Below are 576,716 nucleotides of genomic sequence, written 5' to 3' on the forward strand. Positions count from 1 at the left end.
TAAAAATGCAACTGAAATGCAGAAAAAGATTTGTGCTGTGTATGGAGAAAGTGCTGTGACTGATTGAATGTATTAAAAGTGATTTATAAAATTTCATGCTGGAGATTTCTTGCTGGATGATGCTCCATGGTCGGGTAGACCAGCTGAAGTTGATAGTGATCAAATTTAGACATTAATTGAGAACAGTCAATGTTATACCATGCAGGAAATAGCCAACATATTCAAAATATCCAAATCAATAAAGCTATTGGTGAAAATGAAAAATGTGTCTTATTTTATGGAAAAAACCATGTGGACTTTTTGGCCAACCCAATTATTTTAGTCTATTCTCTTCTTTCTTGCATGGTTTTTGAGAACAAGTGAGAACAAGTTGGGCATCAAACCTATTTTTGTTCTTCCATAGGTAAGATGTTTTTCCCTCTAATTTCTTTCATAATTAAAAAAAAAAAACTTTTTTCTTTTCGGTAATTTAGGAATAATATGCCCAAGTGTAGTTTTGGGAAGCATTAATCCTGCTTGGTTTCTAAGCTTCCTAAATCTGTGGTTTAGCACATGATATTAACTTGGGGAAAATTCTCAGTTATTATTTCAAATATTGTTCTGTTTCTTTTTCTTTTTCTCTGGTATTCCTGTTAGGTATACGTACATTTTTGTAGTTACCTCCTTTTGCTTGGGTATTGTTCTGTTTTTCAGTCTTTGTTCTCTTTGTTTTTTGGTTTTTAAGGTTTCTATTGAGATATCCTAAACTCAGATTTTTTTCTCAGACATGTCCCAGGCATTCTTCAATTCTGTTACAGTGTTTTGTTTTGTTTTTAAATCTCTAGTATTTCTCTTTGGTGTTTTTCTTAGGATTTTTATCTCTACTTACATTGCCCATCTGTTCTTATGTGCTTTCTACTTTAGCAATGAAAACCCTTAGCTTATTAATCATAGCTGTTCTAAATTCCTAGTCTAATTCCAATGTCCCTGTCATGGCTGGTTCTAAGGCTTGCGCTGTCTCTTAAAACTGTGGGTTTTTGTTTTTTCTCTTAGTATGCCTTGTTATTTTTTGATAACTATGTATGATTTACTGGTAAAAGGAACTGCTGCAAAAGGCCTTTGGTAATGTACTGAGGTGCGGAAGGAGGGGAAGCATTCTGTAGACCTGTGATTAGGTCTCAGTCTTTAGTGAGTCTGTGGCTCTGGGCTGTGAGCTTCACAGGTGCTACTTGGAATTCTCCCCTTAAGTGGGAAAGGATGGCTGGGGTGGGTTAGAGTTGGGTATTTTCCTTTCCCCAGGTAGTTTAAGTCTGATAAAATCCAAGTAGGTGGGCTCTGGTAAAATAGTTCTTCCTCAGGGCAGAACGTAGTAAGAAGAACAGAATGCTCTGGTATATTCCCAAACTGGTTCCTTTTTCTGCCACCCTGATGGAAACACAGGGCCTAAGTGTGGAAATAAGACCAGTTGTGTCCTCCTGTAATGGAGGCTGTCGGAACTTTGAATAAAGGTTTTTCAGAAGACTTGAGGATGACACAGAGAAATTATCACGGAAAGATCACCTGGTTTATAGGATAAGAAATTACTTCATTTAAGTTTTGGATTACCCACAAGTGACCTCTTTGCCAAGCTTCTAGGCTCCTTCCCTGTGGCAAAAGTCATATTATCTCCAACCTCTTAGAGCCTTCGCAGATATTTCCACATGCATCAAAGAGCAAAGACATTGAGAGACAGGGAGGAGAGAAATCCTCCAAAGCATGATCTAGCTGGAGATCTGGCCTTTTCACATGAGGGCTCCCTTTAATGGGTGATTTACTTTCTTAACTTTTGGTACAATTTTGTCACAATGTCTCAGCAGGTCATCTCTCCCCAAAAGGTAAATACTTCGTTTTAAGGCAGAGGAAATTAGGAATAAAAAAAATCATATGGGTACTGGGTAGTGGACACATTTGTTTGATCAATGAATGAATAAAACTAGCCTAGGAATTTGAAGCAGAGGAAAATAGATTTAAGGAAAGATAATAAATTGGTTTTGTTGGCTTTCTGATAATCTAACTCTTCCAGAGCACAGGAGGAAAATATTGATTAAAAGAAAAACTAAGAAAAATGGTTGCTGCAATCATTTTTTTTAAATGCAGATATTTTGAGCATTTGGAATTGAGAATTAAATTTAGGCTGTTTAACAAGCATAGTAGCCTAATTCATGTTTTTGTATCTAGCCCTACTTCCCACCCCTCAAACACTTTTTGGTCTCCTCTAATTTATCCTTTTCTGTACTCTCAGGATTTTCCAAAATATAAATATGATTATATAAATTTCTTGCTAAAAATCTCTGAATTTGTACTGCCTAAAATAAATCACATTTATTTTGCTATTCAAAGCCAATTTATTTTCTTGACTAAAATATTTTTTTTCTCCCTGCCTCTCTAGCCATTCTTCCTCAAATGGCATGTCCTCCAATCAAAAGCGTCACCAATTCGAGCCTTTCCATATCACCTGTAACTACAATGTCATATTTTGCTTGCTGAATTTCTATGCATCTCTTAAAATTCAGCTCACTTCCTAAGTAAAGACTTTAATGAAAAGTCCTTTCCTTTGGCAGGTTCAGGTGCTCTGTGTACTATTTAACTATTTAAGCTTTTTTTAAGTAGGTAAAAACATAAATTTTTATTGCTTCCTATGGGCAGCTGTATCCTGTTAACCAGTGGGCTTTTGTCTGCTGAGTAGGATGGAAGATAAGTGAGAAGCAGTGTCCATGACTAAGAGCACAGACTGGCGTTGCAGCTGCCTACATCTGCAAGCCCTGCTCTACCGCAAACTATACCATCAATTCAATTTTTGCCACATTATTTCACCTCTAAGCCTTGGTTTCCTTAACTAAAAAAAAAAAAATGCAAATGATAATAATAAAACCTGACCCTTTGGCTCTTTATGAGGCTTAACTGAGCCGATTCTTAGAGTGTTGGACACGGAAGTCCACAGTAATGTTCGCTATGTTCACGGCCACGAGGCAGTGGTGGCGATGCTGATGATATGCAGAATTGGAGGTGCTGAATTGCTTCGTCTAATAAGCGGTGGGCACATTTGAACTTGGTTGGTGGAAAAGTGGGGAGAATCTAAAAGGAAGGAAACAAAAGTTAATGAGGCAGAGGAAGGACACGTTGCTGGTACCGTAGGAAAGAATGAATTTTAGAAAACAGACCCATTTGGTTAAGGTTTTAAGTATTTTGCTAGTGGCTCTGTGATATTCCCACCCAATCCCCATCTTCCACATGAGGACCCTAGATGCATGTTAAGAGTAACACTTTTGGTGCCGCGGGATTCCTTCTGGATTGTGAGAGGTATTGAGTTCTGCTTCAGTGTAGTGAGGGGCACAAATACATTTGCATGTGTGGGCAAATTACTTCCAATTGCAAGTGTGTCTTCTAACAATGAGTCCTGGAAGGCAGTACCTGTGTCTTATTTATACTATAAATATCACTCTCCAGCTTTCGCTGCCTATGAGAAAATAATAAAAAGGGCAGTGAGGATATTAGTATTGTCCCATAAGTAAAACCACTACAATGCCAGCACTTTCTCTTTCCAGTCCTAAAAAATATTCCTTAACCATTACCTGTGGGCATTCCTAAATGGTTCCCACAGCCTTGCTCAGCTGGCTGATAGTCAACAATGATAATTTGTGTTTCTTGCTATTTTCTTCCTCTATTAGTAACCCTGTAGCCATCACCACTCCAAGTTTCCCCAGTGGGCAGCCTTGTTCCACCTGATTTCTGATAATAGCTCTTGTGTTTCACCTTTTTCATTTGCAGGCACTTTCCTTTTGGAATTTGGAAATACTGCCTTAAGGCTCATCAGAGAACAATAAAACCAATGCTTCTTGTTTTGCAGCCCAAACACTCCATCCCCAGTGACTAGGTACCCTGAGGAGAGAGTGCTTGAGGAGGGATCCCCATTCATCGCGAGGGACGCTGCCCAGGAGAGAAAGACAGCCTTTGCTCTTCACTTGTGTTTGAAAGCTTAAGTCCTGAGGATTCCTATTTATTTTGACAAGTTTTATCCTCGTTTCTCCTTGGAGGGCTCCAAGAGTCTCATGTCAAACAGTGTGTTCTGATGAACTTGCATCCCACACTGGGTTCTCTTTTGCGCCCTTTTAGTAGAATTGGAATCTGCTGGAATTTTCCTCCCCTCCCAACTTATTCCAAGCTCGGGGCCAGTGTACGACAGCGGTTCTCTGCTCCATTCCTTATGACATGAGTGTCAATGAGCCCTGAAACCCGTAAGTGCATTTGACTTTGGAAGAGGTGTCTCTTTTTATGGTTTCTTAAACTATTAACAGCAATGTGTGCAAAGTAGACTCATATGAAGATAACATTTTTAAAATTCTGGATTTTCCTGTACACAAAATATAATCATATCCTGAGATGTGCTTTCTGAAATTGATGTGACCTTAATTTTGCAAAGCAGAGAATTAAATAACCTGGTGTGAAATAGCTGGACAAAGGGGCCAAGTTCAATTTAGTCTACCTTATAATTTGAATCGTGTTAATTTTTTTGAAATATTAAAAGTCAGCTTATATTGCCCTAGCTGGGTAGCGCATTTGGTTAGAGTGTCATCTCGATATGCCAAGATTGCAGGTTCAAACTCTGATCAGGGCACATACAAGAAACAACCAGTGAATGCATAAGTAAGTGGAACAACAACTCAATGTTCCTCTCCCCCTTCCTCTCTCTCTAAAAATCAGTCAATCAATAAAATAAATTCAGCTTATATTAATAAAAAGTGATATAAATCTGAGCAATTATAAGTAAATAAAAGAAGAGGGAGGCAGAAGACGCAGGTGTCTGGGATAGGTTAGCTTCAGCAAAAGAGTGGAATATTTAGCTATAAGCATCTTGTCAAGAGAATTGGATGCAGAAACAAATTAGTGTTGCTGCTGACATCTCTCGAATGCTCTCTCAGTGTCAGGGCCAGTTCTACGGGTCTTTTTGTATGTGAATTTCTTTTACTTCCTCAGCCACCTGTGATAGTAAAAGACAGGTATTGTTGACACCCACATTGTGGAATACGAAATCATACAATCTCACTTGGGAGTTTATGCTCTTAACTCAAATGGTTCTTCCAACTATCCAGTAAGAGTCCACGAAGAGGTAAAAGCTTTTCCTTACCTTGATTTTAAGATAAATGTAATTAGCATAGTACTTAGACTACCCAGTCTAATAGAAATATTAAATATGTAATAGAAATATTAAAACCAAAAACTTGGTTCCAATTTTACAAAAGAAACAATATGTTTTCCACTTGGCTATTTCATGTGTCACTGTCTTAAAGTTAGGAGAACAGTATTCACCTATAAATAGAGGTATAGACACTTAGCTTTATAATTTTATAAGTTAGCACGAGGTTAGAGTTTAAAAGTACTGGGAGGTATCTTAGTGAACATGTCTCTGAGACTATCTTGCTCATATGTCCGATATTTTGAGCAAGATTTGGGAAGTGCCTGCTTGAAATCAATGTGCAGTTGGTATATTTAGCCAATGCTTAAAAATACGTGGTTCAGATTATTGACTAAAGTCCTATACCTGTAGAAGTCAGAATGGTGGTTTGTAGTTTGGGGTCCTCCTTTGGTTGAGCTCAGGGTTATGTGTGAGGGGTGGCTGGCTCCATCTCTACATAAACAAGGGGTTTGGTAGGGTGGGCTATGGAAATGGACAGGACAAATTTGGGCAGAAAACGATTAGTCTTATCTAGAAAAGAAATACAATATAAGATACATATTTTTTAAATCGAGAGCTATCATTGTGTGTGTATTATCATTATATTTATATTATGAATGAAGTTTACTCCATTAAGAGTTAAAGTGAAACTGAAGTAAATGAGTTCATAAAAGTATCAGTATGTGCTCTAATATTCAGAAAAAGTTTAATTTATAGAGGTTAGATAGCATTTACAATTACAGTCCTCAAGAGAATACCATATGTTGAGAGTTTATGTAGAGAGATAATTACGAATCAGCTCAGATTTGTAAAATAGTTATACAAAAATAAAAGATTATTTTTTCATAACATGTCCTATATATTTCTCTGGTAGTCATCTTATACACCCTGTGCGTCACTGTTTGTTTATTTTGGAAGTAGAAAGGAATGGTGGGGGGGAGTGGAATTGAGCATGTAATTTACTCTAACAAAGAAAAAATTTGTAAAAAGAAAGCTTAAAGTGTCTTTTGACTAGTTACCACTTGTTGTTATTCTCTCTTCCAGTAGGGGGCACGATGTAGCAATCTGTAAACCCAAACTTCTAAGGGGTTAAATGAGGAGTGTATCATGTTAATTCACGGTTACTGTTTTACTAAGTAAAAATTGAAAACAAACAGACAGACAAACAAAACTTACCTTTTCCCTGATATGTACGTTCCTGATTAATTACATTAAGTTCCCAAAAGAGAGATTGATAACTTGTAAAGTTCTGTATTGCAACAAACTGACAGGCGGCCCAGTTCTCCTGAGTACCTGTACACTCCTGTGGATTTCAAGAAAGTATTTTCCAATACTTTCCAATTGGTAAATAAGTAAATAGAAATTTACTATATACTCCAGCCTTTATGCAGATGTTATATTTTAGGCAATACAGACATTTATTATTAAGAGAGCCAGGTATCAAGCACTTACTTAGCAGCAACACACATGTCTGACCTTCCTCCAGGCTGTGAGTTGCAAAAGGAACGGGACAAAAACTCGCTTGCAAAGAGCCTGCATTCTACTGAAAGGAGACAGAAGATCCATGCAGAACATACCAACTAAATAAAATGGTTGTAGGCCCTCATCACTGTTAGAAATAATATGAAACAGGTTAGAGAGTAAAAGGTGAATCAGGTGGTCAGGGAGGCCTCCCTGGGGACTAAGAGATAGTCCTCAATTCTGCATGGGCTGTTTTCTATTAGCTCATTTTTAGGTTGTCATTTACCAGTGAGAACTACTTTTTCCACTAAAAATATAACATGTTGATTATACCCCTAAAACAGCTCATGAAAGACCTCAGTGAGAAGAAAGAAAAAAAAAGCAAAAGAGTGTTTGACTTGTGGTTGTGATACTTAACTAGCAGTCTGCTTTAGACACATCATCTGACCTCTCTCAAACCCTTTCCTCACCTGCCATATCATGATTCTAATATAAATAGCAAGGTTATTGGGAGCATTAAGGATAACTGACAAACGGGGCCTAGGAGAGTGCCTGGCATACAGTGATAGCAGTCAGTAACTATAATGCCGTAACTCCCTATTATAGTGTAAGAACAACCATAGACAACATGTAAGCGAATGAATGTGGCTGTGTTCCAATAATACTTTATTTCTAAAAGTAGTGAGCAGTCTAGAATCTCCCCACTGGCCATCATTGTATGGCCCCTGTTCTGGAATATATGTATAATTATAAAAGTATCTGTGATTGGAGCCTAAGTGAACCCAATCATCACATGTGGCACTATCCTATGATAAAAAGCCTCCAGTGATCTTTTTCGGCACCAGAAGTTGGTCTCTACCCTTTTGGAGTGGGAGGGACGGACAGTCCTAACCACCCAATCTTGTTACATTCACAAGTAGCCCATGGCGTGGCCAGTCTTGTGTCAGGCCAGAGCTGCACAGGGACAGTGTGGAGTCTCTAGGATGACAGAGAGGCGGTTTATTCATTGAAAAAGTCGCCATGGGGTTCAGAGCTTCTCAAGAACATAACTTTGCAGGAACACTTCTAACTCTGGGTTCGCAGGGTATCACTTTATTTTCCTTCAAACATGCCCACTTACTGGCCATCTCATGCCTCTTTCTGGGGCTGGGTTAGAAGTGTTGGGACTATCGAGTTGCACCCGAGTCCCTGGAAGAGCTCACAAAATGGCAGATTGCTGTGTCCTAAAAATGCAGTGACCGCCCCCACCCCGCTTTCCTGATTCAGATGTAACTATGGGAATGCTTAGGAGGCTACATATTTAACACAAACTGTCAACATGTTTAATATGCCTTATTTTATCTTTTAAAAGGAAAATCAATTTGAGCAAAAAATCGATTCAACAGGGCAGCGCCAAACCAGAAGTAGTTAGGAGCACTCAGTCAACCAGAGTGAGGGAAAGGACTTACAGAAAGTTCAGAAACAAAGAAAGGAAATTATCTGATGGGCTATAGCTTAAAGCCTAGCTGACTCTTGTGGATTAGCTGTCCTTAGTGTTTGATTTTGTCACTTTGAGGCATTACAGGTTTTGGTTTACTTAACAGGCCGAGACAGCAATAGAGTCACATCAGACTAAGAGGCTCCTCACTTTATTATTTTAACAGACCCTCACTCATTCAGCTAACACTTCCTGAGACATGCTGCTCTAGGGTAAAGAACTGTTAGGGGTCTGAAAGACACGGCCGGCATAAAGGCCAGGCTCCTTCGCTAAAGGAGAAAAGAAAAAAAAAAAAGAAATCTTTTCTCTCTCTTTGTCAGGCAATTTCTGCCACCATACACACTCCCCTCATTGCTTTTGGTCCTCAGTGTGGTACCCAGGGAGGCACACTGGGGGACTGAGGGTGGTAGGAGGTGGGAGGAAAGAGAAGTAGAAGTATGCGTAAAAAGTATGCAAGCTGGTGGGCTGACCTTAATTTGCCCCTGTGGCTTGGTTGAGCCCACAGAGACTGGCTCTGTGTCAGGCCCCACCTATTCTTTGTGGCTGGAGGAGGACTGGGTGTCATATATGACTCCTAAGAGAAGGTATAAACAGTTTTATAGTCAAAGCATACATCCCTTTGTCCTCCTCTCCCCACAAAAAGGTAGTTAAAAGATTAGTCAAGCTAATTTGGCTGTCATTTTCTGTGAAACACTTCTCTAGGGTAAAGAATTGTTTGGGGTCAGAGATATACAAAGATGGTATTTACGACATTAAAAAAATGGCATAAAAAGTTTTGGAGTTAGAGAGTTAAAGGGACCAGGAGTTTGACATGTGCATCTGTGTTCACACGGAGCTCATTTTATTTTTTGATCATAAGTCGAGGCTTCATGAAAATCTTGGGATTTTTCACTGATATGAAATAAATTGTTAGAGAAGTAGGGTAGCCATGGTAGTTAAGCTGCCGTGTTTTAGCTAATGACATTGGAAAAGCTAATTTTACCTTCCTGTGACTTTAGGTTTATCATCTGAAAAATGAGGATAATGCTGCCTCCTTCACGTGTACGATAAAGGGGTAGGGAGTTATACCTAACAGAACGGCATCAACACACAGCGCTGTTCAAAGCACGCTAGCTTATGGACCAGCGCATCCTACTCCTGAGCAGGTACTACAGAAAGAGTGGTTAATCTTGCCTTGAGTGAGTCTACTTTTTCATTTAAAAATAGTAAAAAGAGCCAAATTTTTATTGTGCTTGGTGAGAGCTTCTTGTAGAAATATAAAATACACGGCACAGGTTTTTCAACAGAGCAGCCAAAGTCATGGGCTCTAGAGCCGAAGAGAGGAGCTGAAGTCACAGCTTCACCACTTACTAGCTTATTGCGAAGGACAGGTTGTTAAGCTGCCAGCACCTAAGTTTCCTCATGCAAAATAATGGGATATTAATAATACATGTTTATTCACACTAGGACTGAGAACTAATATAAGGAAAACCTTTAGTTCCTGTCTCATCGTATGAGCTCAAAGTATTAGTCGTTAGTCACAACCCAGGTGGGATGTGACTGACAGAAGAAGGGGATGGGAGAGGTTTCCCATAGCTCAGCAGGGAGGGGGCGCCTCATGACCAATCTGGTGCTTTTTGTAGATAAAGGATGAGGGTTTCGGGTCTCAATCATAGTCTTAAAGAACTAGAAAAACAATCCATGGAATGTAAATTAAACTTCTTATGTATGATCCTGTTTTCTTCTTCCCAAAGGTCCTTTCATCCAGTTGCTAAATAACTGTTCCAAATAGTGTGAGCAAACAGACTGAAAATTAAGTCTGGCTGGCTGCACCTCATTTTCTGGCCCCGTGTTGCTTTTCGTGGATGTGCAGACCCAACAGGGTCCTCCAGTGAACAGCCTGTGGACTGTTTGTGTTACTTTCTGCCTGGGAGTGCCGAGCGGGGCCTTGAAGCACGTGTCCTTTAAACGTGAGATGAGCTCTTAGCTTTTTAGTTTTCCTTTGGTTACATTGGTCTGTCATGAGTTGTTCATATTTCCTAGAATTAAACACTGCTGAGGGCAAAAAGGAGTAGCAGCCTGAGGTTCTAAATTTTATTAGTGTGTACCTCAAAATCTGTTCTATTTTCATATTTACTGCCATGTTTACATTTGAGGAGCTTATTCTCATTTTGCACTGGACAAAGGAATCTAGCCCAGTGGCTGTCGGCATAGGGCCTGTGCCCGAATCTTCAGAGGGGACTTGCAGACCCTTCACAAGCATCTATTTCTTGTCTGTGTAAGGCTCCACCTCTGACTCCAGAGGAGCATGGGGTTCTGCAGGTGACAGGCATTTCATACATCATGGCTGAACAATTTTCCTAATGAATTTGTATTAAGGAAAAGACAAGAAAATCTACAGGCAAAGGAGGGGAGAAAAATCAAAACATTCTTGTTTGAATATCTCCAAGGTTGTAAGTATGTCAAAGGATGGGTATCAAAAATGAGTAGGGAAATATAGATAATGCATGTTTGTAGCATATAAAAGAAACAACTCTTTGAAATTCAGTATGAACTGATGGGACAGGACAGAAGCAAGGAAGAACACAGGATTAAGAATTACACCTGGTTTCTGGTCTTGGCCAGAACCATTTAAGAGAGTCTCAAAACTCTGAGCTTCATTTTTACAAAGTGATTATAAAACCTACTGTTTCATAATCCTGGTCAAGTGGTTCAGCTGATTGGAGCATCCTTCTGTGCACCAAAATGTTGCAGGTTCAATTCCTGGTCAGAGTACATACCTAGGTTGCAGGTTCGATCCCTGGTTGGTGCATGTAGAGGAGGCAATTGATCAATGATTCTCTCTTACATCTCCCTCTCCCTTCCTCTATCTCTAAAATCAATAAATATATCCTCAGGTGAGGATTAAAAAAAAAAAAACAAACCCTCTGTCTTCCCTATGAATATGGCTCAATTAAATCAATATATATGACAGTGATTTCTAAAAAGTTCTCAAAATTGACTCCTAAAACATATTTTAAACATAAATATTATGTACTTGTACTTACATAATATATGTAAGACTATCTTACATATAAGATACTGCAGAGTATCTGTGCAATTTCCTATATTCTGCTTAATATTCAGTGAGGTATTGAATGGGACTTGATGAGATGGTGAAAAGGGGGATAAAAAATTGGATGTTATTTTCCCAGCTGAGCTGGGCTTTCCTTTCTAAGCATCCATACCTGCTTGTATATTTAGGATTCATTCCAAATGTCAGCAGAGCTGGCCTTTGCTGTCACAACACCAGCAGCAATGTTTAGATTAATGAGGAGAAAATGTTGCTGGCCTGAAGGACCAGCCGCTGAGCAAGGTGCCCAGTACACAGGTTTTGCTTGTACATGGGCACATCCCCAGTTCACAGTCTTTTCTATTTTCAGCCGTTTCCTCTTGCCCTCCAGGCTTCAACCGCACGGAGTCCAGACATGGGGTCACTGTGGCTAACACTGTCTGGGGCCCAGGGGCAGGTGAGGGCTGAGCGTCTGGAGGAAGGACTCCCAACTCTAAGTGGCTTTGGGAAGAAAGACACACCAATGAAGTCCTGGGGGTGAGCGGAGGGGGGAGAAGTCCTCTGAGAAAGAGATCTGATCCACACACGGCATTGGAGGCACCTATCAGGAGTGTGACTTCCTGTCTAATTCAAAGATCTCAGGTAGAAATCTGAATTTGACCTTTGGCATTGGCAGCTTCCGTAGCGGAGCTGCATGCTAATGAAGAGAAGAACTGATTTAGGAGCAGAACCAGCTCACCAGTACATTCCTGCCTCTCTAAGGTGCAGTGTGAGCTCCACTCTGACTGGGACACAGAGCACTCGTGATACAGCAAATGCCACATTGTCAGTTCCTCCAAAGGAAATACACAACTCACGAGGCAGTCTTATTCCATCAGCAAAAAATAAATAATAAATAAAACAAAACCCAACATGTATACTCCGTGATGAGGTTGCAGCTTCATTGTCAAACAGCTCCCTCTCCAGGGCCACACCCACTAGCGAGAGTGTTCTTTGTTGCATCATCCGAGGTGCTGCACGTTGTCCATGGTCCAGTGTGTTGTATCAGGCATCTCCCCTATCTGCAGCAATAGCAGATAGAAAATGTGCAATAATAGGCTTTTGTTGTAATAGCTTTGGTGAAAGATTCCTTATAATGAAAGGTTTGTCATATAGGTGATCTTGTTATAATTTTGGGTTGTCAAATGAAGTGAAAAATTTTTCTCTGGTATCACAGTTTGCAAACAAAGCACTTATAGTAGAAAAAAATGTTTTGTTGGAAGGTATTTTATTTCAAATGTATCTTTTTTTAGCTTTTATGAATTCTTCCTTGTCTGCCTGTCTGCCTTCATTTTTTGCTGAAGGTTGGATATATGGATGCCATGCAGTTGCTTTACATTTTATTCATATTTATGGGATACGGTCATTGTTGACTATTTGTCCTCCATATGGTTCAGTGCTCTCTGACATCTGTTTTCTTCTCTCAGACACTCAGACTTCTTCTCTTGGACCTGCAGCTGGAGGATTGGGTATTTCAGTCCCCTCCGTTTTTGTTTTGCCAAAGATGTAGGGATCAGGGACCTGGGAGGTGTTGCTGGCTGTTGAGATCGGGGTGCCCGTCTGTGGTTCTTTTCTGCAAGGTCATTGGTAGTTGGTTGCATGTCACACTCCCCTTAGGCAGGACTGGATGTTACTGGTATTTGGACATGAGACATTTGTCTAAAGTTTCCTAAGTTCTCCAGTTTCAGGTGGGCCTTTGAAGCTTTGCTTTCAACAAAGGCAATGAGACCCAGTAATTCATTCCTTCTAATTCCTTACCCGTTTCCCTCTTCATTAGAAGAGAAAATCAAATAAGAAGAATGGAGCTCACGAGTTCTGGCCACTGTGTGTTGTGGTCAGGGGTGGGGAGGAGGTAAAGGAGAGGAGAGAGAGGATAGGACAGGAAAAGGGGTGCCAACTGCAATCTCTACTTCTGTAGAAATCTTGCCCTGGGTATCACCATCTTCCTGCCTTTACTCTTCAGCCTTTCTTTTCCACCACAGGACACCCAGCAGGGCAAAGTCCTGACGGTGTTTCTACTTCTGGAGACTTACTGTAAGGGCCGGGAGGGACTTGTACTCTTGAAGGCCTGTGTACATACTTTTTCCAGGTTGTTCACTCACTCCTCCCTCTCCCTCCTTCCAAACTAGGGATTAAATAATGGATTCTTTCCAACATTCTTTTCCACTCATCTGTCTTTGCTTGGATTTGTTTCCTGAGGAAGAAATCACATTCATGTGTAACATTGACTAGATTTTCCTGGCTCCCACTTTGCCATGTTTAAAGGACAAAGCCATTCCTTCCTTCCTTGTTAGTATGCTGCTCATGTAATACCTTTTGATTTTAACTTGTAGCAGTATTATTTCGTTTGTTTTCGGGAAGGGAGGTTCTGCAATCCAGCATTATTATTTTTCTCCTTCCTCAGAGGGTCATGCAAATGGTGAAGACACCCTTGGCATTCCACTAACGCATTGGCGCCTCTTCATCCTCTGCAGACACAGCTTCGTGTGGCAGCTTAGGCCCAACACGACTGGGCTCTTCCTTCCTCTCCAGAAACCTCTCTGCACCCCCAGGCTCCGCTCCCAGCAACACTAAACAACGGGAGTTACTGTGCACACCAGCACACCACACAGTTCCACGGCTCCTCCTGCCTCTCCTATTGCCATCTCGTTGCTGAAAAGCCCTTCACTGACATTCTTGTCTCCTTCTCTCCTCCCAAACACACTCCACAGTTTTGTTAGGTATTCTCCCAGCTCTAGCCTTTGTGACCAGCTAGCCCTCAGCCCACCCCTCTCACACCAAGGCCATGTTTGTGCCCTCCTCTGACCTGCCTGGCACATATCTGTCATTACATGTCGCACTGTCAGTCTGCCTTCTGGTATAATAACCAGCTGCACATCTGCCCTCCTCCACTAGACGTGACTCCTGAAGCAGGAATAGTTGTTCTGTGCCAGAGACAATGACTAGCACATAGTTTGGTTGAAATATATACATTGGTTAAAATGAATGAGAATTAAAAATGAGCTAAGAGGCCTACTACTCTGTAGGGTTTGCTTTATAGCTGATGTTGGAATCCTTCCACCAGCAAAGGAACTAAATCTGTTGTGGAATCTCCGGCCACTTGTTCTGTCATTGCAGTCTAGAGCTTTGAATATGTTAGGAGACACTTCTCATGCACAGCCCAGTCTAACCTATTCTCCAACAGCCAAAGAATATGAGGCATCAAAACAGTCAAGGGGGAAAAATGGTGCCCATCCCACACCTGTAGTAACAGTGTTTGCTCTCTGTGGTCTGTACTTTTATTGTATTTTTTTCTCGCTCATAGCATTAAAAATGGCCTTGAATTATCTTTGATCTTCTCTGTCAGTAGATAGCCTCTGAAAGGAAAAAGAAGGAAAGTAAATGAGGGGAAATGAGATTTTAAATATGTAAATAAAGTATCTAGAAAAGAAACTGAAGAGGTTGAATTTTTAAACTGAATTGATTTTCCTACATTCAGTAGATGTTATTGCCAGATCCTTGCTTTTAAAAAACATGTTGTGTAATAACATTTATATTAAATATATCTTTTAATTGTTCAGAGTAAATAAAACAGTACTGGTAATTACCACTGGAAGTTCTATGAAGGTAGTTGGATTTCTTGTAGAATTTAACTAAGCTTTGGCTCCCACTGCCACCCACTCTGGCCTAATGAGTTGGGGCCTTCTCAAACATGTCTCAGAAATTTCTTGGGCAGAACCACCTTCTAAGTATCTAAGTGAAGGAAATGATTAAAGGTCATTTGTTCTGTTACCCTTGAGAGATTTACCTGCACTTTTACCATATTTGTTTTTTTATTTAATTCAAATGTGAGGCATTTGAGAAAAGTGCCTTTAAAATAATTTCCAAAAGAACCATATCCTTTACACAGAAGAAAAATGGTGGGTACAGCAGCTGACAATAATTTATAAAATGTTGGTGCTGCTGACCTAGGGTCTTTACTGCAGGTGAATGGGCAAATACACCTGGGTAGAGAGATGTCTTTTTGTTACAGAACAGAATAAAAGTACTGTAATAGGCAGAATAATGCCATGCAGAGATGCCCACATTTTAATCATCAGAACCTGTTAATGTTTTGTTACATGTCAAATTATAGAATTGTTTGTAGATGGAATTAAGGTTGCTAATTAGCTGTCCTTAAATGAAGAGATTTCTTTTTCGGTCCAAACGGGCCCAGTGTATTCAATAAGGGTACTTAGATGTGGAGGAGACGGACAGACTGCCTGCCTCAAGAAGCTAGAGTAGGCAGGGAAATGGATTCTCCATTAGAGCCTCCAGAGAGGAATACAATTCTGCCCACGCCCAGGTTTAACCCCAGTGAGGCTTTCAGCCTATTGGACTGTGGTAAATTCATGTTGTCTGTAATAATTCGGCATAGCCACAAGTGAAAGCTAATACAGGTGCATATGTACAATGTAATACTACACAGCCATTAAAAATAAAACTTAATAAGAATACCTAAATATCTGGAAAGTATTCATGGTATATTATTAGGTTAGAAAAGCAGATGAAGAAACACCATGTAAAATAAATTAAAAAAAATTCATACAATTGTTTAGATTAAAAAAAAAAACCCCGAAGGGAATACTATAATGTTATTCATGGTCCTCTATGGATGCTGGGATTACTTTTCTTTCTTTTTCTCTGTGTTTCCCAAGCTTCTTTTGTAATCAGAAAATAAAATTAAAAGTTAAATGTGATTGACCATCAAATTAAAGATAGGTTACTCTACCAATAGTGTTTTATCGCCTTTAAAAAATGTTGTTTCAAGAAAGGGGATAAGTTATAATACAGTAGACTTGTAGATTACCTTGCACTCAATCTTTACTTTATACCAAATTTCTGCACCCCAAACACACTTTAAAAGATAAGTAATATAGTATCGTCTACCTGCTTTATTTTTGGACTTTTTTAATGAACTAAAGTTTGTAATTGGACCATTTGAAATTAGAAAATATTTTTTTGTCATGTCAAGGTTAATCTTTGAATGATGTTTGTATTAATGGTGTCAGGATTAATTACAATTAGTACCATAGCGTCTGTATAATGCCTAAGACTAAGATTTCAGGTGATTGAATGTCCATTTATGGATTTGACTGGAAGATCCCTTTTATCTGTTTGTATCAGACTCACTACTGGCACCACACTGTTAAAAGTCACTGCCTTCTCTTTATGTTCTATGTATTTGAGTTCTGTTAGTGGCAGTTTTTATTGTAGCTCTTTATGTCTGCAGAGAACATAATTTAAAGGAATTAATCCTCTCTAAGCAGGATGACACTCTCAAGTTGTTTTAGTCAAATGTTTTATTTGATGTCAAGTGCATTTTTAAAAACAATTATTGAGCTACACAAATAAAATTGCTGAACTTGAGTATGAAGGCACAGGGCTGAATGTAATTGTTTAGCACCCGGGAGGTGGCAGACGGCAGGGACCAAGGCGGGGTCCGCCATCAGGTGTGCCTGGGTTCAATGGCTGGCTTCAGTCTCACTGCCTCTGTGTTCCCGGCAACATACCTCACCCCTTGAGCCCCTTCGTAAAAGGGACTGTGACTATCCCCATCCCCTGGGGTTACTGTGAATGTAAAGGAAACAAAAACCGCTTTCCTTGTGTAAGTATTCAGTAAGCAGTGGTTATCATTGTATCCGAATGCCCTTTTAACTTAGTCTTGTTATTTGAACGACACAATTTAAGAAAATTCAGAAACTGCTTGTGTTTGCACTCTCTGTGGTTATTTCAAGGCACGTTTTCTTATTAAGTGTGATAAAGTAATACATATGTGACAAGAAACAGCTGTTGTACAGACAGCTCACTGGCAGAAGTGACAGAAACTTGTATTTGATCTCTGTGTTGATGATAATTTTCTGTCACTCATTTGAATGACAATATGAACCTGCAGCTAGTTTCTCCAAAATGCTCTATAAAGGGGAGGTAATCTCTTTATACTCCTGTGACAGAGTGTATGAAAGGACCAGGGTGTTTTCAGGAACAAGTCATCATAATGGCAAACAAACTGGTCCTTCATTCTGGGCTCTGAGTTCTCCCAGGGAAATGATGGGAGTCACAGTATCTTCATTTGTTTAGATAAATGTACAAAAAGCAGAAGAAATTGGGGAATTTTAGTCCTTGGTATATGGGTGTAAGAGTTATAATTGAAGACAAAAATTTACCAAAAACAGGAGCAACTTTGCTGGAACTTACCTTCTCTGCTCCATTTGCTTCCTTATCACTGTTCAGGTTTTGTTACATACATGCTGGACTCAAGCCTGAGCATTACTTGGTCAAATAGCAATCATGTCAAAGGCTCAGATTCTATTACCACAAAACCCAACGCGTTGAGCAAGCCCTGAAAGCAGGTATGTGTTTCTCCCCAGTTTCACCTGGCATCACTAAAGAGCTAGATTACTCATGTCAGAAAGAATAAAAGATAATAAATTCTTAAATCAGATTTAAATAATCAAATGAAATGCCCTTAGTTTTGCTAACTTACTTTACCCTTCCTTGAAATAAATTATTAGACTAAATGTGCAGATTCTGGGGCACCTTAGAATATTCTTGAGTACAAGTTTAGACTACCAATTTTGTGCTAAATGTAGGTACACAATATTTCCTGCTTTAAAAGTAAAACGCTAAAAGTTAAGTATTATTCAGGAAATTTATAAGGTTTCACAGTCATTGTTTTAACACAGAAATATGTTTATTAAACCCAACAAAACAGAGAAAATTATACCAGCCCTCAAGTTTTGAATTTTCATTTAAATAGGCAAACTCTAAATCCACATCTTAAAAGATGTTTGTGCATCTATGTATTTCCAAAATACTCATATTTCAATAAGATTTTCACATTATATTCACCAACAGTATCACAAATTTTTTTTTGTTTTTTGTTTACGTAACTGTAAGGAACAGTAATTCTAGAAACACTAGAAGAAAAAAGCATAGCAATGTCCACAGTTACAAGAAAAAGTGCACATTACTTGGTCACAATCACAGTCATTACTTGAAAAACTATATGTAACAAGTAGTTAAGAAATATCACTGATGCCTAAACTTATCAAAAACTGAATGACATAAATTTTACATGAAATAAGGCAAATTCAGGAATGCACAAAGAATTTGTAATCCAACCAAAGCTAAACAACAGAAAAAAATTGTACAAGAAGCATAAACTGGTGTATTTCTCCCTAAGTATCTTAAAAATAGGCTTGCCTCAATGCCAAAGAAAACACCATTCATGTGTATCCAACACTATAAAATCAGAAAGAAGGGCAAAGTGTGGGGGATAGGAGGGGCAAGTTCATTGTAAGTTGCAGCTGCAGCCACCGTGAGTTCTTTACATCATTTTTCCCTAGAACTGTAAATCATACAAATCATATCAGGAGAGGGGATGGTCTTTTTGGAAACTATTTCTGAAATAGAGAAATGAAAATTAAACTATACACAGGAGTGCAAATTTTCAGATTGTCACTTGCAACCTCTTAACATTCAGTCATCTACATCCAAGTGCTGCTCGAGGGATGCCTGTAAGATAGCAGCGGCAATCTGGGGTGCGCTGTGAGAAACCAAGGTGTGATATTTTTCCCCTAATGACATGTCTTTTTTTAATAGGGAAACATTCAGTGATGAAAACCTATGGTAAAGCTGCAGTGTCGGTGCGGTGCTTGAGATCAGAGTGAGTGCAGAAATGCGGGCTTCTCTTGGAAGTCATTCCTGATATGATGATTTAAAGAACGTAGGCAAGGATTTTTTTTTTTTTTCCAGCATCAAGTGTTATTTTGTAGAAAGAATTTGGAAAGAGGAGAAGGCAGAGGGATGTGGAAAAGGTACTTACAGTAGTTTCTCAAAACAGTTTTCTTTTAGGACCTATGAAAAAGTTACCAAAGTAAAAATGACAATTTTGAATGAAAAACAAGTTTTCTTTTTATAAAAATTACATATATATATATTTTAAAATACAAGATCCTTTTCATTGTTATATCCTGTAGCAAGAAGAAATTTTGGCTTTTTTTTTTTTTTTTTTTTTTTTGCCAGATACTGCAGCTTTCAGTCCAATAAGTCAGTAGCAAATTCCACTAATATTTCAGTTGGATCTTGAACAATTCTTTATACCACAAGCTTCTTCAGTTTTATCCTTGAATTAGGAATATACAGCCTTTCATGCCCCAGATAGTTATGCTGACACTAAAACAAAAAGCAGTAGGCTGGACACAAAGTATCTCAAGTACTTCAGAGGTCAGAGTTCCTTTGAAACACCTTAACACATCACTTTATGGATCAAGGACAATGTGGCATAATGGAATATTTCTCTTAAGACTGCGCAGTAAGACCAGAAGCATCTCTGCTGGGAAATCAAAATGTCATTAGTGGAAACTGCAAATTTAGACCTCAGTGAATAGGATCGTCGTCTGAGTCAGTTCTGTTGTAATATAAGATTTTCCAGTTCATCTGCAGAACGCAATAAAAAGGCAGCTGATTCTCGATATCCTGCCACAAGCTGCCTCACGGCATTGATTTCAGTTGGACTCAGCTGGGGCCTGGAGCTTGAACTGCTGGAGGTTCCTGAGCTAGCCGCCAACTGCCTCTTCATGCTGAGATCGGTGGGCCCTAGAAAAAATTGTCACAAAATTAGACACAATTTTCGTTCTAGTACTTTGAACATAAGCATGAATTACTGTTGACTTAATTTATGTGTTCTTTCATGAGAAGCTGCTGATACCTTTAATCAAATCCATCTCTCAGAGAGACTAAAAGCAACATTGCTGCAAAATGAGCGGCTGCATATTCTAAGACTCCTTATTTCTGGCAATCGCCTCTCATTGTGGAAAGACAGGAAAGACCTTCTCTTTAATATGTGCTTTTTTAAAAAAACAAAATCCAATTTTAAGTCTGTCTTCCATGTGTAGAAATTTCTCTATAGTAGTGTAAAACAATGGCATTTACTAATGCCTATTTGCTAAATAACTTAGACCCTACCAATGCCAAAGTTGAAACGTCCTAGGTTGTAATAATAATGGTGTGAACTACAAACTCCTCAATTAAACAAAAGAAACTGAGAGCCTGGGTAGTTCAATAATATGTTTAAAGTTCAGCTTTTAATATGGACATGAATTGGGTGCTTTTTCATTTCAGACCAATACTTTCTTCTGTTAGGTGTACTATTATCGAAAACGTGGACATATTAGAAGGAATTTTCCTTTGGAAGTGAGCAGTAGGTAAATGATTAGCACAAACAATGCTACAAGGAAACTGGACTCACTGTAGAATATGCTGCTTTAGGTGTTGTTCATGTCCCTTCTGTGTGTGTTTGCAAAAACATTCACGTATCAAAACTTTTTTTCTTACACATATTTAAAGTAAGTCTTATAGGTCTGATTTTTGACAACATTTTGTAAGTTTTTACTTAAGAAATGATGAAATATAAATTATTTTTATTTATATATATACCACATCGTCTTTATCCAGTCATTGGCCAAAGGGTACTTGGTTGTTTCCATGTCTTGACTATTGTGAATAATGCTGCAATGAACATAGGGGTACATAGATCTTTATGAATAAATGTTTTCAAATGTTTTGGGTTGATACTCAGAAGAGGGGTTGCTGGCTCATAGGGTAGCTCTATTCTTAATTTTCTGAGGGACTTCCATATGTTTTCCATAGTGGTGGCACCAATTTACATTCCTGTCATAAGTGTATGAAGCTTCCCTTTTCTCCACACCCTCTCCAACACGTGTTATTTGTTGTCTTGTTTATAGTAGGCATTCTAACAGGTGTGAGGTGGTGTCTCATTGTGGCTTTGATTTGCATCTCCCTAACATCTTTTTCATACATCTGTTGGTCATCTGTATGTTCTCTTGGGAGAAGTGTCTGTCAAGCCCTCTCCCCATTTTTTAATTGGATTGTTTGTTGTTGTTGTTGAGCTGAGTTCTTTGTATAGTTTGGATATTAGCCCCTTATGTATACCCTTATGAGAGGTATTGTTTGCCCTTAAGTTTTGTTGATTTTTTTAAAAAAAAATTTTTTTTGTTGTTCCAGTACATTTTCCTGCCACCACTTTCCCCTGCCCCACCCACCTCCACCTCCCACCCTCAATCCTACCCATTTTGGCTTTGTCCGTGGGTCCTTTATGCATGTTTCTTGACAACTCTTCCACTTCTTTCCCTTGTTATGCCCCTCCCCCACCCCCTCTGTTTACTGTCAGTTTGCTCTTTATTTCAGTGTCTCTGGTTATATTTTGCTTGCTTCTGTGTTTAGTTGATTAGGTTTGCAGAGAACCTTTTTAGTTTGGCTTAGTTCTACTCATTTATTTCTGCATTTGCTTCCCTTGCATTTGGGGTTGAGTTCACAAAAACTCCTCTGAGACCAAGATCTACAAGTTCAGTGCCTACATTTTCTATTTTATGTATTAAATCTTACTGTTTTATGTCTTATATTAAAGTCTTTAATCCATTTTGAGTTAATTTTGTGTATGGTATCACAGAACAGTCTAGTTACATTCCCATTTTCCCAACACCATTTATTGAAGAGGCTTTCCTTTCTCCAATGCATGTTTTTGGCTCCTTTGCCAAAAGTAATTTCCCATATATGTGTGGGTTTATTTCTGGGCTCTCGATTCTATTCCATTGGTTTTTGAAAGATGAAATATTGTCATTAGCAACAACATGAATGGATCTTGAGAGTATTATGCTAAGGGAATGAAAAAGGACAAAGAACCATATGATTTCATTTATGTGGGATATAAAACAGAAGGCAGTAAGTGAACAAACAAAGTTCATAGATAACAGTATGGTGGTTACCAGAGGGGACTAGAGTTGGGTGGAAAATAAAGAGAGTAAAGGAGGTCAAATTATGGTCATGGAAGGAGATTGGTCTCTGGGTGGTGAGCATACAATGCAATGTACAGATGTATTGTAGAATTTTATACCTGAAATAATATATATTATATAAAATATATAGTTATTTATGTTATTGACCAATGTTCCCCCAATAAATTGAATTAGATAAATCAATTTATAAAATTATTTAAAAATACTTAATTCAGATATTTGTGTTAAGACATTTTACATCAGTTACTGTTGGATTATTAATAAGCTTTTATTATATACCTAAGTGTTCACTGTTACAGTTCTTATTGTTAATTGCTATAATTAAATTTGCAGTGAGTAATAAATATAAAATCCTTGAATACAATATAACTAAGTACATAACTAAAGCCATGCTCAAGACCGTAATGATTCTATAACTTGAAAGTATTTTAACAGATTTTTTCTAAACATATAACTTTTCAGATAATGGTATGCATTTCATAAACTAAACAACAGATGTTATTTTATCCTAGTTCTCCTTGAGGCATGGTGAAAGGTCAAGACCCAACTCCCTTCACCCTCTACCCTGAAGGGAGAAGACTTCTGTCAGCTAGGAAGCAGCTGTCCCATGAGAGGGAAGTAGCTTCACTTTGAATTTAATTAGGGCAGAGACAAGGCTAACACGTAAGAACCCTGACATCTGAGAGAAACTTATGTCTACTTCTGCCAGGGCCTTTCAGAGCTTTGGTTACGTAGCAGGAGTTAGCTTCCATTTGTTCCTGTTATAAAATCATGATACTGACATAAGGAGCTGGAAGGGAGAGACATAGGGAAGTCACACCCACAAAGAGAAATTATTGCACAAATATTCAAGCAAATCATTAAAAGAAATTCACTTATTTGGAACGTTCTGAGTGGATTTAAAAAGTGTTATGACAACATGAACTACTTAAAATTTTGTTGTTCTTGACATTCAGAAATCCCAGTACCAGTACAAATCTTCATAAAAGAATATTGAAAGGCTTTTCCTCTCAGCTATGTAGATCTCTAGCATCTAGGTGCCTATTTCATTAGAAGGTGTAATGTTTCTTGATAGTTTTGCTACCAAGCCAAGTGCCGATAGGTGCCCTTAACTGGCCTTGAGAAAGGGTGGGACCAGGGCTCCAGTTCCTTTTGGGGTCGGTTAGAGAGATTATATTATCCAAATAATAGTCATTTCTTGGTATCCATGGTGGACTAGTTCCAGGACCTCCAAGGATACCACAATCTGATGCTCAAGTCTCTTATATAAAATGGCATAGTATTTGCATATAACCTAGGCATATCCTTCTATGTATTTTAAATCCTCTCTAGATTAATTACTACCTGACAAAATGTAAATGCTATGTAAATAGTTATGTCGTTTAGGAAATAATGAAAAGGAAAAAAGTATGTACATGTTTTGTACAGATGCAACCACTGTAGGCCTAACTATACAGTATGTGTCTGCAACAAAATAACTTTTTTTGTCTTCAAATATTTGCCATCTGGGTTAGTCAAATCTGCAGAAATGGAACCTGTACTGCAGTTTATGGATTACTCTCCACCTCAAGGGTATAAGCTTCCAAGCTAAGACAGGGCTTCCACTTTTTTTCAGATCATAATTACCATATACAATTCTATAGATAGCTCAGTCATATAGAAGCCATTCACGTGTCCGTTAGGTTATTTTCTGGAAGGAAGGTGACTTCATTATCTTGCTTTCTTTTGGCTCTCTGGGTTTAGGATTGAGTAGATAAATCAAAACTGCAAGGAATTATTTTTGAGTGTTTATTCAAATCTTCGAAGTTATCAGGTTAGATTGGGACGCAAAAATATAAGAAACAAAAATATTCACAAATGGACAAATTCTTGAAGATGCCTCCCAGCACTTCTCCCACTAGGGACTCACCTGTCCCCCTTGAAGCCTCTAAACAGTCGGGTGGGGAAAGGAGAGCAGGATGACACGTCCCATTTTAAATGAGAAGAAACTGAGTTCCAGACAGGTTCGCTGGCTCGCCCAAAGCCATGGAGAGATCCTGCGCCCTCCTCCGCAACCCCACGGCCCAGCTCAGCTGTGACTGGAGAACTGAGACACAGGTGGACGAATGCCCCCACAGGAAGAGCAAGCAAAGGTGTGGTGTGTGGGGACTTAGGGGTGCTGGCTAAAACCAAGTGGGGATCAGGCTCTTTATTTTAAGTCAGAATATTTCTACTTAAAAATGTTCAAGACTATAACAGGCCCAAGGGCCCAAAGATGTCTGGGTTTAATATATTTTACTGAGGTGGTGGCTGTTGGTTCCTTTATGGTTAGAGCCTCAATTTCATCTCAGTTAGTTACATACCCCCAATAATTCCTCTGGTTGTGTAGCAGTGATTTCCTCTGACTCCCAGCATCTTCTATAAATGGCTATCCATCATGAGTAAAGGAAAAGCAATACCAAGAATGATAACTGAATGTTTGCAAAGTCTACTTCATCAATCTTCTTGCATTATTCTTTGAAACCAAGTCTTCCAATGATCAGCTTGGGTACCTGAGATCATGAGTCTTATCTGGTATTGGGTAATTTTGGACTCGTAAAGTAAGTTTGGAAGTGTTCCTTCCTCCTCTATTTTTTGCAAGAGTTTGGTAGAATTCACCAGTGAAGACATCTTGTCCTGGACTTTTCTTGAGACTTTTGATTATTGATTCAATCTCCTTACTAGTAATCTTTCTGTTCAGATTTCCAATTTCTTCATAACTCACTCTTGGTAGGTTTTATGTTTCTAGGAATTTATCTGTTTTCTTCTAGATTGTCCAATTTGTTGGCATACCAACAAATTGTTCATAGTAGTCTCTTATGATCCTAGGTATTTCAGTGATATTGACTGTAATGTGTCTTCTTTTCAACAAATCAACTTTTACAGTTTCATTGATCTTTTTGATTGTTTAGTCTCTATTTCATTTATTTCCATTCTAATCTTCATTTCCTTCCTTCCACTAACTTTGGGTTTTGTCAAAAGTTGTTTGAGATTTTTCCTGTTTTTTTTTGAGGGAGGCATTTATTACTATAAACGTTCCTCTTAGAACTGCATTGCAGATTAATTACAAACAATTGAAGGTTAATCTGGAAGCTTTTCAGTTGAACAGTGCAATATGGGTATTTACTTATGCTCTTTCATCAAAGCCCAAAAAACATTGCTGAGCCTGTAGTGTGTGCTCAGTAGATAACTAGAAATTTATATGAGAATGGAGATTTAACTTCATGTTTTAACTGAGAATGGAGATTTAACTTCATGTTTTAACTTTGACAGTATGGGAAATTTAAGCAGTTAGTTATTACTTGTGATCAAACAATGTTGATCATTATCAAAATAACTTTAGCACAGAAAAGCTTTACATAAAAACATTGTTTTAACTTGTAACTTTTGATTAAATTTATCAAGAAACTATCATTTCTGTAGCAAAATTTCCCAAGCCATTCATTGTTTGATGATAAAGCTTGAGAACAGCTCTTGTTCAGAAAAAATTCCAATCTTAGCCCTGACCTGAGAAAAATTGCAATGAAACTTTACCACTAAGTCATCATACTGCTGCGTGGTAGTACAAATTAGGGTATTCAGATTCTATTGCTGACAAAATTTCACAAAAGTGGTGATGATGAAATTAATGAGAACAAATGAAGTGGAAGTTGACACTACTGTTTCAACAACACCTGGTAGATTCAAATGTTTTCCACCGTCTATCTGCTGATAAATAGTTCAGGGAATAACCGAATGCCTTATGTTTTAATAGACTTTTACATTTGTCAAAATAAGCCTATTTCTGCTTCATGTGTCTTAGGCTCCACTTCATGTTGTACTGAATTAGTTTTTTCTCAACTTTAAAAGTATTTTCAGCTAAAGTTATTTCACTTATACTTTCAATAGATGCTAATTTTTCTATCACTTCAAACTCACTGATTCTTCAAATAAACAATGGAGTAGTATCAGCAACATTTCAACTTATTAAAAGACAAGGAAAACCATTTAAAATCAGTTTACTTGCTTTCTGACTATTGATATTGTCAATATCTCAATTTCCTCAACCCTTTAAGCACTGATTTTTTTCTATAATGCTAATAGTCAAACAAGTTTATTATCTCTGGACACATTCCTTCAGCCACTGCAATCAATTTAATAAACTTACCATCAGTAAGTGAATGACTTTGCCCTGCTTGAATAACAAAAGAACCACTTGGAAGCTTACTTTGATTGCAGGCTCATTTTCATTTTATATTTTGATAAGATGTTAAATAGAGATATTAATATTTTCATATTTTCCTGCCAAAGGATAAAAACTATTACTCTTCAGCATCTAGGCTAAATTAGCTAATATTATATACATCATCCAACATAGGGCCTAGATTACAGCAAATACACATTAATAGAGTCAATATGCTCATGAGTTGCATTTATGTTCACAAGTGATTGTAATGCAATTTGCCTTTTTAATACTGTTCTGAATGATAGAGTTAAAATAGCATCACAAAATGAGGCAGGGTGCTTTACATTTCCTTTTCTTTTCCCCTCTTTTAGATATATTTGCGTAAAATGATTATCTAGTCTTTTGAGTTAGGGTAAAACTCATATGTAAACCATCTGGGTCTGATTTTTAAATGGATAGATTTTTACAATAATGATTTAACTTATTTACTTGCTAAATGTACATTTGGAATAGCTATTCCTTTTTTATCTATTGGTCAGTTAAATACTTGTAAAACAGTATTATATCTCTAAATTCCTAGGTATACTAGCATAAAGGTATTAATATTTTAATTTTTATCCTGTTTCTTTTTTTTGAATTCATATTATTTTATGCTTCCTTTCTCTTGCTTCATCTTGTCAGATATTTTTAATGTTCTTTCAAAGATTCTGCTTTTGATTTTGTTGATCTTCTCTATTGCTTTGTTTTCTATTTAACTTCTCCATTCATTTTCTACCTTCTTGCATTAAATTAGATTATTAACTTTCAATTTTTTCTAATGTGTGTACCCAGATCACTTTCTATCTCACAAATTAAATGTGTAGTGATTTTATCTTTATTAATTATAGATATTTCTGAACACGATACTGTTAGTGTATTAATAATTCTTTGGTTGCCATCAATTGTTTAGGTAGTCAAATGTCTGAAAAAATCTGTATTAGATGTTTGGGGGTAGGTTCTAGATATAACCAGATTTAATTATTTTTTCAAATTGAAATGATTTTCTTTCCTATACATTAGTTTCTGAGAGAAGTATGTTAAAAATCAATGGTTATAATTATGGATGTGTCAATTTCTTATAATTTTGTTAATTAATTTGAAGTTATGTTATTGGGGCATATAGTTTCTAGACAATTGTGACTTTCTGAGAAATGATTCCCTTCATTATGAGGTAATAAGTTTTTCATGCTCCAAAGCTGTTTTTTTTAAAAGATGGTTTTTGACATATAGATGTATAAAAAATTAATTTTGGAAGATTGTTTTGAATGGGTCTGTTTTATTAAATTAAAGCTACATTTTACTTATGCATCTACAATCTGTCCTTTAACAAATAATGGATTACAACAGAACAAGACATAGGGTGGTCTCAGGCCTTATATCAAAACTATCTTCAGGGATTTGAGTTACGAGAGATGGTCAGATGCTACAGTTCAGTGGGAAATGTCTGTCTCCTCAAGGTCTATGTCAAACTGAATCCACTTTAAAACCCATTTAGGTCTACTGTAATTCTAATGATGATGCTATCAAATACGCTCCTCCCCTTGACCTCATCACATTTACCCCTCTCTACTTAATAAATGCTGATTACTCAACACTAGGTTACCAAGAAACAGGCTGTTTATCTACAAAGTATGTAACAAGTTGCTGGCACAGGTATTCTACAGACATTTAAGAAAATGCAAAAAGCAAGAGCTAGATCACTGTCAAGGCCAAGTATTTGTTAAGGCATGATGCAAGGAGGACAGAGGAGTAAATTGGTCACCCTTTTCTTCCCCCCCAAGTCATATCTTCTGTCTAGAAAAAAATAAGGATCAAACACTGACAGTGATTACAGGTTGAATTACATCTCTATCATAATACAGTCTCATGTTGATTTGTAGACAACTTATTATAGTTTAAAGAAAACAGTTAAGTCAATATCCCATACATTTAAAAAATTATAGCTGATTGTCCTGAGATAATTTTATCTGAGTCTTTATATACTTCAAAATGTAAATCTCTTGGACCTGCCTTTAAAAATTCACCTATTACATTTTCCCTTCATCAGGCCTTTCTGTATTTCATCTTTTTTATTGCTACTGTGTTAATCCGTTTATTGTTTTTTCTCATCTCAATGTACCTTATTCAAAGAGAAAAAATTATAAACATCTCAGCATTTTTGTTTTCATCTCAATGAATTTTTCTACATAATCAATTTGGAAAAAGACTCAGACAAAAGATTAGGAAGTCAATATGGGAAATGACTATTTATATTTGCTAATTTCTGGTACTCAGCTCTGTAAACTGCTTGAGTTTATTCAGTCAGTGGCCCTTCCATTTGAGCTTCAAATATCAGTATTTTGTAGAGATCTTATTAATTGTTCTGATAAACTGTAAGATGACCTAAAATTGGGAGTCACTGTTTTGTGAGGGGAAAGGCTCAGCCTGCTCCTGTATTCTGCCTGCTTTTGACTTATGGGAAAGGACACAAATACTGCAGTATACAGAGACAGGAGTTACTTTTTAACTTTAGTTGAATCAAATATACTACATGAGAGCATAATAAATTATTGTATTACTTTTGGACTTATGTATTTATATCTTTATATATATATTTTTCAAGTAACAGGAATCAATTTCTAAAACTAGAAAACAAAAGTGTTCATTTATTGTTTTTCAGAGAGCTGAGGTAAAAATATTACAATTGCTTGGAATGGTGGGTTCTGCCTTTTTTGGCCACTATTAAAGCCTTACCTTTCCAATGACTTCCACAGATCAGTAGGAAGTATAGTAACAAGGTTCACTATAAGACAAAAACCTCCAGAATGCCCTCATTAAAGATTAGATACTTTATTATTATATACTTACTGTTTCATTTTTAAGGGAAAAACCCAATAAGCCATAATTATTAAATGTCAGTTGCAAAATGTATTTATACAGCCTATAAATATTTGAAGATGCTTTATAGATGTAAATTAAAACTCCTCTGTGTTAAAGCACTGATAATTCAAGTAATAAAAACCCACTAACATATTTGGACTTGGACACAGGTTTCTTCTCCAAATTATGAAATCTCATTTAATAGACCCAAAAAGATACAGCATTCAGTGATAAGATCATAAAACTAACAAGACCTCCGTTCAAGTCTTTATGTATAAACTTTCTAGATACACGAATTGTGAATCTTGGCAAATCATTTACCCTCCCTGAGAGTCAAGTAAAATGTGACTAACACTACTACTCTTGTCTATTTGTTAGGTTGTTGGATCAGGAGAAACTAAATTAAATTATGAACGTTAAGTGGTCGAATAAATGTGTGATCTTATTCTTAAATGTGATCCTAACCTTATCTTAACTTCTCAGTAATAACAGTGTTCAGGGAAGTATTATTCATGTTTAAGTTTAAAGATTTATTTTAAGTTGATGTAACTCATTGTTATAATCAAGGTTCTACAGAGAAATAGAACCAATAGGGTTTGTGTAAAATAAATGTAATAAGGCATTGGCTCACTCAATTATAGAGCTGGGGAAGTCCTAGGATCAGCAGCTGACAAACTGGATACCCAGGAGAGCTGACATTGTAGTTTCAGTTGAAATCCTAAGAACGAGGAGAAGTGATGATGCAAGTTCCAGTCTGAAACCTGGCAGGCTCAAGACCCAAGAATTGTTGAAATTTTAGTTTAAGTCCAAAAGCAGGAAAATTCCTGAATACCTACCTATGTTCTAGCTCAAAGTACAAGCTTCTTTGTTCTATTTAGGTCTTCATTTGATTAGAGGAAACCCACTAACACTGTAAAGAGCAATTTCCTTTATTTAGTCTACCAGTTCAAATGTTCATCTCATTCAGAAACACCCTCCCAGAATAATGTGTAATAATGTGTGTCTAGATGTCTGGATACATCATGGCCAGTCAAGTTGACACACAAAATTAACCATCACATCCATACACTTATTCTGGGTAATCACAAACATGATTGTTTATTATAAGATAAATGTCATAGTATTGGGTTGGCGAAAAAGTTTAAGCTTTTTCCTTACAATAGCTCTAGTAGTGCTGACTTGTCTTTAACTTCATTTGAAATAATTTTGTTTGAAACAAGACTGTATTGTGATGGATGTCATATCAGTGTGCATTTAAAAAAACTTACCAGATTGAATTGTGTAGCTATTTTAATATTAAAGATGGAAGAAGATACACAACATTTTTGGCATATTATGCTTTATTATTTCAAGAAAGGTAAAAACGCAACTAAAATACAAAAAAAGATTTGTGCAGTGTATAGAGAAGGTGCTGTGACTGATTAAATGTGTCCACAGTGGTTTGTGAAGTTTATTGGTACTACTGACATTTTGACCAAATAATACTTTGGGGCTGTGTCTTATGCATTGGAAGATATTTAAGCAGTACCCCTGGTCTCTACCCACTAGAAGCCAATAAAGAGCAGGAGACAGCTGACATACTCAAAATCTCCAAATCAATAAATTTATTGGTGAAAATGAAAAATGTCTTCTACTTTATGGAAAAAAACATATGGACGTTTTGGCCAATCCTGTACAAAAAGGGTTTAATAAGATTTGCTTTCTGTTCAATATGCTTAAAGGTAATAGGAATGATTTTAAATTCCCAGATATTGAACACAAAAGTCAGAGTATTTATATGCCAGTGATTAAAAATGTAGGATAAAACCATCACAGCAGAAATACTGATGGCTTATGAGGCAAGACATGTGAATTAGTGAAGTAATAACTCCTTTGAAATTGGGATTATCATAACTTTTTCTAAATGACATGAGTAACGTCTTAAGATGTGTTCCTCTGTGACAATTTTGTAAAAAATTGTTATGAATTATTGCAAAATATGAATTCTAACAAAATTTTAAAAGAAATTGGGATTATTATTAATCAAGTTGATAGTTAATATAGCAATATTATAAAAATGCAACACTGACTCACCTTGGTCATTAAGGTAAATGATATTTTTTAGCAAAAACTCTTTAAAGTATGATACAACAGTTAATTTCTTTCACTGTTATAAAGAACAAAATCAGACTTTTTTAGCTACTTTCCAATATTCTCATCATTATCAGTAATCTAAAAAATTTATATGTGTCCATGACAAATTTCTATTTATCTATTTTAAATTTCATTGAGCTCACTAAGTAGGTAATAATTATGGGATTCTATAACTGAGTTTATAAGGTATATTTACAGAATTCGATATAATGTCAGCATCATGACAAAGGGATAAGACCCTTTTGTAGCTTCTTTTCAATGCATACCTCATTGGGCAGCCATCACCCTACAAAGCTTCCTATGCTCCGCACACTGATACATCTAAAAATGGACATATTGGGACACACAGGAAAGCCGGGACAGTGACTCCCCAGCCACTACAGCTCAACGCTCGGAACCCCGCTCACACGGTAGCCATAGAGGATGAGACGGGCAGCGCAGCTCTGGGGCCTGAAAACCTGGTTCCATCCCCCGCCTGCTTGTGGTGGGTGGAGCCCAGTAGCCATGGTGACCGACTTACCTGACCATGACAACCTACCTAGAGGGGGAAAGGAGTGGTGAGTGGCTACATCAGCAGCTTGAGACATGCGTTACTCTCCGACAGTATCCCACAAACTGAGGTGGGACCTCCATAACTTGGGAAGAAAGAGGCAGGTAAGACTATCAAAGGGCATTAAAGGGACACAGTTTCTACTGACTGTGCTCAGGACCTCAGCAAGAAATCTTCCTGTGAGTGTCTGGGGGCACTGCACCTGAGGATCTCTCCACTGGGTCCACAGGTAGCACCAATGTACCAAGTCCCACACCTCTCCCCACCAGCAGCCAGCGCCTCCTGCATGCCCTTGAGTGTAATGTAACATCAAGAGCCAAGTCCCGGAAATGGAGAGCTCTTATTAAAACAGATAAGGAACTATGGGCAAAGAAGGAACAGAAGAAACCACAAACTTGGACTACAGTGCTATTTTCTATAAAACCTAGAATGCGGAGAACACTGCAAATACAATAGCAACAATAAAAGTATATCCCACCTGAAGGAAACCAGTAAAGATTTAATGAGGTGTCTGCAAGTTGAAATGTGAAAACAGCAACACAAAACTAAAAGAAACATGTAAAAAGGAAACATGTCATCACCAAAAGGCAATAACTCTCTAATGATCAACCCTGAGGCATGACATTTTGTGACCTGATGAAGAAATCACATAGCTGTTTTGAAGAAATTCAATGAACTTTAAGAAAACCCAGAAAGACAACATTATAAATTCAGGGGCTGAAGGATTCAGTGAATAAAATGAATGTTGCAATAGAGAACATCTGTAGTTGAGTAGAACAAATGGATAAGTCAGCGAACTCCAATTTTGATATAACACATTGAGAGCAGAAACAAGAATGAAGAGTGAATAACATCTACATGATCTTATGACATCCTATCAAAAGAAGAGATATTCCAGAAGGGAAGAGCAATGTTTGTTTAAAGAAATAATACCTGAGATTGAGAAGTACCCAAACCTGGGAAAAGTTGGGCATCTGAGTTCACAAGGATAGTATTTTACTCTATTATCTCAATGCAAAAAGCAATACTCTAAGACACATTACAGTGAAACCAGCAAAAATCAAAGATAGAGTTCTAAAAGCAGACAGGGAAGATTGTAACATACAAAGGAAATGCCCAGAAGGCTAGCAGCAGATTTCTCAGCAGAGACTCATGTTGGAAGAAAACTCTGTATGGCAAAGTTATCCTTTGGATATGAAAGGAAAATTAAGACTTCCCTTGATGAACAAAAAAGCAGAGAGAGCTAATCACCACCACACCAGATCTGACATAAAAGAAGTGCTGAAATCAGGTCTTCAAGCTGAAAAGAAAAGAGGTTGCTCAGTGACCTGAAAACATACAAATTATACAACACACTGGTAAAGGTAAACATATAGTCAGATTTAGAGTTCCCTAAATCTGTAATAGGATGTTAATGATCACTTACAATTACAGTAAACTGATATTTTCCACGAAAACTCATGGGGGAAAGGATAGTCTCCACAAATGTGGGGAAAACTGGTTAACCACATGCAGAAAAAATGAAATTGTAAATCTATTTTACACCACTCACAAAAATTATCTTGAAATAGACCAGAGACTTATACACAAGACCTGATACCATAAAACTCCTAGAAGAAAGCAGGGAAGCTCCTTGCCATTGGCCCAGGCGATGATTTTTTGAACATGACACAATAAACACAAGCAAAAATCAACTGAGGACTACATCCAACTAAACAGTTTCTGTGAAGCAAGAGAAAATAACAAAACAAAAAGGCAAACTTTGGAATGGAAAGAAAATATTTGTAAACCACATACAATAAGAGATTGAGTTCTTTACATATTTTAGTCATTAAACAACTCAATAACAAAAACTAAACAATCTGATTACAATATGGGCAGAGAAACCAAATAGACGTTTTTTTCCAAGGAAGACATCCAAATGGTGAACAAGTATGTAACAAGATGCTCAACATCACTTATCAGGCAAAACCACCACAGTGAGATATCAACACATAGAATATTATCAAGAAGAAAAGAGATAAGTGTTGACAAAGATGTCGAGAGAAGGGAACCCTTGTACAATATCAGTGGGGATTTAAACTAGTGCAACCACTATGGAAAGCAGTATAGAGGTTTCATTAAAAAAAGAACTATCATATGATCCAGCAATTCTACTTCTGCGTAAATATCCAAAAGAAATGAAAATAATATTGGAGAGATATATGTATTTCCATGTTGAGGTAGTTTTTTTCAATATCCAAAATAGGGAAATGACTTAAATGTCCACTGATGGATGAAAGGATAAAGAAGTTGAGGTATATACATAAAATGAAACACTATTCAGCCATGAGCAGTAAGGAAATCCAGTCATTTGCAACAAAATGTATGGACCCTGAGGGCCTTATGCTAAGTGAGACATCTGACAGAGAAAGACAAATACTGTATGATTTCACTTATATGCGGAACCTAAGAATGCCAAACTTAGAGAAACATATTAGAGAATGATGGGCTCCAGGAGCTGGGGGTGGTGGAACTGAGGATAGGTTGTGTAAGTGTACAAACATGTTAATAGTAGGTAAATAAGTCAGAGATTACACACTCGATCTTAATTGCTTCCACCACAAAAAAGAAATGGTAATTAGTGACATGATAGCTGTATTAACTAACATTACGGTGTCGCAATATATAAATATATCAAATCAATACATTGCCTTAAGAATATTGTGTCAATTATATCTAAAATTTATAAAAAGAATGTCCATATTCAATTTCAAATTATCAAAAACTATAAAGGAAACCATGAAGCATGTGAATATACAAAGTATTTATGCTGAAAGATTCTCTTATAATTTTAGTCAGTAAATCTTGCAGGTAAAAATACAGATTTACAACATAGAAATTAATAAGGAAACATTAGCCTTAAATGACAAATTGGGCCAGATGGACTTAACAGATACATGCAAAAACATTTGTTCCAAAATCAACAGAAGACGCATTCTTCTCTCATACACATGATACAATCTCCAGAATAGATCATATGTTACTCCACAAAACAAGTCTAATTTGAGACTGAAATCATATCAAGCATTATTTCTGACCATAGTGGTATGACTAGAAATAAATTTCAAGAAGAAAACCCAAAAGTTCACAAACATGTAATGATTAAATAACATGCTACTGAACAACCAACTGGAACAAAAAAAGAAATCAAGAGAAATAAAAAAATATTGACCCAAATGAAAATGGCAATACAACATACAAAAACTTACAGGATGCAGCAGAATCAGTTTTAAGAGTTAACATAGCAATAAATGCCTACCTCAAGCAACTAGAAAAAGAGGAACAAATGAATCCCTAAGGAAGAATAAGAAAGGCTATAACAAAGACCAGAGTGGAAATTAATGTAATAGAGACTAAAAAAATGATAAAGATCAATGGAACTTAGTTTTTGGGTTTTTTTTTTTTTTTAAGATAAACAATACTTACAAACCTTTGGCTAGAATCACCAAGAAAGAAGAGAGAGGACTCAAACCTGAAATGAAAAAACTCTTTTCAACCAATACCATATAAATACTAAGGATCATAAGAAACTACCATAAACAATTATGCACGTACACATTGGACAGCCTAGAAGAAATGGATATACAACAAAGAGACTAAATTATGAAAAAAAAAAAAACAGAAAAACTGAACAAACCAATCACAAGTAAGAAGATTGAATCAGCAATTCAAAACCTCCCAAAAATAAAAGTGTAGGGCCAGATCACTTCACTGGTGAATTCTACCAAATATTTTAAAGAATACCAATCCTTATAAAACTATTCCAAAAATAAAATGATTCAGAACACTTCTAAACTCATTTTTCAAGCATAGCATTTCCATGATAAAAGCTAGACAAGGACACCACATGAAAAGATTACAGTCCAATATCCCTGCTGAACATAGATGCAAAAATCCTCAACAAAATATTATTAGCAAACCAAATTCAACTATACATTAGAAGGATCATAAACCATGATCTAGTGGAATTTAGTCCAGGGATGTGAAGAGGGTTCAATACTCACAAATCGATATGTGTGATATATCACATTAATGAAATGAACAATAAAATCATATAATCATGTCTATTAATGCAGTAAAAGTTGACAAAAATTTAGCATCCATTTATTAAAAAAAAAAAAAACCTGTTGAAAATGGTGGGGGGGGTAGGCAGAGACAAATGTATTTGAAAAAATAAAAACCTGTCAACAAAATATGTATATATGAAACATACCTCAACATAATAAAATCCATACATATTATGAAAGTCACAGCTTCCTTAAATAAAAGCCCACCATACCCAACGGTGAACAAAGCTGACAACTTTTCCTCTAAGTTCAGGAATAAGACAAGGATGCCCTTTCTCTCACTACTTTATTCAACATTGTATTCAAAGTCCTAGCCTGAGCAATGGGGGAAAAAGAGAGATCGAGAGAGAGAGTGGTAAGAGCCATTCAAATTGGAAGAGAAGAGGTAAAACTTCTTATTTTTGAAAGACATAGTGTTTTATGTAGAAAACTCTAAGGACTCCATAAAAAATTGGTTAGAATCAATAAATTCTGTAAAGTTGTAGGAAACAAAATCAATGTAAGAAATTCTGTTCCATATTTGTATATTAATTTCTCAAAAAAAAGAAATTAAGAAAATCCAATTTAAATTATATGAAAAATAAATACCTAGAAATAAATTTAACCAAAGAGATTAAATAAAGACTTGTACACTGAAAACTAAAAGATGCTGATGAAAGATATTCTGTGCTCATGAATTGGAAGAATATTGTTAAAATGTTCATAATATCCAAAGCAATCTACAGACACAATGAAATCCCTGTCAAAATTCCAATGACGCTTTTCAGCAAAATAAAACAAGCAATCCTAAAATTTGTGTGTGGTACCACCCTTTCCCCAAATAACCAAAGCTATTTTGAGAAAGAACAAAGCCAAAGGCAACATGCCCTCTGATTTCAAACTATATTACAGAACTACAGTAATCAAAGTAATATGACATTGGCATAAAAGCAGACACACAGATTAATGGGATAGAAAAGACTGCCCATAAATAAACACACACATAATACTGACAATTTATGACAAAGGGGCCAAGAATATACAATGAAAAAAGCCTCTTTAATAAATGGTGTTTGGAGAAGTGGACAGCCACATGCAAAAGAAAGAAACTGCGTCACTGTCTTAGACCATACACAAAAAATTAGCTGAAAATAAAGCCTTGAATAAGACTTGAAACCATAAAGCCCCTAGAAGAAAATACAGGCAGGATGCTACTTGACATTGGTCTTGGCGATGATATTTTGGATTCGACAGCAAAAACAAAGACAACAAAAGAAAAATAAACAAGTGGGACTACACACAGCTAAAAAACTGCCTCACAGCAAAGAGAATCATCAACAAAATGTAAAGGCAACCTTCTGAATGGGAGAAAATATTTGCAAGTCTTGTATAGGATAAGGGGTTAATATCCAAAATATGTAATGAACACATATAACGCAACAGGAGAAAAAGCAGCAACAATGGACAAAGGATTGGAATAGACATATTTTCAAAGAAAGCATAGATTATGTCCAACAGGTATGTGAAAAGGCACTCAACCATCACTAATATTCTCAAGGAAATGCAAATCAGAAGCACAACGGGATAATTCCTCACTCCTGTTAGAGAGGCTAGTATTTTTAAAAAAAGGTAAGAAATACTATTGACCAGGATGTAAATGAAGTAAAGGGAGTCCTTGTGCAAGGTTGGTAGAAATGTAAATTGGTGCCGTCACTATATAAAACAGTAGGAAGGTTCCTCAAAAAATTAAAAGTAATATGATCCAGCAATTTCATTTCTGGGTATTTATTCGATGAAAATGAAAACACTGACTTAAAAAAAATATGCAGCCCATATTCATTGCAGCTTTGTTTATAACAGCCAAGATACGGAAACAACCTTGGTGTCCATCAATGGACAAAAGGATAAAGAAAATGTGGCGCTTGCACATGCACAGGCACACACAGAATGGAGTATTAGCCATAAAAAGAAATCTTGCTCTTCACAACATGAATGGATCTTGAGGGCATTATGTTACATGAAAACAATCAGACAGAGAAGACAAATATCATATGATCTTACATACATGTTAAATCTAAAACAAAATAAAACAATAAAACAAGTGGATATTTGCCAGAGGCAGGTTGTAGAGGGGGGCAAAATGTATGAATGGGGTTAGAAGATACAAACTTTCAATTATAAAAACAAGTCATGGTGATGTAATATACAGTATGGTGACCATAATTAACAACACTATTGCATATTTGACAGTAGCTAAGACAGTAGATCTTAAAAGTTCTCATCACAGGGAAACAAATTTATAACTATGAGTGGTGAGATATGTTAACCAGACTTGGGGTGATCATTTTGCAGTTTATTCAAAGACTGCATCACTCTATTGTATAACTGAAACTAATATGGTGATTATACCTCAGTTAAAGAAATTTAAGAGGCAGTATTTAGAGACAGAATGCATGTGCCTGCCTTCTTGCAATAATTTCTTCCCAAATATTTGCTTTGTCAAAAATTAAGAGATTTTAGAGTTAAGTAGAATCATTTTTATGAACCTAGACAGAGTTTTTTCCTTTATGTGAAGGCAGACAGGGTTGATGGATTTCCATAGAGGTTAATCTCCTCCCAATTCTCCCCTGTATTTTTGAGTTGCACAGAATGGAAATTAATACTTTACATGAGACAAGAAATCATGGGAGCATACCGTACTTGGAGAGACCAGTAGTAAAAGAATGGCCTGTGGAAGATGAAAATATGAAAGAGGTGGGTGTATTATAAACACAAAAACATATGTCTGCCTTCAAAGGTCACCCAAAAATAAACACAGTAATGACCTTCTTCACAATTAGGGACCAACTGCACTCATGAATATCCACTCAGGAACAAGGAGTTAAGAAAACGTGATTATCCCTATAATATTGCCCTGAGGGACAATATGAGAGAAATTTATATTGCCAAAATGGGAATGAGAAAAAAATTCTTAAATTTAGAATAATGTACAAGCTACATTTAGAATCAGTCAGAGTACTCAAAAGGATTAGAGTCCCTAATGGGTTTAAATTACCATGGGTTTAAATAATTGGTTTCTCCCTAAAACTGTAGATATACTATCCAGAATGTTACTCAATGCACATTTAATTTTGTAACTATTTGTTAGTTGTGAACTTGAGTGGGTGGACCAAATAGCCATGCAGGAGAAGGGTGTGCAGGGTGTAGACTCACATTCAAGGGACTATATTTTCAGGAGTACCAGCAACTGAACATGGATGGAAAGAGGAGTTTCAGAAAAAGCATTTGTATGTCAGTCAAGAGTTAACTGAATTGGCCAAAAGTCTGTTTAGTTTTCCATAAAATAAAAGATATTTTTTATTTTTCACTAATAGCTTTATTGGTTTGGCTATATTGAGTATGTTAGCTATCTCCCATGTGATTGTATAACAGTGATTGTTCTCAGTTAATGTCTCAGTTTGATCACTATCAACTTCAACTGGTCTACCCGACCCTGGAGCATTGTCGAGTGAGAAATCTCCAGTATGAAACTTCTCAAACTATTTTTGACACATTCCATCAGTCACAGCACCTTCTCCATGCACTCCACAATTTTTTTTTTGTATTTCAATTGTGTTTTTATCTTTCTTTAAATAATAAAGCATAATATGCCAAAAATGTTGTGTATTTTCTTCCATCTTCAATATTAAAATGGCTACACAAAAATTCACCAATTTTGGTAAGTTTTTTTTAATGTACACTGATATGACAGCTGTCACAACACAATCTAACAATTGTTTTGAATGAAGTTAAAGACAACTAAGTACTACTAGAGCCATCTCATGGAAACAACCAAACAAATTTTTTGGCCAACCCAATAAATGTCATTTAAAATAATTCTGTGCCTTGAAATCACAAAAGGGTATGTTAGCATTGTTATTGTAGTCATACTTGGCATTTGAAAATTTCAACAGCAAAGAGAAAGAAAGCAGTTCTGGCTTTCCTACCCCTTAGAGAGAAGCAGGCAGGCAGACCCCCAGAGCTCTAAGTGAGGCTAGGGGAGAAGGCTGTTACACAGTCAGGAAGGTGAGTCAGTGCTGGAACCCAGGAAAGAGGAATGTAGAAAACGGCCAATTCAGTTTCCATATAGAGAGCAATAATGCTGACTTTCAAGAAAAGTAGAACATTCTGATTTCCTCAAGAGAACATTTTCCTTAGTAGCAGAGGGCTGGTGAGACCAATAAAATTTAACTGACATGTTCTGACAGATTCCCAGAGGGCATGTCAAAGTTCAAAGGATGTTGTATAAAGAAGATAACAAGCTAACCATAATGAACTCATGCCACCTGGAAAGCCCATGTATGGTATACCAGCAGGCTCAAGAGGAAGGGACCCAGAATACTGAATCTTCTTTTCATTCCTCCCCTTCAGTGAGTAGGCACAACGCAAAATTCTCAAGAGGATCTTAAGTGTACATACAGATCCATTTTATTGTAGAGAACAAGCTTGTAGGAAACTGCTGCCAGAAAAGGCTGATCAATACTGAGCTGCAAAACCAATTACATGTGGTGGGCAGTTCAAGGAAAACACAAGGCCCCTCACCTCTCCTTTCAAAACCCTTCCTCTGAGACTCCTTAACCCACAGAAACTGGTGAAAGGTTGGAGGGCTCAGTCAGATAAACTGAAAGATGCTTCCTTTTATCTCACAGAAAATTCATATTATTTTCCTTTCAATTTTCCAGCAAATGATTAACATAAATTCCAATCATGGAAAGCTTGGGTTTGCTTCCTCGAAACATTACACAATTTTAAATTCTGTCACAATGATACTGTCTTAAAATGTGTGTTGTTTTGTGAAAGAATCAACCTAAAATGGAACCGGAGGAGGAGAACAAATGGAAAGTTTCACATGCCTGCCCTCGGGAAAACAAAACTTAAGGACTGAGAGACTGATTTCCCATAAATGCCCCATAATATTGGATAATACTGGAATTTTCTTAAATGATAGGGGTTGCCTCGTATCAATCTTAAAAGGTTTTGCCTATGGTTTCCAGAGAGATGAACAAGAAATGACCCATGATGGGTTGGTCCTGAAAAATGAACTAAATTGAGTTGTTTATGACTGGACTGTTTTTGTCTCCTTGGGAGACTTTCAAAGCTTGTCTCCATTTGTTTTTAACACACTCTGTCTCAACGTTCCCCCTTTACCTTCCCTGCCCATTAACACAGCCAACCCCGAACCTTCTGCAGACTTGCCTGTAGCTTTTATAGTTTGCATGTCCTGAATGGCAATTCCTCTGCTATTCCAGGATAAACTCATTTTTTTAGCTTGCTTCAGTTTACCTCTTTATTTAGGTCGACAGTTTTTAGTTTTTCAAGTAATCCCAGCATACGTCAAAGAGGTTTTAAATACCTGTGTTAACGGCTTATTAGCAATTCTCAGAACCCTAAAATAACTGAAAGTTATTTAAAAGTGGAGCAGTTGGAAATACAAGCATTACTATTTATGAATCACAATTTAAATCTCCGTAAGGTTATTCATTGACCTCATTTATTTCATTGAGGAGTGAATGACACATACCTAATTAGGTGCAATGAGCCTGATGGAATTAACGTAAAAAGGTTTTCTGCAATAAAAAAACATCCAAAGGCCAATATGTAAGGAGAGAAGAGGTAAGTCTAGAACCAGTGTTCTGCAATACAAGGCCATTCACCACCTTGACAACTGAACACCAGAAATGTGTTCCAGTGTGACTGAGGAACTAAATTTTAAATTTTATTTTATTTTAATTTTAGTTTCAATAGCCACATGTGGCTTGTGATTATTGTATTGGATAACGCAGATGTCAATAAACTTATATTTGAAAGAAAGGGCAAAATAAGAATACAAATGAGTAGAGTTTAAAGGAGGACAATATCCTGATTAAGTCAAGTCATCAAAGGAATGCACATGGGAGAAATGGGCTGACCAAGAATAGTCACAACTTGGAAATGATGGAAAAATCTCTAGATACAAATGACTTTTTACTATGTGCTGTAGGTAGAATGTGCTTTGACAACTCACTCAGTTTAATTGGAACTTTACTGAGATAGAATAACTACATAATCCTAATTACACTGACTTCAATTAGATTACACAGATACCTTTCTTCACATAATATGTTACCATGCCTTCCCACTATATAAAAGACATAGAAAGTAACTAGCAGGGATTGCTTAACTTTGATGAATCAGTTTTAGGTTCTACTCTATAAAATCATCTACATAGTTTAACACACTAGACCTTTTGCATTTTTTACACAACAGAAACAGCAAGCTAGTCTCCTAGAGCTGAGCAGAATGACAACAGTTCTGTCCCCACACATCTGCACTAATTCTTTGCATGTGGCTAGAGAGCCAGAACAAGTCCTCAAGAGGGAAAAGTAAAAAGTACACCTTCCCAGGTCCCTAGGTAACTATGGCCAATATGTCTTTCCTGAACCAGGGGACTAAAGATGGATACACTTTAAACCAATTTCTGTATTTCAAAATATTTGTCTATTTGATATGAAACACTTTTCTCTTTCCAATATTGTGTTCTTCAGGGTTATTAAGATTAGAAGAGAATGAACTTGAAAAAGACACCCTCAATTTCAACTATTATGTTCCGTTAAATTTAGTTAAGTTTTCCAGTGTATGGTATTTTAACAGAACAATTTTTTCTCCAAATTTTTCATTTATCCATTTAATATTCACTGAACACTAATATAAGCCAGTTACCCATGGACACTGGTGGTATGATAGTCAAAAAGAAAAAAAAAATCACTTTGCCTGGCCTCAAAGTGTACACAATCTAATATAAAAAAGAGCACATAACAGAAGTTCAAAAAGAGATGTGACTAGAGTATTGTGAGAATATGTAAGAAGAACACTCAATGGGTGAATCAACCAGAAAATTATCACATACAACATAATAGCTGATCACCTAGGTGGATGGGGAAGGCATTCCTGCATGAGATAACCCCAGAAACAGGCAATAGTATGTATGAGGATGAATAATTAATTTTTAAATAATTAAATATTAGATTTCTTGGGATGTGTATGCCAAGTTATCTGGTAGGCAACTGGATACATAATTTGAGGCTCAGAGCAAAGCATGGAGCTGACATGCAGCTTTTGGCATATTCTGCAATTGAAATCATAAGAGTGAGTAGGCACATCTTTGAGCAGTGTGCAGACCAAGAGGATTAAAGGGATAAGGGCAGGCTGCTAAGAGAATCTCAGCGTGGAAGGGTATGAGTACAGAGAAAAAGTCCAGGAAGCTGGCGGGACAACTATCTGAGGAACACAAGGTGACATGAGAGTGTTATCATACAGGCCAAGACAGTGGATATTTCAAAGCTCTGATTATCAACAGATTCCAATATACCTGAGAAATCTGGTGAGAAAAAGGACAAAAATCATCTTCAGGTTGGCAATAAGTGGAATCACTGATAGACTTAACCTCACCAGTTTCAACAAAATGGTGGGGAGAAGCATTAACTGAAGAGTGCTAATGGCAGACAAGAAGTGAAGACAGCACGTGAACAGAAGCACTTCTTGGAAAATTTCAAATGAGAAGTGATATTTCAGAATGTTGATGCCCAAGGACAGCACTATCCACATACAAAGCCAATAATACCATCATGAACTAGCTCTAGAGTCCTGGTGAATCTTATGGCCAAGCTTCCTTAAATTCATAATTATAGGCCAGGATCCAAAGAATCTCTATGGCAAACGGTCCTGAATATTAGTGAGGAACATAGAAGATAATGGATATAAAGATTCTAACAAACAAGAAATTGTCATACAAATGTCAGTTATTACGGTCATTATTACTACAATTTGGTCTTGTTAGATTTTGATCTGTATATCAGCCCCATTTATATCAGAGTTGAAAAACAAATTGAAAAGTCTGCCCAATGGAGTTTGTGGTGAGGAAACATCAGTAGTTAACTTATGCATTATGCATATAATTTAGACTCAAGAGATCCAATGGGGAACTGCAGCGAACCACAATTGCCCTCTTTAGACAGCTCAGTGTGAACTTCCTCATACAAAAAGGCATTCCAAAGTCCTATGTAATTGGATGTGATAATAATGGGAGGATTGGCTGCTTGCTTGCTTCTCATTTCAGTTGGATAATTTGAATAAACTCTTTATGCAAATTGTAACTGCTGTCATTTTGATAACACTCCAACGTGAACATTTGGATTGTTGGGTGCAAACCCTTGCCAGTTCTAAACAAATGGAGGTTGGCTAATGAAGGATTTGAAGAGCACCCTTTCCATTCTATGAAGTCTCTGACATGGACAATCTTTTCCTATTGCTACTGGATTCAATATTAAACAGGAATTTATTAAATATGTTGGGAACTCCCTCTTTTGTCCACAGAATCTTTAAATTCAGTTTAATCTTCTGATTCTTTTACTTTATCAAAGAAAACCCTTCACCTGCCATCTAATATACATAAATAACTCTTTGTACTTTTTGACTCTTGGTACCAGGTGTTCTATCTTTAAAATTTTATTCATTTGTTAAGCCACTAATATTGAGTACTTATATCTTTATTCAGGGGACGTAATAGTGAACAAGACAGAGTTTCTGCTTTCAAGGAGTACATAAGGGAAAACATTTGAAAACGTGTCACAGTTCAATGAGCTAAGTCCTAGAATAATGGTACATGCAGGAGAGTGATTAATCTTCCAAAGGGTGTGAGGGTAGCCAGGTAAAGTTTCACAGAAGAATTGCTATTTAATCAGAGTCCTAAAACATTTGGATATTTAGACAAGAAGAGGATGAATATTTTTTATCTCTAATCTGATAAAATTAAATTTCTTGAGCCATTGAGTCTGCCTTCCTCAACTTTGTTTCTTGTTGTAGACAGAGTGTTTGCATTCCCCTTTGGAAAGCTAGTCTCCAGCGTGATGATGTTTGGAGACAGGGCCTTGGGGCAGTGATTAGGTCCTGAGGGTGGAGCCCTTATGAATGGGATTAACATCTTTATAAGAGGCCGCAGAGAGCATCCTCACTTCTTCTGCCAGGTGGGCACACAGTGAAAAGATGGCCATCTACAAACCAGGAAGCAGGCTCTATCCAGATACCAAATATACAGGCACCTTGATCATGGACTTCCCAGCCACTAGAACTGTTGAGTAATGTTTTGTTGTTTAAGCCACCCAGTCTTTGATATTTTTGTTATGGCCAACCAAACAGACTAACAAACTACCCATTACAGTGAATTAAACATGAGAACTGAAAAATGCTTGTTAAATTAAATCCAAATGCTGTTCGGTTTCCTTTCTAATTCTTCTGTTTTCATATTTTTTCTTGAACATAGTACAACCTGCAGGGTTTATGTTCCTATTACATTGGTTTAAAAGGTTCTATGAACATTGTACCTTTATAAATTTTTGTTCTACTGTTTATGCTTCTCAGTTTCTCTGTTCATGGTTTGAAGTCTGATTGTCTTCATCTACTTTATAAATTGTCAGATGAGTGACTAATTCAACCGGGTCTCTTGAAAGCTGTTGCTCCCTTCTTCACTTTTCAGAAGATCTCTACAAATTTTAAAATCAAGAATTCTCAAACTTACGTTAACTGGAGCTGTCAGCCATCAGATATGAGGTTGGCATCTCATATAATGCTAATCTTCTATGTCCTTTTTTGCTCTCAAGATTTATGCATATGTATGTAGCTTCTTTCTCCACAGCTCCAAATCTGTTACAGGGCATGACTATTCTGACGTCTTAAAAATGGAAAAGTAAATTAAAGATAACGTTTTTAAGAATCAGGATGTTTGGGGTTCCCAGAATTTATGAAGAAAGTTCCCAACTAAAGGAAATCACAGGCTTGATCAACCTAGCTCCCTTTCTGTTAAAACAAGTGAAAAATAAACAAAATCAAAAGAGTACAGCCAATACCAATGCTATATAGGTAGTTTGAGTTTTTGAGAAGAAAGGGTATTTAGAGCTCCTTCGCAGCGTGGATTTGAGCATTTCCCTTGCTACCATTACTCCTGCCAGAGTCCTTTCCCAAATGTGAACTAAAGGAATTCCTTTTGGTATAAGTCAAAAGCTGTTGTTTGCCAAGACTAGAGTTCTGCTTTTTTTTTTTTTTTTTTTTAAATCAGTGACACAGCCCAAAGCCTTTGCTCAAAGAAAGCCATATCAGTTTTGATTTGCTGCAAAACTTGTCACTCTACTGCTCCTGTTTCTTCTCAGCAGGTGGACAGACAGTCTCAGTTGTTCGAAGTTCTTTGCTGTATCCTTAAGAGGCCTTTATCTCATCATACAAAAGCCAAAAGCGGTATCAACTAAACACTCCAAAAGTCAATCTGTTTGACCCTTGAGCAAATCACCTGACTTTCCTGGCCTTTTTAAAAATTTTTTTATTTATAGTCTTTAAAAAATAAGGAGGTTGCCATTACTTTATTTTTCAAGTCCATTTAGACTCTGTGATAGTGAGGGTTTTTTTGGGAGGAAAGACTTACAGAATGGACATCACCATAATGCTATAGTATTTACATTCAAACTGAAAACTTACAAAACCTTATTTCTAAGCACTTATATGGCTGAGTACCTGGAATCTACACTGGATATCTTTTGTGACTTTTGAGCACTACTGAATGATATGATAGAGGAATGACTACCCATGTATTGTGATTACGTGTGTGTGTTCACAGGCATACACTGCAGTACATGTTTCAGATGATAACTTGAGGATGCTATGAGAGCTATGATGATACTTGATCTAGACTTGGAGTTCAGAATTTAAGAGATAAGCAATAAATTAGGGGTGTAGGGGCAAACAAAACCAGGTCAAATACAACTTCAGGTATGGGGGCATTGAGGCATGAAAGGCTGGATAACGTCATTTTCCTGAGATCAATGATAGCCCATGGAAGGGTTTTATAATGAAGTGATGTGATCACACTTTCATTTTCTTACAGATTCCTTTGGTTTCTCTGTAAATAATGGGTTGAAGAGCAAGAAAAAGTTTTGGAGCCCTGCTTATTAATAATTCATAGTATGATTTTTCATTTATAGTCCCTTTCAATTTTTACTTAGGAGATAACTTTGCCACAAAGTTATCTCCTCTCTTCTCAAAAGACTCTCTCAAAATATTCTCACTGTGTCTTTAATCTTTTTTTCTATATATATATTATCTTTTTTCTTTTTTTTTTACACCATAAGGAGCTCTCTACCTTTTTCATGGAAACACAATGCTTCCTCCAAGTTGCTAAATAAATAAAGCAAAGTGGGGCATTAAAGATGTGCGGGCCCATTGGACACTGTGCTCAGAAGAGCACTGTGCTTTGTTTAATGCTCTGTTATCACTGTCTTGAAATACTTAACTTTTACATAAGAGGGTCCACATTTGCATTTGGCAATGGGCTCCCAAAATAACTTAGCTACTTATGGAGCAACAATAAGTTATTTTGGTTGTACTTGAGTACAGCTGAGCAATACTCAGTGTGTTCTGTACTCTTCTACCTGTCCCTACCATCCAAAGCTTTGCCCACTTGTCTTCATTTTCAGCATCACCACGATAATCTAAGTTATCATTGTTTTTTCCTGATATTACAGAAATAAGTAATATTACGCAAAATAGACTTTAAAGGATTACTAGTGATAAAGAGGGACATTTTACAATGACAAAACAGTGGATCCATTAAGACAACATACCAAATAAACTATATATGTACCTAACAACAGTCTCAAAATAGATGAAACAGAACTGTCAGACCTGAAGGCAAAAGTAAGCAATTCAACAGTAGTACTTGAAGAGTTCAATACCTTTCTTTCAATAATGACTATAAAAACTAGGCAGATGATCAGCAAGAATATAGGAGTCTTAACACTATAAACCAACTAGGCTGAGTACACATTTATAAAATGCCCCACCACCAGCACCAGAATATACATTATTCTGAGGTATGTATTACATACTCTCCAGGATAGAGCATGATGTAGGTCATAAAACATGCTTCAATAAACTTGGAAGGATTGAAATTACATGAAGTATGTTGTCTGGCCACAATGGAATAAAACTAGAAATCATTAACAGAAAGAAATTTGGGAAATTCACAAGTATGTAGCAATTAAACTACATAGTTATAAATTACCAATGGGTCTAAAAAGAAATGATAAAGAAAATTAGAAATTATTTTGAGGTGAATGAAAATGAAAATACAACATACAAAAACTTATATGATACAGATAAAAAGGAAGTTTATAGTTGTAAATGCCTATGTATAAAGAGAAAAGAAGCCTTCAAACTAACATCTTAACTTTTCATCTTAAGACACTGGAAAATAAGAGCAAACTAAATGTAAGCAAAATGAAGGAAATAATATACATGGGAATAGGAATCAATGAAATAGGGAATAGAAAACAATAGAGAAAATCAATGAAACCAAAGCTTGTTCTTTGAAAAGGTCAGGACATTTGACAAACCTTTAGCTAGTGTATCACCAAGAAGGGAGAACACTCAAATGACTAGAATTAGAAATGAAAGAGGGTGCATCACTATTGACCTTCCACAAATAAAAAGGATTACAAAGGAATATTTTGAACAGTTGTGCCAATAAATTAGGTAGTTTATTGAAAGGGACCTATCCTGGAAATACACAAACTACCTAAACTAACTCAAAAGGAAACAGACAATACAAGTAGACCTTAGAACAAGTGGTTGAGTTAGTAATCAAAAACCTCCCAGACCTCCAAAAACCATTTATTGAAGAGACTGTGGTATATTTACACAATGGAATACTACACAGCAGGAAGAAAGAAGGAGCTCCTACCTTTTGAGACAGCATGGATGGAGCTGGAGACTATTAAGCTAAGTGAAAAAAGCCAGTCAGTGAAAGGCAAAATACCATATGATCTCACTTATAAGAGGAATCTAATGAACGAAATAAACTAATGAGCAAAACAGAACCAGAGGCATGGAAACATGGAACAGACTGACAGTAACCAGAGGGGTGGGGGGAGGGAGATATTGGTGGAAAGAAGGGGAAGGGACTAGTCAAGGAACATGTATGAATGACCCATGGACATGGACACCAGTAGGGGGGATTGACTATGGAGCAGGATATGGACTGGGTGGAGGAGGGTAAAGGAGGAAAAATTGAAACAACTCTAATAGAATAATAATAAAAAAAAAGATTTAAGAAACACCTCCCAGAAAAACCCAGGCACAGACAGCATCACTCCTGAATTCTACCAAACATTTAAAGTATGAATACCAATACTTCACAAACTCTTCCAAAAATTTTTTTTAAATGTAGAATAACATTTTAAGAAAAACAGTACATCTACTATAGCATCACAAAAGAAAATATTTAGCAATAAAATTAATAAAAGAAGAGTAAAGCTTCTACTGTAAATACTATGAGACATAGTTGAGAGAAATATAAAAAGAATGAAATAAATGTAAAGACATACCATGTTCAGTCTGTTATTTCCTCAAAATTTTAAACTCAGTTACCACATGTATGAACCAACAATTCCATTTTTAAGTACATACACAGAACATTCATTACATATATTATATATAATACAGGTTTAAAAGAGGTTTATAGCAGCATTATTCATAGTAACCTAAAAGTGAATAATATCCCAGTGCCCATCAACTGATGAGTGGCTAAACAAAATATAGCATATCTGTAAAGAGAACATTATTTGGCAATAAAAAAGAATGAAGTATTGATACATACTGTAACATAGATGAACCTTGAAAATATGCTAAGTGAAAGAAGACAGACATAAAAGATAATTTATTGTGTGATCCATTTATTTATATGAAATGTTCAGAGTAGGCAAGTTTCTGGAGACAGTATATTAGTGCTTACCAGGCACAATCACTTGACCATACTTTAGTACTTGCATCCATTATACACATTATTAGCTCAGTAGCTTACAATGTGGATTTTGATGTCAGAATGCCTGTGTTCAAATCCTGGATCCTCCTTTTGTTAAGGAGGGGCTTTGGGTGAGTCACCCAACCTCTCTGAGTCTCACAAAACAAATTTTAATCGTGTTAGGAAAAAAAGGAAGTGATGCCTGGGCTTATTTTCTAAAGTGAAGGGAAGTTTAATTTTATAAAAATTTCCTCCAAATTCCAAGACATATCTCATAAGACTGTGTAAGGATTAAATGGGAGATTATGCTGAGGTATTCAATAAGTAGTAGTTACTGTTATGTTTATGTTAAATAAATTAATAGATGAATGATTTTTTAAAGCTAGATAACAAAAAAAAATAGTGTCAAAATCTTTTGACTATACTCTCCCCCCACCACTTTATTTATTTATTTATTTATTTTGATTTGGAGGTTAAGTAAGCTATCTATCAGGTCTCCCTTCATATGTAAAATATTTTTTAAAATATTAGAGTTTCCAGCTTTATAGGCTGAAAGAATGCTTAGGCTTTGTTTATGTTTTCCTTTTCTGATCTTAGATTTGCTCTTGCCTGCTGATGTGCCGTTCAAATAAAAATAACACTGGAAAACAGCTGAGAAAGCTCACTAGCTTTTGAAAAACTGAATATGCACTTGAAACTAAATTTCTTCCCAAAATAAGCTCCTTCGTTTTTTCTCTTCCACTTGAGGCACCACTTTTTTTGAGTTGAAAGGCAACAGATATACACTACAGAGCTCCGGGCTCCTGTCCTTAGGGGACCGTTAATTCTAGGGCAGACCTAAGAACCCAGCTTTCCAGCAGAATCACCCCTGAACACTAATAATGCAGTTCCCTCCCAAATATATCAAAATCCCACCAAGCCTAATTCAACTTTTCGAATTCAGATTGGTCTTTGTTTTCAGGCACTTTCAGTGGAAACTGATAGGAAATACCAGTTCTTACTGATAGTATAAATACAAGACTGTGCAGTTTTTTGCTAAACTCACTGAGTTTACATATGTATCTACTTTGCCCCTCTGCTGAAAATCCCAGCTTTCACTGATAACCAACATAATTATAAATTTGCTTTAAACCACAATACACAGACAAGTCGCAAAATAATATGATTACTGAAAATAACTAAGGAGTTATCATATGCTTGCATACAGTGGAGTATGATCTTTGAAATCACTTGGAAAAGTTCCTTCCTTTATATGGTGCTCTGCCAACCACTCATTAAACTATCTAATGATAGAGTTCATTTGCATCATTTTTCTTTCAATATTAGGGATTTTTAAAATCAGTTTCTTTCCTAATTATATAAATATGTAAATTGTTCCAAAGTCAAATTTACAAAACAAAATATTAAAAACCAAGTATAAGCAGGTAATTCTGGCTTATATTCCTTTCCCCATACTGTTCTCCCCCATCCTTGCCTCTATGTAAACTTTTAAAAAAATTATATAAATCCTTCTTTGGTGAATATTAGCATAAGTTTTTTTTATCACCTGCAGTATATAAAGATATTTTTCATTACTTTTTATAGCTACATGTTACTCTCTTGTTTGGATACACTGTAATTGAATCAACTAGCCACCTATTGATGGACAGTTTTATTGGTTATCCCTTTTCTGAATTTATAAAAAACACTGAAATGAATAGCCATGTGTATGTCTTTTTGTGTTTTTGCCAGTGTGTCTTTGAGATAGATTCTTAGTAAAAGATTCCTAAAGAGATTGCGGGGTCAAATGGTAAATGCATGTGTAATTTTGCTAGATATTATCAAATTCCTCTCCAACTTTTTACATTTCTACAAGCAATAGATGAGTACTGATATCTCCCACAGCCTTGTCAAAAGCATATTGTTGAAACATTTTGATTTTTGCTAACCTGATAGTTAGAGGATGCATTTCTCTTATTAGGCATGAATGGACTTGAGTAACTTTACGTGCATTTAAGGGACATTTACACTGCTTTTTCTGGGAACTGAGCATTCATATTTCTAGCCTTATTTTTTTTTAATGTATAATTTTGAGTCTTTTCCTTAGAAGACCCTCAAGCCTTGACCTATTAATCCTTTGTAGTAGCTAATAAATTTTAGTTTATCATTTTTTTTACTTTGCTTATTATGTACTTTGTCATAAAAAAAAGGTATGTGTTTGTAATGAAACTCATTTTCCCTGGATTTTAAGTATCGTTTAGGACCCAGTTATAAGGAATTCACCTATGCATTTATGCCTAATATACATGTAGTTTTGTATGATACTTTTGGAATTCATTCTACATATAAACTTAAGAAATTCCTAAAAGTTTACCAAGCGTGAGCCGGCATGAGCTGGCCCCAGCACCCTGTCCCCACTGCAGGCAAGCATGTCATTGTCATCGGCGAGCTGTTGGCTGGGGAGCCACGGGTTGTTTCCGTGTGTGGTTTCAGTTTGGATGTTCTTAAGTACAAGGACTGTGTATGTGTGTTTCATCAAATCAGTAAAGTTCCTGGGCCTCCAGTTTTCCAAATTAAAAACTAAACAATGAAGAGTAGTACATTACAGCTTTGGGGGGAAGAATGTATAACTATTTGGTAAAAAAAAATTATTTCTCTAGTTGAGAATTTTTTAAATATAAAACAGCAATCATTCAGTTGCATAACAGTGCACTTACTTTCAGAAACAGCAACACAATACGGAGATGTCCTTGCAGGGAGATGGATGTTCTATATTAAACAGTCTTGTTTTTAGCAGATTGGCACTGACTATTGCTTATAACAGTATTATTCATCCTCTGTCAGGTTTAGAGAATTGACTATTGGCAAATGGACAAAAAAAACCCCACAATATATAATACAGACTCACCACTACTGGAAGCATCATTCAGATTCAGCAGTCCTCCTCCTAGCCCTCTGTAACTATGGTAACTGTAGGTCCCATTTCCGTTGATGTACAACACCTCCTGTGAGCCTGAAACTGCTGAGGTTGAGTAAGTGGCCTGGGCCGCCTCTGGTTTGCACTGTTTGTCAGCTGGAGCAGACTTGTCCTACAATGACAACATTCCATTATTTACCAGAACCCTGTATTTTTTTTTTTTACCTTGAACAGGACTATCATATTGTTATCTACACATCTGCATTGAATAAGGAAAAAATACACTAGTCAACATTAAGTCAGCACATATGCACATTTCCAACAACTTTGTTTAAAAAAAAAAAAAGGAAAGCAAAGCAACAATGTGAGACACACTGGAGATGGAGCAATTTACAATTTCCAAATAAATTTAAAGTTATATGAAGAGAGTTGTTCACAATAGCCAAGAGGTGGAAGCAAACTAAATTTCTGTTGACAGATGAATAAAAATATGTTATAAATACAATGGATTATTATCCAAACTTAAGGAAAGAGGGAATCTTTGTCATATCCTACAACATGGATGAATCTTGAGGACATAATACCAAGTGAAATAAGCCAATAACAGAAAAACAAAAATTGCATGGTTCTACTTATGAGGTATCTAAGGTAGTCAAACAAAACCAGAAATAGAAAGGTGGTTGTAAAAGGCTGGGGTTGGGGAAGGTGGGGAGTTGCTCACTGGGTGTAGAGTTTCAGTCCTGCAGGATAGGGGAGTCTGTTGGACCACAACACGCACATGGTTGACAATATTTGACTGTACACTTACAAATTGTTGGGAGGATGAATGTTATGTTAAAATTTTTTAAAAAAAGAACTAGCTAGGCCTAAAATATTACATAAAGAGAAATTATAATTTGCAACAAAACATTTGCAAAAGTTGGCTTTCTTGAAATCTTTTTTTTGCAGTCAGCTCTTGCTCTTACACTTACTCCCTCTCCCCTAATTTCCCTTTCTCCCAATTTCGCTCTCCCCCTTTCTTCCTTGCATTCCTGCCTGCCTCTTTCCCTCCATTTTTATGATTACAGCAAAATGTATTGCATGCCAACTCCACCAAAGGCCCATTACGCACATCACAATAACTTGACAAAGACTTGAATGACCCAGGCCCTGAGGTTTGTTTTTCCTTTCCTAAATTCCAGTTACTACTGTCTACAAACTGTGCTTCAAAACTTCCAACCATGTCAAGTGTAAGGACACTGAAATAGAAATGTGCACAAAATTGTATATATTTTCAATAGGAAAACAAATTGAATGATTTTTCTTCAGCTGTGTTTTTATAAAATCTAAAATATATACAACATATGACATCTGTCCAGAAAAAGTCCAACTATTGCTAACATAATGAGCTATTTGTGCAACATTGGTGTAATCTGGCAAACGAGGAGAGTGGACTGGAATGTGCACGTGTGAACAATGATGACTTTGTTGCACTAGTCAGTGGGGGTGTTAGATGCCATTGAGTCGTTGAGCATGTGCACTGTGTGGCCACCGCATTCAAAATGACCGAGCGAGTAGAGCAACAAATCTGCATCAATTTTTGCATTAAGCTTGGACATTCCTCCCTGAAAACTGTTGGGAAACTATTCAGGGGGCTGCAGCTGTGGGTAGCTGGTGATTGGCAGCTTCATCACAACAGGCCCATGCATGCATCATGTCTTATGCAGGGTATTTTTAGCAAAACATCAAATCACCCAGGTGACTCAGCCCACCTATGGCCTGGTATGACACCCTGGGACTTCTGGATTTTTCCAAAACTAAAATCACCTTTGCAAGGGAAGAGATTTCAGACTGTTTAGCAGATTCAGGAAAATATTACAGGGCAAGTGATGGCAATTGGGAGAACTGTGTGAGGTTCCCAGGTGCCTACTTTGAAGGGGAATGAGGTGTCATTGTCCTACTAGAATGTTTCTTGTATCTTCTTCAATAAATGTCTCTAGTTTTCATAGTACATGGCTGGATACTTTATGGACAGGCTTCATACATCACTTGCTGAATGCATTCTTCATCTTTTCTTTTTTCCTTTTTTTTAAAAAAAAATAATAATTATACACAGATGTCTAGTGAATTCTTAGTATTTTTGTCTTAAATTTAGAGTGTATGTTTAGGAAAACTAGTAACTTTTCAGATACTTTTTTTTGTGTGGTATCAAGTAATAGAAAAAGAGGAAAAATGAAATAAATTTGCTTTAAGGACCCAGCAGTATTGTCAATATTAAGAAATATTCTCATCTTTTGTGCAGTGAAAGCATTGCCATGACTATCGGGTTTATGCAGTTGGATTTTGCTTTTGTTCTTCTGATCTTTTCAGCTCTAACTGATCTATTCAACTCTGATAATTACACTCAGCTGTAGACCTTAGGCACATGATCTATGCGCTTTTCACCTTGTCATTTCCAGGTAAGATTATGAAATAAACAGCACAATTACTCATTGTAAATTGAACTGAAAATAAAAATGAATTTTTTCAGCGCTGCTTTATAAAATAAAACATGAACTGACCTAAATTGGTGTATGAACTGAAATGTCTGCTTATAATTCCCTTTTGTTATTTAAACCTTAGAAAATCACTGGGAGGGCAAACAACTTTAGAATAACACTTTTCGTGGGAAATACTGCACTATGGAAGGGACCCAGATGGAAGCAAATTATGTTGGTATCACTGGCTCTACTATTGGACTGGGAAGTAAGCAAATTCAAGATTTTTTTAAATTCTGAAAGTTACCTTTTGCTAGTAGAATGTACCCAGAGACAGTGGGTTTTATACTGTGGTTCTCTAGAAAAGAAATACTGGGCAGTGCCCAGTAACTTTTTCTAAAGACATAAAAATACCTGTGTGGTTTTTTTGGTATTGTGATAAAATATTATATTACAAATAGTAAAGGAGTTTAAATAATCTAAACTATTAAATATGATACTTCCAGGAATCTGGCTATAAGTATATGCCATAATAAGGTGTGGGGTAAGTAATCATACTAATTATAGTGCTACTATGAAAAAGAATTAATAATAAAGCAATATTAGTGCTACAGCAACTATTAGAGACTTAGGGTGTTACCAACAGTCTTTTAAATGCATGTACAATGACAGCGTGCGTGGAGAATGATCAATCCTATGATGGCTTCTCCGCATGCAGCATCCAAAGGCACTTTATAAAGGTGCAAGAAGTGGTCTCACATCCAGGGGTAGAAATCTCCCTGTCTGGGGACAGAGATGATCTCATATATATTCACACATATGTTATTATAATACACATCTTACACAATATATTCATATTTAAAATACGTTCACACACACTAAAATACAGATGTGCCATATATATTCATTCAGTTTAAGCTTATTAAACAGGTAAAGCTTCTCAAAAGATTGATAGATGAATATGTGATGTTTACATGGATTGTTTTCACACATACAACTTCTATTTTCTATAAAGGAGGTTTTAAACTACTCTCCATGAAACTGTAAGGCTTCTGGGGGAAAGGCTGCCAAGTATCCCCGAGGTTATGGGACAAGGGACACAGAAGATCTCACATGGCCTCCTGCCTCTCTACCCAGACCAGCAGCTCTGCTCTGTGCTCATAAGATCACCATAAAGCATTGTGATACCACTGGGCTCTGAAGTATTCTTTTTGTCAAGACATGGAATCATTCAAACTCTGAAAGAAAGAATATTCCATACTTCAAAGCAAATCTGAAGTCCTTGGGAAGGAGTTGGCTTCAAGCAATTCCACCCCTCATGTAATGTCCCAGTTTCTCGATAGAAAATAACTTGAGCAACACGAGATTTGTTTCAATTGACTTGGCAAAAAAGGCCACCTAATTTTTTTCATAAAACAAAAGGCACATTTTTCATTTTCACCAATAACTTTATTGATTTGGATATTTTGCGTATGTCAGATATTTCTCACATAGTATAACATCGATTGTCTTCAATTAATGGCTCGAGGTGATCACTATCAACTTCAGCTGGTCTACCTGACTGTGGAGCATCATCCAGTGAGAAATCTCTGGCATGAAACTTTGCAAACCATTTTGACATTTCGATCAGACACTGTACCATCTCCATACACTGCATGAAACGTTTTTTGAGTTCCAGTTACATTTTTACCTTTCTTGAAATAATAAAGCATAATGTGGCCAACAATGTGGCTTATTTTCTTCCATCTTCAATATTAAAATGGCTACACAAAATTCACCAATTTTGATTTTTTTAATGCACATTAATATGACAGCTGTCACAATGCAATAAGCAAAATTGTTTCAAATTAAATTAAACACAACTAACCCCTATTAGAGCCATCGTATGGAAAGAACCAAATGAACTTTTTGACCAACCCAATAGTTTGGGGAAATTGATGGTTCTTCTCAAACATACCAGTCTATTTTTCTGTGATAAGAAAATGACAATAAAATACATTCACAAGACAAGCATTTCTTGAAGAGAAAAAAGGGAGAAGGCATGGTCTCCACAATATTTTCTCACTGATTTTTTTTGTATAATTGAATTAATTTGTATTATCAAACATAAACACACTATATTTAAAATCTACCTCAGTCTTTCATTATTAACTGTTATTCCAAACCACAGTAACTGCACTGAGCAGGCAGATAATAAATTCCATTAATATTCAAAACAGGCTTTGTAGGGAGTCACTTGTATTTAAACAAAGATTTGCATTATTAAGTTCTTGGCCGTCCACTCTATGATGAGAAATACAACATATGAAAATTCCAATAAAATTCAGTCTGTATTGTCTTTTGAGCAGATGTTTAATATAAAGTTAATTCATGCTTTTCTCTTGAATGAACACTAATATTGGTTTCAAAGGAGCATAGATTTTAATGACATAAAAATAAATATACCCTGAAGTTACATTTTATCTCTGTAAGCAACTTTTAATAATCATTAGCTCCCAAAGTCTCAAAGAAACAGCTTGCCCCCGGTTCGCTATGACGATTATTTTCAAAAGATGATAACATTAACATGTTACAATACTGCATGTCTAGGCAATGAAATTTTACTCATCAAATAGAAAAAAATCCTATCCCATCTTTAATAAGACATATTTCAAATTTTCTTTACAAAAATTCCATAAAAATGATTGAATGACCACCAGCAGTTCACTATCTAATACAGAATTATAGGTCCTACAGAGTTGTTTTGAATCAGATTTCTTCGATTAAAAATATGCAACAGATTAAGGAAGTACTTATGGTGACTTATATAATTAGGCTGTGGCCTTATCAATAAATATATCTTTCAAGGCCCATCCATGTTGTTACAAATGAATGGCAAGATTTCACCTTTTTATGGCTTAGTAGCATTCCACTCTGTGTGTGTGTATGTACACACATCTGCTTTAGTAGATAGCCCATCTTCTTTATCCATTCATCTACTCATGGGCACTTAGGTTGTTTTCACTTCTTGGATCATGAGGGTATTATGCTAAGTGAAGTAAGTCAGATAGAAAAATACAAATACCTATGATTTCACTCACTCACATGTAGAATATAAAAAACAAAAAGAAAACAAACAAAAACTGACTTATAAAGGCACTCAATAGATTTGGATTATCAGAGGGAAAGGGGCCAGAGGAAGGGTAAAACTGGTGATGGCGCTCAACTGTATGATGACAAGTGGAGGCTGAACTTTTGGTGGCGAAGATGATGTAGCACATACAGCTGTTGATTTGTAATGTTGCACATATGAAGCTTCTATAATTCTATAAACCAATTTACCTTAACTTTTAAAAATTAAAAATATATCCTTGATGTATTAATTATATATTTCATATTTTTAAATGGCCTTAAAATAGGATAGGTTTTTACTTATAGATGAGGACAAGAATGGTTTGCAAGAGTGAACACTGACTACTCATGACTGGCCCTTTAATGCACTATTTGAGAAGACTGGTCTATAGTCCTTTGGACTCTGTCCACGGTGACTGCACAGAGACTAACTTAAGTGTGCCGAACCTGATCTGCTACTTGGGCCATTCAGGTTGTATTCCTAACTCAGTGCAGATACCGAAGGAATCCTTGATTCAAGTACCTTAGAGAGACATATTTTTAAAAATGAGATTTCCTTGATTCCTCTCAACTTTCTGAAAATAGATTCCTAAAAAAATCGGCATAGAAAATGTTACATTGCTTTACTGTATCTCCCAAGGCCTCTACCCTTTCTTAGACTTTATATCCTCTACCATCTATTAAATATGCTGTATGTTTTCATTAACTTTTCTCTGTCTATAAAGATAATCAAAACAATAAAACTTAGTGCTAGATTCAATAATTTAGATATAGTTCTTCTGTTTGCCTTTTACCTTATATTGCTACAGCATTGGAGTTTGCAAGGCATTGTTACATAAATAACAAATTACATTTTTAGTTATTCATTGAGGTATGAATGGTCCACTTTTTTTTAAGGTAAAGAAACATGTCACAGGCCTCGAATAAGCTTATCCATGCAAAATAGTAAACACACAGATAATTCAGGCATCAATTTGCCTGAACTTTCTATAAAATTGTTACTAGATTTCTTTGTAGCCTATACAACAGAAGCATTTTTATTTAAGTTACTGCCCTGAATTTCTCCTTTGCTGTATTAGTATCAATGGGATGAGGGAGTGCAATATATTTCAAACATAAACTGCTGGAAACCATCTCTACCTTCTAAAAGCTTCTCTTCTTCCATTGATAGTAACTGTTTCTGAACTAAGTACATTGCAAAGCATTTCCAGGAAAATTCATAAAAGATCTCAGAGAACCAGAGATCCCATTTAGACTGCTTTCCTGCTAAGGAAAAATTGCCTGCACTCAAAGTAAATGTGCTTATTACCTGAGATAATGAGAAGTGACTTATGATGCCATACACAGACACACACATGCACATACACTCTCTCTCTCTCAGATAAATAATAACACTCAGGAAGTAATCCCTTTCATGCAGTCAGGAGCGTTCCACACAGTCTCTTCCACTCCTTGGTCATACAAATGATTCAAATGCCAACACAGAAGGTGGATCTGTGCAAAGACGCTCCCAAAGACAAGTAATAAAGGAAGACATGTTTTGACTAAATCCAAGGAACCATGATAAGTATTGAAATAGCAGAGAAGCTAGATAGAGTTGGTTTCTGATGTGAGAATCCAAAATCAAAGCAGTAGAGCTGTTACCCAGAGTTTTATTAATGTCTCTGAAGAACAGGTTATTATGTTGGCAAACTCTCCCTGTAGCAATATTTAAACACAAACATACTCACATGATTTTATAAGCAATAAAGCTTTGTTAAAAGTTGCCTTAAAGAAAAATACAAAATAAATAGGATTCCCCAACCCCAATGTGTATGGATACACGGCTGGCAAGAAGTAACCATATATCCTGCAAAGGTTTCTCCTCTAAAATTCTTCTTGATGGCCATAACATTTTATTATTAAAATATCAAAGTAGAGACTTAACATTTTTAAATTACAATTTTAAATGTTAACACCCTGCCATTTAGTTACTGGCCAAAAAAAAAAATCAAATTAAAAAAAATGTTTTTTTCTGTATAGGTTTCTACCACTCAATTTTGAGCTCCTTTGTGTATAACATGAAAATGAAAATTTAAAAGTAATGTTTGTTTGTGGTTCTAAAATCTGATTACAGTTATAAAACTTTTATAAATTAATATAACATGCATATCATAGTATTTTTCACCTCAGAAAAATCTTTCAGTTTTAATAAAGCAATACCAAATTGATATCTAACATTAAATTTTAATATACATAGTGGGGCAAAAGTAGGTTTACAGTTCATATGGAAATAACATACAATAATTAATAAATAATAATATAAGATAAACTATGTTTCATATACTCACAACTGTAAACCTACTTTTGGCCCACCCCGTATTTTAGGCATATGTTCTTATAATAACAAATTTTTGTTTTTTAAGTTTTTACTTTTCACATTTTAAATAAATCTACATTTAAGGAAACTCAAAACATCTTTGAAACTATTTTATTTGCCATTGGGTTTAATTGATTAAAAAACTTTCTTAAATCATTTTTTAAATCTCCTTTAACACAATATTTCCTTTTGGTAAGAAAGCCACAACGCTTTCTATTGTGATTCTATTGCAAGCATGGTTTCAGGTATTGACTGTGTAGCTGTTACTCTCAAATTCCTATTTCCATTTTCAGCCTTTCCTCTGAGGCTCATGTCCGAATTTCCTATTATTCAGTTATGTCAAATTTAACATTTTGAAATTAAATTTATTTTCTCTTTCCTCCAGATACCCATTGCAAAAATTTTTAATTAAAAAACAAAACAACATCTGTCCTATCACCAGTTTCCTGTTCTAGTTAACACATCACGCCAATCTTTTTTTCTCTGACACTAGCTTCTCTCAATCAAACAGTACCCAAGCCTTCTCTGCTCCATCTTGGAAACCTCCTGCACTGACATATATCTTAGCCACACTCATTGCTAATACATGATTCCGAGCTCCATAATCTCTCATTGGCTACTGTGATAACTTCCTGACCAGTGTTTACTCCCTAATGTCTTGTCCACATCTTCTCAAATGCATCTTTTTTAAATCACTTATGTTAACTTATCTTTAAAATCTTTTGAAATTTCTTCTCCCAACCCCCCAGAGATTAAAATCCAAAAATTCTGACATACAAAGCTCTTCAGAGTTTGAGAACAATCTTTCCAGCCACATTTTCAATCACTTCCTCTTCTTCACTTTATATTCTCTGATTATTACTTAAACTGAAAAATAAAATCTTACCACTGTAATATTCTGAGCCACCTAATTTGCCCTGTATGTGCACCAATATATAGCAAGCAAGTTTCTCATAATTGTTGTACATATTATATCCAATGATGAGCTTGCCATTTAATTTTTAATCTTATTTCCAGAATTTTAACACACATATGTACTATTAAATAACAAAGTGCATTTTTTTCTTAAAAGTTTCTTAGTCTTTTTTTACTTTGTGTGTGAAATGAAGAAGTACTATCTAGATAAAGAAGGCTTAGAAATAGTTTTCATCAAAAGTAAGGGGAGGGGGAAAGATGGTATTTTCCTTTTTTTACATCCTTACTAACCTAAATTTCAGATTGGCAAAATATTTATCTTGCTAAACCTCTTATCTGTACCCCAGACACCCTCAAACAAAAGAAGTAGGGCATATTTGAAATTCTTGTATTTCTTCTCCAGTATACAATTATCTTTATGAAAAAAATGCAAGAAAAGCAAATAGAGAATAAAACATAACCTACAAGGAAAAACAAAGAATTAAATTGTATGAGAGCTGTCCAGAAGGTATCCAGTCATGTAATATGAAAAGTAAAGACATTTATTCAAGAAGATACAAGATACATTGCACATGGGACAATGCTGCCTCAGTCAGTCCCCTTCAATGTAGGCACCTTGGGACCTCACACAGTTCTCCCAATTGCCCTAAGCTGCCCTGTTGTACTTTCCTGACTCTCAAGCATTGTCTGAAATCTCTTCCCTTTCAAAGGTGATTTCAGTTTTGGGAAAAGCCAGAAGTCACAGGGTGACAAATCTGGGCTGTAGGGGGACTGGGTCATCTGGATGGCTTGATGTTTCGCAAAAAAAACTCTGTGTGAGACGTGATGGATGAGGGGGCATGATGTCATGACGAAGCTGCCAATCACCAGTTGCCCACAGCTGCGGCCTTCTGCATCATCTGAATAGTTTTCGTGGAGGAATGTTCAAGCTTAATGCAAAATTGGATGCAGATTCAGTGCTGTACTCACCTGATCATTATGAATGCCAAAGCCACACAAGTGCACAGGCTCACTCAACAGGCATCTACCGCCCCCACTGACTAGTACAGTGAAGTCGCTATTGTTCATGTGCATTCCAGTCCATTTGCCTTGGCTACCAGGTTATATCAATGTCATACAAAGTGTTTTCATTATATTAACAATGGCTGGACTTTCTCCAGACAGACTATAGGTGTGTGTGTGTTTGTGTGTGCATGTATGTGTGTGTGTGTGTGTGTGTATTTCTCAGATTGCTATATATCAAAAGACCTTGAACAAAATATCCTACTGAAAATGGGAAGTCTAAGGAGCACCAACACAATTACACTGTAACGATTGGTAAATTCCCTCAAAGCAAGACTCTAAACATGATAGTTATGTTAGAATCTTTAGCTGTAAAACATTATAGCTATAATCAAAATTCAAAACAAATATTGCAGTTATAATAAAAATTCAGAACAAATATTTTTAAAGTTAAATTTCCAAAAGCACAGTAGAGTTTGTTAAGAATTTTTTTAGAGACGTTAATCATTAGCTATTACACAAAGATCCCATTAACACAGTAATGTCAGAAGGTTAGGATAATTCCTAGATAATGGTTATCTAGAGAATGATGTTGGGCAGCAAGAGGTACATTATTTATCTACACTGCAGTCAAATCTGTGATAAATAAAGGGGCTTTATAAGGGATTTAATTAGTTTCTGGTAATTAATGACTGTAGCCTGATAATAAGACTACATATTTATTTTATATTGTCCACATAATATGTATATAATATTGATTAATGCTCAAAAAACTCACAGGTATTAATGCTGTTTTGACTAAGATTTTTGTTCTAATCAGATAAGAATAATGCATGCCACTTTAAAAGATAAATTAAGAGAAACAAACTGACTTTCTTTTCCTTTCTATAGATAAGAGTTTTCTGATAAGGTTAGGCTAAACCTTATCAGAACCAAAGCACAAGGTTAGTCTACAAGTTTTGTTAAAATTATGGTTGGATACATTGTCACCAATGGTTATATAAGCCTAAATCAACAAAACTCAGGCCAAGTACTTTATTTTTTTTATAGATTTTACTTATTTATTTTTAGAAGGAGGGGTAAGGAGTGTATAAAAAGAGGGAGAGAAACTGATGTGAGAGAGAACATCGATGATTCGCCTCATGCGTGCCCCAACTGGGGGCCTTGCCTGTCCTGGCCCACAACCCAGGTATGTGCTCTGAAAGGGAATCGAACAAGTGACCTTTTGGTTTGTGGAATTATGCCCAACCCACTGAGTCACACTAGTCAGGGCTCAGACATGTACTTTAAAATTGAGTATTTATTTATCTCAGATGTCAATTACACAAAATTTTCTAAGTATGGGCTTGAGATTATTTACCACTGACGTAAGAAAATTAGGCTGAACTGGCAAACAGACACTTGAAAAATACAATTAAAGTTTCCAGAAATTGGCCATGGCTGACGATTTTCATCTTTTTTCACATTTCTTTTTGAGCAAGTAGAGATACTTGACTAATGATGCTATTTCAACAGTGATGTTGGGAGGTAATCATAAATGGTTTCAAAATTAGAAACAGGTGTGCTGGCATGGTTGAACGAGCAGAATGAAGAACAATTCCTTCCTACTGTCACTCTGTATAATGAATTTCTTCATACCTACTTTTGATGAACATTATGTTCAATCATATAGTAAGCATAATTCCATCTCAACTGTATAACTTCAAGGAGCCACATAATTGAGATCTTAATTCCTACACATTGGAATAAAAGCTTACAGATTATTCTAATTTAATTTAAACTGGGCGTAAAAATTACCCATCCATCTTGATATTTCAAGTATATTAATTATGAAATAGTCAAACTAAGGCAATTAGAAAAGCCATCAAAATGGTGATGCTTGAATTATTGAGTAATAATGCTTTTACATTAATGTGAAACTAAATTTTAAAGGGAACATGCATCAGACAACATGAAATAATCTAAAAATAAATAATCTAGTGATGAATTTAAATCACATTGCCTGACTACATGTGGATGTTAAGTGTATATATAAGTAAATGCTATGCTTAAAAAAAAAAAAAGTTCCTCTCCTTAATAGTGCTGCTTCTGTTACTTATACCTTAGCTATATAAAGTGCTCTGATTTACCATTTTGACAGGGGGTGTAGGGTATGAGGAATATCACTGTTGGCATATGTATTCATAGATTGAGTATAAAGTTTATATTTTTTCCAACTGCAATGAAAAATTTATTTGTTATTCAGGAAGTCATTAATTTTTAGAAGTTCTCTGCTCTAACTTCTCAAAAATATAAACAAACCCATTAATGTTCTTGAATACTAACTGTATTTGGAGAGTAGTGGTATTATCTTGCTTAAGATACTGGATTATATGACCCTAATCCATGATAAATTTTGGGAGAATCGGCGTAACTCAGTTTCTCTTTTCCTTCCATTTTGAATCTCTCTGAGTCTGCTTCTTTCTCGGCATAGTTCCCCTGCATGATTTCATGTGTGCTTATGCCTTCCTCTACCCTTTTTGCGCTGAAGACCTCTAAACCTGAATCTGGATTTAAGGCCTGTTCCCAAGTCCACGTTTTCACCTACCCACCGGACCCCAAAGGTTCTTGCATTCAGTATGTAAAATTGTACACTTTACTGTCTTACATGCTCATTCCTCCAGGCATAATTTGCTCTTCCTCGTGAATTCTTGATTTCAATTAATGATGCCTTCATCTATATTGTCTTCTGAGCTAAAGACCTGTGTCATACTCAACAGGCACCCTTTTCATGATCTCATCTGCAAAACCCAGGACAAAGTCTTATACAATTTTATTGACTAGTGAGTTGTTTAAACAATGTTCTATTGAATGCCTTCTATTTACTAGGCTATACATTCAGCTAGGTGCTGCATATAGATCACCAACCAAACAAAATAAACAGGAACCCTCTCCTCAAGGGACCTACAGTCATGCCACAGGAGACAGATTAGATGAGAGTAAAAAGTGAAAAATGTAAGTTCAAACAGTGATAAACATTAACAACAACATAAAATAACAGTGGTGTCAACGTAAAAATTATTAGAAATGGTTGTCTAAGTAGGATCCAAGATGGCAGAGCAGTAAGTGAAAGCTACGCTAACCTCCTCCCAGGACCCATCTGGAATTACAACTAAATTAGAGACACTGAACAACTAAATTAGTTAAACCGAATACTAGCTGGAAAGAAGCCTTATAACTATGGATAGACAGAAAAAACCATTTCCCTACAATATGACTAAGAGTGCAGAGGAGGTGTGAGAGGGCTGGTTGGGATCCCATAGGTGGCAGCTGAAGTGCCAGAGGGATATGTCAGTGGCTGGGGGGTCCCCCTGAGAAGAGTGGGGTCTAAGCCATAAGCTGGGCTACCCAGCCTACTATACCAGAGCCAGAAAGGAACCTAGATAACATCTAGCTATGAGAAGCAGCTGAGTTTCTGTCTGCCATGGAGAGAGCCCAGGGGATGCAGAGGGCCTCTTAAAAGGCTAACACACAAAATCTCATTTGCAGCCACATAGCCGGGGCTCTGGCAAAGGGAGGGCAAAGTGGATTAGAGCTGCTTGAGGAAAGTCTGGGGCCGGTGGCTGTGGAGAAAGAACTGAAGGAACAGCTAACAGGATCCTTGTGCTGAGTCATTCCCCATACTGTAGGATCCATCTCTCTGAGGCAGAGCGCTGCTCTCTGAATGGCATCAGCCTGAGGGGTATCAATACCCCCCACACAGGAATTACTCTGTCCCACCCTGTGTTTAAGTCTGGCTGCTGATTACAGCTTGATTAGGTTTAGTGGCTGATTAGTTTAACAGTGAAGTCAGAAAATACAAAGCAGCAGCCAAAATGGGAAGACAAAGAAATAGACCCCAAATGAAAGAACAAGAGAATTCTCCAGAAGTAGATGAAACTGAGACAAGCAATTCATCAGATAGAGAGTTTAGAGTAATGATTATAAGGATACTAAACAGCATGAAAAAAGACATATGAACCATAAAAAAGGACCAGTCAGAAATAAAGAATGCAGTATCTGAAATAAATAATACACTAGAAGGAGTAAACAGTAGGTTAGATGAAGCAGAGGATCGAATTGGTATTTTGGAAGACAAGGTAGGGGAAAAAAGAAAAACACCCAGACAGAGCAGCAAAAGAAAAAAAGAATTAAAAAAAAATGTGAACTTAAGAAACATTTTGAACAGCATGAAATGTAACAATAGCCACATCATGGGAATACCAGAAGGAGAGCAAGCAAGGGATGGAGAACCTATTTGAAGAAATAAGGACTGAAAACTTCCCTAATCTGCAGAAGGAAAATCTCACAAGTCCAGGAAACTCAGAGAATTCTGAATAAGTTGGACCCAAAAAGGCCTACGCCAAGACATGTCATGATTAAAATGACAAGGCTTAAAGACAAGGAGAGAATCCTAAAAACCTCAAGGGAAAAGCAGGTAGTTACCTACAAGGGCACACCCATTAGGCTGGCATCTGATTACTCAACCGAAACATTTCAGGCCAGAAGGGAGTAGTGTGAACTATTCAAGGTGATGAAAAGCAAGGACCTAGAACCAAGGCTATTTTCCCCAGGAAGGCTATCATTTAAAATTGAAGGAGACATGAGGAGCTTCCCAGGTAAGAAAAAGCTAAAGGAGTTTGTTAATACCAAACCAGTATTGCAACAGATGGTAAAGGGGTTGCTTTAAGGGGAAGAAGAAAGAAAGAAATGGATGACCAAGAGGGAAGGCCTTTCTGAAAAATATACGTAAGTCAATTAACCAAAAATGAAATTTAAAAAAAAGAGGCAGTCATGTGAAGATTTAGAAGAAATGCCGTGTGTGTGTGTGTGTGTGTGTGTGTGTGTGTGTGTGTGAGTGAACACAGCACAGAAACTCATTCTATACTTGATCCAAAATGTTCTTCATATCCAAAGATCTCTGCCTCTGATCCCCCAGGTTTGGTAAATTAAGGCATGGAAGTGTTCACATAGTTTAGGCGAAAACTTGACTTACAACAGGAAATTGCAATAGCACGTGTTTTTGCTGGTGCATTGAATATTCTGGACTCCCCCTCCAGATGCACTAACATTGTGTCCTAAGGGTATAGCCATTATGGACCTAATGCAGCTAGCTTCGTTTGTGCTCTGGCTGCCCTGACAGTACTTCAGAGGTTGAGAGTTGAAAGTGCTTGGGGTGTCTGTCCCCTCAGTCCAGCAGCAGCTGGGTTCTTCTACCACAGAACCTGTATCAGGCAGCCTCTCCCTGGGCCTCACTTCCTGTCTGGGTCTTCAAGCAGTGCCCTTCCGTTGCTCCTCCCAGCTTCTCTCACTTGCAGGTCCTATGGTGCTTCACCGTTCGGTCCTTGATTCCTTAGCCCATCTCACACCAATGAAAATGTCCCTCTATTAAACACTCTTCAATTACCCTTTGGAATGTTATCTGTTGCCTGCAGGTACCCAGAATAACACAGTGCTGTTCACTGGTGAGCCAACCCGTGAACAATGAGTACACTTTTTAATCTAAATTTTTATCCCTACGGTATTAAAACTTTTCTGTGTATTGTTTGTATTCCAAGCCACTATTCTCATTTTTTAAAACTAAATTCTCTATCACAAAAATAAAACCCCTTGGAATATTTTCCATATCATCAAATTCATCAGGTGTTCCATTGGTTCTATGTTTCCCCTGTACATCTCTCTCCTGGAACTCTTTATCCTCGTATCCCAATCTGGCAAGATTATTCTCCAGGCCTGCCACAGAGTGTCACCCTAGACAGCCTTCCACTTCCCTTTTGAGTCTCCTCTTCTTTGATGCAGTGACTTCTTCCTTGGCTGGTGTTATTGTTCCAGTGGACAATGTTCTCCAGTGACTTCCTGAGAAAGTTTGTATAGAAGATGTATGCCAGATAATTATTTTAAATTATTTCTATCCTTATGCTTCCTTGATAATTTGGATGGATATATAATTTCCTTTAGAATTGTGCAGGTTTTGCATTTTTTTTTCCTCGTTGAGTACAGTTGTTTTGGGTTGACGTGCTTTGGCTTTCTGAGTTTTTATATGGGATTTGTTTTTTTTCCTCCTGTTCTCAATGTTTTTCTCTTTATCTCATGTGGTTGGAAACTTGCATGAAAATGTGATTGACATCAATCTTTTTTTGGATTTACCATCCTAATAGCTTTATGGGCTATTTCATTTTGGGAATGCATGTTCTTCAGTTCTACAAAATGTTCTTAAATTTCTTCCACTCTATTTTCTCTTTATGTTCTTCCATTCTCACTTCTCCAGCTACAATTGTCTAACTTCAGGCAGTTGTTGGCCCTCCTAAAATGATCTTTTTATTTTACCTTTCTATTTCATTATCCATTCTTTGTCTAATTTTTGAAGCTTCTGAGTAATTTCCCAAATGATCTTCCAGTCTTAAAAGAATTTGACTATATTTTTTATATTCTAAGAGTTTCATTTTATTTACTGTTCTTTCATAAGCATTCATTTCTTATTTCAAGGAAATATCTTTTTAAAAAATATCTCTCGAGGATATGGACCGTGTTTTCCTTCAACATTTTCTTCTCCTCTTTGACTTGCTTCTGATATCTAAGTGCCAAAATCCATGGTTCTTTTACTTCTCTGGCTTCTCATTTTTTGAGAGAAGAATTCTAGTTTCCTGAATGGAAGAAATACCTATGCTGCCTTCATTTTTAAAGCTAAAAAGTAAAAAAGGCCTGAGCAGAGATGTATTGCCTTCAGCTTGAAAAATTTATTCTGCCCATTTTCAGTATATTATTGTTGCTATTTTACTCAATATCCCCTTTGCGTCTGTTTCTCTGCAGAATAAACTTCTCAAAGCCTACTTGGGTGGGAAGAGGAAAAGATCCCTTGGTAATACAGAACTTGGGAGAGGACCTGATATCTAATAACTTCTTAGATACACTGAACCAATTCTCCTGTTTACATAGTCATACAACTCCACTTTCTGTTATACCTGGAGCCTTCAGTTATCAGACTTTCTAGTTATCAGTCTATTGAAATGGAATGGTTTCTTACTGGTATCTCTCTATAGCCACTTTTTTCCAAAAATGAGATGGAATCTCTCATCCTTTCCTGAGTCCCCCTTATTCTCTTCCTCCTTGTTGATCTATGGTCTCTATATTTGCAGTCATTTTAGTGGGAGGTTTGGGAGGAAGTAGAGATAAAGGCAAGGATTTGTTTTTCCATGTCAAAATGCATGTACACTTTAAAACTTTAATGTATGTATTAGCTTACAGGTAGGAAAACTTTGTGAAGTAATGCAATATGTTTAGCAGTTGGATAGCTTCATTAAGTGTATCTATCTGAGATTCTTATCATTTGAAATGGTTTTAATGTACGGGATGGCAAATGATCTGAAAGTTTTGTCTGATAGACAAAGAAAATTTCCAATATGTAAACAAAAAGATCATGCTGCTTCTATCGCCATAGCAATGTAATACATTGAAGTTTACAATTTATACATTTCAAAACTGGTTAAAAATGGTGAGAAAAAAGCTCATGTAAACTTACCTTATTTTCCTTGTGAAAGAACTATTAAAAAGTGGATCATGGTGATTTTGTAAATATAGAACAAGACTTATGACAAAATAAAGCCGAGTGTGCTAAAAGACAGCACCATGAGGATAGTTCACACCTACCGGAATAACCACATCCAAAGACAGATGAAATTTTTTTTCTTAATAGCTTCGCTTTTTTTTTTCACTAAGCCCCCCAAACCCCCTCCCCTCTGACAACTGCCAATCTGTTCTCTAGTCGGTGAGCCTGTTTCTATTTTGTTAGTTTGTTTTGTTCATTAGATTCCACATATAATTGAAATCATATGGTACTTGCTTTCTCTGACTGGCTTACTTCCTTTTAGCATAAAGTTCTCCGGGTTCAAACATGCTGTCACAAAGCTGCTTTTTCACAGCTGAGTAGTATTCCGTTGTGTAAATGTGCCAGAGCTGTTTTATTCACTCATCTACTGTTGGGCACTTGGGCTGCTTCTAATCTTGACTACTGCAAGTAATGCTGAAAGGAACACAGGGAGGCATTCTAGTATATTCTTTCCAATTAGTGTTTCAGATTTCTTCAGGTATATTCCCAGAAGTGGAGCTGCTGGGTCATAAGGCAGTTCCATTTTTAATTTTTTGAGGTAACTCCATATTGCTTTCAACTTATACACAGGGGAAAGGGAGTAGGGGAAGGTAGAAGAAGGTAAAGGGGAAGATAAATGGTGATGAAGAGAGATTTGACTTGGGGTGGTGAACACAATACACAGATGATATTATAGAACTGAACACCTGAAACCTATATAATTTTATCGACCAATGTTACCCAGTAAACTCAATCAAGAAAACAAAGACTGATGGATGGAATGGTGCAACTAGAATGAAGGTCTTCAGGGGACATGCCCCAGGGTTTTTTGCCTGAAGTCCTATGCCTTTCAATATTTAAAGTGAGGCATATAAGTACATTGATAGAATACCAAACAATGTGGGTGTTAAGAAGAAACAAAATGTGAAAAAGGAGGGAGAAGACTAAATAATATACAAAGTCAACAGCTACAGGGTTTGAACAATTTCATTATAGGCTGCTATTTTTATAAGAGATTTAACAGGGCTAAAAGTATAGCCTTATACTTAAGTCTAAAATAATATCTATTTATTATATGCTAAGAATCGTGCTAATGATCTGTCATACTATCAAAATCCACACAATGTCCAATGAATGAGATGTTTATTATTAAGCTCTCAATTTACTGATTGAAAACATGGAGGCACAGAGGCTGCAAAGCGATTCATCCAAGATCACACACCTATAAATACCTAAAAACTCTGACTCAGAGTGTGCAAGCTCACCAGTGTGCTCTGCTAAGAAAGTCAAACAAACCTTCCTGGGTGCCCACTACGAGTCCTCATAAACTGAAGCTGGCCAGGTTAAGAAAAACAAGGTTGCTGGCAGATCTCAAAGTTTTATAAGAAATTAAAGGAGCTGGAGGTTTTCATCTAGAGAAGACAAAGAAGTAATATTTATTTGTTTGTTTTTCAGGATATTATCTTTATCAGGCTTCCTCTGTCAAACACTGTTAAGAACTCCTTTAGGTGGCTGGAACAGATGAGAGGTAATTAGGGCACACACACAAAAAGCCTAGCTATGTTACTTTAATATCCAATGCTTATTTATTTTCATGTAAAAACAAAGTGACAATAGAATTGAGAAATTTTCAAATAAAAGTTTTCATATGTGTTTCCTTAATAAAAATAGTATAACGGATGCTAAATGTGTTTACGGAATGTAAATAATACTAAATATATCTATTTTAGGTATATCTTCAGGTGTTTATAAGCAAAAAGTCAAACTTGTTTTTTAATATTTTAAAATTTGCTAGCTGCCTTAAAGTGTAGCTTCAAGTATAAGCACCATTCAATTATTGTGAAGGGAGAGCTGTGTTTATTCTATTTAAAACAGCCTTTAAAATAAAATTAAAGGTAGTGAAAAATAATAAAACCTCACAGTATATCTCTCTATGAAGTCAGCATTATCTTCACTTCAAAACTTCCCTTTGATGGGATTTGCTGCTTGTTTTAACCCAGGCACCGTGCAGGAAGCTGGATTTGCTGATAAGCAGTTTTTTCATTTCAGTAAAAAATTAGCAAGGTGATTAATACTTTTAATTTCCAGGAACCTAAATTATGCAAATGAACTACAACTTTCCTCCTCCTTTGCCTTTTGTGAGTCTTCGTGTACAGAATGAGGGCATGCAGTCCTGTGTGTAAACCCATGAACAACATGTGGGAACTCTACTTCCGGTCAGTGGTGCATCCACAGTTGTAGTGAAATGCTGGGCCTAGCCCTCCATTCTTTTTCTTTATTTTTTTGTCCTGGTGTATTTGGGCTGACAAAGGGGCACGGTTCTATCTGCCCTGCAAAATCCATCTAAATAAGGTTGTATTAATCTTTGTAAAGCTTTTCGAGTACTGTGGAATAAAATGATATATAGGTAGGGTATTTAACACCAACACCAAAAAAAAAATATGGTCATCTTAAATTCTACAGAATACTAATTTAAAAGTGAGGACCTTATTCAACTCTGGCTGGGTGGCTCAGTTGGTTGGAGCATCTTCCCATACACCAAAAGGTTGTGGGTTCGAATCCCATCCGGGCATGTACAGAAGCCAACCGATTGATGTTTCTTTCTCACATCAGTCTCACACATCTCTCTCTCTCTCTCTCTCTCCCTCCCTCAAATCGATAAAAGCATATCCTCAGGCAAAAAAGTTGAAAGCTTTTTTTTTTTTTTTTTTTTAAAGTGAGGACTTTGTTCTAAGATGTGCGCCTTTTGGGGGGTTGCTTACTGAAGGCTGACTTTTCTTACAGGGCTCCCTTGTTCCATCCACTGCTTTAAAGTGTTTCATGAGCTGTGGGCTTTCAGGGTGCTCAATCCCAGGCACCCTTCATTTTAAATGACTAATTTTTGGCCTTATAAATGTATTATAATTCTAGTTTAGAGTCTCTGGCCCCATTTACAAAGTAAACCTATCTTTGCTATGACTAAATAGAAATAATGTGTTTACCTATTTGGGAACCCAGAGGCTTGTCTTCCCTCTGAATTTACCAGGGATATCAGGCAACCCAATTCAATACAAATACTGATAGACGCATGCCAAGAAGGCGAAAAAATAATAATTTCGCTCATTTGTTTCTCTTTTATGTGTTGTGCCAAGCAAGGCTGCTGGTTTCAAGTACCTCACAGAAATCGTCCAAAAAGTTAGGATTTTAAATAGGAATTAAACCTTAATTCAGTCGTTGGTTAAAGACAAAGTTCATAATTCAGTTTAATTTATATTCATATATTCTTACTGATACATATTCATATATTTTTCACATATTCTTACTATGTATTATTTCTAATATAGAAAGTATCCTCTCAAGGGCAAAACCACATATTCATCCAGGTTAAAATAGAGAAAAGAGAAGACTCAAATTTAAATAGTTTTCTTACTCCCATTCCCTTAACATAATTTTCTGTTCTACTCTAGAAATGTGTAAAGGAGATAGTATCTGTGCAATCGTATAAATTAGAATGGGTAAAACATGTAAAGACTATCTTATTTCTCATCCTAATTATTTTTTCTAAGGATTAGCAAAGCTTTAATTTTTAAAGCAAAAACGTTGTCAAGTATGTTTAGGTGATAAAAGACTGCTAATATTGGTAAATCCAGTCTTGATATACTTCAGGTGGCGAACTCAGCTGCCTCTAGGGGCCAGGCAAGGTACATAAATGAGTGAAGAGATCCAGCTACAGGACAATAGCGAGTTGTGGGGACACTGGTGAATTTAAGAGCACATGCCCCATTGAAAAGTATTCAAATGCAAAGATTTTACAGCAATCTTCAGACCAAACAAAACTCTTCTGCAGTCTACTACCCATTTGTCATTCCTACTATATATTTTTGCTATAACTGGGTTTACTGTACTAAGAAACGAATGATTCATTTTTTTTTGTTTCTTTTCAGAACACTAGAGCAGTGCTCTTCTGACTTGCTAAATCAAGTTATATGTTACAGTGCAGTCATGTGTTACAGTGCACGGGTATACTGAATTATCCCTGGAAATACTTACAAGACCTAATGGGTATGATTCATCTTTGCATTGGACCCTGTGGCTGCAGCTTTAGCCCAGCCCCAGGTTCCTCATCTGGGCCTCACGAACAGGGGCTCTTGAGTTAATTGATACAAAAGCACCCACACTACATTTATGTCGTATCTGAGGTTCCCAGAACACGAGGCCTGGATGTGTCACAAAGACAAAGACACAGGCCCTCTTTCTTCCTGGGAGGGTTGCTCAGAAAGGGAGAAAGAGAAGGAATTTGTGGCCAGGCAGCCCTGAAGTTTATCCCTTCGGTCATGCATGGAGGTGAATTTGGGCTGTTACTGTATCTGTCTTCATGCTAAGATACACCTTTTCAGAACCTGCCTTACTGGATGCCTCCATAATTAACAGATCACTGTCAAATTTTCTACAGTGCTTTCATATTTGGAGAAAAGTGATAAGATAAACAAAGAAATGAGAGAGATGCATGCACACTTGTGAATTTTAGTTTGATTTTAGAACAGAAAATACACATGTAAAGCTTGGTCATCACTTTACAGCTAATAAATGGTACTTTTCAAAAAGCAGCTCATTAATAACTGGTTTCCTACTCATCATTAAAAAGCACTTATTAGTTGTCTAATTACAGATGGCCTCAATTAGGAGACATGCACAGGGTAATGCATGCATAAATCACTGGATTCTATATGAGCTTTGTCTCTAAAGCAGAAAAAAAATTAAAATCTATATAATATCCCCATCTTACACTTAATATTTATTATAACTAAGCAAATATTTAGAAAAAATAAAAGAATAAGGTGTTGTTTGTTTTAAAGGATAGATGTGTGTTGTGGTGTGGGGGTGTGGAGATACATTATACAAAAGTATTAAATACTTACTTGTTTGACAGTAACGTCATAACGGTACATTATTTATGAAAGAGCAAAGCATATGCCAGTAGGCAACAAGGCTAATATTTACCTCCTTTCTTTTTTAATTCCAGTATTTGTACTCTCCACACTTATCATTGATTTCAGATGACTCACATTTCTTTATATTTTGATATAAAATTTCATTTTGTGTAAGCTTTATCTATACTACATACATTATACAGGAGAGAGAGAATCTATACCAGTCTCCTGATAATTAAACTCATGTAATTAAAAAATAAATGAATAGAAATATTGACCCTATTTTAGATCTTTAAATAAAACTCAAAGATAATTTGTTTTTTCCATTTAAAAGTTGTTGAGAGTAGTTATATATTTTGCATTTATAGATACATTTTAAGTGCTAAGCCTTCAATAGTTCGGTTGGTAAATTCTTACTAGGTGTAACTTATGGTCATTAAAGCCATATACACATTCTTCAAAAAAATGGAAAATAAAAATTGGAGTTAACCCAAGTTATGGGTTGAATTTTCTAATGCAAAGGAACCAGCACTTGATGATTTGGAAGATTTCCTAGAAAGCATGCTTTGGAAACAGAGTGTGGATGGCCACAGGGATTGGGTGTGTGACTTGGTGAATCTAACCACCCATCTCAACAGAGGCTAGTGATAGAGAAAAGGTTATCGAGGAAGGATGTGTGAAAAATCCTCATGGCAAACAGTAGGGGTCACCTCAGCCTCTACAGGTGACTGACAAAGGTTTTGAGAATTTTATACCAGCTGAAAAAATAAATGCAAGCCTGAACTGAAAGAGACAGAAAGGAGATAGAATGAGAAACGACTACTAGAACAAAGCTGAAGATGCAGAGACCAGAGAGGGCAGAGCTGACCGAGGCCAGCTGACCAGATGTCCTCGGGCCGGGAGGGCCCACGCCGGCCAACAGGGAGGGGCTGCTGCCCAGGTGGGCTGGGATGACAGAGTTGGGGCCATAATTAACTATCCTCAGGACTTGGCATCTAATGGATTTTATCCTTCTGGGTTTTAGACTTACTTGGGACCGGTAAACCCTTTTTCTAAAATCCCATTTCCCTCTTCTGGAATGGGTATACTACGCCAGTTCCATTATTGTATTTTGGAGATATGTAATTTGTTTGCTAGGTTTCACAGGTAGGTCCACAGATGGAAAGGAATTTTGCCCCAGGGTGGACCATACTCAGGGTCTCACCCTTACAAATATTAACTTATTTCAAAGAATATTTGAGACTTTTTGAGTTGATTATATATAGGTGGGTTTTTGGATGTAGAATTGATGCTGTAATGGGTTAGGACTCCTGATGAAGCTGGGATGGGTGGATGTATTTTGCAAGACATGGTTTGGGCAAGGAGGGCAGAAGGTTGACTATCATGGGTTAAATCATGTCCCCATAAAATCGTTGAAGTCCTAACCCCTCATACCTTATTTGGAAATAGGGTCTTTGCAGATGTAATATAGTTAAGAGGACCATAAGTAGGGAGGGCCCTAGTCCAACATGACCTTTGTCCTCATAAAAAGAGATGTAACAGTTACAAATTGTAGTGGGGAATTGTAAGCCACCCCACCATTCTTTCGACCTTGTTTCTGTCAGTGCTGACTCTAATAGATAGCTTATAGATAAGCGGCATGTTTGTATAAGAATCCTAGGAACTAACTTCAAAAGATGCAGGCTCTGACCTTCTGGCATCCCAGCTCTGGGAGATTTGCTGACCTTCATCCATGGAGCTGGGATGATGTGAATCCAGAATGACTAAACCAGGATGATGGACACTGGACCATCACTTGCACTATCAGAATGAACTGTGCTCCTCTGCACAGAGAGAACTTTTCAACCCCCTCCCTTGATCTCTGTTCTGCTCCCCTCTCCCTCCTTGTTAAAGCATCAGCCTCCATGGAGAGGTGGAGATGGGCCTTGTGACATGAGTCCATCTTCCAGGTGGCCAGCATCTGAATAAAACTGCTTTCCTTTACATCAGCATCTGCCTCTCGAGTACTGGCTTTCATAGCAGCAGGCAGGCAGACCTGCATTTCGGTTAGAGACACAGACACAGAGAGGAGATGGCCCTGTGAAAACAGAGGCAGGGTGGCCGCCCCAAGCCAAGGGATGCCTGTGGCTACCAGAAGCTGGTAGAGGCCAGGAAGGATCCTCCTCTACAGCCTCTGGAGGGATCACAGCCCTTCCAATGCCTTGATTTTGTACTTCTAGCCTGAAGAGTTGTGAGACAATAAATTTCTGTTGTTCTGTTGAATTAGTGGCACTTTGTGATGGCAACCCTAGGAAACTAATACAGCCCACTACAGGGAACATCGTTTTCCTCTGGCCTTTCAGCATTCATCTGCTCCCCACACCCTCTTAGTCACTGTATCTGATTTTTCTTCACCATTCATATTCCATGTGCTTTGCAGAGCTGACTATACCCGTGCATCCAAAACTGATCATGCAACCTCTGCATATTCTGTTCTCCTGGCCTCAGCATTAGCTTCAAGAATGAATGTGTAATCCAATCATAGTCAGTGGGGAAAACAGAAAATTGGAGCTCCTGCAGCCATATTGCTAAAATGAGGGACAGCCTATCTGAGAATGAAAACAACAAACATGGAGCAGAGTCGAGGGAGCTGTGAGCGAGATCCTATTTATCTATGAAACAACCAATCACACAATGCCGGCTCTAACTGCTAGAATTTTTAGCTATATGAGCTTGTAAATTCCCTTTGCTTAAACTATTTTGACAACATTTTCTAACACTCAAAAGAGGTTTTTGTGTTAGATTTTCCAGTTCTTAACACTATCCATTGTCAGTTGCTTTCAATAGTCAGTTAATGCCAGATCACTGTCTCCTGGGTCCCTTCTAAACTTAAAATAAAAATTAAGTTAGCCTTCTGGTCTAGTGTTTCACTGATTACCTAATGAGTGAAATGCTTTGAAAATTTCTAATTCAAATTGTCTCTGAGGAAAAAAATGTTAACCAGGTTTTCTTATCTCTGAACATGTACTCAACAGGTACTTCCATACCTAGCACTTAAGTCTTGCAGATTATAGACTGCAGTACCTTTATTCAGTTGTATCTCAATGGTCTGAAGGAGAAGATAAATGTTCCTTCAATTTTTCCTGGGAGAATTACGTAGAAGAGTGTCTCTCTTCATATACAATGTATGCATTTAGATTAGACTGGGTATACCTTCAATTTTTGTGCCATTTAGGTGAATGTGTTTTATGTTTTAAAGTATATTCTTAAAGATGTTAATTATAATGATAAAATAAATTTTCCCTACTCTCGCATCCACAAAAGTTGTGTTTCCAAGCTTTTTGGGTAAACTCTCCTAAAGCAACTTAAATTCTACATCTAAGTTTAGTTTATCTTGTATTGTTTATTATAAATGCATTTTTAATAATTTATGAAATGATAATTTGAAATTACTATAGAGTCAATATATTGTATTCATTTTCCTCAAATGTTCAGGAATATAAAATGTTACTATTCTGATCATATTTCTATTTTTCCTTTTGTCAGTAGCATTATATATATTTCATCAGCTCAAAACAATGAAAAAAGTGCAATTTTTCAATTTCTCCTAAAGGTGAAAATTCATATTGATTGAGAAATGAAGGAAGACAAAAACACTCTCATGGATGTGGGTACACTATATTTTATAATCCTTCCCTGACACCTATTCCATAATTCTATAAGCTTTAGAAAATAGGTAGAAATAATTTAAGGTCATGATTTAGAATATACAGGTTCTGTGTTGATCATACATAGTATTAAAATTTTTAATTTATTTTTTTGTTTCATGTAAAGTCATTAAGATTATTATACATCTTACCATTGAAATAGAAATTATTTCTCTGCTAAAAATTATACATTATCAGCAGTTTTTTTAATGCTTAGCTTATGCATGCATTAATAACTATAACTGTAAAATATTATTGCATAATGAATATATAATTTAATGTTGCTATTAAGACTTCAGTTTTGGGAGGATGTGTCCACATTAATGTGAAATTTAGCCTACCAAACCAAATGTAATATTTCAGAAACAAAAATGAGTACCCCAGCAACCATCCCAAAGCTTTCTCTCTGATTTAAACATATTGACAGATGCTCTCTAGTTGATGTAGATGTAATGTATTTATATAAATGCACATCTTTTTGTGCATAATTTTAAATAGCTATCCTTTGTATATAAGATGCAGACATTGTAGGAACATGCATATATTTGTGAATAAGTAAAGAGTAAATAAGGACAAGTAATTTATTTGCTGAGTACAGGGACAGCATACATAACCAAAAAAAAAAAAAAAGTAAAAACCTACACCCAGTTTACAGCACCTCAACCTTCTTCTTGTCATTAACACTAAAATACCTTCTCCCCAAGGAGCAATACCCTAGATACGAAGTATACCCAACATACAGTGTCTAGTTATGGTCAATGGACCTGCAAACCATTCAAAGGCACATAGTTGTCATTGCCTTTAAACATGGACTTCTTATGAAATGAGTGCTTAAAAATTAGATAAGCACTGAATAAAGGAGAAAGATGGCCACCGGTAAGTAACAATATACATACTTGTATATTAATATTCACATGTGTTGCACTTAGAGCAGAACTTCCTCCATAGCTTATGGCAGCACTTGTAACAAGCTGCTTTATTCAGCCTGCTGCTATGACAACTATCCAGGGGCAAAAGTCAGGTCAGCTCCCAGCATCTGTGTGTGGCTATAATTGCTTTGTCAGAAACCTAATAGCTGCTGTCTTTTTCACACTGAACAGTGAAAAGCAACAGTGTCCAAAGAACAAAATGTTGAGATATTCTTTGTCCTCTCCCCAGCCTACACCCTTGGTTCCTATCGCATCATATTTGTGATTTCCCCTATTTGAAGCTAAAATTGTGTTTACTAGGCTGTCAGACATTTCATATTGCTCTATTTAGACACATCCTAACCATTCTCTGGAAGCATTTCTATTGTGTTAGCAGACATCTCGTTAAATGGCTCTTTCCTTCCCTAAAACTGAACTTTTTGCCACGCCACATCAACCACACATGGCTATTTATTTAGTGGTTACCCAATCCCAGTATATAATAGGTAACTTTTGAGGATCAAAGTAATGAAAAGCCAAAGCTGTTTGAATCCTACTGAGTGATACAAAATTGTAGACTCAATATTCTAAGAGACACTTGGAGGCCATTACAATGTTAGGTGGGATTTACAATCAACTCCTAAGATATGTTGTGCTGGTAGGTGTTGCTACATAGAGAACTAGGAAAGGGACTTGGTTTTGTGGGCTGAGTTTTGATCCAGGAAGTGCTTCTAGAAGCAGGTATATCTTCAGATGGGTGTGCAAATGAACACAGAAGTAGAACTGGTGCCCACAAGAAACCTGGGCAAAGACATACTGGTGAAAAGAGTCAGAATGTACTTAGAGGGTTAAGAATCTTATATTCACATCCTCTAAATTTCCAGATTGTCATTTAATAGAAAGAAAATGAAGCAGCAATGAAGAACTACATTTTTTCTTTGTATAATTTTTAGTCATAAACAATAAGAGTAATGGCATGTATCTCATTGAGTTTAGGGAAAAAGATCACATGAAGGAGTTCATGTGAAGTCAACATTAAAGTATAAGATACTATACATACATTGGTATAATCAGGTAGGTATGTTTCCCATATGTGTTCTGATTTATTCCCCAAATATGGTTGACTTAATACTTTGAACGGTGAAAAAGTTGAAATTTAAACCTGAATCAAGGCATTTGAAATGGCTTCAACAAATTCTGTTATTAGAATATAATGATCAAATAAATGGTAGCTCAAGAAATTAACAATGTAAAAAAGTACAGAAAAGATGCTGTATTTTTTTTTCTTCAAACTACAGAAAATAACCCTGGCTGGTGTGGCTCAGTGGATTGAGCACTGGTCTGCAAACCAAAGGGCCGCTGGTTTAATTCCCAGTCAGGGTACATGCCTGGGTTGCTGGCTAGGTCCCCAGCAGGGGCATGCGCAAGAGGCAACCACACGTTAATGTTTCTCTCCCTCTCTTTCTCCCTCCCTTCCCCTAAAAATAAATAAAATCTTTTTTAAAAACTACAGAAAATATTCTGTATTTTAAAAAAACGATCTCAAATGCAGGATCCTACTTAAAGAATTAAAAAAAAAATACATGTATATCTGGAAAGTTCCCCAGAAAGAACATTTTCTCCACATATATGAAGACATACAAAGTTTGACAGCTTCATTGGGTTTCTCAAGCTTGCTTCATAGGCAATAATAATAAATGATAGAAAAATGCAATTGAATTAATGTGACCTTCTGAGGTCTGCTTCCAAAGTAGTATTCAAATTTATGAATGTATGATGGCATTAAGATTTGAAATTTATGAAGCATTCTGATTTTCATTACTCAGAACATTAACCTGAAATCAAAAAGGAACTAAATTCTTTGTACTGTATTGGTATTTTTTCTTCTTTTTAAAGAGGAATTCTGTTTCTAGTGAAATATGAAAAAACCACAGAATAAAGAAAGAAGGAAAGAAGGAATGAAAATAACCTTGTCTAGGCCTGTTTCTTATATAAAATAAATTTATTGAATTAAGTGGTAGGTAAGGTTCTTTGTAGCTCCAATTTTTTTAAATGAGTCTAATATATCCCATATTAAAAATGTTAATTTAACCATTTGAAAAAGAGGCTCTTCTCTTGAAAAGTTGTGAATTAACAATCCCCAACTATAGCAACTTTGTGTAGATGCCCACATATACATATTTAATATAAGACATCCCACTGCTGCTGATTCTGCAGACTCTGTTTTCCAAAGGCTGGAGTCAAAGGCTATACTGTCTTCCCTAACTCCCTCTGTTCCTCCACCTGAAAGCAGTTATATAGCAAAGATAAAGAAATAACCAATAGGAAAGACATGGGTAAAGTAACAAGCTTTAACTGCTGCTTTTGATGGCTATCATAACTCTTCTTGGATTTAGGTAAACTTTTCCCTTACATCTACCTTTTTTATTACTGAAGTTTACAGTCACAGCTATGACCTCTTTTGTACTTTTGCTCTCTGTCTTTTTTTCCCAGAACCATGACTTAAATATCATAGACTTTCTAGAGGATTTGGGAACAGGAGGCTAATCGCAAACCTCAGGGATGAAAAAAGTGACTGTTCCTGCCACATGCTGGAAGTTGTCCTTGAGTATCGAGGCCAGAACAAGTACCCTCCCAACCCCCACAAAAAGAACATGAAATATTACTAGAGAAGAGATTTAATGAGAAGTTTGATCTTAATGTAGGAATCTCCCTGGACTTTCAATGTAATTGTATAATTCAAATTGATATTTTGATCTTGCTTTCATTCAAGGCAAAACATGAAAAGGAGTTTATAAAATAAATGTGGCTTAGTGTTTGATCTGTAAGTATCAGTTTTCTCTTGATGAAGAGTACAGATAAGGACTCTTATTATAGCTTTGCATATATTCCTAAAACAGCGAGACCATTCCTCCTTACATCCAATTAGCAGGGTGTAAACAAAAACAAATATAAGTTGTTCTTTAAACAACCAGAAACCACTGAGCTGAAGCAAAAGAAATTTTTTAAAAATACATTGTTGACAAGGAAAAGAACACTGAGCTTCTTCGTGAAAGTGAGAAATGTAGGAAGTTGAACCATTTCAGCAAAATTGATTGGAGAAGATCAACATTGCAGGCAAGTGGATCAGAAAGTCAGGCTCCCTTCAACATAATGTAAAAGAGGTAAATTACCAAGAAAACAAATTGACCTGCCTCTGGGATTTTCTCTAGGACACACTCTATACAATCACCTGTTCTGAAACACCTACATCTATAGCTGAAGCTCAAATGCCATTACACTACAAATCTGAGGAAGGATTAATAGGTAAAGCCATCATTGCAATTTATGATCAGAAACCTTTTGTTATGAAATGATGATGCACTGATATTTTGGAAAGACTTCCACTAAAAATTAAAGTCAGTTCATTTTAAAAGAAGGCTGACCCTCAGCTACCTAGAATACCCAGCTCCACAGAAACCCTGCTTTCCCGAAGGGCTCGGTAATGGAGAACAACAGTGTGTTTCTTGAGGCCACCGGTCACTGGGACTCGGGGCACCTACAACATGGATCATGTCAAACACCATAAATCTCTTTAGGAAGCACAGTTCAATTTGTCCAGTTATTATATTATCTAATTTTATAATAAATTTGTGACTAGGGCTAAATTTCCCCAATATACACAAAACTGTTTTTCCAGAGTAACTAATAGGTTTTAAAGTGGCTAGATTAAGGAGAAAACACAGGACAAGGACTGAACAAGTTAAGAGAAAATAAATTGTCGAGATGAATATATTGGCATAAACTAAATATGTCAGATTCTTCATTTATCTTCAAAACTTAAACATAATTGGTTGTAAAATAAATAATATTAACAAAAATGCTATCTTCACAGAGAGCCTAGTAAACCATATGTTCTCCTGACTTTGGCACTGAGAAGTGTATCAACATATACATGTTGAATTTTTCTGGCTGAATTCAAACCACCTACTCATATCCTGACATTTATCTGCTTGAAATTAGTAACACCCTAAACTAAAGATGTACCTAAAGTTAAAAACTATATTTCTATACAAATGTAGAATTCTCAATGAAGCCAGAACATCAAATAGTAAAGTAGAATGAGTAACAGGAAGGCAAAACAAACAAAAAAAACACAAAACAACAACAAAAAAAAACAGAAAATGAAGCTTGTTCCTACCATCGCCCCCACTCCAAACCCATACATGTCACCCCAAAGAAAGAAAATTTCTCAGCTTCAGAGTCCCCTGTCTATAAAAGAGGGAAATCACTTGATGACCTACTGGTGTCACAGTACTATGAGGGACCCATAAAATGATGCACTGTGTCTCTACTCAGGTATAAACTGGTATATTACATAAGAAAAATACTTACATTAAGGAGAAGTAACTTTATTCTCAATTTAAGAAAAAAATGTAAAAATTCATTGTTTGATGAAAACTGTAGTGTCAGTATTTTGAGACACCAAAAAAAGATACAAAAATATATTTAAGATAGAAAGAATAATAATCTTTGTGTATAGTTATGCAAGCCAAAACTGTAGGAAAACATTAAGCTTTGATTCCTCATTCACTGAGTGAGTGGTGCATCACAGGAAGAGTAGGTATTCTCCAAATCACTCATTTTTAACTTAGAAATTCCCTGTAGCCATATGGTTATTTTGTAGCAGATTAATCTTCATAATTACTTTATGGCATATGCCCAAATTAAATATTGTCGCATTTAAATAGCAAATCGGAAACAATAACTCGTAGAGAAAGTAATTCCTTGCTGAATCAAGACCTCAGCTTTGCCCCTGGTCTCAGCTACACTTTTTGTCCCCATGGTTCTGAAGCTCCCTAAAAGTTGGACATGTCACTTTCCTCCCCAGCCCTTACTGGCATGTACTTCAAATCCAAATAACAGGGTCCCTCCCCAGCCCTTACTAGAATGTACTTCAAATCCAAATAATGGCTTATTAAACCCCCTGCACCATCTAGTGTAAACCTTCATGTCCAATCCCCTCTCTCCTTTCATTTCTTCCCAAGAATCTCAAGTTTCCCTAACAGGAGATTGCTGGCTTTAATACTTTAGAACCTTCCATATTGCCCTGGACAACATGGTTCGGTTGGTTGGAGTGTCATCCCATAGACCCAAGGGCGGTGGGTTCGATTCCCAGTCCAGGCACATACCCCCATCTCTCCCTTCCTCTCTTTCTCTGAAAACAATGAAAAAATGTCCTCAGGTGGAGACCAAAAAAAAAAAAAAAAAAGTTTCATCTTTCATGTTTTGAAACGCTCCATGTGTCTAGAATATCATCCTCTACCTTTTTTTCTCTCTCAAGATCTCCATTTTTGAAAGTCCAGCTCAAATAGCGTGTCCTCTGGGGAGGCCTCCGGGGATCCCAAGGAGGAAGTAGGAGCCCTCCCCACTGGCTCTTGCAACAATCTGATCACAAGCTTATTAAGAAAACATAGTATCTGCAAAGCACTAAGTAAGTGCAAGTAAAACTAATACCTGCCAAACCCTCAGTAAAGGTTCTCCTACCCTTGTTTTCCAGCCTCTGTACTGAGCAAAATACCTGCCACATAATGAATATTTGCTAAATAAACAACTTTAGCGCTTATTTAGAAGTAATTTTCTCTTGTTAATTTTTTTCCTCTTATTCCTTTGTGATATAGATAGAAGAAACTATCTAGAGCAGTTCAAAAATCTTGGAAAAAATTAAAACTTTTCCCATTTAAAAGTTGAAATCCAGACGCATTATTAAGCTAATGCTGAATGAATACAAATCTATAAGGGCATTAAATTGCCCACAAGATGCCAACAGAATTCAAGTTAAACAGTCTTTTATATAAAGCAAATAAATATTCCAGTAAAACTATTTAAACCATGTTTCTCAAATATATATAATGTACACCATGAACTCAAATTTTAAAATTAGAATGGTAAACATGCCTTATAATTATCCATAAGTGATATTTTATAGATCTGTAAAATATTTGATTTGGGTTCATATCTTTTGATTTTGGTATATATTTTTACTTTTCCTTTTTATGTTTATAAAATTTCTGGATGTTTATAAAAATGTAATGTAATAGGTATATTTTTAAATAATAAAAGTATGGAAATATTATGAGTATTTATCACTCCCAGTGTCTGATCTGGTCGAACAGAGGTATGATGCTAGGGTTGCAGTAGTAAGAAAATTTGTAATCTAGTCTCTCTGGATTGGTTTACTAATCTGTCCATCTTTTGTTGCTCATGAGTTTAAGGTCATGGTTTGATACCCACTTGTGTTAGCTATTTCCCATATAGAAAAATAAAACCTCTTTTCCTTTAAAATATGATTACTTACTATGTCTAGGCACTTTAGAGACCATGTGAGTAAGAATATTTAGTGTACATTCATCACAGAAACAGAAGAGTTGCTGAGTCACACCCTCCAATGGTATCAAATGGCATATTTATGAGTGGTGTAAAATGACAAAAACATGAATTTTTGAAGATTATAGAGCTTTATTTTTTGTGGCAATACATTGGTAACAAAGTGCTAAATGTTGTGCCATCCCTGTTATAAATATCTAACATGGAAATTTAATTGATGGTGATTTTCAAATTATAAAGAATATGACTATAATCTCAGAAGATACTGAAAATAGTTGAAAAAGAACAAAATATGAAATCGTACTTCAAAAATAGTACTGCAATTAGAAATCATATGTGGCTTAGCTTTTTAGCTGGAGGCATAATTGATATGGTCATTGACACTTAATTGCCTCATCACTGCAAAGAAATAAATTTAAACCCAAGGGCTTGCTGAAGTTATTTTTATCCCATACCATGCCATTTTTACATCTAGGCTCTGGAAATTTAATAAAAAGTGAAAGGAAGGAGGAAACAAGTCATGGAAAGGAAATTCATTTGATATGATGAAGTGCAAAGCCTACAGAATACTTGTGCATTTTGAGCCTCAAGATCAGCCTCTTCAAAATGGGAGTAACTGACTTACAAGTTCACTAGCAAGGAATTGATCTGAGAATTTATAATTCTCATTTCTGTATTCAAATCCTAGACTAGTCTGTCCATAGGAGTGCTTTTCAAAGGCTGTTACCACTCCTTGGGGACATTTGGAAAATATACAGCCAGTGATATAGACCTGAAGTAGGTGGGGAACTCATTTACGACAAGCTCCGATATGCTTCAGAGAGTCCCAGCCGACTAAGCAATGTCTCTGTTCCCATGAGAACTTCAAAACGACCTGCTGCATATTTTTATAGCTGAAACCTATATAAAATTACCTGAGCCTAAAAGTTAACCTCATTTTAGGTATGAGTACAAATTTTTATGCATGCTTTAAAATTTATATCGAATTATATCAGAAATACACTACCATGCAAATCAAGGGAATATTGTACTATGTTTTATATGGAACTTTACCAATAGTTTTTTGCCATTTGGGAAATTTGTGTGGCTGAATGCTGTGAGCTGCCACAACACACGTACATCAGACAACAGATGGAGCTGTTGCTTCCTTACTAATTGAAAGGACACTATCTTCTAGCGGTATGGTATCCCCACATTTCCATGCTACAGCGCAGGCTATTTGAGTATATATTACTTTCTTTTAATGTACTGTTTATATTAAAATCAGCACATTATATAAATTAAAGTTGTGAGCACAGATAATTTAAATGAATCATAAATTACATTTTAGAATCTGAAAGTGGGTATTTCCAGGTGTTTATTGTAAGAAGACTTGCTGTTCGAGAGGGTTAGAAACTACCGGTTAACAATAAAAGATTACCAGAAGTGAAAACAAGCTTTTAATGGGCATATGCTTATAAAAACAGCTAAAACCCTTATTTTTATAAGAATAAGACAAAAATTAAGGGCACGGCGTTATGCACAGTAAGAGCTTTAAAAACTTGCTGGGTTTTTTTGACCCAATTCTCATAATTTACCCTAAAGAAATAATTGGCAAAGCATCCTTTTCACATGCAAATTATGCAAAAAATAAAACCAATACTACATGATGAAGTATTAAGTGCCTTTAAAAATAATGTATAAGGTTACATAGTGATACAGTAACTACTAACATTAAGCTTAACAGAAGGAAACAAGGTTTTACTATTCTGTTTATTTTTTAAGCAGGGAGTTTGGCATAGAAAAAGTAGAAAAACTATGCTGTAAAATCAGGGTTTGAATACTACGGAACTACATTTCTTCTTTATATATTTATTTCCAAAATTATCAAAAATAAACCTGCCTGTCTGAAAAAGATTTTTTAAATGCCACAATAAACATGATTTTGAAGAGCATAATGATAGGATCAAAATGGGGGTCCATCCCAAGTGTCTGTGTGACCTAAGAGCTCTCAGCCTCGGCCTCTCCACTTGGTTAAAAGTTATGCCAACTACACCAAATAAATACTTGCGAAACACCTTGCCCAGTGATACACCCATAAACGCTTCTGCTAATGCTGTTGTTATTGGTGTTATTATTAATGAGCAAAATAAGGCCTGTTCCACTGAGATCACTTGGGAAGTACATTCTATCTCAAACAATTTAAAATTAAATGTGTTACAAAGGAAAGACAATATAGTCCAAGAATTACCATAGACAGTACTTTGTTTTTCTTATACAGTATATTTTCTTTTTTGGATAAAAGGGCTACCCTGAAACATATGTTGAAAGACTCAGAGATAGAGGTTTTTCTCCAAAGTATTGTATATAAGAAAGGAAAAAGGCTAGGAGGAGAAGAAAAGCTGAGGATAACTGAGAACAGGGGCTTGGGGGTGGGGCTGAAGGCAACAGAAAGAGGTTTCCAGGTAAATGTCAGTTACTATGACATTGTTTGAATGTATGGCTGAAACGTCTGTATAAAAACTAACATGGCACTTATCTGGCTATATCTTAAAATTGGTACCTACAGCAATTACATTGCTTTTAGTAACATGCCCACTCCTCAGTACCCTAGCACAACAAAGGAGAAATCATGACGAGATACAGGTCGCCTTGAACTAACTCACCGCTGCTGTGGAAAGCAGAGGAGTGGGACGATGCGCTTACTGAAGATTTTTACATCCTGGGCCCATGGTTTCATGCTGGTTTACTAGCAGTGATTTTGTTTTGTCATTTAGTGATACATCAGTTTTCAGTGTTTTTTTTTTCCTGCTTCCTCACCTTTTATTATGACACAAGCAAGTAACGTGCCGTTTGCTCTTGCCCTACCCAGTGTTCTTTTCAGTGGAGTCAAAGTGTCACATCACACACTACCATTGATGGCCCATGTGTCCTCGTCACCACAGTGCCTCCCTGAACTCAGGCTGCACTGTCCTTCATGAGGGCTGTTGCTGCTGTGGAAGCCCTTGACCATTGATTTAATGTGATTCCATCCATAGAACTACACCCTAATTTAACAAAAAGCACCAAATAGAGAAAAGACACAGAAGAAATCTTCACATTATTCATAAACATCATCCAGCCTAGGAATAAAATATATGTCGTCTCAAAAATAGCAAACAGATGGGAGATAAATCACCAGCAAGTCGCTGGTTGTAATCTCTCTCACTTTCTGCCTCTGTCTATTTAGATAAATTGTAACCAAGAACATTGAGATATCTTTGTTTTTAAGGAAACAGTAATGAAAGAATGTCCAAACACTAAAGGCAAAGAAAAGACAATTTTTAAATGCCATAGGATTATGAAAATGAAGTCTGACCTTGCCCATCTTTTTCAATTGTCAGAGGGTGGAAGAATATCCTAGATGTTATAAAAATCCTAGATTTTCATGTTAACAGAAAAGCAAGGCTGAATATATTCTATAAAGCACTGCAGACTGACCTCATGTCTGTGAAATGTTATTCCTGGTGAAGCAAAGGCACCTGTCCCTGCCACTGGTTTGCTTCAGGGCTGAGGCTGCATAACAACAAGCCTCGTCCGAACTCTGGTGCAAGCTGGACTTAGGAAATAAGGCGTGAACACATCTATAACACCTTTCATTTTCATAGCTAGAAGAGCATTATAAAATCCAATTAATTCACCAAGCTGCTTAAACACGGAAAGACATACACATTAATCGCCCTAGATGTGGCTAACCATGGATGGCAAGCAGTCAGATGTGTGGCTTAACAGAATCCAGGTTTTAACTGTCCAGTTTTTTAACTTCCATGTACCTACAGAAAGGCGGGGGCACAAGGAAGAATCTCTGAGTCATTGGCAAATTCTAACAATTATGAGTTGGGTTAAGAATGCTCACAGCAGAGGGAAGGATGGGGGGCGGGGGAAAAGGAAGGGAAGGGGAAAGTCAGGGAACATAGAGCAAAGTCTCATGGACAAAGCCAAAGGGGAAGGATTGAGGGAGGGAGGGGGGAGGGGGCAAGGGAAAGTGGTGGGGGGAAGGCAGAGACAAAGGTATTTGAAAAAATAAATAAATAAATTAAGGAAGAATGCTCACAGCAAAAGATGATCTCTTTGCTGACACCCGAAAGAACTCTGCCTGACTCTACTTGGGCAAAAGGAGGGCTCAGATCCAGTTAGGAGAGGATGCTTCCCATCTCCTTGCTGTGGTGGGAGTGCAAAATCACTTGGTGGAAGCCTTTATGTGGCATTCCAAATGAAATTGATAGAATTCATAGTAAGAAGAAGGAGTTTAGATATTTTAAAATATCTTTATTAGAGTTCAGAACAAAACCCTTGCCTAAACCAGTGTTCACAGTGCACAACCAATTCGCGGGCTGACATGAAGCACTTCGGGCAGATTTTGACCTCTTTCCAGCTCATACTGTGACAAAGACATCATTCTTGGAATAACGTTGCTTCCTGGGGAAACCTGGTTTGCTAGTTATGAAAGAGTGCAAAAATATTTCTGTTTCCAACAGAAAACTGTACTGTCAGAAACACTGTGAGCAGAAGCGCAAAGGATAGAACATCACTGTGGGGGAGCAATATTGGACAACCCACTTTCTCAGGTGACAGAGCCCTGCAATAAACGACCACAGTGTATGAAGACATAGGAAAAGAATAGTTAATATGGGAAGTGGGGTCAAGGACCATTGCTCCCCACCCTTTCTCATCCCTACTCCCAGGACGATAGTAAGGAGTCACACTCATTATTGCTAGCAATTTTTCTTCAATGGATCGATGCTCTAGGAAGCAAAGTGAGCTCAATTTAAAGACCATCATAATGATTATAGCTGTCTGACAATTGAACACGTGTTTTAGTAAATACTAGATCTTTAGTACTTTAGAGATGGGATTTCCCTGCCACTTGAGGTATTTAAGTCAATGATGAATATAATATATCTAACAATATATAAACTTATTAAACACACTGTGCTTTCACATGCACTGCCTTATTAAATCTTCTAGGTAAATCTATGAATTTGATATTTTGTATCCCCATTTTACAGATTAGGCCAGCAGTGGTTAAGTAACTGACTACATGTTGGTGGAAGACCAGCTTTAGGGGATACTGCAGAGTGATATCATAAGTCAGTACATAACATGAATCAGTCGTAACAACTCTACATCACTGATACTATGCACGAACATTCTAAAGTACAGACTATGCAGACATTTGGCAAGATGACAACCAAGAAAGCCCACTTAATCCCACAATTCTGCCATCTCAACTTCTAGAATTATGATCTCTCAGATAGATTTAGTCTGAGTTTTAAACTCCTATGTAAGAGATAGTACTATTAATGCTTTTTTTTTTTTAGTTTTACTTATATCAATACAACAGAAAGGCTAGAACATCAGTTAAAATCTTCTCTTCTAGGCTGAATTCATTGATGCTTATTATGTGCCAGGCAAAATGCTAAGTACATAACATAAATCTGTCATTTAGAGTTCTCACAACAACCTTGTAGGACTAGCATTGCTATTCTTGTTATCTTGCATAGGAAGAAACTGAGCCAGAGAGAATTGAAATAGTTGTCTGAAGTTCACACAATTGATAAGAGTAGAGCTAAGAATCAAACCCAGGTGTATTTAACTCCACAATGTCAAATCTCAAGCACTATGCTAAATGTGAGAGTGGGCAAAAGTGGGTTTACAGTTGTTTGTATAAAAAGTAATACAATAATTAATAAATAATAATACAAGAATGAATTGCACACTCACAACTGTAAACCTACTTTTGTCTTACCCTGTATAGTGCTATAACTCATTTTAATTAAATTAATTTTAGAGTTTAATAAGGATAAAAATCTCAACTGGGAATACAAATATATGAATAAATATTGTTGGCAAAGAACTATTAACATATTCAAAATCAGCTTCTTCATATACATTTTATCTGAGACTTATACAATTTTTTATTTAACTAAAGGCTTCATCTTTTGCATTGTTTAAAATTATTACCACATGCCCTGTTAATAATAAGCCCATACAATTTACAAATAATGCCATTCTGAATAAACTTTTCAATATTCTAAACTTGGAATAGAAAAACTTTTTTTTACTATTTTTCTATTTTCTTTCAAGCTCATTGGCTCACAGGACACACAAAATTGGATTAACCATTTAATCTTCTCATCCCAATCTCAATTAGAAATATTAAGTACTCAGATCATGTGTTGTAAAAATAATTCAAAAGTCAGATTACAGCATACTTTTACATGTAATATTTAACTTATGTTATAAAATAGGTCTTTATTATGAAAATAATTAAGAAAGAGGGGTGGAGAGAAAAAGAAAACAAAGACAGACATACCAGACACAATGAGGGGAGACAGATAGATGTAGATAAACCAAGGGAAAAACTGAGTGAAACATCAATGAACAATGAACAAAAAATATACACATCCACACCACATGGATATAGAGCCTTAGAAAAGAGACACAGAAAGTTGATAGTTAGTGGGTAAATAGTAAATGATTCGTTAATGAGGAAGTAAGTCTAGGATATAGATTTTCATTACTTTATATTCTCATTTCATGGATTTCTTATCTTTCAAATTATGTTGTACTTTTCCCATTCCCAGCACAACATACTGACATTTAGCAGTCAGACCACAGGGAATTAAAGATGATGTCCATTAAAAATGAACACAATCAGCTCTCTCTCATAACTAATCAGGTAAATTTACAAAACTACTGTAAGTGATCATTTAGAACCCCTTCTTTAGATAATTAGCCTTCAAATAGGATGTTAAACAGAATTATAACATTAATTTCACAAGTGTCCTCTTTTCACCACAGAACATTTTTGTTGTTAGATCTCCATTGACCTCATGAACATGCATTTTCAAGTTTAAATTCTTATAAAGACACAAAAACTCCATCTTTGTGAACTTCAAAATCCAGTAAACCGTTTTTGCTCTTCTACATAAATCGAACTAAATTGACCATATTTGCTCAAGCTGTTGTGCACCAGACCACAAGACTCCTAGGTACCTGTTGTCTATCCAGGCGCATCCTCTTGGCGGCATTTCTACTCTCACTCTCACAGGCTGATGCCAAGATACTCTCTGCAACTGCTGAAGTAAGGTGGGAAGGGATAGGTCGAGACTAGAAGAAAAGAGAGAGAGAAAAAACATGAAAAAATTATTAACAGTATCATTCACAGGCCAATGCTCTTCTCAGAAGAGCTCACAGGATGTGCAGGAGTATCCATTTATTTTCAACTCAACTTAGTTCAATAAAAAGAGGAAATGGAAATTGCAAAGATGAAAAATGAAAGCTAGTTAGAGGTTAAAGCTCTAGTTGCTACACAGATCCATCATTCATTCCCCTAACTTCATTGTCACAAGTATTTAGTCTGGGCCATTAAGCTGGAGCTTGAACAGGCAGTGGAAAAACTGCTGACTGGGTTTTGCAAATAAAACAAGTTATTTAGTTCTTTTATAACATATGACAAAACAAAACAAAAACAAGTGACAGGGCTGAAACAGAGTTGGAAAAACTTGACAGACATTCAGACCATGTCAAACAATATTAATATGAAATATTATGAAGATTTACAGTCTAACTTGTGACAACTGATATGATAAAATCCTTTAAAAGCAATTCAGTTTAAATGCAAAATAAAAAGTCAGGAATAGAACAACACTGATAGAACAATACTGATATAACAAAAATCAGATGTTTTAGATTGTGAGCTGTGTGTGTGCCTAAATCTTATATGTATAAAATGAGTTAATATTAATTTAATAGTACATGTTAAAAATCCATCTTCTATGTAACCCACATAGAAATTAATTAACCCCCCAACTAAGCTCATAATTAACTATAAATTGTTTTCAACTCTCCATATCACTTGTGATAATCTGAAAGAGTTCCATTCTCTTTTCTCATAATTAAATACAAAATCATCTAACTGAAAGATGAAGTACTTAATGATATTGAACAGTTTTTTAATCATTTCTATTGTTATTCTACTACAGTTGTCTTATTTCTCCCCCTTTGCCCTCCTCCACCCAGCCCACCCCCCACTCGCACAGTCCGTTCCCACACTGTTGTCCGTGTCCGTGGGTCATTCATACATGATCTTTGTCTAGTCCCTTCCCTTTCCGCCTGCGATTGTCCCCTCCGCCCAACCCCCTTCTCATTTTCAGTCTGCTCCATGTTTCCATGCCTGTGGTTCTATTTTGTTCGTTAGTTTATTTTGTTCATTAGATTCCACTTACAGGTGAGATCATATGGTGTTTGTCTTTTACCACCTGGCTTATTTCACTGTGCATAATATTCTCCAGATCCATCCATGCTGACTCAAAAGGTAGGAGTTCCTTCTTTCTGCTGCATAGTATTCCACTGTGTAAATGTACCAGTTTTTTTGATCCACTCATATACTCATGGGCACTTTGGCTGTTTCCAGCACTTGACTATAGTAAATAGCACTGCTATGAACATAGGGGTGCATAGGTTCTTTTGAATTGGTGACTCTGGATTCTTAAGGTACATTCCCAAAAGCAGAATTGCCAAGTCTAAAGTCAGCTCCATTTTTAGTTTTTTGAGGAAATTCTATACTGTTTTCTACAGTGGCTGCACTGGTCTGAATTCCCACCAACAGTGCACTAGGGTTCCCTTTTCTCCGCATCCTTACCAGCACTTGTTTGTTGATTTACTAATGATGGCCATTCTGACAGGTATGAAATGATATTTTAGTGTGTTTCTAATTTGCATCTCTCTAATGGCTAGTGATGTTGAGCATGTTTTCATATGTCTATGGGCCATCTATATGTCCTCCTTGAAGAACCTATTTTTAATTGGATTGTCTTCCTGGTGTTGAGTCATGTTAGTTCTTTATATATTTTGGAGGTTAAACCCTTGTCCCATGTATCACTGTCAAATATGCTCTCTCATACAGTCAGTTCCTTTTCATTTTGATGATGGTTTCTTTAGCTGTGCAGGAGCTTTTTAGTTTGATGTAGTCCCATTTGTTTATTTTTTCCTTTATTTATTTCCCTTGCCCTAGGAGATATATCAGCAAAAAATATTGCTATGTGGGATATCTGAAATTTTCCTGCATATGTTTCTCTCTAGGATTTTTATGGTGTCACAGCTTAAATTTAAGTCTTTTATCCATTTTGAGTTTATTCTGGTGTATGGTGTAAGTTGGTGTTCTAGTTTCATTTTTTGGCATGTACAAGTTCAGTCCTCCTAACACTATTTATTAAATAGACTATCTTTACTCCATTGTAAGCCCATGCCCCCTTCATCAAATATTAATTGACCATAGAGACATGGGTTTATTTCTTGGTTCTCTATTCTGTTTTAATGATGTGTGTATCTGTTCTTATGCCACTACCACACTGTTTTGATTACAGTGGACTTGTAGTATAGTTTTATATCAGGTATTGTTACCCCTCCTACTTTGTTATTTTTTCTTAAGGTTGTCGAGGCTATTCAGGGTCTTTTTTGGTTCCATATAAATTTTTGAAATATTTGTTCTAGCTGTGTGAAATATGCCATTAGTATTTTAATAGGAATTTTGTTGAATCTATAGATTGCTTTGTGTAGTATGGACATTTTAATGATGACATTTCAATCCATGAACAAGGTATATGCTTCCATTTATTTGTACCCTCCTTTCTTTCTTCAGTGTTCTATAGTTTTCTGAGTACAGGTCGTTTACCTCCTTCATTAAATTTATTCCTAGGTACTTTATTTTTCTTATTGCTATAGTAAATGGGATTTTCCCCCAGTTTCTCTTTCTGATTTGTTGGTGTACAAAAATGCCATTGATTTCTCAATATTGACTTTGTATCCCACCATTTTGCCAAATTCAGTTATATAGTTGAGTAGTTTTTTGGTGGAGACTATGGAGTTTCTATGTACACTATCAAGTCATCTGGGAATAATGACAGTTTTACTTCCTCCTTTCTAATCTGGATGTCTTTTTTTTCCTTCTTCTTGTCTGATCACTGTGGCTAAAACTTCAAGTACTATGTTGAATAAGAGCGGTGAGAGTAGACACTCTTGTCTTGTTCCTGATATTAAGAGGAAAGCTTTTAGTTTTTGCCTGTTGAATATAATGTTGGCTGTAGGTTTCTCATATGTGGATTTTATTATGTTGAGGTATGCTCCCTCTATTCCCATTTTGCTGAGTGTTTTTAATATAAGTGGGTGCTGGATCTTACCAAATTCTTTTTCAACATTCATGATATGATCATGTGCTTTTTGTCCTTTGTTTTATTTATGTGGTATATTACATTTGTGAATATTGTACCATCCTTGCATTCCTAGGACGAGTCCCACTTGATCATGTTGTATGATCTTTTAATGCATTTCTGAATCTGGATTGCCAGTATTTTGTTGAAGATTTTAGCATCTATGATCATCAGAGATATTGGCCTTTAGTTTTCTTTCTTTGTTGTCTCTTTACCTGGTTTTGGGATTGGGATAACACTGGCCTCATATAAAGAGTTTGGGAGTCTTCCTTCTTCTTGAATTTTTTGGAACAGTTTGAGAAGGACAAGAGTTAGTTCTTCCTGAAATTTTCATAAAATTCCCCTGTGAAGCCATCCAGTCCAGGGCTTTTGTGTGCTGGGAGTTTTTTGATTACTGCTTCAATTTCATTAGTTGTCATCAGTCTATTCAGACTTTCTGCTTCTTCTGGATTTAGTTTTGGCAGAGTGTGTGTTTCTAGAAATTTGTCCATTTCATCCAGGTTGCCCAATTTCTAGGTGTATAGTTGTTCATAATAATTTCTTACAATCCTTTGTATTTCTGTGGTATCAGTTGTAACTTCTCTTTCATTTCTGATTTTATTTATTTGGATCTCTCTTTTATCATTGATGAATCTGGTTAAAGGTTTGTCAATTTTGTTTATCTTTTCAAAGAACCAGCTCCTGGATTTATTGATCCTTGAACAGTTTTTTAAATGAATATAAGCCAATGAAAGATAAAAAATAACATGAAAATTAAACCAGATAAGATAGCAAAATATAAAATTACAAAATAAAAGTTCCTTTGGGAACCTAGCAGATAGGTTGGCATGCCACCTTAGGGTTTTCAAAGTCTCAATTTAAAATATGTAGCAATGCCATTTATTAGAAAAGGAAATTAGAAAGCTGGGGCTGTGTGCTGGGAAGAGAGAGGAGGGTCACATGAGGTAAACCTAAAAAAACTTGCCATTAAAATGTAAATATAATTTTAAAACTCATATTGCTTCTTGATTTCATTCTGTACTTTGATGAGTGTGCATAAGATATTTTAGCCCAGAATAAGAAATATATTAATCTAGAAAATCAGTGTCTCATTAAAATATGGCCAAAGCAAGGCTCAAAATTATAATCTAAGCCACATGAGCTTTAGGTACACAACGTCTTTTTCAATTGAATTACTTTTTGAGGCAAAGGTATTGTGGGAGCACTGGAATAAGAAGATTCCATTGTAGGAAAAAAATCTATATATTTGGCTGTGGCTAGCATTGTTCAGATAGAAGTGAATGTATTATCACCTTTATAAACTATAATATTAGACTCTTCATCTGGTTCTAGGGACTGAATTAAGAGAATCTGAATAAAATAAGTCTTGATAGCCATATGAAATTCAGAGAAGTGTATTTCTGTTCTTTATTAACTTTATTTTTTTCTCTTTGTAGGAATCTATTCAAAATCTGGAATAATTTTGAAGTATATACATAAGTATATAATATTAAAATTTTTAGACTGATTAAATTGAGTAATAACCATAAAAATTCCTTAACAGCATAAAAAAATTGAACAGAGAGAACACAAGGCAAAATATCCCTTCAATTAAAATTAGTGGCACATCTTTTCAAATTCTGTTTTAATTTTTAAAAATAAAATGGAAAATAACATTTACTAAAATAGTATACAAGTTGTTATACATGATAATTTACATAATTCTCCTTTCAGAGAAAATCACAGAGTTGGGTCTTTCCCAGATATATTAAATTGGACTCCTTGAAAGCTATAATAAATGGAGCTAGATATTTTTAAAGGTCACCAAATAATCTAGTATTTCAAGGTTTTAGAGAAAATCAACTTCAAGATAAAGCAATCATGTATGGTTTTCTATTAAGTGGGAAAAATAACTAAAAGAAAAGATATAAGATTAGTAATTGCCAATAGTTAAATAGTACCATTTTGAAAATAGAGTTGCTCTGAGCTTATTATAGAATTATAATTTAGTAATGGCTGTAGAAATCATTCAGAACAAGTTTCTGTTAAGTTTGAAGAAATTGATAGCCCAATAGATTAAGTAATTTGCCAAAAGACAAATTTAACTAGGTATAGAAGCCAGGTTTCATATCTCCCAATTCTCAACTCTCATTTTCTTTACATAATTTGTCATTAATAATAGAAACTTTTCTAGAAAAAAAATCCTGACATATAACCTGTTGTGCTCAACTAATACATAAGCCAGCCAAAGAGAGCCCTTTACATATAAGTATTACAACCATGATAACTGATTCAAGCTCATTGAAGAGCAGGGGAGAATAAATGAATAAAATCTGTACTACAGTTTAAAGAATATACATGTATTTTTCAAAGAATCTATTATATCTCAAATATATAATAAAATAGGTACTTCCAAGTAGGAAACCAGTACTGTAATTTAATTTTAAAATTAATATTAATAACTTTGTGTGCTTAGGATGTGCAGGCATTAATACTAAAAGTTTAGATTCATTATCTAATTCAGTCTTTCAAACAACCCTTGAAAAAAGTACTTATATATTATTCATGTTTGAGAAAAAAATAAATTGAAGTTATGAGAGGTCATAACTTGCCAAAGATCATACAACTATGTATGTGGAAACACCTGGGTTGATATCCAAATCTGATAATAAAATGGGAATAATCTGTAGTAAATAATCACATATTCTCATTTTACAAGTAGGGCCTCAGTGAACTTAAATAAAGCTCGAGCTCTTACATACTAGGCGTTCCTGCAGATGAATCCATTTACAGCAAAATCCACTTCATATTTAAGCAAATAACATATTAGGGTCTCTCTAAAATCCTTCTCTTAAAGTGACTGACATCCTAATATATCTCATTATTGATTCTTTAAAACCCTCTTTGCTAATAGCCCAAAGATAAAATGTCACTTAATCTAAGTTCTGTCACATGTCCTACTGACTCAATCTAAATTAGATTTTCATGTTGGAACAACTGGAAATGGTAAGAAATTACTGCACATGAAACATAAGAAAGCCTAGTTTCATCCCCACAGTGAGGATGATGAGGCAGGCTGAGAAGTTCTCTCCTGTGAGACTATCCTACTAAAAATCCCAAACGAGCTCATAATAAATGCTAATGCTCCTCAATATACACAGAGCTCAGCCATGCTGCACCGGTTATATGATGCTAAATATGAGAGTCTTGCTGAGCTTTCCCCATAATTTGGCCTTTATATATTTTTATAGCTCAAACGCCCTTCCACTAAGATAGAAGGAAATGATCAATTTTGCTCCTTATAAAACCAATTTTATAATAGAAAAATTTTAAACTATTATTAATTAGTCTGAGTTCTTAGCCCCACCTTCATGAGAACTCTCTTTCACCACATTTAATAATAGAACACTTATTACAAATATCTCTGCTTTGAGGTCTTCCTGGGAGATAATTAGCCAAGTGTGGTTAAGGGCTGTCGTTGCAGATTCCACCAGGGACGGGGGCTGAAGGCTCCCTCTCACAGCAGGTAAGAGTGGCCACGTAACACAAAAGCTCCATGTAATAACTTGAGAGAAGGACATTTTGACAAAAAATCCAATGCAAAGAATTCAAAAGATAATTTATGAAAACAGTACTTTTCCTGGTTGAATATAGCTCAGAACTTAACTATTTATTAATATGTATATTTTAATATACATAGTAGACAAAATAATGATTCCAAATGTATATAATCTTACATTCTACATGATTTATATCTAGATGGAGAAAATGTGATACCTATTTTTTCCCCCCAGGATACAATATAGTGCTAACCACCCCTCACTAATTATCTCTTCTTAATTAACTGTCATTCTCCACTGGGATGAGCTGATCTTTCCCTAGCACTATCCTTATCATAATAATTATCTATGCCCAAATCAGTGGTGGCTGTTACATTAAACAGATGGCTAAACTGTCACATGGAGCATTTGGAGTTCAAAAAAATCACATTTTAATTGGGGACTTCAGATGTGATTGCTGTTGGCACAATGTAAATGTGTTTCCTTATATGTGCATGTAAAATGTACTACCACACCAACAAACTATTCCAATTTTTGGTTTTAAAACTAAAAACTAAATAATGTTAGAGTCCTCTGAACTTCTGCTGTACATGTAAGATGCCTTAGGATTTTTAAAATTAGAAAAATGTACAAAAAATAAAAAATGTAAGTTCTGGCAATGGTCTCTAGACTCTATTCTTTAGGTAAAGCTTATTATTAGGCAAGACCAGACTGAGAGCAATAGTGACATCCACCCAAGATTGTAAGTAGAATGAGCTCTTTCAAAATAATGAGAGCAAATCACTCAGTAGTCAGAGCTTAGGTAGGACCCTAAATTAAGATTGTTTCTCCTAATCTCATTATTTTATAATATATAATTTAAGAATTCTGCAGCTTGGATGTTAGGCATATCCTATGTCCCCAAAACGGTATGTCTACACCTAAAAGTGTAACTGTTACAGGCTGAATAGAAAGTTTCAGCTCCTAAACCTAGGAGTTTAGAAGCTTAGGCAGCTTCATTTTAGACATCAGTGGAACAGAGTAACAGTTTAGCAACTAAGTCAGATTGACCTGGATATTATTGGCTAATCAACTACTTGCCATGTGTCTGACCACTCTTGCTATTTAATTTCTCTGAGTCTCACTCACCCTGCCAAGTATCAGTCTCTTTATTTTAATAAATGGCAAAACTGAGGTTCAGTAAGTTTTTAATAGAAAAAATAATCTCTATATCATGGGTCAGTTGTTAGAATTACTTCCATGAAGTAGTGTACATAAAATCACTGATATCCTCATTTATTTATTCAACAAACATATTTAATGAATACTTTCTATATGTCAGGAGCTATGCCAAGTCCAAAGACATGGAGATAAGCAATAATGTCTCTATCTTCATAGAATTCACTTTACAAGCTAGTACAATGCCTAGTGTGTAGGGTAAAATGCACATCCAATAAAGCATGTTTATTATAAACTCTCAACCTTTTATTGGCAATTTTGAAATCCTAATATCGTATAAACTGATTTTTCAGAAACTTGGGCAAACTCAAGTTGGCATTAAAAAATGACATGAGAATACTTACAGTCTTTCTCTTTCCAACTTTCTATGTATATTCACATATGTGGTAGAAATAATATATTTGTATATGGAATGTTTCTTACAGACCCCACTGTGAGTGTTATGCAATAAACAGAATATATACTCCATCATGTTTCCAAAATCTGAAAAGTTATGAATTCTGAACCACTGATCCAAGATTTCAAATCGCGGGGCAGGGTTGGGTGGATGTGGCCTCAAATAGCAGGTCAATTGTCCCTACCTCATCCTGTATGGTTTTGGTGGAAATGATCAGCAAAGTGTGTCATTGAACTGATCCTGCCACATGATTTAGGACTGGATAATCATGAGAGCTCATCTCTTTATTCCCAGTAACTGATCTAAGGGATGGACATATGATCCAAAAGGGCCAGTCCAGATCCTTTTATAGGAACCAGGACCTGAGGCTAGAAGACTGCTCTTGGATTATAAGTTTTAAGAATAGAAGCTAAGAGCTGCTGATGGTGACATTTCCCAACAGGTACTGAGGATCCATCTGAGAGTTAATCAGTATACAAGAGAAGTACAGTTAGTGGGAGGGCATCAAACCCTGGCATTTGAGCCCTGACAGAGGTATGTGAACCACTGGGCTTTCCAGTTTCTTGAGAAAATTCCCTTGACTACCTCAAAAGGAGTTTTAAATAAGCTTTTCTAAAAATGCTAATTAACCTTCACTGACAGTTTGATTATAAATATTTTACTATGAAATGATGCTCTATGTTTTAACCTTGATTTTAACACATTACTGTCCTTTAATAATGATCTTTCACAAAGACATGGGGAATTATAGTTGATAATATACATGCTTATATACGAGGTCTGTCCAGAAAGTGTACAACCATGTAATATGAGAAATAGAGACATTTATTGAAGAAGATACAAGATAAAAGAAACATTGTACATAGGACAATGACCCTTCAGTCCCCTTCAGAGTAGGCACCTTGGAACCTCATACAGTTTTCACAGCATCTCTTCCACTGTTCAAAACATTCTGCCAAATTCTTTGCTGGAATTGCTATCAGCTGCCCCATCATATTTTCCTGAATCTCATCCATGGTCTGAAATCTCTTCCCTTTAAAAGGTAATTTTAGTTTTAGAAAAGCCAGAAGTTGCCGAGCGCCAAATCTGGGCTGTAGGGGTGCTGAGTCACCTGTGTGATTTGACGTTTTGCCAAAAACCTCTGCACAAGACGTGATACATGAGCAGGCTCATTGGTGTGATGAAGCTGCCAGTCACAAGTTTCCCATAGCTGTGGCTGTTTTCATCACATTGCATCTCTCAACTGACCAAGAACACTGAGGAAGTACTCCTTATTAATTGTTTGGCTTGGAGGGACATACTCATGATGGACACCACTTTCCCAAACAAAGAATACAATTAACATGGTCTTGATCTTGCTGCGACTTTGCCACTACTTCTTTGAGCGTGGAGAACCTGGTGACTTCCATTGGGATGACTGGGCCTTTGTTTCCAGATCATAGTTATAGACCCACAATTTATCTCTGGTTATAGCCTTCTTAAGGAGATCTCGTTCATTGGTAGCAGTTTGAATCAAGTCATTAGTCACTGCAGCATGATGTTCCTTCTGTTCTGGTAGCAGAAGCCATGGAACGAATTTTGCCACAATACACTTCAAGCCAAGATCCTGTGTCAAAATCTCAGACACAGTAGCTTTTACAATCCCCAGATCAGCTTCTAGTTCTTGCATTGTCAGCCACTGATCTTTGTTGATTGCTGCCCGTACACATTCAACATTCTCAGGTATTTTGCTTGTTTTAGGGCTTCAGAATGTAGATTACTTTCAACAGATTCTCGACCGTCTTTGGAGCATTCGTGGCACACTGTTATTTGTGGTGTTCTCATTGCATCATCCCTGAAAGCCTTCTGAATCATCTGAATAGCTTCCAAGAAGGAATGTTCAAGCTAACACAAAATTTGATACAGATTCGTTGCTCTCCTTGCTCAGTCATTTTGAATGTAATGGCCACACAATACACATGCTCACTCAATAGCGTCTACCACCCCCAATGACTAGTACAATGAAGTCATCGTTCACACATGCGCATTCCAGTCCACTCTCCTTGGCTGCCAGGTTACATTGACATTACGCAACCATGCTTGTTATATTAACAATTCTAGACTTTTTCTGGACAGACCTTGTACTCACATAGTCTCAAAATTAATACTTTAAGTCCAGTTTATTTAATGTCATATGATATGCCTCTGATCAAGACAGGATAAAAGAAATTATCAACTAAAATGACATATTTTCATTTTTAACTAAGTGCCCATTTATTTAAATCTCCACTAGGAAGCATCTTTTAATTTGGAATATAAGCAACTATATATATTTATGATTATTGTGGAGCATGGCATCTATTCCCTAATAGTTGACATGTGAAACCTGAAACTATACAAAATTTTATTCAAACATTTAATATCACTACCTATTCGTACTGATGGCCAACTAGCAGGAAATATTTTTAAAATACTCTTTCAAGAGTTAAAAAGAGTTAATAGCAAATGTTATGTAACTGTCTACTCTAGGGGAAAATACTCCCTGAAGATTTAAAATATATTAGGCTAGAGTTTCAGTCAACAGTAATTTTTAAATTCAAATACTAATTGCAGAATACTGTGAAACACATAGCACATAATAAAATTAGCTCATTTCCCAACTAATTTCTACCACAAAGTAACACAATAAATATCCATTCACTCACTCATCTTTCATTCAATAATTTTAATTCAATCGAATTGAACATGTACTGAGCAGCTTTAATGAACAGCTAATTGCACTATATACAACACTGTGGATGATAAAGATATGCACAAATTAAGAAGCATAGTACTCAAGAAACATATCTTGGTACTAGGGAGGTAAGGCCCATATATAAGTAACATTAATATAAGACACGATAAAATAAAACTACAAAAGAGGTACCACAAGTAAAATTTGCACACAGAAGAAGCAGAGATTTGAGGCTTCTCTTAGCTAGAAGTATGGATTAAGTAAATAAAGACATATTTGATTCAGTTCTCCAAGTAGTTCAACAGATGGAGGCAGCGAAGGCTTTCCCAGTACAGGGAACCATGAAATGAAATTTCAGATTAAACTGCATTTTGTCATGGACCTTGAATACCGTGTACTGGGCAAGGTAGGAGTTTTCAGTGTTATTTCAAGTGCTGTTGGTTTACATGTGTAAGAAAAGTGCCATGTGTTTCCATGTTTTCTGTAAGGAAACTAAAGCTCAGGTGTACAAGGTCCACAAGTGACAACTGAAACAGCACAGATTAAAACCAAAATCCACTGGCTATCAAATCAGAGTGCTTTTCTTCTGATTTCCTCACCAACGCTGCTAATTTTCCATTGTTTCCTTCTGGGTTCAATTTCCTTATTCTCAGAGGACTTTCTATTTGATCCAGAGACAGCCTATGAGTGGTAACCTCAGTCCTTGTCTGAAATCTCTCTTTCCTCCCCACTCTGGAAGTGGTGTTTAGCTGTGCACTGATTTGTCGATTAAAAGTAGTTTCTCTAACAATTTTGAAGACTTTTTGTCTTAGTATTTTGAAGACTGTCTCTGACATCTATCTTTGAGGACAAGGAATGTGATCATTGTGTTCTTCTGGTTTAGATAATCTCTTGATTCTTCCTGGTGACATTTAAGAATTTCTTGGGCCTGCAGTTTCTACTGTGATATATGTATGTGTGGTCTGTTTTTATTTAAACTGCTCAGGACTCATCTATTTCTCTATCTTTGGGATTCAATGATCTACTCTATTCTAAAAAATTCTCCCCATCTGTTGGAATGCTGTCATTTTCTAAGTTCTCCTCTGGAATGCCTATTAGATGTATCTTTATGATTCTACTCTCTAGCTCAACTTTTTTTTCCATATTTCCTTTCTCTTTTTCTTTCTGTGAGTAATTTGCATAGTTCCATGTTAATGGATTTTCTCTTTGGCTGAATCTTATCTTCTATTTAACCCATCTGTAAGGTTTTTGTTTCAATGCTATATTATAACGCCTATTTTATTTCTTGAAGTTGTAATTAGATGATGTACTTCCCCTTTTGATACAGAAGTACCCCTTCTAGGGTCCAAGCTTCACACACAGGATTCAGTTCACAATCCTGCCCAGTCACAAATCAAAATCCACATCTCCTGAACTTGAGTGGGTATTCAGACTCCATTTTTTTCTACCTTACAGTCTACTACTCTATCAAATTAAGGGCTTACAATTCTGGCTATGAGGTTTCTATTAATTTCATGGTTTGGGAATTTCTGTTTCTTTCTTTTAAGCTTAAGGTATTTTAAAAACCATATTTTACTTAGGATTTGTATATATTTGCACAGGGAAGGGGGTTGTGGGGGGTGTGTGTGTGGTATTCCATAAGGCTCAGGGAAACATTTTACTAAAAGATACAATAATTAGTAATTCTGAGAACTATTTGGCTATACATTTTAGTTATTCTTCTAGTTTAATACATGTAGGAGAGAATGAGAGAATAGTATCCATAATCGCTGAGGCAGGAACAATCAGTGAACCAAGAGAGCACACAGTGAGGGAAAAACCAGCAGTCCCATATATGATGGCTTATTGTGCTAATGAAAACAATTTAGCATATTAAAAGGAAGAAAAGAGGCAAGATTATGTGTTATATACATCATCACATGTAATATTCCAACAGCCCTCTCCTTCAGAAAAATAAAGGCTCAGAAACATCCCATAAAATTGTATGGGAATTCAACTAAGCCAGGAATTGAAATTTAGCTTTTCAATTTCAAAAGACTATACTTAACATATAAAAAATTTAGAATGTGTTCTAAAATGGCCATGTTTGACACCACCAAAGCCAGAATTGAGGAAGACTGCTCCAGTAGCAAAAGGATATTTTTCATAAAACCAATGAAGTTTAGGAACCAAAGTCCCTCCACCTGATGGGATTCCCCCAAATTTTTAGATGGTTTAAACCCTCTCTTTCAAGCCAAGTACAAATCAAGAAGCATTTATATGTGTGTCTGAAATTTTTCTAAAAAGATGTTGAAAGAAAAAGGTTTGAATCTTCAAAACTTCCCTGTCTTTAAATTCTTTTCTCTCTGTGTGATATCTTTTCTAACTGTATGTAAATAGACATTATTCTACCTAATTTTTTGCTCATAACTTTGATTTATTTTTATTTTGAAAAAGGCCCCAAATTTTATAATTTTCAGGCACAAATCCTAGATCTGTGCATGCCTAGGAATAGACAGTAGGGAGGGAGTATGAGATGGAATTGAGTTAAAGGATTACGCAAGAATATAGGTAAGAAATAGAAAGGGCTAGAATTAAAATGATAGCATTTAATTACAGGTAAAATTCCTGTAAAATTCCAGGATTTTTATCCAGCACATAAAATTCCAAATTACAGGACTGATTTGGGAAACTCAGCAAAGGAGGAATAAACAGAATTCAGTGAGTGGTAAGATGCAAGCCGTAAGTATAATGAACAATCAAAATCTCATTTGACGTTTATGAATGCTGGTGTAAAAGACAATAGATAAGTCAAGCAGAATTTACCAGTGATTTGGTAGATAAGGTGGAATATCAGTGAAGAGAATGAGTGATGGAAAATGATGGGTAAAAAAAGTAAAGGAATTAATAAGTACAATTTGGTTGTTATAGAACTGTTATGCATCGTTAAAGTACAGCATAGGGATAGTTGTCAATAATATTCTAATAACTATATATGGTATCAGGTGGGTGTGAGGTTTATCAGGATGATCACTTAGTAAGTTATGCAATATCTGATCATTGGGGTATACACCTGAAACTAATATGATAATATGTGTCAACTGTTACTGAAAAATTGTTTAAAAGAGATCAGTGAAGATATAACCGTACATTTATCAAGTGTCTGGCTGACATTTGGAATGGAATACCAAAACTGTGCAGATAACTGGGATTCTACTTGAAAGTAGAGTACAGTATACAGGGGCAGACCTTTGCAGCTGTGGGAAGGATCACATGCAGTGCATGGCCAAGACCAGAGTCTCAGGAAATGGCCAAAAGAAAAAAAAAAGTAAAAGAGGGGGATAAAAACAAGAGTCTCAAGAAAATGGGGCTGATTTATGAAAATGAGGATGCAATCCTTGGCTTTGGTGCAAAAGTAGTCATGTGATCTTCAGAGGAACTAATTCAATATGATGAGAACCAGAATTTTAATGTGAGGAATGACCAAGAGAGTTGGTGGTCATGGGCATGATCTATGAGTATAAAATAATCTTTCAGAAAATCTAGCAAAGAAAGACAGACTCAGATTGTAAAAGAGGAGTTATGAGATTAAATATTTCCTTGGAATCTGGAAACATTTTTATACAAGAGAAGAAATATTCTTCTTAGTGAAAAAGGAAAACAAAATGTGGAAGAAATGGGATAGTTGACGGAGTAATATTCTAAACAATACTGGCTGTACAGGTTTATAAAGTTTTTATCAAGTTCTTGTATGAAGGGATAGGTATATTTCTGGTCAAATATTTAGTTTAAAGAAGCACTCCAATTAATTTTTAGTAATATCTCTACTTGCTGAAAAGGAACAGCAAGTGCCACTGTAGCTTTTGCAATGTTTCTGACATCAGGAAAGCTGTGAATTAAAAACAAATTATGATCCCTCTACTTTGGGCTGCATTAGATGAGTAGGAGCAAATGATGTGATTAGTCAAATTCCCTTAAAAATGTACCATTTCCTAAACATTAAATATTTATTTTCTGATGAAAGAACCATAAGATCAGAAGGTCAGACATGAAAATTGTTGAATAGTTTATCATGGGATGTAATGAAAAAGAAATACTAAGAATAAGAATTTAGAAGATGATATGAAAGTATGGTGTTTCCATAATTAGATTATGTACATATTTGTTTTTAAAATTTATATCTCAGTTTCCCCTATAATAGATATCAGATCCACCAAGGAAATATGCACACTGTAATAAATTAAGCAAAAATATCGGGATCTTAGACTCTGAACTTCCTGGCAGCAAGGCATAAAAGTGAACTAAGTCCTAGTGATGAGAAAATATAAAAGCACTCTATTCCTGCAGAAGAAACTTTTCTCTTGTATTACCTTCTAGAAGTTTCTGAAATAAAGTAATTTGTAGTGGATATTAAGTAACCTAGTGGACAATGCTCATGGCAAAATTTTACAAAAACATTGCATGAGATTTATTGCTTCAAACACACTTAGTCAATTATATAATATTAAAAAGTAAATGAATAATTTTTCAAGAGGCTGAGTTTCCTGAATTCAAATGCCTAGGATATTTGATCTAACTTGGTACGGTGGCAAAATATGAGATGTAGGAGGAATGAAGGACTGAGAGTCTTAAGAGACCATCTCCCCTAAATATTTTCATTTCAGTTTTATAAATATGTATTAAACCTCTGCAGTGTGGTGAAAGAGTCTCTAACAACACAAACTCAGAAAACTAAAATAGAAATCATATCACATAACGCAGGTGTGGGCCAACCCCACCTATTTTAAGTGCTCATGAATATATAGGACCTTGAAAAAATACCTTTCTTTTCTGGAACAATGAACAAATATTCTTCAAAAATCCAGCTTAAGTAGTTTGTCAAAGCCACACAACAGAATCAATAACAATTTGATATTTTTGTCTAAGGATTAATTTAATAGTTGTTTAACTCATTGTTTTTAAAACCTAATGAAAACTAGGACAGTAGTCTGGATCAAACTTATTAGACTTATTTTTCATACTACATGCCCTTTTGTATTCAATACCAAAGATTTTATGATTTGAGATGTTTGGTAACAATGAATTGTAATAATGTGAAAATGTGTAGAAAGTATCATAATACAGTTATTATATTTCATATATTATAGAAAATATTTATAGTCATGACAGAAATTTTGGCTGCGTGAGCCATGAAAATCTGTGTGGTCTTGATAATTCCAGTTAAATAAGAATGCATAAATATGCACTCTAATTACTGCAGGCAGTCAATGAAAAGTATTTGTGTTGAAATGTAAATTCTTGAAGGATAGTGTAGAATAATTAAACATGAATAGATTTTGTATTAATGACAGCAGAAAATTAGTCAAAGGAATGCCAAGATTCTCAAGTACAGTACTAAAATATTCCGTAATAAAGCACTTCTATGGGAATACTTCTTTGAATTTCTTAATCAAAGTCAGCAGGAAACGTATAATTCAGTATTTGACTCCATTTAGTAGTCCCCTGGCTTAGACATCCCAAATCACTGGAAGAACTAAGTTTATTGAATGCTGGTTCCATTTTATAATACAGAATCCCCTACCAAATAATACTACACTTAACAGTCCCCTTTTAAAACTATATTAAAAACTTCTTCAGGTTTCCTTATTGACTTATTAATAATGTAACAATTTCCATGTAAAAACAATCACATACTGTAAATGATCCATTTTTTTCATGTCTACCTACACTAAACACAATAGAAAAAGAGTTGTGTAATGTTGTTTCTATTTTTAAAAAGACCTGTTAATATTATGCTAAATTTAAAAATATATGATGGCAAAAGTATGCGTGTACAATATTTAGTTGTGATGACTATCTGTCCTCCTCATGCCTTTTCCTATCTGTTCTAGATAAGGATGACTACTCAAAATGACACATAATCCTCCCACTCTCTATGGCAATGAAGCAATACATAAAACAAATCAAAATTCCAAGTGTCAACTAGATGGTAGATTTACTTTTTTTATTTCTGGTAACCCATTACTGAATAATGAATAAAAAATGAGCTAAACTACACTATCAATTTTCATCCATGTTGTTCATTTAACAATTATGTTAGGCCTTGAATACTATCTTAAGCATTTCACTTCCCACAACTTTTACCTTAATGAATCATAATAATCAGGGAGCATGTTATATTTTCCTAATTAACAGGCCAGGCTTCTATTTCTTCTTATTACTTCATATGATGTTATGTGCATTATATATATATTGAATAAACTGACAATTATTAAATTTAAATTTAGTAGCATTTTTGAGAGCATAAGATTAGTTTATAAAACAACTTGACTTTGGAGAAGTCAACTTTTTGTTCTCTGTGCATAGCACAAGGTTTACAACAAATATATGTTTATTGAGGTAAATAAATGCAATCAATGTGAAAAACCCATAAATGTCTCAAAGATGCTTTGGAGAAATTAAGAATTCTACATGACAATGACTTTTTTCTCTAAAATAATGATTAATAAAAAAAACTGTACCATGAAAAATAACAAATTTTACCAAAGAGAAGAATTTCTAAACATTAAAAGATTAGGAATAAATAGTAATGCCAGATACTGTTAAAATAAAAAATAGTGACATATAATATTATTTTTATTGTTACTAAAAAAGGAAGGAATATATTATACTTTGTTCTCTGAATGAGACATAGTTTTAACTGAAATTTCATATCATCTGCTTAGTAGTCCTGAACCAGATCAAACGTCAATGCCAGTATTCTGGGCTTTAACACCTGTTTAGATATTCTTTTTGTCTATCATCTTTCTCCTACTGGGTAGGTGATAATTTTTTAATAATTCAGTAATGGGGAAAATAGCTTTCTTTCAAGTATCTCTCCTCTCTTATATCATGTCACCTCTATTGTTATAATTCAGCTTGATCAGACACAGCTATGCCACTTTTATTTTAAAATGACTTCCGCATCACAAACTGATTTCAGTGTAGCTGTTCTGAGAAGTAAGCAATTACTGAAATGGAGGGTGCTGTGATTGTATACTGCAAACATTTTGGTAAGCTTTTTTCAGATGATGAATTAAATAATATTTGATAGATAATATTTTCAGAGTTAAAATTTATTTAGTGATTACTGTGTGTCAGAAATGTCTTGCAGAGTTTTACATGTGACAATTTATATCATCCTTATAGCTTCATAACTTAGGAATTATTATCATCTCAGAGAGGCGTCTGAGTACAGGCAGTTGAAGTGACTTGCCCCCTGGGGACCCAACCTGGTGCTCTTTACCATCTAGGCAGAGGACTGCTTCTCTATAGGAAAAGTCATTTTCCTTTTAAAAAATGTCAAAGACATTTTTACAAGCCAATGTAGAAAAATCAATAGTACACAGTGTATTTGTTACTTTTGTCATTTCATTTACAGTTGAAAAATGATTTCTCATATATATGACATCTTCTGAAACCTCTCCTGTCCACACCAATTCCTGCCCCATCACACGGAATAAGCGAGAGTCACAGATCACAAACACTGACGGTCTTGGCTTTAATGGAGCCAAGGGGAGGAAAATATTTCAGAAAATTTCCAATACATTTCTGCTCACATACATAAAAAAACAAAGAAATTAAAAAATATATTGTAAATATATGCACTCTTTATAGGTGTAACAATTAGAGAGCAAGGTGAAATACAATCAAGTTTAAAAAAAACATCAATATCTGATTTGTACCCATAAGTAAGCTAACATTAGTATAATCTCAGATCTATCTATAAAGCCCAGCTGAATATAAAAAGTCATGTTACCATACACAAGTACACAGATACATTGAGTACAACAAAGCCTTATTTTTTCACATGTGAATTTTCATGCCCTGATCTTTATTTTCAAGACTTGCTATTTGTTAACCGTTGGCATGCAAACAGTGTCACTTAGATGGACTCATCCATTTCCTTTCATCTCACAAAAAGCCATTCTCACATGCCATCTAAGCAACAACTGGTGTTTCCGTTCAAGCCTTGATTAACCTTATATCCACTTTAGTAGTAACAGAAAGAAAATGAACATGAATGAGATGCTGGTTCTCATGGGATTTTACTCATATCACCCTCATTTCTTATGACATGATATCATCTGGGCCTGTGAGCACTGGTTTCACAAGGTATTCCTTATTGAATAAACAAGGGGGATAAATACTTCAGGAAGATGAAAAGGAGAAGGGGAAGAAAACAAACAAGCAAACAAGAACCCCTTTGACCTGACATTATGGAAAAAATAAAAAAAGACACTAAGATGAAAAAAAAAAGTGTCATGGTGTACATGTGGGATTTTGATGGAATCTAGGGCTGTGTTTTAATTCAAAACTCACCATCTCAAAACCACTTCTTTTCATCCGCCTGCAGGACTTGAGGTAAGTACGTATGCGTTTTCTGGCACGCTCTTGATACTCAGGGAATTGTCGCCTGCATGAGTCAATGATAGCCTGGATCTTTTCTTTGGGCTGCTTAGAGATTGGGACCATTCGGTCCAAGTTTTCATCTACAAACAGCCTGACAAACATCTGTTGGCAAGAGGGAGACAGAGGAGAAGGGTTTGGAGGGCTGCTCTCTGCTATTCCTAGCTTTCTGTCTTGATTATTGATAGGAAAATACTCTTTTTTGGTTTATTCACTGGAGAACTTTGCAATGGAAAGCCAGAAATTTTAAGCAAACACCCTTTAAAGATTTTCTAAATGGTCGGATAAAAAAGAGAGAGAAAGAGAGAAAGGCAGACAGACACAGACAGACAGAAAAGTATAGACTATTGTGTAGAAAAAAATCAGGAAGTAACAGTAGACTGCGACAATTAAGCACCCCATAAAATTCTCTCTTAAAGAGAAATACGATTGCTCCATTGCTACACTGCACAGTGTACTAATCTCTGCAAACAAACAACTGACTCTTTTTGTCATGCATAATTAGATAAGCTGGGAAAGCAAAAGAAATAACTGATGACGGGCGAACTCTTCGGAGAAATAAGCTGAGGCCCCCTTCATCCGCTAGGTAAACATGCATACTCACACAACACAACTCCCGTTTTCAGCTCACATTTGGCTTTAAAATTCTAAACAAAACACAGCAATTCTGGTGTCTGGTTGGCAAAGAGTGTTTCATGTACTTTTTAAATCCTTCTGTAAATTAAACAAACATGTCTCTAAAATATCCACATTTACCAACAAGCAACAACATGAAAGTGAAGTGGTAAAAATGAGGCCACACTGGGAGTGTGGCGGGACTCACATTAAAAGCTTTCAGCCGCTCTGCCTCTACACCATCTGTCTCGTTAACTTTCTCTGAATCATCATGGTCATCGTGATCATCTTCATCTTCATCTCCTCTGTTCAGAGAAAGGTCCTCGGCGCCTCTGTCTCCACTCTCATTTTTGCCAGAGTCATAGCTGGAGTAGCTATGTGCTGGAGACTGAAAAGAAAGGAGGAAATTGTTGTTTTTAAACTCACTGCACAGACATATGCATTTGATTTTACTTTTAATTTCAACCCTTTCTCAAAGTCTTGTTTCAATGAGTTGGTAATTCTAGAGCTGCGGCTATTCTAATTTAAGTCAAAATTATTTTAAATTAAAGGAAAAATTCATGTCTGCAGTCACATCTGTCCCATTTCAAGTGCTCAATAGCCACATGGAACATTTCCATCACTGCGCAAGGTTTTACAGAATTTAGCTTTCTGAAAGCAATTACTCTTTCCACTCAATATCCCTGTTCCAAAGGAAAGAAAAGAAAAATCAACCTGTAATCAATTTTGCAAGAGAATCATAGAATCACAAGTTCTCTAAATGGAAATGACCTCAAAGCTTAGTCACTCTAACTGCATTATTATTCTTTAAACAAATAAGGAAACTGAGCGGTGGACATATTTATTTGACTTGCTCAACTCGGGCTGTACAAAATATCATTGAGAATAGGGTTATTTGCGTGACAACATGCTTTCAAATTAGTTTATACATTTTCTATGAGTCAAGATGGCAACTGATTTTGTTTAGAAAAAAGGAACTAGGGTCCTCCTAATCATCTGTCAAGCCCAGTGTTTCCTAATGCATAAGAGATGATGGGTGCCACCCAAGACAATTTTCACAAACTGATCATTGTGTATCCAAGACCAGCCATGGGTCCTGCTGTGATGTCTCCTCCTTCTCTGTCAGCCCAGCATCTTTTCCTTTCAGAAATCCCCTGCTTTCACCAAATGACAGTGGCAATCCTTTCTCATGGGCATCAACTTTCTCTACCTCATATATGTGGGCCTTGAACTTCACCTCTAGGTGAAAAAAACGTTGCCTGTAACTGAAGTCAGGTTGAATCCAGCAGAACTAAGCAGAATGGAAACAGTCCTGATAACATCATTTGAAAATCCAGATACAGCTGGGCTTGACATTAACCCAAACACCCTTCAGATATAGGATAAGATACATCATCCAAACCCCTGTCCCCTTTATTTTGATTAAATCTGAGTTTTAGTCACTTGTAATTGAGTCTGGAGTGGTACAGAAATCAATAATTATAAAGGTAGAGTAAAAACACAGATTTCACATGTAATAATTTAGATACAAAGGTGGCTCCGGATAAATAGATAACAATATCTGTAAAAAGCAGTAGCAATCCTCAAGTCTACACAAAGTAAAATCCTTCTGAAAGACCTTAACAATGGGAAATTTGAGACAACAGTGTTCAAAAATGCCTTTATGTAATGATAACATATGTCCAACACGCTTTATAGACAACTGACCTTAAAAGTAAAGTTAAAATTTAAAAACCAGCATATTTTTATTGTTTAAATCATTAAGAAGGTGATATTTCCTAATAAAATACAAGGCAAATATTCTATAAGTTTGAAATATATACCATATAGAATATGTTTTTAGGATATTTTTTAAATGACAAGGTGCAATATTTGGAAAATGATATAATAGACTTACCTGGTTTTAAATATGCCAAGCTAATTTATTCTTTCTACACTCTGTGACACACAAATCAGCCATATGCTATAAACAGAATAACTTGGAACCATAAAGGATTTATAGTCCTAGTCCCTTAGAGTAAAGAAAGCCCATTCTTAATGGCTTTGAGAATATTCAGGATATAAATCTAAAGCATAATCAATGCTTTTATCCTTTATAATATCAACTAAAATTTTTGTAACTCCAAATTCTGTTTCTCAGGTGGAGTTTCATTTCTCGCCCCCTTACTGTGGAAGATCTACCTATAGCCTTCAAAGTCAATCAGATTAATTTCAACTTCCACAAAGATCCCCACTTCTACCTCAGTCCACCTTCAATCTTTTGCTAAACTGTAAACTTGTAATAAATATATTGGGTTGGCCAAAAAACCTTTTTAGTTTCTTTCCATAAAATAAAAGACACATTTTTCATTTTTACCCATAACTTTAGTGATTCGGATATTTTGAATATGTTGGCTGTCTCCTGCTGTTGCCTTCTAGTGGGTAGAGGCCAGAGGTGGTGCTAAATATCTTCCAATGCATAAGATGGCCCTACAGCAATTAATTATTTGGCAAAAATGTTAGTAGTATCAAGAAACTTCACAAACCACTTTGACATGTTCTATCAGTCACAGCACCTTCTCCATACACTGAACAACTTTTTTGGCATTTCCATTGTGTTTCTGCCTTTCTTGAAATAAGAAAGCATAATATGCTGAAAATGTGTATTTTCCTCCATTTCAATATTAAAATGGCTGCACAAAAATTCACTAATTCTGATAAGCTTCTTTTAAAAATGCACATTATGACAGCTGTCACAATACAGTCTAACAAAACTGTTTCAAGTGAAGCTAAAGACAATCAAGCACTACTAGAGCCATTGCATGGAAAAAAATTAAATGAACTTTTTGGACAACTAAATACTACGGCATTTGACACAGAATTGAACACCTGTTTTGCTCTCTACTCTTCTTCTCATGTTAATTTGCAATTCCTCCAAGCTAGACTGAGAGAGGCATCAATACATATCCTTCCATATTTCCCCTCACACTACCCAGCATATGCTCTCTACAGACTTGGCATTCAAGACTAGTTTTCCTTTTTCTACAAAACTGTTTGATCTTTTTAAAAAAATGAGAGAATGAAGAAAAGCCACAGACTGGGGAAAAAGATTTGCAAAAGACAAATCTGATAAAGGACTGTTATCCAAAATATACAAGGAACACTAAAAATTCAACGGAAAAACCCAACCATATTAAAAATGGACCAAAGACCTTAAGATATACTTTACCAAAAAAGATATACAGGTGACAAATAAGCATATGAAAAGATGTTCCACATTCTAAGTCATCAGGGAAAAGCAAATTAAAGCAACAAGATAAGATACTACTACAGATCTATTAGGATGGCCAAAATCTGGAACACTGACAACACAGAAAGTGGACCAGAAGGTTGGGGTAACAGGCACTCTAATGCATTGTTGATGGGAAGGCAAAATGGTACAACCACTTTGGAAGAGAGTTTGGCTTTTTCTTACAAAACCAAACATATTCTTACTATGTAATCCAGCAATTGTGCTTTACGGTATTTACCCAAGGAGTTAAAAACTTACGTCTACACAAAAACCTGCACACATATGTGTTTATAGCAGCTTGATACATAGACGCCAAAGCCTAGAAGCAACCAAGATATACTTCAGTAGATGATTGGATAAATAAACTGTGGTATATCCAGGTAATGAAATATTATTCAACACTGAAATCATAATGAGCTGTCAAGCTATAAAAAGACAGAAAGGAACCATAGGAGCCAATCTGAAAAGGTGACATAATGTATGATTCCAACTATATGACATTACAGAAAAGGCAAAACTATGGACAGTAAAAAATTAAATGGTTTCTGAATGTGGGTGTTAAAGAGAAATAACCCGGCAAAGCACAATGAAAATATTGTGTAATATTACAGTGATGGATATATACCATTATATATTTGTCCAAATGCATAATGTACATCATTATGAGTGAACCTTAATGTAAACTATGGATTTGGGGTAATTTTAATTTTTGATGTAGATTTATCAATTGCGACAAACGTACTACTCTGGTGAGGGATGTTAATAATGGGGGAAGCTATGAAGGTGCAGGGGGTATATGGGAAATCTCTGTACCTTCCTCCCTATTTTGATGTGACCTTTAAAACTGCTCTGAAAAATAAATTCCTTTCAGAAAATGGGAAATGTGGGCATTGATGTGTTAATATAGAATCAAGCAATAAAAATTATAATAGGCCTCCTAATAACCCACATAAAATAAGGTAGTCATTGCTCCATACACCTGCCTTGCCTTAGTAAAAACTCTTGAGTAAAAACCACATCCTAGGGAGCCTTCGTTTCAGGGGCAATTATTCTCATATTCCAGGTAGGAATCCACAAAGTCCAAAGCAGATTTTAAAAATATATAAAAATATTAAAGATTCATAATGTAGGCCCTATGAAAGGTACATATTTGATTATCCCTAAAACACAGGCACTGGTGTATGGGGATAAGGGTAAATTTTTGCCTTAGTTACCATATTTTACCGTGTATAATGCTCACCCACGATTTCGTGCACATTATACACATGATTATTACAACCATGGTATGTAGTCATTATGCCCATGTATAATGCACATCCTTATTTTCCCCTCAAAAATTTGGGTAAAAAAGCATGCATTATACACAGCAAAATATGGGTATATATTCCATTTGTTCCTCTTGAGATAACATGTGACTTTCCTTAGCAAAGACGCTCCTGAAAATACATTTGCACTTCCCTTTGTCACATTTTCCCACACTTACATAATTGCATCACTAGACCCAGAGAAGTCCCCACCAGGAGGAAGCTAAATCTGTTTGCATACTCAGTGATCAGAGCATAGGACCGCTCAGATGGCAATACCACGGCGCTTGATCGGAGACGCAGCTGGGAGGTGGGGGGTGAATTTCTGATTTCAGCCAAGAGAAATAAAGACAAAACTTTTACTTCTTCAGTATGCCCTAAAAAGGGGGAGAACCGCATAAATTCAGTGTCAGGCACCAATACTTTCATACTTTCTGCATATATCTGTCATAGCACTGATCAAGAAATACTGTAGAAGTTAGCTTACATGTCTGTCTTCCACAGAGACTGACAGTTACTGGAAGTTGGGCTCACTTAGCAACCATGCCTTTTTCATCTTTATAACCTTATACAATGTCAAGCACATAGGGAAAATAAAGATTTTCTGAATGAGTGCATACACATTGGAGTTGTACAGAAGACAATGAGTTACTTTTTAAATTACAACTACTTTTAAAAATATCAGTATTCATCACTGAATCTACTGGGAAATCTTAGCATCCTTAAAAGTGTGATGATGGACACTGTGTGCCTTTTGACATGATATAAAAGGAAGCATACAGCATCACTCAAGAAGCAAGCTCATCAAAAGGAAAAGACGGAATTTAAATATAAGCAAACCTCATTCCAGAAACAATAGTTCTCCAAGTGTCCCTACTAGCCCACTAGTATCCACATTTCCCAAGAACTTATTAGAAATGCAAATAATCAGTCCCCATCCTAGACCAACTCAATCATATACTTTGGGGCAGGAACTAATAACCTGTGTTTTAATATGTCCTGCAGGTGATTCTGATGCACACTCCAGTCTGAGAACCACTAGTGTAGAGCTAACTTCTGTTTATAGGAAACAAGGCAGATAGAGTAACAAGTTAATGCCACCAGAGAAAGCACAGGCATCCAAAATATGACACATTATACAGGACAACTGACTTTGGTTCTGCAATGAATTAGTGACAGGGAAGAAGATGTAACATATGAGAAGAAATCTAAGAAATGTACTAACATTAAATGTGTTCTATGTTGACCTTGCTTGTATCATAATTCAAATAAATACAATGCAAAGTTCATTTGTGAGAAAACTGGAGATATTTGATGGTAGATGAGGTATTAGATGATAACATTGAATTATTTTATAATTTTGTTAGATGTAATGACTGAACATTTGGTTAAGTAAATATTTATGTAGGAAACAGTCCACATTTGCTAGAGACACAAATGAGGTATGAAGGGATGAAATGACATGGATACCTGGCATTTACTTTAAAATACTACAGAAAAAGAGTAAAAAAAAAAAAGTAAAAAAGCAAATAAATGTGAAAAGTCTAATCACTTAAATCTGAGTAATAGATACTAATTCAATGTATGATATGGTTTTTTAAAAATATAAACATTGAAAGTGAATTTTAAAATTTATAAAAATTTTGATGTTTGGCATCTCCTCCAATGCAAATATTTTTTCATGGCAACCATTTATTTAACATTTAAAGAAGTTTATTTTATGCTTAGAACATTGTTCTAGGCTCACAGAATTGAATGAATCCTAGTTTTGTGAGGCCTGAAGGTTATAAAATTTGGAGAGAGGACTCATTTGAAAAATTAGATTAAAATATTCATTTAAAATGAGAAAAATCACAAATGACAAGATTCAAAAAAGCATATAAATGCTACAAAAGTCCAGAAAAATATTATTTTAAAAATTAAATAACTCCCTGGTCTGTCTCTATAATACTATGTTCTTTCTACATTTCTTGGCTTCATGCTCTTTGATTGTTTCTTCATATGCCAGTGCTTTTGCATTACCCTGGTCTATAGAGAGAATAGAAAAATCATTCAGCCTTTAGCCTAATTGATAAGAATGTGTCTTTCATCATTGATAGTTAGCAAGTTTTCTTTGTTCTTCAAATTAGTTATTTTTAATGTCATGCAAATTGTTAGACTGTTCTCAGTTTGAGGGAACACTTAATCAAGTTTCTTTCATGTCTGATCCATTAATTTTTCGTTCAAGTTTTCTTGAGAAGTGAGATGTCTAAATTAATGTGCTATTTGTGAGCATTATGTTTTCTTCATTGATATAAGTACTTTCTGTCAAGTCTAGTCCGAAACTTAAATTTTCTCCCATCCTGTTAATATATTTCATCCTCTTCGTTAATTGTACATCTCTTTTTCCTAAAGAAATAGTCTTTACTAAGATCTGGAAAATTTTTATTACAAGTCACTTCTTAGTGGCAGAATAACGAGGCCTATTGACTTCACTTTTATTGATTTTTTTCATATTTTATTAATATTTTGTCTGAGTTTTCTCTCAATTCTTTATTAAATGAAGACAACAAAATAATATAGCCTTCATATATTTCCAAATAGGAGTCTGTAATTTTTCATTTGTTTTATCCAAAAGGTCCAAAAGATCTTTCCACATGACAGCTAAAATGTCATATTCTACTGTGCGAAGGGTACACAGATATCTCTGTATTATTATTCACAACTGCATATGAATCAACAATTATCCATTTCTATAACCACGGAGTGTTATTCGTTATTTGGTTTCCTGGTTTACCAGTTTACCATTGTGTATATTCCTTCCCCTGATTTAGATTAATTCTTCTTAAGCAGTTTTGGATAAATAAGTTGCATTTGACATTTCATTTTGACATTTTTTCAAGTGTTTGTCCAAAAATGAGTTACATTTAACAATTACTTTGAAGATTCTTATGAAACTTTTGTTATTTGAAAATTATTCCATTTAATCATAACCTCTGAGAGGAAATCTTTCTCACTTAATAGTTTTAAAACCACAGTTACTTTTTGGCACTTCAAAATGATACTAAACATTTTTTCAAGCCTGTTCTTCCAGATGTTGGTTGGCTAGCATTGTGGTTCTCTCATTTTGGCATGCATCAGAATAACCCCAAGGATTTGTTAAAACATCGATACTGGCCAGACCCCATTTAGAGATCTGGAGCAGGGCCCAAGAATTTTGATTTCTAACAACTGCCTAGATGAGGCGGATGCCGCTGGTCTTAGTCCATTTGTGCTGCTATGAAAAAAATACTCTAGACTGAGTAGCTTAAACAACCATTTATTTCTCATAGTTCTGGAAGCTAGGAAGTCCAAGATCAAGGAGCCAGCCGATTCAATGTCTGATGAGGACCTTTTTCCCGGTTCGTGGATGGCCATCTTTTCCCTGTACCCTCACAGGGTGGAAGAGACAAAAGAACTCTCTGGGTTTTTTTTTATAAGGGCATTAATCCCATTCTTAAAGGTTTTACCCTCAGGGCCTAATCTCCTCCCAAAGTCCCACCTCCCCTAATACCACTAACAGTGGGGGTTAGGATTACAACATACGGATTTCAGGAGGACAAAGCATTCATTTCATAACAATGCTGGTCTGGGGCATGCGCTTTGAAAAGCTAGTGCATTTTTATTTTATTTATGTGTAATTCAAAATAACCAGAACCATTATAAGCTCCATGGACTCTTCATAACCTTTAAGATTTTTAAATATATTTATACACTCAGATATGTAATTTTTCTCTTGTTCAAAATAGCTTACCAGCCAAACAATAAATGTAACCTTTGGTTTTCAAATAAACTGGCCAGCATCTCATATCAGTTTGACAGTCTCCTTCCATATTCTCTGTAAAATGTTTACAAAGAATTTTTTAATTAATATTCTGCTGAATCTCTATAAAAATTGATCAATATTTTGAGGAAAACACACACTCTACTTTTTTTTTTATTGAATGGTATTGAATGATACCAATTTATCCTAAAAAGCCAAAATGTGATGTTATAGTAATTATCAAAGTCAAAATGAAACTGCTGCTGACAATTCTGTGTATTCTGTTGACCTAACAAATTGTTTTTCTTTACAATAGCATTAATCTTCCCTTTGTTCTGCTGTTCCCTGTTAGAAAGGGTCTTGAATATCATCATCGTCTTTATCTCTCCTGTTATTTTCATTATTCACATTCTCTTGGTTGTTATCATTCTTTCCCTTATTTTCATATTTTGATCATGAGAATTTATTTTTAACAACAGTTTTAGACATGTTGACATTTTGAAGCTCCTGCTAATACTTCACATTTTGTTTTTGGCTCCATATATATTATTCCTTTCTCTCTATAAATTGTGGAATGACAAAGAATTCTTAAGAAATGTATAAAATTAATCTAGTATTAGGGTCTATATATTTCTAAACCTCTTCTGTTATTTTGAGCTAAATACCAGTATGATTGCATTGTCCTTATACCATATACCCTGATGAGTTGTTGATGAATCTATGTAAGAGTTTAGTTATTGGACAAATTATTTCTTTAGGCCATTTTACTATTAATGGCAATTCTACATGCCATCTCTTCTGGAACTTCCAGGCCTCATCTGGAAAGATTGTGTACTTGATGAAGTAAGCTAAAAAGCAATTTGATAAGTAAGATGCATAAAACAAGTTCTTTCATATGTAGATGTATTAGATATTTTCATATCTGCTAGAGGTTTATATCATACAAACAAAATAATTCAGATAAAGTCTACTTTGTAGTATTCACATAAAGAAAAAAATGTGTGTTTACTGAGTATATTATTCAAATGACCAAGCTTTAATTTTGACTAGGTGTCAGTAAGAAGCCAATCTCCCCTTTTTAATTTTACACATATGATGAGTAGAAAAATGTTCAATGTTCTAAACTGTGACTATAAACGGTTCAACCTTTGTTTTTGCTGTCTCCATTTCCCATACAGCTCCGGTGCTAAATCCGTAGCGATGCACACCCTCGGGCATGCCGCCAGGGTGGCGGGCGTAGGGGTTATTCCTGGGAGCTCTTCTTATGATGGTAGGGCTAGCAGTGACTCCATTGCACCAGAAGTGATGGTGAATCTCTAATTTTCTTCCATTGTTTTATATAAAAGTGTTTGAGGTATGGTAACTTTATAGTTTAATCAAGCCTATAGTTTAATCAATATATATCAGGACAAAATGAGGAAACATGGGCATTATTCAAAGATTCTCAAATTGAAAACTGATTACATCAGTGAAATTTTGAGTTTTCTTTTTGTAGAGGAAGGCTATATTTTCAGGTTACTAGAGAGAGAGTTGCACTGTATGGAGCAGGGAAGCATTCTTACTTTTCAGAAGTGTCAGTATGTGATATTGGGTGAACTAAGGGGAAAAACAGTACATTTATTTGTCACATTTTGCTGTTTTTGATAATACCCCAGTCTTATGAGCAAAGCCCACTTTGCAACATAGAAGTTTAAAATGCCTGCACTATGGTTGGGGGAACACTTGCCCCAGACTTCACCTCCTGGATGTACCTACCACAAAGCAGAAATGTAAAAAAATAAGACCATTTGGAATATATTCTGGCCAGGATGGTGGCCAGAGGTCAGCTATACAACGTCTGTCCAGAAGGTATCCAACCATGTAATATAAAAATAGAGACACTGATTGAAGAAGATACAAGATACTAGAAACATTGTACATAGGACAATGACGCCTCAGGCACCTTCCCAGTAGGCACCATGGGACCTCACACAGTTTTTCCAGTCATCATGAGCTGCCCTGTCATATTTCCCTGAATCTCATCGATAGTCTGACATCTTTTCACTTTCGAAGGTAATTTCAGTTATGGGAAAAGTGAGAAGTTACAGGGCACTAAATCTGGGCTGAGTCACCTGGGTGATTTGATGTTTTGCAAAAATTTCCATACGAGACATGATACACGAGTGGCCACATTGTGGTGATGAAGCTGCCAATCACCAGTTGCCCATAGCTGCAGCCTTCTGAATCATCCAAATAATTTCTGCAGAGGAATGTTCAAGCTTAATGCAAAATTTGAGGTAGATTTGTTGTTCTACTCTTTCAGGTCACATAGTACACATGCTCACTCAATGACGTCTACCTCACATCCATTAAGATGGCTACTATCAAATAACAAGTATCGGTGGTTTTATGGAGACATAGGAACACTTGTGCACAGTTGGTGGGATTGTAATATGGTGCAACTGTAATGGAAAAGCAGCATGTCAGTTGGTCAAAACTTAAAAACAGAATTAGCAGAAATCCCATTTTTGGGTTTGTGTTCAAAAGAATTGAAAGTATAGTCTCAAAGAGATATCTGCACATCCATACTCATAGCAGCACTAGTCACAATCACCAACAGTGAAAGCAATCCAAACATCAATCGGTAAATGAGTAGATAAACAAAGTATGGTATATACATACAATGGAATACTATTTTTCCTTACAAAGGAAGTTAATCTCGTCACATGCTACAATATGGATGAAACTTGAGGACATTAGACCAAGTGAAATAAACCAGTTACTAAAGGACAAATATTGTATAATTCCCCTTATATGATGTTTTAAAGGAACTCAGTGATGCAATATGGCTCCAGCAACAAAGGCGTCTGGGAAATTTTGGACTCTGTTTTTAACTCTGTGACTGTTTAACTCTCTAGTCTCAGGCTTGGGTGACTCCCCAGAAAACTGGAATGCTGCCCAAAGATAAATGGCATGCCCCTAGGAAGGAGGTTAATGAATATATAGAGTGTAATAACCGCCTGATGTTATCTGTTAACTTAGAAATGTACTGTTCTTTCTGGTGGTTTACATGACTACTCATCATATGATTTTACTATTAACGCCCCATAAAAAGAGACCCTGTCCTAGGATGGGTGTGAATAATTCCCAGCCAGCCAGCACTGGGAGCGCAGCTGCTTTTCTCACATATGCAAGTTTCTCCTATTAAAGCTCTTATGACTTTGAATGAAGCTATATGACAGTTCTTCAGAATCGGTCCTGAATTTAGACTTTTGGAGCTTTCCCCCAACAGAACTATTCAGTACTTAGAGCATTCAACACCACAGAGGCAGAAAAGTAGAATTGCGATTGCCTGGGAACAAGGCATCAGGGAAAGAGGGGGTTATTGTTCAACAGGTACAAAGTTTCAGTTTTACAAAATGAAGAGTTATGCAGATGGATGGCGGGGATGTTGCACAACACTATGAATGTATTTAATACCACTGTATATTTAAAAATGGCTAAGATGGAAAATTTTATGTTTTTTACCACAATAAAAAACACAAATGAAATAATTTAATTAAAACGAAAACAAAGACAAAACAAAACAAAAAACCCACAGGCCCTGGCCAGGTAGCTCAATTGGTTGGAGCATCACCTCAATATACCAAGGTTGCAGGTTCAGTCCCTGGTCAGGACACATTCAAGAGGCAACCGATTAGTGCACAAATAAGTAGAACAACCAAAGTGGAACAAGTTGATGTTTCTCTCTCAAAAAAAAAAAAAAAAAAAATGTACAAAGAAAGAAATCCAAACAGAAAGTAAGGAATGAATATCTCCTTCACGAGTTTTCACAACTCTCGCTTCCTTACTCTCAATATTGTGGATTTATTAAAAGGCAATATATGAAGAAATAAATAGATATGGAAAAAGAAACAATACCCTCCTGCCAAGTATGTCTTCCTTTTCCCTCAATTAAAATGGGTTCCCTCCACAGTTAGTACTGTTTGGGTACCACTTTTAGATGGTAAGATAGAAGTAGAGAAGACAGTTGTCCCTCCTGCTGAACATAAATTTTTTATTCTGATGAATATAATTTGATTTATTAATGATAGGAAGTCATTTATGAGAGGCCCCAGAAATATGCAATATTTCATACGGAGAGATTCAACACTATAAACAGATAACAAATAATCTTAGATACACACAATTCAAAGCAAAAAAAGAAGAGACATATTGGGCAGGCTATGTATACTCTAAAGGAGCAGGGGGTGGGAAGAGTGTCTAAGCCATCATTCTAAAATGGGTTTAGAACAACTGATTCTCACAACAGCCTCCCGGCACCCATGACTAGTGTGCTGAATGGTAACTGAAGATTTTCTGCCTAAGAAAAAAATGCCCCGTCATTCTACAGATTCCATTTAGAAATAGAAGCCGTAAGTTAAAAGCAAGGCATTTTATTTGAAGTTACTTTATATTTCTGTGTGAAAGAATTGCTCCTGAGAGAGATATATATTTTAACCAATTTGTCAAGACTTTTATTTTTATTATACAAATGATGACAGAAATGTGTGTTAGGATTGACATTTAAAGTTTCTTTCAACCCCAAGCTTCTATGATAATACTACTTTTAAGAGAAAAATCCAACAAAGTATACGTCCTTGAAGCTTCTAGAGATAGATGTTGTCAGGAATACTGACTTTATCTTTTACTACAGGGTTATAATATACTGATATTAGAGAAGTCTTATAACTCAGTAAGTTAAAATACGCATTCCTGATTTAACTGTTCTTCCGAAGTTTCAAAAACAACTACTGAAGATATTAACTGACCACCCTGAAGGAGAAATCCCAAAATGGCAAAATTCATCTAATATTGCAGTTTAATTCTATGACTAAAATAATTAAAGGTAAATGTAGGCATCAGATCTCAGAATGTCTATTGTGCATATCACTTAGATTTCCTTCAAGTACTTTTAAAAAGATGAAAAATGTTATGGATACCATTAATATATTTTCCCCAAAACCCTTATTTTACTGTAATATTATCTCATATGTTTTTAGAAGAACATCCACTATATTCTAGAATACAAGATTTAATACATACAACCTCTGGTTTGAGATTTATTATTTCAACACTATGGGACAGGCTTAAATCTACCCCTAAATTAAATCCTATGTTCATAAGTCTATTGATCAATATAATGCTATCTGTTACAATTGACAAAAATCCTCCAAATCTTGGTGACAAACCATAGTTCATGTCTCATTAAGAGGGAAGTCCAAAATCATTTCCCTGACAGGGACGTCACATGTGGCAATCCAGGGGCCTAGGCTTCTTCCATCTGCAGAAATCGTGTGCCTTAGAGTCCTCTACATCCAGCCAGTAGAGAGAAGGGAGGAATATACATGGGAAGTTGCTGTGGGCCCATCCTGGACGGGTGCATTTCACCTCTCCTCTCATTCCACTGCCCAGAACTCAGTCACAGGGGCAAGGAAGACTTGGGAATTCTGTTGAACTGTGTGCGCAGGAGCAAAACTGCATTGGTGAGCAGCTGGCCACTATCTCCCACATATGATGTTTTACTCGTATTTTCTGACTCCAAAACTAATATTTATTCTACTATATTTCTCTAACTTTTCAAGAAACTCCATAGGTATATATCAAACTGAATAATACTAGTACCTACAAAGGATGTTGTGAAGTTAGAGTAAGAATTGAAAAATGGCCAAATTCTGGCCATAAAGGGAGACTTTGTGTGTCAAGAGAAAGAATCACATTGGTGGTACTCAATCAGTAAGGTCTGTGCTAACGGATCCTTTTTCGCTTCCAGGAGGGACATTTATCTCCTAAAGCCTCATTTTCCTATCTGTCTCTGCTACAAGAAATCAAGCTCCCCTTAGAACTTAAAGAATTTCTTGAGAAATTTTGACTTCATGGTTATTGAAACATAGTAAACATCCAAGATACTCTGAGTTTGTTAATTATTAATTTAAATGTGTTCCGTAAACACTTTGTGCTAAGGTCACAGCAAGTGCTTAATAGAAGCTTATGGATTATTGTTTGATATTTACTTTTTCAGGTATGTATAATGGAAATGGTTGAGCCATGACTTTTACATGTGAAGCACATGAACTTTTAAAGAATAAATATAAAATCTGAAAACAAGGCTCAGATAGACATTATAGCATGCTTGTTCTTAGGTCTCCAAGACAAAATTAAAAACAAAATTAACTCCACATTCCCCTTTGTATGTAAAAATCAATAGAATAAGAAGGCAAGAAGAAGACTTTAATAACTAATAAATGAGTTATAATAAAGGTGATAAACCAGTTATCTTAGACATTTCAGGTTTATTCAATATCAAACAATATGCCAGATACAATCCTATCCTTTAAAACTGTAAATAAAATTAAATGTTCTAACTGTATTTTCTGATTCCATATGTAGTTAATTGCAAAATGGCATATTGTTTATTGAAGGAGTAGTTTGAATTCTGAGATTAAAAAATATGACAGGTTCAAAATATTTTATTTGAAACCTTTGGCTCTAGGTATGTTTGAGACTTAGAAGTTTTGGGGTTTACATATTTGTGAGGCATAAACTAAAGAGTTTGAAATATCCCAGAAGCACCAAAAAGTGTTAATATTTCTTCAGAAAATCATATGAATATTTACACTAAAATTGATAAAGACCATCAATACTTTCCTGTCAACTTAGGTCAGATTTTGCCAAAATATGTTTGCCACAAATTTACATAAAAAATTATTTTGGGGGGTTTCTGGACTTTAAAATTGTGGAAAAGGAACTGTGGTTTCACAATCTAATTAAATTTTCAATGTTTAAATTAGATATTGTTTCTAACCTGTCTTGCTATAAAGCAATTTTAATGAATTACGATTATTTAAATACCTCAAAAATTTCAAACAACTCTTGTATGAGCAGATTTATGACAATGTTTTTGGTGGCTTCTGTCTACCACGTAAGGAGCTTAAAAGATATTTCTTACTTCTAAGAGTCAAAAGGTGAAAAATAAAATTCCACAAATCTGCCTAGACCCATCTGAGAAGTGAGGTCACAGGGCAAACTGCTGCACCTCCAGGAGATGAGCAGGTAGATGCAGAGAATCATGACTTAGTGGAGTGGAAACCTATACACGGAAACCAGCTTTAGGAAAGGAAAACCTGAATGGTAGCTGATGAATTTCGGGAGGCTCAATGTGACTAAGTCTGAGAGATTAAAAACTCCAGCAGGGCCAACCCATGGGGAGGATTTTCTCACAATTTGTTTTACCTCCAGGATTCTACCAGGTATTGACAGTGAAGAGTAGAGAAAAATCCCATTGTGCTTTCTACAAGGGGAAGGGAAAGTAATTATTTTGAAAAAAGCCAGAGCATTCCAGTCTTCTAAACAAGGCCTGCTCACAAGAGAAACTATTTTACCAAAGCCTAAACTACTGGACTTTTTATCAGGGCTTAACTGACTCAGTGGAAGAAAAATACTTTACTCTAGCCTGCTCTTAGACTTCCAAGGAGAGAAAAGGAAATACCAAATGTCAACTCCTTCTAGAAATTCTGTACCACCTAATGGGGTGAAATAAAGGGGGGGGGGGGAACAACCCTGAGAAGCACTCGTGAAGTTCACAGCTGATGGGCATGGAATTACTATTGGGCTGGCCAAAGAGTTCTTTTGTTTTTTGTTTTCTTGTTTCCCTATAAGATGGCTCTAGTAGCACTTGTCTGTCTTTAAATCCACTCGAAACAATTTTGTTAGTTTGTATTGTGAGAGCTATCATACCAGAGTGCATTTAAAAAAACACTTATAAAAAACTGGTGAATTTTTGTGTAGCCATTTAATATTGAAGATGGAAGACAGTACAAAACACTTTCGATTTATTATGCTTTATTATTTCAAGAAAGGTAAAATTGCAACTGAAATGCAAAAAAAAAAAAAAAAAAAAAAGTTTGTACAATGTATGGAGAAGATGCTGTGACTGGTAGAATATATCCAAAGTGGTTTGTGAATTTTCTTGGTATTTTGGCCAAATAATTTTTTGCTGTGGGGCTTTCTTATACATTGGCAGATGTTTGTCAGCACCCCTGGCCTCTACCAACTAGAAGCCAACAGCGGGAGTAAAGCTGACATACTCAAAAATCTCCAAATCAATAAAGTTATTGGTGAAAATAAAAAAGTCTTATTTTAAAATATGTCTATGTTTAGAAAGAGCTAAACAGATCTTTTAGCCAATCCAGTATATTGCAAACTCTAGTCAACCACTAAAAAAAAAGAGAAGTATTATTGATATCTAAGAAAAGAGAGAAAATAGAATTATATAAAATGTTCATTTAAAACCAAAAGGCAGAAAAAGAATAGTGGGCAAAAAAGGAACAAAGAACAAGGCTAATAAATGGATATCATTGAAAAGCATGGTAGATATTATTCTAACTACATCACAAATCATTTCAAATGTCAATGGTCTAAATATACCAATTTAAAAACACCAGTTGACAGAGTGGATCAAAAACAAGATCCAACTACATGCTGTCAACAAGAAACCCATTTTAAATATAAAGACACATAATGATTAAAAGTAAAGGAATGAGGGAAGATATACCATGCTAACACTAACCAAAAGAAAGCAGTGGTAGTTTTATTAATTTCAGACAGAGAAGATTCAGAGCAAATGAAATTATCATAACTAAAGAGGAACATTACATAATGACAAAGGGGTAAATTCCCCAAGAAGACATAAGACTTAATGAGTACGTGTCTGACAACAGAGCACTAGTTGAGACAAAAACAGAACAAGGAGAAATAGATGAATCCACCATTGTAGTTGGAGACTTCAATATCTCTCTACAGAAATGGACATATTCAGTAGGCAGAAAACCAGTAAGGATATAATTACTCTGCAACACCATCAGCCAACTTGATTAATATAATTTACATGGATAGACTACTTTATCCAACAACAGCACAACACATTCTTTTCAAGCTCACAGGAAACATTCAGCAAGATAGACCACATTCTAGGCCACTAAAAGCACCTTGACAAATTTAAAAGACTAGAAATCATACAATGTAGACTCTCAGACCACAGAGAAATTAAACTAGAAATTGAAAGCAAAGATAACTGGAAAATCCCCAAATATTTGGAGATTAGACAACACACTTCTAAATAACACATGAGTCAAAGAATAGCTCTCAAAAGAAATTAAAAATTCTATGAACTAAACAAAAACTTATCAAAACCTGTGGGATTCAGTGAAAGCAGTGTTTAGAGGGAATTTTATAGCATTAAATGAATATATTAGAAAAGTAGAAAGATCTACTACTAGGTTTCCACCTGAACAAACCTGAAGGGCAACAAATTATATCCAAAGAAACCAGATGAAAAGAAATAATAAAAATTAAAAAATAGAAGTCAATAAACTTGAAAACAGGAAAATAATAAAATCAATGAAACCAAAAGCTAGTTTCTATATAAGCCTCTAGTAAAAAAGACAAAAATTACTAATACCACAAATGAAACAAGTGGCATCACTAGAGATCCGTGGATACCCAGAGGGTAATAAAGGATTACTATGAACAACTCTATGCCCACAATTTCCATAGCTCACGTAAAAAGACTAATGCCTTGAAACAATTTGCAAAAACTCACACAGGAAAAAACAGACAATGTGAACAGGCCATTTTCTATTAAAAAAATTGAGTCAATAGCGAATAACCTTCTGAAAACAGAAGGCATCAGAACCAGTAGGGTTCACTGGTGTAATCTATAAGATATTTAAGGAATAAATTATACTGAATCTCTACAATCACCTCCAGAGGGTAGAAACAGAGGGAATACTTCCTAATTCATTCTATGAGGTCGAAATTACCCTAATACCAAAACTAGAAAAACACCTGACAAAAAAAAGTACAAAACAGTATCTCTCAAAAACATAAATGCAAAAATTCTCAAGAAAATACTAGCAAATTGATGCCAACAATGTATAAACAATTATATACCCTGCCTAAATTGGATTTATCCCAGATATGCAAAGCTGGTTGAACATTCACAAATCAATTGTGATCCATCACATAAAACAATCAATCTATCACATAAACAGATGAATTACATGAACAGAAAAAAAATACATGATTATATCAAGAGACACAGAAAAACATTTGTCAAAATCTAACACCTATCCATAATATAAATTTTTGGAACACTAAAAATAGATGGCAACTTCCCCAAATTCTTAATGAACATGTACTAAAAACCTACAGCTAACATCATCATACTTAATGGTGGGAAACTGATAAGATCATGAACAAGGCAAGAATATCCTCTCTCACCACTCCTTTTCAATATCATCCTGGAGATCTAAATAACATAACATTAGAAGAAAAGGAAATAAAAGAGATACATTGGGAAGAAATGAATAAAACTGTCCTTGTTCACAGATGACATGATTTTCTATGCAGAAAATCTGGCACTAAGTTGTCATAGTAATGTTACAGAATACAAGGTTAACATACAAAAGTCCATTGGTTTCTTATATACAACAATGAACAAGTGATTTTGAAATAAAAAACACAACATCATATCTGTTAGCACACAAATTAGTGAAATACTTAGGTACAAATATAACAAAATATCAGATCTATAATATAAGAAAAATTATAAAATTCTGATGAAAGAAATCAAATAACTAAAATTAAAAGATATTCCATTTTCACTAATGAGAAGACTCAATATTGTCAAGAAATAAGTTATTGCCAATTTGATCTAGAGATTCAATGCAGCCCCCATCAATATCCCAAAAGTTATTATGTGATATCAACAAAATGATTCTAAGGTTTATATTGACAGTCAAAAGACCCAAAATATGTAACAAAATGGGAGAAGAACAAAGTCAAAGGACTGACACTTCTTGAGTTCAATATTTACTATACAGTTATAGTACTTAAGACAGTGTGGCACTGGTAAAGGAATAGATAAATCAATGGAACAGAGTCCAAAAATAGGCCTGCATGGGAACAGGCAACTTATGTTTGACAAAGGAATAAAGGCAAAACAATGGAGGAAAAAAATAGTCTCTTCGACAGTGATGCTGGAACAACTAGACATCCTCTTGCAAAAAAATCAATGTAGACACAGGCCTTATAGCCTTCACAAATCTTAACTCAAACTGGATCACAGGCCTAGATATAAAACACAGAACTATAAAGCTCCTAGAAGGTAATATAGAATAAAATCAAGATTGCGTTGGCTATAGCCATGACTTTTTACATACAACATCAGAGACAAACATCTATAGAAAAATAATACATAAACTGGAGTTGATTAAAATTAAAACTGTTTATTTTGTGAAAGACATTGTCAGGAAACTTATAACACAAACCATATACTGGGAGAAAATATTTGCAAATGATATAGTGATAAAGGCTATTATCCAAAAAATTCAAAAAGCTCCTAGAACTCAACAATAAAAAAAAATTTAAAAATGGGCAAAAGATATCAACAGGCACCTCACAAAAGAGACATACAGGTAACAAATAAGCATATGAAAGGTGTTAACAAAGTATGTCATCAGGATATTGCAAATTAATACAAAAATGAGAAACCACTTCACAGTTATTAGAATGGTGAGAATCCAAGACATGGACAACACACCAAATGCTGGTAAGGATGTGGAGCAATAGGTACTCTCATTCATTGCTGGTGGAAATGCAAAATGCTACAGCAACTTTGAAAGGCAGTTTAGTTCTTAGAAAACTAAACATATCCTTACCATATGATCCAGCAATCATGCTCCCTGATATTTACCCAAATGACTTGAAAACTACGTCCACACAAAAATCTGCACATCAGTTATTACAGCAACATTGTTCATAATTGTTAAACTTGGAAGCAACCAAGTTGTCCTTCAGTAGGTCAATGAATAAATAGACTGGTACATCCAGACAATGGATTATAATTCAGTGTTCAAGAGCCAAGAAAATACATGGAAGAATTTAAATGCATATTACTAAGTGAAAGTAGTCTAAAAATACTATACTTATGATATCAACTATATGACATTCTTGAAATGTCAAAACTCTGAAGACAGTAAAAAGAACAGCATTATGAGGGTAGGGGGCAGGGAGGGAGAGAGAAATGGGCAGAGCACTGAGAATTGTTCAGGTATTAAAATAATCCTGTATGATACTATAATGGTGGATAGGTGGCATCATATATTTGTCCAAACCCATAAAATGTACACCACCAAGACTAAATCCTAGTGTAAATATGGACTTTTGGGTGATAATGATGTCTCAGCGTGGGTTCATTGATTATAACAAATGTCCTACTCTGGTGAAGAACATTGATAGTGGGGGATTTTGTACATATGTAGAGACAGGGATTATATGGGAATTATCTTTAGGTCCCACTCAATTTAGCTGTGAACTTTAGTCTTCTCTAAAAAAATAAACTATATATATTTTTTTAAAACTACAAAAAATCCCTTCATTTTTGATGTAAAACTATTGTTGTTTTCAAACCACTCATTGGGGCTCTGGCTTTCTTTTTGCCACTTCCTTTCAATTTCTTGAAACTCAGCTAAGCCAGTAGCTTAGTTGCCCAGTCACCTTTATATGAGATTGAATCATATAAACTTGCCTTTTTTTCTAAGTCAAAAAAGTCAAATATTGGCAATTTCAAGTTACTCAAGTAAGTAGTTTAACAATATAAGGAAATAAACTACAGTATAAATCCAGTGTCTAACTTGTAAAAAAAAGAACAAACTTATTAAAGATGATTTCTTTCTGGCTAGAACAGGCTAAAGAGATCATCTACCCATTAACCAAGATAGAGTCTCTGAAAAAATATGTTCCAGGATCACAGAAAACTCTGTCCTTATACCTTATAATACAGACCAAATGTTTTCCTTGCCACAGGACCATATCTTTAACAACAGGGAAACAAGGATATGCTTTTTTTCCCCTACCAACAAATTAAATCACAATAAATTCATGATACACAATAAATTATGAAGAAATGTAATGACCCAATTTTAATCCTGACCCAATTTTCACTCTTACAATTATGCTACATCCAAATATATAGGGAAACATACCTCCAGTTGGACACCACAGCAGACTTACATAGCAATATTTTCCTAGGTTGGTGCAAGTGAATTGTCAAGCTTCCCAATGCTTTTTAATTTTATCATTAAAACACAAAACAAAACAAAACCAAAACACCACCACAAAACTAAATGAGTCTTGTTCCTTTATCAACTCTGGAGAAATACAATGTAGCTTCAAGGTTTTACAAATTATCAACATTTGTCCAAGGGCTCACTTTAACTTAATTCAATTCTCCCTCCTCCATTTGCAATCTGTGTGACCTTAAATGATTTATTTCACTTAAGTTTTAGGTTCTTCATTACAACCTGAGTAGAATAATTGTACCTGCCTCACAGGATTGCAATGAATAAATGAGATGGTGTTTAAGAACAAAAGCTGATTGAAAATTATTTCCCAAAGAGAGAAATGCTATAATGCATCAAACCAGTGACTAAAGTGAAGGTGACAGTAAATTTAATTAACATTTTAAAATATTATTTAAAAATTTCTTCTAAAAATCAAATCATTCTCACATGGTTACACCAACTGTAAAACCTTAGGAGGTCATTTTTGAAAGGAACACTTTGCCAGCTGGGGATTTCAGGCACCTGGAAGTACTTCTCCACTGATACAGCATGTACACTCTGACCAATGGAGAAACTAAAACACACGCACTTAATTCTGAGTCCCTAACTATTGTACCATCCAACATTCTGAATAATTGAGTTTTAGTATTTTGTATGCTTTTTAAAATGCTGTAATTTTAGTTTATCAGTGGTTTATTACTGACAGTTATGCCTGATTAAAAAGAAATCTCCTTTTAAACAAATTTTTCTTCTAGGCCAATATTGAAAAACCCTCACATTTTAGTCTTCCTTAATAATTTTTCATTAAAGAGAAACACACTAAATGACACAATACTGGATGAAATGAAATGCAATCAAACATTTCAGTTTTGCAGCAAAGGCTGTACGTTCAACAGATTTCAGGTAAAATTCTAACCCTAATCTATGTTTGGTGTGGGAAAGATATGAAATATACAGAAAGAGATTTTAAAAGAAGACAAATGTCTGACTTCCTCCATCTCTTTACTTGGATGGCCTCATCATCACAGACTTAAGCAGATAGTCAAAGAGCCAATGATTTTTACAGATAAAGAAACTGGGATATAGATGTGTACATAAATAATCATTGGAATTGGTTATAAGCCTTTCAGCAAATCAACCACATTTCACTACTTTATTCTTAAGCCAAAATAAAATAAACCAATAAACAAAAACAAGTGTGCCTGAAGTAAAATATATTTCTAATGTTGGACTAGATGCTATATTCCCTTATATTTATCAGTTTGAAAGAGATTTTTATTGAAACAGTATTAGCTATTTGAGCTGTTGGAATAACGTCTATTAACACACTTTTAATAACTTTTGAATAACAAATAATATTTTACAGCTGGGAGGTGCTGTAAACCAATGTATAATGTAATGAAGTCAATTTACATAAAACAGGGAAGTCCAAACAGCATTCTGCTAAATAAAGAGCTAAATCATATACTTAATATTTTGAAAACAAGTATTTTTAAAAGGGAAATTTAATTTGAAATTCAGAATTAACTGCCAAGTTTATTATTTCCATTTGTTGGCTCTTTAACAGGTTCAAATAAAGACATCCTCCTACAACAAAATTAATATCAGACCCAATTTATCCTGTTTGGTTCTTCTTGTTATAAGAGAGAAGTTTATAAAAACCAAAGCTCTTTGTATAATTACTATCCCCTGTCAGTTAATGACTGGTACATATCTTACTGCTCTGAAACAGCTGATATCCCCTGCCCCCAGGTTCCTGACTTACAGACTGACAGTACTTTATTATTCATGAACTGTAAAAGGACATTGAGCACTTTTATTTAGAAAATAAAAGCTAAGCTGTTTTATAGACTGATGTGCAATACTTCGTTATAGCAAAGGGATATTGACTTTTACAACTAGTTTAATGAGGATTAAAATACCCACAAATTATCAGCTGTTAATATGCTACAGAAAAATCAATCCTTCATCCTTAAAGGTGAAGAGATTAAGCCAAAAACAAACAAACAAACAAACAAAACAAAACCACTCATGGACAAAAATAACAGTATGGTGATTACTAGAGAAAGAAGGTTGGAGGGAGGTGGAAGAGGTTATAAGAGGAATAAATGGTGATGAAAGGAGACTTGACTTGGGGTCGTGCACACACAATGCAATATACAGATGATGCAGAACCGTACACCTGAAATGTATCATCTATATACAGATGATATAGAACTGTATACTTGAAACGCATATAATTTCATTAACCAATGTCACCCAATTAATTCAATAAAAAAAATCCTTAATTCATAAAAACCTAGTATAACGCTTCAAATTACTCCCAGCCTTGGCTGTGTTACAGATAATGTAATACTCATATTCTGGCCCACTTAAAGGATTTTAGTATAGTCTTAACATCTAGTCCACTATAGATCTTAAGGAAGTGAGGAACAGTCACACAATTTTCCTTTTTTTTTTTTTTTTTTTTTTTTTTTGATTAGGGAAAACAAACAGAAAACATAATGAGGGATCACGAAGTTTTCTGGGGGATGCACATTTATGTTTTAGGAAACAATAATGATGGCTTCCTTAATTTTAAGTCTGTATACTTGATACAGAGGGTAGGACACAAAAGCCAATGCTACCCCAATTACGGAGACTCACAGCTTCCCTGAATAGTCAGTGTCACAAGCAGAAACCACTTCAGGAACCAACCAGCGCCAGCACAGGAAACCTCCCACTCTGTAACTGATAAGCTAACTGCCAGAGTCTCAGTGTTGAAAATTCTAGAGGGACTGAAATACAGAGGGTGCCCGTAGTATTGTGAGAATCACCTCCAAGAGCTTGACCAAGATTTCCACTGTAAATATCACAGAAAACCCCCCTCGTGCTTCAGACAGAAGGAGAAGACGACATTTTGAAGTCAGCCAGAGCGCGCTGCTGGTCTTAAACAGGCCCGCCCCCAGGAGAAGCCAATTACCCAGAGCCTAACCTGCTGGCCTTTTATCACCTGCTGGGGTTTTATTGGAGCCTGGCTGACCAGGGGAAGGGAGACACCTAACTCCAGGCCACTCAAGCCGTCCTGTCCCCCTGCCCCACCTCGGGAGGAAGACAAGTCTGAGAAACACGTGAAGTTCACAGTCCAGAGGCAGGGGCTCACTGAACGACCTAGACCTAATCATAGGATAAGAGAACACTCCCCCGACCCGAGCGCCGCGCCACCGCATCGCTGAAGGCCTGTTTACAGCAGTTCCTTTTTCACCCAGTACTTTGGCTCTGGCTATCGAGAAGAAATTCTTAGGCCAAAAACACAATTTAGAGAGAGAGCAGCATCAGAATCAGACGTGGCAGGGATGTTGCAATTATAGACTGGGATTTTTTTTTTTTAAACTATGATTAATACGTTAGGGGCTCTAATGGATAAAGTAGACAATGTTAAAGTAAAAAACAGAGACCAGCCTTGACAATTCCTTGAGCAGACAAAACCAATTACTCATGTAAACAAAGCTTAATTTAGCTGATAGCAAGACCAATTGGACCTGGGTCATTCTTCCTAAATCTCTGGAAATCATAAGCAAAACTTCCAAAATTGATATGAGGTAACCATTAACCAATTCCCTGACATTTAAGAAAATTCTAAATATTATAAGCAAACTCTGTGAAGAATAAAACACTCACTGCCTTCTCCCTACACAACCTGCTTTATAACAATATACCCCTTGCTTCACTCGATATTCGGTCTGAATGCTCCCAGTTCACAAACTCTTTTTCATATATGCACAATGAACTTTTACTAATTACTCTTGGGCTGGCCAAGAAGTCGTTTTTTTTTTTGTTTTTTGTTTTTTTCTTTCTCTGTCAGATGGCTCTAGTAGCACTTAGCTGTCTTTACTTCACTAGAAACAATTTTGTTAGTTTGTATTATGACAGCTGTCATATCAGCATGCATTTAAAAAACACTTATCAAAATCGGTGAATTTTTGTGCAGCCATTTAATACTGAAGATGGAAGAAAGTACAAAACATTTTTGGGTTATTATGCTTTATTATTTCAAGAAAGGTAAAATTGCAACTGAAATGCAAAAAAAAAAAAAGATTTGTGCAGTATATGGAGAAGATGCTGTGACTGATAGAACATGTCTAAAGTGGTTTGTGAAGTTTCTTGGTACTATTAACATTTTGGCTAGAAAATTCTTTGCTAGGGGCTGTCTGATGCATTGGAAGATGTTTGTCAGCACCCCTGGCCTCTACCCACTAGAATCCAATCGCGGGAGATAGCTGACAAACTGAAAATATTCAAATCAATAAAGTTATTGGTGAAAATGAAAAATGTGTCTTATTTAAGAAAAAACTAAATGGGCTTTTTGGCCAACCCCGTAATTTGGTGATTCATTGGTTTTACTTCTGATGATTCTGAACTTTTGACAATATGCAAGAAGAGATAGGCACTGAAGAAAGGGAGTAAAAAATAAATTTTAAAAAAATGCTAGGGGAAACAAAAGCTATAACAAATACAGACTGCCTTTGACAGGTTTACTAGTAGACTGGATACAGCTCAGGGAAAAAACCTCTAGTCAAAAGGATATATCAGTAGCATCTTCAAAATCAGAAAAGCAAAGAGAACAATGACAAAACAAAACAAACAAAACAGAACAACAACAACAGAATATCTAGGGACTATGGGGAATCTATGAAAGGTGTAACATATACATTTTTTCAAAGGAAAAAAATAAAGGAACGGAAGAAATACTTGAAATAATAGTGACTGAGAATTTTCTCAAATTAATATTAGACACTAAACCACAGATCCATAATGCTCTGAGAAAACCAAGTAGGATAAATGCTTCCAAGAAACTACACATGGGCATTTCATTTTCAAATTAAAGAAAGTCAAAAATACAGGAAAATATCTTGAAAGAAACCAGAGGAACAAAACACCTCACCTATAGGAACAGAGATAAGAATGGCATCCGACTTTTCAGAAACAATGCAGGCAAGAAGACAGAGCGAAATTTAATTTAAAGTGTTGAAAGAGAAAAAAAATCACCAACCCAAATTCTGTACCTTAAAAATTATCCCTCAAAATGAAGGATAAATAAAGATTTTCTCAAACAAAAATTAAGAAAATTTGTTGTTGAGAAATATTAATGAAAATCCTTTACAAAGAAGCAAAATAATATAGGTCAGAAATTTGGATCTATATAAAGAAAAACATCAAGAAAGGAATAAGTAAAGGCAAAAGAAAAGCTTTGATTTTTCTTCTACTTTCTCTCACCATCATCATCAAAACAGTTTATTAAATACTAAATAAAATACATATATTCACTGGAGTGCAGGCAAAAGTTTACCGACCAACCCTGGGGGAAAAAAACTCACACCCAACAGATAGCACTTAAAGGTTTCTGTAGTATAAAAACCTCTTCCATGGCCAATTTCAAGCTACTAACATGACATCACTGAACAGAGAGTTAAGGAGATGCACAGTAGTACACCCCTATAAATGATTTCTATCATATGAATTGAGAAACTCAAGAGTACAGAGAAAAATTAACATAGCCAAATCATAAGAAAATAATGAGTTTGGAGTATTTTATAGCTCTATTTTAAAAACAGTTTATTTAAGTGCAGTTCAGTTTTAATATTTTTAAATTTAGGTACCATTGATTTATAACATTATATAAGTTTCAGGTGTGCAACATTTTATTCGACATCTGTATATAGTATTGTACTTTGTGCTCACCACCAAAGGGGTCAACTGTATGGTGATGGTTAGAAAATAGACTTTGATTTTTCTTATTCTTAATTAATCTAATCTATAACAGTTTATTCAAAATAATAAAGAGAGCAAAAACATATTCATATGTATTATATATATTACATGTATATATACTGATGCATGTGTATATATAAGTGAAATGAATGACAGCAATAATACTAGGGATGGAAGGAATCAGAATAACTTATTATTATAAGGTACTCACACTACCTGTGAAGTGGGATAGTGTTATCTGAAAGTGGACTAGATTACTTGTAAGTATTTATTGCAAACTCTAGGGCAACAAGTAAAAAGTAAAAAAAAAAAAGAAATTATAATTGATATACTAAGAAAGGAGAAAAACAATCATACAAAATGCTTAATTAAAACCGCAAAAGGCAGAAGGGAAAAAAATAGGAACAAGAACAAGGACAACAAATAGAAAACAGCAACAAATATGGTAGATATTAATCCAACTTTATCAAAAATCATGTTCAATGTTAGTTGTCTAAATATATCAATTGAAAAACAGAGATTGTCAGAGTGGATCAAAAAGCATGACCCAACTATATCTTGTTTATAAGAAAACCACTTTAAATATAAAGATACATAGAAACTAAAAATAAATGGAAAAAGAAAAATTATACTATAGTAACAATAATGAAAATAAAGCAAGAGTAAATATATTAATTTTAGACAAAGCAGATGGGAACAAGTCAGGGATGTCCGCTTTCACCTGTCTTATTCAACATAGTACTGGAAGTCCTAGCCAAAGCAATCAGACAAGAAGAAACAAAAGGCATTCACATTGGAAAGGAAGTAGTAAAACTTTCCTTGCAGATGACAAGATACTGTACATAGAGAACCCCAAAGATTCCACTAAGAAACTATGAGAGCTGACAAGTAAAGTCAGCAAAGTAGCATGATACAAAATTAATATCCAGAAATCAGTTGCATTTTTATATGCCAGTAACAAACTAATAGAAAGGCAAATTAAGGAAATGATCCCATTTCCTTGACCTAACCAAGGATGTAAAGGACCTGTACTCAGAAAATTATAAGACACTGAAGAAACTCAACAAGATATAAATAAATGGAAGCTCATACTGTGCTCCTGGACAGGAGGAATTAGTATCATTAAAATGTCAATACTACCCAAAGCAATCTACAGATTCAATGCAATTCTTATGAAGATCCCAATGACATATTTTACAAAACTAGAACGAATATTTCAAAATATGGAACCACAAAAGGCCCAACATAGCAACAGCAATCCTGAAAAAGAAGAACAAAGTTGGAGGAAACACACTACCTAATATCAAACTATACTCTAAGGTCATAAAAATCAAAACAGCACCTGGTACTGGCATAAAAGCAGACACATAGATCAATAGAACAGAATAGAGAGCCCAGAAATAAACCCATACCTTTGTAGTCAATTAATATTCAACAGGGGAAGTATATATATATATATATATATATATATATATATATATATATCATGGACTAAAGAAAATTTATTCAATAAATGATGTTGGGAAAATCTGACAGGTATGTGCAGAAAAATAGAACTAGACCACCTTCTTACACCACACACAAGAATAAATTCAAAATGGATCAAACACTTAAATGTTAGACCCAAAACCATAAAAAACCTAGAAGAAAACATAGGAAGCAAAATCTGGGACATTGCTCGTAGAAATCTTTTATTGGATGTATCTCACCAGGCAAGGGAAACAAAAGAAAAAGTAAACAAATGGGACTACATCAAACTAAAAAGTTTTTGCACAGAAAGACAAAATAAAAAGACAACCCACAGAATGGGAGAACATATTCACCAATACACCTGATACGGGGTTAATATCCAAAATTTATAAAGTACTTATAAAACTCAACACCAAAAAAAAAAAACCCCACAAACAAACCCAATTTAAAAAATGGGCAAAGGACCTGAATAGACATTTCTCCAAGGAGGACATGCAGATGGCTGAGAGACATCTAAAAAGATGCGCAAAGTCACTAATCATCAGAGAAATACAGGTTAAAACCATGATGAGCTACCATCTCACACCTGTCAGAATAGCCATCATTAATAAATCAACAAACAACAATTGCTGGTGAGGATGGGAAGAAAGGGGAACCTTTTTGCACTGTTGCTGGGAATGCAGATTGGTGCAGCCACTGTGGAAAGCAGTATGGAGATACCTCAAAAAATTAAAAATGGATCTGCCTTTTGAGTTGACAGTCCCCCTTCTGAGAATATATCCAAAGGAACCCAAAACCCTAATTCAAAAGAACATAAGCATCCCTATGTTCATTGCAGTGTTATTCACAATTGCCAAGATATGGAAGCAGCCCAAGTGCCCATCAGTATAGATGAGTGGATAAAACAACTATGGGACATTTATACAGTGGAATTCTACTTGCTGTAAAAAAAAAAAAAAAAGAAGAAGAAAGAAAAAGAAAAGTCTACCCTTTGTGACAGCATGGATGGACCTGGAGAACATTATGCTACGTGAAATAAGCCAGTCAGAGAAATACCATATGATTTCACTCATATGTGGAATCTAGTGAACAAACTGAACTAACAAGGAAAATGGGGACAGACTCACAGAGCAGGATGACAGCTAGTAGGGGTGAGGGTTAGGAGACGGAGGGGTAGTGCCAAAAGGAAAAAGGACGCATGGACATGGACAACAGTGTGGTGATTGCTGTGGGGAGGTGGTTGTAAGGGGACTAAATGGTAATGGAAAAAAACAATTAAGATTAAATTTTAAAAAAGAAATCAGAACCAAGTTGGAAAAAAAATCAGTGATAACAAAGTACATTACATGATATTCTTCAAGAAGATATAGCAGTTCTTAATATGGATGTGCCTAACAACAGACAATCAAACTACACGAGGCAAAAACTTACGGAACTGCAAGGAGAAATCGATAAATTCACTATTATAGTGAAATAGATCAATTCACCCTGTCTTAATAGTTTAGACATGGAACTATAAGTATAAATTTCAAAAGCATTTTGCTAAGTGAGAAAAGGCAGACTCGAGGCCACCACCTACCAAGTGACTCAACTGATGTGACATTCAGAAAAAAGGCAGAAACAGTGAGACAAAAATCAGGTTATCGGTTTCAGTGGGGTAGGCATTTACTACAGGGACAAGTTATTTTGGTCAATGAAACTTTTCTATAGATTGATTGGGCTTTTATACAGGTATATATGTTTGTCAAAACTCATAGAACTCTACACTAAGAAGGGTTAATTTTACTGTATGTAAAATATAGTATATAAACAAGAATGAAGAGTAATACCAGGGCCTCATTTTAGCTTTGGGGAAGTTGAAATGACCATGACCATGGTTGGAACTTGTAGAAATAAATAATTTAGTGGTTGAAAGAGGCCCTGAAAGTTTCAGAAACGCAAGACATGGAATAATGACAAATGATAACCAGGATAATTGGAGGATGTTCCTTAGAGTTTTTAGGAACTACCTGGGAAGGAGAAGAGCAGGAGAAAAAAATTGTGTCCCCTGTAAATCAAGCCAAAGGAGCTCAGAGCTGTTGCAGTTTGAGCAATAAAGAGGTATAATCTGATTTAGTTATCTTAAGCTGGAAAATAACATATTTACTTCATGTTACTGTATAATCCTTTACAGCTAGGATCCCAAGTGTATAAAGTATGTTTGGGTTTAGGAACTCCTTCAATACTTATTACAAAGCAGAAGATCAAACAAAACCAAGAAAAAACAACACACACACACACACACACACACACACAAACTGGAGGAAAGAATCATTATTCTTATTTTACAAATGAGTTGTATGAAAATTTTAAAAATTAACCAAAATGACACATCTAGCATAGCCAAGGCTTATTCCCATATCTCCTATATCCAAATACTGTGCTTTCCCCAGGATGCTAATGACCTCCATCCAGCCATTTGTGCACCTGGGGCCATCCAGAGGGGAGGGCCCTGTAGTAGGTGGATGCCAATGGGCGGGCTAAGCAGGGGAGGCCCAGAGCAGCCCAGTACCCCAAAGCACACTAATAGATTTTAGCTTTTGCTTTATCAGTGAAGCAGAGCGCAGTTAAAATGCTCTCACCACTCTACCCCACAAACAAGAAGAAACTGTTAATTTCTTGCCCTTTCCTGGAGATCAGGCAACACAGGGTGATACAAATGCTCACTTAGTATATAAAATACATACTTGGGTTTCCAGGACAAAAAATAAGGTTGAAATAAAATATAAAATTCTCATGAAGATCATACAGTGGTTTTTGCAAAATAATAATAATAATAATAATAATGTCATGAGGCAAGGTCTGGTTGATTTTATGTTGTTTGAAGAAAATAAAATCTTAGCAAAAGAAGTAAAAGTGGATAGTGTCAACGTTATTTTTCCAACCTTCCCTATCCCAAACAGCATACCATTAGACCTCTCCTGCCTCCTCCTTCAGAGTGCCCAAGAAGCCAGATAGAGGCAGAGAATCTCAGAGTTTCAAAGAATGACAGAAGCATAAAATGTTCAAGCACTGGAAGATACCTGAGTCTTTTTTTCTTTTTTATTGAATTTATTGGGGAGACATTGGTTAATAAAATAGTATAGGTTTCAGGTGTACAATTCTGTATATGATTGGGTGTTCATCACCCCCAAGTCAAGTTTCCTTCCCTCCCCATTTAAAGATAACTCATCCCAGGAGATGGCTGAGACAGTGTAGCTCTGCTCAATTACAAAAAGGCAAGACAGGTGGAATTAGGAATTGGTAGGGGACAGCCCTCTTTCATAGTCATTGAAATTCTGGGTATCAGATTCATTGTACATTACTGAAATGCAATAAGTATCACCAGACAATAACTACAGATTTGGGGCCATAAGAACACCAGTGTGGATGATGTAGACTATGACACAGCTGAAGAGTGGATAAGATTAGTTATTCAGATTCACACACCCACTTCCAACCAAGGTAGCTACATATACATCCTATGAGAAAGGAAAAGAAGACACCTACACTGCACAGTACATACATTTGATATATTAGAATTCTGTCAAGGCTAAAGAAAAATACTATTCTGTAAACCCCTACACTATGTAAACCATCTTTCCTTTCTGTGGAAAATGGCACCAAGGCCAATTTATTAAATTCCATCAGAATTATTTAAAGTAGATGTTTAAAATCAATGGCAAAAGTCATCCTGAATCAAGGCTTAAAGTATAGACTGATTACTGATATTAAAGAGATTTGCTGTAATTCACCGTTGCATCTTAGTGCGGTGAATGATAGTATCTGTTAAATAATTATGAACCAGCTGGGTAGGAAAAACACTAGAAATTCATAACACACAATATCTTTAAACAAAATAATGAAGATAGTTTGCTAAAGGCCAAATCAATATAGAAATAAAGGTACAGTACCTATTAATAGGGCTTTAAATAGTTTACATATGACATCAGACAGAAAGGATGTATTTTCATAAATAGTGACTAGCCCAGCAAAGAGTTACTAAGGGTATTCACTTAACCTAATTACAATATTTATTTTCTGTGGAGACACAAATGGTAAATGACATTCTTAAGTTTAGTGTATTTCAATGGTTGAAACCAGATTTTTATAAAACACAAAACAAATTTCTTTGAGAATTACTAAAGCAGTATAATAATTCATCATTAATAATTAATTAGTTAATATTAGCAAAGTTATTAGAACAATTCCTGACATATAGAAACACCATAAAAGTGTTTGATAAAATAAAAATAAGTACCATAGTTAAGGGTACATCTTTATCAACACCTCAGTATAACTGTGGAATGATTTTGATGTACAGTATGTCATGTACAATGTCCAATAAGTTAAGCACAATCCTTTTAGCCTCTTCTTTTCCACTCACAATAACATAGCAGAATGTAAATGAGCTAATTATTTTGTTTAACATATATTTATTGAGCGCTTATATACCATTTATTGTTCTGAGGACTAGAGTTATAGTCGCCAAGTAAAACACAAGATCCTACTCTCATAAGAGTCTATCTTCAAGTAAGAAAAGAATATCATCAGGTGACAATTAACCAGGATAATATCAGACATTGACATATATTATGAAAGTCAATTCAAGTCAATGGCTCCTTTCACTTCTCTCCCTTACCTCTTAAAATGACCCGTCCTGCAAAATGAGGTATCACCTCTCTTTCTTGTACTCTAGTACAGGTACTGTGTTTTCTAGCTTGGGTCTGTTGGCTGATGGCTTCCTGTTTGGCCTCCTGTTGACACTCTGCAGATGACCCCAACGTTTTCCTTGCCAATCTTTCTCCTCACTGTTGGCCTCACATTTCCACCTGCCAGCCAGCCATATCTAACTGACCCCCTAGCACCTGAAACTCCAAAATCTCAAAACAGATTGACACTGCTCTGGTCCTGGCAAAAGCCCTTGTAGCTCTCCCATGGAAAACGTCTCTCTGCTTCCTGTCTCTAGCATCCTCAAACCACCCCAGGTAGAGCTGGGACATCCAGCCTCCTGCCCAAGGCCCATGGACCCCTCTCCTGCTCATGTCCTTGCACGGCTCCCCACACTCAGGACACAAACCAAGAAGCACAACAGAACTGGGCCTGGAAAAATCTCCCTCAACTTGCTTTTAGGCACACCTTTGTTCATCCAAACCCATGGTTATTTGATCCCAGATCATTCCACTGCCTTCTTATTTTTGTGACTTTAATTTTGGTCTTTTCACCTCCTCAAATTTCTCTCATCACAACTATCTTTATTCTTTGAGTTCTCCATGAAATATTCTTCAATTTCCTACTTTGTGTCTTCACAGAACGTTTTATACACAAGGATTGACATTTATATAATTTTCTCTTTCATTTTTGTTTATGTGGTCACACCTTCAGAAGCAATTCTACAGCCCCGGCAGTTCCTGCTCGGGAACCCACCCTGCAAAAGAACTGAAGAATATTTGATGACTTGGACAATTGGGACCCAGGGATGATTTCCCCACGTAATACTAGTTTTGTTGAATTATTTCAGCAATACAGAGGCATTTCTGATGAGAAGTCTGGCACTAGGAATAGTATCTCAGTTAATGAAAATGTAGAAATAAAGATCACAGGCTAGTTTTGGTTTTTAAAAATCTGTCTTAAGCGCAACAGTGGAAGTACGCTGTATTACCATAATACATTTGTCTAAATCTATAGAATATACAATAGCAAAAGCAAACCCTGAGGTGAACTACGGACTTTAGGGAATTATGATATGTTAATACAGGTTCATCAGTTATAACAAATGCACTCCTCTCGTGGGGGATATTAATAATGGGAGAGGGTATTCGTGTGTGGGGGGAGGGGGAATATGGGACATCTCTATACCTACCCCTTAATTTTGCTGTGAACTTAAAACTGCTTGAAAAAAAATTAAGTCTAAAAAGAAATAGGATATAATCCTAATTCCAGATTAAGGTTAGAGTCAAGAGAATAGTGGGAAGTTTGGGGTAGCCAATGTCAGAAAACTGCTGGTATAAGAAGGTAGGTGGGATAAGATCAAAACTTATTCCCACATTGCCTCAAATTTTTCCTTTAGCAAACATTTCATAGTGAGCAAGCTTCATGCATCTAAACCACTTTAACCCACAACCCACCACCTGCAAAATCCACCACCTCACCACACTATCCTCATTCTTTATGAATCTTTTCCTCTAGAAGTTTAGAAGAGATATTTTTACCCCCTGGCTGAGGTGATCAAGATAGGTTTTATGAAAGATGCAACATTTGAATAGGACATATCTCAAAGGGTCAGCAAAGATTTTAACAAGCAAAAAGTGCAAAGTATCCTATGATTTATTTCTATGAGTACATGTCATACATTCACAGAAATAGGTCCTAGAATAAATACTTATAAAATGCCTCTGGGAATGTACTATATACTCCAGATTCATGGAAAGTAGGTGGAAATAAAAGGAAATAGGAAGGAAGAAGAAACAAAGGGAGAGAAAGATAGTTTTTATTAGTTAAAATAAATTCATATGCTTCTTCAAATTGCTAATCTCAGTAAGTAATTCATAGGCTATTAAAAATAAATATTTATGAATTGAAAATAATTTTGCAAGATTCTGCTAAGTCCCAAATTTTGGAGCCAATAATAACCACCACAGGAAAATTGATGAATTGAGAATGATTTTGCAAGATTCAGCTAAGCCCTAAATTCCAAAGCCATTAACAACCACCACCACAGCAATTGCATTTATTATGCACTTACATGAAAAATGTACTCGGTCTTATTTAATCTCCACAATTTCCTATAGGTTAAGTATTACTATCTCTATTTTACTGATGAACTATTCAGGCTTAAAAATTAATGACCTGATCAAAGTCACAGAGCTAGTAAGCGTGGCTTCCTGGTAAGAGAATAACCTATGAGCCATAAAATAGCAGCTGGGGATTTTCGGCATCAAGTCAAATTTACTGTTGCTCATTTTCAGACCCTACCTATGGTCTCAACTTATAATGTGGTTAAAATGAGGGCTAAGTGATTTGGAGTTTAAATCCAAATTCTAGAAATTATTAGTGTAGCCATAATTGTAATGTCTTTGGGTCTTTGTTTTCCCACCAATAAAAATGGGAATAGTAACTGAGCCTAATTCCATTGGATTATTGTAAAGTTTACATAAATTAGTTCTTAAAATAGTGCCCGGCAACAAACATTACCTTTTTTTTTTACCTTTCATTATTATTTCTTGGGACCAAGTGTATGAACTCATTGTTTTTTCACTCTATTATCCAAGTTCTCTTCTTTACCCCAACCCCAACTAACCCCAAGACCTCCTTTTCAAAAATACATTTTAAAAATGCTAGTAGCAAGGCTATAAATAACTGCTTTTAGGAATATGCTTTAAGACTCATCAAATATTTAATATTAATAAAAATAATATGCACTATTATATTAAGACAAATTAGAGTATATAGCTCTCTGTCTCCGGTATTAATTTTTCTTCTTTTATTCTTTTTCAAAATTTGGGTCAAAACTGATGTGTTTCAATAAGTCCTGGTAATATTAACTATTTGAGCAAAACAAATATTTGTATCAGAAGTGTCAGTGCAGATATTTGCCATTTATTAAGTTACTATCCTCTAATTGTACTAGATCTCTGCCTCTCTGGATATCTTGCCTGTCTTGTTCACCATACGGCCCATAGAGATAACTAGTCTCACACAGCATCAGCCAGTGTGAGTATAGCGCAAAGCACACGAGCTGCAGAGTCAGACCTAGGTTCTGTACCAGCCTCTATTACTCAACCAATTGTATATTTAATGTCAGTTAAATAACTTACAATCCACTAGATTTTATGTCCTTACATTTAAATGAGGCTGGTAATTACACCTGCTCTCCTTACCACACTGAGCTGGTTTGAATTCTAAATATGATAGCATTATTCAAGTGTTGATTATTATTACAGTTGACAAGACATCCCAGTCTCAGAGCTGATATATTCTGTTCCCTGTGGCTGTTAGTTTCCTTCACACCCTCCATCACTTACCTACTCCACTCCCACGGCTGCCTATTAACATTCTAAAATGTCTTAAAACTCTATGCTAATTTCCTTCCCTTTACCACCTCATGAGGGCAGTACTCATCCTCTGTCAGCAGACTCCTCCCTTAAAGCTTTCATGTATCAAAGATGTCACAACGATCGACCCCAAAGCACAATTTGACCATGTCATTTTCCTCTGCTACATCCTAAATATATCCTTGTCAACTATAGAGTGAAGTTCAAGTTTTAAAAGGGCTTTCATTCATAGCCTACCTTGGTCCAACACCCTGAACTACCTCCCCAGACTTATCTCTCACCACTTCCATCCTCAACATTTATAGGCTTTAACTTAGTGCTCTGTTTACTAAGAATTCCCTAGTCCTCTTTGCCAAGTGGCTATCTCCATCTTAACCATTAGGAATTAATGTGGGGACTTTCCAAGGTTTGGTTAGTAGGCCTAGAAGGCACTCCTGCATACAAATCAGTTTCCATATTATTTACTTGTGGTTCTACCTTTCTGACCAAATACAAGTTATTGATGACAGAGACCTTTTTTTCCCCACCTTTATTCTGATACCCAGGACAGTGACTACCACATATTAGGCACATTTGTTACATACTTTTGTTTTTACCCTGAAAAGATCTAAGCCAAAATCTCTATATAACGCCAAAAAGCGAGGCATTAAAAATCATCAAATTAAAACAATAATGAGCTGGACTATTCATATAACAAAGAGCAACATAATACTATTCCAAAAGTGAATTCATTTATCTTATTTTCAAAGGCAATCTCATTATACCTAAATATTTCAAAGAAGCATTCTGAAAATTGTGCTTCCATTCACCATATCTAAATAAAATCACATAGCAATTATTAATGGTAATTATATTTTATATACTTTAATTTGAATGGTAATATCCATTTTGATAAAAACCTAAAGGAAAGGTTAATTGAATATATGTCACATAGACCACATTGGGGAATAATATTATTTAAATAAAGTGATTGAAGGGTCTCGGGAACTGAGCCAAAAACCAAATTGCAGTAACCACGCTAACATGTTAACCCTCAAACAGTAATCACCCTCTAACCACAGTTTGCTTGAAACGTTATTCTTTTGGGACATTGATTTGGAATATTTTACCATGTTAAGTAAAAAAAAAAAAAAAAAAAAAAAAAAAAGCTGGTTCACAAATACTTAAAGAAGAGAGAAAACTAAAAAATAAAAACCAAAAAATAATAACATGGTGAATATGGTGTTTTACAGTTTATTTCGCTCTATTAGAATTCTAGTTTTGTTTTTATTCTCACTTGTTAATAATTTTAAACATATTTACTCCTGCATTTGTGTCTTCTTAGCCTTTCTTTGTCTATATAATTAGTCCCTTAACATGTCCTCATGAGTCTTATGTTCCAAGTTTTAGTCAACATTTCTGCTTTTTTTTCTGAGCTCTAATATTACTACTTGTCCTGTAAAAATTTGGCTATCTGCAAGTAGAAAACAAATATCACCTAAACTCTGTCAATGTAATATATTTATTCTCTGGATTGGTTAATATGATCCCCTGCTAATCTAGTGAGTTAATTTGCATAGTAATAAGCAATCAGTAAGTGGCAAGCAATCAGTAAGTGGCATAGTCCAGCATAGCTATTCTTTTTAAGCATTTCCATTCACTGGTTTTTAAAATGCTTTATGGTCAGTTTTGTTTAATATTATTCATAATAAAATTGTGAAATAAAATTAAAATCAAACTTGTAGAAATCTAAGCTTCTCAGGAATACTATATAATTAAGCTTTTATATTCCTACAAGGTAGAATAAGACTAGCCTGAAAAATACTGGAAGAAGTTGGTAGTAGTGTCACTACATAAATATGAAACTTTTAGCGAAAAGTTCACCCAATAGTCTTGGGGTAAGACAAGAAAGCCAGGAACCCTAAAGAACTCTGCATACAGATTCAGATTTCAAGAAGAATCCCCCAAAAAAGAAATCCAGACATTGTTTTCACTATTAAAATGATTCAGCATTCCTACCCAGCCTCTCTCTACAAGTGTCTCCAATCCAATTTCCTACTAATTCTGTTAAATTTTCATTTGCCATGTGTTTTGAATACACTCTTAGCATTAACTCTTCTAACCTTCGTCCAAGTTTAGACCTAGGTCACTTCACCTAAGGATTACCCCATGTAACCACTGATATTTGAAACGCCCTACACTTTTGCTTTTAAAATATCCCCTTTTTCTTACCTGGTTTCCTTCATTTTCTCCTTCTGTTCTTTTTCCTCCACAAACCCCCTTTATCCCACTTTCTCCAAATGGGCTGATATTCTGCAGGATGATATATTTTGACTGCCTTCTCTACTCAGTCTTTGCTCTTCTGAGGTGTTTTTATCGACCACAACAGCTTCAAGTAGCACTTACACAGTAAAATCTTTCAAATGTTTCTCTCTCCAAACTGGATTGTTTTTGTTTTTGTTTTGTGGGCGGGGGGCGGGGGAAGCTGACACATATGCCTATTATTGGGTTCATTTCCCAATGCCTATTAAACAAATCCAATGTACATTGCATGGGCACCATAAATTTCACATGTCAAAAACTGCTTCTTCACATGTTTCTCATTCTGGATATTGGTAAACGAAATCACCATCCACTCTAGCAACCAGCCAAAAATTCTGTAGCAATTCTAGAATGTTCTCTGCATCACTTTCCACATTCATTATAACTTTATTTCTTCAAAATATTTGAGAAACTACTATGTACCAGATGTTAAGGCAGGTGCTAGACATACCACAGTCAACAAGGTAGACATCGTTCTTAGGGAATTTATATCTTAATGGGATGCACAGAGGTAAAGGGGCTATTCATATTTTACTCTATATGAAAGACATTTCCAGGAGTTTGGCAATATACAACGTATGGAACTCTATGGTGGTCTTACAAATACAATGTGAGAAGAATGAAAGTAACACTATCTCTGTACTATTTTCTTTCTGAATTGCCATAATAGCTCTCTAACCAGTTTTAATCGTTTTTACCTAGTCCATATTTTATTCATCCACTATAATGTTGCCAGAAAAATTTTTCTAAAATTCCAAGCTGACCACAACCTTATCATGCTAAACTCTACCTGTAGGATACAATGCAGAGTCCTTCAACTGACCTACAAATTCTTTGCTGATGGAGCCTCTTTATATTCCATTCCTCCACACATATTCTCTGCTGTAGCCATGCTAACCTCCTTACAAATCTCCAAGCCAAGTATGCTCTCCATGGCTCCATGCCTCAAAACATGCTCTACCATAAATAATGCTCTCCATCTGAATAATTTGTACTTGCCCTTCATATTCATCCCTGGCATCCATCTCTCTAGGAAGTCTTCCCTGAGAATCACGGTAGTCCCATGGGTACCTGTATCTGTTCTCTCATTTCCCCCTGCAGTAGCTCCATCATATTACTTATGGAATCAGGTTATAATCACAAGTTTTTCTACCTTTCCTCCTGGACTATAAGCTTCTGAGGGGCAGGGACCCTGCTTGTTCATTTCCATATTTTTGTTTTCCACAGCAATGTCAGGCATGTAGGACTCCCTCAGTAAATAGTTGGTGAATACATTAACGGGTGGCAAATAGTCTACCTTGCAAATATAAGGTTCTTCCTAAAATATCATGTTATGAAGTCATACCTAGTTCTGAATGGACAATGGTTCCCTAACCTAGAAGATCAGCTCCTCTTCCCTGTCTGCATTCCAAGCCTTTCACAGTGTCTAACAGGAGACTCCTTCTGGGAAAAAAAAAATGGTAATCTTGTATTTCCTTCAAAGCTCAAGACTCACTTCCTCTAGAAAGCTTTCTTTCTTCATTCAATAGAAATAGTATTTTCTTACTTTGAACTCTCAATATTTTAACACAGGAATCTCTCTTTGCCTATATTTTCACTAAGAAACTTTTTTACATGTACGTACCTTCTTTACCAAAACTATTTATCAAAGAGCCTCATGAATAAAGATTCTCCTCTCTTTGAGTCGTCCTGGCTAAATATTTCATTGGCGCAAGGGTGCCAGGTCCCTTTTTAAAGGAATGAATACAATCCCTCTGGGTTCTAACCCCAATGTGCTAGCAAGCAAGTTCTCTCACAAGTTCAATTACTTCCTATCTTCATCGGATTTGATATCTCAGTGTTGTCCACAGAGCTGTCCACTCTCTTTCTTGAGCAGTGGACTAAGTTAGCTTAGCTTCGATATACTCTACCCTTCTGATTTTTCTCCTGCCTCTCTGGCTACCCCCCAGTCCACTGTGAGAGCTGTTTATTCTCGACCAAACCATTCACCTTCCACTTCCTCAGGGGGACCTCCTCCTCCTCCCCAGGTTCATTTCTTATCTTATTCCTCACAAGCAGCCCATACAACCTGTGCTTTTTTATAGCTCTATTTTATTAGAAGTGGAAGAATAACTTTATCTGTTTAATGAACGCCAGAATGTGTTTTAATGAGCATAGTTCATGCAGTAATCATAAACAAGGGGATAAAAAAAAGAGCAGACCACTGGGTAATTTTAGAAAAATATTCAACAGACACATGGCATAAAAGGGACATTTCATGATTATTTAAGTTTTATAAAGACAGGATTATGTGGCTGGCAGGAAAACTTAAGGGTTATTTTGTTCCGTAAAGTGTAACACAGTGATTCAGATCCTGTGAGTGAGTATAAAATTGTTTGTGCTTGTGACTTGGCTACAAACCACTGAAGAGCATATTTGTGCATTTATCACAGCGAAAGTTACAGCAGCTTCCCTCAGGCAGCAGTGCTTGAGTGTCTGATAACGTCTAGTGATTTGCTTAAAAGAGGATAAAACAACACTTCCTTAGGCAAGTAAGAGGATTTAAATAGAGCCAATTTAGAAAGCCTAGTGCCTCAGCAAATTCAGAAATTAATACAAATTAGGACATTTTACTTTTAGGAGATCAATGTCAAAAGGCCCGTTCTACAACCCTAACTTAGAAGCTGGGGTGTGGGGGAGGCAAAATACATGTTCTATGAAAGTCCTCATGTGTTCAAAAGTATAATTTCAAAAATTATAGCTCAAAGGCACCAGCATGTACTATTTAAAACTGGTAGTAATATAAGTTTAATTTTTTTAAAAAAACAGTTAGGAGGATTGTAATTTATTCTAATAAAAAGAATCTAAATGTGAGGTGATACCTTGTGGTTTTAATTTGCATTTCTCTGATGATGAGTGATGGTTACATTGAGCGTCTTTTCATACGTCTATGGGCCCTCTGCATGCCCTCCTTGGAGAAGTGTTTATACAGGTTCTTTACCCATTCTTTAATTGGATTGTTTGTATTTCTTGTGTGGAGTTTTATAAGATCTTTATAAATTTTGGATATTAACCCACTATCAGATGTATCTTCAGCAAATATGTTCTCCCATTCAGTGGGCTGTCTTTCCATTTTATTGATGATTGCCTTTGCTGTGCAAAAAATTTTTAATTTGATGTAGTTGCATTTGCCTTTTTTTTTTTTTTGTTTCCATTGCCAAAAGCAGTATATCAGGAAAAATATTGTTCTAAGAAATGTCTGAGATTTCACTGCCTATGTTTTCTTCTAGGATTTTTATTCTTTCAAGTTTAACATTTAATTCTTTAATTCATGTTGAGTTTATTCTTTTGCTTGCTTGGTGTAGGAAGGTAGTCTAGTTTCATTTTTTGCATGTAGCTGTCCAATTATCCCAACATCATTTGTTGAATATATGAGTACTATCTTTACCCCATTTTTTTCCTCCTTTGTCAAATATTAATTGACCATAAAGGAATGGATTTATTTCTGGGCTCTCTATTCTGTCCCATTTATCTCTATATATGTCTGTTTTTTATGCCTTTATTACACTGTTTTGATTATGATGGCCTTATAGTCTAGTTTGAAATGTTTTTTTCTTTCTTAAGATTACTGTGGCTATTCAGGGTCTTTTGTGGTTCTGTATACATTTTTGGAATGTTTGTTATAGTTCTGTGAAATATTCCATTGGTATTTTGACAGGAACTGTATCGAATCTATAGATTGCTTTGGGTAGTATGGACATTTTAATGATGGTAATCACCTGTCAGAATGGCTATCATCAGTAAATTAACCAACTACAAGTGGTAATGATGTGGAGAAAATGGAACCATCGTGAACTGTTGGTGAGAATACAGACTGGTGCAGACACTGTGGAAAGCAGTATGGAGTTACGTCAAAAAATTAAAAATCTAACTGTTTTATAAGCCAGTGATTCCACTTCTGGCAATATGTTCAAAGAAACCTGAAACACTAATTTGAAAGAATATATGTGTCCCTATGTTCATTACAGTGTTACAATAGCCAAGACTTGGGAAGCAGCCTAAGTGCCTATCAGTAGATGAATAGATAAAAAACTGTGGTATATTTACATGTGGAATACTACTCAGCCATTAAAAAGAAGGAAATCTTACCTTTTGCGACAGCATGGATAGACCTGGAGTGTATTAATGCTAAGTGAAATAAGCCAGTCAGAGGAAGACAAGTACCATATGATTTCACTTACAAGTAGAATCTAACGAACAAAATAGAAACAGACTCATAGGTACAGAGAACTGACTGACAGCTGTCAGAGGGGCGGGGGCTTAGAAGGGTAGGTGAAAAAGGTGAAGGGGTTAAGCAAAGAAAAAAAAAACTCGTAGCGCAGACAACAATATAGTGATTACCAGAGGGAAATGGGGGTGTGGGAGAAGTAGAAGAGCATAAATGGGAGATACATGGTAATTCAAGGAGACTTGACTTGTGATCATGAACACACAATACAGTATATACATGATGTATTGTAGAATTGTACACCTGAAACCTATATAATTTTATTAATCAATTTCACCCCAATAAATTCATAAAAATTTTTTAAAAGAAACAAAAAATTAAATAATCTAGATATTTAGATGCTATGTCTGAAACAAATTTCTGTCTTTTTTATAACACAGTTTATGGTAAATTACTTGTTCAAGTACTTATTTAATCTGCATGTTAAATCCAGAACTCTGACACATTTCTCCTATGCATATGGAATAAATTAATGACCAAAGTCTTCTGGTCTTTAAAGCAAACTAAAGAATTTAATTGAAACTTTATTACTATTACACCTATCTAAACTAGGAAAAACTAGATAGTGACTTAGGTGTAGTCTAAAATTGTGTTTTAAGAGCTAAACTTTCCCATCTGAGCTCAACAAACTCCCAGACACAGATTTGTGGATAATATAAATGAGAAACATTAAATCAAGTGATTTCATGTATAAAAACAAACCAACAGCTTTTCCTGAGATATGATTAATTTTGCCCACAGTTTTTCCTGAAATGTATTGCTAATGTTATATGGATACACAATATATATGATAAGTTTCTTGGTAATATAGTACTGGGATTTGTTTAAAATATTTTTAGAATTTGTACAATAATCTCCATCTCTGGTATTAATATGTATTCCTTTGTGACCTTCATGACCCAATTAAAAATTCCTGAAAATTATAATGTGATCCTACCTTGCTTCCATTTTCTCTCCCCTCTTGCTCCATCTTGAGGTCAGAAATTAGAAGATTCTTATATTTGTTTTTTCCATTACTGCTGTGATCATCTATTCTGTATTCCGAAGTGAGCTGCGCTGAAAGGGGACTGTCGTCGCTCAGGTTCAGTGGCTGCTGGTCCTGCTCCATCTCAGTCTTGCCATCCCCACTGGAGTCACCCGTCTCCCTGCTGTGCGTTCCCCCTGAAGCACTTGAACTGTGCCCCAGAGTCTCATTGCCATTAAAGCTCTCCGCAGCAGAATCATCTGTTGGAAAGAAAAAATTAGATTTTGGTTTTAATTAACGTGCCATTCAGTTTCTACTTCAACTAGCATTCATTGAGCTCCTATTATGGCCTTGGCATTGTGCTAATTTTACATATAATATATAATTTATCCTTAGGAATAAACTTATAAAGCAGCCATTGTTACTTTTAATTAGAAACATGTAGGCACAAGAAGAAGTGGAGTAAAATAAGAAAAAGAAGAAGAAAATAGAGATAACAGTTTAATCTCAAATGTATTCTCTAAAAGTAAATTCAAACAAAGAGAATAAGACAGTTGTCAATTATATTGCAAATAGCTTTTGTTTTTCCAGTGAGGATATCCATATTTGGTAAAAATTCTCTGATAAAAGCATTGCCTATCCTGCTAATGGGGCTCACATTGGTTCAAGCTTTGTGGGTGTTTAACATGCATCTAAAACATTAGAAGGGCTCATAAACTTTGTTCCAGCCATTACACTTCTGGGACTTTTAAACATAAGAAGTTTAATCATTGTGTGTGTTTCTACAAAGGTAAAAAGACTTTTATACCAGTGTTGTTTGTAATAGCAAACATTTAGAATTGATATAAATTACCAAAAGAGAGAGAGAGCGAGCGAGAGAGAGAGAGAGAGAGAGAGAAGACTTACTTAATGCATGTTGGAATGATTCGAATATTATGGAGTCATTCAACATTCCATTTTAGAGACATAGGAAAATGTGAATCAAAGTATTACCAGTAAATGGAAAAAGCAAACACATAAATACAGAGGGAAAAGATTGAAAAGATATAATCTAAAATGTTAATATTGATTTCTTCTTAACAAAATGTCACTGGATTTTCTAATATTATTACCTACAACATATATAATTTTCCAATAACAAAAATATGATAACTATAGAAAAAAAGCAAAATAGGAAAGAAGTGGAATAAGCAGCATCAATGAAACTTTTCTGGCTTTAAAATAAATAAGCTTGTTTAGAAAAAAAGTATATTATGATACTTTACTGAAAGCAAAAAGCAAATTTACATAAAATGATCACCCTCTATTTCTCTTAATTTCATCTTTTCATACATAATAAGAATTTGCTATTAATTTTAAAGGATTATGAAGGACAAAGATAAGAAAATATTTTCATTAGTTAAAGGCTATTGATGAAACCATATAAATATGAGTAAGAGTAATAATATTCAATATTTGTGATTTTGTTTAACTTTTGAATATTTTCAAGTATGCTTTATTATTGTAGGATACAATGAAATACTTAATGCCTTCTAATCAATTAAATTCATGGATATAATATTTAAAGTCTGAAGGAGTAGTAAAATTCTCCTGTTCATGCATGTATTCAACATTTACTGAGTGCATACACTTGGCTAAAGGGGGTTAAATATTTACCTTATAGAAAGTCTGCCTTTAATAAGTTCACAGATAATTAAAAGAAGCAGAAAAATAAATATGCAACTAAAATTCAGAGCAAAAAAAAAAAAAAAGGCTATGATCCAAAACAAGGTATAAAAACATCACAGAAGTTTCCCAAAAGGCAGCGGCATCTGACCGAGTTCCGAAAGTTGAGTAGGGCTTAGCCCCAGGTGAAGCAGCTGGAGGAGAGCATCTCCCGCCTAGAGATCAGCAGGAGCAAAGTCACAGAGAGAAGAATATGCAGGGCTGATCACAAAAGAGAAAGTTGAGAAAGAGAGACCTAGAAAGGGAGGAGGAGAATGGGATGGGAAGCTCTGTACAGCAGAGCCTGGATTGTCGCTTCAGGGCAAATAGAAGCAATTTTAATTTATTGTGGAAAATAATGTTAACTAAATTATGTTTTAAAGAGATTACTCTGATTCTGATTAAGAGAATGAGGTGAAGGCAACGACAAGGAAGTTGGGGAGACCCGTTAAGAGATTTGCAAGTCATCTGAGTCAGCCTTGCCAAAAGCTCGACCTGCAGCAGCAGCAGCGCAGAAAAGAGGGCACCAGGAAAACCACGAGGACAGGCTGGGCAAGGCTACAGTGGGGCAGACAGGGCCTTGGTCCCTAGCTCCAGTAAAAAAAAAAAGGGAAAGAAAACAAAGAACATTAAGTTTAATTTTCAGTAAAGTGGTGTTTTAAAATAAGTTTTCTAGAACTATTTTGAGAAAAAGTTAAATGCGGTTCAAAGATTCATTCTATTACTCTTGAATGGATACATTAAATTACTCTTTTATGTTTATGTATCCATTCAAAGGAAGACTAGGTGGAGAGAAAACATACATAAGAGAATGTAGGAAACTAGCCATTAATAATGAACCTGTACTTTCCATACTGTTAGTCTTAAAAATCAAAAACATCCTTTTAATGATGACATATCTAAGCGTTTTGAAATAATTAGGTAAATATATATGCAATTTGAAAAACTCTGCATTTTTTTACGTTGTATCAAACCTTAGGCTGTGAAAGGTCATTGTGGGTTATTTCTTTCTGAGAAAGCCCAAAGAAAAACATAATGGACATATGCATATCCAATTATTTAATTCATGAAGAAGAATGTGATATAACACTTTCTGCTAAAATCCTTTTAAAAGTACTAAACATTTCATGAAAGAAATTTTATCAATATAGTACAAGAATAAATAATCCTAAAGAAATACTATATTTTAAAATCTTATCTACATTAGCCAAAAACAAATCCAATATCCATTGTAGTTAAAATTTAAACATGCTATATTTCTTCCTTTAATCTGAAATCATCATACATATTTACTAAAGAGTGTACCAGTTATTCATTTTTCAGGTGAGTAAACATTATGATTTATCAGGAGAGTCTTTAATAAAAGTCATGTATTTATACTTTTGGTACAAACAATAAATGAATAAAGGAGAAAATATTTTTAGACAAAGTAGCTCACTCCAGATGTTACCAAGGTAACTAAATTCAACAGCTTTACATATTTCATTCCTGAGTAAATCAGTGTGTTTTAGGAAGAACAAATGATTTATTCATTTGCATCAAATATATATTCACATATTTTATAATGTAAATGGTAAAATAATCAATAATGTCACATGCCACTATTTTATAAATCAAAACTTAAAACAAAGTTTTGCATGTCTCTATTAGAACAATTCAATATAAAGACGTGAACAGACATTAAACTGAGGATAAATTAACTGTTTTTCATTGTCTAGTTTTGGGTAACCATGTTAACAGTTTTTACTCTTTCTTGAAGAGACTTTTTCAGAATTAAAAACCACAAATCTCTGACTCCTCTTTATTTTAACCAATTCACACCAGTTTACGACTTTAAAGGGGAAATCTGCTTCCTTACCCATCCTGGGTGGTCGCTGGTGGGTGGATACCGGCTGCTACACAGAGGGTTTAGAGTGTAGAGCTGTAGGTATATGCGGCTTTTAGTTTCCCAGGCCCGGGGCGATGGTGCTTCTCTCAAGTTTTAGCCTGGGTACCATAGCATTTGAACCAAAGACTCTGTATGTGAGTCCCAAGGGAAAACAGCACCTGGAGCTTTGGAAATTAAGAGTGTCCAGGGTGCCTAGCAACAGAGGAAAATGTGGAATGCGATGACAGGGAAGTGTGGAATCCAGTGACATCAGAAGGGGAGTTGGATGTTTGGGTGACATTTGTGCTGAGCTTAGCTTTGATGGGATGGCGTCAGTATTGTGGGGAGGGCTGTCCAAGTTAGCTCAGCTACAACCCTTGTCTATAAGGTGCACTAGCGAGAAGAGTAAGTGGCTGGCAATTCATTGTCTTCTTTCTCTTTTCCTACTGCCCATTCCCTCCACCAATTAGTACACACCCTAGAAATACTATTTGTTAAAATACTTTTTGTGTGAAGTAGTTTGATCAGTACCAGGCTCAATGGTTAGCTTTTGCTATATAAAGAGAATTAACCTGCAATAGTCTGTAGGACGTGTATTTAAGTATATATCTCTGTGTATGTATGCATGTGTCTACCTACCTACCTAATGCCATGTGATAAATGCATTTGAAATCTCCCAAAGCACCTGACCTATTTTCTTATTCAGCTACTTTCAGTAGCTTATTATGGCCTTTAGGCCAAGTGCCTTGGGCAAAATGAATAGGAAAAATATATATTATCCTCATTTTAAGATTGGTACTTGGAAATTCAGTCCTAAAATCCAGGTCAAATGCTTATGAAGCCCAAAACGCTTTTTATTGTTTGCCCCCAAATGCACCACAGCCCTCCAGCTCCAGCCCTTTGATACCTACTTAGAAAACTTCCCTCTCAGCTCTCACCATAAAACTAACTTTTAAGCCCCCCATGTAACCTTACCCCAGAAGATTAGTACCTTCGTATCCAAAAAGGTGCAAAAAATTTAAATTCTTTAAAATCTATTTGCAAAGTAGAGTTTAGGTGCAATTCTCTTTATCACTCCTGATGTCTGTTCTAAGTCTTCCCCCAGCTCTAGGGTTCCCGGTATAAAAAAACAAGTGAACTTTTTTCATTGCTAGACTATATCCTACATTTTAGGTCTTACACCGTAGCTCCCTCTACCCTACAACACAAAACAAGCAGTCTAGTCTAAACTGACTGACCTTTCACAGCAACTCCATAGCCCCAGTTCTCCCTGATTCATCCTTTTGCTCTAGAAATGCCTTCCGCAGCATTCTCATTTCCCTTCTTCAAATCCTGCTGATGACCTTTGCATTCTTTGAATTTTACTTTTACTTATCCTGTAAAATATAGTTTTTAAAAGTTAAGTAAACACCTGTTGTGTTTCACCTTTTGTTTTCTTATATGCGCAAACTTCAACTGTTGACTACAAAAGTCCTGGATTTCCCAGGCCTCAATACCATGAAAACCTTTGGAAAAAAAATAGTAAAAAAAAGGCATTCTACTATTTTTGTATTTTCTAAATATTATCCAAATTATATAATATTTATTAATGCTCTCTTAAACATGTACAAAAAATGATGCTACATTTTGAAGTCAAAACATTTAATACTATATTTTCTAATGTAAAAAATATCTATGTATGCATATATTTGTATAATGACTACTGCTGAAAGATTAAAGGACATTGATTTTAAAATGATAAAGCCAAAGGTAATGGGAAAATATAATAAAAAATAAATAAAATGATAAAACTGAATTTGGGAGTAATTAATTAAATTGTAACAAAGGGATTCAGTTTTCCACTGAATAAATTCTATAGGGTATGTTACCCTTTTTTGGTAGCTCCTAATTCAGCCTTTGCCCTTAGAAGAATGGGTTCTAATTTAAAAGGTAATATCGAGAAGGCACAGAGAGAATCTGAATATTTTAAAGCATATAACTAAAGCTCAGTGCAATAACTAAATAGAAATAATTCTGAGCTATCAATGAGGAGGCAATGCATATTCTCTGTTACTTCATTTAAAAATTTTAACCAAATACCTTTTGTGTGCTAGAAACCTTTATTGGCACTGTGAGTCAATTGAGAGTCCATATGTTCGTAACTCAGACTATAACAAAATAAATACGATGCAAGACAGAAAAAAGTACCTAACCTGTGAGAGTTTCGTATAAGACAATAAGTAAAGTTCTTCAAAAAAGGAAAAGTCACCTATAATCGCTGGGGATGAGGATGGTGTCAGGGAAGGCCTTTGACAAGAGGTGCAATTTGAAGAAAGAGAGATACATGGAGGTGCAACACATGATGGTGATGGTGCAGGTTACTCTAGTTCAGGAGAATGAGGAATAGAAGCACCAAGGGGAAGAAAGAGTTGGAAGAGCCCAGGGACCTGAGTATACTCTACATGCTAAGGCAGAGAATTATATATTTTAGAGAGTTGTGGGTATTTTACTCCATATTTTTTTCTTCTGTATCACTTAAAAAAATTGTTTCCCCAGGGCAGGCCCTTGGAGAAGCCAACCAATTCTCTGAGTCTAGTTGAGGAAAATTGATCTCTTTTCCTACCTTGGAGCCCCTGCCAACTGACCTGTAACAAAACTTTCTCCAAGTTCTGAGGTGATTCATTTCTTAAAAATGGACAGTAATGCCATAATATATCAATAGTTTCTCAATTGTCTAAAAAATTATAGATTATTTTCATGCTTACTCATTAGTTTGTTTAGGGTTTCAAAGAAGTGGATATTTTAAAGAAAGTGATACACATAAACACTTTTTACATTTTTACAATGTGAATTGAAAATACCCATGGTTTCTTTTGCTGATAAAATCACATTACTGCGAATACCAACTATGTTTTATTGCCTGCACTCATAGTACAATGAAATGTTCAACCTCAGTTAGAGGTAAATCAAAATTAACATGTACATATATTGTCCCTCCAAGTCATGAACCTCCCGATTTATTCATGGACACCAAGATAAGTGGTTTTGAATGAGATGACATGCTTTTTTTAAAAAAACTTACCTGAAATAGTACCATAATAATCATATCTGTCATTGATTTTCAGATACTGACTCCATTCCTGGTAATTCTAGATTTTAGTAGGGGTTTGGTTAGTCCTTTTTCTCATCTTATAACTCCTTGTCCTCTATGCCTCTAAAATCTATATGTTCTATTTATCAATTAGAATGTAAGTGTCCACAAGGTACGTATTTTACATCTTATGTCTCTTTGTGCTCCTCTAAGGAAGTAGGTGTAGTGATTTACACAAAGTTGACATGGATGACATATGTCTGTCTCTTTAGGTAGATAAATAGATAGATCAACTGATTGCTAAATAAGATGTCTTCAATAGCATAATACACTTCTGCAATTGTGTAAGGTATTCATTTTTTGGCAACTCACTCATGAAGCTGTTTACTGCTACAAATTAAAACCAAAACAATTAATACTGTTTTTTGATGTCCTGTCTCATACAACAAGCAGTAGATACAATGATAAATTCTCATGTTAAATTTGAAGTAAATCTAAGACAATCTTTAGATAGTAGTTTAGTGTTTTCAAAGAGAACTGACAGCTAATCACTGGAAGAAATGTCTTAGGAAACATTAAATGGAAAATAGAAACAAGAAACAATGTCATATAGTATTATTATGAAGCCATTCTTTTAGAGAATGATTTGACAACTTAGGAGAAATTGCTTAGGGATTTATCATGAATTATGCTAAACTGATAATTAAGTTGAATGAAAAAAAAAATGGCCACAGATTTGGGGCAAGTTATTCTGGAAAGAAATGTTCTAGTTAAACTAAAATTAATGTGATCCAAAAAGGATTTCTCCCACTTTGGCATTTAGTTAAACAATACCTTCAGGGTTTTGTTGCCATGCCAATAATAAATCAGGAAATACTTTATCCTAAAAGACTATAAAGCAATGAACGATAGAAGACCCACTAATAACACACTTACTGTTTGGAACAAGTGTCATGAGGCTGGACAGGACCTTGGCTATCTTCAAATATTTATCTGGATTTTTTGTTTGCTGTTGTCAATTGTCTGAAGGTTAAAAGCACATTTCTCATTCCCTTAAATTTTATTTCTGATGTTGTATATAGAGTGTGGTGGTGGTAGATAAATACACTAATTTCACCATTAATTGTATAATTTCAATTGTTACAGAACTAACAGAGGCCTGTGTATCATGTGGTGATCTGGCCTCAGAGAGGTGGGGCTCTTTAACCTCACCTGAGTGTACCAGACTTAGACCAGATCCAATGGAGGAAAATGAGGCTGTTTGTGTTTAATGTGAAATAGGTAGTAAGCATTCAGGTCAATTATCTTTGGATATGTGAATAATGTGTGTGATGTGTGATGGTGTGATGTGTTTGTGTGATGTGTTTTAGCAGCCACATGATGGTATGAACTAAGCACTTATAGGAATGGACACCTAGTGCATACAGTCCCCTCTAAATGCACAAGTACAGGCTCAAGGAATGAATGCAGGGAGTTTTAGGAGCTGGTAGAGATCCCGACTCACAGCCAGCAAGGAAACAGGGACCTCAGTCCTATATGCACAAGGAATTTAATTCTGCTTACAACTTGGTTTAATTTATCTTGGTCATGGAGGAAATCTAGAAGCATTTCTCATACAAGAGTTCTGGGGCCACATGTAAGACATTACCATAGATAATATCCAACAACTAACTCGTTGATATGCAATTGTGGGAAGCAACTGTTGATACCAGAGAATTAAATAGGACTAACAGCCTTCAAATTTGAGTTTAGAAGGACTGAATCTGAGGTTATTTCAGTCCCATTTAGCAAATTTCAAGGAAATTTTTTCGAAAGGAACCAGCAAGACAAATACTCTCTCCCTTGGTCAAAACTAGTAAGACCCAGTGTGGCCTCACTTTTTAAAAGACTCACAAAAGAATATAATATTGCCCAGGAGCTTATCTGTGTACTGAAGGGTTAAAGATGTTAGTTCAGGGAAAAGGATCACCTTGATTACCTTGATTAACGAACTCCTGGGAAAGAAGTCTTTACTAAGGTCAAGTGTATCTTTGCAAAAATCAAGAATCTTTGCTCATAAAGCAGCGCTGTGTACCACCTACACGTTCATGTGCTAAAATTATTGTTGGTTTTGCTCAAAGAGTAGGTAGAGTATCATTCTGGGGAAAATTTTAAAAAGTCTTCAAAATTTGTTCTGTGAATCCCTCATGTTCTTTTTTCCATCTTTATGGCAAATCTTCCAGCTATTCGTATGCATACTGGCTCTATGTAAGTCATTTACTGAGAAATAGATTGACTGACTGATTGATTGATTGATTGATTGATTATCTTCTGACTCACAGAAAGATGTTACTTCAGTTAGACACTTGTAATTTAAACCTTTTATCTCTAATTGTGGCATGAAAGGCTTTTTTCTCTTGGTATTTTCAGCCTTTAGCAAGCAGGTAAAGACGTATATTGTGCTCTAGGAGTATGTATAGAGGGAGAAACCCTGAAATCATACTAGCCCAATTTAATTCCCAGGCTTTAGAGTTACCTTAGAGACTGATGATTAGAGTGCATGCCCCATAATATTTTCTCCTAAGCTCTCCTGCCCATTATCCACCGCCCCCCCCAAAAAAAATTTCCACTCCCTATGGTAGTGTGTGAGCCAGAACTACTTGATGAGGAAGCTGAACTCTCATCCCAACATGCTGAGATGGTGAGGAATTTAAGTCACCATGCACTTCCTGGACTCAAAGAACAAGTAAATCCTAGAGGAAATATTCTGAAAGGCCCCTCCCACACTCCTTTGTGTTGCACTGGTAATTCACTGGTTTGCTCTCAGATCCTCTCTTCTCCTTTCCTTTACAAAGCATTTCCCAGATTCCCTTGACTATTGTCTTATGACTTGGTTCAAACAATGGGGAGTCCTGGCCAGAGACTCAGGGTGGGAGAAAGGGAAAATGGCTGGGTATCCCTGTCCCCATCCCATGCATACACCCTCTCTGATTCATCTCCATCTGCAGCATGGAGTTCATCTTCTCCATGTCCAGCTTTTGCCAGGAAGCATCTTTGGTGAATCTCCGCTCACCAGCTAGCTGTGGCTCTTGGGTCTTCTCTGTTTTTCTGCCTCTGGCTGTAGCAGCATCTTCCTTCTGTTATTTATTCCTATATTGCTTTACTCTCACATTTAGCTTTTGAGCTCTTTCAACACCATTTTTAAAAATGCCTTTATTAAGTTTTTCTGATGAATGGCATGGAATGGGCTCCATTTTACAGATAGGATCACAACTGATAAAATTTGCCTTACTTGGGTCTCAAGACTTGTTTTCTCATACTTGTGATGTTATTATAGTCAATATTTTGTTCATTTTTTTCAAAATGTCAAATCATTATTTGATATCTGACATACTTTCACCATGCTTCCTTTACTATTTTTGTCTCAGAAGTTGAAATCCATTGTCATCGGTAACAGTGGTATTATTAAACTTATTGGCCATCTTAAAGGATTTGAAGTCACTAAGAGTTTTTGGATCATTATAAAGCATTATTATTACTTGTCAAAGCACTACTATCATTTTAACAAAGACTAAATCATTATGCTTTATTTAAACAAAAGGACCTATGATAAATTCATCTGAGTATTAACAATTGCTTTGAATCATTAAATATTTTAATTGTACAAATCATTTTGGTAGTCATTACCTTCACAATATTCAAAACAGACCTGGGAATAAGATAACATTACCAGGTTTCCTATTTTAAAGATATTGATGAAGATTTTAAAGATATTGATAAAGATAAAATGAAGAACTTGCTCAAGTCACAGTGACAGTGACAAACACAGGACTAGAAACTGGTTTCCCAATTCCAGGCCAAATTTCTGTCTAGACGCTATTGCTATGCCTCAGCAGGAAACACGTTTAGGTATTGTAAGAAGAGTCTAGAAAAGACAGATGGTGTTCTACTTGGGGGAAAAAACGAGTTAACTTTAGATTTAGGAGGCTCTTAGAGACACAACTAAATTGAAAAGTGTCATCTGAGGCTACACATTTTGCAGTATCTCATAAAATCAGGTGCCGCAATGAATAGCCTGCTACCACCTTCCACTCACCAAATCAAAGGCCTTCTGCCTACCCTTCTTGCAATTAGAATAAACTGAACAACCATGATGTTTTCATAAGTGCAGATGAACTTTCAATATCACCATGATTACAAAAGTACAAGATGACCAATTATATGATATTTATAACCAAAGACAACTTGATTTGACATTCAGGGCTGAATGATATCAAATCAAATTTGCTAAAGATTTGAATACATAGAAGGCAAAAAATAATTAGGAAATTTACAAATATATGAGATAAATTAAGACCACCTTTAACATCAGTATCTGGAGGACACAAAATATGAAAATCCTACTGCTGAAGGGCCAATAGTAACATATTTGTTACATTTTTATTTAAAAAGTCATTTTCATAACTGACCTAATATGTATTCATAGGGACCCAGTGAGGTAAAATAGATAAGCATTAATTATCCAATTTTACTAATGTGAAAATGTCTGGATCCTGAAAAAGATCCTGTGACTCGCTAAACGTAGCACAGTTAATGAATGATAAACCTGGCACTGAATGGCCACTGCCACACTCAGCACTCAGAAGCCGCTATGCTACATTCTCTCTCAAGGAAGGCAGGCTTTAGAAATGGTCTGTGTATGAAAGTAGAATAAAAAGAAAGTAAGCTAAGGAGAAAGAGGAGAAGAACAGAAAGGAGGAGGAAGACGATTATGAAAGCAGATTGGAACGAAGTCTAAAAGAGGGAGCTCTCAAACAGGCAGGAGAATAGGTATTTGGTGAAGGGCGCTGTGGACAGAAATTATGGGATTGGGAAGAAATACCATGGGAGGTGTCAGAAATAAGGTGATAAAGTCATTGTTATTGAGTATCAGTAGTGTAGGGGGTTCTGCAGTTGAAGGAAAATCCTCCAGGGACATATCCTCTTCCTCTTCCTCTGACAACCAAGTCTACTGAACTGTAAACAGTGAAAAAACAGAGCCTAGCACTATGATTTGTATGTAGTGGATATTTAGCAAATGCCTAAAGAATTAAGTTAATGATTCCAACCTACATTGATCCTATTATTTAAGCTTATGCTGTTCATGTTTCAAACCTTTTTATATTAATATTATTTTATATACTAATTTTTCATATATCTAAGTCATATTTTCCAAAATTTTCATAAAAAATATAGACCTTGCTTTAATACTCCTATGCATAAAGTAGTATATAAATCTGTCCAGGAAAAGTCCAACCATTGTTAATACAACTACAACAGTTTGCGCAACATTGATGTAACCTGGCAGCCGAGGAGAGTGGACTGGAATATGCATGTGTGAACAATGACTTCATTGTACTAGTCAGTAAGGGTGGAAGACTGTTGAGTGAACACGTGTACTGTGTGGCCTGAGTCAGCAGAGCAATGAATCTGCATCAAATTTTGCATTAAGCTTGAACATTCCTCTGTGGAAATTATTCAGGAGATTCAGAAGGATGCGGCTATGGGCAACTGGTGATTGGCAGCTTCATCATGAGAATGTGCCCACTCACGCATCACGTCTTGTGCAGAGTTTTTTGGCAAAACATCAAATCACCCAGGTGACTCAGCTCCTCTATTGCACAGATTTGGCACCATGTGACTTCTGGCTTTTCTAAAATTGGAATCACCTTTGAAAGGGAAGAGATTTCAGACCATCAATGAGATTCAGGAAAATACCACAGGGCAGCTGATGGTGACTGGGAGAACTGTGTGAGATCCCAAGGTGCCTACTTTTTAAGGGACTGAGGCACCATTGTCCTATGTACAATGTTTCTTGTATCTTCTTCAGTAAAAGACTCTATTTTTTATAGTGTATGGCTGGATATTTTGTGGGCAGATCTCATATAGAGAGAGTCACTAAGAAGAACTATAATGTTTAAAAAGAAAGTCAGTTGAAGAGAAAACGCCTTTTTTTCTGATGTTTAATTTATCCTAGTAAAATTGTTGGCAAAAAGTAATATCATATTGTGTTTGAGAAAAATAAAAAAACAACTAAGAATTCCCAGGTAACAAATTCTTTTTATAGTAGTGGTATGGAAGCTCATTTTCACTTACAACGTTTTTATCATGATAAGTCGCTGAATTATCCTCAAACAAGAATTATAGATTCTGTCTTGGTTTACCATCAAAAAATATTTTCTCTAACTTTTGGTATTGACTGTATTAATTTAAATTCTGAATAATACTAAGATAAGAGTTCTTATAATGTGATTATTTTTAATTAGCCAAGAGCTGTTCCAAATACACTCCCCACACCCATCCCTATACTTCATGCAGCTATACCAATGGTGCATCACTATGGCCATCTATAAAATCATTCTATGAATAAAGTGCAGGGGATTCTGGTTTGAAAGCCCGTGTTTCTTGACTTAAGACAAGGAGGAAATACTGACTGGGCTTTGAATGGTCTGATTTAGAGGGGTGTTCACTGCTGATGGCACCTTTCTAAGCTCCTTCCTCAGCGCCTCCTTGCAAAGAAACTAAACAGGACAACTGATTACACTGAGCATATCATTTTAGTATATGCATCTCCTCTCTATACTTCCTTCTAGAACAAATTAACCTGCCAACACCCTACTGCCTTGGTAGCTACATGGCCTCCCTAGGCCAAAACTACAAGGCAGGCACCTGAGCAAAGAACCATCAAACCATAAGAGGTCAAAGCCACATCAATGTGATCAGACCAGAAAGGTGAATTAGATCAAAAAGATTCCATCACTTAGATTTGAGCTAATACCTTTCTCCTCAATGTGTGGGCTAACAATGACCAGCAGCAAAATCATCTGTGGACTTGCTAGAAACACCAGGCTCAGACCTTATTCCAGACCTACTGGATCAGAATTATGCCAGGTGCATTTATATTCTTAATAACAATAATAAAAGCTTAGAATTTCAACTTATACATGCTCTGTCTTAATACTTTTTTTAAAAAAAGAATACTCACCAGAACAATGCATCCTAAATTAGCACATGCTCTGGTTAAATAGTCACAGAATCCTGAGTTCCAATTCTCTTAGTACTAATGCTTATTTTTCCTTTTAGGAATAGGGACAGAGAAAGGGAGGAAGGAATACAGTGGAGGGCAAGGCACAATGCTGGCCACATAGTAGGGACTCAATAAATTAAAAAGTAGCTCAACAGATGGATTGGAAGGAGGGAAGAAGAAAGGCATAAGGATGTAGGCACAAACTCTTTGGTTATCAGAAAGAGAATATAGTAAATAAAAATTGGAATATTGGACTAGTTCTTTGTTGACTGGATTGCTAAGATAACTACTTATTCTATTGTATAGACATAAATTTTCCCAGATACATACAACAGAGTAGGTGAGAAACAAATGGAAGATTAAGGAGGACATAGGGAGAATAAGTCATGGCTGAGCAAGGGAGGGAGGGGGGAGCAGAGATGAGTGGGTACGGGGCAGGGAGAGGCAGACAGGAAGGGGAAGGAGAGAAGGCAGAGTGGGTGTGGAGGTAGAAGAGGAGGAGATAGGAGGAAAGTGGTTGAGGAGGAGCACTGATTTCAGTCTGAATAATATGGACTTAGATATGCCTCTCTGATTAATAGCTGGGTCTCCCTAAGGACCCCACACTCAGGAAAAGGAGGAACTAGGGCAGTTTTTGCCTCTGTGTGTGTCTAGCACAGCTCCAGTCCCCAAGGGCGGTACCTTTCAAACTATGTAATGACAAATTGGGTCTTTCTATTTTCAATCTGGCATGGACAAATAGTGTGTAAAATTGAAAAAAAAAAAACCTGGAACATGACATACAAGCTCATTTACTTATTATTAAATTCTACAGAGATAAAATTGTTCTGTTCCAAATTCTCTATTTATGTCATCATTGAGCAATAAGTCTTCAGGGCCAACACTGGTCCACTAACTGTTCCTTGTAGATCCTGACCTGGTACCAGAAACTCATTAAAATTTTGTAAAATATCTAAACAATGTAGACAACAGAATATTAGCAATTCAGCAATAAATTATAGCATGCTTTTTTTCTAGAACTTGATCTATTTTTCCCCCATTTTCTTGCTACCACAGTTCTGAGAAGATAACAGGGGGGTGAATATGACCCCTACTTTTAACTGGGTATATTGAGGACAAAGGACAGGCTTATTAACTGATGGTCCCTTATGGAGTGGCAGAGCGAGAAAGGACCCAGTTCTCTTGACTCCTAATCCACCGTGTTTTTTCATAGGCCTCAGTGGCACTTTTTTCCTGCAACTAAATTGGACACGTAGCATTAATCAGTGAGCTGTAAGCACTCTTGTTTTCATTTTTTGGCTAGCAGAATCTCTCATTTACACATTTTAGTTCTGCTGCTTTTTAATTTGGGTTAGCCTCCATTTCTGTATCTATAATGTTAAGATATATATTTAAATGGCACGCCAGCAGAGACCTTGCCTCAATTAATCAACTGTTCCCAATAGATAGGCGTGTTCTTAGTCCCATTCCACTTTTCTTTAGCCTGTAAATTGTCTTTTGTAGTAATAGCTACTATAAAACAGCTAGTATAAAAACAATATAAAAGCAATGATGATTACAGCAAAACATTATCAAAATGTTCTTTCCAACAATTGATTCAAGATAATCATACAAATGAAACCTATATTTGAAATCTTGATGACCATTATTTTAAGGCTATCTATTGAACTATCTATCTTATCTAGAAAAATACATATGATAAACTGTTAATGGAAATTATCTATTGGGAGTACAGTGGATTGGAAGTGGAGAATATGGAACCTTTCTTTTTTCTTTATACATTTCTGTACTTTTGGACATTTTTCTCATGAATATATATTTAAATGAACATGTAATATTTTATTAATATTATATTGATTATAAAAGCAATTCCAGTAAGTGTAAAGACTTTCATGTATATTTTAAAATAAATGCATAATATTTTATTACTTTATTCATTAACCTTTGAAATAAAACAACATGCAAAGCGATCAGGAAACTACAGAGGACATAGGCGAAGGTCCTAAGAGAAATATGTATAATGCCATGTCTGTAGACTCCCATTTCCCTATGCTGCAGGACAATGAAAAATGAACATATTGTATCATTTGATGGAATCTCCTTGTGTGTCTAACTTAGGTTTCAGAGGGTGGAAAAACAATAAAAAGAACCACATCAAACACGCACAGGTGACAGTGATACAACCTGGAATTCAGAGTAGTCCTAGGCCAAAACTGTTCATATGAGTTGGGTCAGAAGTGTATTTTATAATTCAACTATCCTATTGAATTTTATCCCTGTCATTGTGAAATAGGTAAGGGATCCTTTAGTCTCTAAAATGTAAGAGGCAGGTGCAGAGAACATGTTAAGTTGGCAAGGATCACACCCCACTGCAGGTGATTTTATCTGATAACCAAAAACATTCGAAGATGGAGAAAGCAAGATGAAAATATCTGCCAGATTGTAAATCTAATTTTCTATAACACGTCCAGTAACACAATTTGTTTCTAACTGAAATTCTCTAAAACCTAAAGGTTTAAATATTCAAAATAAAAGAGTTACTAACAATTTATGCTAGTCCCAGCACTGCTATTCCTCTGAACCAAATTAAAACTTTAATATACATTTTAGGCAAGGACAGGCCACTACAAAAACAAAGTTTTGGGGTCAAGAAGAAACAATGCAAAGTTAACAGGTTAAACTTCTAAGCTCTGAGGAAATTTTAAGAGAAAAACTTGGAAGAGTATGGTGAGAATTTATAACAAAAAAAGAGAAGGAAATTTAAAAAAAAACACACACACATTCTTGAGCTTTTCCCCCCACTCCCCACTGTGAAGAATGGCAACCAGAGGAAAGAACTAAAGGCAAAGAGGATCCCTGATAGCCTCTACTTGGCAGTTGTTAAGAGATACGTGTGTCTCCTTCCAGATATGGGTAATAGTCATCCCTTGGGAACTTATTAGGGAAAGGGAAAAAAAAAAAAACAACAAAAAACTTCAGTTTCAACCTTAAATTTCCTACTTGCTTAAAGCAATTTCTGGAGAGAGGATACACATGTGCAGCATTTGCTATTAAAGTAATAGCTTCTGGAATTTTCTAATTGTCTCAAGTTCTTTCCAAGCATTATATGTGATTTTTCTTTCTTTTTTCTTTTTTAGTTAATTGGGGTGACCATTATTGGACAAGGTTAGGAAGCGTAGGCAGCATCAAAGTTAATTTCTTATTCTCCTTCTAAAAACTACCTTAGGCTTGTCTCACAAATCATTGTATTAGCCGCATTGTAATGTGGATTGCTATTCTTAGTATTTATGATACAAGACTAACTTTTATGGAAAGGTATGAGATATAAGTGACTCTATCATAGATAAAGTAATAGCCTTCAAAGAGTTTTCTGTTGTGTGGAGTTTTGTATGAGATTTAAAAGTATAGTCTTGAGCAGCAAAATAAAATTATACATAGATGTGCTCTCAGGACCAAAGAGTGAGGGGAAAAAGAAAACCTTTTTCTATAGGATACAAAGTTTGAATAACATCCTTTCGTATGTTTTGAGGTTTTGATTCAGATATTGGCCCACTGACTCCATTGAGGACCTGGTCATAAATGTTGCCCTTTCCTTTCTCTGGCTCTAATTTTCCTACCTTTACATTCAGGGAAACCTCTGAATGGAGATAGTGCACAGAAGGAGGTGAGTTTCCTAGCCAGTCACAGTATCCTTACTTTCGAAAACAAGTAACTCTTAAAACATCCCTCTCAGCAAGTCTCTTTCCCAGCAAGCCAATAAAAAAGGAAAAAGAAAACACTGGGCCTAAAAGGTGATGGTGATTTCTAAAGTCTAGGGGAGTGTGTCCACCATTTTCCTATTTCAATTATTATGAACCCCAGTGGGTTCACAAGGAAGATCGAATGTTGGAAGAGTTGTCTGTGGATCTTTAATTAATTATTGCCCAAACTTTTAGACAAAATGAAGGAGAGGTAGCCTGTATGTTCACAGACTGTTTAGGAAACAATCAAAGAAATAAGAGAGAGAGAGGAAGAAAAGGAAAGGAAACATGAGCAGTAATGAAGACTTAAATTGGCCCAAGAGTGACTGTAGGGGCTGCTGTCTTTTATGAAGCACCTAGTACAGTGCAAGCTCCTTTGTGTTAGCTAGCTCCTTTAATTCCCAACAGAATTCCATAAAATGGCTTTTACATGGAAAAATTGTGTGCTAATTCTCTAAAGAAAAATTGTATCTGTGAAAGCCTCCCTAAATGACCAAGCCCACGATGCCGCCACACTCCCCCTTCTGTCAGTGCTGGGTCTTGTGCCAACCTCTGTCACAGTGCTTTTCCTGTTTGTGCAGGAGGCAGGATAACATTGAGGCGAAGAGAATGAATGAGTTTTGCGGTCAGAAAATCACAGATTCAAAGTTGGTTCTGTCACGAGCTGAGTGGTTTAGACCTAAACTTAGTTTCCTCATAGGGACAACAGAGGCAGGTATTTACATTATAGGACAATTGATAAGATTCAATGAGTTAATGTTTGCAAAGCATCTAGCCCCATACCTGGTTCATATCAAGGAAGGGTTCAGTATTATCTTTGAGGGGAGGGGTGACCTCTGGTTTCTTCATTTTCTGCTGTATGCCTATATAGAAGCAGGCCCAGAGTAAGGGCTTGAACTGCTTGTTGAATGAATGATGAATGGATGCATGAATGGATGGGTGAATAATCTTTTGAATCTAGGACAGCATTATTTCTATTGAAGCTCCAATTGTCTTCACTGTTTCCCTCTTCCTGGAGTAGAATTTGTTTCTGTGATAGTAAGTGGCTGCTGTCATTTATTAAGCACCCAGTGCTATACAAGTTCTGTTTTTTTAATAGTAGTTATCTCTTTTAACTCCTAAAGCAATCCCATGAAATAATTATTATACAGAAAAATTAGCCCAGACTGTGCCTAGTGTCCTGCTTATTTATAGCAGAGGGCATATATATATATACACACACATTGATACCCAAGGCAAGAACAAAGAAATGGTTGTTTCCTTATCATTACCTCTCTGTGTGGCATACAAAAATGAGTTTCCAAAATGCCTCATTTAAGAAATGAGAATGTGAGATGCAGAGTGAGCTGAAATAATCCTCTGCTCTTCGATTTATGGCTTTTAAAATATTCCTTGACCTTTCTAAACATCAGTTTCCGCATTCCTAAAATGGGACAAAGTATTAATTATACATGCCTGGCAGTATTGTGATAATTAAATGAGATAATGTGTATAAAAAGGTGCATTACAGAAGGGTAAAATGATAAATTTTCTTTGAGGAGAGAGGCAGCTGCATCCCCACCATCCCCTCTTTAGGGGGTCTTTTTGAAAGCATATAGGTGTGAAAAGAGGACCAACCTTTTGATTTTTAATGCTGGATTTGAACTTCTGACCCTTCAACCTCTAAATGCGTGCCTCCAGATTTAGCTCAGGGCTTTCCCTCACACAAAAAAAGAGATAATCACAGGTCCACCTATTTATCTCTCAAGGAGGCAGAGAGGTTGTAATTGCTCTCTATTCTACTTTCCTGTATAATTATGTGTGAAATTCTGTCCAGACTTTGGAGTCACTTTCATGACACCTCCTGTCCTTAACTCTATAATAAATTGTGTTTTCTTTCTTCCCTCCATGTACGCACAGAGGAGTCTTATTTTGGATTGTTTTATTTCCCCAAACTTTATACACTATAAAAGGCCAAATACGTTAATTTTTGAGGTTGTCATTGTAATTATGATAATCATTATCATTTCAGGATCACACAGACATAAAATTATGCCAGTTCTCCACATAAAAAAAGAATACTTCTGACCCTAGCTAATTCGGTAGGTCCTGCAAAAATCATTTTCTCAAAAATCCAGGTGGATGTGTCCTCTTTTCCTGTGTAGTAAATGTATTATATATTAATGCCAAGAGCAGAGCACAAAAGTTCTCTGGTTAAAAATTATTCAATTTGAGAATTACAGACTTCAATAATATATGATAAACTTTTTTGTTCATACTAAAATGTACTTCAACAGAACGAAATGTCAAGTGTTCACATACTCTAATTGCTATACACAAATATTAATGGGGAAACAAAATAGAGAGCAGTAGAACAAATGTGCTGAAGATGCGATGAAATTTCATGCAATCATATGACCTAAAATAAACTACATTATGAGGAAGTATAATTAACTCTTATAATTAAACGCAGTACTTGGCTTTTAAGGCTTAAAGATCAAACAAGATGTCTGAAATAAAATTTATTACTGCCTCCATTACCATCACTGCTTTCCCCATTAACCCCCCTTCCTACTGATTTTCCCTGTGTCTACTAATGGCACTCATAGGTTTTCCGGTTTGAAGGCTTTTTTGATGCTATCCAATCGTCGGCCAAGTTTATTCTCTGTGTTTGCTTTATCATACTGCTTACCGCAAGAAATACATTTTTCTGTTTTCTTTTAAATTTTTTTCAGCTACAGTTTACATTCAATATTATTTTGTATTAGTTTCAGGGAAACCACACTGATTTTTCTGTCAGTCATTTCCACCAGACTAAGTGTTTTCAGGAATGCCCAAACTTTAGCATTTTGCACCTGTCTTGTCACCTGTCACTTGGCAGCAACCAAATAAGCCTTGGTAGACTTAATTAATATATGCAATTCCATAGATTATATGTCTGTGACTTTTTTGTCATCTGGTCCCTAGTTTTAATTCTTAGTGCTTCTGTGCTAATTTAGGCTCTCAGTCCTAATTACCTCCCTTATTGCCTATATCCTCTATTCACCGCACCCCGCATTGGTAGGGTATTATCCCCACAGAGCACTGCTCCTATTTCCTAGTCCTGTTCACAAATGCTCACTGGCCCCCATCTGCCTTCAGAATTACATGGCATCAGAAGTATGCAGTCCAGACTGACATTCTGGTCTTTCTAAAACCTAATGTCAACAACTGCTTCAGCCATGTTCCTCATACACCATGCTACCTGTTTGCTCACATGCAATACTGAGAAAACAGATATAGTTAGCATCTTAAATATTTGTCTAGAGACATATAGAGTTAGACTTTGAAAATATGAAGAGAAGACTTTTATATTAGCATAAACCCAAACATTTAAAAAAGAGAAGAGGAATAACTGCTATATCACAGTTTTTGAGAGTGGCCTTTCTAACCGAACAGTGTCATAGAATTGAAACTTACATAATAGTCAAATTTAACCTTAATTGGATTTTTAAAAGCAAATACACACTGTTCATATCGCAATGTTACCTTTTGTGCTACAGATTTTTATTATAAATATGTACTATATACACACATCAGCCATCAACCATACTGGGTAGTTTTAGAAGCTACCCTCAATTTACATGAAACCTTACCATTATGAAATCACGTGTTAATGGGTCTTGCATTGGTTTGCTTGTTGAGTGCTCCCTAGAAATTTATATTCTGATTTTCTGGTGCCAGTGTTTCCTCTTTCTTTTTCTATACTCTGGTTTCATGTTCAAAAGCTCCAGCCATTTACAGATCACCAACCACCCCAGAGTTTTCGGGAGACCTCGATATCTTGAAGATTTTTAATCTTAAACTGACTTCTGCACTTTCCCAATGATATTTCAAACCTCAGGCCAGTTCAAGAATGGTGCAACTTGTTCTTTCAAAGATTCCTCAATGGATGTCTTTCAAGGAATAGTTAGGCTTTGGAGGATGACCTGCTTTTTTCCCAGCATGACCTGGACAGGGCAGTAGAGGCCAAATCAAACTTGCCTCAGACAGGTAACGCACCTCCTTCAGTCTTCAACGTAAAGCATTTTGAGATAATTCAGTCACTATTTTATTTCTAAAAGAAATAAGCACATAAAACAGGCAGTGGAAAATGCTAAGTGATATAACAATTTTTTAAAACTGGTTAAGAATACCTCTAGAAAAACTTTGGTTAAGATAGTGAATGGGCAAAATCTCTGATTTACTCTTCGATTATTAGTCAGTTATTTTTATATACTTTATTCTGTCATCTCAATAAATGGTGCCCATTTTTTGTTAGCCATCCTTCTTCTTTCGCAGTTCTATTTTATTAATTCTGAGCTTATCATCATATAGTGAACCCTAAATTTCTCTCTTTTTAGCATGAGGTCATCAATTTATTCATTTTTGTCCAATGTCTATGAAGAAAGATAAGTTACTCTAGATTATTTTCTGCAAGGAAGGGGAGGGAATAGGGAGAAATAGCAGATTTGCTCTCTCTCTTTGTGATTTTTAAGGGTCCTATTCTGAACTGTTAATAGAAATCACTGAAAAGAGGTTGTGGGAATAATTAGCAATCATTAACTGAAAAGGGCTCCTGACTTTCTGCTTTGTCTCCATTTTCTTAAGAGCATCGGCTTCTGCACAGTACAGCCTGAATGCTATTAAGCCAAGTATGACCCTTATGGTTTTGTGTGTATTTCCTTACAAACAAAGAGAATAATTTTATGTAGTCTTTTCACATGATTATTCCTTCAAGTCTAAGACCTATGGTCTATTCTAGCACTAAGTTTCAGAGAACAGGAGTGTATGTATGATATGCACTCTGTTTTTATAGCAACACCCAAATCTCTCCCATTCTAATAAAGCGGCACACTTCAAATGAAAATTAAATATTTTTATGACAATGGCTATATTTAGCATAAACTGTGATATTAATTGCAGTGTGGCAGTCCATTAGGAGCCTGGGATTTGGTACATGGGAAACAGAACCCAGGTCCTAAATACACATTATAAATATATGGCCATGATCAAAACAATTAAACATGATAAATAAATTTTCACTATAAATATTTTATATTGAAAAAATATACTTTCAGAATAATACACAGTGATAGTCAAAATCACACAGTGTATATATTAGTAATATAGTTTGTAAAATTTACATATTCTTGAAATTTTTTTATTTTTGGATGTGAATTAAAGTATACTTGGAAGTAATTAAGATTTTTAAGGACCAGATAGCTCCATTATATCTACCAATATCAAACATTTCAAAACCTTAACAAGGTTTCCCAGCTCTTAAGCTAAAATATAATGAGTACTTAGTAACTGTGGAAAGAATTGTTCAAATACAAACCAAGGGGAAAAACTAAATAAATTCAGATAGTCAGTCTCCCCACCCCAGAACAAAATCCATTTGAGACAAGCAACAGAAAATCTTGAAAGATTTACACACTGCACTGCTTTATGCTGACAAGTTGAAGAGCAGCACCAAATAGAAGAGCTAAATAAATTAATCTTCCCTAAAGAATACCTTTTAATCATATTATAACTACCTTAAAAGAACTGTACCACTTGTATGCTTCTAAAAGGATTTTGAAAAAATGTCTACATAATTGAAAAAGAACATTTGCAATCCTAAAATGAAATTTCATCACTTTTGGTGTACACACACACACACACACACACACACACACACACACCCTTCTTAGACATACAGATTTTCTTCATGAGTCTCTCTCTCTCTCTATGGAATTTTAAATTTAAAAGCACAAAAATCTAAGGTAAATAAATTAAGTACCAGAAGCATATTAATACTTTTATTGTTGCTTATCTAATTTTGACATGCTCCCAGGATTTTAGATGGGTGTTTCAAAAGTATCTAAAATTTTTTCTCAAGTTTCTGCTGTGGTCAACCCTTTAAAAACCACCTAAACTAGGAAAACATTGGTAATCTTATCAGAGCCCCTTGCAATCATTCTACTGATGCATGGGACAGTCTTCAACAAGACTTAGACAAACCTCATTCATCAATATTCTACTCTGGAGTAACTGACACTTACTGTGAATTCTGCTCTTCAACTTAAATACCAGTGTCTGTGGCAGGCCAATTCTATCATTGCAGAGACAGCATCCCTCGGGCGAGGTCCAACCTTTCTCTCCAAGTGCACCCAGGGATTAGTCTGACTTCCCCTAAATTCTCTCCTTTGCACAGTAAGAGCTAATCTTTCCTGTATGAAGCAGGAGATGGTGTTGCTATGACAACAGAGCACATTCTAGCAGTGGGACTACGGAGATGAGCCTTCAAAGACTCAGGGAAACATGCACTCAGTTTTCCTCCAGGGTGATGGGCTCCTTCCTTTAGGATTTAATCCCCCAACAAGTTTACTGACAGACTGGATTGTTGATTATCTGTGCACTCTGCTACAGGGAGATCACTGGGTAAGAACGTGGCTGGGAGATCACAGTGTTATTTCATAACGGTGCCATTCTCGGTTATATGAAATTTCCAGTTGTAAATGCTCTGCATAGCTGTTTAAAAACACTACCCTCATTTAAATTTAAACCATTCTGCTTACTCTAAGTTTCTCTGAAATGGTATTAATGTGTTAAGACAGCATTATCAAAGGGAAAGCTCTATCTTTTTGTTTGTTTGTTTGTATGTCATCACGATTGTATCAACCTGAAGGTTAGGCACCCGCACGCGCACATATACACACACATCCATTTTCCCTCTCCAGCATCAAAGTCTGGAGCCTTGAGGCTTCAGGGTGGGGGAGGGGATATGCTAACAAAAGCAAATCCTTGCAGCCACATTTTGCATACATATATTAGCTCAAGAATAATCACAATAGGTGTTAATCATTTAGAAAAATAATCATCAGTGGAGTTTAAGTGCCTATGTAACAGCTGAAGAGATTTAGTATCAGGTCATATTGTTAGAGGGCACATTATGCATATTACTTGCAAATAATAGCAGTTACATTTTTTGAAAAATTATTAACACATACATTATTACACACTTTAAATAGTTAATAGTGCATTTTTTTCTTTTTTAATTGTTTAATTAAATTTATTGTGGTGACAATAGTTAATAAGATTATATGGGTTTTACCCATTTTAATAGTCCCAACTGGGTACTCATTTGAACATTCATTTTTCTTCAGAAGCATTCCTGTGAATTCAACACGTCCACCTCCTTCCTTGGAAGGAAAGGACCGACACAGGCCCAGAAAAGTTTTCTTCTCTAAGCTGCTGAGGTTCAGTTCATTACACCACCTTGAGTAAGGTTTCCACGCAGGGGGTTATCCACACTTTCCTTTTCGCTCCTAGATTTCTCTTCTATCCTTCCATTTCTCAACCCGTTACGTCTGGAGCACTCCTACTACACGCTGCCCTTCCCCCACACTAGGCAGTAATTACTCTCCTTTGCGGCTGAAGCAGCGTAATTGACATCTACAATCGACTACGGGCCTCCTAAGCCATCTTTAGGTACTTCTTGCTTATTACCCAAATGTGTGTGAAAAGCCTTAAGATATTAACTAGAATGTCAATATTGCAAATAGTATGTGTATTTACATTTAGTAATACATATAAAGTGGATAGGGCATTTTAAAACTCGTTTAGATTTGTATGATTAATTTCTATCATAGTAAAAAATACTAAATTTGTTTAATGTGTGCCTTGGCATACAGCTTTAGGACACATAAGTACTCACCTCATAGGCTTAAGCAGAATATTTTCTCCTCATGAGCCTATTCCCACAGCTTTTTCTGAAGATACAATCTCATAATTCAAGAAGTTACAGCAACTGTTTTCATTATGTTCATCATTATCTAATTAGTAAAAGGCTTTTTTTTTTTCATTTTTCACTCTCATCTTCAGGGAAACTGGATAAATGCCAAAACACGTAAACAACATATGGTTTACTTTCAAAATCAACCAACCAGAATTACTTATTTCTGATGAACCTCTTAGCTAAAAAAATGTTAAAAAAATAATGTCCTGCTCTAATAGCTAATGTTTACCATCTGCTAATCCTTCAAGACTAACTACCTGGAGATCAGTCACATTACATATTTTTCAATTTGCCTCCTCCCAAAAAGGTAATATTATTTAAAGTTTTTTAGGTAGGTCATGCTGAGAGTATCACAACTTAGATTTAATTTTTGAAAGTGATTTATAACCAACTAAAGTTATATAAATGTGAGAAATCAATACTATTAGAAATTTAAGAGTTTTACCATTATATTTCAGGTGTTAATTTCATGAGAACTAATTTTTCTACCTGATAATCAGGATAATTGTTAAACTACAATAATATGTTTGTCTTGGGAGGAAAAAGGGCAGACAAAGTAGGGGGAGAGCCTTTTTCTCAAAACCAGTTTTGAAGCTGAACCCCAAGGAAAGAGGCTGAGAGAGATACTGGGGCCCATGGCAAGGGGAACAAAGGGTGGGTCAAGAGCCATTTTTCTAGAAGCCTCTTTTTGTAGAAAACCTTAGGTACAGTCTACAGACTTTAGCTGGATGCTGGGCACAGACAAACTGCATTACTGACCTTACCGTGCCTCAGTTTTCTCATTTTCAAAGTGGGGAAAATAATAGTGCTTATGTCATGGAAATCTTATAACAATTTTAAGAGTAAACATACATAAAGCTCCCACAACAGTGCCTAGCATATAGAATATACTATGTAAATGTTAGGCATTACTTAGGATTTTGAAAACAGGGACTAAATATAATTCATCTTGGTTTCCACTGTTCCAAACACAATGTCTGCTATAGGATTTGTACTCAATAATTGAACAAAAGTATCTTTCATACCATCTATATGATTTTAAAATCTAATAAAGTAACTAATATCTAAGGATTTTAAAATATGTCAGAAAAGTCATATAAATCTCTGTATATAACTAACCATTATGGGTTTATAACATTTAATAAATGTATTCAAAGAATGAATGAAGAAATTTAAACATGTAGCTTTCTTGTGTATTTATTCTATTTTAAGAACTACTTGCTGAACAATAGCTACTTACTACAATTAGCGGGGTCTTTCAATATGAATGGCATAATCCCTTTTTATCTTACAGGAGAAGGAGTTATCACTTACGACAAAAATAGGACCTGCTTTAAGGTGCTGGGATACTAAGACTTAGAAAACTTTAGATCACTGTCCCTACCTTCAGTAGGTTCACAATCTAATATAAGAAGCAAATATTCATTCAACACATACTCTGTACACCAGAAACCGTTTGAGGTGCTGGGGATACAACAAGGAAGCAAACAGAGAAAATGCCATTTCTCGAGGAGCTTACCCTGTGTGTGTGTATGTGTATGAATGGTTTGGTGTTGGGGGCAGGAAATGTGAATATGTAAGTAGAGTATCACTGCTTGAGAGGGAAATAAAACCAGATTAGGATATAGGAAGTACAGTGGAAACAAGCAAAATATTTTAATTTTAAACAGTATATGAGGACTGTCCAGAAAAAGTCCAGCCATTATTTATATAACAAGAACTGCTTGTGTGACATTGATGTAAACTGGCAGCCAAGGAGAGTGGACTAGAATGCGCATGTGTGAACAACAACGACTTCACTGTACTAGTCAATGGGGGTGTTAGACACTGTTGAGAGAGCATGTGTACTGTGTGTCTGTCACATTTAAAATGACTGAGCAAGGAGAGTGATGAATCTGCATCAGATTTTGTGTTAAGCTTGAATAGTCCTCTGTGGAAATTATTTGGGTGATTCAGAAGGCTGCAGCCATGGGCAACTGATGACTGGCAGCTTCATCACAAATACATGCCCACTCACGCATCCCTTCTCCTGCAGAGTTTTTGGCAAAACACCAAATCACCCAGTCCTGTTATAGCACAGATTTGATGTCCTGCAACTTTTGGCCTTTCCCAAAACTAAAATCACCATTGAAAGGGAGAGATTTCAGACCATCAGGGAGATTCAGGAAAATACCATCAGCCCCTGAGGGTGATTGGGAGAACTGTGTGAGGTCCCAAGGTGTCTACTTCGAAGAGGACTTCGAAGTATCTTATATCTTCTTGTAGTTTCTTGTATCTTATATCTCAATAAATGTCTCTGTTTTTCATAGTACATGGCTGACTACCTTCTGGACAGATCTTGTATATAAATCAAGTTGATAATGGCCATAAAAGAGCCACAAATAAAGGACCATTAGAAGTTACGAAAGGGAATGGCTAAGTCTTCCCTAAGGAATCTGAGAAGACTTCTTTGAAGGAGTGGTCAAATTCTAACTAGGAAATTTAAAAATAAATATGTAAAAGCTTGTAATTGTATACTAAATAGCATTTTTTCATATCATCTATAAGATTTTAATACCTAATGCAACAAAGTGAATAAATAACATCTAAAAATACTAAATTATCAAAAGAGATATATAAATATTACCTAACTATGATGGGTTTACAATGTCCAAGCATATTATAGTCAATTAAAAACATGTTATTTTTGGAACTTACTTTGACACTATTGTCTTATTTTCCTAAGATAAAACATAAAGGAACATAATTATAACTCAGTATTCTTTGTATAACAAAATAAATTGCGATTGTTTACACTTGTTTAAAAAATTAAGTACAACTGTATGTTAAGAAATTGAGATTTTAAAAGCATAAATTTAAAGATAACAAACTCTAAAAGAACTGTCAGATAAATCATTTCTTCAGCAGCAATCATGTGCCAGGAAATGGGAATGCAAAGAAAAATAAGACAGTGTGCCTTCTAGAAGTTTATGGTCTAGCAGTAGAGACAGACAAGTACACAAGTCTTTGCCACTCACAGTGATAAGTACCATGATAAAATTATGTGTAGAACGCTATGAGAGGACCTAGGAGAGAACTCCATCCTGGTTCGTGGTGGTAGGCTCATGAAATCAAAGAAGCAGTAAAATAGATGGGAGCAGCCAATGTTACCACTGAGAATAATGAGAAAAGCTAATTTTTAAAAATGTATGTTTCAAATCTGTTTGAAGGCATCAGACGGCTCCTAAGCAACCAGAATCTGAGAGCCCAAGATCCCAGAGAAAAGGAAATTAGAGAGCTGTGGACCAATGTTCTCTAACCAGCTTTTTCCCTTAGGGCAAATGCCTATTTCAGGTGAAGAGAAGACCAAGAATATCAGCATGTGTTGCGAACAGGCAAAGAAGGGAGTAAAACGTTTGGAATTCTCATGATACCATTTAAAAAATAAAGGGAGGGGTATCAGATCAACACAGGTGGCCAGGGTGTGAGTAGTAAAGATCCCCGAGAAAGGGTAGTAGTAGCACAGAAGTGAGACCACAGCCAAATACCATTCCCAGGACCTTCTCCTATTTTTAATATACAATATTCATAATTGAATTAAAAAATTACAAGGCAAATCAAGAAACAGGATCAAGAGAAAAATACTGATTTAGAAAACAGACAATAGAGATACACAGATAATCCAGTTACTGATGTTCTCAGAAACAGATTTCAAAAATAACTGTGATTATTATGTTAAAGAGGATAGAGGAAAAGGGATGTGAATCTCATCAGAACTGGTATCTATATGAGAGTCAAAAGTAATTCAATAATGTTAAATGTGAGGTAATTAAAATTTGGCATTTTATAGATACAATGTATAATAGTTGGAGATAAAAGTATAGCATATTAGTGAATAGGAATAGAGATCAGTAGAGAATATCCAGGTTGAAACATTGAATTAAATGCATGAAAAGTAGAGAAAAATGTGTGAGAAATACACAGGAAGCAGAAAAATTACTGTACCTGTGATATGCTAATAAATGTTTAACAACCAGTTTTACAAAAAATTGTGCACATTTATTATAAATTTCATTGATATAAAGGATGTGTAACACAACTTATAAATAATAAAATACACAATATTATCTATTGTAAATTCATATAGCAAATTGATTCTCTTAGAATAATTGGCTTCCCGTCAGCTTTGGGGTGAAGTTCAAATCCCTTAACCATGGCAAAACAAGCGTTAGAACTATCACCTAGTAGACTTACAACATACATATAAATAACCTAGTATACAGGATGTGGCCAAAGTAAGTTTACAGTTGTTCATATGAAAAATAATACGATAAAAAATAACACAAGAATAGACTCTGTTTCACAAACTCAAAACGGTAAACCTACTTTGCCCTACCCTGTGTATATGCCAGATATTTGATATAATTTAATTTTCACTGCAGCTCTCTGACACAGTGCTGTCCTCATTTTATAAAATACCCCTGGTTCAAGCTCTTTCTTCAGCCTTCTTTCTCAGGATTTGCCAAGAGGCAGTGCTCTAGTCTCATATTAAGTAACTGAAAGTTCTCAGAACACAGCACACTTTCCCTTGACTCCATGTCTTGTATAGCGCCTCCTCCTCTCTCTCCCCCAGCACCTTCTGCCTGGCATCTCCTTCTGTTCCTCACTCACTGGCTGATTCTGACTTTGCCTTGTTCTTGGAAGCCTCACCTGAGTGTCTCTAGACTGAGAGGTGCCTTTGGTCAGTGTTTCCATAGTACCCGGTGCATACCATAAGCACTGTCTCTTGGAATTATTAGTCTCCAAAAATGGCCCTGGATGATCTGTTCTTCCCATTATTTTCCTTTTGTGAAATACTCTCCTTGAATCTGAGCCGGTCTGAGCCTCATTTTTACCAGTAGCATAAAGAAGACGTGACCCTGTGTAAGTTCTGGACTGAACCCTTACACAGGTCTGTCAGTTTCTACTTTTGTGCTTTGTTGACATCTGTGCCATCAGGAAAGTCTCACTATCTGCTGGAAGAACCATGTGGAGAAATCATGTGCAGAGCTATGTGGGGAGGCCATGAGGAGAAGAGGCTACAACACGTGAAGTGAAAGAAATAGGTACAGCTGTCCCAGTGTCCCCATGTCCCCATAAAGCTGAGCTTCCAGGCTTCCGCCACCAAGGCATCAGGCATGTGAGTCAGCTGCCTTTGATGGTCCAGGCCAACAAGACCTCAGAGGACTGCAGTCTGTCTAGCCAACATCGGGAGAAGCAGAAACACTATGAGCTAAACTCCATCAGCCCACAAAATCATGAGATAGTAAGTGGTTATTGTTTTAAATGATTATGCTTTGAAAGAGAAAGAGAGAGAGAGAGAGGGAGAGAGAGAACCAGCATATCATGCCCCCAGTCTCCAAGCAGCTTGAGAGCCGAATTCATGCCATAGCCACCCTGGTACGTTCAACCTCTACAACAGCACTTTGTACAAAATCGTTCTCAATAAATGTTTACCAAATTGAATTAATAAATTCAAGTCTCAATCTGAATGGCAGAAAACCCAAAGCTACTCTGTTTTTAAACTTTCAATTTTGAACTAATTTTTAATGATACCGTTTTACATAGTTGGGAACTTAAAAATCATTTATGTTTACATGTCCCTACCCCTCTGCTTACCTTTCTCCTCTAAACTTTCCTTTCCTTTTGCTTTTTCTCTCATGAAAATGCTATATGTCATTAATTTATGGTCTCCCCCATACCTCCTCCTTCCTCCCTTTAAAATACAGTTGCCAGGAGGAAAAGGGAAGAGTTTGTTTCCTGGTTGGTTTATTGATTTCCTCCAAGTACCTATAACAATACCTAGTAATAGGAGATGCACAGTATTTGTTGGTTGAATTCATTCATTATTTTAGGAGGAAATGGATATACTTGTGAGCCACATTGTAGAGAAAACCAGAACTTACAGAGGTATATAGTTGGTTTCTAAGGAGGAGGATTATACGACCTCAGACAAGAAATCTTACTTGTCTGCGTTTTGGCAATTACTGCAGAAGGAAAATCTGGATGGGAACAAGACAGTGTATATGAAGTGCCCTGACCTGCTCAGAACAAAGGTGTAATGTAGATGCAAAAAGACATCACATTCTGTCTTGTTCTGTGATTTATTCCAAATCGCAAAGATATTTCTCAGACATTCCATTTTTCTTCAGAAAACAAAGCTTCAAATTAACTTAGAGGGATGCACAAGGCTGATATGCCCTAAGTGGCCCAAATTTCATACTAAGATGTCTAAAAAAACAAACAAAAAAAGGCTTTATATACCAAGTGGCTGTGACTTAAATGCATTATAAAGTATAAAAATGTCAGAGAGTATAATTAAGAACTAGAAGTATATGCATGTATTTAGTTTCATCATTAGTTCATAATATTTGGAAGCTGTTCACTGAATTAATATTGAATGAATAAACACTAATCTTACATATAATAATTTTAATAATAATGTTTGTGATTAAGATAATAAGCCTTGTCTTAATAGTCCTCTTCAATATTTGGTGAATAACAAAAATGCAGTGAGGTGTTATTGCCAACATTCTAATCCCGTAAACCTAGCTGTATGGGGAGAGAACACTGTTAATCTCTTATACAGTTTATTACACTGGTTCTAAATGGAAACAGCTCAAGGACTCTTTGGAAGAACACCATGTATACTAGATGAGCTTATGGGATGGTGGCCAGGGTGTTAAAATGTTCCCACAAGAAGGTCAACCAGTATTCTGGCTAAACTCTCTTTCAAGGCACAAACCTAGCACTGCTGGAGTTACACTATCAGGTTAATTATTGTTGTTTTTATCAGCTCTACATAGTGGCACCAAGCATTAATGAAGAAAAAGTAAGGCTAGCCAGTTTATTGTAACATCTAAAGCTTATTTTATTTATTTATCATGTCATATTTTTAACTAATGATAAATTCATTGAGGTAAAGGAACCAATTCTTGAATACCTGTTGTATCTTACAAGCATTTAGAAAGAGAGAATACAGTAAACAGTAATCATTGCTTACCATAGTTGCTGCAATTCCTCTAGATTTGTGATTAGGTACAAATTCTTGCTTTAATTACCAGAGGAACAAAAATGTATATTATTTAGAATAATATGTACTGAAAAAGACATTAAGTCTTTCACTATAGGAAAGAAGATAAAGCAGAGACGTGGAAAAAAGTGAGATAAGGACAAGACTCGGTGAGGTAAGAAAAATAAGCAAAAGAAGAAAATGAGGAATTAAAATAAGAAGTGGCAAATATCAAAGCCTGAAATATTAATACCATGAAGCTCATTTGAAGGAACAATAGAAGAGCTGTAGAAGTTTCATAAAGAAGAGAGAATGAAAGATAACAGTTAAATACTTTAAAGAAGTACAGAAATACAGCTCTTTGGAAAAAAATTTTATGGGCAGTCAATGGGGGGGGCAGGACTGAAAGTGGAAGGTGGGAGTGGGAGGGGCAGGGGACAGTAATGGGGGAAATGGGGGCAACTGTAATTGAATAACAACAAAAAAATAAAAGCACAAAAAATGAAAAATTTTAAATATAAAACAAATATGTATATTATTAATAGTAGTAGATATATTTCACTTGTGAATTATGACATATAATTCAATAGTATTATTAATCATGATATAAATTGATCATTATATAAAGTTCTGTAGTTTATCCTTATGTGGATATTATTATCCATAAAAAGTGGAAATCAAAGTAAATAGATGAGGATCCATATCTAATTCAATTATTGAAATTAGCATGCTTGGGCTTTAAAAGAAACATTAGTAATATGTTAAATAATCTATAGCAAAAGATTTATATATTGGGTAAAGTAATAGTATATTTTAGTTGCAAATTGGAAGCTCTAAGAAAAGCACCAAATGGAAATTATGGAATTGAAGGATAATAGTGTTTGAAATCAAAGTTCATTGGGGGAGTTTAACAGAAGATTGGACATGGGTAAAGAAAGAATAAGTAAACTTGAAGCCAAGTGAAAAAAAATTAAACTAAAACAGAAAAAAAGATTTTAAAAAATGACTCAGTGATTTATGACACACTATCAATTAATATACATGTAATTATGCCATTGGAATCTCAAAAAGAGAGAAGAGAGCATATGGGACTGAAATTTTCTGGGGGGAAAGCCTGAAAATTGAAGAGACTGATTTTAAAAAATCTCAAACCACAGAGCTAACAGCTCAACAAATTTATACATACACACACACTCCAGGCATATCACAAACTGCCAAAAACCAACTATGAAACAAAATCTTAAAAGAAGAGGCAAACTACACAAATAAAGAATGAATATACAAATGGGCAATTATTAATTTTAATAAAATTTTTTAAAAAAATGTCTTCATAAAAGAAAATTGGATTTCTGATTTTTGTTCTAAGAAAAAAATTTTTAGTGATCCTTACTTCCTCTCATATATAGGATTTAGTGTTTTATTTCATACAGTTAGGCTTTCCTTTGTTAGAATATAAAATCCAAGATAACAGGTCTCTTGTCTTCCTTTTTTATTGCTATGGCATAAACAGATGTCTGGTTCATAGTTAGGACTTAATAATTGAGAAATGATTGGATTATCTTTGATCCTATTGTATTAACAATTGTTAAGTCTTTTAAATCACAGTTATGAAATGCTTCCAGAAGTAATAAGTACAAATTTTTTTCACTCCTTACAGCATTTTGATCACAGTTGAACAAAATGAGAAAAGACTGATCTAGTGTGGACTTCGCTATGATCTTGGCACATGAATATATACACTATTGTTTTCTCTGTGTATATGTCTGAAATTTTCTGTATATATTTTGTATGTACACACACACACACATATTCCATAAATGCAAGGGATAACAAGGCTTTAAGTTCCTACAGAGCCTTCCCAGATAGTAGTTGGTAATTTAAATATAGATATTCATCCACAGTTGCAAAGATTTTATTTTGAGGGGCATATATTTTTAAAATTTTGATATGGGAGAAAATATAAGAATCTTCAGACACTGAAGGTAGAAATGGTACAATCTTATATTCCATGACAGGTGAATGAGGGAGATACTTTAGTAGGGAGCAGACAGTAGCACATGGAATGTCTTGAGCGAACTACAAAGTCTGGCTACTTACTAGAGGGGCTTCCTCTTGTTGGATGAGTTATAGAAAGGCGCCGTTCCTCTGGGAGGATGCAGCCTTGCACCACCACATTTGGCTCAGCAAAGCAGAACATGACCTGGGATCGGCCTTCACTCACCCTGCGGCTAGCATTCTTTGTAGCGCGCACAAGCTTCATTTCACACACATGCACAGCAGCTGAGGGGAGCCACTTCCGGCAGCCTCTACATCCCTTACATCAGCAGCGGTCTATTCTGCTTACTCAGAAGGCCTTCCTGGAGAGTGTAAAACGTTATCTAGCAGGGTACGACCAAACATAATTAGTGGTGGCTAGCAGGACTGAATGAAAGTCAACCCTGTGCCGCATTCATAAACCCTGCCTCCTAGATAGAGTGATGTCTGAAAATAAATTCAGGAGCAGCTCATTACACAATGTTTCCTTAAATTCAGATTATTTTTTCTTTATTGCAGATGCGTTCGTAATTATTTTGGCTAATGAGAAAATGAATCCCAGAATTTACACATTTCCCCTCCTCCTTTTCTCTACAAAATGACACCCCATTTCTAATTTCACTTTTCACCTTTACAAGAGGGGCTGGATTAGGAGGAGAGGATGATGAAAGTGACATTTCTACTAAGCTTTGCAGGCTGGGACTTTGCAAAGTACTGTGGATGCAGAAGAATCTGGGACGATAGGGTGTGTCTTAGTTCTTCAAATGCCACCTGTGCTTCACTATAGGAAGATAGAAAGTCCACTGAACAGCTTTTACTGAGCTCCTCCTGCGCACAGAGTTCAAAGATGGACACCTTAATTCGTTCACACAGATTTCAATTGCCACCTTCTTTCACATAAAATAATGTAAAATGGCAAATCATATTGAATAGCACAGTAGCATTTCATACTTTCAGGGTCCTTAGACACAAAATTTCCACAAAACGTTGGCCAGTAACATTTATAATTTCTAATAAAATAAAAAGCATCTATTTTTAGCGACATGACTGACAACATCCATCCTGGAATGGTAACTCTGGTTATGTTTGATTTGCATGCACATTGCAAACTCCCTGAAGACATATACATTAACAGGTCAATGTAAAAATGTGTTAACTTGCTTTAGAATCAAATGGATTTCATTTAGTCTACTGAATAAAAAGGACACTTTTTAAAACTGTTTATATATATATATATATATATATATATATATATATATATATATATATGTGTGTGTGTGTGTGTGTGTATTTAAATTAAGTAACCAACACCCACCAACCACTTAAAAGTTGCTTTCCTAAAAGTTAATAGTCATGATACAGTGTTTAAACACAACTGGAGAGAAAAACAGAAACCTTAAAAAATTCCAAGAAACTAACAAATATCCTTAATTTTAAGTAGAATTAAAGTCCATGGAATGAAGATACATACAACAAAGAGGAAGAAACTCATTTAAATTCATATGAAATTGTTAATTTTAAGTATGTGTAGGAATGAAGGATGTTGGCAGAAATTTGATATCAGTAGACCTCTAGTGGTTATTAGAGCAATTGATGATTTTACTATTTTTTTCATTACTGCCTCTTTCAACATAAAACAAAGTATTCAAATGTTCCAGGATATTATTCCCATAACAATACTGAAAATAATAGCAAATATCTATTCATATCTTTGGAAGAACAGAATAAAACTAACTTCCAAAGTAGGTTAACAACAAACTACCAAATAAATATATTCTATTATTTTTCCACTTGAAAAAAAATCCTTTGCAGATTTTTAAATCAATTTTTACTTTCTCATGTTAAAATAATTTCCATGAAGAGGATCCAATGTATATTTGTGTGTTATTTCTTATCACCTCATGTAACTAAAATATATTAGCATTTGCTTGAAGTCAGTATGTTTCTGTCTACATTTGAATATGTAGGCAACGACTACAAGATTATACTTGTAGTGGAGATAATCAATATCCATTTCCCCTTTGCACACCAGCTGTTGAGGATGATGGTCTTAGCCCCTCAGCCCTGGTCATCACAGAAATTCCCATTAGGTGGACATAAATTGGGTTCTAATTGAAAGTGAAAGGTCTCAGGTGAAGTTAGTTTCCTTCTTCTAAATTTAAGTCATTCTTATTAATAACGGCTTTTGCCCTTTATTAATAAAGACAACTGGTAAAATGCAAAGGGTGTCTTCAAGCTGAATCATTCAAGTGACACTAGATGTTGCGGATACAGAGCAGCCGCAGTCCGACAGTGACACATACTCTCCGCGCCATCACTTTAACAAACCAACTCCCACAAGTAAGAATGTGTTCCTTTGCTACCTATCATCAGATAATTTGTTTGAAAAAGGCAATTGTAGATGATAAAATATTTAATAAGCTGAGTTCAATACAACTATGTATATATAACAAGCCATCATGAAATGTAGTACTTCAATAATTGTATGAGGTCCAATATAAAGCATAATTTTAAAACATTTGTCTTGATCTGGGGGAGTATTTCTAAAATGCCTAATGATCCCTTATAAAAGAATATAAGTAGTAAATGAACCTGCATTCTAATTTCCTACAAGGAATTTAAAAAGGAGGAAGATTGATCAGGATGATAAATTTAAGGTAACTATGAAGGAGGAACCTTAGAAATGTTAACTTCTTGGTTCTGCCTCAATTTAATGATGATTACTATTACTATTTGCATTCCATATGGGACTGGTATAAATTGACATGGTCACCAATGCAAGAGTACAAAAAAGAGGGCATTTTCCCTTTTTAATTGAGTTCAGTTTAGTTGCCCCACTTCTAGCTGGGGAGAGAAATTTATGTCAAATTAGGTAGTTCAGTCATTTCCAGTGAAAACTCAGTCTTTTTTGTGTAAATATTCAGTCTTTCTTGTAAACTAGTCAGGATTCTAACCACCACCAGACCCTTCTGCTGCTTCGTAGGGGCCCAGTGAGAGGATGTCCTAGGAAGCTTGGTCAGGGTTGGTGAGAAGGGAAAGGAAGCCAGCTTATTCTCTGCTCACTGCCCTTCAAGGAAGAGTAGCTTTCTCATCACATATCTATCCCTGTCGAATTTGCTGACGACCCTGCCACGGCTTCCAGGTGACAGATTCGGGACTTTTTCATCCCAACCATGGAGAGTCGTCCATTTCACCAGACCTCTTAGCTGTCTCATGCTGGTGTGTGTGGCTGGTGTGTGTGTCTGTGGCTTACTATTCAAGTACCTCACGCTAGACTACTGCGTCTTCAGATGCCATGTGGGACAAAGGCGTCTCTCTATGACGCTTGCAGTCTTCCCGACTACACTCTGGGTAATGAGCCCCACACTTACTCTGTCCTTTTATCTTTGGAGCCCCTTCCAATTTCCCTTCTGTGCTGGCCTAGGCCAGGAGGCATTTCCCAGAGAATCCCTTATCTCATCTCTCTAAATTGCCCATTACACTTCTATAGTTAACTTCTTCAGAGAGGAAAAGATCTAATGCAATTATGCATTTTCGCTTGTCCTTACATAATTTATTCATTCAGACCTCTAGGCTTTTACTCCTATGTAAAGCCATTTTCTTAGATCCAGTAAAAGCCAAGGATTTAAAGATGTATACCTATGCTATTAACTTTAAAGTATCTTCTTAGGCAATCAAAATCCAAGCACTTGATTCTTCTTTCTATACTATGCTTAGCCTGAGGGCAGGTCATTTGGAAAGCCTAGAATTCCACTGGAAAGGAGATGTGGCCAACAAAAGTAAAAGGATTTGAAAAACAAAGCACTCATTGTTTAACATCAAAATACTGCTTCATTGTACCTTAGCAGTTTTGCAAAGCACACTGTCTTTCCACAAACCCTGCCCGAAGTGCTCTCCTGTTTCTTTTCACCGGTGAGCTGCTGTTCCTCTTCTGGGTCTCTGTCACTTCTGAGGCATTTCCAGCTCCTCCTTGGCCAGCTCAATCAGCGCCACTGCTATAGTCTCTAATGAGGCTCTTCCCATTCATAGTGGTTGTCACAATTTATAATTATTAAATTTCATCTTGTGTCCCGAACCTACTCAGCTATATATTAATGCTAATACAGTAGACCCCTTTTATGTTTTGCACACTGCTAAATTCTCAGCACTTCTATAATTCTGGCACACAGTGCAGTCAATAAATATTTTTGTAAATGACTATATTACTTTATGGATTCCTAACATAGACTCTGTGATGCTAATAAGGCAAGTATTACCCCTAATAGAAAGTGGAGAACTCTTAGGATAATTGTACGTGAAAATGTATGCACCACGATACACAGATTACGTCACAGAACTGCGATCTAAACCTTGGTTCTGTGAACTCTGCTGGCCCACTGCTGTCTGACGTACCATAAGCTTGCCCACTGTCATCTTTAGCAATAGTTTGCAATCTGCTTTATAAAGAATTCTTAGTAAGCACTTGCTTAACAAGTTAAAACATTATTTTAGTAGCAAAAAGCAGCATGATTTAACAGAAAGGAAACAGGATTTAAGTTTGAAATGAAAATAATAGGGGACCCAAGAGACTGTTTTGATTGTTAAGCTGTACTATTATAACATCACCAATATGGGGCAAACATTTTTTTCAAAATAAAATCAAAATACCTAGTCTATCTGGAAGACATTTATAAAATTTTCATATACAGAATAACATTTTGTAGTCTTCTTTTCAAGTAGGAGTAAGCCCTTATCTATAGAAGCAACTGCAGAAGCCGGCCTATTTACAGATTGGCTGACTGACAAGCCCTATAAAACATGTAGAGACATTCACAGCTGGTAACGAGCTCTGTTATAAACCTCTCCGTTCACCAAATATAGCTTCTCAAAACCACAATACCTCACAAGTATTTACTAAACTTTATTAGCCTAGTTTTATTCTTTTCACAAGTATAAGTCATTTCAATTTATAATATTAAAGCTTTCTTTTGAAGTATGATGTTTTCTTTCATTTTGAAAGTTTGCTCACTTTTGGATAGGGCTGAATATCTTATTATTCACTCTTATATATATTTACTCAATTTGTATAATTCCCACATTAAGCACCCTTTGCCATTACTTTAAAGATGTTTTATTAATGACTTATTATCGTATAAACTATGTTATTTTGAGACATGTGACTTGATTGATTGATATTTCAATATGGCCTATCCATCTGGATGTTTTAAATAGAAAAATAATAGGCTTTATAAATAAGTATAACCTTTATTATTTCACACAGAAAAAAGATAAAATGTTATCCAAAAAAGTTTACAAAATAAGTTCATCATTATTGTCATGAGTGCATGGTATGAATGTAAAGTGTTTCTTTATCCTTCTCCCAAAGCTTGGTCTTATTATTTAGAACAGAACACAGTAAAATTAAATGAGAAGATTCAAAATAATGAATGCAATAGAGGAGGTCAATCACAATTGTCTATTGTCCTTTCCATACAAAGGAAGAATAGGGGAAATGAAAGAAATTGTCAAATGTCAATTATAAATTTAACAGATAAAAGGAAATAGGAATTTTAAACATAGGGTGATTATTGTCAAGAGACATTATTGAAATAAACAGAATTTAAATTTGCTACTCCTGTGGTAGAAAGCTAGACAAAACCAATAGATTTCAATGGCTAGAAATAATAATTTCTACATGACAATGCACAAACAAAGAGATATATGCATGAAATAGGCAAGTATGGGGACACATCTATAAGTAGCTAATATAGACAAATTAAAAAGCACAGGGAAATATTAGTCATAATATTAATTTCCTGTTTAGAAAATAAGGGCATAATGGAAGATTGAACATACATGGCATAAAAAAAAGTGTGTATGCAAGTATAAGTTACAGGATATAAGTGCAATGGTTACAGAGGTGGACTTGTGGAAAGTTAGAAACTCCTACTTTAAAGAAACAGGCTCCAGATCCAGAATGTCTGTGTTCCAATCCTATTTCTACCACTTACCAGTTAACCTAATTGCTTAGCCTCAGTGTCCTCATCTATACCATAAAATAACAATAGTCCCTATCCCTTAGGATTGATTGTTGCAAAAACCTAAAAAGTTCATTTTGGGGACAGTGCCTGGCATACAGTAAGCAATCATGACATTTTAGTTCTCATCGTCATCTATCCTCACTTTTTGTTGGAAATATCTTAATACGATTTTAGTTTATTTGGGGGGGGGTGGTTATTATTTTTTTTAAACTTTTTGTATTTTTCCATTACTATTTATCCCTTTTATGCCTCCCTCCCCCCAGCAATCATGACCCTGTTGCCCCTGTCCATGAATCCTTTTTCCTTTTTGCTCCATCCCTCCACCCACATTTTGAAACTTCATAAGAATGTAGGTGTTTTTCGCCAATTCTAATAAAACAGAATTATGCACATGACATTATAAACAAACTGCTGATGGTGTTGTCTGCATTAGGAGAGTAAGCGAGTCCTCACGGAGACCAATTTAGAACACTGGCATTGGTGTTCACAGTACCAATCCCAAGTACCTGTAATGCTAATTTGATCTCTCTTGATTACTTCATCACAGATTTGAATAAAGAGAGGTAAACTGTGATAAGTAGAATCTTTTAATTCTGTATGATGGTAGGATCTTTTCTCCAAGATACAGTTACAACAATAATATGTTAGTGAATAAATCTCCACACCGAGCTGAGCTGATTAATGATGTCTGCCCCCAAAAACTCAAAATTTCTGAAATGTATATAGATTAAAAGTCTCTAAAGCTTTTAATGATGTTGCTACTGAAAGAAAGCCTAAGAAACTCTCCAGGATCTAAGGATCTCAGGATAAATTTTACAAAAAGCACTTGAAGGAAAACAATCATTATTTTTTAAAACACTCTCCCTACACACACACACACACACACACACACACACACACACACACACACACACACACGAAGGGATAAGGGATAAAGATGCTTATAAATTATATTTATAAAGAAGAACAGGAGAAAGGAAGTATTAATTTTACATTTTTGTAATGCCCACAAGCCTTTGTGTTGACTACAGTTTCTAACCAAAGGCATGGGTGATTGGCAGCAAAAACAAGGAAGAGAAAGACTCGGGATGATTTCTGCAGTCAAGACTGGAGGAAGAGTGGGAGGTCTCATTTACCCATAATCATCCTGGGTTCCTAAGTAATTCTTGTGTGTGTATCTTGGAAGCAAAAATGATCTTTAAAGATGGGAAGAGCTGGCTGGGAGGAGGATGGGGTGTCTTCTTTAATCCCTTTCTCTAGCCTGAGAAAACAATTAAGCCAGTTTAGAGATAAATACGAAATTATGGAGTTCCATTTACTTTTGAAAGGAAAGTGTTCTGTTAAGACTAAGACAACAGAAAATGTCATAGGTGAGAAAGAACATTCCAAAAGGGTGAACACTCAAGAGTATTCTGGAACTAGAATGAATCTCAGAGCCTTAGCTAAGTGTCTGATTTACAGGTGTAGAAATTGTTGCTAAAAGATGTTAACAACTCTTGAATGAGGCTGCAGGACTGGTTACTGGCAGAGCTGGGAAATGAAACCAGGTCTCAGGATTTAAAATTAAGTTTCTTTATGCTGCCTTCTTAATGAATTTTCTTTAGTTAGAATCTCCAAGCTACTTTATTGTTCCATTGCTCCTGAGTGGCTTTGTGGGGTAGACAAGGGAGAGAGACAGCATAGGCATCAGGAACTCCAAAGCAAAGTGTGAAAATGACAGAACATTCATTCATGGGCAAGAAAATCAACTGCCTATCTAATATTTGGCTAGAAAGACTGAGGGCATTTTCACTACAGAAGTAAGCAGCAGGGGAAGCAAGTTCAAAACACTATTTCAATTCAAAAGCTATGTTCTACTATATGTCAAACACTGTGCTTGGCTTCAAAGGCAGCATAAAAGAATATCTAAGATATGCTGTTTCTTGCTCCCAAGGTGCACCCAGTCAAATGAAGAAGTGAGACTTCTAACAAAATAATTAAATTCTAAATTTATAATAAAATATGCTTTCATCTGCTTTCTTCAGTATCCTCTGACTGTTCTCTTTTGCTAACCTACCACCTAATGGTTGATAAAAGAAAATTTGGTAAATTAAGATTTTTATGGTCAATTTAGACCCATTTTGTAGTCGCTTTATCTCTCTGTACAACTCTCATGCAGCATCAGCTTCAAAGTCCTATTTAACAGTGATTTTCTTTTTTTTTTTTTTTTTGCCTAAAGGCTAAGCTGTTTTTGAAAAAAGTGATAGCTAACTGACCCACACTCCAACAACAATGTTGTAAAACACAGCATGGTGTTGACCTTCCAGTCAGAGTTTGCAAAGGCTAGCCAGGTGATAGTAAACATAAACCAAAAAAATTAGTTGCTGAAGACTTTCAAATTGGGAAAATTAAAGTGGTTCTGGTTCTATAATACAGCTGGATACATGAATTTATAGGTTCAAAATTGATTTGAATAAATGCTCAAAAGACATACTTTCTAACATCTCTTCGGAGTCATATGGATTTTTAATCTTATTTATGATCAAATAGACAAAATTCAATATTGAAGGACTAAAGGATCTAGTGTCTACTACTTGGTTCTAATAGAATTTTAGTTTCTCCTGGGGGTGCTGAAACATTGAACATTAAATCCCTGTAATCATTCATGGACCAGTGAAAACTTTCATGAACATACAGACAAACCACAGAGCAATACTTCAAAACAAAGAGCTAGCCCAGAAGTAAAATTCCACATCAATCTGACATCCTTCGTTGATCAGAACAGGCTTTACATGGCAAGTGTGGAACCTAGACAATTTCTCCTAATTTTCCAGAGGCGCAGGGCCTAGTTAAGGTTGCACTGCTCTCCAGGGTATATAAGCTTTGTACTGAAGCCAGTAAGTTAAATTTCTAAACAAGCACTCACATGAAAAGTCACTTATGTAATACAAGCAAGGCAACAAAAAGCAGAATTCTAATTTTGGAGAAGATCGAATATTTTGACCCCAAATGCAAGAAAAAAATTCCCCTACAAAATCATTTTAAATAAATATAAAACTTAACCATCTTTATTCAATATTTATGATTTATATGTAAGCTAAATTGCTATTTATTAGTCTGCTTTTGAAAACAGGATTATCGCTTTAAAACCCTTCCAAATGATTAAATACACACACACAATGTACATAATATTATAAAAGAATTTAGCAATCAAAATTCCCTCTAATTCATAACTTTCCTTCTAATTATTTTATTTATATTACTTATGAAGATACTTTATATTTCTGAAAATTGTGAGATGTAATTATTTATAGAGCAACTTCCATGTAAAGAAAGCTTTCTAAAGCTTCCTCAGCGTAACTATCTCAACCAGGAAAAATTAATTCAATAAATTTATTATGTAAATTATTTCTTAATCTGGCATTAGAACAACTTAAATTAAGTAAAAGCAATAGCAAGGCACCATTTGTAGGTATTTTAAATCCAGAAGTGCATGCAACTTAAAAATTGAGAAGAATAACACTCTTAAGAACAGATTCAATTCTGGAAATGAAATACTTTATTACATTTATGCAAAAACAAAAAATAGTTCCATTATTTTAATCATTTTGCTCTATGCAAAATTTTCTAAGCAATTAGAAACCACTAAAGGAAAACAAAGTTGTAGTACAAAGAAAATATCTTAGATAAGAAAATATAACCTTGGTAGGGAATTTGGTGTTCAGCCTAAAATAACTTTAATAGTGTTTCTAATTAAAACTCACCATCATAAAAAATTAACCACTAACTTTAATTTCCTATTAAGTATACTGTTTTACATCATTTTTATTAAAAACATGTTTTATTAGATTTTCCAACTAAATTAAATGGTGAATAGTAGTTGCTTTTATTGCTGGTTTATATGCTTTAATATTTACTTGAAAGTATCCTATTCAGCTAAATTAGATGTAATTTTAGGCACAAACATACTTTTACTAAAATTTTATTCACATATACACAGAGCAGTAAAAGAGGATTATGTGTTTGTGTTCTGTGTGTTCTTAAATTAAATCCTATGTGTGCAATAATCAGATAGATAATACTGCAAACTATAAAACAGACTAATCAAAGGATACTTTCAAAAGCATTAAAGAAGTGCAATACCTAACAATTGTCGTAACTCAGAAAATAGTATTAACTAAAACCCATATAAACATGAATGTTAATCTTCACTCAGGTAATGCAGAAGGTAATGGTGGCCAAAAATAGCATTTGAGCATGAACTCCACCTACATGGCTCAATACCCTTTACACAGCTGCCATCTTGGCACTCCGCAGCTCACGGAGAACGTCTTCGTAAGTATGGTCTGGAACATTGGCTCCATGCCTTTCCACGTGATAGTTTTGCCCATCCCACCTGAGATGGGTTCCATAAATACCATATTTTGCTGTGCTTCAATGGGCTCCTGTGTATAATGCGCACCCACGTTTTTTGCCCAGACTTCCAGGAAAAAAATCTTCCATTTTAATTTTTGGCTTAATTATTTATTTATTCATATTTCAAAACAAAACTGGTTATCATTTTCCAAGGTATTATTTTGCATATGGATACTATTATTGCTTTCTAGAGTTAAACTTTTAGCACATAAGCATAAATAAAAGAATTAAAAACATGTATATAGATGCAGAATTAGCATTACCCATGTATAATGTGCATCCTTATTTTTCCCTCAAAAATTTGGGCAAAAAAGTATGCATTACACATGTCCAAATACGGTATGTATTTTTTTTAGTTCTCAAGTTAGGAGTCTATACTCAGCCAAAAATCTAAATAAGGAAAGAAGAAAAAGTGAAACTCCCACTACCACACCTCTTTCCCCATTCAATTATCTCATTACTTATCACTTATTTCTTCATTTACTTCCTTCTGTGCTTTCACTCAAATCAAGACTATGGTCATTTTACAAGTGTACAAGTCAAAATATACGGGACATACATGTGCATGTATCATTGTTCTGAAACAGAAATATATCCCAATTTCAAAAACATTTTGCTTTCATACTCTTCATGTTGCATTTTAAGTTACTGTAGAGCTTGGCAATTTTGTATTGTTCAACCTAGTATGTCACGTTCATTCCTGTAACCCCATTGTGTGATTCTTTGTAGGGTTCACGAGATAAATGTTGAATGAATAATGAAATACTGAGTCTCTCACCACTTACCTTTGTCGAAGTACATTTAAAGCTCCACATAAGACACTTCTTAGGATTATTTCTCTGAATGGGACATCTGCCTCCATTTTGGCTACCTAAACCCTGAACAAGCTTCCTTTTTGGGTGAAGCCTTGCTCACATAAGTCTTAGAGGGAGGCAAAGATCCCCACTACATAAGCAAAGGCGCTCCAAGAATCTTGGAAAAATATTTATCACAGAAATTTTTTTCCAACAAACAGTACACTTTGGAGTATAATATAGGAAAAGGGTCCTAGAGTAACATGCTATCATACAAAATGCCTAAGCATCCCTGAAAGAAAGAATCTGACTCCAGATTCAAGAGGGGGCATTTGTTTTGGTCATTTGATATACAGTCTAACAAGGCTTTGAAGGACTAAGTGGACAGCAATGGAATTAATTGGTTTTGCCCAAGGAGATTCAAAACAAGATGTTTTTCTAAGTTTCAATAACTGTCTTCTGACCTTTTGATTCCAACAGTCACAACATTTAAAAAAAAATTATGATTTCACTCAAAGGGAAGCAATTAAGCCATCTTGAATGTAGAATATTTACCTATTATTTATATATATAAATATTTTATATATATTTAACCTATATTTATAACATACATTATCACTTAATTTTCCATAAACTGATATTTATGATAAAAAATTAACCTATTCTCTGCAGTGAAGTCTAAAGTCCTTTCAAGTTTATTATAACTAAGCATGATTTTGTAATATCTACCTATCCATCCACAAACACTGTAATTTAATATTTGTGTGTGCAGGTTAGCCACTAAACTCCAATTCATTCTTTTTCCTGTTTTTTCAAAAATGGCCTGACCAATTGAAATATATCAAAATATTTCTAGAATACAAGTATTATGTAGAAAAGGGGAGGTTTCAAATTCTTACAAATAAACTATGAATTTCTAAATGCTAATGGAATTATCAAATACATTTTTGAATGAAAAAATAGCTTTGAACATATTTTATTACAGTCCATCACAGGTAGAAGGTGATATAAATGTTGATGAACTTAATCTTTAAGAAACTTTTTAACTCACAAGTCCTTCTCCCTGTTTCCTTGTTTCTAGATATTACCACGTCCCTCTGCTTGGCACACAGGACACTGTTAAGGTTTAAATGTATAAACAAGCTATTATTTGATAAATTAATGAGGTACAAAATACTGCAAATAAAAACTATATTAAAAAAATTGTATATCAGTCCACTGAGTCAAAAGACAATAAAAGGGCATGAAGACACTCTCTTAAAAGCAATTCTGAGATGCAGTGACCAAAGTCATGGAAAGCGACGGCTAAAGAAAAATGGATATATTTTTTCCTATTGCCATCCCTTAGTTTTGAAGCTTATTAAGCTCCTGTGTAGAGAGTTGAGAGTATGCCTTAACTTTGCTTTGTATTCCTATAATCTAAAAAGAAGGCAAAAAGAGAAAAATAGAACATTTCTGTGACTTGAAATATAAAAATCCTTTGCTGTGATTTAATAATCATTTTGAGTTTAGTAAAGCACAAATATTCCCTTACAAAAGTATTAATAGTTTACAATAAGGTATTAACTCAGAAAACCAGTTAAAATAATTCTTAGAAAAGTATTTCTCTATCAAATGAAGTTGAATGTTTGAGTCTGTTTCTAAATTTGACAGTTTTCTTTTGCCAGATATCGTTTAATAAATAACCTCAGCCAACACACACACACAAAAACAAATCTCAAATACAGATCAGTTGTTTTTAGAATGTTCAAATTCACAATAAAGTAAGTAATTGATTATGATAACTTTTTGGAGCTAATCCATACTCCCACAAGTTTCTGCGATCTAGGATTTAAAGACAAAAGCCTACGTGACAACATTTCTACTTACAGTACATTTAAATGGATGGCAGAACAAGAACACTTACAAACTGATGAACATTTGAGTACAGAGCATGTTTAAGCTTTTTGGTCCAGGAATGCTTTGTGGAATCCCATAACATAAAACGCAGCCATTGCATAGTGGAGCCCCTCCACTATCCACTCCCTCAGTTTCACAACAGCTTTACAGACTTTATGCTTTTATGAGTAAAAATGATTATACAACCTTTAAATGATTTTAACCTCAAGGCATTACCTTAAGTCTACAAAATAAACCTTTTTAAATAGCTTGATACATTATGTTACTCAATTTATCAATTCTTTAAATGAGGGTAAAATACTTCCTATTCACCTTCTGTGCATTTTTTAAGTTATGTTTTTATTGAGTTAGAAAAGCATTATAAACTTAAAATAAGCTAAATATTATGCATCAATCTTGAAGCATGTTTCTCTAAATTTTTTTTATTTTACATTTTTTAATTTTAATTTTTTTAATTTATAAATCATGTTTATTCTATTACAGTTGTCTCAATTTTTACCCCTTTACCCCCCTCCACTCATTCCACCCCCATCCCCTGCTCCCACAGTCAATTCCCACCCTGTTGTCCATGCCCTGGGTCATTCATACATGATTTTTGTCTAGTCCCTTCCCCTCCTTTCCATCACTGTCCTCTTTCCCCATCCCCTCTGGTCACTTTCAGTCTGCTCTATGTTTCCATGTCTATGGTTTATTTTGTTCATTAGTTTATTTTGTTGAATAGAGTCCACTTATAGGTGAGATCATATGGTATTAGTCTTTTACCAACTGGCTTATTTCACTTAGCATTATATTCTCCAGTTCCATCCATGTTGTTGCAAAAGGTAGGAGTTCCATCTCTCTTGTTTGTTCTTTCATTCGTTCTTTATTTCTTAAATGCAGATTGATTTTATTTATTTTTTAAATGTCAAAATTAATTATAAAATATGAAAAAAATTTAAAACCATTATAAAGTCTCAGCAATTAAACCAATATGACCCCAGAATAGAAATAATCAAGTAGATCAATGAAATATAATGAACATTCTAGACAAAAACATATATGTGTGTCTAACAATATAATACATGACTAAGTTGATATTTCACATCAATGGGGAAAATAAGGCTTATTCAACAAATAAAGTGCATGAACCACTATTACTTGAAATAAAACAAATATAGAGCCCTATTTCACACATTATACAAGAAATATTCAGGTGAGTTAATCAATATGTAGAATCTAAGGAGTTTTAAAAGAAAATAGAACTAATATTTTTCATGACCTGAAGTAAAATATTCAACTCTAGAAGCTACAAAGTAAATACTGACAATATGACTATATTAAACATTTAAGACTATATAGTAATATACATATAAAAAAGTTAAAGGGCAAGGAATAGGAAAGTATTTGTAACACATCTAAAACATGGTTAATAGGGTTTTTTTCTTTTTTGTTTGTTTTTTTAGGGAAAAAGTTCTTCAAACCTTTAATCAATAAATGGATAAAGAATACCATAAAGTCATTTAAAGCTTTTATAAAAATAAATAAAAATAGGAAAAAATATACAAAAACAGGTTTAGTTTCAAAAATTGTAAAGGAACAATTGACATCATTGTCACAATCAGATTAATGAGTATTAAAAATATTGGTAATATCAAATATTGGCAACTCTGAAAGGAACTAGGTATTCATAGAAGTTTTTTCTTCATCTTAAAGCAGTCCGTTTAGCATATATGGAAGTGCTGGTTGGGTGGAGATGTATTCTTTTAGCCTTCTTTTGTCTGAGAAACTCCTTATTTCACCTTCCATTTTGATTGAGAGACTAGTTGGGTAGAGCAGTCGTGGTTGCAGACCTTTGCTTTTCATGATTTGGAATATTTCTTGCCATTACCTTCTGGCTTGCAGTGTTTCTGCTGCAAAGTCAGCTGCTAGCTGTATTGGGACTCCCTTATATGTTACTACCTCTTTCTCCCTTGCTTTAGGATTATCTGTTTGACTTTGATATTTGCCATTTTAATGATGATGTGTCTTGGAGTGGGCCTTATTGGGTTCCTCTTGAATGGGACCCTCTGTGCTTCTTGGACTTGTGTGACTTTTTCTCTCCTCCAATTAGGGAAGTTCTCCATCATTACTTTTTCAAACAGGTTCTCTATCCCTTCCTCATCCTCTTCTCCTTCTGGTATCCCTATTATATGGATATTATTACGTTTCAGGTTGTCCTGCATTTCCCTCAATGCCTCTTCATTCTTTTTGAGTCTTTTTTCATTTTCTTGCTCTTTCTGGGAGCTTTTTTCTACCTTGTCTTTCAGCTCACTGATTCAGTCCTCCACTTCATCTAGTCTGCTTTTGATTCCTTCGACTGTGTTCTTCAATTCAAAAATTGTATTTTTCATTTCCTCTTGCCTCTTATAATTTCTATGTCCTTTTTCATGCTGATGTAGTTTGCAGTAAGTTCCTCGTAGTTTCCCTGTAGTTTTTTGTAATTCCCCCTGAGCTCACTAACCTCATTGAGCTTCCTTAAAACTGTTGTTTTGAACTCAATATCTGATAGTTTACTTGCCTCTATTTCATTGAATTCTCTTTGTAGGGATTCCTCCTTTCCCTTTGAGTGGGGCACATTTCTTTGTCTTCCCATTATTTGTGAGACTCTTCTCTTTTGCTTCTGATTCTTAAATTGATCTGTCTTGATTTCCTGACTTTGTAATGTGAACTTCTATGGTTGGAGACCACTGTTTTTACTTTCTGGATCTGCCTCTGATGATGTCAGATGCTGTTCCTGTCTGACCTTAGGCAGTCTGTTCAAGACTTTCAGTAATCTACTGTTTGTGGCTGTCTCCTTCAACTGTTAATCTAGTCACTTTGCATTCAGCAGGTCACCTTAGACAGCTCAGGGTGGGGTGGAGTCCCTCCTTGGAGCAGGGTTATTGGGTCCTCTCCTGCTGCTGCCATATGGGGGAGGAATCCGCACTGGGATCCTGCTAGATACTCTCTCTGTTCTCTCCCCAAAACCTCTGTCTCTCCTCAAGTGTCTCCAGACCTCTCTGTGCCCCCTTTAGCCAGGGATCTACTGTCTGTAGCTGCCTCTCTGCACTAAGCAGGTGGTTTTGATAGTACAGGGTGGGGTGGAATCCCACCTGGGGGCAGGGCTATTGGGTCCTTTGACACTAGTTCCATTCAGGGGGAGTGGTGTCTGCTTGAGCAAGATGGCTGCTGCCGCATGGGGGATGAGTCAGCACGAAGATCCAGCCGGCTACTCTGTCAGTTCTCTCCCCAAAGCCTCCTTCCCCAGTCTCTCCTCAGGATCTCTAGCCCACTCTGCCCCTGCATTTGCTGGACACCACAGTAAGTGGCTGCACATAAGAATTTATGCGTTGGCCCTTTAAACAGTTCTTTGCATCTCCAGCCGCTGGTCTCTGGCAGAGAGCAACCCTGCCGCTCTTCACAGCTGGCTGTTTTCTGTGTACCCTTTGGGCTCTGGTGTTGTGGGCTAGAGCTCCCTACTTTTGGTTTAGACCCTGCTCTTCTCAGGGGGATCCAATTGGCTATTTCAATATCCTTCTGGTGCTGCCACCTGTGGGCACCCCACCCACCTTCTCGAGTCTCTACCGCACTCCTTATCAGTTAGATTGCGCTAAGGCCAATTCTTCTGTCTCCAAGGTTACAAGGCTCCTCTCTCGCTATTGTTCAGCTGTTTGTTCCAGGTGATTTCTTCACAATTTAGTTGTAATTCCAGGTGGGTCCTGGGAGATCGGTGTGACTTCTACTTACTCCTCCACCATCTTGAAAATCCATTCTCTAAATTTTTTTTGTTCTAGTTTGTGTCTTTTTGTCTTTTTTTTACTTGATTATCTAGCCTGATGGCAAGACATTTCCCTTCTTTTCCTCCTGTAATCCAATATGCAAACAATACATACAGGGTGGGGCAATGTAGGTTTACAGGTGTTCATATGGAAAATAATACAATAATCTAATACAATAATTAATAAATAAATAATACAAAAATAAACTCTGTTTCATGTACTTTTGTCCACCCCTGCATCATTATGAAGTTTATATTATGAAACTTATATCTCTAAAATGATATCCATTTTATATTCTTTCTTTCTCTTGATATTGAATAGATTATAAATCATCATAACTACAGTGAGATGAAAATTGAATATACATGGTTTTTATTCCATTTTTAATGGCATCCAATAAAGACATTATTCTAACTACCTGTGTTATGATTGTTGGGAAGGATTCTTAAAAATCACTACATGCTATTTCAATTTATTTAAACTAATACATTAATTACTTCATGTTAAAAAAATAGAACATTCTAATTTAACTTTTAAAATTTTATACTATTCAGCCCCAATTTAGACCTAGCACTCAGAATCCGCACTGATTTGAGAAAAAGGCACAAATTAAAATTTTATTGCTATGAATTCTTATTTTTAAATAAGCAGGAGCTTTCTCACCTTAGTTTGATGAACTCTAACCAAATGTGAATGGTATCATGTATACTTTTATTCCCTTGGATAGTATATTACATGACAGTAGGGACCATGTCTTTTTTTGCTCACCATTATATATACATATTTCAGCATACAGGAAGCTCTAAAAGTAAGATAATATTAGATGAGAAAAGAAAGGTACAGAAATAGTGTAAGTGTAATGAACTTATTTTTATAAAATAATGGTGACAAAGTCCTCTGAGTATGTATATATGTTTATGTGCATGTGTGTTTAAGTACAAGAAAAGAAGAATTGATAGAGTATTTTGCCACTATGAAGGACACCTCAGAGAGTACTACTGTCAGGGGAAAGGAGAAAAAGAGAAAGCATAGAATAGATGTAAAACAGATGTCACAAATCCTAATTATGGTAAAAAGATATATTTTAATCATTTAAATAATGGATCATTTAAGAACTATCTCAGAGAAACTAAAAGAAAATCAAAAGCATAACAGGATACATAATTAATATGATCTTTTCATTCTAGAAGAAAAAGAGCTAACAGATAAAAATAATATAGTTTCATACAGTGATGAGTCCTCAGAAAAAAAATGTTACAATTTAGATGATAGGGGAAGATAGTCCTGAGCTCAAGAAGATGTCAAGCTTAAAATAGTATATATGGGATTCATCAAGGTGTGGATGGTATTGAAAGCCACGTGGTTTAGTGTGATTATCTAGAGAGTGGTGTTGAGGAGTAGAGAATTAAGAACTTTACTCCAGAGCACTCCAACATCTATAGAATAGGATATGGAAAAGGTTATTGAGGAAGAGGCCCACAAGGAAACAAAGAGTGTATTTTCCTTTAAAGTTGGTGTTGAAGGAGGCAAGGAATAAAATCCGACCAATGAATCAGGCAACTTGAAGATTGCTGGTGATATTCACAAAAACAAGTAAAGTAGAGAGGCAAGGATGAACTTCTGAGATGAGCCAAAAAAAAGTAGAGATGAGGAAGTGGAGATGATGGGACAACTCTTTCAATGAGTTTCACCGTGAAGTGTGTTACGGGGTGGTGAGAGAAATGCAATGGAGGGGCATGATGGGGTCAACAGAGGCTTTCTAAAGAGGATATTTATGATATACTCATGTTTGTATGCTGATCATGGGTAAAACCCATGATGGAGAAAGGAGGTAATTTCAAGAGAAAACTCATTGAGAAGTGTGAGGCAAAGGCCTTTAACCTATAAGAAAAGGCTTACTTAGGCTTAGGATGGAGAAAGAACAATTAGATAGGTGTTTATCCTTGAAGTGCATATCAGCATGATGAGAGGGGGATATTCCTAAGAACAGGTCATATTTGAAGGCATTTTGCCACATTGTATTAAAATCAATGTAGATTTAAATATCATCAGCTGTCCCTTAGCCAATGATCCACAACTGCCAATTTCAATCAAGAAAACCACAAGTTTACATCATAAGAGACATTTTCTTGTTATTTAAATTCTCCAAAATTATAGACTCAACAAGATGATGATATAAACATGCATTTATGACAGCACGGATGGACCTGGAGAGTATTCCGCTAAGTGAAATAAGCCAGTCAGAGAAAGACAAGTAACATATGATTGAACAGCATAAACTAGCCAAGTGGAAACAGACTCATGGATATGGAGAACAAAATGACAGATGTCAAAGGGAAGGGGGTTTGGGGCTGGGTGAAAAGAGTGAAGGGATTAAGCATAATAAAAAGAAAGACTTATGGACAGAGACAACAGTAATTGTCAGAGGAAAGCAGGGGTAGGGAGAGGTAAAAGAAGGTAAAGGTGAGATAAATGGTGATGGAAGGAGACTTTACTTGGGGTAGTAAACACACAATACAATGTTCAGATGCTGTATTGTAGAATGTATACCTAAAACCTATATAATTTTATTAATCAATGTTGCCCCAATAAATTTAATAAAAATGTATAAGTAAATATTAATAGAGTGAGAAATACATATATATTTTCCCAGTTATTCTATGATCCTAGTGCAATACAATTTCCATTAAAAATCCAACACTGAGCAAGTTTACATATATTAGAAGAAAAATGATAATTCATATCTAAACCAGAAGAACTTCATTCTTAGAAATTTCTCAAATAATTGTGTCCTTCCTACTACAACAGCTATTCTACTATATGGCGAGTAAGCTGTGATTTTAAAATCACTGATCAATGCACTCCTAACACATGCCAACAAACACCAACATCTTTTAAACTCATCTGCAGTGTTGAAAAGAAACCTTTCCTGCCTTCTGTTGGAGGTTTTGTATGCTTAAAACAGGGATTTCTTAACCTTGACAGCACAAGCAGAACACTAATAAGCAGCTAGAAATGCACCAATATTTTGCAATGAGTTTTTAATAGCAAATGTCAAAGAAAGCAAAGAAAGGTTTTTATTTCCCTCTCTACAGATGTAGGCACAAAATGATACAGTCACAGAAAATTCATGTAAACTTATTACAGTAATAATAAACTAAAGTTGAATAAAATTGGGCAGTTTCCTTCTATTTAAATCCTTAATTTTCATCCACAATTACCCAAGTAACACATTTACTTGCATGTTTAAGTTTATACTTACAAAGACAAAAATGTGCAAAGACAGTTTTTAAAGATCTCTGAAAATATTAGACCTAGAGTGTTCCAACTACCAAATCTACTTTCTCTACAGACCCAGTTATTCTTCTATCAAAAACAATGGGGTGATTCAGGAATCTTTAATGGACCAAGGAAAATAAGAGATTACGATCTTTCTCCCTTTTACAGCTGAACAAAGTATCTCAAATTCCCAGCAATAATCTTCTTACTGAGCAAAATAACTCCGATAAAATTGTCTTTTATATCAATTGTTTTTAGTTACCACTTTGTCTTTTAGTAAAATAAAAATGTCCAAATTATATTTTTGATGATATTTAAACTCTTCATTCAGTCAGAAGTGTGATGGCTGTAGAAACCAAAGCTAGAAACCCAAAGTACATGGATATGACACACTTTAAGTTTAGGGAACAAAACATGGGCAAGCTTGGATTTTTATAACTAACATCTGTATATAAATCAGTCTATCACCCCAGTTTTAGACAAACTACTTGAATCCAAAAATAATGAAGTGGATAATGTAACCTGAGTACACAGAAAAAGTCCCCAAGAAACAGATAAGGAATTGAGACAAGAGTGAGAGGTGGCTGTTCTAATAAATTCTGACTCTGGGTTGTTTGTTCTGGTTTTGTGTGTTTGTTTGTTCAGTCTGAATGGCTTACCATCTTGCTGGCCATGAAGCGCCTGGGGACTCTGCATTCTTTCCTCAAGATTGGAGCTAAGATCAGAGTTCACGGCCGACATCCGTGTGGAATCGCTCATATCAAATTCATCACTTTCTATTGAACTTTCATCCTGAAAATGATTTTAAAACATCATCAAGCATCATAAAATATAATACATTTAAATAGTGACCATTTTATCATTAGGGTCAATTAGAGTTTAGCCAGTATGTAAGCTTTTACAGAACTCAGTAAAATGTGTTACACATTGATATTTGAAATAACAAGTAACAGAATAATTTCTCCCAACAAGGAATTTAAGACTTGTGAAGATTCAAGCAATGTATCTTTGTAGAGGCAGATTTAAAGAGTAAAAGAACATGTTTAGAGAGGATATAGTTGGGGATTTATCCTGAATTACAAAAGAATGGATTTTTTTCTTTTTTATTAAATTTATTGGGATTCAGGTGTACATTTCTACAATATAACACATCATCTTTAATGTATATTTTAATGAAACCAAGGCATGCATTCATTCTATAAGTTCTATTCTAATTATTAACTGAATAAATTATCTTTCAATTAAAGGTGGCAAAGTTTACAAAATATAATATTGTGGGATTTTTATCATCAACATAGAAATAATGTTAATCATTCTAGGAAGAAATTACTGAATATTTATAAATGTGAATAATCACTAAATTTGATTGATATGATATTCGGTACTGTGTGTTCGCCACCCAAAGTCAAGAATCTTTCTATCACCATTTTTTAATTAGCAAAGAACTTTCTGTAAGTACAGATCTTAGATTGCAATAAAAATAATAATAAAAACCTCAACCAAAAACTTTTCATTGGAAAACAGCATAGATTCTAGTAACAGACTTATGTGGCCAGATTCAAAGCCCACATTGCTGGAGAGAAAGATAACCCCAGCACATATTTTTTATTAGTGAATGTAAATTTATTGCGAACACAAAAACGAGTTCTAGGTAAAGTGTGAAAGATGCATTTACCAAAAGCCAGTTCACCTAATAGCTAAATTAGCCAAAGGCCTGTTTGCCAAATGGCCAATTTATCAAAACCTGTCAAATATTAAACAAAATCTAAAATATTTTTCAATAGTAATTTCACTGAAGCAAACTCCTTTTGGAGAACTGACTTCAGACAAATGGTTTGCTTTTGTAAGCAGGATGCCTGAGAAACCTGTGTAAAATATTGTAAATATTCCATTGAAATCAATAGGTTTGATTTTCATTTGTCATTGTTGGATATGAAACTTTAACATTAATATAATAGTTAGTAGTAACAGTGCTGCTATTTATGTTTCAAACACTGTTCTTTATATTTTTCACTCACTTCATCTTCATCACAAACTGTTAGATTCCAGGATCCATCCAATTTTACAGATTGAAAAATTGAGAAACAGAACAGTTAAAATAATTTATTAGATGCCACATAGATGTCTCTTGGTGACATATCCTCTCTCAGTACACTATGTTGTCCTATCTAAATTCTTAGAAAATCTAGAGCATCTGAAATAAATATATATGTTAAAAGGAGAAAAAAATAACACAACTAAGTGTGTACATCAATGTTATCAATGTGTACCATATACATATATATATATATGCACACATAGCTATGGCATAGATATCCATTTTACAAGTATATATACACTATAGTGCCCATGAGGTCAGTGTCTTACAGTATATTCTCTAAAGCCAGACTGCCAGGTTCAGATCCAAATTCAGCCACTTATTAGATGTGTTACTTTAAGCAAGTTACCTAACCATTTGTGCCTCATGTCCTCGTCTATAAAATAGAAATGATAATAGTATCAGTCTCTTAGGGCTATATGAGGACGGAGGGAATATATTATTTGAAGTAGTTAGAACAATGTCAGATACACATTAAGATAAGCACAGAACTACTTGATATTGTTGTGTAGAATATATTTAAAATTCTACAGTATGTGGTAAGATTCATATTTATTATATGAACACATACAGAAATAAATATAATGATAAAGATGAGCAACATGCATTTACAAAGTAGGTTTGTATTCTACATAAACATTGTCTTTATAATAAGCATTTATTATTTATACTAGAAATGGCTAACTATATGTAACCTACTAAAACACTGTTTCCATGGTGCATGTGTGCATATACACCATCTGAGATAATGCATGTGTATGTGTGTAAAATGTATGTATATGTGAGAATGAGTGTGCATATGTGTGTTTAAAGAGCCAGGTCACTGTCTCTGTTCCATGAAATGATTATATAAGCTGCTATAGCACATTATGAATAATCAATAAAATTCTATAACCATTAAATGACACTCTTGTCAGCATATTTTTTAAGATATCTGGACAATAGATTAAAATAATTATGCAACCAAATGTACCTGTTCTTTATTTTTATTTTTTAAAACTCATAATTTTAAGGTACACAAGTGGCTTAATGATTATGATTATTTTAAATATTTTCCTCTATGATTTCCTATGAAATATAATTTGCTTTTCACAATTGTACTACTTATTAGAATATGAATTATCCAATTGCTTATATTTACAAAGGACTTTAATGAAACTAAAGTACATGCATTCATTCAGTAAGTTCTACTCTATTACTAGTGGAATAAATTATTATCTTTCAATAAAAGGTAGCAATACGTGTAAAATATAGTATCATGGGTTTTTTTTATTATCAACATAGAGATAATGCTAATGCCTCTAGGAAGAAATTACTGAGTATTTTTAAAGGTAAGGAATCTTAAAATTTGATTTATATAAGTATTTTATTTTATTCATGATCATCTTTAGGTCATTCGTCTAAGTCCTTCCCTCTGGTTTTGTTTTGTATGATGACCTGTGGAGAAAACGTCTCTCCACATCTTATAATATGACCTTATTCCTTATGTGATGAAAATCTCATGATAACAAAAGCCAGGCTAACCACCATTCTGCTTCCTTGAAATTTAATTTTAAAGAATTAGAATATATATTTGATTGTAATAATTTTCTTCCCAGTCTTTCCCCTTTTAAAAATGGCACTTATTTTTATTTTGAAAAAAATGTTATTTTTGACCTTTCATTTCTATTTTGACAAGTTCTGTAAAATTCAGATCTCTAATTTGTCCCATATTTCATTTTAGTTTTCAAGTTCCAGATTTTACCTTTAGAGAGTCTCCAAATACCTCCTGATTTCCATCGTTACTGTCTCACTGATCGAGACCTCCTTTTCTATTTTCTGAGTGACCCAATAATATTTTCCTAGTTACCTACGTACCTTCACTTTCTTCACCACCAGTCCTCTTCATCAATTACTACCAAATTAACCTTTCCATTTCATAATATGCCACTTCTCTGCTCATAAATTTGCAATGATATCCAAGGCAACCGATGTCTACCAAGTAATGCAGAAGCTATTCAATCACTTAGGGTTGCCCACAAGACTGCTTGAAAACCACCCCACCTATCTCATCTTTGTCCTGCTGTTCACTCACTGTAGGCTCAAATCACCTTGAAGTCTCCATTATGAGCATTTCTATGAAATGAATCACTTCAAATCCTAGTGTACATGAGTGTAGGTCTTATTAAAAATTCAGATCACCACACATCAGACCTAGAATTATAATCTTGGGGTGAGGGCCCTGCACCAAGCTGTTCGGTAAGCTCCACTGTCGCTGCTAATGCTGATCATTTAGCCAGTGCTGTTCAAGAAAACGTCCTGCAATGGTGGGATGGCTCTATAACATTCCCTAGTCAGTGACTACTAGTCATATTTGGCTATTGAGCACTTGAAATGTGGCTAGTGTGACTGAAGAACGAAATATTTAATTTTGTTAACTTTAATTAAATTTTAATTAAATTTAAATTCCACATGTGGCTAGTGGCTTCCATATTGGATAGTACAAATTTGACAATTCCTCATTATTAGATCTTGAAAGTATGTATATCCCATCATTCACTATTAGCAATGCACTAAATATTCCAATACATAACATTTCATATGTCACATTTCTTGGTTAAAATTTCTAGTCAAAGAATATAAATAACTTAAATTTTTAAATAATTATTATGAAACTCTTCTCCAGAAAGTCTGTTCCAGTTTAAACTTCATCAACAGTTTATTGGCAAGGTCAATAGATCTTACACTGGATACAATATTTTGTAATCCTAAAGCCTATTTTTGGTCTTTTATTCCTCATAATAGCTTCATAATAACATCTTATTATATACATTTTTCATTATTTATTTCTTTTGTTGTCTGTCCACCCCCGACAAGAATATAAGCTTAATACAGTAAAAAATTTTGTCAATTTATTTACTGCTTATTTCCATAATCTACAAGAGTGTCAGTTACATAAGAGATACTCAGTTAATTAACACTTATAATTTAAATATAACATCACATTGGACTCTCTCACTTTACTTTTAACATGATTTACCTTAATCACATTTCTATCTTTCAATAATTACAATTTCTAAAATTATATAAATAATCTAGTCATTGATCTGAGTACTTATTAAGACAGTATGCATCCAATTTGGTATTTTCAAAATTTAAGGATAAGAGTTATTTTCCTAATTCAGTTATAAATTTAAAAGAACATCTTTCCTTTGTATGATATACTTATAATTTTTTAGAAGCCAGAAGGACTCAGCAGATGTGAGCTTTATTGTTGGCACAAAGTTGATCTTCTTACTTTTTGGCCTAGAAATAAACATATCAACATCTAAATGAGCTTCCTACAAATAATTTGACAGCTCTCATTAGTTTATGAGATTTAAATTTTTTTCAATTATGTAATAAATCATGGAAATAATTTTTTTCCATTTTCAGGGATGGATTGACATTAATATTTTGTTAATTGTTGCTCATGTTGTTAACCCAACAATTTTATTACTATTTACTTAATCATGTATATGTAGCCACCTGGTAATATGGAATATGACTCTGTTGTTGTACTAATACAGATTTTCTTGTAGAATGTACAAGAATGTACAAGAAGGCCTTAAAGCCTTCTGAGATAAAAATAATTCTATATAGTTTTGAAATTAAATGCACAAATAATGAAGAAAACAAAAAACCTAAAATTTAATTTGAATGTTATAAAGTTAGCTCAACAAAGTAATTTTTTAAAAAATTAATAATACTTCACTGAATAATGCCATGTTTGAAGAATAAATATTTAATTATAGTTCCTGTTCTAGAGAAATTTCAAGGAGGAGAGAATTTATTAACCTGAGAAATTACTCCTAATATAGATAACCTGAATGTGTTTATTAATTAATGGATGCTAATTAGTTAATAAGGATTTCCTAAGCCCATATTTTTTAAGTCTTTTAGAAAATACACACACGGTACATGTACAACTTGGTCCCTGCCTTTGAGATACCCCACTTAAACAGGGGGAGTTAATTAGTATTCTAAAGAGTGTTCAAAAACCATGCATTTTGTGTCTAATACTTGCCAACAAGCATATTGCAAGATTGTTACTATACAAATTAAATAGAATAATTCAAAACTATCAAAACACTTCTAATAAGAAGAATCACCACAAATTGTTTCTAGAAAATGCAGAGAAGCAGACAAATACATAGAATGGTCAGGTGAAATATAACTTGAAGATATATGTAAGATTTGGATGGTTGAGAAATGATTATATTGGAAATATCTATTAAATTGACTTTTCTTATTTCCAGGCAGAATAGCCTTCGTACTAAAGGCTTGAATACTTTCCTGGATACCCACTCAGTTGGGATACTTTCTCCTGAAGTTTCTAGCACTTTACTAAGGCTAGCTCAACGGAGGTCAATTAAGGAAAATAAACCTTTTTGGGAATGAACAAATTTTCACAGTGCACCAAGGTACATATGTTAATACATGGAATCTCTGTGGTCTCTATCTGCACAATCCTGGTGACATTCCTTTTACTAAAAATAAATTACTATCTTCAAAATGCCATCATGCTTAACACAACAGTCATGGTTATGAAATGCGACCTATGATAACAAACATGGATATTTCCATTTTACCTCATCTTGCTGTGAGTTCAGCAGCTGCAGTTTCATGTGCTTCATATAGGCCATGGTAATTGGCATGTTGTAGTCAATCATGCTGGTCACCAATGTGGGAGGTTTTCCATTATCTGTAATATAACATTTTTAATGTATAATGAAAGTGGTACTGCATTCAACCTGTAATTTCAGAATGATTCAATTTGTTCAAATTGAAATAAGATTCTGGGTACCAAGTGTTTAGGAGACTGCAAGCATTAGAAGAGATGGATTGTAGAAAAAATAACTGGTAAATTTCTACAAAGGTATATGGCAACAAGTTAGCACCATGGATAGATTTGTTATTTCTACTACAGGGGAGCTTTTGGTATTCTGGGTAAGGATGGGTGAAGGCAATATAGCAATTAAACAATTATTAGTATTTGTATTTTCCTCTTTTGCTCTAACTTAATAGGGTGGGGCAAAGTAGGCTTACAGTCATATGTGAAACACAAGAGTTTATTCTTGTATTATTATTAATTATTGTATTATTTTCCATTTGAACAACCGTAAACCTATTTTTACCCCACCCTCTATATGTACTCATTTTTTTTTTTTTTTTGCGAGTCTACTTTCTGATTCTCTAACATGTGGGAATGGGCAAGCCTAACTGTATCTTTGAGATTAATTTAATCTCTGAGAAAATTGAATAGATTAGGAAAATAATCTAGATAATTTTTAAGGAACATAAAAGCCAAACTGCAATTTGTATGCAAAGTTTTTCAGTGAAGGAACGCCAAACTATTTATCACCTTAGGAAATAAGAAATTGGCAGGTTTAAAAGGACACGAAACATCAATTTCCTTGCTGAATATATCTAAAATACAATGAAATACACACAATAAATTAAAATTAAAATATTATTAGAGAAAAAATTATTTTTTACAAACTGTCTTTACTCTGAAAATGGGCGCTGAATCACTCTGTAAATGGATATTCAAAATTCACTGCCTCCTACTTGAATAAATGAGATGATCTGACTTGTTGAACTGTTTCAGTCTACCACATTTTTTTAAAAATTGTGAGATATAAATTGCCATTATGAATAAAATTACTCTAAATCTCACTATTTGACACTGAGGCTACCTTTATGATCTGTTCCATCTGGGTTTAAATGCATTCTTTTCTGGCATTCTGAGCAGCTCATTAGAAATCGTGTCACCGCTTCTCTTGGTAGGAAGGCATAGCTCTCTGAAATCTGCAATGATTCACAAAATAAAAGTGTTATTATATAAGCTGACTGAGCGTGATTCAACAGAAATGATCACTGTATTTCCAAATAAGACGCATTATTCCATAATGGCAGGAAGCACAATGAAAGCATGCACTGCATACCATGCATCATTTCAAGAAATATCTATCCAACTAGATTGTACGTCTCTTAATAATAGTTAATAACATGATGTGGAGAAAAAAAATCAGCCACATCTGAATGGATATCTGTTTATATTTCTGCATTTATTTTAGTAAGAATCATCACAGTATACAGATATTATTGTGAATTTTCCTTATTAAAAATCACCAACATTTTTTAAACTTACTGCTAGCATCATCATTATTTTATCCAATTTTACATATATATTTTAAAATTTTGTCCCAAGTAGAAACAATGAACTTTGAATTTTGCATTAATGAGCTTTTCTTCATTATTGCTTTTCAAAATGTTTTAAGTGAAAAGAGAGAATTCTAACCATATTCACATATATATTTACTGCAGTGAATCATCCCTTCCACAGAAAATGACACACCTGGAAATGCATGTTGGCCACCTATTCTGTTACTTTATATCACATTTGTATAATTTATGCCTATAATAGCTCACATTGATTGTCAAAGCAAGCTTTCTCCATGTCCTATGCAGAGCTTCTATTTTCAGAACTATGATCTAGAGTCAAATTACTTTAAAAAACCAAGCTATTTCTCTCATCAAAGCAAATAATTTCTGAAGTGAGACTGACAAATTGTTCAATGTCCCTAAATACAAATTAACACTGACTCAGACAGCGCTACTAAGAAGTCTGATAACACGGCACTAGTTTTCCACTATAGCACTAACACTGGTACATGAAATGTGAGATAAGCAGGGGGAATAAGTAAGTTGTAAATTAGACATAAATGCCACAGATGGTTTCTCAGTTACATATTTACTATTGTGAACAATAATACATTTTAAGTTTGTAGAAAGGAAAAAATATGCACCTCATATGTAACAGAATACGAGTCTACACCAACTCCATTAATGGTGATGAGGTCAACGTATGCTTATTCATGCGGTAGAAGGCACACAGCATTTAGAAAACCCTACATATTAAGATCTCAAACAGTAAAGCATACTTTCCTGAATTGAATACTAAAATCAGTTTGTGTCACGTGGCCTATCCTATTGACTCTCAGGAAAAGAAGCCATAAGCACACCAAAGAGAAGAAACAAGTCTATAATTAAAATCTACCACGGATGAGCCACATGCTAGTCATTAAAGTTCAACGTTACTAGGATTTGAAGTATAAAACTCTGATTTTAATATAATTATTATATTTGTAAATTAAGATGTCCAGTTTCTTTAAAAATACTTCTTTGTACTGTACCAGAAAATGTGAAAAAACAAGCAGAAAAGTTTGAAAGTACTTCATCAAACTATTTTATATTAGCTATTAAATAGGAAAAAGTACACCCAATTTAAATTCTCATTCACTCTCTCTTATGCTCTTTCTTTCTCCACACACACACAAATTGAATTCATATTCATCTGTTTTGCAGAGGGAACTAACAACTTTGCCACATTTATTTATCTGATTAGAGATCTTTTTTTAATCACTGGAAGCCTATTTTACAATAATACATAAGTAAAGAGAAATTATGATGCCTGCCCAGTCACTACACTTTATTTTTTAATTCACATGGAAATATATAGTCCATTGGAACTAATGGGGCTGACCAGTAAATTCATTAACAAATAGGATTTGAGAAGAATGTTTCATTGATTTTCATACAGGATTTCTATTAAATCTTTTCTCTCCATGCATAAAAAGAACTCTTCCGTGGAAAGAAACATAGGCAAGCGGTGGGGTTGAAGAGATGCTCCATTGGTCCTGATGCATGCGCCACAATCTGCCCTTTTCCAAGGCTAACATAGCACTTGTGTGGGAACCCCTTCCAGACAGATTTATGATTGACCCAACTCAGCTGTACTGCTTATCTTAGCTCTACTTAGCTCCAAATCAATCCGTCTTGGAACCATCATTAATCACATGACATTTCTTTTATACCTTTACTCTGAGAAACAAGTACCTGTAATAGTCACAAATACATTTGTGTTCATGTGCACCTGTATGCATGAAATATTGTAATATAAGGTCCCATCTGTACCTTAGAAAAGATTTTTCACAGGTATTTTGTCACATTATTCTCTATGGTGGTATTCTGGCATACTGTTTAGCATGCTACTATTGGTTATATACGCGTATGTAGATAAAGGCTCTTATCTTATGTGGGTGTAGTTTTCTTGGCGTGCAGAATCCATTTTATGGTGAGACCTCCGGAGGCTTCTCACTATCCTCATCTTTTCTGCCCTACCCTTGCTCCCCGGGACCCACAGAATACTGAGTCTTCTCAGGTACAGGGGTGAGAAATCCTCCAAACAGACCCAAGCCTCATACTGACTTCTGAAACAATGTTTCCCCTGCCTTGGAGGTGAAGAGAGGAAATCATTCCTTTTTCCTCATCTACAATCTTTGCTTCCAGATCTCTTTAAAATGAAAAGTCCTAAGCAACCTTCATTGTTGGGCTCTTAGAACATTTTAAAAAATGAAAAATGTCCTTACAGATTCTTAAATTATGGTCATTAGAATAACTGCATTTCAGAATTAAAGCCATGTGATGAAATCCTATCTTTAATCCTGCCAGTATCCTTTGGTAACCTCATTCAGAAATAACAGGGAAAGCTTACATGTGAAAGCTCTTTTGAACTTGAAGCCTGGGCTAAACACCCCTGTAGCCTTTGCTCTAAAGAAAGGCCCTGTTTCCGTGAATGTTTGAAATGCTAAATTGACTTTAAACAGATGTTCATAAATGGTGATAAAACTCAGGGACATGTTCTTCTAGGCTGCCCATTCATCAGAGTTCTAACATCCCTCATGCAATATGTAAAAGCAGTTGCAAATAAAACCTAGCAGTAAGGGACAGAAATGGAAAAATATTTTGATTCAGATACTTGAGATGCCAATCTACTAATGCCATAATTAATTATATAAAATGCTATAACCACTTATAAATGTCTATTTCCTTGACCCATTTTTCAAATCTAATCACTTCTCTGTTTCTAGGATAGAAATTGGACTTTGTAGATGCAGCACAGATGTTTGCTAGGACATTGGTAAGGAGAATACTTCTTCCGAAAGTGTATTCTTAGAAATACGTTTATATTTGGGAGAGATAGAGAATACTTTCTTAGAATTTGTTTGTGAACACAGAAACGATCATCTTCTTAATAATAGGAAGCAAAAAGTAACATGAATCCATATTAGTCTTGCTCCCTCTGAACTGAACACTAAAAAGACAATGGCCTTGTGACAAGTCACATATGTTGCTCACAACAAAATTAAACATACAAAGGAAGGATTAGAACATAGCCATAATGACTCATATAAACTAATGACCTTAACATTATTTATCAGGTAAATAATTTGAGATACTTCTTTATTAGAAATGTTTTTTTCTATAAGTCTAGACTTGTTTTATTACATGTATATAGTGCTTTATACGTTTCCTTGGGTTTTTGTATCCATTAATTTAAACAGTTCCTAAAACAGATTTTATGGCAACGTTTTGATAAATAGATTGACTAATAAAAATAGATGAAATGAATTGACATCGTTAGTAGAGAGCAAAGAGCTGAAACTCGAATGTGGATCTCTCGAATCCTGGTTTATTTCGATAAATTGGATGGACCATGGTGGGCTTATCCAACAGACAGATTAGACAAAGGCTGAGGGTCCATAAAAAGCAGGACTGTCAAAACTGGTATTTTAAAATTTTTATTTCAAAAAATTCCAGAGTATCAAAGTATTACCATAGGACGAAGTCAGCACTTGTAAAACTTCCTTAAACTTGAGCGATGGCTGAAGTTCCATTGCTGTTTAATTTTAAATCTACTGCGGCTGAAGGGTTGGGATGCTCTGGCACAATATAACCTATCCATTACCTACCACTTCTAAGGACCTTAATGACGTTTTCAATAAAAATATAAATTCTAAGTCCATTAAGACTGGGGTTCATCAGTAAGGCAGAAAATAATAAATCACATAACATAAATTATAAGCAGAAATGAATTCCATTGAAAAATATAGTAATACTTCTACATAAAAACATTGCACTAGAGCATCTTTTGACAGTCCAAACAATAAAATTAACCTCTGGAGCAAACACAGGGTAGCACGGTAATCTAATGATAAACTGATCCACGTGAAGAAGGCCCGCAGATCAAGTCCCACAAAGGGCACTATGTTATATACTCAAATTTGATACTATATATGGAACACATTTTAAATATATTATTATATAGTTTAAAATATGATATATTTTAAATATAAATATATAATATTATATATATGGAACACATTTCTGAAAAGCTTACTGCAAATATAATAGAAATGAAGATGGGCATTTTACCTTGCCAATGTCCTGGCTTTCTGAAGAAAAAACCCACAGTACTTCTTAAAAACCCTGCACTTGTAAAGCCAGATTCTGGCAGTTCTCACGTGTCACTCACCTTCCTCTCAACACAGCCCAGTTAAGGTAAATATGGCAGTTAACCCCCCAAAATTAAAATAAACATAAAAATGAATAGCAGGTTTTTCTCTTCAGATATAAATCTTCAGATATAAATCTCTTCCTACCTGGATCTGAACACATGAAATAATACAGAAGTGGGCAAAGAGTAGGTTTATAGTTATAATGCAATAATTAATAATATTAAAATAAATTCTGTTTCACATTCTCACCACTATAAACCTACTTCTGCCCACTCCTGTATAAAGTTATAAAATTAAAGAAGTTAATCAAAATGAAGTAATAAATGATTGCTTTGCTTTATTTTTTCAGACTGCCTCACAATTACATGTTGGAAGTTTATCTCCATAATTCAAGCCATACAATTTATAAATTGAGAGCAAAATTGGTAACAAAAAATTTAAAAACAGGATTATTTGTACTACGACTCTCTTCCTCAGTCCCAAGAATCTCTCCTCTCTAATTTTAACTGTGTTTAATTTCTGAACATTTCTAATAGAAAGGCCCTCTAAATTTACCCAGCTTGTACATAAACCTGCAATTCTCAGGTTCCTGAATTGGTAAAGAATTGACAATTCTCAAAATTAAGATCTTCATTCATTATATGATAACTATTACTAACTTTGGCCCTTTTACACAAAAGGAAATGTTTCCTAAATGTTATATGCATGTGTAAAGGTTTCCATTAATTGCCTGCTTAATAAGTGGATTATACTAAATAAGAATATTACATGGATTTTATCATTTAACCCTTAAAACAATCCCAGGAATAGACTGTTCTCCTCACTGTTTTCATCTCTGTTTAACAAATGAGGAAGCTAAGCTTTAAAGAAGTTATGTAACTTGTTACAAGTAAAAAAGTGAGAGCTTGTGTGATAATCTGGTTTCGAAGCCTGTGCCTTTAATCACTATATTTTATAGCCTTTCCTGCTCATCAGTACCAAAAAGGAAAGGGAGAGGCTGTCTCATCCATAAAGACTTTCAATATTAACCTCACAGCACAGGTTAATTATGCTAAAAATTTTTAAATGTTCCCTGGCATGAGGTTTTTTAGAAAATCCTCTAACCAGTTTGAGGTGACCCTCTGTGAATGGAAGGGGCAGCCAAGCGCTCTGTACCTTGTCTCAGGTTACAAAGTTCTGCTAGAAACACATCAGACTACACAGTAACAATACAGAGTTCCACCTGGAGGAAATTAACAGGCCATCTGTTCTGTTTCAGCAGAACTTACAGCTAAAGTCAGTGATTTTCAACTGGTGTGCTGCAAGACCTGACTTCTTTTCCCTTAGATTGTCAAATAAAAAAATGACAACAGCCAACACAACAATAGCCATCCAGTGTGAATAAAAACTTTACCTACTTATTTTTGTCAGATCAGCAAAAAATAGAGTATATTTTCTGGTGTGCCACGGAAGCTGTAATTAGTTTGTGTATTTCATGAGATAAAAAAGAATGAAAACCATGAAGTAGCCTATTAAAGGAATACGACTTCCAATTGTTAGAAGAAATTCACCAGTAAGAAGCCATTCTTAGTTTAAGATTTATACCTAATTCATGCGCTGAAAAGAGATGCCACATAGTGCTCATGAATCACTTTTTAAAGCAAAACTAAACAAAAAGCTAAATTCAAAAGATGTATCAATGTGACTAAATACAACTGATTTGAAAAAGTCATAGGCAAGTGTTAAATTTCATTATAAGCTCCATTATTCTACGGAGTGATGCCTGGGCACAGTGTGCTTCATTTTGTTTTTCTGCAAAATAAAATCTGCCTAGTCATAATATTTTAAAAAATTACCTTTTCCACCTTTGCTTTATAAAATGAATTTAGAGAATAACAATGCTACCTTTATTTTACTGGAATAATAACATTAAAACACTGTTTTTTACCAAACACCATGCAGTACCCTCATGGAAAAATTTGCCCTTGGGGCCAAACATTTGACATTTTCCCTAATGAACACTCTTGGGAATTACAAAAAATAAAGAATAAATTATAAATAATCTCCTAGTGAAATCTGTTTATCCTACATTTGTATTATGATTTTTAGTATTTTATATTGTGATATTTTATCACAAACCATCTGCAATGTATATAACTGGATAACTATAGAAAACTTATTTTAAAAAACTAATAAAATTAAAATATTCTTCAACAGAGCCTTTCTATCCAAATGCTAGTAAAGACCCCAAACGTCCTAATCACAAAGACACAGCACACCATTCATAGTCCAGGGACACCCCTATCTGAGGAAGTAAAATCTTGGCAACATCTCCGATTCAACAAGGGCCATTCTGCCTTTATCTGATTTACACACTCTATACCTTTATATACATTTGAAAGGAGGGCATTAGGATATAACGCGCATGTGTGCCCCCCCGCCCCCCCGACACGCACCCCCTCCGCCCCCCTCGCAAAATGCTATTACATTTGGACCAAGTATTTTTAGCTGTGTTACAAAATTGCAATGCCCAGCCAATGGTGTGCTGTGTTATTTATATTGGTTCTCTTTTACCTATTTCATGCATGAGAAAAGATGAGTGAGAGAACATCTTCTACAGAGAAAATTATTAATTTGTGGAGGTGTATATGAAACAGTCTTATAAATATGAAGACATTTTTCAACTAAACATTTATTTATTCAACAAATATCTATTAACACAAAGGCACTGAAATTATTTCTGAATTCTGCTAGGTATGATCCTTTGTCACTAATGTGCCTGGATATATCAAATTATTGGAATAACCTACTGGCAATTGTTTGGTTACTTTTGATATGATTCAGAAAAATACTTTTATCCAGGCAATATATACATAAATACTCTTTGGTAAAAAGTACATTCATAATAAAAAAATTAGACAAAAAGACATTTGGCTTGTGTAATCAAATATGCCTTCATATTACGGATAGATCTGTATCAGACCTGGCCAGACGGGGGGGCAGAGGATGGGTTGAGTGAGGTTAGGGGCACAGGAAATGCTGAGGTGGAGGGGTGAAGCCACACTGCTAGTGTGGCACGTGACAGATTCCCCTGTACCCAGGCTGAGACATGGCAAGAGAGGACCCTGCGCAGAATATGTGCAATGTGGCGAAGGTGACTGACTGAGGGAATAGCCATCCTACTCCCTTCCAGAACATGGCAGCAGGGATGGGTGCTGACCTCCCAGCTTTGCCTGGGAAAAGGACAGGATTGGCTAGGGAGCTGGACCCCTCCAGAGTGCTGGGAATTTTGGACCAGAAGATTAAAACAGAGGGTAGGGAGAAACACATGGTTTCTTCCTCTCATTCACCCTGTAGTGGGGCGGTGGCTGGGTACTCGTGGACCAGCAAGCCGTGTGGCCAGACAGCAGGCCCAACCTCTCCCCTCACCCCCAAAGTGCAGGAAGTGGCAGCAGCAGCTGGTGGTGCAGGCCACATGAGCACAGACTCCAGAAAGGACCCTGAGGTCCAGCAGTGATGGGCAAAACTGTGGAGCAGCTTGGAAGGTGACTCAGCAGCCACCTGCAACTTTGCAAAGCATGGTATTTTTAAATGGGAATAGGAACTCTTGGTGCCGCCTTGGATTAGGCTGGCAGAGGGTGGCAGGGTTATTATTCTCTGGGTGTTCTGGAGGGGAGGGGCTCTGAGGCAGAAGCCTGCCATTCTTCCAAAATTGTGTAGCTTTTGAATAAATGACCTCTTTCTTTTTTTCCACCAAACCTCTGCCTCCAGAGTTTGCTTCTGGGCGCAGGCAGTAGAACACCACTTCTGTTTGGTAACATTCACTCTGGACCTCACCAATTTTTGCTTCAGAATCCTAACTACTAGTTCAGGAAGACTTTGTGTGATGCTGTGCCTGTAGGACTTTTCTACGTCTGCTAAATAACAACCAATTTCCTGTTCCTTAGTAATGTGTCTAATACCAAACAGGGATGGTGCTAGAGTTGTACTTCAACCTCCAACTCATCATTGCTCCCCTGGCAGAGGAGTCACATTTTGTTTGGGTTCCTATCAACCCTACAGCAGAGCCTGTTTTGCTATGACTCTGATACTGTTACCATTTACTCCTGCATGTTATTTTCAGTCCTATCACTGTCCACTATTTCTTTACCTTTTTTCTTCTCTGATGATCTTCCGCATTCAATCTTCACACCCACTCACCAGTTCCCCTGGCCTAGTCAGGAATATCTTGGATTGATTTTTAAATAGGATTAACATTGCTAGCTAAAATATAGCATGCACGATTATACTTGAATTCCAGTTAAGCATGCACTATTGGAACTAACATATTAAAAACTATTGTTTATCTGAAATTTAAATATAACTGGGCATCTTGTATCTTGTTAAATCTGGCCATTTTACAGTGTACATTTATCTAAGACGAATGAAAACATGGGTTAGAGCCTAAAGATAATTTTAAATTTGGAACAAATTGATATGTTAGGAAAACCTGAGGATCTACCAAGAGCAGAACGGAGAAGCAGGGTGACTATAAATGATTTTTTGGGCAGTCCACAGGTGATTTGAAATTACAGAGCCCATTTAAATCAATGTTTTCCAACTTTTTAGACCAACAACACCAGTATAAATATATTTTACATCATAAGTTACAACATACACACACTTATATAATATTCATTTCTAGTCTCTTCTATTTCACTTTTTAAAAGTGATCACAACCCACCAAACTGACTTGACAACTCACTAATGGGTAGTGATACACAACGTAAAAATCGCTGGTCAAAAGTGCAGGAATGCAGTCTGTCAATCCAAATATTTTGTTGTGGTTGCTGAGAGAAGATGGTAGTTCTGTGGTCAAGTTTAAAATGAAGGCTGGAAAATTCATAGGCGGTCTAAAGCAGGTAGGCCTATTTTTAGATAGTTCAGGTCACATTTTAGACAGCCAAAAACAATTTGGAAATCTGAGGCAAATGCATCAAATGCAGGGTGAGAGGAATAAAAAGCGAATGCGGTACAGTGACAGAGGTCAGTATCCTGCAGGGACAGAGAAATGGTACAAGTGTGAGGCAAAAGGCCAACACACTCAGGTTAGGTGATGGCACAGAAATCCACTACAGACCCCAAAGAAACCAGAGGAGGAAAACAGAGAGGTGATAGCATCCAAGGTAACATCCGATGAATCTGGCCTGACATCACTATATATTAGTTGATCAAGATGCAGGCAAACAGGAAGTAGAATGTGATTCAATTATAATTAATCAATTTTTATTGGAAACCATTCTTTTTGCTTCATTGATTCCACTTCACATTTAGCTATATTGCTTTGCAAAAAACAACTTTATTTTCTTTTGTTTTATATAATAAAGAAAATAGTAGTGAACATCTTTCATTTGGAGTTGTATTTTGCAATAATTAAAGTAGTCATCAACTGAGCAAATGAGACAGTATCAAAAAGAGATAAACTTGAGTTATATCTCTGAAGTTGTGGGTGCTATTTTTGTGTCACTTCTTATGTTAGGTTATTTGCCTGTTAAGGAACAGACTGTCATAACAGAGAATTCTTATTTTAGATGAAAAAAATGAGCAGATGGACACTGAAAAAAGTTTTTCTTCATACATGTTTCCTAATAGGAAAAAGAATCCATAAATATTGCATGTAAATAAAATGACTCAGCACATCAAACGTCTATACAATTATTTGCAGCATGAAGAGCTATGTTAAAATATGTAGCCACTCATGGGAGGTATGGGACATTGACTCCTCTTGATTTTTACTGAAGAGTATGTGTGATATGATAAATTAATATTTTTCCTGTGGCTGAGGGGAGAACAAGCAGAATTTAACCTTCTTGGTCTCCAGCTCATTGACACACTATACTCAAGCTCTCCCTGGTTCCTTTTGCAACTCCCTCTGTTGAAGTTTCCTTTACTAAGCCCTGCTAGTCCGTGCGGAAGCTGCATTTCTTTGGAAAGAGGGAGCTAAGAACACTAATACTATTGCTGCAGTCATTCAGAGCAGGCAAGAATGGGCCATCCTGGGGAAATGGAAGAAAACGCAGGAAGTTAGACTTCATTCCACAAGGGAGTCCAGTAAGTAGCACAATTCTCGTACACAGGTGAAGTGCAGAGTCTGTGAGGTGGCGACAATGCGCCATGGATGCAGAATTCATTGTCTGAATTCTTGAATTGCTCGAACACTGGCAGGTAACAAAAACATTTTTCTGAGATTCTAAGCAGAAAACTGGCCACTTGGTTTCCTTCCTAAAATGTCTCTCAACTCGTGGTCTTTTCTGTGCTCTAAATGTGACTTTGAAAATGGGGAGTAGGGATGCATTTTATCACAGTAACTGGGGCTTATGTTACTGGAACTTAACACTCAGGGGTTAAGGATATTAAATGGCTTGAAGTACTTGAGGCAATGCCAACTGTCTGCCTGAAAAGCCTATAGTGCCTTATTGAGAAATACTCCTTTAGACTATACAAATAATTATGCAACTAATGGATACATGTAACAAAAGATATCATGTTTCCATGTTCTCTACTGAAGAGGAATAGGACACCAAGATAGGAATTCTTGGTCCAAATCCCAAATTGTCAGAAGCAGCAGCTAAGTCATCTCTTTTCGGAGCACTATGGTCAAGGAACAGAGCCATACTCAGATGTGGTTGGGCTATAAAAGTTCACTGGAGAAGACATTCCCAGGGAAAAAAACTGGACAGGAAGGTAAGAAATAGTGCAGATTAAATAATTTAAAAAATAGGTAGAAGCTGGTTTCTTGTTACATATCATGAAATGACTAAGACTGTTACTATTAAAGCAAGTAAATAATCTCAGTTCTGGGAAAGTCATGAATAAAGACATGGGTGGGTGGTATCTATAGGTCATAGAGGAGCACAGATTACACAGGAAGGAAACAGGTGTTTCCATGTCTAATTAATAGGAAAAAAGCTACAGCGTCTGTCACCTGACAAACAACTTCATACTCGTCTTTTAAAATGTTTCTATTCACCTCAATATAATAACACATTTGAAGTAATTATGTTAAAAACTGTACATATATTATTTCTGAGCCTCAAAACAAACGTACTAATAATTCACACCAAAATCATACATATAGAACTTTATCAGAATTTAAACCTACACGTAGCTGACATCAGCGTGCGCACCATTTTCTACTACCTCACACCTGTTCTTCCTATTACATTTTATCCAAATTAAATGAATACATACATATTTATACAGGTGTACAGCCATGTACTTTAGGAAACCCAAAATATTTTATTTATTACACCATCACAATACCGAGGAATACCTAAATCTCTGGATCTGAGTGGGATAGATATTAAACGGCCTGAGTTGTAAAAGCTGCATTGGCTCATTTTCACCACAAGGGTGCACTAAAGTAGCAATTTACTAGGCTGGACATAAAGAGTTAATAAGGTTTCTCCAAGGTTAATTCCCTTTCAAGGAATATATCTATTTATTGGGACATTATTGTTTCACATGAAAATTATTGATAAAATTTGTGACATTAGTTGATGATCAACTGGTTTGGGTGAGCTTAAGTCTTCTGATGGTCTCAAATGCTATCTTCTGAGTGTTAAAGCATTTTGTGCTATTATTCCTGCTCACTTGTGACAATTCCAGCTATGACTATATGAGAAACACATCAATTTTGATGAATGGCAGTACACTATTCTGTTTTAGGGTTGCTATTTAGTACTCTAATTGCCATGCCACTGATTTTTTCCTTTCTGAGATGTTTTACACATCTGACATTAATCTTATAGATAACTTTTAGTTACCAAAAAGAGTGGGACTGCTCTAACATGAAAATGCATTTAATAGTATGTGTACCATGTTTAAATGTAATGGCTGTCTTCACTATTTAAAAATCACTTGTGTGAAACCTATACATGTGTGTGGCATACATGAATGTGGGTGTACATGTGACAAAAATAAACCAATGTGTGAAAAAGCAATGTGTTTATAACCTGCCTCAAAGATGATAGCATTATTTAATGGAGCATCCAAGTTTTCCCTGAAAAGCAAACAGGAAGCACTTGTGTTAAATAATTTTTTACCTTACTGAGAGCCTCCAAAATTGCAGAAATCCACTGTTCAGTGTAAACATGAGTTGTACAGTGCAGCCTTTCCAGCCATGGGCTACAGCTTTGATTTAATTTCATTATTTCTACTTACAGTAACTTCTTTAGACTATTTAGTTGGTATAGAAAAGGCAAGGACGTCACAGGGACAAGGAGAATTTATTCCTTCAGAAAGTACTTACTGGGTACCTATTACAAGACAGGTCTTTTGCTAAGGTGTCCTTACACAGTGACATGAGAAACAGGCATGGCCTCCTACCATCAGGGATTATATGATATTTTTAACACCTACTCTAGCCATTAAAAAAGGAAAAACAACCACACAAAAGGAACCTCACAAAAGTATCATAAAATACCTATAATTAATTAATGTTTTATACTCATAAACTCTCCAAGACTAACTAGTTATAAAATATACTTCTAAATCACTGGCTTACTGTATAATAGTATCATGGAACTCAAAGGATGTCTATAAAAACATTTAAATTTAGGATAATTGTAAGTTTTTATCTCTATTCGATATCCAGAACAGTTATTTATTTAAGCCACTCTAGTTTGAAATAATAAAGTGAAGTAAACAATGTCATCTGCTTTAAAAAGGCAGTGTCTTGACCCTGACTGGTGTGGCTCAGTTGGTTGGGCATCATTCCCTGCAAGTGAAAGGTCACTGGTTCAATTCCCAGTGAGGGAACATGCCAGAGTGTCAAGAAAACTGAAATATAACCCTCTCACTTTATATGTGAGTAAACTGTGGCCCAAGCCAAACAGAGGTTAAATTAATGGTTTGGAACTCTTGGATTATAGTTTAGTGCTATTTTCACCAAAATGGCTACAAATTTTGCTCATTAGTCTCACTGAATGTTGACAAGAATTCTGGGAAATTTTACAATGCAAGGTAGCAGAAACTAGTGCAAATTAAAATATCCTATTGAGCAGTAGAGATGTTGAACCAATAGGGATTTATTTTTTTAGTAAGGACAAAAATGATGCTAGTTGAAATTTTAAGATTGATTGTCCTTGATCTGATAGAATAAAGATTTGCCTTTTTAATTTCCAGAGCAGGAAAGTAGAAATTCTGCTTGATATATTATTTTTTTATAGTATGCCTCTAGAAAGATATATTCAATAAATATTAAAAACAAGTTCTTTAAATAAAACCAGTTTATAAATTTTTTGGAAAGTTAGCTGAACAGAATTAATCTCTGTGAAAAGCAAATGAAATAACTAACATTCCCGTAAACTTAATCTAGCAAAGAGAGCTCCTAAACATGGGAACTCTGGCCTTCTTTCTAGTTTTCTGTCAGCCCCGTCAAACCTTGGATGAAAGTTCCACTGTGGACTTTGAGAGACAGTGACATCTACAGGACGCACATCAAAAAATGCAGAGGTCATTACCATTCCTATCTCCCAACGCAGTGGCCTGGTGCAGGCAGAGGAAATTATATCTATAAATAATTAAGGCAGTGATAGACCTGTGTTACCTGTCCTGTTTGTCCTCCTACCTGGAACATGTGTATACATTGGATAAAGAAGGAGAAATAACAGTATGCAAAAGTTTACCATATCCCAAGCACTTCACACATCTTAACTCATTTATTTTACTATACCACGCATATTATTATCTCCCTCTAGATAGAAAGAGAAAAAAAAAAGTAAATAATTGCCTAACGTAGCACAGATAGGAAGTGCTAGATTTGAAGTCTGACATTGAGTGGGTCTGGCTCCTAGCCTGTTTTAGTTACAGCATGTACTCTCCACTCTGAATTAAGCTAATGTAATTATTGGCAACTATATATGTGAGTAATACATGTAAGTTCACTGTATCACACTGCAACTTGTGTAGGTGTGTACATATACAAATATATATGCAGACTGTTCTATTGAAAATACTCTTTCCCTTTTAGTTCCTGGATTTCCACCAGTTACTCTAATTTTCCATGTTTGTTTCAAGAAAGAGCCTTAAAACTTAATCCTTTAATGATGCCCTGACTTAAAAAAAGTCTGAAAAGCACCTATGCTTAGCCTGTGATAGAATACAAGTGACAAAAGACAGCAGAGAAAAGTGATGTATGCCCCAAAGGTGGAGTTCAGGCAGAAGCTGAAAAGAGTTAAAGACTGGAAGACAAAACAACATCCCACATTAGCTTTTTCATAATGTTGCATCATTCATTTTTCAGTGACTCTCCAAATTGTAAGTACCTGCATTCAATTTTCAGTACAAAGAAATAATTTAAATTCAAATATATACAATTGAATGATCCACTCTGTTAATGTAAATAATCAAGAGTTTACTGTAGTGAAGTATATTGAAGAAAACACATTCAATGCACCAATTACAGTTAATATGGAGACAGTGACAAATACAGAGAAAAGACCTAAGGCACTAGAATTCAACATGACTGAAAATAATGATTATGATAGCCTTTGCATATTCCTAAAATGTGTCATTTTATGTGGATTTTTTTCAAAGAACATATACCCTCCAATTTTATATATAGTCAGATCAGTTTGCAATAAAATTTAAGTTATATAATGCCTAGATATTTCAAGGAATGATATACTGCAGATAGGTAAAAACAAATAGCATTCAAAAGTTAATCCAATATTAAAGGACCACCATTTCCTGCAGAGTGAAAACATAGAAAGATTTGCAAAATAGGCAAAGTAAATAAAATGACCACTAAATCTATTGATAATATTATTAAGACAATATGACACGCTTTAATGATTAGTTGTATAAGTATGGTTTCTTGGCCATGTAGCAAAAGGAAGAAAGAGAAGGTCAATAATCATAATCATGCATGCGCTATGAGCTAATGTGTTAGAAGTAGAAAAAAAATCTTAAACCTAATAAAACCATTATAAGTGCAATAGGTATCTAGCTAATTCTACTAACATCTAGCCAATTCCAGTATTAGTATTGAGAACTAAACTCTGACCCAATAGTCTAGGGACCTAATAGCACTAAGCTATTCCATCTCAAATTGCACTTAGTTTTATGTTCATTAATTGAACATTTATATTAATTTTTAACATTAGACTTAAGTTTGTTGTAGAGTCAAGTGCAGTTTTGCTAGCATTGCAGCGTTTTTCTTTCCTATAATAAGTTATTACTCCACAAAATGGAAATGTTTTCTAATTAGGACTCAATTTAGATATGCCAGAAGGTAAAAGGTTAAGCCAAAAAGAACCTTCATGATATTAGGAAAAGATGAAAACACTCTAGATGTGAAAATAAAAATAAACTTTGGAAAGAGAAGGATCTCTAAATAGAATGTTCTCAAGAGAGAATGATGTTTCAGATGCTGCTTATACTTTAAAAGTAATACCCCTATCCTAAAATGCAGAAAACATCTTCATAATGTTAATGCAAAATGACATATGTAAAAAACATTGTTTACCAATTTACTAGGAGTGTTTAGCATGCAAAATGGGAATGGATCAGATTCTCTACCTTTCAGTTAAGAAAACAAAAAGCGATATACTTGGGCCTATCTCATTGGCTCATGTTTCTGTAGTTAAAAATCTCTAACTTGCGCATTGGAAAGATTAAATTATTTTAAATTGCTTTTGACACCTAATCAGATTTGGCTGCCATACTAGTACAGACAATGAAGCCACTCATTTCTTGTTTGTTTTTCATTTAATACAGTTAAACTTATGTATGTCTACCTTACAGAGTCCTATCAAGTTCAGGTAGTTATTTTGTGAAAATAAACTATCATAAGAATACATAGTTAGTGATATTAGTAGATCAATATACAATTATTTTCCTATTGCCATCCAGAGATAAAACCCTGGCTTAGGAGACAGGCGATATGAGTATGTTCAGTAATATTAGTCTACATAAAAATATCCTAAAGAAGATAGATCATTGCCATTAGTCATGATAAGAGTGTCTCCTGAGATACGTAAGTCAAAAGAAAGTTTATGTGGCAGAATTATGTAAGGAAACTTACAGTAGTGCCTGCCCACAAACCATGCAATTTGGAAACAGCCAAGAAACAAAACCATAGAGAAGGAGAGATAAATACAACATGTATTAGGGGTTATTATGCAACTACAAAGATTCAATATGACCCTGGAAATATAGCAAAAAATAGTTATGGAAAAGAAGCTATTTCTTATGCTCAGTAGCTAATTTCAAACATATGTACCTGTATTTGAAACTTTGAGCATTTCACACATTTTTCTGTATCTGAAAAAAAAATGGATCCAGACTGATATTGTGTATCAATATAGCTGAAAACAGTTAATATAAAGGCAGCCAAAAGCAAAGTTCAATAAGAATTCTAAAAAAAGATATTATTCTGATTGTTGATAAAGTACTTCTGATGTATATTTTGCTTATATTGAAAAAGATTAATTTACTGTTCAATTTTCCTAGAAAGGATGAAATATCTATGTTAAGATGATTTCATAAACTGTTTAATTAAATAAGCTAGATTAAAGTGTCTAGATCAGACTGTAAGTATAATTAGACACTTTAGAAATAATATATAACTCCATTTTGACAATATATTTTAATATCTAAGAATTAAATCTGCTTTTCATATAATTTATGGAAAAAACATTATATATATCCACTTAAAAATTTTCAAGGGCATTAATCTATAAAAACATATATCTTTTAATAGTCTATTCTGGAAAATTAAGAAATGTATACCCTTTGGTACAAATATATTTATATAAGGAGACATTTAAAAACTACATAATGTTTTCTTATTCATGTGATCATAAGTATTAAATAGGAAATACTTAAACATATTAATATGATTTGAAGGGGAAGGAATGTTACGACTGCGGTGGTAGTACAAAAGTTCGTATGTTCCAGTCCATAATTGATATAGCATGATACACTGAATAATAACACAAATGTATCTTCCCATTTGTGGGCATTTGACTGGGACTACCACGTATTATATATATTTAAAAGAAAACAATATGAGAACCCTAGAGACAGGTTTAAATTATATACTTGGTGAACATATGGCCAAAATAGAATCAGTAATAATTCAATCAAAGTTAAATGTTGGGTTTGACCATGATATGGTCTCATTTATGTTGAAGATAGAATAGTTATAATTATTTAATCCATTTTTAATAAGTATTCATAATACCAAGTTTCAAAATGCATGCCTTTGTTATGTCTTTTTAACTTACTGCTTTGTAAGTTCTCTTTTGTCCGGCATGTTTCCGAATTTGTTCTCCATTTGGCCCTGTTTCCACGTGCATCGAATAGATAATGTCAAAGAAATCTTCAACCACAGCTACCTGCCGTAAGGACAGCTTCTCATCTACCCCTACGCCATCCTGGAAATGAAATCAAAAAGAAAAAACCCCACAGAATTAGTAAAAAAAGGAAAAGTGCATTTAACACAAAGTTAATACATGAAGTTGATTAAACAAAAACATTCTCATAAACTGAACTATAGCATAAAGATAGAAAATTTTTTTAAATCATGAAGAAATACCTCATCATATTGTATGTTATTTACATGGAGAACTTTAAGAAACATGAAAAAAGTTATTTGACACCGCTAATCATGCTTACCCACAAAGGCTATCTTTTTAAGTTTTCATGACTTCTTTATAGCCAACAGTATAACTTAAATTATTCTAATATGTATTTAAGGCCCAGTAACAATTTATTATAATAATTTCATCCTAGATATTGATTCACTCATCCAATTAAAATTTACTGAGTTCCTACATACACAAAGTTATTAGAAAAATACAAAATATGGAATCTCTATCCTTAAATATTATATAATCTAGGAAAGAAGATGCATTATTATGCTATCAGTATTAAAATAAGGAACAGCATGTGTTAAAGGTTAAAAATATGAGCTCATACCTATCTAGGTATGAACTTTAAATCCTCTAATCAGAAGTTGTGTATTTTATACAAATCACTTAAGCCTCTCTAAATTTCAGTTTTCTGAACTGGAAAACAGAGATAATAGAGCCCACTTAACAGAACTGTAAGAATTAAATAATATACGTAAAGGATGTATCCCAATATTTGGCATATAGTGAACACTTATCATTTTGATGACCATGATAAAAATATAAACAAAATAGGAGTTGGGAGAACAAAGATATCACCTCTTGTTGAAAGAGCTTCTTTGTAAATTAATTAATTAATTAATTCTTACCCTCACCCGAGGACATTTTTTCATTACTTTTTAGAGAAACAGGAAGAGAGGGAGAGAGACATCCCTGCAAGAGAGAATCATCAATTGGTTGCCTCCCGTATGCGTCTTGCCCTAATCGGGAGAATCATAGGTGCCTGGGCCAGGGACCGAAGCGGCAGACTTTCAGCCATGGGACAAAGCTCCAACCAACTGAACCACACTGGCCAGGGCCCGGAGTAGCTTCTTGAAAGAATTAGAATGTGACACGAGTGGTAATTCATTCAAGCAGGACAACAGCCATGGCAGAGGGAAATGCAGCAAACAGCCAACAGCTCCCATAGATGATAGAAAAGAATAAGAAAGAAGTTTGGAATGAGATAAGAATAAAATGTAATCTCACATTGCTGCAACATGACTTTCCTGCACAAAGGGGTGATTAACCTCTGCAAAATTATTATGCAGTCAATGAGTCAAATGGCAAGAACCTCTTTGAACAATAGTCCCAGCAGACTTGGCTCACTGTAGAACTGAAAGCAAGTTACATGGTACTTTTTGTTAGTATGATTATTATTATTATTTGGGTGGTTGGTTGTTTTTTTTTCCTGATTTACAATAGGCCTCAGAAATAGCAGTGCCTAAAACAGCATATTCAAATAACTAGATGAGGCCTGGCCAGAAAGTATCCAGCCATATACTGTGGAAAATGGAGACATTTATTGAAGAGAACAGAAGATACAGGAAACATTGTACACAGGATGATGGCACCTAAATCCCCTTCAAAGTAGGCACCTTGGGACCTCACACAGTTCTCCCAATTGCTATCAGCTGCCCTGTCATATTTTCCTGAATCTCATCAACAGCCTGAAATCCCCTTCCCTTTCAAAGGTGATTTTGGTTTCGGAAAAATCAAAAGTCACAGAGCACCAAATCTGGGCTATAGGGAGACTAAGTCACCTGGGTGATTTTATGTTTCACCAAAAAACTGCATGAGATGTGATGCATGAGTGTGCACATTGTCATGATGAAGCTGCCAATCACCTGTTGCCCACAGCTGCGGCCTTCTGAATCATCTGAATAGTTTCCACAGAGGAATGTTCAAGCTTAATGCGAAATTTGATGCAGATTCACTGCTCTACTTGCTCAGTCGTGTTGAATGCAACAGCCGCACAGTACACATGCTCACTCAGCAGCATCTACCGCCCCCACAGACTAGTGCAGTGAAATTGTTATGCGCGTTCCAGGCATGCACATTCCAGTCCACGCCCCTTGGCTACCAGGTTACACTGATGTCACACAAACCATTCTCATCATATTTAATAATGGCCGGACTTTTCCCAGACAGACCTGGCACATGTGAAGTTGTACATAGGCCAAATTGTCAGGCATTTTATCTTTGTTAAATGTGAAGCGCTCCCCCACAAATTATGACACATGTGGATCCTTACTAGGTTTCCAATCTTTCCCACTTTTCTCCCCTATCATCTCTTCTGTCATTCTTCTGTATGAGGCCACATAAATAATCTCTCACTGCTTATTATGCCAGAGCAACATGTAGTCAGAATACAGAGAAGCTGCAGGGGCCATGGCAGTGAACAGCCTGGAAAGTTGTGTCTTACAGGACTCAGTGGTTATTCCTTCAACAAGTGTTCCACAGCAACAAAGTACTGCCAGACCCTCTGCTGAGTGCTGAAATTATCAAGGTGTATGAGACAGGTAATCCAAGTCTTTGTGGCGTTTACAGCCTAGTACAGAAAATATAGCACGAATATTGCTAGAGTTATTTATTAATTCCCTGTGGCTTCTGGAGCAAATGACCACAAAACAAGATAAATGTAAAGGTAATCCACGTTTTTGTGTTTACAGTCTAGTACAGGAAATATAGCACAAATATTGCTAGAGTTATATATTAATTCCCTGTGGCTTCTGTAGCAAATGACCACAAAACAAGATAAATGTATCTTGTTTTACAAGATAAATGGAAAGGTAATCCAAGTCTTTGTGGAGTTTACAGTCTAGTACAGAAAATATAGCATAAATATTGCTAGAATTATATATTAATTCCCTGTGGCTTCTCTAACAAATTACCACAAAACAAGATAAATGTATTCTCTCATAGTCCTGGAGACCATAAATCCAAAATTAAGCTGTTGGTAGAGTGGCATTCCCTCTGGAAGCTCTGGGGAACATTCGTTCTTTGCCTCCTCCAGCTTCTGGTGGTCACCAGTGTTCCGTGGCTGGAGGTCACATCACATTACCTTCTTCTCTAATGTTTCTCTTCTCTGTGTATCTCTCTCTTATACGGACCCATGTTATATGATGCCATTTAAGTCCCAGTCAGATTATCCAGGGTAATCTTATATCAAAGTTCTTATTATATCTATTATAAGGACACTTTTTTTTCCAAACAGGGTAACATTTACAAATTCCAATCTTTGGCCATTATTTAACGAATTACAGAAGGTATGTATCAGAGTACAGAAAACACAAGTTGTGATAAGACCACATATACAGGAGATGCTGCAAAATCATTGGTTAATAGTCAAAATTCTTTCAAGAAGTTATAAGTTTAGTGCTTATAGAGATATTGAAATCACATATATTGTGAAAGAAAAATCATCTATTCCCCTTCTGTCACGTGGACCTGCTTACTCACACCTGTGATTCAAGCTCAATTCACATCCACTCTCAAAAATTCCTTCAGGGGTTGGACTTACAATGTAGATGAGCCAAATTTTCTTGATAATAAAATGAGTAATTTACCTCAAATTACGTTTACTGGAGTTCTTCATTTTTGTTTTTTGTTTTTTTAAAGATTTTATTTATTTCATTTTTAAAGAGAGGGAAAGGGAGGGAAAAAGAGAGGGAGAGAAACATCCATGCATGGTTGCCTCTCGCACACCCCCTACTGGAGATCTGACCCGCAACCCAGGCATGTGTCCTGACTGAGAATCAAACCTGTGACCCTTTGGTTTGCAGGCTGGTGCCCAGTCCATTGAGCCATACCAGTCAGGACAGTTCTTGGTATTTTTATGTGGATTTGAAATTCTGTCAGGCCCTGCAGGAACTGACAGAAACATATTCAACAAGCTTGGAGCTTAATGAAATACACATACTATAAACACAAAGAAATTCACAAATAGACATTTTATAGTGAAAATGTTGAATGCCAAAGACAATCAGAAATTCTTGAAAGCAGCAAGAGATAAATGACTAATCACAAATAAGGTAATCCCAGTACGACTTAATGATGACTTCTAAAAAGAAAAAAATAAAGGCCAAATGGTAGTGGCATGACATATGCAAAGTGCTAAATGTAAAAAAAAAATACTGTCAGACAAGAATTTTATATCTAGAAACACTAACTTTCAAAATTAAGGTGAATTAAAGATTGCCCTAGGTTAAAAAAAACAAAACAAAACAACAATTCAATGCTAGTAGATATGCTTTACAATAAATACTAAAGGAAGTTTTCCAGACTGAAAATAAGTGGTAAGTGACAACAGACAGTAATTCAAATCCACATAAAAATACCAAGAACTGCCCTGACTGGTGTGGCTCAATGAACTGAGCACCAGCCTGCAAACCAAAGGGTCACAGGTTTGATTCTCAGTCAGGGCACATGCCTGGGTTGCAGGTCAGATCTCCAGTAGCGGGTGTGCGAAAGGCAACCATGCATGGATGTTTCTCTCCCTCTCTTTTTCGCTCCCTTTCCCTCTCTGTAAAAATGAAATAAATAAAATCTTAAAAAAACAAACAAAAACCAAGAACTCCAGTAAATGTAATTTGAGGTAAATTAATAAGCCAAACACAGTGCAATTATTTGTTCTTTATTGACTGGTTTAAAAAAAGGAAATCCCTAAAATGATATATAAATACTTATATTACTGGGATAATAACATACAGAAATGTAATATACTTGACAATAACAGCACAAAAGAGGCAGAAATAAAGCTGTATCAGAGTTTGGAGTAAGGAGTTGACACAGGAGGCTAACAAATCAGCAGGTAGAAAGAAAGAGGACAAAAAAAGTTAAGAAGGCTAACATTAAAATATATAAATATATAATCTTTTACTCTCTTCTCTCAGCTCTTTGAAAGACATAAGCTTATATGGTAATAGTTAAAACAATATATTATTGGATTGGTAACATATAAATTTTATATGTGTAACAGTCATAAAATAAAAAAGTGAGAAAAGAGAAATTTATAGAAGTATAGTTTCTATATTAGATTACTGATGAGTAAGTTTATATCTGAAATACATTCTGAGCAAACAAAAAAATAAAAAAATAATTTAAGATCACTAAAATATTGAATATTTTACAAGGAAAAATATACCTAAGAATAAGCCAATAAAGGAAGAATAGGGAAAATAATAAAGCAAAATTGCCAATGTGCATTCATCATATCAATAATAATATTAAGTATGAATGAGCTAATCAACCAACATAAAATAGAGATCATCACGTTGGTTATAAATAGCATTCTATTATATGCTATTTAAAGGAGACAAAATTTGGATTCAAAGATGCCAATAGGTTGAAGGGAAATGATGTATCATGCAATTAAGAACAATAATGAAAATACACAAGCTAGAATAGCTATATTAGTATTGGAGAACATAAATATGAAAAAAAACACTGAACTTCTACATGTAAGGGAATGAAACTGGACCAAATTCTTATACCACACACAAAAATGAACTCAAAATGGATGAAAGACTTGAATGTAAGCCTGCAATTATAAAACTTCTAGAAGAAAACATAGGTGGTAAGATCCTTGACATCAATTTCAGTGATATTTTTATGGATCTTACTCCAAAGGCAAGAGCAACAGAAGGAAAAAAATAAACAAATGGGATTATATCAAACCAAAAATCTTCTGCACAGTGAAGGAAATCATCAACAAAACTAAAAGGCAACCTACTGAATGCAAGACAATATTTGCAAGTTCATATATCCAACAAGGGGTTAATATCCAAAATACAGAAAGAACCCATACAATTCAATAACAAAGAAAAATCTGATTAAAATATAGGTGGAGGATCTGAATAAACTTAAAAAAAAACCCCGACCCATACAGATGGCCAATAGGCACATGAAAAAGATGCTCAACATTGCCCTGACCGGTATAGCTCAGTAAGTTGGGCACCATCCTATGAACCAAAAGGTCACTAGGTCCATTCCTAGTCAGGACACATGACTGGGGGTTGCAGGCCAGGTTCCCACTTGGGGACAACCAAGAGGCAACTGATCGATGTTTCTCTCCCTCTCTTTCTCCCTTCTTTCCCTCTTTATAAGTAAGTAAATAAATAAAATCTTTAAAAAAAGAAAAAGAAAAGATGTTCAACATCACTAATCATCAGGGGAACATAAATCAAAACCAAATGAGCTATCACCTCATACCTGTTGGATTAACATCCCTATGTTCACTGCAGCATTATTTACAAAAGTCAAGATTTGGAAACAACCCAAATTTCCATCAGTAGATGAGCAGATAAAAAATCTGTGGTACATTTACACAATGGAATACTACTCGGCTATAAAAAAGAAGGCTATCTTAACCTTGCAACAGAATGGATGGACCTGGAGAGCATTATGCTAAGTGAAATAAGCCAGTCAGAGAAAGATACATTCCATATGATTTCACTCATAGGTGGAATCTAATGAACCAAATGAAGTCACAAGCAAAATAGGGACAGACTCATAGATAGAGTACAGGCTGGCAGCTGTTGCGGGGTGGGAGTTTAGAGACTAGGTGTGGGGGAGTGGAGGGACTAAGGAAAAAAGAGAGAAAAAACTCATGGGCATGGACAACAATGTGGTGATTGTCTGAGGGAGAAGTTGGGAAGAGTTGGAGGAGGGTTTGGGGGGATAAATAATGATCGATGGAGACTTGACTTGGGGTGGTGAACACACAGCAGTGTGTACATATGATGTGTTGCGGAATTGTGCACCTGAAACCTGCATAATTTTGTTAATTAGTATCACTCCAATAAATTCAACTAAAAATAAAGAAAGATCACTGGAGAAAAAATAGATGGAGGAAGGTATAGTAGATAGAAAATTTGTGAAGGTAAAATTTGGCCTTTGTTGGTGACTATTTAAAGGTGAGGGTAAGTTAAAGAAATCAATAAAAACTTATAAAAGGAGGCAGAGAAGTGAATAAGGACCTCCCCCCTTAAAAAATGAAGGAAAGTAAGGAGTAAAATGAAAGGGAGAAGTTGTTAGATGGAGCAGCAGCCACAGGGGTGAGGGAGGAGGAAATGAGCAGCGGCCACAGTCTCAGCGCATTGAGCCTGCACCTGCACCATGGGCAGGAAGGCCCTGCTGTAGCGACACCTGCTGAAGGCGTGGTCCTTCACCTGTTCACACATTCTTTGGGGTCAGACGCTGTTACTATTCCCAGTTTACACACAGAAGCTGGGCACAAGGAATACGAAGGGGGATCCCCCCAAAATGGAATTTAGTTATTAAAAATTGTGTATTTATTCTTACATGTTTAAACTTCAGTCACCTTCAAAGTACTCTCCATTTGATGCATACACTTATCAAGATGTTTTTCCCACTGCTCAAAACAGTTTTTGAACTCCTCAATATTGATGCCTTTTAGTGTGTCTGCTATTTTTTTGTTTCGCCTTTTCCACATCGACCAGACATTTCTCTTTGAGGACTGCTTTCATCCAGGAAAACAAAAAATGTTGCATGGCCTGAGATCTGGTGAATAGGGAGGGTGGGGCACAGGGTTAATTCCTGTTTGGTCAAAAATTGCTGAACACTTAGTAGTGCAGTTTGGGCAGATGTGCTTGTAAATCACCCACCATGAAATGGGCAAATGTCTTGAAACAGTCTTCAAAAAAATTCACTGAAGCCAAACGCAGCCTCTCACAACGACGCCAGCCGGTACACTATTATAGATGGGTTCCTAGAACACTCACTCAGCAGGGGAAGGATGTACTACAAGGGCTCGCCCTCCAGAAGATAATTGCAGGATTTGGGGGGTCCTTACTCATAAGAGTAACTTTCTCAAATTACTAGATTGTGCTATGATACAAACACAGGGCTCCAGAGCGCAAGCAGATACTCTTATGAAGACGAAAGACACATAAAAATATACATTTTCACCCTTATTCAAACAGAATGTGCTAATTTTCAAAGTAGTCATCTGCTGCCCTGAACTATATCTTATTAGCCTTAGTGGCAGATCCTGCCATTTGGCCATCAGGTCTTCAGTTGACGCATATATTTACAAACAACCAACCAACAAGAAAACATCTGGTAAAGCAAATAATTTATTAAAAATCTTGAGCTAAAAAAAATCTTCCATTATATATATATATATATATATATATATATATATAAAATATATAAATAAATATAAAATTAAAATTCTCTTTATCAACAAAAAAGAAATTAAGAACTTTTATCTGCAGAATTCTTTATCATCTTTTAAAGTGTTTCAGTTACTGACTACATTTTTTAAAAAGGAAAAACACAACCTTGCCCAGGCGGCTCAGTTGGTTGGAGCATTGTCCCATACACCAAAAGGTTACAGGTTCGAGTCCTGGTTGCAGTACATATGGGAAGCAACTGATCCATGTTTCTCTTTTCTCTGTCTCCCCACTTCCTCCTTCCCTCCTTTCCTCTCTCCTGCTCTGTCTCTAAAAATCTATAAAAATATCCTCAGGTGAGGATTTCTTATAAATCATAAAATTAAGTTAAATTAAATTAAAATAAAATAAAAAGGAAAACAACACAAATAACTTGTAGAATTTTAAACAAATACTATTTCTAGGAAAAGAAAAAATTAGAGCAAAGTAAAAGTAGTATAAAGAGGAAAATGAAGTATTTTATCCCAAAATAATACTTCAACCTACAGAAAAGGTTTTTGAGAGGCAAACCTATAAAAATATATTGATTTTGTATCAGCAATTCATTTGCAAAAATAGAGAAAATTTAATTCCACAGAGAATAGTCATTCTCTCTTCATCACATACAAAAGAAGTTACTAGGAGGCCAGTGTCTTCTAGCACAAAGAAGTCTGGGAAAACACTGCTTTGCCATATGTTCAGACACAGACAGAATGAGCTTTACTTGTCAGATATTGTCTGACAGGAGTGACTTTTCACCACTTCCTTGACACATGCTGTTGCTACCCTTGATGTACAAATAGCTTTCAATTTCAAGGTACTAATTAACCACGTATTATTTAGGCTGCTTATTTCCCTGCTTTTTCATTATTTCATTTCATTAGCATCTATTAACAGTTTATTTAGCAAACAAAAAGGTAAAAATTAAATTCCTCTCCTTGAAAACTGATTTTATATAAATTTAGGGTCTATCTGAAGATTTAATCATTTGACCTATCTCTTTTGGTTATCACTGTGGAACTGTGATAGAGCCATGCAACTGTGTCTTCTTGCATTTCTCCTTGACGAACAGGCACAATTATTACCTGAAAGAATGAGCGGTGAAGCCCTCTTACACCTTTGGTACCAAGAACCAGAGTCAGGCAGATAGAAATGAGTTTTAGAGATGTTAATGTTCATTGAAAACTTAATGATAACAAAATTAGTAAGTCAAAAGACATATGATGTTCATGGCCAATGGCCTGTAAGACATGAGTATATTTGAAGAAGATGCTAATAAGATAAAAACAAATAATTTAAAGCCTTTACAGCTAAGAAGCCAATCTTGAGAGTCATAACTTCAGGGGGGAAAAATTTTAGGAAAACTCTGAGGTTAGAAACTGAGTTATGTACATTTGACCACAAAGTAAAAAATTTTGACTTTCTTAAAAGGAAAAGAATTAAAGTCTAGAAATAAAGGTTCTTTACATCTAAATGGTCAGAAGAACTACAGTAAAGTTTGACTAATGAGATTGGAAGTGAGATCTTTGTCAAAAGTTTGTTATCACATTTCCCCAAGAATCCAAGTGTATTTTCTACTATGATTTATTGTTATTGCTATTATCATCATGGTTATTGTTAATGTTATTGTCACCTAGATTCACAGTCTAAAAGTCCAAATTATTCTCTTATCCAGTAGTCAAATAATTCGATGTATGCACTAGCTCTCCAACCCAGTGGCTCCTCCCTTCTTCTGCTGGGCTCCTGATTTACTAACCCAGGAAATGACATTTGGAGCCTCACAGAAATTAGAAATGGGTTTCATTATACGGGCCAAATCTGTTTTTGATACTGTGTGCGTTCTATGTAAAACCTCGCTTTGACTTGGTGTGGAAGAGGACTTTTATGATTAGCATTGCCTACTATGGACTCAAAAAACATGAGGTGGCACATATACTGAGTTTTTGCCAATGCTGGCTTAGACTATCGGAATAGCTTTCTCTTTACCTCTTTTCCATTAATTTCTCCCAGGTCTTATCTTCCCTCAAATAGTCAAAGTAATCTTCCTTAAAAATTATAACTGTATCTGAAATTGATATAATATTAAATGTCAACTGTAATTTAAAAATAAAAATAAAAATTATAATTATATCAATTTAGGATTTATAAATTTCTACTAGAATCCCATGTGTATGAGATAAAATTTTAAGTCCTTGATTTAATTATGTGTTTAAATCTTATTAATCTGGTTCCAATTTACTTGCCACCACCCACCTTATCTCTAGCCTTTCCAACACTTTTTAATCACAGTGAACTCAACTTTCCCTGAAAATTCAATAAAATTTATGATTTATGACTTCCCCATTAGAATCTAAGCTTTTTGCAGGCAAAATCTGTATTTGTATTTTTCACTGCTACATCACAAGGACCTAGAGTTGTACTAAGCAGAAAATAAATGGGCTATAACTTTTGAGTAAATTAATAAATGAATGTTCTCTACTATTTCCCTAGAATATCTTTCAACTGAATTTCTGCTCCCCCTTCAAAACCTATCTCACGTGTCCAGTATTCTGTGAAGCTTTCCCTGACTCCTGAGTTACTTGCTTACTTCCCTGTGTTCTACCACCCTTTGCTCATTCCTGTCTTTAGCATTTAATATGATATTTTGTTTTTTATAATTTAGGTACAGTGAAATGTTCAGATCTTAAGTATACTGTTCAGCCAGTTTTAGTAAATGTATCAAACAACAATTCCATCACCCCAGAAAATTCTTTCATACTTCTTAGTTAACTTCTTCAAAGCAATGACTGATGATTTCAATAGCCAGGTTAGCATTTGCATATTCCAAATGTTTATTTAGTGGAATTGTAGAGTATGCACTGGTATTCTTCTTTGTGTCTCACTTTTTTTCATTTAGCATAATAACTTAGAGATTTATTTGTGTTTTTGTGTACATCAATATTTCATTCTTTCATTTATGAATAATATCTCATTGCATGACTAAGCCACAACTTGTCTATTTTCCTGTTACTGGGCATCTACGTTGATTCCAGTTTAGCACTATTGTGAAAAAAGCTACTAGATTGTATTTTAAATTTTCTCTTCATTATAAGATATTTACTCTGCACAATGAGCTCACCAAGAGAAGATGCTTAGTGAAGTGATAATTATTGTGAAATTTTAATACCTAGCATAGTTATTGGTATAAAGTACTTTATCAGTAAATATCCAATTAGAATATAATTTGTGTCCCTATAACCTGGATAATTTGTAGACACTCCTTGTCAAGTAGTTGGATCATGCTTATAGGTATTGGGAAGTGATAGCACATTATGTCTCTTTGAAGTAACTACCATATTCCCTCATTTACTTCTTAAGTTTCCTTGGACAATTCACCTACATTTCTCTGAGTCTTGGTTTTTCTCATGGGATATAGGAAGATAATTATAGGACATCTCTTTGCCTTGATTTGAGGATTATTTGAATTTTGCATGGAATCTAATAAGCATTCAACAAAGATTAGTTGTTACTTTATTATTGATAATGTGTATCCTTCAAATATCTTACTAAGCCTTTTACATAAAGAGACAGAGTTCTGGGTAAATTTCCCTAAAAAATGTAGGAAAAAAGTAAGAAGTACCCAGAAGAGCCAACACAATATTAAAGGAGAAGAACAAAGTCAAAGGACTGACACTATCCAACTTCAAGACTTACTATCAAGCTACTGTAATCAAAACAGTATCATATTGGTAAAAGGACAGATAAATAGATCAATGAAGAATATAAAGTACATAAATAGACCGACATCAATATAGTCAACTGATCTTTAACAAAGGAACAAAGGCAAAACAATAGAAAAAGATAATCTTTCCAACAAATGGTGCTGGAATAAAAGGACATCTACATGCAAACACACACAAAAAAGAATTTAGACACAGACCTTACACTTTTCCTAAAGATTAATTCAAAATGGATCACAGTCCTAAATGTACAACTCCAAACTATAAAAACTCCTAGAATATAGGAAAAATATCTAGATAAGCTTGCACATGACAATGATTTTTTTGTACAATATCAATGGTACTACAGATGAAAAAAAAATTATTGATAGGCTGGACTTCATTATAATTAAAAATTTCTGCTCTGTGAAAGATACCATCAAGAGATTCAAAAGATAAGTAACAGATGATGAGAAACATATTTGCAAAAGATATATCTGATAAAAGATTGTTCTCCAAAATATACAAAGAAGCCTTAACATTTCAACAATAAGAAATTAAAACTCTGATTTAAAAGTGGGCAAAGGATGTGAACAGATAGCTCATTGAAGAAGGCATACAAATGGAAATCAAGCATGTGAAAAGATGTTTTACAAAATATGTCATCAGGAAAATGCAAATTAAAACAATGAAATACCACCACACACTTATTAGAATGGCCAAAATCCAGGGCACTGACAATATCAAATGCTGGCAAGAATGTGGATCAACAAGAACAGTCATTCATTGATGGTGGAAATGCAAAATGGCATAAGCACTTTGGCAGACAATTTGGCAGTTTCTTATAAAACTCAACATATTCTTACCATATGATCCAGTTATTGTGCTCTTGGTATGTACCCAAAGAAGCTGAAAACTTATATCCACACAAAAACCTGCACACAGATATTTATAGCAGTTTTATTCATAGTTGCCAAAACTTGGAAGCAACCAAAATATCCTTAGTTAGGTGAATAGATAATAAATTGTGGTATACACAGTGCTAAAATGAATGAGCTATGAAACCATGAAAAGACATGGAAAAACCTTAAATGCATATCATTTAGTAAAACAAGCCACTTTGAAAGGGCCACACATACTGCATGATTCCAATGAAATAACATTCTGAAAATAAAAAACTATGGAGACAGTAAAAGGGTCCATCGTTGCCAGGAGTTAGAAGGCAGGAAGGGGTACATAAATGAAGCACAGAGGATTTTTAGGTAAAGAAACTATTCTTCATGATATTGAAATGGTGAATACGTCATCACATATTATCAAAGCCCATAAAATGTGCAACACCAAGAGTGAATCCTAATGTAAACGATGGACTTTAAATGGTAGTGGTGCTTTGAGGTAGGTTAAAAAATTATAGCAAATGTACCACTCTGGTAAGCGATGTTGTTGATAACAGGGGAGACTATGCATGAATAGAGGCAGGGGGTATATAAGAAGTCCCTGTAGTTTTTGCTCAAAACTTTCATGAACCTAAAATTGATCTAAAAAATAAAGTCTACTTAAAGGGGCAGGGCAGTAAAAGGCCATTTACTCCTTCTGAGAGAAAGAGCCTTATTTTCCTGTGTGACCACAGTGGAAAGTTATTCAAGTGGACCAAAACCATCTCACAACATTTCCGTAAAGTAACCTTAGTCAACTAAAAAAGAATCAATTGAAAACTCATAGAAAATTAAAATATAATAATTTATTATATCTCTTTTTAATTGAATGTATTTCTAAAAATGTTTCTTCCTGTGTCTTTTTTAATAATTCATATTGAAAAATAAAATTCAGCCAAGGATGTAAAACATTCAATTCTATTGATATTCATTTTAAAAAGCAAAAAAAATTCCATCACAAAATAATTTTAAAGGATTAATAGCAAGCACAGTTTAAAATGCAAAGCTCTGACAATGAGGCAAATTTTCTAGGGTCATGTCATCAATGGGCCCCAAGACTTGAAACAGAAACCTCCACATAAAAATGGGAGCTTCAGTTTAGCTCTTCCTAGTATTTTGATTTGGTTCCAAATGTGATAATGTTTATATTTTCTATCAGTTTATAAGTACAGATTCTGGATGGTGCATTTGTGTTTTCATTCCATAGGATACCCACTTCCCCCACCCCTCCCTATTTTTTTTCTTTCTTTCTGCAAATGTGGCCTGCTGGCAACGTCTTTGTTTGGTGATGGGCTTGTCAGCCTCCTGGACGTGGACTTGCCATAAGTTCTGTGCGTGCCGTGAAGTCTTCAACACTTCATGAGGGAAATTTTCTTTCTAACATTAGAGGATTCAAAAAACAGATAAAACAGGCCAATCTCCTATTTTGTATTCTAATCAAACAACACACACAAGCTAAACATACAAAGACAAGAGGGTGGAAAATATCTGAACAAGACGACTCGAAAGGAAGTCACTTAGAAACTTACATTTAATGTGAAACGCTTTGCAAAACCACTTAAAATAAACTTCATGTTAAGAAAAGCACTGTGAAACTAAATGGTACTGTTATTACTGGTGTATCTGTGTGTTCACCAATCTCAGCCCAAAATTATATTGCCATTTAAAGAAAATGGAAAATTCTGCTCTAATGAGTGTAAAAATGGCTTCCTGTGAAGTTTACATTGTCATATGGAAGCATGTTTCACATGCAGGTAAACTGGTGGTGGTACTGGAAATACAAATGCTATTTAATGTAAAAACAAACAAAAAAAAAGGCCCTCAAAAAAAAAAAAAAAAAAGGTCAACACATGTAGTGAAAGGATGGGTAGAAAAAAGTTCTGCCTTTTTGTAAATAGAAATGACAAGGTGACTTGTCTTACTTTCATTTGTCTCTTGGTTGGGGGGAAAAACATCTTTTGGGCAAACAATGGAGGAAAACTGATAGAGCTATTAGTCCTCAGATTGAAAATATAAGATGATTACATACATAGTTTTGTTTTTAAAAATCCACTCTTAAATACATCATCATAAAACTGCAGATAACCACAAACTGACCATATTAACAAGCAGCCAGAAAGATAAGACAGATCACCCTTAATGACCAACTGTTTCTACTATTCTACTATTTTCTGACTTTGTGACCATTGGGAAGTTCTGACTCTTAAGTCACAAAGTCAGAAAATAGTAGAATAGATTCATGACTTTAAGGGAAAATACATATTAATATAGAATTGAATAGTCAGGTACATTATCATTCCAGAATGAGAGAATTTTCAGACAGACAAAACCCAAAAGCATTTACCACTCTCATTAAAGGAGCTCAAAGGCAGTATTTTAGCTATAAGAAAATTGCTACATGATTCTAAAAAGAAAATGCTAAAATCAGAAGTATAATTTATGTGTAATGTGTAAAGGACTTCTTAGCAATTTTTCTTAAAGCACTTTTTAATCAAAAGACCATAGTCTTAAGGAATCAACAGTCAAGAATTATTACTCCAATATTTCAGAAGAAAGAGAAGCATAAGACTATTAAAAGAAATATGCCAAAATTAAGAGTTAGCTTTGCTCCTATGCCTAGGAAACCACTGAGTTGTTTCCATTTATCTATTAAAAATAATGGTGCTGTGAACAGTTGGTTCATATTGTTGGTATACACATGTACTCATTTCTTTTGGATATGTAATTAACTGAAGAATTGTCTGGTTGTATAGTATATGTATGCTCATATTGCACTATTCCCAATATTTATGAAATAATCACAAATTTCTAGAAGATCTGGAGTCATAAAACAAAGTGAGTTAGTCCTTTTGAATGCCTTTTAATTGGATATCTTCCTCCAACATATCAATACATTGATCTTGTATGTTAGGCTTGATTAATTCATGAATGTACATTAAAACTGTTGTGTGAAAATAAGCTTATATCCATCGAGTGCTTAGTGTGTACCCCAGACTGTGCTAAACATTACATGTATTATATCTTTTAATCTTTATATTAATTATCTATTATTCCCATTTCACAGGTAGGAAAGCTGAGGCTCAGATAAATTAATACATTCCCTATGATCACATATATAAGAAACAGAAAGCGCTGGAAGAGATAAAGTAATGACCATCCCCAGCATGGAGATCGTTTCAGTAGGAACCTAAAAATCTGGAACCTAGAAATCTTGCAAGATTAGCCTCACTAAATACAGAAAGGTACACATGGATCACAATGCTTATAATATACTGTTTTAGGACAAAGACTATATCATAAGAAAGAGACCTCAAGATACTGTATCTTTAAAAGACAGAAATGTATTTCTCATTCATCTAACAGTCCAGTGGGCTGGAGCCAGTACGGCAGCTCTGCTGTCAGAAATACATGACTGCCAAGGATGCCCCAGACTTCACTATTTTTCTAGCCAGAAGTAAAAGTGAAAGAGAATGTAAAGGAAATAAGTTACATTCATCAGGCTTGCTTATGCGGCTTTGGTCCAACCTTAACCACAGGACCACACCTAGAGAGAGGCAAGGAAAGCTAGATATGTAGTCAGTAAAGTGGTCCTGTACAGTCAAGTATCCAGGTGAAATGCAGGGGGTTCTATTTCTATAAGGAAGGAAACAATGAATACAAAGGACAAGCAGAAGCCTGTGCATCATTTACTAGTCAGATCTGCAAGAAACAGAGGACATGGGCAAAGATATAAGAAAAAAGGACTGGAAAATAGGTTTAGCATTTAAAAAGGACAGCAATTATTTGCTAAAACAGGCGGTCAATGTTGGGAGATGAGAACCTACCGAAAATGTAAGTTTTGAATTACTGAGGAGTGTTTACTCTAGTATTAGCAAGGCATAAAAAAGATCATCAAGTAGAAGCAAGGCCGAATTTTTCCCAACTTAAAGGTACTCTATAATTTTTGCCACAATTCACATCTCCATATTCATTTTCTTTCAGAGCACTCAAAAAAAAAAAAAAAAAACCAACAACAACACTAAAATGACAAAAATGTAGGCTTAAAGAAAGTTTTAAAAAATCAGCAAGGAACAGAACATTCTTTCCTCAAAGAGAATTTTCCCGAGAAGGGATATTTGAGGAGTAGAAACCAGAAGATGCCTGTTTGTCAAAACGATTCTGATTTCCACCTACCCTCAAGGTTAATCATAATGTCCTTCCTCTTCTCATTCTTAGACTTACTTAGAAGTAAAGGCTGCAGAACTTTCTCCAAGTGCCTACATATCAGAGTGAGATCTCAAGACCTTTATTATAATCATCAGTATCAACACCGTCACCTGACACATGCACTGTGTATTATAGGCATTATTTAATACTTGTAAAGTTTAGAAAATAAGTACTATTGTTATTATTTCTATTTTATAGCAGAAAGGTTAAGCAATTGTCCCAAAATGACACAGCTAGTAAGTCATGGAGCTTAGACATAAACCAAGACAGCTTGACTGTAGTGCCAAGAGTCTTGGCACTCTTTCATCTGTTATTCTCTACATTTTCCTTGCAGCCATCATGTAACTATCACTGGGAGTTAAGGTGATAAAAGATAAAAGAATAAGAATCATAATAATTAGGATTTAGTAGCAAGGACCTGGATGTGGAAAGCCTTATATGGCATGATTCACTATAAGAACAGAACTGAGACTGAGATCCAGTCTCAGTGATAAAGACCACTGCAAATACCTCACGTCTGATTACTCATCTCCCTCTCCACTTCCCCACCCCTGTTATAACTAATCTTCGACTATAACACTTCTACAGTTTTTAATCTCCTCTCTACCTCTCAACTGTAACTCCCCCTCATTCATTCTCCACCCAACAACCAGACCTATCTTTTTAAATTATGAAACACTTCATGCCAGTCTTCCTAAAAGTATGAAGTGGCTTCCTACTGCACTTACAATAAAATCCATACTCCTTCTCCGGGCTGACAAGTCCTACAAAATCTGTCCACTGTCTCTTTTTCTACCCTCACTGCACCCTACTTGTCCCTTCTCACTACGCACTTTAACTTTCATGTCATTTCATTGAACACAAAAAGCCCTTCTCCATCATCAGAGTTTTGTGACTACTACTCTCTCTGCCTGAACCGTTCTTTCTCCAGCAACTTAAAGCTTTGTTTTCTTCCCATTGTTCATCTCAAACTCAACACATAAAACTTTTCTTTATCACACAGCACCCAGTTACTTGTGTAGTAGACTTTCTAAAAAGCTATAATTTTATTACTTAGCTATAACTGTCTTAATCTGTCTTTCCCACTAGAATTAAGCTTCATGACAGCGCTGGCCTGGCACATGCTAGATACCAATAAGAAATCTGACTAGATGAATGTAAGAAGCAATAAATGACTTCATATTTCTAATCTTGGCTAACTGGGGGGATATTAAGGTCATTAACTGAGAAATGAAATATAGTAAGAAAAGCAAGTTTGGAGAGAAACATAGTTCAGTCAGGGACTGGCTTAGAAGCCTACAGGAAAAACAAGTAGAAATGTCCACCAAGTAGTTAGAAATAGGGGTCTAGCATTCAGGGAAGTCTAAACAAGATGACAAGTGATTTAAAAAACATGAGAATAACAGAACAGAGGAAGCTCTGGATATGAATGAGAAGGTCCAGAAAAATATGCAGAATGGATGAAGCAGAAAACTAATACACAATATAAAAAAGTGAAAAGAAAAAAAGCAAAAGACTGAGAAAGAGCTTTTGAAGAATCAGAGAAGTGCCAAGAGAAGGCGGGGAGATTTTCAAGGAAAATGACAGGTTTGATCAAGAGGGTCGTTCTTAGAAGTGGGATGACAAATGGAAGGAAGGATCAGACTCCGTGTTCAAGAAACCCTGGTGACATCTGGGAGAGGCTGCAACCAAGTACTAGGACACTGAAAACAAACATGTTTCAAATTTATAGCTTTATCTACAGCTTGGACAATATAAAAATCTCCTAGCAGCTTTGAAAACCCCATGACACAGAAAGTGTAAAAGGCACAAATTATTAAGTATCTCACCCATCAGCTTTTGGAAGAAATAGTTAGCCTGCATTGTTGGGATTTTCTAAAGAAGTAGTATTTAAAGTCAGTTGAAAAGGCTGGCCTATTCAAAATTGCAGAACTATGTAAGGAAACTCAAGATTATCAGTAGCAAAAGCTACCAGGGTACTTTCAGAGAATGAAAGCTGTGCTGTATGCACATTAAACAGGCAAGAAATTTGAGAAGTAAGGGGTTGTGACCAACAGCAGTTCACAGAGCTTGCCAGGGCGTGGCTGGCAATTCAAGATCACAGATGCCTCCACCTGCTCTAATCAGGAAAAGCCCTTCCTCACTGCACTCAAGTCTGTAGTCAGTAGGGATGCATCCATGCACTAAATCTTGAACCTGAGTTAAGTGTGTTCTAGGGGACACACTCCCCTACCCCAGTTCAAAGGCAGAACCATGCTGAAATAACCCTCTTTGCAAGCCAAAACCTGATTTTAAACATGGAAGGAACAGAGTCCAGAAAAAAGAGATTTTAGCACTGGATTGACATATAGAATTGGGGGAGGGGAGACCAGGGAAAGGCTTCTGAACAGTCCATTCTTTCTTTATTAGATCCCCAAATATTCCAATACATAGTTATTCCACTCATTTGTCAAAAAGCAGTTAATTTTATTAAGAGAGTATTCCTACTAATATTATTCATATCCTATAAATGAAAAGTAGGAATTTCATGTATTTTCTGTAATTAAAAAGTTTTTAGCTGTGGCTGATGTGGCTCAGTGGATTGAGGGCCAGCCTGCAAACTGAAAGGCTGCTGGTTGGATCCCCAGTCAGGGCACATGCCTGGGTTGTGGGCCAGGTCCCCAGTTGCAGGGCGCTCGAGAGAGGCAACCAATAAATGTATCTCTCCACGTTCGATATTTCTCTCCCTCTTTCTTCCTCCCTTCTCCTCTTTCTAAGTAAATATATGAATAAATAAAATCTTTTTAAAAAACTTTAAAAATCTCTGTTGATAATTAGATTTGGCTCAGGACAGTGTTCTGTGGAACTAAATAAGCTTTTGTTAACAGCAGACAGTACAAAGGGAGCCACTTTTTCATCCTCTAGACAGGGGTCCCCAGCCTCCAGGCTGGGCGTGGATCACCAGTACCATCCCGGCCTATTAGGAACCTGTCCTCTCAGCAGGAGGTGAGCATGAATGAAATGCACCTGAATCGTCCCCAAACCATCCCCCACCCCTGAGAAAAACTGTCCTCCATGAAACCGGTTCCTTGTGCCCAAAAGGTAGGGGATCGCTGCTCTAGACCATTTACTGTGGAAGACGCAGAAATATAAAAATCTGAGTGTAAAGCCAAATAAAGAAAGGCAAGATGGAGGAAGCGGGGGTGAACTTTAGACATCTGCCCTTGCATTTCCTGTTTGTGGGAGGCAAGCAGTGGCAGCTGCTTGGTTAGAGCTCCTGGAGGAGACCGCTGGGGCAAAAGAGGGCTCTGATTGCTGTTTCTTCTCCCCGCAAGCGACTGCTGTATCAGCCGGTGCAGGTGAGGCGGCCCTTGTGGTCTCCATGGCAACATTGGAGGGGTGGAGGTGAGAAAGGGGCCCTCTACTCCAAAAGCCCCCGCCTGGCCTCCCGGACCTTGCACTGGCTCTGGGCTGGTCCTCCAACCACACATGCACCCGCGCATGCCACTTCGCACTAGATCCAGCCTCCCCAGCATCCCTGGCCAACAGCACAGTTGCCTTGGCAACGGCAGTGGGAGGCAGGCCAAGGCCCTTTTCCCTTTGGCGTTCTGACCCCGGTACCCAGAGTGTAAGGGCCTAGAGGAGATGTGAGTCCTCCTGAAGTGGGGCTGGGCCATGAGGGGCACTCTTCGGAGTGGGCACAGCGGCTGGAGACCCTGGCCGGGACCTCATAGCTGCCAGAGTAGCGGTTTAGCTGCCTCAATTTCTCCAGGCACCTGGGGGCTTCTCCTCTGTCCTTGCCCCAGTGGACAGAGCCTGGGAGGGGCGATCACGTTGAGGGTGTGCATGTCACCTTCCAAAAGTCCGAGAGCTCAACAGAAGCTTGCGCCGCCCCAAAAGTCCCCACATTGAAGCAAAGCCAGCCGAGGCTGCCTTCTGCAAGGAATCCCTGCTGGCTGCAGACTCAATTGCTCCATTCCCTTCACATCACTGCTCACTCTGCAACACTTCTCACCCGCTTAGAGTTATCTCCAAGGATTAGGACACCGCATCCTCTTCCTTTTCCCTGCCCGTCGCTGGCGTTCTGGGAGCGAAGGAGACAGGGGCCCAGAACCAAGCAGGAGAGGGCAGCCAGTGCAGCCATGGGCTCTGGGGGACCCCAGGCTTCCCGCAAGTCAGGGGCTCAGCTCGCCAAGGCATTCCCAGGGAGAGGGGCACTGGCTTGGGAGGGTGGAAATATATCGCCAGACGCTGTCCTGCCACCCCCAGCCAGGTAAACCGCGTCCAGCAGAGGTGCGCCGCCCCTGACAGGCAATTCCAAATTGCATAGGGAAACTGATTTTGCTCAAAGCCTGAAAGAACTGAATCGGCTGTTTATTTACTGAAGCAAAACGAGCACAGGCAGAGAAGTGTGTTTCTTTCCACAGTTAACTCAATGGGGGCTGCTGCCTTGCTTTCAAACTCATCAAAAGGTGCCACGATTTTGAAAGAAAAAAATATTATTGTTTGGATGTAGACAAAGGAAAGACCAAAATTAACTACTTTCATTCTCTAGTTGAAATTCTCAGGACAGGTTTTCTGTTTACAACATGGATCTTGTCATCTCCTTGAGCAATAATTAATATTTTATTGCTATATAACCAGGGTTTTTCATAATAAAGATTTTCTTAATGAGATCCACCAAATATAAATTTGCAATCAGTATATTTATTGCTGAATATACATTGTATCATTGATTTCTTTCAAACATATTTGGAGATGCTTGATAAGTCAGTGTACTGTTAAATGTTGGTTTCCTAGCACTTACAGCTAAGATAATATTTAACTGGAAAGAATATATCGGGAGACAAAAAGTACTTGTCAGCTAGAATTATGTTTAATAGTTTGCTTAAGAAATTTTGAGGTAATTTATTATATATGTATATATTTGGAAACTAAGTAAATTTGTTTTTTTTTTTTTTTTTTTTTTAATTAATTTATTTACTTTTTAAATACATTTGTCTCTGCCTTCCCCCCCACCTTTCCCTTGCCCCCTCCCACCTTCCCTCCCTCAGCTCTTCCCCTTTGGTTTTGTCCATGAGTCCTTGCTATATGTTCCTTGACTTTCCCCTTCCCTTCCCTTTCCCTGCCCCCCCTTCCCTCTTGTCTCTGTTGATTTCTTTTCCTTTCAGTGTTGCTGGCCATATTTGCCTTGCTTCTTTGCATTGTTGGTTAGGTTCCGCTTATAGGTGAGATCATATGGTATTTGTCTTTCGCCCCCTGGCTTATTTCGCTTAGCATGATGCTCTCCAGTTCCATCCATGCTGTTGCGAAGTTTAGTACTTCTTTTTTTCTTTCTGCTACGTAGTATTCCATTGTGTATATGTACCATAATTTTTTGATCCAATCATCTACTGATGGGCATTTAGGTTGCTTCCAACACTTGGCTATTGTAAATTGTGCTGCTATGAACATTGGGGTGCATAGGTTCTTTTGTATTGGCATTTTGGTGTTCTCAGGGTATAGTCCCAGCAGGGGAATCGCTGGATCAAAAGGCAGTTCCATTTTCAGCTTTCTGAGGAAATTCCACACTGCTTACTAAGTAAATTTGGATACTAAAACAAAGGATCTTTGAATGAGATTTTTTAGATTCTATATATATCTTAAAATGCAAACTGAAGTGTTATCTAATTTGTAATTCAGGTATGTCCTGGTGTCTTTGCACTTATATACTCAATTTAAAAGGTAGTTGTTTCCAAAGATGATTTTTCTAAAGAATTTCATTTTAAATGTGATGTAAGTAGGAGATTAATAAAGACAATATATCTTTAATCACCTTCAAAACTGCCTAACTATTTCTATACTGGCAGAAAACTTTCTATTATCTCCCTTAGGATATTATTCATGCCCTCAAGTGGCAGATTTGCTCCTTTTTAGCCCACATTGACTTAAGGCAAGTGTACAGCATGTGCCACTTAACAACTGTAATACATTTGGGAAAATGTGTCAATAGGCAACTCTGTCATTGTGCGATCATGGAATGCACTTACACAAATCTAGACAGTATACCCCACTAACACCTAGCATATATGGCAGAGTCTACTACACACCTAAGCTATATGGTACAGTCTAGTGCTCCTGGGCTACATGCCTGCACAGTGTGTTAATGTACAAAACAACATGGGATTAAAGCAAACACAAGGGAAAATGCAATCAAGAGACGTGGTAAACATGAGATATATGAGGCTGCTGACTACATGGCAGCATAGTTTTACAACAAACTTTTTTGTAAGTATAAAGAGTACACTTCAAAATAACAACAAAAAGTACATATAGTAAACACATGACTAGCAATATAGTTGTGTATTATCATTATTAAGTATTATGTAATGCATATAATTGTATGTGCTATGCTTTTATACAACCAACTGCACAGCAACACTGCAAACATGAGCAATGCATTGCCCTACAGAATTTCAAAGACTATGATGTCGCTTAGCAATAGAAATCTTTCAGCTCCATTATAATCTTATGGGACCATCAATATATGTGATGCAAAACTTCCTTATGTGGCGCATGACTATTATTTCAACTGGTAGAGAGATCTGAATATAAGTCATAGAATGCATATGGAAGACGTTTAATACCATGGTTTACGACATCAAGAACTTAGAAAAAAGTATCATTAAATAAAAGAAAAAAGTGTTGTGATGAAAACACCCCATATCCCAGTGTGTGGAAGTTTAATTGCATGAGAAGTAACTGGAAAGGCCTTTAGTCTTCTGGGTGCTGCTTCTGCCATTTGAAAAGGTTAGCCTAGCTTCTCATTCTATGTATTTCACATGACATTAGAAGAAGCTTCAGCAGGTCTGGCATGCTTTCAGATAGGTCTCCGTGTTTGCATTTTCAAGTACTGTTCCACCTTCTCAAGGCACAATACATACTGGGACATTAAAATATAGACTATAACACAGAGCTGTTAATTAAAGCTTTCAAAATGAATTATCTGGTCATTTAATATGAGTGTACACTAGAATTAAGGAAATTGGAAAAAGTGAACTGCATATATTAAGAAATGATTTTAAAGAAACATCAAATACTCAGTAGGTAACTTTTGGAAATAGATGTCTCTAGACAACAGCTTTTCTTTCTTTTGCTTTACTTTTCAAGAAGCGGGTATTGATTGAACAATAATAAACATTTATATATTTTAATTGATAAGTATCTACACTTATAAAAGTATGTAATACATTCATTTTAATATGTTAGTTGTGACTAACAATTTCTTCAATGCTTTAAAAGTTTAGGTTGTACTATGCATGAGAAAAAAAGCAAATTGAATGAAATTTATAAAACATGTCTTTCTTTTTGTAAAAAAAAAATTAATATTAGAGAGAGAGAAAGGGAAAGAGAAAAAGAAGGAGAGAAACATCGATATGCAAGAGATACATAGATCAGTTGCCTCTCACATGCCCCCAACTGGGGACCTGACCCACAACCCAGGCATGTGCCCTAACTAGGAATGGACCCAGTGACCTTTTGGTTCGCAAATCAGCACTCAATCCACAGAGCCACACCAGCCAGGGCCAAAATATGTCTTTCTTAGAGCTGGAAACATTTCCCAGATTCTTTAAAACCAAATACAGAACCAGAGAAACTTTTATGTAAATCTCCCGCTTACTTACTAAACAATGTTAGAAGAAATCATTATATTTAAGAATTCATTAACTTTAATATAAGACCATCAAACTTCCAAAGTATTATGTGGTGGAAAGCTGACAGTTTTTATGCACTGCTCTATCCAGACTATAACACATCACAGTTTATCTTGAAATAGTAGGTACTGACTAATTTATAAATTGGAGTTAAAATGTTTGATAGAAAGACATCGATAAAACAATAAAAATGACACAACATAAAAATAGTCACCCTGTAATTCCCACTTCAACAGGGTATTACAGTTCAGAAGATAAATCTTGTACCTGGATTGGGAATAAATAGATTCTATCATGGTGAGCAAGGGGGAATTGAAAGATGTTTGTCTTTTATCGAGAGTAGATTGCACAAAAATTTGTCTACCTCCATTTTCCCAAAGTCCCTTTATTAGAGGTATACTACTTGAACTTGATAGTAAATGTCTACAAATGCAATAATCTTAACTAAAGCTTATAAATATATAACAATCAAGCTGTTACACCAGCAGATATGGACTAATTGATATATTACAATGGTCTGTTAAAGCTTTAAAATAAGAACCCTTGAGATTTTGAGGGTCGTAATCTCAAGGGTTCTTCTGAACTGTAATACCCTGTTGAAAAGTGACCCACCAAGAAATTCCAGGATAACCTACCTCAAGATACTAAACTTAATCACATTTTCAAAGTCCTTTTGCCATGTAAGGTAACAAATTCACAGGTTCTGGAAATTTGGATGAGGACATCTTTTGGAGGCCATGATTCTGTCTACAACTTTGTTCAAATATGGTTGAATAAACGAAGTTGGGGTTTTTAACTTTCTAACATTTTTGAGTACTCTATATAGGAAAAATAAAATAATCTCATTAGGAAAATATCAAAGTTACCTTTTGTTGATTACAAACTTTATGAGAAATTTATAGTATACAAATAAAACAATAATTAAAAGAAAATTTCCAAAAATGTTAATCTCTAGCCTAATGTGGCAGCCCACGATCTATTCATGAGCATTGCTGATAAAGTCTGGCATCTGTACAACAACTGAAATGGATATTATTCTTGCTATGTTTCCAGCTAGTGTCATATCCTATTTATTTAGTCTGAAACTGCAGAACAAGTTAATAATTATGGTGTGGGTAAGCCATTAAGGGGACATGTCAAAGTCAGATAGAGAATTGAGTAACATAAACATATTACATATCAAAACCACATATGTCTTATCTGTCAGGTACTGTGCAATCATTATGGCTTAGGCAGGAATTTAAAAAGAATGGAGCTTTATAGCATTTTACAATATAAGAAATACTTGAGTTATTACTTATCCAACCCTTATTTTATCATACTACCCTCAACTCTGACCTTCCTTCCAGAATCAAAGGTCTCAGTCTATTGATGAATATTAGAATATGCAAACTTAACATTACCTGTCATTTCTTTGATTAATAATTGTGGTATTATTTTTCTTATATTCTTTCAAGTACACATATTTTCTCTGTCAATCTGGGTAGGGACTCCTTAAGATGGAAAACAAATACTGTATTTCAAACTCCAATAATTTTTAACCTAAGGTTTTACATATATGTGTGCATGTATACACACACACATACACATATATATACAAAATAAACATGCATAATGTATATTTTGCAAATTATTACAAAATATATTTTGACAACCTAAATGAAGTTCAGTTAAACACTTATATTATCAAAATATATCTCTACTATGTTATACCACTAACATTATAATACTAAAAAATATTATACATCAATATATTAATATTAATCTATTAACTAATGTAATTTTGAATCATTCAGGCTTAAGTGCTGATTAAAATAAGAAATTGTCATCTTCCAAATAAATTAAAATAGTTATTTAAAAATTTTTTATATAAAAATACAGGAGTAAACATTTTATAAATAGAAAATCAATCTTTCCTGTATCCACTGAATAAATCCTGAAAAACATTTAAGGAATATCTTTTTAAATGGCACCAAATTACTAAGCTGCCCTGGGGCTCCATATATCTTGATCTGTCTTCAGAATATTACATAAATTCTTGAAGGCAAATCTTTGCCACACTCACAGATGTTACAAATGTATCAAAATCAAATTTGGACAATGTCATGTGTTTTCTAAATATGCTTTTACTAGGGAAAAGCATCATTTCAACATGGGTGATATTATTTTTATCAATGTGAATGATAATATTTATTTTATCTGCAACTCTAATAGTTGTTAATCCTTCCCTTGTTTGAGAACCTCCCAATTTTTATTAACTGTTTCAATTAAAGTTTAAAAATTCCTTGGGAAACACATAACCTTACAGAGGGAATCAGAACAGCTAAATAGTTCAACACTATTTAACAATCTGAAAAGTGGATGATGGCCGGCAAACTGCCATGCGTTATTCAGTGAGTAGTGTCCTACTAGTTGGCTTGCTCCTTTAGAGTGATCCTGAATTAAAGTGCGAGCCCAACACCCACAAATTTTGGCAGGAAGCTTAAACTATACTATTCAAACTCAGTCTATGGAAGTGATGTCAACCAAAATGGCAAAGTAAGGACCTCTGAAAATATGTTCTTCCTAACAGCAATGAAAAAATTGGCAAAAAAAATGTCAAAATCAACTCTTCCAAAATACTGGGAACTCGTCAAAGGCTTACAACAACCTGGCAAGCATTTATTAAAGAAAAAGAGCTGACTCTTGGGAAGAACAGGAAAATGTATGGTGTTTTAACTCACACTAGTTCCATCTTCTACTGTGCTGCTCTGTAGTAGCCTTGAAAAATAACAGTCCACACTCTTAGTGCAACCTGTTAGGCACCAGAGAGAAACGAATACAACTGGAGCTTTTGCAAAGCCTCATTCCCAAAATACAGTCACATCCTTTCACCTGCCTAGTGGTTCTCTGGAATACCCCATTTTACAGGCTGTCTGAAGCTGACATGACTCAGGCCTCACCCTATGTGAGGGCCTTCTCCTCAGGAGTATTTATGGATAACAAGGACAGAAAAATGTTATCATTGCAGCTACGTAATACAGTGGGTAAGATTCGAGTCAATGTGTAACTCAGACTAAACAAAAGCTTTAAAGGCAAAACTATGAGATATCTACTGGGTTTTGAAAGTCTCTAGTCTAACATAGTGATGTGTGCACGCTCACTGAAAGTCTAAGAAAGGCCTAATGTTTTACTTCTAACTGACCATGAGACTCTACACAAGAAAAAAGTAGAGATTAGGAAATACATGTCAGCTACATAGCTGAGTGTTAAAGCTTTTCCCTAACACAGAAAGCCCCATTGCAAATACTGGGATATCTACCACTTCCAGAAATTTAAGGAAATCACTGTTCTATCATTAGACTATTAGGCAGAGAAACAACATCAGTGGCCACAACATGATGAACAATACAGGCTTTACAGAACTAATCTACAAAATTCATGAAACAAAAAGCAATATAATTATAATAAGCAGCAACAACAAAATCTGGAGAGGAAAACAAATTCTCATTTCCAGAATTCCCCCATCATGCTATTGAAAATGTCCATTGAAATTGAATGACAAAGTCAAAGAAACAAAGTACACAGAGTAAAATCAATCAACAGAAATTGTCTCAGAGGAAAAACAGTTGTTGGATTTACTAGAAAAAGACTTTAAATCAGCTATTTAAATACATACAAAGAGTTTAAGAACATCATGTATAAAGAACCAAAGAAAGGTATGAAAGCAATATCGCCAAACAGAAATATCAATAATGAGGAAAATTATTTTTTAAAGAAAGGACCATATATAAATCCTGGGTATGAAAAGTAGATTCAATGAAATGAACAATTCACTAGAGGTGCTCAACCGAAGAAAATGGAAGAAAAGGCAAAAACTATTTGAGCAGGCTGAATAAAGAATCAATGAACATAAAGTTAATTGAGACTACCCATTTTGAAAAACAGAAGAAAAAAATAAAGAATGAACAGCACCTTAGATGCTCGTGGGACACCAGTGCATCAAGGGAATCCCAGGCTGAGAAAAATGAGAAAGAAACAGAAAAAATAATTGAAGACATAATGGGAGAAACTTCCCAAATTTGATGAAGAACTCCAAATATGTTAAACTCAGCTAGATCCACACCTAATATTATGGACTAATTAGTGTATGGTCAAAATTCTTAATGTTGAAGCTATATCCCCCAATATGATGGTATATAGAAATGGGGCCCCTGAAAGGTAATGAGCATGAGGTGAGATCATGAGGGTGGGAATTTCATGATGAATTAGTGCCCTTATGTCAGAGAGCTTGTGCTCTTTTTTCCCCACCACGTAAAGACACAGTGACTAGGTATCCAACTGCAAGCTAGGAACCCAGTCCTCAACAGAAATTGACTATCCTGATACCTTGACTTCTAGCCTCCAGAACTGTGAAAAAGTAATTGTTGTTTAAGCCACGAGACTGTAACATTTTGTTAGAGCAGCCTAAACATAGACACCTAGATACCTCACTAAACTGTGGACAGCTAAAGACAAAGGAGATACTGAAAGCAAGAAGCAACTCATCATATACTGAGATCCTCAGTGTGATATATAGTTGATTTCTGAATAGAAAGTAGGGATGCCAGTAACCACATATTCTAAGTGCTAAAAGAAAAAGAAAAACCTATCAATCAGAATTCTATATGCCACAAAGCTATCCTTCAAAAGGATAAATTAAAATAATCCCAGAAGAACTAAAACTCAAAGATTTTGTTCCTACTATATATGACCTTAAAGGAATATTAAGAATGGTCTTCAATCTGAAATGAGAGGAAACTAGACAGTAACTTTAATTAAAATAAAGAAATTAAGAGTTCTGATAAAGGTAACTACACAGACAAAAATAAAAACAGATATAGCGCTGGCTGGTGTGGCTCAGTGGATTGAGTGCTGGCCTGTGAACCAAAGGGTTGCCGGTTCAATTCCCAGTGTAGGGCGCATACCTGGGTTGCGGGCCAGATGACTGGTAGGGGGAATGGGAGAGGCAACCACACATTGATGTTTCTCCCCCTCTCTTTCTCCCTCCCTTCCCCTCTCTAAAAATAAATAAAATCTTAAAAAAAGAAATAAAAAATAAAAATAAAATAAAAAAGATATAAATATAGAACAATGCATTTTTGTGTAAAACATTTTCCTAATTTAAAACGTAACTGTATAAAGCAATAATTGGAGGTATATGTTCATAGGCATATAATGTATAAAGATGTAATTTGTGGCAATAACACTGTAAACGGTAAGGCTCTTTAGCAGTAAAGGTCTTGTATATTATTGAAATTATGTCGGTAAAAATCCTAACTAGACTGTAACATTTTAAGAAATTGATAGAAATCTCCAGAGCAAGCACTGAGAAAATAGCTCGGTAAAAGAAACAAAAAGAAAACTAAAATGGTACACGAGAAAATAACTACTGAACACAAATTAAGACAGTGAAGAAGGAATTGAGAAACAGAAGAGATTATGACATAGTAAACAAACAGAAAATTAGTAGAAATAAGTCCTCTCTTATCAGTAATGACATTAAAAACTATTGTTAGAGGCAAAGAATGACATTTTATAATTATAAAATGGCAATCCTTCAAGAATATATATATTCTTAACTGTGTGTGTATATATATCCACAGAAACACAAATAGAAAAAAACTGACAGAATTCAGGAGTGTAATAATTTAAAAGCAATATATGGAGACTTCAATACTCGACTTTTGAATAATGGATTTAAAAAACTATATAGAAGATCAGCAAAGAAATAGACAAGCTGAACACCATTGTAAACCAATTAAACCAAACAGGTATCTATAGAGCACGCTACCCAGCGACAGCAGAAATACGTAGTCTTCTCAAGTACATACATAACATTCTGCATTGTAGGCCATATAGTAGGTCATAAAATAACAAATTAAAAAGAACTGAAATCATACATGGTATATCCTAAAACCACAATTTAAAGAAATTAGAAATCAATAACAAAGAAATTGGAAAGCTCACACATCTGTGAGAAATAAAACACACTACTCAATAATCAGTAAGTCAATTCTTTGAGATAAATGAAAACAAAAACAGAACATATCAAAACTTGGCCTTGGGATATAACACTGAAACTCATGGGCACAGACAGCAATGCAGAGGTTGCCGGAGGGAAGGGGGCGGGGAGGTTGGGGGTGAGAGGGGCCTAATAATGGTGACAGAGGATGGTTTGCCTTTGGGTGGCGGGCACACCAGTATACAGGTCCAGTATCAGAGAGATGTACGCTTGAAACCTATGCGATCCTGTTAACCATTTTTGCCCCAATACATTTAATAAAAATTAAAATAAACTTATGGAACCCAGGGGAAAAAAAAAAGCGCTTGAGAAAAAGTTATCATGGTAAATGCCCACCATTAAAAGGAGAAAATAAGTACCCTAATTTTCCACCATAAGAAACTAAAAAGATGAAGTAAACTAAATGCAAGACAAATAGAAAGCAATGAGTTAAAGAATAAAAATACAAGAGAGGATATCAATGAAATAAAAAATTGGTTCATGGAAAAGGTCAGAAGCAATGATAAATCTTAGCTAGACTGACTAATTAAAAAGAGGGAAGATTCAAATTACTTAGTAAGGGACTTAAAGGGGAACATTACAATGAAACCTACATAAATAAAAAGAGTTACAGTTATTTACAAACAAAAAAAAATAAAGAAGCTGGTTTTCATCTAAACATTGACCATATTGTGCCTGCAAAATAATTTTAAAACTTCAACTAAGTTCTTGTAACTGAAATAAAGTCTCAGTGCTAACTGCTGAATTGGTCTAAGAAAATAATTTATACCATTACTATTATTGTTACTATAATGTTGTATTTCACAATATTATGTATATTATAGTGTACATAGCATATATGTGCGTATAATATACACTTTATTATATATTTATATATACCATATTATAATTATGTTTCTAAGAAGGACATTTCAATTAAAATGTTAGTAATCTAATAGAAAATGGGCAAGCAACATGGAGTCAAACAGCATTTATACAAGGATAACTAATATTTGTAAGTTGTATGCATTACCTTTGAATTTCTTCCCAAATGTTAGTAAAATGTGCAACAATAGGAGTGAACATGTAACGGGGCAGGGGACAGTAAGGAATTCAAGAATAGACTGAGTTCCATGTTTGGGTGATTTTAGTGTGATGGTAACAGAAGAGCCACAAAGTACAAAGTGAACAGCAAGAATTCTGAGAAGGCAGGAATTCAGATAAAAAAAAAATGACATGGAAATAAAAGTCCCTCACAAATTCTTAAAAATTTGGGAGAAAGTATCTCAGTTTTCGAATTTCAGAATGGAGGCTCAAACCAATCTCCTTTAGATGAGAAGGGGAAAGGAACATCTAGATGATATACCGGTTATATACAGGACTTACGGAAGCAATCAAATGGCCCACCGTCAAACAATTTATGAAAGTAAACCACTAGAAACCACATGTTTGTATAAAAAAGTGATGAAGACACAGGAGTAATAAATTGGTGAGACTGCAAGTAGAGAAACAAAAAGTTAGAACTCAAAGGTAGTTCACAGACACCTATGAAGGCTAAACATTACCCCAGATTAGGAGTTCAGATTTTCCTCACCTGAACATCTCACCCACTGTCTCAGTATATTCACTCCATTTTGTCCCTAATTAAGGATTGCAGTTACCTCATACCCTTCTATCTTTCCAATTATCAGTTCACTTCTCAGGTGTGCTTGCCTTCGTGCCCTAGCCCCCATGGGAAACAATGTCTATCTTAAAATCTGGGTAACTATCAGGAACTACGAAGGATCTGAGATTTCACCCTACTCACAAGCTAGCTACGTAGCCAGCCATACTTTCATGGATGGTGGCAGAAGACACAAGAATCCTGCCTCAGTGACAAGGACCCTTATAGCAATAGCAATAATTTATTTATGGCAATAGCAGTAGCCAGAATATCCACATTTGCCTCAGTTCCCCAAGCTCCAATATTCACAGAGCAGCAGGAAGAATGCCAGAGGTCACCTGCACACGCAGTGATGTGCACTGCAGGAAAGAAATCCCAAGCTCAGGAACTTGAATCTTTTATAATGGAGAGCAAGCTTGCCTCGACTTTGCCCTGGAGGATGCTATCATTTTTATTACATTGAACAGTGAGCAAACCTACCATTTGATTTAAAGAAAGATACTATCTCTATTCTCCAAGGTTATTCAGTCTACAAATATCCTTAGAAGGCAATCCCGAAGACAGTCAATGCCTCTTCATGAGACATATAGCAATGCTAGAGTCCCACAGAGAATCACTTTCCAACTCTCCTCAAATTTTTTCTCTTGGTTTTTAGGCCATATTTTTGCTTTGGGAAGTTATTAAATCATACCTTATAGCAGCACCCTTTATGAATTCCTACAAAAGAATTTTGGGTGGCCCTCACAGATACCTGCCATTATTATTTGCATCTTTTGGCTATATTGGAGATGTCTAATTGCTCCCCCCGAGTCACAGAGAAACACCGGTAACCTGCAAAACATGGCCACAACACAGTCTTTAAACCCTTACTATAAATAATAACTGCCCCTCACTGGACCAAAATTCCTCTTCCCAGGAATTTGTAATTGAGACAGAAGATGAAGGCAGCCAAGAATCGGTGCCATCGCAAGAGAGCAGCATGTGCAAACTGAAGACACGAAAGGTAAATAGCAAAATCTTACCTGGAAAAAAGAAAGGTAACCTTTAGAGAGAAGAGTGAAACATTTATGCAAAGGGGAGCATTTCCGAGCCTCCATGCAATCCCACAAAGGCGAAGGAGGACAAGCTCCTGCCAGGCGCAACTCTTCTCTCTTCAGTTGTGTTCCATGAAAATTTTGTTTCCCATTCTTTTCATATCCCCAAATAATTTCAAAAATTTTAATATGTTAGAGTGGGTTTATGGGCATCTATCAATTATTGCATAAGGTTTAAGTACAATTTTCCTTTCTTTGTTTTTTTAAAGAGTTTATTTATTTATTTATAGACAGAGGGGAAGGGAGGGAGAAAGAGGTGAGAAACATCAATGTGTGGTTGTCTCTTGCGCACTCCCTACTGGAGAACTGGTCCGCAACCCCTGACTGGGAATTGAACTGGCAACCCTTTGGTTCACAGGCCAGCTCTCAGTCCACTGAGCCACACCATCCAGGGCCTTTCTAAGTACATCACTAAACCACTCAAATCGTGACCCATCTCCTATTTCACTAAGGGGATAAAGGCAATTGTCATGAGCTCCTCTTACTCTGCCTCAAAAGACCTGTAATATCATCCATCTGTCTAGAACATATATTAATATTAAAAAAATATCATTTTACACCTTATGCTTAATATGATGTGACAACTAACAGCCCTTTGATCAAGAAAAGTATATTCCCCCTAGTTCATATTAGTTACTAGGCTTATAACTAGTTTTACAGTCATCTGAAAAAACCATGCTTGTTTTGACAAACATGTCTTCAGGTTTGAAAAATGTCACTTTAATTTTTGGCCTTTCCTTACAATAATGATCCAGTTTATAACAGAAACTGTTGTTTTACTTCTGCTCTAAAAGACAGTTTTGATCGCTTTGCAAAGAGAGCACAGTGTTTTCATTTCTTTGCAAAGAGATCAGTGTTTTCATTTTTAGAAATTAAAGCAAAAAATTCATGTTAAGCACTGTTTGATAGTCTTATTTATTTTTTCTTATTTGATATTTGTTATTATTGATAGCTGTATTATTGCCAGTGTGCAAGGGAAAGAGGATAAATAGATACAAACTCAAAACCAAATTTTCAGGTATTTGCCATTGCATTTTTTACATAACTTCTTTTTTGGGCTGCTGGGTGGAAATACAACACAGGCAAACCCAGTTATTCTGACATATATACACCCATATTCTCTATTCTGTTCACTTCATTGTGAGTGACATTATTTTTATACTTCAACACACCATTTAATTTCCCTGGTCCACTTTTGTGAATTCAGGATATAATGCAATACCTTAATATGCAAATTTCACAAATATAAACAAGAGCATAAAAGCACTGTAACTAACCTGACATGTTCCCTGTCAAGCAAATGTTAACCAAGACCAAGGGACCACTTCTCCCTCAGAGTACTTGAGCAACCAAAATAGTCATGAAACACTACCAAAAAATGTGAGAATGTATCAAGAACTTAATCTGACGATGACATAATTAATCTTGTATTTCATATTTATTAAACCTATTTTAACCAATGTTTCATTCCTTTTTTCTCTGGAACAGCTGAACTGCCTGTGGACCATTTGATACTCAGCCAGATTGTAAAGTAGGTCAAAATCTTTGCTTTGGGAAATACTCATCTGTCTGTTATCTTCTTAAAAGCAATGATTTCCATCCATTCCTTTGACTATCACACACCTAGACCAGCTGAGAACTCACAGGGGCCCGGTAAAAGTTCACAGACCTTCAATGCGCATATTTCCTCCGTCCTTTTCTTTAAGACCACTTTTGACTCCAAAGATACAACTTTCATAGCTTGACTTGTGAGCTATTTTGAACCTCTATGAATTTTTAACCCTTATTGTTAATTTACTGCTAGCAAACTCTCACTATGTGGTCAAAATCTTTGAGTTTCATATTTCCAAAGCAAACTCATTAATATATGCTACATAAACATTAGACACAAGTCAGCCTCACATTTCCCTTGCCACTTGCAGCATAACCATAAACAGTTGCAATTTAAATACAACTATAAAGAAAATAAACACGTTTTTGAAAGGATAATAGGGCTTATTTTAAGAGCTAATATGATAGGTAATTACATAATAAAACAGTTGATACTTCAACACCAACCTCCGCATCCTGCTACTTTTGCACCATCAGCATTTAAAGATGATCTATGACATAATGACTCTTCAAGCCCAAATTCTCGCTAAGTCTGTCTTCCTATTTCCCATTGCAACTACCTTAGCTCAGGTTTGACCCACAAAAAACAAGAGTGTTCAAATGAAGAGTTTGGACTTCACTCATTTGGCTACTGGAGATTTTTTTTTAATGTTGGAGGGTGACAACGTAGAACATGATCTTAAGATCAATCAGTATGGTGAGGTGAACAGAGAGAAGAATGGGACATTTATGCACTTTATTTACCATTCATCTACTGAAGGACATCTTGGTTGCTTCCAAGTTCTGGCAACTATGAATAAGCTTCTAAGAAGATCAGTGTGCATATTTTTGTCAAGACATAAGTTGTCAATCCATTTGGGTAAATGCTAAGGTGCACGATTGCTGCATCCTATTCTAACAGTATGTTTCAAAAGAAATTTCTATCGACTCACCTACTGATGGACCCTTGGGCTTCAATTTTATCCTATGGAACAGCATAAATGGACCTGGAGAACATTACGCTAAGTGAAATAAGCCACTCAGAGAAAGACAAATACCATAGGATTTCACTACTATGTGGAATCTAATGAATAAAATGAACTAACAATTAAAAGAGAGATAGACTCATAGCAGGCTGACAGCTCTGGGGGAAGTTGGGGGTGAAGGGATCGAGCAAAAAGGTAAAAGGACTCATGGACAACAGCGTGGTGACTTCAGGGGAAAGGGAGGTATAAGGGGGATAAGTAGTAATGGGAAAAATACAATAAAAAAGAAAAGAAACTTCTAAACTGTCTTCCAAAATGGCTGTATCATTTTGCATTCCCATAAACAATGAATGAGAGTTTCTGCTCTATACCCTCACCAGTAATTGGTCCTAACAGTGTTTTGGATTGATGTCATTCTAAGAGTGTGTGTACAGGCTCATTATTGTTTGAATTTGCAATTCCTTAATAACATATGACATTGAGTATTGCACCTACTTTTGTACACATTATATCTCCATTTTAATTATCAACTTCTTATGAATAGCCAAAGTTATTCATGTTTTTGTCATCCACTGAACATCATAAAATGCCTTGGCACAATTATTAAATAAATGCTAGGATTCAAGTAAAAATATATAAATTAAAAAGAATTGTGTTAATTGATTGGAAAGGTGAATTTTGCCTCAGAGGTGTCTAAGAAGCAATGCCAGAGTTAGTCATTATTAGAATTGTAGTAATTTCATATATTTGCAAACATAAATTTGTATATCATTTGTTCACAAATGATGTTCTTTCATATAACAGTATAGATTTGTGATCCTAAAGTAAATGGCCTTGATGTAATACTACTGGTGCTTTGTTTGTTTGCATAGACTGAGAGAGATTAAAAGGGAAATGAGCTATATTTCTGAAATGTTAATTCCTATCCAAGACCTCCCCAAACCTTGAGTAATAACAATTTGACATTAAAAGGTAATTCATGCACCATTTATTGAACTTTTACTATGTACAAGGCACTATTCTAGAATAAGTAATGCAAGAGTTGATGAAAGAGGGCTTACAGTGGTGAGTACACAAAACAATTTATTCTTGTACTATTATTTATTATTGTTATTTGCATTAAAACTGTATGCCTACTTTTGCCCACTCCTGTGTAATTATGAGCAAAATCAAACAGTTTCTAAGTAAAGTTAATGATTACCAAGATGTATAATTAAATTATTAAATAGCTAACAAAACATTTCAAGATCATATGCTATTCAGTATATTTTAAACTGATGTTTTTTTAGCTTGGGAATAAATTAATCTGAAAAGATTAGGGATAAAATCCTTTAACCTGAGTTCAAAATATTTTCATTCTTCACATATGATTAAATATTTGAATCCAGAAAATTTACGCTGACATTTGACATTGTAGATGCATTTTTACACCTTTTTGTTTATTGCTTTAACCTCATCAGACTTCCAGTCTAAACTACATATTGAACAACAGTTTTACTTAAGTTACAATTTAAATAGTAGAGAAAAATAAACATATATAAGTATACAAACACATATAAATAAATAAATACACACATATATAAGATTCATTGCATATAGATAGCATCCAAATGAATTTCAACATCTCTGTTTTGGCAGGAATTCAGATTTATAAACAGCAGGCTTCCATCTGGAATTATAGTCTATATAAAGAGGCAAACAGATTGATTGATATTCATTCAACAAAATTTACAAGAGCTGAGAGTGCTTATCTCTTGATAAGGATGGCTAGAGGCCATCTGTAACAGACCACAGGCAAATAAAAGTTTGAATATAAATTACAATAGTCTCTTAAAATCTAATGCAATTGGACAAATGATATAAATAATTTCTATATCTGCCAAATGTTCTTCTATAAATAAATGTCACATAAGTTTAAGCTTAGTATAATTCTTTTATGTTTCTATATTTGACATTTATATGAATGAATGTGCCATCCATTATACATGAAGATGAATTACTCAGTCACCATGAATAAAATGTGTGCTTTTAATTGTTGTTAAGATTTATCAGTTTATAGAAAGTAACAAGGTCTTCATTTTCTTTGTGGTATATACTCATAAACTGAGTGAGATAGGTCAAGGAAAGCACCCAAAAACAGTGTTAATATACATAAATAGTGAATGGAATTTTAGGCTTTGAAAGTTTAAAATTTAAGTAACATTCTATTTAAATATACATGCAACCGTGTTTCACAAGAATTTTAAAGTTATTTTGCATTTTGTTATAGTTGTATATTTCCCGCTCTAAAGAAGTAGCATGATTTCATTCATATAAGGATACTATAGATACTACTTTATATTTTAAAACAATTATAGGTGTCATTTTATTCATAGGTGTGATATCTGAGGAAAAACTGTTCCATATGCAGCTACAAAGCTATGCTAACAGAGCCAAAGGAACCCACTGGAGCACATGAGTCACAAGTACCTTATGCCCTTTAAAAGTACAAAGATATTGCTCAAAAATCACTGAATAACCTAATAAACTTTAGTTTGCAATCATAACACAGAAATGAGAACCCAACTTTAGCTGTGTTTTCTTAAAATATGGCTATATAACTATGGAACATGGTTTTAGGATGTTCTGGACATATATGATAAAGCAAAAAATTCCATAAATACTTGAGCATATCTCTGTACTATCCTAATAACTTCATCGTTTTACAACATATTTTCAGTTGAAAAATAGTACTTAAGTTGCCCTCTCTTCATTCCTATTTGCTTAAATGTTTGGAAAAGTGAACTATGTAATAGTGGACAAAAATATACATACATATGACCATACATGTACATATATACATACATACATTGTATATAATGAGGTAACAACGATACTTGTGGCAGTTAAGGTGATTTTGCTGTAATAAACAAAATAGCCACCTTAAAATTACTTATACAATTAATATTTTGCACACAAAAATCCCAGGAGGCAACAGTGTTCCAGATTTGGTTCTGAGTCAAGGAAATAGTATTTTGTCCTAAGTAAGCACTGCCCATTGGTCTCCTCTGTCATCATCGCCATGACAGTTCTCTCTCTGGTGACTGCATGGTGTACGCACCACCACATCCAGCGATGAAGAGAGTTTTACACTTTTCATCTTTTTTTTTTATTATTTATGGAAAATTAACTTTTCTGAAGCCTCACGAAAGACTTAGCTTAGGTTCCATTGGCCAAAATGAGTTTATATTACAATGCCCTCACTGCAACGGAAGCTGGGAAAGCAAATATACGAGTTTAGGCACATTCAAACTTTACAGGGGGAAGGAGGCTCGGCCAGCAAAGAAAGCCCAGAGAGGAGTAGGGGCCAGAGGACTATCTATAAGTCTGCCACATCTCTAAATTTCCTAAATTACCCTGCATTGTTCAAATTTCATCCACTTACCTACCCCTCCTCTCACCCTCCATCCCTTCTCCTTCCCCTCTGACTTCCTCCCTTCTTCCTCCTCTCTTCCTCTCTCTCTCTCTCTCTCTCTCTCTCTCTCACAGACACACACACACACGCACACATGCATGAATCCACATGCATACTTTTCATCTCCAATTATTAACATATAAGTGAGAGACTGTTTATTAATTATGATGTGCTATGACATCATATGTGAATCTCTCCACTATATCCAAGTAGTTTATTAAAACTCTTAAACCTTTGCTAGACTTTACCAAAATGTACTCTAGACTTTGTTGGCATCTGCTAAAACAAAGAGCTATCATGGGTGTGTAGCCCTTTGAAATTTACTGTTTTTAGTATTAAGGGGAAGAAAAAAGAAGAAAGGAAAAAAGCAGCCAATATTTTTGTTGAACTTATGTATGCATCTTCTAATTTGGCTGGGAAAAATGACCTTGTTCAAAATTCAAATATAAAAAGATGTTACACATTTTCCACCTTTTTCATTTTCCAAGAGCTGCTATGGACTTAACATACAGATATTTCACTGACTCCAACCTAATTAATTCAAATTAATGGTAGTTTACAGCAAAAAAGGATTTTCAAGTGTCTTATCAGAATCTTAGATTACAGGCTTGTGTAAAATTACGTACAAATAATATTGAAAATGATACTTTATCAGAAATTATTGAGTTTTCAGGAAACACTAAAGCATGACTGCATCATTTTCTCAAATGCAAATTTTATAGATTTAATCACTGACCTGTATATACTCTTTGTAATTACTCTTTCTCAAAATTGAAATTAATAAAAATAAGGATGAGTCACAAGTAGCAAGATTAATATTTATCAACATAAAACGCAAGCAGCCAAGTAAAAAACAGAAGTTGCAAATCTTGATGATTCTATTCATGCAAAATAATGAAAAGGCCAAACTCAGTTGGTGGAAATTTTATGCCTATTGATAGATGGTAACCTTTTAAAATCATACCGCCATGTTTTCCTTTGTCTCAGTGTCTACAAAACAAATATTAGTTTTTGCAAGAAGCATGCTATTAAACTTAATAAAGCTGTGTACCCGTGTGTGCCAAGATAAGCTTTCATGTTGTTGTTGCATTGAGGCCAATTATGCCAGTTTTACAAGTGGTTGTATGCATTTTATTCTGCATTAGCATTGGTCAAGATACCTGAGACCTGAATAAGTGTCACCTTGTCTGGAATTCTCTACTAGCATTGCTTCATTAAGGTGACATACCATGACACTGATATCATGTACAAAGTGCATCAATATTTTATTTTTTAAGAGATCTCTTCCAATATAGCATGAATTTATTTTTCTAATCTCCACCCAACTTTCCCACTTAAAAAAATTGGTAACTATGGAAGACAACCCAGGAAATACATGTATTCATAAAGACCCATAGAAGATAATAAAAAGCTCCTTTTCTGACCAAAAAAGAAATGCATCATTATGTGCCATGTGCATGCACCTCCTTTTTCTTATGTTTGGAAAAAGAATGCAATAATTATTAAATAACAGATTCCCTTCAGAAATGTCCATGCTAAAAACATTGTTTCCCTCCTATCCTATTCCTTTAGGACACAAAGAAACTTATTTGCACTATTGTATCTGGTTCTTGAAATTTTATAAAGTTAGTAGCAGATGGCTGCTTCAATCTGTGCACATACTCTTCCTCATAGAAGTACTAAAATCGACTGGATTACAAAGACTCCATCATCCTGTTTTAATCAAAGTATGAAAATATCACATCTTATGGAAATTGCTGATTAGACCCATTTGGGACTGAAAACCACACATTTCCACATCTTAAATCATTAGACTCAGAATCACAGAGTCAGAATCACAAACTGATTTTAGACCACGACATAATTCAATAAATAATAAACTAATGGCTTGTCCTAGTGGTGAAGTTGCCATCACTGAACTACTGTCAGTAGAACATGAATTTTGATTAGATGTTTACAGCAAGCATTTGTGGGTCCTCAAGCAAATATTTCTGAGGAGACTTAGTCACACTTTAACTAAAAAACATGAATTTGCAGCAAATTTCCATACAATGGAAAGATAATTTGGCATTTACAGAATCAATAGGAAGAGACTTTTCCCTTCCAATAGTTTAATGTATTTCCCATTAACTTTTGCCTAACGAAGGGAAACTTAAAGGTTCAAGAAATAGTATTGAACAAATGAGTTTTTCCCCTCTAAATTGAATGATTGTTTAATCACATGTGGTACAAAAACATGGTTTTATAACTCAGATGTTTCTTATAACACTCTTTAAGAAAGCCTTATTAAATTGATAGGCAAATGTTTCAGAGTTTTGGAGACAGATTTCTGCAATCTTTGCAGTCTCTCAATGTCCTTCAAGAGTAGATGTAACCAAGGTTTTGAGTTCTGTTGATTTTTTAGGGGTGGAGAATATAATGATAGATTTGTGCAGACCCATTACTCTACTTTATACAGGATTATTTGTGGGCGGAGAAAACAATACTAAAAACTACTAATTCATAAAAACAACATATAACACAGGAATTAAACAAGTTTCAGTGATAGTCAATAAAAGGGTACAAAAGTAGGTTTACAGCTCTTCATATGGAAAGTAATATAATAAATAAATAACGATACAAGAATAAACTCAGTTTTACATACTCACCACTTTAACCTACTCTTGTTCCACCCTGTACAATTCCATTTCATTGTGACTTTACAATTAAGAAAATGGAAAGGAACCTGAAAACTATGACATCCTTTATACCTCATCAAGGTGAGGCCAAAAAAGAGGTAAATTAATATTTGACTTGACTACAAAAAACACATATATAGACTGAAAATACTGTAAAAGAACAAGGTCATTCATTTTTACTCAACATTTATGTGTGTTTTGTGTTAGGAGCTGTACAATAGTGGGGGGAGAACTTAAATTCCAACTGTTCCATGAAACCTATCTCATGGGAATGAAAAGCGTTAATTAAATACTCACACTTAGACATATTATCATAAAGTGAGATAAGTGCACAAAGAAGTAAAACTAAGGAGACAGAAACCCATTTTAGGCCTGGGAAAGGCACTGCTTAACATGAGACCTGAAAAATGTACAGCAGTTAACTAGGTGAAAGGGGTTATGGGAGGGTGGTATGAATCCCTGGCAGAGGGAACAACATATACAAAGGCCTTTTTATAATTTAGTTTAAAATATTTTCTGATTTCCATTTTTACTTTCTTTTTGTTCATGAGTTATTTAAGAGTCTGCTTTTAAAATCTGCTTATAGTTTTTAATACACATTTTTTAAGGTCTCATATTGATTTTATTCTGCCTAACCAATGAAAAGCAAACTGCAAATAAAAAAATTGGTATACCATTATAAACTCAAGAGGAGAGAACTCTAAAAATTACATTCTATAAAACTTAGAATATTATTTGAGGATAAGGGGCTTGTCATCCTCACTAAAATCCGTGAAAATGTGGTCCCTACAAAAAGGAAACAAAAAGTAGTAATCCAATAGGTGAGATAAGAAAAAAAGAATTGAGTTAAAAAAACTTAAGATGTGGGATAATTTAAATCTGCATTGGAAAGAGAACTGAATAGCATTCAAACTTTAGGTAATAGAATCAGTGATATGGAAGACACACTTGTTAAGTTTTATTTGAATACAGGGAAATGGATCAAAGTAAATGGCAGTAAAGTGAAAGAGTTACTATCCATTTTTCCCACTTCTATAATATATAATTACACATATTATTTAGGAATAATAAAACAGCAGTAGCAACATAGCATAAATATATCTTTCCTGAGATGAAAACCTTCATATAAAATTAAAAGTATTCCTTAAATTCTATTTTTTTTGTTGGAAAAAAGCAAAAATTATTATTTTAAAATTTTTTCTTTGTTGTTCAAGTACAGTTGTCTCCATTTTTCTGCCACCACTTTCCCCTGCCCCACCCAACTAATAATACACTTTTAATTTAAATTTAACTAATTTTGGTCAAAAAGGGAAATATGAATCAGAGTTTTAGAAATATAGTGAAACCTGCTCTTATAGTATAATGTTACAAGAAGAAAATTCTGAGATGTTTTAAATTAAATTCTAAATTAAACTGCACCAAGCAGAGAGAGAGAGAGAGAGAGAGAGAGAGAGCTGTTAGTCTGCTAATGGCTCCTGGCCAAGTAACAAAAGGCTTCTCACATTAGTTCTATGTCTGCTGGAATTCAGGATTCATTTCCAACTGGCTTTTTCCATATTATTTTAGCCAGGCACCAAGAAACTCCAGACTGCTGCCCACATCAGTACCCGGGAAGGGACGTTTACTTCTTCAGACTCCGTACCTATCCCAGAGCTGGTCCCTCTTCTCCCACCCACTTGCCTATAGCTAGTGTACACTCTTTCCAGATACTTTCCTTTTTCTTTCTCCATCTCCCTACCTGATGTATAAAAATACTATAAACTCTCAAAGGATGGACACATTTTTTCCACCTACTCATGCTCCTGGTAGTTTGGACTTCATACCCCAAGATGGGTCTTCTTTTTGGCTAGCATTTTTGACTCTATATAACCTTTTTTTAAAAAGAAAAGACTTTTAGCCATGGAAGTTGAAATTTTTTAAGCAAATGTATGTCAAATTTTTACAATTGGTGAAGAAGGTAAATGCTGTAACTGCCAGGTACAAGCCATATATATATTTATATTTCAACCAAACCTGTTTACTGTTGGATTAAACCTTGTTTTTCTTTAGCAAACAGTAGTCAAATCAAACAAAAATTAAATGGGAAGTATGTGATAAACTTCACATTATTACAGTAGCTTTTTCAATTGTCTATGTAAATTTATCAATTTCTGCTGTATATACAATAATGGTTATACTAGTAGTTGCACACAAGTTTAGAATCATGTTTTCCTTTTTATGTTTCTATACTGATTCTATTCGTCAATAAAAATACTGCTAGGAACAATGAAATTCTATTTAGTTTGATGTAAATCTGATGTAAATATACATTCACTTGCTATGGTAATATTCATTGCAGTCTTTTTTTTTTTAAGTTTTTTTTAAACTGATTTTGAGAGAGGAGGAGAGAGAGATATTGATATGAGAGAGAAAAATAATTGATTGCATACCTGTATGCCCCTGGGCCAGGGATTGAACCTGCAACCTAGTTATATGTTCTGACCAGGGATCGAAATTTGCAATCTTTTTGGTGTATGAAACAATACTCCGACCAACTGAGCCACCTGGCCAGGGCTCACTGCAGTCTATTAATTTTAACCTATAACTTCTTAATTTGATGCATCACTTGTAAAGACTGTATTAGGTGGACTGAGATTTTTTTAACCTAACATTATAATTTCCTCTTTAATCAAAAAGTTTAGTCCCTTGTTTTATTGTATTTAATGATATATTTGAATTTAAATTCTATTAGATCATTTTGTGCTATTCTTTTGTTTCTTTTTTCCTCCCTTTATAACATTTTTGCAATGCACAGAAATGATTTTCGTATTTCACTTTGTTTCTCTAACAAATTGAATTTTATTTCTAGTCACATATTGATAAAATTTATAATTTTAAAATATAGGTTTAATAAAGTCCAAACTGAAACATTATGTCAGCCCTTCTTTTAATCAATACAAACTTAAATTGCTTGAACTCCCATCAGTCATCATCCATATAAAACGCTATTTTTGTCCAGAACTTTGCTACCACTTCCTTATTTCTCAATATTACCTATTTATATTATCATTTAAAAACTTTCAATATGCTCTCATGTTTTGTAATTTTTGTGTTTTTTCACATATTTTGACAACCTAATCATTCTTTTTGAGATTGCTGTCTTCCTTTCTCCTAAAACATATCCTTAAAATTTGTTTTTAAGGGTCCATGGTAAAGTCTCTCAAATTTCATATGAAAATGTCTCATTATACCCTTTTATTTCTTCTCATCATTTGAAGTCATTTGATTACCACAAATGCTCTTGAGAAGCCATATTTACCTAACTGTTCTGAAATAGTGTTTTTTCCCCTTTCTCTCTGCTTCTAAAGTTTTTCTCTTTGTCTGTTTTTCTGATATTTTACTACTGCTTGTCTAGTTATGGATTTCTTTATCTATCTTGTTTATTTGCTATATTTCCTGAATGTGTAGATTCATCTCTTTCAAAGATTCTTGGTAATTGTAAACAGACTTGGTAATTCATATACATTTGAAAAGATCATCTCCCTTAATATTCTATGCTCTACTTATGGGACTCTAATTAAACACATTTTTTGAGCTCTGTATTCTATTTTCTATGTGCTCTAACCTCTCTCTCCTATTTTCTACAACTTGGCCATCTATCAAATCTAAAAAAATTACCCAAGTTTATATGTCAGTTTATAAAATCTTTATGAAATTGTGTCTAACCTTTTTAACTCCTCCACTGAAAGTGGGAGGTTGTCGCGTGAAGACTGGCCGGAGGCCACCACAGCCCGCCGGGGAACACCGCAGACTCCCAGCAGAACCGCGGGGGCATGGAATAGTCTCTCCTCCCAGCCCTTAAAGAAGCTCACCCTGCTAATAATTCCTTTATTTTGGACTTACAGCTTCCAGAACTTTGAGATAATATATTTCTGTTATTTTATGTCACTCAGTTTTTGGTACTTTGATACGGCAGTCCTAGGAAACTAATACAGATTTTCATGTTTTGTTTTGTTTTTTTTACTTTTATAAGTATGTGGTTCTTGTTCTAATGTTCCTCTTTTTGATAATTATCTAACTTCATATAGTTTTTTTCTATATTGTGAAAGATATATATTTACCATATATGCTATAAACAGTATTTCTAATATCTGTAGTAGTTAAAGATCTAATTCTTTTTTGCAATTTCTGGTGACTCTTAATTATGTGTGTAATTTTGAGTTGCAAATTTAAGTTTAGTTGGGTTTTCTCTACTGAAATTCCAGGAAACTTTTGTTCAATATATTGAACATGTTATTCCAAAGAGAATTTGCATCAGCTTCTGCCAGCTTCACCCTCAGGTGCTACCAATTCAGATTCTTAGACTGGGATTTCCAAGACTATACAGTTTTTGGTATCAGTATATTTGAACCCCAAGTCAACATACATTGGATTCTATGGTTATAAATTCTTATGAGACATTTTCTTTATTTTCCAGAGCTAAGTCTGAGACAAATTTTCTTGTTATACCCTAATCCACCCTTCACTGAGAATGAACTTCTTTAGTGGTTTCAGCTTTTTGAAGGATCTCAATCCCAACTTCCTTCTTTATATGTCCCAGGGCTCTAGCTTCTGGCCTAAAAACAGATGTTAAAGTGCAAATGTCTATCTCAATCAGTACTTTAAGTAGGTGAAACCTGGTTAAAATAACATGGCAGTTTCAAATGAAAAGAGAGGCAAGAATGATCCAAAAACAATTTGAAAGGGAACATAATCAGGTTTACCCTTTTATACCAAAAAAATAAATAAATAAATAAAAGCTTCTTACAGGAAAAAAATCTGGACTTATTTCTGAATCCACAGCATTAAATGTACTTTTACTACATTCTCTACCAGTCTGGGCCATATAAATCTTATGAAACTTTTATAAGTACCACCTAGAGATCAATCCTCCAAATTCTATAAAATTGTATTTATATCATGACTCAAGTATAGAAATCAGAGGTACAGGTTAATGACTGGGTTGGAGAATAGAAGACTTGAATATTCTAGAAAGTTCTTTATTATAGCACAAGGTAAAAAGAAATTAGTGGTATCAATTCACTCTAGAAGGTGAAAAGAAATCTTCCTACAATCCAAAGCCACAAACTTTGTTTAGCTGGGCATTAAAAAATAGTTTCACACTAAACTGGTATGTTTTGGAGAGGGAGGGGAAGGATTGCTATAAATATACAATTGTAAATGGTAGCTGGGGTCAATTAGTCTTTCCAGCCTATTCTTATAACTGAATACCAACAACAAGAGCAGCAACAACTTAAACTGGGGCAAAATTGTATGTATTTCCCTTTTCTCTTACAATATCTACCTTTTTCTTCAGCTTTCATCTTAATAAGTGTTATTATGTTGGTCAGTCCCTGGCACCATTTACAGTGTCATATAGCAGCACTAAGCACAATAAGCGTTTACAGCGAAATTAACACACTACTTCTCATCAGAGGAGGAAAAAGCACTATTGTGAGAAAGAGCCCTTTAGAAACTTTATTTTGAGTCATAGCTTTCACGATTTCAATCAATTGGACCAAACAACCATGTTGATTTCATAGCATTTCATTTCATTGGCTTCTATAATCAATGGATCCTTGAAAACAAACAAGAAAGTATGTATCCATGAGGAGATGGGGCTGTCCTAGTTTTGGTGTCAGTCCATGATTCAGTTCTCACTATTTGAAGAGAAATAATAAAAATACAGTTAAAAAGTAAGTTTTTCATTAAGCTAAAGTCATTCAATTTAAAGTGCTCTTCTTGATTCTCAGATTAAATCCTTCCTCCTTTTTGCTGTGGTTGGGTTAAAATTTTTGTTATTTTATAAAATGCTGCTTGAATAGGTAACAGGGATTTTTTTTAATGCTCTTATACCTTTATATGGCAGAAAAAAACCAGGAAATTTTGTTTTGGTCTCACATTTAATTTTTTTTTAATTTACTAGTTCATGAAATGAAAGTCTCCAGGAGACTGAGAAAGAAATACACAATGGTTTCTAATTCTTCAGTTCAGACACTTAAAAACCATGACTGAGTTAGCAAAAGTCAGCTGCCAATAGGAGAGAGATGATCAGCTGAGAGGATGAAAAACTATTATTGGAATGAGTGAACAGTGAAAATTCAATGAATTTGCAATTAAATAAAAACATTCAATGTAAGACTTCTGTATGGCAAGAGGAGTTCCCTGAGAAATTTTTTTTCCCCCTCAGAATGGCCTTATGGTGTAGAGAAAATTTCAAAACTGAAGCTCAGTTTTTGGTCAAACAAAAGCAAAGGATGGATTTTGTCTTAACTTGGACAAATTAAGTTTAACAGTATACTTCCCTTGCAAGTTTCAATGTATACATAGGGTTTATGTTTTACATGGTAAGAGAAAGTAAAAGATAGAGAAAAACATAGACATACACACAAACACACACACACACACAGATAAAAGACAGTAAAATAATATTCTATTGGCTTTTTACATTATCACTTCCAAAAATACATTTTTACCTTGTAATTACTTCTATAACATGTACTACGTATCAGACATTTTTCTAAGTGTTGTACTATTAATATTTTGATTTTCATAAAAATCCATATTCAATTTATAGGTAAACAAAGTGAGACACAGACACATTAAGTAACTTGCCAAAAGTGAGTAGATGATAAAGTTAGAAATCGAACCTGGGGAGTCACCTGCCTTTAGAGGTCATGTTCTTAACTGCTACCCTTGCTTCCACCATGAATTAATGGTAGGAATTGTATATCCCAAGAACCACAAAAGCAAAATGATTACATCTAAGGATTGTACAGCGGTAGTTATATAAAGTATACAAAATAATCCTTAATTATTTGATAGTTATTTCTACATTAGATATAAAAAGTTGTTTCTTCCACAGTTCTACCTCTTAGCCACCCTAAGTGAATATTGGGCCACACCTGCTAAACTCCTTAGTTCAAAACTTTCATCCGGAGCTCTTAGTTCATTAACAGCCTCTTGTAAGTTTTCAAAATTCTCCCAAGGCCTGATTATATTAACATACTTGTAAACTTTCCATATGAATTTATCTTTTAAATATATATATATCATAAATGAAAATGTTATATGAAGTGCTATAAGAATTTCAACATTCTACACAAAAATGTTGTTCTAGGTCAAGAAATAAATTATGTCTCCTCTCCTTTAGATTTGTATTTATTCCATATGGAAAATTTTCTTATAACTTAGAGTTGTGTAAATACCTTTTTTATTATCAATAAATATATTGGCTTTTTCCCCATTTTTGAGCATGAAAGTAAAGTTAAAGTAAAACAATACCATTAAATTCTATTTTTTCCTGAGTCTAGTAATCTGTTAAAGATTTAGGACCAGCAGAGTTTATTTCCATCTTTATTGATTTAAAAAGTAAAGTAAAAATCCCACTTTTGCTATAATTTTATTGTATACTTATTATAAATTATTATATATTTATATTTAATATTTCTATCATATATATAATATGGTTATTATATATAATAAATTAAATATTTATTAAGCACTTACTATGTGTTAGATACCACACAAAGTTCTAAAGACACTAAAACTAATATATGTGTTGCCGCTGTTAAGATGCCTATGTTTGAGAAACAAATTTTGGCAGTCTCATTTAATCCACTGGACTGAAATAATTTAAGGGTTAAATTACAATACATAATTTACTGTAACCTAGATTCTTTGTTTGAATATCACTGTCCTAGAGTTAAAAATTGACTCCTTTCTTTCGTTCCTTACAAACATTACATTCAAAGTATTTGCTTCCAGTGTCCATTTTATAAGGATAGTTGCTGGTTGGGTGATTATACATGTCAATTTTTCTACCTTCACCTATATAGGAGAGCACTATTAGGAACATTTTCAAAGGAACTGAGGGACAGCCCTTTAGGTAATAGATGTTGATCCTGGAGATGATAAACTCAGTAAATATGCATGACTTTTCCAAAATTAAAACTGAGAAAATTCTGCAATGATACCTCTATGGCTATATTTGTTTCAGTGACAGTTGTCCTCAAACACTGGGTAACTGCTCAAGAAGAAAGTATTACTTTTTCATGTTGTTTCTAATGAGTCATTATCGCTATTCATTTAAAAATGGAGAGGACAGGCTGATCCAAAGACGGTGGTTGAATAGACAGAAGCTGAGTCTACTTGCTCCTGGCTCCAACCTAGCTTTTCAGCTGATTTTCGGATAACTAACCTGCACAATCAATGGAACCTTAGCAGATAGGAAGTTCTGAAGCCAAGGAGGACAGAAGATGTTTAGTACCATCTGGTATAAGTGGAAGGGGAAACATCTCATGCTTAGCTCGCGTCGCAGGTGAGAGACCAGACAGAAATCTCAGCTTTAGAGTTCCCTCCCCTCTCAGGGCAAGGGACCCTGGTTCTATGTAGGGATCCCCAACCCTAATCAGGGGCAACTTGGGAGGATCCATTGAGTCTTGAGACCCAAGCTACACACCCATAGCAAGCACTCCCACAGCTGACGTGCCAACCTCGAGAGCTCCAGATAGTGACTCGAACTACTAAAGTGACCAGGTTGCCACACCTGGGTATGTCAGAGGCACCTTCAGGCTGCAGCCAGCTACAATTGTGAGAGACACCTCGTTCCTTGGGGAGGTTGTATGTGTAAAGAGCCAGACACTGACTCAGTATTGCAGTGAGTGTACAGCATAGAGACTTTTATAAAGGAACTGAAATATGGCCGGGCAAGGACTCTATGCACAGTTGCCCTGCCAAGGGAGGCCAGGCTGAAATCACAGCAGTTGAGCTCCCCCCGCCTCTGAAATGTGGGGCCATAAGGATACTTGCAGTAATAAAAAGGGAATGGAAGACTGTTGGAGTCTCTGGTAGTGGGATGCAGTGAGGTTCCACAACACCTGCAAAAATCAGAGACTGCGATTCAGTGTGTAGTGCCTCTTGGTTTGGGCGTAAGGCTGAAGAGTTCACTATACAAGTTCAGACTAAGAGGGGAAACTAGCAGAATGGGAAAATTGGTTTTTTGATCCCATCCTGAACTTTTCTGAGTCACACCAAACCACACTAGAACACCCGGTCCTTTTCCACTGAATCCAGCTGGGCAGAGAAATCAGAAATTTTCACAACAAAGGGTTTGCTGCACCCCACCCAGCTCAGCTTGCAAGGAAACTGAGGGCTGCATGGAACCAAGAGTTCTGGACTATGTCTCCTGCAAAGGCTGTGGGCTGGGAATTAGGTGGGCAAGAGTTGAGTATCTTGGATTCTTTGCAGCCAGGCAGGCCCCCCTCCCTCCACTGAGTACAATTCTCTGGGAAGGAAAAGGTGTGCCCAACCCCCTCCTGCAGGGCTGAAGACACCATCGCCAGCCGGAAAACTCTGCAGAACAGTCCTGCCAGGTCCAAGATTCCCTCACTGGGTGCATTTCTTCTGGGGGAAGAAAGAGAAACTTAAAATGGGGACTCTCAAAATGTGAGAATTTTGGAGGATATCACTTGGGAGCAGGACAGAGACCTTAGCCTCCTACTGAGGTCTTAGATTGAGAAAGTTCAATCACCACCTATGGCCTGGTTTTGCCCCAATCCCAATAGGAAGCTGAGCCCACTTCTGTAAATGGGAAAGTTGAACGTGCCCATCCTGAACCAACAGTGAGCTCCGCTGTGGAAACAAAACCTCAAATTTCTGGCAAAGACTGAAGGGGTTGGCTCTGAATAGGGAATACTCTCCTCTCACTAAGTGCCCTACAAGACTGCAATTCCAACAAAGTAGAAACCTGCCAGCCTTATTTCAACTTTGTCTCAGCATGGTCTCAACTTACAGATCCTCTTCAAAAGGCTCTGGAGAGAAACCAGACAACCACGGGGAAGGGCAAAGAGGCTGAAAGATGGAGTCCAACCCTGGGGAGCCCCAGCTCTTATAAAGAGCTGCTGTCAGCTCCAAGTAGGAAAGAGCTGACCCTTTTACACAAATTGGCCTCTCACATGAACTGGATAGTTAACTCCTCAGAAACTATTCACTACTGGAAATAACCTGGGACAGAACATGATGAGTGGCACAGGGATACAAGAACAGACCCACCATCTTTCCTGAAGTCTGAACTCCTCCCGAGGGAGATCCAGGGGTCCCACCCTCCCAATTGCACCAAAATCCTTCAGACAGATCAGCAACTAGGCTAAGACTAATGGCAGAACTGCAGATAGAGGCAGGAGGTGATGGTAACTGCAGTGCTTTCTGTTGTTAGTTGACCCAGCCTTGGGCCTTGTGCTGATAAAAAGCCAGCAGCACAGAGCATCCAAGATGCAGCCATGCCTGAAGGAGACAGTCACAGACTGTGGATTGCGTGAAGCTTTAAATAGGCTGCCTAGGGCTAGGTGGAGAGGGCCTCTGACATTGGCTTATACCAGGTTCAGACAACACCAGAGTTGTATCCAGTCATTGTAGGGGATTTTAACACCTCACTGTCAACAATGGGTAGCTCTTCCAGACAAAAAATATTCAATAAAAACACAGTGGCATTAAACAACACTCTACCAGGAGTGCCCAGCCCACGGCTTACATGTGGCTCAGGATGACTATGAATGTGGCCCAACGCAAAATCGTAAATTTACTTAAAACCTTTTTTTTTTTTTTTTGCTCATCAGTTTTCATTAGTGTTTGTGTATTTAAATGTATGGCCCAAGACAATTCTTCTTGCAGTGTGGCCCAGAGATGCCAAAAGTTTGGACACACCTGCATGAGTCCAGATCAAATTGACTTAATTGATATTTATAGAACATTTCACTCCAAAGATGCAAAATATACATTCTTCTCAGATGCACATGGATCATTTCCAAAAATAGACCACATATATGGCAGAAAACAAGCCTCAACAAATTCAAGAAAATTTAAATCATACCAAGCATCTTCTCAGATCACAATGGCTTGAAACTAGAAACCATCCTCAAGAAAAAAAAAGACTCAAAATACATGGAAGCTAAATAATGTGTTATTATATAATGAATGGGTTAACAATGAGATCAAGGAAGAAATCAAAAAGTACCTGGAAACAAATGAAAATGGACACACAACAACCAGAACCGATGGGATACAGTGAAACAGTCCTGAGAGGGAAGTTCACAGCATTAGACGCCTACCTAAGGAAGACAGAAAAATGTGAAACAAACAATTTAACTCTACATCTGGAAGAACTAAAGGAGCAACAACAAACAAAGCCCAGACTGAGTAGAAGGAAGGAAATAATCAAGATCAGAGAAGATTAAATGACATGGAGACTAGAGAAACAATTCAAAGGAACAATGAGTCCAGGAGCTGTTTCTTTGAAAAGATAAACAAAACTGGCAAACCTTTAACCATACTCATCAAGAGAAAAAGAGAGAACACCCAAATAAAATCAGAAATAAAAGAGGAGAATTAACAACTGATACCACAGAAATACAAAGGATTGTAGAGATTACTATGAACAACTATTTAACACGAAATTGGACGTGGATGAAATGGATAAATTTCTAGAAACATACAATCTTCCAAAACTGAATCAGGAAGAAGCAGAAAACCTGAATAGACTGATTACAACTAGCAAAATTGAAGCAGTAATCAAAATACTCCTGGCATACAAAAGCACTGGACCAGATGGCTTCACAAGCAAATTTTAGCAACGATTTAAAGAAGAACTATCCCCTATCCTTCTCAAACTATTCCAAAAAATTCAAGAAGATTCCCAAAATCTTTTTATAAGGCCAGCATTATGCTAATTACAAAACCAGGTAATGACACAGCAAAGAAAGAAAATTATAGGCCAGTATCTCTGATGAATATAAATGCATCAACAAAATATTAGCAAACTGGATCCAATAATACATTAAAAAGATTATACATCACAATCTAATGGAATTTGTCCCGGGATGCAATGTGTTAAGTGTTCTCAAATCAATAAATGTGATACATCACATATACAAAATGAAAGACAAAAATCACATGATCATACCAATAGATGTGGGAAAGAATTTGATAAAAGCCAGCACTTATTTATGATTAAAAAAAAAAACTCAGCAAAGTGGGAATAGAGGAAGCATCCCTCAGCATAATAAAGGCCATATACAAAAAACTACTGCCAACATCCTACTTAATGGGCAAAACTTAAAAGTGTTTACCTTAAGATCATAGTACTGGAGGCTGTAGTCACAGTGATCAGACAATAAAAAATAAATAAAGGCTTCCATATTGGAAAGGAGTCATAACTGCAAATGACAGGATAGTATACATGGAAAACCCTGTAGTCTCCACCAAGAAACTACGCCACCTAATAGCTGATTTCAGCAGAGTAGAGGGCTACAAAGTCAATGTTCAGAAATGAATGGCATTTTTGTACACAGCCAATGAACTATCGGAAAGAGAAACTAAGAAAACAACCACATTTACTTAAGCAACAACAACAAAAAAGAACCTAGGAATAAATCTAACCAAAAATATAAAAGAACTGTATTTGGAAAACTATAAAACAGTGAAGAAAGAAATTGAGAAAAATACAAATAAATGGAAGCATATGCTGTGTTCAAGGACTGGAAGAATTAACATCATTAAAATATGTATACTACTCAAAGCAATCTGTAGATTCAACGCAATTCCTATTAAAATACTAATGGCATATTTCACAGATCTAGAACAAATATTCTAAAAATTTATGTGGAGCACAAAAAGACCCCAAATAGCCTTAGCAATCTTGAGAAAGAAGAACAAAGTTGGAGGGAATCACATACCTGATATCAAACTATATAACAAGTCCACTGTAATCAAAACAGTCTGGTACTGGTATAAGAACAGACGCATAGATCAATGGAACAGAATAGAGGGCCCAGAAATAAACCCATGTATTTATGGTCAATTAATATTTGATAAAGTGGGCATGAGAATACAATGGAGTAAAGATAGTCTTCAAAAAATGGTGTTGGGAGAACTGGATTGGTACACACAAAAAAATGAAACCACCACCAACTCACACCATATACCAGAATAAACTCAAAATGGATCAAAGACTTAAATGTAAGTTGAGATACCATAAAAATCTTAGTGGAAAACATAAGTAGTAAACTTTCAGATGTTTCCAGTAGCAATATTTTTGCTGATACATCACTTAGGGCAAGGGAAATAAAGGAAAAATACACAAATGTGGCTACAACAAATTAAAAAGCTTCTGCACAGCTAAAGAAGCCATTATCAAAATGAAAAGGGGATTGACTGTATGGGAGAACATACTTACCAAAGATACATCAGACAAGGGTTTAATCTCCAAAATATATAAAGGGCTCATACAATTCAACACCAGGAAAACAAATGATCCAATTAAAACGGGGACAAAGGACCTGAATGGATACTTCTCTAAAGAGGACATATAGATCACCTATAAACATATGAAAAAAATGCTCAACACCACTAGCCATTAGAGATGAAAATTAAAACTGCAATGAGATATCACCTCACACCTGCCAAAATGGCTATCATTAAAAAATCAACAAACAACAAGTGTTTGTAAAGATGTGCAGAAAGGGAACCCTAGTGCACTGCTGGTGGGACTTCAGACTGGTGCAGCCACTGCGGAAAACAGGATGGAATTTCCTCAAAATATTAAAAATGGAACTGCCTTTTGACCCAGTGATTCCACTACTGGGAATATACTCTGAGAATCCCAAAACACCAGTTCAAAAGAACTTATGCACCCCTATGTTCACAACAGTGCTATTTACAACAGCCAACTGCTGGAAACAGCCTAAGTGCACATCAGTAAATGAGTGGATTTAAAAACCGTGGTGCATTTACCAAATGGAATACTATGCAGCAAAAAAAAAGAAGGAATTCTTACCTTATAGAGGTAACATGGATGGACCTGGAGACAATTATTCTAAGTGAAATAAGCCAATTAATGAAAGACTAATGCTATATGATCTCACTTATAAGAGGAATCTAATGAACAAAATAAACTAATGAGCAAAACAGAACCAGAGACATGGAAACATGGAACTGACAGCTAAAGGAGGGGAGGAGGGAGGTGGGAACGATGTGAAAGGTGGTGAAGGGATTAGTCAAAGAGCATATATGAAGGACAGATGGACATGGACAATGGTGTGGGGATTGGGGGACAGGCTGGGCGGAGGGGGCAAAAGGGGAAAAATTGGGAAACTGTAATAGTGTAAATAATAAAACTTTTAAAAAAGATATTGGAACAATCCAACAAAAAAAGAAAAAAAAGTATAAATGGGTTGTTACAGAATAGTCATGGATATGTGAAGGACAACACATGGAATATAGTCAATAATAATGTAATAACTATGTATGGTGTCAGGCGGGTACTGGACTTACAGGGGTGAACACTACATATGTTATAGAAATGTCTAACCACTACGCTGTACATCTGAAATTAATATAATATCAAATGTCAACTGTAATTAAAAATTAAAAACTTTAATTAAAAAAGAAAATGAAATTATGCAATGATGAAAGAAGAAACAACAAAAGTAGATAGTCTAGGAAACTGTATCAAGTGTACATTGCTTGTAGGAAAACGAAATGGTACAGACATTCTAGAAAACAGGCAGTTTAACAAACCAAACACATACTCTGCAACACCTCAGTTGAACTCTTGGGAATTTATCCCAGAGAAATGAAAACTTACATTCACAAAAGCCCTGTACAGAAATATTTATAGCACCTTTATGTGTAATAATGCTAAACGGAAATCCGAAACCTTTCAGAAGATTAATGATTTAAAAAAAATAGTGGTACACCCATACCATGGAGTGCTTCTTAGCAATGAAAGGAGACAAACTACTGAGACACAGAACAACTTGGAAAAATCTCCAGGAAAATATACTGTAAAAAAAAAAAAAAAGCGATTTCAAAATGTTATAAACTAGGTGATTTCATTTTGAAACTACAACTTTCAGTGATTGCTGGGGTCAGGGTTGGGGGTCATGGGGGTGAAGAGGGCGTGAGAGAGGTGGGCATGGTTATAAAAGGGTAGACTCAGGGATTATCGTATTGTTGGAACTGTTTAGTATCTTGTGTATGCTAGTGGATTCACAGACTCATGCACATGCTAAGATTGTGTAGAATTTAGTACACACATGAACACACAAAGCAGTATAAGTAAAACTCAGGGTCTCTAAATAAGACTGGTGGATTATATCACTATATAAGCTGGGGGGCACACAAAAAACCTGAAATTATTTCATAGAGGGCCAGCCACTTGTAGTACAGGCTTCCTCCACTAGGTGAGTATTCTAGGAACCCCTCTGCATCAGTGTACCAGGCGGCACTGTTGTGAGAGGCTGCGTTTGGTTTCAGTGAAATTTTCTGAAGATTCTTTCAATGCATTTGCCCATTTCATGATGGGTGATTTACAAGAGTACCTACCCACGCCATGCTGAGTGTTCAGCAGTTTTTTGACCAAAACCAGCATGACCTCAATGCCGTACCTTTGCTATTCACCTGATCTCGCTCCAAGTGACTTTTCTTGGTTTCCCCTGATGAAAAAAGTCCTCAAAGGGAAACCTTTTGCCCATGTGGGAGAGGTGAAACAAAAAGTGGCAGGAGCACCAAAGGGCATCAAAGTCGACAAGTTCAAAGACTATTTTGATCAGTGGAAAAAAAGTTTCAATAGGTATATTACATCAAATGGAGAGTATTTTGAAGTTTAAACATGTAAGAAGAAATATACAATTTTTTATAAATAAAGTCCATTTTTAGGTCACCCCTCATAATTATCTTGGTGTAATATTATACTATAGTTTTGCAAAATGTTGACCATTGGTGGGAAGTGGGTACAAGGCATCTCTCTGTGATATTTCTTAAACTTCATATGAATCTATAATTATTTCAATAAATATTTCAATTAAAAAAGGGGGAATTAGAGCTGGAGCAATCTTTCTATCCTCTATCCTCTCTCTCTCTTACACACACACACACACACACACACACACACACACACACACAGGCCCCTTTCTGCTTGGAAAGCAGAATGCTTATCAGAACTAGAGCTGTTTCAGCAAGTGAGGATGAAAGCTGTGTTAAAGATGATAAATAGGAACACAGAAGGAACTCTGGTCCTTTTTTGCACTGGGACTCCCCTCACATCACCCCTAGAATTTTACATTTGGCCTTCTTTGAATGAGAGAAAAATTAATTGCTGCTTGTTTAAAAAATAAACAGAATATGACAAGTGCTAATAAGGCAGCACAGACAGTATACACTTCTCATTACACCCGACTTCATTTTATGTCCCCTGGTAGTGTTCTGACTCATTAAAAATACCATTTGCCCCTAAACTAGTTCTCAAAAGTCTAAATATGTGCATAAAAAAATACACATATAAAACACCTATTCCTCCACAATAGCATCATCTTCTGATGGTTATATATAGTCTCTGTAATAGGAGGGCCTGTACCCATTTGACAGGGAGTTCCAGGTTCTTTATCACAAATAATCTCAGCCAACAATTAGTTCTTGTGGTCTGCAGTGAGTGTTTTAATCTACTGGACTGTAAGGCACTCTTTATAATAAAACACTTTATAATGTTTGGCTTATATTATTCCTTTTTATTTAAATATTCTGAGGTTCCCAAATCCTCGGGTTGTTGTAATTTAAACTATACCATGTTTCAAATTAATCCTTTGTTTTACATGAAGAGACTATTAAATTGTGTTATGATTGAAATTCATCCTGGTTAGTATATTGGAAAAAGAATGGGTGAAGGAAATAAGTCCCTACGGTTGTATTCTACTCTAGTGCCATGGGCCTGAGACTCTCTCTAAAGAATATTATTTTTCTGAACTGTTTTAGAAATAATTGAATAGGCTCTAGGACATCTCTACACTCTATAGATGCAGACGATACTTCAGAATTCCTATGTTTATGCCAATTGTATCTATTAAGAAAGAGAAAGAAGTGAAAATGACTTTGAAAAAGTAGTATTTAAATTTTTAGTTTTCAGAAACTGACACATACATCACACATAATGACTCATTTAATCATCACAATAACCATGTAAAACAGACACCATTTACCCTCCCCCTTTCGCATCTGTTGGGAGACTTTTTGAAGTGTTAATTGATTTATTTCATTTGCATTTTTGAGTGTGTAATGGTCCTGTCTCCGTCAACTGAGGATATGTTTACTGATTTGAGAGAGAGAGGACGAGGGAGAGAGAAAGAAAAGGAGAGAGAGAGATAGAAAGAAACATCAATGTGAGAGGGAAACATGGATTGGTTGCCTCCTGTATGTGCCCTGTCTTGTGATCAAACCCACAAGCTCAGGTATGTGCCCTGACCGTGGATTAGACCTGCAACCTTTTGGGTATATGGAATGATACTCCAACCAACTAGGCCACCTGGCCAGGGCTGTATTTTTATAATTTAAATTATGCTGTATTTCAAATTAATCATTTGGTTTACATGAAGAGACTATTGAAATGTGTTATGGTCAAAATTTATTCTGGTTAATGGGTAGGAAAATGAATGGGTGAAGGAAGTAAGTCCCTACCTCTCCCTTGGCCAGCTGTCTTTGGCTGTAGTGCCATGGGCCTGAGGCTCTTTCTAAAGAATATTGTTTTTCTGAATTGTTTTATAGATAACTGAATAGACTTTAAGACACCCCTATGCTCTGTAGATATCAATGGTACTTTGGAATTTGTATGTTTATGCCAATTGTATTTATTGAGGAAAAGAAAGAGGCGACAATGACTTTAAAAAAAGAAAAAAATAGTATTTAAATTCTTAGTTGTCAGAAACTGATATATATATCCCATGTATCGACTCACTTAATCATCACAATAGTCATGTGAAATAGATATCATTTACCCTCCCCACTTCATATTTCTAGGGAGACTTTCTGAAATGTTAACTTATAACCTTCATTGGCATTTTTGTGTGTATAATTGACATTCTCTTCAATAAAGATGTTGGGAAAACTACTCAGCAACATGCAAAAGAATGAAACTGGATCACTGTCTTACATCATACACAAAAATTAACTCATCATAGATTAAAGACCTGAATATAAGACCTGAAACCATAAAACTCCTAAAAGAAAACATAAATGGTAAACTCCCTGACATCGGTTCTGTCAATGTGTTTTTGAATTTGACACCAAAAGCAAAAATGAAAAAGGAAAAATAAACAAGTGAGACTACCTCAGACTAAAAAGCTTCTGCGCAACAAAAGAAACCATAAAAAAAATGAGAAACTACTGAGTGGGAGAAAGCGGTTAACGGCCAAAATGTATAAAGAACTTATACTACTCTATAGCAAAACAAGCAAACAAACTACCACCAATGGTTCTGAATAGACGTTTTTCCAAATAAGACATACAGGTGGCCAAAAGGTACATGAATAGATGTACAGGAAAATGAAAATCAAAACCACAGTGAGATATCACCTCACACCTATTAAAATGGTTATCATCAAAGAGACAAGAGATTATAAATGCAGGCAAAATGCACTGTTGGTGGAAATGTGAATTATTGCAGCTAATATGAAAAACAATATAGAGATTCTTCAAAAAATTAAAAATAAAACTATCACATAACTCAGGAATTTCACTTCTGGGTATTTAGCCAAAGAAAACAAAACCACTAACTCACAAAGATATATGCATTCCCCGTGTTTATTTCAATATTATTTGCAATAACCAAGATATGAAAACAGCCTAAATGCTCATTAATAGATGAATGGATAACAAACAGTGAAGTATATGTATATACTCAGCCATCTAAAAGAATGAAATCTTGCCATTTGTGAAAACATGAATGGCCCTTGAGAGCATTATGCTAAGTGAAATAAGCCTGGCAGGGAAAGACAAATACCATATGGTCTCACTTATATGTGGAATCTAAAAGGTAAAAAAAAGGCTCATAGATACAGAGGACAGATTGGTGGTTGCCAGAGGCAGAGGGTGGGTGGTAGGCTGAAATAAGTAAAGGAAATCAAAAGATACAAGCTTCCAGTTACAAAATAAATAAGTTACGGGATACAATGTACAGTATGGAGACCATAGTTAATAATACTTTATTGCATATTTGAAAGTTGCTAAAAAAATAGCACTTAAAAGTTCCAATCACAAGAGAAAATTCTGCAACTATGTATGGTTACAGGTTTAACAAGACACATTGTGATGATTATTTCACATTATATATACAAATAATGAATCATTATGTTGTTCACCTAAAACTAGTATAATGTTGTATGTCAATTATACCTTAATAAATTTAAAACAAAAATAAAAAAATCCATAAATCCCTTATTATCCATTATGAAGTTGTTCAATATATATAAAAAATAGCTGGAAGGCATAAAAGATAATATCTTAAAATCAAACTTTCACTCAAAACATATTATATATAATTATTTTCTAAACTTCTTTGGCAGCTTGAGCTCTATGATAAGACAAGGATGCTCTCTTTAAGTATGGGTCTAGTAATGGACATTGCAAGGGGTTGAACCCTCTGTAATACGCCTTTCTCTGATTTCCAGTTTCAATTGTTTTAAAGTAGAATGAGAAGTTAGTCATTATTTGTGAAGCAATACGGGCAGCATATAACTCTAAGTTTTCTTACTTTTTCCCTATTTTTCCCAGTTGTTTTTAGTGATTCACATTTATTTTGAGTCTTTGTAAGGCACTGAATTTAAGTTCTTGTGCTCATTTCATCAGTTTGTGAAATATTTAAATCAAATTCTTATATAGTAATAAATGAAACTAGCACAAAAGGCATGAGAAGAACATAAGCAATGGTATGCATATAACTTATGTGTACAAATAACCAGTATCTTTAGGGTAGACTACCATGAATGAGTCTTCCCAGAACCTGGGAATCAGTATGTTGAAGACAGAAGAGAGGTTTTTGGTTAATTCATTTGTTAGTGATGCTCTCTTAAGAGAGATTTTATTATATTTTCAAGCCAAATACATCTAATTTTACAGTTTGGTAACAGTTCTCTCACTTTAAAGTGACTTCGAATATCACTGTACCAGTTAAATTGATTCATTTTAAAATTTTAAATCTAGAGGGATATATATTTCCCTTATAGAAAAGTTCTATTAAACACATTACTTTTATACTATATGTATTGACACAAACATAATGCAAATAAGCTAAAGAGTACTTAATTCATAACACCTACTTAATTAAGTAGAAAGCCATTTATAATGAAATGGACATAAAGATTGTTACTATGAGGATAGATCTGGTTTAAGAGAAATTTTTTTCTCATTATAGAAGATAAGCATATCTTCTTGCTATCTTATTAATCTTATTAATTATGAATTTGTGATAAATTCTCCTTTAACAGTTCAAAATAATGGCATTCTACCCTTGTTTAGATTACTTCTAATTCTAAATCTATTCCAAATTAGTAAGAACAAACAAATCAGCAAATGAATTGTTTTGTAATGGTAGCTCTTATAGGGAAAAATGAGCTAAAACAAATATAGCAAAATTCCATTCTTGACCTCAGGTAAACACCAATGAGCATGTAGGTAGAGACTAGTAGGAGAACAATGACCCATATCTGTAATACAAACAAACCTTTGATATTAGATTTGAAATTATCATGTAATTAGGTCAGCTGGTTACAGCACTGTACTAATATGGCCAAGCTAGACAGGAAATACTCACATGGGCCACTCAGCTTTGCCCCATGTCCCTAGGTTAAACCCTTAAAACCCTGCAAACCCTCCAGCCATCTGGCAACTGCTCTTAGGTTCACTGAAAACCAAAAGGAAGGCTGCCCCTGGCCCTCCTCAGGCCTGAAAGTATCCTCCCACCCACCCACCCTCCCCCACACCCAACACCAACAACAAAACAATTCAAAAAATATTGACCACTTTTATTTTAATGACTACTATCTTAATATCTAATGCCAAGACACGTATAGCCAAGTAATATTTTACTGAAAACATGCTATAAGTAAAAAAAGAAAGAGGAAGGAAGGAAAGGAGGGAGGAAGGGAGGAAGGAAGGGTACTACTAACTACAAAAATGCGAGCTCTCTGCCTTTAAGACAGGTTATTTCTTCTTCTTATCAAAATTAAGCCCCCAACTTCATAAACTTATTTCTGAATCTCCTTCTCAACCTTCTGGTGTTCTAACAGTTCCAAACACTTGAAAAATCTGTAGCTGTGAGAATAACTACCACAAATGAATCCTTGATTAAAATTAGGAAGAGTGGAACATAAGAGCCTATTGAATAAATCTCATAGAGAGAGAAGGGAAGAAAATCAAAATAAAGATTTTCCTTTTTTCTACAGAGAAGGAAAAATTATTTCCAGCTCTTTCTAATACCTTAACTGAAAAAGATCTACCAATTACTTTTTCCCTATATTCTACTCCCCAAATATTATGCAGGTGTTCTTTAAAATGAATAATATATATTAAAATAATTATTTAAAAATAAAATTATAGAATGGTTATTACTAATAAATGAGGAATTAAAATAAATGTTGTATTTTGTTATAACTTCTTCTACATATTGTTTTCAAAAATACCTAAATGTATATTAATGTAATTATATGGATAATAATCTCTTTTGATACGTGTTCTCATTTGTCTTTACACTCTCATGAAAAACCTAAAACAGCAGGCTGTTTTGTATTTTATTTAGGAGATAGATGGAATATAAGAAAACAAATGTTTAAAATTAAAACACAAAGAGAAAAAAGTGACTCATTTATATATATATCATTAAATATTTCAAATAATTTGTTAAAAATTATATATTACTAAATTATGAATATCTCATCAAAATGATAAAAATGAGAATATACTAGGATGAAAGAATATTTAAATTGTTTCCAGCTGTACCTTAAACCAAAAGTAACCAAATTTTCTTTTTAAAGAGTTTACTTGTATAAACTGCACAATGCTTTTGGAAAATTAATACTAAAAGACTACGTATTAGTTTTATTTTGCTATATGACCGATCATGACAAATTGGGTGGCTTAAAACATCACAACGTTATTAGCTCACAATTTCTGTGGGTCAGAAGTCCAACACATTTCAACTGGGTCCTCTGCTCAGGTTCTCATATAGTTAAAATGAATGTGCCAGGCCAATTGCATTTTTAGTTGTAAGCTCAGCTAGGAAGCATCCACTTCCAAGCTTCCCTGGGTTGCTGCAGAATTAATTCCCTTGTGGTTGTAGGACTTGGTCTCCACTGTTTTGCTGGCTGTCGGCAAAGCCTGCTCTCACCTCCTGGAGGTTGCTGTCAGCTCATAACCACATGCCTCTCCACCTGGATCTCAGCAACAGAGAACCTTCCTTGCATTGAATCTATCTCAGGTTTTTGGTTTTTTTTTTTAATTTACTTATTTTCTAGAGGAAGGTGATGAAAGGGAGAAAGAGGGGGGAGAAACATCAATGTGTGGTTACCTCTCACACAACCCCCCTACTGGGGACCTGGCCAGCAACCCAGGCATATGCCCTGTCTGGGAATCGAACCTGTGACACTTTAGTTCATAGGCCTGTCCTCAATACATTGAGCCACACCAGGCAGGGTTGAATCTAACTCAGACTTTGAAACCCCATGACTTCTGCTAGGAGCTAGGAAAAAAGCTCTCTCTTCAAAGGCCAGTGTGATTAAGTCACACCCACCTGAATAAAAACCTTTTCTTAGAGTCAACTGTACCATATAATATAACAGAACTATGGGTGTTATAGCTCATCATAGTCACAGGGAAGGGTATTACAAAAGCATGAGGGTTCTTTGGGCGTCATGGGAGTTACTGTAGAATTCCTTCCTACCACAAAGTATACAATTATAGGGAAGAGCCTTAGTGGCAGAGATAGATGGGTGGGCATAAAATCAAAGTAAGAATAAGAAACAACTTGGGATAAGATTTAAAACATTGTCTTAAAGGATAAACTTCATGTGTTAAGAAATTTTTGAATTGAAAATCACTTTACTTTGAAGGTCAGTGCTTGATTAAATATTCTATATAGAATTCTCCACTTGGGTTTTTAGAAGGATTTCTTTGGGAAGTCTTTATCATTGCAGATGTAGTAACAACTAAGAGGTCAAAAATTGTTTCTCCTCAAGTCCAAAAGAAAAAGTTCCATTTATTACAAGATGACTTGGTCCATATATATTGAATAACAGGAACTATTTAAGTCATCTAATTCATATTCTGCAACAAAAGCCACTGAGAGACATCAAATCTCTACCTTATAAGACCTAAATCATGACATTTCTAAATCACTTTTGGTAGCTGCCACACCCTACAGAATGAAGTCCAAACTTTTTAAAATGGCAGTAGAGACTTCCAATAATTTTCCCCCAGCCTAATCTTCCAACCTCATTTTCCACTGTACCCTATACTTCAGCTCTTCTTAACTGTACAGCACCCCCTGAATATTCCTTTGATGTAATCTCTCTCCTCCTACCAACATCAAATGTGTATAATTGTGTTATGGATGTGACAGACTTGTACGGCTTAGATATAATTGTAACATTGTGTTAGTTATGTACAGAGGCACCCCTGGTAATAGAGGAGGTGATATCTTAGGTGAAGTGTAAGGTCTGAACCACAATGTTCTATTGTGAAGCAATACTGTACTATGAATTAGAGAAACTGTCTCCAAATTGGCATATGTGTATCCAAGGGAATGCCCAAGATGACCTATTGAGGTGAAGAAGTAAATACTAAAATTTATATTTATATATATTTTAATATTATCTCTAAATGTTTATATTTTGAGTATGTTTTATAAAGTGTTAAGTATTCATATAATAATATATGTATATAACATAAAAAATCACACATATTGGGGAGATGATTAATTTTTTAAATAATTGGCTTGCATTATTTAAAAAGTCCGGAGACCAAAGCAAGGATTTTGAAAACCAAATGAAATGGTTTAGCTTCCCAACTCTAAGACTTTAAGGTTGTGTGACTTTATGAAGTCACCTTACCTAAATGACAACTTCCTAAAGTGTATAATATAAAGCACTAATACTACAGAAATATTGTGGACATTAAAGAGGACCTTTTGTTTAAAGTGACTAGTCCAATCCTTAACCTACAGTAAGACTTGATAAATTTAAGGCATCATAATACTATTATTATTAATTGTGCTACATTTAATACGTACAATTACCTAAAGAAGTCTACTTATTGAAGAAATCTAGATGAGGAGCAAGGTCACCACCAGTTTCTTAGCCTTAAAAAGGGGCCACCTTTGTGTCGTATTAGTGGGATTATTCAATAGTGCAACTGCTATGGAAACGGGATGGGAGCTTCTCAAAAAATGTAAAGATAGAACTTCCACATGACTCAGCCATTCAGCTTATTGGTATATATCCCAAAGAATTGAAAGGAGGCTCTTGAAAGGATATTTGCACACCCATATTCATAGCAGCACTATTTACATTAGCCAAGAGGTACAAGCAACCCAAATGCCCATCGACAGATGAATGGATAAACAAAATGTGGTATATGCAATACAATGACATATTATTCAACCTTAAAAAGTAAGGAAATTCTGTTACATGCTATAATATAAATGAATCTTGAGGACACTATGATAAGGGAGATAAATCAGTCACAAAAAGACAGACCCATTTACATGAAATATCTAAAGTCATATTCATAGAAACAGACAGTAGAATGTGGTTACCAGGTGCCAAAGGGAGGGAGAAAAGAAAATTATTGTTTAATGGGTGTAGAGTTTCAGTTTTGCAATACAAAAAAGTCTGGAGATCTGTTGTACACACAATGTGTATAGTATACTTTATACTATTGAACTGTAAACTTAAAAATGGTTAAGATGGGATATTTTATGTTGTGCTTTTAACCACGATTTAGATAAAGAAACAAATTAATTTTTTTTAAACAGAGTGCCCAGTGTGCCTATGAAACTAGCTGTTGTGCTGTGGTAAGAAGGTCCCATGCATGTAATATCAGGCTGTGGAGTCTTTTTCAATTATTCCATTGATACTGAGCACCAGGGATGCGCCAGATATCAGAGACCAAATTCCTTCCTTCAAAACAAGTTTTGGAAAAATTGCCAAATTATCAAGCAATGGACATATTGTATGATATGGTTTGATAAGAATATGATAGATTCAACATCTATTAAGTTTGTTGAATCAACAGTATTCTGTTGAGTATAAAGAAGGAGAAGAAGGGAAAAATAAAAAATGTCACACATATTTTTGGCTTGAATAGGTGAGCAAATTCTGTTCCATCCATGTAGAAAGGAAATTTAATTAAGAGGTGTCAACTCGGAGGATCCAGGATGCGGGAATAGAAATAAGAAAACTTCATTTTTGAAAATATTTAGTTTGAGGTGCTTTCAAGTACCTTGATGGAAACATCCAGTAGAAACCTCCAAAACACAAATCTGAAACTCAGAAGGTATGTATTTAGTCACCAGTACATACAAATGACTGTAAACATGGGTACAACCACTCAGTAAGAAAAGGAATTCAGAACACACCTTAGTGAAACGATTTAATTTCAAGGATAAAGAACTAAATTTATGAAATTTGATAAAACAGGTTTGCCTCTGAATTTTCAGAATGAGCAAAATATCTCCAATGTTCCGGTGGAAACAGTGAAAGAAAGGAATTATCTCTAGTTAAATTGTCCTTTACATTGAAAAGGCAAATGCCAAATATTTTCAACTGCATATTCACAGCAGCACAAACTTCAAAGAATAGTACATATAAAGCATTCCTTAGGTTAAAAAAATATTATCAGCCCTGGCCTGGTGGCTCAGTTGTTTGGAGCATTGTCTCCGTAAGCCAAGAGGTTGCTGGTTGGATCCCTGGTCAGGGCACATACCTAGGTTGTGGGTTCCACCACTGGTCTGGGTTTGTGTGGGCGGCAGCAAATCAATGTCTCTCTCTCTCCCCCCGCCCCCCACCCCGCACCCTTCTGTCTCTCCTCTCCCTCCCTCCCTTCCTCCCTCTCTCTCTCTCTAAAAAAATCAATAAATGTATCCTCATATAAGGATTTAAAAAAATTATCAGGAATAACAGTCTTTCAAGTGATGAATCAAATTAAAGAATTCAGAAGTAAGGAAACCCAGGCAAAATAATGAATGATAAGCACTAAAATATGGCAAAGAAAAAATAATAAGGACCAAATTATGTACTATAACATAAATATAAAGAACCTTGACAGTAAAAACCAATAATATATGATATAATGAATATAATAAATACCATAAATATAAAACAATTATAATATTAACAGGAAGTAACAAAGACATGGGAAGTGAAATAGGCCTATCTACCATTGGATAAAGTCAATGATATGTATTAAATTGAAATCTGTAGTTAAAATAATTCAAGCTCTTCATATCTTTATCTTTTCTATTAACTCTAGAAATAAATACCTCTGAGAAGAAGCATTTATCTATTAGTAATTTTTTGAATTTCATGTATTCTATTTTTTTCTACATTTTGGTAACATTATATTTTATTCTTACTTGAATTAACATATAATTATCATCTCAGTTTTGGAAAATTATTTCTTCCTGTCCACATCAATCATTATATCTAATCTTTTGGTGTAAATGTTTAGAGAGACATCTATAATAATGTTCATAATTAGCTAATGATGGTTATATCTAGGTGGGGGATTTAGTGTGACTTTTAAACTTTTTCTTTTATTTTCATTCAGATATTTTAAGTAATAGGAATGTACCACTTTTACAAAAACAAGGTCATTTTTATTTTCTAAAAATGGGGTAGACAGAAAAAAAGTATCTAAATAATACATAGATAAATATATATATATTGTATTTTAACTGTAACAGTGTGACTTTTGAGTTTATAACATATGCTCAATTATAATTATACCATGGTGTTCTTGCTTTGTTAATAATACTTAGAACAGCTTCCATTTTTTAGCACTTACTATGTGCTAGGCATATGCTATATGCTTATTAACTATGATTATTAATTCTTATTCAAAGCTAGTTAGACCAATATTATTACTGACATTTACAAAGAGAAACTGCATCTTTAGTAAGAAACTCCCCTTAACTCACAGCTCCAGTAAATATCATATCCATGATTTAAATCTTGCTCTAAAATCTATACCCTGCCATCTCTGTTGCTCAAAGTTTATTTTATCTTGTTATCCCAGGATTATGAAAATGAATGTACCCTAAAACATATTAGATCCACTTTAATCTTTCCCAGGTAGGTATAACGAGTCTTAGCAAACACAACAGCTATTAGGGAAAGGTCTTTCTGCTCTTCACACAGGATTGAAACTCTTAGAATCCTGCTGCCACTTCCCGGTATTCATCTTTCCTCTCTCCTATGCAGAAAGTCTAGAGTATAAAACCTTCAGAAGTAGAATGTTAGCTGGCTCAGGAAGTTTATAGGCAGAACATAGGAGTGCTGAATCTTGCCCCTCCTCCCTACTGTGTTTGCTAGTAAGACAAGAAACCAAAGGAAAAGTCAAGAATTGGTATCATAGGAAATAAGTGTGGGATAGTCTTCGTATATTAACAGGGTCTGATTTCCTACTTATATTCAGGGTAATTATATCTATAAGCCTTTTGACCTTTAATTCCCACGCCAAACTGGCCTCTAGTTAAAGGTGCCCACTATTGCCTGAGAGCCTTATATAGGCGTGGTGCTAGGGACTTATCATACATGACCTATTCCGCAGAGCAACTCATAAGGAGCCACTAAAGTCAGCTAATATTTTACATTGCTGAGATTCATACTTGGGATCTTTTGACTCCAAAGACCTAGCCTATATAGACAGTGTCTCAAAATACTTTAAATAAAGCAGAAAATGCATAAGCTATTAATAGCAATGCCCACTGCGAGAAAGTATTAGGATACAAGCAAAATTTTTCTTATGCCTCAGTGACTACAATTATGGTTTGTCTCTGTTGCAGATACAAAGTATCCTAATATATAGCTGATGTTGTTCCTCAGCTCTGTTTTCTGAAAGTTCGGCAGCATCCAGATTGAGGCCTAATACGTGTGATGTGTGGTCAGACATGAAGTTATAAATGCATACGGACTCCTTATGAGGCATTTTTCCTCAACCCAATGTATCATAAATAATTTATAACTAAAACGATAGGGAACTAAAAAAACAAAACCCCCAGTAACTGTTTATGAACCCGTTCATGAATATTTATTCTAATCACTGTAATCAATTAGTAGTATATACTGCAAGAACAATATGAAATCTGAGGCTACATATTGCAGGACTGAATAAATCATCATTTTTAAGTGACATGTGAAAGATAATGCATTTTCCTTTCTGGATGAAAAATTCATTTCATGTTCCCCAGTGGAATAAATATAAGAAAAATAATTCATGAAAGGCAAAAATGAGATCTAAGTGTCTGTGCCTATAAATACAGGTAAAGAAAAGCATCAGTCTCTTATTATTTGATTTTACAGTTTGGTTATTCATTATCCTGTTTGTATAAGACTGAAAAACAAATAAGAAGAGTTTACCAAATTCCCTAATGTTTTATGTAGTGTAGTGGGCCTTCTAAAAATACACAATAATGCATTAATCATATGACTAATGGAAAGCTTTAATTAATTTTCTAGTTATTTTCTAAGTTTACCTTTCATAATATCAAGTGACATAATGTGTTTAATTTCTGTGATGTTTCAACTAATTGTTGCCAGAAAAAAAATATCAATCAAGATGAAAAGCTTCTAAAAACAAACTAAACTAGAACTATCAAAGATATAAAAGAGAGTAACCAGAGTAATGTTAATTTAAAATGATCACTGATTAAACTTTGTTATAAACAATGTCAGACATTTGCTGTATCTTTTAGAGAATGGTTATAAGTTATTCATCGTTTCATTCCTCTAAATTTCTGACCCCTTTAGTGAAAGAACATATAAAAATAAAAGTTGGTAGTACGGAAAAAAACTTAGATGCCACGCTCAATGTGCATATGTATGCATGATGCACGTGCACTCCTGAGAGCACGCGCAAACAGGTCCCATGCTAGAGCTAAAATGGCTGAGTTGCAGGATGTTGTTGCTAGGTGACCAAACAGTATCTCCTCAGCCACAGAGTTATCTAAACAGTGACAGCTATGCCCCCTCAGCTTTAGGCATGACCAGGACAAATATTAAAGGTGTTTCTTTTATCTTTTTCAGTAGTCTACATTTTTATTAAGAGCCAGCTGCTCCTTGCTTGATTTTATCATCAGTTAAATTTAGGTTTTAGGGGAGGTGTATTTGCAAAGTTACATCGATTCTTTTGGGAAATAAGAGATAGAACCTAGCTTTTTTCAGACTAAAAGATACTGTTTCAATTAAGTGTGTGTGGCATGTCTACTCTCTTCTAGTATGACCTCCCAGTTGCTATCAGTCTCCCTTTCTTTCATTAAACCCAAGTAGTTAATTAGCTGCAGCCTGTCCTCTTCCCTTCCCTCTTTCCCTTTTCTCAGTAGTAATGATGTCTAATTATCAACAGGAGTGGGTTACTGCAACATCAGGTGCAAATCTCTCTCACTGACAGCAAACCTAGCTTCAAATAGCTAGACTGATTCTTACTCTACTTGAAAATACTATTCAAATACCACATTTTATTCAACCAATAAAGGCAAACACATTTGCCTTTAAAGGAAAAAGAAAATACATTTTCTGATTCTCTGGTGATTGTGCTCCTGATATTATAAAGAAGAGTCAACATCTTTTTAAGGAAAGAATAATTTGAGATGTGGGGAAACAGGATAAAAAGGGATCTTTTATTTATTTTTTAACTTGTTGAAATGATGATTGGCTGTCTCCGAGAGAGGAGGAGCCTATAATTCTATGTCAGGAGCAGCATAAAAATTTCATAAAGAGCAATAGAAGAGTTCATGAATTAAAAACCTCTTCACCATTTCAAAACAGGCTTGAATGAAGAGCAGAGCTCTTAAATACTACATAGAAACCATTATCTAAGAATATCACTTGATGGATTACATTTTCTCCCATAAATATGTGGAAGCTTTACTGAAAAGAAAAAAAAATGTGTTCCTTTATTACTAGACCTGGAGTTGTTACTCTATATTAGATGTATTAGCAATAATTCTTCAACAACTCTGCATTACTTTTTTGAATGAAAATATGGGTATCTGAGTATAGAATGCTTTTTTGAATTACTGACATCCATGTTTATCTTAGTACCTCTATAACCATTACAGGATTTATATTATTTAGAATTTTTAAATTTATGTTTTAAAAGGGCACATCTATTTATACATAGTGGATGTAACCAAATCCATGCAACTATAAATTTATTAGCCCAATACACAGGTGAAGCTATTGGACATATAAACAGAGGGACTTAAGTTTAACATGAAAGAAATGAAAAACAAACTTCCCAGGCTAGCAATATTCTTAAAACATACAATATTACTATTTAGGTAAATACACCTTAAAATTATTTTGTTCATTTAATTAGCCCAAAATTGCCCAAAGAAAAAATGCATCCTTATGTTCTGAATTCTAATTTTGTCTAACAATAAGTTATTTTTTAAAAATCAGGTTCTTAATGTGACTCTCGATACAAATGAATCAAAGCAGTTCGTTGGCTACAACAGACTTCTCTGGCTCATCCAAATGTAAATAAATCTCAGTTCTAATCTATGCCCATCTAGTCCTCATCACTTAGTAAAGCAAGACAGTAATCTCACCATTGTCTTTAGCCATGCCACATGTTAAAGGAGAAGGCTGCATTTGTAAATTTACCTCCTAGAAACCTTACAACAAGAGTTCATTTTTAAAAAACAAGACAACTTTTATGTTTCATTTCACCTTTATTTCCATGTCCCATATACATTCCAAAACAAATATACTTCCGTCAAACAACGACATCTAATTAATCTCTTGAAACCATATATCATTTTCCAAACCTAAAAGAATCCTCCCATTAATCCTTTGAGAAAACTTTCATGCAGATATGTCCAATTTAATATACCTCCGTTTGAGATAGAATAGCTTTCAAGACACCTCTTTTCTAGCATCCTCCAGGACTAAATACTGCAAGGGAAACAGTTGCCAGTAGGGAGGGAGGAAAAGGAGCAAATGTTCTAGAAACCCCAAAGCCAGGCAAAAATGCAAAGGATGCCAAATGCCCTCCCCCACCGCTACTCCAGGCGAGTACCCACCGTAGCATGATGAAGAAAGAAGTCTCACGGATCTGATCTGAAATCCTACTTGTAGCCCACAGTTCCCATCTTCTTAAAAAGGAAATTGACGCTGCCACCGCTCCCCTCTGCTTTGTGAGGCTGAGATATGCTGGGCTCTTAATGTCTGTACCTTGCAGCGCCTGGGCTTAGAGCTTTGTGGCTATGAGACTAGTGCCATGCCAGAACGAGAAACAAATAGATGCACCATTTGATTGCGCCCAAACCCATCTCTCTTTGTTGTTTATCATACAGCGATGGCTTTATTTGTGAAAGGAGAAGTGAGGACTGGAATGGGGGAAGGGAGGAGTAATCTCCGGGATCTTATCTTACAATCTTAATAGTCAGGGCAAGATCTCTGGCAGTGATCAAGGCGATCGGCCAGCCGGTGTCTCCCGGGCGGCTGTCTAACAATAAAACCTGATAGTGTGTGTGTATGGGTGGGGGGTGGGGGGGGGAATCCCCACATTCATGACTAGCGCCACATTCGGTCTTTGTACCAATAAGGAGACACTGTAGACTATCGATCAGAATCGTCTATTATGAGAGCGTGCGGCTGGGGGTTCCAGCGTGGCCTTTCTGCGCGGTGGCGAAGGCGGGACACGCGCCGGGCGCCCAGCGAAGGACATGGGACAATGGCCCAGCACGAGGACGAGAGACGCCGCCCGACCCGGGGTTGGAAGCTCAGGCAGCTAGTCCAGGAGCCAGGAGGCGAGGAGCGCGGCGGTCTCTGGAGGTGCGCTGCCGCTTTAAAATAAAGGACCACAAAGACTCCACGGTGGGGGAAACGCGCCTGGCTAATGAGAGTGGGGACGACTTGGGGAGGGGGTTGAGGAGGGTGGGGGCACACGAGCCAACGATGGCTCACGGCTCCCGCTTTCTCCCCCTCTCTCTCCCCTCCCCGCTGGGCTGCTCCCGCAGACAAATAACGGAGGAAGGCGAGTCACTCACCGTGGTCTTGACCGGCACGTAGAGCACTTGCTTGGCGCCGCCACCGCCTCCGCGGATCTCGTCCGGCTGGCCCAGCTGGAAGCCCTTCGATTTAACCCAGAATTTAAATTTGGCGTTGTCCGTGGAGCTTGACTCGGAGCCGTTGAGGAGCTGGACGATCCGCTCGTATTTTTTACGGGTCACCGTCTTGGTCTTGCCTGAGTCCCCGTAAGTCCTGAGGCACCAGTCCTGGAACTGGCGGTACATGTCGCGCTCGCTCTCCATGTTCCCTGCGCCCGGCGGTCGGCCGGATGCTCCCAGCGCACTTCGCACCTGTTCACCCCGGGCTCATGAAAAATGCAGCCCCCGCCACGATGCAGGGACGCGAGGTCCCGGCCGCCGCCGGAGCCTGTCTCGGGTGGGAGAAGGAATGGAGAGGGGAGGAGGGTCCGGTTGGGCACCCGCAATCAATGCCCTATGCTAGCAAGTCTCTGGTTCATTCGTAATTGCGACGGATGTCTTAGACCCTTTTCTCGTCCTCTTAGAGATGGGTCTCTAAAATTGTGACTAGGACCATCCCAACAGCATCTAGCCCACAGGAGCTGGGTTTTGAATAATTAAAATCTCATTCCTTGGTTTATTAAAAATTCCAATATTGACTTCGGGTGGTCCCTTGACGCCTTGCCCCTGGGTTGTGTCCTGGGCAGGGCAGGTGGAGCGCAGCGCCGCCTCCCCGCGCGCGCCTCTAAATCTCCCCAGCCGCTGGCCCCGCGGTCCAAGAGCGAGGGCTGCGCCTCTGTCTAAAACAGCCGCCGGCCCAGCGCCTTGGAGCCCCGGAGCCCCGGGTCCCCGGGCTCTCCTTCCTCTAGGGTCCTGTTCCGCTTCGGCCTTCCCTGCGTGGGGGCGTTAAGGGACTAGAGAGAGAGAAAGTTCTTACCTGTCATGTTGTTAAGCCTATCAAATCCTGCTACACAGGAAATATTTTTAAATGTATTTTTAAAACGGCTTAAAATGTCATTTCTTCAGAGGCATTTAGGCTAAATCCCAGCCCCGCAGGTAGGTTCCAGGAGTTAAGTCCCAGAATTAGAAAAAGCATTCATGGAGATTTGGCCATAGTTCCATAGGATAGACAGTGGTACCCCAAACAGATCTCCGTTCCAGGGAGATGTGGGTAAACGAAAGCAGGCCGCTGGAGGCAGGTCTCCCGGATAATGATGGGGTCCTCAGACAGGACTCCTCTGGTTTCTGCTGAACTGGGTACGGAGAAAGAAGTAAGTTTATGATACAGATGCTTAAAGCCCTTTGCATGAAATTAAAATAGAGAGAGAGATCATTTCCCCCTTGCTTGGTTACAGTTTGCAGTTCACACAGGAGGTTTCGGGTGTCTATTTTCCCCCTGCCACGTCATGGACACCCCCTCCACTGCTCAGAGTAGCCAAATATGAGTTCCTCTGGACGATTTTCTCAAGCGAATGAAATCAGCGGTTCTTCCATTCAGGATTTCCATCCGTCTGTTAAAGACCTTTAAACAGGGGAGTTCCCATCCTCCGCGCGTTGCGATTGCGGTCGCTCCTCTTTATTCTACTCTCTGCGGAGGCCCGCGCCCGTCCCGGGAGATGGCTCTGCCAGGAAGGCGGCCCGACCAGTGCCCGGCTCCTGGTCCGCGTCCTAGCCCACCTTCGCCCCTTGTCGTCGTCTCCAAGAGGAAAGCCCCGAATGGGAACGTTGAGTGTTTGTACCCACTGCGCCGCAGCCGGTCCGGCACTTGCAAAATGGTCAGTGGCTCCTGCTCGGCCAGGCTGAGTGTGTGCGTGTGTGTGAGCAAGGGAGCGAGGGTGTGCGGTGCGCGGGGGGTGCGCTGTGTGTGCGCGCGTCTCCCGGAAGGTCTCGCGGCGGCTAGAGCCGGGACTGACAGCCCGGGCAGAGCGCGAGCAGCTCCACACACTAAACCTCTCGCCTCTCCCCTCACCCCCACCCCTCCCACTCCCCTCTCCTCCCACCCCACCTCCCCGGCCCCTTCCAAGCTCTCTGATTGGTCAGTGGGACAAAAGTTTCTGTGGAGACGGCTGGGCGCTGACGTCACGGGCAGAATTGTCCCATTTAGGGATCCCGGGGGTAGTGCGCATGCTGCAGGCTGCAGGTTAGAGGCCGGAGGAGGTAGCAGCGGGCCGGGCGGCAGCCAGGTGGCGGAAAGGAGCACTCAGCATCCAGGTGGGGGGACGACTCCAGCAGGGTTTCCATGGAGATTCCTCTGGGTCTAGCCTAAAAACAGCAGATCAGCTGACACCATTAGCTCAGGACCTAATTACTGCTTATTGGAGCAACAAATGAAGGAGAGGGCCAGCTGCAAAGGAAGAGTTTTTATCCACCCCCCCCCCCCAACACACCCCCCTTCTCCTCCTTTCTCCCCTCTCTTGAGTCCCGGGTGAATTCTCATTAACTTGCAAGATTCCTGCAACAACAGCTCCCCTTCTCTAGAGGCCACCCTGACTGCTTTTATTCTTTTTTATTTACTTCTTTTGTATAACAAAAGATGTTAAGTCAGTTGTCCTGAGTCCTTGAATTTTTGCGCAATAAATATTAGACAAACGGAACTCAGAAAGTCCAGCGTCCAATAGGACACAAGGGTATCTTATCTAAGTGTTGGGGGAAGTCACTTTCAATTTATTGAATTGAGTATTTACCTTTACACCTTTCATATTTTAAAAAATGCAGTATCTTAAATACATAAATATTTGGAACAAGCAGTTGAATATAAGAACCTTTGAATCACCTAAGTGTGGTATGTATACCTCACAGGAACTACTTTTAAAGTTTCCCTTGGGGCATCAGAGATGGAGAATGATTACAAGCAGAGAGACCTAGATTTTATTTGATAGTGGTCATATGTTTCCTGTAAGATTCTGGAAGTAGTGTTGGTCCTAGGGTAGTCATTCATTCAAGAGTAAACTGATTCCACAAAGTTTACTTTCTCCTATGGTTATAACTTAATTCAGTTTCAGAATTCTTCCTGGTAGCTCTTACTGAAAAGTCATCTTATCTCCAATAGGTCTTATCCAAGTACTTTCAGACCCACAAAGCTTTCCTTCCTTGACTACAGTTAAAATAATATCTCATTAGACTCCTCTGGATAGTGTCTTTTAAACATGTTTTAACCTTGTCTCACAGTAAGATATATATTTTACAATGAATACATACGTCCTCCAAAAATTTTGAGAAAAATATCATGTGCAATACATACTGATATTTGTCATTTTCTCCTATTTATTATTATTACTATTATGTAAAGTGTGGTCCTAACTCAATACACTTATTTGATGATCCAACAAAGGATGACCAGCAACCTGTAGTTTGGAAAACATTGTTTTAAATTATAAGAAAGAACTACAGAACTACCTCCTTCCTTGTACTATATTTATATCTTCATATTAGTATGTTTCATTATTCAAATACAACCTTCAATGGAAGACCCGGAGAGCTTGTATCATTTTCCAAGTAACTGTAGCACAGTGAAAAATACTTATAGTAAGTACTTAGTAAATGTATGTTGAGTTAGTCAAGAAAGGAAGGAGAAAGAGAGGAAACAAAGGAGAAAGAAGGAGGCAAGCACAATCCTTGGCCATCCCTTCTGACTTTGGATGAGTAGTGTTTGGATGAGGTTGGTCTTAAAAGGAAATGCACAGCCTTACCACATACTTGTGTTCATTATATTTATGACTATACCTGATACTCTAATGCACAGACACTTTAGACATAGAAAACTCATAGAACATAAGCAAATACGTAATTAACTCTCAGCTATATTAACAAAATTTTATATACAAACAACCCCCCGCCCCAAAAATTAAAAGTCATACAGGATGCATTGTTTTTAGAAGGAACAGGTAAATGATTAATTATTAAAATAATATTCACATTGGACTAAAGAAATAGAAAGTCCTAGGATTGTAAGGGCCCAGATCTCAGATGCCTGTGGAACCCAAAGAGTACTCAGTTATATACTTGTGCTCATTATTGATTGTGCAGGCTGAGTCAAGATCTTTTATCATGTATTACCCCAATAAGAGCATAAGCACTTGACAAAATCTAAAATCTGTTTCACCAACTTACTTTGGATTTATTTCCCTCCTTCACTTTTAACTTCTCTAGAGTCAGGTCTTCCCAGCTCCACCTAGAGAGTCATACTGACTCTCAGCTAGCTATATGATTTATTGAAACAGGCTACTGAGAATTTAATTAGACATTTCCCAAAATGCTTACTTCAGAATTGCTTCTCTACAGAGCATCTCTCTCTAAAAAGTGAGTCCTCACCCTCATATTTGAATACAAATCCCTAAACACAGCCTAGGGTCCTGACAGCTATTTATAGGGAGAGGAAATCAGAAATTGTTATATCAGAAAATTGTATTTTCATTAAAAATAATTCAAATGTTGAGGTATAATCAACATGATCTTCTTATGAAAGTAAAATTTCTCTCAACTTCACGGCCAGTTTGTTTATGATCTTTAAGAAATCTGAAAATCTTGCATTTTAGTATCAGTCACAAATATTCATGCGACACTACATATTCATCAGCAAAATGTTACAGTAAAGACAACATATAATTTGTAATTATAAAAAAATAAGTGTTCAAGGAATAAACAAGCCTTCATCCACTCATTTAATTATGCTTTCATTCAACAAATATTTACCGAGCACCAATTACTCTGATAGGCTCTAGAATTAAAGTAGTCAATAAACGAGATGTATTTATATATATATATATATATATATATATATATATATATATATATATTCCTCATCTAATGGAACTTAAATTCCTCTAAGGAAAACATAATAAACAAGGAAATAATTGGCACTTGAGATAAGTGCTATTTTCTCTGGATAGGTAACACTTACCTTGGGACCTAAAGGATGACAAAGGAATCAATCCTATGAAAATCCAGGACAGGAACTATAGTCACAGCATAGAAATCCTAAGGCAAGAGTTCTTGGAATGTTTGAGGAATAAAAGGAAGGCCAGGTGCAAATGGACCTTATGGAGCTTGGAAGAGACAAGCAGAGTATGAGACATGATTAGTCTTTCATAGCTGGATTTTGTGTGGCAGTGTGTTCTCCATGATAAGAACTTTGCATTTTATTATTGCTCCAGTGGAAAATCAATGAAGGATTTAAAGCAGGAGAATTACATGATATGAGGTGCATTTTTATAAGTTTCACTGGCCATTTGTGAGGTGAAGGATTGTAAGAGGACAAGCATAGAAGCAAAAAGACCAGTTAGGAAGCTTATAGTAGTTGTAGTAACTTGGGTGAGGTATTGTGGTGATCAATTAGAAAGGTAATGGTTGAAGTAAATGGAGAGAAGTGAAGGATTAAAGATATGTTTTGAATACAGAGAAAGGCTTGCCATTGATTGTATATGGCAGGTGGGGGGAAAGACTGGGTCAAGGGTGACCATATGTCTCAACACTTTGGTAGTGTGGCTAGTAAGGCCGCTGACTTGGAGAGGGGAGTTTGAAGAAGAAACAGATTGGGAGTTGGAGGCTGAGGTAGGAGCAGAAGCAGGTTGGGTGGAAAGGCAGGAAGAAATAATTTCAGAGAAGTTAAATTTGAAATACTGGGAGAATTGTTCATGTAGGCATTTGAATATAGAAGCAAGAACTAAAGTAAAAAAGTCTAGGCTGGAGATATAAATACAGGGAATTTAAAACGACGGGAGTGAATGATATCACCTCTACCCACATTTGTCCATCCCTCAAAAGGGAAAGCCTCTATCTTTTTAGATTGATTTTGTATACACTTATATCCTTTTACTAAAACAGAATGTCATGTACTGAATGGCGTAAGTTGCCTTCTATTGGTATAATGCTGGTATTGGGAAAGCCTGAGAAAAAGAACAAGTCGTTTGGGTCAATCCTTGACTAGATCTAAACTTCTGGTGAGTTCTAAAATTTACATGACTTTAAAATAATTTAAAATGTAAAAAGGAAGATTGAAAGCGTTGGTTAGAGCTAGTCTAGATTAGACCACGTTAAAATAAGAATCTAAAATTTGAGGATGGCCTCTAAGCAAATCTGTCATTGAAGGGGTCAAATCGGGACTTTGTCTACAAAACTGAGTAGGAGATTTTGAGCCCTTTTAGTCAGAGACGGTGATGGATTGTAGTTTCTAGTTTGAAACTGGTAAATTCTGGATATCTTCGTGCATTCAGATGCTTAACAGTCTATTAATAAGTCTTTCAAGCTAAGGAAATTCGTAAAGGAAGCAAATGGCCAACACAATCAGCAACTTGATTACGGTGTAGCATAGTGACTTTTCACAATGAAACAGAATAAACAGCAGCAGAAATGCATAGCTCATGCAGACAAGGAAATTGGGGATTACATTTAAAAAAAGTCACAAATCTGATTTTATTAGTTGACTTTCATTCTATTGACTCTTCCCCCAAATGATTTTGAAAAGAGCCCATCTTTAATATGCAGTATCTATCCTTTTTTAAAATTTAACTTTTATTGTACTTTTTTCCATTACCATTTAGTCCCATTATACCCCCCTCATCCCAGCAACCACCACACTGTTGTCCATGTCCATGAGTCCCTTTTGCTTTTTGCTCAATCCCTCCATCCCCAACCTCCCCATCACTAGCTGCCATCCTTCCCTCTACCTATGAATCTGCCCCCATTTTCCTTGTTAGTCCAGTTTGTTCATTAGATTCCACATGTGAGTGAAATCATATAGTTTTTGTCTTTTTCTGACTGGCTTATTTCATTTAACATAATGTTCTCCGGGTCCACCCATACTGCCACAAGGGGTAAAATTTCCTTCTCTTTTATGGCCAAATAGTATTCCATTGTATAAATGTCCCATAGTTGTTTCTTTATTAAGTTTTTATTGCTATTCTCTTACAGTTGTCCCAGTTTTTCCCCCTTTGTCCTCCACCCAGTTCACTTCCTGCTCCCACTCATCTACTGATGGACACTTGGGCTGCTTCCATATCTTGGTGATTGTAAATAACACTGCAATGAACACAGGGGTGCCTATGTTCTTTCAAATAAGTATTTTGGGTTCCTTCAGATATACTCCCGGAAGTAGGATTGCTGGGTTGAAAAGCAGGTTGAGGTATCTCCATACCACTTTCCAGAGTGGCTATAGCAGTCTGCATTCCTACCAGCAGTGCATAAGCGTTCCCCTTTCTCCACATCCTTGCCAGCACTTACTGTTTGTTGATTTATTAATGATAACCATTCTCGCAGGTATGAGATGATGTCTCATTGTGGTTTTTATTTGCATTTCTGTGATGATTAGTGATGTTGAACATCTTTTCATATCTCTGTTGATCATCTGTATGTCTTCTTTGGAGAAGTGTCTATTCAGGTCTTTTGACCATTTTTTAATTTGGTTGTTTGTTATTTTGGTGTTGATTTTTGTAAATTCTTTATAAATTTTGGATATTAGCCTTTTACCAGATGTATTAGAGAATATATTCTCCCTTCTGTGGGTTGTCTTTTTATCTTATTAATGATTTCCTTTGCTGTGCAAAAATTTTTTAGTTTGATGTAGTCCGTTTATTATTTTTTTAATAGATTCCATGCAATTCCTATCAAGAGTCCAGTGACATATTTCAAAGAACAAGAACAAATATTTCAAAAATTTGTATGGAACCACAAAAGCCCCACATAGCAACAGTGATCCTGAGAAAGAACAAAGTTGGAAGAAACACACTACCTAATATCAAACTATACTATAAGGCCATAGTATTAAAAACAGCATGATAGGACATAAAAACAGGCACATAGATAAATGGAATAGAATAAAGCACCTCAAAATAAACCCATACCTTTATAGTGAATTAATATTCAACAGAGGGAAGCAGGCACATGCAATGGGCTAAAGATAGTTTATTCAATAAATAGTGTTAGGAAATTGGACAGATACGTGCAGAAAAATGAAACTTAGATCACCTTCTTATACCACACCACATTTATCTGAAGAATAAATTCAAAATTGATCAAAGACTTAAATCTTAGACCTGAAACCACAAAAATTGTAGAAGAAAACACAGGCAGCAAAATCTTGGATGTTGCTTTTGGCAATATTTTATCAGATATCTCTCCCCAGGCAAGGTAAGCAGTAGCTATCCTTTGGTTCAGGAAAGAAATACATTTCTAAGAGTTTATATATTACCCTGATCTTTATGGCTATCGCTACTAAGACACAGAAAAGTATTTATTTTTATTTGTAAGCTGTAGTATAAGTATCTTTATTCCATTTTTCAACTAAAGGAAAAATTTAGATATTTAATGTTTGTTGTTTGGCCCCAAATTAACTGATACTTTAGTTTGGTATGATCATCATTAAATATAGTGCTTTGGTCAGAAGTTAATTTCCATAAATACAATGAATAAATACAAAGAATAAATTAGATTTAACAACTTAGTGGATTTGCTGAATTTCTCTTTAATTCCTACCTTTAACATCTCTGTACAAGCAAGTCTATGGCATGGCCAGTTCTTGCATTTTGACAGTCACGTAGCATTCAACATTCATCTGCCTGGCATCTTTATCTAGCTGTTATGACTATGATAAAGTCCAAAGTTAACAGACTGGTGTTCATGTCCCTTGTAACAGGGAATAAAATACATTTTTTTCTGGCCCCAAATATTGCTTTATTTCCCACTAGCCATATGGCTTATCTTTTCTTCCAAAATATATGTCTTAAAACAGTTATCCACATATTCATCTTCAACTCAGTGGACAGTACTATTGTAGAATTGCTATACTACTTTTAGAAGTAGTTACGTCATGAAAAATAGCTATTTTGAGAAGAGGGAGCAATCTACCATTACCCAATATCGATTACATTTTTTTATATGTCAAATTTTTACTCTGATTTCTGTTGAGTGAGCCTATTAATATCATTATCTAGCCCTTATATCTTATTTATAATATATTGTTATTCAGTGTAGAACATTTGCTTAACTTGAAAGATAAAAATGATAAGAACAGAGATTTCTTGGCTAAAACCACAGACTCTAGAAATAGTTTACACAGGGGAGCCATCTGAGTTCAAACTCTGGAAAGTAGTTGTTATAATGCTAAAATACTGATTTTATTTTTCTTTTTGGAAAAAAAAAGGAGGGAAGCTGAAGGAACAACTACCCCTAGTTTCACTGGGACTATCGTAATAGGCATTAAAAAGCAAGGCAGAAAAAGTTTTAGATTTTTCTTTTTTCTCTTAATTAGGCTTGTTGATCAACAAGCAGAGTAACCATTTAGAGTTTTCAAACATTCAAGTTCTTTTTATAGCTTATATTAAGTTTTGAAAACAAGAGTTAACTTAAAATGAAGTGGTCATCTTAAATGCAAATACCTCTTAGGAAATTCCATTTAAACTCTCCATTTGGTGGTCCTGCTAGCCTGGAAAAGCAGAGCACCAACATGGCGGTGATGCACACCCATTTATCTTAATGCACTGTGAATCTGAGATTGAACTAATGTTCAAGGCAAAGTTGTATACATGAGTGGACACACATGTTGCCTAACATATCAGACAGCATAACTTATTAAGAACAGCCTCACTAGTAGATACAATTAAACTATGAGTCAACTAAACCTTTAAGAGTCATTTTAGTCATTAACTTATAACTTGGTGTGAAGATTGGAACAAACTCCTGCCTAAGGGGAAGGTGATGCATCTTCTTGAGGATCAGTGATAGAGAATGGTTTACAAAGGCAGCTATGTTTCTGAGTGTATTTATGTACATATCATATGTTCTAGAAACACAAATACATGTGAATTTGGAAAGAACAATCATCCTTGAAATATCAAGATTTCTTTGACTCAAATAAAATCATCTGAGTATACCATTTTGTTGGAGTATTAAATTTCCTAAGCCAAAAAAGTTGATTTCTTGCCTTATATCTATGAAAATTGTTTCAAAATATTCATATGACCATTATTTTCTAAAATATCAGAAAACTATGCCACTTATAAGTACCAATTTAATTATGAAATATATATATAGTGATGACATTGGCTCAATTTCCTATGAATACCTATCAAGGTAAAGGCATAGGATTTATTTATATATTTTAAGAATAAACTTAACATAGATTTCAGCTTCTAGTACTATAGCTGACTAGAGACTCTAGTAGGCCCTCTTCAAGAAAACAACTCAAGGATGCATAATGAGTTCTTTTGATTGCATCACTTGGCTCAAAGGAAGAACATGGGGAAAGCATCTCACTACCTGTGCCACTGCAAAAAAAATCCAGTGAGTTTTGATCAGTAAGCAGTCAACACACCAAAAGGGCTAGGGTATCTTATGAGAAAAGTCAATATCAACATTACAGTAGGAAGACCAAGCATTAGATCAGTATCACACTGCTGGATCTGTGCCTGAAACTCCTGTATTAAGCCAGAGACCTCAAAGGGTGTTAAAATAGCTACAAGGTTGGCATTGTCTCCTAGCTCATAGTAAAGAAATATAAATTCTCCATAGAGGAAAACATCCACAATTTGAGTAGTCATGTTTGTCTCAAATTAAGATAAACAAATATGAACATACATTAGAAGTGTCCAACAATAAGAAAGTCAACTATTGTCTATAAAAGCCAGCACAAGTAACAACAAAACTAAACCACCAAAGATTTTATTCAAAAGCAGACAAAACTTATCTATGGTAAAAGTCAGCATAGGGTTTCTTTTGTTTCTAGTGACTAATAGAGGACACTAAGAGGGTTACTAAAATGCTGGTACCATTGTGTTTCCTAGTCTATGTGCTAATTAAACAGGTGGTTCACTTTGTGGAAATCCATTGAGTTCTATACTTATTATTAGTGCACTTTTCCCCATGTATGTTATCTTCAATTAAGTTTATTTCTAAGAAGCTATAAATATACAAACTCTGTAGTGCAATCACTACCAATATTTTTTTAAGTACAATTGATACACAAAGAGAGGATATAAAATGGGATCATAGGGAATACTTAATTAAAATCAGAGAAGACAGAGTAAGACAGCAGAAGAAGAAAGAATATAACAAATAGGAAAAATAGATGCAAAATGATAGATATGAATCTAATAATATGAATATAACTTTAAATGTAAATGGTCTAAATACACCAATTAAAAGACAGAGATTGCTAAAATGGACGACAAAACAAGGCCCAACCATACACTGTCTACAGGAAACTGAATTTAAATATAAGAATTCATATAGGTTAAAAGTAAAGGAATAGAGAAAAATATACCACCTTAATGTAATCTTAATGTAATAAAAAATCTGGTTTCCTATTTTAATTTCAAGCAAGCATACTTCAGGACAATAAAAATTATCAGGAATAAAAAGGGGTATATAATGATGAAGTGATTGATTTTTCCATTACACATAACTTTTTTAATGTGTACACACCTAACATCAAAATATGACAGGCAAAAATGGATAGAATTGCAAGGAGAAATAAATCCACCGCTATAGTTGAGACTTCAATAGCTTTCTGCCAGTATTGATAGATAAAGCAGACAGAAAATCAATGGGGACATAGATGGCTTGAGCAGCACTATCAATCAACTTGATCTAAGAGACATTTATAGAACACTCCATCTAACAACAGCAGAGTGTATATTCATATTAGCTCATGTGGAATAATTATCAAGGTATACCACATTCTGGACCAAACAACAAAGTTTACAAATTTATAAGACTATAAGTTACACAAAGCATCCTTAGACTATGTGGAATTAAATTAGAAATCAATAACAGAAATATAGATGAAAATAATCCCCAAACTTTGGAGATTAAACAAAACACTTATAAATAATACATGGGTTAAAAAAAGTCGAGATAAAATTGTAAAATAGTCTGCACTAAATGGGAATAAAAATAATATCTTATTAAAAATTTGTGAGATGCAGAAAAAGCAGCTTAGAAGGAAATTTATATCATTAAATACATATGTTAGAAAAGAAGAAAAATATGAAAGCAGTGGCCTAAACTTCACTTTAGGAAACCAAGAAAAAGAGCAAAATAAGCCAAAACAGGAAGAAGAAAGGAAATACTACCAAATAAGAGGGGAAAAATCAATAAAATTGAAAATAGAAAAATGGCAGAGAAAATCAATAATACAAAAAGATGCTTCTTTGAAAAACACACAAAAAAGCAATAAACATATAACAGACTGGCTGAAGAAAAAGAGAGAAAACATAAATTACCAAATTCAGAAATAAAATGTCATTACAACTTATCATATGTACATTAAAAGGATATTAAGAGAATACTATGAACAACACATTTGATGTTAGTTTAAAAGGACCAATTTAGTGAATGACAAAAACTATCAAAACTCACACTAGGAAATACAAGTAAAGTGAATAGACCTGTATCTACTAAAGAAATTTAATCAATGTTAATAACCTTCCAAAAAAAGCAAACACCAAGCCCAGAATATATCACCAATAAATTCTACCAAATTCTACCATTTAGGGAAGAAATAATTCTGCTTCACTATCTCTTCTAAAAACAGGAGGCAGAGGGAACAGTTCTTAACTCATTCAATGAGACTGTCATAGTCTTATTACCAAAACAAGACACAGATATCTCAAGGAAGAAAAACTACAGACCAATATCTCTTATAAACATAGATGTAAATATCCTCCATGAAATGTTAACAAAACACATACAACAATATATAAAAATATTACACATCTCGACCAAGTGGGATTTATTCCAGATATAGAAACCTAATTAAACACTTAAAAATAAATTATTATCTACCACACCAAGAGGCTAAAAAAATTATATGACCATATCAATTGACAAAGATAATGCACTTGACAAAATCCAACACCATTGGAGATAAAATTCTCAGCTAACTAGGAATAAAGGAACTTTCTCAGGCTGATAAAGAACAGCTACAAAATCCCTAAAGCTAACATCATATTTAATGGTGAGAAACTAGATTATTTTCCCCAACACTTGATATCAAGGCAAGAATGTCTCACCTCACCACTCCTATTCAACGTAGTACAAGTATTACCAGTCCTAGGTCATGCAATAAGATGAAGAAAGAAAGAAGGGAGATGGACGGAGGGAGTAAAGGTAAGAAAAGTTACACAGATTGGGAAGGGAGAACTAAATGTATCTTTTTCATAAAGGACATGATTGTCTATGTAGAAAAACATAATCTACTCCTAAAACCAATAAGTAATTATAGCAAGATTGTAAGATACGAGGGGGAACCCCCCAAAACAGAATTTATTTATAAAAGATCGTGTATTTATTCTTACATATTTAAACTTCAGTCACCTTAAAAATACTCTCCATTTGATGCAATATACCCATCAATATGTTTTTTCCACTGCTCAAAACAATTTTTGAACTTGTCGATATTGATGCCTTTTAGTGCTTCTGCCATTTTTTGTTTCACCCCTTCCACATGAGCAAAACATTTCCCTTTGAGGACTTTTTTTCATCAGGGAGAGATCTGGTGAATAGGGAAGGTGAGGCACGGGCATCGTGCCGTTTTTTGGTCAAAAACGGCTGAACACTCAGTGCGATGTGGGCAGGTGCGCTTGCAAGTGACCCCTCATGAAAGGGGAAATGCGTTGAAAGAATCTTTAAAAATAAGATTCACTGAAGCTGAATTCAGCCTCTCCCAACAATGCCAGCTGGTACAGGGATAGAGATGGGTTACGAGAACACTCGCCTAGCGGAGAAAGCCTGTGCTACAAGGGGCCCACCCTCCAGAAGATAATTCTAGGGTTTCTTGAGTCCCCCCTCATACAAGAGCAACATACAAAAATCAGTTGCTCCTATAAAGCAACAATCAACACTTGTAATTTGAAATTTAATATAATTTGTAATAACACAAAAAAAACTCTGAAATGCTTATGTATAAATCTATAATTACAATGTATATCATCTATGTGCAGAAAAGTATAAAACTGAGTTATTTTGTAGAAGTTAACAAATTAATTCTAAGATTCATATAGAAAAACAAAAGACCTAGAATAGCTAACAATGTATTAAAGGAGAACAAAGATGTAGAACACATAAGACCCAATATCAAAACAGTATAAAACCACAGTAATCAACACAGTGTGGACTGGCAACTAAGGAATGTTCATACAGATCAATGGATCAGAAATAGAGACCCTAGAAATGAACCCAAACAAAAATACTGACAAAGGAGCAGAGATGATCAAGGGGGAAAAAATATTCTTTCCAACAAGTGGTGCTGGAACAAGTAGACCAACAAGGTGCTGGAATTCGTATGCAAGGCATAAAAAGACCTAAACACAGATTATACACTTTACATAGAAATTAACTTTCAAAAAAATCATAGCCCAAAATATAAAATCTAAAATTATAAAACTTCTAGAAAAAATGAGAAAAAATCCATGTGACCTTCATGTAGCAATGAGTTTTCAAATACAATGCCAAGAGCATGAATCATGAAAGAAAGATATAATTTGGACTATATAAAAAATAAAAACTTCTCTGTAGAAACACGGTTAAGAGCATGAAAAGACAAGCCACAGACTAAAGGAAAATATTTGCAAAACACATATGACAACTGATAAAGGACTTATAACCCAATCATATAAAATAAAACTGAAAACACAACAGTAAGAAAATAAACAATTAAACGGATTAAAACTCTAAAATACATCCCAAGAAGGTAAACATATGGCAAACAGAAATATAAAAAGATGTTCAGCATCACTTGTCATTAGTCAATTGTAAATTTAAACACAGTGAGATGCCATGACACCTATCAGAATGGCTATATTAAAAATATCTGACAACTCTAACTGCTGGGGAGGGTGTAGAACAATTGGAACTCTCATTTATTGCTGGTGGTATTGAAAAATGGTACAATGGTAAACTTACAGTTTAGCAGTTTCTTACAAAGCACAGCATAGGTTTGCTATATAATCCAGAAATTTCACTCTTAGGTTTCTACCCAACTGATTTGAAACTCTATGTCCATACAAAAATCTACTTGTGATAGGTTTTACCGGTTATCACCAACAACTGGAAACAAATAAGAGTCCTTCTAAAGGTGACTGGGTAAACAAGCTATGGTACATCTATACAATGGAATATTGTTAAGAAATACAAAGAAGAGACATACAAGGTCTGTCCAGAAGGTGTCCAGCCATGTAATGTGAAAATTAGAGGCATATATTGAAGAAGATACTAGACACATTGTACAAAGGACAATGATGGCTCAGTCCCCTTCACAGTAGGCTCCATGGGACCTCACACAGTTCTCTCAATTACCATCAGCTGCCCCGTCATATTTTATTGAATCTCATTTGTCTAAAATCTCTTCCCTTTCAAAGGTGGCTTTAGCTTTGGGAAAAGCCTGAAGTCTCAGGGCACCAAATCTGGGCTGAAGCAGGGCTTAGTCAACTGTGTGATTTGATGTTTTGCCAAAAATCTCTGCAGACACGATGCATGCATGAGCAGGTATGTTGTGTGATGAAGCTGCCAGTCACCAGTTGCACATAGCTGTGGCCTTCTGAATCATCTCAATAGTTTCTGCAGAGGAATGTTCAGGCTTAATGCAAAATTTGATAAAGATTTGTTGCTCTATACTCTCTCAGTATTGTGAATGCAATGACCACACAGTACACATGCTCACTCAACAGAATCTACCACCCCCACTAACTAGTACAGTAAAGTCATCATTGTTCACGCATGCACATTCCAGTCCACTCTCCTTGGCTGCGAGGTTATATTGATGTCACACAACCATTCTCGTTGTATTAACACTGGCTGGACTTTTTTCAAACCCCAGATAAATATTAAATGCATATTGCTAACTGAAAGTCTCTGAAAAGATTATATAACATCTCTTCCTAATTATATGACATTCTAGAACAGGCACAACTATAAATACAGTAAAAAGATCAGTGGTTTCCAGGTGTTTGGTGTGGGGATGGTTTGTGAAAAGAGGGGATGTTTTTAGGATGATAAAACTATTCTCTATGACAGTACAATAGTGAATTCAAGACACTGTGCATTTTTCAAAACCAATAGATTTTCACTGCACAAAGAGTGAATCTTAATGTATGCAAATTTTAAATCATTTTGGAGGTCAGGGATCTGAGGATTAAATGTAGACTATGACAAAAGAGTCCAACTATTAAAAATGTTTGAGCAAAAAGGAAAAAAAGACCCATGGACATTGTCAACAGTGTGATGATTGCAGGAGGAGGGAGTATATGGGAACTAAATGGTAATGGGAAAAAATAAAATAAGATTAAATTAAAAAATGTATGATCACAGTCCTACTGAAGGGGGGAGTGATACTGACCTAAGCAACTTTGGAAATGAGTGGAGTCTATGAAACTAAAGGCAAAAGAAACTTTATCCAATTGATAAATATATTTCCCATCAGGGTAAGGGTTAACATTTTTCAGGATTCTGTATGTGTATACTTGAATTGAACATTTAAGTAAATGGATGTCAGGTGGTTGAAGCCAGATCTTACTGTTGTAGTGGGAATTTACAGATAAGCAAGAGAGAAGGTTAGAATAACCTACATGTTAATTAGTTGGATATGAGTTGAAGACATCAGCATGATGTTTGCACATGGAAATACTTATACGTATGTATATATACAAGTTAGTATATATGCACATTTCCTTGCTCTGTTATCTGAGAGGGCCTAGAGTAACAAAACCCCAGCAGTGATGAGCATACCTAATGCCCACATCTTGGGGTTTAATACCCTTTCAAAAACAGGAGGAACCAGGGCTGCTTGAGCAATGGTTGTACTGGGGCTGGAAATAATAAGGATGAGCCTGGAGCATATGCTCGTGCCAGAAAGTGGAGAGGAGAGGGCAAAGGACAGGAGGGGAGGGGGGTAGAGAGGAAGAGAGAGAGGAGAGAGAGAGAACTAAAAAAAAAAATGAACAAAAACAAAGATGGGGTATTTGCAAGAGCTTCCTATGGCCAAAGCTAGAAAATTTGAGCAACCAGTATGGTGCTTTGTACAGTAAAGTGTTTTGTGTTTTGTGAATATATGAATTTACTAAGAACATCTAAATTACCTCCATCTTTCCAGTGCTCACCATCATTACGGTAGAGTTGTTTTAAAAAAAATGATGTTTATATTGTCTTTGGACTCCATGAGAATCTGAGAAACACACACAGACCTGAGAAGACTGTAGACATAAATCAAAACTGATCATTATCACAAAACCAAAAAAAAATCAATATTCTGTATCTACAGCCTATTCTAAAAAGTTCCTCTTAAAGATAAAGGAAGGTGCCATGATGCAAGGTCAATGCAAGAATCAGAATCAAACTTGTCTTTGTAAGGCTCTTACTGAAAAATCTCCATCTCTTTGCTACTATTCAGTATTTTCTCATGAGGTTTGTTTCAAGCATTTGCAGAATGAGAGACAAAGCCTGTATCTCAGATTACTGCATTTCAAAGGAAAAGAGAAACTTCTCAAAAAGAAGTTTTTATGTTTATTAAAACAATGACGAGTCATTTTTTTCAGATGTATGAAACCATGCATGTACTCTGAAAATGTTAATGAGCACACCAAATGCCCCCATATGAACTCCTCTGAATAAGTGGGTATAAGAGTTGACGTATATTCAAACAATCTAAGATTAAGGTACATGCCAGGAACATATATAATGTTTGGATAGTTATTACATATCCAAATGTACTACTACATCTTGTACCGGTATCAGTCCCTACTGCTTTTATTCTTGTCCTGAGCTGTCACCCTATAGAACATATTTTGAATCCTGATGTATAAAATCATCAGTTTGGATTTGATGGAATCCCCTGCCTTCTAAACAGTTTGATGGTCAACACTCCATGGAATATTGAGAGCTGTTCCTGCACAGATTTCAGAAGGTTAAATTAGAAATGAATAACAAAAAGCACCCAAATAAAAATGGTTGTGTATAATAACTCTAACAAAATATACACAAGATCTATATGTGAAAAGTTAGAAAACTCTGAAAAAAGTATTCAAAGAAGATCTTCATAATGGAATGATATCCTGTGTTCATGTATTGGAATACTTAATATTTTAAAATATCAGTTCTTTCCAACTTGATCTATGGATTTTATGCAAACCCAATCAAAATCACCACAAGCTATTCTGCAGATATCAACAAGTTGATCCTAAAATTTATTTGGAAGTTAAAGAATTGTAATAACCAACACAATATTGAAAAACAAAAGTGGGGTACTTACCATTATCCAATTTCAAGATTTGTTATAATGCTACAATAATGAAGACAATAAGCCATTGGTGAAATAGACACATAGATCAGATCAATGGAACAAAACATACAGCCCAGAAACAGATCCAAACAAAAAATAATCAACTGGTTTTTGCAAAGTACAAAAACAGCTCGGTGGAGAAAGGTGGTATTTTCCAAGACAGGATGCTGGAACAATTGGATGTCCATATGCGAAAACATGAACCTAGACACAGACCTTACATTTTATACAAAAATTAACTCAAAATGTAAGTTTACATTCCAACTATCTTTCTGTTAATTATTTCTAATATAATTTAATTTAATTCCATGTGGTCTGAAGATGTACTTTGTATGATGTCTATATTTCTAAAATTATAAGGTGTATTTATGGTCCAGAATGTGGTCTATTTTAGTAAGTGTTCCATATGAGTTTGTGAAGAATGTGCATTCTGCTGTTGTTGGATGGGGTGTTCTATAAATGTCACTTAGGTCCAGATGATTGATGGTGCTATGCAGATCATTTATATTCTTAGTGATTTATACTTGCTCTCTCAATTACTGAGAGAGGGGTGGTGAAGTATGCAACAATAATAGTTGATTTGTCTATTTCTTTTTCAGTTCTCTCACTTTTAGCTTCATGTATGTGGTGACTGTTGTTAGCTGCCTAAATATTAGTGGTCATTATGTAATATTAGGGAATTGATCCTTTTATCATTATTTAATGTCCCTCTTTATCTCTGATTTTTCTTTTGCTTTCATGTATGCTTTTTCTAAATTAATATTTGTACTTTAGCTTTCTTTTGATTAGTGTTAGGATGGTGTATCTTTCTCCGTCTATTTTCTTTTTACCTATCTGAGCCTCTAATATTTAAAGTGGACTTCTTGAATACAATGTATAGTTCAGTCTTATTTTCTTATAAACTCTGACAATTTACATCTTTTGATCGGTGTATTTTGGACATTCACTCTTAAAGTAATAAGGATATATAGTTGTATTAATATCTACCATGTTTTTGTTTTCTATTCATTGTATCTGTTTTTTGTTTCTTCTCTCACCTGTCTTTTGGCTCTCTTTATTTTTTAATGCTTTTATATTTTGAATTTAATATACATATACACACATATATTTTAATAATCCTTAATCACATTAGTAAACAGAATTTAGAATAATTTCAAGAACAAACATTTTTAAAGTAAATGACTTTCCAAATGTTAATATTTATAAAGTCTTATACATTTTAAAGATCAAATGGCATAAATAAGAAGCTGAAGAATGAGAATTGTTTATACAACTCTATGAGCAAAATGAAGAAGAAAAACTTCATAAAATGCTGGATTCTAAATAATTAGGCATTTATTCTTGATTATTGTTTCTAAAAAATAAAAATTAAATTCCAGAGAAATAAACAGGTATAAGGTAAAGAGCTATTTAATTGAATGCCAAAGTCCATAAAATAGTCTCTAATATAAAAGAAAATAATACGATGCCAGGCAGACTCACCGCAGCCGCTGTCCTTCAGGACATGCAGTCTACACTCTGGCTCCCACATACAGCTACTGCCATCACTTCCACATGTCTATGGCTTTCCTTATTTTTAATGAAGCATTTAATGTTTCCCTTTTACTTGCTGTCTAAATGTACAAATTATACTCCTTTCAAAAAATTTTAATGGTGGCCCTAGTATTTATAAAATGGATTTTAAACTAATATAAATCTACCTTCACATAACATCATACCACTCCAGGTTTAATGCAAATATCTTGGTATTTTTGTAATTCAGCATTACAAATTCCTTCCTCCCATTATTTATGACATCATTGTCATTCATTTACTGTACCCAGATGCTATATAATTCAATGAATTCTTACTGTTACTGTTTTAAACAATGGTTATCTTTCAGATAAATTTTAAAAAGACAAAGGGTATATTTTAACTTCATTTATTCTTTCTCTAACATTCTTTATGTAGCTATGAGTTTTTGATCTAGGTCATTTTTCTTCTCTGTGAAGAGTTTCTTTTTAGATTTCTTGCCAGGAATATCTACTGATGATGAATTCCCTTATTTTTTGTTTATCTGAGAAAGTCTTTCTAACTCTTTTACTTTTTATTGACAATTTGGTGGATATAGATAGAATTCTAAGTTAGTAGATTTTTTTAACACTTTAAAATTTGATTCCTTCATGGTCTTCTTGCTTGCTTGATTTTTGATAAGATGTCTGTTATAATTCTCACTGCTGTTACTCTATAGATAAGATGTGTTTTCACCCCTCTACCTTCTTTCTGGATATTCTCTGTCTTTCATTTTCTGCAGTTTGAATATGCCATGTTTAGCTGTGTATGAGTGTTTTTGTTTGCTTACTGTGTTTATTCTACTTGGGCGTTGTTCTCTGAGCTTCCTTCTTCCTGAATCTGTGGTTCATTGATTCTATGGACATATCTTCAAGCTCAGTGATTCTTTCCTTGACATGTCCAGTCTCCTGATAATACACAAAGGCCTTCTTCATTTTTGGCACAGCATTTTTGATTTCTAACATTTTCTTTTGTATTAGAGCTTCCATCTCTCTGCTTACATATCTCTTCTTGTAGATTTTTTTACTTTGTTTCATTTAGAGCACTTAACATGTTCATCATGTTATACTAATTTCCTGTCTGGTCAACCATCTTTGTCATCTCTGAGTCTGGTTCTAACGATTGCTTTCATTCTTTTTGATTGCATATTTCTTGCCTTTTGGAATGCCATGCAATTTTTAAATGAAAGATGAACATGGTGTACCAGGTAATAGCAACTGAGGTCAATAGTGTCAGGATTTATGGTCTTCTGGGAAGGACTTTGGTGATGTCTGTTTGCTGTAGCTATAGATGCCAGAAGCTTCACAAAGCTCAGGTGTCCTTGTTTTTGTTTCCCCTCTTGACTCTGCACTTCCCTAAGTACTACTACTCCTCAGACATAGTCTGTGTTTGTAGTTCTCTCAGCTGTAACCAGTCATTGTATATGAATGTCACAGGAGGGTGTGGGTGAGGGGACATATTATATGATTTTGTATCTCAGAGCTGTGATGTTCAAAAGTGTTTTCCAGTGGTACAGCTTTTTATTTCTTCTTGCTACCTCCTCCCTTCCCAGACTACAGCACTCAATTGATTTTCTTGATGCTCTGACCATTATTGACTTTTTTTCCCCCTTTAGGCTGGACAGGAAGGTTAGAGCTACTCTTCCCTGAGTTGAGATAAGGCTCTGGCAAAGTTCTACTCTACCCTGAAGAGTAGAACTTTGTTTTGAAGAAGACTTCAGGCATTATTTTGTAATAATCACTCTTCCTCATCCCACGCTGGAATTTCGAGGATATTTTTCTTGGATCTTCACCCTGAGAATCTGGTGAGATTTTTGGAAGGAAATACCAGGAGAATGTGAAGGACCTTCTGAGATGACAGCCCCATGACTTTCTCGCCCTCTAGCAATAAATCAAAATTACTATTTAAGTGTTTCTACCACTTTATAATCCAGAGATTCCATCCAGTTAGCAAATCTTTGCTGCTTCCATCTGGCTGTGTCTGTCTCTCCAGGTTCCAGGCTGACCATTTGTCCTGCAGCCTCAATTCTCTGATGGGTACGAGAAAAGTCATTGTTTTTCAGCTTTCCAGCTTCATTTTTATTGTAAGTACAGGAGTGAAGATTTCCAAATACCTTACATATCATACTTTGTCCCAGTCCCTTCAGGTGTCTATAACAGAATAATGCAAACGGGGTAGCATGTAAGCAATAGACCTTTATTTCTCACAGTTTGAAGGCTGGGAAGTCCAAGATTAAGGTGCCAGCATGGTCACACTCTTTTCAGGACCCACCTTCTTGTTGATAGCTAATATTTTCTGTGTCCTCACACGGTGGAAGGGTCTAGGAATCTGTCTGGAGTTTCTTTTATAAAGCATTAATCCCATTTGTGAAAGTTCTACTGTCATGATTTAAGTACCTCTCAAAGCCCCACCTACTAATTCCATGACATTGGGCATTAGGATTTCAACATCATCATGAAAATAGTTTCTAGTTTTGCAATATTTATATTATGGATTAGCAATCAGAAACTTGGAATGGTAGATAGAAAAAATATCACTTTAACAAGCTCTTCAGGTGCTTGTGATATTATCTTGAGTTTGAAAACCACTGATAAACACTAAATTATAATTGCAGTTGTCACTGGAATTCAGGTATAATTTTCTTCTTAAAATATCTGTTAGATTTGTACCTATTATAAAAATATACACTCAATTAGTCATTATTAATGATTTTATTACTCTGGAGATCATCTCAAAGAATTATTAAATGAGTTTCTAAAATCATACAGGGTTTGAATGTGTGTAAATATAGTGGCAAATTTACAAGTTTCATGTCTTACTGAGATTGGAAGGGAAGATTCCGTTTTACCATATAAAATGTTTCTTAATTCAAATATTTTTAATTTTTATTTTTAAACTTTTCATCTTGAAATACTACGTCTTTGCAAAAATAGTACTAAGAATTTCAGTACACCCTTCCTCCAGCGACCTCAGCAGTTCACATTTTACATAACCATAGTGCAAATGGTCGAAACTAGGAAACTGAAAATACCTTTGTCAACTTTCACTAATTATTCCATTAATGTCCTTCTTCTAATCCAAGATCTAATCCAGGATTGTACATTACATTGAGTTGCTGTGTCTCCTTAATTGCCTCTAATCTTGGACAGTTCTTTGTTTTTCATGACTTTGAAACTTTTGAAGTTTCAGGTTCCAGATACAGTCCCTGGGAACTCCATATTGGCTCTAGAACCTTTTAATATGCTGTCATAATTGTTCGAGCACTTGCTTACTTTCTGACACCTCACATTATTCCAGGTTCATTTTGTACTTTCTCAGTCCTAACCCTGGACTCAATGTTTCCAAACAGCACTAGTTCATTTTATTAAAAAAAAAAGATATTTAGAAACTAAGATTTGGGCATTAGGTATGCTTATTGCTAGTAGGTTTTCCAGCTCATGGGCCTTCTCAGTGGAGGGTTCAGAAATATATGCATACACAGTCAGATAGATGATAGATGATAGATAGATTAGATAGATAGATATAGATGCCTCTACTTCTGATCCAGCACCACATGGTGCATTCATTCTAACTATTCCCTTTTGTAAATGGAGGTAAGCATTGTAACTATATTCCATGAAAAGAAAGACTTTTGGCTGTCATTACCCACAATATATTTTCTCAGTCCCAGAACACACATAAAATAGTTTCAGAATTGCTAACACATAACTCTGTGGAAAATAAATCAGAGTCTAAGGAGTATTTGTATGCAATACATTCAAAATAACATATTGTGAAGCCCTTAACACTTTACATTTAGATAGTTATATATTTTCAGAATTTTGTATTGCTATTTAAACATAGTTGAACAGCTTCAGCCCAATGAGCATTCATTCACATCCAAAATTCTCCACTTTTAGTACCTAATTAGTTTCAATCGTACAAAATTATGTATTTATACTTCACAATTAATAAAGATTTCTTTATTTTTCTATTTTTTCTCTCATTTTTATTTAGAAAAGAGAACAAATTGCAATAGCATATAAGCTCCACAAAGGCAGGGATATTGTCTTTGTTATTTTCTTTTTTCTACTGTAGTCCTAGTGCCTAAAACAAGGCTTGGCATATACTAACCACTCAATAAAAATTGGTTGACTAGAGTATTCAAATAATTATAAAAATATTTGTGTAACAATGGCAATTATACCAAAATTAAGCTGTTGGTGGACAAGCAATCACCACTAGGTGACAGTATAAAACATTTAAACCTTAACTAATACACAAATGTTCAAAACTGGCCCATGAAAGGAAAGTTAGTAATGTCACTATGTTATACCCACAGCTTGACTTCTGACAAACTACTGGAACCCATATAAGAAAAGCATTGCATCAAATGTACAAGCCTACTAAGTGCTCGTCTGTTAAAATAGAACAAACATTTTAGGAATAATAGTTATGCTAGGAAAGAAATTGGGCTCAGAAAACTATGTCTTTGGTATTGGTGGACAAGAGATGTGTAGTAGGAAAAGCAAAGAATGAGGTGGAAGTTGAAAAAGCCACAGGGATAGTATAAAGGTTTACAACAACCAAGGATACCTTGAGAATTCTTATGTTTACCCAAGTTGTAAGCCATTGCCAACTTCAGCAATAGAGCAACATAAAGGGAATGCTGATACTATTTCATCTCTTTTTAAAGAAATGAAGATACTGAGATGATTGCTTATCTAATGTCACACAGCTATTCTGATTCTGCTTTATCTCATTATTTAAACTATTTTCTTACTTTGTTGTTCCTATATTCTTTGTAAAAATAGAGTGAACTTCAAATAGTGCCTAAAATGGCAGCAATATTGGTCTTTTAAAAACTTGTAGGGAAACCAGACTTGTAGCTAATTTTTCTTGGATTTAAAATTATTTGTGAAGTTATTTTTGCTTAAAAATGTTGATTCACAATTATGTAAATTACAATATTTGAATTTTATTCTTACCTTTTAATAAATAAGAGTTCTTGCTGCTGGTCACTATTTATATGAGAAATTAAAAACATGAGGGTGAAGCTAAAATATTCTTTCACCTCAAAGTGTTACTTCTTTAGTGGAAACACAATCTATTTGAATACAGTGTGTTTAACTAGAATCCTGCTCACCAGATATTTTTAGAGAGAGGACTTCCTTGCTATTTGTAATGTTTTTTCTTTGAAGATATCAAATGTCTCTGCTGAATAATAAAGAAGAGAAACAAAACATGTAAAATACATTGTTTAAATTTATTGTGTTCCGTTAGTTTATTCTAGAGTAGAAGTAATTTTTTAAGAAAGTTAATCACATACAAATTAAATATAATATTAATTAAATATTTGTGAAAGTCAAAAACTAATGGGCAGACAAGACTTGAAGCACACAATAACCAGAAATTTATTATTTTAGGTCCTTCACTTTAAAATCTCCTTGTGCTTGTCTTAACTAAGCTTTTGAGATATTATTACAATTTTTGATTACATCTGAAGTGACCATGTATTTAGAATTTAATTGAATATTTGAATTGTATACTTTTATCAGAGAACTTAGTATTTTCATATAACTGTGGCTATAAATATTCAAAAGAGTAATCCTTAAGAAACACATTATTATATTCCCAGAAAATTTCTAAATGTAACTTCTTTTAGTTTTTCTCATTCTTCCATTGATTGCTTTATTTCTAATAATTACATGTCCCTATTAGTAAAGAATTAAGGGTGGGGAAAAGTTGGCAGAGGGTCTCATGTAAAAGAATATTTCAAAGTAGAAAAAAATATTATTTGTTTATAATCAAAAGAGTTACATTTCTGGCTAAATAAATATAAGTACATGAAATATTATATAATTTTGTTACTTTTAAGTAATACATAAAAGAATAACATACATACTAACAAATAAAATGTGATAAATAAATGAAACATAGTTACTAAAACACGAATATTAATTAAAGTAATCATGCATATATTCTTTGACATAAGTACTCTGTAAAATAGCTATAACATATTCTAATAAATTAGACACTAAATTATAGAAGCATTAACTTAATGCTTTGTGAAAAGATAACTTCACACACTGGATTTTGATCATTTAATTTCTCAAAGTCATAGCAAATTACTAAAAATAATTAGATGAATTATAAAGCTAGGCCATTTATTAAAAACTATTAAAAATAAAATTATATTACTTCATGAGTGCTATGGGTATGTATCTTAAAGTACACATTCAGAAAAGCTCTCCAAAGTATTGAACAACTGAAAGTCTGAATTTAAAAATAATTCCCCAAAGCTTTAACTTTCTATACCCAATGTTTCTAATAAATGTTCACATTTTGCCATGTGTGTATATTTGTTTGTAGCTATATATGTGTATGTATATGTATATTTGGGAACAGATACATATGTACATATATTCTGAATCATTTGAAAGTAAACTGCAGGCATCTTCACACTTTATCACTAAGTGCGCACCTACTAAGAATAAGAACTTGCTTCTACAGTATTACAACAATGTGATAGTTATACATGTATGTCAACTTGACTGGGCCACAGTACCCTAATATTTGGGAAAACATTATTCTGGGTGTTTCTGTGAGAGTGTTTTTGATGAGATTTACATTTAATTCAGTAGACTCTGAATAAAGTAGATTACTCTCCGTAATATGGGTGGGTTTCATCCAATCAGCTCAAGGCCTGAATAGGACAAAAGGCTGACCTTCCGGAATAAGGAAAAGTTTGCCAGCAGGTGGCCTTTGGACCTGACCTGCAACATCAGCTCTTCCTGGTTTGCCAGCCTACTGTCTGGCCTCAAACTGTAACTCTTTCCTGAGCTCCCATCTGCCTGCCTGTCCCATCAGATTTTGGACTTACTCAGCATCTATAATCACATGAACAAATTCACTAATATCGCACATGCAGACACACATCCTCTATTGACTATTTCCCCCTTCGAGGAACTTTAATACAAACATCATTGTTGTACTTAAAAATTATTAATTTAAAATTTTTTAATTTACCCAATATTTTTCAAAAATATACTTTAACCACTTTTTAAAACTTGGATTCAGTCAAAAATCATGCTTTCTACTTTTATTTTCTTTTCTTTTGCCATCTGACATTATGAAGAGACTTAGCCAGTATAAATAAATAAGATCCCACATTCTGGGATCTACATTTTCTTCATGGTGTCATTTTTCCTGTTTTTCTAACTCCTCCCTCCGACCCCCGTATTTTTTACAATGAGGAAGTTAAACCTAAAGGCTTGATTTGATTCACAGTAGCACTTTGAGGAAGAATACTTTGAATGGTCAATGATACTTCATGAGGAGGCATACAATGTCACACAATCCACTATTAGTAAGACTACTTTTCATCATGCGGTCAAGATGTTGACTGCCAGATCTCACTATTGTGAAGGTATTTTTCTTTCTGCCCATTGAAATTAGCAAGTAACTTGGGAAGGGGGTTGATACTTGGGTCTCCAGATCTTGTTCCTCAACAAGATTTCCTCTAATGATTTTAGCCTCTAGTGATGCTCCTTTTCTGAATTAGTTTTCTTAGGGTTACAAAATATCATTTTCTAATTCAATAATTTCCTCTCCCTTTTTAACTGGCATTTTAAAACTTCTGTTTAAGACAAAAGGAAGAGCTCTATCTCATTACCACGGGCTACACTGTACTTTCTTCAAGAGTTATGCCAAATGTTTAACTTTGCCTTTAATAACTAATTTTGAGGATAAGGAATTAGTGTAACAATCTCCTCATTGGTAGTATATCTCTCACTCTCTGACACCACAATGGGTTCATAGATTTTCATATATTTAATGGTTGCAGTCAATTATATTCATTATTATTCTGGTAATCAACATATTCCAAAGCTGGTTCCTGGGTCCTTGTGGCACATCCATTCTTTGAGAGCTTGCTCGCTTTTTGGTCCAAGATGTGTCAGGCTCACTGGGTACTTTCCATGAGCCAGTCTTAGAACAGCCATTTGTATAAAATAGTATTTAGAAACCATAATCTGGTCACAAGTGTGCTCATTAGATATTTTTAAATAATGCTTAAATGCATGGATGGGCTGGCCTAGACACAGGAGCTTTCAGAGACATCTAGAGAGGAAAGGAAACATTATGTTGACATATAGGTAGGACTTTAATGAGCCAAGGACATGGTGAACAATCAAAATTACTGTTTAGGAGAACTTCAAAAAGGAAGGTTGAATCGGAAACAACCTCTCAGAGCCTGGGGCCCTGAAAGGTCGTTTACTCTGTGGTTGAATTAAAAAGGGGGGGAAAAGCTACAGAAGGACATGGTAGGATATTTGGCCATCTATCTACACAGAGCTGGAGAGAAAAAAAATTTCCCAAGAATAAGTGTACCCTTATTTGAGATTGAAATTACTTAATACAACTTATCTAGCCCACAAAACCCATAAATCAAATATTAAGTGATCCTAGGTTGGTAGTATCCACATTCATCTGCAGAAACCAGAAAAAATCTCTGGAGGAATGACTTTTAAACCTCAGCCTCACAAAATTCCCAAAATGAGGAAAGTAGCTGTCATCAGAGAAAGAAAGAATATTAGCAAGAAGAAAAAAAATTAAAGCCTACAGAATAATACCCCAAATACTACATATACTGATATTGTCAGTTAACAAGTAGATTTTTTTTAATGGCAAAAGTATGATACTGAACAAGAGATTTTCAAAAACGAGCAGGCATATTTTTCAAAATTTCTAAGTAAAACTTTTAGAAATAAAAAAGTGCAGTCATTAAATGGAGAGACCCAATAGATTCATTAAACATGTATTACCACTGGGTAAAGAGGGAATTCATGAAAGAGACTATTGAGTTTAAAAAATGACCCACAATGCAGCACAAAGTTATAGAGAAATTAAAATATAAAATAAATGTTAGGAGATATTGAGGATAAAAAGACACCATATAGGTGTAAGCAAAAGTAGGTTTACATCTGTGTATAGGCAAAACAGAAATAATAAGTCTATTGTAATAATTATATCCTGCATGTCTTTTTCATATTAACAAGTGTAAACCTAGATTTGCCCACCCCTGTATGTCTTAGGAACTACTCAAAGTTCCTAAGAGAAGACTATGGAAAATGGGAAAAGGCAATATTCAAGAATTTTTTTAGAGCTTTTATAAATACCAATCTCAGAATTTCTGACAGATTACTAAAAAGGAACACATATCTAGACATAATATAGAAACTACAGTGGAACTACAGATCAATAAATTAAAGGCTTTAAAAAGTCATAGAAAAAAGATATATATTTATGCAGGAAAAACAAAGCAGCTGAATTCTAAAAACCAAAAATAGAAGTCAGAAGAAAATATCTGGAAGAAGAAAAGAAAAGTTGCCAGCCAGAATTTTATGTTTATGCAAAGTTATCATTTAGGAATGAAGGTGAGATACAGACATATTTAGCAAACTACAAAAGGATCAAAAAATGAAGTTGAAGATTATGTTCAGACAGATACAAAAAGATCTAGTAAGAGAACAGTAAATGAATGTACTTCAAGAATAGATGAAATTGTTTTTTAAAAAAAGCTAATTTTAATCACTCATACACTGGAAAATTTTAAATATGCTATTAAATAACTCTTTGGTCAGTGGAAGAGAATTGGAAAATACATTGGCACAGTGGTGATATTAGTATACACGAAAAAGAATTGAATGTAGTAAAGCTTTGCTCAGAGGAACACCAATGAACTAAACAATCTTATACTTGAAGAAAAAAAAGCTTGAAATTTATTACATAATATTCCAATTTAGAAGCCTAAAAAAATAACAATAAAATAAATTTAGAATGGTGTTAGAGATATAAGAAAAAAAGGAAATAAAATGAAAGCTCTGAAATTCATGAGAAATAAAAATAGTAATATTTTTGTGAATAGTTCTTAAAAAAGATTAATAATCTGATTATCATTTGGTATGATTAATCAAGAAACAGAATATGCACCAGAAATTTGAAATATATAATACATTTAGTTATTGTAGCAAATATGTTTCAATATACTTGGCTTCCTATGTAATGTTGTGGGCATGATTTTGTGCATTTAAAAACATGTTAAGTTGTTCACAGGCTTCACAGATTCCCAAAGGTGTTCAAAGATTCATGATACAAAGATTCATGATACAAAAATGTTATAAAGACTTGGTGTAATTTCATGATACAAAAGTGTTATAAAGACTTGGTGTAATTTAACTATTATTCATGATACAAAAATGTTATAAAGACTTGGTGTAATTTAACTATTATTATAGACTTTTAGGTTCATTTTCTTCTTCTTTCCCTGGAAGGTTCAGAAAGTTAGTCATTTTTTATTATTTTTTTTAAGACCCACTGGATAGATAGAAGGAAAGTAGTATAAAGTAACAGAGAAAAATGAACAGATGAATTAATAGAAAAACAGATATGCATATCTCCAAAATGTTTGTCTATCTACTGCAAATACATTGAATCTGTATAATAGATCGACAATTACCAATGTATCTTGGTAATTGTTGTGTTTTTACATTTATGATTCTAAATTTTTCATTTAAATGTTTGTTTTGTATTGTCTCTCATATTTTCACTGTTGTTTACATTTAGCAATATTTTGGCCTACTCTTGGTCATAAACTTAATGAAGCTGGTCATTGATGTACTAGAATTAACCAATATCTATAGGCATTTTCCTTTTAATTAATGAAAAGCTTTCATATTTCTTCAGGACTTTCAGTGGATGATGCCAAATTTAATGCAAACAACACTTTACTTCCTCTTCAAGTCCACTGATATACATATTTTTAAATGAAAATCATAGTGTTTGAAAAACATTTTAAAAGTAAGTCATCAGTATACAAGAAAGTTTGAGGGAATTCTAGCTAATAAATAAGATCAGACTAAAGTGGGAAACAGTATTGGAGAAGCCTTAGTACATGAAAGTCCTGACCCTCTCAAGGTAACCAAGAATTAGCTCCAAATTCCAACTCAACAAAAGTAAAGAGCAGGAATGCACTTCTTAATTAAAATACTTTGTAAATTATGTTTTAATTAAATAAGGCAACTCAAAGCAAAATAACTTTCTAAAAGTGGGTGTTGATCTGACTAGGGTGTAAACCTACCATTCATATAGGAGCCCAAGCAGGAAAAGCTAAGAGATGACACTTAGATAGGCATAGTAGATGCTGAAGTAAGAAAGGGAAGAGCAGAAGCAGCCCCACTCAGGAGCCTATCCATAAGAGTTTCAATCCCAGAATAAAGCCCTCTTTAAGTCCCCAGTTAACTAGGCTGTTCCATGCAGTAACCTACAGAACAGCATATAACTGACTTGTCCTGTCCACATAAACAGAGCCCCTATTCCTATAAAAACAAAACAATAAAACAGAGAAAGCACCACTCATGATGGAAGGTCTGTCAGAAACATATCACACACCTACCACTATCAGTCATTGTAATTCATCAGTCAATAAGTACAAACCTGTATCTAAGGATCACCAAATATTGGAGGAAAACCAATATAGCATTCATGGTAAAAATCAACATGAATAAACCAAAAAATTAACTTTATAAAAGACAAATACTTTAGAAACCAAAATGAAAGTTAAAAATATTCCAATTAGTTTCCTCAGAGAAATTTAAAAGGATATTACATCCATAAAACAAGAACAGATTATTATTAAAAAAGGAACCATTAGAGAATAAGAGTTTGTAGAAATTAAAATTTTAATTGAATAAGAGAACAATCAAGCAAGGCCAAGGTTAGTATCAGAAAGATTATGTTTAAGTTCCCTCAATGTTATATTCATTTAATTATATATTACATATAAAAATTATATATAAACAAGATATATATGTGTATATATATATTTTAACAACATGGAGGTTCAGTGTTAATCTAATAAGCATTCCAGGAGGAGTTAATGATTAATAAAAGCAATAAAATAAAGAATTTTTAAAAATTTTATCAAAATTTATGTGGTGTTGAGTTGGGTATATAGCAGAAACTCACATATTGATACATTCTAGTGGTATTTCACAGCTTCAAGGATAAGAAGAAAACCAAGAAATCTTCCAGGGAAAAGATCATAAAAATGTTGTGTACAACAAATAAAACCAAACTGATTTCAGTAAAATTGGGTGCACAAAGACAATGGAAAATACTATCAAATTTGAGTGGCAAATGATTTTAAATAATAATTCTACATAAAATTACCTATCATCAAGTTTGAGAAAATAAATACGTATTTAAGGTGTAAAGACAAGGATGGTTTACAAATCATCCCTACCCACTATAAATAAATGACGCTTGGAATATTACAAAGAAAAGGAGGGAGGGAGTAAGGGAGGGAGAGAATTGGAGGGCGGAAGGAAGGAGAAAAGAAAAGCAAGAGAAAGAATGCCACAAGAGAAGAAGGCATATCTCTGAGTATAAACTAGAAGAGTCATCAACCCTGAATGAACATTAGAATCATATCTGGAGGGTTCATTTTTGTTTTTTTTAAGTACTATTGTCCAAAGAAAGGAGCATCTTGGATGTCGGTAATATTCTATGTTTTGGATTATAGGCATACAGAGATGTTCACTTTGTAATATTTAATGAGAAAAAATATGTTTAATTTCCACCTCTGTCTCTTAAATCAGAAAATCTAGGAGTTGGATCCAAATGTGGGCATTTTTTTTAAAGCTCTTTGGATCATTGTAATTTGCATCTAGTATTGAACCACTACCCCCAAAGGGAGCTAATATGCAAACAAATTAATATTATTTGAATCCCTGGTACATAAGGTTAAGTTGATCATGCTACTTACCTCAGAACATGTGAAGTACCCCTGTTGTTTTAGTCATTCTTTAAGGTATACATTTCTTTACTGTCATCTCCTATTTCCATTCTCTACTTTGTCCCAAAGAACCATTCTGTTAATTTGAGTATTATAGGACTTTTTGGTTTATTAGTGTCATGTTTTGGACTAATACTTAAGCTGTGTTAGCACAGCATAGCATAATTTGAAAGTCCATGGAGTGGTTACAGGCTCTTAACTTGAATGTGGAAAACATCCTTTACAAGTGCTATTTATCTCTGGTTGAATTGCTTTACTAAAAACTTAGCTTCCAACCCACAAATCTGGGACCTCTTGAAAATAGAATATTAAAAATGTGAATTTCTCATTAAACAAGTATCATATTTGATCAAAATTAATAGCACATATATTTGTGTGTGCATACTTCAGTACATACATACTGGAATGAAGTTAATTAAATATGTCTGTATAGTAAAGCATAAACAAAGGCAGGCAAAAAGAAAAGATGTAGAAAGATGCAACCTTTTGGGTATCTGTAATATTCTAATCTCTCACAAATGTACGTGGAACTATAAGGTAAATTGTTCCATTCCATAAATGCCAAGAACGGAAGAAGAGCTTCCAGCTGCCATTGGGAGAGACAGCTGACTGCATAGCCAGGGGTGCCTTAGGAGCTGGCCAAGAAGGTCAAGCCATGAGCACCAAGCTGAATGCACTCCCCCCCCCGAAAAAAGAAAGAGCAATTTTATATGGTCATTCCATTAGTGAGTTTCTTTTTGAAATACCTATATAACTGAAAAGTTAGAATTGTCAAGACCATGCTCAGTGGTATTGACAGAAAAAGAGACACAGAATTGAGACTCCAGAAGAAAACTCACGTATATAAGGGGAAATAACTTTTGACAAAGGAACCAAAAACATAACAATGGAAAAAAGAAAGCCTCTTTTAATAAATGGTGCTTGGAAAATTGTAGAGTCACATGAGAAAGAATGAAACTAGACTGGTATTTGTCACCACATAAAAATATTAACTCAAAATGGACCAAAGACCTAAATATAACATCTAAAACAATAAAATACATAGAAGAAAACATAGTACTAAACTTATGGACCTTGTCATAAGAGAGGATTTTATGAATTTTACCCCAAAGGGAAGGGAAATAAAAACAAAAATAAATGTATGGAACTATATCAAAATAAAAAGATTTTGCATAGCAAAAAAATAGTACTATTGACAAAACAAAAAGTTAACCAACCAAATTGGAGGAGATATTTATAAACAATACTCTGATAAGGAGCTAATATCCAAAATATATAAATAACTCATACAACTCAACAACAAACCCAAACAATCTAACTAAAAATGGACAGAAGATTTGAACAGACACTTCTCCTAAGAACTCATGCAAATGGCCAACAGATATATGAGAAGATACTCAACTTCATTAGCCATTAGGGAAATCAAATCAAAACCACAGTGAGACACCACCTCACACCCTTTAGAATGGCTATTATCAACAAGACAAGAAATAACAAGTGTTAGAGAGGATGTGGAGAAAAAGGAACCCTTATACACTACTAGTGGGAATGTAAATTGGTACAGCCACTATGCAAAACAGTAAGGAGGTTCCTCAAAAAATTAAGAATAAAGCTACCATATGACCCAGAAATACCTCTTCTGGGTAACTACCTGAAAAATTTAAAAACCTTCATTTGTAAAGATACATGTACCCCTATGTTCACTGCAACATTATCTATATTGGCTGAGACATGGAAACAACTCAAGTGTCCTTCAATAGGTAATAGAAAAAAGAAAATGTGGTACATATTTTCAATGGAATACTACTCAGCCATAAGAAAAGATGAAATACTGTCATTTGTGATAACATAGACATATCTTGAGAACATCATGCTCAGTGAAATAAGTTAGAAAAGTCAAGAAACATTTCATTCATATAAAATAGAAAACAACAAACAAAAACCAAAAACAAACAAAAGTTTGTAGATATAGACAATAATATGGTAGTAACCAGAGGGAAAGGGAGATAGGGGGAGGTAGATGAGGGTAAAAGGGGTCAAATATATGGTGATGGAAGGTGACCTGTCTTTGGTTGGTAAACAAGCAATTCAGTATACACATGATGTATCGGAGTTGTACATTTGAAACCTATAAATTCTTATTCACCAATGTCACCCAAATAAATTTAATATTTAAAGAAGGTAGGGTAAGGTAAGGTAACTTAAAACCATAAATCAAAACCTACTTTGAGTGTGTCAGGAGAGGGTGCTAATGTACGTAATTTTGGAAATGAGTGGAGCCTGTAAAACTAAATGTAAAAGGAGCTGCACATCAGCCCTGCACTCTTCATGGGAAAGTTTTTATCCATGGAATATGGGCGATTCATTGAAAACATACATGTACATTAGAACTGCTGTAATTGAACAATAAAAAAAATTAAACAAATAAATGAATGGCAGATATTGAGAGTCATGTTTACACTGTTGAAGGGGATATTACAGACAAGAAAAGTGAGGACGGAATGATTCAGGAGTTAATGCATATCATCATGAACTCGTGTTTGTATTCCTTTAGATACAGAAGGATATATATCAGCTAGTATGTAAACATACAAAATTATGCCATAATATGATGTGAAAGATGAAATAGAAGAAAATGTTTGCAATGTAGGATGAAAATTCACCCAGGCATGTACATATCTTTTTGAAAACATAGGACTCTAAATCAAAAGAAAGTAGTATTCTAATTTTATCAGTTTATTACTGTATTATTTTTTATTATTAAAAAATATGTTTATTGATTTTAGAGTGAGAGAAATATTGATGTGAGAAAGAAACATCAATTGGTTGCCACCCATATATCCCCTAACCAGGAATCAAACCCACAACCTAGGTATGTGCCCTGACAGGGAATCGAACCCCCAGCTTTTTGTTGTATGGGACAATGTTCAAACCAACTGAGCTACATTGGCTAAGGCACTTAATAGTTTTTAAAAGTTCCTACTAGTGAAGTAATGAAGTTGTGCATATCTGGAGGCTATATTACTTTTTCAGTGGCAACATGAATTAGCCTAGTCTATATTCACAGGAGAGTTAGAAGCTCACAAATCTACGTACATAGACACAGAAGGCATGATCCATTTAAAAGAGTAATTTGGGGCAAGGATGATTCTGTTGACTTTATTACAAAAAAAAACAAGAAAGGGATATGTGTGTGTGTGTGTGTGTGTGTGTAATTATTGATTTGATCTATTAAATAACCCTGAAGGATAAGTAACATGAAAGTTGAGTATTCCTATATTACATTTGAAGAAACTAACAATGACATAAATCAGAAGACTTGTCCTAGGTCCTACAGCTAGAGACAGTATGAGGGGAGTCAGGTCATCAGAATCAATGTCATTATCCTATATATTTTATTTTATGACTTAAAACGACCATGAATAGCTGTAGTTTTATGTTCATTTACACAGTAATTGCTGGTTTTCTGCCTTTTTTAGCAACATTATCCTTAATTAAAATATCCATACTGCTGAACAGTTGTCCCCAAAGATATCCATGTCTTAATCCCTAGAATTTGTAAATATGTTAAGGTTACATGACAAAGGGAAATTAAGTTTGATAATCAGCTGACCTTGACACTGAGATACCACCCTAAATTATCTGAATGAGCCCTGTGAAATTACAAGTGTCCTTAAAAATGGAATAGGAAGGAAGATGATCAGAGGGAGATATAACAATGGAAGAATGGTCAGAGATGCAATATTGCTGGCTTTGAAGAGGGGAAGGTAGCCATGAGTCAAGGAATGTAGGCAGTCTCTAGAGATGAGAAAAAACAAGGAAACATTCTCCCCTAGATCCTCCAGAAATGGAGACAGCCATTCCAACACCTTGAACTTTATATGTTGAACTTTATATGAACTTTAGCTACAAAACTTTGAGATCAATTTTTGTCTTTTAAAGTAATGATTTTATGGTAATTTGTTACAATAGCAATAAATATAGGTATTTTATTAGCTTGCAATGCCAAACACTTATTTCTTGCACAAATTATCTGAGGTCAACAAGTCAACTGTGGCTCCAAGTTATGCTCGGTTCTACTCAGTTCTACTCCGTGAGTTTCTTCATTCTGGATCCCATTACAAGAAGAAATTACTGTCTGGGTCATGCTTTTCTCAACTAAAGGGTGGGCACTAAATGTATAAAACCAAAAATAAATAAGCATATTCAAAGATTTTGCTAAGATAGATAGGGGAACTCAAGAGTTAAAGATTTTAGCTTCAGTCATAGTTGGTAGGCTTAAGTGATTAATGCAGGTGGAAAGTGGTTGTTCTAGGAACTGGAATGCATGACCATGTGACTCCAGGAGGTCGACAAGCAATTCAACTTTGGTGTCCCAGGGAGTCTGAAAGTGTGGAGATGGCATTTGAGCCATTGTGTGTCAGGGAAGGAACATCCTTGAAGCAGATAAGAATTGTTGATCAACAAATAAAGAAGTAATAGGAAAACTACAATGGGACTGCAACTCTTATCTGATTAACCCTGTTTCCAAACCCCCTACCTATACTTTATTCTCATTATAAAAATGTTGGCTTGAAATGAGATGTTAAGACAGTTCTTGAGGGTACAAAACCTACCAACTTCTCAGATCACTGGCATCTGAATAAAGTGCCCATAAAGATTCAAACCTTGTCTCAACTTATTGGATCAAGTAGTGACAGGCAGCAAGAATGCTAACTTTTCCAGATTTAAGAGGTAAAATATGTCACATATGCTCATAGTCCACTGGCAAAAACAAATCACATGTCCAAAATAGAAGTAAGGGAATGAGAAGTATATGGTTTACTTGGCATAAAAGAAAGGGATTATGTAAATTAGTGAATGTATTATACAATGTGGCAGATATAAAGAAAAATGTATTTAGACTATGAGAACCTAAATATTCCTATTCATCTTTTCCTAAACTAAATTCACTATCCCTGTAAAGGTCAAAGCAATATGTTCTAGTGACTGTTTTCCATGGTTCTTCAAAGGGACAGAAAGTTCCTGTTCTTAAAGGGGAAAAAAAAATCAGAACAATAGAATTGCTAGCTACACATGCTTTTACACCTCCAGCTTCAGGATTAAATCCACTGGTAGACGTTGTTCTACACTTAAAATTCCTTTTCCCTCTACATAATTTTCACTCAATATATCTTCACATGTTAGGCAGTCTTCTAAGTGGAGAGAAAGTATTTTGCTAGGCTACAGATGAAACAAATGAGGGAGGGGCCAGTTTATGAGGTTGATCCAAGGCAATGTTCCAAAGTAAATGAAACATGGTTTTGCCTTTGATACCAGCTTCACGGTTTATATATTCACTTTCCTGACACAACCTCTTTGCCTACACTAATCTCTAATGTCAGGAACTCATTCTATACTCTGTCTGTCCTAGCACATGGCACTGCCCCACCCTGCCCATTTCTCTCTTGCTGACATCCTGTTCTCTCGAATATCTCATTCTTGTTTTTGCTATCAAAATGAACCTTCCCTTTGTCCAGGTTAGTAGGGCTTTTTGAAGAATTGTGAATAATTCTTAGTTGGTCCTTTCTTCAATTCTCTGTCCACCACAGTGCATGTACATCAGTACTTATTTCCGGCAGCATGGACTCTACAGGGTCCAGGCTTATTTAACTAAAAGTGCAAATGTGTTTCCTGAGAAGGATACTACTTAACATCCACGGACGAGTCCACCCAATAGACATTTATTAAGCTTGCATTCCATTGCAGGTAGTATGCATGGAATACAAAGCAAAGAAAGATGCAGTTCCTCTTCCTAGGCAGCTGAAATGCTTAGAAGGGAGATGCCTACAGAGTGAGACATGTAAGTGCTGAGTGCTGGTCCAGGGCTGGCTGGCCTTCTGATGCATGCTTCAGCCTTGCCCTGTTCTCTCCAATACAGTGGGACAAGACCTGCAGGATGTGTTACTCAGGATGCTCGGTCAGCTGGCTGGCTGCTAGTTTCAGCCAAAGGTAGGTGTGCTGGCTAGAGATTAGGTGGGATTAAAAAGGGTAAAAAAATTAATAAATGAAAACAGAGGCATGGAGAAGTTAGTAGGTAACAGAGGTGGGATTTAAAACCTGAACTAATCCATAAAGAGCCCTGTTTCCCACTATCCTACATGGGGTTGAACAAAAGGAAATTTACAGTAATAAGTACATGGAACACAATTTATTCTTGTATTATTATTTATTAATTATTGTATTATTTTCCATACAAACAACTGTAAACCTACTTTTGCCCCACCTCTATTTAACACAGTTACCTAATACTGCCCAGTGCCACTTAGCAGAGCTGTGAAGAGGTGGAAAAGGGACAGAGATATATTCTAAAGATTGACAGCTATGTTCTAAAGAGATGTCCAAACAGATCTTAGAACACGGGGGGAGCAAGAGAGAACCTGTCTATGTGAGATTTTTCTGTGCAATGAATTAAAATAGTCAACAAATGAGATAAGGGAAGGGAATTCAGGTAGTGGCAGTGATAGGAAAATGGGGTAAATTAGTAGGAAGTGGCAGAGAGAGGTTTCTTAGGGCTGATCCTTGGCAGAGGTAAGGAAAACTGAGGTAAGAGAGAAGCACAGAAGAGAGCATTGCACAAATTCTCCAACAGATCTTCATAAGAGATGCAAGACTATACCTGCTTTCTGTCCAGGTAGAGCCCTGGGAGAAGATTTGCAGATGTCTTATTTCATGCCTTTGTGCTCACCCTGAACTCAGTGATGGAAACTGCCTGCAGGACAGACACTTATCTCTAAGTTCATATGTGTTAACAGTCCTCACTGCAAGTGATGAGTCCATAAAACAAAGCAAAGGCTCTACGTGGGGTGACATAGAAACTAAAAATAGATGACTACGTTTTTGTCTTTTAGGTTGCATGGACATTAGCTGCAGAAGAACAATAAAATAAACACAGCTAGAATAATAAGTGAACTCTCCTATTTATAGGAGACTGAATCATTGTGGTACTCTTGTCTGTTCCCCTGGCCTTGCTTCTATTTCACTGCGCAGTTGTCGTCTCCGCCTTTTCTCCCAATCTGCAAAGGGTGTGGGACATGAATATGGCCATAGAAAATAGGTTGTGTCTAGATCAAGGTAGCTCTGACTGACTAATATGGAATTAAAATAGAAAAGAAAGGAAAACTGTACCTACTTGTATGTCCATATCAAAAACAGCCAGGGGAGGTATATAGACCTGTATTTATTTGAAGATCAGGCTATTAAACTGAAAGGAAGCCATGGGAAACACTGCAAAATTGTATATCTACACAATTTCAATATATGAATAAGTGAAATGTATCAAAACACAAAGCCCTGGCTGAGCACTATAAATTCTTTGAGGCAGGAGTGCTGATCTGCACAAAACAAGCATCAGCATTATGCTTAGCCTCCTGGCTGAAACCTTAGGCAAAGCAGTCCAAACACTGAAGAATCTCTCCTATCCCTCACCCAGAGGTTGTTCTCACTAAGACCACAAGGAAAGCACAGGGGTGAGTTGGTACAGATGGCTGTACACCACTGTTGCCTATCCTGGCTATTAAATCAGTGGAGGTAACAAGCAGTAAAAATGACTCTAGGAAAATCTTCATTCATTCAATTGGTTTTCAGCAACTATTTTATGCCAAATAATGTGTCAGGCATTTAAGATATAATGGTGAGCAAGTTAGGTGTGGTCCTAGCTTAGATGCTGATGAAGAAACTGAAGTTTAGAGAAATTGTAAATTTTAACTTGCCAGAAGTCACACAGCTAGTAAAACTGGAGCCAAGATTCACACCAGCTTCTATCTGACCTATAAGCCCACTCCCTCAACTACTACTCTATTTGGCTGTTTGATTCCCTTTTTCACTCTGAAATTTTCTCTCCTGAAAATTTTTGGGCAACAACTTGTATGGAGCCACTCATCCAATTGCCTTATGAATATTTCTTTGAATGTCTGAAGGCCCCTGGAATTGTATCCAGTTGTAATTTTGTCTTATCAGATGAGCAGTGTGGAGCTGGGTCTGCCAAGCCCTGGCATGACTGAATTAACCAGCCGCAGGCTGTCCCAGGGAAGCCAGCAATTCTGCAGTGACTTTCCCCCCCCCGTACAGATGGCCCCTTAGTCAGCTCTGAAAAAGCAGAGGGAAATCTGGCGTGGTGTTTCAGCAGCAGACTGTGTGGACAAAGGCCTGGGTGGCCACAGATGCCCAAGCAATTGTATTGAGTCTATTTCCTGTCATTTAAACCCAGTGTCATTTATTATTCAACTGTGGGTGTATTTTGGAGATTCAATTTGCAGGGTATATGACACATACAGTAAATTGGTCTGTATTATCTCAGTTCATTTACTGGAGGACAGGTGTTCACATCACAAGAACCAACAGCCCCATCGTCTATAACTGGTGCCTTGGCTGGCAATCTGAGCCTAGAGGGCAAGCACTAAAAAAAGTGCATGAAGAATGAACTAATAATCATTTTCACATGTGGCATAGTGTGTTTTACTTGAGGCTCTCAAAGCACATTTTAGGCATCCATTCATCCTTACTGAAACATTGCCTGGGCTTGCGATCACTCTCTTGCTATAACCAGAAAAATAAAAGCAAGAATGGCAGGAAGAGGATTAAAACTCAGGAGACCTACCCTGGCCAGGTGCTAAGTTGGTTGGAGCATCGTCCCATACACAAAAGGGTTGTGGATTCGATCCCCCATCAGGGTATATACCTAGGTTGTGTTTTCCTTCCCGGGTGGGGGTACGTGTGGGAGGCAACCAGTCGATGTTTCTCTCTCACATCACTGTTTCTCTCTCTTGTTCTTCCTTCCATTCTCTCTAAAATTAATAAATCTTCACCCATATATGGGGTGAGGATTAAAAAAAAAACTCAGGTGTCCTGAATCTTTGTTCTTTTTTCTTGGAATCTCATCACTTCCATTTTCCTCTCATTTATTATTTAATGTCTTAGCCAAGATATTATAAAGGAACATAGACTGGTAAATTCAATTTTGTTCAGGTTAATTAGTTTTTAAATGTTTGTAAGTTTGCATGGTGCACAAAATCACACTCAAATTAAACAACCACTTTCAGTAACATGCAGGTTGTACGGTCAAGTATGATCTATGTGAATGAAGGATAGTCAGTCTGGGTAGGATATAAAGATATGTGTGAAGTAAAGAAACGCTAGAGCCTAGATATTATCTTAACTACATATCTAATGTCATCTCAGAATACTTTGCACGCTAAATTCACTTAAAAATATGAAATTAGAAAACCCTGTCCTTGTGGGTTTTGCTAAGAATGAGCAGGGAGAAAAATGAAGCTTTTGCCCTGAAGCTCAGGTGAAAAGACATAATTAAAAATACTGTACTGGAAACAGTGAATTCTACTTCACTGGTGGCATTTGATTTCTGCATACTTACAAATAGTTTCTGTAACAAAACCAACACTCAATTAAGCTCCTTGCACTTAAAACAAATGCAGTTTTCTTTATCACCAGTTGAGAAATTTCAAAGGATAAATTGAATTAATGGAAAAAGAGATTGCCATCTTTTTTCAAGAGTAAGATACACAAACATGAAATAATTTAAGAGCCTTCTGACCTTTGGGAAATTAAATTCAACCAATTACGGAATGAAGGCGTCGGAGGTCACCCTGCAGAGCCATGCGGGCAGCACGCAGCACAACTTCAGGGCGCCCCACCGCCCCCCCAGGCTGAGTGAGAGTGGAACCCCTGAGGCTCGGCATCCTGACTGTTTGGGGAGGGCAAATGCCCTTGGTATGAAATCCAATTTATCTAGTTAACAGACCCAGCCAACGCAGAGAATAAAATTGTCTAAAACTCTTTATAGAAAACAAGTAGTTGTCAACATGTGTCTGATACAAATGCAATTTAACCTATGATCTCTACCATCACAATGTTTTAATATATAATTTTCATTTTAATCTACAATGAAAGTGAAAAGAAAAGGGGGTCCTCAGAAGGGTATCACAATGTGGAGAGAAAAAAGGCTCAAGAAGTTAAGGTGAGTAATCAGAGGATCTAGAAAACTGTGACTCTAAGGACATGATTTTCCAATTTACTGTAAGTTCTTGGATTTCACGCTTTTGAGAGGTATGGGCACCCTATTTAATGAGCTTCTCCCAAAGCTAGTTTCCATAGCTGAACGGGGGCGAAGCTCCATTTGCAGAGTAAACCACATCTGTAGATTTGGAATCAGATCGTCAACAGGAACAAAGTGAGTCAGGCCACAAACTCAGTGTCTCCCTAGCCTCATGCTCTGCTTTGATAACTAAGCCACTGCCTTGTTCTGGATACATCATTCCCATCTTGTATCCCACCTACAGTGGCCTTTTATTGTATCTTTTGATGTCTCAGACACTCCCTTGAAATTCAGTGTTCCTATTATTCTCATCGTCTTTCCTCTGTCCCCTGCCAGGACCTGCCTGGTTCCTGGACCATAGCCTCTCCCTGGTTATCATAATCTCAGGCTCCATCTGGCCTTTCAGCACCTGCAGTTGTCATCAGGGAAGCCAATTCCCCAACACAAGAAAAAGGAGCAATCTAGAATATCAAAGCAAGGAACAGGAAGGGATCTGTTTATAATTACCATATTATCCTTGATATGAACTTCTGAATTTTCTTCCATATGGTCTTTGCCTTCATTTAATCTTTTTGGCACCTGGAACAAAGGTGATCATTGAATTTATTTTCTGGCTACATGTGTCTTTCTGTTGGTCCTTTCTCTTCCATCGATGGACACATTTACCTTCTATTTATTAATTCAGCTGGTGTGGGTTTGCAAGCATATGTTCACTGAAAGACATTTAAATGGTTGTGACCTTAAACTCAAGAGAACAAAAACCCTCGTTATTTAAATAAGTTTAACAGAGTTAGTGTGCTAAATGCCTGTTAGATCATCTGAAGACCAAACATGTCTTTATTCTAAAGCAGACATATCAAACAAATTTTGATGATTTTTCTGTTTCCATTAAGAACAGAAGATTCTTGTCACATCAACAGTGCCTGGCACTTAAAAGGCCCTCAAAAATACTTGCTGAATGAATAAAATAGGTAAATTATAAGTATTTAGATGGCATGTTTCTTCTCTTCTTAATATTTTCCTTCCCTTATCTTTCATTCCCCACAATATTAACCAGAGCTTTCCATCAAAGGTAATAAATGCAAAATAAATGTGTTGATAAATGAGAGAACCAACAATGTCAGTTATAAAATAAATATATGATATGATCTCAGATATGTCTAAACACACATATGTAAGCATAAAAAATTATTTCAGAGAATACAGGGAAATAAGAACAGTAGTTATCCCTGTGTTGTATGATCATAATTTTACTAGTTCACTTTTTCTGAATAACATTGTACTAATAATAAAAGTAATTTAAACAATATGAAATTTCTTTAAATATAAATTTGTTTTCATTGCAAACCATACTCCCCAAAGACAAATATCATTAACACATTGGTATAAACACACACAAATAATATATAAATATAAAATGGATCAATCATACTATGTATATCACATTGTAACCTTTAAATTCAATGATATATATATTTATACCTTACTCTGTTTATAAGCTGCCAGTTATTTCACTGAATTGATGCACCTTAATTTATTTAATCAATACTTTGGTGGTGAATAATAGGATATTTTCAACTCTTTGATTATAATAAATATACCACTTCACACTTGATCAATATTTTCTTATATTTTAAAGGTCTAAATATAGTTTAAGGTTTTGATGCATTTTGTCAGATGGATCTCTAGAAATGGTATACCAATGTACATTCCAATTATGTATAAGATTTTGCTTCTGGTCAAGATGGTGGAGTTGATAAACATTGTGCTCATCTCCTCACATGACCACATCCAAATTACAACTAACTACAGGATAACCATCATTGAGAACTGCCTGAAATGTAGCTAAATAGAAGTCCTATAACTAAGGATATAAAGAAGGCGCCACATCGAGATTGGTAGGAGGGGCTGAGATGCAGAATAGTCAGGTTCCACGTCCGCATCTGTAGAGATAGCTGGTCAGCAGAGCTCTGCCCTGAGAAGCAAGGAGTTCCAGCTCCATACCACATTCCTGAGTCCAGGGTTCTAGTGACAGGAACAGAAGTCCTCCTAACTTCTGGCTATGAAAACCAGTGGGGATTCTGGCTGAGAGGATTTTATCTGGGTGAGACTGAGGGACTACTAAAGTCTTAAAGCCCCCCAGTGTCCACCCTTGCAGGGACTTATCACTGATAAACTCACTCACTCTGAGCTCCAGTGCTGGGCTAGTGCCAAGAATATATGGGGAAGAACTGAATTGTCAGGCTACAGGGCAAAGTCTGAAGGGGCAAATTTCTCCCAGACAGAAGTGCTTGCAGAAGCCATTGTTCCTTTGTTGAGTCCTCTCCTTGACCCAGACTGCAGATATAGGCAGCACCATATCTGAGTCCCCAGCAACCTGGCTAACATTACTGACCCCACCCTGATGATTTCCTGCGACCCTCCCCACCCAACTTTTGGGCCCACCCAAGCCATTTCTAGTTGCTTGTGCATACCAATGGCCTGTCTCGGCTCATGTGACTTTTCTAAAATCTCTTAAAGGTTCACAAACTCTAAACAAGCAGCATCTGCCCTTGGCGTGCCTCATACCTTTGCTAAGTAGCCCCAAGCCTGACACTAGCTGCAGCTGGTCTTGATGTGCAGCTTAGCCTCTCCCAGGACCCTCCAAGGCCAGCACAAGCAGCAACCATTTTCAGACCACTTTGTACCTGCCAAGTGTCCCTGGCAGCAGTTTACCTTGGCCTTTTCCAGAGCCATTCCCAAGAGGCCCCAGAACAAACATATCCAGTAGTCAGCTTTAAACCACACACGAGTACCACCCAACCACCTCCACAAATGACACCCTCATAAGGCAGACTCAACAGGCATCAGAGACCTGCTAAAAGTGAATCCTGCTCTGTAGGTTCAGCCCCTGCACAATAATACTTCCACTGTAGTCATGGCTAGACCTCACAACCAATCAGCCTGAGGGTCAGTCCCTCCTATTTGCATACCAACAGCAATCAAGGCTCAACTATAGAAGGGCAAATGCATGCAACACAAGGGAGACACCTAGAGCACTCTGGCACAGATGACAAGGGAGACTGTATCACTGGGCCCCACAGTACACCTACTACATAAAGCCACTCTCCCAAGACTGGGAGACATAGCAACCCTACCTAATACAAAGAAACAAACACAGGGAGATAGTCAAAATGAGGAGATAAGGAAACATGTCCAAAATGAAAGAACGGAACAAAATTTTAGAAAAAGAACTTAAAACAATGTACTAAAGCAATTACTAAATGCAAAGTTCAAAACTTATTATAAGCATGTTCAATAAATTTAGGGGAACATAAATTATCTCATTAAGAGCTAAGAAACATAAAAATGGAGATTGAAAACATAAAAAGAACCAGTCAGAGAAGAATAACAATAACTGAAATAAGTAATAATTTAGAGGGAATCAATATCTAAAATTCTCCCCAATTCTTCCTTTTGGAGATTATGTTCCAAAAGGATTTTTCTCAGGTTTCTGGTGCACATCTGCAAAAAAATCAGGAACTAGTGTGAGCAAAAGTCCTCGTTTGATGGGGACTGACAACTTCCCAGGATGTGGGACTTTCAATATTGAAACACTACCCTGACCCATCTCCACTGTCCTTTTTCTCTGGGGGGAGCGGAGTACAGCTTACTCAGGTCCACTCTCTGGGGTCTGAGATAAAGAAATAAAGTGAACAAAAATGTGAAGTGACTTGAACAACTTTATATCCCTTTATGAAAGAATGTAAAGTCTATAAACAGTATAGAAATGAAAATACCTATGAAAATTCTGGAAGAGTGGAATTTTTCCATCATCAAGGGTTTTGTTTTGTTGAAGCCTGAAATATTTGCACATACAATAGCAGCCAGCCTTTCCTTATTCTGACTCCCTCAGGCACTTGATTTACTGGCCCCTGCTAGGCTGGAATTTAGCAGTCTTTGCCAAAACAGGCCAATTTCATCAGCATTTAAAAAAAACAACTATCTAAGGGGCTAGACTATTTTCAGGGAGGAAAAATCTGCAAAACTGTTCTGTACCTTCATGAATTTCTTGTTCCGTTTTTCTTTTAACCAGTTACACCTACCCTGCTAATGTTGTGTCTCACACAACTCAGTAGCATTTGCATATTAAATACTTTGCTTTTTAAATTTGCAGTGAATGCAGAGGGAGGTGTTTGCTGGCAGTCGGGGGGAGTTTTGAATCGTTGTGCAGGACAGTTTATATGCAACACCTAATCACAGCACTAGTAACATCAATGCTCTACCCTATCAAGGTTAACTCTTCTCTGAACGCTAACAAACCGACCAAGACAGCTGTTGGGTTGCCTTAAGCATGACATTGAATATCGATGTGTTTTGAGACAATCAAAATGAACAAAATTTAGCTTGCTTTATCTCTAAATGTTTTCTACTGGGGTATATGAAGCCATCTGCCTGCCGACAGTGTTTCCTCAGTCCTACCTTCTCTGTGGTGCAATGATGCCTTAGAGAAAAAGAGGTGAGTATTGTGATGCCATTAGAACTTGCTTCCCACTTCTTTTTCACTTTCTTTTGCCACTACCTTGCAGCTATTCCTTCTACTCTTTGATGATTTTTCCCCCTTCTTTATCTTAATTTCTTTTTCCTTTTTATTTCATCTATTTCTATATCACCTTTACTTGCACACCAGCAACCTGGCTTTGAAAGCAAACATGCTTCCTTCTTGTCAGTGAACTGACCTTTTCTCAGATACAGTCTTCGCGGTGTCTTTACATTCCTCAACAGTGATTTTCCAGGAGCTGTTTCTTCCTGCCAGAGTCTATTTTGCTGGTTCAGGCTTTCCATATGCTTCCAGTTCCTGGAAGGTTGGCTCCTAGATTCATGAGGCACTATTATGTTTTTATGAATTTAAGCATCATGGAGTCATGTTCAGACAATGAATTGCCTTTTTGAGTCAAGGAAAAAGTTCTATATTTTGGGAAAAGATTACAAAAATAAATAATTACCCTCAATTAAAAATAATAGTGGACTTAGTGAGGATAATTTGTAGATTATTACATTTTAGTTTTCTTCTATTCCACATACATTCATTAAACACTGCTCTGTGTCAGGCACTGGGCTGGGTGGTAGGACCATAAAGATTGAGAGACTGTGGTTCAAAATATCAATGAAATCTCAAGCTAATCTGGGTGCTAAACATATAAACAACTAATATTTCATTTCCTCTTGTTTTTTTATTTATGAAACTCAAATTTAAAAATCTTTCATTTTAATGTAAAGTTTTCTTAAACATCTGTCTGACATTGTAAGTAGGAGACTTCAAAATTACTCTGCCAAAATTGGCTCTATGGGCATTATTTAATTATCTTTTGAGGATTATTTAATATTCAAATAATATAGGACATTTGCAATTGCTATCACTCATAGAACAAATTAAAGACACATTTGAGATCATTGAAAATGTTTTAATGTTTTGACAATGCTCCTAAGTGATAGGATATGTATACATTTTGATTAAAGTTCAATTTATTTTTATTGATTTTTTACACTGTTTATAAAAATCTACCTATGTCTACAGGAATAAATTATGAAAGAGAGTAATCTAATATTTAGCTGAGAATGAATGGTAATTGTTATTCAGAAAATATGTGTGTGTACATGACTGTGTCACATGAGTGTGTGTGTCTGTCTCTGAGGGAGATGAGAAAAAGCAAATATTTTAAATATCTGACCTAAAATTAAATTTAAAGAACAAGTAACACATGGAGTATAAATCTTATGCCTAAGTTGCGTTACTATTCTCTTTGAAAAAACAGATTACTATTTAGCAGATACCCTGAAAGAGTATAGTTTTTAATATCTTAACTATAAATATATTAGAAGGTTAAAACATTTTGCTAAATAACCTTTTATATTTTGTTTTAAAATTGAAATACTGGCATGGAAACAGTGCTGAGTCTCAAGCTTTCTATTATACAACGTATCTTGAAGTCCACTGATACTAGATACTGTGATTCTGCTAGTTTAAAACAGCCACTCACCTTTCTCTTGGAGCTGTCTCCTTGGGGCTCGTTTTCAGGGACTTTTTTTTCTTTATCAGTTTTGTAGTTCAAAGCTGATCTCCAGTTGCTGTATTTGGCTTACATTCTTGTAGAATTTTTTAGCAGTAATTTTATCAGCCATTTATAACACACTCTAGTATTCATCACTTGAAAGACACTATTGAAGGGGAGCTTAATTGGATGAGATTGATTCCACCACACACACCATTATGCATGCTATAGATGTGTATACAGCTAAAGGAGAAATGGGGAAGTATGCTTTTCTCTCTCTGACATACTATTTAACTAACACTATTAACTGATTAATCAGAACCAAGAGCCACATGGAACGCGTGTCTTTGGCTTTCTGAATTCTGACTGATACCAAAAATCAAGTGGTAGCTCTTTTGAATTGCTACTCACTGATTTAGAACAAATGCAAATCCACCTAGAATAAAATAAAATCTCCCCAAATAATCAATTCAGCATACTTATTTATAGAGAATCAGACTGTGCCTCTAAAATTTAAGTAATTATACTGCAGCATGGGTAAGCTGGTTATTTAAAACAGGATTGCCACCCAGTGTATATGATTGCCCAAATATTGTACATTAATAAATCTAAAAAACTCTGAATATACTACCAATAATTTTTCCTTTTCAAATGTATATACAGCTTACAGTAACTTCTCAGGGTGGAAAATTAAGGGAAAGCATAAGTATTTCATCTCATATTTGCCTTCGCAAATGGTCCCACTTTTACATAGCTATCAGAGCCCAGTATTTGGGGTAAGTGAAAAGGAAAAGCCTTCTTGAAGGAAAAAAAATACTAGGACAGGGGCAAAAAACAGAGCGCAAAGGGCAAAGTAAAGCTCAGAGAAGTAAATAAAAGGCACAGCCAGAGCAGGAGAATCTGAACACGGTAACAACCAGCATGTATAATCATGAAAATACATGCCCACTCTCACACTCTATTAAGGGAACACAACAGAAAAAAAGTTACATTAGGGGGCATCTATGATCTTAGCTTGGCTCAATCCACAATGCGGAGCCTGTAAACAAAGCTTGCATTCAGGTAGTTTATTTTTTGGAAACTGATCTCAAGGAATAAGATTAGATGGCAGACGAGAGAGACTCAGAGAAGGAAAGAATGCTGGTCTAATGAATTGGTAGGTATGATAGTACCCAGCTTCTGATGGGAAGACGATCACATAATAATTTTCTGCCCAATGATCAGGTATTCACTCAATGCTAGAGTATAGTAGCAGGTCAGATGCCGCTTTTCAAATGGCAAGTAGTTCTCTGACCAATAAGGTATGACATATATGATGTTGCCTAAGGATTCCATGCATCTGTGCCTTAACTCTACACAGGGACTATACACAGCATCAGCTCTATTGGTCATATGGAGTACTCTCTTACTCTGGCCTCAAAGCACCAGCTTTTCATGACACCCAGTAAGTTGATTATAACAGTATTTCTAGGCACAGTGTATACAGCCTCCAAGATAAAATAAATAAATAAATAAATCTCACCAATCTCTATGTCTCTCTTTTGGTAAGAGTACTCAGGCAACAACTCGTTTCAGACTGAATAGCAATAATCCCAGAGCACTGAACTTCTCTGGAGGTCCTCGAATCTCCATGGTGTTATTTCTCTCACTTTTGGGCCTACATGTGTCTTATTAGGAAATAGGCAGTACTCGCCTCTTCCTGATCGCCAAGTTTAATTAGCATATTGTCATCAGTATGGTAGACCAAAGTGCTATTCTTCAGAATATCAGATTGATGAGGGTCATGTGCATTATATAGTGACAGAGAACAAGGAAGTTAATGGAGTTCTGAGGCTAGAGAGTTGATGATTTTCCCATATGTGGGAACTGCTTTAGGTCTTCTCTACTAATGGGATTAGGGAAAATGCCAGTTCAGTAGTCACATATATAATGCCAGAAACTGTTTGGGAAAAGACTCCATATCCAACACAAGAACTGCAATTGAGACTATCATTTGAATAAGTTTATGGCGATCTACCATCATGCACTACAATGTATATAGGTTTTTCAGAGGCCTTACAATTAAATCAAATAAGAACATAATAGGAACTGTCATTCTTGCATCCTTTAAGTATTTCATGGTAGCTCTAATCCCTGCAATTCCTCCTAGGGTGTGATTTACTATCTTGGCTGAGCGAGGGGTTGGAGGGAGCAGTTGGACAGTTTCAGGCGCTTCCACTTAGCCTTTCCTACAATAATGGCTATTACTCCACAGTCAGGGAACTAGTGTGAGGCTCTGCCAGCTGCTAAGTATGCCCATACCAGTAATGCATTCTGGAACGGAGCAAATAACCACAGGGTGGATCCATGAACCCAACAAACCCAACATCAGAGAGACTCAGGTGTGGACTTTATCTCATGGGTTCTCATTACTCTAAGCACTGAACCAGGTTTAACTGTTGAGTTTCTGAGTATCAGGTCAGATCTTGTATCTGAAAGCACAAATTTTATATGTCCTCTTCTCCAAGTAAATGTCTTAAGGTCACTTTGTGGGAAGAATGGGGGAATGAGTAGATATGTGCAATAGCATTGCAGGATTCTTCCACAAGGAGACCCTGTTTCCACTTCAGTCAGTCAGTCTGGGTGTCAAGCCATGACTTAAAGCAGTGTCAGGGTTATCAAAATTCCCTTAGGTGGTAGATTGGGCTGAGCTGGATGGAGGAGAAAACACTGGCATTTGTTGTAACTAGGGTGCTCCAACAGAACAAGGACAACAGTAACTTTAAGGACTGTAGAGCTGATTATCTTGTAGAAGTGCTTTGATAAGCTTTGAAAACAAAAAAATGGCAGGCTCAAGTCAAACCACTTATCAAGCAAAGACACGTCAAACAAAGTCATAAATGAGATCTTTCTTATATTCATGCTATTGGTAGCTTGCTTATCTGGATTTAAGCTTTCTAGCTAACCATCCATTAGCCCATAGTCTTGTTAAAATATTGGGTCTGCATGAATAAAAATACCATAGCAGAAACCATTGGTCAGGTCATAGCGCTGACTCCCACATGTTCCTGATATGCATTGGTGGTTTTACATGAATGACCATCTCCCTGATAGACTGTGTGCTACATTTCATGTGTCCAGCATGGGAATTGCATCTCCACAGTTTGCTCTGGCATATTGCTTCACAGTTGGGAGCAACTCAGATGTTCTCAAATGAATTCATTGGTGAAAAGTCATGGTTTCATGCCTCAAAGTATGGTTTAAATAACTAGGTGTGAAGATTGGATGAGCCTGTTACTATGTGAAAGCACCTGCAGGCTCTGGTTTTCTTCAACTTGACCAGCATATTATATAAAACCACAGTGTACATGGATCATTGCCAGGGTGGAAATGCTGCCTCCCAGTTTTGGATGATGTGATGCATGGAAGTTATGAACAGGAAAATAAAGAAGATGAGTATTTTCTTTTAGTGTTTAGATAGGTTAACCACTTTAAAAAAACAGAATCAATCTCATGAATCAATAAAAGAGATGTAGTCTTTGTCTCAGAGGAATAGAAGAAACTTTGAAGGTGACAGAGAATAGAATATCTGCCAGGGGACCCATTGTCACACTAGCTCTGCCACGGCATGACTGAGTGGATTCTAGCCATATCTTTTTACCTTGCCGAGCCTCAGATTGCACATCTGAGATTTAAGGGATTAATGAGATGATATATAAAGTTCCCTCCAGCTCCAACATGTTCCAACTTCAGGAATACTGTGACCCACCCCACCACCCCACACACACATACCCCATCTTCATGTATCTTGACACCATATTCACCCACTAGAAATGGAGTTCTATCACTTAACTAGTATGACTCAGGCCCCAGATACCTCCCCAATGGGAAGGCAGCAATTAACCTGGGGGTTAGAAGGAAAACCTGAGCCCTAGCTCCCCCTTGAAAGCCTCTCTCTTGCTTGCATCAACATGAACACTGACTTACTTCCATTTTCCCCAAGTGTGCTATTCCCTCCCATACTCCTTGTTTATAATTCACATATAACAATAAATCAACACCCTCTTAGGGAATATTTCATCCATCCTGGATTGCCAGGAATTGTCCACAATTTTGCTGACAATTAGTAATTTTAAATGACTCATTCCACCCCCTGCCTTTGTGCTGGCTTCCCTACTTGTGGAAGTCACCCCAGTTCACTATCCTTTGAACATCTTTTGAGGTTTAGCTTGCTCTCCTCTTCATGCTTGCTTACACAGAAGTTCACTGTGTCATTCTGCTTTAAACGTAGTCTTCTGACCTCCATCAGAGCACTCCTGACCTTTTGTCTTACCCCTGCTTACTGCCTACCTCTCAGCTAGACCCTCAATAGGATCTAATGTCCTATTCGTTGGAGCCCCTTGTCCTCTAGCACATGCTGTCACTCTCCAGCTTTGTCCTGGTAGGCCAAGATGTTTCCTGTGTTGCACATTGAGTTAATCTTTAATGCCAATGTATTGTGGACTTCACAAGGGACAAGAAGTGGTTGTTAGTACTCAGGAATGCCAAGATATTTTGCTTCTCTCCTTTTTCCCAGTATATTATTTTTACCAAAGTAGAGACAAAATGCAATTTCATTCGAAGTTACTTTAATATCACATTGCAAAGGCAGTGTGAACACGGCGGGTGTTTGGTAGTCTTTCTAATTAGTGGGTTCTCTGAGTTACTGATTAAGTAGCTAAGAAAGGCCCTTCCTACTCTAAAAGCTGGGTCATGCCGCTGTAGCCTGGGCCTGCAGTGCAGTTACCCTCAGGCTTCGAGACGGCCTGTCACAGCTGTGAACAAAGACTGCCTCCTGAGAACCAGAACCTGTTTACAAATTAGACTTCTAAAGCTTGATAATTTCTGGCTTTAGATTTACATTTGGTGTATTTTTTTTTAAATCAGTTGTAAATGAAGGAAGAGAGGCTCTGTTTTCTTTTTAATACATACAATATCACATTCATATGCACAGAGGAACATAAACTCTTGATCAAGATAAACAAATATGTTGCATTTTAGGTCTGGATTTTCGCTATTATCAAACCAGTACCTGAAATACAGTATTTTCATTTTGGATGAAAGGACTAAAATCGGTTTCTGAAATAAATATAAAATCTGTGCTTTAGTGGAAGCCCACTTGAATTGAAATCATATACCAGAGAGAGAGAGACAACAGATCCTTACAGCTTGATGTGTATAATGAACACAAATTGTCATAATTATCCCTGCCCCAGGGACTTAACCCCTTCGGGAAAAGGCCAGTCTTCAAGCCTCCTTATCAAACTAAAATCATTTTGAAATATATTTACCATGTCCTCCAGCTCTGTTTAAAAATGTTTTTAGCTAGATACTGTTTGTTGTTGTTGTTGTTTTCTTTCTTCATTTTGTTTTCAGTGTTCATAAAGACAAAATTAAAACCCAGGCTGTAATAAGGAATCTGTTGTAAACAAGTTCAGACAAAGGAAGCAATTGCTCTGGCAAGTAGGGGGCACAAGGCCTGCACTATAGAAAGCATAGATAATAACAGAAAATAGGCCCCTTTTTCCTAAACCTCTCCTTCATATACCTCGGGGATCTTGGTGGTTAAAATGATCAGCTTTGTAAGTTATTTTGGGAATCATTAAACATCAAAAATATTGTTAATATTCAACATTTGCATTGTTTCTATCTTTAGGGGCCTTAGTCACATCCATTTGTAAATTTCCTCATTTCTATCCATTCTAGACTAAGAGCAAGCAGGCATTTGCGTATAACATCAACAGAATATTTCCTGCTGGATTCCCTTATGGTACGTGCATGCACACATGCACGGATGTGCACACAAAAGACACATGCGTGAACACAGCACACAGACATGCGCACAGAGACACACGTGTGCATCAATGTGCGTGCACATTCTTAGACAGGCAACGCACATGTGTAAATAGCATGTTCACAAACACATACATGTGTGCCTGCAGGGACACACACATATACATGCACACTCACTTGTGTATACACACAAACACACACACAGACTTCCCCAAATGGTCACTGAGAGAAGGTATCTCTTCCCATGCCCTGTTTTAGGCCTCTGAGCTTTGGAGCTCATGCTCATTTTCAACACTGAAAATAATTGTCTTCAGCCAAACTCTCTGCAGTGCCTCAGCGAATATTCTGCCTTATTCCTTCCTCTATGTCCCCTTCCCATATTTGGCCCCAGGGGCAAATCTTTCCATTTCAAAGAAAAGTCACTCTCCTCAAACTGGGCAGCATCAATCTGTGGCCCGTTTTGAGGACCCTGTTTTGCGCATCTTTCACTGAGGTACAGGAAGGTGACTAGTAGCTCTTAGAGCCTGCCTTTTCAGGAGACTGCTGAGTGGGAGCCTTCCCCCTGGACCCTCCTACCAGGAAAGCTGGATGGAGCAGCTCTTGGGCAAGAGATTGTGTTTTCTTCACCTTTACATTTTCAGTGCCCAGCACTGTGCCTGTCATGGAACAGGATCCAGTAAAGATCTGCTGAATAAACTAAATCTCAGCATTAGATTCTGTTCCCTGAGTTTCTCAATCCAGGTATACATGCTCACAGGTGTGCCAGGGAGCAGGAGGAGTCTGAGGATCAATGTAGTACATCTCTCTGGAAAGCCCATTTTATTTCTTTAAGTCAGATTTAAAAGATAATTTTTCTGTTAAAGTAAACACTTTGGAGAATATGGAGAATCCAATAAATGTCATATTGGTAGTTATGATAAAGATCTGGGGTTTTGAAGATAGTTTTAAATTCTATATCTACCACTGATTAATAATGTGATTTCTAGTAAGTTTTTAAAATTTCTCCATTTTTTATTCTCAGTTATAAAATGGAGGTAATAATAACGATTTCATTGAAATTTTGAACTTCGAATAAGAGGATATATGCAGTGGAAGGCAATGGGGATACAAGAGATAATCACTATAGCAGTAAATATGATGCAGTATAGTAATACTGGCAGTAGACATAGTCACGTGGATATTAGCAGGGACAATTGTATCAGCCACAGAAATAAATAGCAAAAGGGGTGAGGGGCAGAGTGGGAAGAAGGAAGTAATGTAAAAAGAAATAAAGCAAAACAAATTAACTTAAATGTAAGGGAGCCCGACTTTCACGTCAGTAGCCACCAGTGGGAATCACTTTACCCCATTACTCTGTTTTACAGACAAGAAAACTGAAGCTCAGAGAACTTAACAAAGTGATTTGCCCAAGTCCATCACATACTGACAGTGTCAAGTCCAGACCCCATTTGCTATTCCAGGTCTAGGATTTCTAGGATGCAGGATAATCTCTCATCTCTGAATATAATCATTATTCTCATGCACTGATAAAAAGATAAGCACTTGCACAGAAGTGGCTGGTTAATGGTCACACACGCTGTAGCAGAATGAACCTGGATTGCACGTCGGAAACAAGAGTGATGTTGAGCTTCAAAATTCAGTCACTTCGTGGCTTCATCCTGACAATCACTGGAATATCAATGACTGTAATAATGATAATTAAACTTTCTATACCTAAATTTCTTCGCCACTGCAAGTTGTGTATTAGTATAAGGGAGGGGGGTATTGTAAAATAATTTGAAGAGTTTAAAGGTAATGAGCTTTTTAAAGAATATAAGTGAATAATAACTAAAAAGCAGATTAAGCACTTGAAATAGTTGGATCATAATATTTTCATTTTGGACATGGTTTTCTTTTTTCCTCTTTTAAAAAAATCTACCCCTGTACTCTGAAGAGCATGATATCACATTTATGTCCTGATCTAGAAATCAAAAGACCTATATTTTACTCATGGCTAAAAATAAGCAGTATAATCTTATAATGATTAAGTAAACACTAAGTAAAACAATAGTGTTATTTAAAAACTTACTACATTGTTCTTATTTTCTTTGTTTCCCTTCAGCCTGGTAGAAACCTCATCGTGGAGGAGCGCTGGCTGGTTGGAAGAAACTAGACTGGAAATCAGAGGCTTGGGCCACAGTTAGAGGGACCATCCTTTGTGTGACCCTGAGTGGTTTCTGACCCTATCTCTCCTGGTCTCAGATAAATTGGACTCCATTTCTCATGACTTTTCCAGCTCTCACTTTTATATTCCCTGACTCAGCCCAGGAGGGTGATAAGGATTAAGACCATAACTCTTCCTAAGGCAGATACACTGGGGGCATCTCTGAAGCCTTGCTGCATCCTGTACTTAAATCAGAACAGGGGCCAGAAAGCGGAGTTAAAAGAAAGCAACTGTTTTGAGATAGTGTGCCAAACCCTAGTGTACACACACCTCTCAGACATCCAATCAAACACTAATCTAGGCGCTGTTGTGAAAATGCTTTGCAGATGTAATTAGCCACCCATATCAGTCAATCTTAAGAAAGGGAGATTATCTGGGTGAGTGTGACCTAATTAACCACAAGAATCCTTTAAGAGTGGAGAGACTTGTTTTTGCCTCTGGCTGGTATTAAAGGAAGAAGTCAGAAAGATAGGCTCCTCAGTCTAGCCTGGAAGAACCAAAAACCATTTAGAGAATTGCCTATGGGGGCCACAGGGCAAGCAGCTGCGAGGGCCCCTGGCTGACAGGTAACAGGAAATGTGGACCTCAGTCATACAGCCCCAAGGAAAGGAATCCTGCCAACAACCACTAAGCTAGGAACCAGACTTCCCCTCTGCATCCCCAGAATCTCCAGAGGAGACTCACTCTAGTCAGCGCCTTGATTTCAGCCTTGCGATACTCTGAGCACAGAACCCAGCGGCACCATGCCCAGACTACCGACCTACTGAACTATGAAATAATAAATGGGTGCCTTTTAACCTGCTCAGCTCACGAAAATTTGTTACCGGCAACTGAAATCTAACACACTTCCATAACTAGACAAAATAACAGATAATGTAATAGCCATTTTTTTTAATTGAAAAATTACTTCTTGAACAATCAACTTATAATTTCCTCTTCATATAGCTCAGCTGAAATGTTGTTGTGCCTTCTAGGAATTACCTATCTGAAATCACTAGGTCAGTCTTTCTCCAGGTGTTCTTGACCTGGACCTTCTTTTACCTTCAGGCAACTTTCTCTCAAGAAAAACACAGGCTCCTCTGAGGCAAAAGGCACTGCTATTCCACAGCATTCCCTACCGAGCACATTTTATCTAAGGTAGGTTAGAACTAGTTAGTAAGCATTTGGTCTGGAAATTCCCCAGTGATTCATTTATTAAGAAGGGAACACGGAGGGGAGTGAGCAAAGAGAGGAACAGTCAGTCACAAGAACGGATCAAAGGTATCTTTAAATCAGCCTCCTAAGGATCAGAACCAGGCCACATCAGCCAGGCCTTCACTTTTGGGTACCGATGGCTGCAACTAATTGCATTAGCCAAAGGAAAGGGCACCTGCAGGCCTCCAAAGAAACAGAAAAATGATAGAGAGAGGATGAAGAGAAAATGCTAGAGAGAGCATCTTCCCCAAGACCATTGAAAGCTGAGTGTATTTCCTTCTTTCCCCTTTTTTTTTACTTCATGTTTTGATCAACACTTTTCCTAAGAATTTCACTAAAGGCACAACCAGAGTGCCACCATGTGGTGAAGCCTTTGTAGCCTGACACTGGCTTACAGTAAGTTTGCAGACTAAGGAGAAAACTTGTAAGAATGGGTTGACACACTGCGACAAAAGCCAGAAAATGTAACGCTAAAGATTATACGTGTCTTTGAATGCTTGGTGATCTGCTGAGTGTTTTTTTTAATCATCATATTCCTAGAAGGTGTGACAATGACTCATTTCATATTTGACACTACAAAGTTATCACTGATGTTACTTTTGAAGTTAATTTATTTCTTTGCCTTGATTATTTCCAAAAAGAAAGAACGCGACTAGCACTAGTATCCATCACAGGACAGAACAGCATTTGCTCTGGTTCCATAATAATTACATTTATGCAGATTTCTCATGCGATCAGTTAACATTTGAGTGTTGCTGCTGATGGTGGTGTTGGGGGATTTTTGGTTTATTTGTTTTGTTGTGGGTTGCTGTTATTGTTGAGTGGATAGAAAAAACATCACCTCGCGTCTCAATTAAAATGATCAGTTCCAATGATTTTATGTCCTTATATTCCTCCACTTTAGGTTTAAATTCTGGAAGAGTGTTTGATTAGCTTTGCTTGATCTTTTGATAAATGTTTATCCAGAAACCTTGACTTATACAGTCTGACCGAGACTATATGCAGTGAAGGGCCAGTTCCCAAAAGGAAAACTAGGCTGACAGGAGCAAGGGAACAGGTGGAAAAAAAAAAACAAAACTACACCAGCAGATGACAAACACACTTTGTGCCATTTCAACAACTCGTTCATCCCTGGATGCTGCCCTGATGACCAGTGCCTCCTTACTGACCTCATTGCCGAATGGTGCAGAGTCCCTTCTGATCACAAAGTCTTCTGGCTGTGGGCATTCTGCCAGTGTGGGCTTCCCAATTACAGTTTCCTCATCCAAGTCTCTGGGATCAGCTGCCACGCAGGGATAAGCCTCCCTGAAAAAACACAATATCTGAGCTCCACTTTTACATGAAGACATTTGTGTTTTGTTTTTAATTATGCATATTAGCTTAAGTTTCAGTGTTCCCTGGCTTCAGTGGAAGACATCAGGAAAATCCAAAAAAGGCCCTGAGACCCTATGGACACCTCAGTCAGTAAAATGATTTTTCGCTTTTGCAAGGAGATTAAGTCATCAATAATAATGTCTCTGGCCACTGTTGTATAAAGTGTGGTGATATGTTTGTGCCCCTTTTAACAAAGAACTTGCTTATAAAGAATGAGACTCAGATAGTGTCTAAAGATCCCTTATTAAGTTTTTCTTTGATATTTATATTGTGTTTAAATAGTCTTTGCCAAAAAGCTTCCTTTCTTTGAGGATTTACGATTTCTTACTCTTTACATATTATATAGTCACTGCGTAGATTAGAGGGAAATCTTGTGATCAGTGTCTCAAATCAAGGAAAAAAATGATTCTAATAAGGTGTCACTTTGGTCCCTTCATTTATCACCTGGATAAAATTATGCAGAGCGTCAGAACATTCCTGCCCTGCAATTGTCCAGTTACAGCTAAAAAGGCATGTCCACAGGACTGGAGCTTTGACCTCCATGGCTGAGTTTTTTACTGTTCCATGATTCCTATTTTGCTAAAATCAAGGAATCAGTACACTGGGCTCAGGAAAATGACCCAGACTTGCAGCCCCCAGATGGGAAGGGGACTTCCAGACTTTTGACTTGGGCCACAGTGGCTCCACAGCCACCCTGTTTCCCCTCTGAACTCTCCCGTTACTGATGTCTGCACGGTATTCCTCTTATGTTAGGAAATCGTGGAAATAAAGGTTATAAATGTTAAAATTATATAAAAATTATTAGCATTGAAGATTATTCAATTATTTAAATAATGTTAAAATATTAAGATTAAAAGGAATATTTAATCATATCCGTATATGCTATCAAATGTCAAATAGCTTTAAAACTGTTGCTATTAGATTTAGGCAATTTCTGGGCAAATAAAAGAGTCCAAGATTCTCTTAATGAGGTTTTAACAGTTGATTGCTGAGATTTTTTTCTTGAAGAACTGTTTTAAACTATTTTCAAGACAAATTGTCATATATAATCTTCTAAACTACAGGGCAATTTTTCAACTGCGTAGTTGACTATGTTAGCATTTAATCTAAATGCTGTTTTCTTCAGTAGTTTTTTTCCCTGATTTCTATAGAAAGTCATTAGAGGGAGTAATATTCTCCAAAATGTCCTATTGTTTCTAGGTGACTAGCAAAACTACTTATTGAAGACAGAATTGGTTGAGGGGAGGTATTATTGATACATGTGTATGCTGCTTTTCTCAGGTCCTTGGTAACTGCTGTACAGAAAAAACCAGTGTACAACTGAAGAAAAAAAGATGATCATGTGTCCAATAATCTAACTTTTGGTAATAATTAAAAATGTTAAAAATAAGATATTTTTCACTTTCTGCTTTTTCTTCTAATAGACTTTCCATTCCTTACTTTTGAAGATGAACAAATTGACTTATATACATTTTGCAGGACAGAATCCCCTCAAGGGAAAATCCAACTCCTTAAATTGGCATAGGAGGTATTACACAACACGGCCTTAGTCACTCTTACTCAGCTCCCTCCAAGCATTTCTTATTCTGGCTATCTTCATGTTGCTGTTACCCAGGGATACATGTGCCCCCTTGCTTCAGGTCTTTTGTCATGCTGTTTCCTCTACCTGCAATACCTTTACATTATTCATCCCCTGTCGCCTAGATCAAGGGTCAGTAAACTGTCCCTCATGAACCAAATCTGGTCTGCTATTCTGTTTTTGTCAATAAATTTTATTAGAACACAGCCATTTCCCTATGGTCGACAACCATTTTTCACACTACAACTCTCCAATTGCATGGCTAGAACAGAGACTGGCCACACAGTCTAAGCTGTATAATATCTGGCCTCTTATAGAAAACAACTTGTCAACTTCCAACCTACATCAATACCATTTTTCTTGTGAAGCAATGACTCTATTTTAGTCTCCTAATCAATAGGTCATTTCTGTAATTCTAGAGCATTTTTGACAAGACACAAAAGAGTGGCTACCATTGATTGCAAATTTATTTATGTCTATCTTCCCAAAACAGCCGTTTCTTCCTTGTAGAGAGGGACTGTTTTATTTATTACTATATGACCAGTTCCTAAAGCAGTACCTGAAAGAAACTGCTCAGACAAGGTTGTGGCATGGTAAATACAGTATCTGAGGAAACTACCATAACCTATACAGCAGAAAATTAAAAGGAAAATAAAATGTATTCTACTTTGTTTCTTTGAGTATATTACTCATATAGCTTTATAAGGATTAGAGATTTCTTGCTTGGGGTGTAAAGCAATTGTTCTATAACTTAGATGGCTTCCATAAAGTAAAATCAAATGGTGCTATAGTCAACAAAGGCCGGAGACCACACTGTTTTCCAGGAAGTTCCAGGATGTAAAAAGGGTAGTTATAAAATAGTATCACTAATTTTAAAATAAAATCATCAAACATATCAACTCAATGAACATAATCCCCTTAAAGAAACCATTGTGGGAGCCCATATACTCCTTCTAGAAATTCCATCATTAATTAAAACTTGTTTAAATTACTTGTTTTAGAAATTGATTTTCAGTCTGCAGCATGTACATTTAATAATCTCCAAAGGGGTGTTTTTTTTTAATATTTCAACGTTATCTAGTGACATTTGTTATGAATAAAATGATAAAAAGTAGGAGATGCTCTTTTGATCTAACATGAAGTATTTTTATAAAGCAACTTTTTCTTGTACATAGTTATAATTGACTTATTCAACAAACATTGGTTGAGCTCTTATTGTACAAAGCATTGCATTCAGAAGACATTTCCAAATGATGTGTTTCAAAAATGTTCTAGAATGGCAGCACCATGAGAATACATATATGTAAGGCCCTGACAACATATAATGAATATTTATAAAAGAAATTTAGCACACAGATTCAGACATCACAGGAGGACAGATGCAAACTCTTACACCATGAGACCAAAACGGGCAAGGAGGCATCAGATTACTACTGTGGGGAAGGTGTCTTCCTCCTTTTCAGGGATTATGCACAAGAACAGAAACATCACCAGCTTGGCATGTAGAATCCAGAAACAGAAGGTCAGAGGGCCAGGGATGGTGGTACAAAACTTCATGAGCAGTGTGGTTTCTGGAGTTCCTTTTCATTAGACAACAGCAAAGTGGAAGATACATAGGTCAAAATAGGCTAAAGACATAACATTAGATCAAAACTTAGATTCCATGTTCAGATTGGGAGAAACAAGTAATAGGAACCATCAAAATGATCACTCTTCATAGCCTGCTACTTCTTTTCATGTTGAAAAAGTATTTAGGAATATAAATGTAGGCCACTTCCTAGGGTATAGTCTTTAAAAGCTAGTGAACACTAAATGTTTCCACAAGGAAACTACCTTAATACTTGTTGGCTTCAGAACTCGTCGAACCATGTACATTTTAATGAGAAAAAAATGTTTTGGCACTCAGCGTTGGCTTGGGGCTGAGTCATGATGCCGTCCTATAGGAGAAAATGCTTCATAACTCACCACTTGCTTGGTATACACCAGTTTTGGAACTGAGTTCCGGAAGAATTAACTATGAGTACTGAGGTACTGCTGTACTTCTCTGATATTTTCTCCTCTACTGTCTTCCTTCTTTCCAGCCTTCAGAAAAGCCCTATAAGACAGATACAGATGAGAAGTCTGTCAGGAGGCACTCCCTTTATGACCCATATATTTATAGTCTCAAGTACTGTAAGACATATAATTCCTGCAATAATCCACAAAAGGATTTATAGTGAGGCCTTTCTCAAAAAGGGAATGCCTCACAGTCACAAATCATTATCCTGTTCTTATTTTGTGGTACAAATGGAAGTTATATTCACATGCAAGAGAAATACAAAAAACACTGCAATTCAAAATCAAAGATCTGTGCCTATTAGTTATTTTTTATACTGACAGGAGCTTCATACAAATAGAACTACAATAATGTTTTGTTTCCTGGCACCCAAAGTTGTAATGCTCTTACAGGTACTCAACTGTCTAGCATTCTTGAGAATAAAAAAAAAAAAATGACAAAGTGACTATAAAGCAAAAAAAGCATTCTGGATTTTATATAAAAGAGCGCTAGCAGCAAAATGACATGAGAATGTTACCAGACCTCAGTTCAGCAACCTCAGTACTTTGAGTTCAGCAAAGAAAGAACTCAGAGCCAAGAAAGTCAAATTACAAGAGAAAGATGATTTAGAAATTCACAGAGGTAGAAAACATGAGCCAGCTGCATGGGCTCAGAAGACGAGTTACTGAGGCAAAAGAAGGGCCCTTGGAGCTTAGGGCAAAGAAAGGCAGGAGAACCCACCTGGAGGAAGGAAAGAGGGTGGGGTGTGGGCCTGCTCCAGAGAAAGAATTATTGAGTCTTTGTCTTGAGGGCTTTTACCAGCTTTCAAAAGGCAGGAAGCCTAGGGGAGGTCCCAGAGGAGGATCTTGATAGAATATTCATCAGCTTTCCAGGTGCGTGCTTTCATAGTCATAGTCTTCACTGATTGGTCAGCACTAAGGCAGGAGTCATCGGTCATCGCAGGCAGCTGGTCCTGAGGCAGCCATGGAGTCACCACGCCTGGCTTTGCTGCTTTTCTGAGGCTGGAGCTGCAACACAACTGGGGCCTAGATATTATCCCTACTTTAGCCAAAACTCTGTCTCTGGGGTCAAGAGATGGAAGGCCTTGTTCCTAAGATTATTGGATATTGGTCAGAACCTCTTTGCTCTGAGGGCTCCATGCTTCAGGGAATGGTCGTGCAAAGGAGTCGCATGAGGCTCTTCTCTACCCCCCTTAATCTTCCTCTAAGGGGGTCTACCACATGACCAGCGATGTGCTAGGAGAGGAAAGGTCACCCTCCGGTTTTGCTTGTTGCTAGTTATCCATGGCTTTCTGCCCTGGTGACCTTCAGTACCTGGCCTATCGTTCTCACCCTGCTCATGCCAGTCTAACTGCCTTTTGCAAGAGGACACTGAAAGTATATTTTGTAAGTACAGCGGAACCTCAGTTCTCAAACTTAATTCATTCCAGAAGGCTGTTCAACAAGTGATTTGTTGGAAAACCAAACCATTTTTTCCCATTAGACATATGTTATCAGCATGAAAGGATTGTCAGGTCAAGAACTGAAGTTTTGTTTGATGACTGAGACATTTTTCCATGAACTTTACCAAGAACCAAACTGTTCCAGATGGGAGATTTTGGGAAACTGCGGTTTGACTGTACAGTGGGCCTTCTTAAACCTGGACTGATTTATAAAGTAGGAGCAATATGCCTAGTGGCATCATCATTACAAGATATGCCCACTTTATAAACTGAAACCTTGCCCTGTTTCTTTCTTAGTGACAACTACACTGCACTCCTATACTAAACTAATTAATCTTTAAAAAATAATCAGGAGAAAGGGAACTTGAGAGGATAATATAACAGGTAGACATCCAAGAGAGGCTAATTACTAGATACCCCTGGGAGCCATCAAAAACTAGGGACAGAAAGGAAACAAGTCTCTAGGCTTCACCCCCAGAGAACAGTATGTTAAGCCTGGGGCGTGGCACCCACTTTTGCATGTTAAAGGGTTCGCCAGGTAATTCTTAAACCCTGCCAGGATCAGAAACTACTGATCCATTCTATTCTCCCCCCACAGAAAAGGCTAGTCCTAAATTAACCCCAATGAGACAATAACTCCATTTTTTTAAGAGGAAATTTCCTAGTTTTCAGCATAAAATCCATTTACACTTTAAAGCCAAACTAGAAATAGACTACATATCTAGATTCTATTTAAATTGTTACAATTTGATTAAAATTTCACTTCCCAAAGTAATTCATTATTAAAATTATACACACATTCTCTCTTTTCTTGCTATTTTTACTGTTATGCATTTTGAAAAGCATAAATAAAATAGGAAAGTACATAGGTAATCAAAGTACAAAGGTAAAAAATGATCATCTCCAAACTGAATATGTTGCTTTATTTTTATATTTGCCTCAGATCTATTTTGTTATTGTCACTGTTTTGAGAAATAAAATTTCAGAGGAAAAGTTGTTTCCTCTATTTTTCTCACCAATTCTGCTCTAAACACCATTTCTCCTTCAACAAGATAAACACTATCACGGATTTGCTTATAAACAGTTTATGATATTATGTTTACCCCACATCTGTATCCATTAATAATATACATATATTGATTTTTAAAATTTACGTTAATGATCTCATACTGTATTTAAGACTCTGGAACTTGCTTTTTTCATTTGACATTGAATTCAGTCCTTTTAAATAATGTATGAACATTCTGTCATATAAGTATACCACCACAGTATATCTATCCATGCACTTATTGATATATACTTGAACTTTTAAAAAATTGTTGCCTTCACACACAAAAAAATGCTGCTGGAGCATCCATATATTTTCCTCTTTGTGCCTATGTACCAGAATTTCTCAAGGTATATGAGTTTAACTGCAAAGTGGTTACATGTATGCATTTTTCAAATTTACTAGATAGTGTCAAATTGTCCTCCAAAGTACTGATTACAACTTTAATCAGCAGTGTATGGTGGTATTCAGTTTCCCACATCTTTGCCAACATTGACATTATCAGCTCCTTACAAATTGTGTAAATCTGATTATATCTCAGTGTTGTTTTAATGGGTATACATTGAAACCCCCATTACTCGGGACATTGAACATTTTTTATGTTTACCATGCATTCAACATTCCTTAACATATTTATCTTCTTAGCAAAACATTCCCTTAGACAAATGTTTTGACTTGACATTTCTCTATCTCTCTTTCCATTTTTACTACCTATTTACCTAGTGGTTTCATTTATTATCAGCAATGAGTCCATTCAGAGCAGGAATTTATAATGATGAGACAATTCTCAAAACAACTCAATGAAAATGTCAAATCACTTCAACATATTCAGTAAATATGTATTGAGTACCTACTGAATGATAGCATAATGTCATGGTGAAGTGTGTCAACTTTGGAGTTGAACTTCAAGGTTTCAAATCCTGGCTCCACCATTTCATAGCTGAGTGACCAAGGAAACTTCAGCTTCTCTGAGCCACTACAGCCTCATATATAAAATGGAGATAACAATAGTACCTAACTGTTGAAAGTTATATTAGATAATAAACATAAAGCATTTAGTGTCGTGTTCAGCAAATAATGTCCTAATGTTAGTTATTATTGTTGTGAAGATGTCATTATTGGTGGGAGGAGAGTGATGATGATTGGCACATGTTTGCCCCCCGGAAAGTAGACACAGTGGAGATTAGCACACTGAAGATTCATTAGGGATTGTTATATAGAATGGAAAGGAAGAAAGGTGGCCTAGCCAAACAAATGAGACTAGTATTGATGTATTCTCTTTTTTGCAGTGATTGACTCTCCATACTTACAACTTCCCAGAAATATCTAAAGCATTGCCCTCAAACTATATCAGTTATAAGGAGGAAGAGGAGGAGAAAGGGGAAAGGGAAGGGGGAAAGGACGGGGAAGAGGCAGAAAATAGCCTCTGGAACTAATCTAAACATTTTATGCATGTTAACTAATGTAATCCTCACAAAATCTACACAGATAGTCCTGGGTTAACAAGTGACACAAATGTGAGAATTTAAACAACTGGCCCATGGTTCCACAGCTAGCAAGTGGTACAGCTGGAATCTGAAGCCAGGCAATTTAGCTTCAGAAATCATGTTCTTAACCGCTGTCCAGTGCTTTCAGAATGGATGTCAATACCAACAGGTTTTATTAGTTTGTTATTGTCATTTCTATTATTGCTCTCCACCAGACATTTTGCTACGTGTTTGCTTACATTCTACGATTTAATCTAATCCTTATAATAGGTCATCCCCATTTTATAGCTGAAGAAACCAGGAGATATTAACTCACTTTCCCAAAATCATTCAAGTTAATAGTGCAACCAGGATTTTATTCCATGCTTGTTTGGTCTGAAATTTGGTGTTCTTTCCTACTATAATGTACTTTTATTTTTGACAAAAGACTTTCTTTTCCAGCAAATTGATGACTATATCATACTTTTTATGTCATGTCTTCGCCCAGAAAAATAATGTCAATTTGTTAACTGCATTTTTGTTTGCATTGTCTTATATTGGCATCCTTTGAATATTCTCCATGTATATTGCCATATTTAATTACAGAATCAGAACAGAGCATGTAGAGGTTTTGACAATTTTGAGTACCTAATGGGAAAGGTGCCAAGTGTTTCCTACATTCGGAATTCTCATTTAGCATTTTAATGCCATGATTGCCTTTTCCCGAATAGAATCTCTGTACTGACTCGTATTTAGTGTGCTTTCTGAAGTAACCAATAGACCTCTTTCTCTGGTGTGCTTAGCTCAGAATTCCAACATGTTCTATTTGTGTAATTGCTTTAAAAATATTCTAAGAATCTTTACTGCTTATCAAGTTTGTGCAGAGGTTATGTAACGGCTCCTAATTATCCTATTTTAAAATTAAAAGATTTTACTGTTGTTAATAAAAAATTTCAAAATCTTTTCTTACTAGATTTATCTAAGAGAAATTTTTATATGGTTAGATATAAAATAAGGAAAGTTTTACACAAATTACTTATTAGGTCTTGTACGGAAAAAAGTAAGTCCAGGAAAAATAAAATTAAAAAAATATATATGTATTATATTCTATTTATGAAAGTAAAAAGCCCTAGCTTTTTTTTTTTTAATGATTACCCAGGGCATAAGAATTTTATGGCCAGGGCAGATTTTTAAAAGAGGAGAGCTGTGGACATATACCATGTATACAGCTACATGAAGGAAAAAGTTGGGTTAGTTGCTGCCAAGAGAAGGTGGGGGTCTCAGGGTTCTGCACAGAAGGTCTTAGGTGATCTGGGAGCCATAGACATTGTCTGCCTCCTAGTCTGGGATGTATCCATGGCTCTGGGAGCAGAGAGTGCCTCGGAGCATCTCCTGTTGGGAGTACTATCCACCATCCCGGTCACCCTTAAACCCAAATGCTATTGCTTTAGGACCCCAGCTTGGGACGTTGTGAGAAAGTTTTGAGAAAACTGGTGAAGGGGCTTTGTCTCTGTGTACAGAGAGAAAGGAATAGTGAAGCAGCTGTAGGATCCACCATCAATAATGGCCACACCAGAATAAGTTACTTATTTTTTACAGGGGCTTTAGAGAGTGAAACGAGAGACAAAATAAAGAGAGAATGAGGGCATGAAGGAAATAAAAGTAAATATATTGTTTCTGACCTTCCATCCCAAGCATTTCTCCTCAGCAGTTACTGCCTCCCTCACTTCCTGCCCACACAGTAGCCGCTATGGGAGTAATGAAAGCTACCAGGAAGGAGTGCAGAGACAGTTAAAATGCACGAGGTACTTAAAGTCTCATCCCACTTTCAGAAAACAGTTAATTCCATGTGTCTCATCCCTATTGCAGCCATAAATGCCAGTCCCTTAGGTTCGTCTCTCTCTTTCCACCTGATTCATTGTTAACCTGAGCAACTTCCTACCTAAACATTTCATTAAATAGTAATCTGGAACTTTTACAAAATACAGTTGACAACCCCAATCTGAGAGAATTAGATTTAGTTGGTTTTAGGAAGCGCTCAGACATGGGTGACTTTTAATAGTCCAGGTGATGATTCTAATGTTGTCAGGTAAGAATCATGTCCCTCCACCCTCCTCACCTTCTAGTCTTATACTTGGTTTCCCTCTCCAAATCCTGCTTTTCTATAAGTGCTTTCAAGCTTAGACTCTTTTTCAGGAATCTCAAGTGACAAAGGGTGTCACTTATCTTTTAGCTACTAAATGTTGAGTGAACTTTCTGTAGCAACCCCCTTTTCCATGGAGACCCGAGGTTCCTGGCTACCACAGGCACCCTTTACCTTCCTTCGTCGATACATGTAATTTATCCTCCTTCTCTTCATTCTCCAAACTGTCTTTTGTCATCATTCTGGAAGCATCCATGAACATGTAAATCACCCCTCTGTCACCCTGGCTTCCTGATTCTTTGACCCTTACAATTCATCCCACTTATCCTCTTCTTACCTTCTCTTCAGCAGTACCACAACTTGAGCTTTTGCATTTTCCACAGCTGCTCTACCTCAGAAAGTATACGTGCCACTACTTAACCTGCCAGCGTAATCTCCTGTCCTCCCAGTTTTCCCCTACAGTACCTTCAGGCTCTACCTAGTATTTCATCCAATCTCTGTACTTCTCTGATTCCATCTGTATGTCACCCTGGTAAGGGGCTCAGTTCTTTCCACAGTCAGCCTAGTCCTCTAGGCACATTAGTAATCACTTATTCACCATCCTTCTCAATCGCTTTCTGCTTGATTGGAGGCACCTGCCTGCAAACTCCCCAAAATGAATCAAGCCACCACCTGAATATTCCATTTCCATCTTTTGTGACATACACATTCATAGTAACTGATTTGGAGTTTATGGTCACAAAGAGAATAAATATATCCCTAATACCGTCCAGTAGTATGTTCTATTCATCACAAAAATTAAACATAATGTAATAAAAGCTTATATTTATGTGAGCTGCCATTTAATCCTCACATCAACCTCAAGAGGCAGTTGCCTCTTAGAGAGGTAAATAACCTAAGGTCACATAGGCGTTACCACTGTTGTGAAGCCTACCTACATTCAAGCCATTGCCATCTGACTCCTGAGCCTGAGGTGGCATTTCACAGCACCGCCCTCTGTGCTGTACAGCTGTTCTAAAAGGGGCCCAAACTATGAGACTGATATTTAAATAGTGTTTTTCTTCTCAGTCCTTTGTTTAACATGAATTGACTGGATGTCATATTGCAAAATTTCACATAAGGTAAACTAATCAGTATTTCTATTTAAATGAAATCTAAAATGTTAGTAAAGTTTATTTATACCCTGTCCTAGCCTCATGTCTTTCCCTATCTTACTGATCTCTGTGTTTAGAATATAACCCATCTACCTGCAGATCTATCACTTAAATGCTTGCTTTCTGTAGAACTATGTAACAGTGATGTAGATTCCAAAGAAACCAGCCTCTCATGTCAAAACCACATAGGTGGTAAATTCAGGTAAAACTAAGGAACTGACAATGGTTTCCATGTTTCAGAAATTAGTTCTGAATTGCTGAATTCTGAAACCACTACATTGGTTTCGCCTAAGAGAAGAAGAATGTCTCTAGAGCTACATGTGCATTAGAACGGGCAACTCCTCTTCTTTGGATTTTATCCATTTCTCAGCTAGCTTCCCTACCGCTTATCCCTACTCTTATGCCCCAAATCACTCTGTTCTGCACCCTCTGAAGAGGCAGATGTGCCAGGAATCACTCAGAACCTAGGAAACAATCCTATAACCCAGGAAACGATCAAAGTCAAGCTACTAAAGCAAACCATTTTGCGCCCCTGCCCCGAGTGTTAATGTAAGTAGCCATCTCAAGCATGGACGTGGGTGCAAAGAATCTGGATTTTAGTTCACATACTCTCACACATGTGACTTACAGGCATGTCATTTTAGCCTTCTAAACTTTAGTTGTCTCTCCTCTTCAAGATGGGAGTAGAAATATTTTACCTCGAAGACTTGAGTCAGATTTTTCCCTTGAAATACCTATAAGGGATAGATCTCTTATATCTATAAATAACACAATATGATTCATACTTAAGATTGAAGTCAATAAAAGCTCTATCAACATTTCTACCCACATAAAAATGGATAGTCTTTATTTCCTTATAATTTAGTTACCAACTAATCCAGGTTGATTGATATCATGAATTTTCTAAAAACAGAATTGGATTAAAAATTTTCAACTCATCCTCATTTAATTCTTCCTATTTTCACATTATTTTAAATTATTTTCCAAGACAATGAAAGATGGTGCTAACTCCTTTGGAGGTTAAATAATTGGTAAGAAAAATGTAAGAGGACATGAAACAAAACCTCCAGCTTTCAAATAAAATGTGCTTAATAGTTATGCAAGCTTGATTGTGCAGACTCACTCAATAGATTTTATGTGTTATCAGTGCCAGCAACATATGGGCAGTGGATGGTTTCTGCCCACACTTTGTGAGCAGCTTCCCTCCTAAGTCCCCAAAGTTAATCATGACAAAAAGCAGGCTTGTCTATGCCCTTTAAAAGCCTGAAGCAATTTGTTCAGCAACCACATTGCTAAGGTAGAGATAAAAGAAAGGAACATTGAGGGCAACAAAAAAGGATTAAAAAATAGAAAAGAATGTGTACAGAATTAAAACAACCCTGGTAAGGAATGACTGCTCATGGATCATTTTATCGTACTGCTCTGGAAACATATTGCCAGTTATAAAAAAGAATTAAGAAATTGAGGTTTTAGGGAAACAATCCACAGTGCTAAGTTCTGACTCTACATTCCCTGTTCATTATTCATTCAATAATCGCAAAATGAATGAGTATAAGTCTTATATTCAGCAAATTGTACACTTAATAAATGGTAAAAAAAAAACAAAAACCACAACCCAACAACAACAACAACAACAAAAACCCCCAGAGCAGAACACATAAGCATTATCCTTACAAGAGCAAGCTGCATTTAAATTTACAAGGAAGATAAAGGTCAGGAGTCAGAATTTCTGCATTCCAGACATACTCCTTCTGACCTTCATTATGTAGAAGCAACCCATTTCCCCTTGAATGTCAGGAAAATTTACCCCACCCAGTACAGTAATCCCCATTTTTGCCTGTTGGTTCAATGTCGTAAGATGCCCAAGGCTCTCAGCAGTCTCAGTTGCCAACTCAATGGACTATATCCCTTGGTGGAGACAACGTTCCCATTGGAATTACAAACTCTAGCAAGCAGAGCCCAAAGTTCTTCCCCATCATTTCTGGACCCTGGCTGTGAGAATCCTGGTTATGATTGAAACTGTACCAAATACTGGATACTGATGTAGAGCATATGCCATGTTCTGGAGGACTAACCCCAGCCCCACAGGATACTGCGCCTTAGCTGTTACCAAAACTAAATCCTTAAATGATCATTCCACCATCCTATCAAATCAGTTATTTTGAGGCAAATGCAGAAGTCAGCGAATTCCATGAGCATGAGCATTTTATTTGCTGTGAATTGATTTCCTCGGTCATAAGTGATGCTGTATTTTTGCCATGGTGATGGATAGGCATGCTATAAGTCTATAGATGGTAGTTTTGGCAGAAGCACTGCCCACATGGAAAACAATGTGGAAGGCAGTTTGAGCACTCCTCAGTGGCTATCACCAGATTGGCCTTGGTGAGCTGAAGTTCCTGTTGCTGAGCCCATGCATAACCTCCCTTCTTGTCATGCTGGCCTTTTTCCCTTGAGTGCAATGGTAAGAGATAGGAGTGGCTTGGGAAGGAGGCTCACTTACATTCACAAAACACGTTACCCTCTCTGCCTTATTATTAAAAACTTCTGCTGGGATGCTGGGATCACCCTTTGCTGAACTTTCACACGGAGCACAAATACCTTTATGCTGGGTACCCATTCAGTTAGATCTGTTCATATACTTCTTCCCCCAACTGCCCTGCCACCAATGTTCTAATCACATTCTTTCCAAGTCCCTAGTTATCCAGCCAACTCTTTAGCCACAGTCCAGAGATAGGTATATACCTATAACTCTGATCATCTCTCCTTCTAGGAAAAACGGGTAAATTGAATTTCTGCCTGTTATCACTGTCTCTCAGGGGCATCCTGGAGTGGGGCTATCATGGGGCAGACATTCACCATGTGGTGCCTATGCATTTTGCAGAAGCATTTCTAAAACCAAGCCCGATTTCTTTCTTCTGCCGTACTGGTCAGACAGAACCCTCTATGAGACCATAGGCTGAGAAAGTTAGGAGAAAGAAGGCAATGTGTTAGGAGTAGAGTCTGGGGGACACCTGGGCCATTTCTTCTTTCAGGAACTTGTGCTTCCAGGAACCACGTGAGTCAAATCTAGTATACATCCCTTCCATTTGACAATAGAGTGCTGCTATGTGTGTCAAAATTTATAGTAGCTCAGGTATAAGTTACACGGTAACTTAGTGGCCTGTAGTCAAATGTTCAATCTCTGCTAAAGCCCAGTAGCAAGCCAAAAGATGCTTCTCAATAGGAGACTATTTCCTCTCATAGAAAATGTCAAACTTCTCTCCAACATTATAATCTCCTCTGTGATCCCCCTGTAGGATCACAGGAACTTGTGCTTCCAGGAACCACGTGAGTCAAATCTAGTATACATCCCTTCCATTTGACAATAGAGTGCTGCTATGTGTGTCAAAATTTATAGTAGCTCAGGTATAAGTTACACGGTAACTTAGTGGCCTGTAGTCAAATGTTCAATCTCTGCTAAAGCCCAGTAGCAAGCCAAAAGATGCTTCTCAATAGGAGACTATTTCCTCTCATAGAAAATGTCAAACTTCTCTCCAACATTATAATCTCCTCTGTGATCCCCCTGTAGGATCCTGCCAAAGATTCTGTACAGCATGCCTATCCACCACTGACATTTCCAGTCGCATTTAGCCTGCTGGAGGGCCTGCTGAGCTGAAGGATTCCCTTCTAAGTTACTTGCATGACTCTTGGCAGGACACTTTAGTTCTTTGCCAACTGTGTTTCTCCAAAGGGCTGTTTGAGTGTCTTCCCCCCAGAGCAAATGAATCGAGAGGGCAGCGAGCCTGAGACAGTGATGCATTTTATAACACAGGCAGACACCATACTCCTACTGTTTCTACTCAGAAACAAGGTGCTAAGTCCTGCCCTCACTCAAGAGGAGGGAAATTGGGCTTCACCTTTTGGAGGAAGAAGTTGAAAAATTTGTGGACATATTTTAAGGCCACCTCTATACTTTATTTATAACACTGAAAAATAAAAATTGGCAGCCTTATATAAAAATACTTAATATATCTCTCATAATTTACTTCTATGAAATTCCTAAAAATTAACTGCTGGATCAAGGCATACAATTATTTGATGGCTTCTAATAACAAGGAAAAACAGGCTTATAATGAGTCTTTACCAAGTTTACCAATTCCACAACCCATGGATATGTATGATTATTTCATTGTATGTCAGCCAATGTCAACTTAGTATTAAAAAACCTCATTTAAAAATTTTTCAATATTTTATTATTAATGAAGTTATATTTTTCCTATCATGATTAACATTTTATATTTCTTCTTTCATAAATTGCCTGTTTATAAGTGCTGTCAATTTGTCTCTTAGGATGTTTATACAATGATTTGGGAAAACTCATTATATATAACATTATTAATCCTCTACCTGTCATTTTTTACAAGTAGTTTACCAACTTATCATGGATTTCATATATATTTAGGTACAAAAGTTATATTTTGAATTGTCACATAAATCTACCATTTTCTTTGTAAATTCTTGTACAGCTTCTCTCTTGCCACGTCATTAATTTCAGCTGATGTTTTAAGGAAATATTCATTTCAGTACAACTAACTCCTTTGTTCTTTGTAATAAATATTCTTCCTTCAAAAGTTCAGGGCTGGTCACATTATTTGCAATGCCCCGTGCAAAATGAAAATGTGGGGACCTTGTGCAAAAAGCAGGAAAAAGATGTGGTTAAAAGTACTAAAATTTGAAATCTTTTCCTTTCTTTCATTGTGTTCTTCTTAACTTGTCATGGTGTTTTTTTATTTGCTATTTATTATTCTAAATAAAGAATAATTAAAAATTTAAATTACCCTTTGTCTTAATACCGTTCAACAGCAATTTTAAATGCAAATGTAAGGGCATTTAACTTGCATGTTAAGTCACTGAATTTCCACAGTTCACCTTTATTGCTCATACAAACATATGCATTTTGTTCATAAATCAGAAGAAATGAGCTATCAAGCCACAAAAAGACATGGAAAAACCTTAAATACATAATGCTATGTGAAAGAAGCCAGTCCAGCAGCTAGTATTGTATGATTCTTACTATACAGCATTTCGGAAAAAGCAAAGCTATACAGGCAATAAAGAGATAGTGGTTGTCAGGGATTCGAGGGGGAAAGGAAAGGATGTTGGAACAAGTGGAGCACAAAACATTTTTTAGAGCCATGAAAACTATTTTGCACAACATTATAATGGGGAATACATGGCATAATACCTTTGTCAAAACCTATAGAACCATACAGTACAAAGAGTGAACTTAAATGTAAATTATGGACCTCAGTCGGTAATAACATATCAGTATTGGTTCATTAATTATACCAAATGTACACACTAATGCAAGATGCTAATAATAAGGAAAACTGTTGGGGGCGGATTAGACGGGGGGGGGGCGGTATATGGGAACTTTACTTTCTGTACACATTTTCTGTAAATCTGAAACTTCTATAACAGAATAAAATTTATTAATAAAGAGTAAAAATAAAAACAAATCTAGCAAACATGGTCCTTAATATTTATTCAGAAACCATAGAATTGCTAGACATATTCTAGTTTATAAGAATTGAAACTTATCATTTTGTCAGTGTGTCTGAGAATTAGAATGGATTTTTAGAGATCATCTTGTTTAGCCTCCTTACTCAATAAATCTCTTCTCCAAGATATATAATACAAAATACAAAGAAAGATATAACACAATAACAAATAACCAAGAACCTAAATAACAAAAATATAATACATAATCCAGGGTAAACAGACCAGCATTGACACAGATATGGAATACATATAAATTAGAAACATGTAGGTATGTGTGCTTACATTTATATGGGGAAAAAAGCAGAAATCCTTTAACTCAGGGCTAGTTCACACAAAGAAATAGTTGAGACTTATGGTGCTAATCCCTCTAACCTATTTTCATTACTCTAAGAGGAGTTCATAGTACTTCATAAATAAAAATATTGTCAAGGGCAGTGATGCTGACCCTGGAATAGGGAATCAGGCTGAATCGCTCAGATGCTTTTGTTAAAGTAAAGGATAATGCTACATAGAACTTTTGGTGATTTTTTAAACACAGACAGACTTTACATCGAGTATACTCACATGGGATCCATATCTGAAATTTGTACAGAGGTACAAGAAGAACCTAGGAAATTTGCCACTATATACAATATGATATCAGACAGATATTCTTTACCACCTAAGTTCCAAGAGGCAATACAGTTGAAAATATGCAGTATAACAAAAATTGCCTCACCAAGATTCACTGTTACCTAAATATCATCTAAAGATGATAAAATGCAGATTTTTTGGTTGATTCTCAGACATTCTGATTCAATTAGTTTGGAAGAGGACCTAATTCTCTGAAATAAAACCTAAAATAAAAATACTCTGTTCTATCCAGACCAATAAAAATCCTGGTGGGCCAGAGCAGGTAATACACTGACAGTTATTCAAATCGAGTACCTCTCTGATCCCTTCAGCCTTATTTCACGGTCCCCCCAACCCCGCCCCCCGGCTCCAGGACTATCCTGACAAAAGTAAGATACACACAGAACTACGTTATTGCCTACTTGACTTCTTGGTAAATATTCCCCACAAACTTGTCAGTTACGGCAGTGTCTAAGCAATTTGAAAAAATGTCTCTTCCTCTGTTACCATTAAGATAGTTCATTGCTGCTTCTACTTTCAAAAACAGCAAGTTGGATACAGGAAATAGTGATACTTTATATTATTTTGTGCTAATTTTGTAAGTTATCCACAGTCTCTGATCACATGAACTTGTTTCTCATGTAGAGAAGGGTGTACAGACCACATTATTATTATTTCTCATATGCCCCAATAGCAATAAAACAGAGTCGAGATGATGTTTCCTCAACATTTCCTCTTCTCTTCTAGCAGGTGTGCACAAATTAATACCTATTGTTTGAAAGTGCTCTTCATCCCAGGAACCTTTGAGAACATACGTGAATTTCAACTCTGCCTGTACATTGCTTTATGTTTCACAGGTCAAATTTATGATAAAATGCCTAAAACGGTGATAGTAGTGTTTCTCTTTTATTATTTGCTTATAACGCTCATTCTCTTTTGACATTCACTTAATATTAACTATTCCCACTTACAGAGAAAGTGAGGCCAAGAATTTAGATGAACTGGTTCTGCTTCAGCAAAATCCTAATTCAAACAAATTTCATTCCAGTGATAATATTTGTTTATAGGACAAAAAACACCTAAAAGAACATTCTATCCTCTGTGGAGATGTAAGGACAAGGCAGCCTCAATCTTGTTTTCATTTTCCTTAGGGCAGTTCACAATATTCAGTAAACAAAATGCCTGCCAGGGGGCAGCAAAATGAAATACTTCCATTCCCAAAGGATTCTAGAGGCTTTTATGAAAGCTACAAGCATATTATGATAATTAACTCAAAATTAAAGCCTCATGATAACCATGTTACACTACATTTAGAAGATTTGTCTGAGGTTTCCTTACGAAATCATATAAGGACTTGAGTAAACTAAAACTATATTTTCAGACATAAAAATCAAAGGGAAATTATAATAGGTTGATGTTGCTTAAATCATTGGCTGCCTAATTTTGTCCTTCATAATGTCCCCAAGTTTTCTTTCTCTCTTGAACCATTTATGGACAACCATATTGCTTTATATGAGCAAAAGAAGATACTCAAAATTTTTAAGACTACACCTCCATGTTCTCAAAAGCTATGATTCATCTCAAAAAAGTTGAGCATTGTATTTTTGTTGCTTATTATAGAAAAAAAATCCTTCCATAGTAAGTTGTAAAAAAATTATTGTAGCAAATTATTTCTGAATATAACGAAGTATACATGAACTACAAAACTGCACTTAGCAGGACAGTTCCATGGAAAGGAAGAGGCATTGAAGGAAGAGCCATAATAAATCCCTCTGAAATCCTATTATAAGTTCAAGAAATATTTATTCAATATCCCTGGCAGGGTGCTTTTAAGCACATCGTTTGCCTGACTGTGTATTGTCTTGTGTTAGCATGGGCTTAAAAAGGTATCTGGCCTAGTCCTTCAGGGAACTCCAGTGGCTGAAGCTGATGTCCCAGATTTTATAAAGTGGGCCTTCAGACTTACCTCCTTTTAAGTAATTACTTTTAATCTGTTTGAAAGCCCTATTTATTTTGTTTGTAATGTTCTGCTCTGAGCAATGCCCTTTAATAAAATGGTTTCTAGGGAGTTTTGATTAAAGATACTTCACCAAAATAAAAGCCTTAAAAGCCATAAAACCATGGAGACAAAAAGAATAGGAGAATAACCAAAACAGAATTTTGGAAGCTAGAAAACAGAAAGATATGGGGTAACTTCTTAGAAAACTTGAGAAAGATAAATTCTAAACTTCAGAGGTAGAAGTTGTTCAGTAACATGAAGTAACTGCAGTACTTCCAAGCAGTTCAAAAACTGATGGCTGTGAGGTTAACGATGAGGTTGAAATGCAGGAGGTCGTTCAAATGCCATAAGGAGCAGTTAGACTCTCAGGTGTCTACCTTTGCACATTTAGGCAACTACCACTGCCTGACTTCAACAGAAAATTGGAGATTTATTCTTTGGAGAGAAATAAAATAGAAGTTCTGTGATCTAGAAATATTTCTATAATCTAGAGTTGTGTAACAAACTACTTCCCAAAACTTAGTGGCATAACATAATCATCTATTATTACGCCTTATGTTTCTGTTGACTGACTGGGCTCAGCTGGACAATTATCACTGGGGTTCTCTAGTGCAGTTATAAACAGATGGTGCCTGGGTGAGAGCCCCTGAAGGCTTCAGTGGGTTGGATGTCCAAGATGAAGTCTTCACTCACATGCCTGGCTCTTCAGCTGGGATGCTTGGAACAACTAGAGGATGACCAGACGTTATTCTTTCCACACAGCCTCTCCATGTCGCTAGATTGCCTCCATCACAGCTTGGCAGTCTTTGACTAGTTTAATACTTACACAGAGGTTGGCCTCTCCCAAAGCAAGCATTCCAACAAAGACAGGTAGAAGATACAAAGAGTCTATGATATAAAATTGCAAGTCATGCAGCATCACTTCTGCCACTTATATTGGTCAAAAGAGAGTCCCAGGCCAGTCTAGATGCAAGACAAGTGAACTACACAAAAACAGAAATACCAGGATATGTAGTTCATTGGGGAGGGGGACTGTTTTTAGAGACTAGCTACTGCAAGAAGGCAAACACCAGGTACAGCTGGGGTTTGGAAGATTCTAAAAGAGAAATTAAATAAAATACTAAACCTTTCCTCCCTTCCCTGATTGAATGCTCAGAATGTCTCAGACCAACCAAGATTGAAGTGCTTGGCTGACAAGTCTAGAGTACACACATAACACGTCATTTCAGCTTTTTAGTCCCTACTTCTAATATGACCCGATGGTTAAGGAGCATCAATGAGAAAATACTCCAAAAAAAAAAAAAAAAAAAAGGAAGTTGAATAAACAAACAATGGTGAGTAAAGAAAACCTCAAATCATATTTTTACTATCATCAGAATGAAAAGGCAATATAGTAAAATCTTTAAACGAAAGCAGGAAGCTATAAAAAAGTAAATTTCAGGGAATGAAACAGAGCTCTTCAAAATTATACAAACAACAAAGACAATGTGTGGTAAATAGGGTATTGTGAGTTTGTGTATGATGGAAGAATATGAAAAAATTAAGTAAAAATATTGGAAGATATAGACTTTAAAATAAAGACATAAAAACAGGGAAAATTTTGATATAATTATAGGATCATTTCACAAGTTTTAAGATCCAAATTAACAGATGTTCCAGAGAGAACAGAACAAAAAATGGATAGAAAAATTTTCAAAGAAACAATTCAAGAAAATTTCCCAGAACCAAAAAAATCAAATTTCTAATTCAAAGGGGCTGTTATGGGCCGTATTGTGTTCCCCCAAAAGATGTTGAGGTCCTAATTCCCAGTACTTTAAAATGTGACTTTGTTTAGAAATAGCGTCTTTGCAAATATAATCAAGTTAAAATGATGCAATTGGGGCCGGCCCTAATCTGACATGATTGGCGTTCCTACAAAAAGGGGAAATTTGGACACAGGCGTAGAGGCACACGGTGAGAAAGCCGCTTGAAGATGAGCGCAGAAACTTGGGTGAATCGTCTATAAGCCAAGGAATGTCAAAGGTTGCCAGTAAACCTGCAGAAGCTTACAAGAGAGACATGGAAGAGATTCTCCCTCACAGCCCTGCTGACACCTTAACCTCAGACTTGTACCCTCCAAAACTGTGACACAAGGTCCCCACTTTGTAGTACTTCATTATGGCAGACCTAGGCCTACTTAGTGTCCAGAATAGAGATGAACTAGATCCACAGCAAAGCACATGACTGAAATTGTGGAAACTTGAGTGAGAATAGAAAGAAGATTCTAAAAGTTTCTGGAGAGAATAGTGTAGTAGAAGACTAAACTACAAATTATGTGTTAGGGTAGAATAAATACATGTAAAACATTTCATTTCTAAAGCATCTATAAGATGACAAGGGCCTCCAAAATAATAAACAAAGAAGAAGATATGGGATGAAGGAAATGAAATCCAACATAAGAGACAAATGGAGGTTATTGCCAAGACGGTTGTGAGAGTATTTTTCAGGATGAGGACTATGTTTTAGAGAGTAACTGGATCAGTTTAAGGCTAGCGGATGAATGAGTAATCATTCATGGAAAAACAAGGCTCCAAGGAAATAACAAAAAGCTGTGCAAGAAAGAAAAGAATACTAAACTCCAGTTGTAAATAGGATTTTTAGAGCCATGGTGATATAAGTACTGCATATAGATTTAAATTAAAAATTAGAAATAATTGGAGAGGACAGGGGAGAATTTTGATTATGTGGAGTAGAGGTAAAAAAAGTACTAAATATTCATCTTGTATAGTGAAGAATTAGTAGTGAAGCCTAATATTAAAAAGATAGCATTATAAACATAATATTTATGGGTATGAAAATTATACCCCAAAAGTGGAAAGAGATTGCCTTTGGGGAGCCAGAATGGAGGAGTAGGTAGAATACTGCTATTTTCTACCACAAGCATTGTAGGTCTACCTACTACTTGAAAGTTATGCATACATAACTTGGAAAGAACTAAAAATTAGCGAGCGAATCTCTTCTGAATAAGTCTATATTTGAAGTGTAAAGGCAAATCTATGGCCATCCATTTACTCCAGGCCAGTGATTCTTAAAGTGTACTGTGCTTGGATAGCCTGGTGTCTTGTTTAAAAGACAAGGCTGGAGTAGGACTTGATATTGTGTATTTACCATAAGCTCTCAGGCAGTGCCAATCCTGCTGGTCTAGGGACCACATTTTGGGTAGTAAGGCTCTAGGACGGTGTTTTCAATTTCAGTGTTTCTTAAACATTTCTGATGGTTAGATCTATTAAGTTCCTTCGATGACCCCAGACTGCTTTCAGCCTTAGAATTCAGACTTCTCAGAACCACACATGAGGTTCTTTCATACATAACCCTTGCCCCACTCTCCTGCCACTACCTCTTTTCTACCGCCAGCTCCAGCTCCTTGAACACCCAAGCAGCCCAGAGTGCCTGCTGTACAAATGAGCTAATGATGGGCTCTGTGTCCTGGCTCCTGGGTTGTTTACATCTTCACAGGAGGCTGAGATTTGTTAGCTCAGGAGCCGACTGGTGCCAAACTCAAATTTTTATATATCCATTTATTTAAAAAATAACACAAATAAACTTGTTTTTAGCCACTTAGAGCCTGCATGCTTGTCATACCCTCTCAAACCTCACCCCCTATATACTGACAGTAAATTAAATAAGCCCTGGGCCATAAAGATCTCAAGCTACTGCTGCCCCTTGGAGCCCTCTGACAGAGATTCCCTGAGATGCTGAGCTACCTCATCTGGACACTTAACTTCCCCTCTCCAACTCTCTGATCTCCCTCTCTGTCTACCTCCCTGACTGCCACCAAATTTCCTTGCCTTCCTCTCCTTCTAAGTAGCAACACCAGTTTCTAAGTCTTTGGTTAGACCCCTGCTGTGAGGGACTTCCTGTGCATGTGTACTTGTCAAATTATTGCCCATAAAGTTTGTGTGTACAATTGCCACACCAAGTCATATCTTTTTCCTTCATTAGTCCCCAAATCCACCCCTGTCCAGACTTTTAACACCCTACAATCCACTCTTCTTTAGTTGGCTAATTCCTCTATTTTCTTTAAGAATTCATTTAGGGGCCAAGTCCTCCAGGAAGCCATCTTTGACCTACAGTATGGAAATCTGATATGTGCCCTGCCTTTCAATACCTCTCCTTGGAACATGATTATAAATCAAAAGTTCCCAGAGTTATTTTTACCTTTACTAATCTCTAAAATACCATGAGAAAAACTTTCCTTTCCTTCTAGACAGGTGGTGTCTGGGTGTTCATTCAGTCCACCAATGTTTGTTGAGCAACAATTATGCACCAAGTAAAATATCTAGATACGGTTTTCAATAGTAAGAAAGAAATTGATAGTTTCTGCTCCTGTAGTTTTTAAAGTCTACTGAAGGAGGCAGGCATCAGTCACCTAAGTAAGATTAAGTGCAATTTGGGTGAATACTACAGAGGAAGGTACACAGAAGAGATTATAGGCCACAATTTAAGCCAGCAGTCCAGAGTACAACACATACAGAAAAATTTAAATTTCCTTCTGTCTTGAACTTAGGACCCCTCAGACTCCTCCTCTCTTTCTAGAACCTGCCATTGGATGTCCAAACTAAAGTTATTATGCCTGTCTTTTACAGTGAAGAATTCTGAGCTCTTGAATTTGTTTACGTATAATGGCACTGAGCTCAGATGGACTCTCAAAGAGAACTCTCGGTGCTGTTGAAGATGCCCTTGGCCAAACCCAGTGTGGAGATGGAGTCGCCATAGATCAGGCATATAACTCCAGGAAGGCTGTAAATTATCTTTCCTTCACTTCAGAAATGTTTTGATTATAAATGTTATACTGTATAGCATATTTTACAGTGAAATAAATGTTAAAGAAGAAAATATAATCACCTATAGCCACAATTAACATATGAGCATGGTTGACATTTTGCTGTATTTCCTCTCCTTTGTTTCTATGCCTGTGTAACAAATGTATTCACGGCTGTCCCAGCTCAAATTCTGTTTCCAGTCTATTCCAGCCATCATTTCTTCACTGGACATCTAAATTCCCTGCAGGTTTCAGTTAGTGGAGTGCCTGCAAGAACAAGTTGGATGGAGTCTGAGGCTCTGGGGTACTAATCTAGTAATTGCTGAAATTCCTGAGTTAGCAGCTGGAGGACTGCTTGGCATTGAGTTGGTGTCTATATGTCCCTGGTACTTGCAAGAGAAGGCTCTATTTTTCTCCCCAAGGATTAAGGTCTTTCAATTCCTTCTTTCCATCTGCTTGTTCTCTCAGGCTGTTTCTCTTGCTTCACAACTCTGTCTTTCAAGGAGTAGGAAAACCTGCTCCTCAAGCAAGCCTGTGAATGTTTTCATGCAGCACATCTGTCTCTGAGAGTCTTTAAAGTAGTTTCTGATGTGGGTAATCCATGCCTCTCATGTGAAATGGGCTTGGAAAACAGTTCCTTGGAGTAAGAAGGGAGGATTCTATAATCTATGGAAGAGAGGAAGACTCAAGAATTATATGCAATACAGATTAATAATCTCACACATATATATTCACCTTTGGTTTTGCATAATCAAAAGCTTACATAGTGAATTTTGTGACTTGACATTTTTATTGAATACGATATTCTAAACATTTTGTCCAAGTCATAAAATATTCTTTGGTGACTTCATTTTGTTGTTTGTAGACTATTCCATCCATCCTCTAGTCTGTGAGCTGCTTAACTGTTTGCCAACTAGTAATTTCATGTAAGAGGCTCAGGTTCTGGATTCAGACAGCTCAAGCCTCCTACCACTACCTTGTGGCATTGGAAAAGATACTTAGCCCCTCCATGCTTTCCTTATAAAATTGTTTCTCTGTAAGTAGAAACATTAATATTACCTAGCTCATAAAGTTATTATAAAGTTTAAGAATTAATATACATAAATAGCTAAAAACAGTGAATAGTCAATACATGTAGTTGTTGCTATACTTATTTGATTTTTGAACTGTTTCTAGTTTTTCATTTCTATAAACAAATACGATTATATGGGTATATAAATATTTGTCTTCTTTTTAGAATTGTAGAAGTTATATTAACAGAATGAAAGCTATGAATTTTTAAAGGCTCTGGATATATTTTTCCAAGTCATTTATCAGAAGGAGTATATAATTTTACACTCACACAGAAGTTAAATGTTCTCCTTTCAATAAATTTTCCATCAGCAAAGAGACTAATTGGATCAAGTTACTCCCCAAAATTTTTCAAGGCTTTGGGAGTCCTGCATATACTGTCCCACCCTCCTCTCCATCTTCTCTGTTGCTACTTACTCTCTGGCTGGTGTACTGTATTCCAGCCACAAAGGCTTCCTTCCTATTAAACAAGCCAACTACCTTCCCACCTCTGGACTGCAAGGCATTTAAGCACCCTACTCCCTCTACCTAGAATGTCTTTACTTCCACATGCCACCCCATCTTCCCACCTTTGTCTGGTTAACTCACAGTTCTACACTTGCACACTAAGTCATCAGAACATGTTATTCCCCTTTCCATATACTCTCATGACACTGTCTCCTACTTTACAGCACTTCATGAAAATGTAATTAGTTAATTGATTGATTATGTAATGATTTAGTTAATATTTTTCCCCTGACTTGTCTCTAAGCACCATGAAATAGAAGTTATGACTGGCTTCTCAACAATCATCACTGTGTTCCCATTGTCTTTTACGAGCACAAAATAAATACTAGTTGAGTAAATGAAAGAAGAAATGAAAGAAAATGCATATGACTGAGTCTTGTTTTTCCTCTAGTATTATTTCTCTTTAAAATTTTCATTAGCTTATTAGTGTGCATTTTATATCTTTCCCCTCTACCTAAATATCTCATTAGAAGCACCAGAGCCATCCCCATTTGACTTCAAGCCATATCTTCCCCATGATCCAGGGTAAAGACAGAGGCTTTCTCCCTGGAAAGGCTGAACTGAAAAGCTCTAGACTGAGACCCAGAGGCAGAGCTGGGGTGAGATACTGCACCATGAGGAAACTGTGGAATTAACTGAGCCCTCTCCCTGCTTCCTTCCCCTGCTCAGTTCGCTGATAACTAGCAGTGGGCCTGCAGCCCCCAGGCAGAAGTTGGAGGATTCCTCTCTGGACAAATTGTCTGACCAAGGATGCTGACCTTAGAATAAAGCATCTAACATGAGAGAGTGAAACAAACAAACAAACATAAAAAGGAACTTGGATAAAACAGGAACAATACAGGCAGCAAAAGAAACTTCTACGATGCACAATTTTCGAAGACATATTTGCAAAACATGACTCTCAAAAATTAAATATAATATATCAGAAATTAAAATGCAATTGAAGGTCTGAAAGATAAATTTGAGAAAGTGATTTGGAAAACAAAAAAGGTAAAAAATAGAAAATAGGAAACAAGAGAAATAGAAGATCAACCTAGGAGCAACAGCATCTAAATGATAAATGTTCTCTAAAAAAATAAAGAATAAAAAAATTTTTTTAAAGAACACAGACAAGAGGAAATTATCAAGAAATATATATGAGGCTAGACTAAAATATTTTCCAAAAAATCAAGATTTCAAGGATGAGCTCTCCCAAATGAAGGAATAATCCAAGGAAGAAGGAGATGTAAGATCCTCGGAAAAGAGACCTCATGGGAGTGGAGAGAGGGAGGTTCCACAACAACAGCTGGGCAGCGGGCTCAGAACAGCCAGATGGGACTAGAAGAGGGAGAAATGCCAAGGTGTGACCTGAGGTGCCTGGCAATACTGAAAGGAATTTTACACTTCCTCCAGAGAGTTGTAGGATAAATAAGTGACAGTGTATTTCCTCAAATCTAAGATACCGCAGATTACAAAATGTCCCATCATTTGATATACTACTAAGAAAAAAATAGTTTTCCGATTAAGTATGAATAGCGTTTTATTTATATTTATTAATATTTAGGCCTAGGTATACATGGATTTATATCACAATGACTATCTATAACAAGGAAATACAAACACAGTAAATTGATAAAGGTATTTCTAAACTTTCATTTTTAGAGTTCTAATTTCAGATGTATTAACATGTAAAACAAAAAGGGCATACCTTTGAAGCTGTAGACTATAGTAGGAGCAGAATAGAAAAGCAAATGCAAAAAAGTGAAAAATAATATTTTGATGATAGAAAATGTCAAATTATAGTAATACTGGCACATCATGTGGTTCAGCTTGAGTAACATTCATGTAATGGTTGTCATTTAGAACAGCATTGAGATATGAGAAATATATAAAATAAAGCCCAATGTCACTTAAATATCTGCAGATGTTCTAACCTTATCAAACTTAAAGAATATTAAAATAATTCAGAATATTAGCAACCAGAATAATCAAATCAATTGATGAAACAACTTGATTTTGGAGGTATAAGGATGGAAAAATCTAGACTTAAATTAAACTTAAAAATTAAGTAATGAAATACTGGAATCCCAGGTACATGGACCAGATCAACTCTATTTTTAGGGGCTTAACTTAAAAAAAAAATTTTTTAGGCTTTGGCCTGGACCAGAAAGGTCCAGGGAGATGGGAATTCCAATTGGCTTAGGCAGAGGTGATTTGTTTCCTTAGTGTAACAGTCATTAAGTCAGGGATGTTTAAAGTAAAGTATGAACTGTCATATTAAATTTAGCCCATAACAAATATGTTAATACCTTTGTTTTAATTTGGTATGTAAGAATTTGACATTGTAATAGACCATTTAATTAAAAAATGAGTCCTAATATTATGGATCATTTGACTTTGTCTTCAAGTTTTTTGTTGGCACGTATAAGATAATATTAGAAAATATATTAGACATATCGGGATATTTACGATAACTGGAGAATCACCATATTTATAAGTTTACTTTGCTAGATTCATTAGGATTGTTTAAGTTCTTGGTGTTTTTTATTAGTCAGCTAAATGAAATACTTAAAAATATTAAATAGGAAATAAAGTTTAAACCTGTTTACAGGATTTTAAAATAAATTTTTAAATGGGACTGAGCTTTAATAAAAGAACTTCTTATAAATGACTATTAGTAATAACAGATTATAGATAGAACAATAAAATCTGTAAAACATTTTTGAAGTTATAAAATTAAGGAACTGAATCATTCTTTAAAATCCCAAATAAACACAAATATTTCTTTCTGTATACAAGCTGCTATCCTGAAAATACAAGCAAAATGCCCACTCACAGTCCTGATGATATAAACAATGCAATATTGACTTAGCCAGAAATTGCAAAATAACTCTCCTTAAATAATGAGAAAAAGCAAAGTTTTGGGTAGTTGTGGGGGTAGGGAGGGTGTAAGAAGACAAATGTTCCTCTTTCAGAATAGGGCAGCAATTTTCAACCTTTTTCATTTCATGGCACACATAAACTAATTACTAAAGTTCTGTGACACACCAAAAAATACATTTTTTGCTCATCTTACCAAAACATAGGCATAATTTTGATTCATTCACACTCGAGGGGGCTGTTGTATTGGCTTTTTTTTTTTTTATTTGACAGTCTAAGGGAAAAGAGGTCAGTTCTCCTGACTAAATAGTCAGGTATTGCATGTTTTAAAAACTCTTGCAGCACACAGGTTAAAAAGTGGGATGAGATAAATAAAACATTTCTGCGGTTCAAGTATTAAAAAAAAATAACTTGACCATATTATTTGGAAATACAGAGGAAAATAACAAGAAACTACTAAGAGTAGAAAGTGATTGCCTCTAGAAAGCCTGAACTAGGGGTGGGGAGCAGTCGGGCAGGAAAACTACTACATTTCATAAGCTTCTTAAAAAAGTATGAATATGAATTACTTGGATAAAAATTAAATTTTACAAAAAAAACACTAAGAACATTTTGAATTCTAAGTATATTGAAATTTTAATCTATTTTGGTGATACTCTAAAATGAAAAATTTCAACTTTCTTGAGAGGCTTATTCCCTTTTCTTATTCCCTCACTCAAAATTAAATTTATTTCTCCCCTCCCTCCTGCTGGATAATTCTAACCATACATTGAAGCTTACATAGGCATTTATCATCAAGTGGCCACATATAAAAAAGACCTTTGCTAGTAGAGAGTTAAATATTTGATGTATCTGGAGGTGGACGATTCTGCCCATAGGGTAACCGTGCAGAAACTTCGTTTCTTTGTGGTTACCTTTTGTCCTTTCTTTCCTTTTGATTCAAACTGGCCTCATCCAGCACCCTGACTCACCTGCCTCCTTCTCCCTTGTATCTCCACTCCCTTTATCATTAAGCCCTCAAGACAAGGAGGTTCTAGTAGGTATCAAATAATCTTAGGAACAGAGTTTCAGGTCTATTGACCACAAAGACAGTTTCAGTCAAGCTAGAGAAAACATCTGGGCCTCACTTGTGTGTCAGCTCCAGGCCCAGAAAATCAGCAAAACCAGACAACCAACGCTATGGCTGATAGGGCCAGATGCACTGATCAGCTACCCCTACCCTGGCACTGACAGATCGGTAGAGACCACAGCCCTGCCCATGACCCTAACTCCCTAAGCTATAGTATTAATGGGGTTTTGTCCTATACAACCCATCCCCTGAGAGTCATAAGAAGCTGGGCCTTTGAGCATCAGCTCACCTGTCTCTGGGTGTGGGCCACTTCCTAAAAATAAACCCTTACTTTCTTTGCTGTGAGCTCCTGTTCATGTCTGATTGGGCTTTTGATGCAAAAAGATCCCTTTAGTCTGGTAACAAGAGGGCTTCAGAACTGGCTATACAACAAGCTGTATACTTGAGCCTTAGCACAACCACAACGACACTCTCCCAGCCAAGTCAGATTTTGACCAATTAATAGTAAAGTTGATTCACATGTGTACTCAGATCAACACACCTTTGAGGATCAACATGGTTACACCCTCTGCTTCAGTTTTACATCTTTTTCTCATGCCTATTCTCCTGTTCATTCAAATAAAGGTTTCTGATTTATAAAACAAAATCAGTACTACTTACATCCCCATGTGGGCTTTCTTTTTCCAATATAGTTATCAAAATAGCCATTACAAAGTTAGTCTTTTTTCTTCTTATCCTTTAAAACTTTTTATACCCAGACAAACCAAAGAGATTGAAATCATTGCAGTTTATTAAAGTCACTATTAATATCATAAGCAGAATCATGATGTCTTTATTCCCATTTTGCTTAGATTGATTTTTTTTTTCTGTCCTCTACCTACCTGGCAAAGTTGTCTTTAATTTTCAAAAGTCAACATAAGTATAACCTACAAGTCCTTGTTGATCTCACCAGATAGAAATGGCCACTGCTCCTCCTATGTGGTCAATTTGGTGGCTCAGACCAGGGTGCTACATAGAATATTAAAGGCGGTAAAAAGGACATGGGCCCCAGATTCTATTTGAAAGTAAAGGATAGTCATCAAAAATGGCCTCTAAAACTTTGGCCTGAATAAGTAGAAGAATAAACTTGCCATTTCCCGAGATCAGGTGAGCTGCGATGAATTTTGGGAGGGAGTATACCATTGAACAGATTTAGTTAGGTTGAACAGGCAAATGGATATGTCTGAAGGTCAGGAGAAAGATTAAAGAGAAGTAATTCAGGAATTGTAAGCATTTGGTGCTATCCCTAGGTGGGTAGTGTCAAGATTGAGTTGAAATCTCAGATACTCAGCTGGCGTCTCCGAGTTGCTTGGTATTGTGTGGAAAGCCCCCCATCCTTATACCTCCACCTCCTACTTCCCTTGCATTGGAATTAGGTCCAGGAATCCTGAAAGAGTTGGTGTCAGTGAAATGGGACTTGCTAGACCATCCCTGGTGCACAGACATGTGCTTTGGGAAGAGAGAAGATGAAAGGGTGAGGGGTGAAGAGCCTGCGATTCCTGGGTGGGCACCTGGGCACAGGCGGCGGCAGCTGTGCGGCAGCCAGCTATTTAAGGTCAATGTCACCGATGGGATTTGGAGATGGAGCCAACTCCTGGGGAGTTCATTCCCCGGACGCATAACAAAATGCAGACTAACAAGAAAAAGGCAAAATATTCAATTTCTTGGTTATTGTTACCTGTAATAACTAAACTAAAAATAAAAGAGAGGGCTGGTCAGACACTGATGCCAGACCAGATTTCAGTGAGTCTAAGTCACTAGCTTCAAAGCCGCCCACCTCGCCTCCCCCACTCCCCCAAGAAAATTTACGCAGAAACAACAGAAAGTAGCTCTAAGAACTCTGGTACCAAGAAGATATAGTCCATGTGGGGGAAGTGCAAAACCAAGAAGCTATTGACACCGGAGGGACTAGTGTAAAGGAATTGTTTCATTTTGTAAATCGGTATCACAAGCTCCCTGAGGAACCTTTTACTGAAATGGATTATGAGAGTGAGTAATGTGAGAGGAGTGCCTTTGGTTTTGAAACCTGTAGCGCATAAGAGCATGTTTGGGTTGATACAGAACCCATAGCCCTTTCCTGAACAATCAACACACAGGAGGTCATTCCCCAGGGAACAGCCACTCGCTTAAAGCTGCTGCAAGGTCTGTTTACCCCGGAATGGAGAATTGTCCAGCTCCTCCTATGGATACCAAGCCGAACACCCCAGATGAAAGAGCAGATATGCCTCCTAGGCAAGCCGTGGGGGTGACGGCTTTATGATAACCTGGATATTCTCCAGGTTATGGTAAATGTTGAGGTTAAGGGACCCCTTTCACATGGGCACCTAGTATAAACTTATTGCTGCACAAGGGAAAAGTAGTTCAGGAATTCTTAAGGAATTTGCTGTTTCAGCTTCCCCTTTTGGGCCTTAGGATGTTAATAAAAACATTAGGTTAATTAACAAGAAAATGGGAAGAGGCTGAGGGGAGGGCCCAGGTGGAATTTTTAAATAACTATTAAGAAATCAAAAGGAATAAAGCAAATACTGATAAGAGCGAAACAAAGAGGAATTAGAAAAGGGAGAGTCATGGGACCCGGCCAGCAGGCTGAAAATCTTTAGATGGTTATCAACGAATGAGATGCAGAAGATGGACATTGATGGAATAAAACAAAGGTTTTAGTCCAGCACTACACAAAGTTGGGTGGGCCAAAGAGATCCCCCATGGGTCCCCCAACATTAAAAGACCTCCCAAACTCCATTCTATTTAGCTCTGTTTGGAGAAATTTAAAAAGTCAGTAGGTAGAAATTAGTAGGAGAAACCTGACCAGTAATCGCTTAGGGCAGTGGTTAGGCAAATTAATCAACATAAAAACAGGCAAAAGGGCCAGGCTCCCTTGGCTTGATCCCTCACTGGGCACCCAAAGCCTTTTGCACCTGAGTGGGTAAAATGGTCAGGGGGTGGGGAGAAATTTCTGGGACTCCTTGACAGAGGAAGTCCCAGGAACTGCGGTACTAAAATTGTTGGTGAAGCCCTGACTCAGGAGGATACAATTGAGGCAGAAGATAGCCAGGAAGGAGGAAACTCCAGAGGTGCCCCAGGGTAGATAAAGAACATGGATAAAGGGCAGAGACCCTGTTCAAAGACTGGTAGTTCCTGCTTTCTGGAAAAGCACTGAATCCTAGTGGGTCAGGAATGCACCTGTGAGGAAGACGCTACCTGACCCCTGCTTCATTATAATAGCATTATAATAAATTAGCTTTGTGGGACTCCCTTCCCAGTAGCCAATCAAGGAAATCATGGGAGATCCACTCTAAAGGAGTAAAAGCCCTCTAGCCTGAGGTCGGGGCTGATAGGTTTGGCTCTGCTCTGCTCTTCTCTGCTCCCCTCTGCTCAGAGCTGGCCTGCTCCCATGTTCTCTGTGGCTTCATAAATCTGCTTTCTCTCACTTTCCGCTAGGAACTCTGTGTGTTTTGTTCAATTTTTTGTCTGTGATCACCAAGAACCCAGTTACCTGTGCCCACCTGTGACACAATTAGATTGAGAGAATGTAAAAATGTAATGGTTGATAGGATTATGAAAGTTGAAATAATTAAGCAGATGTTATATTAAAAAGTTGTTTAAGCTTGCCCTGGCTGGTATGGCTCAGTGGACTGAGCACCAAACTGCAAAGCTAAGGGTTACTGGTTCAGTTCTCAGTCAGGGCACATGCCTGGGTTGCGGGCCAGGTCTCCAGCAGGGCGCGCACGAGAGGCAACCACACATTGATGTTTCTCACCCTTTCTTTCTCCCTCCCTTCCCCTCTCTCTAAAAATAAATAAATAAAATTTTTAAAATAAGAAAAGTTGTTTAAACTTTACCTGAAAGTGTTTTGGGGATGGATATCATGTCTAGCTGGAAAACACTTTCCCTATGTGTATTGTAAAATCAAAACCTGTTGATGAAGTCCTAACAGGGGCCACAGTTAGGAATGTAAGTGTTGAGGGCACTAAGGTAAAAGTTTGTAGGCAAATTTGTGTTTGAACAGGCTTTATGCGCAGTCTCTTTTACCTGACTGTATTATGAGGGTGAGCATTGTATCTGATGGGAAAAAAATTTCCCCCACCTAGTATTGTGAAATAGAAGGCACGCAAATCTGCCCTTTAGGCAATGTGAATTAGACATCCTAATGAGAATCAGTAAGATAACTGAGTCAACACAGCATAGGATAAAAGCTGGGAGGGACAAACTCTCTGGCCCTGTGTGGAGCTTCTCTACTAGACTTTAGGCAAAAGCCGATGAGTGCCTCCCAATAAGCACTGACACTTCGGACCAGAGAATTTCCATCTGGGGGGCATTTACTCTCTTGCTATTGGGCACTAATTGAAGCTACATCTATGACTGATGACATAACACACTCTTGAAACCTGAAATTCCCACAATGTCTTGGGGGACCCAAGGGTGATGTCCGAGAAATGTTCTAATGGGAAGGGCAGTTCCTAGAAAATTTTCTTTATAAAACGAAAGTGGTTTACACAGGATCATGCTGCAAAGAGGAGTCACTCATGAGCAAATAGCCTCTTTTCCCTTAGGACTGATTCTGGAACTGCGTGAGGAGCTGCTACATTCTATTGTCACTCAGACAGGGCCCTGTGAAGGGCACTCGACTGACCAGCAAAGAGCTGCTTGGTTTGTGGATAACAGTCCCACAGTGAATGGATAACATTTTGATTGGAAGGCGGCTACTCTAATCAAAGGAAAACAAACTGGGTCAGTGGGCTGAATTGCATGCTGTTTTCTTAGCGGTGGTGGAAGAATTGAACAGGGATAAAAGCTCCTATGTTTGGCTTTTTTACTGACTCCTGGGCAGTGACCGGGCCACATGGTCATACAGGAGGACAATGGAAATGCAGCCTATTAAAGGAGTGCCCTTATGGGACTCAGCCTACAGAAATTAAAACGGGTGCATTAAAGTAGGATGTGTTGATGTCCAGCAGAAAAACTGCCTTCCAGCTTTGGAAGGTAACAGGAATTGACGAGCCGTCATCCCCATGTCCTGCCTTAAAATGGCCACTGGGATATGAGGGGACACAGTAGTGCACAAATGGGCTGAATCTAGAGGCCCCCTCTGAGGCCCCAAATGCCACAAGAACTGTTCTGTCCGCTGAGAAGGGAGACAAAGACTCCATGGGGCAGGTTCCCTGAACGTAGCTGGCAAGTCAGACTGATGCTGGTCACCCTGGGGGGCTGCAAGTGGGTCCTGACAGAAATGGACTCGGTGCACTGGGCTTCGCTTACCCACTGGTGGATGCAAATGCTTGGAGTATTATGAACAAATTGGAACAGAAAATATCGCATCATTTAGAACAGCTGTGGTGGGAAGGATGTGAAAATCTGACTGAAATGGTTCAGTCTGAAATCGCGGTTAAAAAAAAAAGAGAGAGAGAGACAGGAAACCCAGGCAACCCTTGCAAGGAGCTTTGCTAAAGAAAGGAAAGGAGAAATTGGGAAAAATTGGTCAAGATAGACTTTTTTTGCTTTATTTGGTTCTGTTTTTCTAGATGGGAGAAATAATACCATCTTATGGACTAGTAGAAATGATTTGGCAGATGAGGAAAAGATTGAAGTTGCACGAGAAAAAAAAAAAGAATTGCTGGAAGACAGCTGGAAAAATCATGAGAGAATGAGACCTACTAAAGGAGTAAAGATGATTCATCCTCAGGAGCAGGTGGGAAGGCAGAATGTGTACAACCGCAAACACAAGCATGCGGATAGAGGCGGTGATGTGACCTTCTTGGAGCCCCCTTTATAAATAAAATCAGAACAAGGATATTAGTCTAAAGGAGGAAAAGAAAGACAGTGTCCAATGTGCAAATAGAGAGGAGAAATATTCCACTGGAAGAGTATGAGTGAATTGACGAGGGAATATAGTATAATTGCCAGAAAATACAAAAGGACCACTTAGAGTCAAGGATCATGTATCACCAGTTGTCACTGTGTTTTTCTTCAGCATTTGTCAGCTCTGCAGGTGAAGGCACACTGGAGGCAAAGGACTAGCTTTACCTGGATTTTGATTTAGCTAAGAAAGCAGGTAGGACAGCGAGAGGCAAGGAGTTTGAGGGTATGTGAAAGGAATAGTGAATAATAGTAAGAGCAACATCAATTTTCATCTTGTGTCTAGGTAAATAATATGTTTTACTAAACATAATAAATATAGAATTTCAGAGATAAAATATTTAAATAATTTTTGCAACCAACTAGTCCTATAATCTGAGATATAAAATTGTTTATAATAAAAAGTGAAACGAAGGACAAGTAAACAGAAACCAAGATTCCATTCATTCATTCCACAAATGTTTATAATCAGCTATTATGAGACAGGCACTGTGTTAGGTCTAAGACAACAATGGGGAGCAAACAGTAGACGTTGTTCCTTCTTTCATTGATGTTACAGTCTGGGAGAAGATACACATCTTAGTCAAAATAAATTACAAACAAACACAAATTAAACAGATTCACACAAATTCATTACAAACTGAAATGAATGCTATGAAGGAAAAAAGAACATCATTTTATTAGAGAATTTCACAAAAAATACAATTACATAATGAAAACAGTAGAATACAGAAAGTTTTATTAAAGAAGTGATATTCTGAGATTAGCATCAGAAAGAATTCAAAAATGAAGAGGGGAGGACAGAAAAGAGGAGAGCATTCTAGGCAAAAGAACTTTCTGGAAGAATATACAATCTTCTTCAATGACTGAGGTGTCATTTTCACCCAACCTTCCACTCATAAAAATATCCAATAGATGGAGTTAGGCAAAGCCGTGCACTTCATAAAAAGCCTGGCACAATGTCTTCTTTACGAGGATTGCGGTAATGTATTTTTTTGTTTTGTTCTTTGAGGCAATGTTGTTGGTGATAAAAGCACAGCATCAAGGCCAGACTAGCTCGATTCAAATCCCAGATTGTTAGTTACTAGCTGTGGGACCTTGGAAAGATCACTTAACCTCTCTTTGCCTGAATTTCTTCATTTGTAAAAATAGAAGTCACTCTACAGATTAAAAAGTAGACGAGTGCTAGGAATATCAAAGATATAGTAAGTACAATATGACTGATCACTATTATTAGGAATAGTTGACTTCTGCAAAGAATTTAATCTGTATTTATCTTATACATTCCAGGAATTATAAATTATGTTACAGAACAGGTGCACACTAATGTATGGATCTCTTTTTGTATTTAATGGTAGAAAGCTTAGAACGGATATGATTTGATCTTCTAAGCTTGCATGGGTAGGCACCCATATTTTCACCAGCATTTAGACTTTTCTGTTGTTGTTACAGTTGAGTGTACCTACTGTCATGGAAATTTTCATCAAAAGGAATGTTGTACTGACTGAGCGAATTGTTCAATAAAATGTAAAGTAAGTTAAATTTTGCTGCAATAAGATGAGAAAAGCATAAATAAAAATTAGGTTGCTGCCAAAAGGAAGATGTTTATTGGACAGACAAGACCTTTACCTCATTATTTCATGGGATAATAAGGTATAAACAGTAAACAGTTCTATGGAGGCTGTAACTGCTTGAGTGTTGTCATGTTGTCTAACTAGATTGCTTTATTAATAATGGGAGATACAGTTATACTGGGTAGTGATTGGGACATAATTATCAATGAATGACATAACTAGTATTGTTTTTTATTGTTTTGATCCACTTAAGAAACCCACCTAAAATTATAGCATTCAAAAATAAGATTTAAACTTAAAATTTAAGAATCACTGACTTGAACTGAAAGGAGGTATACAAGACCTCATTAGTGTGCATTTTTTTGTCTTAATTTCTGGTTCCATTTTATGCCCTTATCATCTTATTTCTTTTTTGTATTATTCTCAGTTTTAATGTATGTTACTTTGCTATTTTTGTGTATTTATAAATCACTTTGTGATAGACATAATAAGGGTCCCCAAAGATGTCCATATCCTAATTTCTTGAATCTGTGAATAGGTTGTATTTAATGACAAGGGGGAACTATGGTTGCTTTATAAGCTGACCTTGAGCTAGGGTTATTATCTTAAATTATCCAGGCAGACCCAATGTAATAACAAGCATTCCTACAAGTGAAAAAAAGGAGGCCGAAGAATCGAAGTCAGAATGATTTAATGTGAAAACTCAGCCCATAGTTGCTGGCTTGGAAGATAGAGGAAAGGTCATGAATTAAAGGAACATTGACAACCTCTAGAAACTGGAAAAGGAAATGGGTTCTCCTCTATCACCTGCAGAAGGAACACAGTCTCGTTGATATCTTGATGTTAGGCCAGGGAAACCCATTTCTGACTTCTGACCTCCAACACCATAAGATAATAGATTTGCATTATTTTAAGGCATTTCATTTTGGGTAATTTATTAAAACAATAATAGGAAACTAATACTGTCTTAAAATATCTTTGAAACTTGGTGATTTTTAAATGAAATTAAATAAAGCTCCACTAAAACACAGTTACCAACTTTTTTAAAAAACATGCTGACAAAATATGTCTAAGTTCAAACAGTAAATCAGAGTAAGAAATTAAAAAACTTACACAACTCTATTTAAATTCTTAATTATTCAATACATTAGAACCAGCGTTTTAGTGATTCATTTACTTACACTAGAGACTGATTGCCCTAGAGATACTCCTACTGCTGGAGATACTCTTCCTGCTCGGATTGTCCTAGAGATACTCGTTCACACTTTCATGTTCCATTATTCAAACAGGAAATAATCTTTCACTTGAAACACCAAAAAAACATGTTTTGCTTTCACTACTTTAACAAATTCTTCTGTCTGTAAGTGCCTGAAGAGCTCACTGTTGCTTCCTTCAGTATTAACAGTCACTTGTCTAATGCCTTTACCACACTCTGCCATCTGCAGCAGTTCCTGTTCATTGTTTTAAGAGGGAAGGAAAAAAATGAATAATAATGAAAACAATAGGGAAAGAATAAAAAGGGATAAAATCATGAGATCTGACCTTCAAATTGATGCCCTTGCATTTTTTTTTTTTTAATACAGAGATGATAAAGGGCATGCACAGGCATTTGCTTGGAGCCTACAGACTGTATGGTTCTGGAATGTGGGTCGTGTTAGCTTTTGTGAGCCAAACTTATTCTCTAGAAAACAGAGATCCTCTGATTTGAAAAGCCCTGAGCTGGCAAATTTCACTGGCTTTAAATTCAGCATAAAATCTCTGTAAGAAAAGTGTTAAAGGACACCTCTATGGAAAATGCTAGGACCGAACTCATGAGGTAGAACGACATGTTTGAGCTGGACATTTTGAAAACTTCCAAGCACCAGCTCTAAGAAACAAAATTTACCACCCGGTTTAGGTCTGCTTAATACCTACATGTTTTCCATGTTGAAGATAGATTTTAGAAACATTTCTGTGTAATTTCAAGCAAAAAAAAAAAGTAGGGCTCTGTTTTTTGCACACCCTCATATACACAAATTAGTGCTGATCACATGCCTACATCTACACAGCAACCAGGACAAAAATAAAACTGGGCAGATTGGAAAATACAGAGATAATCACAACCCCTTCAATTAGGATTTCAGATAAGAGTAATACAATGCACATTCTTCATATAAATTTCCCCTGAGCATTATGTTTGGATAAACACATAAGCATTCATCAGTTCATTGACCGCACTGGCAGATATTTTATGGGGCACCCACTACATTCAGCCTCTGCAATGAACACTGGGGACACACAGCCAAAAGTATGCGGTCCGGGATCCTGTGGGCCTCACAAAAGGGACTAGTTAGACAAATACCACCTTATAGAGAAATTAGTGTTATTAAAGAAATGTGCAGAATGCTGTTATTGAAGCAGAAAGTGAACACTTACATCACGAGGAGAGATAAATGTTTGATTTTTTTTGTTTGTGTTGTTTTGCTTTCTTGCCTGTTCTGCATCTTAGTTTGAATTCCCTCAGAAGGTGACCCTGCTAAAAAGATTCAAAGTGATTATTTGGGAAATAAAAGAAACATTACTAAGGGAGGGGTGTTGGATCAGAGAAGGGAAGGCAGTCAATAAAGGATATATTGTGAAAACAATTAACCACAGTGAGAGATAAGAACTTAAGTCTCACTCGGGAATTCTGGGAAATGGTTTAAAACACACACCTCATAGTTTTCCCTCTCAAGGACAGAGGGAAGAGAGTAGCAGCTCTCACCCGTCCTTCATCCCCCTAGCCCTTCTGGTGAGCCCACACACTGGCAGCTGAATGTCAAGGTCAGCCAGGGCTCCTGAAGTGGTAAGTTTCAAGGGATGGGAGTAAGGCATCTACAGCTACCGCCATAGCGTCTGAACTTCTTCCCAGGTTTGGACAATTCCCAGTTTTATGACCTTCAGTAGGAAACAGAGACTACTTAGCACTATGAAACATAAATTGTGAAATGTCTGCTTTTTGACTGTCCTTTGCAGCAAGGGTAGAAGACATGTGAGCTAGGCTCTACCAATCAGACACACCTGAGTGATTTAAACAGGAAGTTTAGCAAAACTCTTTCCTTTCATCAAGGGTGATGGTAGCTAACTTATCAAAATCAAATGTAGCACATAAATTTAGCAAATTTAGCAAATTTAACAGATAGCTTTTCCCAATTCTCTGTTTCCGCTTTGTCTCTTTTTGTTAACACACAAGGCCAGCCACAAACTACATAGGACCCAGTGCAAAATGAAAATGTGGCCTTTTGCTCAGAGTAGAGAAAAAGTGCCTTAAAGGCACATGTAAAGCATTTGCGTGTGTTCTATAACCTCTTTCTCTTGACTTCTCGGGCAATTTATTTGCTATTCAATATCATTCTAGATATAGTAAAATTAAAATGTTAAATTATTAGCATAAGTTCTACCATTCATCTTTATATTGTGCAATGCCACTTTTACATGCAAATGTCAGAGTATTTAACTTGTACGTTATAGCTCCAAAATTATAAAATTACTACTTTGTAGCTCATCCCCAAAGGGTGCCTTGAGCTGGCCAGAAGAGACAAAAACAAGCCAGAATCAAAAAAGCTGGAAGGAGGAGGAGGTAGTCTCTCCAGTTGCAGAGCTCGGAGCGAAGGCCCTCGCAGCCCATCGGGTGCCCTGCCCCACCCCGTGGAGGGCTGCAGTCCCTCCAGTCTTATGAATGTCAGGATCTCATTGTTCCATTGCCTCTCCAACCCACCCGTGTGTTACATCCCAGGCAGGGCCAGGGGCTGGGACAACCTGGCTAGTCCTCTCCCTCTCCCGCAGCCTTGCTACCACAAGCCACACAAATGGTGTGAAACCCACTAATCTTTACATTTCCACTCTGGGAGGCACTAAGTATCTGGGTCCAAGGTGGGCTATAGACTAGTCCTAACTGGCATATGACCTCTGGCTGGTCATCCACCCGACACTTGATGATACTGCCAGCCTGGGTGGGTGACAACACCTGTCTCCATGCTCAGCCCCAAGACATGGCAGGATGTACACACCCAGCCCTAAGCCTTCTCATGGCCCCGTCCAGGCACCTTCCCAAGGCGGAGGGCAGCAGTGGTTCGCTGCAGGGCGGCAGTAAGGACGTGGAGGCCAAGTGGAGCTGAAGTGCCAGAGGGCTGGGGACCAAGCAACAGAGAACCTTGCATCCGAAAGAGGCAGCACTGCACTCACTCCTTTCTAGCCCTGCACATGTTTCATTGTCTGACCAGCCCTCACTTACAAAACTTAAAAGATCAAGTTGTTAAGAATATGATCACAGCAATGGCCGAGCATTAAACTCTAGGTGTGGGGCTTATTTGCGCATAGGGCCCTGTGTTAACATTCTGGCCACACACCCTTACAGTCAGCCCTGCGTATCCACACAACTCCCCTGGCCACACTGATACTCGGCTCTCTCCTCTCTCATTCGTTAGCTCAGGGCACTGTATTAATTCCCATTTCCAAAATCAGGAATGGAGCAGGCTTTGTAGGCCCTGAAGTTTAAGCAGTTTTGAAGTCCCGTTTAAGAAGACAAGTTACAAAATTATGAACATGAGATTAGAAATATGAAGAATTTGCATTTGAGTGGTCCTGGCGCTTAAACTCCATTAACTTCACAGTAAATCGTCTTCTACGCCCAATTTCTCTCTAACTGCTCCTCCATTTTCCTTCCAATTGCCAAATCTAATGGACAAATTTCAGCCTGAGTTTTACTTGATTCCTTCCCTGTAATTGATATAGATAGCATTAACTATTCACTCCCTGAAATCCTCCAAGTTGGCTTCTAATACATCATCTCTCTTCTAATCCCTTATCTTTTGCTGGCTTCTTTTTGATTCTAGGTACCTGTGGCACCTAGATAACTGTTAGTATACATATTTGTTTTTAAAAGGAAATTATTGCTTAAAACCAAGATGATATACTCTATATGGAAGCACTTTATAAATTATAAAGCACTATATAAATATGAATATTGTTATAAATACAAATATTGTTTATATAAATATAAAATATTGTTATTACTAGATGATTGATTCCATAATTTGTTTAGCAAAAACTTTATCTTGATTTTCCAAATGATCTTTTTATATCCTAAAAGAAATATGTATGTAAGGGATTCACACAAGCTATAGAAATGACTGTATGATTTATAGAGTATTTTTATGTGTTTTACATATCTGGTGTTCCCCATTACAAAATAAATAACACTGAAAAATTAAGGGAATGATTTTTATTGTTTGTGTATCTCTATTTCTTCCGTTATATGAGTGAAATTTTTATTTTTATGGAAATTAGCTGTATAAAATGCAAGCAAAAGTATCTAAATGTGGCAGATATATTTCCCTAACCAGAAATTAATCTGTTCAAAAGAAAAACCAACCAAAATACCCTATTTATTTTTTCTTATCTGAGTTTGCTTACTTACGCTACTCCAAATAATGACTTCATTTTTCTATAAATCATTTTTCTAGGGAAGATGCTGAATAGTTTTGTCTCTGCATTAATAATGATCAACATATCTCAAGGCAGAGATAACATAATTTATTATCTCCTTGTCTCAAACTTAATCACAGTTTCAAAAACTATCTCTACCATTTTTTTAAAAATCCACTTAGGTTTATGAAGGACTTCATATGAGACTATAAAAACATGCTTCATGGCCAAGATATTATTAATTACCAAAAGAAAAAACTATAGCTTCTTACTTATAAGGCTGATTTATTATTCCTCTGAAGAGTGGACTATACACTCATGAACTTCATATTTGTAAATCCATCATTATAAATAAAGAAGCAAGTATTTGTGGCTTACTGTGGCCACTAAGCTTATACCACCTTTAATACAAGTTTTGCTCAGATTTTGCTTTTGTTTTTACATCAGGGAGAAAAAAAAAATCCTATTGGTTTCCCTAATAGTAAATTTTCCAGAGATGTCTTGCTTCAGTGCTGGTCTTAGTCATCTCTTGCCCATAAAATAGTGAATCAGTTTCCTCAATGCCCATATGGGGATGGTAACTTTGTTAATAAACTCAATGAGTTTGGAAACTCTATCACAGAATAATAACAAAAAGAAATTAACAGCACTGGTAACTATTAAGATGTCATGCTATGTTTCTGGACTTCTTCAACAAGCCCATTTTGGGCAAAGGCACCATGCCAACTGTATTGCACTGGGTTCTAAAAAAGTCAGATTTTCCAAACACTATTAATTTTAAAAGTGTAGATCTGGTACCCTTTGATGGGCACAAATATCTTGGGAAAACTGCAAAGACATCACTTTTTCCCATAAGGCAGGGATAATCTATGGGGGTTGACCAGAATAATTATGTACATTTCATGGCCCTTCAACTGTAAAACTGCCAGCAGAACTGAGGTCGTAGCTGAAGCTGTTATTCACAGTGATTGCTCAAGAGGACTGCAGCTCCTGGCTACATGAGTTGAGGAATAACTCCTGATCTTCAAGTACATACCACCTTTCTCTACAGAGCATGAACTGACCTTGTAAACAAATACCCTGAAATAGAGAGAAGACTGGAAAAATTATCAAGGGATTTTTATTTAATACAGCATCTAGCAGAAGTAACACCTGCTTGAGTGCGGTTGGTGGGATAATAATATCAGTATAATAATATATAGTTTTAATTTGAACATTTCATCTAACATATCATATGCTATGCTTAACTGTGATATTGTTATGTTACAGAGTTACATGCTTATGATTTTGTAATAAAAGATTTTGTGTTAAAAAAGGGGCTTTATTTGTGCCAGACCCCTGCATTTATCTGTCACTTTCTAGGAAAGTAATATTTTAGTTGGTTCAATCAATCAAGTATTCAACAAATATTCCTTGAGCCCTTATTGTGTACAAGATATCATTAACTACTTACTCCTTGAAACATTATACATATTTAATTTAAAGAAATTCAACACTATACATTAAACATTAAATATCATGATAGCATTAAAACATATGAGGTGCATTTTAGGATGTCCAACTTAGCCCTTGAAATGTAAGCATAGGAGCTCCTCTCTTCTGCAGCCAATCATCTATTCTAAAGCTGCAGGAAAAGTTAACTGTGCTGGAATTATTGAAAGATGTTTTACCTGCCTCCTGGTTGTTATTAGCCATGTGATGTATTTTAAGAGCATTTCCACAGACTCAATTTTTGCTTCATATGCAAACTTAAGAGCATAAACCCTTATCCCCAATCTGCTGCTGACCTACCTTTTACAATGAGATTCCATTCTACTGTGTTAGATATTTGGTTTAATGAGAAGGGATTTAAAAAGACCCACTCCTTGCCCTCAAGGAACTTTCACATTGGAAAGAGCAATACATTTCATAACTGGTTCTCTATGTGAGACAGTATCAATCCAATACCTACAAGACAAAACAAAGTCCCAGTGACCCCAATTCTCACTGTCAGCCAAAATCCATTTCATTATCGAAAACTTTCTTCCACTAACATTTTGGGGGGAAAACTATAAATAATGAGAAAGTTTAGCTGTCACATTATGCAAGTTGTTAACAAGTAAACAATTCTGGCGGATGTTTTACTTATCTATGAGTAATTTCATTGAGTTGGCATTCACTTAATTATGGCCCTCTGCTTGCTACAATAAGAGAACAGGTGTAAGCCTGGAGCACAGGTATTTTACAAACACGCTTTGTGTGACAATCTACCTGACAGGCTGCAAAACCCGAAACATAATTACACACATCATACTCCAAATTGTATATCAAGAAACATAACCATTAAAATGTTTACACAGAAAGTCTCAGGACTCTTGTCAACTTCATTTAAAATAAATTCAATTTATAATATGAGAAATTATTTTTCTAAATTGAAAATACGAAAATTTAACTTGAGACAAAGAGGTATGTACTTTTTTATTGCTGTTACCTATATTAAGTTGCAAAGCTGACCATTAGTTTTTGATAAAATATAAAATATAAGAAAAGGCAAAACATAAAGAGTCACAACTTGTTTAATTTGGCACAATTGAAGAGAACTTTTGTTTTTATTTTAACCTCCAAAGAGTTTTCCCCTATATTTGAAAAGGAATGTGTATTTAAATGTATGCTCTAGTCAATTTTATTTTTGATACCACCCATCCAATCACTAATTTTGTCTCTCACTTGGGTTATTTTCCATTCCCATCTAAAACACTTCTCTCACTGTACGTACTGACATTGTTCTACTCATCAGATGACTATCTCCAAAATAGGACTTAGTCTCCCCACTGTCCTTTTCCTGATGACCCCATGAAACAAAAATTTTAAGTGGTTTTATGTGCCAAGGAGCCAGAAATTAGCAATAGATAAAATATAATCCATTACCCTCAATGAGTGGTGGAGACACACAAGTAAACAAATAGTTCGGATAAAGCATGAAAGGTACTGTAGTACAAGTATCTACAAGATACTTTGAGAATTTAAGAGAAGATATGATCAAACTTTTTCCAGATTGGAAAATAAGGATTAGGGAACACCTCACAGGAGATGATAATGAAGTTTAACTTCTCTTTAAGCTCCACTTAGGTTAAAGCTCTCCTGTCTAAACAGGGCATGCCAGGCAAAGAAAACATGTGTTTGGAAAATTGTGGTATTCCACTCAGTGGCTTAGTGCATGAGTCAGCAAAGCACAGCGCATGGGCCAAATCTGGCTTGTCACCTGTTTTCATGCAGCCTGTGAGCAAGAAGCCTTTTACATTTTTAAGTTGTTAGGGTAAAAAATAAAAAGAAGGATAATATTTCATAGCACATGACAATTACATAAAATTAAAATTTCAGCGTTCATAATAAAGTCTTATGAGAATACATCCATGCCCATTCCTTTACGTATTGCCTATGGCTCCTTTTTGCTACAATGGTGAGTTGGAATAATTGTTACAGAGGCCTTTTGTCTGCAAAGCCTAAAATATTTATTATCTGACTCTGTACAGAAAGTGCGTTGTGTCCTTGTTTAGTATTACTGGAACAGAGAGTCTTGAGGAAGGAGCAAGACTCGAGGTAAGCAAACAGAAATAATGGGCATCTTCCTTCCTAGATGTCATGCATGTAAACTATAGGTGACGGAGAGCCAGTGAAGCAGGAATGTTTTAAATAGTGTAGAAATAACACTGGATTCCATTTTTGGTAGCTTGAAGAACCAAGCTGGAAACAAAGGGAACTGTTACATATCTATGATGGTGAAGGTCTGACCTGGAACAATTGTGAGATCAAAAGGAAATGTTTAGATGGTAGAATTAATATAACTTCATGATGAACTCAATATTAAGGGTGAAAGAAAGAAAAGACCTTAGTTCCTGATTTGGTTGCACAAGGTTGGTGGTGCCATTAACCAAGACAAGGACTAATTCTTCTTTCCTATTTTCTATCATTTAGGAAAACTATATGAAAATATGTCCCAGAATCTACTCATTTGATATGTCCCATCCATCTTATGGATCACACAAGACTCAGATGGGAAACTGCAGCGCTGATTTGTGAGTGTGCAAAAAGGTAGTTGGGGGAATGCTTCAGGTAATTTAAACACTATGTGCAGAAAGCCAAGGGTTTCTGGAACTAAAAATTATTCAATATACATGGAGATTATAGTTTACGATAGTAAATAGTAAAATAAGAACACAAAGATTTCTTTATCAAACTAAAGAGTTTAATCTTGCACTGAGAGCAGAGAGGTGTCGAAAATGGAGAACGTTTAATCACAAGTAACTTAACCAGAATCAAATTTGCGAAATACCACTCTGACTATGGTTTAGAGAATATTGGGAAAAGAGCAAAGCTTAAGACAAGAAAACCAATTTGACTGTTTAATAATGTAGATGATACATGACTTTAGGTTTGGCTTGAACTGAGGTAGTGGCAAAGGGGATGGACAAGAGTGGGAGCATTCAAAAATATCATGAGTAGTAATCGAAGGGCTGACAATGGAGTGAGAGGGTATAATGCAAGAAATCTGGATACCTATGTATCAGGGAGTGTCATTAGCCAAAAATGAGGAACCTATTTAGAGGCAAAGATGAGTTTCCTTTTGTACCAAAATTATACATTGGTCTGAATCTACACTGCACAAATTTACAAAAATATGCATCACTAGAATGAAAGTAAAAACTCATTTTTTCTTTACTTAAACATTCAGCAAATTCTACTCAAAATCAGAAACTAATATATTGATTTAACTTGATAATTCATTTAGACTAACATAAAATTTATTCAAAGTCATTATGGTAACATGATATTAAAACACTGGGTTTCTGCAAAAATGTAGGTTCAACATCTAGCTGTTTGACTTGGATGATTTATTCAACTCCACTAGACCTAGGTTTTTATTACCCCTGATTTCTTTGACTTGTTTCTCACCTAAAAAAATATAAGGATCAGATTTGGCCCTTATAAGGTAAAATTAAAATTTTAAAAATTCTTAAAAACAGATAATAAAATAAAACTATTTCCAGTAACCACCTGGCAACATACATCGTTATTGCAATATTATTGACTGTATTTCTTATGCTATACTTTACATCCTTATGACTATTTTTAACTACTGATTTGTACTTTTAAATCTCTTCACCTCTTTGACCCAGGAAATATTGGGGTAGGAGGGGAGAAAATTTTGTCAAGTATGTGATTGCTTAACCACCATGTTGTACAGCAGAAACTAATACAAAATAATACTGGATGTAAGCTGTGTTTCAAAAAATATATTTTAAGGTTTAAAAAAATAATAAACTCATAGGCACAGACAGCAATATGGTGGTTACCAGAGGGAAAGAAGGGTAAGGCATAGTAAAGGGTAAAGGGGATCAAATATATGGCAATGGAAGGAGATTTGACTTGAGATGATAAAAAACAGTGCAATATACAGAAGATGTATCATAGAATTTTATACTTGAGACCTATATAATTTGGTTATCCAATGTTACCCCAATAAATTTAACTTGAAAAAACAAAAAACAATTGTGTATATGATTGGGGGCATAATCACAAAGAAAGGAACTGTTCAAAGTGACATTAAAATAGTAATTTCACCACCTGCTGAGATATAATTTAAGGACAAAAATACTGTTAAAATAAAAAAATCTTAAAATCTTGTCATTAATCACTATTGACATGATTAATCAGTATTGGTAGCTGACAGGTTGGTATTGTTATTCTGAAACAGTTATACATGGATTGTGGAATAAACTAATTGAGTAATTATACAATATTCCAGTTATGTTCCTGGTATGATCGTAAGCCAGGATTCTTTATTCTTTTGGAGACTGGTGGTGGACGAGGGGGGCAAAGAGAGGCAGATAGAAGATCCCAGGCCAAAAATAAGTAAATGAAAATACATAAACAACAATAACATCAAAAATAATACTATAGTCCTGAGTTTGAATTAAATATAACAATAGAATCCCTGATAATATATGCATATGTGTTTATATTATCTATTGATACTTATATATTACATATTTTGTATCTGTATTTCTTCACTTTATCTCCTAAAAAGAAAAGAAAACAATGATGAACCCCATAGCAATGAGCATCCTTAGAACCCAAACTGTGCTCTCTAAATACACTTCCCATTAAAAGGAAACAGAGATCCTTACAGAAATGGTTAGTGCCAGTTCTGCAATATACAATGTAAAGAATAAATCTGAAACATCTTGCCATATCCGATAGTAAGGGAGCTATCAATGATTACTAAGGTTCTGTTCATAGGACTTGGGCATCAGCTTGAAGAGGTACAAACCAGGCCAAAATAGGCTATATTTAGCTTCAAAGTGGTAAGAATTACTCTGGACTGAAAAACCAAGTATAGTTAGGTTCATGAGTTCATAACAGCATTTTAAAAAATCTAATTGGTCATTTTTGGAGAATGGCGAATCAATTCATTATCTTGAATATTGATAGACAAAGGGAATGTAACAAGCATTTATCCTGTTTCCTATATAAACTATAAAATTAGGTAAAAACCTAATAAGAGATGAAGAGAGCCAATCTTTATAAAAGCAACCCAAATAAAAAAATAACCAGAAAAACAGGTAGTTTGATAGTTTTACAATGTCACTATTTTCTAAACCCCTAATTGAATTTAGGCACTCAGCATCTATGGTTACTGGCAATACCAAAAGAGAAATAGCAGACAGTGAGTGCACCTGATGGGAAAATTCACCATCATGCCAAGGAAATCAAACCTAAATCTGATCAAGCCTTTACAGCTAACTTTAATTCACAGAAAATTTAGAACACAGAGCATCATGTTCAACAATCCCTCAAGGATACAATCTGCACAATCCAGGCTATGAGAAAGTCTTGAGGAGCATGTCAATCATTCACAAAATATGACTCAGTCAAATCCCGATTCAAATATATGGGAAAATAAAAATATATAAGCCATTATGATGGCTATGGTTAATTAAGTAATGGGTTAGTTCAAAGACCTTCAAAATATCTATTTTCCTCTGTTACAAAATATATGTCTACCCAAAGAAAGCACAGTTTTGGTCAGAGTAGTAATTAACATGGTCAGTATGAACCACGTAACCACAGAAATGTTTTTTCTCTTATATTGCCTATGGAAGCATTTTATTAATTATGATAATTTATGTTTTTAATCTTTTTCATTAATACACCCAGAGGCAATGGAGGAACAGTTAAGAAGGAAGAAATGAATATAATATTATGCATAAATCCAAAAGCTTTAAAAAGCAACTCTACTCTTCCATTTCTGAAATCAATTAGGTCAAGGTTTTTTTAAAAAGAAACTATAAAACCTTTGCATTCCTTTTTTATTTCTGGCTTGTGATAATAATTATGAAAAATTATTAAAAATCATAAAAGTTACAATATTTAGTGGATAAATCTATTGTTTGTAAAAATGGGAATATTGAACCTGAGACTAACTCCCATTTAAACTCCCATTTAAAACCAATTTATTCCAGAGTGTCATTTATCTCCTTGGAAGTATTGTTCTATTTTCTCACATTTCTAGAAAATTGTTTTCCTGAATATGGTAATCTCACAAATCTCATAGTTTAAAACTTGAAAGTAGTTTTTATTTGCTAATAACATAGTTAATTAAAAATAAATAGTCCAACAATATGTGACTTACTGTTTTCTTTGTCTGTAATGAGGAAGGCCATTAGATGTCTCCCTCCACTTTAAGGCTCATTTGCCTCAGTTTCCCCAGACAGTGTTGCCACTAGAGCTTCCAGGTTTCCAATCCTGAGCCTCTCAATCTTTCAGGAAAAGGTGGCTCTTTTTTATTTTGAGCTACTGAGCCAATTTTCACTTCTTTAATTTAAAGTTGTTCTTTCTCACTGGGAATAGAAATAACTATTATTTTCCTACCAGAATTCCTCTTTGTTGAAAGAAAAAGTATATATGTTAAAAGGATAATAGGCTTCTTTTTCATTTTGCTCTATAAGGGGATAACAGTTTGTAGCCATACTCATGCACTATCTTCTCCATCTTATTTGAAGTCATCCTCAATTTTGTTTGTACCACTCAAATACTTTCATGCTGAGAGCATGGAGAATTATAATCTTTACTGGTAAGTTAAGTAATATAACATTTTTCCTAACGCAAAACTAGCAAACCCTTCTGAAGTCCACTGAAATACTACCTCTTCAAACACGTAAACCACTTCCCCCCCCCCCACATTTCCAAGGATTCACCTAAAACTAAAATAATTTTCTTCTTCTAGGATTCAGACAATTCTATTATGGTCCATTTTTGGACAATAGAATTGAAAAATTTTTCAGTGAGATAATTTTCTCCTTTACAGAATGTACGAAGAGCTAAAGTTTCTTTTAATAAAAATATCACCAATCTTTTAAACTGGTTATTACTTACTAAGATTTCACCATTTCACTAAATTTTTATTTATTTTTGAACAATTAATGAAAAGGAATGAGATTTAACAGAGATGACTAATAGAATATTTTAAAACCACATATGTTTTAGGTTCAAGAGTCATGATTCATTAATATTACAATATCTGGCACATAGTAGAGACTCAAACAATGTATTCAGAAAGAATATATGTATATGTATAAATTTACTTAAATTGCCAGCCATACTGTGAACTCCCAAAGGCAAGAAAAGCGCTTGATTGCTAAAACAACGTCTAGAATGTAGCAGATAATACATAAATATTGAAGGGAGAAAAGAAGTGATCAAGCCTCACTTAAGAGAAAATTACCCATTAAAGTTAGGCACAGTCTTATAAACAATGCTACCCTTGACTTTATAATTAATCTTTGTATGATGGAATACAATTACTATTTTGTACAAACCATATAATTTTTGTTATCAAATATATACTGTGGCTGTTTATATTACTGTTGGATGCTTTTAAATTTAGTGCTAATCTTTACTACCATTAGAGAGACAAGGAAATTATATAATTTTACATAGACTAGTCTCTGGATGCTGCAGTTGTGTATTTATATCAGGTTTCAGTAGTGCCATTCAACTGCTTGGCTTCTCCATGGCCCTCAGCACTGGAGCTACCCCGAGTCTTTCAGAGTCTATAGCAGAGATCAATGCTGGTTTTCCTAGAGACCACTGCATAATCCTCTAGGGATCTTAAATTGCAGCTATTTCCATTGGCAGTGTCTCTACTGCAAAATCCTTGGGAACCTGTGATAACAGCAGTAGCTAGTGATCTACAAAGAATGTGTACAATAAATATAGACCTCACAAAGAAGCGGGAGGGGGTTTTGTCTTGTATTAATATTTGTAGAACAAAAATACAGTCATTCCACTTCCATGTTTACAATCCTCTAAGAGTGTTTAAGGTGGTAGTTACATTTAACTGAGAGCAATAATACGAAGTCGACGACTTCAGCCCTGATTATCTTTCTAATTTCATCCCTTCCGGGTTCCTGCCCTGGCTTCCATGTGTCTGCTACTTAGAGCAGGACAAGTCACATTCTCTCACATTTTTCTCCATCATTGCTACCCTGTCCTTCTGCCTGAGATGGTTTTCTTCTATCATCCCTGACCTCCTTAGCTGGCCAAACTCTAAGTCTTTGGGACTCAGTTCATGCGCACTGAAAATCTTTCTGGTGCCTAACATTTAAATTTGGTAGACATTTTGCCATTCAAAGTACTTGTGACCCTAGAGTGTTTTCCAATACCAACAACCAAATCTCTGATTCTTCAGACACCAGCTGGGTGTCCTACAATTAAATCCAATAGTGACACTAACTACTTGGATTTAGCATCAGATCCCACAAGGTAAAAGACTCAGTCCACAGACCGCCCCTACTTCAAGCATTAATTGCAAGTCCTGGCACATGCTGTGCTCTCTCCACATGGAACTTGGTCTGGAAAAAAAAAAAAAAAGGAAGTATACCTTCTCTTGTTCTGACTTTGGCCCAAGGAAAACAAATCCATGTCAGACTCTCTCTTGGTTCAGTACTCTCGAATATGCCCAGCTTTTGCAGTTAAAGTTGAATAGCAAGCACATACTCACTTAGTCTGACTAACTACCAGATATTAGAGATGGAAGGATAGCTGAAATCTTGAATTCCCAAATCCTGACAGCCTCCCTGCATCAGCTTCTGTGGTACCATCCTGTGAGGTTACTAAGGGGAAGAGGACAGAGTGAGGCAACAGTAGGTTTACAGTTGTGAGTACGTGAAACACAGGGATTATTCTTACATTATTATTAATCACTGTATTATTTTTCATACAAACAACTGTAAACCTACTTTTTTCCCCAGCCTCCATATGCTCGTAGAATATACTCACATACTTCTCAAAGTGAGGAACAGAGTCTCTTGTGGGGGGTCCCTGAAAGCATTTTGGGGGTCCTTTAAGGTCAAAACTATTTTCATAGTAACACTAAAATGTTGCTTTTTAGTGCATTGATATTTGTACTGAATATACAGAAGCAATGGCTGGTAAAACTACTAGTGCCTTAGAACAAAATGAAGGCAGTGGCAGCTGCTGTACCAGCGGTCATTACATTCTTCACTGCCATGTACTTGCAATGAAAGAAAAAAAGGCCAGATTCACTTATGAATGTCCTTGATTGTGTAGTAAAAAATTAAAATATTATTAAACTTAATCCATGGGTACATGGTTTTTTAATATCTCTATAACTAAATGAGAGGCACACATAAAGTACTTTCACTACACTCCAAAATATGACAGTTATTGCAAGGAAATGCCCTTTGTGTGTCAGGAGCTCAGCTCAGCTGCGAAATAGAGAACTGAGCTGACATGTGTCATAGTGGCCCACTGAGCAACAGCCAAAAATGAAAGAGTTAATCACTTACTGCAATGATATAAGCAAGAGGCTAAAAGAGGGGAAAATGCCAACTCATCGGTCATTTCCCTCCCAGAGGGTCAGCCGCATCAGCACAGACCTCAGCCAGAGTCGGAGGAGGGTCTCACTGTTGACAGAGCTCCAAACAAAAGCAGCCTTACAGATTCCGAGGCCAGGAGTGAGGGCTCTGGGTCGGAGGTGCAGTGGAAAAGTACTGATGCTGAGTCAGAGTGAGGAATGTCTGCAAGTGTTTCCCTTCTTCCCCATAAGCAGAGGCACCTGAGGAACCCTCTGCCCAAGGCCTCAAACAAGAAGATCTAAGAATGAAGGTGGCTGAGGCAGCTGGGCTGGGAAAGGAAATACTCAGCAAAGAGGATGGCAGACAGATGAGAGGGGCCCGAGCCCTTGACTGCAGCTGTGCTCAGAGGCTGTGGCGCACGGGCTGTGCACCGGGTGGGGTGTGGGGAGGACCTCTCTCCCCTGTGAGGCCTGGGGGATAAAGACTTTATAATGGCCTATGGTCAAGCCTGAAAAATCATACATTGGTTTTTAACCAGGAGCCTGACTCGTTAAGGAAGTGACAGTTGCAAGCTGAATGAGGTTCTAATGGACCACTATTTCTGTTAGAAAGAACTGACAAACTGTGGCCATTGAAACTTAGGTACTGAGCAGATATATTCTTTAAAATGAACAAAGCAAGCCTGGCACTTCAAGGAAAACAACTGATAGTGTTTTGGCCGGTGACAGAATGCAACCTGCCAAGCAGAAATGAGAATTTTGGAAAACTTGTATCCACCACGGTGAAATTGACCACTTCAGCATAATTTGCAGACTTTCTGGAGTGAGTTCAGTGGTGATGTTAATGATTAAAATTGTTATGGCTTGAACTGTCCTTCCTAAAAAGATATGTTAAAGTGCTAACCTCCAGTACCTCACATTGTGGCCTTATTTGGAAATAATCAAGTTAAAATGAGGTCATTAAAGTAGGCTCTAATCCAATATTTATAAACAGGGAAAATGGGAACACAGGCACGCACAGAGCGAAGACAATGCGAAGACACACAGGGAGGATGCCATGTGAAGATGTAGGACTGGAGCAATGCATCTACAAGGCCAGGAACGCCAGCGATTGCCCGCACACCACCAGAGGTAGAAAGAACCACGGAAGGAGTACCTTAGAGGTTTCAGAGGGAGTGTGGACCTACTGACACCTTGGTTTCTGACTTCAGGCCTCCAGACCTGGGAGATGATAAATTATAGTTTGTTTTAAGTCACCCATATTACAGGAGCCCTAAGAAATGAACAAAGCAATTTTTCCATTTTGTAAAATAAAATGTTTCAATATTTGGAAGTTCTGTATACTAAAAGGAAGTAGCATATTCCCAATATCTATGTGTGAAGTTACAAAGTCAAACATGAGCAAAATATTCATTCATGATTTTATTGGGTTTTAATGTAGCAGAGTACAAAGAATTCATTGATATGATATGATTACATATATCAATAGTAACCAAAATTTAAAAATTACCACTGGATAACATTTGGTATCATATCAAAGAAGAAATCCAATGATCTAATGACTATTAAAATATTTCTCACTTTTTGAACTATATATGAGGCCACATTTCCTTTATATAATTCAAACAAAACAACATATTGCAACAAATTGATTGTAAAAGCAGATATAAGATTGTTTTATTTTAAGCCAGATATTAACAAGTTCAGTTAAAGTGTAAAATAACATCTCTTCTCACTATGTATTCTATTTTGAAAAATATACAATTTTTCAAATAAAAATATGCCAATTATGTTAACTTCTAATAAGTTTGTTATTCTTTGACTAATTAATTAATATTTATATCTTCCTCAGTTTTCATTTCCAATACAGCAAACATTGATAGGCTAAATATAAACATAAGCTTTTGAGGGGTATCATCAGTAATTTTTAAGAGCATAAAGGGGTACTTGAGATCAAAAGTCTGAAAAACGCTTCTCTAGCAAATTTCCAGCCCTGTGAACTGAGTTGGGCCAGTTGTGAGCCTAGGGATTCCTTCCTTCCCCTTTTCATAGGCCCAGATGTATTTTCTGATTCTTCTGCTTAACAAATTGGGATGGACATCTGGGCCCACTTATTGCATGTGCCACATGGGAGACGTGACTTAAGAGTGAGAACTAAGCCATGCTCAACCCTCAAAAATACCACACCCAGCACCCAGGGGACACCCAAAGAGTTTCAGAGCTCCTTGTGGCAGAAGAGGGAGGGAAGCATCCTAGGAGCAACAAGAGTGGAACCCACCCCAAGCAACTCTAAAGGTCAGAATTAAACTCCAGAATCAGTATTTTCAACAAGCAGCTCAAATGATTCTGAAGCAGGTGGTCTCTGGACCACATGAAAAACAGTGCCTATAAGTCAAGCCTGTATGCTTCTAGCCATAACCAAACAGGAGAGAAAGGTACTGGTGAACTCAGTGCTAAAGGCTGGGTGATTATTGATACAAACTTCTCAGGGACATCCAGAGAGAATTCCTGGCCTTATAGATCAAGAGACACATGTGCTGGTTGCCGGAAGGACATCGTAACCGATTTGTTTAAATCTAACTGAAAGAGGAGATGCATTTGTCAATTTGAGGTCCTAGCTAGTCAGTTACTGGGCCATTGAAACAGACTCACCTAGGAAATAAAACTGATGCAAACTGAATATCAATTACCCAGTTCCAGTGGGTCTGTTCATCTTCACCCTTTTTTAATCCTCACACAAGGATGTTTATTGATTTTAGGGAGAGAAAGAAACATCAGTGTGGGAGAGAAACATCAATCAGTTGCCTCCCATGTGCACCCTGACTGGCGATTGAACCTTCAGTGTATGTAAGTGCCCTGACCAGGAATCAAACCCACAGCATTTTCGTGTACAGGACGAGGCTCCAACCCACGGAGCCACCTGGCCAGGGCAATCTTCACTTTTTTCTTAACGTATCATTTACTGTGTCACACTTACACTAAGTACCCGTGACAGTAATATCCAGGTGCCTTGTAGGCTTTTGAGGAATGCCAACTCATTTACGTGTCAAGTGAAACACAATCTTTGTTTCTCTTCACAAAGAGACAGAATGACAGTGTAATTGTGCGTAGAACCTATGTTAGAAATCACTAACCCTATGTTGTACCCCATAAAATTTGTGTGAATGATTTTTTAAAAAGTTTGAGACTATAAATATCACATGTAATTGACCTAAATATTGTAGTCACCTTAGCACAAATAGGTAAATTAGAATTTTTCTTTTTTGTGTGTATTAGGTTATTATCCTAGACTTTCAGAATCTAGCAGAAAATTTTTTCTGCTGCTAGAATTTATTCCCCACTCCCAGACATCACTCTACTTTCTTTATCAGAATTATCTTTCTAAAATAAAAGCCTATTTCCTGTCTCTTTGTATTGTGTCATGCTATGCTACTCTGCTATACTACTCTGCTCTCCTTTACTGAGCACTTTCTGCATGTTGGGTATTCAGTCAGATGATTTTCACCTATTACCACTTTTCCTCACCACAGACCCACACTGTTTGTCTTACTCTCCCCATGTGACACATGAAGAGAATGGGGCTGAAGGAAATTAAGCACAATCATCTAGGTAAAGAAACTATTATCTGCATGAGCTAGATCCCTTGCCCAGTTAGAAGGCTCAGGCCTCTAAACCCATATTTTAGCTTTTCCCCTAGCCTGAGGATGCTTGGACAAATTGATAGCATCAGGTTTCTAAATCAAAAAGGCTGAGGTCTGTTGCCTTGGCTGGTAACCCATGAAACCCACAGATGGCCTTGCCTATTTCCCTCAGTAATGCAATGGGATTCCACTGGAACACAAACTGCAGAGAAGAACTAGTTAATTTGGCTTCACTAATGTCCCATCAAACCACTGAGTAGCGTCAGAACTCTTCCAAGAATACCAAAGATAGCTTTGTGTTAAGCCATTAAATCACAAAGCACAAAAAAAAAAATAAGAATGACTAATACTTTTTGGTCTCTGCCACATATACTAACAAATAGCAAAAAAATAGAAAAATGTTCCTTATAATGTCACATTAAGAAGAGTTCAGGAATCATCCCACACTGTATGTGTAAATATTACTTCAGAGTCTGGGGACTGCTGCTCACACAGGGATGTGCCTGAAAATCTTACTGTTTTAAGTCTTTAAGATTCTTAATTCTTTTCAATAATCAAATATGCTATGTTTTTCAGGAATAAACTGAAGCCTTAAGCTTGAGGAATGTAAACTATTAGAACAAAAACTATGTTTCAATGTATTTCAATTCTAGTGCTGAATAAAAAAAAGGGCTATGGAAAGAAAGATGGGAAGGCAGAGACAAATGTATTTAAAAAGTAAATAAATTAATTAAAAAAAAAATTTGGTATTTGTCTACTGTCCTTGCTGTTTCTCTTTCTTTCTTTTTTTTTTCGAAGAATATCTGTAATAGAAACAAGCAACAGCAACACAGAATTTGCATATCCTTTATAGGTGTGCTCTTAGAGTTACTGTAAATCTCTCTGAAGTTGTCTTGTGTTAACATTTGTCAAGTCAGAGCACTTAAGAGTAACGAGTCTTCTCTATATCTAATACTTAATCAATAGGAAATAAAACTTCTAGCACCAACAAATTGCCATTTCAGAAAAAAAAAAGTTTATTTTGCTTGGCCTGTATTTTCTCATTAGTAATGTAAAGGCAAGAACGTCTGATTTATCTGGATTTTTTTCCCCACTGAACAAAAAGTAATTTGGTGAAGCTAGAGTTTTATTTTTCACTGTATCGTATTTTTTAATTAAAACTGGCCAGTGGAACCTCTTTATCCCCAAATCACTATATGTATTAACTTTCAAGGAATCCTAAAGCAACTAGAGAGAATTTCATTTTTAGCAAACTGCAAGGCATTGAAATCAATAAACAGGCTGATGATGCAATTAATATGCTAGAGGCCTTTAGTGGAAAAAAAAAAAAAAAAAGGAAGATTTAGCATTAACAACCATTGCTTCTCTCAGTGAAATAAATTTCCAAGCCTGTGTTTTACTTAGTAAACTATGTAATCAGGACCATTGAACAGTAGTTGTGTTTTCATTACAGTTAATGTTAATTAATCTGTTTATTTTGGGGGCGATTAGTATTAATTTAGAGATTTGGATGCTGTTCCCTGTGCAATTTCTGTATATAATTTATAACCAAGAATAGGTGCACTAGCATGGTGAAGCCCTGCAGAAGGCTTTTAACTCACAATATTGTTCAGTAACTAATGCAGGATGAGTTTATCCATGATCTTGCCGGAGCTCAGATTCCCCTGCCATTACCCCATCAACCGCTATATTGCTTTACCATAAACATGGCAAGTGTAGAGGCATTTAAAAATATTTTGACAATTATTTTGTGTTTTAAAGATATTTAGTTATATTGATGATTACAAATCAAAAAATAATAGGCTTACAGGGAGGTGAGAAATACCGCAACTCAGCAATTTGGGGTCGCTGAGAGGGGCTCAGCTTGAATCCTGGCATGAAGGAGTTCACAGTGTTGTGGGGGTGATGAGGATTCTACCCAAATGCTCAGAGGTCACACCGATTCCTAGATGAATGTACATGTCCTTTGGGGTGGGAACAACCTGGAACCTCATAGTCATAAGTATGTGGGCAAATCTCTGAATGTCTCAAATTCCCAATCTATAAAATGAAAACAGTATCTAACATGCAACATTGTTTTGACAATTAAATAGGATGATGTATGTTAAAAATCTAGCGTAGTGCCTCGCTTTTAATAGGTGTTAGAGAGGAAACCTACTTCTTCCTCCTTCATACTAGGTTCACCTCACTACAAAGCTCAAACAGATTCCATTGCACAGAACCTGTTCAGGTCAACTTCTTTATCCTCAAAGGATTTCCATGAACGTGGATGGGGACAAAAATACAAGCACATGGCAAAGGTGCAGGACCAAAAATACCTCTTGCACAAGTGTAGAGAAGTCTTCTCAGAATACATCCCTGAGGTTCAAGGGAAAAATGGAAATTAAAGGGTTCTGATTGTAGTACATTAAAAATATACCCCAAAACAAACCTCTGCCTGGGTAAACCCTAGCTATAATGAATTCCCTAGATATAATGAACCTCTTACGCAGGGAGATTTCTCTCAATAGATTTTTTTGCAGGCCATGAACTCCAGACATCTCGCTGGCACTAACTGAGATTCTAGAGAAGCAGGAACCAAAGTTTTCCCTCTCTAGCCTCCTTCCCTCAGGTACCACTGGACCTTGGCTTTGCCAATATAAAGTAATGTGACTGGTAGCACATATTTGCCTGAGACTATTTCATCAGGCACTGGTAATGTGTGTTTCATTTTTAAATGTCATGAGCAAGAGTCAGTGTTGTAATAATTGTGTGTGACCTGAATACTAAGAGTGAGGCACCTCAGAGTCCAAAAGGAACTGTCCCCATTCCAGTGACTTTCAGTCCAGATGCAGCAACTGAAGAGTTCTGACTTTTCAGGGGGACAACGCAGCTGGACAAAATTTGAGGAATGGGAATACAGTAGGAAGTGAGATTTCAGTCTTGAATACAGCCTGGCTTTGGAATTTTAAAGTAATGAACTATTTTGGTATATTTCTGAATCTTTATCTTCTCATATAAAATATTCACCCAACAGCATTCCTGAAGAGTCCATAAAGGTGTGATATATGGGAATTAGCCTCTAGAAGGCTGTTGGTCACTTCTCCAAAGGAAGAGAGACACATGTCTGGGTGACCACATGTTTAAAAATAAAGTTCAAAGGGTTAAGGAACCAAAAACTAAGCAGTGTGAGGTATATATTTAAATATACCTCATGTGGTTTCATGTGGAAGGACCACCACTAAACCCCCCTTATCGCTTGCCTCATTCCCTCGCCTTGCCCACAAAATTGAAACAAGTCCCCTGACAGTGGTTGTGAGAGAGGATCCGGCTATTCAAAGCCCATTCCCTTTCTCCAGTTTCCACTTGGAAGTCAGCTGCCCACAAGCAGCACAGAATGGAGTCTCCCCCTATGCCGTAAGGTTGACAGGGGCAGCATGGTTGGTGACGGGGGGTTAAGGAATGTTAGAAAGCACACTTTTGCTTTATCAGCAATTAAGGGGCGATTTGATTCCCATATACTAGATTTTTATTTCTTTTTTTGTTCAAAACTCCCATAGAAACGAGATAGCTGCTGTGTGCTAGACCGCCTCAAACACCATGCATTAGCCATTTGATAAATAGATCCTTCAAAGAATTCAAGAAAAGAGTAACGTGCATCATAAGAAAAATTGATATGGGTAAAGAGCTGTGATGGCTGACAGAGAAATAGGTCCTCTTTGTTGCTTGGTGGACAGAAAATGTCATTGAGAAAGTCAAACATGAGGTAGTCCTTGAAGAGAGGAAGAATTTACATATGACAAATTGGGAAAAAAAACATAAGCAATTGGATCTATAAGTTTGTACTCCATCTGTGACCAGACTATTCTCAACTGGTGTTAATTAAACAGTCTTATCTATTCTCGGCATGTATAAGAAGAAGAAACTACCTGATTACTTCAAGAAAAGTTATATCTAGTCTTCCCAGGTCTGGGCCTCTAGCTTGTCCTCCTTACTGCCACCTCCCTGATGTAAGCACTCAATTTATTTGTTGGATCTACCAGGCACATGAAGTACTCATACCTGTGCCTAAAGAATGTACTTCAATCTGGGTAGGCAATCACTTCAAATAAAAGTTAGGTTTACATTTTCCTTTATATGCTAGAAGTTCTATTACAATGTAATTAATGGCATACATCTCTCCCATGGGAATCCATTAGGATGGTAAAGTGTGACTTTTCTGTTAAATTCTTAAGTACAGTAAGATCTTAGTGCCTCTCTCTGTAAATGAAGGAATTACCCACAGTGTTAGCAAATTTCTTATGAGAAACCCCTGTCTAGAAATTATGCTTCCTTGTTCTTTAATGTTTGTAATAAAGAATAGAAAAGAATATAACTTAGGATCTGAGAGGGCTCAGTAAATTTCATCCTCTAGTTCCGCGCCCCCCCACCCCTCCAAATTCTGAACCTGCTGTATAAGAAGAAAAATGAGAAGGCAGGTAGGAAAATAAAAGTATTTCTTTTAGATACAAAAGAACTGATTTGGAGAATGTGACTTATACCTATGGACAAGACAGATACAAGACACGTTTGAACCTCCCAATACTAAATCTGAACCTTGGACCAAAGCTTGGTGTAGCCCTGGAAAACTGAAAGCTTCCTCACAAAGGGACCTCTCCAGTAAAACTCATGGAAGGCAGGCCAGAAAGAAGGCCTAGAAAATGGAGTTGTGCCTGATTTTTTTTTTCTAGTTCCTAAAACAAAAGTAGATCCCTGTGAGTGAGATATGTATGTCTAGATGGGATGAATTCACCCTGGTGATCAACATAGTGACCGATTCCTAAGCGAAGCCGCTGTGTCATGGCCACCCAAATCCCTCAGAATCGAAGCTCTTTTCCCTTCCCTCACTCATCTCATCTCCCTTCCTTTTGCCAGCACTCTTTCCTTCTTTCCTTGAAGAGGTTAGCCTTTTTAAAAATAAAACTAATGTACCATATTCAAATACATAGACAAGAGTAGCAAAAACCTTTATAGCACTTGCCATGTGTCAGACTTTTCTAAGCATTTTCCAAGAGTTGCTCTTTCCAGGAAAAGGCACTCATACATTTTCTGTTATTTTATTTTCTGACTTAATAGGTATGTCTGATTTTTACATCATTACAGAACAAAACCATGATTTATATTTTATAATTTACGTAGCTGTTTTCATGTAGCTTTAAGTTAAAAATTTCTAGCCCATGGGAAGGAAGAGCTTGGAGGGCCTAGAGAAGTGTGCGGAGCTAAGACGTCCTTCTGTTCACGTATCCCCCCATTCTCTGTTTTTGCTTATGAACCTTTAATATTTTCATACTTATATATAAAATTTAATAGTATAGATAGAAAACAGTTTAATCTCATTTACACAGTACTCTTTATTTTATTGGTTCTTTTCTATCTGAAAGTATGCTACAATAAAGCAGAAAAATGTCTGTGTGTAGCCAGGAATAAATTTCTTGGCTATTCAGAGTAACAAATGTAAAAAAAAGTTACATTTTTACTTAAATCTTTTGACTTCATTCTGTGAGTTTTTTATTCCAATTGTCAATAATCTTCAAAAAGTTACATTTACTTTCCCAGCATTCATATTTTTAAGGAGATTAGGCAAGCTTTTATCTCTTCTTTTTAAATGAATCTTTCAGAATGCAATCATAAATAGCTTTGAAAAGTTGGTATAGTTTTAAACCATTTATTAGAAACTAATTACAAACCCAGTTACTAGATTTTTTTGAAAGGTACTATAACTAAATACTCTAATTTGAGTGTTAGAGCTTTTTGAATTGATGAACTTAATTGCCTCCTAAAAGCTCTCATAGACAGTACATATATTTTATGGAAAATAAATAAACCATAGACATGATAATTTACCATCTCTCCACTTAGGGAAATGTGAGCATGAGAAGTCTTTTCCCTCTAGTGTATGAGAACTTTTAACACAAATATTCTGTTAATAAAAAAAACAGTTAACTTTTCTTATTCGATCACATTCAGTTCAGTAGTACAGGTTTTCCCGACAAACTGACAATCACAGTTACTTGACAAACTCGACAAAGGCAGAAAGAGTACCTTTGTGACTAAATGAAACTAGCCATCAGAAACGGTTATGTCTTCTTAGTCTTTAAATATAGAATTCAATACTTACCTACCTGCTTGGGGTCAAAAAGGGAATAGAAATTCCAGATACATGTAAGCTTCAGATAAATGAAGACAGATACAAGATGTAAGTTTCCCTGTCCATTTGTGAAAAAAGTGTTCCTACCCAATCTGTAAACAAATAAAAATGTATTACTTAAATAGCTTGAAAAGACAAATTACTTAGAATTTATGAGGGAGAAACTTCTCCATTATCCAGCAGTTTTAGCTTACCCTCCAACCCTAAGAAATTGCAATGTTGATTATAGGCTCTACTGAGAAATAGTTCCCATCTTCTGATTCTCCTACATATGAAGAAATGGGATTCTTTTTGCACATACCTTTGTTGAGTACAAGTTTTTAAAGATGATTGTGTCACACAGTAACATTATTTCTAAAGGTTATTCCCTATTATCATGTTATTAAGTTCTCAAGTAATAAAAAGAAAAGCAGTTCTCAATTTAAAAGCATATATGGTCCAAAACATTGTTCTTTGATTTTGTTATTTTAAAAAATTTGAAGTATATATATATTTTCTCATAGAAATAATAATACATAGCCACCCTGTTCCCAGGAAGACTGAGTTCCCCTGTCAAGGAAAAGACTAAGAAGAGTGTCTTTCAGATTCACACAAGCAGGATGACTGACGCTGGTTGATGACACGATCCTGGGTGACTTGGTCAAGGCTAAAGGTGGCCTCTGGTGAGGACATCAAGGCAATTTGTGCAGAAGCTGTGCTGATGGACTTGAGAGAGCCTTCAATGAAAGCAACAAAAAGACTTCAAAAAATTTGAAGAAAATGTTTTTATAAAAACAAAACAAACCAAGAAAGCACTTCTGGGGGCTTTATCTCCAATGAAACATAGTTACCGTCAAGGGACTGCTTGGGAGGACCCAGACCCTTTGCAGGGATGAGCTTGGTTACATTGCCAAGAGGAATCTCTGTTCTATTTGGTCTTCACTAGCAAGACAGCTTGTGTATCTTTCTGAGCATAAGTCAAGTGCAGTGGTCTCTTCCCAATAAAGAACGCTTTTTCTAAAAAAAAAAAATTAAAAAGAAAATTTAAAAAGCCCTAAAAGCTTATTCCATAATGTAGCCAACCAATAAATATATACATTTATAATATCAATAATATCAGTTCATGATCTTATATTACATTCTTTTGTGTGTGTATGCGTAATCTACTAACATAGCTCAGGACTTCTTTTAAGTAAATAACTATAAGAATTTTTCACATCTGTGTAAGACGAGATAAGTATTGTGGGTGTTAAATCCAACACTGGTGATACCAAAATCTTGGAAATTACATATTGTCTATTGATAGGTGAATGGAACTAGATAAATATTATATATATTTTTATTTATACTTAGTTACAAAGTACAACATTTACACCATAGAACATTGTACAAACTTTAAATTACCAATATGGATAAAACTGAAGATATCTTATTGCCAGGAGAAAGGGAGTTTGCATAAAAATGCATTTTATATCATATTATATAAAAAATAATTTAGATAATGTTTGAAACTGCCTTAAATGGTATATATTGTTGGTCAATAGCTGTTCATTTTGTAAAAGTATACAAGCACAATGGTAAGAATGCATACCCACTCGAGGATAGTAATTATCTCTAGAAAAGAAAGGTGGCAAATAAGTTTTAGATGGAAAGAGATAGAGTTTCAAATATATCTGCAATATTCTTTTTTGAAATCTCAACCTTCAGGTAGCTCATAGGTCACAATTATTTCCTAATAGTTCTAAAATGTTAGTTATTTTCATTGTGTTGATATTTCCACAGATTGTACAGAAACAATGGTGAGTGAAACTGCTGGCGCCTTGGCACAATTTGAGGCAGTGGCACCAAACTGTCCCTGTATTCAGCTGTACATTCACAGTAAAAATTCACTCAAAAAGGCTATTTAAGAAAAAAATAATTTTACTGCATCTCAAATCTTGAGTACATGTACTTTTAATGTTCTGTGTGACAAAATGGAAAGTTCACATAAAACACTTCCTTTGCATCCCAAAGTATGATGACTATCTTGAGAAAAATGAAGGAATTCACCAAAGAACATATATGCATAACTCACAGGCAGAGACAACGGTGTGGTGATGGCCAAAGGGAAGGGGGTGGGCCTGGGTGGAGGTGGCAGAGGTGTGGAGAATGGGGACACCTGTAATAGCATCAACAATAAAAATAAAGAAAAAAGAAAAGAAAAACAGTCGTGCAATTGAGTTGCAAGTTGAACTAACTGAATTTTTTTATGGACCGCCATTTTCTCTTGTAAGATGTATTAGCAGGCACATTATAGTTATTCAGACTAGAGTGTTTACTATAGTTTTTAAAACATAAATAAAAGTGAACCCCTCATTTTTAGGAAAGCAACCGATTTTGTTAATAATGATAATATTTTGCTTTCAAGGGAAAATTCAAATTTTGGAAAACATTACTGCCATCATGAGCTTTTCAACTTTACAACACTAAACAAATTTTTCATAACATGTGTGGTGATATAACAAATGTGACTTTTAAAATATAGTATAATGAAGTGTGTCCACATTTAGATCTATGACACTGCAATGACCAATGCTGATGTTATAAAATTTTACTTGGGCAAAATGTCTATTCAAAATTCAAAACTGACCAATAGATTTCAATGTATTACAGATTTAGGAAACTTCCTTGATATTATGGCAGAGAACACACTGCAACTAACCTCTAAGAAACTACTAATTATCAAATTCTGATGTATCAAAGAATATTACCACTATCCAAAAAGGCTATTGAAATACTGTCCTCTTTTAAAAATATATACTACAAGCAAAACAACAGAGAACAACCAATAGAATGCAGATATGAGAATCTAGCTGCATTCTATACTTTATTTATCTTATTCCAATGGAATATCTTAACCAGGGATCCTTAACACTGTCCAAAACGCTTCAGGGATCCAGAACTTGTTTATAACATAATTTCTTCTTTAGTTTTTCTTATAAAGTGCCAATTCCCTTTTGCCTCCTATTACCTTCCCTTACATTAATTACCCTAATGCTTCAACTAAAGAAGGGGGCAGCAGGATTCTCAGGCAGTCCCTCTCAAATGAACCACAGTGTGGAGCAGCAATCATGGTACCATGTTTGGACCTACCTGGGCTGTTCCAAAAATGGAGTTTTGTTAGTTCTCCATGAACTAATACGATACAAATTTGTCAAACTCACAACACACTGTTTAGAAACCCAGAACACCAGTTTATTAATTTAAATTAGAATATACATCAAGACTTCTTCCCAGTAGCCAGGGCAAATCTTTTTCTATAAAACAGGCATTTAGGAAGTTAGTTAGAAAAATCACTTCAGTGTATGTAAAATAATAGATCATTAGATGTTCTTGAAAAATACTTCACTCAAGTTGTAGGGAATTCTCTATCAATAGCCTAACATAGAGAACAATAGAGACAGAGAGCTCAAGCCTGCAAAATTAAGACTCCTTTCTCTCTTTTTTTAGAATGGTGCTCAGTAAGCATATACATTCTGCCTGTTTGCTTCTTTTAAAAACATGAACAAAGCACCCATATATAGTAAAGCATAAATTAATGCACATTTTTAATAGATTATAGATTCTTGTGCATTATTGGCATATAAACTATGAGTTTTTTTGTATTCGTATTTTGTATACATGTATAAATAATCAACAAATGTAAATGTCTATCATTATACTTTTGCATATCAATACTTATCATGGACCTAAGATAACTGCCTACTACAATCTTTATATAAACTAAAACTTTCCATGGTTCAGGTATGGGTCAAATAATCTACATAACAATAAATTTCCTACTTAAGTATCATTATTAAGCAATGTATAGTCATGTATACTTGTATATAAAAATGTATACAATGCTTCTCAGTTTTATCAATATTTTTACATCGTATTTATATCAGTCTTTTTCAGAGTTTAATTTCAGTGATCGAATTATGTTTGTAAATCATTTAAAGAATGCCAATTAAATTCTGAGACTCAGAATTCTAAGATGATGATGACTTTAATCATTAACAATTTATCTTCTACTAGGTTCATGATTTTATACTAAGTAGGCTAGGAGAGGCATATAAATCTTAGAAATGAAAATCTAGAGCGAGGAGGATAATAAATGAATTTGATGTCCAAAAAAAAAAAAAAAAAGAAATGAAAATCACATATAATAGTAACAGTTTAATTCAGTGGGCATCCTAAAACCAAGTCTAAAACACTGACTGGGCATTCATTTGTTCAAATACTTTCATTTATTTTAAAGCCGATTCTGACAATCGCCTAGTTAATTATATTATATAAAATTTCTCATGAATATAGCTAGGCATTTCCAATCCTGGGAGATTTTATTACAACCAATGTTACAATGAGTTGTTCCAAATAAATTGGTTGCCACCTTGGCACTCACTCCTTCCATTCCCCACCAATAGTACCCTGATCATCCTTGGAGAGTTCACTCTTTTCAAATCTTTAGACATGTGACTGGGATGGGACTGACCCCTCCATATGCAGCCTTTAAATTAAGCCTTGTAATTGGTTCAAAAATAGGTATTTTTTCCTATTCTGAACCAATAAAGAGAAAAAGCCTCATGGCATATGCACAAAATATGGTAATTGATCTCCACTTAGATGCTATCATAAGGGTGCAAGGTCCCCCTTAAGTATTTGTGACCAAAAGGGCAGCCACCATGTAGAACCTGTGGATAAAGCGGATACAAGTGGAGGCGGAGCGGAGGGACAAAGAGAAGCCAGATATTGGTCATATTGTTTAAACAGCTGGCAGATCAGTCCTCACTCAGAGCTAGCTGTACCACTGGACCTTCAAGAAAAAGCTAGTGTATAACTATTTGTTTATTTGTTCATTTGAAACTATTTGAGTTCTGTTTTCCATTGCATATAACTGAAAGGTTTCTAATGACATAGAAACTGATAGACTTGACTTCAGAATTATATGAAGTTATGATATATATGTGTTTGTATGTATAAAATTAAGAGGTAACAGCATATTCATTCATTTCTGCATTTAAAAAGTATTTATCAAGTACTTATTATTTCAGGCAATGTACTAGTGCTGCGGGTGCAGAGGTAAACAAAATATGTGTGATCCCTTTCCTAGAAATGTCCTGCTTCCATTCTAGCAGACAAGAAAGACGTTAAACCTAGTGACATATTAACTTATTCACTTTAATTGTGAAAGAGCTTTGAGGAAAAGGAATAGAAGCTCATGGAAACTTATCACAGGGGAATAGACTTAGCCTAGGCTGTATCAGTCCTTATTGCTGCCATAACAAGCAACTACAAATTAAGGACTAAAAACAACATGAATTTATTCTTTCTTTTTGCAAGAAGTTTTGGACCAGAAGGCAAAAGGTGTTAGCAGAGCCCTTGAGGGCCTTAGGGAAAAGTCCCTGCCTCTTCCTGGCTGCTGGTGTTTGCCAGTACTCCTTGGCTTGCAGCTACATCACTCCAATCTCTGCATCTGTTGTCATATGAGCTTCTTCCATGCATCTCTGTGTCTCCAAAACTCTTGAAATCTTAGAATTTTAACATGCCTTTTTTGAAGGATGCAATTCAATCCACAACAGGGAAGTTAGGAAAGATTTCTGTGAGGAGGCCATCTTGAGCTGATATCTAAGGATGAGGAGGGAACAATAGGAGCATGCATTACTGGTATCTGTGGCATTAGCTGCTGCTGTTCCATCATTTATGCCATGGTCCATCCTTGCTTCTTTATAATCTCCCAGTCATCCATCTGGAACTCCAACATTTTAAGGAATAAAAATTGTGAAAAAGCAATTACTAATGATGATGATCATGGAATCTCTTCACAGTCACAGATTTACATGACAAATGAATACTGCTTGTGTTTTTACTCATTAAAAATACTTTTATAAAGCTTTTATTTAAAATAAGTGGTAATTGGAAATTCTCTCACTCTCTTTCTCTCTCTCTCTCTCACACACACAAACTGTATTTAATAGTTGTTTTTATCCTAGAAGAAATAAGCACACAATCTATTTTCTACCTTTAACTTTCACTGCTAATGTTAAACTATTAGTACATAAATTTTGTTAATTGCAGAAATTACTTTAAAATATTCTCAACTAAATATTCTCAAAACAAAATTTAAACACACTGCCATTAACATTCCCAAAAGAACTCTTGGTTTAGTCAGCTTAAATCAGTGGGTTCCCTCACTGACTAAAAGCTTTTATTTAGAACACAAACAGCCTTATGCCACATGACTCTCCTCCTTCTCCTTCACCCACTAGTGGCTAAATTCATTGTCTTTTCTCCCACAGATGATTTCTACATAAGCTTTATTCAACATTTTACTACTTATTGACTATGGAAAAATAAAGTAAAATTAAAGTGTGAAAAACTTACAATTGAATTTTTTTGTAATAAGAAAAAATTAATTTTTAGAAATTATTTGAAGACATGTTACCATGAATGTAAAGCATTTTATTGGGTTGTGAAACAAAAAATGCATTTGACCTTTGAACAACATGATTTTGAACTATGTGGGTACACTATATGCAGATTTTTTTCAATAAAGAGAGTAAATGTATTTTCTCATGATTTTCTTAATAACATTTTATTTTCTCTAGCTTATTTTATTGTAAGAATACTGTATATAATACATATAACATACCAAATATGTGTTAATCAACTGCTCATGTTATTGGTAAGGCTTCCAGCCAACAACAATATATATTTGCAGCAAAGTTTGGGGATAGTCAAAAGTTTTATGTGGATTTTAGACTGCATGGCTAGGGGTGGGTGTTGGTGCCCCTAACCATGTTGTTCACAGGTCAACTGTATTTAAAAGACTATGTATATACAGAATCTTACTCTTGTTTATTGAATCAGGTATTTTACTACACTCATTTTGCTGTCTTATTTTCACAACAATTTTATCAATCAGATTAAGACAGCTGAGACCCAAGGTCACATGTAAGTTGATATGTTCAAGTAGAGAATAAAAATTTGGGTCTGTTGAACTTTAAAGTCAGTGTTTTTTTCCATTAATGCCACCTTAAGTCTTTCCCAAAAGCTCATATACCGAGAAAATCACACAAATATTTCCAGAAGTATATATTATGTTCTTTTCTAACTTAAAATCCAGGAGCTCATAGGGACTACTTTTAGTTATGTGCTCTCATAAAACTAATGTTCTAATGATGACACTTCCTTATCATATTTAATGAACATAGTTTTAGCACCTACTTTGTGCACATTACTTGGAAAAATGCTGATATTATTGAAAGCGTGAAAAAATAGACCCTGCCATCAAGAGATCTACAATCTATAAAGGAAGTCAAGACACATAAGTTTATTTAAGTTAGAATTCATAATTAACTACCTATTGTTCTTAGGATAAGGTTTAAATTTGTTAACAAGACTGCATGATCCAGTTTCACCTCAACTCTTCAACTTTAATCTTTTCTACAAAAGATACCCTTTTGCCCACTCCATATTCTAATACATAGTCATACTAAAATTCAATCTCCTAAAGCTCTATTTCTACCCTCACCAATATCTCTGTCACTGCTGGCAATCATTTGACAAGATTTAATCCTATTATCCTTGACTAAACTATGAACATCATTTTGACAGTGCTTAGAACATAGAATATACACATAGAATATGCTCAAGGGTTTAAAGACTTACAAAAACAATAATGTCTTCCTTTGTCTGATTGTTGGTTGGTTGGTTGGTTTTTAAAGAAATTTGTTCTTAGAAGAATAAATTTTCTTTAGGCAAGTACAAAGACTCTATGACCATGTCTACATTAGGAAAAAGTTTACAATGTCTTTTCATGGCATAACCTATCACAGTAAACAAACAAACAAGAAAAGGCTTTTGAATATATTTGTAGAGAATCGGTTTCTAAAATAATCCCACATAACCTTCCATGTCATTTAAAAAAATCTATGGACTTATACAACTTTAGATACTGTATTAATCGAAGAAAGTCATATTTATTTATCCTTTGTAATTCTATCTCCTATGCAACATTCTTTCATAAACACTAAAAAATTTACCAGTCTACTAATACTCTCTTATAACTGTAATGTGCTAGTTAATAACAATGTATAGCATAAGTAATGCAATGTAATTACAAGCTCTTTCAGAAACACTAAAAAATTTACTAATCTACTAATGCTCTCTCGTAACTGTTAATGTGCTAGTTAATAGTAATGAGATAGCATAAGTAATGCAATATAATTCCAAGTCTGGAATTTTTAGATGAGACCAAATTTTTTTAATTTTTAAATTACAACTTAGTGCTTTTTCTCTTTTATGGATTTTGTCATTACATTTCTTTTAAATAATTAACTTAAAATAGATTAAAGATGTAAATGTAAAACTCACAACCATGAAACTCCTAGAAAAAAACATAGGGTAAAAGCTTTTAGACATGGGTCTTGGTAATGATTTTTTGGAAATCACATTTAAAGCACAAGCAACATAATCAAATATAAAGAATTGGGACTATATCAAACTAACAAGCTATATAGCAAAAGAAACCATCAGAAAAGTAAAAAGAAAAACTATGGAATGGGAAAAATATGTGTAAATTATTTGTCTGATAAGGGGTTAATATCCACAATATATAAAGAACACATATATCTCAATCACTAAAACCCAAATAATCCAATTTAAAGTGGGCAAAGGACACCTGAATAGATATCTTTTTTCCAAAGGAGATATGTGACTGATCAACAGGTACATGAAAAGATGTACGCTATCACTAGTCAATAGGAGAATGCAAATTAAAACCACAATGAGATATCACTTTATGCCTATTAAAATGGCCATCGTCAAAAAGGCAAGTGATGACAAATGCTGTATGGATCTGGAGAAAAGGGAATAGTTGTACCCTGTTGGTGGGGATGTAAATTGGTGCAGCCTTTATGGAAAACAGTATCGTGGTTCCTCAAAAACTTAAAAAATAGAACTACCACATGATCCAGCAATATCACTTCTGGGAATATATCCAAAGGAAGCAAAAACACTAACGCAAAGGACATCTGCACCCTCATGTTCATAGCAGCATGATTCATAACGAAGACATGGAAACACAGTGTGGTATATATATGCTGTACTTTCTTTATCCATTCATCCAACCTACAGACACACACAATGGAATATTATCCAGCCATAAGAAAATGAAGAAATCTATCTTTTGTGACAACTCAGATGAACCTTGAAGGTATATTCTAAGTGAAATAAGTCAGACAGAGAAAGACAAACGCTGCATAATCTCACTTATATGTGTAATCTAAAAACAAAACACCATTAGAGGAAGGCGGCCAATAGGTACAAACTTCCCATTACATGGTAAATAAGTACTAGGATGTAATGTACAACCTATTAGTTAACACAGTTGCATGACATATAAGATGGCTGTTAAGAGAGTAGATCCTAAGAGTTTTCATCACAAGGAGAATTCTTTTCTTTTTATTGTATCCATATGGGATGATGGTTATTAACTAAACCTATTATAAAGATCATTTTACAATATATGTAAAACAAATGATCATGCTGTACATCTTAAACTTATACAATCATGTAGGTCAATTATTTCTCAATAAAACTGGAAAAAACTTGGACAGTATTTGAAAAATAAACTAATTGTTGATATTTTTCCTCAATAAAATTAATATAATTGCTCTTGCAGTAGGAAACAGTGGTGCTATGTCTGGGCATGAGGCAAGCAGCTTCCACGTGAGTAACAATATATGTTGTCACTAACAACATGCTATAATGGAATTACTCTGCCTTTGGCGAAACCTCAAAGCCTGAGAGCAATAGATAGGTACCAAATATTTCCCAGATTTTGAAGTGAGGGACTTCATGCAAAACACGTTACTGGATTGTGAAACTGGCTCTACCAACTTTAGAACGTCCTCCTCCACTCTTGTATAAGAAGGAAGACAACTCTGGAGAGAGTCTTTGAGGTGTTAAAGGCTTTCCTCTCAAGGCAACCTAAGGAAAGAAGAGTCTGTGAAAGAGATGAAAAGAAAGTGAGTTTGGGGGAAGTTGTGGGCTGAATGTATCTTTTACCCCACCCACCCCCTGCTGTGGAGGATGAGCATTAACTGCCAGGGGCTTAAAGAGGGTCACCCGGAGAGTCTGATGAAGCAGAAAGCAAAAGTAGGGGTAGACAGGAATGAGCATATGGGGGGAGAATGGGGAGTCAGGCTGGGGGTGGTGGGCACTGGGAATGAACTATGTTTTAACAAACAATGGGGCAATGAAGCTAATCTTTGTAATGTTTAGGAAAATACAAACCTGAGTTCATTTTTAAATGAATTTTCCTCAAGAGGATTACTTTTTTGGAGAACAAAGAAATCCCAACAGAGATAATATGTGAAGGGTCGAAGCCAGAACACCAGCAGGTAAAGGGACAGTGAAAATGCCCAGCCACAAGAGAGGCATTTATGTGGACAAAGGATGCCATGGACAGCTTTGTAAAAAACACAAATAGTGTATTCATGGGAGAAAGTCAGCAGCTGTGCATCCCCCCAAGAAACAGCCCCACAATATAGTGCTTTCCTCCCAAAGTCTCTTCCCCTGGGCTCAGAAACACTGACAAGTAGATAGGGGACAGCTATGAAACCAGCAGGGAGGGAGGAATTAAAATAAACAAGATAAAAATGACAGTCCCGCTCCCTTCCTCAGTTGTAAGCCTCTGGTCTGAGCTGGGAACCTGGAGAAACTCTAAATTGAGTGACTTTAAAATTTTGTTTATTGTACCAGAGAGACATTTACATTGCTCAGATGACATTTGTTGTGACTAAAAAGAATGAGGAACTCTATGGAGTGTGTCAGTGATCTCATGGAGGGAAGAGAAAGAGTGGATTCCCTGAGCTAGTTTAATGAGCAGTGGTAAAAATGAAAAAAAGATTATGTTCTCTATCCTGACCAAGTTTAGTAAGCAATTCCATGTTTATCAATCACTTTCTATGTACCATGCACAGTGCTATATATTTATAAATATGTAAATATATTTATATATGTATTTATAAATACATATATAAATATATTTATATACATAAATATATATAAAGAAATATATATATTTATTTTAACCTCCTTAAAAGATAGTATTATATTCCAGTTTTAAACATGAGGAACTAGAAGGGTTATAGCTATTGCTCAAGGTCACCCAGATATTATGACTGTGCTACTCTGCAGGGGTGATATTCCAACACATGCTGCCTCCATACTCCACCTTAAGCTTGGAATATATGAAGTGATAAAACAGATAATCATTCTATTTCCACCTCTGAAATGTTCTCCTGGAGCAGTAAAAAAAAGATCATGCATCTAGTAAGTACACTTATATGAAGCCTATATAGGTGTGTACCACCTACATTATGTATTAATTCTAACACCCAAAATTCCAAAAGAAGTTATTGATTTTATTTTCCAGACTTACTAAAAACTATTGAATGTCTTGCCTGCGATTTCAGAGCTACTAAATGATGGTGCCAGGATTCAAATGCAGGTCTGTCGTATTCCAAGGACTACATTCCTTTCAGTATTCCCTGCTCCCTCTTGTGAAGAAATAACTTAATGACTGAAGATATAGAGGCTAAAGATTTTGACAATCAAGTTTAAATGACCTACCAAATGATATATTTACATAGATTCATAATTTTTACACATTTAATACCTGAAATATACAGGAGAATTATTTTACTAATAGGATTATTGAAGCTCACCAAATTGAAATGTCTGTGGACACAAAATAAGTTAATGACACAAACTAAACAGCCTATGTATTTTTATTTGTATGCTCTATTTCACAATGTTACCCACACTAATGGGGTGTCTGGGATGTATGTGGATCGATACTCACATGGTGGTTGTCAAAACTAAAATGATGAAAGAAAGGGTGCTTTCTGTACATTTATTTATTTAATATAATAAGAAGGCACTGTATAGATAAAATTGTCCAACTCTTTAGAATATGGAAAGTTGATCTCTCTGAGTATGAAAAATTATAGTCAACAACTTCAGGTTATTTACTAATTGTAAGAATTAGGACAAAATTTCTTTACAATATTTAGAGTATAAAGGGTTTTCATAGCAATTTAACTTCCACTTTGTTAAAACAGCATTTCTCTTCACTGTTTATAGTAAAGTCCAGAACAGATAATGCTTGGTGTCAAAATATGTAATTTGGTATTTAAGATCATAACAATTGCATTATTTCCATTAGGATTTTTAAAAACAGAATTTATAAGTCACAGCTATTACAAAGTCAATCTGAAAATACAAGTTAAAAAGACAGAAATCATGTCTGTGATTTGTTCTTAACTCTATTTACCTGTTGTTTCAATGTAATTTTACACAGCTTTGTTTAAAAGCTGAATTATGAGGCAAACAGCCATGATTATATTTATACTTTCTCTCCTTCTTTATAAAATAAATAAAATGTAAAGGATATGGCAGTTATATTCTTTATTCCATATTTTAAAATCATTTCTTTACTTAAACAAATGCTTAAGTTATATGGACTGATCTAAGGGAAGAAAATAAGTACCACATTTGTTCATTCCATGTATAATTTTCCCCATGCTTCAGTGATCAGGCTATTTTCAAGGATTAGTTGTAATACTTTCATGACTGTTTGACTTTGCAGGATGATATATTTTATATCTACTGATATTCTGATGCTATTTGAATGAAAAAATATGGATTAAATATGCGTTATTCTCTTCAATGAAATTAGTTCTCACGGTACTGAACTTTGTCTTTTAAAAAATAAAATAATTTCAATCAATTTGTTGACCGTAAACTAGATAGAGGTGGTAAAAATTTACTGTAGTTCATTTTTCCCTACCATCCCAAATTTTATTGTCTTTTTAGTTATAAAATTAACATTACTGAAAATTAAGATAGGTAGTTTTACTCTTTCCTTTGTAAGTAATTTTTTCCATTTATGTATGTTTCTTGCTTTATTACACTGGCTAGAATTTCCAGTACTCTGTTGAATAGAAGTGTTGAGAATGGATAGCCACACTATATGCCTGCTCTATGGGAAGAAAACATTCAGTGTACCATGGTGTTAGTCACAGATTTTTCATAGATACCCTTTGTCAGGTTGAGGAAGTTCCCTTCTTAGTTATCTAAGAGCTTTTTATCAGGAATGGGTATTACATTTTATAAATATTTTTCTCTATTTGTTGAGATAATCGTACAGCCTGTCGATACAGTGAATTGTATTAATTGGCTTTTGAATGTTAAACCAATCTTACACTCCTGTGATAAACCTCTCTTGGTCACAACTATTATTCTTGCTATACATTTTCCTTAGATTAGCTAAACTCCTGTTAACGATTTTTGCAATCTACCACGTGAAAAAATGTTGGTTAGGAGTTTTCTTTTTTGTAATGGTCTTTGGTTTTGTTATCAGGGCAACGTTGACCTCATAGAACTAGTTGAAAAGAATTCCTAATTATTCTATTTCCTGGAGGAGTGTTGTGTCAGTTTATATTATTGTTTTCCTAAAACTATGGTAAAATTTACAAATAAAGACAACTGAGCCTGGAGTTTCTTTGTGGAAAGGTGTTAGATAACTGATTAAGTTATCTACACACACACTTATTCACACACACGCTTATCCAGGTTAAATATTTCTTCACAAGTGAGCTTTGGCAGTGTGCATATTTCAAGAATCATTTCATTTCATCTAACTTGTTGACTTTATTGGCATGAATTGTTCATAGTAGTTTCTTATTATCTTCTGAATGCTTATAAGTTTTTCAGTGGTATTTTCCCATTCATTTTGATACTGATAATTGCATTCTCTCCTTTTTCTCTTGACTAGTTTGACTAGGAGTTTATCAGTTTATCCATCTTTTCAAAACTTGGGGTTTAATTGCTCTTCTTCGTTCTTAAGTTTTTCATTTCATTATTTTTTGCTCTTTTTTATTATTTCTTTCTTCTGCACATGCCTGGCTTAATTTGCCTTTTTTTCTAGTTTCTTAAGATAGCAGATTAGATCGTTGGTTAGACCTTCTTTCTTTAATAACACCGATGTGTGATGCAGAGCGCTTCCTCCAAGCATGGCTTTATGGGCATGACACACATTTGGCTAAGTTATTGTGTCACCTCAGGTTTCCCAAAGCAAATTCAAAGATGAAATCACATGAGTGGGAGACTGATTGGGGGAAGAGGAAGACTGATGAGACAGAAGGCCTGGAGAACGTTCGGACTGAGAGGCTGCTGTGACAGCTGCGTGAGGAGAGAAGGAAGGAAGGGGTATTGGCGGAAAGGACGTGAGACTCCGGTGTAGCTCTGAGGGGATCTTGGCAAGGATGATGAGGAGCCTGAGCACAAGTAGAGCCTATGAGAGGAGACTTTCATTGAGCAAGATGGCCTGGCTCTGTATCCTCACCATGTTCAGTAATTTCCTAGAAGCAGCCCAAGAAGAGCTAAGCTTTGGCAAAAATTCTGCAGCAGATCCTGAAGGCTAACTGCATATCTCATAGCAGGTTTTGTCTTGAGAGAAGATATGACTGTCAAACTCCCATGAAGTGCCACCGTTCACCCTTTCTGCCATAAAGGTCCATTTCCTTTATTTTCAGACAGCGACTTCACCATTTCTGTGAATCTCTCCCTCTGAGAAGCAACTTAAAAGGGTGTAGTGGGACAAACTACAGTCCCCGTTACCATATTTGGTCTCTGGGCCACAAGAGGCTCACTATCTTCCTCCACCATCCATTTAGGGTTCCTGTCACCCTTAGTTATCACTTCTTCAGATGTTAGTAGCTTATCCATCCCAACTTTTGAAGATATTAGTAGCTTACCCAACAGGGGACCCCAACTACCCTTCTAAGAATAGAGTTACTGCAGTGTCCACTCACAATACAGTTGGACAGGGAGTACCAAGAGGCACCCACGTGGGTCACTGTGCTTCCACATGTATTCATTCCTGCCCCCTACCCATTGTAAAAGCAGCCTTGCTTCCTCTTGTTGATCAGAGTCAATTACCTCTTCCAGGATGCTGACTCCTTGCCTTTTAGTTCCTAGAAATGAGACAAAGTTGCCAAGGCAATATCTGTAACTTATAGTTTAGACATGTCCATTTCATGACCCCTGTCAAGAGTACAACTCTTTGAGGCCCAGGGACTTAAAATGTGCAACTCCCAGACTTGCAGGGATGGAAGGCACAAAGGCCTCCAGTATGTCCTTAGTTGGTAAGTGGGACCACCTTTGCTTTAACTCCTTGGTTTTCAGATCCACAAATTCTTTCTCTTGGAAATACAGAGCTATGTAAAAGTCTCTGCCTTAGTACCTACACTGCAAGCTGAAGAATGACACATCACCATTGCAGAGTACTGCCCAGGAACCAGTGCCTTAGTAATGCCTCCAGTGGGCCCTTCTGCTGCTCTATCAGGTTAGCTGCTTCTGGATGGTGTTTGTATATTATATGAGCAATGGCTCTGAAGCTCATACTTCTTTCACTATAAAATGGGTCCCCCCTTTGAATACTATGATTTGGATTCCTTGCCTATGGATCAAGCATTTTACAAGCTCCCAGAAAATGGTGCTGGCTGAGGCTCTGAAAGTAGAGAAGTTAAGCTCTTTCCAGTATAAATATTAGACATTGTGAAGGTGAACCAACCACCTTTTCTGTATGGTAGGAGCTCAATGTAGCTGGCTATCAGTACTTCTCAGCTGAGAGCCACTAATGAACCCCTTGCCAATGTTGGGCCCCTCGCATCAATGGATTCTTGGTGGCCTGAGTAAACAGTATGTCTCTTAGACCTTCTTATAGAAAATAATTTTCCTGTGTTTCTTCAAACTTCACATACTATATCCATTCCAACATGCCAACCGCCCTTTGCTTTTCCTTGTCCTCTAGGACAGCTCAGCCATTTTCACTTCATTTGGTATAAGCCAGTGTTTTCTCCAGGCTTCCAAGAGATCCATTAGCAGTAAATTTGCTCTGTCATCTGGGTTCTCTGCCAATGTGCTCATGTCCTACACCTTGAGGAACTGTCCTAAATCATAGACTTCTTAATTATCCAGTCTTATGTTAATGCCCTTCTGTTTTATCACTCAATATTCATCCTAAACATACTCCTCTGGCTCCTGTTAATCTTCCTTTGGCTCCTACCAATTTCTGCTGCTTCTTTGGAGTGCAATCACTTCTTTACCTTACAATTATATCATGCCCCAATCCAGGTTATGATGGGATTTCTCCTTAGTTATCAGCCTGTCAGGAGTAGTTAGGAGCAACTCCTGAAGGAGTTATATGTTGACTTAAGGGAAAGTGCCTTCCGCTTAGAAGGAGTTTGAACTCTTCATAGGGTGTATAGTGGGCTTGCCTCTGCATCTCTGGTAATTCAGAGTCAGCTGCAGAGCTCCAGTCCTTGAAATTTTGCATCCCATTTGTTAGGATATGAATTTTCAAACTAAAGCACAAAACTTGCCTCAGCATTTCAATGTCTCTGGAGCTCCATGATTTTAAGTCCAGGGTTTTCCCTCATTTGTTAGTGCTTCCACTGCAAAAGGTAAGGATCTACCTGGTCGCTTAAAGAGAAGCCCATTGGCTCTCACCACTTGACTTTTAACTGTTGTCTAACTGTCTTCAGTTTCTCATTATTCCTCTGAAGGAAATCAATACAAGTTATTAATAAGCAGCCAACTTCACTGTCTTTGTGGGGATTGTTCTTCTAATACCTTTCACATGACTTTGTTATCACATTGGGCAAGGAGTTCTCCTAAATTGCTATATTTACTAGGGTGACCATGAGTGAATTTTAAACAACTAATGTATCATCTTTTTTCATTTTTTTCAGGAATTATTTATTTATGCACCACATTCCAACTAGAGAGTGAGTGATTCTATCCTCAAATTTGGTCTTATTGCCTAATTTCTTGGCCTATGCCTAGAACTTATTGTGTCAGCTCAGATTTTCCAAGAACCAAATGCTGATACAGGATTAGATACACAATCATTTTTTTTTTAGGGGAAATACCTATTACAAATAAAAAGGGCAGAGAACAGGAATAGGTGTGGAGGGCCTTCAGAATATGATGATGTGACACCTGTGAAAGGTGAGAGAGAAGGGAGGAGCATTGAGTAGGAAAAGCCTCGGGCAAACTGCAATTTTAGAAAATCACAGCAAGGCTGGTGGGGAGTATGAACGCTGCAGTGAACCGCAGAGGTGTGGTGGGGAAAGGGGTCACTGATTTACATTTCTCAGAGCAGGTTATTACTGGGAAATGATTCTCCATGGGCATCTCACATTTCTGAAAATCTTCTGAAACAATACACTGACTGCGAATTTTTCTGGACTATTTTATAAAAATATGTGAATAGCAAACAACCTTGGGAGACAGAGGTAATGTTTCCATCTGGAGAACAAGGCAGTCATATTTGCTGCCTATCGGGAAAGATTCTGGTGGCCTAAGCTCCGGGTCCTCCTGCAGTGCAATCTGTTTTGAGCCCCTGGGACTTGTGGAGAAGAACTGATGCAAATATGCCGATGTGCACGCTGCTTGTCATGTCATGGGTAATAAAGGCCTTGTTTTTAATGCAGCATTTTAGAAACTGTGGTAAACTAACAACTTGCAAGCAGGGTAAAAACTCAGATCCTTCACAATTTTCAATAGTTCTCTCTTGAAAGCTTTCCAAGAGGTACACTATCATAGCACCCACGGTTGTGTTTTCAATTTCAGTTGTTATTTCCAAATATTTTCTCATTTCCTTTGTGATTTCTTCTGTAATCTGTTGATAGGAAGTATGTTGTTGGAGACAATCTAAGTGTTAATAGATGAATGGATAAAAAATGTGGTATATACATATATGATAGAATATTATTCAGTCATTAAAAATAGAAGAAAATCCTACTATTTGTGACAACATTGATGAAACTTGAGGACATGCTAAGCGAAATAAGCCAGACAGAGAAAGACAGATACTGTATAATATCACATAAATCTTAAAAAGAAATCCTCATAGAAACAGAGAGTGGGTTGGTGGTTAAGGAGCAGGGGGTGGGTTAGGATGGGGGAAGTGGGTGAAAGTGGTCAAGAGGTACAACCTTACCGTTATAAGATAAATGAGTATTGGAGATATAATGTTGAGCACGGTTACTATAATTAACAATAGTTTATAGTATACTTGAAAGTTACTAAAAGAGTGATTCTTAAAAATTCTCATCACACACAAAAATATTGTAACTATGTGAGGTGATGGACGTGCTAACCTTATCACACTAGTGTGTGTCTATATATGATATATGTAACATATATATGTGCATATATAACATATATATAATCATCACATTGTACACCGTAAAATTACATAGTCTTATATGTCAATTATATTCAACAAAACTGGCGGAGGAAATTAGGTAGATATCGTTATGCTATTGATTTTTAGTCTAATCTTATTATCATCAGAGAATGTATTTTGTTTCAAATCCTTTCACATTTTTTGAGTTTTTTTCAGTCGACTTGGTATACTCAGCAAGTATTCCAAACGCACTTGAAGTAAGGGCTTTCTAGTGTTATTGGGTACAGTGTATCTTAAATATCAGTTTGGCCCATTTCAATCTTTTAATATCCATAGTAATTTTCTCTCCACTTTTCCTATACTTACTGACAAAGGAGTGTTGAAGTCTCTACTTACAATGATAGAATTTTCTATTTCTAACTCAATACAATTCTATTAGATTTTGCTTTATGTATTTTGAAGATCTGTTAGTGGGTACATGCATATTTAAACTTTTTATGTCTTACTGGTGAATTGAGCTTTTCATATAACATCTTCTCTCTTGCTCTGATTCCTTACTCTGAACTCTAGTTTTAATGACATTAATATAAATACTCCAGTTTTCCTTTGATTGATGTTAACATAGTAATTTTTTTTCTAACTTGTGTATCTTTATATTTAAAGTGGCTTTTTTATACACAGTTTATAGTAAGGACTTGCTTTCTTATTCAACCTAACAGTCTCTTCATTTTAATTAAAATGTAATGTAATATGCTTTGGTTTAAAACTACTATGTTGCTATGTATTTTTTATTTGTCATATCTCCTCTTTATTCCTTTTTTCTACCTTGCTATTAGTTGTGGGGTTTTGTTTCCCATGATTCCACTTCTCTCCATTAATGTCTTATTAGCTATACCTCTTTGTTGAGAATTTTAGTAATTGATCAAGTGTTTAACACATACTTAATATATAATATAATTTATTTTTGTATACTTTTTAACATGTTTCAGTTTTCCTTATAGCACTGGTTCTTAGCAATTTAATTATGATACACTTCTGATTGGGCTGTAGTTCTATCCAGTTTTTTCTCTAAAGATATTCTAACCTGTCTCTCTGTGAAGCTCCAGTGTGTTCTGGCTCAGGAATCACCACTTCCCTGAACAACTCTTGGTCTCCTAAACTCAGTAGGTCCACTGAACTCAGTCTGGATTCCTCTATTTAAAATACAGCCTGGAAACTATATTCAGGTGGTAAGCTGGGGCCAATTATAGAAATAACCTCACTTGTTTCCTTTCTTTCAAGTATCATAGTCTTTTGCTCCTTCTTTTCTAATGTCTGAAATCCATTGTTTCAATATTTTGTTCATTTTTCTTGTTGTTTCTGGGAGAGCAATTTCCACAGCCATTAAATCTTTGAGGTTGAAAACAGAAATCTTCTTTACTGAAAATGCATATTACAGAAACACACAAAAATAAAAAGCAGAAACCTTCTTACTTGTTTCAATGTACCCAACAGTAAATTTGGTATATATCCTTAGAAATTTTGTTCCTATGAACAATAATTATGTGGATAGATACCTTTTGTTTTATGTGGTGGTACACATGTTTCATTTTTTGCTTAATAAAGATGAATAAAATTTTATTTCACTAAATACAGCTGTACTGACAGATTTTAGAACACTGAATTATATTCCATTGTAGATCTCTTCTTAATTTACTTATCTAATTCTCTAATAAAGAGACTTAGGGTCCTGGCAGGATAGTTTAGCTGGTTTGAGCATTGTCCTGAAACACCAAGGTTGCTGGTTTGATCCCCGGTCAGGACACATACAAGAGTCAACTAATGAATGCATAGATAAGTGGAACAGCAAATCGATGTTTCTCTCTCTCTCTCAAATCATTTTTTTAAGAAGAATTTTACTGTTTTCACTTTTTAAATTAAAAATTGTGGTGTAATATATACAGGGTCTGGCACAAACCACACCTTTTTTATTATAAAATCTTTATTACAAAATCAGAAGCATGTAATTCTGTAACATAACAATATCACACTTGAGCACACCATATGAAATTTTAGGTTAGATGTTCATATTAAAACTATAAATTATTACACCCATGTTATTACCCTACCAACCACATCCAAGCAGGTGTTACTTCTGCAGGACCCTGTATTCTTACCTTATAATATATTTTTAGGCATTTGTAAATAAATTATAAGAAAAATTCTTAGAATTTCTGTATCAAAGAGTATGTGCATTTAAAAATGTAATAAATATTGCCACCTTGAACTCTCTCCCAAATGTAGTTATGCTTCATTTAAACCGCAGAACAAATCTAGGATTTTAAAGCATTTGCTTACTGCTTTTTATGTGTTCAATTGAATCAAAACAAAATCAATTTAAATGTAGTGGTCTAGCCATAAATTATAGTAAGAAAGCAATAATCTATGTTTCAATAATAATAACATACATTGATTTGCTTATATACAGGACCTCTGATTCAAAATTGTCTACTTTTTAAAAGACCACTAGATTGTTGTGCTATCCAAAATAACAATTCAAAATAATTGTGAGTAGAAAAAAATTCAAGCATGTGAGAAAGGAGAATCTAATTTATACTCTCGAAAATCTTATTTCTACAATGGTATATAACTGCTTCATATTTAGGTACATGTTTCTTAATATACTACTTTTCTTTTGTAGAAAGTGGTATTTTACCAGAACAATGCACCTTAATGCATTTCTTTCATTTTAATAGTACCTTGTGCTATAGCTTCACTTTTTATTTTATCTTAGAATGCTATTTATAAACCTGATTTCTCACCCTACAAGCATAACGAATTCCTTCATTAGGCCAACTGGAGTTCAATGCTTGAAGACTGAGCTGACTTAAAGCCATGCTAAATCAATTTTTACTAGTGCGCTGGCAGTTTGCGGAGAGAGAGGGAGGGTGAGGGTGAGGGAAAGTGTAAGAGTGAGAAAGAGAGAGAGGGTGAGGGAGGGAGAGAGAGAGAGGGTGAGCGAGAGAGAGAGAATGTCAACTTCTCCTTGATTTTCAAGGTCTAGAAGTGAAATCCAAGAAAATATAACACTGCCATTCTGTAAAAGCTGCTATGAATTGTCTCACTGTCAGCCAGGGTATCTCTGCTCATTGTCAAGGTCACAAAAAAGAAACATGCATAGAAACCCACCACCATGGTTAATCCTTCTGCCAAAAAAAATGATGATGAAGTATATATTATAAAAATATGAGTTTCATATTCAATTCAATATTAGGTTGTACTTCTGAATCTCAAACATTTCTCAAAATACTCCCAAAATTTATGGCAAAATTTCATATTTGCATATCTGAGACATTAATTCATTGAAAAAATATTTATTGAGCATCTATGATCATCCAGACATGATTCTAAGCACAAATAGGATACGGCAATGAACAAAACAAGCAAAAAATCCCAGTCCTCATTAACCTTTCATTCTAATGCAGGAGATCAACATCAATCAATCAATCAATCAATCAATCATATGGTATTTGTGGAAGACAGAATTTAAAGATATCCCCCATTGACCATTCCTCTTGTGTGATTTCCCCTGGCCTTGAATTGGAGGTGGAACCTTTGAATGTGATGAAAATCACTCCTGCAATTATGTTACCTTATATGGCAAAAGGTATTTTGTAAGTGTAATTAATGTCCCAAATCAGTTGAATTTAAGACAGGGAGATTATCTATATGGACCTGATTTAGTAATATTAATCCTTATCTGCATCACAGGTCAGGAACAGGGAAGTCAGATTCCAGGTACGGCTGGATTCAATGTAGGGAAGATTCTCTGTCGCTGATGCTGATGGGGACTGTGTGACAAGGACCTGAAAGTATCCCCTGAGAGCAGAGAGCAGCCCCTGACTGACAGACAGCAGGAAAACTGGGATCCACTTCTACAACAATGGGGAGATGATTTCTGCCAACAACCTGAATGAGCCCCAAACCAGATTTTCCCCAGAGCCTCCAGATGAAAAAGCATCCCTGCCAATACCTTGATTTCAGCACTGTGAGACACTAAGCAGAGCATTCAACTATGTCATGTTAAATTTGGGAACTACAGAAGGTTTGTTAATAAATGGGAATTGTTTTAAATTGCCAAATCTGTAGTACACTGTTATACAGCAACAGAATCTAAAAGAGTATTTTAGAAGCAGCCCTGGCTGGTGTGGCTCAGTGGATTGAGTGTCAGCCTGCGAACCAAATGGTCATGGGTTCGAATCCCAGGCAGGGCATATACCTGGATTGTGGGCCAGGTCCCCTATAGGGGGCACTCAAGAGGCAATCACACATTGATGTTTCTCTCCCTCTCTTCCTCCCTCTCATCCTTTCACTCTAAAAATGAGTAAATAAAGTCTTTTTAAAAAATTCTAAAAAAGAGAGGTCAATAGATGTCATATAAGAAGAAATAGAGGAAAGATGTGACAGAGCATGCTGAAAATAAGAGTGGAAGGGATGGAAATGAAAGTCTAAGAGTTGGCCAAATTTGAGTAAAATGTAGAAGAAAGTAAGGGAGCCAGGATTGTGGATATACTCAGAGAGGAGTTGCTAGCGGTGAGACACTATGTAAAGGGTCTAAGTTTTCTTGAGGTCTTGTCAATCAATTAACAGAGTCTGTGGGTTATTCAAATGAAGAATAAGGCATAAATGCTACCTGCTTTAAAGAGTTCATAGTTTAAATGTTAAAGCAATACCTCCCTCTGCATCACTTCTTTCTTTACTTCCTGTTTTTCTTTCTTTTCTTCATTGTTTTCTTTCACCCTTTTCTCGTTCCTTCCCTTCTTCCATTCTCCTTTCAGTAAGCATTTACTATGTGCCTATTTGTGCCTGGAACTGTGATAGACAATAGAAATATAATGCTGAGTAGGATGGACACAGCCATTATCCTCAGAGTTTATTAACTAGTGTTAATCGTAAGAGTATGATAAGTTGTATGAGGAGAAAAATAAGCAATGGTACAGAAAAATTGGTGACTCAGAGAAGGTTCTTTCAACCAAATCATGTCTACGTTGAGAAAAAAGAGTGTTATTCAGGAGAAAGGGGCCTAATAGAGGGGAGACTAACAGTTCAAAAGCCCTGAGAAGAGATAGAGCATGCTCACAGGAGGAACTATAAGGAATTCAGAGTGCCTGGAACATGCAGCACAGAAGATATGAGGTGGGGAGATGTTAAAAATAAACCTGGAGAAGTAGTGTGAGGCCAGAACATACAGGTCTTTTGAGTCATGTGAATGAGTTTGGATTTTGCCCTAAGACCAGCAGAAAGCCACTGAAGGGATTAAATGGGGGATTTCCCCATTTAAAAAGATTGCTTTGGTTGTTATGTGGAGCTTAAATGCTTATGAGTCAAATGGGAGAGAGAGAGTCCAGTTAGGAGGGAAGTTTAGCTAACCAAGAGAGAAATGGGGAGTGCTTTGGAAAAGGAAGTACAAATAGATAAAAAGGATGGGTTTAGGACACAGCTGATGGCAAACTGACAAGAACATGATGTGGAAGGATTGTAGTTAGCATCAAGGCAATTCAACATGGACTGAATGAGTTAGTGAGGAAACCAGGATCAAATGATATTTAGACACCTGAGCATGCAGGTAGGCAGCACTGGTGGTTCAAATCAGAAATATCTACCGACAGGATTGAGAAGAAAGACTTAACCTCAGAAGAGATACTGTCAAGGTCAAGAAGGGACTGGATCACTAAGCAGGTTATATATTGAGGGACATAGGAAGAGCGAGTAAAACCAAGATCCATTCACTGTAATGAGAGACAATGAAATTTAGGGTAAGGGAAAGGTATAAGAGGTCAGTTCAGATTCAGGGTGTATAATTGAAGAAGAGAGGAGATACTATGGAACAGACTATTTGCTGGCTGATTTATCCAAGTTAAAGTGAAAATGGATACACAGAGTTCTTAGAGATAGGTCATGCCTGCCTGTTAAGTGTCAAGAGTTGTTAAAAAATAAAGCATTCAGTTTTATATCCCACATGTGAGTGAAATCACAGGGTTCTTAATTTTTTCTGTCTGACTTATTTCACTTAGCATGACATTCTCAAGATCTAAAAGCAACAAATGAACAAACAAGAGTAATAAACAAACCTCATAGACACAGACAACAGTATTGTGGTTACCAGGGGGTAGTGGGGTGGGGGAGTAGTAAGGGGTAAAGGGGGTCAAATATATAGTGAGGAAGATCTGACTTTGGGTCGTAGGCACACAATATAATATACAGATAATGTATCACAGAACTGTAGAATTGAAACCGATGTAATCTTATTAGCCATTTTCACCCCAATAATTTAATTTTAAAAAGAAAGAAAGAAGAATATTTGGTATCGGGTAAGGCCTGATAATAAGAGCCCAGAAATAAACAGGCCCACATTAATAGACACCTGCTATGTCTCAGACAGGATGCGCTTGTCAGGGCCTTCATTTTTTTTTTGGTACTCATACCGGTCTTCCAAGGAATTAAGGTTACTTAGATTATCTGATGAGGAAACTCAACAACAGAGAGACTAATTTATTAATAAAAGTACACAAATAATAAATGGCAAAGTCAAAATTTGAACCAAGGCCTCTGTGGTTTCAAGACCTAGTCTCATTTCAGCAATAAATACAACAGGGCTTTGGTATTAAAAATGCTGCATATTAGAGACTCTGCAGTGCAATTGGAGACTAAGGAGTGAATCCAAGAAGTCTTCCCAAGGGGTATATGACAGATGGAATGTGAAAAACATAAGAGAGGAGAGGGAAGGATCACAGATGATGCTAAAGAAATGAGAAATGTGAAGGAAAATTGTTTTTGGTGCTATTTTGGTACATGTGAGGACTGCTGATGATTGAAGGAAATGGTGAAAGAGAAAGTTGGACTCAATTTTGGGTATAATTAAGTGAAAATATTTTAGAGGCACTTGTAAATAACTAACAACATTTAAGTGGAGATATATAATATATGTAGAAGCACATTTTAATTTGATTCTATTTATTAACACAGTGTCTTGACTGAAAGAAATAAAAATACCAGTCTCCGTGGAACCTGTGACCATGTTTATGATTTAGACTATGAGAAAACTGTTATAGATATGTTTGTGTATGTGTGTTGTCTTTAGGTGACATACCATCAAGGATGAATAGTCAAATTATATAATATATAGTGTATGTATGCATTTACAATTGCCTGTAGAATAGTTTCACTTAAATATAGTACACCCAAAACTGAGTCTTTCCTTTTTACTTCTTTCTCCTGTGGGCAGGCCACACACACATATATAGGAAATACTAATATATCATTTGGCTGCATATTCCTAATTACATATAATATATACTCATACATTATATACTGTTTGCATAAATTAAAATATGGTCTTTCAAATATACTCTTAAGAGAATATCAATTATGTGTAAAAATTCACTAGATTTTAACATTTTAAAATTTCAAGGATATGTGAAGAATTATGGACATATATATTTAGGTTTAATGCAAATACATATGAGAAGAAAGATGTGAGATTAGAAAGAACTGCTAAAAGTTCTATTAAGAAAGCCCCTGGTTAGAAAAGGGAGCCTTGGTAGATGTATCAGGGATGTTCCATGTATACACAAGGAGAGATCATTTTCAGGGTTCTGTTCTATAAGGTATATCATCCTGTACTCAAGGTATTAGGAAAAAATGTCACATAATCATTTTTTATTATAAAAGCTGTAAGTTTGTATGACATCCAGGAATTTAATAAATAAGTGCCCTTCCCAAGAAATCTACTAGGGAGTAAGCTTCAGATAATCAAAATCACTGACAAAATATCAACACAAAAACTGGTGATTCAATTTTGGAATAGTGTAAATATTTTGCATAATTATGAAGTTAAATTAAATTTTAGCAAAGAAATACAAAATATTTTGAATATGAAATGAAACAACTGAACCTGAATAAAAATATAGTTTTTGACATAATTACAAAGAGAGGAACAATTCCAAGTGACTTCAAAGCATAATAATTTAACTCAGCTATAACTTAAGACAGAACTGGAAAGAAAATAATAATGGAACTGTTTTAGGTAATCACATTATTGGTGGTAATACTGCTAAAGGGATTCTGAAATTGTTACATATGCATTTTTAGAATACAAAATGAAAATATATAATGCTCTAATTCCTATTTCCAGAAAATTTGAGACTTATTTCCATGCAGCAGAAAAGTTGTTCAAATGTGTATCTAAATTTGAATTGGAGTTATAAACAAGAATTTGATGTGCATTTTAAACTTTTTCCTGAATTCAGACAACGGAAAGAAAAAAAAAGAGAAAATGAATAGCAACAAACACCCCTAATGTTCAGATTCTGATTTTGAAATATTATTTTCCAGTTAAACAATAAAAGGAAAAGAAATAGGGATCCTGGAAGAAGGGGCTGATTACATCCATGAGTTTAGAATACTAGATAGCAAGAAAGCTATCAAAGACTATTAGAGTTATGTCAATAAGACTTATAGCCAATTTGAAGAGGCTCCCAATGGCCAAAGATGGAACAACTTGACTCTCATTAAGGATAACAATAGAAAGACATCAGTATGTTTAAACTCATGAATTCATAATTATATTTAATAAGATAATTGGTTATCATAGAAGGATATCATAAACTAGCTTAATATTTTTCAAATAGTAAAGAAATCAAGAAAATTGAACATATCTTCTGCTTTTGCAGTATGAACTGCACCACTGGGTAACCAAACAGTAGATAAGGGAAAATTTTGTTTTTTAATTTTTTAACACTAGTATTCTGAACAATAAATGAAGAAATAATACAATATACTATTATTTTGCAACTCCAAGAGAACCTAGGCTTTGAGAATAAGTGGCTGCTAACATCACTAATATACAGGCCACTAGAGGTTAGTTTCTTAATGGAAGAATACACTATTTTTTAATGGCCTTCAAAAAGACACACACAACTAGCCTAAAACTGATAAAATCCTTTTCATTTTCCAACTACTAACTTATAGGAAATACAGTGTTTAGAGAGACATGTTACAAAACATCATGGAGATGCAAACATCACATTTCAAATTGTGAAAAATTCTTTAAACAGGAGACTCTATGTCTTCAACAAATAATTGCAAGGGTAAAAAGAGAAATGAGTGAGGAATGAATGGATTAAAGGAGAAATTAAAAGACATGATAATTGAATGCACAATTGAAACTATTAAAAGTGTAATATAAGACAGTTGGACATCTGAAAACTACATATCTGATGATATTAAGGACACCTATGAAAATATTTATGAAGAAAGTGATATAATCTCTAAGATTTCTTCAAAATAACACAGGAAGAGAGCACGCAGGTGGAGGTATAGATGAAGTAAGACTGGTTATGTGAAACTGAGTATTGGGTATATGTTTGTTTATTATGTTATTCTATATACTTTTTTATATCTTGCACAAAACAATTAGTGATATTGTCAAAACATCAACTTGAACTTCAGATTGTACTCTTGCTAGAGAGAATTATAGCTATGAGGTATGCACATGCTCAGTAGTGCTGACTGGCATAGATCTTATCAATGTGGAATAAATAAGTAGATTACATGGAATCTAATTTCCTAATGAAGATTTGAACCAAAATCAAGAAAGAGATTCTTCTAGCTACTCTTATTTAGATTATGATGTCATTACTACTCTAAACAGAAGTTGTGCTTCACAACGTCTTGGCAAGAAACAGATGAGATACTCATAATCACTTAACTGAGGCAATTTTAATAAAAAAGACTACTTCCAGAAGGGTGGCCAGAGTGAAAGGAACTGGCAAAGGATAGGAAACACCCATAATATAGAACAGTGGGAAGCTATGACAAGCCCTAGGCCTCAAAGGCAGCAACAGGAGAAAACTGTACCACCTGAATCCTGTGAGGGTGGTCTGCCCAATGGGAGCTGTAACCATGCAGTAGGCAACAACTACTACAATCACTGTGTGACAGCAGTGGAGAGAAGAGATAAACCCTGAACTTGTCTCTCCTGCTGCTGTCTGATCTCCTGCAGGTCATTTTCAGGGTTCTGTTCTATAGAGCAGATGAATAGCAAACATTGAACTAGGATACCATTGAACTAGAAGCCAACTGGTAACGGAGCTAGCATGATGCAGTCCATAGAGGTCATTCTTCTATGGCAGGGTATAGAAACACAGGCAATGAACCTAGATGCAGACCAGCTGACAATAACCAGTGCAGAATGTGTTTTTCCTTAATACCAAGGCGACATTGTAAGTCTGTAAATCATTTGTTTATATTATGTGGGTGTACATAGTAACTATATAGTTTCATATAATTATATATATTTATATTTAAAACTATAGAAACATATTACCTTAGTGTGCAAGGGTGTGTGTGTGCGTATGTGTGTGTGGTGAAAGAGAGAGAGGATTTATTTCGGCTTTACACCTAATCCTTCAGTTTTAAGATATTTACAATAAATTCCTAAAAAAGAAAATATAAATGTCTGATAAACTATAGAAAGATGTTTAACATTGCCAGAAATCTGAGAAATGCAAATTGAAATAAAAAGGAAAAAAGATACTATTTTTTGCTATTCAATCACAAAGTATTCAAACGTTTTATAATATTGAGTATTGGTGAAGGTGTGGGCTAATGGGAACTCACACATACTACTAAGGAGAGTGCACGTTTGTTGTTACTTATTTAGTTTGGTAGTTCCTATTCCAGAGACAGTACAGCAGCATAATTAAGAGATCAGACACACCCTGGGTTCAGATCCCTGTTCTGCCACTTAATCTCCATATCATATTCCGTGAGTTAATCTCTCATACCTTGCTTTCCATCTTCTTATTAAAAATACTTAGAGGCTTCCAGCCAAGATGGAGGCATAGGTAGATATGCTTCACTTCCTCGCACAACCAAAAGAAGGATAACAACCCAATTTAAAAACAAAAAACAACCAGAACTGCCAGAAAATAGAACTGTATAGAAGTCTGACAACCCAGAAGTTAAAGAGGAAACATTTATCCAGACTGATAAGAGGGGCAGAGACAGGCGGCCCTGGCAGCAAGGACATGCAACAAGGTGGCAGCTGGCAGACCTGGGCAGGTGAGGCAGCAGCTAGTGGACCAGGCAGTCCCACATTTGCGTGAGGATAAGCCAGAAAGAACAACTGGGGAGCAAGACAGCCCACACAACCCAAAGGTCCAGCGAGGGAAAAGAAACCCTCAAAACCTTTAACTGTAAAAACCTGCAGGGGCTGCGGTAGTGGGAAAAACTCCCAGCCTCACAGGAGAGTTTGTGGAAGAGACCCACAGGGTCCTAGAACATATACAAACCAACCCACCTGGGAATCAACACCTGAAAAGGGATAATTTGCCTGTGGGAAGTAAGGGAAGTGACAGAAAGCCAGAAGAGAGCCAAGCAAGTGGCATGGTTCCCTCTCTGACCCCTCCCTCACATTCAGCATTACAGCTCAACAAGGTAGGTTGCCCACCAAGGCTAATACATAAGGCTCCGCCCCTTGCAATGTAACAAGTGCACCCAGACAAAGAAATATGGCCCAAATAAAAGAACAGATCAAAACTCCAGAAAAAAAACTAAGCAACGAGGAGATAGCCAACATATCAGATGCACAGTTCAAAACACTGGTAATATGGATGCTCACTGAATTGGTTGAGTATGGTTGCAAAATAGAAGAAAAAGTGAAGGGTATGCAAAGTGAAATAAAGTAAAATATACAGGGAATCGACAATTAAGGGAAGGAAACTGGGACACAAATCAACAATTTAGAACAGAAGGAAGAAATAAACATTCAATCAGAACAGAATGAAGAAACAAGAATTCAAAAAAGTGAGGAGAGGCTTAGGAACCTCAGGGACAATTTTAAGCACACCAACATCTGAATCATAGGGGTGCCAGGAGAAGAGAAAGAGCAAGAAATTGAAAACTTATTTGAAGAAATAATGAAGAAAACTTCCCCAATCTGTAAAGGAAATAGACTTCGAGGAAGTCCAGGAAGCTCAGAGAGTCTCAAAGAAATTGGACCCAAGGAGGAACACACCAAGGCACATCATAATCAAGTTACCCAATAGTAAAGATAAGGAGAGAGTTTTAAAAGCAGCAAGAGAAAAGGAGTACCTGCAAAGGAGTTCCCATAATACTAACAGCTGATTTCTCAAATTTTACAGGCAAGAAGGGACTGGAGAGAAGTATTCAAAGTCATGAAAGGCAAGGACCTACATCCAAGATTACTCTATCCAGCAAAACTCCATTTAAAATGGAAAGGCAGATAAAGTGCTTCCCAGATAAGGTCAAGTTAAAGGAGTCCATCATCACCAAGCCCTTATTATATGAAATGTTAAAGGAACTTATCTAAGAAAAAGAAGAAGATCAAAACTATGAACCGTAAAATGACAACTCACAACTATCAACAACTGAACCTAAAACACAAAAACAAACTGAGCAAACTAGAACAGGAATAGAATCACAGAAATGGAGATCACATGGAGAGTTATCAGTGGGAAGGAGTGGGGGGAGGATGGGGGAAGAGGTATAGGGAGTAAGAAGCATAATTGGTAAGTACAAAATAGACAGAGGGAGACTAAAAACAATATAAAAAATGGAGAAGCCAAGGAACTTATATGTATAACCCATGGACATGAACTAAAGCGGGGAACGCTGGAGGGAGGGCAGGTACAGGGCAGAGTGAGATAAAGGGGAGAAAAAAATGGGACAACTATAATAGTATAATCAATAAAATATACTTAAAATTAAAAAAATGAAAATACCTAACCTCCTTATGCCTCAGGCTTTCTTTGGGTTATTCCCCCCAACCCTAGACAATTTTCCCCTACAAAAAAAAAAAGGTGCTAGTGATAGAACTAATAATTTTAAATTAATTTTACTTTAAGAATATGGTGATATTTAAAAAAATACAATTAGTGAATTTTAGCAGTTCAGAATCACCATATTCTGCAAAATAACTAATTTAATTAGGGATAAACTATGTTAAAAATAGATATTTGACTTAGTTTAATATGTGTTTAATCTGCTGAAAGACATTGAACAAATATAGAAGGATTATAATGAATGAAAAATATAGACTCAAGAAATTATAGAGCTTGAATTTTTACTCTTCATAATTATTAATTCTATAACTGTATTACTGAATTGTGCAAAAGTAACCCATAAATTAAATAATAAGTGATGGCAAGCTCAATGAATAATAAATAATATGAGTTATAATTTTCAAATGGTTATATTAATAATAGAGAACCAGGGAGGACATCAACATCCGAGGGATAAGTTGAGCTGACCTAAATTTGTGATGACATCTAATCTGTACAACTTGGCTTCTTTGATTGTGTATGAGGCAGTTTCCTTGTAAACCCTAGGAATCCAATCTGGGTAGTTGCTCCCATATGAAACAAACTTAAAGTTGTTTACAAAAAAACCCCCAAAACATGCTTTTCCTGATCTGGAAACCCCAAAGTGGGGAAAAATAAACATATAATTGAAACACTTTTTTGTTTTCCTACAACATAAAAGATCATTAACAACATGTAATAATAAACAACTGTATACTTTCTAACACACATACATATTTCAATAATCATATTATTGAGAAAATGTGTTAAACAAATTCAAACATCTAACTACAATTTTGTATTTTCCTCGCCGATCTTCACCTGCTTCCCATCTTGCTCTTTTTTCAGATTTCATCTGAAAGTTTGGATAATCACTCATTCTGAACTTTGAGTTAATCAAAATTATTCTGTCTCTACCTCTGATTTTCAGCTCCCTATCTCATATTTTAAATCATATACAACTCTTTAGGAGAAAATAATTAAGTTACTTTTCTATGACCCTTATTATTTATGTTAAAATGTTAAGTAATTGTATACTGTAATTGTATATTACTCATTTTCATTCTTTTCTTTTTTTCACACAAAAAAATGAATGAAAGTAGCAGACAGAAGTAGTACAGATCATCAGAAGTGACAAAAATCATTGCAACCATTCTTGCATCTTGATATGACTCATATTTAGTGGAAAATAAATGATTAACATAACAACTCCAGCAAGGCAGCAAGTGAAAACAATTTTAAACATGACTATAATTTTTATGATTTGAATGAAGAAGTGGCCACAGAAAAAAGATTTTCCTGGTAAATGAAGAGGTTTTTCTTATATGTGGTAATTACACGCAATGGTTATGGACTCACAGAAAAGTGGAATCGATTCTTTTGAAATTTTAACAAATTTGCTCAAATTTCAAAAGAATCGATTCCACTTTTCTCTAACACTTGAAAAACAGTTAAGTAGATTATGCGGTATTTTACGTGACAGAAGTACAGGAATATCATCCTAGACTAATAGACCATCTTCTCATCTTCCACTATAAATTATTGAGTATAAATGTACTGTTATACTTTTTAGTATTTAAAATTTGTTATTTCCTTTTTGAATATGCAGATAAAATAATACACAGAAGAAAGTAAAAGTCACCTTTAATCTAATTGTCTGGAGGAACCCCACTAACATTTTGATGTATGTCTTTCCAGACAGTGTCCTATACATCTACGAATATAAAGATGTATACATTTTTAACAAACAGGGAAGCATATTTTGTATAATATATTCACCTAATGCAGCGTTTTTCAACCTTTTTCATATTATGGCACATATAAACTAATTACTAAAATTCTGCAGCACACCAGAAAATATACTTTTTGCCGACTTGACAAAAGAAATAGGTATAATTTTGATTCATTCACAGCTGATGGCTATTGTTGTGTTGGCTGTTTTCATTTTTTTATTTGACAGCCTAAGGGAAAAGAGGTCAATGCCCCTGACTAAATAGTTAGGTACTGCACATTTTAAAAATTCTTGCAGCACACTGCACATGCTGATTGAAAATCAATGACAATTTATTGCAAATGAATGAACATATTTACTAGTATTAATTTAATGGCATCATGTTACATTATATAATATATATGTACCATGTTATATAATATAAAATATATAATGCATAATATAATAAATATAATATTTTAATATAAAAAGTTTTAAAACTTGTAAATAAAATTGCATTAAAAACATGTTTCCCACCTTTAATGTTAGCTATTAGAGAACTGGTCAAGTTTTATTTAGGATCCCCCAGTTCTCCGATTTGCAAACAGTTCTTCAGAGAATTAATTATGTAGCCTCTGGTAATGGTTAACTTCCTCTGCTTCTGTTAGAGTTAGGCAATGGAATTTACTTTGGGTTCTGTCCCTGTTCATTATCCATGTCATTAAGAAAATTTTATGTTTCCCCTTTGTTCATTCATTAAGCAAATATGTATTAATCCCCTAAAATACAAGAGCATTAACATCATATTTCTTCTTGAAAAATGATGGATATAACTTTTTATGGACTTATTCCAGTTTCTCTGGAAATACCCTAGTAAGCCTAGAAGTCATATAATTGATGGTTTAGTGAGAGGGATAAAAGGGCGCAATGATAATACCAACAGGCTGGAAAACAGAAACTGATTCAGAGGAGATACACATTTATGTAGTTAGCCATTTCTTCACCCAACCAGCATTCCTTGACTATCTGGCATGCGCCTGGCACTGTGGGAAGAAACATTTGTGGTCACGTGTTAAGTACTAAGGCAGAGGTAAACTCAGGCTAAAAGGAAAGCTCCTAGGAAAGGCAGTTTTCCATAGCTGAGGTGGAAAATTGTGGTCAGAGAGGGAGATGTTCCAATGAAGGACACTGCTGAATTAATTAAACAAGGAGGCCACTAGACTGAGGATGACATGGCCCTGCCTAAGCAAACCCAAATCTAAGCCTGTAAATGCCTTAAACTTATGAATTTGAAACCTAAGGACAACCAGCCATCTAGACTTTCAGCTCTAGCTAATCAATAATTTCCTTACTTTGCTTCTGCCTTTTTCTGTAAAAACCTCCCTGAGCTTCTGTCAGGGGAGCAATCCTTGCCACTTCCAGCTCGGTACAGTCCCATTCTAACTGATTTTTGCTCAATCAAATTCTTAACATCGTTAATATATCTCAGTTTATTTTTAAACAGGGGTTTAAAACTATGGTATCTCTTATTGTCTTACCAAACCCACAGGTTTTAAACTCCAAATGCAGTCACTATAGAGACAACCCAGCAGCAGAGTACAGAAGTCCAGCGGTACATTTGTTAATACAGAGTGCCTGGAGATTATTGTGTGAAGTGAGCTCCAGAAGTGGGTGAAGATTGGAGCCCAGGCTCTGACATTCTCCCTCTCAGTTGGGTGGACACTCAATTTTATCTACTTTCCAGGATTGTCATAAGAAAAGAAATTAAAAACCATCATGCATGTGCCAGCATTTTATACAGTGCTAAGGTTACTAATGCAAAATCTGCTGCAGTAAACATTGCAGGAGCAGCTTGAGTGCTGACACTATCCAAGCTGTGGAATATTAAAACTACGTTTCACACAATGTATTTTGTTCTGACAAAATAATGAGAAAGATATGGGACATGCTAATCTATTAATCTAATATTTTATAGTCCTTATCATTAATTAAAAACACTCTGCCGGCCTATATCTTCTGCTCTCCTCTGAGATGCTGCTTTAGACATGTTGATATAAGACTAATCTTTCTTAGTTCATTTCTAGTTAAAAAATAAATACAGTAGAAGGACATAAATTAGACAGTAATAAATAGAGATAATATGTTATTATTTGGAGATAAGTGTATTCAAATCTTGTATAGTCAAAATTCTGATTACTATTGGTTTTCAAAGAAGTTAGGATCACTAAAAGGTAAGAAAGAGAGTTTCCATCTAGTGCATGCACACAGACAGCCCTTGGAAGACTCAGGCACACTGAGGCTAAGTCCCTGTTCAGTATGGTCGAGAGGTGGCGCTCCCTGTTTCCCCGCAGCCCCCACTAGTGGAGCAGAGATTCTGTCTTGAATGTAGCATGCTTGAAGTGCTGGAAATGCAGGAGCAACAATCTTCCCTGCTTGTGGAGCAGAGGCTACATGCAGAGGGAGGCAAGTGGATAGGTCCCCAGGCGGCTGGCCACATCCACCGAGTGTTCAGCTTTTAGGGTGGGTGTGGCTGTCTGATAGAAGTTTTTCATTGTCCTTACCCACAGCTTCAGAGCCTCAGCTCAGTTTGCCTGGGTGTGTGTGTTGGGGCTTTGGGCAGGGGGGCAGTTGGGGGCAGTCGAGGGCAGAGGAGACAGGATAAGTTTTTCTTAAACTCTTCCCTCAGGAACTAATTTTATTTGCAACAAAGAGTGAAGAATTTCAAGCCCAAAGATGCTCTGAGGAAAAGTGGAGGTTGTGGTGAAAAGATACTGGGAGAATATTCAAGATACAGTCTAAAATGTAGACCAGCTAGTGTGCAGGAGACAATAGGGGAATCAGGCACCTTCTGACCTCAGAAGAGCTGGGAGGAGCTCTTCTGAGGTCAGAACAAAAATCAAACACTGGCCTCAGAAACTATTCCTTCAATGGAGCCAGAATTCTATTGGGCCTCATTTCTTCTTTAAATATAGAATCCACTAGTGAAATCATCTGAACCTGGTGCTTTCTTTTTCTGTTAAGTTATAAATTACTGATTTAATTTCTTTAATAGATAGAGGCCTATTCAGATTATCAAATTTTCCTTGTGTGAGTTTTGGTAGTTTATGTCTTCCAAGGAATAGGCCCATTTAATCTAAGTTATTAAATTTTGGGGGGTATGTCTCTGGGCTGTGACCTTCACAAGTGCATTTCTATGAGAGGTTCTTTCTCAGATCTGCAGGATGAGAACCTGGAAGGGTTCCTGTAACTAATGCCTCTAAAAGTGTGGGAGTCCCCCCAAAACTTAGTCCCCAAGAATTTCCCACTCACACCAATTCACATTAAGACTCTAACAATTCTTCAAACTTAATATTTAAGTCTTCCTACCAGGTTATTGCTCCAGTGCCTTCTGTTCTGTATAAGTGTGTTTTGGCTGGGAGTCTCCGTATTGGCTTGTCTCTTAATATTTCAGGGTGATGGCTTGCCCTGACACCTCGGTTCTCTAATGGGATCCAAGAAGAGTCATTGGTTTTCATTTTTTTTGGCTTTTTTTTAATGAGAAGTGATGAATTTTAAGCTCTTTATATTTTAGATCAGACACAGAAAGTGATCAGTTTGTTCCATTGTATAAATATAGCACAATTTGTTTATTTGCTTCCTGTTGATGGATTTTTGGATTGTTTGGATTTTTTTTGTCTATTATGAACATTCTTTTAACTGGCTTTTGGTGGCCATAGTAAGCATTACTTCTGTAATTCTAGATCCAAACTAAACAAGAGATCACAACAATGCACCTATATAGCATATGAAGCCCTCACAATCTAACTGACTTTGTAACTCATTAAAAACAGACTGAACGGACATTGTCTTCAGAAAACAGACTTGGCTGGAGCACCTAACTTACTGTTGGTAGTCTTCAGCCCGAGGACCATCAGTTCCTATGGCATAGTCATGAGCTCAAGAGTGCATAAAAATATTTTTTTTTGTTTTCCTAAAACTACATTTCTGTTGAGCCACCGTTTGACAGCATATGCAATCTTAAGCATTTCCAAGTAAACTGACTCAGGCAATAAAGATTTCATAATCTTACTCATCCCCAATTTTACTCCCTGATTCTATGTTCTGAGGTGGCAATGGTGCCATTACATCAGTAAGGAGGTAATACCTTACTCTGCTCTGTACTGGCATTTGCTGAGATACGCAATTTTTTAAAGATATTTTTATATCATTGGTGCTATTTCTTTTTTGAAAATGTACACATTATTTTATTATACTTTGTCAACTAAAATTGTTACCTCCATAAATTATAAAAGGTCAGTATCAAATATCTGAAATTATTTTGTATTTAAAATTCAAATCACAGTACACAGGTTGTCAGGAAAACCATATCCCTTCTAATCTTAGGTTATAGCAAATCATCATGAATACCTGCAGCTGCTTCATTTTATAGTAGTACCACATGACTAACAAAATATTGTACCACCAATAAAATCAGCTGGAATAGATTATTTCAAGGTCACCATAGAATATGTTTTAATTCTTAATCCCATGGATTTAACCTGTATGTGGCAGATGCCATTTAACCTCAGCAGAGAGAATAATTCTCCTCTCTCATTATCATCTCTTTTAAAGTCTTTTCTCACTAAATGCTAGTTGATTTGCTTTTTATAATCAGCTAATTTCTGCCTCCACCTAACACACATATAAAGTTTGAGAAATGTTAAAATGCTACTTAAATCCCAGCTTCTGTATTTTTACTCTAATCTTCATATTAGCAGGGTATAACGTTTGAGTACATTTTTACTGGGATGAGGAATATCTTAGATTCAATAAAAAGTCAGTTCAGACTCGTCATTAGCCAGCCCATGGAACATGAAGAAAACTGGACTGCACTTGAACTTCCTTGAGATAGTTTATGATGGTCAAATTTAGTAGACTTTTGCTCTGCACAAAAATTTATCATCAGCTTAGGCAATATGGTGGATAGGAAATGAACCACATAATTTTCAAAATTACTAACTTTATGCAAGTGTGCTCATTAGATATTATTAAATATGAATCTACATTTTTGCGGTTCTTAGTTTCTTAAAATGGTGGAAGAGATGGGAGGTTAAACTCGATTAATTCTAACACTTCTTACTCGGCAAAAGTTCTGTAGTTTTTACTTAAATTTACATTCATGGGAACAGAGGAGAAGGGAATGCCCACTAGATTAAGGAAATGGCAAGAGACATAAGGACCGGAAAGTCCATGTTGTGTTTGGGAGACAGAAAATCAAGAAATTTTACTGTAGTAGAAGGTTTATATTAGGATTAGTATGAAGTAAAGGTTTGGACGTAGCTTGGGACTAGATTATAAAAAATCTTAAATACTGGGATAAAGAATTTGTATTTTATTCTACAGATAATGGAGAACTATTATAGAGATTTAGGTTAAGGTGAGCAAAATAATGGTTTCAAAAGGATTGATCTGGCATTCAAAATTAGGTATGGATAAAAGGAGAGGCTGAGGCTAGAATAATTTAAATCAATAGAAGGGTTGGAGTGTCTTCCCATAGTCCAAAAGGTTGGGGGTTCGATTCCTGGTCAGAGCACATGTCTAGGTTCCAGGTTCAATCCCAAGTCAGGGCATTTATGGGAGGCAACCAATCGATGTTTCTGTCTCACATCAATGTTCCTCCCTCTTTTTTCTCCTCTTTAATCAGTAAACATGTTTAAATTTTTCTTAAAAGATCAGTAGAAGGGATCTATTCTAAACTAGATGTGAACTAATGATGGCTTGAGCAAGGGTAATTATCAGTAAGATTTGTAGATTAAAGCATTTGAAAAAAGAATCAGTCAAACTGGCTGATATGATATATAGAACTAATGAGAAGAAAGTCAAAAACAATTCGACTTTAATGATGGGAGAATTATAATTCCACTAAGTCCAATATGGAAATCATTTTGAAAAAATTAAAAATATAAGTTAGTTTTAGATACTTTTAATTTGAAGCATCAGTAGCTATATGAGAGGAAATATGCTGTATTCAGTGGGAACTGCAGAACTGGGTGAGAGAGGTCAGGGATGTATCCTTTATAATTTCCAATAAAATTTCACTAAAAAGTAGGCAAAAAAAAATTAAAGTTTCAACTTGAACATTACTTTTGCAAACTGAAAGGACCTAGTCATTTGTAGTACCTGTCATGTTTTAAATTTATACAGAAGTATATTGGTTAGATTCTGCACTTAATCATGGCTCTCTTATGCATGTGCTAGATTATAAGCGATGTCTTCTGATTTGGCAGAGACTGACTTAGCAAACTGAATGTTTAATATCAAAGAGGAATTTTTACCATTTAAGTGAATGGTCACATTTAATACTTCCAATAAAATGTTAAGTGTCAGTTTTCCTGGCAAAAGAAGTCTCCGGGTATATTATGCCTGCATAATGTCAAAGCAACTAAGTGGTTCAAGGCAGTGGGAAAATAATTCTATTTTATGGAACTTACAGGTTATCAAAAAGTGGTTATTTAATATTTTTATAGGTACAACCACAATATGATCTTCAAAATCAATATTGATTTTTTTGTATATTAAAGAGGCTCAAAACATGTAAGTAGTCAAGTCACACAATTAATCTACCCTTAGTCTCCTCATCTTTGAAGTGAGAAGTTAAAGTGACAGGTAAATTCCTTTTTAGTTGATATATTTTATTATATGTAAATCATGAGAAAACAAAAAAAGCTTAGTATTAAACATGTTAGGTATACTAAAAAAATGCGCCAGAAGGAACAACTGCCAAGAAAATCGAAAATCATGGTCTGTTGCGATTGATATTATCTGGAATTTATTTTACACTGCCTTTTTATCCAGGCAGCTTAAAGAAGTTTATGGTTCTAGTAATCACAACCTTTAAAGGCAGGAAACAAGAACAAATATGCTAAGTCCCATCTTAGTTGACAAAGTAAGTCAGTGGTAGAATCTAGCCGATCAAAGTGTGGTCCTCAATCAGCTGCAGAGACATCACTTGGGATCTTATCAGGAATGCAGAATCTCTAACTCCACTCCAAAACTGCTGAATCAGCATCTGCATTTACTTAGATCCCAAGGGGATTCCTATGCACATTAAATTTTGAGAAGCATTGATATACAATCCTACTTGATCTACACTTGGTGAGTGGAGAAATTCATCTCATCCGCCTACAGAGGTCCCATTTCTGTCTTACTTGTCTTCAGTTAATGAAATTTTATGTCACTCACCCTAGTGTCATACACTTAGTAAAAGAAGATATGTGAAACTGAAGAGATTCTTCAAGAAGGAAATTGCTTGAATTAGAGACTTCATATGAAGATAGTACAAGGATAAGTTCTGGGGTGTAATGCACAGCACAGTGACTATAGTTAACAGTGCTGTTCATATATTTGAAAGTTGCTAAGAAAGTAAATCTGGCCCCTCAGTTGGTTAGAGTGCTACCCCAATACGCCAAGGCTGCAGGTTCAGTTTGGACAGGGCACATACAAGAAGCAACCAATGAATACACAAATAAGCGGAACAACAAGTCTCTCTCTCTCTCTCTCTCTCTCTCTCTCCCTTCCTCCCTTTCTAAAACAAATAAGTAAAAAAAATTATAAAAAAAATTTAAAAAGTAAATCTTAAAAATTCTTATCACAAAAAAAACCTGTAACTATGTGAGGTGATAGAAGTTAACTTGAATTTATTGTGGTAATCATTTTACATGTACACATATATCAAATCATTATGTTGTAACTTTAACTAATACAATTTTATACGTCAACTATATCTCAGTGGAACTGGGGGGAAAAAAGAATGGTTCAGACCATGTATGGGAACCTCCTTCACTCCGGCCAAGAAGCACCAGGATAAATTTAGTTTAAAACTTCAACCAAGGCCCTGGCCAGCTCAGTTGGTTGGGTGCCATCTCGTAATGCAGAAGGTCACGGGTTTGATTCCCAGTCAGGGCACATGCCTGGGTTACAGGCCTGGTCCCCGGTTAGAGCATGTGCAATGTTTCTTTCTCACATTGATGTTTTTCTCCCTCTCTTTCTCCCTACCTTCCCTTCTATCTAAATAAATAAATAAAATCTTTAAAAAATAAAAATAAAACCTCAACTGAGGTCCTTAATTCATGAAGGCATAAACAAAGTGAATTTTGAGAGCTATGCAGGAGATACATATATTTTACTCATCAATAAGTGGTCCATTCTTTTAGTCTTGCTGTAGAAATTGCTGTAAGTCATGTAAAGAGGGCTATTTCTTGCCTAAGCTTAGTTAAGCTCTTTAAAAATATTGGGTTGCCAGGATGCTTGGAAACTGGTAAATTGAACTGATGGAAAAGTGTACTTATTTGATTTGCTATGAAGAAGAGAAGGGTAAGACAAAAAGAAATAAATTAACATGTCAAACATCTATTCTCTGCTAAGTACTACACTAGATGTTTCATGTTAAAAAAAAACAGGGTCTCTAAAATGTTAAACTTGAGACCTGTTCTCTGTTGTATAAATATGGTGTTATTGTGATCTATTACAACTATAAAAACACAGATCTTCAATCATTTAATAACTTAGAAAAATCTCAGTCTTTAAAACTTTGCTTTATTATAAATTATTAAAGCTTCCAGAACTTTTCCAGCTCTTCAGCTAGCCATTATTAAGAAAATATCCTTTAAGATAGAGATCAGATAACCTTGTTATTACAATATCCAAAGTGCCTATCTATTATTTTAAACACACATGAGGACCTTATCTGGGCTCCTATGATGACTGCTTCAATGAGCGTGGTCCCTGAAAGTATCTGGAGATAATAACTGGAACCATTTTGCAACCTAAGTTTGACCATCATGGAAGTTATCATGTAGTTAAGCAGTGCTTCATTACTTCATCCTATGTATATCTATTGAGTGTCTTCCATTTGTTGTACAATTTTAACATCAGAGTGTCAAAATAAATAAGTAAAAAGACATAAACGAAATAAATAATTATAAATTGTAAAAAGTGCCATGAAGGAGAAAAGCATTAGACCGTGATAGAAAACTAACAAGGACGAGGTTCTTCTGGTGTGGACAATAAAGGTCCAACCAGAACAGCCATCCTCCAGACAACCATACGCACTCTGGACAAAATACAGGTATTCCTTATATTGTATGATATCATGTTAATTGAAAACTGGGCATATTGGAACCATGTCCTTGCTTTACACTGTTCAATAATAGCAGTGACTATGCAAAGTGAGAGCAGGATTACAAAATCCACAGCTTTCAGTTAACATGGTAATGTACATCTAAGGATTGCCTGCGTAACAAAACCATGTGAAGGCATGGTATGGTGGAAAAAAAAAACCCAGCAACAGGTGGATATTGGAGGAGGTCAATACTTGTAAAAAGGAATAACGCAGGAGATTTTACCTTGTTTACACCTCTTAGCCTAAGAGAATGCTTCAGGAGGCACCATGCACAAAGTAGATAAAATTCCTACAGAAAATATGCAGATTTTCTGACACAAAGAAACAGGACAGGCTTCAAGGAAATCAACTTCTGGAAAGTGAGGAAATGACCAACAGGAAAGAGAGACACAGGGGAAAAGGCTGCCAACTCTGTGTACACTGTGGTCCACTCCCTAGCAGAACCCTAAATCCTGCATTCACGAAACAGACCCAGACGGCAGGTGAGGATGAAAGGACGGAACTGACCTGTGAGCTACTGCGAAAGGGGCAGTTCGTAGTTTGAGTCCAACCAAGTTTATCGCCTGCTAAAACAAACAAACAAACAAACAAACAAAATTCCATACTCTTTGGAAGAATTTAAAAGAAAATTTGTTCACAAACTTACATTTGCTGCGTCTACATAAAATCTAATTATTACCTACAATTCAGAAGACAAGAAAAATGTTGACTAATTCTCAAGAAAAAAGACATGGACACCAACCAACTCCAAGGTGACCAGGCATTGAAATTAGCACACAAGAATTTTTAAGCAGCTCTTCCAACTGTGCTCAACAACAGAAGAAAAATATTCTCACAGCGAATGAAAGGTAGAAAATCTCAGCAAGGAAGTAAAACATCTAAGTAAAATTGAAATTAAATTCTAGAACTTAAAAATGCAATATATGAAATAAAAACTCACAGGATAAGCTTAATAGTAGAATGCAGATGATAAGAGAATGAGAAAATAAACTTGAAGGTATATAAATATAAACGATCCAATCCAAAAACAGGTTGAAAAAGTAACAGAGTGTCAGGGTCCTATGGGACAATATCAAAAGTTTTAGTACACATGTAATTGAAGTTAAGAAAGAGAGGAGTAAGAAGATGAGGTAGAAGTGATATTTGAATACATAACGCTATTTCAAAATCTGCTGAAACACATGTATTTACAGTTTGCAGATTCTCAGAAAACTAAAAAGAGGAAAGATATGAAGAAAAACATTCATCTGTGCATCGTAGTCAAACTGATGAAAACCAAAAATTTAGAAAGAATCTTGAAGACAACCTGACACTGAGAATTAACAAATATGTGTCATCATTTTAAGCCACTAAACCTGGGAATAATTTGTTATGCAGCAATAGATAATTAACACAACTAGTATAATTGGAGGTATCAACACCCCTCTCTCAATAATGGGTAGAACAAGAAGATAGAAAGTCAGGATACAGAAGACTCTAAAAATATTATCAACCAATTTGCCCTAAATTTTACTTTTAGAACACTTCAGTCAAAAAAAGAAGAAACTGAATTACTTTCAAGTGAACACAGATGATTTTGGCGGGGCTAGACCATATTCTGGACCATAAAATAAACCTCAATAAGTTGAACAATATTGAAATAATTTAAAGTATGTTCTCTGCCCACAGTGGAATTAAATGAGAAATCAACAACAGAACAATGTCTGGAAACACTCCCTTATGCACGAACATTAAAATCACACTTCTAAAAAAAGAGATCAAAAAAGTCATCACTGGGAAAATTAGAAAAAAATTTTTAACTGAATATTAATGAAAAACAGTATATCAAAACATGTGAGGAGCAACTGAAGTAGTGCTTAGAGAGAAAATTATCAAATTAAACTCTAATATTAGGGGGAAAAGGTATCTCAAACCAATAATCTAGGTTAGTACCCTAAGAAGCTAGAAAGAGTAAAGTAAACCTCAAATAAGAAAAAAAAAGGAGTAAACAGTGAAATTGATAAAAGAACCCGCAAACAGAAAACAATAAAACCAAAAGCTGATTTTTGAATGGATAAATAAAATTGATAATTTACCAAGTATTTACCAAAGAGAAAGAAAAATACAGATTAAAAATTAAAACAAATCAGGCATATTTACTCAAGAGATAAAAATACAGACCTTCAAAATGTTAGGACGCAAGGATCGATAAGAGCTTTATTCTAAGTGTCAAACACTGTAAAACAATCCAGTGTCTATCAACAGGGGAATAGATAACAAATTGGAATATATTTACGCAGTGGACTAGAATTCAGCTATAAAAAGAAAGCAAAGGGAATGGGAGGGTCGGGGAACGTGTAGCAAGGTCTCATGGACAAACCAAAGGGGAAGGATTGAGGGAGGGGGCAGGGGAAGGTGGTGGGGGGAAGGCAGAGACAAATGTATTTGAAAAAAATAAAGAAAATAAATTAAATGAAAACAAAAAAGAAAAGAAAGCAACTATTCATATACACAATGGCATTGGTTGTGATGAATCTCACAGACATAATGCTTAGATAAAGAGAGAAAAAAGTGCATATACTGTATGATTCCATTTACAGTAGTCCCCTCTTGTCTGCCAGGGATACATTCCAAGACTCTCAGTGGATGCTTTAGCAATGGTACTAAGCCCTATATATACTGCTTTTCCTGTACATACACACTTAGAATAAAGTTTAATTTATAAATTAGGAACTGTAAGAGATTAACAATAACATAATAAAATGGAACAATTATAAGAAATACTGTAACAAAAGTTATGTAACTATGGTCTCTCTTTCAAAATATCTGACTGTATTAAGCTCACCCTTACCAAGATGATGCCAGAGGATAAAATGCCATATTATGTGGAGAACTTTCCCTTTTTCACTTAAAGGAAGCACTTTATGGCTTCTCTTTGACATACCCAAATCACCAGCATTGGTACTTTTGTACTTTGGAGCCATTACTAAGTAAAATAATGGTTACTTGAACACAAGCACTGAGATACCATGATGATTTGAAAACCAAGATGGCTACCATGTGAGTAACCTACCTACCACGGATACACTGAATAAAGGGATGACTCGTGTCCCCAGGGAACTGAACAGGACATCGTGAGATTTCATCATGTTACTCAAAAACTATGCAATTTGAAATGTATAAATTGTTTATTTCTGGAATTTCCCATTTAATATTTTAAGTCCTGGTTAACCACAGGTAACTGAAATCTCAGAAAAGTGAAACCAAAAGTAAGGGGGAAACTACTGTACATGAAGTTCTAGAATAACACATCAAAACTGCAGTGATAGATATCAAAACAATGATTATCTCCAGGTGGAAGAGATAAGCAAGGATTTACTAGAAAGGGTACAAGGACATTTTCTTGCTGCACTGTGCCTTCATCAGTGTTAGTGAGTTACAAGGATCAGACTATTCATTTACAATCAGAGAGAAAGAGAGTAGAGGCAGGAGAGAGTATGAAAAGTCACCCCTCCAAAAAAGAAAAGAAAAAATTGGCCAGAATCAGAATCTTGGGGTAGAAAGTAATCTGGACCAGGAATAAAGACTTAGCAGAGTTACCAACAAGACTGACTTGGAAAACTCAGAAGTAAACGCTAGGGTAAGAAGGAGCAGTCTCTAAGGAAGGGACAGGAGTCTCCAGGGATGAATAGTCTTTAAGTTCTTTACTCTATGTCTAAACACGTGTACTCATAATTGTGTATGTATAATATCTATTTTATAAGTAACCACATTGGTTTTAAGTATGTATGTGTGCAATAAAAGCCAAGTTAAAATTTGTAAAGTACCTAAACACAGAAAGTAATGGGTGTGGTATTCTGCTTTACCTACACCCATTATGTAATTTGAAATTAAAATTGCATGACCTTAAACTGAAATATTTATGGTTGAATATATATGACATCTAGGACATACTTCAAAATAATATAAACGGTGAGATGAATGAGTACGTGGCAGTGTTTGACCATGGGTTAATAATTGCTATCGCTGGATAATGGGCACCATTATGGATATTTAAAGAAAGTTGAAGAAAACTATAATAACTATAAAATAAGTTTCATATGTATATTGAAAGAAAGTTAAAGAAAATCATAGTAACCATAAAATAAGTGTTAGGTAGGACTAGCAAACTTTTCATGTACTTTTCATGAATAACTACGTTAAAGTTTAAAAAAATCTTTTAACTAGTTTAGTGCCCCTGTTGTTAATGTTAAAAACCTGCACATGGCTACCGGGTCATCCTATTCTGGGTAGACTACGGATTGCTCATCTCAGGAAGGTTTCACAAATTAAAGGAACCTCAGGAGCAGTGCCAACAAAAACCAAGAGAAGGAGCTGAATTCTTTGCCACTGCCTTGAGGGAAGCATCCCAGCCAAGAGGCTAAAGGACCAGAAATGTTTTCATATCAGATGAAGTAGAGGCAGCAGTGTAGCAGGTCCTAGTGTATTTGGTTTTTCTATTCAGGACATAAAGAAAAATTTCATTGAGATTTTTATTTCAGAAATAAAAACTAAGGTAGTAAATTTGATTTTACTAAAGACTGTTGATTGTGGATTGCAGCTCTTCAATATGAACTGTTGTTAAACGTACTTAATGTACATTAGTCAGTCAATAAATATGTTCAGTTGTTGAAATATTTGTTCATTTTCTTTGAACAAATACAAGCCATTCTGTAGTATGATGAGCATATAATTGAAAAAATAAATCAGCTTAAATTTCTAGATTATCAAAAATTTACAACACTGAAAATAATGCCAATGAAAAAAGACCCTTTCTACTTAAGTACCTCTACATTTGTTTTGTAAAGTTTCTTACTGTAAGAAATAAAATTCTATTACACCAAATAAATGATACTACAATAATCCCATCTGGTTGAGGTAGAAACTTAAGAAATCAGTCAATAATTAATCCTTGCAACTAAGCAACAAGTAATTTGTGTTTAATTTTTATTTATTTATAGAGACACTGTAGAAGGAAAATTTATCAAACTTTAAATCATTACTATAAAATTTTAATGCTGTACTAGAAATATATAGCTAAAGATCTGAAAATGCATGTAGATTAATAACAAATAGAGAACACATTGCTCTTTTATATTTGGGGCAGCAGGATGTCAAAACAGTGACCTGTTTTCAGTTAATCAACAAAACAATCAGCAAGTTTTTACTGATATGTGAAATGTATAAGAGATGTATAGGATAAAGAGTTTGTAATCCTGAAGGAGTAGACAATTCTGATGACTAACATATATAAAATGATTAGGTACAAAAGAACACATTATGTGACTAGGTTTTAAGATAATGTTTCTAAGGGTCTTTCCTATGAGTCCCAGTAGGGTGGATAACACCAGACTGGAGAATGCACTTAGAGTGATGATAAGAAAGGACAGCAAGCACTGGGAACAGAATACTCTGTGCACCGTATACAATCTTTAATGTATTCACTTGACTTCTATAAAATAAGTAAATTGTTTCTATTTTCTTTGAAATAAAAGATTGATCTTCAAATGTTCACTGTTTCCTTGAATGTAAACTATAAAGCATGTTCTAAGTACTAAGAATCTGTTCTTCTAAACATTTAAGACACAGATAAGGATGAGTGGAGTTAACGATTATTTTTCTTTATTAAATAGAAGAAATATCATTACAAAGAAAACTATTCCTCACTAGTACTGATCATAAGATTTAAATGAATGTCCTTACAACTATATAATTCTGTCATCCAAAAATATTTTTTGGTTTGTTTTAAACAATAAAGAAAATGTTGTATGTACCCCAATAGCAAAAGCAAGGCACAGACGGTATCCGGTTCAGTTTATTCATATAAAGTGTACAAACACATGCTCTGTCAAAAGTATTTACAAGCTTTAAAAAATTGTTTCTATATGCTGCATGGGATCAGAGGTAAGATTTTCATATTTTCCTCACCACCATCCTCATCTTATGCCTACAAGCATTTTCTAAGCACCTCCCACAAGAGATAAATATGCTTGTTTCTCTAGGGAGGAAAAAAAGAGAAGATGTTTTCATCACAGCCCCTATCCTTGAGAATCTTAAAAGGCTTTCTGAGTTTTGTGCAAATAAAAAGTGACAATTTCAAAATCAGGAAATGTTCATGTATGTCTAGTGGGAAGCACTGACAATGCTGACCATAAATTAAGAATTGGGTACAAAATAAAGCTTGTGGCTGTGAAAAAATATTGTAAAATGTCCAGTATTCCTGTTACTTTCAGTCTAGCTGATTGACATAAAAAGGGGGAAAGTTAGAGAATACATAAATGAAAAAGCATCAAAACCGTAAGAATGTCCAGTCAGATCTGGTGATGCAGGTCAGGGGTAAAAAGGAGAAAAATAAGGCAGGAGAATCATACATATTGTGGCACAAATAAAAGATAAGCATCATTATTAACAAAGAAAATTTGCATATTAGTAAATATATTTTCACCTCGTAAGAATACACTTTGAACTATCTCAAAATGTATTCACTTAAAGGTAAAATATTATTTTTAATAGTGAATTTTAATTATGGACCTACCACATATTGGTTATACAGTTTTAAAGATTATAATTTGGTTAGTTTACTTTCATCTCCCCCTATTTTTTCATTTAGTCTTTCATAAAATAGAATGCTTCACAGCGTCAAATAATTATATGGTATTTACTGTAGGGATTAACTACTTTTAAATTAAAATGTGCACTTGTTAACATGGTTCCTGATGTTATACAGGAAATTTAGGCAGATTTATATGTATAAAATCGTTTCAGTGGGAAATAAGTTAGACAAACTGATTTCACATAAATAAAACTGTTTTGACTAAGCTTTTCACTTTGTAACAGGCTTCTCTGGTATTATTAAAAACATTAGGTCTTATTTAGAAATCATTGAGGAAAAATTTGACATTTCCCTGAGATAATGTGGATAACTATTCAAATAATTTATCTTCAATAAAAGAGTACTTTTTTTGTCCTTAATTATTTGCATTGGTTACCTACATTTATTTGTCATTTACATTTCCTATTTATTCAATATTATTTTTGTGACATGTATCAAGATAGTCTGTATCCTTGGGCAAAACAAAAATCATTCAGCCCTAAACCAACAAAAAGCAGAGTTAAAGGAGTTCTAGCAGCAAAGCGCGTAGATGATAAGCACTGTACTCTCCAGCTGGCTTTTCCTCACTGTCTCCACTGTGACCGTGCATTTAAGTTTCATCTAAAACATTCATGTTTTGTTTATGGTCCATTGAGAAAGTAAATTTAACCAGGAGGAAAGGGCACCCAGGTGTGACAGATGTGAACCATCGTAGTATGTATTTAATGAATTTTCATTAAAAAGTGGAATCACAGCTACTTAAACTGGCAACAGATTTGTACCTTCTAACATGAGGGGAAAAAATGCACTTGACCGCCTACATCCGTTCATAGGCTATGTTCCCCTCTTTGATCCTCGAACAGGAAGAATGCAAACAGCATTGCTCTTGAGGATCTTAGACATGAAAATCTACCAGGGAGACGCTGTGGCTGAGCACCGTAATGTGCACTGCCAGAGCGGCTGGAATACAAGGCACACTGTCTTGTGTGCAGGAGGCTTCATTCTAGCTCAGGGGGTGGGAGCACAGGTGGGATGAAAGGAAGAAGGGCTCTGTTCTCCCAAACTTGCAGTTCCTCCCTAACACCTGACAGGACTATGACTTAATGCATTTCTCAGGAAAATAGATACTAACTTTGACTATATAAATATACACTTTGAAGTGATTCAAAAGGAGACTGAATGAACACTCTTGGTGTTTATTAGTACAAACTCATACTTATACCCCCTCAAGTTTTAGGAGTGCTAGGACACAATTTACTCATTTCAGTGGAGGTCAAAGAGAGTGTTCTGTCTAAAGCTGATGAGTTCAAAATTCAGGTATCTTGAAAAGTCATAGAACAGCAAAGGGTTCTTTCTACCCTCCTTGGCTTCAAAATTGGGAGCACTCATACTGAAAAAAATTTAACCATGAATCCCCCAAGGCAAGCTCAGCTGATCCATTATTTTGAGTCCTGTGTTAGACTGCTAATGAACTTTTCATTCTTGAAAGCTAAACAGTTTCTTTGGGGAGTGGAATTTATATGTATTTTGTGTTCTTCAAGCCCCCATATGATCCTTCCCTGAAATAGTAGCCTTCACCTGGTGGAAGAAGCATTTCTAATTGATAAAATAGTGATGTCTTTACTTCTTCAACTCATTCAAATCTTCTTTTTTATTCTTGTCATTCTAGTCTTTTAGATGCTCCAAATCCTTTAATTCCTCATGCCTCCAAACTGTCACCAATCCATAGGTTATCGTAATCATTCATATTTGACCTGTAACATATATACATGCTATATATCACTATATATATAAAACACATATACACATATAGTTTCACTATATAGTAAACATAGTAAACATTCTGATTTTACCTATGGCCATTCGCATGAACTATAATCTATTTTAAAAATCAAGGAATTATAAGAGCACAACAGCAAACATCAGTGATTTATTTTCTTTGGTAAATATAGCCTAAATAAGTATAAAGCATAAATATGTGTACATTACCATATTTAAAATCTGTTTCCCTAAATGAAGGTATTCTGACACAAACGGCTAGTGACTGCTGAGCCATTGAAGTTGTAATGCATTTCTGAAACACATGTGATAATCAGCAAACTCAAATACACCTCTAATTAAAACAAATCCTGCCATGAGTATGCAGACCAAAAGGAAAGCGCTCTTGATATATTGCTGTTCAATTTGGACCTCCACCTCTTCTGCAGAAATCTCCCAGATATACTGCAAAGCCATTAACATCAGCTACATGCTAAAGCTTCCAGTTTAACTCCAGTAGCCTGTGTAAAATCCTGGATTATAAATCACTGTTGCAATCTATGCCCAGGAATCTATCTAGTTGTATTGTTTATGAGAAGGATTTTGGAGGGAGAGATACTGTGTGATGTCTTTAAGGTTGACTGATCAGAAAATTTAAATGATATTTCCAAAACAATGAGCGAAAATTTTCAGCACTCCTCTATTCAACATGTAGAAAACTAGGGAGAATTATTATATTCTTTTAAAATGAAGCCCACAGAGGAGCCTATGTTTCATTATTATCAAGCTCAATAAAGACTATGAAAAGCCCTTAGGAAAATCTGAAGTACTTTAAAAATATGTTATGATTACTATACTTTGCTTTAAATACTGCAAGCCTAACTCTGTATTGTCCGCCTTAATATTTCTGTGTCTTTGGTTTCCCATTTATATCCCTGAATTTCAGTGTCAATTTATTCTTAAAATGTTATATACACCATGGCTATTTGATCCCATTGTCACTTTTAGGGTTATGTTATATTGATAGATCAGCCTATTTATTTCTTCTAGTTGATCCTATACTTGAACTTTAAAAATTGAGATTATCAGGGTAGTCTCTGTGATTACATTCCTGTATGCTTATCAAAAAATAATATTTGATTACAATATGAAACTATGATATTCTCAATTTGTTTTCCAGGTAGCAAAATTTGGAGCATTTTAGCTTTTGCTTTAAAGTTGGTCTCTTTTTCTCCCCCTTTAGTTTTTTTTTCTCTTCTTCTCTGCCTCATCTTGTAATTTCTCAATTCCCTTTTATTCTTCCCTTCCCCTACCCGTTTTCCCTCTCATGCCCATTCTCTTCTCTTTGGATTATTAGAAGGCTGCCTGATTTTCTTATATACACCTGAACAAAAACTATGCAAAAGTGCTTTGTGAGAAATTTTACAATCATTAAAAAAATCCCCATATAATGTTTATGTGAGCATGGAGGGTGTGTAGGTAAGGGGCAAAATTAACAGATTATCTTGGCCATTGAGATGCTGTGGGGGTCAAAGACATATTGAAATATGGGGCACACAGATAAATAATTTTAATGTGGAACAGAAATTAAATTGGCAAAAAGAAAAGGGGTGTATCATATACTTAATTTGTGAGAATTCAGAACAAAAATAATAAGATATTTTACCTGTCGACTTTTCAGCATATGTATATATTTTGGCTCAACAGCTAGATGTAAACCAATGGAGGACAGGTTTCAATTAAACTTCTCAATATCCTTCAGAGTATAGCACAGCTCTTCATATACATCAGGCACCTAAAAGGGGGTTGAGCGAAATATACAAATCATTATGAAATTGATGACTACCCCCAAAATATTGCTTGATATTACTATTTAAGGAGTTAACACAAATGAATATGACTGCATATACAGATATAACACATACACCAAAAAAGAAAAGACATTACACAAAAACATAAAACTGGAGATACATACAAATACACAAGAAAAAATTGTATGAAAATATATAGAAAAATTATTCATTAATTTGCAATCTTAGCTAGTAGGTAATTTCAAAATAATCAAGAATATCTTCATTATTTTCCAGAACCTGTTTCCATAATTTATTATAGTGAAGAAGCAACCTGTGAGTAGCTGTGCAATTAATACTTATAGAGAGATATTGACTTATGTGCACTTGGATAGGTCATGTTATCTGACCTACACTTCTGTGTCTCTGAAGTGACTACTTATTTGCCTTTTCATCCGCCTCCTCTGCAAAGATGCTCTGCAAATAAATGAGGTAATGTTTGCAGCTTGAGAAAGAAACCCATTGCATACTCTCAGATGCTATTACTATTCTACATTCGAGCCTGGTATACTATTGCCTCTGTTTTAAATTAAAATTGTACTGTTTGAGACCTTGGGTTCTGACCAAAATCTGGGTCAACATAAGAGAAAAATTATTTTAAATTTTAATTCTAAGATTCTGTTCAGAGCCCTTGCACGTGTGAGGGAAAACTGTGAAAATAAACAAAGCACATAAATCAAGCTTTGAAAGAGAAAAATATCCGCAAGGATTTTTTATTTTCAATGAAGAGCGTGAACATTGTATTTCACTGGAGGAATATTTTGGTCCAGGCAGGAGGATAGTGCATGCAGTGTGAGCGTGTGTGCGCGTGTGTGCATGTGTGTATGTGTGTGTGCTGTGCGTGCGCGCCCGCGGAGAGAGGGGCGGGGGAGGCGGATGAGGAGGATGAGATCATAGTTTCAGGATCCTCAGGAAACCCTGGTACTGGCAGCAGCCAGCCTCTGCTGTGCCCACATGACCCACAACTCTGGCAGCGGACCCGGCACTTCCAACATTATTAAATAATAAGAAAGCGGCTCCTACTCCATGCCCAAACCTCCCTACAGACTGATGGACACCTTCTAAGAGTTTGGCGAGTCAGTGACTGAGACGCCCGTCCATTCCAAGGTGTGTGCTAGGCGTTTTCTTCCTTGACAGCTCCGGAGTGGGGGAGGGCATGGGGTTGGAGGGGGTCCTGGTGCCGGGCGAAGAGTGGGCGCCGGGCTGGGCTGCTGCGCGCTGCCCCCGGCCGCCGGGTGCCGCGGAGCAAGCCGCGAGGCGGGAGATGCACATGACGCGCAGCTCCAGCTACGCAGGGACCGCAGCCGCCCACGGCGCCGGGGCGCGGACACGGGAGACTCGGCTGCTGGAGCAAGGGCGGGCGCCGCGCACCCGGCAAAGTCAAGAGTGGAAGCGGACGGCGAACGCCGGCGGGGGCAGGGAATCACCCCAACGCCCACTCGTGGGGTTCCCACCTGTGCGCGGGCGCGGGCCGCGGCGAGCGCGAAGCATGTGCCCGGCGCCGCAGCCAGGACTGCGGCGCGGCGCTTCCCCGGGCGGCGGGCGGCGCCTCGGGCCCGCGGGGCGGCGGTAGCGGCTGCTGCAGGATGGCCGGCAAGGGGACGCGGGGCTGCGCAGGTAAATCTCAGCCGCCCGCTGAGGCCCGGCAGCGCCGCATCCCCTGCTGTCGCCGCTGCGTCGCTCCCGGGTTGGCGATGGCAGCCGGCTCCCTCGCGTCGCGGGTTGAGTTGTTTTTGTTGCCATTGCCGCCCTCTGGGTCGTCCTAGGGGACTGAGCTGGTGGGTGGCGTGGCCCCATCCATTAGGGATGACACTCACGTTGAGGAGCAGTCTGGGGGGTATTGACCGGGAAATCCGCGATGGGTTCCTTTCCAGCCAGCGGCGTCTGTGCGTGTAGCGATCCACTGCGGTGCGGGGCAGATGGTTGGTGGGAGTGGGCGCTCCGTACTGGGGGTCACGGGAGTCGCCTGGGTAGAGAGGTGAGTATCTTGGGCTTTTGTAGCCTGTTGCCTGCCCACTTTGGAGTTTTCCGCTGGACAGAGGGCGGATAGCAGGTTGGTTCTGGTACCCGAAGTGGATGTGGAGAGGTGTCTGTCAAAAGACCAAAGCCAAGGATAGAAAAGGGGTGGCGACAGCGATGCTTGGGTTCAAAGGTACCGTGCCCGGGACTTGGTCGTATAACTTTCCCTTTGGCAGACTTGAGGTATGGCTTTCTTATCTCAGAACATAGGTGTAGAACTTAGGGGGAAAATATTAGATGTACACCTGTGAAACTAACTACCGTTATATTCAAACTTGCTCTAAAAAATGGTCTTTTAATTTGATATTTACCTTCAAATTTTCCTGTTATCTGTTATAGTCACTTGGTATTTAATGTGTGTTTGTGTTAACTTTTGAATATAACAACCCATACTGTTGAAATTCACAGTTATTAACTTCTTTTTTTAAAAAACAAAAACATAAACAAAAACACTTGTTTATTCCAAAGGTAGAAACTTTAAGAAAAGACAGCTCTCCACATATACCAGGCAGTTCTATGTTCTTCAACTTTATTCTATCGCTTAATTCTTATAACACCGTAAAGGATAGGTAATAATATTATCCACCTTTTAGAGATGTGGAAATCGCCAGGGAAGTGAAATAACTTATCCAGGTTCATACAGTTATGAAATATTAGAGCCCAGCTGGACTTTTGGTATACTCTTAACTAATTCATTATGGATATGTGTACATATATATGTAAACTAAGACCCCCCCATTGTGCCTTAAGTCTTCCATATTTGATATATTGCCTACATTGCTGTACCAAGATGAACTCTTGATTATGTGCTACACATTGGGGGCAGTTAACTCCTTTTCTAATTTTTTATACTGTAATTATGGCAAATATCTTTTTAGTAGTTTCCTTTTGTCACAATGAACCAAGTTCCTTACAACAATTACAAAGTAGTATCTATAAGCAAAGTTAAGATTTTTAGTAATTAAGATTTACCAGCAAAGAATTGTAAATTATTATAAAGCAGATAGCTGAATCTATTTGTTTGCACTTTGCTCAAAGCATGGTCATTATTTTCTTCAGAATAGCATCTTGCAGAATTTTTGATCAAGTATAATCATCTTTAATCCAATTACTCTGACAAGAGGTTATGCAGTTTTAAAAGAAGAGTTATGCAATTCTCTTTCAACTATCAATAATTAAAAGCAGGCTATATTTTGAGGGTGTTTGTGTATGTCATGCCTTTTAGCCAATTGTATGAACTTTATACAAAGTTGCGGGGCAAGGAAGATTGAAATAAAAATTTCTCATTGGATCTAAGTCTAAATACTTTCTAAATCTTCCCTTGTTTTAAATGATCCATGGTGTTGAAAAAGGTCTCAGTGGGGTGAACTTTCACTGCACATATTTAGAGAGTTACCCTTCATTTGAACTTATTATGGAGCTCTCATGATATTCATTCTGTTGGGCAGATGTCTGTCTTAAATCTTCATCTGTTATTTTTTCAGGCAATTTAATTGTTTCTTTATATAATTAGTTGCAAAACTATTTTGACATTTATAGATTTCCTTAATTATTGTCTTTTACTTTAATTAAATTCAATATACATACTTCAAATTCACACTTAATCAACATTATGAATGAAAAAATACTAGAACCCTACTGGAACTCCATGGAAACTATTGGGATGTGAAAAAAAATTCCCTGCTCTTCATTGGTTAACCTCCTCCACACCTCAAATGGACAGGGTTATTTTGGGATGCTAGAGTGCAGTGCTGTGGTCGGAAGAGTTGCGTGCCATCAGACACAAATGTTTCTGATATTGAAATTGAGTTTGAATTGTTCAAGACTATTTATATAGAACAATGATTTTCAACTGGCGTGATGCAGCAAGCACACTGGTGTGCCGCAAGAATTTTTAAAACATGCAATATCTGGCTATTAAGTTAGGATCACTGACCTCTTTTCCCTTAGATTGTCAAATAAAAATATGGTAACAGCCAACACAATAGCCATCGAGTGTGAATGAATCAAAATTATATCTATTTTTGTCATATCAGCAAGAAATATAACATATTTAATGGTATGCTGCAGAATTTTAGTAATTAGTTTGTATGTGCCATGAGATGAAAAAGGTTGAAAATCGTGGATCTAGGATGTGATTGTCATTAAGGCATAGATCCTGTGATGCAAACAGATGTCCTTTCTTTACTGACTCAGATCTGTTCCAGTTTTCTAGTTTCTAGTTTCTAGTTATTTTAGAGAAAGCATTACCTTGTTATTTTTACCTCACCTGGTAGATTGGACATGATATTTTTCCTTTCAAGTCCTACGCCTCTAGTTTTGGGAGAATCATACTTTCTTTGCCTCTTAAATCCCCTCTATTCCAGGCACTTGACAGAGAACTGGAGATCCGTGGTGAGCAGAAAGATGAGTGAGCCCGGCCAACACAGAGGGTCAGACTTTAATAAAATAATTATACAAATAAACCATAAGTCACAAATTGAAGTAAATTCTCTGAGAGAAGGAATTCAATAAGAATGTGTGTTAAGCGAGTCTGGGCCAGGCAAGGAGTTCAAAACAGGATGCCCATAAATCGCATATTTGGGGAGCAATGACATGTGAGGAAATGTTTACTAAGTCAGGTGGTCCTCTTAGATGCTTTCATGAACATTTTCTGAATTATTTTCTGATTCCGAGACCTTTGACTCATTCTGGTTATCTCTACACTTCTCTACTCACCAGAAGACAAATTAGTTCCCCTCATCCGCTTATGGACATGGGAAGGTTTACAAATCAATACTTTTTAAAGCACATAGAGCATGCGCTATCCTTATGTGGACATTATCTTATTTGCTAAGAGTTGTTTAAGTTTAAGGAAATAGTATGCTTTTCTTTCTTTGCCTCCACAACCACATTCAAATTTTAAAAAGTAGTTGTGTGTGTTAAAGTGGCAGAATGTTTCAAAATAGAAACATAACTGATTCATCACACAATATCTAAGATTCTACAGTGGCCAAGAGAAGAGAAGAGGCTCCAGAGAAAGGGAGGTGGTATTAAGTGTTTAATGTACTGGGAAAATGGATATTAACGATTTAAAGCAAAAATAATAATATTCAAATTTATTGAATACTTACTGTGTGCTGGACATCATTTTATGGGCTCTTTATAAATTACGGATTCGTCACAGCCTTATGACGTCTGCATGGGTTACTGCTGTCCTCATTTTACAGAAAGGGGAACTGAAGTACAAGGAGGACAGTAATCATGACCACTGTCACAAAGGTAGAGATGAGCCCTATACTCAAGATTTCTGACTGTGTAGTCCGTACTGTGAACTATTGATGTATAACACCTGTTTCATAAATTTACTGGTGCATTAAATTCCCATGATTCTTGAGAAATAAAAATACCTCCTATTTGATCTTTTTGTTACTTTTTCCTTCATAAAAAATCACTGGAAAATAATACTTTTTCTATATCAATGCTTATTTGAACCATATTTTACAGGCATAATATATATAAAGCAAGAAGAGATACATGAATGCCTAGACAAAAACTGGTGACTTAGATTATGAGAAATGTCTCACTACATATTACATATTTTTAAAATTCAGGAATGGTAACTTGAGCTTCATTTGAAACTGTTGAAAGTTTTAACATTAATAATATATCCTTGAGCATTCCAAATAATTTGGGAAATACCTTTAATAAATGGAAGTTCTATGATTTTTAGTAAAGTTAAGAATTTTAAGTTACCTGTTTCACCTTCCCCCAAAGTCTTTGTCCCAAGTATGCACTGCAAGGAGGCTGTAAAGTATAACGTGAAAACATCTGTTGAACTGTCTTGGTAAAACATTTTAAAACCCTGTAAATTTTAACATTGAGATTTTTTTGACATGATTCATAGTAATTATGATGATAAAAACACTTAATAATTTCAAATACTATCCAAACAATGTTAATCTAACACACATGGCATATGTCATTAGCAAAGTGAAGTACTGATTGGTTAACTGTGCTAATGCATATAAAGATGTTTGCACAGTGTCCAAAAATAAATGTTAGTCAATGTTATCTCCCCCTGCAAACAATAGGTACTATGCAGTTGATATGATTAAAGTTAGTGTTAACCATGAATCATAATTCATACATAGTACACATATAAATGAGACTTTTTTGAAGCTGTTGGAAATCCTTAAGGCAGAGCAAACATTTTCTGTGACTCATGTATCCCTATTAAGAAAGTGACACATTATTTCCCTGTATGCTCAGCTTCATGCAAAGCTTTATAGCATAGAGTAACTAGCCAAATATTGTTCTAATTTATGTCATAAGGAAAGAGATGCAAAACTTGATTTTGAAAGAAAAAGACTTGATTTTGTTTTTTTTGTGTGTATGCGTGTGCATGTGTTATCCAAGTGGAGGATGCCATCGAGTACACAGAAGAATAACTCATTAACTAGAGTTTATAATTTGATATCGTAGTACAGTGACCCATCCCAAAGAGTGTTGTGTGTTTAGTGTAAATATAAAATATATCCATCAGTTGTAATAGTTTAGATTATGCAGTCATAACAAACAACTCTAAAATTTCAGTGACTAAAAAAAAACAAAACCCCCACAGAGGTTTATTTCTTGCTAATGCTCTGTGCCCGTGTTGGTCGATAAAAGACTCCATTCTACATCTTTATCACTCAGACCCAGGCTGATAAAGCGCCCATCACCGAAAACATCCGCATCCTTCATCAGGCACATGGGAACATAGTGAATCATCCACAGTTCTTAAAGGCTTTCATCAGGGAGCAGTACTTGCCAGTTCCACTCACATTTTATTGGCCAAAGCAAGTGGTCATTCCTATTCACAAGTGCAATTCTATCATGTGCCCAGATGAAAGAAAATGGCAAATTTGTGAACAGACCTAATGATTACCACATAAAATTAGCCAATTCCCTTCAATAGTTTTATCACCTAAAAATGATTTATGATTTAATATAAAAGTGGAATCACCAACAACTGTGTTTAGAACTTCAACATGGAAAGGCAATTCCTGCATAAAATGACCAGCAAAGAAAGTAGATACTAAACTTGTGAAATTGAAACATCTTTTTTTTCAGTGAGGGTTGTAGTTAGTCAGGGAATGATAACAGCTATGGTTTATTTTGAGTGAATAACTGAGGTAGCCAATTTGACAGCAAGCAGAAAGCCATGAACACTGCCAAGACCTGCTTCAGCACCCAAGCTGTGTTTTTCTGAACAGATTTGATAATATCAACATGGTTTAGAAAACAGAAAATTGCTGATGTTTACCTTTTATTGTCACCTGCATCTACAGAAGCAGAAGTATCATATGTGCTATAATATATTATTGTAAAAAAAAGTAATACAGATAAACATTACAAATCAACTATGTTTATTTTGCATTGCCAAACAAAATCTCTGTATGCTCAGCTTCATACAAATCTTTCCATCATAGAGAAACTAGCAAACTGTTGCTCTAATTTATACCACAAGGAAAGAGATGCAAGACTTGATTCTTTTTTGTATGTCTATGTGTGTGCCTGTGTTATCAGAGTAGAGGATGCCGTTGAGTACATCAAAGAATAACTCATTACCTAGAGTTTACAATTCGATGCCATAGTACAGTGTCCTATTCCAAAGTGATATTGTGTGTTTACCCCCATAGGGGAAATGGCACCATCTTAAAACTTAGCAATAAATCAAACAATTAAATTAGAAATGGGCAAACAACATAAAGAGATATTTCACCAAGGAAGACAGATAAATGGCAGGAGAGCACATGAAAAGATGTTCATGTTCATCATCATTAAGGAAATGCAAATTAAAACCACAATGAGATATCACCACAAACCTATTGGTATATTCATTGCAAGTATATAGAAATTCATTGGTTTTTGTATGTTCGTTTATATCTTTGGAACTTCCTCAACTTACTAGTACTAAAGGTTTTCTCTGAATTTTTAGAATTGTCTATGTAGACCATCATGTCATGTGAAAATAAGGACAGTTTTCTTTTTTCCCTTTTTCTCTCTCTCTCTCTCTCTTTCTTTCTCTCTGTATACCTTTTTTTTACTTTTCTTACCTTATTGCACTGTCTAGAGCTTCCAATACTATGTTGAATAAGAGTGGTAAGAGTGGACATTGTTAACTTGTTGCTGATCATCAGGAAAAACATTTAATCTTTCAACATTAATTATAATATCGGATGTCAATTTTTTGTAGATGTTCTTTAACAAATTGAAAGATTTTGCCTTTATTCTAGTTTTTCTGATTATTCTTATCATGGATAGGCATTAATTTTTGTCAAATGCTTTTTTTAACCAAGTGATATGATTACTTAATCTTTCTTCTTTAATTTGTTAATGATTAAATGACTAATGTAAAGTACATTGATTGATTTTTGACTAAAACCAACCTTGCATTCCAGAAATAAACCCCATTTAATCATTGTGTATAATTCGTAGTACACATTACTATTTGCCAAAATTTTGTTAAGTATTTTTTTATCTATACTCATGAGAGATATTAGTCTGCAGTTTTCTTTTTTTGGTACTTTCTTTGTTATTACTATTAGAGTAATTCTAGCTTCATAAAATGACTTCGGATGTGTTTCCTACTCTCCTGTTTTCTGAAAGAAATTGTATATAATTCATCATTATTATTTTTCTTTTTTAAATTATATTTTATTGATTATGATATTACAGTTGTCTTAATTTTTCCCCATTTGTCCCCCTCCACCCAGCAGCCCCTACTCCCTCAGGCAATACCTACACCATTGTTTATGTCCATGGGTCATGCATGTAAGTTCTTGGGCTACTTTGTTTCCTATACTGTACTTTACATCCCCATGGCTATTCTTTAACTACCTATTTGTACTTCTTAATCTCCTCACCTCTTCACCCATTCCCTCACACCCCCTCCCATCTGGCAACCATCAAAACATTCTCCATATCCATAATTCTGTCTGTTCTTTTGGATTGCTAAGTTTGTTTTTTAGATTCAATTGATAGATATGTATTTATTGCCATTTTATTGTTCATCGTTTTAAACTTTTTCTTAAATAAGTCCCTTTAACATTTCTTATAATAATGGCTTGGTGAAGATGAATTCCTTTAATTTTTTCTTGCCTGGGAAGCTCTTTATCTGCCCTTCTATTCTAAATGATAGCTTTGCTGGGTAGAGCAATCTTGGCTGAAGGACTCCGCTTTTCATGACTGAATATTTCTCACCAGGCTCTTCCAGCCTGCGAAGTTTCTTTTGAGAAATCAGCTGACATTCCTATGGTGACACCCCTGTAGGTAACTAACTGCTTTTCTCTTGCTGCTCTTAAGATTCTCTCTTTATCGTTACTTAACCTTGGACATTTTAGTAACAATGTGTTTTGGAGAGGGCCTTTTTGCATCCATATTGTTTGGGATTCTCTGTGCTTCCTGCACTTGCATGTCTATTTCCTTCACTAAACTAGGGAGGTTTTCTTTCATTATTTTTTCGAGTAGATTTGCAATTTCTCGCTCTTTCTCATATCCTTCTGGCACCCCTATGATGTAAATATTGAAATGCTTGAAGTTTTCCCAGAGGTTGCTTACATTATCCTCATTTTTTGGATTCGTTTTTCTTCTTCTTGTTATGATTGGTGGTTTTCTGCTTCCTTATGTTCCAAATCATTGATTTGATTCTCCACTTTATTCACTCTAATGTTGTTTCCCTATAAACTGGTCTCTATTTCAATTAGTGTATCCTTTATTTCTGACTAGATCTTTTTTATGCCACGGAGGTCCTTACTAAGTTCCTTGAGTATCCTTAGAACCAGTGTTTTGAACTCTCCATTTGATGAATTGCATATCTCCATTTTGTTTAGTTCTTTTTCTGGAGTTTTGATCTGTTCTTTCATTTGAGCCATGTTTCTTTGTCTCCTCATTTTGGCAGCCTTGCTGTGTTTGTTTCTATGTATTTCATAGAGCTGCTTTGACTCCGTGTCTTGGTATTGTGGCCTAATTAGTAGGTGTCTTATAGGTTCTAGTGGCACAGCCTCCCCTCTCACCCAAGCTGGGTACTCAAGGAGCACCCTTTGTGTGGGCTGAGTAAACCCTCCTCTTGTAGTTGAGTCTTGATTGCTGTTGGCAGGGTCAATGGGGGGAATTTACCTAGGCTAGTCATTTGGAAGGTCTAACTGTGACCACTGACCACCAACCTCCACCCTCCATGGAGGATCAGCTGTGCAGGGGCAAGGTGGTGGTACTCCGATGTGGTCTGTAGCTGTCCACTGGGTGTGTAGATTCTGGGGTTTCCTAGGTTGTACAAGCCAAGGTCAGCCTACACCTGTGTTCTGCCTAGTGCTACTCTGTATAAGCTATAAAGCAATCTGAGATGGCTGCTACCTGTGCTGGGCTTGGAGATTCCCAGGCCAGCCCAAGCTGTGAATCTAGGCTGGCTGCTGCTAGTGCTGAGCCTGGATCACTTAGCAAGAGGTAAAGGGGCAGGTGGCTTGCTGAGGCCAGCTGTTGTTTGTTTGATAGGATTTTGGAAGTTGTGAAGCATGAGCCAAGACCAGCCATTTGTATGGAAAAGTCACAGTTAACAGTTTGGGTTGGACACAATCTCAGGGGATCTCCAGGTTGGGGCAAGCAGGGTTAGCCAGGTAGTCGAAGTCTCAGATATGACACCCTCCTGCGGCTCTGTGGCTCTGTTCAGGTAGGGTTCAGCAAAGGGACAGTGACCTCTGCTTGCCTTTCTGTATTGGAGAAAGCTGTCCCCCAGCTTCCGTCTTGACGCCAGACACTTCAGTTGCTCCCCTTATGGCACCGATGCCTTTCAAGCTGCTACCTTTGTGCCGGAGCTCAGAGAGAGTGAATCTGAGTAAGTCCATGTGTGGGTTCTTTAAGGGGAACTGCTTGGGGCTCCAGAAGTTCCTTCTACCAACTCAATCCCTGCTGGTTTTTGCAGCCAGAAGTTGCAGGCACATATCTTCCTGGCCCTTGAACTGTGAGCTGGGGGGCCTGGTGTGGGGCTGGGACTCCTCACCCCCAAGATATCTTTTCTGAATTTCTATCCACCGTACGTAGATGTTGGACCAGCCTGTTTTGTCTCTTCTGCCTCTCCTAACACTTGGGATGGATCTGGTTTCTTTAATTCCATAATTGTCAGACTTCCCTTCAACTTGATTTCTGATTGTTCTGAGTGATGGTTGCTTTATATTTTAGTTGTAATTTTGATATGGTTGTGCGAGCAGGTGAGCCATCTTTACCTATGCCACCATCTTGACCGGAATTCTCTGGTCTTTATTATTTAAATGTTTGGTAGAATTCTTCAGTGAAACCACCTGGGCTGGGAGGTTTCTTTTTAAGTTTTTTTTTAAGTTAAGAACTCTATTTCTTTAATAATTGTATTTGTTTTCTAGGGTTGCCATAACAAAATAAAACAAACTGGTAGCTTAAACAGAAATGTATTTTCTTACATTTCTGGAAGCTTGGAAGTTCAATATTAACATGTCAGCAGATTTGTTTCTACAGAGGCCTCTCTGATTCGCATGCAGATGACTGCCTTTTTACTGTTTCCTCCCATGGTCTTTCCTCTGTGTGTGCATCCTTAGTGTCTCTCTGGGTGTTTAATTCTCCTCTTTTATAAAGATACTGTCAGATTGGATTAGGGGCTTATCTCCAAATATGGTCATGTTTTGTAACTAGGGGTTGGGACTTCAACATATGAATTGGAGGGAGAGACACAATTCAGCCCATAATTACACTTTTAAGCTTTTTAAATGATCAGCTTCATATTGTGTGAGTTGTGATCATTTGTTTATTAAGAAATTGTTTCTTCATCTAAGTAGTCCAGTTTATTTTTGTAGATTTAATCATATAGTTATTTTTGTTCTTTTAATCTCTGCAGGCTCTGTAGTGATATACCTTGCTTCATTCTTGATGTTGATAATTTCTTCTTTCTTCTCTCAGTTTTGCTAGAGGTTTTTCAATTTTATTGATCTTTAATAGAACAATAAAGTTCTATTAAACTTTAAAAGTTTGTTTCATTGAATTTCTTCATTGTTTTTCTGTTTTCCATTTCATTGATTTCCACTCTTATTATTTTCTCCATTCTGCTTGCTTTTGGCTTATTTTGCTCATCTTTCTTTATATTGTTGAGTGGGAGCTTAGATTATCGATTTTAGTTTTTCTACCTTTCTATTATATGCATTTATTTCCCTCTCAGCACTGACATAGCTATGTTGCCAACATTTTAATATGTTGTTTATTCATTTTAATTAAGTTCAGATACTTTATAAAATTTTTTTGAGATTTTCTCTTTGACCCATTGGTTATTTAGAGGTGTATTGTTTAGTTTTCAAATGTTTGGAGATTTTTTTTGTTATCTCTGTTATTGATTTCTAGTTTGGTTCTGATTTTTTGTCAGGGAACACAGTATATGATTTTAATTCTTTTGTTTTTTGACGTGTATTTTTTGGCCTGAAATGTTTTCTGTCTTGGTATATGTTCCATGAGCACTTGAAAAGATTGCATATTCGTCTGGCTAGGGGAATAGAGCCAGAGTGCTCTATAAATGCTCATTCAATCCTATTGGTTGATGTTGCTGATGACTTCTTACATATGTTTGCTAATGTTCTGTCTAGTTGTCTTATTGGTTGTTGAAAGAATGTGAAGCCTCTAAATGTAATTGTGAACTTGTCTATTTCCTCTCTTACTTCTACAAGTTTTACTTTACATATTTTGTAGCTCTGTTGTTTGTTATATACATATTTAGGATTGCTATGTCTTCCTGGTATATTGACCCTCGTCATTATATAATATTCCTCTCTATATCTGGTAATTTTATTTGCTCAAAGTCTAGCATAACTGATATTAATGTTAACGCTCCTTTTTTCTTTGACTGATATGTATGCATGATATCTCTTTTTCCATCCTTTCACTTTCAGCCTGTCTATATTGTTGTATTTGATGAATTCCTCATAAAGTTGGATTTTTACATTTACTGTAATTATTGATATGTTAGAATTCATATTATTTTTTCCATTTTATTTTTTGTTTTTTTATCTCTGCTTTTGTTTTTAGTTTCTCTGGGGTTTTCCCCTGCCTTCATGTCAGTTATAGAATTCCATTATTATTTATCTATAATGTTTTTAAGTGAACCTCTTTGTATAAATTTCTTAGTGACTGCTCTAAGTGTTACATCATACACATAATTTATCACTGTTTACTACTGTTGTCAGTTTATCAATTCAAGTGAAGCATGGACACCTTATCTCTCTTTAGGCACCTTTACCCTCCTCCATTTATAGTATAAATGTCTTAAATATTTCCTCTACATACATTAAGAACCACATTAGATGGTATTATAATTTTTGTTTCAACTGTCAAATATAAGTCTGAAAGCTAAGTGGAAAAAGTTCATTGTATTTATTCATATTTTTGCTTACTGTGATATTTCTTCTTTCATGATGTTCCAACATTCCCTCTTTCGTTGCCTCCTTTGTGTTTTGAGAACCTCCTCTGTCTATCCTTTCAGAGCAGACTAGAGCAGGTAGATCTACTGATGATAAAATATCTTTGTTTTCCTTTGTCTAAGAATGTCTTGATTTCTCCTTCATTCCTGAAGGATATATTAACTGGATATAAGATTCTAACTTGACAGTTCTTTTCTGTAGGCACTTGAAAAATGTTCTGCCACTTTCTTCTGGCCTCCATGGATTCTCATGAGAAATCTACTGTCATTCTAATTTGTTTTTCTCTTCAAAGCAAAATATCATTTTTCTTAAAAGCAAAGGATCATTTCTCTTTAGCTCTTTTCCAGATTTTTTTGCCTTTGGTTTTGTAAATTTGACTATGCTGTGTATATGCCCTGTCCATTTTCTTCTCTCCTTACAGGTCTCAAAAATATGAATGTTAGATCTTTTGTTATAATCATACAGTGCATTAGTTTCCAACAGCTTCTATAATATATTACCACACATTTGGTGTCTTACAACAACACATATTTATTTTCTTACAGTTGTGGAACTCAGAAGTAAGAAATCAGTTTCCCTGAGCAAAAGTCAAGGTGTTGGCAAGGCTCGTTCCTTCTAAAGGGTCTAGGAGACAATACATTACTTTGCCTCTTCTAGCTCCTGGAGGCCACCTTTATTCTTTGACTCACAATTTCTTCCTTGCAGTACTCCAATATTCATTGTCACATCTGTCACAGTCTTCTGTCATCACATTTCCTGCTTCCTATTTTTGTAGCCAAATCTACCTCTGTCTTCTCCTTTCAGAGATTCCATGATTGCATTTAGGGCCCACCTGGATAATCATCTACAAAATCTATTTTGCCATGTACAGTAACATTCACAGTTTCCAGCAGTTAAGACCAATCTGAATATCTTTGGGAGCTATTATTCAGCCTACCACACACAAGTTACTGAGGATTTGCTGTTGTTACTATTTTCAGTCTGTTTTCCTTTTTGTTCAAACAGGATCATTCCAATTACTCTGTCCTCCAGTTTACAGGTTCCTCTGTCACTCCCATTCTGTTATTGACCTCACCCACTGAAGCTCATATTTTGATTATTGTTGTTTGAGGTCTAAAATATCCATTTAGTTTTTTCTTATGTGTTCTGTTTCTCAGCTGACACTTCCTAATTTTTCTTTTGTTTCAAGCACCTTCACAATTGCTTCATGAAGTATTTTTTATTATGTCTTAAAAACTGTCAAATAACCTAACATCTCTATCACCTTATTATTGGTATCTTTCGATTGTCTTTTCTCATTCAGTGTGAGATTTTCCTGCTTCTTGGTATGATGAATAATTTTCAGTTAAAACCTAGACATTTTCTTATTATGTTAAGAGACTCTGGATCTAATTTGAACCTGTTTGGCAGAATTCCACTAACATCACCCCAACAGGCAAAGTGGGGATGGTGCCTCCTCACCAGTGCCGAGTGGGGGTAGAAGTGCAAGTTTCCCACTCAGTCTCTCTTGTCACCTGAGGGGGCTCCACATCACTATGGGGCAAGGCAAGAATTCAGGCCCCTCACCGCCTCCTCACTGACACCTCCCTGGCTTGGAGTGGTAAGAGTGCCTCTTTTCTGCTCCTCTGGTGGCCTCCACTGACAAAATGGGGGCAGGGAGACAGCCAGATACCTGCTGGGCTGTGAGGACATCCTGCCCTTCATGAGCCTCCTGTAACATCACCCAGTGGAAAGGGGGAGGTGACACAGTACTGCCAGGTGAGGGTGGAAGTCCAGGCTCCCCAAATAGTCTCCACTGACAACCTATTGGGGTGGGAGGTGGGGAGCCTCATTACCACATGGTGGGAATGAGAGTCTCAGCTCCCTGCCTGATCTTCTGTGACATCACGTTAGTGGGTTGGGACACCTTGGTTCAGCCTGGTGGGAGTGGAAGTCTAAGTTCCCTACTCAGCCTTTGTTGGCACAGGTGCGGTAGAGCCCCAGTTTTTTATGTTTTATTAGACTGGAGTAGAATGGTTACTGTCTAAATGTTTTCTTGTTTTATATTGTTTCTTTCCAGGTCCCTTGGCTAGAGAGAGTATGCTTTTGTTGATCTTTAGAAAAAAAAATCTGCACCTGTGGGTATTTCCAGGTTCCCGGTTTCTTTAGCTCCAAGTCTGGGGCCTATGAGGCAAAACAAAACTCCAGGGAATCGATGGCCCTGTCATTCCTTGAGTCCTGAGGCCCTCTCGCTGGTTTGCCTTCTGCCCAACTTTCAGTCTTTGAATGTTTATTTTATGTGTAACACCCAGGGTTTTTATTTTTTATTTTTTATCTTTATTATATTTTTCCCATTACCATTTAGTCCCCTTATACCTGCCTCCCCCCAGCAATTGCCAAACAGTTGTTTATGTCATGAGCCCTCTTTCGTTTTTGTCCATCCCTCCACCCCTTTACCTCCCTCACCCACTAGCTGTTTATCTGTGGGTTTTTAGTAAGAGTAAGGGAACATATTTCTACCCCATCTTCACGGAAGTTTAATCCATATTTTTTATGCAAGTGTAAGCTGAAAAACATCACTCAACATTGATTCTCAAGGATGAATCTCAGGGGATTACTGCTGATCTGTTTCTGAATAATAAAGCACTTTACAGGTCAGTGGGATGAGGGAGCCCTTAGACAATGATGCAGAAAGGATCACAGAACCCTCCGCCTGTGTTAGGCTCAGAGACCCCGAGGAGGTCCTCGTACTCCTCCAAATCAGGGCGTCCTCCTCTTTTGGGAAACCAGTACTGCAGGCTGTGGCAAGGCTGGAGATTCCCCCCATTCTTACGGACTCTTCTCTGGCAGGATTCTAGAGCTACACCATCCCAGACTTTACTGCACTCTCTATAAGTATTCTTTATACCTGGGAACATTATCAGTCTGAAATGCAGTTTCAAACTGGAAAGTGTGAGGGAAAATGTTACTAAGTTAGAAGGAAAACAGAGAGCACAAAACCCATAGTTAAACTGCAACTGAGGAGCACCTACCAGCAAACATTCATGTTAATTTTTTATGTAAACTTATACATTAAAAATAAATGTATTGATTTTTGTCAAGTTGTTTGATTACTACTCAGTAGATTTACAAGATATGGGACTAAGAATTTCCTGCCTCAAACTAACATACTGAAGAATAACAGGGAGGCGATCACAAAGAAAAATAGTCTAGGGAAATTCTCCCAAGAGACAAGTCAAGTTATTGACACTGTAGTTAACTGTAAAGTTCTCTCTGTGCTAAAGTTTTTCAAAGTGTGGTCCTCAAGAAGCATCAGCACAACCTTGAAGCTCATTGAGAATGCCAATTCTAGGGCTCCACGACAGACCTACTGTATCCCAAACTCGAGGGACAGAGCCCAGGGGCCCGTCTTGTCACAAGCCCTCCATGTGCTTCTGGTGCAGCTGAGGCTGGAAACAACTGGACTACAGTAACCTTCCAAGCCATTTCAGAAAACGCTAAATATATGCCTTTTGTAATTCTCAACTCATCAGTTTAGTGTCTTGGAAAATTTATTGTATTTCACATTTTGTGTCCTTGAATTATAATTATTTTCTCAAGTAAATATAGTAAAGAAATTAAAATTTTGCTACCCCCAACGGTCTCTTTAAATACATCTTAATGACTTCCACAGTTATTTTCTATTCTTAACCCAAATAATCATAGCTGCTCCGGGTCTGATTTTGTGGTTGTAACCAAAAACAGGAGCCACGCCTCCACTTCCCTGCCTTTGTTCCTCAGAGTTGCCAAGTCATACAGCAGTGGGTTTTTCTCACTGTTTTTCATGTTCTTTTCTTGAGCTGACACCAGTCATGAAGATATTTGGAAGCAAGGGTGGGAGCGTCTCTGCATTACTCAAAGGAGCAGCTTTTTAGATCTTGTCACACAATATTGTTAGAGACAGATGCATATGCAGATGTCCAGACTCGTCATTGTCATCACTACATCAGTTCTACCATGGGGGATTCACTGTCTGCTGCACGCTGGAACTTTTCTCTGGGGTCATGTGAGATTAAAGAAAATCTTAGCTACCAGGCTGTCCTGAGGACAGAAGCCGCATTTCTGAATAGAGATCTTTATAATTGGAGTACAGTTACACACCCCAGGATAGGGTAAGACCAAAATCACTAAGAAGTAAAAGGCTAAAAGCCTAAAACTGTTCAGTATTTATGATAAAATGTAGATAGATGCAGATGAGAGAAAGAGTCTGTGGCTTCTAGTCCTAAATATAATTCATTTTTATTTTAAGGACAGTGTTTTATATTATTTTAGTCTCTCAATTAGCAGTTCACTACTTACATAATGGATTTGAGTTCACTTCATATCCACCAAGTTCCATTACTCATATTTTAGCTTTCTGATTAGCTATCACATTTGACTATTGTAATTTCTAACCTGAATTTTTTAGTTTCTATAAATCATAAATTTCAGTTCCACACACTCTTTACTCCATACACCTTTTAAAGGTATCTTGGTCTTGTATAAGCTAGGGAAATGGCTCATGAACAATTTGCTTCTATTTTAAAGTAACACACAGTCTCAGTTTGAAAAAATACTATTCTCTTATCCCTTCAATATTCCCCACTACCAGTGTTTCTCATCCGTTCTGTTCCCTTTGTGCCTTCAATCTGATCATATTTCTCATTTACTCATTTTGCTTGGGTGTTTAAATGGCTGTGCCTCTGCAGTGTTTTGGGGATAAGACTTTTCCAAACCTTCATTATACAGTGTTTGTTAAATAACACCATTTGGGCAGGTTGGAGGAACCATCCTTTTAAGAACATAGTTTTAGATGGTGCAGCAGATGCTTTATGTCACAGCCGTCCTTTATAAAATAAAGGCCCCCAGCTCCAGCAATACTAGTCAGCTATCTTCATTCTTAAAGTAATCATTTGCGTGGCATTCTTAATGTGGTAATTAAATCACCCCCACAATGTGTAGGTAAGGCTTAAATGTGGTGTGTGTGTGTGTGTGTGTGTGTGTTTGTGTGTGTGTGTCTGTCTGTCTGTCTGACGCACTGAATTGGTCCAAGAAGAGGGGGCTTCAGAAAGGTAAACAGTACACATTGTATCTTCTGTGGGTGGAAGTCCAGATTTTCTCCTACAGTGTTAGCTTCTATTTATAAACACAAAATGTGTCAGGTGATTTTTTTTTCCATATGCAGATAAATTCTGCCTCTTTCTTTTAGCCTAAACACTGTAAAAGTAGCTATTACCATTAGAATGTATACAAAAAAAATACTTTTTGCGAAAGCAGTGAAATGACTTTTAGGAGGTGTTATATGAGTCAAGTTGATTTTAAAACTTGATCAAGCTATGAATCAGATTTCAAAATAGAAAAACATTTCAAATCATCTGGCTGTTGTTGTTTTCTTCAATGTCAATATAGTAAATAAGCCTCCTTTTTTTTCTTTTCAGGTTTTCTTGGGTTTTTTTTTCCTTTATTGGTTTAAAAATATTTTTTCTGTGATGCCTTATTTTGTAGGAGCATGTGACATGACAACTGTAAATTAAAAGTTCTCTAAATACCTCTAATATTATTAATGTGAGATTAAGAGTTGCTCCATATTTGTACAGTTTGAATTCTTGTAAAGACAAAGAAGAAAAACAACAGAATTAATCCAAAGAATCCCCTATGGATTTGTTATAAAAGGCAAAATAATTCCACTTCACCCAGTCACAATGGTTTGAGGGGGGGAAAGAAAGCCTTGTGATTTCACATGATTGAGTATATAGAATTTTGACGGGGTTTGTGTTTAGGGTTGAGGTTGGTGGTGAAGATGGGAATAAGTGACAGCTATCAGGGCTTCAGTTCTTTCTTAGCTTTATTTGTTTCTGCCCATTTGTGAACAGATGATAATTTATGATGTCAATTGCCTTTTTTTTTCCCCACCATTTCATCTGTTCTCTACAGCTTCTTTCTTTGTTTGGCTTTGCTTTTCCCTTAGCTTCCTTCTTTCAGTACCGCACCTAGCATCCAGCTGAATTGGATGGTCATGCAAGGAGATTTAGTACTAACATTGCAAAACTAGAAACATTTTAGTCCCTGGCTTGTGTCTCTCCAAGCTCTCACCAGAGCTCGTGACAAATCTGCATATTTTAGTTTTTCTTCCACCCTCATCCATCAATCATTCCTTTTTATTCACTTTGATTTGGTATTTTGTGACATTCTGTGGGATAACTAGTTTTTGGCATAATTTATGCTCGCCGTATCTTCTGTGTGCCCTCTGGCTCAATGTCGCTGTGAAACTGGCCATCTATCTTGTTTTAGCAATGTTCGTCAAAATGTGTGCCAATGATCACCTGCATCAAAATTGTCTGTGGTGTTTGTTGAAAGGACAGGTATCTAAACCCCATCCTAGACCCCCTGAATCAACATTTCTCTGATGTTAGGATTTAAGGTTAACACTAATTATGGGGGTCAGTCCAGGTTTGTGCTTCACAACCCAATGCACGGATCCCATCCCCAAGCTTTTAATTTAAGCAACCTGCAGTGATTCTGCCATGGAGCCTATGTTAACAACCAGGCACAAGCTATAGAAATCAGAAGGAAAGGACAGAGGTTGGTCTTGACAGGCAAGCATTACTTAAGTGAATTTATCAAAGTCCATGGATTGATCCTCATTTATAAATTCAGAAACCGGATCTTTTTTTCTCTCAAGGGCATAGTGACATTAACCAAGCTTATAGAGACTGAGTTATAAATAAGAATGCCAATTTAGAATCATTGTTGTCACTAGCATGACCAGGGCAAGAATCTCCATGGAAGAAAAATTATCACCAGAAGTTGCTCCTTGAGTTGGGAATCAGGCTAAGGGAAATTAGTTGAACAAAAGTAGTAAAGATTAACTGAAGAATTGTTATGTGTCAGAGACTCTTCTAAACATTTCACATGTATTATTTCATTTAATCCCTCTCCACAACCCTTTGCAGTGGTATTATTAACTCTGTTTTCTACAATAGAAAAATGTAGGAAGAGAGAGGCCCTGTAACTTCCTCAGTATTGCGGAACTATCAAGAGGTCAACTTTAAGTTCTCAGGCTCTATGTCTATGTTATTAGTGAAAGAAGAAAGAAGCCACAGGGTAACTTTAGAGTTGCCATCTAAGGGCCTTGTCATCTAAGGAAGCAATCAAGTGACATCAGCATAGCTTCTCATTGGTGGAGAAGAAGAGAATGTTTCTGTGGATAGGAAGCTTTCAAGTCATGAGGAACTAGGACAGGCAGCCACTGGGTGGATGAAAAGCGACCCCTTGGGCGGACCTTGTGGTTTATTTCCCTGACCTCTCTATAGTTGTGATTAAGGGAAAGATCTACACAGTCAGGTTCTACTCTCAAAAAAAATTTTTTTAAGATGTATCACACTCTATAGAAATCGCTAGTTATAGATAATAAATAGTAATATAGGTATATTTATATATAGTAGATGTTTACATATATTGGCCTTGTGGATGTCCCCTGTCCTGAGATAAACTTATCTTAGAAAATATGAATGAAATTGGCTTGAACTGCCACTAGCTCCAAGCATATTTCCTGTTATTTGGAGGGGGGCGGGGGGGCAGAGGGATTTTCATGGAGCTTACAGTTGCCCTGTGTCTCTGTTCTAAATTACTTTGTCCGCTGAATGCCCAACCACTCCAAGCGTTGTTTCCTAAGCATGATGCCAATTTGCACATGAGGTCATCCTACTGACCATTGATCCTTTACTCCCCCAGAATATCACCTGCCCCAGGCTGTGTGGTTAGCGGATTTTGCTGTAGGATTTGGACAATGACGTTGAGTTACGAAACAGAAATATTAGATGCCCCTACCATAAAAACTCCCAACCATTTCTGAAAAAAAGTTCTAGTTTGTGTTTTTAACTTATGTTTTACCATCTGACCAGGTGAGAAGTGAGGTTATTTTGAAGTGTAAAGATTTATCTCAAAATGGCAGATATACATTAATCATATGTCTGGCCCTCTATTTTCCCCAATTTATCTGCTAGGAACTGTCTATCAGATTCTTACCTACTGTTGAAATGTAACCCTTACTCTTACACAAAAAAAAAGCAAATGGCCCTCTCATCTATGAACAAACATCTGCGAAGAGCAGTCCCTGGAAACCCCTCAACACATACAGAAGTCCCATCCTGCAGTGGGGAGTCCAGCAGACAATCAGCATAGCTGTAGTGCCTGGGCGTGGGGCTAATATCTTGAGACCATTTTAAGTCAGAGAGTGCAACCTCAACTCCACGGTGGTGGCAGAGTTACCATTCATTGAACAGTGCTCATGAGAAGTATGTAGTCTGCTGAGAGTGGAAAACTTTAGGGCTCTAGAGATGGAAAATATGGTATATCCCTGAATGTACATCTTTCAAAAACATAACTAAAACAACTTTTTCCAATATGAGAGATGACTAGCAACAGAACTTAAACATGTTTGCATCTCGCCTGCTATTGTTTACCTGATTTTGCATATTTGGTGGAAAAAATGGAAATTTTCTACTGTGATGAAGATTAGCCACTACGTTATGGGATACAAATGAGCAAGCCAGCATAGGAGAATGACATTTGCTTTACATCAAATGTGACCACTGCTATAATCAGCATGACTACAGTGAATGGAGTTTACTTGCATGGAGTTAATGATTCATGGAAAACTTTAGTTGCTTAATTAAGATTGGCGACAAAAGTAACAGCCATACTGTTCTTGTTGCCACACCTTTACACGGACATAGCTTTCAGAACTCAATTTATTTTCCCGAAGTGTTTGGCCTCAGCTTTCTTAAAACTGCCAAAGTGTATATTATTGTGAGCTGGATCTATTATATTAACCTCCACATCCATGACCCTAGAAAACACTGATTGAGATTGATGCAAACCAATAAAATAAACACAAAGATTTACAACAGACATATCCTAATAGTAAGTTTGACAGAATCATTGCAAAACTGAAGAGTTTATATGGTCAAAACGTGTCAGTTTTGACCTAGTGATAGACTAAGAGAAAAGTGTGGTAGATCTCAGATGCAAAACTAGTGTTTTGTTGCTAAAATCATTTTCGTTAGCAATACCCGAAATGCTACCCTGGCTCTGCCATTCAGATGCTGAGCAGACAACTGGATGATTTACTCTAAGTTCTCATTAGAGAGGCCTTCAGTCTATTGCAAGGTGACATTTCAATTACCCAGGTAACTCAGTGTGGAACTGGAGAAAGGTGAAGGTGTCCATTCTCCGTGTTTTTGTGAAGCCAGGACCACCCAGAGCAGGGGGAGAATCACAGCTCCCTTGTCCTCAGGGAGCTCCCATTTTACATGGGAAATGCAATTAAGAAGAGAAACAATTAGCGAAAGAACATGACATAAAGAAAGGTAAAATTCTGTTGTTGTATGAAATATGAGAAATATATAGACATTCCAAGAAGCAGAAAGGCTATCAAGAGGAATGTGACAATGCCTCAGAGCTTTCTTGAAACAGAGAACAACCAGTGTTTAAACATGTGGGCATCACCATTAACTGCTGCCTGCAACCCCCTCACATCCTGCAGTGAAAACCTACACAGACCTTCCAAGTCTCTAGATTCATGTGCAGTGAAACAGACAACCACACAGCAGGAGAAAAGTGGCGGGCCTCGGGTCCAAGAGTCCATGCATCATTATGCTCACCGTTGTTTCTGGAAAGGAAATAATAAAGAGGAAGGAGAATAGTATTTTTAAATTAATGTATGCACAGAGAAATACAGCTTGCAAAGCAATCTCCCCATGTGGTGTCTCATTTCTTCCTCAAAACAATCCTGTGAATTTGTGGTTCCTAACTACTTTACACTCAGAATTGTGGTATGTCAGAGATCACACAGCTTGGAAGTGGCTGAGCAGGAATTTGAGTCCTACCTGGGTGCTCCCAAATTCTGAGTCCTGTGCCCACACCACGGTGTTTGAGTCATGAGTCCTGACAGGAGAGACTGTCCTGTCTGTAGGGAACTGGGGGAATGGAACAGGAAAAAAAAAATTTGGCCTATATTATACATAGTGATTGTAGTTGGTCAGAATTCCCTGCTCAATGGATATTTAAGATCTTAAAGTTTGGTCTCAGCTCTGGTGAGATTTTATTAGGAAGAAGGATCATGGAAATCTGTAATCATGTAATTTTTGCCCTAATCCCACATAAACTCAGAGAGGAATTGGGGCCCAGGAAATAAATAGATACAGATATACTTATGGATGTGGATATAGATACGGATATAGATATATATAAAGTGGTTCAAGCCCCAGCATGGTGGTTCAGTTGGTTAGAGTGTGGTCCTATACCCCAAAAGGTTGCATATGCATACAGGAGGCAACTGATTGATGTTTCTCTCTCTTATCAGTGTCTGTCTGTCTGTCTGTTTGTCTGTCTGTCTCTTTCTCCCCACTCCCTCTTCCTCTCTCCCTCTTTCTCTTCCTCCCTCTGTTTCTCTGAAGGCAAGGGGCATATCCTCAGATGAGGATTAAAAACAAACAAACGGTGGTTCAAGCTTTTAGCATGAACCAGAACCAGCTGAATGGCTTTTGAAAACACATACTGCTGGGGCCCACTCCTAAAGCTTCTGATTTAGTATATGTGGGTGGGAGCTGAGAATTTGCATTTCTATCAAGGTCCCAGTTGATGCTGCTGCTGCTCATTCAGGAACCACAGTTTTGAGAGCCATCTCTATGACCTATAAGGCCTATGGTGAATTACACTGATTTTATTAAAAGGTATCATTTAAACATAATACATGAGGTGCCCTTAAAGAAGAAATGGGGCACTGAAGTGTGGTGAAAGAAGGTGCTTTTTATTAACTTTATTGAGGTGACATTGGTTAATAAAATTAGATAGGTTTCAAGTGCACAATTCTATGATACATCATCTATATATTGTATCACGTGTCCACCACCCAAAGTCAAATCTTCTGTCACCATATATTTGACCCCCTATATCCTTTACTACCTCCCACCCCCTTCCCTCTGGTAACCACCATGCTGTTTTTGGTGTTTATGTATTTTTGTTTGTTTGTTTTTCTTGTTTGTTCACTTGTTGCTTTCAGTACTATATACCAATAGCATGGAATTCACCCTGCACTGGATCCAAGTGTGCAATTTCTGGATGTTTAGTTTTATAATAAACTGCCAAACTGTTTTCCAGAGTGGATGTGGCATTTTAAAATCCCCTCCAACATGAAAGGTCAAGTTTCTCTGCATCCTCACCATCATTTGGTATTATCACTATATTTTGTCAGTTGGTGTCTTTAATGTTCTTCAAAGTGCAGCAGCATTCTGGGGGTCACGTGCATTCAGAACCATTCTGAAAATGTAAGCCTGTTTTTATAGGTGTGTTTGGATGTCTTTAAGACATGAGTTTTATGTGCCCACTTTTAAAAGATGACCATGGTGGTGTTCTTTCTCTCCTGCTGTCTTAACGGCCAGTGTTGGCAAATATTTCATGTCTGGAGGGCTCAGAAGATTGTGTCCTCGGGCAGCGGTTTCCATCATGCCCCAGGAGCACTTTTAAGTTATATATTCTGGGATTCCATCCCTCAAGACTCTGAGTTAGTGGATCTTTAGAATCTCATTTTTTTACAGCTTCCCGAGAGAGGCTAGAATTTGAGGACCATTGTTTTAGAGTTGCCAGGGCTGTTCCCTGCCATTTCCTTTCTAGGTAAATATTCCTGTAAACACTTACTGACATTGCCCAGATACTCACTCTAGAGCAGAACTAGGACTTGTTCTGCCCTATCTGAGCCAGCCTGTTCTCATTCATCAAACCTTTTCCTCGAGTAATAGCTCAGAGGCAAAAGATGGTGTCAGCTTGGCATAACAACAATATAAAAACTATAACTTATGGAGGATTTACTATGTAACAGATGAGTTCTTAGTGTTTTTCCCATATTTTCTGATGACAAAATTTTGAAGTATAGACTTTTTTTTTTTTTTTACAACTGCTTACTCAGTCTTTCAAACAGAATTCTTGATTACACTCCTTCCTGATATATGCTTCTATCCCGGTTGTTCCTCATCTCAGTGTGTTCCCAAAAGTCAGCCAGTTGCTCATGCCCAGAGCTGGGTGTGGTTCTTGTCTCCTCTTTCCCCTGATGCTCCATAACTAATCCAGCAGCAATTCTATCAGCTGTGCCTTCAAAATATACCACGACCTAACCATTCTCATCTGTTCCAATCCTTTCGATCCAAGACACTGTTATTTCTTGTCTGTATTATTTTGGTACCCAGATGACTGGACGGCCAATTCTACTTTTGCTTCCCATGGCCAGCCCCTGAGCGGTGTGCAAATCAGAGGTAGCATTCATCCATTGGCCTAAAAGCTTCTGCCTCTTTCTGTCACGCTTAGGTTAAAAATCAGTATCCTTACTGAGTATTACCTACAACTTCTGCATGATCTGGTTAGTCTCTCTAACTTCATTTCACATCACTCCATTCCTTGTCCCTCCCTCTACTTCACTACGGTGCCCCACATAAGCCAAACTTTTGTCCACTTTAGGGCTTTTTCACTTATTGTTCCCCCTACCTGGACCACTTCTTCCCCAGAGCTTCCCATGGCTCACTGGGAAACTCTGTTCAAATAGCATTTTTGTAAGGTCTTCCCCAAAATAGTGCCCCTGTCACTCTCTACCCCTATTTTCTAATTCACTTTTTTTCATAGTCTTTATGACTACCTAATGCTATAGCATACGTTTAGTTGGTTGGTTGTCTCTCTCCCCCGCTAGAATGGAAGCGCTCTGAGGGAAGGGATTCTGTATGTGTCTTGTTCACCTTTGTATCCACAGCACATAGTCAGTGCTCATTAAATATTTCTTGAATGAATGAATGAATGAATGAGTAAATATAGCAGTTGTTATCCTTTGGTTTCTCCTGTAGTGATGCCTTTGTGTATGTAAATTTAGATGACATATGTCTTGATCTCTGTCAATGATATTATTCATGATTTTGTTTGCCTTTTGTTACTTCTCTTTAATATTTATAAAGAACAGAGCCATTCCTAGATCAGTTAGTCATTAAAATACTTTGCTATTATCCTTCTATTCTGAAGTCTCTAGGCCGTGCCTCTTGTCTTTCGCTTCTGCACCTTCAGATTTAGGTTGAAAGAGGGCTACAAAGAAGGTGTGGCTGATCGGGTCATTGGAACCTCCATAGGCAGGGAAATAGCCCACGCATACTACTGTTCCTCCCAGACTTTGATACAAGTATATGAGAGAAGGAAACGTAACTTTACATGAGACAATAAAAATGCTCACTCTTGGACTTTTAGGCTAATACTCCTTCTTACTTCTCATACTAAAAACACATAGATGGACCTAGCCAGGTGGCTCAGTTGGTTGGAACATTGCCCTGTACACCAAAAACTTGTGGGTTTGATTCCTGGTCTGGGCACATATCAAGGTTACTGGCTCAATCCCCGGTCAGGGCATGTATGAGAGGAAATTGATTTATGGGAGGCAATTGATTAATGTTTCTCTCTCACATTGATGTTTCTCGCTTTCTTTCTCTGTCCTTTCCTCTCTCTCTAAAAACAACAGAAACATATCCTAAGTGAGGATTTTTTTTAAAAAAAAACCTATAGATGGATGATTTTCCTCCTCTTTCCGAGCATCGCTTCCTTGTCCACCGTGAGCCATTTTCTACAGGAAGTTCTGCATGTGTTCTGTGTTCACTGATGCCTGAAGTACTAGCACAGCTCTGCCCTCTTTTAATTCATGCTAGGAGCACTTGTTTTATGACACATGAGAGCCAACAAGTGTGGTCAAGTGCGAACAGACCCATATGCAGGTTGGAAGGAAGGACTCATTGCTGAAAGCTAGCTGGTGCTACAGTGCACCCACACACAGGCTTCCCAGCAGCTCCTCTCACGTAAAATGGGCCGGCTTGCCTGCGGGCCCCTTGCCATCAGAGCAGATGGGACCAAGCAGGGGCAGGCAGCAGAGCACGCATGTCTGTTTTGGCTACATGCATATTTATCATTTGTGTCTTCAATTTACAGAAGACGAATTCTTGAACAGAAAGGCTAAGTTTACAAAATAAGAATCAGGAAGGATGAGCTTTCATCCCTTAATTAAAACATTCAAGCAGAGAAATCAACATTTTGATCTCATGTAGTAAAGCTTATAGAGTAACTTCAATCCTAAATCACTCATCACCGAAAGGGATGCCTTGTCTTACTCCTAATCTCGTGAGGTAGTTTAATCTATTTCATAAAAAGCAGAGGTGCAGAAAAATCACTTCCTGCAATGAATTAATCTTACCAACATATTCATTTTTTGAAAATATTATTAGAATTATTTCCAAAAGTATTTTTCTCTTTTTAATTTTCCCATTTTAATAAAACAACAAATATATTTCATTTCTTTTCCTGCTAATTTCAGAAGATACCTATATGATGATAGAACTTAAACTGGAGCATATGCAAAAAATATTTACACATTTAGAGTCTACTTTAATATTACCTGCGTAGTGTCCCATTTGCACACATGGAAAATTTAAAAGAGAGAAGAATAATTAAGATTATTAAAAATATACAAATCATCTTAAATAATTATAAGCATTGTATCCATCTAAATAGGAAACAAAAACACCTCTAACATATAATTTGTGACGTTATAATAATACTTCACATTTATAAAGCACCTGATACTTCCCACAGAGTTTTCACATATATTATCTCTGGGGCCTCATAATAATCTTGTGAGGTAAGTAAGGCATGTTAGTTAGTCTCACTTTGCTGTTGAGGAAACTAAGGATTATGCAGAGAAAATGACTCAAGCTCAAACTTCAATATCATTTGTCTTTTATCATTGTAACTTCAGTTTGGGGGCTAATATACAATGACAAGTGATCTAGTGGTGGCTTCTAAATTATCACAGACTTTACAACCTTGCTTCCTGTTTTTGATTTTATTAATGAAATCTGGCAATGGATATGAAAGGGTGTTTTTTATGTTTTGAGTGTCTTGGGGGCTGCTGTTGACTTCTTTGCTTTTGGGAGTTTTTTTTTTTTTTTTTGACAACAATCTGGCTGGCTGGGGCTTTGGATGGATTATGGAGTTGCCTAGCATGTGTTAAATTTTCTAATAGTGCTGATGGTTGTTCCTGATTTTTGGTTTACTGCATTCTCTATTAATCCTTCTTAGAGATACTAAAACAAGAACACAGTTCTAGAGAACTGCTGGTTGAGCCATATGTTGCTTTTGCAGTTTTAGAACTCAAATGGTGACCTTTATGCAAAATAAAGGCAATAAGTAGAACTCTGTAGTAAATTGCTGAGCTCTGTGGATCCTTTGTTTGAAAATATCCTTGTAAAAAAACATAAATTTTCATTTGGTACCACTTGCCTAACTTTGTGATTTTTTTTCCCAACTAGAAATACTATTTCTTATTTTGACATGCTACAAACAACATGCCATAATTACTGTTTACATTACCATTAAAAATGATAGATTCTTGCTTTTGAACCTGAAGCTGATAATGTAGTTTTCTAGTCTCAAGAATCAATTTCAAAAATCTTTTGAAAGTCAGCTCACTTAAAGAAACCCAAAAAACCACTCTCCTCATGATGCTTGGTAGGATATCATCTGACTCCTATTTTAAATAGCCTGTTTAAAAAGATAGCAGTAAGTTAAATTACAAACAGTTTTCCAAGTAATTGATATCCATTACTGGATTTGGTCAGAGCGGAATTATTTTTTATGGTGGCTGGTGCTCTGGTATGCAAAGATAGTGTGCCTTTTCTGTTCACAGTGGACTGCAGAAAAATTATAGTTTTTAAGACTTTGTAATGATGTAAGTGGATTTTTGTAGCCATTTGTACATTTCTCAGAATTTAAAATAAAAACATTCCAAGAAGCTGTGACAGCTTGGTCATTTGTATCTGATAGAGGACTAAACTTAATCACTTATGCAGAGAGCCTTGTACTCAAGAGCAAGTGAGTTTGGGATATATGGGAGATGTCCATAGTAGATGGATTACAGCATGGATTGGATGCCTGCTCAATTTCTAAAATCTATTAATTACTTAATTCTGCCTTGAGGTCATAAAAAGGAAAACAAATTCAACACATACCTAAGGTGACACAGTTTTGAAAGGAACCAGATTTGAGTCAGCTTTGTAGTCCATGTGGAAGCAACCGTTCTGATGCATACTGAGATGGAGTTGTTTATTGCTCAATCCTCAAAGTCTGCACCAATCCCCAAAGAACAATGAGCAAAATGGGAATCATACATATTCTACTCTCTAAGGCATGAGCGTGTACAGGGGCTCAGGCAGAGGCATAGCATTTGCTTCTGCCCAACCCCCTGAAACAGGGAAGAATATGCTGAACACCCAGGGCAGAGATGCCATCCTTTTGCCATCATTCCTTTCTCCACCTCTCCCTCTCCCTTCTCTTAGTCTACTACCCCTGCTTTCTGTCTTCTCTCCAGCTCAGTTCTTCCTTTGGCTCTCTGCTGCTCTTGTAGCCCCTCCTGTCGACTCTCAGAGTTCATCGGTGCTACTTCACACTATTCTGAGTATGATCTTCCTTTACTTGAGAGAGTGTTTAGATATTTGGTTCGTAAGTAGAGAAAAAGCATCAGGAGACCAGAGGCTCCTCTTTGTCCTTCGGACCTTTTGTTAAAGTAGAGCATACTCAGCGATTGTACCATTCCACAGTATGCCGCTCTACTTTCCAAACAAAACTGCTCCTCTGACACACAGTGGTAGAAAGAGAAATAAATAATGTCTCAGCACAGTTTTATTGATCCAGAAAGAGCCAATAGGTTTTAGTGGGAAGCAAAGAGAATGTGATGTATAATAATTCCTATGCTATTATTTGGAAATAAGAAAACAAAAAGGCAAGAGATTGACCAGGCAAGATGCTTCCAAGAACTTTCAATTATCCATGCATCTATTCTGTCATTCATACATATACTCTTCCTGTGAATAGGTTAATGTCATTTCCACATCACAGTACTGACTCTGGGCTTAAGTCCCCAGTGGTCTTTCTTGTGAGTTTCCAGGTGTTGCGGGATTATGGTAGTTGGTACATCCTTGAACTCAGCACTTCTCTGGAACACTGAGCCATGCTTTAGTAAAATATTTGCTAGTGAAAAATATGACTGGTGATACATGATAAAAGAACACAACCACACTCATTCTGGTTAGAAATCAAAGGTCTACTGTTCAACTGGGCTTTTGATGTTAAGGTCTTGAGAGATTAGGGAAGTTTCATAAAATTTTGTTTCACACAAAAGAAGTGGGATACTTAAGGAGAATAGTTGTGATATCATGGCTTTTGTCTGTTGTCTTCTTGCGTATGGTACCCCTCCACTCTTTAGGCTAAGACGGACCGGTTGAAAATATGCTGAAAACAAAACACTCTTAGATGGTAGTATAGTGCCATGGTTTGGAGCAGGAACTCTAGGCCTACATAGACAGAGCTCAGATCCTAACATCTAATGCCTACTAGTTGTGTGCTCTTGGGAAGTTTGCTTTGAAATTGTCATCTGTGAAAATGGGCATATTAATGGCACCTATATCATTGGATTGTGGTTAGTAATGTATACTGAATGTAAAATACTGAGAACAGTGCTGGGCACAGGGTAAGCATTTTAAAAGTATTAACTGTTATTGTTAGAATTAACTGATAAAAGAAACTGCTACATCCCTATATTTAAATCATCACAGAAATATTAATTCTAATAATAGGAATATGTAAAATTACTGCTCTGTGGACCTGTTCTTCAGAGAGTTGACTCAGTTCTATGCAAACAATATCTGTTCATCCCCAGCCCAAGAAATTCACCCTTTCATTTATTTAAGGATGCACAATTTTATTTTGCCTATTTTTGAAATTTTGATGTTTTCTCAATGAGCAAGAAAAGAGAAGTCATTTCTATAGAGGTGGTTTCTTTTTCTTGGTTACTTAATTTGATTTAAAGTTGGAACATCATCTTCCAAGTAATTGTGGTTTTTCCTGTGCAAGAAGCACTGGGATGATCTATTGATTCTACTAATAAGGAACAGACACTGAAATTTCAGGCAGTGTTTCATAAAAGGTTCAGCTTGCTTTTCCTGCTATTTTTCTCAGGCTTACTACTTTCAAAGCGTTTGGCCATCAATTTTTTTTTACTATCTCTTCTCTTTATATACCTGTCCTCTGCTCCTCCCGTATATGTAAACACATGGAAATAGGGAGTGTGTTTGTGTGTGTGTACCTGTTGCCATTCTTGCATCTAGTAGGTAATTTCTTTCTGCTAAAGAAGTGCACCAGTAAGACTGATTAGATAAGAGCTCAAATGGTCATTTAATCAAACCCTTTTATTTCAAGCAGTACTTCCCACAAACCAAGGAGAATTGTCTACTCATCAAGAAATAGATTTCTAATCTTCCTTTTGTCCCATATGAAAGGGTGTTTTTAGTGGTTGAGCAGATGCTGCCAACAGCTAATAAAGAATGGCATTTTAATAGTAGACATTCTAGATATAGACAGAAACCTCAGTGAAACAAGACAATGTTTCATTTTGTTTTTATTCAAGGCCCTGTGCTTCCTACAAAAAAAGGTGGAATCATTTAAGGGGTGAAACAAATCTATATTTAGAGTGAGAACGCATTGTTACTAGTTTAATTTCCCCAGTTTTGTGACTTGTATATTTAATCTACCATCTTTTAAAGTTATTTTTATACTAAGGGACAAAAATAAAAGCCTCGTAAAGTAATTCTTGAGAGTCAAGTGCTTATCCAAGGTCACTGAAAATCATTGGTGAGACAGAGATTGGAACACACAACTTTCAGTTATTAAATTGTTACTTAGACTACTAAACCATAATAAATGAGTCCAGATACTGCAGTTAAAATTCCAAACATTGCTTGAGCCTGTATCAAGCTTAACAGAATCACTTTTTGGGGGAAATTCTATGTGAATTTCTCCTTGAAGTGAAGTTATTACATAAACCCGTATGTATGTTGAAAGTGCTTTTATGCCCAGCTTTTAGCAAAGGATTTGCAAAATGAGTGTTTCTCTTTATAAGTTCACAAAAATGTTAACATACCTGCTACTGTGATTGATTTATTATTTAATTCTATTTTTATTTCCTCTTTTAATGAGTGAAGTCTCCATACTTCTGCCTTAAAACCCCATCTGTTTCTAATACATGGTTGCTATGAAAGCATGCCCTTGGAACCTGGATTTCCTCTACAACTATTATGCTTTGGACAAGACCTTGAAATTAGACAAATGACTGAGCTCAGGGAACTTCTGCCAAATCTATTAGAATTGATTGTCAAAGTTGGAACTGAAGAACAGCTTTAAGTTCATAGCTTGGAGTTTGTTCCATTAAAAATTCTAGAATTGCCAAATCAGCTGATAGAGCCTCCTCCAAACAGACAAACTGTCATGGGTTATTCATATCAGCCCATACAACAAGGTGTAGCTCCAAAACAGAAGGGGGTTGTAGCAAAAACAACAGTCATAGAGACAGGGCCCTGGTAATAGTGGCCTGTTAATTTCACCTTTAGAAGTGCCAAATATATTCATATATTCTTTCTGATTTAAATGAAGTAACAGATTTAAACTGGGTAACTGAAAGAGTTTTAGGTTGAATAATTTCTAAAACAATAACACCACCCAGAACTAATTCATTGGTGCCGTGTTCTGTAATAAGATCAGCCTTCCTGGGCACAGGGCATGCTAAGTGGTCTTGAAAAGAAATCTATTTTTCCATCATCAGGCTTTATTTTACTCCATAAATAAACTACCAACATTGGGTAAGTGCTTCTGTATTTTAAACATGAGCTTATATTTTCCTTAAAAAGTTAAAAAATAGAGACTATGACTCAAACTTGAACTGATGTTGAAAGTCTAGGGTATTTCCATGGTTGAAGCCTGTGGCAGAGTTTATGTTGTCGCACCCAGCACCTAATCCCAACCCTACTCGCTTACCTACATGCACTCCATAGGTTGTCAACATTACAGGTTTTCTCTTCTGGTCTCCCTTGAATGTATGACTGACAGTGTGACACAGTTCTAACGACTGAGATTGTCCATTGCTTCCACCCTTTTTATCCTGCTTTGATCAACAGCAGAATTAGTGGGGCTGCAGCAGCCATTATGCCTCCATGAGAAAAAGACCTAAAGAATTTAAGAGGTACTATGTCCAATATATTTGAACCGGTAAACTTACGCTAGTGAATGCCTGTAGCATTCTTCTTACCTGAAATTTTAGAACTCTCTATATGCATATGTATTGATATGCCCTCTGTCCTTTATTCTCTTAAATATCATGGTATAACTTCATCAGAAGTATGGATTCATTCATTCATTCATTCAGTTATAACAAAGAGCTGAAGTCAGCATACAATATGGCAAGGTAAAATAAATTTTTAATGATGAAAAATATAAGGCAAAGAGAATATAATGGTAGAAAAGTAAGATAAAGGCAAAAGAACACAAGAATATATTTTTAGAGATTAGACAAAAATTTGGCACAAACCTTCCAGTATCCAGTGAAAGAGGTACACATGACGGATTATACAATTTACAGGGTCCATAAGAGAAAAACAAGCTGGTTGCTTAGCAGAAGGCCGACTGCTTCTGAATGGAACATAATAGAGCATTTTCCCCAAGGACAGTCACAAAGCGGCCATTATGTACTGTGAAGAACAAAATCTTCAACCGTCTTCATATAGTTACACGTTTTAAGGTTTTTTGAAAGACTGTCTCTTGATATAAACTGATTTTATCATGCCAAACTGCACTTTAACAAAACAGCTTTATAATTCGCCAGTATATGCGATATATATTCATGATTCTCTGAAAGTCTGGTTTAATCCAGGATAGAGCTAAGAGTGGCTAGAAAAATGGAATGTGCAAATGTGCTTCAGAAAGTCCTTCTTCAGTGGTTTCTTTCAACCAAGTTTTGATAGCTGTTACTAAACACTGAGTCACAAAATAGGTAATGATGAGGACTTTCCTGGATTCTCTGGTAGCGCTTCCTTTCACGCTGAGAGATTAGAAATGAAGACAGGAACTCTATAGGTCACTCTAAGCTACTCTTTCCTTGAGGAAATATCTGAGGGTGGCATTTGGTACTCTCACCCAAGTGGAGAATAAACTGGTCTCGCAGTCCACACTCTTCCAGGGCAGAGCAAACTCCCACAATAACACACCAAGTCTGGTGCTTGGAGTGAGAATGTAAACATCTTCATCAAGACTAATTTATCCCAATTTTGGACTTTAAAGAATGATGACATTTCAATAAAGACATTAAGTCTTTTAAATGGATCATTTACTCTTAGTCTTCTTGTGTTCATGCTCCATCAATATAGGTGCCTTTCTCCTTCAAGAAAAATGAAATCATGTAGAAATTGTGTTATATTTATCATGTAGAAATCTGCCTCCAATATCACTTTTAGTTTCTGATCACAAATACCTTTCTTTTTCTTCAGTTGCCCTATCTCCATTTCCACCCAAAGCCTTCTTTTTACATTATCATACACGGAAAATCAAAATTAATAATTCTCTGCTACCATTATTAATAATAATAGTTAAATTATTGAGGACTTATTAGATGCCAAAGTCTTTGCCATGCACTTCCACACATTTTATGTCATCTAACCCATGTAACAATGTTATAAGTAATATAGAGATTTTTATCCCAGTTTTACTGCTGGGGAAGACTTTTGGATGTCACTTTAAAAAGCCAAAATTCAAACCCAAGCTATCTGATCCAGTGCCCCTACTCTTTAACCCCTCTGCTCTCCTTCTTCTAGAAATTCAGCTGACAAAGTTTAGAACAAGAGTTCTTTGTCATCGTTACCAAGGAAGCATCAGGGAATGCCTTCTGCTTATACTCACATATCAGCTTTCCCTATCTCCTTCCCTTTTCTCACTCCTCCTCCACTCCCAGAACACAGTGGAGAGCACGCTTCAAATGTCCAACTGGACATTTCCGTGTGATCACACAGTAACTAGAACTTGGGGGATTTATTTTTCTAATGCTTTAAAATTATCGGAGCTTCTGAAAAGTCACTGATGTCAGGCAGAGGTGATTATATCGTCACTTCTTTTTAAGAAATTAGGTCGTCCTGATGGGACCATGGTATTAAAAGCGAAGGACACAAGAAAAACACAGTTTTGCTGGAAATCTGTACCTCAGTTTATGAATTGTGTGCATGACTCTGAGTTTAATTTATGATGCTTATTAGAGCACCAAGACCTGACACTAGTGAAAGAAGTAGGGGGCTGATGGTCAGGAGGTGAGGATTCAGTCCAGCTCTCACCAGCCTTCGTGGGACTTTAAGCCAGATATTCTTTCTTCCTCTCTCTCGTAGAAATACATGTGTTCATAATTCCGCTAAGACTACCCATTGAACTACGCATTATGAAGACATGATTAAATAAGCTACTTTTTCCTTTGAAAGTATAAATTGTGCTGTAAGTAAAGGACAACAAAAGTATTTTATTCTCCTTTTGCCTTTCATTTGCACGTGCATTATCCAGTTTATAGCTTTCTGTTCTTTTTTTTTTATAATCACTTCATTCATTGGGGTATTCTATCTAAATTATTGAACTATAAATGCAAACCCAAATGTTATAATTAAGACTTTGTAATCTGAAGGCACAAAGACATTAGAATACCTCAGTTAGTTTCAGTCCAATTTTTTTAATCTTAAACTCATTGTTCTTGCTCCAATCAGGTAAGAATTCCAAACCATTTCTGACTTTGGATTTCAAGAATGTTTTTGAAAGCATCCAAAAAGCCCTGAAACAAAGAAAGGTAATACTTTGTTTCCACACAATTTTATATGGCTGAATGGAAGTTTTTTCCGTTCCTGTTGAAAATTGTCTCCCTCAGCACTGAAGTGAACATGAAAATCTTTAGCCAAAAGGTTAAATCTTTTGACCAGAGGGCCTTTCAGAAAAGTGCCTGATTTAACTCATCATGCACTGACAGAGCACCTTCTAGGTGTGCGTTATTATAAAAGCCCCTCCGGGGAATGTAAAGAAACCAGAAGACAGGCACCATCTCTTATTAGCACACAATGCAGGGGAAGAAAAAGGCACTTGTGTACTTATTCTTCCAGAAACAGGGGAGGCTGGGATAAGCATTAAATGGAAACAGGAAGCATGTAAGAGAGAAGGAAAAAAATATAGCAATTCGGACTAGGACATGTTAGCAGACATCACTGAGGAGGTGGGGTCTAAGCTATTCCTTGAAAATGATAAAGAAAATGAAGGCCATCCTAGGCTGAGAGGACTGAAACAAAGAAATGAAACAAAATGCTGGTGCTTGGGGGTCTTTTGAGGAACTGTAAAAAGGTAAGTTGACTAGACTGTAGAGTGTGAGTAGCTGCTAGAGGGCTGAGTCTGAGTTCAGGCTGCTTTACAGAGGGCTTGAATGACAGGCTGCAATTGTGGAAATTGCCGTCTACCATATGCCAAAGGAAGTAATTGAAGGCTTTTTTTTTTTTTTTTAGCAATTAACACGTTGAAAAGAAGCCTTTGTTTATATGCCCCTCTCCTAGTTTATGTTATTACTCCCCCTTCCCTAATGTCATAGAGCCTTATGCATACCAACAAAAATAGTGTGTACCATACTATTACAATTGCTTATTCATCTATGGCCCTGCTAGTCTGTAAGCCCTTTGAGAGTGGGCTCTGTCTGTTGTCTGTATCACCAACATCTAGCTAGTACAATAGGAGGCAAATGATTTTTACTTTATGTACAGTTTATTCATAGAATGAACACATTAACAAAATTAGAAGCCACGTGGTCACGGTTGTGTTCCAGGAAGAGAAATTTGGTGACTGTGCATAGGGTAGATTGGAAGGTGGAGAGTGGCAAATAGTTGGAGCTGGAGGGCTTTTGAAGCTCTTCTGGGAAAAAGAATGAAGAGCCCCAAGCAGGATAGTAATTAAGGATGCAATTTGGATGAGGTTTGGTGACTTCTTGAGTTTGCGGCTAAAAGAGAGGGAGTGGGGGAAAGAAGTATTTTGAGTTTTCTAGCTTGTGAACAACTGCCTCGGCCATTAGCTAGATAGGGAATAGGATACTAGGAGCAGCTTTTGGAGACATGCATGGGTGAGGGAGAAGATTGGTTATATTTTGCGTTGTTGAATCTGACAGTTACCACATCAATGGCTACTACAGTGTTATGTCTCTGACTCTTACAAAAAAATGAAATCAAAGATAAGCAATAGAATTTAACCACCAAAATAATTGTGTATTTACCTGTTATGTGCCAGATGTTTTTCTGCGCACATTATGCATGTGTAAATGCATGTAATCCTTAAACGATCCAGTAAATTTGTAACAGCACCATTCTGGGTTCTGTTGCCTGCCGCTAGAAATGCTGTAACTCCCAATGCCAGAGTCTTATGAAAAGGAAAAGAACTATTCATTCAAAAGTTGTACAAGTTCAGAATGGCAGAATTCTGTTGTTAAGTCCCAAAGTCCCTGAAAACTAAACACCTGTAAACGCACACAATCCTGCCTCCCCTTGCCAAACCAGGACAGTCAGAGGTGCTGTCCCTCAGGAAAAGAAATGGAAGAAGTCTGCCACAGCTCAGCCAGGCAGATTCCCGTTTGGCTTCTCCCAGTCATCCATGCTCAACTAGGCTCCTGCTCTTAATCCAAAACCGCATGGCCCCTCCTCATGGTGGGCTGGTAGAGAGATCCTTCTGCATCCTTTCAAACCATGTGGCCAAGAGCCCCTCATATGGCTAAGACAGCATGGCTGCCCCATACTTGGGTTTAAATCCTCGCCCTGCTCCTCCTCCATAACCCCATCTTCGACTCCTCCCTCAAAGGGTTACGCCTGCCAGGACTCTGGTTTCTTCTGCCTTTCTGGGCTGCCATTGCTGCCCTGTGACATAGAGGACCCACCTTCCTGCTCTGGAGCAGGTGCTGGGGTAGGGGTGTGGAAATGCCTCCAGGTTGCATCACAGGTTCCAGTCACGGCCTTCTCCCTGGCTCTGATCTCTGATCGAGGCTGGCACAGCCATTAGCATTACTAAAACACTGGCCAAGTTCTCTAGATATGCAAAGTAAGTTTCAATGGCTCTGCTCTGCTTCCCCTTTCCCCAGTCATGTTAGTGGGGGTTTGGGGGCTTCTCAGCCTGTACCCCATCTTAGACTTCATTCCACACCCATTACAAATTGAGTATTATCATTACCCACCTTTTACAGATGAGCAGATTGAACCAGCAGAGGTTACATAATTTGCCTGAGTTCATGCAGCGGCAGTGTTAGAGCCAAGATTAAAACCCAGACAGAATAACCCAAGGGGCTGAGCTCTTCATTACTCTCTAATACTACAAGGCAGGAAGGCAGGACACTTTCATTGGTGAGATAATGTAGAAGACTTTGGGAGATGAGCAAAATGATAGGTTTTTGTTCTTTCAAAATCTAACTGTTGAAAATAAACTCACAGTTTCATTGATCAAAATGCTCACAGTGGGAGATTATGACGTCTGCCAAGTGTAATGGCCCCCGCTGTCTGCCGTCTTCCACATTGATTAAGTATCAGCAATTAACCCCTGCTAAGTTTAGTTAGGAGGCTTATGTGTGTAACTGAGACCAGAGGACAGCCATCCACAATAAGAATGGCTGAAACATCCTTTCAGTACATACCTCTGTAGGAAGATCTTCAGGGCCATGAGTTGAGGTGTTACAATTTAGGAACTTAATTGCAGCACATACTTCCTGAAAATTCCATTCTTTATCAAGGCAAAACATATACACAGAAATCATTGTAGTGAAAGAGGAAAAAAAATCTGAAAATGTATGTGCCTAAACCATACAAGAAACAAAATATATGTTCATTATGTAAATACCTGACTCTGTTCTGGACATTGTATTAAAAAATCTTGATTGAGGCACTTTGTGGTAGAGATGAAAATCTGATGACAGTTCTAAATATAATCCAGGGCTGTAGCTTTTCTGTGTTTCTTAAACTTGGCAAGACATTTTTGTTTGGATTCCACAGGAGCAATTTAAATGGCTTTGAAGGATGAATGAATTTTAGAGAGAATAAAGATTTGTTTGGTTATCAGTCTTCTAAAACCTTAACCATTTGAAACTCTGTTTGCTTAGCATGGAGTGGGAACAGAAGGCACTTCAATAACACAATCTCTATTAGAAAATTAATTAAATAATGCTTGAAGAAAATATTTTTATGGAAAAAGTTTTCAAATATAAGGCATTGTTGAGTCGTAACATTTTTTTCCTAGGTAAAGAAGCAAACCATATGGAAGCTAACACATTAGTTCAACTCTTCCCTTTCCATAACAGCCAGAACAATAAGATTTGTTAATATGTATTCACACCGAAGTGCTGAGAAAAATATATTATCTTTTCTGAGGGTTTTTAAATATTAGAAGAGGGCCAAGAATGAATTAATTCCTTTCCTTCCTCCCACCTCCCTTCCCTTTCTTCCCTTTGTGAATATTTAAGTGTCTCTTTGGTTGAGGTATTGGTGTTAGCACTGGGGATACAACAAGGGTCAAAATCAGTCCTGTTGCCACCTCCTTTCCTCTTCCCACCCCCACCAAAATTTGCATTCTGGCTTGCTTTGGGAAGTAGAATTTCAGCTGTTTCCAATGAGTGATACTTTTGGCTGAGGCTTTCTTAATACCCCTCAAATTTTAACCATTTATAAGTAACAATATTTCATGTTAGGCACTCTCCAACAATGGCCTGGCCTTTATTTTAATCTAAAGCATCCAGAAGGAGAAAACTCTTCCAATTATCCCAGTAATAATTATCCATAATTAAAAGGTAAAGTGAAAATAATGGTAGTTGACTTTCATATCAGGTAACGACAAAATAATTTATATGGCTTTATGTGTCAGTATTTCCAGAATTGACTGTTTCATTTTCCTCTTATATCCTTTTATCCTCAAATTTCTTTCATCACTTTTCTCTTGGCTACAAGCAAACCTTAAAGGCTACGGATGAAATATTTCTGGTCACCAAACAATCAGTGAAAGAACTGCCAGCTTCAGAATTAACTGCTTGACCTGTCCCTTTTGGTTTTCTCCATTTTACCTACGCTGATTACCTTTCTCCGTACAGAGGGTAACGTGTGTTCTAAAAAGATTACCCAAAGAATTGTCACAAGTTTTTCAGTTTGATCCATGACCAGCCATTAACTAACAGTTAATATTTGTCATATCCCTTAGTTCTCAGTTTCTTCATGTGTTCTGTGAAGATGTTGCTCTAGGTAACTGTATTTGCTTCCAGCTTTTAATTACTTATTTTTTTGTTTTTCTGGAGTCAGGCAAAAACTAACCTCATGGAACCCCATTCCTCATCTTTTCCTGTTAAGTGGATTATCTGACCTCTGATCTGAGTAACCCTAATTCTTAAGCTATCAACCCTAGACCCCTCTATAAAAGAAATATTTTTGTCATACCTTATACTCTCCTGAAATAAAATTCATAGATAATACAAAGTTATGTATACACACCTAAGACAAAATATCAATGCAATCCTATCAGTGAAACATAAAGGAGAAATTGAAAACAGAATAAAATAATGTGTATTTCAACATGTACGTGCTCTGATCTCAAAATGTAAAAAAAAAAAAAAAGACAGAAAGAAATGTTAAGATGCTTGCACCATGGAGGTGGCAGCTACGAGTACAGAGTGTGCTACATCTATGCTGAGACAAATGTATTGTGCTGATGACTCAAATAGCACGTAGTGGCATTGCTGTTTGTGATATGATTTTCCAGAAGGGAGAACAGATTTCCCCCCAAAGTACAAACTACTCTCAAATCCAATGGTAAATATATACTTTGTGGTTTGGGGTTTTTTTTCGGTTATAAGTGCAGAAAAGGGTAAACAGGTTTTTCACTTCAAGGAATGTCCCAATGGACATTTAAAGATCTTGAAGGATTGGGGCAACTCTTCTTTGTGACGAAGTAAGCCAAGTGTGTGGCAAGATATTAATCGCCCTTGACCTCTGCTTCACATGTGGTTAAGAGGAGCAACCACCTGCTCTGAGAACCACTGGAGTAGATGAAGAAACTCACCGTTTTTCTTCAGATTAGAAAAAATATTTATTTGGTTTAAAGTGCTTTCATGATATTGAATCCATCTAAACAGACTGGAATTTGGTTTATCTTTTGATTTCCATGTCCTCGATGTCTAGTATATTAGATCAAAAATATTTGATGATTAAAAGAAAATAAGGAAGGGAGGGGACATATCTACCAGCCCTTCTATTTGCCCCTATTAAGTCAAAGATAAACAAAACAACAAAAAAGTCTTGAGTTTCTTTGGAATGGACTAGCATACTATTATTTATAAACAAAAGGGAACATGGAAAGGAAAATATATAGTACTGTAAGATTGAGAAAGACATATTGAGAATGGGTGGGCCTAGATACACAATTTGTAGTAAAGAAAAACAAAAACATTTATTTTTTTCTTAATGGAAGAGGAAAGTAGAAATTCCTGCAGATTTATGCCTTCAACATCAACAATAACTACTAACATTTATATAGAGTTTACTGTGTTCTAAGTATTTAACACATGTTAAATTATTTCATCTTTACAACAATCCCCACTTCAGGATAAGAAACTGAGGTACAAAAATATTTACTACATTGCTCAAAGTCATTACTAATACAACTAGAGTTAAAGATATAAAATTTAAACCTAGGTAGTCTGACACCATATCTGTGTTTTTAACACCTGTTCTAGCTTTTTAAGGCCTATGTGCCAGTTGCTTAAAATAACATTTTAAAGTAATAATATTTCTGATGAGTAAATTAGTTTTATTATTATAATGCCATGAAAGATTATAAATAATGTGATCGTGAGTGTGAAAGGTCAGAACATTCTTAATTGTGAAACACTGTCCCACACGTATGAGTAGAACATCAAGCATCTTTGACTCATGCCCACTAAATACTAGAGTTCTGTATTTTAATTATACAAAGGGCACATAAATGCCTTATCATGATAAATATTTAAAATACAGAAGTTTATAGAGGAAAATTATCTTCCTTCACTGTTAAAATACCTCTTCCTCAAAAATAAGTTTTGTTGTTATTTGGTCACAGAAATCTGTAATTTGCACATGATTTTCTAACATAAAATGAGCTGTGAAGTACATAGTTTTTCTTTGTTTCATTTGTTCTGGTGATATTTTTATACCTGGATATAAGGACCTCTTTAATTTTTAATGATTGCCTAATAAAACAAATATATGCTGGTAATTTGTAAAATCATTCCCCTATTGCTTGATTTTAATTTTTTGAGTTAAAATATGTTAATTTAACTTTCTTGAACAAACATCTTCATGTTGTTGTCAACTCTGGATTTCTGGAAGTAGGATTTTACTGATACTGGTAACCTTTCCTCTAATACTGTTTTCCCAAGTAAATATACATTATGAGATGAGTGTGCCTTGCTATTCTGTGAGTGTATGATCTTTGCTCTGATTTCACATCAATTTACAGGGGTGGAATTTAAGACCCAGGATGTATGCAAAACTATGGTCCTCAAACTTAAGCAAGCATCACAGTCCTCTGAAGGGCAATTTAAAACACCCCATAGTGTCTGATTCGGTAGGTCTAGGGTGGGGTCTGAGAATTTGTGTTCCTAACAATGCCCAGAGACTGAGTCTGCTGGCACGTGAGGAACCGTTATGTTGTAGCATCTTAGTGAAGAATTGAGTTGTCCAAACACAACTCTTGGGACAGCCTGTCCTTTCTTAACTCATTTGAAATGTGACCACCTTCTATGAACTAAATTTCTACATGTATATGAGTCACTTTCTCAATTCTATTTGTTCCATTAATTTATTTGTCTATTTTTAAACAAACACTACACTCTCTTGATCACTATAACTTTATAGTATAGCAGTATTGCTATCTGATGAGGCAGTTGTCCTCTATAAATGGGAAGTTCTTTTTCAAAATAATTGAGGTTATTCTAGGCTATTTTGTTCTTCGGTAATGTCAAGATATAGCTTCCCAAGTTCCATTAAGGGTGTTTCATTTGGGATTACATCAAATTCACAAATAAACATGGAGATTCTAATATATTTCCAGTATGGTATAAAGGAAAATTATATGTCTTCTCTATATATTCTGGTCTTCTTTTATTTCTGTCAGAAGAGTTTCAGGGTGTACTTCAAATTTCACATTTGATTTGTTTATAGGTATTTCATATATTTCTTGCACTCCTGAAGGGATTTATTTTACTTTTATATTGTAATGGGTTATTTCTAGTGTACAGCTATTGATTTAAAAAATGATGATCTTACTTTCTCATTAGTTCTAATTGTTTTATAGTTGATACTCTTGGATTATTTTTGGTCAACCTTATTACCTATAAACAAACATTTTAAAAAAAGTGTTCTCACCCTTTTCTAATCATCTTGGACAAAATTCCCAGCTTAATGTCTAATAGTAGTAATGGTAATTGGCATTTTTTGGCATTACCTTAATTATAATGGGAATTTTTATAATTTTCATCAGTGAATATAAAGTTTGCTATGAATTTCTTACAGATAGAACTTTTCACAGGAAGTTTCTTCTAGTAATAGGTTACATACAGAGAGTTTATGTCAGGAACTGGTGTTAGATTTTTATCAGTCTTTCAACAGCTGAAAAATTATTACCATTTTTACCGTTGAGAAGTTTACTGTTTTATTAATATTATGTCAATCTGATGTATATGCTATTGTTAACAATATTAACTCTACTATTTTGGTACTCCTAGAAAAGCTTACTTTACCAGAATGTTTGATCTAATACATAACTCAACTTCATATGCTAGGGTTATATTTAAAATTCTTAGAGTTATTTGCATGATTTGTATTATGCTATTATTTTCCCTACCACTCTTCATTTGTTTTTGAAATTGTTATCATGCTGGCACACTGTCTTTTTCAGTGGTTTAGAACAGTTTATATCATATAGAGAATATTTGTTTCTGGAACCTCACCTTGAAAACTGTCTAGATTTATACATTTTTAGGTGTAGATTTTTGTCTGGTTTTCAGCTTTCTCTGTGGATATTGAACTATTGAAGTTTTCCCCTTCAAAACTATTCTAATCATATTCCATAGGTTTGAATATGTACTAGTCCCATGATGATTAATCTCAACAGTGAAAATGTATACCTTTCTGTAAGTGGCACCATTGAGCACCAGGAACTTAAAATAGAGCAGAAAGCAAAGCCAGCAAGGCCCCTGTTCTGCTGGAGTTTACATTCTAATAGGAGGAGGTAAGGCGAAAGAAGTAAACACATACATAAATAGGATGATGTCCGCTAGTAAGTGCTGAGAGGGAAATACAGCAGGGAGATGTGATGGGGGCAAGTAATGGCAGTGGCTACTTTAAATCAATGCTCCAAGGAGGGGATAATGAAGCTATGAAGTGAATGAAGAAAAGGAGCCACTTAGACAAGGATCCAAGAGAAAAAGGCTGCAGACCGAAGGAACAATGTGGTGATTGTTGATGGTGACATAATCAAGGAAGAGAAAGAGAGAGGCAGGAATAAATCTATTAATTGTATTACTAAAGTCTACTATGTCCCAATAAATAAAAATTTATGTCCAAATTGAAACACATTTGAGCGAGAAAGGGGATGCTATTAATAATTACGTAGGAAGAACAGTCATAAACTGGAACCATCATACAAATCAGAACATATGAACACCCTTAATTATATTTCTCTCTATTTGATCTTTCTGAAAGAAGAGTATTAGGATAGATCATGCCAGAGTATTAAGATAGATCATGCCACTTATGGTTACCCCATTTCTCCCTTCTTTTCTATGAAGCACCTCCGTTTGTTTACTCTAAAATTCTTTCCCTTTAATTTTATTTGATATTTAAATTTACAAAACTGCTTTTTTGGGTAATCCTCAAACAAGGACCTTTTTAATTGCTTTTAAAGAGAGAGGAAGAGGAAAAGGAGAGAGAAGCATGTATTGTTGTCTTCTCGTATGTGTCCTGACTGGGAATCAAACCACTGACCTTTCGGTCTCCAAGAGGACACTCCAACCAACTGAGCCACATAGACGAGGGCCAAAATTGCTTTCTTTTTGTTAGTACTCACTTAGTATACCTTTCTCTATCCCTTTGTTTTTAACTTTTATTTGCCATTTCGCTGAGCACAGCTCTTGGAGGCATCATAGAGGTACTGTTATTCAGACTGAGAAATTTAGGTAACATTTCATTTATTTATATTTATTGTGATTGTTAACAATTTGGATTCATTTCTTGTATTTACTTTTTATATTTATTATTCTTTCTTGTTGCTTCTTTTTTGCCTCTTTCTTACTTTTTAAAAAATGGAACAATTTATCTTTATTCTGGTTTTTTCCTCTAAGGATTCTGAAGTTATATACCCTATTTAAAATCTTCTAAAAATTACTTATAAATTTGCAACATACTTTTTAAAGTAATGATTTTTCATCTAAGTCTGGAGTTAATTGACCTTCCTCTCCCCCTTCCGATAAAAGCCTTAGCATACTTTTTCTTCATTTTCCAGCGCCACCCCCTTTACCGGATCCCAACCATGTTCTGGAGTCATCTGGAATTATAGTTGTGAATTATTATTAATTTTACTGCAAAGCCTTCCTCTGTGTGTTGTACTATAGCCATTTTTCTTATGTTAGTGCATTAATCATAGTTGAAGTGCCTAAAATTTTAGAATTTAAATGCACCGACATAAATTTCTGAGAATTATAACTTGCTTTGTAGGGAGTCTGATATTATAAATGTGTGTTTTAGTTTTCCTTCATGTGGTGTCTTACATTTTAAATTAGTATTGCAGTCTAACCTACCACGCTTACCAACAACAGGGATACATTCTGAGAAATTCATCATCAGGCAATTTCCTCACCATGTGAACATCATAGAGTGCATTTACACAAACCTAGGTGGTATAGCCTACTACACACCTAGGTTATGTGGCATGGCCTATTGTCCCTAGGCTAGAAGCCTCTACAGCATGTTACTGCACAAAATAGTGCAAGATTAAATCGAACACAAGATAAAATCATGTTATCAAGAGACGCGGTAAATACAAGATGTATGATGCCACAGCTGGTGGAACACGGCACACTGTTTTATAGCAAATATCTTTTTATATGTACAAGGAGTACACTTTAGAATAATGATTAAAAGTGTAATATAGTAAATACAAAAGCCAATAACAGTCATTTACTATCATTATTAAATATTGTATGCTGTACATAATTACATGTGCTAGACCTTTATATAGCTGCCGGCACAGTAGGTTTTTTCACACCAGCATACACAAACATGTGAATATTACTTTGCGCTATGATTGTGACTTTACAGTGACTATGATGTCATAGGCGACAGGAATTTTCCAGCTCCATTGTAACCTTATGAAAACACCCCGGTATATGCGATGCACTCAGTAGGTGACTGAAATGTCATTTGAAGTTTGTGACTGGTAATAGAATTTTCTTAGATTTCTTCTTTTTCCTAAAAATGCCTTGGAGTGGTGTTTACGTGACTTCATTTGTGGTATTCATATTCTTCTCAGAATTACAAATTTTCTCTCTCTAGATTGTCTTATTTGCTATAGTAGCAAGAAAAAGTAAGAGAGTTAATTGAAAATCACCATTACTTTCAGAATCAAGCAAGATATTCATAGTTTGAGTTAATAGCAATATTAGTATGATGTAAGAATTTGTCTAAGCCCCTTCCCTGAAGGAGTTTAAAAAACAGCATTTCAAAAATTTAAAAGAACATGGTTTTGCCCTAATAGTCATATGAATTTAGGTAGATACAACTGATAATTAGCAAATAGTTCTGATAATTCACAAAGTAGAGTTTGACTTCAAAGAAGCAATAGAGAAAATATCTTTCTTTTATTGTTCTGGCATTTTTTCCATGTATTCATGTCACTCTACTAATATAAAAGCAGCCAGCTGACTTACATTATCTCTATACCTGACACTCAACAAAGGCACCTATAGCCTTTTCTTTCCTTCCCTCCCATATCATTTGCCATTCAACAGCAAAGAACAGTTTAGCTCTGATATATTTGAGCATTTTTATACAAGCATTAGGGATATTATTGCTATAGCACAGAGAAGAGGGTAAATTGGTATGTAAGATTTTATTTAGTAAATGGGTAATTCATATTTTCCAAATGCAATTGAAAAAGAAGTCAAAATAAGATAATAGCCATACTTTATTACATGATAAAGTATTGAATTGTGTTTTTTAAACATAAGCTAGGAACACATATGAGGATGTGTTTATAGTAAAGGCTCAGATTTGAGAGAAATGTATTTATTTTTACATTATGCGTCAAAAGTAATTTGAAGAAAATATGTACATAAAACCCTTTATTACTCAGGAATATTTTTATTTGGTAATATTTGTAACTCCAGTAAAAGTTATCTCTGAATCTGTATGGAAACTATTTGACCAATCTTCTTGCCTGTGACTGTGAAAGACTTTATCCATGACCTTTCATAACCCTATTGTATTGTACCAAGAATGTCATTTTCAACATGCTGTAACCACTATCAATTGAACTGTGTCAAACAGGGTGAAAAGCTTTTTGCCTTGAATTTGCATTGACTAATACAATTAATGAGGGCACCAGGAAAAGAGAATTTGATAGGGCTAAGGTTGAAAGATGAAGTATTTAATACCTTGGATTGAATGAGGTTAGAGCCAGGTAAGAATAAAAATCACTAGCAGCATGAATGCTTCAAAAGAATTTTCTCTCATTGGAAGCCTGTTTCTTGGGATTTTAGCATATAATAAGTGAGGGAAAGAGATGAGACAGATACAATTTGTGATGAAAAAAATTGCATTACAAATGTCTAGTTTTTAAATTAAGAATAATGAGGAAGAACACAAATGGAAGAAAGAAGGGACTGAAAGAGAAGAGAGATGGGTTTGGTTTTTCAAGGAGAGCTTTGGGAGGTCAAAAAAGAGAGGGTGTCTGGAGATTTGGGGAAGTAACTGCCTTGCATGTAAAAAGTATCGAGAATGGCAGCTTTACTATTTCATAGGTGTTTTAAGCCAGTTAAACCATAATGCAGTGTGACTTCTTAAGAGACTATAAAAGGTATTCTTAATTATTTCTTTTACTGCCAGATTTTGTTTATTTAGATAGAAATGTATACATTACCTGAACAACGTGAAACCTTAATTATATGTGGGTTATACTATGGGATTGTTTCTAACCCCAGATTTTTTAAACTTACTATATAGCCTCAGAAATTCAAAAGTAAAAAATTAGTAGGTGCTTTTGCTGGCTTAAGTTAGGAGGTTAACAATGTGCATGCCACTGAGAGATGTGGCTGGGAGGGTGATCGCAGGTACTATCATTTCCATTCTTAGGGAACTGACACAAGAAGCACTGTGCAAAGAAGTCATTTATATTCTTATACAAATTAGTCATACAAATAATAAATGTGTTTTTGTAAGTTGTAAAGCACAGAAGAAGCATTAAAGACATAGAGGTAAAAGCACCTATAATCCTAATTGTAGAAATAAACTCAGGTATTGCTTTGGCATATTTTCTTCCAGGCATTTTTTTCAAAGAACTTTTATATATTTCAGAATATCCTTGATAAATAGTTCTGTGTCCTAAATATTTTCATTAACATTTATGTAATTAATGTTAGTTAATTAATAATTTTCCATTATATTCAACTATGTGTAAATGTAATTTTAAATTAACATTTGATAGTAACTTATGTGTATATAACATATTCTGATAATCTAGTACTCTGTATTTTTTCTGTGTTAAATATTTAAATTTCCAGTTAAACTTCAAAATTAGGGAACATACTTAGCTTCTATAACAAAGGGACCCCAAAGTACAGTGGCTTACCAAGTAAGATGCTTATTTCTTTCTCTTGTAAAAGTCTAGGGATAGACAATCTGTCTTAGGATGGTAGGAGATTCTGCCATCCTTATCTTGTGGTGTTTACTTGTGGGCTAAAGAGGTTCTGACCATCTCTCAGCTTGGAGGAGGGAGAAGGGGGCTAGGGAAGCACACAGAGTCATTTTAAGGGCAAGATTCAGAGTGACACACATCACTTCTGCCCACATTACATTAGTAGAATTTAGTTGGTCGTGCTTGGCTCTAAGGAAAGTTGAGTTGTATGCTGAGTGCCTGTGTATCCACGTAAATTCTATTAGTGTGAAAGGAAAGAAAAAAATATTGGGGACAACTAGTAGTTAATTGCACTTTCAAAAAGGATGTTGTGGAAATAGGAAATAGAAGGCAAATAAAATTGATGTAGAGTTATTTTGAATATCATCTTTCAATCAAATCACTAAAACTACTGCTAAGAAAATTTCTAAAATGGATTCTATCTTATGACTTGGTTAGTGCCTTAAAACTGGTATTGATTTTTGCCTTAATTGATTACAGGATTATTGCCTCTTACTCTGGATTGAACTTCTACATTTGATTTTAGTTTCCTACAGTTAAATTGAAAAAAAAAAAAAAGTAGAAGAGGAAAGCCATCTTAGATACAGAAATTTTAGGAGCTACGAAAGTAACAGCCATTCATTGGCTTGTATTGATTATAGGTGCATTTTTGTTAACAGAACTACTGTTACTGCCTATGAAAGCGGGAATATTGTTTGGTGCATCAATCTTGACTTGTTAGTGGCTAGCAATAGCTTTATCGTTGTCCATAAACATATGTCTTTCTCTTTTAGGGCAGGGGTTTTAAAAGATACAAACCTCTGACTAAAGAGATTTAAGAACGCTACGAATTGGAATGTGTTGTCTTAATATTTAGTAAGTGACAATATATAAACCCAAAAAAAAGAATGACATCTACTTTATATCTTCTTCAAAATGTTTTTTTCTATTTAAATCACTGTTGACAGTTTACCACTAGAGCATTAATTGCTGCTAAGTGTTTTCAGAACTTCTTATCAATGTAGTCATTCTATTTTATGAATTCTAAATCAAGTGACAAATCTAATAAATATCGCTCTGTTTTTTAATAGTTATAAAAACCTTGGAAATTACTATTAAATTACTTTAAACTTTTCACTTAATGAATCACCTTTATTGAAAATAATAATACATAAAAATATCCAAAAATGTGAAATATCTAATTGCTATATTTTTACTTACTTATTTCTCCCTTTATTACATGAATAATTTGACAGAGTTCATATAGTAAAAAAGGATTTTTAAAATGTTACAAACAGAACAACAAAAAAGTTGAGAAAGGGAGAGAATAGAGCACAGATATACAGACATATTCTATGTAGCTACAAATGGTTGAATTAATGTTTGTTTCTGAGCCTTATTTTGGCCACAGTGAAAAAAGAAACTATCATTCATATGTTTTTCATTGTACAAAACTTAGAAAACACACTGAACCTCCATGGGAAGAAAAGTTTTTTCCCTAGAACATGGTCTTACTAGGGACTTTAGAAACTCAGATACAGTGATAGACAGCAATATTATAAAACCATATCCAATATTATCTTTTATTAATATTTAGGGTTGTGGCCTCAAAGCATAGAACTAAATAGAAGAAGGTTTGTTGGAATCCAAGATGATATGACCCAAGTATAAACTCTTCTGATAATCTAATTTAATCCACAGGAAAAATCTAGATTATTTGCAAAATCTAAACTCTCCAGGCAAAAAAAAAAAGACTGTTAATATTCTTTAATTATTCCCCATAAATACTACTACTTTAAACCAGACCTACATTGTGTTGGACAACCAAGAGTTTGAGATTTTATTATGGTCACTGCACATATTTGACATATTAAACAGTTTCATGAACCAGAGTGCTTCTTGAGGACAGGGTCTTCATCTTGCACAGAAGCTCTTCTGCAGCCAGACAGACTGACTGCCTACTAAGTCAACTCAGGTGTAGTGGCTGGATTCAGTGAGATTAGCGTTCTTGTAGGTTGCGAAAAAGAGATTACAAAATAAGACATAAAATCCTCCAATGTTGAGAACTAAATGAGATTTAAAAAGCACTGTAAACTGTTAATCCTTTTTCTCTCCCAAAACACCATACAATTACCTCTATAAAAAGTTTAGTTTTGAAACAAAATTTTACCTTTGCCAAATACAACACAATTTTAAAAGTAAAGATACCAATGTGGTAAACATTTATTTGATTTTGTTTTAAGGTCTTTTATTTCATGACTTTTTATGATGCCATTCAAATTTAAATCTTATAAAGAAATAAATATTTACAAGGACCATGTATTATATTAACTAACAAGATTTCATAGAGTATAATGTCAGCATTTAAAATACAGATATTAAAAAACATCTTTGATAATGCATTCATCATATTCTGAGCAACTACTATGTGATACCACAGTAAACACTGTATTTTATTAAAGTCAACAAAATTTTGTTCTAGTGGAGGATACCAAATCAATCAAGTAAACAAAACATGTAAAAAAAATGCAAGCACACACATGTTCAAGTACTGATAGATACTACTGGTTTTTTTAAAGGCAAGTAATTGAATAGAGAGTGACCACAGGCACTATTTAGATGAAGTAGTTAGGAAAACTTTTGCAGAACAAAAACCTGAATAAAAAGTGAGAACAAATCTGAATTTTTGAGGAAAGAGAACAGTTTGCCCTTGAACAACACAGATTTAAATTGTATGGGGTCCACCTCTATGCAGATTTTTTTCAGTAAATAAATCCACAGGTTTTAAATCTGTGGATTCAACCAAGGGTTGATTGAAAACAGTCTCTTTACACTCCCAACTGTGGATTGTGAAGAGGGAATCAGTATTTTCAGTGTGTTATGTTGGGAATCCATAGTTGGGAATCCAAACTACTGTAGTTGGGAATGTGAAAATAGTCTTTTCAGTCCCAGCTTGGTTGAATCCACAGATGTGAAGTGCTGATTAAGTTTTGAGGGAATCAAAAATTATAGGCAAACTTTTGACTACACTGCCATCTGCCCCGTTTAACCTTTAATGTTGTTTAGGGGTCAACTGTATTTACCAGGGAAATGTATTTGCAAGAGTTCTTAAAACTAGAATGTGCTTGAATTTTTCAAGAAACCGAAAGAAGGCCTAAGTCAACAAGCAGAGTGAATGAAAAGAAAAGAGTAAAAGTATCTGAGTGAAGAACAAGGACCAAGAACAAGTTCAGATAAGACCTTGCAGGCGTGGTAATCCATTTGCATATTTTTCTAAAGTGATGGGAAGCCATTGAAGAATTTGGAGCAGATGATTGAAATGATCTGTTTTACATTTGTGTGAGAATGGATTTCAGGTTAGGGATGGGGGTGGGAGTTGGAGAATGAGAGCAAATATGGAGACTAAGCAAAAGGATATTTTAAGGTTCAAATGTAAGATGATAGTAGCTTAATCTAGAATTGGCATAACAGAGGTTTTGAAAAGTGGTTAAATTCTGAATATATTTTGAATATTAGAACATTATTTGCTGGTAGAGAGGACATAAGATATATATGTAAGAAAGAAAGTCAAATATTTCTTAAAGTCTGAGTAACTAGATGATTTTTTGTGATGAAGAAACACTGGGATGTGATATCAGAGGAAACACTGAGATGTGATATCAGAGGAATGGCGGCATGGGTGATCCCCTTGGTGTCTCCCCTTGAAGTTTCAACAGTTTAAAGAGCTATAATTCAGTAACAGGTTCCCCACTCAATGCATAAACATGTCAGAGATCTGCACTTTGAAACATTCTAAAGGTGGGCCAGTGGGAGTGAATGACAGGAGCAAAAACGGAGAAGAGCCCAGATGAGCCATGGATGTGTAGATACTCCAGCTTGAGGTAGTAATTCTGACCATGTATCTACTGTAATGGCAAAGGAAGCGAATTTTATAGCCACAGAAGAAGCTGGGTTGGTAGATTTGGTGGTGGGAGAGAATGATAATGTTCTTTTCTAGTTGTTTGTATTACTTCAATGGAATAAAAAGCAAATCACTACCTGGGAGAGAGGAATGGGGAGAAAGTGTAGAAGATTTGAGGAGAAAGGAGATGGTATTAAATAAAGTCTTCATATAAGCAGATCAGAATTGACTAGAGAAAAGAAGCAAAACTCTTTTCTAGGAAGTGTTGAAAGCCCACTTATAATTGTAAATATAGAAGGAGAATAAGTCAAAACTAAAATCTTTAGCAAATAAAGGGAGCGGCCAAAGCAGTAGATAATTATACCAGGATAGGTGTTAGGTGCTATACTTTGATGGCATGTGCTCCAAAGGAGCTGAGTTTGTTTGTTTGTTTGTTTGCTTGTTTGTTTGTTTTTAAGGAGAAAAGAAAAAGGGTCTGGAAGAGGCAATAAATTGGATATTTATTGAAATCTGGGCCCAGAGTAGAGAGATGTGTTCTCAAAGAATAATCATTTTATTTAGTATAAGAATTGATGAGAACATTCACAAAAGAGGTTGAGAAAAAGAGGATTTGGCAAGGGTTTAGGGTTCATTGGGTAGTAAGAGATAAGGTCAGAAAAAGTGGAGAAAACAGCCATGGAGAAGAGGAATGGCTTAGGAGCCACAGACTTCTGGTGGTGAGTGAAGCAAAGAGCTCTAAGGTGGATATAGTCCTGACAGTCAGCTAGGGGTGGAGGGTCAGCAAGTATAATTAATGACTCCTCTTTGGGAATAGTAAATCATAGGACATTTGTGACATGGGGGATAGGGAGAAGCCGGGGCAGTGGGCTGGGAGCAGAGGAGAGTGGTAGTCACACAGGAGCACACAGAAATCTGTGGGTCTCCCGTTCAGTGTAGCTGTGCACAGTGTCCTCTTTCAGCTGGAGGAGGAGAAGGGGAAGAGAACATACCAGGAACATGGAATAAATAAATAAAATAAAACATTCCTTTGCTTTATATTTTAGAACGTATTTTCTGAATCTCCAAATCTAAAATTCTACAAAGTTATTTTGGTTCACTATTGTCATTGTAACATACCACTGAGAACCCACAATGCAGGACAATGGTCCAGTTTCTAATTGCTTCAGTGATATATTGTTAAAGAATCTCATGTCCCTGAATTGAACTTCATGGACTTCATGAAAACTGGGCAGACAGGAATCTGTACTGTGGTGACATGTCCCAAGGATTATTTTTCTTCTTTCTGAACTGAACACTTCTTTGGTTTTATGTCTACTGATTAATGCCTGCATAACAACTCATTTCTGACAAAGTCCAATCTACACTGCTGAAGTGTTTCACTTAACATACCCTATCCATTGAGGCAGAGGTCGAATTTGAGGTGTTGATAATATGAATCATTACTTGATTCAAATTATTCATTAATTCGGTCTGCTGAAGTAATGTCCAAAGACTGTGGAAATTCTGCTTCTCTTCCATAAGAAGTGCCAAATTAAGAATTAAGACTGTCACTTAAATGAGTATGAATAGCCTTTGTGGGTGTATATACCTCTGTTATTTTTAAAAATTAAAAATGGAAAAATTGACATAGTATCAACAACCATTAAAAGAAAACTAACAAAGTTTCACCAGCATTTCATTAATAAATTAGTATTTTCTCACTTTAAAAAGTGACTACATTTCATGTTATGAGAAACATATAACATTTGTATAATGTACTCATGAAAATCTCAGCATGGACCTACAATAAGCCGCAGACCAGAGTTAAGAAAACTAAATTAGCTGACCTCTGACCCTTTAAAAACATGATATGCCATGATAATATTATTTAGTGATATGCAAAATTGTGCATTTGGTTCTCTATTATTCAGTCTGTTTTATTAAGCCCACTTAGAGCTTCAATAAAATTTCTAGAAATGATATTAGAATCTATATCTAGATGTCTCTTTTCCATTTACTCTGCTGCGGTGTCTTCAAGCACGCTGTACGATCTGAATCAGCTAGCTCTTTAGACTGTTCAATATAAATGTATTTTTAAAAATATAATTTGATAAAAATCACTATAGGGATATAGTATTGAAAGAAATGTCAAACAAATATCATGCATACTTTGTTACCTTAGGTTTAATATTTTTCTCTTTAGCATATTTCCTAAATATGTGAATAGGTTTATATTTTTGCATGTTGTATTGGGTTAACCCAAAAGTTTGTTTCATTTTTAAGTAAAAATCAAAGACATTTTTCATTTTCACCAATAACCTTACTAAATAACAAGTTTTGTTTCATTTACTATCTTCTGCCATCTTTCAGGCAATTTCATAAGTCCATCTTCCCAAAACTTTTTATCTTTTTGAACAAAGAGCTGTTCCAGGTTCCTTTTGCAGTCTTCCAGGGAGTTGAATTTTTTTCCATTAAGAGAATTTTGTAAAGACTGAAATAAATGGAAATGTAAAGATGCAATGTCTGGTGAATATGGTGGATGAATCAGAATGTCCTGCCCAAGCTGTAACAGTTTTTGCCTGGTCATGAAACATGTGGTCTTGCGTTATCCTGATGGAAGATTATGCATTTTCTGTTGACTAATTCCAGATATTTTCTGTCGAGTGCTGCTCTCAGTTGATCTAATTGGGATCAGTAGATGGTGGAATTAACTGTTTGGTTTTCTGGAAGGAGCTCATAACAGAGGATCCCCTTCCAGTTCCACCATATGCACATCACCTTCTTTGGATGAACACGGGCCTTCGGTGTGGTTGGTGGTGGTTCATTTCTCCTGTCCCACAATCTCTGATCTCTTCCATTCCATGTTAATGTAAAGTATCCACTTTTCATTGCCTGTCACAATTGGTTTTGAAAACGGAACGTTTTTGTTATGTTTAGGTAGAGAATCACATGTGGAAATACAGTCCAAAAGGTTCCCTCCCCCTTAACTTATGTGGAACCCAAATGTCAAAGCAATTAACATAAAAAAGCTGGTGCAAATGATTTTCAATGCTTGATTTGGATATTTTGAATATGTTTGTTCTCTCCCACAAGGTATAACATTGATTATTCTCAGTTAATGTCCCAATTTAATCACTGTCAACTTAAACTGGTCTACCTGACTATGGAGCATCAGAGCATCAGCCAGTGAGAAATCTGCAGCACAAACTATTTTTGACATGTTCAATCAACCACAGGACTTTCTCCATACCCTGCACAAATCTTTTTTTGTGTTTCAGTTTCATTTTTACCTTTCTTGAAATAATAAAGCATAATATCCTGAAAATGTTGCTTCTTTTCTTCTCTTTTCAATATTAAAATGCACAGAAATTCACCAATTTTGATCAATTGTTTTTAAAATAAACATTGATATGACAGCCCACAATACAATCTAACAAAATTGTTTTGAATGAAGTTAAAGACAACTAAGTGTTACTAGAGCCATCTTACAGAAAAAAACAAAAACAAACAAACAAAAGAACTGTTTGCCCAACCCAATAACTATCAGGTATATGAGAACACCTGTTAACATAAAGTATATTTATAATAAGATAGGAAATTCACTGAGTCATACACAGATTCTTGGGTGCATAAAATATATGAAAGGTCATCAATTTTAACCCTATCAGTTGGACACTTTAGTCTTCTTTACAGCCTTACCTTGACAATGTGTAGTGATGGGAAATTCATTCTCTCTCCATGAAAGATTTGATTATCTGCCATCTCTAACGTTAACTTTATTTTTCATATATATATAGCTTCCTATAGTCGCCACACATTTATCCTTTTTCTGGACTTAAATCACGCAGATAAACCGCTTTTCTACATGTGAGCTTTTCAACCTCATACATCATTCCTCCTCCCAGGTTCTCTCTAGATTCACTATCTTCATGGTTTTTATGGTTACCACTCCCATAAGGTTTTCAAGCCCATTCAGTAGACAGGATTCTTTCCATGAAATCTCTTCCAATTTGCCAGTTTGACACTGACTCAACACAGTACTCTGGATGGTTTAACCAGCACTGAATACAATAGAATCAGCACGTATAATTCTGTATGTAATAATACAGCATAAAATATAATTTTCTTTCTAAGCACACCACATTGTGGCTTGATTGTGTTGATCTTATATTTAACTAATATCTTCACATATTTTTCACAGTTTTCCTATTCCTATATTGTACTATATATAGGCATATTTAATTAAAATTTTACTTGGTTAAGTTTAACCCCTCTTTCCAATCCATAAATACTTTGAATCTCCCTTCTGTGGGTCTATAGCTTTCCCAGCTGCATTCCTTTTATTAATTGGACTATGTCTCCAATGTTCCCCCGTCCCCGAGCCATGGATGAACTGACCTTGACAGGGTTGAGATGAAAGCATGCGGCCTGCCAGAAATAGTAGTTCAGTTCTCTCTGCTGCCGCAGGTTCATTCATCAGTGCCAGCCAGGTAAAATCCTCCAAACTCTTATCTTTCTGTCAGCATTGTTCATGTTATTTTCAAATTTTCTAAAATTACTATCTATGCAAAAAATTGTGTTAGGTGCTATGGGCTATTAAAATGATTTGCACATAGATTTATTGGACCTTAGTAAATACTATAATAGACCCACCTTATCACCTATAAAATATGCCACAGTTACATGAAACTACTGATTGTAAATTGAATTTTCAATTATTTGATAAATAAAGACAAAATTTAATCTCCAATATGCATTTGTTGACCATATAGTTTCCATTGAGATTTTATATATGTACAAACCTACAAAGATTAAGAAAGTTCTATCCCTGCACTTTGAGGGGATCACAGAGGCTCTGTCAAGTCTTGGGAAATTCAGATTACTTTAGTCCACTGTGATTCCCATCTAATGACATTAATGAAGTCACTTTGCTTTGATTTTTTTTTCCTTAGCAAACCTGCCCTGCTCTTTATGACTGGCCCTTTCTTGATGAAGTTTCAAAAACTGTCTCATAATCTGTGTTGGTTATGAGATTGTGGTCTGTTTCCTAGAGTCAAGAGTGTCTTTTGATCACTTATGTCTGACATAACAAAAGTTCAAATCTGTTTGATGTAGTTCCATTTGATAATTTTTTCTTTTGTTCTCTTGCCTAAAGCAATATATCAGAAAAAAATGTTGCTATGAGAAATGTCCAAGATTTTACTTCCTATGTTCTTTTGAGTCTACTATTTAAATCTCTAAGTCATTTTGAGTTTATTTTTGTGTGGATGGCATAAGAAGATGGTATAGTTTCATTTTTCTGTACTTATCTGTCCAATTTTCTCAATACCATTTACTGAATAAACTCCCTTTACTCCATTGTATGTTTTCTTCTCCTCTGTTAAATATTAATGACTAAAAAAGCATGGGTATATTTCTGGGTGCTCTATCCATTGATCTACATGTCTGTTTTTATGCCAGTACTATGCTCTTTTGATTACTTGGGTTTATAGTATAGTTTGCTATCAGATAGAGTGATTCCTCCAACCTTGTTCTTCTTTCTGAAGATTGCTGTGGCTATTCAGGGTCTTTTGTGGTTCCAATACATTTTTGGAATATTTGTTCTAGTTTTGTGGAATACGCCATTGGGTATCTTGATGGGAAATGTGTTGCATCTATAGATTGCTTTGGGCAGTATAGATATTTTAATGATGTTAAGTCCTCCTATCCATGAACACAATATAAGTTCCAATTATTTGTATCTTCTTCAATTTCTTTATTTAGTATTTTATAATTTTTTGAATATAGGTTTTTTATGTTCTTGGTTAAATAAATTCCTAGGTATTTTATATTTTTATGATGTAATTATAAATGGAATTGTTTTCTTAGTTTCTCTTTCTGATAGATCATTATTGGTGTATAAAAATGCAATTAATTTCTGGATATTTATTTTTATCCTGCTTAGTGAATCCATTTGTCAGTTCTAGCAGTTCTTTGGTGGAATCTTTAGGGTTCTCTATATAGAGTATCATTTCATCTGCTAATAATGACAATTTCTCTTCTTCCTTTCTGACATAAATGTCATCGATATCTTCTTCTTGCTTGATTGTTGTGGCTAGGACTTCCAGTACTATATTGAATAAGAGTGGTAAAAGTGGACACCCCTGTTTTGTTCCCAATCTTAAGAGAAGCACTTTTAGTTTTTGCCCATTAAGTATGAGGTTGGCTGTGGGTTTGTCATATTTGACCTTTATTACATTGAGGTATATTCCCTCTATTCCTAGTTTGCTGAGAGTTTTTATCATAAATGGGTGCTGGGTTTTATCAAATGCTTTTTCCACATCTATTAAAAGGATTCTGTGGTTTTTATCCTTCACTTTGTTTATGTGGTGTATTGTGTGTATTGATTTGTGGATATTGTAGCAACTTTGCATCCCCAGAATAAATCCCATTTGAAAAAGTTTTTGAAAACAGCAAAGGAAACCATCAGCAAAATGAAAAGACAACCCATTTAATGGGAGAAAATATTCACTGATATATATGATAAAGGCTTAATTTCAAAAATTTATAAGGAACTTAAAAAATTCAACACCAAAAAACAAATAACCCAATTAAGAAATAATCAAAGAAACTGAATAAATACTTCTCCAAAGAGGACATACGGATGGCCAATAGACTTATGAAAGGATGCTCAATATCATTAACCATCAAAGAATGCAAATTAAAACCACAATGAGGTATTACTTCACACCTGTCAGAATGGCTATCATCAATAAATCAACAAACAACAAGTGTTGGCAAGGATGTGGAGAAAAGGAATCCCTCGGGAACTATTGGTGGAAATGCAGACTGGTGTAGCCACTGTGAAAAGCAGTATGGAGTTACCTCAAAAAATTAAAAATGGAACTCCCTCATGATCCAGCAATTTGACTTCTGGGAGTATATTCAGAGAAACTTGAAACACTAATTTGAAAGAATATATCCCCCTACCATGTTCATTGCAGTGTTATTTACAATAGCCAAGATTTGGAAGTAGTCCAAGTGCCCATCAGTAAATGAGTGGATAAAAAAGCTGTAATACATTTACACAATGGAATACTACACCGTGGTAAAAAAAAAAAAAAAAAAAAAAAAAAAAGGAAGGAAATCTTACCTTTTGCAGCAGCATGGATGGACCTCATGACCTGATGAGTGTTATGCCTAGCAAGATAAGCCAGTCAGAGAAAGACAAGTACCATATGATTGCACTTATTTGTGGAATCTCATGAACAAAATACATTAACAAAGTGGAGACAGATTCATGGATACATGGGACGGACTGATAGCTGTTGGGGTTGGAGGGGTTAGGGGTGGCTGGGTGAAAAGGGTGAGGGATTAAGCAAAGAAAAAAAAGACTTAATGGACACAGACAACAGTATGGTGATTGCCAGAGAGAAGGATGGGCGTGGGATAGGTAGAAGAGTGTAAAGGGAGGATAATTGGTGTTGGAAGGAGACTTGATGGGGTGATAAACACAAAATACAATATACAGGTGAAGTATTATATAATTGATACATGAAATCTATATAATTTTATTAACCTATGTCACCACAATAAGTTCAATTAAAAAAAATTAAAATCTGTGTTATTGATCACATTGACCACATTATTGACTGCTTATGTTGTAAGTAGTTTTCGTTAATTACCTCCTTAGGTACCCAATGACACCACTTTATCATTATCCCCATGCTATGGATAATAAAATTGAAACTCAGAATGATCAAGTATGCCCAAGGCCATTAGCTACAAAGGGATGGAGCCAGACTCAAACCTGGGCTCAGTCCAAATTCTAAATTTTTCAAACTGTGTCTCCCTGCCAATGCAAAGTCTCAGTATGGCCCAGGAGAACCACAAGAAATAAAGAACCATAGACTATCACATGGACAATACATAATTGCCCCACAAAATTATAGTGATAATGAAGGAATCTGAGGAAGCTGGTTCTTGCAAGCAGTAGAACAAATACGTATTAAACAGATTGGTGCAGCCACTGTGGGAAGCGGTATGGAGTTACCTTAAAAAATTAAAAATGGTACTTCCTTGTGGCTCAGTGATTCCACTTCTGGGAATTTATCCAAATAAACCTGAAACACTAATTTGAAAAAATAAATGCACCCCTATGTTCCTAGCAGCATTACTTACAATACCCAAGATGGAGAAGTAGTCCAAATGCCCATCAGATGAGTGCATAAAAAAAGATGTGGTACATTTACACAATGGAATACTACTCAGACATAAATAAAAGAAGGAAATCTTATACTTTGCAACAGCATGGATGGACCTGGAGAGTAGGAGAGTACTATGTTAAGTGAAATAAACCAGTCAGAGAAAGACAAGTACCCTATGGTTTCACTTATATATGGACTCTAATGAACAAAATAAAGTAATAAACAACATAGGAACAGACTCATAGATACAGAGAACAGACTGACATTTCTCAGAGGGGAGGTGATGGAGTGGCTGGATTAAAAAAGTAAAAGGATGAGGGGGGAAAAAAAACCTTATAGACAGACAGCAATGGTGATTACTAGAGGGAAAGGTGGGTGGGAGAAAGTAGGAGAGGGTAAAGGGAGATAAATTGTGATAGAAGGAGGCTTAGGGTGGTGAACACACAATACAATATATAAATGATATATTATAGAATTATACCCCAAAAGCTATATAATTTTATTTACCAATGTCACCCCAATAAACAACATAAAATAAGGAAAGAAATTTAATGGCAAAAAATGGCATGAAGTTCTAAAAGTAGCTGAAAGTCCATAGAAGATTGTTAGCCAACATTTGTTCTTGGCTCGGAAAGATTTCTTGACCTGAGTACCTATCTACTTTGTAAAGCATTACACTTGCTCCTATAACTCACTCTTATAGAGGTTAAACAGCATGGCAAAGTCATCCAAAAGGAAAACCAGAATACCACCCCTTGCCCAATGCAGCTACCTGCTCACCACAGTAAATTAGAGCATATCAAAACACATGGCACAGTGTCTGAAAATCAACAAGCCCTGAATTAATGTATTAATCAAATCATAATATTGGGGGACTTGAAAGTATGGGCAATATAGAACAGAATATCCCACAAAATGAAAACACCACACAAATACTGTGCATGTATATACATACACAGAAACACTTGGAAAGTAATACTTGATTCACGATAGGTTCTCTTCAACCTTTTGGCAAAACCAATAGACACCGAAGAAATCAGAAAGCTAATTTGGGATTGGCCAAAAAGCCCATATGGTTTTTTTTTTTCTGTAAAATGAAAGACACATTTTTCATTTTCACCAATAACTTTATTGATTTGGATATTTTGAATAGATTGGCTGTCTCCCGCATGGTCTGATGTTGATTGTTCTCAATTAATTTCCCAATTTGATCGTTATCAACTTCAACTGGTCTGCCCAACAATGGAGCATTGCCCAGTGAGAAATCTCCAGCATGAAACTTCACAAACTACTTTTGACACACTCTATTTGTCACAGCACCTTCTCCATACACTCCACAAATCTTTCTTTGAGTTTCAGTTGCATTTTTACCTTTCTCAAAATAATAAAACATAATATTCCAAAAAAGTGTATATTTTCTTCCATCTTCAATATTAAAATAGCTACAGAAAAATTTTGATAACTTTTTAAAATGCACTCTGATATGACAGCTGTCACAACATAATCTAACAAAATTGTTTCAAATGAAGTTAAAGACGACTAAGCGGTACTAGAGCCATCTTACAGAAAAAAACAGATGAACTTTTTGCCCAACCCAATAAAAATTAGCCTGAGCTACAGCAATTACAATGGAGAGATGTGAAAGAAGGGGGCTTTTAATACATGTTTTGCGGGCCAGGTCTTAACCATAAGAGGTGATTACAAAGAGTGACCAGTGTGAAAGCAGTAGATTGTTTCATGTAAAAAGCCAGTAGTTTTGTGAGTACAGGAAAATATTAATTGTGCAAAGAGGAGATGAGAGTACTTCCTTAGAGAGATTGTAGAGATTAGTATTTTCTAGCTACTGATCACAGGGAAGCTATCATCATTGGCATCATTTATAGGTACAGGGAGTAGCAGAGGTGGGGTGAGACAGGATTTTGCATGTATATGATGCCACGCTCCAGTTCACCTTAATTTAAATATACATAATATAGCATACTACAATGTTGCCATATATTTCCTGTCCTAAGTCTATGGTTAAATAGAAGTTTTTTATATTATAATAAATACCCTAGTTGTATGGGAAGAGGATTGACATAATTGAATTATATTAAGTAGACCCTGTTTCAAAGGGTACTAGCCCTTGAAAGGAGATCATGCAATGTTCAATTAAGTAAATAAAATCATACTTGGCAACTTCTTTTGATCTTAAAACAGAATTGGAGAGGCAAGTCAAGCAATGCAGACGTAATGAAATTTTCCATGTAATTGGAAACCTTTCAAGGAGAGTTCAAAAACTTAGTTGATATTTAAGAACATTATGGAGGATATATGCATTTATAATTACATTAACATTGGTGTTTTATTTGGAAAATTGATGGTCATTTCATAGCACCATTAGAACTTATTTGGGGGAGTTTTAGGTATCTGCCTGTGCATTTACAAGGAAGGATCTTTGTAGTATGTGATTGGTCATGGTAATTACTCTGATTCTACTAGGAAGAAAGAGTTCTGGGTCTTCAATGTTGAGGAAGCCTGGAGACTTGCAATTGGTAAAAATAATTGGCCAATTAATGCCCAGTGCCTTTTGGATATTGTCAGAAGCACTTGGTTACCGCTGATGGTTTTGTCCAGACTTGCAGATGCAGCCTCAGGAAAATGTAGTGGTGCTGAAATCTGTGATTCTGGGCAGGTGGCAGGTATAGTCCAAGGGTAGTTATTCTTGTCCACAGAATTCCCTACAAAGTGAGCATGGAAGGCAAGGCGCAGAATCCTGTCTCCGGAAGGGGATGGATAAGTCCTTGGCAGGATATCAAATTTACAGTAGTATTTGTTGATGGGAAGGGGATATAGTTAAGTAAGAGTCAAGGAAGCCAGTCAGAACGGGGGATCTGACTGGCAGGAGAGGAGATAGCAGCGATGAGAAGCCCTGCGGCCTGGCTTGCCAGTGGGCCTTGCGTCTAGATGCCCCAATTGATTTAAGTCCCTTTGGGGTCGAGGGGAAAACCACTGCAGTGTTGCAATGGTGGATGAGGATGTGCTTTGAACCCAAATTTATATTCCTACTAGGGTACACACTGCATAGAAAATTGTTGAACTTTTAAAAATGTCTCAGTTATATTTTGTTATATATTTTCTAATGTATGATGAACCCAACCAGGTTCCACAATAGTTAACAGCAACAAAAAGAATGCATTAGTTGATTTTTAAATATAGAATACCATATTTTGCCATGTACAATGTGCAACCACGTTTTTAACCCAAAATTTCAGGGAAATAATATTTTATTTTAATTTTTTAATTCAGTCTTTATTTATTTATGCTTAGAAACTTGTTCTTTGTATTATAAAGGAATTTTAGCATTTATTTTTGAACATAATCATGGTACAAGAAATTTTATCTAATAATTACAAAACGCAAGAACAGATACAAAGTACAAGAAATTTGGTACAACAAAGCCAATTATCATATTCCAGGGTGTAATTTTGCACATGAATATCATTATTGCTTTCTAGAGTTACACTTTTAATGCATAAGCATAAATTAAAAAATTAAAATATAGATATGGAATTAGCACTACCAATGTATAATGTGTATCCTTATTTTTACCTCAAAAATTTGGGCAAAAAAGTGTGCATATACATGGCAAAATATAGTATATACCTCAAAATTCGGTCCCACAATTTAGTTTCACAGTAGCACATAAAACATTGAAATGGCCAGACATGTGCCTTCATTCCACCCTCCTTGTTTAAGCAATGTGTGCAACAAAATTTCAGATACACAGGTTTGAACAACAGAGCTTCCCACTATCTGGTAGACTCAATCTTCTACCTAATTCTAGGATTTCCTGAATTACACTTAACTATGTAAAGTTTTAAGAATACTTTTTTTTATAAGTAGCAACAGGTGAAAGTTAGCACACTTTGTTCAATTAATTTTCTTCTTTTGTATAATAAGAAAAACAGAGAAAATAATTGTATTGGTTTCTCATGGCAGGTTGTGGAAACTTGTTCATGGGGTCCCTTTCTTCTCTAGCAACACTCTAAGCAAGACACTAGGTGCCAAGCGTACATAGCTTTCTCCAAGCACAATGTGCAGTGTGTTAATTCAAACATTACTAATTAAGAACCTAGACCTGTTCTGTACTACGTACAGCAGGAATAAATTTAAAATGCACCTTTCCTGTAAATTGGTCACAAGTGCATAAGAAATGCCCAAATATTTTTTAAATGATTTTACTGACCCAAAATAAGAAAACATGGGTCTCACTGCCCCCAGGAGTGGGAATATATTTCTTATGTTCACATGCTCCCTTTTTGTGGCCTCAAACCAAAAGCATGAATTTCAGTTTATCCTAAGCAAAAATTTGGGTTCACTTTCCAAACATGGATCAGTGATGCTATCTTACCTAGAGATTTGTCCTTTATTTAATTTACATGGAAGTTTTTCCTGTACACTAAGCCCAGTTGTTCCAATACTCTAGCTATATCGGCCCTAAACCACTCATGGGTCGTTCTATCCAGCATTGTGCTTTAGTCAGCGACACTGTAAGCAGCGTCCCAGACATCCTATTTGAATAAATCATGGAATATCCTCCATTTTCACATTCTTAAATATTGTAAGGAAGCCCTTATTTATCCATCTCACATCCTACTAGACAAGAATCATCCCTACTCAGCTTAAAGATTTCAATAAACATTACCAGTTAACTTTGACTGTTTTGTAATTTTGAATTAGTCCTGCCTTCATAGTAAGTGAAGAGATGAGCCTCAAAGATTAATTCAGAATTCCCAAGGGTCTAGGATCAGACATGACTTCCTCCTTGACTAACTCTGTGCTAATAAATAAGCCAATAACAAATTAGTCAAAACCCAAGACACAATCAATGCATCTAACATTATCTCATAAACATCAAGTCAGCACTCAACCTTTAAAGAAAATTGCAGTGACTTTTCTGTGGGTAAAATGTGTGTCAAACAGGAAGATTATGGAAGAGGGGAAGATATCCAGTAATTACTCTTATCTCATTGTCATTTTCATAGGGTTATAAGTTAGTTATTATTCTATTGTCTAAAATGATGCAGAAGGAATAATTATAACATAAATTATCACATGGTGATGATTTGCTACAAATAGACAATTTTCAAAAAGATTGGAGATTTTAATAGAAATTGTTTTCTGCCTTTTGTAAATTTGACCATCAGGCCCTGTCACTCACAAGCAAAAGAAAAAAAATATACACATATTTCAAAAGCATAAAGGATCTGTGTTTATCTCCTAAGATAACTTTTAAATTATTAAATTTCTGACTCTTTATGCTAGGGAACCTCAGTCACCCTGTCATTCTCTCGCCTTTACTTTCCTTCTGCCTCCATCAGAAAGAGAGTTATAAACAGAAAAAAACTGATTTTGCTATGGATTTTACTCTGAGCTGCAGCCAGCCAAAGAATTACTCCTTTGTTTGTGTCACTGTGAGACGTCCTGGGGGAAGTCTTACAAGACGAGAATTACTCTGTGTGCTGACCTGTATGCATAAGGCATGACTCAGTGAAAATGACAGGCTGCCTTGATGCAGACCAGTTTATGAAAGACATCCATTATTATTTTTCAAACTACATTGGGTTCTTAGAAATGTACCTTATTGTTTTCCTTGAATGAATTGTTTTTACTTTTTCTTCATTGAAAAACAGAACATTTCTGCTTATGTAAATTTTTTTCTTTATTTTATAGATATAGGAAAACAAACTCAACATTTAAAAATCATTTCCAGAAAAACATAGGACTGAGCTCAAAAGACAAAAGTTGGAATAGATTGTTTAAGGAAGACTACTGAGTATTACACGATCGCTTTAAGAATGTCTTTGGCCCTGGCCACTATGGCTCAATTGGATGTCCTGTCATCTTGTACACTGAAAGATTGTGGGTTCAGTTCCCTGTCAGGGTACATACCTAGGCTGTGGGTTTGATCCCTGGTTAGGGCAGGTACTGGAGGCAACCAATCGATATTTCTCTCTCTCTCTCTCTCTCTCTCTCTCTCTCTCTCTCTCTCTCCGTGCCTCTCCCTCCCTCTATCCCTCTCTCTAAAAGCAATGAAAAGAATATTCTCAGGTGAGGATAAAAATATATATAAAAATATATATATATGACTTTGAATAGATCCCACGTAATATATGTCTACATATGTCAGCCAAATTGTAATCACAGCAACCAAACTAACAGTTAACACAGCCAGAAACTTCCTTGGATGGTTTCGAGATGATCTAAAAGAAATGAAACTAAATAAGATTTAATGAAAGGTTAAAGGAGTATCATATGAATACAACTAAATTTTAGTGATTGAAGAGTGAATATTTTTGGAAGTTGGGGCTACCTTTTACCTCCTGTTTTCTTGAGGCTTGAGGGATTTATCCTCAGACTATAATTCGGTAGAGACTTTGATTTTCCCCTTCTAAAAAATGACCTCCTCTTCTTTCATGTCTCCCAAGATGCATTTCTCTGCTATGGATTTAGCGATTGGACATACAGGATGGGGCAAAAGTAGGTTTACGGTTGTGAGCATGCTAAACACAGAGTTCATTCTTGTATGATTATTTACTAATTATTGTATTTTTTTATATGAACAACTGTAAACCTACTTTTGCCCCATCCTGTGTATTGAGAAGTATATGGCTTGCCTTGTCTGTCCAGACTGGGCTGCACCCTGTCTACTTGCAGGCTATCTGGGTTCATGCACTTTGGTTATTAAAAGAGAGAAGCTCTTCACGAAGGGAACCAGAGCTAGGAGGGGAAGAGGACAGCAGGCAGTCCAAAGAGGTAGGTTCTGTCTCTCTTGGGCTGAATTAGTTAGTTTGGTTTTTTTTCAGTTGAAATAGTCTAATGTGAAGAAGGTGATAATTGACATTATACAGAGCATTTTATAATTTAAGCATTTCTTTCAACATCAAAATATAAAGTATTAAAAAGTACCAAGTGAAGATTAAAAAGGAAGTCAAATTATGTGCTTTGATTTAAAGGAGTTTAAAGAAGTATTCATCGTTTGATCATATCCGTGCACACCACTTCTTAATACCAAGACCCCAAGTAGGCCTGGGTTAGTCTCCTAAGGTGTCCCAAAGCAGGCGTCAAAACTGCTGATATCTGGTCCCTGAACAAAAGTGCCTTTGGACTTTAATATAGGCATTCTAATATCATTAATAGAAGGGACTACATGATGGCAGTGGCATTGTCCCTTTGTTTTCGCTAATCCCTGATCAATCAAAACCATTTTTGACTTGGAGGGAAAACAGGAAGCAAGTTTGAAAGTGTCTGGTCCACTTAAAATTTTTATATTGGAACCCCTGATTCCAATATAAATCTCTAGAATGATTATCATGATGATGCTAATGATGATTCATCAGTAGTCTTATCACACTATCCCCAACTCAGTAAGGGGTATCACTTTCTAACAAATCCCTGCCATGCCAGGAACAAATATAATCTAGAGCCCCTCTCCCCAACTCCCTGTAGACTTGCCTCCTGACGATTCTTCAGACTATTCCTTTCTTTTCTCCCACTACCGAGATAGTCACCAGAGACTTGTCACTTGGTTCTTACAAGCTTTAGTTTCTAACTGACCTGCCCTTCTGTGATCCGTCCGCACTAGAACCAGAGGGATCTCCAAACTTAGATCTGATATCAGTATTTTCTCTAAATCCAACCATGGAAGAATTTTCCCATGGCTTATAGGAAAACATTAAAAAGTTTCATTCTTACTAAGAGAGCTCTTTAGGATCTGGGCCCCTTCTCAATCATATACTTTCCAAACTCCCTTCACCCTCGTCTTACAGGGGCCTGGATTACCAGTGCTGTTTATGTCGCTATATCCCATAGTTATATCTTCCTTATATTTCAGACCCAGCTCACTCACCATTTTTTTTGCAAAACTTTTCCTGACCCCAAAGTGAGTGAGATGCCCCTATAGGCTCTCTAATACCCTGAACCCCATTCTGCCCTAGAGCTTATCAGAATGTACCATACTTCTTAATTTGAGTCACTTACATATGTATTAAACTTTAGGCACCTTTAGGCTGCCATCCAACAAGTGTTTGTCAATTTTTAATAATTTATGAATTGCACTATGCATAAGTCTATCATTCTACTTTTTCCAGATATTTTTTCTATTAGCTTTTATTATCATTTATTTCTACTAGCTTTTTACTATAATTTTATTTATTATAACTTAGCTTTAATTATGATAATTTTTCTTATCTATTGTTATTTTCTCTTTGCTTCTCCAAACATTATTTTATAACCAGGTTAGATAAGATTCTTTATTATCCATTGTAATTACTGGGTTTTATTACTAATGATAATGAATATAGTTACTTTGAAAGTTAGGTCTTAAAAGAGGATCTTCCAAAGGATAACTTTGAACCTGATCTGGTGATTGATATATTTGGGAGATGAATTAATGAATTTGTTTTGATGAACTTTGGCCATAAAAAATGATTTAGAGTATTATTTGATTTCAAATGTCTTTTCATTTTCAGTATTTATTAAAGAAATGGTTCATAGCACCCTCTTTTCCTTCAAATCTCAATGTGTTCTCCAGGGAGACAGGTAAACAACTCCAGAAAGCTTCTAATAGTGTACTTTATCCTTTTTCTGTTAATCTTAATGTGCCATCTTAGTTGATTTAGGCTGCTTAAAAATTCCAAAAACGAAACTTGCGTCCTCCAATGTTAATATAAACAAGAAGATTGCATGAATAGACAGGTTGAGGGTAGAGTTTTCTCAGAAATTCTGCAATCAGCATTTCGAATATTTTCCAAGAAACTAATGAGCAAAGAGTGCTGTTGTGGCCATTGAAAAGAGTATGGAGTTGATTAGTTGCTTTATTGTGTTATGGCTTGGAAATCTAAACATAATGCTAAGCTGGACCTTTCTTGTTGTATTGATTTAGCTTTTATGTCACATCAGGGTGGAGAACAGGTGGATGAACACATTTTTAAACATATTTTCCAAAATTATCTAGTTAAATTCTTAGGTGCCCTTTATGTTTAAGAATTGCCATTTGAGATCTATATATGCTTTAAGATATAATCTAAATGATTACATTATTAAAAGAAAAAGAAAGTTATCTAGCTTTGTTCTAGTTGTATTTACCTAAAATTTATTAAGCCATCAAGTGATTTCAACTCTTAATTTTGCTGATTGTCATTCAGGGATCTTTAGCTTTCTTTCATGTTTTGAAAATGAAGTAGAAGCCAATATGGTTCTGAATGTATTATTCCCAATCAAAAATATATGCAAACCTTTAAAAGAAAACATTTCCATTTTCCTACCATATTATGATTTACACTTACTTTTCCTGGTCATCCTGTTTGTCTCTATGTGACCTTAGTTAACTGTACAGCTTTCTTTGCTAAATTTGCCCATATATCCTATTGTATAGGGGATTCCCTAGATCCCCTCTTTGGGCACTGCTTTTAGTCTCACATTAACTCAAGTTTCTTTTAATCCACACTGCAATGGATCTTATTTGTGCTTTGCTGTGAAATATAAGGCCCTCTGTTGAGCCTGGGCTGATATTATTTGTATCATCACTGTGACTAGACTGGAGTCTTTTCATGCTCTCTTGATGGACCTATCCTGTCAATCCTCAAAACAAAAAAGTTCTTTTTTAGTTCTCCTGCATGATTCACAGCGGTTGATCATTTCTCACTCAAATTCTTAGAGTTTGTAAGTTATTCATTTGAGGTCTCTCCCTCCCTGCCCCTCCGTCCTGCCCATGTGTAAGACATCAGCAAGTAAAATGGTTTTGTCTCCAAACAATACACCCCAGGTGTCCACCTCTGCACAGCCATCTACAGACATCACTCATATCCAAGTCACCAACATTTCTTACCTAAACTACTTTTGTATTTTCTCAAAGAATCTTACCACTCAACTAACATGCTTTTCACAGCAGCCAAAATACTTTCTTGTTTTATTTTTTATTGTTTTTTTTGGTCTGTGCTTGTTGGCATTTCCAAGTTGTCGGCTTTCCAGTGCCCAATATGGGATGTTTGAGGCAAAAAAAAAAAAAAAAAAGGAAGGAAAGAGGGAAAAAACAAGGAACTCACTGCCATATTGTTCTTCAGGCCTCAGCATTGCTAACCAGTCTGCCTTCGCTCTAGTTTCAGAGTCTTCTTATTTTTGTTTTGTACATAATGTCTGAAGCTTTAAGCTAAATTTTGCAAGAGTAATGGTAAAAATGTATCAACTATATCTGGTCTGGACCTGGAAGTCCAGAATACTGTTCAGAATCATAAATCACATTATATCACTGTCCAAAGTTTAAAACTTTGTAGTGGCCTCCTATTGCTCTTAGTATGAAATACAAACATACCTCAGTGACATATAAGACCCAAAATAATGTGATCTTGGCCTGCCACTTTAACAGTTAGGTATCTTGTGGCAGTTGTCTTTCACTTCATTCAATTAGCCTTTTATTTCCCTGCTTATGCCCAGAATCTACCCCATATTGTTCTCTTTGTGTCAACCATTTGTCATTGATATTACTCTCTTCTTGGCTACATTTCAGCCTTCAGTTTAAATGCCCCCTCCTTTACAATGTCCCTCCTTAGCCATCCTATCTAATATTATTCTCTTACTTTTGTTATGTTTAAATTTCCTTCAGGAATTAATATAAATCAGATTTTTTAGTCATTACTTTTCAGAGTCTATGTCAACAGGTTTCCAACATGGCCATTAATCTTTTGAAGATGCATTCAATTAAGACCTCATTTGGAGGATGCTAGTGTATTGGAGTCAACCATTTTATTAATAAACACCAAAAAAGTCCCTAAGTTATAGACCAGTATGTCATCATAGGTACAGTTGCTAGTTTTATTTATTTTTGACTCATTGATTAATTTAATGTTTATCAAGTGCCTACCATGTTTCACACACTATTCTAGGTTATGCAGAAAGAGTTGGGAACAAAACAAAGTTCTTGCTCTAATGGAGCATATGTTCCAATAGAGGCAGAAAAACAATAAGTAAATATACAACAAATGTATAATATGTTATATAAAAAGTAAAACAGAGCAAAGGAAGAGAAAGTAGCTGGAACATGCAGGGAATAGGAGTAGTATTTTATATAGGTCAGGAACGATCTCTGTAATAAGGAGACATTTGATCAAGGATGTAAATGAAACTAGGGACTAAGCCATATGGACACTAGAGAAAGCAAAGAGAAGAGTAAGGACAAATGTTCTGAAACTGAGATGCATGTGTCATTATGGAGAGGAACAGGAGACTGGGAGGCTGGAGCCAAGGGAAGGAGGAGGCAGCTCTAGGAGATGCGGTCATGGGAGTAGCCAGGGTAAGACCATTGATGGAGGTCATTGACAGACTTTGACCATGACAAACTGCATACACTTGTTACACATGGCCACCAGTCATGCTGGCTACTAAGAACAGTGCTCATCAAAATATGGTAACAGTTTCTCCTGTGGGGGGCAAGCTCTCTGGTGAGAGTTAATTCAAAACATTATTTGATAGCTTGAAGCTCTTATAAGAATACTACATACATGACATGTATAGAGCCTGATCTCCCTGGATGACTCTACAAAGGCAGAGAGAATGAAGAAAAAGCAAAGATAATTAGGGCAAATTATAAAAAAGTAATTAGAAACAGTTCTAAAAGGAAATGAAATAATTGTTTCAAAGTTACTTAAAATTCCAAACCCACAGTTGTTTAATTGCTTTCCTATATTGCAGTGTAACCAGTGTAAGCAACAGAATTAAGTTCTGTAGATAAGTGAAAAAAAATAGAAAATTACAGTATTCCAGACATACCAAATGGAAATTAAATGCATACAACCTTTATTTTTTAATTGAAACTTAAAAACCGCACTTAATGCATATATATGCAGTGTTATATTCATATTTTGTATTGGGATAAGAATTAAATGTCATGTCTAACACTCCAAAGAGAATTGGTTCGTGCTTTTGTGGAAAGAAGCTACAAAAGGAAAGAAGTGGCCAGTTCCCCCTTTGGTGTATTCATTTATCCAGGCTCAAATAATGAAGACCTTTAAATCTGCTGTGGACTACGTCCAATTTAAACAAAATAAAGTTTTCACCCTCATTTTTTTCTTACTGCACTTCCTCCTAAAATCAAAAGTAAGGAGAGCCACTTTCTAGAGGTCTTTAATATACATGGATATTCTAAGAGCTGAACAACTTCTTTTTTCTCTTGCGCCATAAATTTCTTCCCTAGTAACCTGGGATTAATGCTTCATCTCCTTTGCCATTATGTGTACTGAACCACCAAATATGTACAGAAAAATACAAATTATACAGTGCTTGAGAATATCACTTCCTTTTCATAATTATGTACTAGACCATGCTCACCTTAATCTGCCAACAGAGATTTTATTTTATTTCACGCAGCTCTTTTTTTCACTCATAACCCTTCATGTAGATGGTTCCCTTTATTTGAAATGCCTCCCTTCCTTCCTCCCCATCCCAATCCCACTTCATCTAACGTCTCTTTATCTTTCTGGACTGAGGTTTTAACTGATTTCTTCTGTATGTAACCCTTCCCTAATCCCTTCTTTGTTTGACACTTCAAACAAAGTATTGTATTTTAGCACTCTCTGTACCTATAGTATACACTTTAACACACTGTGATGATTTTTGTTTTATATGTATCCACTTTAGGAGACAACAAACCTTTTGAGAGCAGGAATTATATCTTAATTTTTCTTATATCCACAGTATAACACAATGCCAGAAACATGTCTATGCACTCTAAATATTTGTTGAGTGATTTAACAAACACAATTCCAAAACATTATATTATTTAAATAAATTTAATAGTGAGAAAGGTACAGTAAATTCTAAGATCATGAAGATATTTATTACTTAGAATTCCTTTTAAAGTAAATACACTACAGTGTTATCAGAAATAATTGAAATAAGCCTATATTTATATTTTATCCAATTATTTTAATGTTAATTGAGATGAGTTTTGCTTCTACTGAATATCCTGAGTGTATTATACGTCTTACTTTTTATGGTGGTCATTGAGAATCTACAGCAATTTAAAATTTGAATAATATTTCTTGGAGGTTTTTTTATTAAACATTGACAGCAAATAAAAACAATCTAAAATTATTTGGCTTAACAAATTAAGTTCTGTATTTTCATTTCTGATCTATTTGAATTGAATGTAAATTATGATATGTACAATAAATGTGATAGTTATAAGGTATGTCATTTGATAATAAAAAAGAATAGTCTTATCATAGAAGAGAAAAAGATTATATTTTCTTCCTTTAAGATGTAGCAATAGTTTTGTAAACACAGACCACAGCAGAAATGACTATGACAATAACAGATTTTATCATCACTTTCAAAGATGAAATAGTTTTCCCTAAAAATATTCGGTTTCACTAATATCCTTTAAAAATTGAGATGAAATGTGAAGTACTATCATTGGAATCCTTGCAAACTTTACAAAAGTACTCAGTACTGAAAGTTCTGCCCTCTTGGGATGTATTTACATGTATTTTAAAACACATACTAAACTCTTTACAATTTTGAAGTACTGCCAAAGAACTTGTTTACTCTTTTAAATTATATATTTGATATTGCTGCCTTCTCAACATCCAAGTTGAGTCTACCCATAGTCATGGCTTTCCAACAATGCTATTAATATCTGAAAATGCTTTTGATATCTCAACAAATAAATTATTTAACTGGATAGGAAATAATCCATTCTTATTAAACCTCATAACTGATATAAATATTATTAAAATTTTGTAGCACATACTTATTATGTTAGAGAAAAAATGCTATAAATGGATGCTTATGGCAATAGCCTACCATAATTTTTATATTAGCATTTTTTGCATATTGTGGCTTTTATTGACTTAAGAATGTTTTATCATCACAACTACTTTTATCTACCTGTATTTAGGCAGAGGAAAATAAAGAATGCTATTATCAAAACAACTTTCCAATGATACAAAACTTAGAAGTTAAACCATTGCATGCATTTTTTTTCTTCCAAATTATCATTATTTGTATTTTAAGATGCTAACATTACTTCTTTTTTTCCATATACTAAATTTATATGGCTATATTTATGGTGTATTCTGTAAAACCAGTTTGGAACTGTTAACTGTTTACTGCTACAGGACATTTCATTTATTCAAAACCTGTTTCTTATAGATTATCAGAACAGTCAATTTTGCTAAAAGCTTCTTTTAAAATACATATACACACACACCCTAAACACCTCTATTTGAGTAAAAGAAAGTAAACCATGCCCGTACTTTCATATTTATTATTCATCACTAAAGTTGCCTTAAAGTCACCAAAATTTAGAGACAATTTACTGAGTGTCAGCTACACTCAGAAAATCCGGGGGTGGGGGGGGGGCGGGGGAAACCTTTCCTATTTTGTAAATACAAATTATAGTTTTTCAGGAACCCCAACGTGGCCAAAAGTTGTTGTGCTCAGCTACATCATCCTATTCTTAGACTTCTTCATTAATCAGATGTTAATAATAGATATATTATGCCACAGGAAGTGGCATCTGCCTTCTTTACTTTCTTCACCAATACATTCTACTTCTCTTCACCCTTGCTAATCATTGTAGAAGGAGGGCTCTGACTAATGAGGGGACTCTGACCTGATTATCATTTAAGACAGTGAATCTCAAAGTATGGTCCCCAAGCAGCAGCCTCAGGATCACGAGGGGCTTGTTAAAAATACAAACATCTAACTCTGAGGGTGAGGCCCAGCAAATCTGTATTTTAACAAGCCTCCAGGTGACTGTGAAGCACGCTAAAGTTTTAGGACCACAGATTCAGAGAATAGTTACCATGACAATCACCCATTAGAGAGCACACAGAAAATGATATGCTGTCCTTAAAGACCTTCCCCAAAGTTATTGGTTAAAATGGAAAAAAAAAAAAGTTGATGCAATGACGTATTGTGCCTTTAGACATATTGCAAATTAAGAAAATTTATCCCAAATAATGGTGACTATGGGGCACTTATCTTACAAGTTACAACATGAGGTTTCAGAACTTCAAAGATTGAGGAGTTTTACTGGATTGAATAGTGTCTGCCACAACTCATGTACAGCTGGAACCTCAGAAGAGTATGGCCCTATTTGGCAATAGAGTCTTTGCAGATGTCATAGTGAAGATGAGGTCACACTGGAGTAGGGTGGGCCTGGTGTCCTCATAAGAAAGTCATGCAGGGAGACACCCAGAGAAGGAAGCCATGAGAAGAAGGAGGTGGGGGTTGTAGCTATGCTACCACAAGCCAAGGAGCACCACGGACAGCCAGAAACACCTTCGCTCAAAGAAAGGCAGGGACAGCTTCTCCCCAGAGATCCCACAAGGAGCAAACTTTGCAGACACCTTGACTTCAGACTTTAGGCCTCTTGAACTGTAATAAGAATAAATGTCTGCTGTTTTAAGTGAACCAGTTTTTGCCAAGCTGTTATGGCAGCTCTGGGAAACTAATCCAGGGATTTCATGGTGTTTATATCTTATGAGTATTGTTTTATTTATACGTTGTCTGTAAAGGCCTTCTCATGCAAATATGCTCTTAAAGCAGCTGCCCTGCCACGCCTCCACAGCTCTGATAGTTTCACCCCCTTCCTCCACTCATAGCACCCTGCTCTTTTAAAGGATCTTTGAAAAGTCTAGCTTTAGCTCTGAAAGGCATGTTCTTAATTATCGTCGAGGAAAAAACTCTCCTATAAAAATATTAAACGTAAAACCCTTTTCACTTTGGAAAAATAAAGCATTTGGATATTTTTAGAATACACAAGCGATGTTAGAAAGGATGCCTATTATCTCACATCCATCTCTCTTTGAATAAAATGTTAGATTGAGGTGGATTACTTTTTAAGCTGCTTTATACTCATTTGTTCAAATACATTCCAAGCCTTTACATGGGATCATTTTATATGCAAATCACCAATACTGTTAAGTACGGCTGCACCTCCTCCAGTGGCTATTGCGGTTGTGTCGTGAATGCACTGACCCTCCACAAACAGGGCTAATTGGAGTGGCATGTGAGCGTGTGCATGGACTGTGGCTGCCAGCTGTCGATCGAAGATAAAGAATAGAGATTTGCCAGGCAGAGCTCTTTGTTTCTTAAAAACAAGACACATGTAATTATGAGTGATATAGCTAGGGAGCCAGCCTGAAGGAAATGGATTTGTATTCACTATACCTTATATGAATCGTCCATGAACTTCTTTGCTGGGTTTTTTCCCCCCTTAATGACTTAGCAAAGCATCTGTATTTTAATAAACAAAGATACATTTTATAAAGAAATACAAATTGAAAGAACTATTGAATAACAAGATACCTCTGAATAAAATAATTTAAATAACTTTAAAGATTTTTTTAAGATTTGTTATTTATTTATTTTTTTAGCGATTCAAGGTCACTACTATTTATTTATTTATTTCCCAAATACATTTGTCTCTGCCTTCCCCCCACCACTTTCCCCTGCCCCCTCCCCCCGCCTTCTCACCCTCCCTCAATCCTTCCCCTTTGGTTTTGTCCATGACACCTTGCTACACGTTCCCCGACCCTCCCCTTCCCTTCCTTTTCCCCCATCCCCCCTCCCTCTATCCCTCTTGTCTCTGTTCATTTCTTTTCCTTCTAGTGTTGCTGGTCTTATTTTCCTTGCATCTTTGTATTGTTGGTTAGGTTCCGCTTATAGGTGAGATCATATGGTATTTGTCTTTCGCCCCCTGGCTTATTTCGCTTAGTGTAATGCTCTCTAGTTCCATCCATGCTGTCACGAAGTTTAGTAGTTCTTTTTTTCTTTCTGCTGCGTAGTATTCCATTGTGTAAGAAGCCTCTGCACGGCTAAAGAAAACATCAGCAAAATGAAAAGGGAGCCAATCATATGGGAAAATATATTTGCTAATGATACATCAGATAGAGATTTGATCTCCAAAATATATAAAGAACTCACTCAACTCCAATCCAAGAAGACAAATGATCCAATCAAAAAATGGGCAAAGGACCTGGGCAGATGCTTTTCCAAGGAAGAAATACAGAGGGCCCAGAGACATTTGAAAGGATGCTCAGCATCACTAGCCATCAGAGAAATGCAGATCAAAACCGCCATGAGGTACCAGCTCACACCGGTCAGAATGGCCATCATATACAGATCAACAAACAACAGGTGCTAGCAAGACTGTGGAGAAAAGGGAACCCTAGTACATTGTTGGTGGGAATGCAGACTGGTGCAGCCATTGTGGAAAGCAGTGTGGAATTTCCTCAAAAAGCTGAAAATGGAACTGCCTTTTGATCCAGCGATTTCCCTGCTGGGACTATACCCTAAGAATCCCAAAACGCCAATTCAGAAGAACCTATGCACCCCAATGTTCATAGCAGCACAATTTACAATAGCCAAACGTTGGAAGCAACCTAAATGCCCATCAGTAGATGATTGGATCAAAAAATTATGGTACATTTAAGATGTTATTTAATATTAATAATCTTATCAACCAATGTCACTCCAATAAATCTAATTTAAAAAAACACACATAATGGTTAAGAACGCGAGTTTTCCTGTTTTCCTTCATTTTTCATTACTGCAGCTCTCATTTTTTAATCTGTTAATGTTTCAAGTTTTCCCTAAAACTTTTAACTTGCTTAGTTAATTTGTCAACAATGTTTTCTAGTATTACTCAATTACATTTTTGATACACCATAAAAATCTCAAAGATATTTTTGAGACAATTGCCTCAATACAATAAGTTCAACACTACATTTTAATCTAACAGTGATAGTGAAGTTTGAATTCCTTGCTGAGGAGGCTGGAGTTTACTTTTAAAAATCAGTATATAAATGTGAATATTTTTGTGTAAGGAATAGATTAAGAAATGTTATGCTGAATTTAAAGGTATTAAGCAAGACTACTAAAAAGATCTGTATTATATGTAGATTTATATTATTTCTGTATTAACCATTCCAACAAAGAAAACCCATTTTGTTACATTCTTTCAACATATCTACAATGTACAATGTATTAGGTATTAGACAGAGAAGAAATATGGAGTTCTATTTTCAAGGAATTGTACTCTTAACAGTGAACAAGGACAATAAACAGACAATTATGAATCAGCTCAAATATGTAGTTGGGGCACTTAGGTTGGGGGAAATTAAGAAAGAGTGCTGTGTTGGTTTTCTAGGGTTCCTGTAACAAATTACCACAAACCTAATTGCTTAAAACAACAGAAATTTCTTCTCTCATTCTAGAGATCCAGAGGTTAGAAGTCCAAAATTAAAGCCTTAGCAGAGCCACCCTCTCTCTGAAGGCACTAGGGGTGGATCCGCCCTTGCCTCTTCTAACTTCTGATGGCCCTAGGCATCCGTTGGCTTGTGGCCACACACCTCCAGTCGCCTCCATCTTTATACATCCTTCTCTGTGTGTCTGCCTTTTCTTTGTCTTTTACAAGACCACTGTCCTTGGCTTCAAAGCCCACCCTAATCCAGGATGATATTATCTCAGGGTCTTTAACTTAATTACATCTACAAATACCCTTTTTACCAAATAACATTACAATCACAGGTTCTAGGGGAACCCATCTTTCAGGGGCCACCATTGCATCTGCTATAGCTATCCAGAGGAGGGGACACCTCCATGGCAGAGCAGGTTTGAGGAGAGAGGGGAGAAATGTGAGTTCTCTCTTAGGCATGGACAACGTGATAGGCTCAGGTCTTTTCCACTTTGGGCACACTGCATAGAGGTGCCAAGCACTCCGTGACTGTGGAATTATTAATGAGATACACTCATAGAAATGTTAAGTAGGCAGGTGGACATGCAAGTCTACAGATCATTAGAAAGGTCTGGGTTGGACAGAAGAATGGGTAAGATTACCAAGGAAAGCTGTGTGAGAGTAAAGAGGGAAGCAAGGACCAAAGACAGTCCATCTTTGAGGAACTGGCTAAGGAAGAGACTGAGAAGGAACTGCTGGAAAAAAAGGGAGGGGGGAACTAAGGGAGAAGAGTGGCATAGGAAACAAGAAAGGAAAGAATTTCTAAAAAGGAAAAAAACGGGTGCCAGATTATATAATTTGATTTAAGTAGTATAAACCTTGGATTTGGGAACTGCTATATAAGCAATTTTAGAAGTCAGGAACACAGTTTTTAGTGTATTTAAAATGGTAGAAAGTTTGACAGACATTTTTAAAAATTTCCTAGTGGACAATGAAGCTGAACTAAATACATAAACTTCCCACCATAACCCTCAATGTACATGTTTCAGCGACAGCGTTTTGAAAAAATTCTATATGAGGACACATACCCATGACCTCTCTCCTTTGATCCTAGAGACAGACTGTGCAAATTGTCACGGATCATTAGAGCCGCTATGCTGGAGCGTTCCACTTGTATCCTCTCTGCTTGTTGCAGGGCGCCTTATCACGTTCTCAGTGGGAGAACGCCGTTTCTAAACTTCAATTCTGACTCTGATCTTCCATGTAAAATAATGTTCTTCGGGCATCCCACTGAATCTACCGTAAAACATCAGTCAGGCATATATAACATGAACTCAGAGAACTTCCTGATGAGTCGTGTGAAATACATGAAGGATAAAAGGACCCTTCATTTTTAAACACTAGAGATCAAAAACCACGTTATTCTTTGATGCCATCAGCAGCCTTTTCCTTTATGATAACTGCTGTTAAGTGAATTAGGATTTTTAAGTTAATAATTCAAATACTGAATTATTATACTGAGTATAGCCTGGTGGCTATAATCTCATGTGTTGCAAGGACACTGAGCAAAATTTCCCATTGCATGTGGTCAATATACCACAAATTTGGATTTTTTAAATCCATGTTAAGGCATGGTTGAACATGGCATTTTATTTCTGTTAACTTAGTGTTACCCTACAAAACAATGGTAACTATCTTCTAGTTCATTTGTGTCAACTAATTTTTTTAAAGTCATATTTATTGAGGCATGATTTATCTGCAGCAAAATTCACCCCTTTACATATGCAGTTCTATGAATTTTGATAAAAGTGTATAATCATGTAACCTCCGTCACAATGAAGATATGTAATATTTCCATTAGCCCCAATTTTCCTCATGCCTTTGTTAGTCAATCACCTTTTGCCATCGCCTGTCTACCACTGATTTGCTTTTTGTCCCTTTAGTTTTGTCTCTTCCAATACATATAGACATATAGTATACATTTATATCCTTTTGACTTCTTGAAAATGCTTTTGAAATTCATTCATGTTGTTACATGCATAAGTAGCTATTCTTTTTTTGTTGCTAAATAGTATTTCACTGTGACTATACTATAATTTATTTCTTAAATCTTTTAAAAATATTTTTTAATTTTTCAGTTATAATTTACATACAATATTATATTAGTTTCAGGTGTACAGCATAGTGAATAGACATTTCTACAAGTAATAAAGTGATCACCCCAATAAATCTAGTACCCACCTGACACCATACATAGTTATTACAATATTATTGACTATATTTCCTATGCTATAGTTTACATCCTCATGACTATTTTGTAACTACCAATTTGTTCTTAATCCCTTCCCCTTTTTTACCCATCCCTAATTCCTCTCCAACATGGCAGCCATCAAAATGTTCTCTATATCTATGAGTTTGTTTCCATTTTGTTTACTCATTTACATTGTTCATTAGATTCTATATAGGTAAAGATCCTATGCCATTTGTCCGTTTCTGTCTGACTCATTTCACTCCGCACAACACCCTCTAGATCTATCAGGATGTTGTAGATGGCAATATGTTTTTTATGGCTGATTCATATTCCATTGTATCAATATACCACTTCTCCTTTATCCATTTGCATGGACAACACTGTACTGATTGCGGGGGGGTGGAGATGGTAGCATGTATGGAGGGATAAACAATGATGGGAAAAATAAGTAAATTAAATAAATAATTACGCAGCAAGTAAAAAGCAGTTACCTACAAGGAAGCTCCCCTAAGATTGTCAGCTGATGTGTCAATAGAAACTTTGCAGGCCAGAAGGATTTGGAACAAAATATTCAAAGTGATGGAAAAAAAGGACCTATAATCAAGATTGTTCTACCCAGCAAAGCTTATCCTTTAGAACTGAAGGACAGATAAAGAGCTTTCTAGACAAGGGAAAGCTAAAGGAGTTTCATCACCACCAAACCGGCATTACAAGAAATGTTAAAGGGACTTTTTTAAAGAAGAAAATAAAAGATCAAAAATATGAATGATAAAATGGCAATAACTACATGTCTATCAACAATTACTTTAAATGTAAGTGAATTAAATGCTCCTATTAAAAGATATAGGGTGGCTGAATGGATAACAATATAAGACTCTTACATATCTGTTTCAAAGAGACTCACTTCAAATTGAAAGACTCATACAGATGGAAAGTAATGGAATAGAAAAAGATATTTCATAAAAATGGAAATTGGAAAAAATAGCTGGAATAGCAACACTTACACCAGACAAAATAGACTTTAAAACAAAGGCTATAGCAAGAGACAAAGAAGGACCCAGCAGTTCCACTTCTGTGTATTTATCTAGAGAAACCCAAAAAACTAATTAAAAAAGATATATGCACTCATATGTACAGTAGCCAAGATAGGAAAGCAAACTAAGTGTCCATCAACTAATTTCAAAAAAAATTGAGAGTAAATTTTGACATTTTGGATATTATTAATATTATTTTAAATGGTAATCGTTGACAGGTTTTGAAATCATTTCCTCTGCCTATGTACTGAGACTATGGCAAGTGTATTTTGTTTCAAAAACTAAAAATTGACTTGCCACTAATTACCTTAACAAGCTGAGATTGAAAAATCACACAAAAATAAAAGAACTTATTTAAAATGAACTCTATAACCATTACACATTTTTAGACTGAAAAATGTAAGAATTTGGATGTGATCCTTATGGGAATTATTTCAAATTTGTTGTATAAAGATTTCATGTTAGAGTTTATAAATCAGAACTACAAAGCATATGGGTCAATAAGAAATTATTTGTTGGAAGATGTAAAAATCTGTCTATGCTATTTCATTGTGCCACCTATAATAACTGATATATTAACACCTATAAACTTGGGATTTATACCAATAGGTTGAAAGATAAACATAACCTTTATTTAGGATTGAATCACACAATGTTACAGATCTTTTATTATTCTGCTGCTATTTTGATGTGAAATTCAAATAAGGCATGATTCTAAGGCTTTAGCACAGCTTAGAAAAGTCCAGCAGTATATTTTCTACTTTGTTAGCATTTATATTCAAGAATTAAATATATGTATCTAATTGGAATTTAATAAGCCCTCTACCCACCAGAGAATTCTGATCTCTGTAATGCTTTTATTCTTGCCCTACTTATTATGTCACTATCAAAGTCTTTATTCTGCAGATTTATTTTTTATAGATACAATTATATGTTATTTTTCTACATGTTTACAGTCATGCAGTTTTCTTTGCATGGATATTGCATACTGGAGAAAATGCTTTCTGAAATATTAGGAAAACAAAAACTTGTTTCTATAGCAATAGAAATACTCTACATGAGCAATAGATTGGAAAATGAGGCACATCAACACGGACCTGTGTCATTGTTGTTCACAATAAATGAAGGGTAATTTTACAAAAATAAGGCCAAGAAAAATGAAATATAGTATTTCATAGTTTATCAGAAGTCAAACATTCTGAACTGCCAATATAGCAGCATCATGGAGGCTCAAACCACAGCCTACACTGCTGTGTGTGTGCAGTGCTATGGTGTGCCAAGTCCGTGTGTCATTACATATCTGAGGCAGAGAATGCTTCTGAAATTTGTTTGTAAATGATGTCATTTTATAAAGAAAAAGGACATTCAAGGTATTAGATGAACTAATCTTTTTGTACCTCTGTTTAGGGCTCATCTCGCTCCCGGCAAAGCTCCCACTTACCACTCTACTTTTTCTCCAGATTCCCTTTCCTCATTCTCTTTTGTTTTTTTATTTTCCCTGCATCTTGTGCCAACATTTATTTCCTCTATGCATAATCATAAAGGGTTCTATTTTTATTATTGCTTTTTAAAGTTTATCTGCAAAATAATTATCATGTATTAAGTGATTCATTACTCAAGGATGTTCATAACTGTCAATCAAGACTCTTAATTGGCCTGAGAAAACTCATGTTACTATTCTGAGTTCATGTCCTCTTCAGCAAAAACTTTGACCCTTATCGTTGATTCCAGCAGTGAAAAGCCACTTACAAAGCATTCACCTTCTTATGAAGTGGTCTGATGGGATCTTAACTCATTGGATGTAGCCCACTGGGACATTAGGTCGTATTCATGAATGTACATGTACAAACATTCATGTGTGTAGAAATGCATTAGCGTGGGAAGGCTTGAGCATAACTCAGGGCAAAGCAGAGAAGAAACTGCAGCTGTGAGAGAGGAGATAATTATAGAATGCAAGTCAAAGACTAGTCTTAGAAAGAAAAAGGAATAGTTTTTCTTTGAAACGGAAGAGGAGAACTGAACCGATAAAAAGCTAGGGTAACCTTTGAGGTCAATAGAAAGAGATGGAAAGAAATGGTGTTGGATGTCATCTGTTTCTTGGTGAAACAGTGAGAAGGCAAGAGTGGGACTTCAGTCTTAAGAACAGGAAAAGATTCATCTGCCTTAAATACACACTGTATTTATTAGTCAGGGTTCTGCAGAGAAATGGAACCAATAGGGTATGTGTGTGCTTGAGTGTGTGTGTGTGTGTGTGTGTGTGTGTATCAAGAGAGAGATTTATTTTAAGGAATTGGCTCACATGATTATGGAGGCTGCCAAAATCTGCAGGGTGGGCTGGCAGCCTGGAGACTGAGGAAGAGCTGATGCTGCAGCCCAAGTTCAAAGGCTGTCTGCTGGCAGAATTCTTTATTGTTCCAGAGGTCAGTCTTTGGTTTAGTAAGGCCTTCAACCAATTAGATGAGACCCGCTCACATTATAGATGGCTTACTCAAAGTCCACAAACTTACATTTAAATATCATCCACAAAAAACCTTTCACAGAGACATCCAGAATTATTTTTTTTGTAATATCTGGCCACTACTGCCCAACCAATTTGACACACAAAATTAATCATCACATATGTTTCCTTAGCTACCTAATTAACTCCAGGTTCTTTAAGAATCAGTTCTTCTATCTTCTCCTCAGGAAGCCTTCCCATAAACCCATCACCAGGTGGAGGTTTGCTTCCCTGAACCAAGTTCCAGACTACCCCTCTCTCATGCCTCCTACTAGAATCTAAATACCAGGCGTGGCGGAGTTGGGTGTTCACATCCATATACCTAGCACCTAAAATAACACCAGCTATTTCATAAGCACTCAATAAAAGATTGATGAATGAAGGAGGGAATGAATTGCATTTAATTTATGTCTCAGTTTTATGACATTGTGAACTCCTTGAAATCAGGGACAGAGTCTTAATTACTTTTTTATACTCAATATCTAGCATAAATTAAGAGTTCCGTAAATGCTTACTAAAGGAATAAATGGGTAAGTGACTTACCAAATTCTCACTGTGTGTTTTTTCTTGACCTTGGTCACTTTTATGTTATTCCAGATATTAAAAAAGAAGAATTTACACAGATTTTTCATTGCTGTATGTGTGGATAAATTATACTAATAGCTAGGATTATAAATAAGAAAATGCTGGTGGTAGGAATGTGATGTCAGCAGTTTTTAAAGTCCTGCAGGCGATCCCAGCAGTTGGGAATCCCTATACTCAATACAGTTAAAGTGAGCCATTTGAGGATACCAAGTTTATGTTCTTTCCAGCACACCAGTGGTTCTCAACCAAAACTGCACAATAGACAATAGAAGCACCCAAATCTATTCCCCATTCAAAATCTGTTATATCAGAATCTCCAGGTAAGAGGCTATTTTAAATCCCATGACTATTTCTAAAGAGCTGCCAGGATTGCAATCCACTACCACGAGCATCGTATATCCTCCTTCGTTTGGCCAGCCCTCACGCTGTGGACTCGCAGGCGCTTTCATTCAGGAAAAGAGACTTGACTCAATCAGTTTATAAATGGTCTGTCTAAAATTCAGATAAAGGAGCTTGAATGGTCACACATTTGCCAGGTAATTTGAGGTGCTCTTAATAGGTGCTCGCTTTGATGTCAGTGAGTTATACCTACTCGGAGATAATAGAATGGATTACACCACACCTCGTCTCTGACTCTCCACAAAGGGTCCTGCTCAGTGCCACTCTGCCTTTGTGGATTTTACAGCACAGCTGACATCTTTATACATCCTCTCTTATTCCAGAAATAGGTAGGTAATACTGGGACACACACACACATCACAAATGAAACAGGGCATGATAGATGTCACGAAGCAATTGATAAGTTTAACATCAGATGTTCTATTTGGGGAAAACAGAACCCATTTTTTTGTATTATAAAAACGTGCAGCTAATGTTCATGGTCACTAACTTCCTGTGATATGAAATGCATTTATACAAGTCCTTGAAATCATATCAAAATTCAATCTGGTATTTTGATTCATGATATATATGTAAAATGATCAGTTTAATCTCAACCCCAATAAGGAAGATTAAGGGAAAACTATAAAAGTCAGTAATATAGAGTAGAAATTCTCCTTCCTGGTTGCACATTAGAATATAGGAAGACTTTTTAAACAAGCAGAAGCTCACAACTCATCCCCCAGAGATGGGTTACATTGATTCGGTTGGTCTATTTTAGCACCAGTAATTGTTACCTTGAAAGCTCCCTATGTGGTTCAAATTTGTTTTTCTTACCTTTCCCATGCCTTCCTCTGTTGTAAAAGATGGGTACTATATGAGAGAATATTCTGATTCATATATTTGCTGTCAGTGATGGTAATAAAGATGATGATGATGATAGTAACTTTAATTGAATTTTCTATGTGTTAAGCAACTTTTCCAAATGTTTTACATATATTTAGTAACTCATTTAGCCCTCACAACAGCTTTTTAATGAGAGCAATATTATTCTCATCAGTGCAGGACTCAAGTGAGGCCATAATAAACCAGAGATGAAATAAACAAGATTACATCATCCCAGCTTTCCCATCAGGTTTCCATTCCCTCTTCTTGATTTCTACAATGTAACCTTGGTACAGTTTCACCAACCCCACAATTAAGTGGTATGGACCCTGAGATTCCTCCTCACTGACATCTGACTCCCGTACACACAGTGTTTGCCTTGCAATGAAATAGCACTGAATCTTCTAGATTCAAGGAAGTTCTGCTAGGTGATTAATTTGTTCCAAAAAAGGAAACCTCTTTATTTCCCAATACACTGAAAAGAGTTTAAGGATTTGGAATCTGAGAGATACAAAATCAAATTATGTACCTTTATTTATTAATCTTAGGGACCAGGGCAAGTAATTTAACCTGCCACACAGTTTCTTAACCTATTACCATGGAAATAATAATTCCTAAATCATGGGATTTTAAAGGATTAAGTGGAATAACGTATATAAGGGTCCTTCGTCCATAGTAGTCACCGAGTACACATGGGCTGTGCTCCCTTTTTCTCTGCTCCCATACCACATAAAAATTAGCTTTACATCCAGCAACTCTTATCTAGCTTCTACATTTCTGCTTTCCCCAATTCTTTCAACCTCTCTGTCTTTCAAGGGTTGTATGGGACAGCCAAAGTGTGTATGAAAAAGACCTGCTGCATAGAGAGCTAACTATGTAACTTTAGGACACCCAAAATGTTAGGAACAGAAAGGCCTCTTAAAACCTTTTTACTATCACCCTTCCACTACCAATTTATCCAAATGCCTAAGATCCCCCATGTCAAATCTCACTTAAAGAACATTAGAAGCAATTGCATTTGTCTAAACAACGTATCTGTCATTTTATTTGCACATGGCTATATGTTGGCACCCCCCACATGCTATTATCATTAATATGCATATCATTAATATGCAGGTGAAGGACTGGGAAAAGGACAGATTCATTTTTTTAATCAAATAAAATCTTACTTGAGCTCACTTTAACTATGTCTTAAACAATAGAGAAAAAAGTTTTGACGAACCAAAATAGCTGTTAAAGTTTCAAATGTGTCTAGCTGCTGTATTTTTCATGCAAAATGCCTGATTGTTTTTCCCTTTTTAATTTTATTTTCAAATTGCAGTTTGCATTCAATGTTATTTTGTGTTAGTTTCATGTGTATAGCATAGTGGTTAAATAATTATATACTTTACAAAGTTTTCCCTCAACATTTCAAGTACCCAACTGGCACCATACATAGTTATTACAATATTATTGACTCTACTTCCTATGCTGTACTACATATCCCATTTGTAACTACCAATTTGTACTTTTTAATCCATTACCCATCCCCTAATATTTCTACTCTTGGGCAACTATCAGTATGTTCTCTGCAACAGTTTCTATTTTGTTTTTCCATTAATTTTGTTCTTTAGATTCCACAGAAAAGTGAAGATATGGTATTTATCTTTCTCTATCTGACTTTCTGCATGTAGCATAATATTCCCTAGGTTCATTCGTGTGGTTGCAAAGGGTAAGATTTCATTCTTTTTTATAGCCAAGTAATATTTTGTTATATATATGTACCACTACTTTTCATTCACTCATGGATTGATGGGCACTTGGGTTGCCTCCATATCTTGGCTATTCTAAACAACACTGCAACGTACATAGAGGTGCATATATATCCTTTAGAATTGGTAGTTTGGATTTCTTCAGATATATACCTAGAAGTAGAATTACTGGGTCATAAGGCAGTTTTTTTTAATTTTTTTAAGAACCTCCATATTGTTATCCATAGTGGCTGCCCCGATCTGTATTCCCACCAACAGTACAAGAAGTTTCCCCTTTCTCCACATTTTTGCCAACACTTGTTTGTTGACTTGTTAGTGATGGCCACTCTGACAGGTATGAGGTGATATTTCATTGTGGTTTTAGTTTGCTTTTCTCTGATGATTAGCGAAATTGAGCATCTTTTCATATGTCTATTGGCCAGATGTATGTCTTCTTGGATTAGTGTCTATTTGGGTCCTCTGCACATTTTTTAATTGGATTGTTTGGGGGTTTTTTGTTTTTGTTTGGCTTGGTTTGGTTGGGTGTTGAGTTGTATGAATTCTTTATAAATTTTGGATATTAACCCCTTACGGTATATATCATTGTCAAATACCTTTTTCCATTCAGTAGGCTATGTTTGTTGTTGATGATGATGGTTTCCTTTGCTGTGTAAAACCTCTTTAGTTTGACGTATGCTTGTTTTCCTTAATGTTATGTTGGTCCAGTTAATCAAGTCATAATATGATACTCTCACTATGTAAAGAGTACAGGGCATGGCTGATACTCTGTCTTCTGTAGAACATTTCTCCTCCCCCCTGTAAGCTCTTTCTCCCTTGTACAATTAGTTTTCTGTGAGGTTTATTAAATTTTCTTGATATAGTTTACTCCTTAGTTCTTCTCAAGCTTTTCAACCTCATTTTCAGTCTTTCCATTTTCTGATTTTAAGGATGCAGAATTGCTTTGAAGAGTTTCAATATCATATGAAAGCTCTTTTATCTTCTCTAGCTAGTTTACTGCATATTTGGTTAACTTTTTCAAATGTTTATAAGGAAGCATTTGCTTGGTAGCATGCATGTATCTTCAAAGCTTCTCATCTAAATACCATTCAATTTCTGATCCTTACATTATATACAGTGGCCATATCATCTATGTCATCTCCAAGTATATCAAACAAATCTGTCAT

The 576,716-nt window shown here is 35.9% G+C and overlaps 1 protein-coding gene across 3 annotated transcripts; it reads right to left on the bottom strand.

The window, feature by feature from the left end:
• Window positions 1-19,291: 19,291 nt before the first annotated feature.
• On the bottom strand, window positions 19,292-312,970 carry NOL4 (nucleolar protein 4). Of its 3 annotated transcripts, none has more exons than XM_054583510.1 (11): window positions 312,038-312,970; window positions 237,590-237,739; window positions 219,675-219,786; window positions 218,568-218,680; window positions 212,519-212,651; window positions 157,400-157,686; window positions 113,312-113,491; window positions 112,402-112,593; window positions 92,980-93,093; window positions 52,638-52,818; window positions 19,292-19,818 (listed from the first exon to the last, which is right to left on the bottom strand). In XM_054583510.1, the coding sequence occupies exons 1-11, from the start codon at window positions 312,299-312,301 to the stop codon at window positions 19,625-19,627; spliced, it is 1,920 nt and encodes a 639-aa protein (XP_054439485.1). In that variant the 5' UTR covers window positions 312,302-312,970; the 3' UTR covers window positions 19,292-19,624. The 3 variants fall into 3 exon arrangements, with proteins under 3 accessions (XP_054439485.1, XP_054439487.1, XP_054439486.1); XM_054583512.1 differs by lacking the exon at window positions 312,038-312,970 and adding an exon at window positions 311,069-311,111; XM_054583511.1 differs by lacking the exon at window positions 112,402-112,593.
• Between the last annotated feature and the right edge of the window lie 263,746 nt (window positions 312,971-576,716).

The sequence above is a fragment of the Pteronotus mesoamericanus genome, unplaced genomic scaffold (genome assembly GCF_021234165.1).
Source record: "Pteronotus mesoamericanus isolate MK-2021 breed Mesoamerican mustached bat unplaced genomic scaffold, CSHL_Meso_final contig_74, whole genome shotgun sequence".
Lineage (NCBI taxonomy): Eukaryota > Metazoa > Chordata > Mammalia > Chiroptera > Mormoopidae > Pteronotus > Pteronotus mesoamericanus.

Coding starts and splice junctions, on each gene's coding strand:
- NOL4 (XM_054583510.1), bottom strand. CDS start 312,301: ATGGAGAGCGAGCGCGACATGTACCGCCAGTTCCAGGACTGGTGCCTC. Junction 219,787..237,589: donor AAAAGAGAACTTACAAAGCA/GTAAGTTAAAAA, acceptor GAATCATTGCAG/ATTTCAGAGAGCTATGCCTT. Junction 52,819..92,979: donor TGCGCCTGGATAGACAACAG/GTACCTAGGAGT, acceptor TTGTCATTGTAG/GACAAGTCTGCTCCAGCTGA.